This window comes from Prionailurus viverrinus, chromosome D4 (genome assembly GCF_022837055.1).
Source record: "Prionailurus viverrinus isolate Anna chromosome D4, UM_Priviv_1.0, whole genome shotgun sequence".
NCBI classification, from domain to species: Eukaryota; Metazoa; Chordata; class Mammalia; order Carnivora; family Felidae; genus Prionailurus; species Prionailurus viverrinus.
In genome coordinates, this window is record NC_062573.1 from 35354309 (window position 1) to 35931024 (window position 576716).

Sequence of the window (576716 nt, forward strand, 5' to 3'; positions counted from 1 at the left end):
AGTGCTAAAAAGTTGCTAAGAGAGCCCTTAGATGTTCTTATCATACACACAAAGTAATTACGTGACATGAGAAGCATGTTAGCTAATATTACAGTAGTAATCATTCTGCAATACATATGTATCAAATGAACACAGACATCTTAAACTTACACTATATTTCAATTATATATCAACATTAAAAAAAAAGAATAAATCTTGAACAAGAAAAATACATATAGCATGCCCTCTGTGATATGCCCTTGAGTTTCAAAAGATGCAATAATTTTATCTCCTTCTAGAATCCCATTTAGCCAACAGAGTAGTAAATACAACTTTTAAGTAACTAATTGAAGTGTGGGCAGTATATCAAAATGCATACAGGGATCTTGGACCTCACTGTTAGTTTGCACATTACTTGTACGTGATTTGGGCACAAACTAGATGATGTCACTGCTGTTACCTTTGTAACTATCTTCAGTGGACTTAAAGTTGATCATCAAAGTACCAGTAAATTTCCCTTTATACTCCAAATAGCTAATGCTGAAGAATGGAAACAAGAATTTTTCTCCTCTTGCAGAGACAGCCTAATGTGATAATTTTCCCAGTGTCTTTATTAATGCAGCAAAGATAATTATGGATTTAGTTAGTGGGTGGTCACTGCTGTGAAATGAACAAGTCACAGGAGCTGAATAAAGCAAGCCAGTTTAGAAATCTTTACCATACAAGGTATACTTTACCCATATTTAAAATTAACTTAAAATAGATTGTGTGCCCTTTTGCTATGGTATCTGTGCTTAGACAGTACAGCCTATTCAAATCTCTGAATTCTGCAATTTACCAGGCAGCCTAGGAAGAAAGGAAAACTAGGTTTGGAAATATTTTCTAGTTAGGTTATATTTGAAAATCATGTGCCTTATGCAAGTTTAGGAAAATCTCATCTAGCTTGAATGTTGTGGGAAATATTTGGTTTATCTGGAAAATAGCATGCACTAGTTAACTAAATTATAAAAAAATCTTTAAAAATAACTGCAGAAGATCTTACTAAAATATAATAGTTACCAGTTTTTGAAATGCATCTTCATATTATATGCATAGCTCTGTATGTTGACTTTCTTCAGGAGCATCATTCACACTATTGAGTCTCATTGTAAAGAAAGCTTCAGACAATTTAATAGGCAAGAGTGAATAAGCAACGACTTTATGTTACTCCCTAGAGAATGCCTAACGTACCTTAAATTGCCTATCATTGTTTGCTTTTTCCATGACTTTTCTTTTGAAAGTGAAGAAATTTATTTACAGTAAAAATATTTTATAATCCATCAAATTTCATATAATATCTCTGTATTTCTTTATTCTCTATTATAGAAAAACTTATAACATGTTCATAGCTTTGCATAATTTCTTTGATCAAAATGTTTTTTCCATTAATATGTACTGGTCAATTTTATTTAAATGTTAGATCTGGAGTTAATCCTAAATATTATTTTCTAAACAACGGCAATTTTTAGAAGGGGGCTAGAAATCAGGCAATATGTCACCTGAGTGTTAGGTGAATATACTTTCCATGAAGCTTAACTACTTTATGCTACTGCCTTAAATTATACAGAAATAGTAACTACTAAGAATATTTTAGGCATGAAATAAACAGCATTTTATAAAAATAAAGTATGAAGACATACAACTGGACAGACAGGCATCTTGTTGGTTCCACTTTTATGCAAATCTTGAAATCCTAATCATAGTAATACTAAGAAAATTTGATACAAATTCTTTTGGAGAACACCACTAGTATCCTATAATAAGATAGTATTTAGTAGATAAATTCCTAGAAACGTACAATACGTCAACACTGAATCGGGAAAAACAGAAATCTGAACAGACTAATTACTAGCAAAGAAATTGAACTGATAATCAGAAAACTACCAAAAGCAAAGTCCAGGACAAGCTAGATTCACAGATGAATTCTATCAAACATTTAAAAAACAGTTAATATTTATTCTCTGCAAACTATTCCAAAAGATACATGAGGAAATTAAGGTTCCAAATATGTTCTGTGAGGTCAGCCTTACCTTGGTAGCAAAACCCCCACAAAGACACCACAGAAAAGGCCAATACATTGATGAACATAGATGCAAAAATCCTCAACAAAATATTAGCAAACCACATTCAACAATACATTAAAAGGATCACTCACTATGATCAAGTGGGATTTATTTTGGGGAAGCGAGGATGGTTTAACATTCACAAATCCGTAAATGTGACACAGCACATTAACACAACAAAGAATAAAAAATACAGTTTAAAGGGACACCTGGGTGGCTCAGTTAAGCTTCAGAACTCATGAGCCCCACGTCAGGCTCTGTGCTGACAGTTCAGAGTCTGGAACCTGCTTTGGATTCTGTGTCTCCCTCTCTCTCTGCCCCTCCCCTGCTTTCTCTCTGTCTCTCTCTCTCTCTCTCTCTCTCTCTCTCAAAAATAACACTTGGCTCAAGATGTTAATTTTTAGGGTAGCTCAAGAAGTTAAGCATCCAACTCTTGATTTTAGCTCAGGTCATGATCTCATTGTTTGTGAGACAGAGCCCCCCTGTCAGACTCCCTGCTTGAGATTCTCTTTCTTTCCATTTGCCCCTCCCTCGCTGTCTCAAAAAAAAAAAAAAAAAGAAAAAAACGTTAGTTTTTAAAAATACAAACCTTTGTACTTTTTTTTTTTTTACTGGCAAGTATTTCTAAGGAGTTGAAAACTATCATTTTCAGCCCTCTGTGATATATTTACATGAGAAAAATGTGTAGAAAAGAGATAAAATTGATACTGGGACTTAAAAAATAAATACTTTTTTTTAAACTTTTTTTTAATGTTTATTTTTGGGAGAGAAAGAGCATGAGCAGGGGAGGGCCAGAAAGAGGCAGGGAAGACACAGAATCTGAAGCAGGCTCCAGGCTCTGAACTGTCAGCACAGAGCCCGACACAGGGCTCGAATTCACAAACTGTGAGATCATGATCTGAGCAAGTCAGACGCTTAACTGACTGCGCCACCCAGGGCCCCACAAAGAAATACTTTGTAAATAATTTTAATAAAAATATTCTTGGGGTGCCTGGGTGGCGCAGTTGGTTAAGCGTCCGACTTCAGCCAGGTCACGATCTCGTGGTCCGTGAGTTCAAGCCCCGCGTCAGGCTCTGGGCTGATGGCTCAGAGCCTGGAGCCTGTTTCTGATTCTGTGTCTCCCTCTCTCTCTGCCCCTCCCCCGTTCATGCTCTGTCTCTCTCTGCCCCAAAAACAAATAAACGTTGAAAAAAAATTAAAAAAAAATATTCTTTATCCATCTAGGGACAGGTTAAGGGACAAATTTAAAACAAAAGCAAACAAAAAACTAATCTAAATATAAATGGAGTAACAAAAATAGATTAGGCATTGATGACTTTGAATGTATTATTTTTATCTTATAAGACCAGGAATGGACATACAGCAAAAATATATCTCAGATGTGTGTGTGAGTTGTTTTTATTTCTGATTTTTTTGTACAAGTGCTATGGGGAAAAAAAACCATAAAAACTGAAGTTCTAGTATTACACAGACTACAAATTACTTTCATTATTGACTCTGATACTATTAATGTTTTTATATGAAAGTTCATTTGCTTATAAAAAGCTTGGACTTTAATATTTTTATCCTAAAATTCTGACTCACAAAGAAACTAAAAGGGAAAACATAAGGAAAGAAACATCACTATTTAAATGATATGCAAATTGTCAATATAAAAATATAAAAGGACTAATTAAAAATTAGTTTAATGAGTAAAATAGTGAACTAAGTTTTCTGAAAAAATGTAATGTACAAACTTTAAAAATTATATTCACCACAGCTCCAAAATCCAAATGTTAACTAGGCATAAGTATCTATGAATGTATTGAAACTACATAAAGAAAATTATAAAATTACTAAAAAAAAATAAAACAAATTAAGTTTTTTAAATGTTACTGTGAGCAAATGTTGCTAGTCCATTCCATTTCAATGATAGCTGAGAATAGGAAAAAAGTAACTGATACTGATAAAACCAGGAAGGAGTTGCTTCTGATGGTTTGGGGGAGTGTCTTCAAATTCATTGGAATTAAACTAGAGGAATATTATTGGGTATGTTCTATGTTTTGATTGAGATGCTGGTTGCAGGGGTTAAATTGTCAGAACACATCAAGCTGTACACTAAAGAGTATTTTATCATATATAAATTATTTCTCAAAAAAAATATAGTAAGAAAAAAATTCACCAAAGATATAATTCATATAAACATTTGCAAAAGATGAGCACTATCTGCTTGGTGTATCAAATGAAGGGGAGCAGTGGAAGCCATGTGTCCCAGTAAGGGAAAATATTTTATCACTGATACTATTTAGCATGATTATTGTATGGTAATTTTAAAAAGACAAACTGAGTACAAATTAATTCTATTGTTATATGTATGTAATGCATCTACTCATTTCCTGTACCTAGGTTAAAACATAATGCAGATTGGAGTTTGCCAACTTCATTATGCATAAGGCCCAAGGTTGAGTGAAGTGATTGCAAAACTTTTTAGAAAAAATTAGCGAGCTTGAAGAAATGCTATGTAAGAAAAACAGAAAAATAACATTAAGAGAAAGAGCAGAAGCCTAATCAGTAAGTCACAAAGTACAAAAATCAGGGGTGCCTGGGTGGCTCAGACAGTTATGCATCCAACTCTTGGTTTCAGCTCCAATCATGATCTCTTGGTTCTTGAGTTTGAGCCCTGCATCCAACTCTGTGCTGCCAGTACAGAGCCTGCTTGGGATTCTTTCTTCCTCTGTCTCTGTTCCTCCCCTGCTCCCACACTTGCTCATTCTCTCCCTCCCTCTCTCAAAATAATAAACTTATTTAAAAAGTACAAATATCAGAAGAGAATTAAAAAAATAAAACCAGGGGCGCCTGGGTGGCTCAGTCGGTTGAGCAGCCGACTTTGGCTCGGGTCATGATCTCGCGGTCCGTGAGTTCGAGCCCCGCGTCAGGCTCTGTGCTGACAGCTCAGAGCCTGGAGCCTGTTTCAGATTCTGTGTCTCCCTCTCTCTGACCCTCCCCCGTTCATGCTCTGTCTCTCTCTGTCTCAAAAATAAATAAATGTTAAAAAATTAAAAAAAAATAAAACCTAATAGATTCTATAAAATGCAACTGATGTTTACAGGGAAGGTGCATGAACTTCTGTTGCTGGAGTGGCAGAAGCACTGTGAATCTAAAGAAGTAATTAAATCAAGAAAATAGAAATGCTTGGGACACCAGCTACCATAAATACCATGTTTACTCCAGGAAGATGCAATTACCAAATATTTCTACAGCTTCCTTCCTCACAACCTATTTTAAAGCCAACAGAGTTGGGGGAAATTTCTCCTCCCTATCAAAAACATATCAACATTAATTATGGCTCTCAATAGTGGTCTTAAATTCTGGCTGCTTTAAATAAAAATGCAATTGTAACTTATTAAAGTACAGACCTAACCAGATACTTAGCTTTCTGGAATTCTTTTTCTCGTGTGAACTTAATAAGCCCTTTCCATCTGTTGTTTTGTGACTGTATTCTCCTTTCTTGCAACTTGAAAGGACCTGAGACAAATCTAATCGCTAGATTTCAGATGGTAGGAATTGATAGTAGTAGTGAAACAGAGCATGAGAAAGTTCAGGAATATCCTTTCCTTCCGTCGCAGGCTAATATTCACTTCCGTACATCTGAGAAAATACAGACCAGTCCAGAGAACTTTTCTACAAACTTCTTCTCTTTGGGGAACCCTCTTTTCCTGGCATTTACCTTTCCCACTTTTGTATTTTTAACCATAACATAAGTTGTTGGCTGAGATGGGATCTTTTTTAGTGCTCTTTTGCTTATCCTTAACTCAAGCTTTGCACCCAACGAAAAGGAAATCATAAAATAACGTGGAAAACAGAGATAGGGAAATGGAGGCTAACCACCCAGATTCACTGTTCCTCCAAGAGAATAAAGTAATTGAGTTTTCAAAAGGGGAAATGAAAGGTCCTAGGAATTCTGCACCTTAAAGTCTCTTGCTATCCTTTTTCTAAGAACAGCAGAATACATATGAGGTTCTAGAACTGGAAAAAAATATAAGGACTTACTCCAAATGTTTGTGTGTCTTTAATTTTCCTAAATACAAAAATTTACAGAAGAGTTCCGTCACCTGATTCTAAACATCTCATTTGCTCCTCTTGTTAAAGACTAATTATTAATATTCTGTTAGTTTCCTGCAGCTATTGTAACAAATTATCACAAACATACATTTATTCTCCCATGTTTTTGAAGGCCAGAAGTCTAATATCAGTTTCCCTGGGCCAAAATCATGAAGTTGGCCAAGCCATACTCCCTGTGAAGGCTCTAGGGAAGAATCTGTCCTTTGCTGCTTCTATCATTCCTTAGCTGGTGGCCTTGTAACTACACTCTCAGCTTCCATGGTCACATTGACTTCTCTTGTCTGTGTCAAATCTCCTGCCTCCCTCTTATGAAGACATTTGTGATTGCATTTAGGGTCTACTTGAATAAACCAAGATAATCTCCCCATCTCAAGATCCACAACTTAATCCCATATTTTACTTATATGGTAATATTCACATATGGTATTCACTTATATGGTAATATTCTGAGGATTAGGGCATGAGCTTATTTTGGGGGAGAGCATTATTTAGCCTATTCACAACCATGTTTTGGAAAGTTAACAGTGATTTAAAAAATAGTAGCGAGGAGTTGCGGCAAGATGGCGGCTTAGGAGGACGCTGGGCTCACCGCACGTCCTGCTGATCACTTAGATTCCATCTACACCTGCCTAAATAACCCAGAAAACCGCCAGAGGATTAGCAGAACGGAGTCGCCGGAGCCAAACGCAGACGAGAGGCCCACGGAAGAGGGTAGGAAGGGCGGCGAGGCGGTGCGCACTCCATGGACTGGCGGGAGGGAGCCGGGGCGGAGGGGCGGCTCGCCGGCCAAGCAGAGCCCCCGAGTCTGGCTTGCAAAAGCGGAGGGGCCTGACGGACTGTGTTCCCACAACAAGCGCGACTTAACGTCTGGGAGGTCATAAGTTAACAGCTCTGCTCGGAAAGCGGGAAGGCTGGAGGACAAAGGGAGGGAGAGCTGCGGAGCCCCCTGACGACAGAGCTCAGTTTGGTGGGGAACAAAGGCGCTCACCAGCACCATCTCCCCCGCCCATCCCCCAGCCGAAATCCCAAAGGGAACCGGTTCCTGCCAGGGAACTTGCTCGCTCCGCGCAAACACCCAACTCTGCGCTTCTGTGGAGCCAAACCTCCGGCAGCGGATCTGACTCCCTCCCGCTGCCACAGGGCCCCTCCTGAAGTGGATCACCTAAGGAGAAGCGATCTAAGCCTGCCCCTCCTGCCCCCGAGCACCTTGCCTACCCACCCCAGCTAATACACCAGATCCCCAGCATCACAAGCCTGGCAGGGTGCAAGTAGCCCAGACGAGCCACACCACCCCACAGTGAATCCCACCCCTAGGAGAGGGGAAGAGAAGGCACACACCAGTCTGACTGTGTGGCCACCCCAGCGGTGGGCTAGGGGCAGACATCAGGTCCGATTGCGGCCCCGCTCACCAACTCCAGTTATACACCACAGCACAGGGGAAGTGCCCTGCAGGTCCTCACCACGCCAGGGACTATCCAAAATGACCAAGCGGAAGAACTCCCCTCAGAAGAATCTCCAGGAAATAACAACAGCTAATGAGCTGATCAAAAAGGACTTAAATAACATAACAGAAAGTGAATTTAGAATAATAGTCATAAAATTAATTGCTGGGCTTGAAAACAGTATCCAGGACAGCAGAGAATCTCTTGCTACAGAGATCAAGGGACTAAGGAACAGTCACGAGGAGCTGAAAAACGCTTTAAACGAAATGCATAACAAAATGGAAACCACCACAGCTCGGCTTGAAGAGGCAGAGGAGAGAATAGGTGAACTAGAAGATAAAGTTATGGAAAAAGAGGAAGCTGAGAAAAAGAGATAAAAAAATCCAGGAGTATGAGGGGAAAATTAGAGAATTAAGTGATACACTAAAAAGAAATAATATACGCATAATTGGTATCCCAGAGGAGGAAGAGAGAGGGAAAGGGGCTGAAGGGGTACTTGAAGAAATAATAGCTGAGAACTTCCCTGAACTGGGGAAGGAAAAAGGCATTGAAATCCAAGAGGCACAGAGAACTCCCTTCAGACGTAACTTGAATCGATCTTCTGCATGACATATCATAGTGAAACTGGCAAAATACAAGGAAAAAGAGAAAATTCTGAAAGCAGCAAGGGGTAAACGTGCCCTCACATATAAAGGGAGACCTATAAGACTCGTGACTGATCTCTCTTTTGAAACTTGGCAGGCCAGAAAGAATTGGCACGAGATTTTCAGGGTGCTAGACAGAAAAAATATGCAGCCAAGAATCCTCTATCCAGCAAGTCTGTCATTTAGAATAGAAGGAGAGATAAAGGTCTTCCCAAACAAACAAAAACTGAAGGAATTTGTCACCACTAAACCAGCCCTACAAGAGATCCTAAGGGGGACCCTGTGAGACAAAGTCCCAGAGACATCACTACAAGCATAAAACATACAGACATCACAATGAGTCTAAACCCATATCTTTCTATAATAACACTGAATGTAAATGGATTAAATGCGCCAACCAAAAGACATAGGGTATCAGAATGGATAAAAAAACAAGACCCATCTATTTGCTGTCTACAAGAGACTCATTTTAGACCTGAGGATACCTTTCGATTGAGAGTGAGGGGATGGAGAACTATTTATCATGCGACTGGAAGCCAAAAGAAAGCTGGAGTAGCCATACTTATATCAGACAAACTAGACTTTAAATTAAAGGCTGTAACAAGAGATGAAGAAGGACATTATATAATAGTTACAGGGTCTATCCATCAGGAAGAGCTAACAATTACAAATGTCTATGCACCGAATACCGGAGCCCCCAAATATATAAAACAATTACTCCTAAACATAAGCAACCTTATTGAGAAGAATGTGGTAATTGCAGGGGACTTTAATACACCACTTACAGAAATGGATAGATCATCTAGACACACGGTCAATAAAGAAACAAGGGCCCTGAATGAGACATTGGATCAGATGGACTTGACAGATATATTTAGAACTCTGCATCCCAAAGCAACAGAATATACTTTCTTCTCGAGTGCACATGGAACATTCTCCAAGATAGATCATATACTGGGTCACAAAACAGCCCTTCCTAAGTTTACAAGAATTGAAATTATACCATGCTTACTTTCAGACCACAATGCTACGAAGCTTGAAATCAACCACAGAAAAAAGTCTGGAAAACCTCCAAAAGCATGGAGGTTAAAGAACACCCTACTAACGAATGAGTGGGTCAACCAGGCAATTAGAGAAGAAATTAAATAATATATGGAAACAAACAAAAATGAAAATACAACAATCCAAACGCTTTGGGACGCAGCAAAGGCAGTCCTGAGAGGAAAATACATTGCAATCCAGGCCTATCTCAAGAAAGAAGAAAAATCCCAAATACAAAATCTCACAGCACACCTAAAGGAACTAGAAGCAGAACAGCAAAGGCAGCCTAAACCCAGCAGAAGAAGAGAAATAATAAAGATCAGAGCAGAAATAAACAATATAGAAACTAAAAAAACTGTAGAGCAGATCAACGAAACCAAGAGTTGGTTTTTTGAAAAAATAAACAAAATTGACAAACCTCTAGCCAGGCTTCTCAAAAAGAAAAGGGAGATGACCCAAACAGATAAAATCATGAATGAAAATGGAATGATTACAACCAATCCCTCAGAGATACAAACAATTATCAGGGAATACTATGAAAAATTATATGCCAACAAATTGGACAACCTGGAAGAAATGGACAAATTCCTGAACACCCACACTCTTCCAAAACTCAATCAGGAGGAAATAGAAAGCTCGAACAGACCCATAACCAGCGAAGAAATGGAATCGGTTATCAAAAATCTCCCAACAAATAAGAGTCCAGGACCAGATGGCTTCCCAGGGGAGTTCTACCAGACGTTTCAAGCAGAGATAATACCTATCCTTCTCAAGCTATTCCAAGAAATAGAAAGGGAAGGAAAACTTCCAGACTCATTCTATGAAGCCAGTATGACTTTGATTCCTAAACCAGACAGAGACCCAGTAAAAAAAGAGAACTACAGGCCAATATCCCTGATGAATATGGATGCAAAACTTCTCAATAAGGTACTAGCAAATCGAATTCAACGGCATATAAAAAGAATTATTCACCATGATCAAGTGGGATTCATTCCTGGGATGCAGGGCTGGTTCAACATTCGCAAATCAATCAACGTGATACATCACATTAACAAAAAAAAAGAGAAGAACCATATGATCCTGTCAATCGATGCAGAAAAGGCCTTCGACAAAATCCAGCACCCTTTCTTAATAAAAACCCTTGAGAAAGTCGGGATAGAAGGAACATACTTAAAGATCATAAAAGCCATTTATGAAAAGCCCACAGCTAACATCATCCTCAACGGGGAAAAACTGAGAGCTTTTTCCCTGAGATCAGGAACACGACAAGGATGCCCACTCTCACCGCTGCTGTTTAACATAGTGCTGGAAGTTCTAGCATCAGCAATCAGACAACAAAAGGAAATCAAAGGCATCCAAATTGGCAAAGATGAAGTCAAGCTTTCGCTTTTTGCAGATGACATGATATTATACATGGAAAATCCGATAGACTCCACCAAAAGTCTGCTAGAACTGATACAGGAATTCAGCAAAGTTGCAGGATACAAAATCAATGTACAGAAATCAGTTGCATTCTTATACACTAACAATGAAGCAACAGAAAGACAAATAAAGAAACTGATCCCATTCATAATTGCACCAAGAAGCATAAAATACCTAGGAATAAATCTAACCAAAGATGTAAAGGATCTGTATGCTGAAAACTATAGAAAGCTTCTGAAGGAAATTGAAGAAGATTTAAAGAAATGGAAAGACATTCCCTGCTCATGGATTGGAAAAATAAATATTGTCAAAATGCCAATACTACCCAAAGCTATCTACACATTCAATGCAATCCCAATCAAAATTGCACCAGCATTCTTCTCGAAACTAGAACAAGCAATCCTAAAATTCATATGGAACCACAAAAGGCCCCGAATAGCCAAAGGAATTTTGAAGAAGACCAAAGCAGGAGGCATCACAATCCCAGACTTTAGCCTCTACTACAAAGCTGTCATCATCAAGACAGCATGGTATTGGCACCAAAACAGACACATAGACCAATGGAATAGAATAGAAACCCCAGAACTAGACCCACAAACGTATGGCCAACTCATCTTTGACAAAGCAGGAAAGAACATCCAATGGAAAAAAGACAGCCTCTTTAACAAATGGTGCTGGGAGAACTGGACAGCAACATGCAGAAGGTTGAAACTAGACCACTTTCTCACACCATTCACAAAAATAAACTCAAAATGGATAAAGGACCTAAATGTGAGACAGAAAACCATCAAAACCTTAGAGGAGAAAGCAGGAAAAGACCTCTCTGACCTCAGCCGTAGCAATCTCTTACTCGACACATCCCCAAAGGCAAGGGAATTAAAAGCAAAAGTGAATTACTGGGACCTTATGAAGATAAAAAGCTTCTGCACAGCCAAGGAAACAACCAACAAAACTAAAAGGCAACCAACGGAATGGGAAAAGATATTCGCAAATGACATATCGGACAAAGGGCTAGTATCCAAAATCTATAAAGAGCTCACCAAACTCCACACCCGAAAAACAAATAACCCAGTGAAGAAATGGGCAGAAAACATGAATAGACACTTCTCTAAAGAAGACATCCGGATGGCCAACAGGCACATGAAAAGATGTTCAGCGTCGCTCCTTATCAGGGAAATACCAATCAAAACCACACTCAGGTATCACCTCACGCCAGTCAGAGTGGCCAAAATGAACAAATCAGGAGACTATAGATGCTGGAGAGGATGTGGAGAAACGGGAACCCTCTTGCACTGTTGGTGGGAATGCAAATTGGTGCAGCCGCTCTGGAAAGCAGTGTGGAGGTTCCTCAGAAAATTAAAAATAGACCTACCCTATGACCCAGCAATAGCACTGCTAGGAATTTATCCAAGGGATACAGGAGCACTGATGCATAGGGCCACTTGTACCCCAATGTTCATAGCAGCACTCTCAACAATAGCCAAATTATGGAAAGAGCCTAAATGTCCATCCACTGATGAATGGATCAAGAAATTGTGGTTTATATACACAATGGAATATTACGTGGCAATGAGAAAAAATGAAATATGGCCTTTTGTAGCAACGTGGATGGAACTGGAGAGTGTGATGCTAAGTGAAATAAGCCATACAGAGAAGGACAGATACCATATGGTTTCACTCTTATGTGGATCCTGAGAAACTGAACAGGAACCCATGGGTGAGGGGAAGGAAAAAAAAAAGAGGTTAGAATGGGAGAGAGCCAAAGCATAAGAGACTGTTAAAAACTGAGAACAAACTGAGGGTTGATGGGGGGTGGGAGGGAGGGGAGGGTGGGTGATGGGTATTGAGGAGGGCACCTTTTGGGATGAGCACTGGGTGTTGTATGGAAACCAATTTGTCAATAAATTTCATAAAAAAAAAATAAAATAAAATAAAAAAAAATAAAAAATAAAAAATAGTAGCAATAAAGACATATTTAAGTACAATGAATAATATTTTAGACAACAAGATATTATTGACTCAAAACAGTATGTCTTGTTTATACTTTAATGAATTATTATAAGGGATAAAAGTGGTTAATAGCTTCCCTTCTTTTGTTTAATAATAAATGCAGGATTTTTGGTTAATTAAGACCATCACATATATCATCTTAAATCTAAAAATAAGCCTCATTAATTTCAAATTTAGAATTAGAAGTAATTAGGAAAAATGTGTTAAATATAATCTTGTTTTAATGATGCTACCAATTTATAAATAAAATCCATCAATTCAGTCATTAGCTAAAGATATAGCAACACATTTCTTAAAGATAATAATGTAAAAAATAGTGTGGATTAGCCTGAGAAGATAATGAAACTTTAAATCTGAATTGGAACATCATAACTAAATTGGCATTAGGCTGAATCCATTTGAAAAAGGTTTTTAAGAGTTAGTAGGCTATATTTTATACCTGAGAAATATTTTGTTCCTATTTCTTAATCTTAGATCTCTATAAAGTAAAATAGTCAGAAATGTTAGAGTTTTAGAACATAATGTGGGCTTTCATAAAGAAACTTTGGAGAGTTTTAAGATACATTTTATAGGCTTATGCCACTCATCATGTTCCATTTCTAGAGAGTACTAAGGGAAGATAATAGATAAGGGGTTACAGCCTGCCTATGTAATCACCATATTTTATAGATAAATGCTAAAGGAAATGCTGCTACAAGTTAGCTAATTTGGATAGTTATTATTTAAAACTAAAAACTCAATTTGTTAATAATTTTTATTTCTTTATCATATATTGGTAATTGGATAAAATTCATAAGCTTAGATTTTTATGAGGGTGAGACCGAGAACTAGCTTTCTTTTTTTGTTTTTTTTTTTTTTTGTTTTTTTTTTTTTTGAGAGAGACAGGGACAGCACAAGTGGTGCAGAGGCAGAGAGGGAGACAGAGAATCCCAAGCAGGCTCTGCACTGACAGTGGGGCTCAAACCCTCCAAACTGGAAATCATGACCTCAGCCAAAACCAAAAGTCAGATGCTTAACCAACCTAGCCATCCATGTGTCCCACCAGAACTAGCCTTTTTTTTTTAACCCTTAAAAACCATATATCTCACAAGCAGTTTTATTTTAAAATTAGGTATAAAGATTGTATCTAGTAGCAGCTTTTCACTGTTAAAGAGTACATGTAATGGCAATTAGGTTTTAAATATATGTTAAAATTTTTCAAGGATAAAAACATGACAATTAACTGTGTTACCAAAAGTTAGAGCATAGTTAATAAATATGTGTTCATAATATCAGTGTTTGTTATCCCATTTATTTTAAAGACATAAGATGAACAGCTTCTACATCCAAATGCTAGACATTTTATCAATTTTTTTATTAAACAAATATTTATTGATTGTTGGTGGGGATACAAAGCTATGCATGACCACCTTCCTTCCAAAAGTTTACAGAATACAAAGCAGGTAAAAGCAAAGCATAGATAAGTACCTACAATACAAAGTATTTGTGATGATTTAGAGGACAGACAATTCTGTAAGAGAATAAGGCAGGAATTTTATTGGTCAGGGAAGAGCAAAGGTTTATAGAATTGTTCACTAAATCTCCTTAGTAATTACATTAAGTGGTTATGGGAACTCTTCTGTGTAGCTCCCTACTTTCTAGTATTCTGTTCCACAAATTCCAGTCACCTTAGTCACTCTCTGTCTTTTCACTTTGGGGAGACCACCATGGGTGCTTGATTTGCTCTTCCCTTAACCAAGCTGAAGGGTGGGTGATCTTAGGCCTCACTACAGATGTAACCCATAGTTATTTACCAGATAAAATGGAGGGGGGTGGAATTAATGAAGCTCATTTCTTTGGCTAGTGAGATTCCAGCTAGAGGATTTCCAGCTTCTATTATCTGCCTGGGATAGAGTATGAGACAAAAGAGATGAATTAAAGAAGAAATTGATATTACAAAAGAACGAAAGAAAAAACCAATGTTAAAAAAACTGCAGCACGTATAAAGAATAAGAGTAGAGCATGGTAACAGGGGTTAGAGATGAAAGTTATAATGATGTGAAAAGAGGTAAAGGGCACAGACTGTAATATTAGAGTAGTTAAGAAAAACCTACCTGAGAAAGTGAAAATTGGGAACAGCTTGAAGAGACGGCACCAAGCACATATCTGGGGAAAAGCAGCTGCAGGCACAAGATTGGAGCAACGTCAGTAGGGCCAGCATGGGCCTGGAATGCTAGAGGGGCATCAAGAGTTAGGGAAACAAGGTGCAAAGTAGAAGAAGAAGAAATCTACAGCTGGTGACGGAAGGCTTTGTAGTTCCTTGTAGACTATGGAAAGATTCTGGCTTTACTGTTAATGAAATGGAGAGCCATTTAATGTGGTGTTTTGGTCAGATTTGAGTGACATATGCTAAGTTAGGTTTTAAAATATTCATTCTGGCTGCTTCATGTATGACAATAAAGTTCAAGATAAATAGGGGACCAAGGTTAAAAACAAGGAGCCAGCTAGGAGGCTATTGCAGATGTTTAGAAGAAAGACGATGGTAGGTCCAAACTGCTGGTAGGAGTATAGGTAGTGAAAAGATGATGAATCTATTTTAAAAGCAAGGTAACCATAACTTACTAAAGGAGTGGATGAGGAGTATGAGAGGAAGAGAATAATTAAGAATGACTTCAAGTACTATAACCTGACAACTAAAAGAAAAGGATTATCTTTAACTGAGGTGGAGAAGGTTGTGGATGGATCATATCAGGGTTGGGAGGGAAAAGGAAGTAAGAGCTCAGATTACGATACGTTGAGTGACCATTAGAATTTCAAGTGGGTGTTTACTATATGACAATCCATACTACTGATTATTGAATCAAGTATTTAACCATTACATGATGCTTATGTTTAGGGACCAGAACATATTTGTATTTCATTTTCCATGGTACCTAGCACAGAGTAAAATATATTAGCATATCCAATGCTTCTCTTCCTAATTATTCAATGTATTTCTAGAGTATTCTAGCAAGTAACTATGTAGTTTTAAACAAGTTACAATCATTTCTAAGTGCCTGTAAGATGCAATATTAAAAATAATATAAACACAACGGCCTTAAAGCATAAAATACACAAGAAAATATATAGCAGGAGGTTTCTATGACTGAACATACTCTACTTGGCTGTGTAAGCTTTTTTTTACTGAGTCAGGACAAATCTATATAACTGCACTGAAACACACATCTTCTGTAGGTTTCTGTTTTGTAAAGTACCTTGTCCATCCTTTGTTGTTTTAAATATGACTCTGTAACCATGCCATATAAGTTTTTCTCCTGAAATACACAGGAATCTACAGAAAATAGATCACTGAAGCACATTCATGTGAAGGCTAAGGAAGTAGATAAAGCATAATTCTATTTACATTGCCTTAGCACTTTTGCTTTTGTTTCTCTTCATGGCTCATGGTAGAGACATTCCAATCATGAATGGTAGAGGAGTATCCATACCATTTATGAGTAATAAATAAGGATTATAGTGTGGGGTATATATTAACATTTTAAAATATAAATCCTTAAATGTATATCAATATACTCTCTTTTTTGATAAAGTATGTTTTAAGTTTATTTATTTTGAGAGTGAGACAGGGAGAGAGAGAGAGAGATGACAATAGGGGAGGGGCAGAGACAGAGGAGGGGAGAAGATCCAAAGTGGATCCTGTGCTGACAGCAGAGAGCTCAAAGCAAAGCTTGAATTCACTGTGAGATCATGACCTGAGCCAAAGTTAGACACTTAAATGACTAAGCCACCCAGGCACACCCAAATCCTCCCTTTTCTTACTAGCATTTTTGTCTCACTAACATAGAAATTCCTTCACAATATGTAATACTATTCCAGTTACATTATCTCCTGGACATTTTATTTATTTTTTATTATTTTCTCAATGTTTATTTATTTTGAGAGAGAGACAGACAGACTTAGAAAGGGAAGATACAGAGAGAGAGAGAGACAGAGAAAGAGAGAGAATCCCAATAAGGCTGCATGCTTAGCATGGAGTCCAACATGGGGCTCAATCTCCTAACTATGAGATCATGATCTGAGCCTAAATCAAGAGTCAGATGCTTAACCAACTGAATCACCCAAATGTCCATGTCTCTTGGCCATTTTAAATGTCCTGAGCCAAAATAACAACTCCTTCTTCTAAAATCCACTTAATCCATTCAATATTAAAAATATTATTTTGTCATAATCAGTAATAAAACCATAATTTTCCTTAATAATGTAGATTTTTAAATCAAATCAACTACTTACCATGTTGCCTTATCAGGTAATTGCCTGTTTTTGTAGGCAGATTACATATATCAAAGTGACTATCAGAGGCATTTGGAAGATGTGTGTTGGAATAAAGGACCCTAGGCTCACCTTATCCCATGAACACAAGTAGATAACTATCAAATCATCCTAAATACCCTCAGAAATTGAGCTGAACACTGGCAGAAACTCCACAACTAAAGGTAGAGAAAAGGCCATAGTAAAGAAGAGATAAAGTGTAGACATGTGATTAGGAAGAGAAACAGATCATGGCTGCTGTTGTGGGGAGGGAGCTGCTGTTGTAGAAAAGACTAGTGTACAAGGAAGCCCACGAGGGGATGATGAAGCCCATAGCAATTGGCTTGGAAAGGTATAGCAGCAAAATTTCCTGCAACCTGGGCTTAACCTGGAGTTCTAAATGTCAGTGGGCTTGACTCAGATCGAGCCCAGAGGGCACTGGGGCTGCTCTTGGAGAGAAGGCAGAGCAAAGGGCCTGTGAATATACGGACTGGAAACAGTGATCTAAACAGCACATGGGGTACACAGTGGGGAGGATATTTGCTCATCTCTGAGCATGTCCCAGAGGCAGCATTCACAGAGAGAACCTGAATCAAGCATCTGACTCTTGATTTAGGCTCAGGTCATGGTTATGAGATTGTTCCCTCTGGGAACAAAGAAACTAATAGGCACCATTTTCTTCCTGCCCTTTAGCATAAGCACAAAACCACCTGCCAGAACCAGCACAGCCTCTACACTTACTATCTAACTGGCTTATACCAAGCCCTGCATCTCCAAAGCTCCAGTGGATCTGCCTTTTCCATTCACCCTTGCCCCAGCACCATGGACCCCCTCCCTCAGAGACCAGCACAAACTCCTGCCCACACCCCGTCTCCTGACCAAGGAGTTCCACATGGCCTCAGTTCTTGTCACAGAGGCTACAGGTCTTATTTCACAAGCAGACTAAGGAATACCTAGTTTAAAAAACACCACATTCAAGCCAGGGACCAAACGCTGCCCAGAACAGGCAAAGAGAACCTCTGCTGACAACTGGCCTCAAGGATAAAGTGGTCAACCCAACAGCAGAGCACACGCAGCACACACTGGAGATACTCCCTGAAGTTCCAGGATCTAGGGAACAAGCGATACTACACAGCAGGGCATTACAGGGCCTCTTCTTCATAAGACACTTACCGCAAAAGAGAAGACATAGCTGACTTTCCTAACACAGAGAAATAGGCACAGAGATAGACAAAATAAGAAGACAAATTTATCCCAAATGAAAGGACAGGACAAAGCCACAGACAGAGATCTAAGTGAAATAGATATAAGTTACATGCCTGATGGAGTATTTAAAGCAATGATCATTAGGATACTTCACTGGACTTGAGTAAAGAATGGAAGACATCAGTGAGACTCAACACAGAGATACTAAGGAACCAATCAGAGATGAAGAGTACAACAAACAAGATTATACACAGGTTTGAATAATAGGCTGGAAGAAGCAGAGAAATGAATCAGTGACCTAGAAGACAGCATAATGGAAAGTAATCACGATGAACCAAAGAGAAACAAGAATTATGGAAAACAACAATAGACTTATGTACTCAGTAACTCCATCAAACATAATAACATTTGAATTATAGGAGTCCAAGAAGAAGATAAAAGGCAACAGATAATTTATTTGAAGAGGTAATAGCTGAAAATCTCCCTAATCTGGGGAAGGAAACATTTATGCAGGTCCAGGAGGCACAGGCCCCCAACAAAATCAACAAAAGCAGATCCACACCAAGACATATTGTAATTAAAATGGAAAAAATATAGTGATAAAGGAAACATTTTAAAAGCAGCAAGACAAAAGGAAACATTTACATACAAGTGAAAGGTCACATGGATATCGGGATTTTTCAGTAGAAACTTTCCAACCCAGAAGGGAGTGGCATGATATATTCAAAGTGCTGAATGGGAAAAATATGCAGCCAAGAATACTTTATCCAGTAAGGCTATCATTCAGAATAGAAGGAAAGATAAAGAATTTCCCAGAGGAATAAAACTAAGGGAGTTCATGACCACTAAACTAGCCCTGGCAATAAATATTAAAGGGATTCCTTGAGCAGAAGGGAGAGACCAAAAGTGACAGTATGAAAACAGGAAATACAAAAGCAATAAAAATGAATACTTTTGAAAAGTGTAAGTTGAGAAACACACAAAATACAAGTTGGAAAAAGTGACAGTATATACCTAAAATCTGTGGAGAAGAGGAGAAAAGAATGGGTCCAAACTTAAATGACTATCAATTTAATATAGACTGCTATATACATCAGAGGTTATACACAAACCTCATGGTAACCACAAATCAAAATACCAGTAATAAATGTACAAAGAATAAAGAGAAAGGAATCCAAATATATCACTAAGGAAAACCAGCAGATCATGAAAGAGAAAAAGACAAGAAAGGATCAGAGAGAATCTTCAGAACCTCAAAACAGCAAATAATAAAATAAATAAAATATAAAATAAAATAAAATAATAAAATAAAAATAAATATATATCTATCAATGATTACTTTGAATGTAATGAACTAAACAGCCCAATCAAAAGACAAAGGGTGACATAATGGATTAAAAAAACAAGGCCCATCTTTATGCTGCCTAGAAGAGTTTATTTAGGACCTAAAGACACCTGCAGATTGAAAATGAGGAGACAGAAAAACATTTATCATGCAAATGGAATTCAAAAGAAAGAGTAGCAATACTTATATTGAACAAAATAGAATTTAAACAAATACTGTAACAAGAGACAAAGAAGGACACTATATAGTAAAAAACGGGACAATCCAACTAGAAGAGATGACAATTGTAAATAGTTATGCACACAACATGGTAGTATCCAAATACATAGAACTGTTAATAGCAAACCTAAAGTAACTAATTAAGAGTAATACAATAATAGCAGGGACTTTAACACCCAACTTATGTCAACGGACAGATCAGCTAAAGAGAAAGTCAACAAGAAAGCAACAGCTTTGAATTACACACTGGACCAGATGGATTTAATGATATATTCAGAAAATTCCATACTAAAAAAGCAGAATACACAGTTTTGAAGTGCACAGCGAACTTTCTCCAGAAAAGATCATACATTAGGCCACAAAACGGGCCTCAACAAATTCAAGATCGAAATCTTACTGTGCACCTTTTCTGACCACAGTGCTGTGAAATAGCAGTCAAACACACACACACACACACACACACACACACACACACACAAATCTGGAAAGACCACAAATTCATGGAGGTTAAGTTACAAGCTACTAAAACAATAGCGGGTCAAACAGGAAAGAGAAGAAGAAATTGAAAAATTCATGAAAACAAATGGACACAATGGTTCAAAACCTTGGGATGCAGCAAAAGCAGTTCTAAGAGGGATGTTTATAACAATAGAGGCTTACCTCAAGAAGCAAGAAAAAATCTCAAACAACCTAACTTTACACCTAAAGGAGCTAGAAAAAGGACAACAAAACCCAAAAGAGGCAGAATCAAGGAAATAATCAAGATCAGAGCAGAAATAAATGATATAGAAACAAAAAAAAAAATCACAATCACAATTGTGACCTGATTCTTCTAGGTCAATGAAGCCTAGAACAGTTCAATAAAACCAGCAGATGGTTCTTTGAAAAAAAAAATCAGTAAAATTGATAAACCTTTACCTAGAGTTATCAAGAAAAAAAGACAAAGGACTAAAGTAAAATTATAAATGAGAGAGAACAAATAACAACCAACACCACAGAAATACAATTATAAGAGAATATTATGAAATCGATATGCAAATGAGTTGCACAATCTAGAAGACATGGATAAGTTCCCACAAACATATAAACTACAAAAATTGAAACAGGAAGAAATATAAAATATGAAGATACAGATAGCCAACAAAGAAATTTACTCAGTAATCAACAATTCCCAACAAATAGGGGCTCCTGGCTGCCTCAGTCAGTGGAGCATGTGACTCTTGATCTCAGGGTTGTGAGTTTGGGCTCCATGTTGAGGCCCAAATAAATAAATTAAAAACATACATACATACATACATATTAAAAAAAAAAACAAAAAACTTCTCAACAAACCAGAAGTCCAGGACCAGATGGCTTTACATGTGAATTATACCAAACATTTAAAGAAGAGTTAATACATTTTCTACTCAAACTGTTCTAAGAGTTAGAAGAGGAAGGGAAATTTCCAAATTCAATCTATGAGGCCAACATTACCTTGTTACCAAAACCAGATAAAGACACCACAAAAAAAGATAACTACAGGCCAATATCTCTGATGAACAGAGATGCAAAAATCCTCAACAAAATTCAAGCAAACCAAATCCAACAATACATTTAAAAAAATTATTCACCACTATCAAGTGGGATTTATTCCTTGATTTCAAGGATGGTTCAATATTTGCAAATCAATCAACGGATACATCACATCAAAAAGAGAATAGATACAAGCCATATGATCATTTCAATAGAGGCAGAAAAAGTGTTTGACAAAGTACAATATGCATGCATGATAAAAACCATTAACAAAGTTAGTTTAGAGGGAACATACCTCAACACAATAAAGGCCATCTATGAAAAACCCACAGATAACATCATCCTTAATGAGAAAAAACTGACTGCTTTTCCTATAAGGTCAGGAAAAAGACAAGGATATCCACTTGTATTCAACCCAGTTGAAGTCCTAGTCACAACAATAAGACAACACAAAGAAATAAAAGACATCCAGAGCTATAAGGAACAAGTAAAATTTTCACTATTTGCAGATGGCATGATACTAAATACAGAAAATCCGAAAGACTCCACCAAAAAAACCCACCAGAATTGATTAATGGATTCAGTAAAGTCAGGATACAAAATCAATATACAGAAATCTGTTGCATTTTTATACACCAATAATGAAGCAGCAGAAAGAGAAGTTAAGAAAATTCCACTCACAATTTAAGGAACAAAACAGATAAATATATGAGAAGGCGAGAAAGAGAGACAGAGAGGGGGAAACAAATGATAAGGGACTCTTAACAATAGAGAACAAACTAAGGGCAGTGGCAAGAGGTGGGTGAGGGATAGGCTTATTGGGTGAAGTGTATTAAGGAGGGCACTTGTTATGATGAGCACTGAGTGTTATATTTAAGTGATGAATCACTAAATTCTACTCTTGAAAAAAAATAAAAAATTACATCATTTTCAAATTACAAAGAAACACCAAGGAAGTTCATTGAGAGTCCAAAACAGACTTGTTGTCTTTCACTTTTGCCCTGAATGTTTAATCCAGGTTTCTGTACAAAACAGACCTATATGGATATCTTGTTCTTTATAAACCAAAGATAAACCTTCTAATTTGCCATCAGTAGGACATAGCATTGGAGGCTCAATTCTCCATTTAGATAGGAAAATCACTTGTATGTCCAATCATTTTCCCTATGAATACATGTTCAAGGTGGCTGGATAAAATAAATTAGCTATGGAGTGAAATTTGTCTTGGTTTACAACTAATCAGCTCATACATAAAATATCTACCTTTGGTCCTGGTTCATATGTACCATATTTTAACTGAACTCAGTTAAAGAAAATAAAAGTTAATGAGGAATTAATTTCAAAGCTATGAATTATATTGCATAATTGTTCATAAATTAAAAATTACCAAAGAGCATCTAAAATCCCACTTAGAATTGCACCAAAAATAATAAGACACTTAAGAACAGACTTAACGAAATAGGTCAACATACTCTGAAAACTGCAAAACACTGATGAAAGTAAATGAAAATGACACAAAGAAATGTAAAGACATTCTATGCTCATGGATTTGAAGAATAAATATCATTAAAATGCCTATACTACACAAAGAAATCCACACATTCAGTGCAGTTCCTATCATAATAGCAACAGCAGTTTTCACAGAACTAGAACAAGCAATCCTAAAATTTATATGGAACCACAAAGGATCCTGACTAGTCAAAACAATCTAGAAAAAGAAAGAAAGCTGGAGACATAACATTTCCAGACTTCAAGTTATATTACAAAGCTGTAGAAATCATGGTACTGGCACAAAAATAGAAACATAGATCAATAGACCAGAATAGAAAACTCAGAAATAAACCCACGATTATATGGTCAGTTAATCTTCAACAAGGCAAAAAATAATATCCCTATGGAAAAAGACAGTATCTTCAACAAATGGTATTGGGAAAACTAGACATATCTATAAAGAAGTGAACCTGGACCACTTTCTTTCAGCATACAGAAAAATAAATTGAAAATGTATTAAAGAGCTAAATGTGAGATCTGAAACCATATAAATCCTAGAAAGAGGACAGACAGTAGCTTTTCTAACATCAAACTTACAACTTTTTTTCTGGATAGGCCCTCTCAGGCAAGAGAAACAAAGGCAAAAATAAACTATTGGGATCACATCAAAATAAAAAGCTTCTGCACAGAAAAGGAAACAGTCAACAAAACTAAAGACAACCTACAGAATGGGAGGAGATATGTGCAAATGGCATATTTGATAAAGGGTTATTATTCAAAATATATAAAGAACTTATTAAACTCAACACCTAAATAATCCAAATTATAAAAGGGGCAGAAGACACGAACAGATATTTCTCCAGAGAAGATATACAGATGGCGAACAGACACATGAAAAGCTTTTCTTCATCACTTACCATCAGGGAAATGCACATCGAAACAAGGAGGTATTATCTCATACTTGTCAGAATGGCTAAAATCAGTAACTCATGAAATAACAGGTTTTGGTGACGATGTGGAGAAAAAGGAACACTCATGTATTGTTGGTGGCAATGCAAACTGTCTCAGCCACTCTGGAAAACAGTAAGGACTTTCCTCAAAAAGTTAAAAATAGAACTATCTTATGATCCAGCAGTTGCACTACTGGGTATTTACCCAAAGAATAAAAAAAAAAAAAAAAAAAATAATTCAAAGGGATACATGCACTCTTATGTTTATAGCAGGATTATTTGCAATAGCCAAGAAATAGGAACAGCCCAGGTGTCCATCAATTAATGAATGGATAAAGATGACTGATATAGATAGATACATGCATATATATATACTACACTTGATCCTAGCCAAAAGGCCAAGAAGTAATGTTTTATATATACATATATCATGGAATATTATTCGGCCTTAGAAAAAAAGAGTGAAATCTTGCCATTTGCAACAGCATGGGTGGAATTAGAGCTTGTAATGCCAAGTGAAATAAGTCAGTCAGAAAAAGACAAATACCATGTGATTCCACTGATATGTGGACATTAAAAAACAAATAAGCAAAAGGAAAAAGAGAGACAAACCAAGGAATAGACTCTTAACTCTAGAGAACGAACTGATGGTTACCAGAGAGGAGGTAGGTAGGGGGATGGGTGAAATAGGTACACTTGTTGGGGTGAGCACAGTTCGTTGTATGGAAGTGTTGAATCACTATATCACACAACTGAAACTAATATTACACTGCATGTTAACTAACTGGAACTTGAATAAAAAACTTTTTTTTAAGTGCCTATTAGAGGGGCCCCTGGGTGGCTCAGTTCGTTAAGCATCTGACTCTTGATTTCAGCTCAGGTCATAATCTCAGGTTTGTGAGTTCGAGCCTGGCATGGGGCTCTGCACTAAGTGTGGGGTCTGCTTGGTTCTCTCTCTCTCTCTCTCTCTCTCTCTGCCCCTCCCCGACTTGTGCATTCTCTGTCTCTCAAAATAACTGAATAAACATTTTTTTTAATTGAGTACTGACTTACATGGTTAAGCCCATCTATTTAATAGCTCCATTCTATACGTCTTACATCACAGGAACCAAATCGAGTAGCATCCTCTATGGTTGTACATTAAGATAAGTCCTATAAATGCCTGTTTGCTATTAAAGGAGACATAAATTTGAGTTATTTACTCCAAATTAGAATGACAGTTTGCCTAACTTACGGGATCACTTTAAATATAAAATATTGAGAAGAGAGTATTTTGAGGGGAAAATTGGACAATATCAAAAAAAGAATTTTCCTACGTTGCAGTGGTTTATCAAAAAAGTGTAAAAAATCCATTTGTAATGATTAAAAAGTTATGCTCTTGAATTTCAAAGTAAATGAAAAGAAAAGCTTGGCAAAAAGTCTAAAGTGACACCTTGGCAAGAAAGATGTACAGATATTAAATAAGTGTATGAAAAGTTGCACGAAATCATAAGTCATTTAAGAGTTGCAAATTAAAACAAGTTACCAATACACATCTTTTAGAGTGGCTAAAAGTCTAACTACTGACAACACCAAATTTAGGCCACATGTTGAGCAAGAGTAACGCTCATTCATATTGATGGGAATACAAAATGGTATAGCCACTTCAGAAGGCACCGTGGAAGGAGTGCTTGGGTGACTCAGGTAAACATCTGACTCTTGATTTTTGGCTCAGATCATGACCTCATGGTGGAGAGCTGGAGCCCCACATTGGGCTCTGCACTGAGTGGGGAGCCTGCTTAAGATTCTCTCCCTCACTATCCCTAAGCCCTTCCCCAGCTTGTATTTTTTCTCTTTCTCTCTCTCAATAAATAAAAAATTCAAATCATTAAAAAAAAAAAAAACGATGATGACACCATGGAAGTTTCTTACAAATTTGAACATAGTATTACAACTCAATCCAGTAGTCAGGCTCCTTGGCATTGTCCAAATTAGTTGAAAATTGTGTCCCCTTGAAATCTTGAACATGGGTATCTGTGGGAAGTTTTACTCATAATTTCAAAAACCTGGGAGCAACCAAGATGTCCTTCAATAAGTTAATGAATCAACACACTGGCACATCCAAACAATGTAATAATATTCAGCAATAAAAAAAATGAGCTATCAAGCCACAAAAGATATAGAGAAAACTTAATGATAAATGAAAGAAGCAAGCCTGAAAAGGCTACATACCACATGATTTCAACTATATAACATTTGGAAAATGTAAACTTATAGAGATAGTTAAAAGACCAGCAGTTTACAGAGGTTGGAACACTGGGGAATTTTAGGGTGGTAAAACCATTCTATATGATAATGTAATTGTGGATACATGATATTAAACATTTGTCAAATCCACAGAAATGTAAAATGCTAAGAATAAGCCCTAATAGAAACTGTGGACTTTAGTTAATAATTACATATTAATATTGGCCCATCAATTTTAACAAATGTACCAAGCCAATGGAATATGTCAATAATGAGGAGGCACCTGGTAGACAGGAAATGGGGTGGGCTGAAGGTCAGGGAATATTTCTCTGTACCTTATGCCCAGCTGCAGTATAAACATAATACTGCTCTAAGACATAAAGTCTTTAAAAGCACAACCATCTTTTTCTGAGAAAAAAGTCTATTTTTGTATATAAAATCTATAAGAAATGTCATCATTTTCTCTCGGCTTTAGGCTTTTGGGTACTTTTAGTATGTATTTATACTTAGTTTATTTTCTAATGTTTTTTGCTATGTTAATTTTATAATTAAAAATTAAAGAATGAGGAAATTACATATAGCTAAAATAACTTCAACTGCCTTCATGCCTATCTATACAGCAAATACTCTAAAACAAAAGAGAATTCTTTGCTTTTTCCTAAAAAAAAACCCATCATTTCTGTTTCACAGTAATTTGTCAGTCACTGAGGCAATCTGAGAAATATAAACATTATAGTTAGAGCTTACAAAAACAAGTTCACAGTCTGCATATTGAATAAGATCTATAAACTCACTTTAACACACTCTCATAGAATACTCTTGAAGGCACGGGTGAAATGCTGGGAAGAACTAGTGTAATAGAGTTTTTTCATTCCAGAGTGATGAAAAATATTCTAGATGCAGGACCTACAAGGCCACTTTGTACTAGTAGGTATTCTACGGGGATTATGAGAAATTTAATGTGATTATTTGTCAAATATCAGAAACACTTTTTTTTTTTTTAACGCAGATTCGTGGGCACCATCCAAGAAAAAATCAATCAAATATTTGTAGATAGGTCTTGGGAATTTTCATTCCAATTTGCTGGAGTTCATTTAGTACACAAGTATCATGGAACCAAAGTTTTAAGCAAAGAGCATTGTAATCCTGTCCATATATATACTAAAGTAGTTAAGTAAGGAGATCATTGGAATGAGATAGTTCTAATGCTTTCTTAGCCCTTTAAGCAAAGTGACACCTACCAGAATCAAAGCATTCAAATCTAAGAAGAACTTAAAAACAAGCAATCACAGTCAACTAGGCTTTCTCAAATAAGGCAACTGCTTAAGCTATAGCCAAGCAAATGATTTTCTTTCTTTGCTTCCACATATTCTCTAAAAAAAAAAACCCTCTCCCACTGCTTCTGTTGGTGGAGTGCACCAAAGAAACTCTTGAAAATTTTAACATATGCCTCAATTTATCTTTTAAGTGTGTGTGTGTGTGGGGGGGGGGGGGAGTGAGAGAGAGAGAGAGAGACAGACAGACAGACAGACAGACAGAAAGGGAAAGATTGGTGGTGAGAAGCCCAGGTGAGTGTTTTTTTTTCCAAAAATTTCAGGTAAGCATTATTGAGAACCTATATTGGATTAGGAGGGCACAATGCTTACATTAAGGGCAGGAAAAAAGTGAGTTAAGAAGGAAGGAAGGAAGAGAACAAAACGTTGAGGAAGAAGAAAAAGAGAAAATCAGATGGAAAGAAGTAGAGTAAATGGATTAAAAGCAACATGATAGGAAAATAGGATTAAAATGTAATCATACAAAGAAATAGTGTTTCCTGTCAACGTAAGACCTCAGATTTTGGCACTTGAGTATCAAAGCATTGTTTATATATCCAGGCCAATTAAAATCTGGGCAAATGGTAGATGCTTCCTATCTTAAATCTATCTCTATCCCCTGCTCTCTCTCCAAAAGCACACCAACTCCTGTCTTTGCCACCTTGGAGCAGGTGCTAATCGCTGACTCAAAAAATCCTTCCCTTCTTCTCTCTTATCTCCTTCCCCACTATCCACACACACAATGTTGTTCCATCCAAACAGGAAGAAGAAAGGGAGGTGTGGAAGCCATGGAGTCACTGTGGAGGTAGAAGAAAGCCTTTAGTAAATCAGCAGATTCAGGCAGGGAGATGGAGAAATACTGTGAATAAAATGTATATCACCAGATAAAGTTTAGTACTGCATGTATAATCAACATGAAAATATTCTCAGCCTTTAAGTACCCTCTGAAGTGCTTTGAAAAGCTTGGACAAACTTGTGTTTTATGCAAATAAAAGCTGTCTATTTAAAATGTATCATCATCTTAATTTTCACAAATAGTAAAGCAAAAGTCAGACTGAAGAAAGCACATTGTCTCTGGGGGAAAAGAGGGAGGAATATTAATAACATCTTCCTAGCTTAATTATTTGAGGTACAAATGACTTTATAGAGTCCTTGATATTCTGTGGTTTTGAAAAAGGGGTGGCCACAAGTGTAACGCATATAAAAGTAAAAGTCAATTTGAAGGAGTGAATAGCTTGCTTATTTCTCTAAAGAGAATTCAGCTGCATTTGTTTAGTAAGTAAACATGGATACCTTTTTGCAAGTAACTGCTTCTTTCTAAATTTATAAAGTCTCCCAAGGGCCTTTAAGTGAGGACACAGAAATCCCTTTTAAAAGTCTCTTTAAAAAGTTTAAGAGGAGTATTTGACAAAATATATAGCAAACGTACATATATATCTAGTACTAAATATGCTAAAAGCAATAGATTTATGTAAAAAACTGTATAGTTTCTCATAAGCTTAATGAATTTAATTCACAAAGTCATGCATACATGTATTTGTTCATCCATGTAACTATTCAGCCATCTACTCAACATTTATTAAATGCCTATTATTTACAGATTCTACAGAAACGTATATAGATTACAGAGACCAAAAATCATTAGATTATTCCAGCAGATACAGCACCTTCTAGAAATGCACTATTTTCCTCAATAAGAGATATATATTTTATCAGCAAAGTGTATAGCAAATTCATCCACTTCTTTTGATTTCTACTACCACTACACCAGACTGAAGTGCAAACAGCTGTCTCTCATAATAGCCTGATTTTTCTTTCTATTAATCTTTTTCAGACTTCTCCCTCCATGCCCATCCAGCCACTATATTCTTAAACCAATTCAATGAAAGCAGCAAAGAGTAGTAAACATACAATTTAATTCTAGTCATGTCACTCCTCCACATATAACCATTCATTGCTTTCCTACTGTACATTTTTTTTGCACTTGCAAAACCCATAACACAGTCTTCTAGAGTTAAACCCTCATGACTGAGACCTTATAAACTTTATAAAGGTAGCAACTTTTGATTGTTTTCACATAAGCAGAACAAAGTATTATCTTAAATTTTGGATACTTAGTCCTTAGGTTTTGATTGAATAAATGGAATATGTAAGACCAATATCATTATCTTCAATTTAAGATGCTAAACACATACGCCAACAGAAAGTTACTGGTAGAGTAAGGATGGACAACCCAGGACTTACAGTGTGGTATTTAAAAGGATGGTATGAGGGGCGCCTGGGTGGCGCAGTCGGTTAAGCATCCGACTTCAGCCAGGTCACGATCTCGCGGTCCGTGAGTTCGAGCCCCGCCTGAGGCTCTGGGCTGATGGCTCAGAGCCTGGAGCCTGCTTCCGATTCTGTGTCTCCCTCTCTCTCTGCCCCTCCCCCGTTCATGCTCTGTCTCTCTCTGTCCCAAAAATAAATACGAAAGTTGAAGAAAAAAAAAAATAAAAGGATGGTATGAGAAAGAAAGGGAGACCTAAAGGGTACAATGAAATGGTGGCACCATTTGTAGGAGTTGTGGAAGACTAGGAGAAAAAAGTGGGTGGAAACAAAATTAAAAGCTCAGTTTTATGTATTTGTAACATATTTAAGTGAAGCTGTCAAGTAGGTCCTTGAATTTACACACACACACACACACACACACACACACAAACACACACACACACACTTTTCTGTCATCAAAGTACAGGAGGGAGCTTACCTTAGAAAACAACATAGTAAAAAGGAAATGGACTTCAACTCCAAATGAAATAACCACACCATCACAACATGTAGAGGGGCAGAGAGAAATGAAGGGTTATAGTGAAGATTAAGCACAACTGTCCAGAGAAATAAGAGGAAAGCTTAGCAGAATGAAGTGATAGGAGGAACACTTAGAAACATAAACAATTATGTCTGAAGTTGATGAATGTCATTCAAGTAAAACAGAAATGTCTCTTGTGGATTTGAGAGAATGAAGCTATCAATGGTTTTGACATGAACAGCTTTATCAGATTAAGGGAGGAAGTGAAGGGGAGGTTTTGTTAATGTCTTTGCTTAGGTGAAAGATATTACAGTTTGTTATTTGGAATGATGTGAGCAACGAGGGAAGACTTGATGCCAGGGAACTGAAGTAATCAAAGAATGAAGCCTTTAGGTTATGAAGATCAGATGTCAGTGATTGGCTAGAATATACCAGATGCTCAAGAAATGGTAGCTATTAATCTTTTATCAGAAAGAGTAAATATTGTAGTAAGTTCTAATGCGTGTTTGTCATGTAATAAAACAATGCTTTTTTATGTTTTTGCTTACCTAAGTCTTAATATAATAAATATGACTATTTGATTCTCACATCACACCAAATGAAAAATACATTTTAGCCATAAAATAGCAGTTCACTGACACTCTCCAATCCCCTCTAGCCCATATCTGCCCTGCTACATGTTTCTTCTAAATTCTTCTACGAATCACCAAGGAATGCTTCATGAGAGGCCAAGGATTGACCAACTGTCTTGGACACTGGATGGTGTCTGTTTTCCTCTCTGCTCCTTCAGAGATGCCTCTATCGTCACAATATCCAAAAGGGGGAGCTGTGTGACCAGAGTTGCTACGTACCAAGAGCATTCCTCATACCTCATAGCAGTGATCAAGAGTGTCAATCTCTGCTTGCAGTGCCTAACTCTGAAGACAACGAGACATCACAGCTGGTAAGTTTGCCATTGCTAGTTACCACTGTAATTGCTGCATCTATCATTGCTAATCCTGACGCCATATTTGCCAATGCCTTTTCCAATAACCTCAGTAATATTCTCAATGCACCTTGCTCTCACTTTCCCAAGAGTACTGTAGAGTAACATTCACTTAGCTTTTATGTGTTCTTTCATTATCACCTTCTCCATCTAGTAATCAATTGAGATTTTTTTTTTTATGAAATTTATTGACAAATTGGTTTCCATACAACACCCAGTGCTCATCCCAAAAGGTGCCCTCCTCAATACCCATCACCCACCCTCCCCTCCCTCCCACCCCCCATCAACCCTCAGTTTGTTCTCAGTTTTTAACAGTCTCTTATGCTTTGGCTCTCTCCCATTCTAACCTCTTTTTTTTTTCCTTCCCCTCACCCATGGGTTCCTGTTCAGTTTCTCAGGATCCACATAAGAGTGAAACCATATGGTATCTGTCTTTCTCTGTATGGCTTATTTCACTTAGCATCACACTCTCCAGTTCCATCCACGTTGCTACAAAAGGCCATATTTCATTTTTTCTCATTGCCACGTAATATTCCATTGTGTATATAAACCACAATTTCTTGATCCATTCATCAGTGGATGGACATTTAGGCTCTTTCCATAATTTGGCTATTGTTGAGAGTGCTGCTATGAACATTGGGGTACAAGTGGCCCTATGCATCAGTGCTCCTGTATCCCTTGGATAAATTCCTAGCAGTGCTATTGCTGGGTCATAGGGTAGGTCTATTTTTAATTTTCTGAGGAACCTCCACACTGCTTTCCAGAGCGGCTGCACCAATTTGCATTCCCACCAACAGTGCAAGAGGGTTCCCGTTTCTCCACATCCTCTCCAGCATCTATAGTCTCCTGATTTGTTCATTTTGGCCACTCTGACTGGCGTGAGGTGATACCTGAGTGTGGTTTTGATTGGTATTTCCCTGATAAGGAGCGACGCTGAACATCTTTTCATGTGCCTGTTGGCCATCCGGATGTCTTCTTTAGAGAAGTGTCTATTCATGTTTTCTGCCCATTTCTTCACTGGGTTATTTGTTTTTCGGGTGTGGAGTTTGGTGAGCTCTTTATAGATTTTGGATACTAGCCCTTTGTCCGATATGTCATTTGCGAATATCTTTTCCCATTCCGTTGGTTGCCTTTTAGTTTTGTTGGTTGTTTCCTTGGCTGTGCAGAAGCTTTTTATTTTCATAAGGTCCCAGTAATTCACTTTTGCTTTTAATTCCCTTGCCTTTGGGGATGTGTCGAGTAAGAGATTGCTACGGCTGAGGTCAGAGAGGTCTTTTCCTGCTTTCTCCTCTAAGGTTTTGATGGTTTCCTGTCTCACATTTAGGTCCTTTATCCATTTTGAGTTTATTTTTGTGAATGGTGTGAGAAAGTGGTCTAGTTTCAACCTTCTGCATGTTGCTGTCCAGTTCTCCCAGCACCATTTGTTAAAGAGGCTGTCTTTTTTCCATTGGATGTTCTTTCCTGCTTTGTCAAAGATGAGTTGGCCATACGTTTGTGGGTCTAGTTCTGGGGTTTCTATTCTATTCCATTGGTCTATGTGTCTGTTTTGGTGCCACAATTGAGATTTCATTGAGGCTGGAGATATGGATGATGTGCCATTCTCACAACTACTGCTCTTTCCAAAGGCTCACTTTGCTTTGCTTAATTTTACTTATTCCTTCTTTATCAGTGGGGGGCTCAGAGAAAGGGGTGGTAGGTGTCGGTGGTAGTAGAGATTCTCAGCTTGTGATATAAATGAGTTTGCTTCCAGACTAAACCATTCATACCAGGATTCTTCTAGCATGGCCACAAAATAGGTTCCTGATATCATTTTGTAAAACCATTTGGTGACAACACTAGACTTCTTGTTTTTTTTTATATGTTCTGTATTATACCTGCTAGAAAAATGCAAGTGAATCATTAATATGTAATTTAGGGGGAAGAGGAAGGAATGAGAGTTGCTGTCTTTGTATAAAGAATCAGTAAATTAATTCATAAAAGTTACTTAGAGTCTAAATCTACTTCTAAAATAACCCATTGAATCCTCATAAGCTTTCCTCAAACCTGAGGTCATAAAAACAATTTAACAGTCAAATATATTTTGGTTCACATTTCCTAATTTACTAAATTTTTAAGTGTTTTCTTTTTTTAGTACTTTTTTGAAGTCATGCCAGAGTGTTAGCACAGGTTTAGTAATCATAATAATCAAGTGCTTATTTCCCAAAGATACTGTTTTGAATGTCAATTGGCAAAGATCCCACACGATGGTAATGATAATGGACCCACACCTGGTTCATATTAGAAACTTAATTTTTTAAGAATTGGCATATGAATGAATGACAATCACATTTTCATGGAATACTACAAAACGTATTATCATATATTAGCTGATTTGGTTCATAAAACAGAATGTAAGAAGAGTGAGAATTACCAATTTCACTTCAATGATGAGGCCTAGATTAAGAAATTTGCCCAATGAAGCAACAGCCAATGAAATCATTGACAGTAAGGACTTCTGGCCCAGCCTCTTTGCTTTTTCTCTAATTCTTTTCTAAACTTGTTTCTCTTTATTATTTAAATACATGTTTTAAGGTAACTTGGTAGAAGTTTACCACTGGGCATTGGTGATCCTCCTCTGTCAATTCTGGCTTAAAGATCTCCTTTGATTACCCAGACTCTTCTCAAAGTGTGTTTCCCCTTCAGAAACTAGTTACATAAAGTGAATCTGAGTTTCTTTACCTACAGGTTTTATTTGAGTGTTTTGATTGACAAGTATCAACTGTGCTACCTTGACGAGTACCACTCTTAACAATTCTTCAACTGTGGTTTAACGTCAATAGGTTGTTTTAATAGGTGAATTTTTATTTATTAAAAAACCCAAAGGAATAGCTTAATGCATGTGAGGATATTAGGAAAAGGTAGATAAATCTGCTTTTTCCTCCACAGAAATAAGTGGCTCTGTGGTACAATGGATAGCACACTGACCCTCTATTTTTTCATCCACAGAAAATCAAAGATCCCTAACTCGTATAATATATTTGGCAAATATGACATTGACAGATATACTTTTATTTACTTATTATTTTTAAATGTTTTATTTATTTTTGAGAGAGAGAGCAAGAGCAGGGAAGGGGCAGACAGAGGGGATGAGAAAGGGAGACAGAGGGGGAAAAAGAGGGAGACAGAGGGGGAAAAAGAGGGAGACAGAGGATCTGAAGTGGGCTCTGGGCTGACAGCAGTGAGCCTGATGCGGGGCTCGAACTCACCAACTGTGAAATCATGACCTGAGCCTAAATCAAGGATCAGCCACCCAAATGACTGAGCCAACCAGGCATCCCAAGAGATATACTTTTTAAAATCTTCACCTACATCACATGAAGAAACATGGTGGGTTTCTTAAAACACAAGTCACCAAAAGTGAAAATTTATTTGCTGCTTCAAGACAAAGTCTAGATATTCCAAAAATTCAAGGAATATGCTATCCTTACTATTTATATTGTATTCTAAGAAATACCAGTAGTTATCACAAGGATTCTTGTTCAAATGCAGACTTTCAAGTCTCCCAATGAAAAGTCTTTAATTAGAATTTGTGTTTTCACAAGATTCTCCATGTAGTTTCTATGCACACTAACAATGTGAGAAATAATGATCTAGACTCAGAGAAACCTCAGAAATCCTCAGCAGGCAATCCATTCTTTTCAATACAGGGTTCTAAAATCAAGTATCCAGTAAATTAATCAATGTCTTTATTCTTTCAATAAATATATGTTTATTTGTGTTACAATAAAAAACACTCATAGTAACTGCTCTTGTGGTACTTGGAAATTAATGGGATAGACAGAACTTGAAGAAAAAAATGATAACTGTTTAAAAAGAGAGAATGCAACAAGTTGTGAAAGTTATATAACTAGACTAGAGCAGTTTGTAAAATCTGATCATATATACTAGTCACCTAGAGAGCTTGTTAAAGCACAGATTTGAGGGCCTCAGCCCCATGTCCCACACCCCTAGAATTTGTGATTCAGCAGGTTTAGGTTGCTGTTCAATAATTTGCATTTATATCAAGCTTACCAGTAAGGCAGATGCTGGCAATCCAATGACCATGTTCTGTATATAAAGGTTATAGAGTGTAACAGTAGTCATGCCTAAAAAACTAAACACGGGGTTGGCCTGAAGCTAAGAAAATAACTAGTTCAATAATAAGGAAATGAATAGCAGAGAGATGTAACATGTGTGAGAACTCTGAGGTAAAAGAGGCAAGGGAAGAAAAAAAAAAAAAGAAGAAAATAAGGAAACTACTCAGAGAGGGAGAAAGTATGGTGGAAAAAGACCGATTCAAGAAAGTAAAAGAAGTTCAGTGCTCTTGGAATGTAGAGACCCTAAGAGATTTAATGAGTTGAGACAAAAACCCCAACATAAAGAGTCTTCTAGTCTATTAGATGGATTTTGGTTGTTAGCCTAAGATCTTATGTAAAACTCTAAAGTGTTCTAAGCATAAAAATTAAATAATCAAGTTAGTAGTTTTCAGATTCCTCTGATAGAAAATGCAGTGGCTAGAGCCAAATGTTCATATGAGATGATCTGTCAAGAGAATTTGTCTTCTGCGAAGAGGTAAGAGTGGCTTAAAGTGATGGTAGTAATGGAGAGAAACCACTGAAACTCAACTGGAGAGCTTTACAAAGTTTTAATTTACCCTTGTCACACACCCATCCTGGTGCAGTGGCAGTCTTAAAGACATTGGCCTGAATATCTTGTGAGGGTTCTTGGTTCTAGAGAAAGCACAGCAAACCTTCTGCCAAACCAGATTGTGTTTCTCTGTTTTGATCTGCCATGGGGGATCCCTGAAGAACTGACACAAGGGCTTACCTTTGTTGTGTCCAACTGGGAGTACTTTCAGGGTGAAGAAGCAACTTTAGGGAGGAAATTCCTTAAAACAATTGAAGCCTATGAATGAGCCTCTGCCTCCTGGGGCAAAAGGTAAACTTTGTGACAAACAATAGACTTGCTGAAAGCCTTGGAGAAAAATCTAGGGAGTAAGATATTTTGTGAATTAAGGGCTCTGAAAAACTCCTGGATATGTAAAGTCATTTGGAAAGCCAACACAAGTAAAAAGGGTAGAACACATGCTCAGACAAGACCTGAAAGATCATTAACCCTTCAATTTTGGATGAAATTTAGTTTCAGCAAAAGCAGGAAGTGAGAAGGCTGAAGCAAACTTGTAAATGACCTGGCCAAAACCTGAAAGCAATGTCTCCAGAGAGAATCAGCTGGCAAAGAAAATTCTTAGTTTTTTTTCTTGGACGTAGAAATTTGAGAAAACCCATTAGACGTATACAGAACATTCTATCTAACGACACAATACACATTCTTAAGCACACATGGAATATTTTCTAGGGCAGACAATATGTCAGCCCACAAGTCTTAACAAATTCAAAATTGAAATCATACCATCTTATGTGACCACAAAACATTACCTTCATAAATTTACAAGAGAAATCATACAATGTATGCTCTCAGACCACTACGGAATTAAATTAGAAATCAGTACAAGAAAAGTAACTGGAAAATACTAAAATGTATAAATGTCATTCATAGATAACAGGTGGGTCAAAGAAGAAATCAAGACAAATGTGAAATATTTTGAACTACGTTTAAAACACAATTTATAAAAGTTTGTGCATAGCAAAAGCAGTGCCTAGAGGTTAATTTACAGCAATGAATTCCTATATCCAAAAATAAGAAAGACTAAACAATATACATTTCTACCAGAAAAACTTACAAAAAGAAAAGGAAATTAAACTCAAAGTAAGCAGAAGAATAAAAATTAGCACAAAAAATCAAGGAAATTCAAAGCACAAGATCAATAGAGGAAAATCAGTGAAACCAAATACTGGCCAAATATGCCCAGCCAGGCTAAGTAAGAAAAAAGCTAGAGAACATGAATTACTAAAATCAGAAATGAAAGAGGGCACAGTACTATAGATGCCATTGAAATTTTAAAAATGATAAAGGAATACTATGAAACACTCTATGTCCACAAATTTGATTACCTGGATGAAATGGACCAATTCCTTAGAGACACAATTTTCAAAAATCACAGAATACACTGAACAGAATCATATCTATTAGAGAAAATGAACCAACAACTGATAGATTTCTACAACTAAGTACCAGAACCACATGAATTTAATGGCAAATTCTACCAAACATTTAAGGAAGAAATTGTACTGAATCTCTGTTATCTTTCAGAGGATGGAAACGGGGAATATTTCCTAACCAAATCTATGAAAGAAGCATTAGTCTAATACCAGGAATAAAGACATTACAAGAAAACTATAGCCCATAGATGGAAAAATCTTCAACAAAACGTTAGCAAATCAAATTCAACAATTTGTAAAATGAATTATACGCTATGATCAAGTGGGGTCTAACCCTAGTAGGCAATTCTGGGTCCAATATTTGAAAATCAGTTAAGGCAATCCGTTACATCAGTAGGCTAAAAAGGAGTAAAAAATACATGCTAATATATGTGCAAAAATCATTTGATAAAATCCATGTCCCATTCATGTTAATATTCTCAGAAATCCAGGAATAGAGGGAAACTTTGTCAATTTAGTTAAAAAAAAAAAAAAAAAAAAAAAAAAACACCTACATAAAAAGCCCTGCAGCTAACATACTTGAGAAACTCAAAGCTTTCTAACTTAGCTCAGGTAAACGATGTCCCTTCTCACTACTGCTTTTCTTTTTTTTTTTAACTAAAAAAAATATTTTAATGTTTATTTTTGAGAGAGAGAGAAAGAGAGAGAGAGCTAGCAAGCCAGCACAAGTGGGGGATGGACACAGAGAGAGAAGGAGACACAAAATCTGAAGCAGGCTCCAGGCTCTGAGCTTTCAGCACAGAGCCTGATGTGGGGCTCAAACACACAAATCATCAGAGTTGGATACTTAACAGACTGAGCCACCCAGACTCCCCTGTAGTCTTCTGATTTTTGATAAAGGTATCAAGGTTACTCAATGGAGAAAGAATATCATCTTCAACAAATAAGGCTCAAATGATATCCATATACAAAAGAATAAACTTGGACACTCATGTCACACTATTAAAACTAACTCAAAATATATAAAAGGTCTATTTATGAGTGCTAAACCTATAAAACTCTTAAAACAAATGTGGGCATTTCTCATTCTTGTATTCAGCCATGGTATACTAGATCTGACACCAAAAACATGAGCCACAAAGTAAGAAAGAGATAAACTGGACTTCATCAAAATTAAAATTTTATATGGCAACATTAAATGAGTTAAAATACTTCTCATGGGAGTGGGAGAACATATTTTCAGAACACTTATCTCATAAAAGTCTAATATCCAAAAAAATAAAGAATTCTTACAACTCAAAAAAAGAGAAAACAACCCAATTCAAAATAAGCAAAGGATCTCAACAGACACTTCTCCAAAGGTGATATACGGATAGTAATAAGCACATAAAAAGATAATCAATGTCATTAGGGAAATGCAAATAAAAACCTTATGACATAGCACTTCACAGTCACTGGGATGGCCATAATCACAAACCAAGAAATAGCACGTTTGGACAGGGTGTGGAGAAATCGGAACCTGATACTCTGCTGGTATAAATGGAAAATGGAGTGGTTGTTATTGAAAATAATTTGGTAGTTTCTCAAGGTATACATCAAAAAGAACAGAAAACAGATGTTCAAAATGTGTACACAAATGTTTACTGTAGGACTATTCACAATACGTGAAATGTGAGAACCCAAGCTATCAATAGAAAACAAACTGATAAACAGAAAACAAATGTAGTATATCCATAAAATGGATTACTCTTCTTCCATAAAAAGTAATGAAGGATACATGCTATTATATCAATGAACCCTGAAAACATAACATGAAGTAAAAGAAGCCAGGTAGATATATGGGACACCTGGGTGGCTCAATCAGTTAAGAGTCTGACTCTTGGTTTCAGCTCAGATCATATTCCCAGGTGGTTCATGACATGAAGCCCTGTGTTAGGCTCCTTGCTGACAGTGTGGAGCCTGCTTGGGATTCATTCATTCTCTCTCTCTCTCTCTCTCTCTCTCTCTCTCTCTCTCTCTCTGCCCCTCCCCTGCTCATGTTCTCTCTGTCTCAAAATTAAACAAACATTTAAAAGAAGCCAGATACAAAAGACCACATATTATATGATTCCATTTATATAAAACATCCAGAAAAGACAAATCCAAGAGGTACAGAACAGATAAGAAGTGGCCAGGGACTGAGAGGAGGGGGTATTTCATCTATTGTGTTTAATGGTACAATTTCCTGGTTGGGGTGATAAAAAAAAATTCTGAAATGAAATAGCAATAGGTGTACAACATTATAGATGTCCTTAATGCCACTGAATTGTATATTTTTAATGGTTAAAGTGGTTAATTTTATATTATGTATCTTCTACCACAATATAAGAGAAGGGACAGCGTTACTATATATTCACAAGTCAGATTTGTAGGATATAGAAAAAGACACATGAATATGATGCCCAGATTTTATCTTCAAAAACATGAATAATGGCCCAGTTAATGGGTCAAAAACATCTTTGCAGGGAAAAGGGAAAATTAGCTTGAGCTTGAAATTTTAAGGTTGAAACTTTCATGAAATCTGTAAATAGAGGTGATAAGGAATCAGTGGGACTTACAGAATGTAGCTGAAGTGGCAGTTCTAGACTACAGATAGGGTTTAGGGAATCACAAATGGTAACTGAAGACATGAAAGTACAAAATCGCCAAGAGTATGGAGTCCAAAGAACATCATTTAAATGTTAGAGGAGAATAAATGGCAGATAATTTTAGCAGATGGACTCACGGTAATAGGAAAACTTGTAGCTTAAGATCGATTTCAAGGAGGTACAGTGATTTAATGAAAGAGTAGTCAAAATATTGACAACTAATTAGGCTTCAAATATGGCCTAAGAGCAGAGTCATGCCATTTAGATTAATCATTACGGAGTCAATGTTGATCTACTTTTGAAAGAAAGCAGTGATTGGAAATCTAATTGAAATGGTTTTGAAGTATATGTGGAGTTTAGGGCAGAAATGCAGGTAGTGGTAGTATACCACTCAACTGAGAACTTTGGCTCTAAAGGCTAGTGAGATTAGAACTGTGTTTGGGGTAAATGCAGTGTTGGTGGAAGAATTTTCTTGCTTGCTGGGGGTGGGGGTTGGAACGGAGACAATTAAATACATTAAAAAAATAGTTAAGTAGCACCCTTCCATTAAGGGGAAACTGTCAGTAAGTTAATGCTTTTTAGATGCTGGGAAGTGAGGAAAGTTTGTATGAAATATAATAAAAGGGCTAAAGAACAAAATTAGATAGTATCATAAACACACTATTTCAGAGACACACAGCTATTCTTCTGGGAATACATAATGTAATATTTAATATGTATATAAAAGCTAGCATAGGTCTCATTATATGTTAGATAAGATTTCATTAATGGAAAAAAATGTAAATCTGTTAAATATACATTGTTTTTCCTTCTTAGAATGAATCACTTATATTAATAAATATATCAGCATCCACCTGCATATACTTTATAGAATTCAGGATGTTTACCAGAATTTTAATCAAATCACTTAATGCTTACAGATAGCATCCAAAACACTTCCATTGAAACCCAAAATATAGCGATGCTTAGAGAGCATATTACTGATGTATTTAATGAATGTTTTGCTTTTATGATGCTGAATGTGGAATTTTTATTCTAAACATCATCTTCTATGTATTCTAGGTATTATGAATGAGAAGGAAAAAAATAAAAGATAACAAAAAGGAAGATGTAGTGTATATATATATATATATACATATATATATGTGTGTGTGTATATATATATACACACACACACACACACATATATATAAAATTAAAAATAAAAAGGCAGTTGTACTTTAACTTGACATATAATGTGATACCACCTGTGAGAAACACAGAAGAGGATAATAAACATACATTATTTACTTCTGCAAGGGTTACATTTCCCAGTGTGATCTGACTTTTGGCTTGTCAAAATGCTTAAAGTACATTTTATAAATATTTAAACATTTGATCCACTGAATTTTAAAAAAATCTATAATAAATGTCATTTTTAGTACCGGATGAAGTTAAAGAGTAACCAGTTTTTAAACTACCAAAAATATATAGAATTAGCATGTGTGTTAAGATAAAGTATTGTGAGCAAAGAAACAAACTGTTTACTCCACAATTGTGGATGCTTCATTAGGTATTTGTACAGCGCACAGGCTGTAAAATTTAATGGCTAAGACCATAGATTTGGATTTCAGACTGAGTTTCAGACAGTCTATAAAATCATGGCTCTATATACTAAATGACTGATCCTGCGTGAATGATATATCCCATTAAATTCCTTCCTCATCTGTAAAATGGGTCAGTAACAGTGGTACCTATTTTATAATTTTACTTTATAAAAAATGAAGCAAACACATTAACTATTTTGTGTAGTATACAAATAATATTTTCAACTGTAGTTTTATTATTATTTTTATTAGGCTACTCAGCTTTTGCCAAAAATTAGGTACTTTTGATATGCCAAAGACAGTAGCATGTAAACTTGTAGAAAAAAAAATGAGAAGAAAATTAAGGTGGTTGTCTCCACAGAATAAGTCTTATAAGCAGAAAGAGAAAGTGTAAGTAGCCTACCTCAGTCTTCCAACAATATGGATGATAATTTAATTGGCTTTCTTTAGATCTCCTTACCCATTTACTTTACTTTAATACTACTTTAATACTTTAACCTAGTTATGGTATTTAATCAGATATTGAGCCTGATTGGCAACCTTGTATAAACTATGAATGTTTTAAGAAGAAAGAAATTCTTGTGTGGGATTTTAATAGAACATGCCCTTTGATAAAGTAATTGGGTGCTGATGGTCTTCCATTTTTCTCTAATAATAACTAGTTTGCTCCTCTGACCCAAAGTCAAGAAGTAGAAAATTGTTTGCAATCATAACTAAAAATCTCTGTGTGCATTTACATTTATTTTTTTGTGTATGGAAACTAATGGTCTGCTAAATTTAATATTGAAAAATAAAATTAAGAGCTAGAAGGAATCTTCAAACTACCCAAGGTTAATGTCTTTACTTAAGAGACAAAAACTACTCCCAAATACTATAAAGGAATACTTCTAGGTCACACAAGTAATAAATGGCATAAGCAAAATTAGAACTAAAATCACCTGAATTATAGAAAAAAGTTTTCATTTATGGTATTATGCCTGACTCATTTTTTTAAACGATCAATAAATATTTATTGAGAACCTACTATTGCATATATCCTACAATACCTGAAATTCCATAGCAATACTGGTACAGTACCTTTCATTTTAAAAAAATTATATTCTTATAGTGAAATATAGACTATTTACATTGAGTGGGATAAGACTAGAAATAATCACACATCAGTTTACATCAAACTTGGCCATCAAACAAGTGATAAAAAATATTTTTTTGTTTTACAACTATTTGGGTTTGAGACTGCAGCTGAAGTACAGTGTGGATACTAGATAGTTTCTTATCACTTAGGAGGTCAGGAACAAAACAAGAATGACTGCTAGCACCACTTCTTTTGAACCTAATGCTGGAAGTTCTAGCAATGTAACAAAAAAAGAAAACGAAAAGACATTTCATTTGTAATTTTCTTTACATTTATTTATTTTTGATAGAGAGAGACAGAGCACAAGTTAGGGAGAGGCAGAGAGAGGAGACACAGAATCGGAAGCAGGCTCATGTCCTGAGCCAAAGTCGGACGCTTAACCGACTGAGCCACCCAGGCATCCCAAAAGACATTTCATTTGTAAGGAAGAAATTAAAAAACCCTCTGTATTCACAATGTGATTTTGTATATAGAAAATTTTACAGAATTAACAAAGCAAACGATATTTCATAAAACAATAACAGCTTTTTAAAAATGTATGTCTAGGGACGCCTGGGTGGCTCAGTCGGTTAAGTGTCCGACTTCGGCTCAGGTCACGATCTCACTGTCCATGGGTTCGGGCCCCGCGTCGGGTTCTGTGCTGACTGCTCAGAGCCTGGAGCCTGTTTCAGATTCTCTGTCTCCCTCTCTCTCTGACCCTCCCCTGTTCATGCTCTGTCTCTGTCTCAAAAATAAATAAATGTTAAAAAAAATAAAATTAAAAAAATGTATGTCTATATGCTAGCAGTGAACAAAACACAATTAAAATTATTTTAACATTAAAAGATTAGAGTATGTAAGAATAAATTTAACATAAGAGCAATAGTTAAACATCAAAATCTACAAATCACTGCTGAGATACTATCAAATACTAAAGAGTGAAATGTACACATGATTAGAAGATGCATGTGGGGTGAGTTATCTACTCTCTATAAATTAATCTATTGATTTAATATAATCCCTATCAAAATCCCAAATTACATATTGAAAAAACAACAAGCTGAACCAAAATTCATATGAAATTTCAAAGGACCCCAAATAGCTAACACAATCTTGATAAAGAAGAATAAAGTTGGATTAATTAATTACACTACTGAGTTTCAAAACTTACTACAATGTAGTAATCAAGTGTGGTACTTGCCTAAGTATAAACATATATATCTATAGTACAGAATTGAAATACAGAATGAATGTTTAAATTTATGGTTACTTTATTCTGTCTAGGTACCAAAGCAATTCAACTGAGAAGGGCAATTCAACAAATGTTTCTCTAATTACCTATCTGTATACAAAAAGATTAATTTAGCACTTTACCTCATGCCATGCACAAAAAAATCATTAAAAATGGATTATTGTGCAGAAAAGAGTTAACATCACAGGCCTGAGACTACTATCCTTAGAAAGACATGCTTGCAAAACTGAATCAGTAATCAAAAAACCTTCAACAAACAAAAGTCCAGGACCAGATGGATTCACGGGTAAATTCTACCAAACATTTAAAGAAGAGGTAATACTAATTCTTCTCAAACTATTTCCAAAAAAATAATAAATAAGAGGAAGGAAACCTTCTAGAATCATTCTACAAGGCCAGCATTACCCTGATACCAAAACCAGACAAAGACACTATTAAAAAAAAAAAAAAACTACAGCAACTATCTCTGATAAACACAGATGCAAATATTGTCAATGAAACATTAGCAAATTGAATCCAACAACACATAGAATCATTCACCATCATCAAATGAGATTTATTCCAGGGATGCAAGGATGGTTTAATATCCATAAATCAATTAATGTGATACATCCCCCCCAAGATTAAGTGATACATCCCATAAAAACTGTACGATCATTTCAATAGATGTAGAAAACGTATTTGACAAAATTCAACATCTGTTCATGAGAGCAACTCTCAACAAAGTGGGCTTACAGGAAATATACCTCAACTTAATAAAAATCACATACAAGAAACCCACAGCTAACATCATATATGATAGTGGAAATCTGGAAGCTTTTCCCCTAAGGTCAGGAACAAGATCTTATTCAAGTGAGTACTAGAAGTCTGAGCCGCAGAAATCACACAAGAAAAAGATATATAAGTACCCTTGGAAACATGATTTTTTTCTGAGCTTCACCCAATGCATCTTTTTCCTTCACACATTTTGCTTCATGTCCTTTTACTGTGATAAATTTTAGCTGTACCTTATGCTGAGTCCTGTAAGTCTACCTAGCAAATCATCCAACTATTTTTAGTCTTAGGGAACCCCAACACGATCAAGACTGACACCAAAGACATCTGCAAGGTAAGAAGTAAAACTGTCACTATTTGCAGATGGCATGATACTATATATGGAAAACTTAAAGATTCCACAAAATAAATCTTATCAGAATAAGTGAATTTTGTAAAGTTGTAGGATAGTCAAAAGTAAACTGTTGCATTTCTATGCACTAATAACTACCAAAAATAGAAATTAAGAAAACAATCCCATTTATACCTGCACCAAAGATTGTAGAATACTTCTGAATAAACTTAACCTAGAAGGTAAGAACATATACTCTGAAAACTACAAAACATTGATGAAAGAAATTGAAAACAACACAAATAGAAAGACATAGCATGCTCATAGATTGGCAGAATTAATATTGTTAAAAGGTCTTTACTACCCAAAGCAATCTACAGATTTAGTTTAATTTCTATCAAATACTAACAGTATTTTTCACAGAACTAGAAAAAATACTAAAATTTGTATAGAACCACAAAAGACTCCAAACAACCAAAACAATCTTGAAAAGAAGAACAAAGCTGGAGGTATTACACTCCCAGATTTCAAGCTGTACTACAAACCAGTAATAGTCAAAATAGTTTGGTGCTGGGAAGAAAACATACACTTGACTCAAGGCAACAAGATAAAGAACCCAAAAATAAACCCATACAGTTAACCTACAGCAAAGGAGGCAATAATATACAATGAGCAAAAGGCTGTATCTACAATAAATAGTATTGGGAAAATTGGATAGCTATATGTAAAAGAATCAAGCTGGACTGCTTTCTTACAAACGTGTATAAAAATAAATTCAAAATGGATTGAAGACCTAAAAGTGAGGCATAAAAACATAGAACTCTTTAAAGAAAAAAATAGGCAGTGATTTTTTGGACATCAACCTTAGCAACCTATTTATGGGTATGTTTCCTCAGGCAAGAGAAACAAAAGCAAAAAATAAATTATTGGGATTACATCAAAATAAAATTTTTGCACAGTGAAGGAAACCATCAGCAAAGCAAAAAGGCAAGATAGTGAATGGAAGAAAATATTTGCAAATGATATATTCAATAAAAGGTTAGTATCCAAACTATTTAAAGAGCTTATACACCTTAATATCAATCATCATCATCATCATCATCATCATCATTAAAAAATGGGCAGAGGACCTTAATAGGCATTTTACTAAAGACATACAGATGGCTAGTGAAACATGAAAAGATGCTCAACATCACTAATCATCAGGGAAATGCAAATCAAAACCACAATGAGTTATCACCTTACACCTGTTACAATCATCATTATTTAAAAAGACAAGAAATAACAAGTGATGGTGAGGATGTGGAGAAAAATGACCCTAATGTACTATTAGTGGGAATGCACACTGGTGCAGCCACTGGAGAAAACCATATAAAGTTTCCTCAAAAAACTTAAAAAAAAAAGTAATACTGTATGATCCACTACCACTATTTACCCAAAGAAAATGAAACTAATTCAGAAAGATACAGATATCCTTATGTTTACTGCAGCATTATTATAGTATCTAAGATATGGAATGTCTCTCAATAAATGAACAAATAAAGAAGATGTGGGATATATACCAAAGAATATTACTTAGCCATAAAAAAGAATGAGATCTTGCCATCTGTGACAACATGGATGAATCTAGAGGGTATTATGCTAAACAAAATAAGTCAGTTGGAAAAAGACAAATACCATATGATTTCACTCATTTGTGAAATAAAAAAAATGAACAAAAAACAAACAGATGCATAAATATGGAGAATTATATTGTTTTTATCAGAGGGAAGTGAGGGGGAAGCAAAACGGGTTAAGGAGATTGGAAATGGAAAGAAAATAAAGAAAAAAAAGAAAAAAGAAACAGGGATACGTGCAAGATGGACCCTTAACTGGTATCTGAAAATTAATTTTAGGACTGTTCCCACCATTCTATAAATAATAAGGGTGGATTGATGTGCCTAAATGTTTTGTGCAAACAATAAGGTTTATGCTGAACCCTAGCATTCCTCCTAAGTCTGGAGTTTGGGTACATGCTATGCAAAGTATGCCTACATGACTAACCCCCCCAAAAATAAATTTTAAAAAAACATGGCCAATTAGTCTAATGAGCTTCTTTAACAGGCAACATCCTACATATGTTGTGACAATTAGATACTGGAAGACTTCAGCACTTCCTGTGAGTCCACTGTGAAAGTACTCTTGGAAACATATTTTTCTGAACTTCACCCAATTCACCTTTTTTTTTTCACATGTATTGCTTCATTTCCTTTTACTGTGATAAATTTTAGCTGCACCTTATGCTGAGTCTTTTAAGTCTACCTAGCAAATCATCCTACCTACTTTTAGTCTTAGGGAACTGCAACACAATCAAGTTTAAGAGCTGAGTCTATACACTTCACATTAAAAAACAGGAGCAAGTTTTCATGTTCCTGAGTTAGGTAAAGACTTCTATATGTGTTACCAAAATCATAAGGAATAAAAGAAAATTTGATATTTTGAAGTTCATCAAATATTTTTTTTCATTTAATGATACCATTAAGAAAGCAAATAGGTAGAGTACAGAATTCAAGAATATAGTTGCAATCATATATCTGATAGAAGACTTTCATCCATCCAATAAATGGACATTTAACCAAACAAAATATTTGAATGGCTAGTAGGTACATGTAAAGATACTCACCTTCATTACTCATTGAAAATTAAATCTGCTCTAAAATACTACCTTTTCCCCAGTAGAATAACTATAAGCCCAAAGACGGAACTAGCATTGGTGAGAATACAGAGAAACTAGAAGCCTCTAACTTTGATGTTTGGCATGTAAAATTGTGGAGATATTTTTGAAAAATTGTTTGGAAGTTTCTTAGAAACTTAAATATAAATTTACTATCTGATCAAGAATTCCATTCCTAGATATCAACCCAAAATTAATGGAAATGTATTGCCATATAGATACCTGTACATAGATGTTCATAGCAGCATTTTTTATCATAAGCAAAAGGTGGGGGAGGGAGTAGTGGCGAGAAAATCAATGTCCTTCAATTGGTGAATAGTCCAATAAAAGGTGGCATATTCATGCTATGGACTACTATTCAGCATTAAACAGGAACAAACTCATACCTGTAACCATACAGGATCTCAAAATCATGACACTATGTGAAAGAATGCAGACAGAAAAGACCACATATTGTATGATTAATGTATCTAATTAATCAAGAAAGGACAAATTTATAGACGCAGAAAATATATTAGTATGTACCAGGGGTTGACAATGGGAAGCAGTAACTGCAAGCAAGCCTTAGTTTTCTTTATTGAGGAAAAGAAATAATCTAAAATTAGGTTATAATGATGGTTGCACAACTGTAAATTTACTAAAACCTTTTGCATTATATCCTTAAAATGACTGAATTTATTGTATAGAAACTATAACTCACTACAGCTGTTAAAATTAAATCATTATTAAACCTTATTGTAGTTTTTGTAAATTTTTCTTATTGCTTGAGAAGGATGTGTATTATTCAATTGTTGATTACATGTTAATGGCATTATTCCATCATACACCACGGAAATACATCTTTTCTTTTGCTTTATAATTCTCTCAAATTTCGCATTATTTATTTTGAGGATATTGTATTGAATACACTTAAAATTCTTTAATATTTTCCTGTGAATTAAACATTTCATTTGTATTTAACCTAATAATTAGTTTGTCTTCTTTTGCTTGAAAAAAAAAAAAACATAGTTACCTCAGATGTACTTAGGATAGTACTTAACTTTTGGCATTCCAGCATCTCTATTTTTAGCAGTATTTTGAGGTTCCAAGTATGGTCTATTTTGATAAATAGTATGTCCAAGTGCATTTGAAATGAATGTGTATTCCATTTTTTGATAGAGTATTCCACAAATATCAATTAGGTAAAGTTGATTGATCTAGTACTTCAAGTTTTCTATATTTTAATGAATTTCTGTACTTAGTCTATTAATTATTGAAAAACAAATCCTGAACTCTCAGACTATAACTATTAGTTTATTTCTTCTTTGAATTCAATCAGCTTTCATTTCATCATTTTAAGTGGCATACCTACGTATGCTATCAGGCTATGCACTTACAGTGTGGAGCCTGCTTGAGATTCTCTCCCCACCCTCAAAGTCCCTCCCCAACTCATGTGCTCTCTCAGAATAAACTTAAAAAAAATAAAAAGAAGAGCTCTATGCCCCCAAATTTGCTAAGCTAGAGAAAAGGAACAATTCCTTACAAGACACAGATACCAGAATACATGCAAGAAATAAACAATTTGAATACACCTAGATCCACTGAAGGAGTACAACCAATAATTATTGCCTCTTTTGGTGTATGTAGTTTTTGTTTTGTTTATAATATATAACTTCAGCTTATTAAAGTCTGCATTCAATAAAAATTATGCCACTTCACATAGACTGTAACAACCTTAAAATACCACACTTCCGTTTCTTTCCACCTGACCTTTGTCCTCTGTTGTCAAACATTTTATGTGTTATTAATTGTACACTACATATTTTGTTGAAAAACTCAATTATCTTTTAAAAATTAACCTAAGTAGAATGCTTGCATGTTTACCAATATAATTGCCAATAACTCTTCAGTTATTTCATCTTTACAGATTGATATTTCTTCCTGGGTTCACTTTTCTTCTGCCTAAAGGATTTCCTTTAACATTTTGGCAATGTAGGTTTTCTGGCATTAAATGTTTTCAGCCTTTGGACGTCTGAAATAAATCTGAATTTTACAAAACAGTGGAAATATTTTCACTGGGTACAGAATTATCTTTTATTCAAGTACTTTAAGACATTCCTCCATTGTATTCTTGCTTGCATTGCTTCTGATAAAAAATCTGTTGTCATTTTTAAGTTTGTATCTCTAAGTGCTATCTCTGTTTCACTTTGAATTTTGAATTGTTTTTTATTGTTATGCCTTCAAGTAAACGAATCTTTTGTAATATCTAAACTATCATTAATCTCATCTAGTGTATTTTGAATTTCAGATACTGTAGTCTTTACCTCTAGAATTTCAACATCCCTCTTTAAATATTTGTAGGACTCTAGATTTTTAACATCCAAAATATAGTTATAATAACTATTCATCATCCTTCTCTCATAGTTATTATTTCTTTTTTAGTTACGGATTTGTTATCCTGAAAATTATTGGTCATGAATTCCTGCTTCTTTGTATGCCTGGTACTTTTTTTTATTAGATGCCACTTCTTGTTAATTTTACATTCTTGGGTTCTAGTTATTTTTATGTTCCTATAAATATTCTTCGGCTTCGTTCTGGAATGGAGGTAAATTACTTTGAAATGTTTGATCTTTTTGGCTTTATTTTATGGTTGGTCAGCTCTGGCCAGAATCTTGTTTAGACTAGGACTAATTATCATCCACACACAGCTGATGCAAGACCATGGGGGTATGCCACCCAATGTTTCAATAAGCAATGAGGTATTCCAGTTTGACCAATGAGCTCCAGCTGTGTACTCAGTCTTTTGTGACTTCCTAGTACTGTATTTGCCTATTCTTGTGGCTGGTTCTTCTCTAAGATGTGACTCTTCCTTCCAAAGACACATTTTGATCAGTACTCTGCCTACTACTAAAGAGAAACTCCAAGTGGATATGTGGATTTCTTGCTCTCTGTAGTTCTCTGCCCTTTGTTACTTTATATGTAATCTCTTGCTGCTGTGGTTTCTCTCGACTCCAATATCCATCTCTCCAACATATATAATCTCTTGTGTTCCACATCCCTCTGTCATGCCATGGAACCTATCAGTAGACACTAAGCTGAGAGAGCAGTATGGCTCAAATTGTTTCCCATCTCTCAAGACCATTGTCCTTCACTCTCTGATGTCCAGTGTTCTCTGAACTGTTGGTTACATATTTTATCCTTTTCATTTTCTTTTATCCCCACTTGGAAGGATAAATCAAGCCCCTCTACTTTTCTTTATGTGCCAGAAACAGAAATCAGCCATATGTCAAGCTTTTGAAGATCCTCAGTTAATAAAGTTTATTAGCCTCTACTATTCTCTTTTTGCTTCTTTCTCTGGATTCTCTTACATTACCTAAATATTTTCATGACCTGATTTTCTGTCTACTATAATCTCATTTACTCAAACTGTGATTTTTCTTTTTAGTAGTTGCTCCAATGAAATGATATGTAATAGAAACACAGTGTTTCCTGACAGATAACTTAAAATTTTGTGGTATTTACAGTAAAAACAATGTAAGAAAGAGGTGGATTTATTTTTAATATATTTTATGTAATTCACTTATATGAGATATCTTTGAAAATCAGTTAAATATCCTCTTAATCATTTTAATATACATAAAATTAAGATTTTCACATTTTTTCATTTTAAGTTGTTGAAATCATGTGTCAATTTTATGCTTACAATGTTTCTTGTTAAATGCTAAAATGTAATCGGAAATATATGGTTTATATTTCTATTTCATAAAATTTACAATTGAAAATGTAGATTAAGAACCAAGTTTTTCTACAGACAAGTAAAGATTTTCCAATAACTAAATTAAATACAGAAATAATTTCCTTTAATACTCACATCCATAGAGATAAAACTTTTTTTATCTGAAAATTTATTTTTTGTAAGTTAAATGAATTTACTAAGTCTTATGTCAACATGGTAAACATTAATTTCAAAGGAGTATTGTGTATGTGTGTATAAATGTCTTCACAGCAGAGAAGGCGATCAGCAAAACAAAAAGGCAACATACTGAATGAGAGAAAATATTTGTAAATCATAATATCTGATAAAGGGTTAGTATTCAAAATATATAAAGAACTCATACACCTTAATAACAAAACATAAACAAACCAAACAAGTGATTAAAATATGGGCAGAGGATCTTAATACGTATTTTTCCAAAAAGACATGGCCAAGAAGTACATGAAAAGATGCTCAACATTATTAATCATCAGGGAGATGCAAATCAAAACAGTGAGTTATCACCTCACAACTGTTAGAAGGGCTATGATCAAAAAAGACAAGAAACAACGAGTATTTGTGTAGATGTGGAGAAAATGGAACACACACCCACTGTTGGTAGAAATGTAAATTGGCATAGCGACTATAGAAAAAAGATGATGCTTCCTCAAAAAAAAATTAAAAATAAAATTACCATATGTCCCAGTAATTTCACTTCTGGTTATTTATCTGAGGAAAATGGAAATACTAGTTCAAAATTATATATGCACCCCCATGTTCACTGCAGCATTATTTACAATAGCCAAGATATGGAAACAACCTAAGTGTCCATTGATGGATAAGTGAATAAAGAAAATCTGGTACATATGCACAATAAGGTATTATTGACACATTAAAAAAAAAAAAAAAGAAATCTTGCCATTTGCAACAACATGGATAGACCCTGAAAGCATTGTGTTAAATTCAATAAGTCAACGACAGGGAAAGACAAAACTATGTGTGATGTCACTTATATGTGGAAACTAAAACAAACAAAAAAAAACAATAAATTATGCTCAGAGATACAGAGAATAGATTGGCGGTTGCTAGAGGTAGGAGTTGGGTGAAATGGATAAAGGGGATCTAAAGGTACAAAATTATGAAATAAATAAGCCCTTAAATGACAGCATAATGACTATAGTTAATAATACTGTATTGTATAATTGAAAGTTCCTAAGAGAGGAGATACTAAAAGATCTCATAACAAGGGAAAAAATTAACTATGCATAGTGTCAGAGGCCAGCTAGACTTATTGGGGTGATCATTTCACAATATATATAAATATTGAATCATTACTTTTTAAACCTGAAACTAATATGATGTTAGGTGTTATACCTCAATAAAAAACTATGAAACTGAATTTATCATGACCCCCAATTTTTCAGCTTTTATAGATTTCACAGTATAAGTACACATGTGTATAACAGTTTCAACTAAAATCATCTCCATGTTGATTCATGTTAGAAAAATACGTAAAATTCTAACATTCTTATTTTGAAAAATTTCAATTTCAGTATACATTTTATATCTGTCTATTTAGATAACAAATAAGTTTTCCTTTCCTTGAATTTCAAATTGAGCTCATTCATATGCAGTGTGATATCTGTGTGAAAAGAAAACACGCTGCCATTTTTTGTCTTTTATTATTAAATATTTGGCAGACACTCCTTGGTTTCAAGAAAATCTGCAAGTAGAATTAACAGTACAGTAAATCTTCTTTAAAAAATTCTTCAATGTTGAACGAGAGTCAATTGGCAAAGAATACAAGATTACTGAATTCATTGTCTTCTATTTCTTCTGCAAGTTCCATAAACTGTTAATGATTCATAGCATCTGTCATATGGGCTGAACAATTTTCACAACTGTATCCATGACAATTTTAAGATTCTGCTTCAGAAACTAAGCACAAATATTTTCAATATGCATAATGCAGTGGAACAGAGCAATAAGGAAAGCATCAGTCCCTTCTTTTACCATCCCAACAATTATTTGTATTTTTGACCTAATACAGCAGAAGCACCATCTGTCAAGATAAAACTAATTCTCTTATATCTAGCTTCAAATACTTAACAGAAGCATTAAAATCTAATTCCAACACAAATTCAATTTTTTAGGCTACACAATGACTGTAAAATTCTTTGTGAGTTGGAAGTTCTTTGGTGCATAATTTCCTCAGAAGCATTAAATACATATATACATGGCATCTATCACATCATATAGCTCATGTAAAGCTAAAGAGACTGTATATACTGTTTCAATTTTCAGTCTAGTCATCTTTAAGTCTTTTTACAATGGACTTGTGTTTTACATATATTTGGTGACAAATTTGAAGATCAAACACTTATTTGTAGGCTTTTTAATATTTCCTCAAAATTTTCTACCCAAATTTTAGTAACTTAAATAACCATTGTTTTTACGATCTAAAAATGGTTTTTTCTTATGAGAATAGCACACATTTTATACCCGACTGAAAGAGGGCTCTCATGAGAAATCAAATCTGCAGGTATTAAGACACTTTCTATTCATTCACTTTCAGGAACACCATGATCAACTAGCCAACATTTTAGTTCTGTGCAAATCAGACTATTCTGATTTCTGCTTTGGCTGCACCATCTTCTACCTATTATGGTAGCTACACTCATCTTTTCCTTGGTGGTTTAGTGCAGCCACTTGGCCCCTGCCAGCTTGCAACCCAATTATTCTCACTGTATTTAAGTTTCCAAATGGAGTGACCATGGCTCCCACTGTAAGATGTGGCCTACAGAAAAGATTTATCACAATGTTTTCCAAGGATGCTAGGGTTCAATTCTCAAATTTATTTCCCATAGTGGCAGTTAAAAGCTTGTCTTCTGGATATTCTCCTTTGTGGTTAATTTACTCTGCCATTCAATCTCTAAAGCCTATGAATTCTATTCTCAACATTAAGCCAGGGCAGATCTGATCTGTCTAATTAGCTCACTGTGGGCCACCTTTGGTCCTTGTTTCAGCCAAACAACCCAACTGTTTGAGCCCTAATTTCCCAAGATGCAACAGTAAATGCAGAATCTCTGAGGCCTCATTAATAAATTCAACATAACCCAAATATATGTTCCTTCCACCATTATCTCAAGCCATTAGTATCTATTTCCACATATGTTCCTTGAATTTCTGTCTGTATAAGTTAGAAAACTGCAGCAGTACTTTTGGACTGTAACATACCTCCTCACGGGTTACACTTTATACCTCACATTTAAGATTCTGTTATTACTTGAACTTACAGTTCTAAAAGCAAGGAAGAGTGGTATAGGTGTGAATTGAAGACAGTAAGCATTGTCTTTCATGGTAACTGTGTCTGGGGAACCATTACAGTGTTCTCAGGCAATGAAGTGAATCCCTTGAGATTGGGATACTACCACTGAGGTGGAGAAACCACTACCCTTGGGAATGTGGTCTGCTTGTATTAGGGGAAGAGAGGTCTCTTCTAATGGCAGATAAGACTCATGAGAACTTAGGGCTTCAATATCCCTAGTCTCTCCAGGATTTTCCCTCATGTTCCCATTCCAACTTACAGGGCCTCATTCTTTCCCAAAGATGCTCTCACTTTAACAGCAGACACACTATAAGGATGAAAATTTCACTTGAATTGTAATTCATCTGGTCATCCAATGAGATTCTCTATTTTATTTTTACCCCTATCAATTCTGGGTCTACAGAAAACAAGGCCATCCTTCAGGGCACACACAGAAGCTGTGTGGTCATTATGTCATTCGTGGTTTGGCAGTTTGAATCCTTGAGCTCATCTTTTTCTTGCACCACTTTGGCTGGTAATACTAGGAGCAACCAGCCAACCTCACTGTATTTGTTAGTTTTTCAAAAATGTTTCCAAGTATTACATACAGAGTAACCTAGCTCCTGGATTCTCTTAAGTGGTTAATTAGGAATATCCAAAGTAGATATGTCACATATCTCTATTGCCATATTACACTGTGGACTATCAGTTCTCTAGTCACTGCCAGAAGGACAGTCATTAACATCTTTAAATCCAGTGAAATTAGAGATCTAATTCCAGAAATCCTAGATCCAATTCAGGTAGTTCACCCTTAACACTCTGTTCCTAGTCAAGATATCTATCATTCTCTCCACCTACCTATAGAAAAAGGAGGTGGCTCATATGATTATGGAGGCTAAGAAGTCCTAAGATGTGTAGTCCAAATGAATGAGAACCAAGACAACCAGCTTTTTCTTTTAGATTTTTTTCTCCCAGTTTTTATGGTTTCAGATGTAATATTAGCATTCATATAATTTTTGTGAATAAGGTGTTTTCTCTAGATGCCCTTAAGTTCTGAAATTTGTTATGATTTTTATCTATTCCATTATAATATATCTATATATAGGGTTTTTTTAATGTAACTTCTCTCGTGTTTAGTGATCTATTGGTTGATGCTTTTCATCTATTTTGGAAATCTCTCTGCCATTATCTTCTCTCATATTTCATGTGTTCTATTTTCTCTATTCTCCTGAGAGTTGAATTATGAGTATGTGAAACTACTTTGTATTCTCCAGAAGACTGTTGATGCTTTCTTTTATAAACTAACTTTTTCTCTTTGTGCTTCAAGATGATAATTTGCTATTGACCTGTATTTAGTCTTCTACCGATCTCATCATTTTTACTACTGTGTTATTGTATCAAGCATTCTCTTTAGGGCATTTTTGTTAGTTTAAATACTTCCTGGAATGTTCTCTCTTTGCATTCACATTGCTTATGTATCCCACCAGATCCCTTAACATTTTATCAGAGGTATTTTAAGGTCTATGACTGAAAATTCCAACATCTGGAATATCTTTCTGTCTACTTCTATTGATTGTTTACTTTATCAAACATGTTTCACATTTTTTTCTTTTCCATGCTTTTTTTTATTTTGTGTCACATTTTTATGAAAGTGCAACAGGGACTGACATAGGTTAGATTTATCTCCAGAAAGGAAGACGCTCCTCTTCTTGTCACTTCCTTATTGGAAAACCTAGAATCCTTGATGGGTTTCTACTCTTTTTTTCCTACTCATCCGCTGGTTTTTTGGTACAACCTCTAGAGTTCCATGGACACTGGTGGACAAGTGTTTTAAAGGTACTACTATTTTGCTCTGTATGTAGAGATTCTCTGACTCTAGTCTACCATGTCAGTTAACAAATAGCAAATAAAAGCTTTTTGAAAAGTAGGCTGATTGTCCTTATCTTAAGCTATTGCAAACACATTACCTACTTTTCCAGTCATGGATCAAAGTACCCATGGATCCTTTCTGTTTCCATTCTCTTAAGTTTAATTCATTTATTTTACTTTTACTTCTCTATGTTCTCTATGATTAGTAGAAAATAATAACTAAGTATGTCATTGATTTGCCTTGTTTCTCTTGTTAGGACAAGAGCAACATTCTTTTACAACTTTCTATTCTGACCCAGAACATACACATTTAGTTTTTAATTTCAACTCCTGTTTTTTAATCTATTTCTAAAAAGTTCTATTTTTTAAAAAAAATCCTTATTCATGAGGTCCCAATGTTCATTTTTTCCTTTTGTTTCCCTTACCTCCAGAGACACGTCTAGTAAGAAGCTACTAGAGCCAAGGTCAAAGAGGTTGTTATGTGTTTTCTCCTATAGGATTTTGATGGTTTCCAGTCTGAAATTTAGGTATTTCATCCATTTTGAATTTATTTTTATATTTGGTATAATAAAGTGGCCCAGTTTCATTCTTCTGCATGTTTTCCCAAAACCAGTGATTGCTCAATGGATAAAGAAGATGTAGTATTCATATATGAAATAGAATATTACTTGGTGATCAAAAAGAATGAAATCTTGCCATTTGCAACAATGTGGATGGAATTTGAGTATATTATGCTAAGTGATTATGCTTTCTCAGTTAGAGAGACAAATATAAATTTCACGCATATGTGGAATTTAGGAAACAAAACAGATGAACATAGGGGAAGGGAAGGGAAGGTAAAAATAAGATAAAAACAGAGAGGGAGGCAAACCATAAGAGACACTTACAGACAGAGAACTGAGTGTTGCTGGAGGGGTGTTGGGGGGATGGATCAGCTAAATGGTTGATTGGCATTACAGATGGCACTTGTTGGGTTGGGCACTGGGTGTTATATGTAAGTGATGAATCACTAAATTCGACTCCTGAAACTATTATTACAATATATGTTAACTTGGATTTAAATAGAAAATAGACATTTAAAAAAAGCCTCTATTCATTTTTAGTCTTTTGTTGTTCATTGTGTTATTCTGTTAAATCTACCATGTTGAAATCTTCAAACGTCAAAATTGTGGCCCCTAGAGATGATTTAGCTTTGCTCTCCATTAGGGACTAGAGGGCACTATTTACCCTCTTTCAGTATTTGGCTAAATTTCAGGATTTGCAAACTTCTCGTCCTACCTTACACCTGGCACAAAGCTTAGGTTTTAAATTCTTGCTTTGACATTAGTATTTCTACCCACGACAATCCAAGTTTTCTCTTTGTTTATGCCTCACATGACCATTTTAACATGGTTATTTTGTTCTGCTTTTTCTTTGTTGTTGCTTAGAAAAGTCCCCTAACCACTTGAGCATTCATGAATTCAATTCAATAAATTTTACGACAGTTTACTCAGAAGCTTGTTTATAGCATCCTATAATCAAAGGCTGACAGTATTATTTTCACTTTTGACTTCACAGCATTTATCACTAAGTCTCACAACATAGAGAATACATTCAAAAGTGTTAAAAGAATGCAACACTTAACATAAATATTAGGTCAAGGAGCATATCAATCCAAGGGGAAACATTATGAATAACTAGATTATAACCTCTTATACATAATTATCACAAAGTAAATTAGATTTTAATAAAGCTTAATTTTTCGGCATATTTTATTGATGAGATGAGCAAGGAAGCAAAAATGAAATGCTGGACAAGTTTGTAAAAGTAGGATGGAAGTTAGTATAAAGATCATGATTGATAAATGAAGATTGCTAGATTAATTAGTGCATCACCAAACATGTTGGAGGGGTTGTCTTTCCAAGGAAATAGAGTAGCAACTTCAGCTCCTGAAAATATGTTCAAATATTGAGGCCAAAATTCCAAAGAGACAAGTGCCAAGAAGGCCAGGGCAGTATAGTATCACAGAAGACCAAGAGAATTACAGTTGCTATATTTATAGTCTTGAAATGTCACTGACACTAATTTGAGTTGTTCTTCCATTTGCAAGTTTAACCTTCCTTTTGAGTGAATTCATGGTCTTTAACAAAGTGCTTTAATGAAATAGTAATAATGGTTCCATTTTAGCTTGTTCTCCAATTATAGAAAAGCATGCAAAATTAATAGAATTTGAAAATTAATGTATGACCAAGTTCACCCCTTTTGGAAAAGCTAAATTGTAATGAATGGGAGATGTAGACTATTGATCAGCAATGGCATTCTTAAATTGTTGAACTGAGTCTTTTTTAAATTATATTCCACATGGAAAAAGATTTAGCAGTTTCAACAAAGGTCTAGCCTGTGTGTGTGTGTGTGTGTACGTATGTATGTATACATACATATGTATGTATACATATGTACACACACATTAATGTTATTAATATTAACATACATTAATATTAATGTGTGTGCAAAACCTCAAAATTGAAACGTTTTGCATTATAGGCACAAAAATAGCAAATACAATGATCCCCCTTTACAAAATTGCTCTTGTTTAGCTCTTAGAGTGAAACTAGCTTTACTTCAGGTGGCTTGAAAGCATCCTTAAACAGTTCTCAACCCCACTAATAGTATGCATCCCACATTGCCCATTAGGACTTCTCAGAGAATAATTTTGAGATGAAAATATATGGGAAAATATATGGGAAATTTATTTTTTTTTAATTTTCTTTCTTACCTGCTCCTCACTTCTGAATGCAATGGAAGTTTTAACTTTTTCCCTAATACCCATCAGACACCTGCCTTAGAGATTAGAATTTGAAAGAGTGAGGAAGCAGCTCTAGTAGATGTGAATCAACAAAAAAAGGAAGAGCTGATTTTTCATTTGGGGTTTGCAGCTCTAATATACTGGATCCCAAACTAATCGTGCAATTCAGTAGATCAATCTTAAAGCAGATATGGTAAAGAGTGTGGTCATTTATAACAGGCGATTAGCTGCCCTAGCCATTTGGATATCAGAAGCGATAGCGCTCAGTGATTGAGCTGGAAAATGGAGGTCTCATCGAAAAGAAAATCAAGCAGTTCATTAATTTATGCCCTTTTAAACCCATAAACGCTTTGTAATTCCTAGATTTTAGGGAAGTTTTAAAAGTCTGGTCTAAAATGCCACAGGCACATTAGCAGAAACATTTAAAGCTGTTAGAGGCTTCCAGCAGATTGTATTATTTATTATGTGCAGGCTCTGGAGGCTAAGAGCAGCTGAAAGGATTGCAGTGCCAACAGCTGAAAATGAAGAATCTTTAAATAAAGGGTCGGTTGCCATTTAGCCTGATGTGCAAAGAACCAAATATACAGTAGAACTCCTGTGAAAACAAAAATGAGTCCTACTATCCTTGTGTAACTCGAAGGAGAAATGTTTCTGTGTTATATAATCAAAGGGTGTTATTAAAATAGATGCTTCTTTCTCCTCATGAATGAAAGGACTATGATGAACAAATAAGGAACTAAATATGAAAGCACATTTTCAATCACAGGGCAATTGGCAAAATGTATGTTATTATCTTTATTAATATGGCACATATTAAAAAGTGCCATTCATATTTATTTTGTGCAGATGCATTCTCTAAATTCTTAACAAGTTTTGAGACCAATTTCCTTTCAAAAATGGAAAACTCCTCTTTGTCTGCATAAGCCGTCGCTTCACTGTTAGGTAGGAAGCACTAGATTGAGTTGACATTGTGGCACAAAGCGGTATCAGGAAAATTTGGTTCCCAACTTTCAATTAGCTCTTTGTCTAGACTCACATGTAAAACGTGGGAAATGTGAGGTGATAACCTGTGCTGACACCTTTTTACTAATAGAATGGCATTTGGTAAACTCCAGAGAAAAACTGAATCAAAATAATTGAAAGGTTTATTGTCCAACTCTCTTCGAAATCTCCAGAGGATAGCCCCAACAAACGTGTTGACAACTCACATTTTTCTACCTCTAACAACAACATCTAGATTTAGGAATCAAATGTAGGTGAGACCTACATGCTTGGATCCCTCACATTTCTAGATTAACACAAAGTCCATTCTAGCTCCATTATATTTAGAAATGCGTATGGTCTCAAAACTGCGTGCCCTTGCATGTGCCTTGGGGGAGGGGTATCTGGGGAGGAAAGAGTGGGCCCAATAGCTGGATAGGAAGACAGGGAAGGGGTTTGGGGTGGTTGGAAAGAGCAATCCTACTTATTCGAAAATATTTTGAGAGTGGGCCTCAGATGAATGCCATTTGGGCCTGGGAAATGTCACAGCTGCTGCTGCTGGAGGGAGCCAATGTGGCAGCTGCTTCAAACCAAGTCTGGAAGGACAACTTCCTCATTGCTAAAGCCAGTTTATGGGGGCTTCTTTGAGGGATAACTACTGTACCACTAAGTATAACATAAAGTTAAGGGTGTTCTATGACCATAAGGATCCAGGTTCCTTATAGTTATGAACTTTTAATTCCCTCTGCAGCTCTATAATGATCAGCAGGGATTTTTCATGAAGATACTAATGCTTCAGTATCACAGTTGCGCACTAGCACAGGTTTTTGGTTTTGTGATGCTTATAGTTATTTATCATTTTATTGTTTTTGGTCTTAATGTTTTATTTACTTTTGAGAGAGCATAAGCAGGGGAGAGGCAGAGAAAACAGGATGGAGGATCTGAAGCAGGCTTGCTCTGCACTGACAGCAGTGAGCCTGATGTGGGGCTTGAACTCACAAACTCCAAGATCATGACCTGACCTGAGGTTGGACCCTCAACTGACCAAACCATGCAGGCGCCCCTCATTTTTAGAATTGTTACTCTTCGTCTCATGAAATCTTCATTTTCACACATACTTTGTATTGTGTTCCTTTAAAACTATCACCAAATTGGAGTAATACTGTCTTTAGAAATAAAGAGAACTAAATCAAGAAAGACAAACTGCACTGTCTCTGAGGATTATGTTTGAATTTGAGTTACTGGGGCAAATCCCCTATTCCTGTGTGTCTCCTGCCTCAGACACCATGTGGACTTCTGTCTCAGTCATAAATTTGTTCAAGGAGTAGAAATTAATGCTTTTCATTATACTCAATAAGTACTCCATGCCAAATTGGCCAACTCTACATTCAGATTTACTCACACAACCACCTATAGGGTATTTGACCTAATTTCACTTATCTTTGTAAATCCTTAATTATTGATTTCATCTTTTAGTTTTACATCTTTAGTGTCCTGTGGTTTCTTGCAAGGATCTCTCTAGTGAGTAAAATGTTCCTTCATTCAAAGTACAGACTGAATGTCTAGGGAAACCATACCTCTGCCTCAGGGAATTGGTTTCCTGGGAAAAATTACAAAAGCTTGTCCAATTATATAAATGTATGAGCACTCCAAGAATAGGCTAAGAAGAAAATCTGGAAACTACTGCTTAACTGTCTATCAAAAGTATTGAGTTTCCTAAAGAAACACAGTCCAAATTTCTCAGATTAAGCCAGATCGGTAGAAAACCACAGGCCTAGACCGTAAAGCACCAGTCCCCGGTGGAACTGTATTTATGTAACTGAACTGTGTTATGTGAAGAAGATAAGGATAATTGTCAATAGTTGGGATGTTATTGAGGGTGTTGTTTCTTGATTAAAACGGGATCTTATTCCTGAAGTGGGAAATCTTTCTCATCTTATGAGAAATAGTCATACTCCTTAGCAATCAACCTTTAATTGTTATCATTTAAGTTAGTAAATACAAAAAAGACCATTGTATTCTCATTGTCATGGCTTCCATTGATGGCAAATTCATGGCTCAACCTTGCCAGTTATATTTGTTATTTCACAACTTGTGTCTGTGTATCAATCTCACATCTATCCATTTGTTTTCCTTTTGCATCCTCTTGCTTACCTTTTAAAAATGTTATTTTCTCAAAAATACAATAAAGGCCTTTCTGAAAGCTACAATAAAATGTTATCTTATTTTTTGAAAGCTACAATAAATGAAACAATGAGCATATCCACTTACAACCTAGTATACCTAAGTAAAATATTAAGAAAGCTACACAAAATGTTAAGATAAAGCAGAACAATGATCCATACAGGACACGGGCAAATATAGAAGAAATAAAATTTGTGTCTTGTCTTAACGATTAATTTATTTAGCACCTTATAAGTAATAACCCCTTCATCCTAATGATGACTATAATAGACATGTATCTAGGTGGGTAAGAACATATGCACATTAAAATGTGTTGCCACTTGTGATGAACACCAGGTGTTACATATAAGTGATGAAAGACTAAATTCTACACCTGAAACCAATTTTGCCATGTATGTTAACTAGAATTTATCTATCTATCTATCTATCTATCTATCTATCTATCTTTATTTTTGAGAAAGAGAGAGACAGAGCATGCGCAGGGGAGGGTCAGAGAGAGAGGGAGACACAAAATCCAAAGCAGGCTTCAGGCTCTGAGCTGTCATCACAGAGCCCGATGCAACGTGCAGCTCGAACTCACTAATTGCGGGTTCCTGACCTGAGCCGAACTCGGACGCCCAACCGACTGAGCCACCCAAGCACCCCTTAACTAACTAGAATTTAAATAAAAACTTGAAATAAAAAAATACGTTGTCAAATATCAGATCAAAGCCATAGGATCCTAAATATGCTAATATAAGTTATTCTGCAAAGGTAAAATTGACATGATGGATTTTTCAAAAGAAATGAAAAGGGAGTGTCTGATTTCCGCTTTATTTGATCAACTGTTTATCGTATTTATGGGCCATATTCAATATGCCGAGTATGTCTGAGGGCACCCTGGGACAGTGATGAACAAAATACACACAATCTGCATTCTCACAGAGTTTGACGTGTGTACACGTGCGCACACACAGATGAAATAATCACGTGAATTCATTATAATATGATAAATAGCATGGAGCAGCTTCGAAGTGTCAATTAATAGGGATAGATTCTGGGGTCACAATAATGAACAAGACAGAAAATATCCTATCCGTTTGGGACTTTCATGTTAATGAGAAATATTGAAGTTTGATGGGGAATACAAAAGTACTGTAATACAATCAAAATTAGAAGAGGGAGACTGATAGTTCAGGATGATCTATTTTAGGTATGGTAATAGAAAAGGATGTATTTTTTTACTTCTAGTTCAGAAATTTCTTGGCCTTCAAATTTCTTGGCCTTCAATTCATTGACCTTTCTTCAGCACACTGCATCATAAACGCATGAATCTTAAAGCTGAATTGCGGCGGGAGGGAAGTAAGAAATGGATTGGAATTGTTATGGTTTTTATTTTAAAATAATATTAAGTATTTCAATTATTTTTAAAATAATATAATTTTATCTTCATAAAATGGCATTTGTGGATATGTAGCTATTTATAAATGGGATAATGCTAAAAGGGATAAATTGTTACAAAACTTTGAACCTGACATATTTCTGAGAAAAACCAGCACATAGAAGGTACTCAACAAAAAATTTTGAATGAGTAAGACTAAGAAGTGACATTTCCATAGTATGACAATTTTTACCTTATTTAAAATGGACCTAGGCTATGCAGAGCTAGTTTATTAACAGTCTTTTCCTATGTCACACTGTCATCGTTGATCCAAGCATGGTCCTCTTTTAGTCACTTTTATAATTTGCCTAGCAAACTACAGTTTGCAAAATCACATGCTCCTTTTGAAATAACTCTAAGAGAGGGGAGCCTGGGTGGCTCAGTCGATTAAGTGTCTGACTTCGGCTTGGGTCATGATCGGGCAGCTTGTGAGTTAGAGCCCCGCTTTGGGATGTGTGCTGACAGCTCAGAGCCTGGAGCCTGCTTCAGGTTCTGTGTCTCCCTCTCTCTTTGCCCCTAACCCACTCACGTTCTGTTTGTGTCTCTCTCAAAAATAAACAAACATTAAAATTAAAAAAAAAACAAAATAAATAAAATAACTCTAAGAGAAACATATATTACTTCTATTAATAGATATGGTAGTAGACTTCAATGTACTAACTCGGTAAAACTGCCCAACTAGAAAATGATATATTCTGGATTGCTTCTAAAGCCTGTGTTCCTTCCACTACATTACAATAGTCCATTCCCAGGCTTCAGTGAGATCCTGGTAGGTGGCTGATGTGTGTTTAATATTGTTATCAATGAAGTTCCCATAAATGTTTAAATAGGTTGCCAGCAGAATTATGAAGCCTGACAAGAAAAATGGCAACAGGTTGAAGACAGGTAAGAGCCGGGCCTAAAGACATATAGGGGGAGAATATAAGAGATGGAAGGAGATATAAAAATTGCAGAGAGCAGGGCTGGTTCAACATGCGCAAATCAATCAATGTGATACATCACATTAATAAAAGAAAACCACCATATGATCTTGTCAATCGATGCAGAAAAAGCATTTGACAAAATTCAGCATCCTTTCTTAATAAAAACCCTTGAGAAAGTCAGGATAGAAGGAACATACTTAAACATCATGAAAGCCATCTATGAAAAGCCCACAGCTAATATCATCCTCAGTGGGGAAAAACTGAGAGCTTTCCCCCTGAGACCAGAAACATGACAGGGATGTCCACTCTCACCACTGTTGTTTAACATAGTGTTGGAAGTTCTAGCACCATCAATCAGACAACAAAAGGAAATCAAAGGCACCAAAATTGGCAAAGATGAAGTCAAGCTTTCACTTTTTGCAGATGACATGATATTATACATGGAAAATCCGACAGATTCTACCAAAAGTCTGCTAGAACTGATGCATGAATTCAGCAAAGTTGCAGGATACAAAATCTATGTACAGAAATCAGTTGCATTCCTATACACTAATAATGAAGCAACAGAAAGACAAATAAAGAAACTGATCCCATTCACAACTGCACCAAGAAGCATAATATACCTAGGAATAAACCTGACCAAAGATGTAAAAGATCTGTATGTTAAAAACTATAGAAAACATTCTGTGCTCATGGATTGGAAGAATAAATATCGTTAAAATGTCAATACTACCCAAAGCTATTTATACATTCAATGTAATCCCAATCAAAATTGCACCAGCATTCTTCTCGAAGCTAGAACAAGCAATCCTAAAATTTGAATGGAACCACAAAAGACCCCGAATAGCCAAAGTAATTTTGAAGAAGAAGACCAAAGCGGGAGGCATCACAATCCCAGACTTTAGCCTCTACTACAAAGCTATAATCATCAAGACAGCATGGTATTGGCACAAAAACAGACACATAGACCAATGGAATAGAATAGAAACCCCAGAACTAGACCCACACAAGTATGGCCAACTAATCTTTGACAAAGCAGGAAAGAACATCCAATGGAAAAAATACAGTCTCTTTAACAAATGGTGCTGGGAGAACTGGACAGTAACATGCAGAACATTGAAACTAGACCACTTTCTCACACCATTCACAAAAATAAACTCAAAATGGATAAAGGACTTGAATGTGAGACAGGAAACTGTCAAAACCCTAGAGGAGAAAGCAGGAAAAGACCTGACCTCATCCACAGCAATTTCTTACTTGACACATCCCCAAAGACAAGGGAATTAAAAGCAAAAATGAACTATTGGGACCTCATGAAGATAAAAAGCTTCTGCACTGCCAAGGAAACAATTAACAAAACTAAAAGGCAACCAATGGAATGGGAAAAGATATCTGCAAATGACATATCGGACAAAGGCTAGTATCCAAAATCTATAAAGAGCTCACCAAACCCCACACCCGAAAAACAAATAACCCAGTGAAGAAATGGGCAGAAAACATGAATAGACACTTCTCTAAAGAAGACAATCAGATGGCCAACAGGCACATGAAAAGATGCTCAACATCACTCCTTATCAGGGAGATACAAATCAAAACCACACTCAGATACCATCTCACACCAGTCAGAGTGGCTAAAATGAACAAATCAGGAGACTATAGATGCTGGAGAGGATGTGGAGAAACGGGAAAGCTATTGCGCTGTTGGTAGGAATGCAAACTGGTACAGCCACTCTGGAAAACAGTGTGGGGATTCCTCAAAAAATTAAAAATAGATCTACCCTATGACCCAGCAATAGCACTGCTAGGAATTTACCCAAGGGATACAAGAGTGCTGATGCATAGGGACACTTGTACCCCAATGTTTATAGCAGCACTCTCAACAATAGCCAAATTATGGAAAGAGCCTAAATGTCCATCAACTGACGAACGGATAAAGAAATTGTGGTTTATATACCCAATGGAATACTATGCTGCAATGACAAAGAATGAAATATGGCCTTTTGCAGCAACGTGGATGGAACTGGAGAGTGTTATACTAAGTGAAATAAGTCATACATGGAAAGACAGATAGCATATGTTTTCACCCTTATGTGGATCCTGAGAAACTGAACAGAAGACCATGGAGGAGGGGAAGAAAAAAAAAGAGGTTAGAGAGGAAGGGAGCAAAACATAAGAGACTCTTAAAAAACTAAGAACAAACTGAGGGTTGATGGGGGGTGGGAGGGAGGGGAGGGTGGGTGATGGGTATTGAGGGCACCTGTTGGGATGAGCACTGGGTGTTGTATGGAAACCAATTTGACAATAAATTTCATATTAAATAAATAAATAAATAAATAAATAAATAAATAAATAAATAAATAAATAAATAAATAAATAGAATTGCAGAGAACAGGGGCACCTGGGTGGCTCACTCGGTTAAGCCTCCGACTTCAGCTCAGATCATGATCTCACGGTTCGTGGGTTTGAGCCCTGCAGTGGGCTCTGTGCTGACAGTTCAGCGCCTGGAGCCTGCTTGAGATTCTGTGTCCATGTCTCTCTCTCTGCCCCTCCTCCACTCATGCTCTCTTTCTCTCTCTCAAAAATAAACATTAAATTTTTTTTTAAATTGGAGAGAATAAGTAAGTGGGAGACAGCAAGGTAATGGGAGTGGAGTTCTCCTCAGAAACAGCACTTGAAAGTCCAGAGCAGGCAGCTCTCCATCCCAGTAAGCAGATGTGGTCTGCTGGAGGAAGTCAGTATTTAGTTAAGGTGAAGAGGTGGGAAGCAGAAGACAGCAAATGAGGAGCATGCATAAACAACGTTAACATCTGCAGATTTTCTTTATGATTTGTGGTTGTGGCAAACATCTACATGGCTCAGAAATTCCAAAGCACTTTAAAACAAATATGGCTTTAAGTGAATGCTACCAAGCTAAATGGTTTCTATGCAAAATGAAGTGAAATCTTGAAATAAAGGAAAAAGATCTAAGGATAAAGTGTATTTAAATAACCTTGGACCCCCGAACATAAATATCCAGTAGAGGAGCATGAGAATGGAAACAGAACTGTTCCTTAGATGAATTAAAATTATAGTTGATTAGATGCCTCATGGAAGTAGGTTTCAAATGAATCCCAAACTTCTTTCCTTACTATCCATACTGATTCATTTTCATGGAAATGTTTCCTGAGTAGGAATGGTTAGATTTGTCATTTTTCCTCTACTCCGACTTTATTCTTTCCTAAACCTTTTTAAAGGTACATAAGTACCCAAGCCAGAGGAAATACTTTTCTTCTTTTCCAATCTGTTTTTCTTCTTTGCATGTAGTATCTTCAGGGAGAAAAAGAATAGAAAATTTTCATTCATTGGACACTCTCTAGGTATCAAGTGCTGTAGACATCTCATTCACCTGTTAAACTATTCAAAACCTAGTTTTCTCTACTGTAAAATGTAGAAAATAAACTGTATTTAATTCATATTATTGTGATGATCATATGAGATAATGGTATAAAGTGAATAAATCAATATCTGGTCTTTGTCTATGTCTTAACCTATATGAACTTTTAATGAAAGGTCATTTACATTATACATTGTAGCACAGATCCTAGAAAATGGTTTCTCAGGTTCAAATCCTTGCCCTGTTAATTACTACTGGGTGATCTTGAGCACATCACTAAGTGTCTATAACTCAGTTCTCTCATCTCTAAGACTGAAATAAATGTAAAGTTGACTCATAAAACTGTTGAGTCTATAAAATGAATTATTATACATAAAGCACTTAAAGCAATGTTTGGTACAAATTAACTGCCAAACATGTGTCAACTCTTATTAGCCTACTGTGAAAGAAGTAATGGTGATTGATTGTAGACATAAGCCATGATTCTTAATTTTGTTTTGTTGCAGAATGCCCTCTCCTACCTTCATGAATTTTTGGAACCCTTCCCCAGGAAAAAAAAAATGATAGGAATTATATTTATAACTGCATTCACACAAAATTTTTCATGTAATTTAAATATCTGTAAACTTTTGACACCCATCTGTGGATTGCAGATTATGAAGCCCAAGTTTAGAATAAAAAGTAAAGGTATGTGTTTTCCTTATACTATATAAAATATTGTGGCAAATATTTTACTTCCTTATTAAGACATTTATTTGGAGGCATAAATAAATATAAATGGAGAGGTTTGTAGTTGATACCATTTTTAAAAAATCTCAAAAGTTCTCAGTTGCTCTATTTCTAGAACCTAGTTTTACTGAGGAAAAGAACAGCATGGCTCAGCATGACAGAAATATTACATGAACTCTATTCTTCAAAACATCCAACACCTGCCAAAGTAAGCAACATGGATTTTGGTATTTTGCCAGCATTAAATTATTTGTAATGGGGTACAAATTCCTGTAAGAGTCTCCCAGTATTTAGGTGGTGGAATTTTTACATGGATATTATATTTAAGAAAAATCCTTCATCTCCTTTCCCAGAGAAATAAGAACTATAGTTTATATGATTAAACAGTGTTAATTTTGAGAGACAGAGATGGAGTGCAAGCAGAGGAGGGGCAGTGAGAGAGGGAGACACAGAATCTGAAGCAGGCTCCAGGTTCTGAGCTGTCAGCAGAGAGTCTGACTCGGGGCTGGAACTCACAAACAATGAGATCATAACCTGATCTGAAGTCCGATGCTTAACTGAGCAACCCAGGTGCCCCAAGAATTAAATTTATTTTTAATATTGTTATGATTAAATGAACAAGTAATAGCCACTTATTCCATTATTTAAAATCTGAAGATACTAAATTTGGTTATAGTTCAAAACATATATTATAATACACACCATGAATTGAACTGTGCTTTTAAAAACAGTGTAAGTTCTGGAGAAGACAGTGAAATTTTCAGTTAGTTTTTTTTTTTTTAATGTATGTTTATTTTTGAGGGAGAGAAAGAGTGAGAGAAAGAGAGAAAGAGAGAGAGAGAGAAAGAGAGAGAGAGAGAAAGAGAAAGAGAGAGAGGCAGAGAGAGAGAATATCCCAAGCTATCAATGCAGAGCCCAGCATGGTTCTCAAACTCACAAACCCTGAGATCAAGACCTGAGCCCAAGTCAACAGATACTCAACTGACTGAGGGGCACCATCCAGGCACCCCCCAATTAGTTTTTAGTGTTTACATTCCCTTATATTGCTTACACATTAAAAAGAAACTCTAATTTTCCTTTGGTAAGAGAAAAACTTCATAGCACCTGAGAGCAAGAATGATCTGTCAAATCAAGGTGCATCGTGACCATGGATCACTTCACATCTCTGGCACACTAGCAGTGAATTCAGTTTTCTAATTAAAATCAAATTGTTGCAGCAGTTGAAATGGTTCATAGACGCATGAAGCAGGTGATAGTTGTTGTTTCCTGTGACTCATCTATCATTTCTGTTTTCCTTATCCTCCATGTGGAGGACCTTCTGTATGAGAGATAAAATTCAGTCCCCCACTCAAAATATCACTGCTCCTGGTCATGCGTTGACCAAGTATGCACTGTGTCCCAAAATAATCCCCTAATTGGTAAAATGCTCATTTTTCTTCAATACTCAGTTCAACTAATTCACATTAAATTACTAACAAATAATAGCATATTATCGCTCTCACTAGCTTACTAAAATGTAAATCATGTCTTTATATAATAATGTATAGTATGTAATACTGAACTGCCTTCTGGGTTCTTGTTGTAAATGAGTTACCATACTTACAACACTTATAACAATGTCTGATATACAGGATAAACTCAACAGGTGCTGGCTATTATTATCATTGTATATAGTAAATTTTTGCAGAAGATGATAATGGAGGTCATAGTTTAAAAGCTCACTCCAGTTAGAATGTAATTTAAGTTACATTTCAAACTGATGAATGCTCTCACTGTGCCGTTTATTGATCTTTATTATATTCATACATATCTCCTTAGATATATATGGCCATGAGAGACGAAATAGAGTCAAGTGCTAATAGTCTAACATATACTCTCTTTATGTAAGAAATATTTAAGAGAAAAAAATTTGATTGAAAAAGGAATTGACATGTTAACAATTGGGGCTATCTGAAAATAAAATGTGCCACTTGTGATGCAATAGGATCTTTGTAAAGATAGAGAAGCAGAACCTAGAAAACAGATAATCAATGATATTTTATGAATAACAAAAAAACATTAGATGACTTCTAGAGTACTCCTCAGCTTTTCCTCTAGGTTTCAAAGAAGTATTTATATCCAACACACATCATCAATCAAATCAATACATACTTGTTGAGGGGCTTCTGTGTGCCAGGTTCACTGAACAAGGCAATGGAGGTGAAATGATGAACCAAATGGATTGGTTCTCTGCCTCTGCTTCATGTTGCATTGTGTTATCAATACATAAGTAAATGTCTATGTGGTTATAAATTTATTAAATTATTACAAGACTATTATAACACACTACACCAGCTTTTGAGGACATTCCAGAAAGGGCAGTCTATACAGTGTAAAGCATTAGCCTTTTGAAGATAAAGAAATATGGAATTTCAGACAGTCTTTAGACACTGGAAAATGCTCAGGCAAAGCTCTGTAATAAAAAGAAACCATAGGTTTACTAAGAACGGCGGGTAGGGCACTGTCTCCTAAACCTGGAACTACAAAGGTTGAGGAAATTTATCTGATGAGACAGGCAGTATGATTGGATTATAGAGAACTATAAGCCACATTACCAATTTACCAGAGAGATTCAAGATTTTCTGATTGGAGAGTGCACCTTACCTTCAGAATAGGTCTCTTGGCTAATAAAATATTAAAATATACTATCCTGCCAACTTAGAAACACAGAAACCTGAAAGAGTAGCATCACAAATTAGGAAACAACAAAACATTTAAAGAGGGTAAAGAAGACGGTAAAGTCAAGGAGAAAAGATGCACTATTTTGACAGAAGAAATAGTACAAAGATAAAAACGGTGATGGAGATGCCTCATGTAAGTCTCTAATTTTTCTGACCCATCAATAAAAGGCCATTCCTACTCTCCATAGCATCGCTATATTCATATTCTCTCTTTCTCCCTCCCTTTCATTCTCTCTCTTATACACAGGCAAGCACAAAAGCTTTTGATAAACTTATACCAAAGAACTAAAGTCTTAACAAAATCTTAAGATGATTTCTTGCACAATGACTGTGAAGCAAACTCTAACAGGGTAACAATGAAACAGATTGACACCAGATGCTGTACATAACTAAATTCTGCAAACTGTGATGATGAAACATGACATTTTCATGTCAGAAATGAGTTGGAGATTCATGCCACATTTCTTTAAGTTTCTTTCTTTAGTTTGAGAGAGAGAGAGACAGACAGACAGACACACACACACACACACACACACACACACACACACACACAGAAAGAGAGATTGAGAGAGAGAGAACAAGTGGGGGAGGGGTAGTGAGAGAGGAAGATAGAGAATCCCAAGCAGGCTCCATACCCTCAGAACAGAGCCCAATGTGGGGCTCAGTCTCACAAATCATGAGTTCATGACCTGAGCCAAAATCAAAAGTTGGACACTTAGAGGACTGAGCCACCCACGTCCTGCTGGAGATATGAGTCACATTTTAAGAAGTGTCCTTTTTCTTTTGTCTCTTTTTCAAAGCTTGTTCTATTTGTCCTCAATTATAAGCAGATGGAAAATGTTACCAGGCTTCCAAATAATGGCTTTTGGTTTCTATCTATTGGCTTTTGGTTTCTGTGTCAACACTGCTCAATAGATTTGAAATAAAAATAATTATAATTTCACAGATTTTGCAATACTAGTAACTTTTTAATCCAATCTTTCAAAGGACATTTAAAATATTAATTAAGCTTCAAGTCACCCAGTATTTGTACTCTACACATTTCACAGATGGTTAAGCTGTATCATTGAGATGTTAAGTGAATTTCAAAAGTAGTATGTAATTGGAAAAGTTGAATATAAAAATCCTGATGTGTGTTTGCTCTAACCACCAGACATCTCATACTCTGAAAAATGGCATACAAGCCAAAATGAATTTGCTTTTCTTCCATTTATTTATAGAATAACTTAAGAGCTTTATCATGTTATGCCTGGAAGAGAACTTGCGGAGTAAGTTTAATATCACATCTACTGACCATAAAGTACATGCAGTAAAACAACTACTTTACAAATATTGAAATAGTATCTGCTCAGTTTGTGAAATAGATGATGGGGATTAAAGAGAACACTCATCATGATGAGCACGGAGTAATGTACAGAATTGTTAGATAACTGTATTGTATACTGGAAACTCCCATAACATATGCTATATGCATATGTATATACATATGTTATATATCTGTTAAATATACTAGAAATAAAATTTAAAAGAAGCAAAAAAAAAGAGGGAGAATTTTAAAAATACATCATTGACAACTAAAAATATTATGGAAAAATGGCAATATTTTGTCTACCTTTTTGATAGGAGGAAGACAATTATGTTGGCTTCCCATGGCACTTTCCAAATTGGCATAATGCAGTACAGCATCTGGTTTGTTGAAAACTGGCCAAAGGTAAGAAGAGAAATTTCTCAGAATTCTATACTTTGCAAAAGCCTAATGTGCTCTATATATGTAATATATTATTTCTATTAAAAATGCTGTTATCTTTGAAATCTGAAAACAGAGTATTACTGGAACCTGATTCAGTCAAAAGTTGTTTACAAAAAAGTGTTAAATATTCTAACAGAAAATGGGTAAATGATATAATGGACAAATCACCTAAGAAAGATACAAATAGCCAATAAGAATGTAAAAAAAAGATAATTAAAATAGTGAGATTCACTTCATTTATTAAGTTAATGAAATAGACGCATATGTAACATTATATATTATATATATATATTGTTTTATGTAAAACACATTTTATTGATAATATATATACTCTTGGTGGAACTATGAATTGGTACCTTAACTCTTGAGAGAAATTTTCAGGATACTTTGAAAAATTAGAAATATGCCCAATTTTTGAGCTAGCATTTCTAGGTCTAGAAATATATTCCAATAATATGGGCTTATATAAAGAAAAATATGAAAAAAATATTTATTGCACCTTTGTTGCCACAATACAACTAGAAATCTAATTAAATATCCAATAATTTATTTAGAACTGATGGTATTTCCACACATCTCTCTTTTATAAAAACATGTAAAATGATGTTATGGAAGACTATTTAATGATACAGTAAAAAGCTCACAACAGATGATTTGAAAAAGTCTATTATAAAATAATATTTACTACATGCTTAAAAAGAAAGGAAAATGTGTACACATTAATGTTAATAGCAGTTATCCTTGTGTGAGAACTAATCATTTTTGTTTGTTTGTTTGTTTGTTTGTTTGTTTGAAGTAGGCTTTACACCCAGTTATTGCCTAACATGGGGATTGAACAACCTTGAGATCAAGAGTTAGATGCTTAACCTACTTTGCCACCCGGGGGGTTCCTTCACAATGCTCTTATGTTACTTTTTAAAAGTTTTTAATAATCCATGTTTATTTTTTTCTTTTACATTGTTTTCAGAATTGAAGTACATTCTCAAGAAACCCTTAGTTTTATTCTTTCTTCCTACATTTTTTCAACTTCTTTTGAAATCTTATCAAATCATAGAAAATTGCAATAAATGTACAGGGAGGTCCACTGAATCATTCTCACAGGCTCTCCCAATGTTAACATGGTTCAGAATTATAGTACAATATCACACCAGAAAACTGACATTAGCACAAGCCACAGAGATTTTTTAGATTGCACCAGCGATATATGCATCCTCTGTGTGTGTGGGTCTATGCAATCGGATCACATGTAGCCTTGCGTAACTAAAACCACTATCAAGATACATGACCATACTGGAGTGCCTGAATAGTGCTGGACCTTGGCTCAGATCATGATCTCATGGTTTGGGAGTTCGAGCCCCACATCAAGCTCGCTGCTCTCAGCACAAAGCCTGCTTCAGATCCTCTGTTCCCCTTTCTTTTTGCCCCTCCCCCACTCACACTCTCTCAAAACTAAACATTAAAAAAAGATACATGACAATTCTGTTCATCACAATTCTTCATGTTACCCTTTTATAGCCATACAGTCCCTGTCTCCTATCACTTGCCGGTTACTAATCACTATCCATGTCTATCTGTATGTTACTTCACAAATGTTATATAAATAAAGTCATGCATATATCAATGCTTGATTCTTTTCTATTGCTGAGTAATATTCCATGGTATGGATATACCACCATTTGTTTAGCCATTCACCACTGAAGGACACGCAAATAGGTTCCAATTTAAGACTATTACAAATAAACCGGCTTTGAACTTTTGTGTAAGTTTCTGCATGACCTTAAGTTTTCAATGCTCTGGGATAAATATCAAAGGTCAAATTGCTACATCTGATGTCAAACTTGGTCTAGTGACTATCTTATTCAACATTCCCACCAGCAAAGTATTCTTGAAAAAGAATAAAGTTGGAAGACTTAACAATATCTGATTTCACAACTTGCTATAAAGCTATAATGATCAAGACAGGTGCACCTGGGTGGCTCATTTGGTTAAGCATCTGACTCTTGATTTCAGCTCAAGTCATGATCTCATGGTTCATGAGGTCAAACCCCATGTTGGGCTCTGGGCTGACAACACGGGGAGCCTGCTTGGGATTCTCTCTCCCCCGCCACCCCCTCTCTCTCTGCCCCTTCTCCACTCATGTGCACACATGTTCTCTCTCTCTAAAAATAAACTTTAAAAAATATAGTAGTAGCACAAGGATAGATATGATTAATGAAAGAGAATTGAAAGTTCAGAAATTAACCATTACATTTTTTATCAATTGGTTTTCGACAAAGATGCCAAAACATTAAATAGGCAATGCAAAGTCCTTTCTTTAAATAGTTCTGAAACTGAATAACCAAAGAAAACACACACACACACACACACACACACACACACACACACACACTTTTCTCCTACCATATACAAAAGTTAACTCAAAATAGATCATAGACATAAATCTAAGAATTAAATCTATACAACTTTTGAACAGCAAAAAAAATTAGTGAAAATCTTTATGATCTTGAGTTGGGCAGAGTGCTTATGTAGAACTCCCGAAGCACTAGCCATTTTAAAAATACAATCTTGAACCTCCTTAGAATTACAAAGCTTTTATTTCAAAACACACAATTTAAAATATAAACACAGTCCACAGGCTGGGAAACTATATTCACAAAGAATGCATTTCTTCTATCCAAAATATTTAAAGAACACTTACTACACAATAAGATAAACAACACAAATAAGAAAATGGACAAAAAGGCTTGAGTAAACATTTCACCAAACAAGCCCTATAAATAGTTGGTAAACACAGGAAAAGGTCCTCTATATTATTTATTAGTAGGGAAATACAAATTAAACTAAAATGAGATAATACTTAATAGAACTTTATACTTTATAGAACTTTATAGAATAGAATACTTTATAATCGAAAGGCAATCAATACCAAGTACTCACAAGAACCTGAAGAAATTAGAGCCTTCATACGTTGTTGGGGGAATGTCAAATTCTATAGTTACGTTAAAGAACATTTTGCCACTTTCTTAAGACCTTAATCATAGAGCTACCACACAACCCAGCAATTCTACTCATAGGATTGTATCCAAACGAAGTGAAAGCATCTGTCTACACAAATACTTGTACGTAAATATTCTTAGGGGCATCATTCATGATGGTCTAAATCTGTTGACAAGCCAATGTCTAAAAAACCGGTGAATAAACAAAATGTGTGTAATATATAAATGGATATTCTTAAGCAATTAAAAGAATTAAGCACTGAGTCATACAATATGTATGAACCTCAAACATGCTTGATGGAAAATACTACACATATGATTCCAATTATATGAAATGAAAAGCCAAATTCTTCATATTATTTATAAAAACTAGAAACCAGTTAAAAGTTGCCTGGGGCTGGTGTAGGGTTAAGAAGTAATTATTAATGTGCTCTAAAGAGTTGTTTAGAGTGGTAGAAATATGTAAAAGCTGGATTGTGGTGATAAAAGCCCAACTTTACTGAAATTAGCATATCAGACAGTTACATTGTCTGAATTTTATAATACATCAATTACACCTCATTAAAGGTATCTCTTCATTTTAAAAAGTCTTACATACTATTTCATACCAGGAACTATTACTGAGAGGAAATTAGCACCAAAGTGATTGGACACAAATTTGGAAACAGAGGCAAGAGACGGATTGATAATGTCAAGGTAATTTTCTTTAAAAATTCTGAAAGCTATAGGAGATATGTAATAACTCAAGGGTAGTGAAGAACACAATTAGGTTTGTCTTGTAGACGGCTCCCACAGTAGTACAGGGAATAAACTAGGCTTGGTCTGTGAAACCCAGTGAGAAAATTATTGCAGAGTCAAAGTTAAAAATGATGAGACACAAGAGGAAAATATGGATAACTTCAAGACAAAGAAGCAGCAACAGTCCTTGATGAGAAATTCAATACTAAAGAATGGAGAGTAGTATCTAGGAAAATTATCATTTGCTTAGGAAAATAAATGGGTGGTCATAATATTAGGCAGCATTGAGGATAGAATTATTACTTGGACAGTGATAGTTAAAGAAAATGAAACTAAAATGCATAACCTCTAAGTGGAAAAGTTATCCAGCTTGTTGGATATATGAATGAGTCTGTTGCTCCCCACACAGTTGGGGGCAAGAGATTAAGGTGCAATCAATTTATATGTGGCAGCTAAATTACTCTAAGGAAACCCAGGAAAAAGAAATGGAATGACAAAAACTGGGGGCCAACCACAAAAGTTCTTAGCTATAAAGCTATTTGAAAAGAAATGGCCAGAGAGGAAGAAAGTCATGACTGGAAACCAACAGCCTTGAGTGCCACAGAGATTTTCAGTAATGTATTAGAGAATGATCTTCAGGATAGGTGAATGTGTAAAGTAGTCATTACTGGAGCAGTTTGTTTTCAAGTAATTTTTGAGATCTAGAAAGGTCTTTATTGCATACCTAGCATTTAGTCTGTAAAATAAAATGAAATCTGAGATCTGGAGATCTTACAGCGACCCAGAAGAATAGTTTTGAAGATACTTGGCTGAGATATCTGTCTGCTTCAAAACTTTTGCCTTACAAAATCAACTGTGTTTCCTGTTTTAAATAAAACAGCATTTATTTTTACTTAAACAAGTAATAGGAGTGTACTCTTTGGGAAAAAATTGCAGATGAAACAAAAGATTTCTTGACAGAGTCTTATTTCTCTCTCCTGGGATAAACATTATTGGAACACTATTATGTAGTTTGTAGGCTTTTAAGCATGTATGGTACGAACATATAGTTTATGTGTGTTTTTCCGTATAGAGGATATAAATTACCTATCACTCTCTACAACTGGCTTTTTAGGTCAAGAGTATGCATTAAAATTTTTCCGTGTTCAAATATTTAGAACGTCCCTATTTTTTTCACTGCTAAATACATAGAATTCAGCTAATTAGAATTCAGAATTCAGTTAATTAAGTTAATTAACACATAATTCAGTTAATTAAGTGATTAACTTAAATGTATGCATCTTTCAACTGTCTGTTAGCCTCGTATTTTTGCAATACTTGCAATTCATCTGTTTAAGAAGTAAAACATATTTGCCACTGAGAAGATCACTTTTGTAGCTTTTCTTTAGTACTGAAATGAGTTTTTCTAGATCTCATTCTGCTCCACATTGGTACTCACTCTCCAAATTTGTTATTTAAATGTCAATGCATGTGTTTCACTATTATATAATAGATATTTACATACCTATACATATATATGCACTATTATGTATTATTCTGTACCCATGTAACTATTTTACCTATTTACATGCTTGAGGTATGTATTCTCATGCAAGAGGCCCACTCAGAAACCATTTTTTAAATAACGTTTACCTATTTATTTTGAGAGAGAGAGAGAGAGAGCATGAGCAAGGGAGGGTCAGAGAGAGAGACAGAGACTGAGAATCCCAAACCAGCACTGCAGTGGAGAGCCCAATGTGGGGCTCAAACTCACTAACTGTGAAATCATGACCCGAGCTGAGGTCAGACACTTAACCAACTGAATGACTCAGGTGCTCCCAGAAACTGTTTTTTGTTATTGTTATTTTGTCTTTGGAATTTATTCACACTGATACCAGAGTTTTTTTCTTGCATTTTAACAACATTTCAGTATACAGACATGGCATAATTTTTCTATTTGTATACATCTAGATTGATGTTAATTTTTAATAAAACTGCTATTATGAATCTTCTTGTAACACTATCCTTAAGCATGTCTGGATTTTTTTAGATATTATTTTTAATTTAATATTTTATTTTTTTTAAGTTTACATCCAAATTAGTTAGCATATAGTGCAACAATGATTTCAGGAGTAGATTCCTTAGTCCCCCTTACCCATTTAGCCCATCCCCCCTCCAAAACCCCTCCTGTAATCCTCAGTTCCCATATTTATGAGTCTCTTCTGTTTTGTCTTCCTCCCTGTTTTTATAGTATTGTTTCCCTTCCCTTATTTTCACCTGTTTTGTCTCTTAAAGTCCTCATATGAGTGAAGTTATACGATTTTTCTTTCTCTGATTAATTTCACTTAGCATAATACCCTCCAGTTCCATCCACGTAGTTGCAAATGGCAAGATTTAACTCTTTTTGATTGACGAGTAATACTCCATTGTACATATATATAACATCTTCTTTATCCATTCATCTGTCGATGGACATTTGGGCTCTTTCCATACTTTGCCTATTGTTGATAGTGCTGATATTAACATTGGGGTGCATGTGTCCCTTCGAAACAGCACACTTCTATCCAGTGGATGTCTAGTAGCCCAATTGCTGGGTCCTAGGGTAGTTCTATTTTCAGTTTTTGAGAAACCTGCATACTGTTTTCCGGAGTGGCTGCACCAGCTTGCATTCCCACCAACAACGCAAAAGAGATCCTCTTTCTCCACATCCTCGCCAACATCTGTTGCCTGAGTTGTTAATGTTAGCCATTCTGACAGGTGTCAGGTGGTATCTCTTTGTGGTTTGGATTTGTATTTCCCTGATTATGAGTGATATTGAACATGTTTTCATGTGTCAGTTGGCCATCTGGATGTCTTCTTTGGAGAAGTGTCTACTCATGTGTTTTGCCCATTTCTTCACTGGATTGTTTGGGTTTTGGGTGTTGAGTTTGAGAAGGTCTTTGTAGATTTTGGATACTAACCCTTTATCTGATATGTCATTTGCAACTATCTTCTACCATTCTGTCGGTTGCCTGTTAGTTTTTCTGATTGTTTCCTTCGCTGTGCAGAAGCCTTTTATTTTGATGAGGTCCCAATAGTTCATTTTTGCTTTTGTTTCCCTTGCCTCCATAGATGTGTTGAGTAAGAAGTTGCTGCGGCCAAGATCAAAGAGGTTTTTGCCTGCTTTGTCCTCAAAGATTTTGGTGGCTTCCTGTCTTATATTGGGGTCTTTCGTCCATTTTGAGTTTATTTTTGCGTATGGTGTAAGAAACTGGTCCAGGCTCATTTTTCTGCGTTTCACTGTCCAATTTTCCCAGCACCACTTGCTTAAGAGACTGTCTTTATTCCATTGGATATTCTTTCCTGCTTTGTAAAAGATTACTTGGCCATACGTTTGTGGGGCCATTTCTGGGTTCTCTATTCTGTTCCATTGATCTGAGTGTCTGTTCTTGTGCCAGTACCATACTGTCTTGATGATTACAGCTTTGTAGTATAGCTTGAAGTCTGGGATTGCCATGCCTCCTGCTTTGGTTTTCGTTTTCAAGATCGCTTTAGCTATTTGGGGTCTTTTCTGATTCCATGCAAATTTTAGGATTATTTATTCTAGCTCTGTGAAGAATGCTGGTGTTATTTTGATAGGGATTGCATTGAATATGTAGATTGCTTTGGGTAGTATCAGCATTTTAACAGTATTTGTTCTTCCTATCCAGGAGCATGGAATCTTTTCCATTTTTTTGTGTCTTCTTCAATTTCTTTCATAAGCTTTGTATAGTTTTCACTGTATAGATTTGTCACCTGTTTGGTTAGATTTATTCCTAGGTATTTCATGTGTTTTTTGTGCAACTGTAACAGTTGCACAAAATGGGATCGATTCCTTGATTTCTCTTTCTGTCGCTTCATTGTTGGTGTATAGGAATGCAACCGATTTCTGTGTGTTGATTTTATATCCTGCAACTTTGAATTCAAAGCATGTCTGATTTTTATAGGAGTATAAAAATGCAACTATGGAGTCAAAGAGTGCGTCATTTAGCATTTGCTATGTAACAAGCCATAAGAATTAGGTTGTGTTTTTATTGTTCAGTTTTAAGAATTCATTGATATTTTAAATATGCCTTATATTTGTTACATGTTTTAAAAATGTTTTCTTCCATTTGAGGGCTTACCTGTTTATTTTTTTACCAGTACTTTTTGCAGAGCAGAGATTCTTAATATTAATAAAATCCCACCTATCATTTTTTTATGGATCGTGCTTTTGATGTATCTAAAGAGTTACTGGGGTGCGTGGGTTGCTCACTGGGTTAAGCATCTGACTTCAGCTCAGGTCATGATCTTACAGCTCGTGAGTTCGAGCCCCACGTCGGGCTCTGTGCTGACAGCTCAGAGCCTGGAGCCTGCTTCAGATTCTGTGTCCCCCTCTCTCTCTGCCCCTCCCCTGCTCACATTCTGTCTCTCTCTCTCTCTCTCTCAAAAATAAACCACTTACAAAAATTAAAAAAAAGTTATTACTAAACCCAAGATCATGGAGGTTCTGTCCTATTCCATCTTCTAAAAGTTTAATTGTTTGACAGTTTGCACTCGGGTCAATGATCTGTTTAATTTTTTTGAAAGTTGTAAATTCTGTGTCTCAACTTACTTATACGCATGTGGACGTCCAAGTCAGCACCACTTCCTGGAAAACTATCATTTTCTCCATTGAATTCTCTTTGCTCCTTTGTCAAAAATCAGTTGACTGGGGGGTATCTCGGTGGCTCAGTCAGTTAAATGTCTGACTTGATTTCAGCTCAGCTCCCCAATTTTGTTTTCCTTCATCATTGTGTTAGCAATTGTATCTCTTCGGTCTATATCAAATTTGGGATTAGTTTTTTGACATCCACAAAAATTCTGAATCAGACTGCACTGACTCTACAGATCGAGTTGAGAAGAATTGGCATCTTAATAATATTGAATCTTCCTATCCATGCACATGGAATATTCCCCCAGTTTATTTAGATCATTTGTTCCCCCTCCTCACAGTTTTATAGTATTCCTCATGTAGAATACTATGTGCATTTTGTTAGTTTTATACTGACGTACTTCTTTTTCCTATCTTGGGTGATTATGTAAACAGTGTTGTGTTTTTAGTTCAAAATTTCAATAGTAACTAACAAACATCATATATACCTCCATTGGCCATTCTTGTGTTATTACATTAACTGGGATTTCCAATATGTTGTTGAGAAGAGATATCTTTGCCTTGTTTCTAGTCTTTTTTTTTTTTTTTTTTTTTTTTTTTTTTAAATTTTTTTTTTTTCAACGTTTATTTATTTTTGGGACAGAGAGAGACAGAGCATGAACGGGGGAGGGGCAGAGAGAGAGGGAGTCACAGAATCGGAAACAGGCTCCAGGCTCTGAGCCATCAGCCCAGAGCCCGACGCGGGGCTCGAACTCACGGACCGCGAGATCGTGACCTGGCTGAAGTCGGACGCTTAACCGACTGCGCCACCCAGGCGCCCCGCCTTGTTTCTAGTCTTAAGAGGAAACCATTTAGTTTCTTGCCGTTAAGTATGATTTATGTAGGTGTTTCAGAGTTATGTTTTACCAACTTGAGAAAGTTTTCCTCTATTCTTAGTTTTATAGGGGTTTTTAATATGAATTGGTGTTAAATATTGGTGTTAAATTCTGTCAAATGTTTTTATGAATCCATTGATATTATTTGCCTTTTCCAGTCTATTGATGTCATGGATTACATCAATTGATTTTTGAGCACTGAACCAGCCTTTGTGTTGTTATATCAATGTTTTCTATACATTGTGAGATTTAATATTTTGTTGAGTATTTTTCCATCTATTTTGTAGTTCCCTTACAATGTCTTTGTCTGGTTGTGGTATCAGCAGAATGCTGGCTCATAGAATGAATGAGAAAGTAATCTTTCCACTTCTATTTTCTGGAAAAGATAATAGAGAATTGGTATATCATCCTTAAATGATTGGTAGAATTCATCCATGAAACCATCTTGGTCTGGTGTTTTCTGCTTGGGCAGGTGATTAATTATTGATTAAATTCCTGAAATAGATATAGGCCAATTTGTGGTTTCTCCATGTGTGAGATTTGTGCAGATTGTGATTTTCAAAGAATTGGGCTATTTCACCAAGTTTATCAAATTTATGGGCTAAAAATTTTAATAATATTCATTTATTATTGTTGAATGTTCATAGAACCAGTAGTAATGGGCCCTCTCTCATTACTGATTTTAGCAATTTATTTCTTCTTTTTTTAAAAAAAAATTAATGTTTATTTATTTAGAGAGAGAGAAAGAGAGCACAAGCTGGGTAGGGAGACACAGAGTCCAAAGCAGGCTCCAGGCTCTGGGCTGTCTGAAAGAGCCCCTTGTAGGACTCAAACTCATGAACCATGAGACCATGACCTGAGCCGAAGTTGGACGCTTAACGAACTGAGCCACCCAGGTGCCCCTATTTCTTTTTTTCTTGATTTTTTTAATGCACTCTATTTCACATTGTGCATTTACTTCTAATTGTTATTTATCTCCATCTGTGGATTTTCAATATAGAATATCAATTCTAAACACATTGGTATTTTTACGTGTAACATTAACTGAGTCTTGCTTTATTTTTTCACTTTTTAAGTTGTGAGGTAAAACACTAGGATATTGGAAACTAGGATTTCCAATATGTTGTTGAGAAGAGGTATCATTGCCTCATTTCTAGTCTTAAGAGGAAATCATTTATTTTCTTGCTTATTAAGTATGATTTATGTAGGTGTTTCAGAGCTATGGTTTACCAAGTTGAGAAAATTTTCCTCTTAGTTTTATAGGGGTTTTTAATATGAATTTGCAGAAAAATTTACAAAATATATGTGTGGAACTAAATTGTCTAAGCATGGACAAGATTATGTCACAAAATTGATTTATAATAATCAATAATTTTCTTATCTACTTGAAGGAATTTGGTGTTATTTCAAGTTTGGGTTATTGGAAGTAATGCGGTTCTAAGCATCTCATGCATGTCTCTTCATGCACATGTAAATATATTTGTTTTTTGTACACATGGGAGTCAGATTTTTATAGATTGTGTATAGTGTAAGCAGGAATTAAATTTCTTTTTTTTAAATTTTTTTGATGTTTATTTTTGAGAGAGAGAGTGCGAGTATGATTGGGGGAGGAGCAGAGAGAGAGGGAGACACAGAATCCTCAACAGGCTCCAGGCTCTGAGCTGTCAGCACAGAGCATGCAGTGGGGCTCAAACTCACAAACCGTGAGATCATGACCTGAGCTGAAGTTGGACACTTAACCGACTGTGCTACCCAGGCACCCCTCAAATTTCTGATATTAATATATGGATATCCAAAACCCTAGTATCCAATTGAAAATACTGTTCGATTTTTTGAAGTGTCACCTTAGTCATAAATCAAGTGGCTGTATATACATGACACATTTTCTGGATAGTGTGTTTTTTCTTTGTTCACTTTGTCTATCATTTCTCCATTACCATACTTTCTTAGGTATTATTGTATCTCAAAATACACAATGCTGTTTGATATTATAAATCTGTCCCTCTTGTTCATTTTTAATTATGTCTTGGATATTCTTGCCTCTCCAGATTTCCATGTAAAGCGCAAGATTAGCATTTTGAATTCCACCAAAAACAAAACTGTATTTTTATTTAAGTTGTTTCAAATCTCTGTCAATCTGAGGTAAACTGACCTCATCACAATATCACATCTTCTAATCCATGAACGTGGTTTATCCTTTCATTTTATTGAAGTCATCTTTAACTTACCACAATGGTGTTTTATATAGCACATTATCTTTTAGGCTTATTCCTGTTCTTTAAACACTTTTTGAGGCTATTTTAGATTGTATTTTTTTAAAAAGAGGTTGTAACTCTTTGTTGCTAGCATATAAAAATACAGGCAATTTGTCTATTCTTTCCAATGTTTAATTTATTGGTACTTTTCATAATATTCACTTAAATAATTTTTAGTGACACCAGGTCATACAGTGATAGCATGTTTCAATTTTCTTGTTAAAAATTTGTACAGAGATATCAATTTTGTTAGTCTTTTCAAAGAATAACTTCTACCTTGGTAATTTTCTTTATCATGTATTTTCTCTATTTTAAGAACTTTTACACTTAGGTCTTTAGGATTACATTTCTTCTACTTTTTTTTTTGAGTCTCATTTGTTGCATTTTTAAAATAACTTTTTGAGCTAAATGTCAATAATCATAATTTTCAGGACACTCTTTACTTAAATATATATGAATCTCTTCCTCCAAACACAAATTTAGCTTTTTTCCGCAAGCTTTGGTATGTGCCATTTTAGTTTTAAATTCAGCTCAAAAATATTTTTTTTAATTTTACAATATGATCTCTTATTGACCTATGAGTTATTTAAAATTATCCTTTCTAACTTTTAAACACATAGAGATTTTCTACTTACCTTTTTAAAATTTAGTTTCCTGCTCTATTGTACTGGGGTGAAAGAACATATTAATATCATTCTATCCTCTGAAACTTCTGCACATTTAATTTATATCCCAGCATATGGTTCACTTTTGAAAATATTCCAGGTGCACTTGAAAATGTGAAAATGCATCCATAGAATTAGGTGCAGTGTTCTCTATCTGTCAAGAAGCTTGATTTAAATAATCATCATGTTTCTTGTTTAAAACATTTTACGGAGAAGCATAAAACCAAACAAACAGAATACTGTGATTCTCAAGTTATATTTAACTTCTAGCTATCCCTTCTTCCTAGAATGCCTTCTTTTACATACATTTACCTAAAAGTTCCTAGTCTTTTCAAGCCTAGCTTATATGCTATCTCCTCTAGGAGGTTTTCATGCTTCCCTAACTGGAAGGACTCTTCATTTTCCAAAATCTGTAGGGCTTAATTCTTAGCTCCATCTAATATTGCAGACATTTATGTATATATTTTCTTCACATGTTAGATTATAGCTTCCTGAAAGTCTGGAGGGGGAGGAATTCATGTTTAATTCCCAGAAATCTTTGCCTTGACTTCTTGCCTCAAAAAGCTTTTTATGGTAGAGTCAAGGGATAAAATTACAAAGACTCAATGTCTAAAATGAAGATCAATAATTCTACTTAAAAGTTTTAGTCAATTTTTATAGTCTAATCTTCCTTTGTACTTCTTATCTTGAATAATTATTATCTTTCTCATTTAGAAACTAGACTTATTTTTTGAATTTCTCTCTTGCCTTAATAAAATATAGTTGTGTAACTCAAACCCTGAAGCTACTGGATTCTTTCAAAACCAATGTGTTTTAGTTGAATGACAAAGAATTGCCAGCAAAAATGAACTAGAGAATATTGAAAAGGTCACACAGCTTTAGCACATAAACATGTATATAAGCTCTCAATGCTCCAATATTTTATTAGTGACTTTAAAGACTTAATGAGAAAAGAAAATGAATACAGATGAATGTATTACCGTGAAGAAGTTTGGGAGTGCAGTGGAGACCAACAGAGCAGAGGAATCAAACCTGGTAACACATAATTACAGGAGTTCACACCTGAGTTTTTGATCCAGGAAATATTTTAAATTGAAAGCCTCACTATCTACAATTAGATAAAGCCTATTGCTGAAAAATAGGATACATTAGTGAAAATGCTAACATTAAAATCTGCCCTTTTCAAACTTTTTGAATCATTGGGGAATATTAAATGAAAATTGTTCTGCATACAAGTAAAATGCACATCAGCTCAATAATTCATTTCATAATTAACTTAATGAAGTAGTTAGGAATATTGAAGTCCTTATTTGATTCCATTATTCTTTTCATCTCCTAAAATTTGAATAGGTATAGTGAAATTTTGAATTCCATCCAACTTTTTGGCTAGAAGTAGTGTTTAGAATCCCAATTATGCCATGGAGCTTTTATAGTACCTCACACTGAATATTCTGTCATTAATTCTGTGGTATAAAAGTACAACCTTATGTGCTTTTTATCTATGAAAAGTGTACAAGAGCAGACAAAGCTTTAGCCAACCCATACTTAACTTCATCTCACCAAGGTTCAACTCTATTGGAGTTCAACAAAGGAAAACTTTCGTCAAGATTATGATGTTAAAATTTCAGGGTCCCAAGTCTGATAATCCAAATGAGAAAATCTGCAAAGTGAAGTTGATCAGACAAAACACTAACAATGAGAAATGAATACTTTAAGGAACAATAGCAACATATGTGGACAGACTACAACGCTGGGAAACACTGGACTAATGCATACAAATAGCACTCCTGCTCCAAAAAAAGACTTGAATTCACCAGTAGAGAAAAAGAAAACATCACATAATTTAATCAACTGCAACAATTGTTGAAAAGAGTAAAAATAAAGCTCTTTCTGTGTGTATAACCATGTGTATAAAATCACACTCTAAGATGTGCAAATTAAAATTGACTTGTTTTCCTCCCCAAGTTATAGTTTTTATTTCATGTTCACAAAGTATGTATTAAGAACTGAAGATACTATGTGTACTGAGCAGTGGTGAATAAAATGTTTCATTTATTTATTCAACCGGAAAATGCTAAGATTTGTTTAGCACTTACTATGGATCTGACACTACCTTTGTTTCTGTAGCTAGATACAAAGACGCTCAAAGTAAAACTTGTCTTCCTGTAACACAAAAGACATATTTTAATTGAAAGCACTAACAATCTACTACATATACATTCTGTAGTTTTAAACATAAAACAAATGGTCCCAAATTTACATGCTTGTCTATTTTTTTTTTTTTTTTTTGCTCAAAATGCACATTGGAGTGTTTTGCATTAAGAATAGAATCTACGAAAAGAAATACTAAAATAATCATTATACTTTCTTTCAAAATATTTGCTTCCCAACTATTATTAAAATGCTCCTATCAGTGTCTCCGTAAACAACAGCACAGAAATTTATTTTATAATCAAGGGCTACAAAAACTTTTTTTTTTTAAATCTAAGAGGACACGGAGCTCAGAGACTTCACCATCAAAATTACTATTATGCTGGACTTTTCTCCTTATCAGTCTTTTTTTCCTCTGTATTAGTGATTTTCAACTTCTCTTCTTTGAATCTGTTAAAATTCACCTCAATTATGTTGTGGCACAAACCAGGCAGTTATTTAGAAAATAAGAAAATCATGAAATACTATGGAAGTACTATAATGGAGGTGTGAGGGGGGTCCTGTGAGAGCCTAGTGGAAATAGTCATGCCCTTTTCCCTCCCAGAAAAGAAGTTTCTGGGAATGCTATAATGTAGTTAGGTAAGTGGGTAATTGGACAAAAGCTTTGAGAAGGGTAGAAATGGCAAAGGTTCACAGAATGAATGTTATGAATGCTAAGCAAATTATATAAAAGCAATGGTCTGCCTTCTGATAAGAGGTGAAAAGTGACTTAGTAACAATTATTGCATATGAGAGGACATTTCAAATGGAACACATGACATGTGTACAACACATTCACTCTGTAATTTCAGGCCTAGATCCAAAATAATATGATTATGAAAAATAACAAATATGCCTGATTGTACTTTAATAAACTGAGATTATATTTAATTTATAAAAATATTTATGCTATTTTAATATTGTTAGTTATAATGAAGTTTTAACAATTTATTATTTCGCCACATGCAAAGAGATTGTTCAACTATATGTGAGTCCTAGATTATGCCACTATGGAAATCCTATTTATCTAAGGCAACCAAAGTTTGTGGTAGTTATTAGCTAATTAAGACCTGCAACGACACAAGAAGGTACAGTTGACTTTACTAACCAACAATTGCAATTGAATGTTTAAATGATTGGTGAATGATTTCTGTCTTGAATCAAAACCCAGCCCAATTCTGTTTGTTACAAATTTGAAATGGGTATAGTATTTGTTATCTTTCTTTCCATATATGAATTTGTAATACATAAAAATTAATGTGAGTAAAGGCTCTATTCAAAATGCATATAATCAGAAAACTCAAACCACTTAAAATATTGGCATATATGGTAGATCTAGTGGTTGATCCAGAACAAATGTTAAGGCAATTTACTAAAGATAATTTCTTGGAAAGTTTCTACCCTAATCTGAAGAAAGACATGTATTGACTGACATCTAAAGTGATCACCCATGTTCACATCAATAAATTCGATCCCAAAGATCCTTCTGAATCATTACAGCAGTCTAGAATTATTTTAAGATGCTGTGGTGTAGAATAAATATGAACCTTTAATTTCGTGTTTAAGTAGATATTCCACAACTGGCTATATACCTGGGATAACTGTCTATGCCGATAAATCTTACTTTCCTATTTATGAAACTAGATTAACTTATTAGAGAAAATTAAAGTAAAATATTTGGCACAGAACATTTTATTATTTTTACTTTTATTTAATATTGTACTGTATTTTATGCTAATTGTAATGGGTAAGCCAAATAGAGCAAAAACCTATTCAAAAAATATGCTAAAATATGTCCAGATAAAATTCAAAACATATTGCCTAATAAACAGTAGCTAATAGAACAAATAACCCCCCAAATCTAAAGACTTAATTAAATAGTTTATTTCTTGCTCAGATAAATTCTGTGTGTTCATGATCAGCAAATAATTTTCTTCTGAGGAAATACACATGTATCCAGCATCCCTACATCTTAAGGCTTTTCTATTCGTTACGATTGCAGGAATGAAAAAAGAGCAAGAAGACCAAACACAGAATGCCTGGGATCAGACCACTTCAGTTCACCTTCCAGAGTAGAACGAAGTTATGTGACCTTACCTAGCTGCAAGGAAGTCTGAAAAACTGGGAAATTTAATTTAGCCCAGGAAGAAGTAGAAAATAATTTAGGGAAAATCTAGCACCTTCTGCTAAATTATTAAATACCTAACAAATATATTTTAGGAATTTGATAACAATGGAGATGTCAAGACAGATAAAATTGTTCTATGCTAAAGTTGGTTGGAAGAGAATAACAGACAAACAATTCTCAAGCAATGGTATAAGTAGCCACTTGTGTGTTAAATTTTGTCATATAACAGAGGAAATAATCACTACATCAAAGTAGTCATTGTTTCACTACGAATAAGACAATCCTTATAACTGATCTTTAAAGTTAAAAAAGCAAGAGATTTAAAAACAGACAAAAATAAGGAAAAGTATAGAATATTTCCAGAAAACATGAGGTTCAAAATCATTAGCTACTTTGGGGTACAATGTTGAATATAAACTAACCTTCACATCTGAAAGAGATCAAGGACAAAGGATAGATCAGCAGAATCCATGCTTGCTATAATTATGTGATTGTACTTTATACTATGAATAATAGGGCTCTATTAATGAAGTTTATAACGATAGTGACATGATCAAGAATCTTAAAAAAACATTAACACTAGTCATTAGAGGAAATCGAAGGAAGGCAGACAAAGTAAGAAGTCATCCTAACTGTTCACTTGTCAAGTACTAAGGGCCTAAATGAAGTGATTGGCAGTACTAGTGAACTCAAAAGGAGGATTCAAAATATAATGAGTTCAAATCAACATATTCAGCTGATTGGTTGGAGGAAGAAATACTGGAAAAAATTTCAGCCCGAACTTTCAGTTGACCAAACTAATAAATTTATCAAAAAACCATCTTCCTTACCTAGTGTAGACAAAGGAAAGGTTACCATTAATATTTAAATATTTCCTATTTTACGTTAACTTATACTTTGATTCATTATCAAATTTATATTGATTCTTACAAACTGTTTATTAAATCTTAAATTTATAATTAGTGTATTGTTTACCTGAAAATACAAAGGCATTTTTAATAAATATTTTATTCTTTTGACATAGGTTCATTTTTAAGATAAATAAGAATTAACACTGAAATAAATGTTCCTTTTGTAGTATCAAAACATAAAGAGAAAATGTTTTAAAAAGTATTAATTTCATTGCAGGATTTTAAGTATCTACATGTTTTATATCACTAGCTCTTTCCCTACCAGCCAGCTGAATTTGCTATCTGGCCACAACATGGATATAATGTATAATTTCCTCATAATGTTTCAGTCTAATATTGCATTTTCTTTTTTTTTGAATTTATATTGTTATGCTGCCACTTAGAGTATTTCATACTCTTTCTTTTGTGGTAATAAATTAGAGGCTAAAAAATGAGTTTAAGTGCTGAGGAACCAATTTTAGATAAAAGATTATTTAAAGCAGTACATGGTTTTATGTATCTAAAATATTAATGCATGACAGCTAAAAACTGAATAAATTAGCCTAAAAGATAAAGAATATTTAAAGGTCCAAAATAGTGAGTTACACTCATCCAATACCATGTCATCTCTGAATAAAGGGGCAATACTAGGTGTCTGCTGCACTGGTTTCCAAATGGCTCCTTTTAAAATATTATTGAGAAATGCTAGCTACTTATGACTGTTTCATATTGAGAATATAGCTCAACCTATCAGAACATCTAAGGAATCATTTAGCTTTGTTTTACAACAAATTTCTGAACATAAATAGCCACACCACTTGATTAACCCAAGATACATAAAACACACTCTGGGAAACATTAACCTAACAAGGTATCAGTGCTTAATTTTTATAAGAAACTTGTTCTCATTCTTATGTCATTTCTAATCCTACTGCCTGACATTTCAGTGGGTAAAAACGTCTGCAGTGTCTGAATTCACTGAAACTCTTACTTTTTCTCTCATCTTTTCTATTATTCTCCCAACACACACTGATTTAATAGTTTACTGTTAGGCCCTCAAAAGAAAATTATCTTCATCACTTCTCTCTGCTTTAAGTTTTCTATATTTACACATTTATCTAGTCAAAAACAGGACAAAGGAGGTGGAGAAGAAAAGACTCTAAGAGGAGAAGGAAGAGGAAAGAGAGAAAGGAAGAGAAGGTGAGGAGACAGAGCAAAGTAGTAAGAGGAGGAGGAAGAGGAAAAAGAATGAGAAAGTCTTCAAAGTAACAATGGCTATCAGAAATGAAGAAAATAAATCTCTAACTCTAAGAATGTTACCTAAAGGAACAGACATAAAGTTAAGTTCTGTCAATACTAGATGTGGAAAGAGATACCAGGGTATAACAAAAACAAAGGAAGAGCTTCGCAGATTGATCGTTTTTCATGTAGTAAAGGAAGAAAGAAAACATATATATGTGTGTGTGTGTGTGTATATATATATATATATATATATATATGTGTGTGTGTGTGTGTGTATATACATATATATATATGTGTGTATACACACACACACACACACATATATATATATATACACACATATATATATACACATATATATATATATATATATATATATATATATATATTAGAAAAGTATGTAATATTATCAGAAATGCTGTTGGATTTGGCAATTTGACCCGTAGAATGTCATTAAATATCTTGGTAAGAACAGATCCAGTAACAAAATGCCATCAATTTAAATGCAGAAAAATATAAAAAGAATTATATAACATGGTAAAGCTGGATTTATTCCAGAAATACAAAGTTAGTTTTGCAGTCAAAATAAATAAATGTAATACACTACAGCAATAGATTGCAAAAGAAAAAAATACATAATTATTTTAATCGATGAAAATCAGGCATTTGAAATATTTCAGCACCTCTTTGTGACTCAAAAAAGCCAAACAAAATGCAAACAAAGTAGCAACAGAAGGGAATTTCCTCAACAGTATAAAGGGTACTTATGAAAACCCATATCTAATGTAATACTTTGTGCTGAAAAAAAATTTTTTTTTTTTTAACATTCAGAGCAAAACAAGGATGTCTGCCACTGCTGCTTCTATACAACCTTTCAGTGGACATTCTAGTTAAAAAGGTTGAAAAGAAAATTGAAAGCATCTAGATTAGTGGAGAAAATATATAAAAGAATCTTTTTTGGTAAACTATATAATCTTGCAAAGAGAAAATCCTGAGGAATGCACACACAAATACTGAAATAATAAACTACTTCAGCAAGGTTACAGAACACAAAATAAATAGACATCTTTGTATCCATACATATAAAAGGCTCTCAAAATTCCACTACAGAAAAACAAAAACAATTCAATTAGAAAATGATCAAAGAGGGACCACTGGGAAGGTAGAGTGGGAAGACCCTAAGACTGCCTAGTCCCACAGACTAGATGACACTCCCATCAGCCTAAGTTACCCAGAAAATGACTTCAAAACTGGCACAACAAACTCTACAACTCAAGGTAGAGAAGAGGTCATATAAAAGAAGGTAGGAAGGTAGACATGCAATCTGGGAGTGAAGGGGACCATGGTTTTCCAATATGGGGAGTGAGCTGGGAATTTAGACTATCAAACCAGTGAGGGTGCATGGGGAGGATGAATTCCTTGAACATTTGGCTTTGAAAGCAAGAGAAGCTGAATTTGTCAGTTCTTCAACCAGTGGGACTTAAAGCTTGGTATTTGAAAAATCAGCAGGCTGGGCTCTATGAGAGCCCAGAGGGCTTTAGGAAGCTGAGTCCCCACCCTTAAAGAGACAGCACAAAGAACAGCCAGTAGAGATACAGCTTAGAAGCAGTAATTTGAAAAATGTCTAGGGCATATAGGATGGAGAGTTATTTACTCATCTCAGAGGTAGCCTTGGAGAGGCAGGGATAAGAGAGTCCCCTCCAGGAACAGAAGAGCTACAGGCACAATTTTCCTCCCAACCCATCAACATAAACACACAATCATCTGTGGGAACTCATTCCATTGCCACACTCACTACCTAACTGGCTGACACCAAGCCCCGCACCCTTTGCTCTTCACTGGATCCACCCTCCCAAGTCAGGTTTGCCTCAGTTCTGGGGCTGCAGGTCCCATCACCTAGAAGACCAGTCCAAACCCCTACCAAGACTTCATCTCTTGACCAGGGGCCTCAGTTCTGGTAGTGATGGCAACAGGCCTCATTCTGTAAGCCTACCAGTGTGTACCTTGTTAAGATGCACCCTACCTGGTCAAGGATCAAACACTGTCTACAACATATAAAGAAAGCCTCTGCAGATGATTGTAATGAAGGAGGAAATGGCCAGAACACAATAGCAGGGCATATACAACACATGTATGAGACATTTCCTGAGGCACCAATTACTAGGAAATGGGGGACATTGCATTGTAGGGCAGTATAGGACCTCTTCATAAAGCCATTACCTTCAAGAGCAGGAGACATAGTTAACTTTCCTAATATACAGAAGCAGATACAGAGAGGTAGACAAAATGGGAAGACAGAGGAATAAGTCCCATATGAAAGAACAAGACACAATCACTTCAAGAGACCTAAGTACAACAGATATAAATGATACGCCTTGTAGAGAATTGAAAGTAATGATCATAAAAACACTCACTGGACTTAAGAATGGAGGGACATCAGTGAGAACCTTAACAAAGAGATTAAAAAAAAACAGAGATGAAGAACACAAATAAAATTAAAAATAGACTTGATGAAGTAAATGGAAGACTAGAGGAAGCAGAGGAATGAATTAATGACCTGAAAGACAGAGTAATGGAAAGTAATCAAGCTGAACAAGTGATAGACTTAGGGAACTCAGTGATTCCATCAAAAGTAACAACATTTGCATTATAGGTATCCAAGAAGATAAACACAAGGGGGCAGAAAATGTATTTGAAGATATAATAGCTGAAAGTTTCCCTAATCTGGGAATTTTTACCCAGAAATATCTATTTATCCACATGCAGGAGGTACAGAAATCTCCCAAAAAAATCAACCCAAGGAGGTCCAGACGAAGACACATAGTAATGAAAATGTCACAAGTAGTGATAAAGAAACAAATTATAAAATCAGCAAAAGTAAAGAAGACAGTTACATACAAGGGAAACCCATAAGCTTCTCAGCTGCTTTTTTAGCAGAAATTTTGCAGGCCAGAAACAGGGGCATAATATACACCAAGTGCTGAAAGGAAAAATCTGCAGCTGAGAATACTCTGTTAACAAGCAAGGCTACCATTCAGAATAGAAATAGAGACAGAATTTCTCAGGCAAATAAAAACTAAAGGAATTAATGACCACTAAACCAGCCCTCCAAGAAATAAAAATGGACTCTGAGTGGTAAAGAAATATTGAAGAGGACTCTTTGAGTGGAAAGAAAAAATCCTAAGTGAGAATACTAAAAGTAGGAAACACAAAAGCAATAAAAATAAATGTATATGTAAAAACCAGTCAAGAGATTCACAAAATAAAAGGCTGCAAAATATGGCAACACATACCTAAAATGTTTGGGGGGGGGGAAGGAGTAAAGAATAGGTGTAAACTTAAGTGACCATCAACTTCATATGGACTGCTATGTGCACAAGATGTTATATACAACCCTACTTGTAATTGCAAATCAAATCAGTAATAGATATGTAAAGAATAAGCAAAAGGAACTCAAGTATATCACTAAAGAAAACCAAGAAAGAAATCAAGAAATGATCAGAGAAAAACCATAAAAAGAACCACAAAACAAGTAACAAAATGGCAGTAAATACATATACATCAATAATCACTTTGAATGTAAATCAACTAAATAATCTAATAAAAAACATAAGGTGACAGAGTGCTTAACAAAAGGCCCACTGATATGCTCCCTACAAGAGATTCATTTCACACCTAAAGACTTCTATAGTGTGGGGAGCCTAGGTGGCACAGTCGGTTAGGCGTCCGACTTCAGCCAGGTCACGATCTCGCGGTCCGTGTGTTCGAGCCCCGCGTCGGGCTCTGGGCTGATGGCTCAGAGCCTGGAGCCTGTTTCCGATTCTGTGTCTCCCTCTCTCTCTGCCCCTCCCCGTTCATGCTCTGTCTCTCTCTGTCCCAAAAATAAATAAACGTTGAAAAAAAAAATTAAAAAAAAAAAAAGACTTCTATAGTGAAGTGATGGAGAAATACTTATCATGCAAATATGATGGTGAAAAGAAAGCCAGGGTAACCATACTTTTACTGGACAAAACAGACTTTAAAACAAAGACCGAACAAGAGACGAAGAAGATCACTATATGATAATAAAGGGTAAAATCCGACAACAAGATATAACAATTGTAAAAATTTATGCACCCAATATGGGAGTACCCCAAACCATAAAACAGTTAATAATAAACATAAAGCAACTAATTGATAGTAATACAATAATAAGAGGGGACTTTAACACTCCACTTACATCAATGGGCAAATCGTGCAAAGAGAAAATCAACTAAGAAACAGTGGTATGAAGGACAAACTGGACAAGATAGATTTAACAGATATATCCAGAACATACCATCCTAAAACACCAGAATACAATTATTTTTAAGTGCATGTAGACATTCTCCAGAGTAAATTACACATCAGGCCTCAAAGCAAGTCTCAACAAATTCAAAAAGATAAATGTCCTACCATGTATCTTTTCTAATCACAACACTATGAAACTAGAAATTAACCACAAGAAAATATCTAGAAAGAGCACAAATACATGGAGACTAAATAACATGCTACTAAACAATGAGTAGGTCAAGCAAGTAATCAAGAAGAAATAAAAAAATTACATGGAAACCAATGAAAATAAAAACACAATGGTCCAAAATCTTTGGGATGCAGCAAGCACAGTTCTGAGAGGGAGGTTTTCCCTCAGTACAGATCTACATCAAGAAGCAAGAAAAACCTCCAACAACCTAATCTTACACCTAAAGGAGCTATAAAAAGAAAAGGGACACGTGGCTGGCTCAGTCAGTTAAGCACCCAACTTTTGATTTTGGCTCTGGTCATGATCCCAGGGTGGTGGGATCAAACTGCACATCAGGTTACACGCTGAGCATGGAGTCTGCTTAAAATCCTCTCTTCTTCCCTATGCTCCTCTCCCTCGCTCTCTCTCTCTCTCTAAAAAGAAAATAGTAAAAAAGAACAAAACGAACCTATAACCAGAAGAAGGAAGGAAATAATAAAGATTAGAGAAGAAATGATATAGTAACAACAACAAAATAGAACAGTTTGATGAAACCAAGAGCTAGTTCTTTGAAAAGATTAACAAAATCGAGAAATCTCTAGCCAGACTCATCAAGAGAGGGAGAGGGAGACAGAGACAGAGAGAGAGAGAGAGAGAGAGAACTCCAAGTCACAAATGAAAGAGGAGAAATAACACCACAGAAATACAAAGCATTGTAAGAGAATATTATGATAAATTATATGCCATTTGATGATCTGGTAGAAATGGCTACATTCCTAGAACGTATAAACTACCAAAACTGAAGCAGAAAGAAATAGAAAAATTTCAACAGGCCAATTAACAGCAATGAACTTGAACCAGTAATCAAAACACAACAAACTTAAGTCCAGAACCATACAGATTCACAGGTTAATTCTACCAAACATTTAAAGAAGAAAAATGCCTATTCCTCTTGAAATATTCAAAAAATAGAAGAGAAAGAAAAACTTCCAAATTCATTCTATGAGACCAGTATAAAGACAACACACAAAAAAAGACACCACAAAAAAAGAGAACTACAGACCAATATCTCTGATGGACATGGATGCAAAAATCTTCAACAAAATACTAGCAAGGCAAATCAAAAAATACATTTAAAAAATCATCCATGATGATCAAGTGAGATATGCTCCTGGGATGCACGAGTGACTCATTATTTTCCAGTGTATCAATGTGACATATCACATCAATAAGAGAAAAGATAAGAACGATATGATCATTTCAATAGATGCAGAGAAAGCATTTGAAAAAAATACAACATTCATTCATGATAAACCCCCCAACAAGGTGGGCCCAACATAATAAAGGCCATGTATGAAAAATCCAGAGCAAACATCATACTCAGTACAGAAAAACTGAGGGCTTTTGCCTAAGCTCAGGAACAAAACAAAGATGTCCACTCTCACTACTTTTATTCAACATAGTTCCGAAAGTCCTAGCCACAGCAATCAGACAAGAAAAAGGAATAAAGGGCATCCAGATTAGTAAAGAAGATGGAAAACATTCACCATCTACAGATGACATGACTCTATAAAGAAAACCCAAATGACTCTACCAAAAATACTACTAGAACTGATAAATTAATCAGTAAAGTTGCAGGATACAAAATCAATGTACAGAAATATGTTGCATTCGTATACCCTAATAATGAAGTAACAGAGAAATTAAGAAAACAATCCTATTTATGATTGCACAAAAAAAACCCTATGAAAAACTTAACGAATGAAATGAAAGGCCTGTACTCTGAAAAATATAAAACTTTGATGAAAGAAACTGAATATGACACACAAAAAAATAGAAAGACATCCCATGCTCATGAATTGGTACAGCAAATATTGTTAAAATGTCTATACTATCCAAAGCAAACTACACATTTAATTCAATCTTTATCAAAATACCAACATTTTTTCACAGAACTGGAACAAACAATCCTAAAATTTGTATGGGACCACAAAAGACCCTGAATAGCCAAAACAATCTTGAAAAAGAAAAACAAATCTGGAAGTTAACAATGCCTGATTTCAGATTGTATTACACATGTGGTGATCAAAACAGTATATACTGGCACAAAAGTAGACACATAGATCACTGGAACAGAAGACCTAGAAATAAACTCCATCTATATGGTCAACTATTCTTTGACAAAGCAGGAAAGAATACCTAATGAATGAAAGACAGTCTCAACAACAAATGTTTTTGGGAACACTGGACAGTTATAAGCAAAAGAATGAAACTGGACCACTTTTTACACCATACAGAAAAATAAACTAAAAATTATTAAAGACCTAAATTTGAGATTTGAAACCATAAAGATCCTAGAAGACAGGCAGTAACTTTCCTGACATTGGCTTTAGAGACGTTTTTGTAGATATGTCTCCCAAGGCAAAGTAAACAAAAGCAAAAATAAACTATTGGGACTACATTAAAGTAAAAACCTTCTGCACAGCAAAGGAAACCATCAGGAAAACTAAAAAGCAACCTGTTGAATGGGAGACGATATTGGCAAATTACATATTTGATAAAGGGTTAGTAATCAAAATATATAAAGAACTGAGACAACTCAATACTAAAAAAACAAAAAGCTAAACTGAAAAGTGGGCAGAAGACATGAACAGTCATTTCTCCAAAAAAGATATATTGATAGTCAAGATACACATGGAAAGATTCTCAACATCACTCATCAGGGAAGTGCAAATCAAATCTACAACGAGATATGGCTCAAATAAACCACACATGCAACAAAAGTGTTGCCAAAGATGTGGAGAACAAGGAACACTTATATACTGTTGGTGGGAAGCAAACTGGTGCAACCTTTGTGAAAACCAGTATGGAGTTTTCTCAAAAAAATTAAAAATAGAGCTATTCTATGACCTGGTAACTGCACAACTGAATATTTACCCCCAAAATACAAAAACAGTAATTCAAAGGAAGACATTCACCCACATGTTTATAGCAGTATTACTGACAATAGCCAAATAATATGGAAGCAGCCCAAGTGTTTATCAATAGATGAATGGATAAAGAAGAGGTACTACACACACACACACACACACACACACACACACACACACACACACAGAGAGAGAGAGAGAGAGAGAAAGAGAGAGAAAGAGAGAGAGAGAGAGAGAGAGAGAGAGAGAGAGAGAGGGAGGGAGGGAGGGAGGGAGGGAGGGACAGGGGCAATTATTTATCAATAAAAAATAATGAAATCTTGTCATTTGCCACAACATAGATGGAGCTAGAGAATATCATGTTAAGCAAAATTAGTCAGAGAAACACAAATATCTTATATTTCACTCATGTGGAGTTTAAGAAACAAAACAAATGGAAAAAGGTAGGGGGGAGATGGAAAGATACAAAGCAGGAAACAGACACCTAACTACAGAGAATAAACTGATGGTTACCACAAGGGAGAGGTGTGGGGGATGGAGAAATACGAAGTGTGGATTAAAGAGTACACTCATGATGAGCACTGAATAATATATATAGAATTGTTGAATCACTATATTATGCACCTGAAACTCTGATACCATATGTTAATTATACTAGAATTAAAATAAAAAACTTAAAATTATGTTTTAAAGTTTTTAAAATTATTTTGAGAGACAGAGAGTGTGAGTGGGGGGGGCACCTCAGTGGGGGGGTGGCAGGTAGAGAGAGAATCTCAAGCAAGCTCTGCACTGCCAGCATGGAGCCTACCACAGGGCTCGAACTCACAAACTGAGATCATGACCTGAGCTAAAAGCAAGAGTCAGATACTTAACTGAATGAGCCCCCCCAGGTGCCTCTAATATTATTTTTTAAAAATAAAAATTATTTCAGAACCAAGAAAAAAGAAAATGGGCAAGTACATGAAAAGACAGTGCATTGAAGAGCATATATAGGTGGCAAAGAGAGCACATGACAAGATATCCTGTATCATTACCCATCAGGAAAATGTAAATCAGAACCAAACTGAGAAGCACATCAAACTTATATGAATGTTCAGAGTGAAAAAGATGGGATAAGGGATAATAGCAAGTTTTGGAGAGGATGTGGAGAAATTGGAACACTTATACACTCCTGGTGGTAGCGTAAAATGATACAGCTGCTTTCGAAAATAATGTCAGGTCCTTAAAATGTTTAACATTAAGTTGCCATACGATGCAACATTTCCACTTTTACATACATACCCCATATAAATGAAACATGTCTGTATAGTAACATGTACATAAGTGTTCATTGCAGCATTATTCATAATAGCCAAAGAGGAAAAAATTCAATTACTCATCAAATTATGAAAGGTTGAACAAAATGTACATCCATTATAGTATACCCATACAATGGAATGTTATTTGGCCAGCCACATGTAAAAAGTTAAGAAGTACTGATATATGCAACAACATGAATGAACTTTGAAATTATTACCCAGAATGGAAGAAGCCAGGCAGAACTGACTGTGTATCATATGATTCCTTTTATATGAAATATCCAGAATAGGGGAATCTATAGTGAGAAAGTAAATTTGTGTTGCCTAAGCTAGGCAACTGTGGGTTGGTGGTGTGGAAATGTAAATGCTGCCCACTATTGAATATGGGGTTACTTTCAGGGGTGATGAATATGTTTTGGAAATAGAATAGTGATAGGTGAAAAACTACAAATATAATGAAACTATTTAAGTGTTTACTGTAAATGGGTGGATTGTATGGTAGGTGAATTATATGGCAATATCAAGTTGTTAAAAAATAATAGTTCCAGTAGATTAAAACAGGCTATGAAGTATATAATAAGAGATGATATGGAGAAACCGTCTACTGAAGGCATCAAGCTCTGTCATATTTCACTGAAAATTACCTGCCCATTTTTCTTTTCTCCAAATTCTACACTTTCACACCAAGTGATAATGGCAGTGGTTATGAGTAATTTGCTAGGGCAAACAGTCCCATACCATGTTCTCCATGGATTTTTATGCTGGCTACTCTAAAATTATGCCAATTTCTAGCATAGAAGTACTTGCAAACTTTAATTTTGAAATGTCTTTAGGAATGACTCACCTTTTCCCAAGTTTAATGTATTTGGGCCCTGATAAAATTACAGACCCACAGTGCAGCTATTTTACATTTGAAAAACTCTCTAGCAGGTGTGTCTTTCTCATTTTCAATTGTCTACTTAACTGTCTGCTCAGAATGCAGTAAGTAGCACATTTAGTATACTCAGGTTGTATTTTGCTGAGTAATTTGCTTGTTTTATCTCTAGTTGAGATACTCCTAGTAAGTTATGTATTGAACAAATGTCTATGAACCAAATTATCTTTTTCAACTTATTTCCATGGTACCTTTGGGATTGTGTTCCTACAGGAAATCTTTTGTGGCTGGTACCTATCAACTTCCAGCTCACACTAAAAACAGTACTCTCTAGAATGAGGCCATGCCTATCACCCACAGTCAGGACATTTTGTTGAGGGGACTGGATTGCTGATGAATTTCTCAGAATCTTCAAAAGGAAGAAGTATTTAGCACAATGTTACAGCACACAGGATTTAACATCAGAAAGATCCGTGTTCAAATTATAGGTCCAATGAAAAATAGCCAAGGCAAATATACAGCCTGTCTATTGACAGATGAAGAGTGTGGGGTGTACACACACACACACACACACACACACACACACACGCACACACACACACACACAGGAATACTATCTAGTCATAAACAATAAGGAAATCTTCCCATCTGCAACAACATGGATGGACATTAGGGCATTATGCTAAGTCAAACAGATGAGACAGTGAAATACACTTGTGGTCTGGTCTCACTTAAAAGCAGAAACTAAAAACCAAATTCATTAAAAAAAAATTGAAAGATCAGATTTGTGGTTACCAGGGGTAGGGATGGGGTATGAGGGAATTGAATAAAGGTGATCAAAAGATAAAACTTCCAGGTATAAATAAGTACTAGGGATATAATGTATAATACGATAGTCATAGCTATCACTAATATATGTTATATTTGAAATGTGCTAAGAGAGTAAATCCTAAAAGTTCTCATTACAGGGAAAAATAATTTTTGCCAACATATAAATAAGTGAATTAATAAATATACTTTCCAGCACAAGAGCCTATGTCTTGCTCCTCATTGGAAGAGTCCAGCACATTTTGCCTTGGTAGCAGTATATACTAAATAAGAACAACAATCTGGAGTCAGCCAGACCTGGGTTCCAGTCCTAGATTTCTCACTGATGGTTTAAGTAAGATGATCACCTTGAACTTCAAACTCTTCATCTACAGTAACAGAGGTAATTATTGTCCCCCATTCATACAGTTATTGAAAAAGCTCAATGAAGTAAATTATATAAAGTTCTGAGACATATGCCTGACAAACAGCATTAAATGATCATAGCTATTTTTATTACACTTGCAGCTATAGCAAATTCAGACACAGTCTTTTGTGGACCCACATCTAGGTTTATGAAGATGGAACTACGTCTATTCCATACCTGAGAATACCGAGAATTTGGTTCAGGTAGAAGGTCATTCATCTAACTCACTCAGGAACACCATTTAATTTTTTCTAAAAAAATCAAAGGCACAAAATACACCTCTGCTTTTTGTTATTTATTTCTGATGACTAGTCTTTCTGGACCTGACCCAAATTGTTTTTAGCATGCAGATTATGTGACACACTCTTAGTATTTGAAAGTAGCATATACTCTTTACAATCTGTATCAGATACAGAAGTCTTCATTTTCCCAGAGGCCACAGCTACCATTCCACTCCTATTACAAAGGTACTTTCCACTGCTTCTCAGTGGAAAGCAGTGATGCCAAGTAATGATAGCTTTTGTATGACGGCCATTTTTTTTCCCTAGTAAATTTCTCTTCTTGCCCTCCAGATAGCACACTATCTGTTGCAATACATGTGGTTTTCATATGTTTTTTTTCCTACCCAATACTAAAAGCTTTTATATCTTTTCTATCAAATATGAGCCAGTCAGGATGCCTGACAAATGAATCCACTTCATATAGCTCCATCAACCAACTAAATATGTCAACAGAATGTATTAGATCTAACATACCATCAAAAATGTTCAATTCTTTGCCTGATCCAGCTATACTCCAGATGTTCCTAATCATCACTCCCGGGCTCAGTCCTGCCAGGCTGTGGAGTGGATGATATTTACAGCTCTCCCTCATAACAGGGAGATTATGGTAATTTTCTAATTTACAACAGCATATCATAAGTATTCAAAACATAATTTTAAACAAACAATGCCTAGGCATTTATACTCTCTTAACCAACTCCTACAGTGATCTTTCAGATGGGGCTATAGCCAGTCCTTTGGTCTGTATCACAAGTTCCTAGATTTGCTGATAGGTCCTGGTCTCAATGCCTACCCACCCCGTCTGTCCAATAATAAGGAACAAACTTGTTGTCTTTACTGTAAACCATTTGTCTGCCCTCTATCATTAGAAATATTTTCATATTTAAGATATGTTTTCGGGTAAGACTCCTATTTGTGCTTGATTGACCATGGACCTTTCTATATCATTGATACCAGTTCTCCTTTCCCTCCCCCAGAAAACATCACTATTAGTTTGATGGTAAGTGGAATACAATTCCTTTAAGTACTTAATAAATTTTATCAATTTTAGGTGCAGCCTTTGTTTGTCCTTTTATTACTTTTCTCCTTGATATGATGGAATTATTCTGAATTAATTTCTGAAAAATTAGTTCTAAAAATATTACAACCATGGGAATTATTAATATTCAGAGACGATGTTTCTTTTTCTTTGTTTTCTGAGATATTTTAAAGAGTGTTAATTCTTCATAATGTGACTATTATGTGTATTTTTTTTCCATATTGTGAAACTGCTAAGATTCTCAGCATCTTAAAAAGGCACTGCAGAGTTGCGGCAAGATGGCGGCTTAGGAGGACGCTGGGCTCACCGCACGTCCTGCTGATCACTTAGATTCCATCTACACCTGCCTAAATAACCCAGAAAACCGCCAGAGGATTAGCAGAACGGAGTCACCGGAGCCAAACGCAGACGAGAGGCCCACAGAAGAGGGTAGGAAGGGCGGCGAGGCGGTGCGCGCTCCACGGACTGGCGGGAGGGAGCTGGGGCGGAAGGGCGGCTCGCCGGCCAAGCAGAGCCCCCGAGTCGGGTTTGCAAAAGCAGAGGGGCCTGACGGACTGTGTTCCCACAACAAGCGCGGCTTAGCGTCTGGAAGGTCATAAGTTAACGGCTCTGCTCTGAAAGCGGGAAGGCTGGAGGACAAAGGGAGGGAGAGCTGCTGAGCCCCCTGACAACAGAGCTCAGTTTGGTGGGGAACAAAGGTGCTCGCCAGCGCCATCTCCCCCGCCCATCCCCCTGCCGAAATCCCAAAGGGAACTGGTTCCTGCCAGGGAACTTGCTCGCTCCGCACAAACACCCAACTCTGCGCTTCTGCGGAGCCAAACCTCCGGCAGCGGATCTGACTCCCTCCCTCTGCCACAGGGCCCCTCCTGAAGTGGATCACCTAAGGAGAAGCGATCTAAGCCTGCCCCTCCTGCCCCCGAGCACCTTGCCTACCCACCCCAGCTAATACGCCAGATCCCGAGCATCACAAGCCTGGCAGGGTGCAAGTAGCCCAGACGAGCCACACCACCCCACAGTGAATCCCGCCCCTAGGAGAGGGGAAGAGAAGGCACACACCAGTCTGACTGTGGCCCCAGCGGTGGGCTGGGGGCAGACATCAGGTCTGACTGCGGCCCCGCCCACCAACTCCAGTTATACACCACAGCACAGGGGAAGTGCCCTGCAGGTCCTCACCACGCCAGGGACTATCCAAAATGACCAAGCGGAAGAACTCCCCTCAGAAGAATCTCCAGGAAATAACAACAGCTAATGAGCTGATCAAAAAGGACTTAAATAACATAACAGAAAGTGAATTTAGAATAATAGTCATAAAATTAATTGCTGGGCTTGAAAACAGTATCCAGGACAGCAGAGAATCTCTTGCTACAGAGATCAAGGGACTAAGGAACAGTCACGAGGAGCTGAAAAACGCTTTAAACGAAATGCATAACAAAATGGAAACCACCACAGCTCGGCTTGAAGAGGCAGAGGAGAGAATAGGTGAACTAGAAGATAAAGTTATGGAAAAAGAGGAAGCTGAGAAAAAGAGAGATAAAAAAATCCAGGAGTATGAGGGGAAAATTAGAGAATTAAGTGATACACTAAAAAGAAATAATATACGCATAATTGGTATCCCAGAGGAGGAAGAGAGAGGGAAAGGTGCTGAAGGGGTACTTGAAGAAATCATAGCTGAGAACTTCCCTGAACTGGGGAAGGAAAAAGGCATTGAAATCCAAGAGGCACAGAGAACTCCCTTCAGACGTAACTTGAATCGATCTTCTGCACGACATATCATAGTGAAACTGGCAAAATACAAGGATAAAGAGAAAATTCTGAAAGCAGCAAGGGGTAAACGTGCCCTCACATATAAAGGGAGACCTATAAGACTCGTGACTGATCTCTCTTTTGAAACTTGGCAGGCCAGAAAGAATTGGCACGAGATTTTCAGGGTGCTAGACAGAAAAAATATGCAGCCAAGAATCCTTTATCCAGCAAGTCGGTCATTTAGAATAGAAGGAGAGATAAAGGTCTTCCCAAACAAACAAAAACTGAAGGAATTTGTCACCACTAAACCAGCCCTACAAGAGATCCTAAGGGGGACCCTGTGAGACAAAGTCCCAGAGACATCACTATAAGCATAAAACATACAGACATCACAATGACTCTAAACCCGTATCTTTCTATAATAACACTGAATGTAAATGGATTAAATGCGCCAACCAAAAGACATAGGGTATCAGAATGGATAAAAAAACAAGACCCATCTATTTGCTGTCTACAAGAGACTCATTTTAGACCTGAGGACACCTTGTGATTGAGGGTGAGGGGATGGAGAACTATTTATCATGCGACTGGAAGCCAAAAGAAAGCTGGAGTAGCCATACTTATATCAGACAAACTAGACTTTAAATTAAAGGCTGTAACAAGAGATGAAGAAGGACATTATATAATAGTTACAGGGTCTATCCATCAGGAAGAGCTAACAATTATAAATGTCTATGCACCGAATACCGGAGCCCCCAAATACATAAAACAATTACTCCTAAACATAAGCAACCTTATTGATAAGAATGTGGTAATTGCAGGGGACTTTAATACACCACTTACAGAAATGGATAGATCATCTAGACACACGGTCAATAAAGAAACAAGGGCCCTGAATGAGACATTGGATCAGATGGACTTGACAGATATATTTAGAACTCTGCATCCCAAAGCAACAGAATATACTTTCTTCTCAAGTGCACATGGAACATTCTCCAAGATAGATCATATACTGGGTCACAAAACAGCCCTTCCTAAGTTTACAAGAATTGAAATTATACCATGCTTACTTTCAGACCACAATGCTACGAAGCTTGAAATCAACCACAGAAAAAAGTCTGGAAAACCTCCAAAAGCATGGAGGTTAAAGAACACCCTACTAACGAATGAGTGGGTCAACCAGGCAATTAGAGAAGAAATTAAATAATATATGGAAACAAACAAAAATGAAAATACAACAATCCAAACGCTTTGGGACACAGCAAAGGCAGTCCTGAGAGGAAAATACATTGCCATCCAGGCCTATCTCAAGAAACAAGAAAAATCCCAAATACAAAATCTAACAGCACACCTAAAGGAACTAGAAGCAGAACAGCAAAGGCAGCCTAAGCCCAGCAGAAGAAGAGAAATAATAAAGATCAGGGCAGAAATAAACAATATAGAAACTAAAAAAACTGTAGAGCAGATCAACGAAACCAAGAGTTGGTTTTTTGAAAAAATAAACAAAATTGACAAACCTCTAGCCAGGCTTCTCAAAAAGAAAAGGGAGATGACCCAAATAGATAAAATCATGAATGAAAATGGAATGATTACAACCAATCCCTCAGAGATACAAACAATTATCAGGGAATACTATGAAAACTTATATGCCAACAAATTGGACAACCTGGAAGAAATGGACAAATTCCTGAACACCCACACTCTTCCAAAACTCAATCAGGAGGAAATAGAAAGCTTGAACAGACCCATAACCAGCGAAGAAATGGAATCGGTTATCAAAAATCTCCCAACAAATAAGAGTCCAGGACCAGATGGCTTCCCAGGGGAGTTCTACCAGACGTTTAAAGCAGAGATAATACCTATCCTTCTCAAGCTATTCCAAGAAATAGAAAGGGAAGGAAAACTGCCAGACTCATTCTATGAAGCCAGTATTACTTTGATTCCTAAACCAGACAGAGACCCAGTAAAAAAAGAGAACTACAGGCCAATATCCCTGATGAATATGGATGCAAAACTTCTCAATAAGGTACTAGCAAATCGAATTCAACGGCATATAAAAAGAATTATTCACCATGATCAAGTGGGATTCATTCCTGGGATGCAGGGCTGGTTCAACATTCGCAAATCAATCAACGTGATACATCACATTAACAAAAAAAAAGAGAAGAACCATATGATCCTGTCAATCGATGCAGAAAAGGCCTTCGACAAAATCCAGCACCCTTTCTTAATAAAAACCCTTGAGAAAGTCGGGATAGAAGGAACATACTTAAAGATCATAAAAGCCATTTATGAAAAGCCCACAGCTAACATCATCCTCAACGGGGAAAAACTGAGAGCTTTTTCCCTGAGATCAGGAACACGACAAGGATGCCCACTCTCACCGCTGCTGTTTAGCATAGTGCTGGAAGTTCTAGCATCAGCAATCAGACAACAAAAGGAAATCAAAGGCATCAAACTTGGCAAAGATGAAGTCAAGCTTTCACTTTTTGCAGATGACATGATATTATACATGGAAAATCCGATAGACTCCACCAAAAGTCTGCTAGAACTGATACAGGAATTCAGCAAAGTTGCAGGATACAAAATCAATGTACAGAAATCAGTTGCATTCTTATACACTAACAATGAAGCAACAGAAAGACAAATAAAGAAACTGATCCCATTCATAATTGCACCAAGAAGCATAAAATACCTAGGAATAAATCTAACCAAAGATGTAAAGGATCTGTATGCTGAAAACTATAGAAAGCTTATGAAGGAAATTGAAGAAGATTTAAAGAAATGGAAAGACATTCCCTGCTCATGGATTGGAAAAATAAATATTGTCAAAATGTCAATACTACCCAAAGCTATCTACACATTCAATGCAATCCCAATCAAAATTGCACCAGCATTCTTCTCGAAACTAGAACAAGCAATCCTAAAATTCATATGGAACCACAAAAGGCCCCGAATAGCCAAAGGAATTTTGAAGAAGAAGACCAAAGCAGGAGCCATCACAATCCCAGACTTTAGCCTCTACTACAAAGCTGTCATCATCAAGACAGCATGGTATTGGCACCAAAACAGACACATAGACCAATGGAATAGAATAGAAACCCCAGAACTAGACCCACAAACGTATGGCCAACTCATCTTTGACAAAGCAGGAAAGAACATCCAATGGAAAAAAGACAGCCTCTTTAACAAATGGTGCTGGGAGAACTGGACAGCAACATGCAGAAGGTTGAAACTAGACCACTTTCTCACACCATTCACAAAAATAAACTCAAAATGGATAAAGGACCTAAATGTGAGACAGGAAACCATCAAAACCTTAGAGGAGAAAGCAGGAAAAGACCTCTCTGACCTCAGCCGTAGCAATCTCTTACTCGACACATCCCCAAAGGCAAGGGAATTAAAAGCAAAAGTGAATTACAGGGACCTTATGAAGATAAAAAGCTTCCGCACAGCCAAGGAAACAACCAACAAAACTAAAAGGCAACCAACGGAATGGGAAAAGATATTCGCAAATGACATATCGGACAAAGGGCTAGTATCCAAAATCTATAAAGAACTCACCAAACTCCACACCCGAAAAACAAATAACCCAGTGAAGAAATGGGCAGAAAACATGAATAGACACTTCTCTAAAGAAGACATCCGGATGGCCAACAGGCACATGAAAAGATGTTCAGCATCGCTCCTTATCAGGGAAATACAAATCAAAACCACACTCAGGTATCACCTCACGCCAGTCAGAGTGGCCAAAATGAACAAATCAGGAGACTATAGATGCTGGAGAGGATATGGAGAAACGGGAACCCTCTTGCACTGTTGGTGGGAATGCAAATTGGTGCAGCCGCTCTGGAAAGCAGTGTGGAGGTTCCTCAGAAAATTAAAAATAGACCTACCCTATGACCCAGCAATAGCACTGCTAGGAATTTATCCAAGGGATACAGGAGCACTGATGCATAGGGCCACTTGTACCCCAATGTTCATAGCAGCACTCTCAACAATAGCCAAATTATGGAAAGAGCCTAAATGTCCATCCACTGATGAATGGATAAAGAAATTGTGGTTTATATACACAATGGAATATTACGTGGCAATGAGAAAAAATGAAATATGGCCTTTTGTAGCAACGTGGATGGAACTGGAGAGTGTGATGCTAAGTGAAATAAGCCATACAGAGAAAGACAGATACCATATGGTTTCACTCTTATGTGGATCCTGAGAAACTGAACAGGAACCCATGGGGGAGGGGAAGGAAAAAAAAAAAAGAGGTTAGAATGGGAGAGAGCCAAAGCATAAGAGACTTAAAAACTGAGAACAAACTGAGGGTTGATGTGGGGTGGGAGGGAGGAGAGGGTGGGTGATGGGTATTGAGGAGGGCACCTTTTGGGATGAGCACTGGGTGTTGTATGGAAACCAATTTGTCAATAAATTTCATAAAAAAAAAAAAGAAAAAAAAAAGGCACTGCAATCTGGGAACAAATAGAAGGCTTATTGCACTGCTATGTGGCTACTGGGTGCTCATTAAATATTAGTTGATGTTTGAAAAGTTAAGTGGAATGTAATTGCTTTCTGCATAAGGAGACTGCAAAGTAGAACTCTGGCCATGCTGGAAGCTGAAGGAAGTGATTTTAAAAATCAAGAATAAGGCCTCCCTTATTTTATTATTTTGGTACCTTGGATGTTATAAAATGTCATTGAGAGTAATTATGATTGTGACATACCACAATATTTTTTCTGGAAACTGGATGTTTTGACAAATATAGATCTTATTCAAAACTGAAAAGCTTTTTTTTTTTTTAAATACTCTGATGACTTTCATTTTGTATTAATTTTTTGGGATAGGAGTAAGGTTACCAATAATGATTAATCTATGTTCTATAAAATTCTATGTTAGCAAATCTGTATTTCAAGTGAATCTTGGCTCCAAAGTGACTTGCCTCTATAATAATTTATATTAGATTGGTGACTGAAATTCACTCACCATTGACCCAGTGTTCATGCCCTCATTTTTCCTTAGAAACATGGTAACTACTAGAATACACACTAATTACATACAAAGCACAATTATATCCACCTATACACTGCTGATATTTACATAACTATCAGTCTAATACAATTCTTTTAAGTACTTAACAAATTTTGTCAATTTTAGGTGCAGCCATTGTCCTTTTATTACTTTTATCTACAAGGACTACAGGAACTTTTTGACATCCTTCATTCTCAGGTTGGGATTCAGTAAGAAAGGAATGCCTGGAATGGAGTTAAAATATTATCCCTAATCTGTCTTCTCAGCAGAAGCAGTTTGAAGCTCTGAAAATGTTGTACATCTTTGTGATGAATGGGTATTTTCTCGCTGTTAGGATCCATGTTTTAGATGTGCTTCTCATATCATACTTGGTAGACGTGTTGTTCAAATCTTCTGTTTTTCCTAATTTTAGTGTAATGTTCAGAGAAAATAGTGATGTAGGTGGTACTGTGGGCATTTATTTTCCGCATTTGATCTACTATTGGTTTCTGCCCATTTCCAAGCTCTGTTGTTCAGATATCCTCTAAATTTTCTTTGTTGTTTGCAGCTGTGATGATTTCTCTTGATTTCAAATGATAACCTGTCTGATTCAGACTTTGGAACCAAGAATGCATTGTAGATAAGAGACTTGCAGTCTCTGGAAGAAATGTAAGCTTGTTCATCTGCTTTTACTGCTACATACAATGAAAATCCCGTTATCATTTAAGGATAGACAGCTGGGTGACCATGACTTTCAGTTAATAAGAGCAAATTAAATTACACTCTATGATAACCAGGATTAAAAAGCTGATTGAAATCAAGTTTGGGGGAATCTTTGCTGTTCTCATGATACATTAGAATGATGGGCAAATGTAATTCAAGAAATGCTGCATAGGGTGGCTCTAAGGGAATTAAATAATTTAAAGGAAAAAAATGACAAAACTGAATCCCTAAAATATGTCTTTACATAGTTTGAAACAAGGGATAATATATAACTTTAAAAATCTGTTATCACTAGCAGCACCAGCAATCTAGTAGATAATAATTAAGTTATTATTTTATAGGTTGCCAAACTGCAATGACAATTGAACTTACTGACTCTCCAGATCTCTTCTGTCAAAGTCAGGACATGGATTTTAAAAATGTGGGCTCTACGAAGAGAAATATAGGCACACAGGAAACTTTCAAAGTCAGGATTTCCCCAAAACCTCAGCTCTCCCTGAGTCTCCTCTGTCAGCTAAAACAGACTCTTCTTCACCTATTTGATAAGTTTGTTTGTCATTTTAATGCTTTATAGAATGCTCAAATGAGGCACTTGCTTTTCAAGATAAGGTCAATTCTCACACACTCAACTCCTTAGTAACAGAATTATAATTAGAAAAATACTCCCCCTTATACCACAGATAAATAATAAAGTAAAGCCTGGAGAGACAGGCTTTAAGAAAAACACACCTCTGAAAATCTTATCTAGATAATAAGCATAAAATGTAGAATGAAAAATAAAATTAGTAATAAAAGTGATTTTCTAAAGAAGGAAAGCATTACATCAGGTTGAATACGCTTATAGTGCATTCATACACATCCACATATTCTGGATACAACATGCCAGTTTGAGCAGATAGGGTCAGTTCTAATACTTTATTTTACTTTTTATTTTTATTTATTTTTTTTTATTTTTTTTTTTCAACGTTTATTTATTTTTGGGACAGAGAGAGAGTATGAACGGGGGAGGGGCAGAGAGAGAGGGAGACACAGAATCGGAAACAGGCTCCAGGCTCCGAGCCATCAGCCCAGAGCCTGACGCGGGGCTCGAACTCACGGACCGCGAGATCGTGACCTGGCTGAAGTCGGACGCTTAACCGACTGCGCCACCCAGGCGCCCCTTTATTTTACTTTTTAAAAATTGATTTGCTGGCGGGTCTTCTCTTTGAAGTTAAAATGTTAAAATCTCATATAAATGCTTTATTTTGAAAAATGGAAATTCAGACATGGCTATGACTAACAACAATACGACATCCAAGAATATTTTCCTTTCCACATGTCTTTAACATGCATGGACATGAGAGGAGCATTTGCATGTCTAAGAAGTGCTTCTGAGGTTGTTCGCTTTAGTGTAGTCATATTGACAAGATATACTACAGAAGAAATCATGATAAGTGTATATTAGGTGTCCACCCACCCCCAAAGTAATGTATTTTAAGTCACAGAAATAAGAACAAGGAAGGCTTAATTAACACAACAGGGTGCAGGGTAGTACAAAATTATTTGATCCATGAGAAATGATTTCTTTCTTGCATATTACTTGACTATGGGATACTCAGGAGTAAACATAGATGCATCCCATTGATGTTCTATTTCCCATTTCCCAGAATTGAATCAATTCTAAATTCTATAGCCCCTTTAACAAAGTAGAAGTTGGGTATACTTAAGGAAAACCACTACAGCATCCATATATTTGGTGTATTTTTATACCAACGGTATGTCCAACTATTTTATAAAGTTACTTATGGATTTAGATTATTGAATGCTTGCCAAAGTAAACACTATAATCTAGAGACCTAAACTGTTTCTCTATTATTTTCCAGTAAGCATGGGAATTTATGAAGACTAGGTCATCAACAGAGCCCAACATAAATCCACCTCCCCATACCTCCTGTGGAACATCCAAATTATCCATTGTTTATTAAGTTATTTAGTATATACTATTGTAGCAATCATTAGCACCTAGGCACAACATTGCATGGGTTCTCTGATACTTAGAGCAGTGGTTATTATGGTAGGAAGGACCATGTAGAAATCTTTGGTACTTCTCTTTCCTAACTCTTTCCTTGTACATCAAAAGCTAACACATGACTAGAAGATAATTTAAGAAACTAATGCCACTATCAAAGACTTACATAGGAAAGTAACTTTATCATTTCGTATTTTGCTCATTAACTTAACTGATACCCAAACATATGGTGTATAACTATTGACCTGGGGAATGTTTCCCCCCTTCCCTCCAATTTAATGGAAAACACCAGAAGCTGTCTTGTTTATTTTAGCAGGAATTACAAGATATTTACCATCTTGCTTCTAGGGTGTCAGTTCTGTACCATATTGTAGACTGCAGGGGCTTTAACTGTCTTACCATCTAGACAGCATTATGCTGGTCTTCTACATTGACGATTTAATGCTATAAGAATGCAAAATATAAATACTGTAGAGGCTTTGGTAAGACATTTGTATGATGAAAACAGAGATAAAGTCTTCAAATATCAATGAGACATTTAAATAACAAAAGAAATAATGAGAAGGATATATTATTGTCATAGAACAAAATAAGAATCCATGAATCCAAATAGATATAAATAAATGGTAGACAACAAACGCTTCTTCCTTACAGTCAATTCCTGACTAATAAATATAGAAGAAATGATAGAACTAGAAAACTACCATTTGGTGCTCATCTTATTATTAGTTGTTTCAGACAAGAATCACCATAACCTAAAATTAGTGCCCTAAAATATGAGAAAAAATATTTCTAACCTATCTCTAAAAGATACTTATTAATTGGGATGGAAAATATAGTATAAAAGTCTGGCCAACAATACTTTAATCAAGTGATCAAATTAACATCACAATTAATGGCAAAAGTTGAGGTCAAGTGCCTCCCTCCTATGATGATTTCTTCCAAAAATCCACACCTAAAATTCTAATCCCGATGAAAATCAGGTGAACATAAATTAAGGAATAGTCTAGAAAATAAATACCCGGAACTCTTCCAAAATATGTTAAAGTCATGAGAGAAACAAAGAGATTGCAGAATTTAAATTTATCGTGTGACCCTGGATTGAATTCTGAGAAAAGAAGATCTTTTTTTTTCTAAAAAAGGTAATTAAAGGGACAATTGGAGAAATTTGCACATAGTCTGTAATTTTGATATCAACACAAATTCCCTGGTTTGATAACCTTACTTTGATTATGTAAGAAAACATCATATTTCTAGGCAATATACCCTTAAGTATTCAGAGGCATCTTATCTTCAAATTTCTTTTCAACTTTTGAAGGAAAAAACTGCATGTAGATATATAAATACATATGTATACTCATGTGGTCTCATAGTTTATGTGTGTGTGTGTGTGTGTGTGTGTGTGTGTGTGTGTCTATATGGATTCAGAGAGAAAAAAAAGAGGGAGGAAGAAAAGTGTATGTGAAAAATGTAAATATTGGTGGACTTGAGTAAAAGTTTAGGTGAATTTATTGTCCTACATTGCAATCCTTTTTATAATTTTCCAATCATTTCAAAATCCAAAGGAAAAGAAAAGCCAGTTGGATTGCAATCTTGTGAAAAGCTGAAGAATCCAGTGGTTCATTCTAAAAAAATTCACTCTTAAGAGAAAAACAATTTGCTGAACATTATCACTAACAAAGAAGCACATTTGTTTCTAATTGCTTGAAATTAAGAACACCAACTGATACAACAATCTAGAGAGAATAGCTTAAGACCAGATGAGACTAGAAAGGGAAGCAATGAAGGAAAAACTACCAGTAATATGAAAACAGCAAAATACTGGTCTCATGTATATTTCCTTTTTTTTGCAGTTTAGACAGTGTCCATAAATGGCTATCAGTTATATATGCCAGTACCATCTCAAATTGTTTATTACCCTTCACATACCTCTTTGAAATCCCTTTATTCATTTGGTATTATACACCTAATTTATACCAATCATTGCATTAAGTCTTAAAATACCCATCAACAAAAGGGTCATCCTTTCCACAGTAAATATACAGTGTCATGGGGAACAATAAAAATAATTATACAAATAATTATTTAATATTTCCACCATAAATCCTATGAAGTAAATCAAAAGACAGGGCAATGATAGTTTAGCAAAGGAAACTGGTATAGTTTCAGAAGACACATGATTTTTTTTTAACAAAGTGACTTTAGTTGGAGATTTGATAAATAAAATCTAGTCTATTTATGGATACTCTTTTTAATTTAAAAAGTTATTAAACATTTATTCATTTTGATCCACCAAAAAACTGCTAGACTTGATTCATGAATTCAGCAAAGTTGCAGGATATAAAATCAATGCACAGAAATCGGTTGCATTCCTATACACCAACAATGAAGCAACAGAAAGAGAAATCAAGGAATTGATCCCATTTATAGTTGCACAAAAAAACCCATAAAATACCTAGGAAGAAATCTAACTGAGCAGGTGACATATCTATACACTGAAAACTATAGAAAGCTGGTGAAAGAAATTCAAGAAGACACAAAAATTGGAAAAAGATTCCATGCTCCTGGATAGGAAGAACAAATACTGTTAAAATGCAGATACTACCCAAAGCAATCTACATATTCAATGCAATCCCTATCAAAGTAACACCAGCATTCTTCACAGAGCTAGAATAAATAATCCTAAAATTTGTATGGAACCAGAAAAGACCCTGAATAGCCAAAGCGATCTTGAAAAAGAAAACCAAAGCAGGAGGCATCACAATCTCAGACTTCAAGCTACACTACAAAGCTGTAATCATCAAGACAGTATGGTATTGGCACAAGAACAGACACTCAGATCAATGGAACAGAATAGAGAACCCAGAATTGGACCCACAAATGTATGGCCAACTAATCTTTGACAAAGCAGGAAAGAATATCCAATGGAATAAAGACAGTCTCCTCAGCAAGTGGTGCTGGGAAAACTGGACAGCGACATGCAGAAGAATGAACTTGGACCACTTTCTTACACCATACACAAAAATAAACTCAAAATGGATGAAAGACCTCAATGTAAGACAGGAAGCCATCAAAATCCCCAAGGAGAAAGCAGGCAAAAACTTCTTTGATCTTGGCCGCAGCAACTTCTTACTCAACACGTTTCCGGAGGCAAGGGAAACAAAAGCAAAAATGAACTATCGGGACCTCATCAAAATAAAAAGCTTCTGCACAGTGAAGGAAACAATCAGCAAAACTAAAAGCAACCAGCAAAATGGGAGAAGATGTTTGCAAATGACATATCAGATAAAGGGTTAGTATCCAAAATCTACAAAGACCTTCTCAAACTCAACACCCAAAACCCCAACAATCCAGTGAAGAAATGGGCAAAACACATGAGTAGACACTTCTCCAAAGAAGACATCCAGATGGCCAACTGACATATGAAAACATGCTCAACATCACGCATCATCAGGGAAATACAAATCCAAACCACAAAGAGATACCACCTGACACCTGTCAGAATGGCTAACATTAACAACTCAGGCAACAACAGAAGTTGGCGAGGATGTGGAGAAAGAGGATCTCTTTTGCATTGTTGGTGGGAATGCAAGCTGGTGCAGCCACTCTGGAAAACAGTATGGAGGTTCCTCAAAAAACTAAAAATAGAACTACCCTATGACCCAATTGCACTACTAGGCATTTATCCACTGGATAGAAGTGTGCTGTTTCGAAGGTACACATGCACCCCCGTGTTTATAGCAGCACTACCAACAATAGCCAAAGTATGTAAAGAGCCCAAATGTCCATCAACAGATGAACGGATAAAGAAAATGTGGTATCCACATATATGTATATATATGTATATGTATGTATGTATGTGTATATATGTGCGCGCACGCACACACACACACACACACACACACACACAATGGAGTATTACTTGGCAATCAAAAAGAACAAGATCTTGCTATTTGCAACTACGTGGATGGAACTGGAGGGTATTATGCTAAGTGAAATTAATCAGAGAAAGAAAAATCCTATGACTTCACTCATATAAGGACTTTAAGAGACAAAACAGATGAACATAAGGGAAGGGAAGCAAAATAATATAAAAACAGGGAGGGGGGCAAAACAGAAGAGACTCATAAATATGGAGAACTGAGGGTTATTGGAGGAGTTGTGGGAGAGGGGTGGGATAAATGGGTAAAGGGCACTAAGGAATCTTCTCCTGAAATCACTGTTGCACTGTGTGCTGATTTGGATGTAAATTTATAAATAAATAAATAAATAAATAAATAAATAAATAAATAAATAAATAAATAAATAAATAAAACATTTATTCATTTTGAGAGACAGAGAAAGAGCACAAGTGAGGGAAGGGTAAAAAGTGAGGGAGACACAGAATCTGAAGCAGGCTCCAGGCTCTAAGCTGTCAGCACAGGGCTTGATGCCGGGCTCGAACTCAAGAACCAGGAGATATGACCTGAGCCAAAGTCAGACGTTTAACAAACTGAGCCACCCAGGTGCCCCTGGACCCTCTATTCTGATATACTATTCTATTTGATCATCTTTTCACCAATACAACACTCACTCAGTTACTGAGTTTTAAAGCAAATCTTCAAATCAAGTAATAAAGAGTCGTCAACTTTGTTCTTTCAGATGCCTTAGTGATTTTTTGATTTTACATTTCTACATAAACTTTAGAATAAGATTTTCAGTTCTTAAAACAAGCAATGTATTTTCGAATTTGGATTGGGATTGCATTTAGATTGCTTTGGGGAATGAAATTTTATAAATAATGAGTTTTCCAAAAACACAGTTGATGCATCTCTCCATTTACTTATGTATTTTTAATTCCTGTCCACAATGTTTTATTGTTTTCAGTGTAAAGCTCTTTAACATTTTGTTAAATACATCTCTCCATGATTCATGTTTTAAAACTATTATTAATAGTAGCATTTGGGAGGGGCACCTGGGTGGCCCAGTTTGTTAAGTGTCTGACTTTGACTCAAGTCATTATCTTACCACTTGTGAGTTCAAGCCCCACATCAGGCTTTGCTGACAGCTCGGAGCCTACACCCTGCTTCGGATTCTGTGTCTCCATCACTCTCTGTCCCTCCCACATTCACACTCTTTGTCTCTTGCTTTCTCTTGCTCAAAAATAAATACACATTAAAAAAAATTAAATAGTATTTTTTATTTTTACTTTCCAATGAATGGCTAGTATGTACAAATAACTAATTAGACTCCTACTTCTGCTTAAAATAGAGAATGTCAAAAACACATCAATTCTACCATAACAATGAACACATCATATAGTGTATAAAATTCTTATTTTTCAGGCCATGAAGGAGCTGAGCTTCCAAGGTAACATGAAAAACTGAAATCCAAAGAGTTCCAAACCTCTCCTATGAGAGACAAGAGTACAAATTATTTTCCTTTTTGTCAAACAGTAGAAAGAAGAGGTCATCACCATAAGAGCAAGTAAGAAGAAAACAGTTGAAACATAAATGAATTATTAAAAGGCAAAATATGTGCTACCATGACAGTTTAGAATCCCAGGGAACCTTACATGCAACATAAGTCCACATCATTCATCAAACTTTTTTCCTGAGCCTCCACTGATTACTGATATGACAGAATTCAAGACTGAAACACCTGGAAGAGAACCCCTCTGTGGTCTACACATGAAGACTTCACTACATTTAAGGTGATACTTCATCTCAACTCTACAGACCATTTAGAGTACAAGGTACAGGTTGGCTCCTGATGGAGGATGGGCACAGAAAACAGGCTGTGTCCTAGACATTTGTCAGGTACAAGGAAGAAAATGCCTATTGATGGGCATGGAACAGAAAAACACTCTGCCCCTAACCCTGTACTGACATGAAGCAGAAGTTATCTACAGCTGGAGCAAGACTAAGAAACCCACCCATCTTGGATCCTTTTAGGTTAATTCTAAAATTTCATTTATATAGATTGCTTAGAATTTCCTAATATGGAAAATCATAAGTAAATATGAAAAGAGTTTTAATTTTCTTAAGGATATTAAATTAAAATTTCAAATGAGTGCTAGCATCACTAGGCTTTAGAAAAAAAAAGAACTACTTTAAAGTATTAAGAGAAATAATATCACTATTCTAAAGTGAATACACTGTTACAGTTCAAGTTATAATACCTTTCAATTCAAATTACCATTATAGTTTATTCTGGTAGAAAAACACTTTCAAATGCAAATTAACAACCAAGAAATGGATACTTATTTTTTTTTAATTTTTTTTCAACGTTTTTATTTATTTTTGGGACAGAGAGAGACAGAGCATGAACGGGGGAGGGGCAGAGAGAGAGGGAGACACAGAATCGGAAACAGGCTCCAGGCTCGGAGCCATCAGCCCAGAGCCTGACGCGGGGGTTGAACTAACAGACCGCGAGATCGTGACCTGGCTGAAGTCCGACGCTTAACCGACTGCGCCACCCAGGCGCCCCTGGATACTTCTTTTTTATATCCTCTTCCAACGTTTGTTGCATCATTTAAAATATATGTCTAGCCCAAAGTATATTTTCAGGTTATTTGGCTAAACTAGGAAATTATCCATACAATCAGATAATCTATCTCTGTCTTTGACATTTTCAGTATTCCCCAATCTCATCTAACTTTGAAATGCTTCAAAAGCAATGGTATTATTGGGATTTATCAGTTTTCTTCAGAGACATTAAAAATATCCACACATAAATCCCATTTTTAAATATGCAATAAAAATAATTTGGTAACTCAACTTTCACTTTAAAGGTTTAAGTTTCTAATTTGGGTTACAGACACTGAGAAAAACTAGACATGCCTGCTAATTAAAAATCAAGACATCTCATTATAATATTTTTATATTATATAAAATATAGACACAAACCTTCCCAATGACAATCCATCAATTACTACAACATTCCCATTTTTTATCATTTTAGGCATTCCAGCTCTGGTTTTTATGAAAAACTCTGTATTACTAAGTCAACTGAGTTTGTAAAAGGCATTCTTCCATTAGACCTAGTTTTATCCTTAAGTGACTTCAGAAATTACTCTTTCTCATGGAGAAATGGTAACATTATAAATGGTAGCTTTTACTTAAATACTAATGAGAAAAGTATGTATTTTTGAACTTTGAAATATGTGGAAAAGAGGGAAGATGAACATTGAAATAACTTGCTATTCTGCCAAGCAGTGATATCCACTCAATATTTTGATGCATTTAATAATATTCATTCCTATCCATTCATCTATTGATGGACATTTGAATCAATTACCTATCTTAGCTATTGTAAAGAATACTGCAATCAACATTGGGGTGCATATATCTTTTCAAATTAGGTATTTTCTTCTGCTTTTGGTAAATACCCAGTAGTACAATTTAGATATATAAAGATGTGGTATATATACATAATGGAATATTACTCAACTATAAAAAATAAATGAGATATTGCCATTTGTGCCAGACAACATGGATGGATTTAAGGGTAAGTGAAGTAAGCCAGACAAAGATAACATGATTTCACTCAAATGTGAAATCTGAAAAAAACTAACAAACCAAAAAAAAAAAAAAAATGGACTCATAAATACAGAGAATAAATTCAGGAACAAAATAAAAAACAGAACCAGACTCCTAAGCACAGAAGTTGCCCTAGGGGAGGATGTTGGGAAGATGGGTTAAAGAGGTGAAGGAGTCATTGGAACTTTCCTGAAGAAATGATATCTGAGGTGAGAATTAGAGCAAGACAATTTGGCCATGCAAAGGGCCAGGGGAAGAGTGGGTTAGTCCAAAGTCATTCAGGCAGCAAAGAACTTTGCACCAGTTCAACAGAGAAATGGGGCTATGGGATTAGAGTTTAATAATCTGTGGTGGGAAGAGAGGGTACATACAGTGGGGAAAGTTAAGATGTCTAAAATCATATACCAAGAAGTTTAGATTTTATTCCAATAAAATTGGGAAGTCTCTGAATGTTTTATGCAAGGGTGTGATGGTTAATTTTATGTGTCAAGCTGACTAGGCTAAGGGATGCCCAGATAGGTAGTAAAAAATTATTTATGGGGGTATCAGCATGGGTGTTTCTGGAAGAGATTAGCCTTTGAATTGGTGAACTGAGTAAAAAAGATGGTCTTCCCCAATGTGGATGGGCATTATCTAATATACTGCAGGCCTGACTACAACCCAAAGAGGAAGTATGAATCCTCTCTCTCTCTCTCTCTCTCTCTTTCTATCTCTCTGCTTGAGCTGAGACATCTATCTTCTCTTGCCCTCAGACATCATCACTCCTGGTTTTTGGACCCTTGAACACAGAACCCAGATTTACACTATTAATCCTCCAAATACTCAAAGCACCCCAGATTATTAGGCCTTCATAATTGAGAACAAAATTGAATATTACACCAACTTTCCTGATTCTTCAACTTAAAGATGGAAGATCCTGGGATTTCTTGTCTTTCATCACTGTGTGAGCCAATTCCTAGAATAAAATTCATATACACACATACGCGCACACACACGTACACACACACATGTGTACGTGTACATGTGTGTACGTGTGTGTGTGTGTGTGTGTGTCCGTCCTGTTGGTTCTGTTTCTCTGGAGAACCCTAATACAAGGAGGCATTGCGAATTAAGGTTTCAATTTAATTGATCATTGACTTCTGTGGAAAATAGCTTTCAGGTTCATTCCCCAAATGAGCACAAGCATTATTCCATTAATTGCAATTTCTTTGGGGATGTGGTAGTCTCCCTTTATCCACAGTATTGCTTTCCATGGCTTCAGCTACCCGTGGTCAAGTATGATCCGGAAGAAGATAATCTTTCTCCTGAAAGTCAAACAGTAGCCTGATGCTATGTAACAACATCTCTATTCACCTCACTTTATCCCAATGCAGGCCATTTAATCATCTCACACCATCACAAGAAAGGTGCTTACAGTACAAGAAGATCCTTTGGGAGAGAATCTTATTCACATAACTTGAATTACAGTAAGTTGTTGCAATTGTTAGATTTCTTTATTAGTTGTTGCTAATCTCTTACTATGCCTGATTTATAAATTAAACTATCACAGGTACACATGATAAGAAAACACAGTGTATAGAGTATCCGGTACCATCTGTGGTTTCAGGCATCAACTGGGAGTCATGGAACGTATCCTCCCAAGGATAAAGGGGACTACTGTGTATCATTGTGTCTTTCACTATAAAGTAAACTCTGTTGGGCTACAACAGCCCATGACCGTAACTTTCCAGTATCAGAAACATTGCTAAAAACTTCCTACGATCCTACTCTGCTTCTGTGATACACTCTTCCTACCAGTAATGCTGCTGTGTGACAGAGAACAGTAAACTAAGCATAGATGCCTTGTCATCTTAGGAATGCCATTCTAGTTACACTTCTGTCATCCACATACTCTAGTAATATTTATTGAACAGATAACATGTGCTAGACCTTTTTGTAGGTAGGCAGTGGAGAATAAAAAGGCATGGATCCTACTCTATGAATTTTAAAGTCTGCTTAAGGAGAGAAAACATCTAAAACACCAACACACACACACACACACACACACACACACTCACTCACCAGAATCGAAAGTTTCAGAAAAAGAACAGAGTGCCATGAGACAGTAACAAGAGGAAATAAATTTCATTGGTTTTCCAGGAGAGAGGAGGAGAGTTAGAAATTGTGTCCTTGAGAAGTTATAATTTAAATTGAAAATTAAGCAGATGCAGAGGTTGAGGGAAGAGTATTCTAGTTAAAGCGAACAGTATGTAAGAGATTTTAAAGCATTTGAGGAACTCAAAGGTGGCTCATGATCTTAGTGAATAAACAATAGTGGTATAACAGGCCTTTGTGGAGGAAGGCAGAAGCCAGATAATCATCAAACTTCTAAGGCCATTTAGGAATTTGTAAATTTTTTGTTTGAAAAAAATTTAAAAAACTCCATTGGATTCCAAAGCAATGGTATTTTAACAGCAATAGGGACACTGAGGGATTTTAAGAAGGGCAATGACATTCCCCAACTTTAGCACAAGCCATCCTCACTGTAAGTTCACGAACTGCTTTTACTGATCTACTTTCCTCGAAGGCACAGGCAAATTTATTTTAAATGTGTCATCAATGTAGTGATAATTTCCAATTGACACCAAAACTAACGAATAGAGAAAAAAGATATTCCTGGGCAAAGAAGAATAAATTATCGGTACAATAATAGCAAAGGAAAGTTTATTTTTATTTCTGTGTTTTCCCTAGAATCTCTGATGGTCTCAATTTTATTACAATTAAAGACGATACAAAGTTAATACAAACAGCAACCATTTCATAAGTCTTTATTGTGTCCTCTTTTATTTGCTCTACAACCATATAAGGAATATAAAATTAGCCCAATTTTTTAAGTGAGGACACTAAGGTTTGTAAGCAGCAAAGAGCAAAGTGATGGAGCCAGGTAGCAATGGCTCCCTAATAACTTTGAAGTTCTCTGGAAAATTTATACAAATATTTTTATTTTGCTCTTTCCAATTCTGAGAGAAGTTAGAACTTCCGCCCAATTTCAATTACAAACCAAAAAGCCCTAGCCTTCCTCAAGTCTACAAGTATTCCTCTAATTTATCTTTTCTCAGAGTTTGAGGATGCTTACCTCAACATTTCTCTTACTGTTAGTGTGAGGATTCCTGGTATTAGTTTTCTCAACTATGTCAGTTTTCAGGTTCAAAGTATCATGGAACAACACCTAGGTGTTAGACTAGATAACTATTTGGAAGCCCCTGGGAATATTTCTATAAGCGCAATAGGGACAATGTCCATTGAGGATACAAGACTCACGTGTGGTCTCCTGAGTCACTAAGGCTTACTACTGTGATCAGTTACACTCACCTTCTCTCACATCTACTTCCTATACCATTCTCCCCAACAAAAGCCATGGTTTCTACCATTTCCTGTTTCACCTTGAACATGAACCTGTCCCTAAACATATTACAGAAGCACTAACTGAACCAACAAAAGATGTCACTCACAAGGACTAGTGACTTAAAAAAATATTTTTTAAACCAAAGCGTAGGTATTTCTCACTGGGACTTAGATTTGTGGAGAGGGAGAATTCTGGGTATCAACTCCAGCTCTTCTCCAACCCTGTAGCTCTCATAAAATCCCCAGTTGTTATTTACATTGCTACTTGGTATGTCTTGGAATAAAGGACAGAGTCACATTTTTCCACTCTCAATCGCTTGATTCCAAAGCCAGTCATCCACCTTAAATGCATCACCTGAGCTTTACACCTACTGTGCCTCACATAATTAAAAATGTTATATTCAGTAAATAAAGGGGCCAAATTATCTGAATGGAAAAATAGTGACATTAAAAGCAGTTCTGGAATGGGAAACATGGGGGTCTCCAACCAATTCACACAAATTTCATCACCAAGGCCATCAAAAATCTCAGACATGGTCCCAGATGCCTTTTTCACTCTGCTCTCACCTCATTAACTGGTTTTCCTAACTGAGGACTGACAAAGATGTCACATACCATGGGTTACCTTGAAAATAGTGCTTTGTAAATGAACTCCCACCCTAACATCAGTATAAACAATAAACAGGAACACATCTAAGAGGGAGGGATGGAGAGATGGCAAAACAGAATTCTCTAGAGTCATCAGGATGAATCCCCATGACTCAGAGCCCGGGTTCCTAATGTTCTGTCTTCTGCTTTGTGCCTTCAGAGAAACACTCAAGAGGGGATCTAAGCTCTGCTGCCATTATTTTGCTTTAAATTCCCATTAAGATTTTTAGCTGGCTGACAATTTCTAAATAGTCTAAATGTCTCCATAACGTCTTACTATTACTTGACTACTTAGTTTCCCAGAGGACATGCAAAAATCCCACAGGGCAAGGATTTTAATATATCATAACCCACACGAGACTTTGGACTCAGCTTTTCATAGTGGCATTCACATCTGCTTGTCAGGTAAGAATTAAATTCGTCTTAAGGAAATTCTATACACTTTTGCCAGGGCCTCTTATTTTTTCTTTTTACTAAAACATAATTAAAACAATAAAAACCCTAACTACCTTTCATGTAACACTTTCGCCTCTCTTCAGAGTACATGTAAAGTGAGGGGCTGATCTGCTTCCCTAGCCTCTTCGCATGCACAGGACTGGCCTGGAATTCCAAGTTCCCAGGTAAACTAGATACCTTCACAAGAATCAGATGTGTTACATGAGCATTCTTGTAAACTTTTCACCTTCTTCTCTTCACCCCACAACAGAAGATCCAGGAACTAGATCTAGACAATAGACCCTTCCAGATCTCCTCTGTAGCACTGGCTTTCTTCTATAGCAGGGATGGCAAACTGGGTCTATAGGCCGAATCCAGACATCACCCCGTTTTACAAATAAGGTTTGATTGTAACACTGCCATACTCCATCATGTACATACTGTCTATGGCTATCTCAATAAAAGAACAGATTTGAATAGTCATTACAATGACTATATGGTCTGTAAACCTAGAATATTTACTACCTGGCCCTTTAAAAAAAGTGTTGATAGATGAAAAAGCTCTGGAGGCTTTCTGAAGAATTTTAAATCATTTTTTCAATTTTTTTAAATGTTTATTTTTAAGAGAAAGAGACAAAGCATGAGCGGGGAAGGGAAGAGAATGTGGGGGTGGGGGCACAGAATCCAAAACAGGCTCCGGGTTCCAAGCTGTCGGCACAGAGCCTGATGCGGGGCTCGAACCCATGAACAATGAGATCATGACCTGAGCCGAAGTCAGAAGCTTAACCAACTGAGCCACTCAGGTGCCCTGAATTTTAAATCTTTTACCTCATTCCATCAACTCCCCCACAATCTGATATCCCTCAGTGCCCAAGCTAACAAAACTTTCTCTGCTCATGAGATTCCTCCAGCACTCCAGCAAATTCATGTTTTTTGACCTCTGGAATCCAACCAGTCAATGTGAACAGGGACTTTTTGTGTTCTAATAAAACAGCATTATTAAGTCTCAGATAATTACATTGATCAGTCTATGACATATTCCTCAAAGCACTTAAATCTCTGGCCTCCTCATATTCCCTAAGTTTCTGCTTAGAAATACTAGAATTTGAGGTCTTAATTCAGATTTCTCTGGCATACTTTGAATATTACGCTTTTCAAAACAGGCTTGTTGAGATACAATTCACATGCCAAAAAATTCACACATTTAAAGCTGACAATTCAATTATGTTTAACATATTCTCAGATTTGTGCAACTATCACCACAATCTAATTTTTACAACATTTTCATCATCCCCCAAAGAAATTCTGCACCCATTATCAGTTGCTCCCAAACACCTTACACCACCTGAAGCCTGGAGCAAACACTCATCTACCTTCTGCTCTATAGATCGATTTATAGGGAAGGTCCAGAAGAGACAATCTCACTATTATAGTCTTTTGTGACTAGCTTTGTTCACTTAGCGTAATATTTTCAAAGTTCAATTGTGTTGTTGCATGTACCTGTACTTCATTCCTCTTTGTCTATGTCTGAGTAATGTTACATTGTAAGGATATACTACATTTTAAAATCCATTCACCAGTTGGTGAACATTAGAGTTTTTCCCCTTATGAATAATGGGAGCTATGACCATTCACGTACAAGCTTTTATGTAGATATGTATTTTTTTTATTTCTCTTGAGTACATACCCAGGAGAATTGCTAGCTCATACAGTATACAGTATACTAACATTTATGGAAGTGCCCAACTATTTGCCAAAGTCACTGCATCCTTTTACATCCCAGTCAACAATGCAAGAAGGTCCCAATTTCTTCATAACCTCAGCAACACTTATTGTCTTTTCCATTATAATCATTTCAGTGATTGTGAAGTGACGTCTCATTGTGGCTTTGATTTGCATTTTCTTAATGACCAACAGTGTTGAGCATTTTTTTCCTGTACTTCTCTAAGAAGAAATAAAAATGGTCAACATCCATTAAATCATTTGTTCATGTTTTAGTTGGGTCGGTTCCTTTTATTATGACATTGTAAGAGTTCTTTTTTATGACTCTGAGTCCATTATAATATATATAATTTGCAAATATTTTCTCACATTCATTGAGCTATTTTTTCAACTTTCTTGATGGTATCAAGTACAAAAGTTTTAAGTTTTGATACGGTCAATTGATCTATTTCTCTCTGGTTGGTTGTGCTTTACTATCATATCTAGCTAATCACTGCCTAACCCAAGGTGGTAAAGATTCACTTCTGTTTTCTTTTAAGAGTTTAATAGTTTTAACTCTTATATTTAGGTCTTTGATCTACTTGGGAGTACTTTTTATATATGGCAGGAGTTAAAGTTCCAACTTCATTCTTTTGCATGTGGATGTTGGTGTTACTGCCATGTGTTAGCACTATTCCTTTCCAATTAATTATATTGGCATCTCTGTTCAAAGTAAGTTGAACAAACATGTAAGTTTTTTTTTTTTTCTGGATATTCAATTATATTCCATTGACTATATTCCATAGTGTGTCTGAGAGGTGAAACTTCCAACTTTGTCTGGTTGAGTGCCTCCCATATTATTTTGGCTACTGTACAAATGTTTTGCATTTTCATATGAATTCGTGGATCATCTTGTCAATTTAGGCAAAAGAACCAGCTTAGATTTGATATGTATTGTTAAACACTGTTTTACATGTTCTGTGAGAAACTTAGGATAACCTGCTAAGGTTAGAGTGGATAACAAATTGCGGTCAGCTACAGTAGGTAGAAAATACTAATTTGGGGAGGAAAGTCTAGGACGGGAAATGCCAAGACCTCTGAGCACCACAGAAAGATTATTGCTTCCCAGACTGCTAACATGATGTAACTTTGGCATCACTCCATTACTCTAGGAAAAGCTTATTTCAATCTAATCAATTTCTCACGAGGAGTTCCTCTTCTCTCTCCCTAGTATCTCTCATTGTTACTTCACCACTGATGTACAAATAACAGCATTAGCTACCATATGCATACCACTCATTGTTCAAAAGACAGTGTTTATACGACATATTTAATTCTTACAATCAACTTAACAGGTAAATATTAGTTTTATTGTACAGATCAATACCTAGAGGGCCAGTGGATAACAGCTTTGCTATCCTTTGTTTAGGAATGAAGTTTTAGAGATGAGATTTGGACTCAAACTGATAGAGCTCTTATATTTAAGCTATTAATCAGTATTTAAACTTCCCCCCATGAAGCATCCTTTTAACAAATATTTTTGCAATCAATTAATTCATCAAAATTAAGTCAAGCTTCAGCAGCAGTAATTCTTTGCACTGCCTTTCTAAGCTCTCTGAGTGACTCTGAAACAAAAATCTTAACTCCACTATTTTTATAAAGCTAAAGATCTAAAGAAGCCTGCCTATCATTTTATAAGAGCCTACCCCATAGTAAAATTATTTTATGTGTCAGATGTGCTTCCAAATAGTCCATGTAGATGAAATAGGGGATGCAATTTGATTAAACAAGTTTTTGAAAATTGTCAAAGACAGGGATTAATACATCGGGTTCGTTATACTATTTAATCTGCTTTTAAAAATCATTATGTCCGGGGCGCCTGGGTGGCGCAGTCAGTTAAGCCTCCGACTTCATCCAGGTCACGATCTCGCGGTCCGCGAGTTCGAGCCCCGCGTCAGGCTCTGGGCTGATGGCTCAGAGCCTGGAGCCTGTTTCTGATTCTGTGTCTCCCTCTCTCTCTGCCCCTCCCCCGTTCATGCTCTGTCTCTCTCTGTCCCAAAAATAAATAAATGTTGAAAAAAAAAATTAAAAAAAAAAATCATTATGTCCAGAGTAAAAGTTTGTTTTTTTTAAGCAGAAGATTTGAAAGTTTTTTCTTTAATCTCAATTGCATTTGGTGAAATAATGTCTCTTTTACAGAACTAGTAACCTTGAGGAAAAATAAGGTAAAATAAAGTACGACACAGAGTAAATATATAAATAACCAACATCAAGGGCAACTAAATTAATTATTTCAAACATTTAAATTGGTGGTCCTAGGATTCCATGTCATTTTAAAGGTTCCAGTTTTCTCTCTTCTCCCTGTCCAGGTCACGGTTGCTACTGGGCTATTTGGTCAGTACCAACTTGCTTCAGTCATGTCCTAGATCCTGAATAATTTTTCTCCTGTTCTTATGAGCTGATCAACTTATCTGATGTACTCACTTTACTGATCAGTCTTAACTTGTGCTCTGCTCTGTAGAGCAGGACACTAATGGACACCAAGTCCATTCCTGGGAGACATGGAATTTTTCTAACAGGCCTTATATAACGACTCCCCACTTTGCTGAAGCTTCCCTAGACTGCTGATCATGACATTTTCACCCAATGACCTCTATCCTTCACTTGGAGTTAGTCCTGTGCTCTCATTTGACAACTAGCTCCCCCAGATTTCCCAGGCTTCCTCTCTACTTTCTCTCATGGGTGCTTCTTGTAATAAAGACCTTTCCTTGTTTGATCACCATGGCACTTGCTTATGGGGGGACTGCTAGTAGCATGACTACATACTGGACAGATTCCCTAACTTCGAGTCACTTTTAAGTTCTTTAGACTTGTTTTAATGTCCAGTCTTATATGGCGCTTAATTTTATCTCTCTTCTCCCTCCAGACTCCTGCCAAAGAAGCTTGAAGAGTGAGGAGCTGTAGCTCTTTATTCTCAGCCTGCTTTTAGAGCCCCCTTTGGCTGCTGCTCTTTCTTTCCTTAAATAGTGACTATAAGTAGCTCAACACTCAGGTTTGTTGGAAACGTGGATTAGATACATGTGAGTTCCTTAAGGACTTCTCCAGAGACCTCTTCCTGGCTGCATGGTTTTCTAGTAAGGGATATCCGATTCCAACTTCATTTCATTCCACTCTCTGCTACATTTTCAACCCCTGATCATACAATCAATTCAGACAGCAAACAACTTTCTTGGGTGGGTACTTACAGGACAGCTCAAGCTCATCTTCTTCCAAGCACTGAGGGTGGGAGGCTGACTGCTACATGGCTCCCCAGCACCCCCCCCTTTTTTTTTTTTTTACCTTGTCCTCCCCCACCCCGCCGGTTACCTTATTGCTCTATTCAAAAAGGCATAGATTTCAGATCAGCAAATCACTTCATAGGAACACTTCCAAAAGGGAAATGAAATGCCAGTATTTATTTTCTTCTCTATCAGACTTCCTTCATCTCCACAGACTATTCTCTCAGAACCACATTTACTTAGCTAGTGGGTGGTGGACACATACTTTCTCTTCAATAGGAAAGGGTAGCACAAGCCACATCACTCATTTCTAGGTTCTTATATAGGACTTCAAAGGAGTTCTTTGATATATTTAACCTCCCTGTGGTGGTTTTGTATAAATGAAAGAGAGGAAAGGTGATGGACAGTTTGAGTAGCAGAGCTTATCTGACCATGACTAAGTCCTGGAAAGATGTCAGACCTCAATTATTTTGGGCTTTTGTTAGAAAACGGTGAGTATTTGAAACTTCTTTGTCATCAGTTTGAGGTTCTATAAATCTCCATGGAACAGTTAAGCTTCATGAAATAAGTTCTGTGACATTAATTTGCTCCCCTGCAAAGCCCGGATTCAACCCTCTTTGACACTGTATTCCCATTTTAAACTGTTAACACTTAATACTGTCTCTAGCTTTTAATTGTACCTAGATGCAGTTCACTGTTGCCCTCTTCAATTACATGTTTTCTAGATCTGCCACTCCTCTGGATTAACTCAGGAAATGGACGGAGAAAACTTAGATACTAGCCTACATACACACACTCCTTTGTTATTTTTTTTAATGAGATTTAAGTGATTACTACACTTTATCTTCTATCCATCTTGTTTCCTTCGCATTTCATTAAAATTTGACAGTGGAATGATCTCCAAATTCAGACATCTTTGCCTTATGACACCCCTACGATAGTTAAAAACATCAGTTCTAAGTCATGGTTTTTCTCTTCTGAGTTATTCTGGATGCCCCAGCTACTGATTTGTGATTTTCTTTGTGAAAAGATAGTCTGTTGAGTAATATGATTCTAAGGGTAAAGGGGACTTCCCTTCCATTTTCTTAAACATTATTTCTCAGTCATCAGCATGTCCTGAAAGATCTCATATGCTGTGTCTGGGATTTTTGCTGCAAGGGCCCAACTCTCGCATGACACATGAAGCAGTAGGCTTAACTGCACCTCTCTGCTTATCAATACCCACCTCCATGTATCCAAAGATTACTGATTTCTCCTACATTCTGTCTCTAAGACATTCCCAATATTTCTGGTCTTCTTCAAATCAGTAACTATATCCCTTTTGTAGGAGTATTTGGAAATACTAGAATTGAAGAACCTACAAATTCACTTTTACTTTGACAGACCAGGATTCCTAACCTGTATAGAAAATGGTATTACAGGAAAAATGCAAGCCTTGAAGAGGAAATGAAGACACTGCCTTTCCACTAGTGTTAAAGAGAACCATTCCTTGGCTAATGTTAACAATCCAGGCAACAACAGATGTTGGCGAGGATGCAGAGAAAGAGGATCTCTTTTGCACTGTTGGTGGAAATGCAAGCTGGTGCAGCCACTACGGAAAACAGTATGGAGGTTCCTCAAAGTTTTAAAAACAGAACTACCCTATGACCCAGGAATTGCACTACTAGGTATTTATCAAAGGGATACAGGCGTACTGTTTCAAAGGGACACTTGCACCCCAATGTTTATACCAGCACTATCAATAATAGCCAAAGTATGGAAAGAGCCCAAATGTCCATCGACGGATGAATGGATAAAGAAGATGTGGTATATATATACAATGGAGTATTACCTGGCAATCAAAAAGAAAGAAATCTTGCCATTTGCAATCACGTGGATGGAACTGGAGGGTATTATGCTAAGTGAAATTAGAGAAAGACAAAGCTCATATGACTTTACTCATATGAGGACTTGAAGAGACAAAAAAGATGAACATAAGGGAAGGGAAGCAAAAATAATATACAAACAGGGAGGGGACAAAACATAAGAGACCCTTAAATATGGAGAACAGAGGGTTCCTGGAGGGGTTGTGATAGGGAGGATGGGCTAAATGGGTAAGGGGGATTAAGGAATCTACTCCTGAAATCATTGTTGTACTACTATATGCTAACTAATTTTGTTGTAATTATAAAAAAATGAAATTTAAAAAATAATAATAAATTTAAAAAGGAGCACCATTCTTGCTACTCATCAGTCACTGTACCTCTGTCATTCTTCACATTTCATGGAATTTTCTTCTAATTGAAACTTTAAGTAAGCACTCCCACATAAGCTCAACTTAGGTATGAAGCTAATGGAGTGAAATTTCTGTAAATAGAAAGACAGCAATATTCCCAACTTAAAAAACAGATTTTACAGTCGCAGATTCAATAGTGATGCTTCTTGTTTTATGAACATTTTAAAATAGAAATATTGTCGCTTAGTCCAAAAAAATTGTCTCAATAGAAATCTTAGGGTAACTTTCAGTTACAGATTTAGTCCTCAACTGATTGTTTTCTTTCTTTCTAATTCAACCTTGACAGGTATTATTTGGAATCTTATTCATGGTAGATTCTAAAATTTCCACTGAGACACACCTACTAAAAGAAATTTCCAGCTGAGCAAATATTTTTACCACAGATCGTGTTCTTTTTACTCATTCGCTGACATGTCTTGTGAGACCCTGTAGTCTACCCCACCTCTTTGCCCCTGTGACACAGCTCACCCCAGATCTGACATATTTTTTAGGCACTTCCAGGTAAAGGACCAGGAGTCAATTTAGAGCTGTAGAATTCCTTAGTCATCAACATGTCTATTTCTCTCCCAACAGCATTATGGAGACTTCATTAAATTCTCCTTAATTTATTCACTCCTAAAGCTTATTTTTCATTATTTAAAAAATGCCAGATTGGGATGAACTAAAAACATAATATTATCTTTAAAAACAAACAAAAAAGACTTAGCAAAGGAAGAGAATGGGAAGAGAGAAAGATAAAGAGCTAAGAAAGATAAAGGACACAGAAACACTAACAGTCTTTCTGAACAGAGGACTGCGGTCCACACCAACAAATGACCACTCTCCCAGGTAATCAAAACACACCCTTCCCTTAGACGCTCCAGAGACAGTGTCTAATACATCTTCGTGCTTCTAGCCCAGGAGTCTCCCACAGGTGATGGTACCTCTGCATTTAACTTCTTCCTGTCGATCACCATGTTTCTGTGTATGCTGGATGTGAAGGGGAAGAGTATCAGCTCTATCTTCCCAGAATAAGCTATTTGCCATTTACTATGAAGAAGTTTGTCCTTCCCCACATGATTCAAATATACTGAGTATAATTTCTATTTGTTATTTGGCTCAACTTCAAACATATTATTTATTGTACTTTCTCTAACATATTCTAGGAATCATGTGTATTCAATATGGTTCGGTGCAATTTTCTTAATATTTTGTTACTGACAAGAGAACTTAATTTTCAATGGAGGGCATCTTACTCTTGGAAATAGTTTATGAGTTCCCTGTTTCAATCACTCATGAGGGACTCCTCTTTAATCTCCCCAGGGTCTCTGTTCGCTTTATGAAGGATAATGAAAAACGACTATAGCTATATCTAGTGAGCCCCTGCTGCCTGCAGCACTGTAAGCAGTTGACAAGTATCATCTCATTCATTCTGCAAAGTAACTTATGAAGAAGATAATATTCATTCTATTTTAGAGACTGCAAAACTAAGGCCCGAAGGTTAAAAAAAATGTTATAAAGCAGTAAATTTTCAGACTTTGGAATCTTTTCCCCATGCATGGTGTGTGTGTGTGTGTGTTTGCCAACAAACTTACTCCTGAGAAGTCTTTCCCTGAATTTGTCTTTCCTTTCTTCAGAAGACTTCAAAAAGTTTGGGTAACTTTAAACTTATTTCTCAATTCTCTAGTCTACTTCACATCAATTAGTCTCCTTTTGTTTATGTTAGCTAAGAAATTCTAGTGTAGTGAAATGCCTATGTATGTTATCATGTCCATATCTTCACAATTTCACTTGAAACCTTGTTCCCTAAATGAATGTCCTCATCTTCAGACCTCAAAACCACTAATAGGCATAACACACACCACCAAACAGTAATATAGACAGGAAACAGGGCCACTTGCCCAATGGGGAAACAGAGCAGGTCAGACGACAAAGAGGAGTCTTCCTTTCCAGTACAGGGAAGTCTCTGGCCACCTAGATCTCAGAAGGACTGAAATCTGGCTATTCCTCCTACCCTCTCTTTCTGTTTTCACATTTCAAACACTGAAATTTGTGGTTAAACCAACTTAGTAACAACACACACATTTTTACCATGATTATATATAGCCAGTTGGGGTTACCATATTAACTATCATTAATTGAACAAGGTGAGTCATCACAAATCTGGGAAAATAAAAAGGCAAGAGAGAGAAAGATACACAAAAGATACTGATATTGAGGGGGCGTCTAGGTGGCTCAGTCAGTTAAGTGTCCAACTTCAGCTCAGGTCATGATCTCATGGTTTGTGAGTTTGAGCCCTGCATCAAGCTCTGTCTGACAGCTCAGAACCTGGAGACTGGTTTGGATTCTGTGTCTCCCTCTCTCTCTGCTCGCACCCTATCTCTCTCTAAAAAAATAAACATTACAAAAAAGATATTGGTATTGAGAATAGCTCTTATAAAAGGAAAAAATAGCTTATTTCTTAAGTTTTATTTCTAAATATCTTATTTCTGAAACATTCCCTCTGTTCCTTGAAGCAAGAAACATGTCGGGGTGGAGGACACAGCAAAGTTGCACCAGAAATAAGCAACCTTCTAGTTACTATTAGAAAATGTATTCCTATTGACAACTCTTCTCCCCACCCCCACTAAGGTTTATACACAGCTAAGATCCTCCTATATCTTGCTACTTCTTATTAGGTATATGTTCTTTTAGAGGATGTCTATTAGGAAAGCCCATTACTCTAAGTCTGTTAATATTTTATAACACAATGGAAAATTTTACTCTCATCATTCAATATAATGTGACACTCTGGAGTGAGCTGAAAACATAGTTACACATAGGCTATCCTACCTGGTCTGCAGTGCAAAATAAACATTGCCTACCAAGTCTGGGACACACAGTTCTGGAAGGAGGCAAAACCTATTTCCTCTGTCTTGTTCAATGGATCTACCTATCTGTATGATGAGCTGTGAGTGGGTTTCCTGGTTCCTGTACTTGCAGGTGTTTGTCCTATTTCCACAATGTTTCTCAAATGCATAGGGTTCATAGATGCTGTTAATATCTGCTTAGAGAGCTTGAAGATTGAATGCTCAGAAATGTATTATTTTTCCCCAACAAAACTGGGACAAATTAATTTGGTATTTTTATCTGGAATAAAGCTTCTTAAATAAAATACCTCTTAATGTTAAAACACACTGTTCACAAAGCAGATCTTAAGACCAAAAAATGGGTCCAACAGTCCTACATAGAAAACAATGGACTTGAAGAAAACATCTCAAGGTTGCAATGGAGAGGTTACATTCTGTACATCCCAAAAAAGTTCCTGCACCTGAGTCTCTAGGAAATACCATGCTGCTGACTCTCCCAGATAGCTTCCTTCCTGTACTCTTTATCCACTGATATTTTTTATTTTTTTAATTTTGTAAAGTTTATTTTTATTTATTTTTGAGAGACAGAGACAGAGCAAGTGGGGGAGGGGCAGAGAGAGAGAGAGAAACACAGAATCTGAAACAGGCTCCAGGCTCTGAGCTGTCAGCACAGAGCCGGACGCGGGGCTCGAACCCACGAACCGTGAGATCACGACCGGAGCTGAAGTTGGATACTTAACTGACTGAGCCACCCAGGCGCCCCTCTTTCTTTCTTTTTTTTTTTTTTATTATAATGACTTTGTATGAGATTGAAAAAAACCAAAAAATTTAAAAAGAATTCTCTAGTGGCTTTGTACCCAATCTTATTTTGTATCCTGACATCCTGCCTTTTAACATGACTGATTGGATGATTTTCATATAATTAAATTATTAATACTATCAGGCTTAAGTCAGTCATCTTCCTAATTGATTTCTATTTGTCCTATCTATTCTTCGGGTCTTTCTCCCTCCGTGCCTTTATTTTTCACTGAGTTGTTAAAATTTTTTTTACTCCTTCATTGTCTTTTGAGCTGTATCTGTGAATATTTAGTGGTCACCATAGGAATCAAAATGTTCCTTCTGAACTTATGACAGTCTATTCTGAAATATACCACTTTGCATAAATAAAACCTTAAAACAATGTATTTCAATTGATCTCTGTGTTATCTTTGTGCTATTGTCATAGTCTTTACTTCTACTTATTTTATAAACTTTACAATGTATTATTTTTACTTTTGTTTTGAAGAGTTTTTTTAAAGAATTACTAAAAGGGAAAAATAATTCTTTATAATTGCACAAATTTTATAATTTCCCACTCTCTATATTCTTGCTATTAAGATTCCAGGTTCTGTTATTCTTTTGGCTTTAGCCTGAACAATTTCTTTTAGCATTTCATATGGTGTTAGTTGGCTAAATACAAATTTTCTTAGGCTTTGGTTATCTAAAGTATCTTATTTGCTTTCATTTGTGAAATATATTTTCACTGGATAAAGACTTTTTCACTAGATTTTCACTGGATAAAGTCGATTTTTTTTTCTTTTCAGCATTTTAAGATGTCCTTTTCCTGTTTCCTGCTTTACCTTGTTTCTGATCAGAACTTATAGTTCTTATTGTTATTCATCTGTGCGTCTCTTATAGTCACTGGTATTTTTGTTTGTTTGGTTTTAGTATTTTAGCTTTACTCGTGGTTTTCCACAGTTTGATTATAGTGTTTATTTAACCTGTTTGGTGTGTGCCATGTTCTTGAATCAGTGGGCTGATGATTTTCCTTGGAACTGAAGAAAATCTTTAAAAATCATGCTTTATTCTCTCTTCCGTCCCTAACTCTGTGACTCCAATTGCATATATGTTAGTCTGTTTGCAATTATCCTGCAAGCCATTCTATTGAATTTTTTTTTACATACTTTTCTCTCTGAAATTTTGATAATTTCTACTCACTGGCCTTCAAGTTCAATGATTTTTCCTTCATTAGTCTCCAAGTTGTTCTTAAACCCATCCAATGCATTTTTTGTATCAGATACTGTCTTATAGTTATAGAATCTTTACTTCATTCTATCTTACTTTTCTTTTCTCTACATGATAGTCCTAATTTTTTATTTAAATCTTATCCTATTTTTTAAAACATATTTAGAGTATGTTTTAAAAGTCCTTGTATGATTGATTACATAATATAGTCTTCTAATTATGTCTTCTCTTGATTTGGGATCATAGTTTACTATTTATTTGCACTTTTTAGAATTTTTATATGCATTGTTTAAAAAGGTAGAGCTAGAAGTATATCGTGTTATTTTGTTTATTATAGCACAAGCCATGTCCTTTGTTGGACAGGATGAGAGGCTGACCATTCAGGTTCTTCCTCATCAAATTGAGTGACATTTGAACCACTTTAATTAGGTTGAGTTCACTCATGATTAGTTCAACCCAAAACCTACTTGGCTTTTTGTTGATCTTGCCATTATTCGAACTGGGAGCAATTGAGGCTGTAATTTCATGTAATTTTAACTTGATATGCTTGGAAAACATGCTTTGATTTAACACAGACACTGCCCCAGCATTTAAGTGCCATATGAAAGTTTAAGAACAGATGATTTCCCTCCATTCTCTAACCCCTTCCCCAGCACTACTCTCTGTGCACAAGTTAGAAGTGAAGATGTCCTGAGAATTATTAGCCCTAGTGATTTACTTTTGCATACTTTTGGGAATCTTCATGGTAATATGCTCTCCATCTAATTTATAAGCCATTCAGTACCACTATATCATCATTGCCCTCTAAATTCTCTGCTTCTGTGGTGACCCATTCCCCCCATCCCCAATCCCGCTCACTTCCAGAAAAAGCAGGGCAAGTATGCTGTCCTATGAAGGGTTTTGCTTTCTCTGAAATTCAGTTCATCAAGGCTTCCTTGAGTCCCTGTTCATTATACAATTAGAAAAATGTTCATTTGTTCCAGGTTTTCTTCCCTTGTTTTTACCATGGGAATCAGAGTACTGTGAGGCCTTTAACAACATAAATGAAAGCAGAAGTTGCCTGTCCACAACCTTTGAAAATTTACTTTTAAGATTTCTCACTCTTCTTCCATATTCTTAGCTTCCTTGTCAATTTTACCACCGTTTTTTGATGCTTAAAATTACATGCCACAGAATATATAATCCCAACAAATTAATGACAGTGTTTCAAGCTCTGAATGAGCATATTCATAAATATTTTCCATTTTATTATCACTAATTTAAAACCCATTTTTTATGCTATTTCATATACTCTATCCAGTCTCAGCCATCTCTCAAATTCCCTGGGTTTCTTCAAGTTATTAAGGCCCTCACATCTTATTCACATGTACTAAGAACTTCTAAAATTTAATGAACACTCAATAAAATCTTGATTACTACTTTTTTATATTGTGTTTGGAATACAGTTTTTCAGGGAATAGCCTCCCAATCTATTGTCAGAGCACTCTGTGCACAGAACAAAGGCGTTAGCCTAAATAAGATTTTCTGACAGTGTAGAAAATCCTACTGTGTATTTGTCTGGTAAAGGTATTCATGTGGCCCCTATTCACTGAAGACAGGAGAAATCCACCCACTAAGGCCACAAGGAGTATCTTTCTAACAAGTCCACAGATACCATCTTTCTGGCCTCAATCATAACCTTGAATGCTCTTCCTGATCAAATCTTACAGGTGACATCCATGCTCAGATTCAGCATATATATGCTAACAGTGGAGTAAAAAATGTGTCTAAACTATACATTCCTGTATATTTTTTAAAAAGCAACAGTAAGAAAGAGATAGGAAAATAACAGAGCAATATAGTCTCAAGCTAAATCTTGTTGATTGTAATTTTAGGAAACTTTCACTCCCTACACGAAATGTCTCACACACTATTACAGACTTTTCCTCCTGACTTGCTTTTTTCCTGCTCTGAGCACTTCATTCAATAATACAAGAACATTCATTGAGTTATTTTATTAACAGAGAAAAAAATTTTAAATAATTTCAGCTGGGATGTTGACTATTCCTAAGTCGAAAGGTGCTTTTCACTCATTTCTCATGTCTTCTGCCATCGTTCTGTGGCAGGTCATGCATCCTATAATATTCAACACAACTGGCACATGTTGGTAGTGATGCCTCTGCTCATGCTACTCCTTTTTTTAAGTTTATTTATTTTGAGAGAGAGAGAGAGAGAGAGAGAGAGAGAGAGAGCGAGCGAGCGAGAGCGAGCGCACACACACAAGCGGGGTAGGGACAGAGAGAAAGGGGAGAGCGAGAATCCGAAGCAGGCTCCACACTGTCAGTGCAAGCCTCAATGTGGGACTCAAACTCAGCAACGGTGAGATCATGACCTGAGCAGAAACCAAGAGTCAGTCACTTAACTGACTGAGCCACTCAGGTGCCCCTCAATTCTCCATGATACCAGTAGTCCTCATTTGTCAACTGGGTTGTTAGAAACATACTTGTCAAGGTATTGTTTTGACGATACCCTGATCAGCAGCACTCCTCAAGTCTTACATACAAGGGGAACTATTATTTCATTATTATGAAGCACACAGATAAATTGAGAACAACACTTTGTACAACCTAGCTGTCTCATATTTGCCTCATTTCTATTTTAGGAACTACTTGAGTAATCCCGTATTGCACACCAAACATATAAGCAGCAAACTTGAAAGAACAGAAGATCCAGAAGAGAAAGAGAAGAAACCGTGGGAACAAAACAGCTAACTATAATGTCAGTACTAGAGATAATGAGTTTCTAATAGTGCCCCATCCATATACATGTACTCAAATATGGATTATCTAGAAATATGACTATCAGTTTCTGCCCAAATTCTCTTGACATCATCTGAGAAATTTCACAAACTAGTTCTAGACCATTAGAGTAAAAATACATTCCAAACACATAAATCACAACTTCCAAAATTTAAGTAAACAAGAAGTAATTAAGAAAGATGAAGAAACCAAGTTACAATAAGATGGAAAGACAATTTCAAAGATAATCAGTCAATATTGTTGCTGTCATTTTTAACTTTTTACAACAGTAGTTTCTGTTACCCAAGATCTTTTACTCTCGGGATACATTAGGATATTAACAAACATAAGGTTTATAAACTTGACTTGTGATTTGTCTGAGTCACCCTAGAGGCCACATGGCTTGGTACACACTTCCAGTGTTGGAGTAGGTTTTATTTGATTACTATTGACCTCTTCCTTGTTTGCCATTTTAAGATTGTTTTTAAAATATACAGCAAAGGTACCTCACAGTAATAGGAAAACTATTCCCTAACAATCCAATTTTTAAGGAGTCTTCATAATTTAACACTGGAAAGCTAACCTTATTCAAATCAAGGTGTGACAGTCAGCCTCCCCTCCAATATTTCCCTAAAGGGAACTCAATGTAGCCATGGCAGATATCTGAGGGCCAATTAAAGGCTTCAATTCCTTCAGTTAATTTCCTTGGAGAATTCCCATGGCAAGATTACAGGACTGCGACTTCAGAGTTTTGATTGTTTTGTTTTTGGTGTCAGAGGGGTAGGTCTAATCTTTAATACCTCTGATTCCATCTCTAAATAATCCTTTTTCCCAAGTATCTGTCCTTGACTCATTTAATGTTTCAAAGTTGATCTGTTTGCAGAAAAGATCATCAAATTAGTAACAATAAAGAAGAGAGTGAGAGAGAGCTAGAGACAGGCAAGCAGCCCTAGAGAGTACACAGCCCAGAATGGGAACGGCCAGTGGGCACAGGAGCAGCATACCTTTTGCTTTAGGACTCAGAACCTCACAGTGATGAGGAGCTACGTGGCTTTGTGCATAAGTGATCTCTTTCTCACCCCTTCCTGCAAGTAACCCTCAAGAAAAGAGCCTCACCTCATGTTATCCAGTGTAGCCATAGAGCTCACCCTGTGAATGTTTCCCTGTTGCACAGGCTTCAAAAATACCCACCTTCCCTTCCCTGTGTGTTGCCATAGTTTCTACATGACATACTGAATGGTGATCTATAACACATTGCATAGCTGTTTATAGGTCACATTCAACTTCAAGATTTACACTTAACTTCCAATGGGGACATTTACGCTCTTGGAAATAGTTTTGAGCTTCACCTATGGGTCACTCATGGGGTGGTCCTCTATGTTCTCCCCAGCAATTCTATTCCCTTAGTGAAGTGGCAAAAGGTATTGATATTTTTACTGAGCTCGTTTTGTGCTACAAGTTTTTCTTAATTGACATGCAATAGGTCTCCAGCATGGTATGTGGGAGCTATGATGTACTTCCTTTAATACATGTTGAAACTGAGATGCAGAAGTTAACTATTTCTCAAAAAACTCCATGTTGTTAATTTTAAGAGCTGTGATTTGTGCAACTTCAAAATCAGGGTTCTTAGGCATGACACACTACTTACTGATAGGCACAGAACAGGTTACCAATTAATGTCTGTTGCTTGAATGAATGGCTCTGTCAAACAATCAATCAAACTATGAGAGTGTCCCAGAAAGAGTGACCTTAGCAGCCTCTCCAGTCACATCAATAGCTCCACAACAAAAAAGTCTCTTAACCAGCTTAGTTGTTGGAACACTTCACAGCAGGAAGCTGTATGCAAATAGGTTTTCCCCCCTGCAAAATAGATTGCACAAAAACATTCCAACAGGGCCATTGCACACTGTTGAATATTTCTAATTTTTAAAAGCACTTACTCCATTACTAATGGCCTGTCCTCAACACTTGACACATCTTGCACCTTTTTCTCTTGCAGTCAATCCTGGAATACTTGCCACAAAGCAACACTTTCCCTACAGCAGCCTGGTTATCAAAAGCTTATTACTATATATTCTTGGCTCTTGATCTCAAACTTGTCAAGCCAGAGCCTGTGTACTGTTTACCTTACTGAACAGTACATGATAAATGCTAAAATTTGGATATATTTTATGTCAATCCAAGCCAGCTGACCTACCAGCTAAAGTAAAAAGGCTCAGTAATTTATTCTTACTAGAGCTCTACCCTGTATTATTTTCAATATTATTCTTCACTTCGGAGTCAGACCTTTCTGCCTATTCATCTTTGCTAGATTATTAGTTGCTTACTATTTACATGTGGGAAGTTCCAGTTTCTCTGCATAGTCTAGATTCCTGAGGGGCATCTCTTAGCTCCTAAACTCAATCACATTCCCTGTGTATACTGAAGGAAGAAGTTCACAGATTCCCTCTATAACCTTCCCATGTCCATTTCTTACTCATTGTGTCTACTACCTTCCAACTGGTCTCTAGAATCCTTTTCAAGCTTTCCCTGCATTACAATAGAATTTTTCATCCTTTTTACAAATGTTTATTCCACACCTACTTTTTGCAACATATCTTTGGTTGTGTGGAATGCAGTCTTGAACAAAACAGGATATCCTTACCCTAATAGAACTGATGTTCAATTAGGAGAAAGGAGTAATATTATTTTATGACTTTAAAATAATGAAGTAAAACATACATTATATTATATGCTGGTAAGTGAGAGGGGAAACTAAAGCAGAGAAGGACAAAAGGAATGTATGGATGTGGGAATAGATTGTAATTGTAAATACTATGGTTGGGAATACGAAATAGAATATGCTACATAGTCTACAATATATAATAAAGTGAGAAATGACTGTTACTGGAACAAATTTATTTATCTGATGTTTTTATCCACTGCAGTTTGAAAAATATGATATTTCAAAAAGTATTCCACTTATACTTAAAATAATGTTTCTCAACCTCTGAACTACTGACATTGGCAGGGATGGGGTTTCTTTGCATTTGTAGTATGTTCTGCAGCATCCCTGACCTCTATCCATGACATGCTAGTAGTAACACCACACACACACACACACACACACACACACTTATGACAACCAACACTGTCTCTAGATATTGCCAAATCCTACCTGGGGAGCAAGATCACCTCCCATTAACAACTACTGGGTTAAAAGCATGCGGGCCAATAGTCTCTACAACTTCTGTCATTGAGAATTCAGTAATCCTAATAAGGGGCAAGTTTTTCCCTTAAAGAAAAATGTATAAACAAGCATAATCAGTAAGCTGCATGATTTAGAATGGCTTAAACAATCATTAAGGGAAGCTACTCCCAATCAGTGCTGCTGTTTGCACATTATCCCTTTGTCACCAAGAGGATTTTACAACTTGGAAAATGCAATACTATAAGATTTGGGTTAGGTGAGGTAGGGTGGGGGTTATGCCCTTATGCTTTAAAGTACAAAAAAAGGCTAGTGTGAATGTATGCAAGTTCTAAGGGAGTATTAAAACAGTATAATGAAGGTGAAGAATCTGGTAATCGATTCCCTTTAAACAATCCATGTTGCATATCCTGCTTTTCTTCTCTGATCTATTTTCCAATTGCTGTATTTTCCTCCACAGGTATTTCTTCAGTGATTTCACAACTCTCCTCCTATCTCAGTATCATCCACACGAGCTAACCCTTGACTCAAACTAGACCATAAAAGCATTTTTATGGGTTGGATTCATTATATCCCACAGAGTTCTTGCACATGTTCCCTGGACTCTGAACCATCTTCAACTGCATGCTATCCTCAGACAGCTTCTGAATGAGAATTTCCCAAAAGTATTCCTAACTTCAGAATTCTTTTTAAAAATATTATCTCTCTAACCTGTATCAAATATTTCTCAAATCTGTCATCTTTCTCAAATTCATAAAAGTTTGCAAATTTTTTCTCCTTCCATTAGATCTTGAATTCAAATTTAGGCATCTATTTCCATTCAGCTGTCTTTAACCTTACAGAAAGATATCCTAGGAATAAACCTAACCAAACAGGTAAAAGATCTGTACACTGACACATATGAAAGAAATTGAAAAAGATATAAGGAAATGGAAAAACATTCATGCTCATGGATTGGAACGGTATTGTTAAAATGTCTATTCTACCCAAAGCAATCTACACATTCAATTCAATTCCTAACAAAACAATACCATCATTTTTCACAGAGCTAGAACAAACAATTCTAAAATTTGTATGTAATCAGAAAAGACCCCCAATAGCCAAGGTAATGTTGAAAAAGAAAATCAAAGTGAGACACATCACAATTCCAAACTTCAAGTTGCCTTACAAAGCTGTAATCATCAAGACTGTATGGTACTGGCACAAAAGCAGACACAAACATCAATGGAACAGAATGGAGAGCCCAGAAATGGACCCACGACTATATGGTCAACTCATCTTCAACAAATCAGAAAACAATATCCAATGCGAAAAAAACAGTCTCTTTAACAGTCTTTTCAACACCAAATGGTGTTGGCAAAACTGGACAGTAACACACAGAAGAATGAAACTGGGACACTTTCTCACACTATATATAAAAGTAAATTCAAAATGGATGAAAAACCTACATGTGAGACAGGAAACCATCAAAATCGTAGAGGAGAGGGGCACCTGGGTGGCTCAGTCAGTTAAGCATCCTATTTCAGCTCAGGCCATGATCTTGCATTTTGTGAGTTGAAGCCTCAGGTCAGTCTCTGTGCTGACAGCTCAGAACCTGGAGCCTGCTTCAGATTCTGTGTCTCCCTGTCTCTCTGCCCTTTCCCCACTTGCACTCTGTCTCTCTATCTCAAAAATATATAAACATTTTTTTTTAATTTAGAAATCCTAGAAAACATAAGCAGCAACCTTTTTGACCTCAGCGGTAGCAACTTCTTACTAGAGAAGTCACTGAAGGCAAGGGTAACAATAGCAAAAATGAACTATTGGGACTTCAAGATAAAAATCTTCTGCACAGCAAAAGAAACAATCGACAAAACTAAAAGACAGCCTACAGAATGGGAGAAGATATTTGCCAACGACATACTGGGTAAAGGACTATTATCCAAAATCTATAAAGAACTAACCAAACTCAACACCCAAAAAACAAATAATCCAGTTAAGAAATGGGCAGAAGATATGAACAGACACTTTTCCAAAGAAGACATCCAGATAGCTAACAGACCCATGAAACAATCCTCAACATACTTATTATCAGGGAAATACAAATAAAAACCACTACGATACCCCCTCACACCTATCAGAATGACTAAAATTAACAACTCAGGAAACAACAGATGTTGGTGAGGATCCGGAGAAAGGGGAACCTTCTTGCACTGTTGGTGGGAATGCAAACTGCTGCAACCACTCTGGAAAACAGTGTGGAGGTTCCTCAAAAATTTAATAATGGGACTACCCTCTGACCAAGTAATTGCACTACTGGGAATTTATCCAAAGGATACAAAAATACTTATTCAAAAGGGCGCATGCACCCCAAAGTTTGTAGCAGCGCTATCAACAATAGCCTAAAGTATGGAAAGAACACAAATGTCCATCAACTGGGTGGATAAAGACAATGTGGTTTTATATATATATATATATATATATATATATATATATACACACACACACATACATATGCATATATACACACATACATACGTATACTTATATATGTATACATACATATGCATATATACACACACATATACGTATACATATATGTATATATGTACATGTATGTATATATACACAGTATACACACATATACATATATAAATATATACATATACACATACATATGCACACACACACACGCACACACTCATGCATGCATGCCATCAAAAAGAATGAAATCTTGCTATTTGCAATGATGTAGATTGAACTTAAGTGTATTACGGTAAGTCAAATAAGCCAGTCAGAGAAAGATAAGTATCATATGATTTCACTCATACATGAAACTTAAGAAACAAAACATATGAACATAGGGGAAGGGAAGCAAAGATAAGATAAAGACAGTGAGGGAAACAAAACATAAAAGACTCTTTACTACAGAAAACAAACCACAGGTTGATGGAGGGGAGGTGGGTGGAGATGGACATTAAGGAGGGTACTTGTGATCAGTACTGGGTTTTATATGTAAGTGATGAATCACTAAATTTTCCTAAAATCAACACCACACTACATGTTAACAAACTTGAATTTAAATAAAATCCTGGAAGAAAACAAATACGATATCCAGCATATGGCAGGATAATAGACTGGACAAATACCCCCTAGTGCACAACTAGTACTAGTCCTGGAGAACGGACTGTAGGAAGCACCTCACCCAGAGGGGCTGAGGAACTGGCTCCAGCTCTTCCAGTCATTCTTCCACCACCTCATCAGGAGGACCCATCCTACTAGTGACCAACATTTGTGATTCCATAGTGAATTTATACTAAGGAAAAAAGAAAATAAAAATAAGGTAAGCATATTAAAACAAGAAAACAAAGTAGTTAGGGGCTGGGAAGGGAAGGAGAGGTGGAGAGGAGAGAGAAACTCTAAAAATTCTGAACCTCAAATGAAGAATGGTCAAATGAGTCACAGAGTGAACCAAAATCCTCTGTTTATAGCTCCGTGCATCCTAATCAGCGTTGCCACATAACAATAACCCACCGGGCACTGTCCAATTGTAACTTATTCTTGAAAGTCCTTGTCTTTCTGCTTGAAACAAACAGAGGAATCTATAAAAATGGGGTTTAGATCAGGTCCCTTACAGCCAATCCTCCTCTGCCAAATCTCCTAAAGCTATTCTTGTGTTACGGACTCTAAGACCCTTTTATGACATTTTCCTTTCTCCCCATAATTTTCTTCTCACTCTGTTATCTGTATCTAAACTGATAGTCTCTAATATTCTCCAAATTACTCCATTCATGTACATCAAAGATTTGATTAAGCCCATTTTACCTCCCCAGTGCCCCAAAATAAAAAAAATGTTTGTTGAATTTTTATAAAAATTTGCCTTATGCTCTAACTGCCTCAGTAGAGATCCATATTCTGAGCCATTTGTCTACTTCCATCTCTACTTCCTGACCACCTTTCCCATGCTTTAATTTCTTTTATTCTTGATCTAAGGACTATATTCCTATACATTGGAGTCTGCCCTGGGAAATGGCACAATTCTGCATTTCTGGTACTGACTTGAAGCTTCTGCCCTAGTTTCTGCTCATTTTGATGATACACCTTCTGAGCATATCCAGAAAACACAAGACAGTAACAAAACTCCTGGCCAGACAGACACAGGCCCTCTAACTACATAATCTTTTTAAACTGCGTCACCAAACACTAGAATGAAGAATTTTACATGGGTCATCACCCACTGTTTAATTCTAATTACTGTTTGATCATCAGTTAAGATAGAGAAGCTACCAGTTTCTCGCTCTCTCTCTCTCTCTCTCTCTGATGGCATCTATGCTGTCTTGATATTCTTGGCTTGTTCCATCTTTGAAGCTTAAAAAAGTTGGCTAAAAAGGCTATGGCCCTTCCTCACTTCCATTTATAATCAGTGAGCTCATTCATTGATTTAGGATTTACCGATCATGGGTTTTTCTCCCTCTAGTGTATATTATGTTTAATTTATTTCCCTCAAAGACCAATTCTAAACATTCTGGGAGGCACCACTGCCATTTCAGAAATCGTTTCAACTAAAAAACATATGTCTTTATTACATTTCAAGTGTGTTCTTTGTTTTTAAGTTCTGCATGAATACCAGATATGCTCTGTGTGGCACATGGACATCAAGACATAGATTCCCTCACCATGAGCACAATGAGTTGCTTTCCAGCGACCAGCAGTGTACAAAACTGGCTATTAATCTTGGCCATCCCTTTTAGTGAAACATTTTTATGTGACCCGTTTGTATTCCATGGAATCCTTGGTTTAGGGAATTTATTTTTTCATATGTCTTCACTTTTGTGGTCAAAGACGGTAGATATTTGTAAACATCAGAATTCTTTACCATCTGTGTCTTTCCTGTTTAATATATTCTTGCCATAGCACAAGTGGGCTAAATAACTGATGGGGCCATATGAATGGGTATCAAAGATGAGTTTTAGATAACAGATACAGAAAGGAAAAGAGGGAAGCCTGGGTACAACAGACAGGTTTCTAGTGAACAAGGTCTTAAGAAAACAGGATAATACACAATGCCATAAACAATCAAGGGATAAAACATCCCATCCTGTCATAGGGCAGAGAGATAGTTGTAGAAGTTAGTCTTACAGAAAATATCACTTTGGTTAAATCTTTAAAGTCAAAGAAAATGTTAGGTAGGTAGATGAGGAAGAAAACCATTTATAAGAAAGGAAATGTGAAATCTAAAAAGGCAAATTTGAGTAGCCACAGAAAAAACCAGTGTGTATGGCACTAGATAAATGCTTGAATATGTGGATGGAAAGGAAGCAAGAGACTAGATAAAAATTGCTGAATGAAATCAGTATGGATATAGATACGCAACAGACTATAAAAGTATTTATGTAGTAGGCTAAGTAAAATTATCACATTATTTCTGACTAAAGTGATTATAAATATATTCCTGAGCCCAGGAAGGAATAAATAATTTGTGTCATTTTTTACACTACTTTATTGAGGTATGGCTGACATACAAAAAGCTATACATATTTAATGCCTACAACTTAAGTTTGGAAATAAGTATATTCTTGAGAGACCACCACAATCTATGCCATAAACACGTTGATCATCTTCAAAAATATCCTCCTACCATTGCTATTTATTACTATTTTTTGGTGTGAGAACACTAATGTCTACTCTCTTAGCAAAGTTTTAAGTAAACCATGTTGTTAACTATAGGCACTATACTATATAGCAGATCTTTAGGACTTAGTCATCTTATATAACTGAAACATTATACCTCCTGACTAATAACTTCCCAGTCCCTCATCTCCCTGCTCCTGGCAACTACCGTTATACTCCCTGTCTCTAGGAGTTTGACTATTTTTGTTTGCTCATATAAGTGTTATCACTGGTGCAGCTACTATGGAAAACAGTACAGCAGTTCCTCAAAAAATCAAAAATAGAAACAGCGTATGAACCAGCAATTCCACTTCTGAATATAAATCCAAAGGGATGGAAATCAAGATCTTGAAGACTTATCTGCACTCCGATGTTTATTGTGGCATTGATCATAATAGCCAAGATGTGGAAAAAACCCAAGTCTCCAATGAATACAGAAATTTGGTACACATAGACAATAGAATATTATTCAGCCTTTAAAAAGAGGGAGATCCATTTGTGACAACATGGATAGACCTGGAAGACATTATGCTAAGCGAAATGAGCCAGACACAGAAGAAAAAAATTGTTGTATGGTTTTGAAACTGTAAGTATCAGAACTGAAATTTGAATGTATACCTAATTTAAAGCATGATTTATTGCTTATAACATGCTGCATCTGATTTAACTGGATATGGAGTAAAATGATTCCCATACATTTTATACATATTACTTTCAGATTTATCTTTCCTTTAGACTATTTTAATTACATGGTCTCTTTGTTACACAATTTTCAATCATTCTCTGTTATACAGAGAATAAAGTATGCCACAGAATGAATTCATAGCCTGATATCCATTATTCTTCACAATCTTTCCAAAAAGTTTCACCACTCATATTCCTATCTCATTGTTCACATGATTAAATTCCACTTTCTAGCTAACCTGCTCTAAAAATTATGCTTCAGTTCCATGACTTTTTTCTTCCATTAGTTAGAATTTTTTTACAAGTTTTTATTTAAATTCCAGTTAGTTAACACACAGTGTAACATTAGTTTAAGGTGCAGAATCTAGTGATTCATCAGGTACATACAGTACCCAGGGCCCATCACAAGTGTCCCTTTTAATACCCATCACCCATTTAGCCCATCCCTCGCACACTTTCCCTTCATCAACCCTCAGTTTGTTCTGTATAGTTAAGAATAAATATGTTTCTTGGTTTCCCTCTCTTTTTCTCCATTTTCATCTTTTTGGTTTTTAAATTCCACATGAATGAAATCATACAGTATTTGTCTTTCTGTGAATGACTTATTTCACTTCCCAGGATACTCTAACTCCATGCACATTGTTGCAAATGGTAAAATTGCATTTTTTGATGACTGAGCAATATTGCATCATGTGTATGTGTGTGTATACATTGGAATCAGTGTGAGATATGATATATGAACCCATTTTTCTTTCCACTGGGTATCAGTGTCCTCACATCAATTTCATTGTGGGTATTTAGCTCCTCTGAGTGTGATCTTCTTTTAGTGTTTTTTTTTTTTTTGAGAGAGAGAGAGAGAGAGCACATGCACATGTGCAAGAGAGAACAAGTCAAGGAGGGGCAGAGAGAGAGAGGGGACAGAGGATCCAAAGCTGACTGACAACAGAGAGACCCATGCAGTGCTAGAACTCATGAAACAAACTGCGAGATCGTGACCCCAGCTGAAGTCTGACACCTGATGGACTGAGCCAACCAGGCACCCCACTCTAAGTGGGATTTTAATGTGGAACATATTTTTCATACTTCATGGTTCTTAAATGCAAGTCTACCATTTCTTTTGGTGCTTCTGAAATAAAACAGGAATCTTCAACACTGGAGGAAAAATCCGGTTGTCCTGGACTTACTGAAAATGGCACTATTCTATTCTACTTAGGTAAGAGCTCTAATTGATATGAGTCAACTATTGTATTGTCAAAACTTTTCGTCGAGTTCAAGATGGCCATTCAAAGTAGTAGGGACATCATTATTACTAAATTCTTTGAGCACCACTACATGATAGCCATAATGGTGAGTGCTTTACTTACATTATCCCATTTAAATTTCACAGCTATCCCAGGAAATACTGGTATTACCCAGTCTTACAGAAAAAGTTACCTGCTATAAATTGAAGAATCTGAGGTTCAGAGAGATTACCCAACTTGCTCAAGTTTATAAAATTACTAAGCAGTTAGCTCTTACCAAGTGTATAATTAATTTTCTCCAAAAGTTAGGAATATAGGTTGAAATGAGAAAGCCAACCATTGACTGACTTTCAGATAACATTGTTTTCTTCTATTGTAACTTTGTTGTATTTCATCTTATAATAATTAGAGAGATACTAGGTGATTTTATATCATCCTCAAACTAGGGAACCAAAGGGAGAAATATATTCTGTTGTTGTTGTGTTATTGTTATCATTGCCTTAAACCTAGTATTTCATATACTAAAATATGCTTACCTTATCCATCATTACATATCAATTTGCGGGGGCTGGGGGGGGTAGATGTGTACAAATGGGCATTAGAAAGACAAACAGAAAAATTGTGTGTGTGGGTATCTCTGCATTTGTATGTTTTTAGGTGATTGCTATAGACTCCAAATTTTACCACTATAAAACAAAATTTTACATGAAGTTCAACATAAAAAGGACATTTTTCTTTTCCTAGGATGTTTCTACAAGTAACCAACATATTGACCATTTTTGGCAGGTTTTTTTTTTTTCCCCCTTTTAGGTGCCTCAAATGGCACAATCAATCAAATTGACTATACAACGATCCAGAATAGCCATTAAGAAACAACTCTGAGGTGAAATGCTTTGACCTTTAAAAAACTTTAAAGATTGACTTCCCTAAGGATCAATTCCTGACCCTAGACTTTACCTTTGGAAGTTGACATGGTGAGGCTCTCTATCAATGTAAAATCTCATTGAAGTCTTTCCCTTTCTTTAAGAGTTATATGCAACTCCATTTATCACTTTCTTTTGGTGGAAAAATACCTCCCTCCAAATACCCTTGAAATCTGTAAAAATTCCATGATAGCACCTTTTTCAAAATTTTGGGTAAAAAAAACCACATTTATAGATTTTTTTAACATAAAGAGTTGCAATGGCAGCTCTCCCATAGCTAATATATTTCATATATACACTTCTTATTTCAGGGAAAAAGAAATCGCTCCAATTGAAGAGTAACATTAGGCCACCAACAAATGCATAATACTTATGTGTAATTGGAGTACATTGGTTACTCAACCTTCTTGGAAGTGTAATAAGTACGTGATATGTCTGCTACATGAAGGGCAATATTCTCCATGCTATGGTTGGAGTATTAGCAGATGATTTGGGTTTGAAAGAATAGAGACTGATTCTGAATAGTCCCGGCAGAAATTTACTGAAAGGATTCTGAATAAAGAACTCAGAGGGGCGCCTGGGTGGCGCAGTCGGTTAAGCCTCCGACTTCAGCCAGGTCACATCTCGTGGTCCGTGAGTTCGAGCCCCGCGTCCGGCTCTGGGCTGATGGCTCAGAGGCTGGAGCCTGTTTCCGATTCTGTGTCTCCCTCTCTCTCTGCCCCAACCCCGTTCATGCTCTGTCTCTCTCTGTCCCAAAAATAAATAAACGTTGAAAAAAAAATTAAAAAAAAAAAAAAGAACTCAGAGAACATCTAGAAAATCAGGCTGTGTCAGGATCCAAACAGAATCTTCTGGCAAGGAGTAATCCCACTAGCTGTTACTGCCAGCACCATTAACACTTCCACCAGTCAGCTCTAACAACACAGTGGATACTACATATTCTCTATGCTCTTAATTGCACTTGTGGACCCTGCAGTCAGCTATAGCTACAGTTAAAATCACAGTCTGACCCTGTCCGTTCATTTCACCCCCTCCAAAATCAAAGTACAGAGTATATGTATTACTCATCACCATGTTTGGATCATGTACCAGCTGCTAGATGAAGAATGGAGGAAAGGAAATGCATAAGATATCCCCTTGTATCCTTTAGTGGAAGGGGCTACCAAGATTATTCAGCTTTATGAAAGCCAACATTGAGATGAGTTTGTGATGAAGACATTTTGGAAATACCAACATAGGGTATAAGGTAAAAAGGAGTGGCATAAGTCAAAAATTTTTACATGGTCCCAGACAAAGAGTTTCACTTCAGGTGGCAGGTGATAAAAGGATCTATTAAATGGCATTAGATATAAAGTTTGAAGGTGCATAATTCAAACGTTAAATGGAAAATACCAGTTTTAAATGTTTTGGGGAAAAAGAGAATACTTTCAATACGGTCTATGAGGCAAGTATAAGCCTCTTACCAAAATAGTAGGAAGACATTAGAAGGAAAAATTAGAGACTAATATCCCTTTTGAGTATAATCACAAAGAATAAAATATTAACATATTTAACCAAATAATATATTAAAAACACATTACCTCATGACCAATTGTATCTTATCTAAGGGATATAAGGTTAGTTTAACAGTTGAAAAGGCAACAAAGTAGTTCATGGCATTAGCTGAGTTAAAAAAAAATACATATTCTCCTTAAAAAATACACAAAAACCACTTGGCAAATTCAGTGTTCATTCATGTTTTTAAAGAAAATATTGGGACGCCTGGGTGGCGCAGTCGGTTAAGCCTCCGACTTCAGCCAGGTCACGATCTCGCGGTCCGTGAGTTCGAGCCCTGCGACGTGCTCTGGGCTGATGGCTCAGAGCCTGGAGCCTGTTTCCGATTCTGTGTCTGCCTCTCTCTCTGCCCCTCCCCCGTTCATGCTCTGTCTCTCTCTGTCCCAAAAATAAATAAACGTTGAAAAAAAATCATAAAAAAAGCAAAAAAAAGAAAATATTCACAGCACCCTAAAATATAAGACAACCTCCTCAATCTGTTAAGTATCGGCAACAAAACATGAAAAACTAATATATATTTAATGTTGAAACATTGAATACTTTCTCAAAGGTCAAAAACAAGTCAAGGCTACCAGTTACTTAATTCTACTTAACATTGTGCTAGAAGATAATTAAATGAAAGGCATAGAGATGAGAAAGGACAAAGTAACACTCTATTTTCAGATGACATTGTTGTATAAAAGAAAATGCTATTCAATTTATAAAAAAAAATACTAAAAATTAGGTCAACATGCAAAAAAATCAATCGTTTTTCTATATAGTAGCTGAAACTAGTAGACATGAAATAGAAGAAATATCACTTATGAAATTATCAAGTAACAAATAGCTAGGAATAAATACAAAATCTCAAAATGAGAAATTGAAAAAGACAAGAAAAAGATCAAACACGTTCATGTGTTGGAAGGTCAAATTATTAAAATATCCATTCTCCCCAAATTTAGGTATACTAAATTCAAGCTGATGTCAACTTTTATAAAGTATACAAAATCTCAAATAGCCAAAGTCATCTTGACGAATAAGAGCTAAGTTAGAAAACTTGAACCACCTGATTTCAAGACCTACTATAATCACGACAGTGTGATATTAGTCTACAAATAGATAAAACTGGCTAAAATGAACAAATCAGGAGACTATAGATGCTGGAGAGGATGTGGAGAAACGGGAACTCTCTTGCACCGATGGTGGGAATGCAAACTGGTGCAGCCACTCTGGAAAACAGTGTGGAGTTTCCTCCAAAAAATTAAAAATAGATCTACCCTATGACCCAGCAATAGCATGCTAGGAATTTACCCAAGGGATACAGGAGTGCTGATGCATAAGGGGACTTGTACCCAAATGTTTATAGCAGCACTTTCAACAATAGCCAAATTATGGAAAAAAGCCTAAATGTCCATCAACTGATGAACAGAGAAAGAAATTGTGGTTTACATACACAATGGAATACTATGTGACAATGAGAAAGAATGAAATATGGCCTTTTGTAGCAACGTGGATGGAACTGGAGAGTGTTATGCTAAGTGAAATAAGTCATACAGATAAAGACAGATACCGTATGTTTTCACTTTTATGTGGATCCTGAGAAACTTAACAGAAGACCATGGGGGAGGGGAAGGAAAAAAAAAAAAAGAGAGGGACGAAGGCAAACCATCAGAGACTCTTAAAAACTGAGAATAAACTGAGGGTTGATGGGGGGTGGGAGCAAGGGGAGGGTGGGTGATGGGCATTAAGGAGGGCACCTGTTGGGATGAGCACTGGGTATTGTATGGAAACCAATTTGACAATAAATTTCATATTAAAAAATAAATGAAATAAAAATAAAAATAAAAATAGATAAATTCAACACATGAGTGGTTGAATCACACCCACGCATGATTAACTGATTTTAAACTAATGTGGCAAGTCAATTATGTGGGTAAAGGAAACTATTTTGGCACCAAAAAAAAATAGATATTCGCGTGGGGAGGAAAAACAATATCAAACACTCACCTCATACACAAATATTAAGTTGGGGTAGATCACAGACCTAAACATTAAATCTTGACTGTAATATTTCCAGAAGAAGATATAAGGCAATATATTTACAATACTGAGGTCAAATCATCCTTAGAGAGTTAAGGATTTATTATGAGCATGAGTAAGGATTTGAAGGTATGGACTCATGGGATATATGGAAAATGATACTTATGTATCTATTACATTAAACATTGTTAAGTACCTCCCTATGTGCTATTTGTCTGGAATAAAGCAGTGAAGAATGAAGACAAAATTCCTGCTTTCATTGAATAGGAAAGAAGGGAGGAAGGGAGGAGGAAGGGGGGAAGGGGGAAGGGAGGGGGACAGGGAAGGAAAAGAGAGGAGAAAGAAATTAGGAAGAATTACAGATAAAGAGGCCTCCATTTTAATAGACTTTTTTTTTTTTTAATGTTTTGGTGATTCTCTCTAGAAACAGTACAGAAGCTGGAATGAAAAAGAAAAGACCATGATAGGAGAATGACATCACCAAAAGAGTGGTGTAGTGGACCCCAGTCTGTCTCCCCCAGAGATCAACAATTAGCTATCAACAAACAAAAAGCTCTGGGGGAGCTCTGAAGTACACAAGAAATTTCAACAAATGGAACAAAGAAATCTGAGAATAACTACATTAAAAAAAAAAAAAGACCTTAATTTTACATCATCATCCCATCCCCCAAGCCGGCATTGCACAGCGCCAAAGGAAGCTGCCCAACTCGAAAGGAGTCCCTTTGCTGGGAAAGAAAGAGCAGAGTGAGCAACCAGCTTCCCAAGCCTTCTGGGGCATCCCAAGAGTCCCACTTCAGTTTGACCTCACGCAGACTAGCAAAACAAAGACACTCTGAGATGGCCAGAAAAAAAAAAGGAAAAAAAGCGGGAGCTATCCATGGTATTCACCAAGGACCAAGTGCAATTCACAGCAATCTGCTCTGCAAACACAGCAGCTTTCACCACTGAATAAAACCAAAGGTCAGCACGCATTTCTGTGAATACTGCAGATTATTTCACCAGTTTTTACCCCACAGGTATTCACGTTCACTGATGTCACCAACTGGAGTCCTTCTAGCTCCTTCCCCACCAATGACCCGAGCCCTGGGAATGCACTTGTAGCCAGCCTAGGCCTCCCCAACTGCACAGTGCAAGATGACAGACCTGATCCCCATGGGTGACCTCCAAACTCACGTATATGCTTGAGGCTAGCCCCCCCCCCAGCTGTATACTTGTATGTCACCAGTCCAACGTCTTACACTGGCCTCCAATGGGGTGTGAACGCCTAAGAAAGACTGTGAAGCCATTAGAGAGCATGCTGACAGCCAGGGACCCCACAGCTGCTTGTGGACCCAAATCAGACCCTGTTTTCTGACACTGGCCTTCACCACTGCACACACCTGCAGCTAACCGCTCTAGCTGTGCACACACATGTTCTGCAGCTGCCAGCATGCCTGCAGTTGGCTCTGGTCCTGGTCTCCTGCCTGATTCCACCACTGTGCATGTGTCTGTAATCAGCCCCTGCCACTCCACAGACACCCATGGCTGGCTTCCACAGCTGAGTGTGTGCACACCAGTGACTCCGGCTAGCACTGTTTCCCACCTTGGTCTCTGACCACTGGGCCTGTGAGTGCTGCCAAGGAACCTAATAGCCCTGTATCCGATGTGGACACCCACAGCACTCTCCAAGGAACACGTGATGGCCAATGCTGTGAACCCTCAGCAACTTGAACCAAAGAGACCTAAGCCTTGTCCAGACCTGGTGCCACCACATGTCCATGCACTTGGCACCCTGCACCACCAGACACTATCATACAAGAAACTGATGGATCAATATCCCAGTGCAAAATAATATCCCAGTGCAAAAACTTTCAACAAAATATTAGCAAACTGAATTCAAACAAACTACATTATATTATGGATGTCTGAATGAACTATTGAACCCTTAAAATAATTATGCAACAAAGCACTAAATAAAATGTACTCCATTCATGACTCTGCAAAATATTAGATTACAATTTCACAACTTTTATTTTAAAAAATTACATTTTTACTATGATTCTCTGAGATAGCAAAGCTCCCTGAAGTTATCTTTCTTTCCCAAAGTAGCTGATTCAGTGTATAATTTTGTATTCAATGTCACCTTTGTTAAATAGGTAAAGACATTCCAGCCAGCTCTTTCATCTCTGATATTCTACACTGTATCAGTTGCCACTAAAGCAAGGTACATCTTCTTTATCATCAAATACAATTAGTCTGAGTTTATATCTATCTCTATCTTTCCATTCTTAACATAAATCTCAGCAAGTTGAATTCTATGGGATTTGAGAAGGAAGTTTATCAACTGTGCTTTAAGTCAAAGCACAATATTTAAAACTGTCATTGTTTATATAACAGCGTATTCATTGTTTATGTTATTTTTCCCTCATCAGGGCATTGCAGCGCAGAATCATGTCTGTGAATAGTGGGCAAAAAGAAATTTCTGCATTCTAAGGGCTTCCAGTTGTGGGGTGAGGCCATTTTGCTACTGGGCTTTCAGAAAAAGACTCTGGGGAGTCTGGAATGACTTAAGCAGGAGCCTACTTTATTGGAGAAGGTAGGGCTGTTTCTATCCCTATAGAGGAAAGCCAGGGGTGCTATAAAGGAATAATTAAGAAAAAGTTTTGCAACAAATATGCACCCATACATCTAAAAAGAAGGAAATACTGCCATTTGCAACTACACAGATGGAACTGGAGACCATTATGCTAAGCAAAACAAACAAGACACAGAAAGGAAATAGTGCTGATCTCATCTCTATGTGAAATCAAAACCAGTCAAACTCAGAACCAGAGTAGAATGCTGGTTGTCAGAGTTCAGGGAAGGGGGTGTGGAATGGGTGTTAATGGTCAAGGAATACTAATTTTCAGCTTTTCAAAATGAGGAAGTTCTAGCGATCTAATATACAGCATGGTGGGGACAGTTTAAAAATATCGTGTTGTGTGTCTAAAACTTGTGAAGATAGATCTTAAATTAAAACAACACACACAAAAAATGGTAACTATGTAGAGGTGATGGATATGTTAATTAGCTTGATTATGGTGATCCTTTCACAATGTATACATGTATAAGATACACATAAATCAAGTTGTACACTTTAAACACATACAATTTTTATAAGTCAGAAATATATAAACTTGAGGGCACCTGGGTGGCTTACTTGGTTAAGCGGCTGACTCTTGATCTAGGCTCAGGTCATGATCTCACTGATGAGATTGAGCCCCACATCAGGCTCTGTGCTGGCAGGGCAGAGCCTGCTTGGGATTCTCTCACCCTCTCTCTCCGCCCCTCCCCTGCTTGTGCTCCCTCTCTCTCAAAACAAATAAAACATTTTTAAAAGATAAAGAAGCATGTAAAAAATAGCCTTATTGAGATATCTGAACCACCCTATTTTTACTAGGTTGAAAATTTTTTGAATCTCTTGACTAACATAGCTCCTGATTTTGCTGAGGCATAGAGCAAGATGGACTTGGAATAAGGTGAAACATCCTACATTTCTACGGTTTGTCCCAGTTTACAAGCAGGTGACTGGGGAAGTGTCCAAGAGACTACAGGACCTTCAAAGCTCAGCTCTGGCAGAATGGAACCTCTCCGACAAGAGCTGAAGTAAATGAAGAAGGTAACATCACCAACCAACAGCTCTCATTCTTGGAAAATGCACCAAAAAAGGGGGTCCTCAGAGGCACACACTAGTGTGCCTCCATCAAAGAGGCAACATTTGGCCACCTATATACAGAGGAAGTAGGAATAATCCAAAAGGATTTAACTGTTAATGTGCAGGAGAAAGCAACATTTCTCTATCAGATACAGAGATAGCATTTTCCCCCTCCCAATTTTGGCTGTTACAACCCCAGGAAAGGTTTCTCCCACCAAGTTAGAATTAAGTCAAGCAGCTTTGGCAAGATGGGAAGAACGGAGCTTTAAATCAAAATATGATGTTGAAGTTTCACATGAACAGGACTGATAATCATTAAGAACCAAACTAATTAATTAATGGTAAATCATGGGATCAAGTGGATATATCATTCAACATCTGTTTATTCAGTGAGATATAGGAGTACAAAATAGCCTGGTTACGCATATTATTAGAAAAAGTTTATGCATCAATAAGTTAAAATTCACCACTAAATAAACTTTATTTCCTACATGCTAGCATCGTTTGAGAGACAAAGTAGTATATTCGAAAGAGTATAGGATTTGGAATTCAAATCCTAGTTCTACTACTAATTAGGTATCACTGAATAGCACACTTAATCTCCTCACATCTACTTATTCACAAGGATATAAGAAAATCTTACTTCCTTAACTCACAGGATTATTTTGGGGATTAAATTAAGATAATGAACCAAAAAAAAAAAAAAAAAAAAAAACACCAAACACCTTCTAAACTGCAATACAATTCAATACCACTAATAGTAATAGAGGAGAGATTTAGAAACTATGTAGTATGTGTCTGATTCCATGGCATAAATGTTTTCTTCATAGCTTTGATGCCTTTCACCCCTGTTTCACAACATTTGAAAAAATATCACACCTACAAAGATCTCAATATGCACTTTGGTACAAGGTATACTTAACAAAGGAGACAAAATCATGGAATGAATCTGAAAGAAAAGACAAGAGTGCATTATGGAAACCAACATCATCCTGTTTGCTGTTCATGTTTATTCATGTATTTTGTCCTTTTTTAGTCAATGTCTGATATGTTGTTTCAGCCACTATTCTACGTGTTCATATCTTAACAGAATTTAATTGTTGAAGGAAAGTAAAGTTTCCAAGTTGCAGAGAAAAAAGCAAAATACACACACATATGCAGATATCTAACATGTATGTATAACATGTACAAATATATGTATACATTATATACATGTATACATTATATACATGTGTGTGTATGTATGTAAACATGCCTGTGTTCATATTTCTCAAAGTTTTGGAAATTTTGATTTTTTTGAAGAAGAAATAAAGGAAGAGTATCAAATGACATGTGGTAAGGGTCAATCTGGCTCTTTTCAGTAACAAAGCTAAGAAAATGCTCTCTGAGGAAGGGATATGTATGCACACATTTAAATGAGGTGAAAATCCCTATGACTAACTGTTCTAAGAGCTTTCCAGTCAGAAGATTACAACAGCAAAGGAACTATGCGTGGGATTCACTGGAAGTATTTCAGGAATGGTCCGATTCAGGAAAAAAAAAAACAAAAAAACTGAGAATCTAGTAGGGGCCTCACAGGTGTGCTTGGAGGCTAACAGATTTCAAAAAGGAACTTTCATTGTTCGAAAATAACTGTGGAAGGTTGACAAAGAAACTGATTCTTATGAAATGACTTAAGCTAATATTGTGCTAGTCTTGAAAGAAAAAGTTGAGGTGTTGGCTGGAATGGTAGAAGTTGAGATGATAAGGAGTGTGTGTAGTCAGAATTCATTTTGTATGTAGATACTTCAAGACTTGTGTATGGGTGGTTAAACAGATAAATTAAGAGTAACTCTAAGATTGCTATATTTTAAGAAGATAGATAAGAAAGAATGGAGATAGGGCCATTGTATAACCTAAGATCAGAGAGTACATGTCTTTCACATACTCTGTTTGCACCTTATCCTAAATTTGTAAACTTACTTTAAGTCTTTTGGTTCTCAGTGTATTTTGTATTGATTTAACAAACCAAATATTTAAAGCATTTTAATTCGGTCTTTGAACATTTTTGTTCTCGGACAGTGAGGCAGCTTGCCTAGTAGTGTACTTGGAAGTTACCATTACCTCAAGGTAATTTTCCTTATGATAGAGGAAATGGGAAATATTGCAATAGCCAGAGGAATGTGGGGGTTTTAAAAAGGATTTTGAGAGATAATATAGAAATATTATTTATTGTCGGTAGTGACCCATTAAGGGGGGGGGGGGAGATTATGATGCAAGTTGGAGAGAAAACTTGTGCTCATACAAAACCCTGCATACTAACATTTACAGCAGCTTTATTCCTTGATAACCCCAAACTGGAAGCAACCTAAATATTTTTCAATTAGCAAAAGCTTAAACAAACCATGTTACCCTACACCTTGGAATATTACTTAGCAAAAAAGGCAACAGACACCTCCAACAACTTGTATTAAGGGAATATTGGTCACTGAAGAAAAACCAATCCTGGGTTACATACTTTATAGTTCCATTTATTTAACATTCAGGACATGACAAAACAACAGAAAGGGAAAATAGATTAGGAAAAGAGACAGCTATTTTCATAAAAGCATGAGGGATGATGGAACTGTTCTGTGCCTTCACTGTGGTTGTGGCCACAGGAGTATACTTATGTGATAAACCCGTGGAAAACTAAATACACACACATACACACACAAATGAGTGCATGTAAACCTGATGAAATTTTAATAAGATCAGTAGACTGTATCAATGTTAATTTCTTGCTTGTAATACTGGAATATAGTTATATAAGATATTAACATTGGGGGAAATTGAGTGAAGGGTAAATGGGATCTTTCTGTATTATTTCTTCCAACCTCTTGTAAATCTACACTTATTTCAAAATAATTTTAAAGAATATATACTGAAAGTCAAGAGGAAATGGAAAATGGGAATAGAATCCTATCTCTGTTTGAAAATACTGAATCAGTAAATGAAAACCTTTCCACCAAGAAAGCTCAACACCTGGATGATTTCAGAGAACTTTCCTACCTACTGAAGAAACAAAGAATACCAATTTTAAATCTTCCCCTCCAGAGAATCAAAAGGGGAAACTCTGATGACATGCATGTTATTTATTGGTGAAATACAGGGACAATTCCAACTTAATTCAAAATACCTCAAATACAAGATGAATTGGGAGAGTACCATAGAGATAGGTATGTGAAAGCAACAACAATAAAAGGGTAATGGTAGAATCTAGATTGTGGGTATACATGATTTCAATGTGCAATTCTTTTAAATTCTCTTCATGCTAACATTTTCTTAAGAAAATGTTGAAAGATGTAAGGGTAAAAATTAGAGACCATAAATACAGACAACACCTAGGAGAAATATTGCCACCAAGGGGTCTAGAGTAGGTGAGAAAGGAGAGTTTCAGAGACTGGCTTTAGAGGATAGTGCAGACAGCTTATATATGATGCTAAGTGTGAAAACAACACAATTCAAAATGTTACAAAACAATGAGAATATCATGATTATTTTACTAAGTGTAAAAAATAATTTGATAAAATTGAACAATCTTTCATGATCAAAACTCTCAGCAAACTATTTATAGAAATATAAAGGAACTATCTCAGCTACATCATTTCTAACAAATAGATCTATAGAATATTGATTGCCAACAACGTACTTAGAGATGAAATAGCGTTTTTCCTGAGGGCAAGTACAAGATAAGGATGATCCATTACATTTCTTCTATTCATCATTGTACTGGAAGACCTAGCTAGTACATTAGGGTATATATTTTTATGGTTCAGCCATTTTTAATAAAAGAAAAGAATACCTCTGTTTATTATAGATGTAATCATTTACAAAGAAATCACCTTATGCTGTGTACCTTTCAGAATTAAACAAAACCACATAATTAGTTTGCATTAAAGCAGTACAAAAATACAATTCACATTTACAACATGGTATGATCTTCTATCACTTTGCTAGATACCTAGATCAAGATATATATGATTAGTTTTGTAAGAAATTCAAACCATGTACAAGCCAGCACCAAGGAAATGCTATAAATAGTTAACAACCTTCCTCATTATTAGAAAGCTTTAAACCACCCTACTGATTCCTTCTACCTTTCATAGTAAATCAAATGGTCAAAAAGCCAATCACAAAGGCAGCTTGACATGCATGAAGCTTCACAGAAGAAGGCCAAGTTAATTCAGAGTGTAATCCCTATTTAAGCGTATTATCTAACCGCCCCAAGGATATGAGATGTGGAACTTTGACATACAGCAATTACAAAAGAGCCTCCTAAAAAGTAGACAGGTATGCTACAGCCTAGAGGTAATGTTTATCATAAATACCTGTGGACAATTTCAAGGCCTCAATGTCAATAGGAGATCCCAGCAATTGCTGATTAGCAGTTCCGATCGCAGGCAATGGAAGCAGACATCATAGAAAGACATGCTAGAAAACAAAAGAACGGTTTTATGGCATTACAGACACTTAGAGGTAGGAAAGATCCCAGAAATCAGTTTTTTTTTTTTTTTTAATTAAACACACGATATCCAAGATGGAATGTATCTTAGTTCAAGGTCAAGAAACTTAAGAGATACCAGAAACAGGAGTCAAGAATCAGGTTTGTTCACCTCCAGTTCAAAGTTCTGCCCTCAACAAGATAGTGCCAGTAACCACCATGCAGAAATCCCTATGTAGGTGCATATAATCACCTTAGGAAGAATTTGGCATCTGCCAGTGGAAGTTGTTCTGGCTTTATTCCTGAATTTTCTGTTCCATAAAATATTGAAGAGGGACCAGGTGCTACATTCACATGAAAGATTTGAGCAATACATTGCAGTAGAATCATAGCATCACAGATCATCCAACCGGAAATGCACTGAACTGGAGACCCAGTACTGTCTTTGAATGAGTAACTGGTGAAGCAGGGTCATGTGGAAGGTCAATTTTCTCTTAAATGAAGCAAACAACGTTTTGGGCTCCAGCTGAAACATGCTGGCTAGATTCACATTATATCTACCACTTCAGCTTGAAGTTAACTAGTAACCACTCAATGAATGATCGATAAATTGGCTAAAATTTATTTTTGGAATGTCCAGAATCTAAGAAACAGAACCTACTATTGCACAAAACATTTTTTTTCTATCCCCTCTTTCATTATTTTTATAGATCAGAGTGAGTGGGGAAATATCATGAATTTCATGCATCCTAGGTACTTTTGCCTTTGTAGGCTCCTTCCTCTATAAAGATATGAAAATTATGTTTTTCAAATGCATTGGCATAAAACATTATTAGTAACATATTACAGCAGTTTTTCACCCCAAAGCTTATTTTTCCTAATAAAAATTTTAAGTTGAAAACATTTTAAAGAGCCCCTGAAATTATGGCCAGACTGAGGCACCGTGTCTATTGTGCTTAACAGTTAAGTTGGCCCTCAGAAGGCTAACATCTTTCTTAAGGGCTGTGGAACTGCCTTGGATTTCACCAATCAGCAAACTCAGGATGCCAAAACTTGCTTTCATATCTTCAATTTGTCATAAGTAGGAACATAGGATTTATTTAAAAGCCATTTTTCATACATTTCATACATTTTTCATTCAGACCTTAGCCATGGCTAAAGAAAAACAGAGGGACCCTTTTGTAGATAGATGTTCCTTGGCTCAAAGTGAAACTCTTGTACATTTGCTGTTAGGGTAAGGGTTTATTGGGGCGCCTGGGTGGCTCAGTCGATTAGGTGTCCAACTTCGGCTCAGGTCATGATCTCATGGTTCGTGGGTTTGAGTTCCGCGTCGGGCTCTGTGCTGACAGCTCAGAGCCCGGAGCCTCTTCGGGTTCTGTGTCTCACTCTCTCTCTGCCCCCTCCCCTGCTCACGCTCTCTGTCTCAAAAATAAGTTAAAAAACATTAAAAATTTAAGGTTAAAGGTTTACTCCTTTTCTCAGAAAAGTCACACTTTATTTTGAGCATGAGAGAAGTGTTGAATTTGCAAAATTTAGATTTACAAATAACAAAATTCACAGTACTTTAAAATAAACTTTATGCTAATATATACTTTAAACACGATCTTTCCTTTAACAGGGTCACTACATTTTATTGCATGGTACTCTTGAAGGGAAAAAAGAAAAATGTTTTACATGTGAGGATTTAGAAAGAGTTGAACTCATTGTGCACCACGAGTCCATTCATCAAGCATGTACTTCTAACAATTCTTTTGGTCATGTCAAGATTAACTGAACCAGAAATAAGTTCTCAACAGAATAAAACAAAGGATATAAAAAAGAACGGTGGTTTGATTTCTTTGTGGTCTATCACTGCTGATGTTTGATATTAGTAATTGGGGATCCTATTATGTTCACCTATGTGGTGTTTCAGGGTTTTTAAAATTACCGCAACAATGAATCCTTACTTCTCAAACTACTGCTTACCAAAATTCATTGTGTGGGGTGCCTGAGCGGCTCAGTTGGTGAGTATCCGACTTCGGTTCAGGTCATGATCTCACTGCTCCTGAGTTCAAGCCCTACATTAGGCTCTGTGCAGGCAGCTCCGAGCTTTGAACCTGCTTTGGATTCTGTGTCTCCCTCTCTCTCTCTCTGTTCCTCCCCCATTCAATTCATTGCTTCAAGACCTCCAGATACTAACAGATATTCAGGTAGGAATATAAATATATTCGACCTGTTTTTCTTCACACAACTAAAGGGAGTATGTCAGTGAATGTCTGCTTTGTTTCTTTCTATTTTGAATTATTTTCTATAGTAAAATACTTTTCTGATAGCATTTTCCATTGTACAGGGTGGCATGGTGCTGCATAAAATAATCTCTGGAGGTATTTGGCTTCTACTCTTATGGTAGCAGCTTCAAATTTCCCCAGTTGTGTATCTCATAAAAAATTTAACTGGAATCAGGTGCAGTAATAAGTTGAACTTCTGGTTGAATGACACATAGTGATTTAATCCAGACCCAATCATGTTCAATTCATTAAAGTGAAGAATGCTTTTCAATCTTTCAGATAAAGTCCATAATATAAATCTGGAGGATATGTACTCTAAATTCAGCTGTTTCTTTGACCTTATCTTCTTTGTCTGTTTTAAGACTCCATCTGGATTGGGTCATAGGAGATAATCTCTCATTTGGGCCAGATACTAAAGGAAAATAAATCAGTAGGAAAAGGATGAAATTGAAGTAGGGGACTATGGAATACAATAAATCAAAGCAATGTATCTCATTAAAGAAACAGCGGTGAGTAGCTCAAGAATTTGAGCTTTGCTTTGTTTTCACCTCCTTAGGCCTAAATGCCTCATCTCCTTACCATGTGGCTCTTATTAGCAAGTCTTACCACTGTCTATATCCTTCCTGGATTACTTAGGGGTATTAGGAAATTTATGAACTCCGTGGTAGCTCTGCCATATTGGACAGAGTACCGTCAATGGGCACATTTCACTAGAATTCAAGGACCAGGGAAATCAATCAGAAATCAACTCCAAAGGATGGTGACTATGGAGCAAATTCAGGATATTCTCCCAGAACAAAACAAAACGAAACTAAACAATCGCTAAACTGTTTCCATCATTGTTTTGAATTAGCTACAAGTTCCCAAAACACATCTAAAACTAAGAAGATTAAGATTCTTAAAGAATTGCTACATTGTTTATAGAGGATAAAGATAACAATCATTAAAACGTTTATGATACATTACATTCTGTATACTTTACGGAAGAAAGATCAACATAATGAGTTGTATTATTTATGGCCTAGAGTGTTTATTTCATATATTTGCAAGCAAACAGATTCTAGTATGCCATGAATAATTAGTGACAATTCTCCTGGACTTCAGCTAGATTTGTTTGTTGTGAATCTTGCTCGTCTTCTTTCCTGGTGCATCAGACCATTACACCCTTCATTGGGGAGTTGAACGTCTTAGCATCTCCCTTTGTTAGGCTGGGTAATCACAGAAATATAAAGAGAAATGGGATCACATTCCTGCAATCGATTCTCATGCACAACACAGGCAATTCTTTCAACGACATAGTGGGAAAATGGCAATCCAGCTTTCAGTTAAACACTTGAGTGATGGGGAGCTCATAGTCCATCACCGGATATTTCTCATTTTCTAAGCCTTGATGTGAGACTGAAGCATGTTTCCTGTTAATTTCCTATGTTAGAACTTCAGGAGCTAGACAGAACAACCATTTAAATGCCAAAAAGCAGCTATCCATTTTCCACTCATCTGTTTTCTCTTCCAATTCTTTCAGCAATTCTAGATGGGTAGTTTCTGGTGTTGTTCACAATGTTCTCTATTATCCTCCAAACAAGCTCTCTTTAGTAACTTGGTCACAAAATATATCCCCCTGCAAGTACACAAACATTTCACAGACTCATAGTGGGCAGCTAATTCTTGCAGTGTCCAAAGAAAGAATATACATATTAGTACAGATATTTGGGGCCTAAAAACAAAGAAGTGAATTCTCATTTTTTCTGTCTTTCACATTGCACTTGGCTTTTGGAAAACTCCCTATTATCCCAAGGATGCCAGGGAATTCTTACATTTATGACAAGGTATTATGGTAAATCTCTTTGACATTCAGGGATAAGTCATGCCAAATAGTTACAGAGTAATAGTAGGGAGGTGGGGATTTCTATTCAGCCTCTGAAAGGAGAATTTAAAATGGTGTCAGCAAGTTGGTATCAATGTTCCCTTAAAGTACTACAGAAACTGGAGCCAAAATTTTAGAAGCTCTGCTTTGAGTTCCACGTCTGGGATCCTAATGTATACAGAGATTCTGAATGATCCTTTCATTGATTGCTGCTTTAAATGTTAATTTCACTGGCTCTGCCCTTCATATTTTCACCTCTTTTTGCTACTCCATGGCAAGTTATAACACTGAGCTCATTTACAATTTATTGTTAACATTGTTAAAATTTCATGCTATGACAGTCTAGTTGGTTAAGCCATCGAGCAACTATATTTGGTGGAGTTTCACATTTTCTCATCAGGTGAATTATCTCTGTGGAAATTCTTTGTGCCAAACAAAGACTCGATAACGTAATACAAAGCATGTTTATGTTGCTTTAACTAATAATATCTGTGCTGTTAAGCAATATCCAAGGACAGACTCTTGTGAGCTCTCATCTCACAGAAATAGAAAAATACTATGAAAAACCGACACAAATTAATACAAATAATTCCTAGTCCCCAAATCCAACACCCTTTACACTGCAGCTAAACTATTTCTGAACTATAAACCTGGTTATAGAAGTCCTTTGTATAAATCTCTAAAGGACAATGTTTAGAGTCCTGTCTGTGGATATTTCACCTTCAGAGATGAAAAAAAGAATAGATGACAGCCTGTACATGGAAAATTTCAGCAAAATTATTTTTACCTGGCTAAAGCCAGAATAAATGTCCAAGTCATACTGAATTTTCTTCACTTTGAACAAGTTAATTGTAGTAAGTTTTGTGCTGCACAAGAGTGTTTTCAATTTTGAAATTAATATCCACCCTAAGCAAAATTGAACAGATGAATCCCGACATCAGCAGCTATTTTCCCAAATGAATCTTCAGGGTAAAAAATCCAGTGAGAATTAAGGAACCCCAGTCTTTTCAATACAAGAGTCTCATAGAAGCCAGACCACCATCAGATCTTGCTTGTTTGAAAAGAGGCAGTAAAAACGAGGCAGCATTTCATAGACAGTTGTGTAGACCTTGCATGTTTGCAATCTTTGAAATAATTCCAATATTTAAACAGCAAAAAAATTGGGACAGGGGAAAATGTCAAAGTCCACAGGGGTATTACTAAAAGAACATTCATGATCTGTCATGTCAATCTAGCACAAAATAATTATGTCATTAAGTTTTTCTACTTTGAGTTCAGCCATGGGCCCAGGATTGGAAGACGTTGAGGAACAGGCAAATTTTACCACCAGACTCAATTGTGAGACACGCTTTAAACATCTCATGTTACATGTACTCAATTTCAACCTTTGATTCTTTTAGTTGTCTTACAAGTCACCTGCAATGAATGTCTGTGAATAATGTTTCTGTAAGAGAGGCCCATGTCCTAATTCCTAGAACCTGAAGTTAGACAACATTCCATGGCAAAAGGGATTTTGCAGGTGTGATTAAGTTAACAATCCTCAGATGATCACATTATTCTGGTCCTTATAAGTAGGAGGAAGGGAGGAGTGGTCAGTCAGTGAAATGCCTAAAAATGCCACTATCTTCGCTTTGAAAATGGAGGAATAAATTACTTGCCAAGGAATGCAGACCAGTTCTCAACGTTGGAAAAAACAAGAGGACAGATTTTCTCTTATAATTACCACAAAACCACACACATATAGCCCTGCAGATAATTGTGGGGGGTGGGTGAGGGAAAATCAGTGAAATCCATTTCAGACTTATGACTTCAATTTTAAGATGCAAATTTTATGTTATTTTAAACCAATAAGTTTACGATAATTTGTTACACTACCAACTTAAAACTTAACGTAATGTTATGACATCACTGGCAAGATAAAATACAAACTTTAAAACATAAATGTCAAGTCCTTCCAGGACCCTATCCTACCAATTTATTTATTCACACCTCCAAATACGCTCCAACACACATTTAGTGTCTAATATTAAATTACTTGTACTTCTTAGTGTCTTACATTAAACTTTATCTTGTGAATTGTATGTTCACATATGGTTATAAGAAGTAATACAGAGATTCCTTATAATCAGTTGTAACTCCTTATAACCAATTTCCTCAAAATGTAACATCTGGCAGAATTATACTATAATATCATGAACAAGATATTGACATTAAAACATTCTGAGGACAAAAACTCCCTATTGAAGGCAGTAAAGCAGAAAGATAGAACTTGGGCACTTGATGACCTTGTAATCTTCTGAACTAAACTACCCTTGATTATCACCCTACTTCTAGGCTGTTTCTGGTATGAGGTAACAGATAACCTCATTATTAAAGTCCTTCTGAATTTTGAGTTTTCTGCTGGGTGCAACCAAAACCATCCCAGCTGCTTCAAGTTATAGCATTGCTTTAACCTATCTCTCTAGTGCCACCCTGCCAATAGACACTACAAAAATAACATTTTGTAAAAAACAGTGCTGTTTAGAAATGCTTGTCAGAGATCTCAGCATCACTCACTTTTGGAAGCAACCACTCCATCCGAAGAACAAGTAAAATTCAGAACAAACTGGAAAACAAACAATTCTTCTTAAATCCATAAGAGAAGTGAGGTCACAGAACAAACCAGTGCCCCCCAAATCGGAGAGACCAACAAGTGAATACAGAGAATCGTCACTTACCAGAGCAGAAACTCACACACCAAAATTTCCGCAGAAACCGGTTTCAAGGTAGGGAAACAAGAACCGTAACTGAAAAATTGTTGGAGACTCGGTGTGGACAACCCTTTGAGTGAAAATCCAGGGGAATCACTCACAGCGGAAGGAACCCACACTTTAGTGGGTTTACCTTCTAGACTTGTATCCAGTTCTGGAAACGGACATTGGAGGGGGGAAAAAAACCACACCCTCCTGCATACTACAAGGGGAAAAGGGGGAACCATTTTGAAATACACCAGAGCATTCTGTTCTTAAAAAGGTCCCTCCCCAGGAGAAACTAACCAATCAGAGCCTAACCTGCAGGTGTCTTATCAGAGCTTAATTGGGCCTAGGGGAGGGGAAATATCCAATCTCAGCTGGTTCTAATCCCCCATGTGGGAAAAGAGAGCTACTCCACTCCAGTGCCATTTAACCTTACACATGGGGAGACTAAAGGCCTATTTACAATTTCTTTTACTCAGTATGGCACGCCCAACTATTAAGAAAAAGTTATAAGACATACTAAAAGACAAAAAATACATTTTGAAGAGACAGAGCAAATATCAGAACCAAATTCAGATATGGCAGGGATGTTAGAATTATCAAGTTGGGAATTTAAAACAACTATGAATGATATGCTAAGGGCCCTAATGGATAAAGTAGGCAGCACACCAGATTAGATGGACAATGTGAGCAGAGGGGTGGAAGTTCTAAGAAAATCCCAAAAAGAACTGCTAGAGGTCAGAAATACCGCGACAGAGATAAAGTGCTTGATTTGAGGTCATTAAATAGGGCACACCTGAAGAGACAATTGCTGAGTCTGACAATATTTCAATAGAAACCTCCGAAAGTAAAAGGCAAACAGAAAAAAGGGACTAAAAAACCAGAGTATCTAAGGACTGTGGGAGAACTACAAAAGGTGTAATGTATACATAAGGGAAATACCAGAAGAAAAAAGAGAAAAGGTAACAGAAGCAATATTTGAAACAATTAGGACGGAGAATTTTCCCCAAATTAATGTCAGATGCCAAATCACAAAACCAGAAAAACTAAGGGAACTTCAAGCAGGATAAACACCAAAAAATACATGCAGGCATATCATTTTTAAGGGACAGAAATTCAAAGATTTAAAAAAAAAATCCTGAAAGAAGGCAGAGGGGAAAAAATCATACCTATAAAAAGCAAAGATAAAACTTACATCATCTTCTCAGAAAACATGGAAGCAAGAAGAGAGTGGAGTAAAATATTTAAAGTGCTGAGAGGAAAAAAAAAATACCCACCAACCTAAATTCTGTACCCTGTGAAATGACCCCTCAAAAATGAAGAAGAAATACTTTCTCAGACAAACAAAAATTCAAGGAATTTATTACCAGTAAACCTGCCTTGCAATAAATATTAAAAGATTTGCAACTACGTGGACGGAACTGGAGGGTATTATGCCAAGTGAAATTAGTTGGTCAGAGAAAGACAAATATCATATGACTTCACTCATATGAGGACTTTAAGAGACAAAACAGATGAACATAAGGGAAGAGAAACAAAAATAATATAAAAACAGTGAGAACAAAACATAAGAGACTCTTAAATATGGAGAACAAATTGAGGGTTATAGGAGGGGTTGTGGGAGGGGGGATGGGCTAAATGGGTAAGGGGCACTAAGGAATCTACTCCTGAAATCATTGTTGTACTATATGCTAACTAATTTGGATGTAAATTTTAAAAAATTAAAAATAAAATTAAAAAAAAAAGTCCTTCAGAGATAAGGAAAATGATATAGGTCAGAAATCCAGTTCTACATAATGAAAGGAAGAGCACAGAAAAAGAATAAGTAAAGGTAAAATAAAACATTCATTTTTCTTATTCTTATTCCCTAGAATATTGCGAACTCTGGAGAAAATACTAAAAAAAAAAGAGATAAAAAGGACTATAACTGATATGCTCAGAGGACAGCAAGTCAGACAAAGACAAATACCGTATGATTTCACTCGTATGTGGAATTTAAGAAACAAAACAAATGAGCAAAGGTGAAAAACCAACAAACAAAGAAACAGACTCTTAACTATATAGAGAACTGATAGTTACCAGAGGGGAGATGGATGGGGGATAACTTAAATGAGTGTTGGAGATTAAGGAGTGCATTTATGATGAGCACAGAGTGTTTTATGGAAGCATTGAATCACTATATTGTACACCTGAAACTAATATTACACTGTAAGCTACCTAACTAGAATTTCTTTTTTTTTTTTTAATTTTTTTTTTCAACGTTTATTTATTTTTGGGACAGAGAGAGACAGAGCATGAACGGGGGAGGGGCAGAGAGAAAGGGAGACACAGAATCGGAAACAGGCTCCAGGCTCTGAGCCATCAGCCCAGAGCCCGACGCGGGGCTCGAACTCACGGACCGCGAGATCGTGACCTGGCTGAAGTCGGACGCTTAACCGACTGCGCCACCCAGGCGCCCCAAAGAATTTCAATAACTTAAAAAAAACAACTATGGTACATCTAGAAATCGAATATTATTCATCATTGAAAAAAACAAGAAACAACAAAATGCAACAACAAAAAAAGAGCTATCAAGTCATGAAAAGATACAGAGGGAACTTAAATGCATATAACCAAGTGGAAGAAAGCAATCTGAAAAGGCTGCATACTGTATGATTCCAACTATATGGTATTCCAGAAAAGTAAATCTATGAAAACAATAAAATGATCAGTCATTGCAAGAAGTTGTGGGAAGGGAGAGGTAAGTATGCATAGCATCAAGGATTTTTTTAAATGATTTTTTAATGCTTATTTATTTTTGAGAGAGACAGAGCACGAGCAGGGGAGAGGCAGAGGAAGAGGGAGACCCAGAATCTGACTCAGTCTCCAGGCTCTGAGCTGTCAGCACAGAACAAGATGCAGGGCTCAAACCCATACGCTGTGAAATCATGATCTGAGTCGAAGTCCGACGCTTTAACAACTAAGACACCCAGGCGCCCCACACCAAGGATTTTTAAGGAAGTAAAACTATACCGCATTATACTATAATGGTAACCATGTGTTATTATATATTTGTCCAAACTCATAGAATGTACAACATCAAGAGTGAAGCCTAGTGTAAATTACAGACTCTGAGTGATCTGGGTGATAATGATATTCAATGTAGGTTTATTAACTGTAACAAATGCAACACTCTTAAGGAAAGATGTTTATAATGGAAGAGGCTATGCATGTGTGGGGGCAGAGGATATAAAGGAAATCTCAATTTCTTCTCAATTTTGCTGTGAACCTAAAGTGCTCTAAAACATAGTTGATTTAAAAAAAAAATAGAAAAGAAAAGAAAAAAAACCTGCCAGAATGCTTTTCCAGAATGGCTTTATCATTTTACATTTCCACTAGCAATATATAAGTGATCTATTTTTCCACATCCTCTTCACTACTCAGTGCTGTTACTAGTTTTTAACTATTATGATAAGTACGCAGTGATATTGGGGTTTAATTTGCATTTCCTTATTGCTAAAGATGTTAAGCATCTCTTTATGGGGTTATTTGCCCTCTGTATGTCCTCTTTAGTGATGTTTCTTCATGTCTTTTGCTCATTTTATAATTATATTGTGTTTTGTTTACTCTTGAGCTTTGAAATTTCTTTACATAGTCTGTGTATTAGTCCTTTGTCTAGATATATGGTTTGCAAATACTGCCCCCCCATCTGTAGATCATTTTTTCATCTTTGCAACATATTTTTTTATTTTTGCTAAGCCAATGTTTATAATTTTGATGAAATCAAATTGATATTTTTTTTCTTTTGGATCAGCTTTTGGTGTCAAGTCTAAGAACTCTTAGATCCTGAATATCTTCTGTCTTTTACTAAGTTTTAGTTTCACATTTTATAGTTACAGCCATGAATCATTTCAATTAATTTGTGGATAAGGTAGAAGACATAGGTCAAGATTCATTTTTTTCTTGTTCTTATAGATGTCCGCCTGCTTCAGCACAATATGCTAAAAGTCTATCCTTCTCTAATGAACTGCTCTTGCACCTTTTTCAAAAATTAGTTGGGCACATTTGTGTGAGTTTATTTCTGGGTTTCGGTTCTGTGTCACCAATCTGTCAATTCTTCCAGTGAGACCACACAGTCTTGGTGGAAAAAGCTATATAAAAAGTCTTAAAATGGGTTACAAATGTATTCTTCTTTTTCAAAATACATTTATCTATTATATTTCCTTTGCCTTTTAATAAAAACTGTGAAATAATCTTGTCCATATTAACAATAAAATCTTGACAGGATTTTGATAGAAATTCTATTAAGCTTGTGTATCGGTTTGGAGACAATTGACATCTTTACTACGTTCAGCTTTCCAATACACGAACATGCTATCACTCTCCATTTATGTAGATCTTTGACTTATTTCATCAGTATTTTGTAATTTTAAGCATGCAGATTCTGTACATGTGCTATTCCATTTATACTTAAGTATTTCATTTTATTTTGAGCAATTGCACTTTTTTTTTTTCCATTTTGACATCTACCAATTGATATGCTATTGATTTCTCCACGGTGATCTTGTGTCTTGCAATCACACTCAACTTGCTTATGGTTATAGGATTTTTATAGGTCTTTCTGAGGTTTTCTATGGAGATACCCATTTTATCTACAAGTAGGTACATTTTTTTTTTTTTCTGATCAGTATACCTGTTATTGCCTTGCCTCGCCTTGTTGTACTGACAGTAACTTCCAGCGGTTGTTGGGTAGGGTGAGAGTGGACATATTTGGCCTATTCCTGATCTTAGGTGAAAAATATTCAGCCTTTTCCAATTAAGAGTCTTATTAGCAGAGCACCTGGGTGGCACAGTCAGTTAGCATCCAACTCTTAATCTAGGCTTGGGTCATGATCTCCTCGTTCCTGAATTCAAGCCCTGCGTTGTGCTAGGAGCTGATGGTGCAGAGCCTGCTTGGGATTCTGCTCTCCTCTCTGACCCTCCCCCACGTGTACTCTCTCTCTCAAAATAATTAAACTTAAAATTTTTTTTAAAGTTTTACTAGCTGTAGATTTTTGGTAGATGTGCTTTACCATGTAGATGAAGTCCCTCCTTCCATCCCATTCCTAGTTTTGATCATGAATAGGTGTATATTATCAAATATTATTTCTGAATTAGTTAATAGGATCATGTGATTTTTCTTATTTAGTCTGTTGGTTTAGTGGATTGTATTAATTGATATTTGAGTATTGAACCAGACTTGCATTTGCAGAATACATTTCATTTGAGTAAGTTCTGTGACTATTTTTATTTATTTCTGGATTAGATTTGCTAATATTTTGTTGAAGATTTTCACATAGAATTCATGGTTCACATGTCTTCTGGTACTTGGAAAACGTCCCAATTTCTTCTGGCCGCCATGGTCTCAGATGAGAAATCTGATTCAGTCAACTCAAATGTTTCCCCCGCCCCCGCCATATGTAATACATCTATTGTAGCCATTACAGAAATGAGATGGAAACCCCACCCAAAATTTAGTCTAGATTTGACGACTGATGGTGTTAAACATGCACTAAATAGGTAAAAGCTTTATTCTTCTCATAATGGTATTTCTTGGGAAGAGCATGGCAGATTCCCAAGCAAGTCCAAACATCACTTGAGGTGGCAGGAAGTGGAGATGGTTTGGATTTTATTGTAGTTTGGTGTGTCAACTTAGGTGCTGGTTCCTGCACGTAGTCCAGATCCTGGCTAGTTTCAACTTCCCACTTGCATCAACAGGGAGCATTAAGCTTTCTTACCACATGCCTCATACATGGGGCAGAAGACCAGGAGTGGTGAGGTTCAAAGCTGTCAGCAGTCAAATGTCAAAATTTGAGTTCGACTCTTTATTATGATATTGTTTCTCTCTGTTTGCCTTCGTTATTTTTTCTTTGCTTTTAGTTTTCAGATGTTTCATGGTGTTGTTTCTTCATGTAAATTTCTTTGTATTTATCCTAAGATTTACCTAGCTTCTTGAATCTGTACTTTTATATTGCTGTTTTTATCACATTTGGGAAGCCATTATTTTTTGAATACTTTTTTCAATCCTAATTTCTCTCTCCTCTCCTTCTGAGGCTCCAGGAAAATAAATGCTGGGTCTTAGATTATTGCGCCACAGGTCTCTGATGCTCTCTGTCTCTGTCTCTGTCTCTCTCTCTTCAATCTATTCTCTTTTTTGTTATTGTTCAGAATGGATAAATTCTATTAACCCATCAGTTCACTAATTCTATCCTGTAGACCATTGACTCCATTTGCCTTGTTGCCTCCAACAGGCTTGTAAGCTCAGTACCAACTCTGGGTCCTGCTGCCACCAAGGAGGAAGTGGGCAGAGGACTGACTCGCACTGCTTTGTTGCTGTAGAAGGGGAGTAGAAACTCAGCTCCTTGATGGTTTCCCACTCCCACAATCACACCATGGTTAAGGGAGAAAAGCAGATTGCCAACTAGCCTCACTTTATTGTTGGCAAGACGATATGTTCGGTGGACCCCACTCACTTAGAGATTTAGAGGAGACAGTGGGAAACAGAATCTTGACAATACTTCACACCCTAGGTTGCCTATTTCAAGCAATTTCCTTGGTCAGAAATCTCTTTCCCTTTATATTCACCTGGACAACTTTAGTTATTCCTAGCCATAAGTGTTTTGAATTTTCAAGTTGGGGGGCGCCTTGGTGGCTCAATTGGTTAAGCGTCCAACTCTTGATTTTGGCTCAGGTCATGCTCTCACAGTTTGTGGATTGAGCCCTGCACTGGGCTCTATGCTGACAGTGTGGAGCCTGCTTGGGATTCTCTCTCTTCTTCTCTCTCTGCCCCTCCCCCACCCATTCTCCCATTTTCCCCTCTCTATCTCAATTTCTTTCTCAAAATAAATGAAAAAAACATTTAAAAAATACATTGTGAATTTTCACATTGATAAAATTAACATCTTGGGAGTCTCATAGCATTGGTAACTTAAGTTGTAATTTTTTTCTCTTTATATGCTTGTTCTTCAATTGACTATACATTTCTCAAGAGTAGTTCCTCAAGCCATAGCCCATATTAAGTGCTCACTATTGAACTGAACTGAATGGTTTTCTTAGGTTGTAAACATTATGTAAAGTTTGATATTTCTTTTTAAAGCTGTAATAAAATACTCATAGGTTTATGTGAATTAGAAAAACTAAGTGGGATAAAAATAGATTAATAAAACCATTTCCCCCTAATTGGTTTACCCCTGAGTATTGTCTATTTATCACCAACTGAGAAAATTCTTGCTTCTCCCTTTCTCAGAATAGGAGGCACAAAACAACACAATTTGGGGTAGGTTTGGAAGGCTCTTTTAGAGCAGACTTGAGGGGAGAAGAGGGAAGTGACAGGAATAATAAATATTGAAAGAGGTATTTTTTTTTCTTTTGGTGGTTGGATCTAGGAATGGAAAGTTAAATACGTTTTTATTATAAATCTTTTAGAAAAATAATTTTCTCAGTTAAATTTTTTTCTTACATGATCCTTCACTCCTCTGCAACTATTTTTATTTCTAACAAAAAATAAAAAAAGTCTTATATGACTAAAAGAATTTGGTGTCAACCTATCGACAAAGTCAGATCATTACAATTCTTTTACACTGAGGAATTCATGCTGCTGCCAGTTTCTTGGATCTGTGATTCAAAGGCAGAAATATAAAACTGCTGCTGCATTTGACTGGATTACAAAATAAGCAGCACAGTTAGCCTGGGTGTCAGAGAGAAACTTTAAAGTGCTAGAGGAAAAAAGGCATTCCTTTAGGGGTTGCTCCAGGAATTTAGTCTGGGATCTGCCAAGTATCTGCAGCGGAAAGAATCTGCGCTTTGCAGTTGTCAGGGAATTATAAGGGAAAGTTTCAAATCCTGACTCCAACGCTTCCTGGTGGGAAGCAGTTCAGGATATTTAAATTCTCAGCCTCAGTGTGTTCCTCTAGGAATTAAAATAATACAGATTTATCAGGGTTATTCTGAGTTAATGTGAAAGCATGTGAGAAAGATGCTTTGTCCCGAAAGGCACATGGGAAAGTCCCAAAAGTATTAGTTAATGCGCTCTTCCCACAATACTCTCAAGGACCACATGGGAGCGCACATCGTGTTCCTCCCCAGAAAATGAAAGCAAACAGAGGGTAAGAGCAATGACAAACCTCACTCCCCTGTGTGGAAATCCCATCTCTCCAAGAAATAAACTAAATAATTTTAAAGAGAAGACTGTCAAAACCTTTAGTTTTGTGAAACATATGCTGAGATCAAAGTGAGAATACTGCACCTGTTGGGATGAGCACCGGGTGTTGTATGGAAACCAATTTGACAATAAATTTAATATTTAAAAAATGAGAATACTGCAAAGCAGAATCCCCTAACAGGGATCATCCACATACTGAGAAAATTAGCATTATGGCAAAGGGTATTTTCAATGAGGACACTGGTGCTTGGAAAATGGGGATATCCGTTTGTATGATTCCTTTACAATATCTTGTGAACTTTTGAGGGTGATAGAGGTGAAATCATAGCCAACTAGAGCAGCAACAACATAGCCAAGGGAATCCTGGGAAAGCCTGTTGTATTCTCTCTTTGCTCCTATTACAGCCATAGATGCTTCAACGTCTGTAACATCAAAATACATTTCAGATATGACTACTTGTGACTATCTGCACACCTACTACCCTATTATGAACCACCACCAACTCCTCTGACCTGAGTCACAGCCTCCTGACTGGTTTGCCTGCTCTGACCTTTGTTCCATTCTTCACAAAGCAGCAAAAGTGGTGCTTAATTTAAGTCAGCTCCCAACACCTCCTGCTCAAAATCTGAAAGCTTCATGCTACACAAAATAAAACACAAACTCCTCACCACAGCCTGTGGAGACTTAGATAAACCAGCTGCTTCCTTTTTCTCTAAGCTTATCTTTAGATCTGTCTCCCTGATGTCTAACCACGTTGTTCCTAACATCCCTCAAACATACTTCAAACACATCCCTTCAGACATTTCTCATGGCACCAGAGGCTCCTCTGTCCAGAACACCACTGTTCCAGGTCTTCTCTTCCTTACTTCATTTGTGGCTCTGGAAAGACATTGGCTTTTCAGAGAGCCCTTCCTAGCTACTTCAGTTACAATAGCTATTTTATACCACCTGTCACAGTCTATCCCACTTTGGCAGTTATAGTTTTCTTCAAAGCCTCTATAACTAATCCTATTTGTGTCATGTACTTACTACTATCTTTGTCTTTCATTTTCTACATCCTCTAGTAGATTGTATAATCTGTGAGGATAAGACTTTGCTTCTCTTATTTACTAAGTGTGCCTGGTACATGGAATGATATAGCAGTAGTGGCCACATCTCCACATCTTGATTTGATGTATCTTGTTCTTGGCTCCCCTTTCTGGAAACAACACTGTTGTTGGCTTAGCTGATGGAAAGGGCCTGGATTTAGACACACAAATCTGTGTGTTGGGGGGAGGGTGTGGGTGTGTGGGTGTGGGTATGAACTTGGGCAAATTGAACTTACTGAGCTTCATGTCTCTTACAGGTAAATTAAGGAAAATAATATTTACATCACAGAATTGTTGCAAATTGTAATTTACCCTTAAACTGCCTTGCTCATTTCTGGGCTTCTGATATGTAATCAGTAAAATTGCATCATTTCCCCATTACCTTTTACCTCTACAGTGAACTGTATCTACTCTGATCCCCTATCTGGGCTCTGCCCTTCCTGCTTCAGAATTCCTCTCACCATCTGAGGATACTTATTTCCTACTTCATGCTCATGTTACAGTTCTATGTTTTATTCTTGTTTCTCCTGGCCAGATCAATGGGTGTGTGTGTGTGTGTGTGTGTGTGTGTGTATATATATATATATACATATATATATATATACACACACACACACATATATATGTATATATATACATATACGTATATGTATATATATATATTCTTATATATATATTATATATATTATATATATTATATATATAAAGAATATATATATTCTTTTTTAATCTTTGCTCTTTTATATGAAATTGTATATCTCTATATCTGTTTAACAACATGGTAAATACAATGTCCACAAAACATGATGACTTTATTTGGTTAATTATAATATTGATGGTTTATTAATTTCTTGGTTGTTTATTCTAGTAAGTAGGTAAAAACTAAATGAAGTTCAATTTCTTAAGATCTTCAGCCTGCAGGGACATTTGTAATAAATAAACACATCTAAAAGTAAATTCCAGGAGCAAATTTAAAATTAGAGTCCAGGTAAGCTATCCTTTTAAATTTAATATGACAACCATTTTAATTTCATAAGTAGATCAAGTATACTAGATATGTTTCATACTTTGAATGTAAAAAAATGACTAGATCTGTAAAATAAATTAAAACATATTACCTTTTTTCTATTTCTGCACAGTTATTTAAAAATGTAATTTCTCCACAAATTCAGAATTTTCAAACATTCTAACATTTCAAAAGTCAAGGGAGAACTGTACAGAAATGAAGATATTACAAGTTACCACTATCAACAGAAACACCAACCTCTGTTGTGACCATTCCTTGTAGATAAGACTTCAAAAGTCAGGTCTGAAATGTATTAATGATTCTTCTGTTTGTCTTTTTTTCTGGAATGTCCTGCACTGGAGGTTAAACTCTGAAGGGAGCCTTGTATTTGGGGCGGCTAACTGGCCAATGTGTTGTGTTGATCACTGTGGGGTACTGGATTTCACAAGACACAGGACTAGAAGACACATTGCCACTTTTCTGAGTGCCTGGCCTTTAGCTACTATGGATGGGGCCTGACTTCAATATTGTTTAATCAAATTATTTGTGATTACATATGCATTATTAATATATATGGCTTAGTGATGCACATTTTTGTTTTATAGGCTTGCTTTGTTTATTTGAGGGGTATAACCCCTAGCAATTATGAAGAAATAGGTACTAAATATGCTTTTATTAGCCCTTTTCTTAAGAGCAATTATGTTGCAACCTAGTTTTCAGTATAGATGAGTATATAAAATGGTATTACAACTTGAAGTACTTAAATGATAAGTGGGTGTAGAATAATACAATAAAGAGTGGTTAGGCCATTCATTATGGTTTGGGAAAGGTTTTTGTGGAATGAATTTTAACCTGAGATCCAGAGGATAAGGATTTTTTTCAAACAGAAACAAAACTATCAGCCAGGCAATGAGATGAAAAAGGAACTGACAAAAATGAGAAACTGAAAGAAGGCCAAGGTGACCAGAACACACATGGAAGAGAGAGGAGACAGAAATGAATTTGAAAGGTGTATGGGGGCCAGACTGTGTGCAATCTAATTAAGCCATGGTAAGGAATTTGTATTTGCAACTGGGTGACACCATGCAATTGGAAAATGTTGAGGTTTCTTTGTTGTTGGTTGTTTGTTTGTTTTTAAAGGAGAATAACACGAATTCATAATCTAAAAATATGACTCTGCTATTTTTTTTTATGTTTATTTTTGAGAGAGAGAGACAGAGACAGAGTGCAAATGGCAGAGGGAAAGAAAGAGAGGGAGACACAGAATCCGAAGCAGTCTCCAGGCCCTGAGCTGTCAGCACAGAGCCTGATAATAGGGTTCAAACCCACCAACCACGAGATCATAACCTGAGCTCAAGTCAGACACTTAACCACCTGAGCCACCCAGGCACCCCTGATTGCTATTTTTAAAAAGGATTTAAATGCAGGTGAGATTGAGACATGAGACTGGTTAGGAGGAAAGTTATAAGATCTAATTTAAGTAGTTTAAATGAAAATAGTCACAGAGTAAATAGAGAAGAATAAATGAGCTTGAGATATATTTAGAAGGCAGAAACAATTGGAGCTGTAGATTGATTCACTTGGAAGATTAAGGAAGTCACTAAAATTTCCAGCTTGAGCATCTTGGTGGGTGGTTTTAACAATCACTAAAAGGAGGAAATCCCAGAAGAGGATCAGGTTTGTCAGAAGAAATCAAGAGTTCCTTTTCGAAAATATTGTTTGATATTTCTATGAAACATCCATGTGGAAATGTCAAGTAGTCCAGTCACTGTGTGAGTCTAAAGGTCAAGGGAGAACTGTACAGAAACAAAGATATTACGAGTTATTATTATCAACAGAAACTGCAATTTCTGTTGTAACCCTTCCTTACAGATAAGACTTCAAAAGTCAAATCTGAAATGCATTAATTACTCATCTGTTGATTAAGGAAAAGTCAGAATGAATTATGAGCACTCCTCCCCAAGAAAACCACAATGGACTCCCCTCTGGTATTATGTTCTCAATAAGTGTTCAAGTTACAAGTCTGGTCCTAATAATTCATTGCTTTCTGAAGGAACACTTGACTCCATGGAACAAAATAAGTAATAGCAAATCCAAAGAAATTAGAACTACTCTCGTAGACATTTCTATTTATTAGCTACATATTTAACTATTATTATCAGGTCAATATTTAACTACTGGATTTAGTCACCAGCTACCGAAGTGATAATACATATGAGCAGGAAAGACTACTCTTACTGTTAAGCTACCTTACCACATGGATGAGAATGAAACCCTGCTTCAAATGAAACAGTTATGTTGGAAAAACCTGACTGTCTAGTATCACTATTTTTTTTAATTTTTTAAAATTCTTTTTAATGTTTATTTATTTTTGACAGAGAGAGAAAGACAGAGCATGAGCAGGGGTGGGGCAGACAGAGAAGGAGACGCAGAATCTGAAGCAGGCTCCAGGCTCTGAGCTGTCAGCACAGAGCCCAACACGGGGCTCAAACCCACAGACCGTGAGATCACAACTTGAGCTTAAGTCGGACACTCAACGACTGAGCCACCCAGGCCCCCCATCTAGTATCACTATTTTGATAATTCCTACATTAGTCATCATTCTATGTCCGGCAGCCTGTATGGTATCTGACACATAGTACCACACTATTGTTGAATGAATGACTGAATGAATGAATGAAGGTACCCTAAATTCACGGGTAGTAAAACTCACAAGATCTAAAACTAGCAAGTTAAATCCAGAAACTTTGTATTGAGTACATTTGTTTCTCCAGTTTTTTCTTCTTTTTGTTCTCTCTTAATCTGAATGAAATCAACTGCTCTCAGAGTTTTGCTTGTGCTTATTATCACAAAAATGCACTCTTTCCTATGGAAATGATAGAAAAATTACTATGTGTCAAACATTGCTCTAATTACTTTACCTGTATTTACTCATACGGTATTCTACACTTCTTCAAGGTAGCCATCACGATTATCTGCATCTTGCCAAGCACAGGTCACATACATACTAAATCTGTAGAGATAGGATACCAATATCTCCTGTTTCTTTTTTTTCTGTAGGATTCTACAGGGTTTTTATTTGTAATTTTAAGTCTTATTTCTTAGGGGTCACTCCTATGTTTCCATAGCTTAATGTTCAGATTTCGGCAGAGGTTGTGCTCAAAAATCTTGAAGTTCCTCTCTCTGATGATCAATCGGCTTGGTTTGGTGAGCACATTTAAAGATCAGACAGTTCTTAAAACTTTAATGTTCGCTTCCTGCTTGACTTTGTCATGTACATAGTTTCCTAGAAAGTTAAGAGATTCATAGTTTATCTAGAGACTATTTTATCTCTCTCTTAACTTCAGAATCTCTTGATAAAACTCTAGCTGGTCCACCATTTTTACCCCAACCAGGATCACAACCTCAGGCTATCAGAAATGTTGTTTTCCAGAGCGCCTGGGTGGCTCAGTTGGTTAAATGTCTGACTTCAGCTCAGGTCATGATCTCATGGTTTGTGGGTTCATGCCCCAGGTCAGGCTCTGCCCTGACAGCTCAGAGCTGGAGCCTGCTTTGGGTTCTGTGTCTCCCTCTCTCTCTGCCCCTCCCCGTACTTGTAATCTCTCTCTCTCTCTCCCTCAAAAATAATAAACATTTTAAAAATTAAAAAAAAATATTTCCCTTCATTTGTTTCTACCATATTCACCACTTTTATCGGCAGAGTCTTGTGTTTTCACATTCTGAACAAATTGGGGCCACACTCTCTAGCACCACCACTTCAGGTTTGTGCAGCCAGCCCCAACCTGAGAAATGAACAATTCTCAGCAACTTGAGGTGGGAGTTGATAGAGAATAGAGCAACACCAGGCCAAAAGGTTAAAAAGACTCCCATTTTTCTTACCCAAAGCTGTAGCAGTTTTCAAAAATTATTCTCAATTTCTTTTCTGCCTTTGATCACTTTCCCAGAGCCCGCTTTTCCTTTTTTCAGAATTCTAATGTTACGTGTGTGTGTGTGTGTGTGTGTGTGTGTGTGCAGAGGATCACCAACTTACTCACTCTGCATAACTGGAAGTCTTTGTTCAGTATTTAAAAATGCACCTTAGGGGTTCCTGGGCGACTCCGTTGGTTAAGTGTCCGACTTCGACTCAGGTCATAATCTCATGGTCCATGGGTTCGAGCCCCGTTAATGGGCTCTGTGCTGTCATGAGAACTTGGAGCCTGGAGCCTTCTTCAGATTCTGTGTCTCCCTCTCTGCCTGCTCCTCCCTGCTAGTGCTCTGTCTCTCTCTAAAAAAATAAATAAGCATTAGAAAAAAAAAAAAACCTTTAAGATGCACCTGAAAGATCCACATACTATCTTCATATAAAGCACTCAGTGCATTTCCTCTCAAAGTGGAAGTCCTGAATTAGCATTTTTTTTTTCAAATCTCATTTCAAGGGAGTAAAAATTCTCCCAAGGGAAAAATGCTGTATGTTTTGATTAAGTTAACAAAAACCAAAACAGATTTGTCATCTTAAACCATATTTTCAGTTTCGTTTCTAGTCAGTGCTATTAAATATAGCTATTAAATTATTATCTATCCTGACAGTTTTCCATAGTTGTACAATATTATTCATTCCTCAGACAATAGGATTTGAATGGAGTAAATTTATTCTTATGAGAAAGGTCATAATTTGACAATTTTGAATTACATTCAAACATCATTAATTATAATTACACCAGTTCTGTGTTTATGACCAAGTTAAGGCTATCTAGCTATAAAAATAAAAAATCAACAGAGTATTTTTAATCAGGAGGTAAATATTTTCCTCCATAAAAAAAACAAATTATTTGAGCCCCGTGAATACCTTAAAAGTATCTAATTACATATACTTCATATGCTGATTATAAAAAATCTCTAATTATTTATTAAAGCTGATCTTTGGGTATTTAATGTGCCACACATTGTTGACCCATCATACCACTCTTTGTAGTTCAACACAAAAAGCAATTTTATTATAGACTATACATACCTAAAAAGGGATTTAGGATATTCATTGTGAATATTTACAAAATGTCTATTATAGAGATAATCACTGAACTGTCAAAACTTTATGTCAACTCTTAGCCAATTGGTGTTCAAAATTAACTATCCTAATTTGAGGCCAGGTTTAGTATACATTCTCTATTTTCCCAGGATACCCATGCCTACATTTATAATTCATTACATTCAACACGTAAGAGTACCGAACACCTAGAAAGCATTTCAATAAATGTTGAAAGAATGAATAAAACTCCATGAACTTTTCTTATTTGCCTTCAAAGTGGACTTAAAATCAGTCTGAATACTCAGTGCAGGTACTCTGTGTATCTTGGTGTTAGAGGTAAAAAATTTAATGTGTCCTTTCTACTCACCTTGTGTCCTGTTTATTCTTCTTTTCTAGTTCCTTTAGGTATAATGTTACATTGTTTAATTGAGTTTTTTCTGGTTTCTTGAGGTAGGCCTATATCACAATATATTTCCCTCTTAGGACTATTTTCATTGTATCGCAAAGATTTTGGACCATTGTGTTTTCATTTTCATCTGTTTCCTATATTTTTTTAATTTCTTCTTTGATTGCTTCATTGACCTATTGCTTGCTTAGTATCACAATGTTTAGCTTCTACACGGTTGTGTTTCTTCCAGTTTTTCCCTTGTGATTGATTTCTAGTTTCATACCCTGTAGTTAGAAAAGGCACATAGTATGATTTCAATATTCTTACATTTAGTAGGGCTTGTTTTGTGGCTTAATGTATGGTCTATTATGGAGAATGCTCCATGCATACTTGAAAAGGATGTGTATTCAGTTGTTGAGGGTGGGATGTTCTGTATGTATCTGTTATGTCCATCAGGTCTAATATGCCATATGATCCCACATAAAATGAAAACACTAATTTGAAAAGATATGTGCACCCCTATGATTATTTTTTTTTATGAGAGAGAGAGAGAGCACACGCATAAACACTTGAGTGGGGAGAGGGACAGAGGGGAGAGAATCTCAAGCAGGTTCTCAAACAGGGCTCAATCCCACATCTCTGGCATCATAATGTGAGCTGAAATCAAGAGTTAGTCACTCAACCAACTGAGCCACCCAGGTGCCCCTGCACCCCTATAATTATTGAACCATTATTTACAATAACCAAGACATGGAAGCAACCTAAATGTCCAATGGTAGATAAATGGATAAGGAAGATGTGGTGTGTACATGTGTGTGTGTGTAAAAATACGTAATGGAGGGGCACCTGGATGACTCAGTCAGTTAAGCATCTGAATTGATTTTGGCTCAGGTCATGATCTCACAGTTTGTGAGACTGAGCCCCATGTTGAGTTCCAACCTGTTTGATCCTCTATCTCTCCTTTTTCTCTCTCTGCCCCTCTCCTACTCATGCTCTCTGTCTTCCTCAAAATAAATAAATAAACTTGAAACAAAGAAAAAAATATGTATATATAATGGACTATTATGCAGTCATAAAAAGAGGTGAGATGTGCCATTTGTGACAACGTGGATGGACTTAGAGCCTAGTATGCTAAGTGAAATAAGTCAGACTGAGAAAGACAGATACCCTAAGATTTCACTTATATCTGGAGTCTTTAAAAAACAATCTGTAAATACAGAGAACAAACTGATGTCAGAAGGAAGGGGGGTGGGAAGATGAGCAAAATGGGTGAAGGGGAGTATGACATACAAGCTTCCAGTTATAGAATGAATAAGTCGTGCAAATAAAAGGCACAGCATAGGGAATATAGCCAAAGATATCATAATAGCACTGTATTGTGACACATGGTAGCTACACTTGTGGTAACCTCAGCATAACATATAGAGAAGTTGAATCACTATGTTGTACACCTGAAACTAAAGTAAATTGTGTGCCAATTATACTGAAATTAAAAAATTAAGAAATTTAATGTACCATATACACACTGTGGGCTAGGCCTTGGACTGAATGCTTTATATAAATTCTCATTAAATCTTAATAACAATCTTGTGAAACATTTATTATTACCCCTCTTATCTAGCAAAACATTAGATATTTCTTGGACACAGAGCTAATGAATACTAAAGCCAGATATTTTAATCCATATGCTAGATTCCAAAGCCTCTGAATTTTGTACAATACTTCCTCTCTGGAAAATTGAATGACAAATCACTTTAGAAAAGTCAAGCACTATATAAATATAAATTACTATTACTTGAAAAGAATCATGAATCCTACGACACCCTTGAAGATTTATCCAAAATGAGTCCACTGTATTATTTCTTCCTTTGATAATTTTCACTAATTTGACAAAGCAGTCAGACACTTGAATACAGTGTCCACATATGTTAATAAGTTGCTTCTGAAATTTGAATTGGGAAATATTGTTAGATGTATTCACAAATGCCTTAGTAGTCATACATTGTGTTGAATAAGACACTGACTTCAACTTTGACATAAACCTCCAGTGGAATACCACAAAGTTGTAGCCTTGTCCTCACCTGTCCATTATTTTTATTCCATACATTAGATGAGAACATAAAAAGGATACTTATCATGATTTCAGGAGGCAACAAAAATAGGTAGAGAGCAAATAATACATTGACAAAATCAAGATTAAATATATCAGTGAGAAACTCAAATCCCAGGCTAATGTGCAGATAAGAAAATGTACTTATACTTTTAAGCTCAAAAATAACTAACATAAGTCTATGGAATAAGAAAAAATACTTGGTATGAGTTAATGTGAAAATTATCTGTGGCTGCAAATCTCCTAATGAGCTAAGGTGTGATATGGTTGCTTACAATAGCTACCCAATATTAGAAGTTTAAATAAAGGAATAGTCTCCCTACTGTGAAACAGGCAGACCAACTTTGTGCTACACAAACCAATCTTGATTATGTACAATTTGACATTATTTAAATATATTGATAAGCCAGAACAAATTAAGAGGAAGAAGAAATAATAAATAAAGCTAGTGAGAGAACTGGAAATATCTCAAATAGAAGCTAAGTGTAGAAATTTCCATGTAGCTTAGAAAAGAGCTGAATAGAAGAAAAAGCATGCAAGTTATTTTTCAGCTATCCAAAAGATTTTTTTATGAAAGAAAGGTTAGTCTTACTCTATGTGGCTCCTAAGAGCAGAGCTAGAGCCAGAAATGGAAATATGAAAAGCAGATTTTGAATTAACATAAGAAAAATAAGAGGAGGGGTGCTGGGTAGCTCAGTCCTTTAAGCAACTGACTCCTGATCTCAGCTCAGATCTTGATCTTAGGGTTGCACTGGGTGTGAAGTCTACTAAAAAAATAAATAAATAAGAAGAATGTTAGAGCTGCCTAAGAACAGAATGTGTTGCCTTTAAAGACAAGGGCCTCTCTTGTCACTAAAGCTATTGCAGCAGAAACAATGTGTGTGGTACATTAATGCAGGTTTGAATTACCAAATAAAATTTCTTGGATTTTTAAAAATGGTAATATCAATGACTTCAATGATAATGGGTTACCCTTTATTGTATTTAGAACTGCTCTGGTTTTATGTTTTTTTGAAATTCATGTACAAGATTTCTGTAAGTATGTAATCAAAAGTATGTGAATAGCATGTTCTAGTCTCTTCCATGGAATGTAAACCCCTTCTCCTAGATCTTGCATCCAACTCTTGATATCACTCTGTAAATTTCTTTCTCTTGTGAGTCAAACTTCTTGAAAGTCATTTATTCTCAGTCTAGACATCTTCTATTTACTCCTCATTGTCCTGGATTCTGGCTTCTGTCTCCAACACTACACTGAAATTAAGCAAAGATCACCATAATTTCTATATGATTGCATTTCAGCTTTTGTGTTACAGGCTTTGGAACTACTAACTACTAGCTGTCTAAAATTTCCTATCCCCTTGAATTCTCTGAGCTAAAGATATCCCTTGCAATCCAAACTCCTGCTGGCTAAATAGATTCAGATGGTAAAGGATACTTTTTTTTAATTTTACCTATAATTATCTGACTCCTTCAATTTTTCATGGGTTAATCTACCACTCTTGGTTTCCCATTTCCCATTTTCCAGGATTTTCTCTTGCTCGACTGTTACTTTAAAAAAATCACCTATTTTCTTTTTTTTTTAATGTTTTTAAAGTTTATTTATTATTTTAGAGAGAGAGAGAAAACAGCATGAGCGGGGAGGAGCAGAGAGAGAGGGAGACACAGAATCTGAAGCAGGCTCCAGGCTCCAAGCTGATAGCACAGAGCCTGACACAGGGCTCCAATTCATTAACCACAAGATCATGACCTGAGCCAAAGTCGGACACTTAACTGACTGAGCCACCAAGGTGCCCTATTGGGTGGTTTCTAGGGAGTGGCAGCAGCATGAGCCAAGTTGCAAGTGTGGGAACCAGCACGGTATAAAGACTTCACCTATTTTCATGGTTTCAAATACCACCCATATAATAATAATTCCCAGCATTATATTCCTAGTATTGGCTCTTCCACTGAGTTTCTATCTGGTAAGTACAACTCACTGCTCACCTGACCCCTAGAAACTTCAAACTCACATATCCAAAATTGGACACATCTCTGTCTCTCCTTCAAATCTATTCTTGTGTTTTATATCTTAGTCATGGGTCTTATCATCCTCTAGTCATCTAATGCATAAAAGAAATTGTCATCACAGCCTCCTCTCTTTCCCTCACACCCAACAAATTACTGAAATGTGCTAAATTTTACCAAGTTCTACTTAATCCTCACATTAACGATTACAACCTTATTAATGTTCTGCCTATTTCTTGCTCCTCTTCTGACCTTTCCACAAATCCAGCCTCATCTTCCCCCAGTTAATCATATCATGCCACAAATTAAAACACTTAATAAGTCCTCTCTCACATAGATAACCAACAACAAGAGTAGAGCTAGCAAGGTCAAATTTCTATTTGCACCAGGTAAGAATAAAGCTAGTAAGGGCACCTGGCTGGCTCAGTCAGTTGAATATCCAACTTTTGATTTCAGCTTAGTTCACGATCCCAGGGTTGTGGGATAGAGCGTCTTACTGGACTCCATGCTGAGCATGGAGCCTGCTTAGGATTCTCTCTCTCCCTCTGCCTGTCTCCCCTACTTGTGCTCTAAAATGAAATACAACAAAATAAAATATTCGCTTAAGGAAAGAAAGAAAGAAAGAAAGAAAGAAAGAAAGAAAGAAAGAAAGAAAGAAAAAGAAAGAAAGAATAAATGCATTAAGTGCATATGGAAACTGTGTGAGGAGTGGCCACAGTGGCACAGCAAAGAATACACATCCTGAGTAGAAGCCTTCTCATCTCAGGAGATTACAGCCACGAGGAAACAAAGAACTGTTGCTGCCATAAAAGCAGTGGCATCTGACTCTAATATAAAATCTCAAACTTTAAATATTTTTTAATGTGGACCCCCCCCAAAATGTACTATCGGTAAAATTGAGGGGGGGAGGATTGACACTTCATTTGCAGAATCTTCTTCCTGCCAAATCTCCTTAACTTTGCATATAAAGTATTTTATATCCTAACATCTACCAACTTAACTCCTGTTTCCCAGTCCCAGCTCTAGCAATCACCAACTTCTTTCATTTCTTTATACCACCCATGTTGGTTCCTGTGCTTGCAACTTGGCTCATACTGCCACCACTCCCTAGAAACCATTACCAGTTTTCAACGCTTGGTTAACTCCATAAATTCTTTCAAAACAAAATTTATTTATTTTTTATATCCCCAAGAAAGTTTCCCAAAGTCCTTGAATTATAATGAATCTTCTCTGGTGCCTATGTCATACTGTTTCTATTCCTAGTACAGGACATGTAATGTCATTTTCAATGTGTGTTTACCTGAATATCTGCCTTACAAGCATGGTGATTCCCCTGAAGACAAGGGTCAGTTCTTAATCATGCTACATTCTATCACCTGAGATGATGATGATGATGATGATGATGATGATATAGTAAAGGGTAGGGGCATAACAAATACTTGTCAAATTCTTAGACTGACTCAGATCCTTTGATCTGTCCCAACTCCAACTTTTTTTCATAGTTTCTATAGAAGGAAAATTCTGGTATTTTATATTTACCTTTTCTTTGCCTTAGTAAAACTCCATTAGGATTAGAAGGTGTGTGCTGAGTTTGTTTCCAAAATTCAAGACAAATTCATTTCACTTGTCAACTCAAGCAAATAGGATTCACCATTTGGCCCCTTAATATGTCTTTTTTTCTCATCTCTTCATCTCTTCCTTCCCTATTCTTTACTTTTTGGGGTTTTTTTTTTTTTGGAATTTTTTTTTATTCCTGGCTATGTTTTTTGTTTGTTTGTTTTTCCAATTCCTCTCCTCCTTCTCTGAAGAGTTACCTGCTTCTCTATTTTCAAATGACTTTTCAAGGTTCAGTTCTTAACAGCAATTCTTTGAATCATCCCTGGATTTATCCAAAGGCAAATGTTTGTGCTGCTGTCTGTTTAGACTTCCCCAGAACTTCTGTTCTATGTGCTGGTGTAAATACCAAATTTAGCTTGTGGGATAATGGGAAGACTGAGCTAAACCCATTTAGAAATAGCATGTAGCAAGTCACCAGTCTACAGTGAATGTTAAAACTGTATTATATACTTGAACTTTCTGGTAAGAAGGAAAAACATATGGATTGTTGATTTGTGAAGCCCAATCAAGCTTTGATTGTTATTATATGTTTTTGTTGTTTTAACTTCTATGCACTTCTATGTTGAAAACTTATATGTTGAAAAGCTATTAGAATTGTCTTCTGACCTTTCCCAGCCAGGAAAGGTTGACTTTTACTATATTATTACAATTATCATTATTTGTAAAGTAGTTCAGCTGAATTCTAAGCCAATGTGTGCAATGAACATCATGTCTACTTGTCCCAATATACAGTTGAATAGGAGAGAAAGGAGATCACAATAACTTCCTTGGGATCTATTGTTTTCAAGATAAAACAGTATTTGGCATCCTTATTTAATTGCATATTAATGCTGAAAATCTGACATTAATTCATTTTACACATGAATGAAAAGGTGCTGAGAATGACTGAGTAAATCACTCAATGTTATACAAATAGTAAAGGGTCAAGTCAGGATTCTAAAAACAGTGCTACTGTTACTTGTATATTTGTATATTCAGCACCTATGAAATATACACCAGGTTGTAGAAGCAGCTGATGAAGGAGAAAAGGAAACACAAAGGAAAGAAAAGAAGAGATACATGTCCTAAAAGCAATTGACAAGACATGATGTTAAATATACCTTGAATGAATAATGCTTCTCCTCTCTCAGCATTTTCTGTAAATATGTGCTTATTGGCAAGTGGTTTAGCCAGGATTCTGGAAGAGAACTTGCTTTAGAAAAAAATAGATAATGAAGGAAACATCTTAGAAACCTGAAGAGTGGAAATAATCAATACCTGAGAAAACAAATTATATTCCATTTCCAATTGATAGAGTGCTTCTGATTGGGGCAATGTCTCTCCATTAGCAATGTCATAACTTTCTCCCTAAGTAGGAAGTGCACTGTATGCTAATTATTTGTTTACATATTGGTCTTTCACCTTTGTACTGTGAGAATATCAAGAGTAAAGATATTCTCTCAATATATATCCTCAGGGCTTAGCTAATTACTTATTACAAGGCATGAATGAATATATAAATAAAAGAAGGATGGATTTATTCAGCTAGCTTTATTATGTCTTCTGTACTTTTAGATTCACCACGAAACTCGAGAATCTTTATAATAAGAAGTCAGAATTTAGTCATTGTTCACTGAGGTAAGATAAACTTTGAACTGTAAAACAGAAGCACAAAATAGATCAGGGTCTTTCTTTTCCGTCAATATAGTTGTCTCGTTAGTAGAGCCATGTAGATGAGTAAATAAAGAACTATGAAGCACATCTAATAATAAAGTGATATTAAAGTCTGTTTTAAAGTATAAATCCCAAAATCCCACTGTCTGAATCCCACTGTTTGCATTTTAGTCATAAAAGAGGACAAACTCTTCCTGCCATTCTTAATATTTCTTGGTATTGCTGCTGATAACCCTTAATATATTCTGTATAGTTATGAGAGACCGTAAAATAAAATGTAGAATATGAAACCAAAATTAAAAGAAAATAAATGTTTTCTAAAGGACAAAACCTATGAAAATAGTGAGAGGGTCTCTGACATTGTTGAGAAGCAATGGTGTCCAACAAGTCACTGACAGGGGCATTCAGCAAGAGGATATGATAAGAAGTTGGGAGCAGGAGGTGACTTCCATGAAAGAATAACAAGAACCAAGCAATATAGATGAGACATGGAAGCAGAAAGGACCCATCGGAAAGGCACCATTGCACACAGACAGGCAATGGAAGGCAGATGACTGACATTGTTGGAGTGATGGTAAATACATGTAAATGCCTAGTTCCTTAAGAAACACAAGTGTGGGACAGACTGTCAAGGTAAAATCGAGTCCCAGACATTTAAAGAAAGAGTTAGTACCTAGGGTGCCTGGGTGGTTCAGTATGTTAAGCGTCCTACTTCACCTCTAGGCATGATATCACGGTTCGTGAGTTCAAGCCCCATGTCAGGATCTGTGCTGACAGCTCAGAGCCTGGAGCTGGCTTTGGATTCTGTGTCTCCCTCTGCCTCTGTCCCTCCCCAGTTTGTGTGCTCTCTCTCTCTCAAAAATAAAACATCCAGGTAAAATTGAGTATAGCATAGTAGGACTCAATTTCTGAAGGGGCATGCCAGACAATGACCCCAGAAGTGAGGCAGAAGGCCAATTCCAACACAGGAGGACAAGACCTGTGCTATCACACAAAAAATAATGTAAGGTTGTTAAACCACTCCCCCAACCAGACCTCCAGCCCTTGGCAGTAGAAACAGGCTTCACTCCCAGGCCTGGAATTAGAGCTGAGATTATATTTGGGGATTATGTAAACTAACTGTAAGAATTGGAAAAACACTGAGAAAGGAAATAGAGCAAACTATTTCTCTGAGGCCTTCTCCCTTACAAACAAATTCTAGAACAATCTGATCATACCTAGGCACGTATAACAGTTTGACTTCAGCTTGATGAACCACAACAACAAATTAATTCAATCAGAAATGCAGTATGACTTATTCTCTCTGAAATCATTTTGGAAATCATTTTGAACTATCAAAATACATTGTATTTTGTATTTGGAGACTGAGGATGTCACGAAGTATACTATTAAAGTCCTTTGAAATTTTAAATTATTCTTTAAAGCAGAGTATTAAAACAATATCAAAAGTCTGTTGTCTCATTTTAAAAAGTCATTTTAAAACAATTTTATCAATTTTTTTATAAAATTATATTAGATGATAGACCTCCATCTTTGTAGGGACTTGAAAATATTCATGGAATATACAGTGACTCATTTCTTGGAATAAATCTGCTCCCCAAAGGATGTGGCTCATTACTTTATAGCAATCATAGAAGGTAGGAGCTGATACAGAAGAAACTTTTACTTTGCTGATTTCACTTGCTTTTAGCAGATTACACTAGTCCAAGAAGTTTTGAAAGCAAATACTGAGCAAAAATAATATTTTTCAATCTTTCAAATGCTTATACCCAGAAGAAAACTGTTATGTGCTAGAGGTCAATATAATTTCCTGAAATGATTACTGGAATGTATTTAAGTTAACATTCATGATAAGAAACTATGCTTAAATTTCTAAATGGCATCTGTTTTAACTGCTAAAACAGAAAAAAAAAAGGTCATGGAAAAGAATATTAAGGAATAAAGCCTTTCTTCTTTATTTTTAATAAAAGTTTTCATAACTTTCTTAATATATATTTTAAAAAATAGCAGGATTTGCTTACTGTTTTACATGTGAATGAATCAAATGACTAGATCTTTTCATATGCTGAAACTTTTAAATATATTTAAAATTATCAAAGTAATATGTCCTTGTGCCTAGTGGACCAATTCAAATATATACATATTAATCATCTTTCTTCCAGCCCCTTCCATGTCTGAACTATGGAGGTAAACAGTTATAAAAACTTGGTATATATCCACGCACACATGAATCTGTGTGTTTATTTGGGATAGAGACTGGATGGGTGGGTTGGTGTTAATGCATTTGCTTGTACAAAGATTAGTTTATCTATTAATATGCACTCATTTTTTCCTACTTAATACCTCACAATATTAACAATGTATCATAGTTTTTTTCTTTCTAAACTTGTTCTTTATTTTAGAAGTACTTATTTGAAATGGTAGACAAAAACCAAAATTTATCTACTTTCCTGAAAATCTATTGAATTAGAAGAAAACATATACTAAAAAATGTAGCCCCCTCATTGCCTCCACAAGTAGTCACAAAGAAAAAATAAAACCTTCAAAAAATAATCCAGAACCAAAGCACTATCAAGATGAATAACCTTTGCTATTAGTAGTATTTTCATTAATATTGTCATTAAAATTAATTTATACAGAGTGTTTTCAATAATCTTATCCCCCATAGTTACCAGTTATACATATAATCTCATTTAATAGTCCTTATAAAAATTCTAATACTTAAGAACTATTGTAATGTCCATTTTAAGGACAGATTGGTAATTTGCCCACATGTTCCCCAAACTAGAATACAACAAAGACCCACATAAAGTGAAAAATAATGTGCCCAGTCTCCCCCAAAATCCCAGTAAGAAATGGCAAAAAGTTACATAAGAACTGTGGAAAGAGGAAGTAAAAGAGGAAAGTTCATAAGGAATCTTAATTTCTTATCTTCTTTTTATGATCTTTTTATGATCTTTTTATGATCTTCTGTATCATTCTGCTCATTTGCCAATAAAAATTATTTGTAACATTTCCACATCTTGGTGTATTTAGAAATTCTGTCACTCTAACACATTCTCTAGATTATCATATCATGACTGTACTGGACACTCCTTTTCAGCAGCCTATGAAATTCATCTGTGAAACAATAAAAGATCTTTTCATTGACCTCTACTTAGGCAGATGACCAGTAAAATTGACAGCACTGACCCACAATATGCTGAATGTGTAAGAGGTAAGTGAGCTTTCAGGTAATAGCATCTTACTTCATTAAGTTAAAAGCTATGTAAACTGATAAAATATGAATAGAATCATCCTCTGAAAATAGGCCATGCCCTCCAAATATATTGATATTGGCAGGCATATTCACATGAATTTAAGTTAAACAGAAAGAAATGACTGTCTCTTATTTCACCAATTTCCTGCTGTAACAGACTTTCTGATTACCAAGTCATCTACAGATGTGAAGGCTTCTAAAGGAATATATTTAGGGGCACCTGGATGTCTCAGTCGGTTAAGCATTAGACTCTTGATTTCAGAGCATGTCATGATCTCACGGTTCATGAGTTCCAACCCTGTTCCGGGCTCTGTGCTAACAGTGCAAATTCTCTCTCCCCCTTAAGCTCCTCCCTGGCACTCTCTCTCTATCAAATAAATAAATTTAAAAAAAGAAATATATTTAGCTGTCACAAGAGAGGCATAGTCAATATAAATGGCTTCCTATGTGGTACTGCAAAGGGCCTGATTTTACATGTCTAAAAATTAATTCAATTTCCTTAATGGAAGTAAACAAAATGAATATAAGGACACCAAAGAGAGTTACAATAGACCTAACGATCCCAGGTATTACTATCTGCCATCAACCTCTACTTATTTATTTTTTCTTGCCTGCAAAAGATGAGGAGCTCTTTTAATGGTCCCAGAGTACTTCTGGCTCTCTCACCATGTCCTGAGTTTGGAATTGGACAACATGAGTTCCACATTTTCTTCCTCGCATCACTGAGAACACTTGACCAAAACTGAACCAATTCCACAGACCTTCTAATTAATATTGTTTCAATAACACTCAAATGCTAGAAATATAGCATAAATTAGTCTATCCTCTTACACCTGCACCTCATTTCGATTCACTTCAGAGGAAATTGAGTAATTGTGATGTAAAAACATGCCAGAAGTTATCATCGCCCAAAACCAGCAATGGCAGTGTTGTGATCATTTGACCAACAAATAGTCCAATTACAGAAAACCATCCTGAGGACCTGTTTCCTAAGAAAACTTCTGCCTTTGTGGGGTTTCCAAATAAGTTGGCCCTGAGAAAGGTATTCAAGTGTAATTAGTTTATTTGGAATATAATTCCAGGAAATGTAGATAGGAGATGGGGGAAATGAGATGAAGGTGAAGATAGCCAAAGAAAAGCCAAAAACCAAAAAAAAAAAACCAAAACAACATGTGTAGAAATCAAGTTACCACTTAGGGAAACAGTAGCTTAATCCCACTGGTGTTGATTTGCTAACTGGGCCTCAAAACACACAGGGCAAGGAGAAATCAAAGAGAGAGGCAGACCACTTCAGATTAGTAGGTCGACTTTGTAATAAGCAAGGGAACTAGTACTTAAGAGACATATCTTGGGCAGCTTCAAGACAAGTAGATCTCCACACCAGATCACCAAACTCTTAAAAGTTTATATAGAGGCTTTAACTGGGCTCACTCACGTGTACTATCCAAATGATCTCAACCACACATTGTTCTCTCAAGGCCACATCCTTGAAAATGGCTCCCACTGGGGGAACGGTGAAGAGAACACACCTTCCAAGGATATGGGAGAAAGTGAGGAGTCTCCCATTGCGCAGCTTGAGTGTCAACTGTTGGTCATGTCCTCTCAATGACCTCCTCCAACAACTGGGGGATTCTGGGAACCACAATGCAGCATTCACTTCAGAGTTATCCCATCAGGAAGGAGAGAAAACTGAGATATTTATATAGCAATTGCCATTACCTGAGGACCCCAGGAAGGAGAAGAGGCATTAATCTCCTGACACTGCCGGCTGGCCAGGAGGGCTAAGAAGGGTCCAATAACCAGACAAACTCTTTTGGAAAAAAGGAAAAAAAGAAAAAGCAGGTGCTAGCAGTTGGAAATCAGGCTTCTGCGCACTGATATGGAAAGAGCATCAGTAAAATCTCCTCTAGTGTGCTATATCTTCCAGGTTATCTCCCGGCAGATGTTAACTAGGCAGTTTTTCCCTTCAGCTGCTTCAACTTATAGATTTTCCTACTCAAAGTTACATACTATAAACCCTCTAATCTTCGTCTTAAATATTAGTGTGACTTAATATCATGAGCCATAAATTCATCAGCAGCAAAATAAGCATCTTGCTTACTGACATTACATATGTTTTGTAGGAGATATGGTTTTATTTTTAATTATGCTCTTCTATGAAGTGTTTCATGTAATCTAGTATGAATTTTGATTACATTACATCTCATGAGACAGACAAAAAGAAATATATAGAGAGGGGCATATTACAATTAGAGCATTTCGTTAGCAAGTTAGATGTGAAGGAATATGAAATGCCTGAACTTCATTACCAAGAAAAAAATGAGAACATGGTACTACACATGAGTCAAGCATCGTTTTTTAATTCTGGCTCACATTTAAAACAAATTACTATGAATTAAGAAGCAATAGTTATGTTGAATCTTTCAACCACTAAAATAATTGAAAAAGCAATTAAAATCTTCTTACAATGTGCTAAAACCAGATAGTTTTATCTATGTGATCTAAGAACAAGCAGATTCAAACTTATACACAATTTTCCAGAATATTTAAGAGGAGGAAATCAGGTATCACCTCACGCCAGTCAGAGTGGCCAAAATGAACAAATCAGGAGACTATAGATGCTGGAGAGGATGTGGAGAAACAGGAACCCTCTTGCACTGTTGGTGGGAATGCAAATTGGTGCAGCCACTCTGGAAAGCAGTGTGGAGGTTCCTCAAAAAATTAAAAATAGACCTACCCTATGACCCAGCAATAGCACTGCTAGGAATTTATCCAAGGGATACAGGAGTACTGATGCATAGGGCCACTTGTACCCCAATGTTCATAGCAGCACTCTCAACAATAGCCAAATTATGGAAAGAGCCTAAATGTCCATCCACTGATGAATGGATAAAGAAATTGTGGTTTATATACACAATGGAATATTACGTGGCAATGAGAAAAAATGAAATATGGCCTTTTGTAGCAACGTGGATGGAACTGGAGAGTGTGATGCTAAGTGAAATAAGCCATACAGAGAAAGACAGATACCATATGGTTTCACTCTTATGTGGATCCTGAGAAACTTCACAGGAACCCATGGGGGAGGGGAAGGAAAAAAAAAAAAAGAGGTTAGAATGGGAGAGAGCCAAAGCATAAAAGACTGTTAAAAACTGAGAACAAACTGAGGGTTGATGGGGGGTGGGAGGGAGGAGAGGGTGGGTGATGGGTATTGAGGAGGGCACCTTTTGGGATGAGCACTGGGTGTTGTATGGAAACCAATTTGTCAATAAATTTCATAAAAAAAAAAAAGAGGAGGAAAAACACTCCAACATGTTTTATGATGCTGCTAGCCTAACCTTGTAAAAAGTGGAAGTAGATACAGAAAGAAAAGGAAAGAATAGCCCATTGTGTCTGCAAAATAGATGCAACCAAAGATGAAAACCCATCTAAACAAGATATTAGAAAACAGCAATATCATAAAATTATCCCAATGGATGTCAGATAATATTTAGCAAAAATATTGGATTTAAGCATCATTCTTAGCAAGCTAGCATGGAAGGGAATAATCTAATCTGAAAAAGGGAATTGATGTAAAACCCATAGCAGTCACCATATCTAATGTAAAAAGTTTATATCCCCTTTAAGAACAGAAGTGAGACAAAGATACTTTCACTGATACTTTTAAACATTGTGCTGAAAGTCCTAGTTAGAGAATAAAGATGAAAGACAATGAAAGGCATAAGGACTAGAAATAGAGGGGAAAAAAGTCTGTATTTGCAGAGAGAATTATTACCTACATAGAAAATTGAAAATGATATATGGTTAAGGATTAGGACTCAAAAGAAAATTCACTAAGTTTTTATTTTCAAAAAATATTTTAAATTACTTCCATTTTGATGCACCAGCAATGAATATGTAATTCATATAATTAAAATGCAAGAAGCCATCTAAAATTACAACAAAATTTTAAGTATATTTAAAGAATAAATATAACTAAAGAAATGCATAAAATTTGTGGAAAAAATAAAACTATACTGAAGACATTTTAAAAAACACTTAAATACATGGAAAATATACCATGTTCATAAAAATGTTAATATTGTTTAGATACCAACATTCTATATAATATTCAGTAAATGCAATAAAATTCTTACTGAAATGCCAGCACAGTGATGTTTGTTTTAGGCTTGTTTGTTTTTTTTTGTTTGGTTTTGTTTTAATTTTCATTTGAAAGAATAAGATCCAAGAAGAGCCTGGACATGTCAGAAGAATAAAAAATATATTAAAAAAAATCACACTTTCTGATGAGGTACAAAGCTTTATTTTAAAGCTACCATAATAATACAATGAGATATAGGAACAGTGGAGATAGATAAATAAAACAATAGAACTATGTATGGAAACTCAATACCTTAATGAAAATTAATTCCAAAATATTTTAAAAGCAAAATATAATAAGAAATAATTACAAATATGTAGGAGACAAAATTAGGAGAATGTCTGTATGACCTTTAGGTAAGAAAGGATTTTTTTCAGCTTGACTGAAGTATAATTGACAAGTAAAATTATAATATAAAGTGTATATATACACATATGTATGTGTATACACACACACACACACACACACACACACACACACATTGTGAAAGGATTCCACAACTGAATTAATAAAAACATCTATAACCTCACATATTTACTTTTTTTTGTAATGAGACTACTTAAGTTATATTTTCTTAACAAATTTCAATTATCCATTAATCACCATGTGACCCATTAACACCACAGACCTTAATCATATATAACTAAGTTTTTGCCCTTTACCAACCTCTTCCCATTTTCTCCAATCCCCAGTTTCTGGCAATCACCATTCTACTCTGTTTCTATGAGATTGACTTTGGGGGTAAGGGTGGATTCCACATGTAAATGTTACCATGCAGTATTGGTTTTTCTGCTTTCTGGCTTTTTCCCCTTAGCATAAGGCCTTCCAGGTTTATCCATGTGGGAAATGACAGGATTTTCTTCTTTTTTAAAGCTGATTAATATGCCATTGTCATATTTTCTTTATCAACTGGCCACTGATAGACACAAAGGTTGTTTTCATTCCTGGGTTATTGTGAACAATGCTACAATAAACATGGAAAACACATACATCTCTTCGAGATAATGATTATACTTTCATTAGATATATATCCAGAAGTGGCATTGTTGGATCACACAGTGGTTCTATTTTTAATTTCTTGAGGAGCCTCCATACTGTTTTTCATAATGGCTGTACCAGTTTACATTCCTTCCAACAGTATATAAGGAATTTCCTTTTTCCACATCCACTGGCATTTGTTTTCTCTTGTCTTTTTAATAATAGGCATCCTAATGCATGTGAAGGAATATCACGTTATGGTTTTGATTTGCATTTCCCTGATAATTACTAATGTTTAGCACCTTTTAATGTACGTTTTGGCCATTTATCTTCTTTGGAGAAATGTCTATGCAGGTTCTTTGGGCATTTTTCATCAGACTGTTTTGTTTGTTTGTTTGTTTGCTCTGAGTTGCAGTAGTTTCTTGTATATTTTGGATATTACCCCCTTATCGGATATGTGGTTTGCAAATATTTTCTCTCATTCCATAGGTTTCTTTTCATTTTGTTGATGGTTTCCTTTGCAGTGTAGCTCTTTTGTTTGATTTAGTCCAACTTATTGCCTTTGTTTTTGGTGTCAACTCCAAAAACTCATTGCCAAGAGCAATGTCCAGGAACTTGTGTTTTCTTCTAGGAGTTTTATAATTTCAGGTCTTACGTTCAATATAATATTGAATTCATTTGTGCATTAATTTGTTGTGGCTTAATTTTTGTGTATGTTGCTAGAGATCCAGTTTAATTCCTTTTCAGGTAGCTGTCCAATTTTCTCAACACCATTTTTGAAGAGAATATCCTTTCTCCATTGTATATTTGTGGTACCTTGTCAAAAATTAATTGACCACATATGCATGGATTTACTTTTGGGTTTGCTCTTATGTTCCACTTATCTGTGTGTCTGTTTTTATGCTAATAGTGTACTGTTTTGATTACTATATTTCTGTAACATACTTTGAAATCAGTAGCGTGATGCCTCCAACTTTGTTCCTTCTCAAGATATATTTGGCTTTTTGAGGTTTCTTGTGGCTCACAAGATAGTATATTAAGTGACTTAAAATGGGTAGTCTTAAATGTAGTTATCTCTAGCGCAGTGATATATTGAAAACAAAGATATATTTAAAGTTACCACAATAAAAAGCTTCTTGGCACTAAAATCTTAAGATTTATGGCATCATAAAAGCATAGACAGAAAGAATGTTGCTTTCCAAAGAAATGAAGTACAGCTAAGAATAGAAAGAACTTTGAGAAGTCGAACAAGCATATAGCCTAATGTCACCAAAACACTTACCTCCAATTTTCTTCAGAATTATTAGATATAGATAATACCTTATCTAATTTGATGTTCTAGAATTTTATATTTTATAGCCAGAAGGACATCTTCTAAAATTTTATTAGAGTGGTGTGCCTGGGTGGCTCAGTTGGTTGAGTGTTGGAGTTCTGGTTTTGGCTCAAGTCATGATGTCATGAACCATAAGATGGAGCCCCCTGTTGGGCTCTGTACTGGCAGCACGGAGTCTGCTTAGGATTCTCTCTTTTCCTTTCTCTCTGCCCCTCTCCTGCTCATGCACACTCATGTGTTATCTCTCTGTCTCTCTCTCAAGATAAATAAATAGATAAATATTTAACTCATATGTGGAAAGTAAGAAACAAAACATATGAACATAGGGAAAGGGAAGGAAAAATAAGATAAAAACAGAAAGGGAAGCAAACCATAAAAGATTCTTAAATAGAGAGAACAAGCTGAAGGTTGCTGCAGGGGTGTTGGGTGAGGGGATAGACTAAATGAGTGATGGGCATTGAAGAGGGCACTTGTTGGGATGAGCACCGGGTTTTGTATGTAAGTCATGAGTCACTAATATCTACTCCTGATTGTTAATTATATGATAAATATTTATTATAAAATATTTTATATTTATATAAAAATAATAAAATAAAAATTTTATTATAGAAAATTTCAAACTTACACAATAGTAAAGGAAATAGCATTTTGAATCTACATATACCTATCACCCATGTTTAACAATTATCAAAGCATGACCTGTTCTTACTTTCTCCATAATCTCACATATTCACACACCATCCAATTATTTTGAAACAAATCTCAGACAACATTGTTTCACCTGTAACAATTGTATATATATTTAAAACACAATAGCTGACTTTTTTTAATTTTTTAAAAATATATTTTTTTGAGAGAGAGAGACTGAAAGAGTGTATGAGTGGAGTAGGGGCAGAGACAGAGGAGACAGAACCCAAAGCAGGCTCTAGGCTCTGTTCTGTCAGCACAGAGCCCGATGTGGGGCTCAAAGCCAAACTATGAGATCACAACCTGAGCTAAAGTCAGATGCTTAACCAACTAAGCCACCCAGGCACCCCCACAATAGCTATCTTTTACAACATAACTAAAATATCTTCATCATCCACTCCCCTGAAATATATATATATATATATATATATATATATATATATCACCAAATAAGTAGGTGATATGAACATTTAATTGATTATCCTACAATTCTTTTTTTTTATAGTATATTTGATCAAATTGAAATCCAAACAAGAGGTATACATATTTGTTGGTTAATTTGTCTCTTAAGTCTTCTTACGATTTACAGTTATCACTCTGTTTTTTCTTCTTACACTGTATTTTGAAAGAATCGAGGTTTTCTTTTCTTTTCTTCTCTTTTCTTTCTTTCTTTTCTTTCTTTCTTTCTTTCTTTCTTTCTTTCTTTCTTTCTTTTTTGTCCCACACATTCCCCATAGTGTGGATGTGCTGTTTGCACTCCCATGGTATCATTCAACATGTTCATCTCTCTCCTTTATTTATTACAAGTTCATAGTTAGAGCTAGCATTTGCAGGACTATTTCACAGGAGGTACATTGTACTTACTTTAGGAGGTACCTAATATCACTGTTGCTTCCCCTTGGTTAGTTATCAGCATTAGATCCCTATTTTATTAGGGCTTGCAAAATGTTAACATTTTAATTAAATTATTCCTTTTTCATATATAAGATGAAATGTTTAATAAGGATATACCTCTCCTCATCTACAATTTTGTTTTTCCCTTAGGTACTGATTTTATAATAAAGGCAGAGTAAATCCTTATTTATTTTTTTAAACAAGTTTTCAAAATTAGTTAATTCTTTATATTATCCTCTAGTGGTGATAGTGGGGGGAAGATGAGTTTCACTTTTTAGTATCATAATGAATCCATGGGTTTAAACACATTTGATGTGCTTTGGTTTTATTGCTGTTATTATTTCTATAGATGCTCAAATTGTCCCATCTCTTAACAGCAGGAGAGTCTTTAAGTTGGTAGCCTGAGATTGGTTATAATGAGAGCATTTACACCACAGAAATCAGCAAATACAAATCAGGCTTTTCTTCTCAGAAACCAGCTATCAACAGTTACCACCTTACTACTGGCATCACATCCTATATTGTCTCATTTATCATTCTCAAATAGCAATAGCAATATTACTATCAAATTTTAGTTTTGGGTGAAATACATTTAATGGTTATTTATGGAGTTCTATGACCTCATGTCAACATATATATACTTTTAGTAATTTTGATGGTCATAAGAGCATTCTCTATTTAATCTGATCAGAAAATGCTAATGGACAAGGTATAACTTGAGTTCTTGTGTGTTCATGATAGTTTGTCTGTGGCCCTTATATTTGAAAATTAAATTGGCTGGATATAAAATCCTTGAGTGACATTCTATTTCTTTGGACATTTTAAATAGGACTTACTGTTTTTTGGAGTTGTAGGATCTTCACATGGTTTCTCCTGTTACTGGAGGCTGAGGGGGATACACTTTGCTGCTGACAGACATGAAATCTTGTTCCCTACTTGATTGTCTCAGACACCAACTAGTAGATGCGGAGCTTGGTTAGCTAGTTCCAGCATGATGAGGTAAAAATCTGGGTTTCAAACTTGATCTTGGCTGGTGGTAGTATGTGGGGATGGGGTCATATATTTTTCTGTGGTGTTTGGCTGGATAGAGTAGTTATTTAAAAGTTTTGGGTCTTGGTAAGCTGCCTTTTTCCTAATCTGTTTGCCAAGGACAGCAAGGGCTTGTTGGGGCTTTCTTGTATGCATCTGTTGACATTTCTAGGTTACTGGTTTCTTTAGCTCCATTTGCACACACACATACACACACACACACACACACACCAAAAAACAAAAAACAAGCAAACAAACAAACAAAAAAACAAAAACAAAAAGAAAAAAAAAAACTGAGAACCCACCACCATGTTATTGCTTGGATTCTAAGGACCCGGCCAGCCTTCCCTTTTCTATCTTCTTATGTTGTTTTTATATAATGTCCAGGCCTTTTCATTGTACTTAGCAGAAAGAACATGGAGAAATACATCTCCATCTTCCTGAAGGTTGAACCATAAAATTCATTCTAATTTAATTATTTTTCAAAGGAGTTTATAAAATGTTGCCTATGCTGGTAAAATAAAATTGTGTCATACTTTCAAAATTTTGTGTATCTTTGCTGGGTGTTTCCTTCTGGTGAAACTGTTATCCCTGTGCTGGCTTCTCTTTGCCTTCTTTATTCTTAATCTGTTCAGTATTCGGTCTTTGCTCACATGTATCGATAAAGATTATCTCTGACCTCACATTCTTCTTAGTAAATCAACTTTCAGCCCTGTCTGTTCATTTCCCTGATTTTTTTTATTTATTTAGCAATGTTTACTTAGTCCTCACTTTTTTGTAAGGTGTGTAACTTCTGTCTCATGTTATTTGCATTAGTTTTCTTTCTGCTATAACAAATTCTCACAAGCTTAATGGCTTAAAAAACATAAATTTCTTACAGTTCTGTAGGTCACTTTAAATGGTCAACAGGGAATGTTTCCTCACATTCTTCCACTTCCAGAGGCTACCCGCATCCCTTTGTTTGTGGTATACTCCTCCATCTTCAAAGCTGGCTGCATAGCATCTCCAAATTTCTCTACTTCCCTGATCTGATTCTACTTCCTCCCTCCTTCCCTTATAATGACCTTTGTGATGACATTGGATCTGCTCAAGTAATCCAGTATAACTTCCCTTTCTCAAACTCCTTAGCTTTGAGTACACCTACAAAATCTCTTTGAGCACATAAGGTAACATATTCACAAAATCCAAGGATTGGGACATGGACATCATTCAGGGGCCAATAGTCTATATCACACATCATGTAACTTCTTTATCCCTTTATTTCTGAGCTCTTATTTGACATATTTTATACTTGTATTCATTTTTATATCGTTAAGGGACTGGGAGAAGTTTGACTTATTTTCTTCTGTATAAAAATATTGGTCATTGCATAGTGTGGTCCTTTTTTTCTCTCTGATTTATACCATTGCTTTATTTTTTTATAAAGCAGAGCTGTCTGCCCTATGCATCTTGCCTGCTCTCTTCTCACCTGGATTTTGGTGTTTTCTTCATAAACACAGTTTGAAAGAGCTAGATGACTTCTGTTCTATCAACCATTATATAACTTGAGGGAATTGTGAGGAAAGAAATAGCATGAATCCGAGCTTGCAGTTTGAAAATCAGGGGTCCTGCTATCTTGCTAAATGTCCTTACCAACACTCATCACATTAGCAGTAGACACCCCATTATCATAGAGAGAGATACTCCTGGTTCCTAATTTAGTGTCCGTTTTTGGAAGCGTTATTTCCATCAAAGAACCTCAACTCCAGGTTCATTCCCCCCTTTCACACTTTTCTTCCAGCAGCCACTGTCTTTACTACTTCTTCAGGAAAGAAAGCAATAAAAGAGATCTACTCAGTTTTTCTGTCTCAGTGACAACTTGCAGGGTTTTATCGACTCTTCATTATGGCTACTATGGGAAAGGAGGAATAGGAATCAATCAGCACAGCACCTTCCTCTGTTTCCAATTTCTCTTAATTTTTGCTTTAATGCAAGAGCAACAGTTTTTATAGCTTATTACATTAGAGTATGTTCCCTACTTTGTCGCCACTCTTTTTGTTTGTTTGTTTTTGACTATCGTTGCTGTTTTTTAAGTTACTCTGACCATTTTGTTATGTTTTTCAAAAGGGAAACTCTGTGATGCTATTTCTCTTAATGTACTCCCAATTGAGAAAAAAAAAATCTCCATGACTGTTAGCTTAAATGTGAATAGAAAGACCAATTCAGGATTTGTTTACGGATGAATAAAAGTTGTGAGCTAGTGAGAAGTCAGAAACATAGACTTCAACCTCCACATAGCATTTTTCCTGTTGTTGGGAATTACAGTTTAGTTTTAATGATCTCACTAGAGCATACTGCAAATAGGGGTCAAATGATATTTTCAACAGCTTTCACAATTATAATCTGAATTACAATTTAATATAAGTCATTCCTTTTTAAAGATTTTATTTCAATTTAAGCTGGGTGGGAATGATAATTGCTATTTCTTTGGGGTAAGATGGATCTTTCATAGAATTACCAGCATTCATAATTTGAAGAGATTCTAAAGGGCATACAATCCAGTCATCTTCAGGATAATAAAAGATAGACTATTTGCCAAATAGCCATCTGAATGTGGTTTAGATACCTCACCACCTCCTGGGGCAGCCCATGCTGTTTTTTGTCTGATTTTCATGCAAGTCTTATATATCCATCTGAACTTCTGAACTGACCCAAGCTTTGTAATTCCTCCCCTAAGGACTTTATAGATTCATTTTTTAAGAGAGAGAGAGTAAAAGCAGGGGAGGGAGGCGGGGTGGGGGTGGCGGGAGGAGAGAAAGAGAATCCCAAGCAGGTTCCATGCTCAGTGCGGATTCTGACACGGGGCTCTATCCCACAACCCTGGGATCATGACCTGAGCCGAAATCAAGAGCTGGATGCTCAACTGACAAAGCCACCACAGCACCTCTAGAATTCTTCTTTACGATAATACTATTGATATTTGAGGGAAACACTCTTGTCTTCCTCAAACTGGGCATTAATTCATACCAAAAGTTTTTGAGTACCATCCTCATTCTAATGTCTCTGAATGGAACACATCCGATGGGAGTAAACTGTTAAAGTGGAGCCTGAAATACAAATACAATACTTAAACATGCCTTCACCTGAACAGAATATCACAGTCCCACTCTTGATGGAAGTGTGAGATTTGTCCTTAAGTTTCACTTAATCATTGCAGGCTCAGGATGTCTAGTGCTTTAGTGGTCATCTCATACTGTTGACTCAAATCATAGTCACTGCTTACTAAAAAACACTGCTGCTAAGAACCTTTTACCCTCTCCTCAAACTTTATGGAGTTGGCTGCACATTCCAGTTTGCTTTCTCATATTCAATACGGTTGCATTTCATTTTTAAAGATACAGTCCACTAGGAGAGATTTGGAGCCCTATGTTGTCATCCAGTGCATTTTTTATTCCCCCAAGCTTTATGTTACCCTATATGTGAAGCATCTTTAATCATATATCAGTCAAGTCCTTTACAACAGAGGAGCTATAAAGAAGGAGGAAAAAGAGAGAAACCTAGAAAGAGCAAAGGCAAGCAAGGGGAAAGGAGAAAAAAAGGAAAAGAAAGGAAAGGAAAGGAAAATAGCTAGCATGTCAAGCATAAGAGGACTATACACTTCATCCTTTTTTCTGTAACCCAAATTCATGATTTTTAGCAAATTTGGAACAGAGAAAGGTGCAACCTAATTAGAATGATTATAATCCCACCTCCTCTTATTCATTTTAGAGGAAGCTATAAAGTATAAATAAGCAAATGCATAAGTATTCTGTTGCCTCTGTATTTACTTTGCATATTTCCTCAAATTACTAAAGGTGCTTATCACACATCTTATTAATTATTCTCACATATGCATGTGCACTTGAAGGGAGAAACAATTTCTATGTAGGCTTTTTTTCTTAATCATATTAGGTTAGATCCTGGTATTATGTTTTATTAAAAATGACACTAAAGAGACAAATGGAAAGACGATAGGGGTTATCTTTACAAGTAATTAAAATACTATATAAAACTTCGCTGACCATAGGGCAAAGGTAGGCAGAAGAGACAGTGAGAAAGACTTGACTCAAATCTGAAGAAGTAGGATTGCTGACATAAGCATGGCACTTGAATGTTTTGAAATTCTTTCAGAAAAGTAATTGAAGTGAGAAGACAACTTCAAGAAACCCAAGATATTTTTTAAAGGTAAAAACTTGGAATTAGTAGATACATATATCCTGGAGAGCTAATACACGGTGTAGAGATCATTGTCAACAATATTGTGTTATAAACTTGAAAGTTGCTAAGAGACTAGATCTCATTGTTCCCACTGCAAAAAAGAAATGATAATTATGTAATATGATAGAGGTTTTAGTTAATGCTATGGTGGTAGTCATATTGCAATTTATAAATATATCACATCAACATGTTGTACACCTTAAATTTACACAATGTTGCATATCTATTATATTTCAATTTTTAAAAAAATGAAATAAAAATAGGTGAAGACAAACTAGCAGCAGCTAAGTGACCTGCTTGAAATCAGAAAATATACTAGAGAAAGTAAAGGGAAAGCAAAGGGCCTTGTGAAAGAGCTTGGATACAGAAAACTCCAAATCATGATCATGTATTCACTGCAAAGCTTCTCAGTCCATCCCACGACACATAAGCAAAGCTGGAAGGGCACATGGTAGCCACCAACTGAGTGAGAATCCAAGGAACTTTGGAAATGTCTGAAAGTGGTAAAGTTATCTGGGAGTCTGGGCTCTATGACCTTGAGAAACCAACAAAATAAAATACATTTTCAGGTCAGTGTTCGGTATTGAGGAGATACTGCTTGATGGAATGAATCCAACTTGAGGAGGTTGAATAAATAGGAGCAAAGGACAGCAAAGATTCAGATAAGGGTTACAGAGGGCTGAGGCAGGTGGGGAATTGTAGAGGAAGTTCTCAGAAAGTTGAGCCCATACTTTTTGATTTGTTGGTGAAATAAAAGAGGAGGGGACTCAAAGGTGGTGAAACTATAATAAATACCCTTGCTCATCCCTCATTCCTAAAAGTACAGTATGGTAATGTTACTTATAGGTGTATAGCAGAAAATGTTTGCAGCAGAATCTCATACAAAGTCATTATAATAAAAAAAGAAAGAAAGAAAGAAAGAAAGAAAGAAAGAAAGAAAGAAAGAAAGAAAGAGGGGCGCCTGGGTGGCTCAGTCAGTTAAGTATCCAACTTCAGCTCCGGTTGTGATCTCACGGCTTGTGGGTTTGAGCCCCATGTCAGGCTCTGTGCTGACAGCTCAGAGCCTGGAGCCTGCTTCAGATTCTGTGTCTCCCTCTCTCTCTGCCCCTCCCCTGCCTGCACTCTGTCTCCATCTCTCTCAAAATAAACATAATACAATTTTTTTTAAAAAAGAAAATAGGGAGAAACATCCCCATGTATAATGAAAGCATGCCATTAACATTTAACCACATAGTAGATAAAAATTGTAACAATGCTTCAAAATAAGCTAAAAAAATAAAAAAGAAATTTAATAGAATAAAATGATAATAAAATAAGTCAGCAAAGTAAAAGATTTAAGTGATACAAATTTAACATAATAACAAATCAGAAACAGAAAAAAACTTTTAAATATGGAATAATTGGTGAAGAATAATATTTGAAAGTATAATACTTTTAGAACCCAAAGTATACACTAAATATCCATGGGCTTATACTGACATAAATGAAAGATTTAATACATAAATGAGACCAATAAACAAATCTAAACAGGTTTTCAAAGATTTATATAGATAATCTGCTCTCACACAGGTTAAGCGTAACTCCCCACTGTTTAAGTGTGAGCTATGATAGTGATTTCCTTCCAAAGACTACAGTGAGGAAAGAGTGGAAGGGCAGGGGGAGAGTACTGAACATTACCTGAGAAAACGGGCAAACACTATCTCATCCAGGTGATCAAGGTTGACATTTACAATGATGTCAAGTTCAGTGTATATACTCTTGATTTACTGTGAAGAAGTGGCACCAAACCTTTGTAGTCTGCCCTTCCCCTAAAACTTCTAATCCTGTGTAATAAGAGGAAACATATAAGACAAACCCTAAAGGAGGTATATTCTACAAAATATCTGACCAGTATCCCTGAAAACAAAGGTCAACCCCCCCCCCCACACACACACACACAAAAGAAAAGAAAAATCAGAGAAACACGCCAATTCAGTGTAATCCCAGGAAGGGTCCTAAAACAGGAAAAGGGCATTAGAACAAAGCATGGACTTTAGTTAATAATAAAATAATGTATCAATATTGGTCTATTAACCATAACAAATGCACCATACTAAATGCAAGATACTAATTATAGGGACAACTAAGTTTGGATATATGGAAACTCTGTGTATTATCTTCTCATTTTTTTCTGCAAGCCTAAAACTGTTCTAGAATAATATGTTCATGTAAAAATATAAAAATCATTTCAGCATGAAGATTAAACCAAGCAGAACACAAGTACAAATACAATGACTAGACCATAAAGGAAATAGGAGATGTAGATATGTTAGAGCCAAAAAGCAAAGATGACAACTGACAAAAATAGCCAAACTCCAGAACAATGACAGCATCAAATGCCAGGGAGGATGTGGAACCACGAGAACTTTCACTCAATGACAGTGGGAATGCAAAATTGAAAGACAGGTTGGAGATTTCTTACAAAACTAAATCCACTCTTACCATATGATTCAGCAATAGTCCTCCCTGGTCTGTGCCCAAAGGAGTTGAAAACTTACATCCACACAAAAACCTATACATGGATGTTTACGGCAGCTTTACTCATAATTGCCAAAACGTGGGGGAACCAAGGTGTCCTTTGGTAGATGAAAATACAAATATGATGTGGTACATTCAAACAATGGACTCTTATTCAATGCCAAAAAATAAATGAGATGTCAAGGCATGAAAAGCCACGGAGAAACCATAAATGCATATGAGTAAATAAAAGAAAGTGATCAGATTATGCTACCTACAGTACGCAACCATATGGCATTCCGGACAAGGCAAAACTACAGAGATAATACAGAGATCAGTAGTTGCTGGAGGTTCAAGGGAGGGATGAACATGCAGAGCACAGAAGATTTTTAGGGCAGTAAAACTACTCTGTGTGATACTATACGGTGGATTCGAGTCATTATACATGTGTCCAAACACATGAAGTGCACAACACCAGAGTGAGCCCTACTGTAGACTTTGGGTGATTATAATGTAGGTTCGTCAGTTGTCACAAATGTACTACTCTGCTGAGAGATGGGGGTCATGGTGGAGGCTATGTATGGAGGGGGATCTCCATATCTTCCTCTCAATTTTGCTATGAATCTAAAACTGCTCTAAAAGGGGCGCCTGAGTGGCTCAGTCGGTTAAGTGTCCGACTTCGGCTCAGGTCATGATCTCGCGGTCCGTGAGTTCGAGCCCCGCGTGGGACTCTGTGCTGACCGCTCAGAGCCTGGAGCCTGTTTCAGACTCTGTGTCTCCCTCTCTCTCTGACCCTCCCCCATTCATGCTCTGTCTCTCTCTGTCTCAAAAATAAATAAATGTTAAAAAAAAATTATAAAAAAATAAAACTGCTCTAAAATATTGAAGTCTTTCAAAAAAAATAAGAAGAAATAGATCCAAAGGATATTAAACAAAGTGGTAGATATAGAAGGTAAACATAGAAGAGTGGTACTAAGTACTAGTGGGGGGGGGGAATAAACAATGGAACAAAAATAATAAATCCATAGTATTCCACGCTCCCCCAAAACACTCCTAAAAACTACATATCAAAATTTCAAATTATGTGCCTGGGGAAAATTTGTCAGAATGAGTGACCCAGAGATTTGTTCTAGTAAAATTTTTAGATGAAAAAAAGTTTGTCAGGGCATTAAAACTTTACACTTGAGAACAATGAGAGGGCAGTAACAGGGCAGTCATTGCCCTCTGCATTGTGATAGTGTCAGAGGAGGCGTGCTAGAGACTCAGGATTTTCCTCACCACACATCAGTAGACACCCTGGCCCCCAAGTCAGGAGAGGACATGTGGGAAATAGTGACGAGGCACCCCTAGAATTCCCATCAATAGAGGTGTTAGTGGAGGCCTAATGGAAGCCCAAAGTCTCCCACACTGAACAAGAAACACCCTCTTCCAGTGTATTGGAGGCCAAGTTGGAAATCCGGATTTCTATTTACCTACAGCAGTGAAAACCCATCCTTCCCCATAAGAGCAATTTCAGAGGAAGCCACCTAAAATACAAGGTTTGAAATAAGACCCAGAGTTTCCTAATATAATATGCCAAATGCTCATGCTTTGATAAAAGGTTAGTTGCCATACCAAATACTGGAAAAATCTTAAACTGAATGAAAAAGGAATCAATGGATGCCACCACCAACATGACAGAGATGTTAAAATTATCTGACAAACATTTTAAAGCAGCTAACATAAAACGCTTCAACAAGCAGTCATGGACACACTTGAAACAAATGAAAAACCAGACAGTCTCAGCAAAGAAATAAAAAAGCTTCTGGAAGGAAATACAAGGCATTAAGTAAGAATCAAAAGGAAATTGTAGGCCTTTATATACAAAGCTGGGGGAAAAAAATAAAAACAATAACACAACCCTCAATTGGTGGACTGACCTCCAGAATGCAAGAAACAAAGAACAAATCAATTAACTATAACAAAGAACAATAAAAAATACCCAATTTGAACAACAGGCAAAATAGACTGATTAACAAGAAATAACAGAGCCTCGGGCACCTGTGGGACAATAACAGAAGATTGAAAATTCATGTTATCAGAGGCTCAGAGGGAGGAGAAAGAGAATGGAGCTTAAAAAGTATTTAAAGAAACAATTGCTGAAAACTTTCCAAATTTTCAAAAAAACATACACCTACTTATTCAAAAAGTTGAATAAGCCCCAAGCACTGGGATAAAATTGTAAAGAACATGATACCCTTTCCCAGATGCACACACATGTGCACACATTCACACAAGTGAGTACGAGGTAAATTGGTAATCTGCATAATATCGGTGGATTGTGTTAGTGTGAATATCCTGGTTATTATTTATTTTAATGTTTATTTATTTATTTTTGAGGAGAGAGCATGTGCATGTCAGTGGGGGAGAGGCAGAGAGAAAGGGAGAGAGAATCCCAAGCAGGCTCCGTGCTATCAGCACAAAGCCCTTCACGGGGCTTGATCTCATGAACTGTGAGATCGTGACCTGAGCCAAAACGAAGAGTTGGACACTTATCTGACTCAGCCACCCAGGTATCCCCCTGGCTATTATAATATACTATAGTTCTATAAAATGTCATCACTGAGGGGAACTAGGAAAAGTGTATAAGATATTTCTCTGTATTATCTTTATAATTGTATGTGAGTCTACAAATATCTCAATAGATGCTTTAATTAAAAATGTTTTTTGCACTCCATTCTCAGTTTAGCTGTCCTCTCCTCTCTCATTATTTTGTAACCTAAAGAACCCATTAGGAATCTAGGAGGAGGAGTACTTAATGTTTCTTATACTCTTGAAATGACATTATGATAGAAATAGAGAGTAGGATATGTTGCCAGAAGTTAAAGAAAGGGCAGGGTAGGAGGCAGATGGCTATTGCTCTAGGAGGGCAGGGTGAGGCATTCTTGTGGCAATGGAAATTTTCTGTGTCTTGGCTCTATCAATGCCAAAACCCTGGTTGTGATATTATTCCAAAGTCCTCTAAGATGTTACGGTTGGGGGAAATTGGGTGAAAGGTACATGGGCTCACTCTGTATTATTTCTGAAAACTGCACATGAATCCACAATTATCTCAAAATTGAAAGTTGAATTAAAAATGGAATTCATCCAACTAAAATAAATGTTTAGGAATTATATAAAAGACCAGTGATGAGTACTGAATCCATGAAAGGCAGAGCAAACTTATGTGATTTCAGATTATAAATTGACACAATGTGAAAATATGAAAAACAACAGTTTGGAAGTAATAGGTAGGCAATAAGAGGGTTTTTTTAATGTTTATTTATTTTTGAGAGAGAGACAGACAGAGTGCAAGCTGGGGAGGGGCAGAGAGAGAGGGAGACACTGAATCTGAAGCAGGCTCCGGGCTCTGAGCCATCAGCACAGAGCCTGACATGGGGCTCACACTCACCAACTGCGAGCCAAAGTTGGACGCTCAACTGCCTGAGCCACCCAGGTGCCCCAATAGGAGGGGTTTTAAAAAGCTAAGACCACCATCTTTCACAGGAAAAGGGATAATTTATTAATTGTCACTGATTCAAATTAAATTATGCAGTTTAAAAGTACATCATTAGCAGATGGTAGCTATACTTGTGGTGAGCCTAGCATAACATAGAGAGTTGTCAAATCCCTATGTTGTACAGCTGACACTAATGTGACTTTGTGTGTCAGCTTTACTTCCCTGTAAAACAAAGTATGCCATTATTATCTTAACTTTTTTTTATATTTTAACATTATAGACACCTGTTAGGAAGAATATTTCTTCCAGAGAAGTTATTTGAATTTCAAAAGTTTCACTGTAGATCTTTGTTGCATTACATTTAAATGCAATTAAATATACCACTGCCTAATAACACAGTACAATGCCTAATAATGTCCCTGGACCTGTGAAGGAAAGGTCAGGAGGTAAAATGTTGCAAAGGAAGAGTTAGTATAGTCTTTGGAACCGTAGAGTTCGATTGGAATCTTTGATTTTGCATTTATTAGCCGAAAGTCCTAGATCAGGCACTGACTTTATCTGAAATTCAGATGCATTTCCTCTAAATTGGGCTAATACTGCTCATCCTATGGGACTATTTCAGGCTTGCAACACAGGGCTTCGCACGGATTCTGCTCTCTGCCTTGACCTTAACAAGTGTATTAATTTTTCAGTAACTATTAATTACTTCCTTCCCTCCCTTATTATATTTCATTACATTCAATATATTTTTTTAAGTTTACTTATTTATTTTTGAGAGAGAGAGCACGCATGCGAGTGGGGAGGGGTGGAGAGAGTGGGGCATAAAGGATCCAAAGCAGTCTCCGTGCTGACAGCAGAGAGCCTGATGTAGGGCTCAAACTTACTAACCATGAGATCAGGACCTGAGCCGAAGTCAGATGCTTAACTGAGCCACCCAGGAGCCCCTATATTCAATATATTTTGATTAAGGCCACAGGAAATTGCACAGTATATTTAGAACAACTTCTGTTTGAAGTGGCTAAGTGTTAAGGAAAAAATCCTATTCCATCACACTATCTTCTAACATCTAGAGTTCTCTCAGAGACCCCCAAGCACACAAATTTGACGGATTATAGATTGCCATATTTTCTTACTGGGAATTTTGTGAAACTGCTTGGGTTTACCAGGGATATTTTTTCCTGTTGAAAAACATATTGAAAATCCCTGAGATGAATAAACAAAATATAAATTTGGAAGCAAAAGTGTTAGTAGTGACACAATGTAACAATTTGCTTTTCACTGGTGGACATTAGGTTGTTGACAAGGATTAGCCAAACAGTTTATACATGTTTTACTTGCAGTCAGGCAGCATGTGGCTTATGATGGAAGACTGAACATCTGTCTGCCTTTCTCTACCCCCAGCTGTCCTCCCCATATGTACTCACAAAAGTAAAGAAAACTTCTAAATCAAATTAATAAAATGACAGACCATTAGGCAAAATACGGTACATTTTTTCTCATTATTCAGGGGTTAAAGAGTAAACAAATCTGTTTCCAGCACAACTGATGATACGGGCAAAACAGCAGTCATCCAGATTTCCTGACTGGCTCCACACCTTCCTGTAACTTTAGTTCACTGTTCTGCTCTGCCACAGACAGAGAGCAAATGAGTAAACTTGCTCCGCAGCCTGGGACTTGTTTTCTCAGCGGGGGACCCTCCTGAAACTACCCTCTGAGGCTATTATGCAAATCATCTGATCCAGAGAATTACTGAAGGATGAACAGGTAGTCCCAGCAATACCAAGTACGACGTAGGAACCACCTGCCTTCTTAGCGAGAGCAACCTTGATAGAGCCAGTACTTCTCTATTAACACCTAGATCTATAATCTAGCAACTGATGTGTACAACAGCTGATTAGCTGGCACCACAGGTGGCACAGGATCTACTGCTCACAATTCAGGCAGGTGTTTTCATGAGCCCATGACCCAGACTCCTGAAATCCTAAGCAGAATTTGGTTGACCCATTACTTAAGATAGGGTTTTTAAAAATCAGAGATTATTTAGACAACTTAAGCACGACCAATTACTTTGACCTAATTGCTATTTACAGGACACAACACTGGCAACTGTGATATTCTCTGCAAAGGCACATAGGATTGTAACAACATGGAGCAAAATGAAGGGCCATAAAATCATTCTCACCAACCTTCAAAATTCTTCACTCCAACCGTGTATATTTTCTGAGCATAGCGGAATTAAATGAGATATCCATAAAACCTCTTATGTAGAAAGTCACAAATATTTGAAAATTAAACAACTTTCTTTCGCATACAAAGGTCAAAGAACAAATTACAAGAAAATATATGGAATAGTTTTAAATGAATGATAACGAAAATAAAGCATGTCACAATTTATGGCATGCTGCTCAACCACTGGGGAGAGGGAAATTTATAGCATTAGATGCTTAGGTAAGATGAAAGTCTTAATATTAATTATCTACATTTCCACCTCAAGAAGATAATAAAAGAAGAGCAAAATAAACTCAAAGTAAGTATAAGGAAGGAAATAAAAAGGATAAGAAATCAAGCAACAATGAGAAAAACAGTAGAAAGTTCACAAAGGAGAAAGTGACTCTTTAAAAGAGTGAAAATTGATAAATCCACAACAAGTCTAAGGAAGATATAAAGGAGATATTGCAGATCCGGTGGAATTCAAAAAGAGTAATGAGGTAAAATTTAAATAATTTATGGCCAATGAATCTAACAAATTAGATACAATGGACAAATATCTTGGAAATCACAATTTACCAAAATGGATGCCAGGATAATTAGAAAATTTTTAAAGAAATTAAATCCATAATCAACACATTTCTCACACACAACAAATCTCAGTACAAAATTGATTCACAGAAGAAGTAATCACAACCGTACATAAATTCTTTCAGAAAATATAAAGAAGGGATCACAAAACTCATTTTATGGGGTCAACAGAGCACTGAAAACAAACCATAAAGAAAAATCACATAAAAATTTACAAGTAGATATCCCTCGGGACCATAAACAAAGATATTTTTAATAAACATTAGCAATGGAATATCATAATTTATAAATCAAGTAACATGTCATAATAAAGTTCAGCTATCTGAGCAGTAAAAGGATGATTTAACAATTGAAAATCAACCAAAGCAATCCACTCGCTTAGCATATTCAGTGAAAAAATAAAGAAGAAAAATCATATGAAAAAATTCATGACAATACCATTCACGATAGTAATTTCCATAACCAAGAATAAAAGAGAACAATACATTACAATACATTACAAGGCATCTATATAGAGCCTATGGCTAAAATCATTCACTCCTGGTGGACAGAAAAAAAAAAAAGGAGCATTTTTTCCCGAAGATTGCAAAGAAAGAAAGGATATTTTCCCTCAGCAATTCAAGTCAATGTCAGACTGGATAGAGGGCCTAGACTTTGAATAAAACAAGAAAAAAATAATATGCCTAAAGTTTGGAAGGTAAAAGTAAAACTGTCTAAACTCATAACTAACCTGTTTGTTTTTGTAGACAGATGCATAGAACCATGGAACAAAACAGAAGCCCAAGAATTGAGCCAAATATGTACAACTGAGTTTTTTACAAAGGTGCCAAGATGGAAAGGAAAATTTGTTACAAATGTTCCCGGCATTGCTAGATAAATATATGGGCAGGAATGATCCTTGACACCTACTTTTCAAAATAAAATAAATAAATAAATGTAATTCAAGCTGGAATGTGCCATTAAATGTGGAATCTAAAAGCCCCTGCAAGAGAACATGAGAGAATAGATTCACAGATTTGAAGAGGCAAAGAAGTTTTATACAGAGGGAGATCATAAAAATCACTAAAAGAAAAAAAAAAAACACAATAATTTGAACTACATTCAAATATTGAATTTCTGGGGTTCAAAAGATATAATTAAGAAAATGGCTAGGCAACCACAGAACGTGAGAGAATATTGACTTTTCATATACATGACAAAGGATTTGTGTTCAGATTATATAAAAATTTGATAAAAATAGATAATAAAAATCAACCTAATAGGAAAAAATAGGCAAAAGACTCAAACACTTTGCAAAAGACAATACACACATGTCCAATAAGCACATGAAAATGCTCAGCATTAGGCAACAGGAAAATGACAATTAATATGATAATGAGATATGAGTCTACATCCACAAAAAATGGCTTCCCTTAAAATGACTGAGAACACAAAATTCAGGGATGATATGGGGCAACTGGAACTCCCACACATTGCCAATGAGAGCATAAAACGTCCAACCACGTGCAAAAACTGAAAGTACATTAGAAAGTTAAACACAACATATGTCAGGACTGTCAGAGGAAGTTATCAAGAGAATATGACCGCCAGTTGACGTGCGTGAGCTTTTGCTGCTGGTTACCTGCTAAGAAGTCACTGTTTCCAGAAGAGCCCCTACCCTTCTTTTGTTTGTCACTTCATCCTTGTGCCCACTGCAATGTCTAGCACATGCTAGGGACATTTAAAACTGCTTTGAACTGATAAATGAATAAATGTGTCCTTCAACCTGTGGGGAAGGAAGGAAGTTACGTTCTGAGCGCCATGATACTGCCAGGTGAAACGAGTTAAAGGTCCTCGCTTAGCCACAGGCTAAAGGTATATTCATTCCTTTAATTCCTCAAACCTGTAGTGTGTAGCCATTAAATAAGCCTGAGTTTCAAAATCCTCCTTTGCCTTAGGGGAAAAACCAGAATCCCAAAAACAGTCTTACAAAGTGCAGGAACTCTAGTAGTAATAAAAAAACACCAATCTAGAAAATCCAGAGTTGAACAATGTTGCTTCTAATCCCAGCTCTTGCATGTTAAGTGATCTTGTGCAAGGCACAAAATGTGTATCTCTGTCATTCTCATTTGTAAAATGGAACCATCATTTTAGCACCTACTTCACAAGATTATTGTAAGATTAAATGTGAAGAACTTAGCCTAGTTCCCAGCACACATGAAGTTTTCCACATATATTACCTATAAATATTATTTCACCTTACCCTCTGCAGAATCTCTAGATGTTTTTTCACGTTTTCAAAAACACAATTATCACAAGCACAAAATGAACTCAATCTTTTCTCCAATCCTTTGTATACCTGGTTTAAATTATAGTTTAGGTTTTCATTACTCCCAAAATGCCCTTGGTGGCATCTACTAGAAATGCCACCTATGCCTGCTGATGTGTGGACCAAGACTGCCAGTGTCCAGTGTCTGCTTATGCCCATATTAAGGGAGCTAATGACCTTCATTTAAAGCCAAAATTTTCTTCTATCATTGTACAAAGGTCTAGAATAGTTCCCTTTCACAGAAGAAGCCAAAAGCATCAATGCTATTAATATATTACATTAGTTTTCTCCCAAGGAAAAAAACAAATATATGACACTTGATGTTCTTGTTCTCCTTTTTCATCCTTCACCTTAGAATTCAAACATAAATTCATGGTTTAGGGTCAGAGGATATTTGAGAAAGAGGTATCATTCTATGCTTATAGTTATGCCATCGGTGGGATTTCATCCACTGATCTTATTTTATTTTATTTTATTTTTATTTTATTTTTTTTATGAAATTTATTGACAAATTGGTTTCCATACAACACCCAGTGCTCATCCCAAAAGGTGCCCTCCTCAATACCCATCACCCACCCTCTCCTCCCTCCCACCCCCCATCAACCCTCAGTTTGTTCTCAGTTTTTAACAGTCTCTTATGCTTTGGCTCTCTCCCATTCTAACCTCTTTATTTTTTTCCTTCCCCTCCCCCATGGGTTCCTGTGAAGTTTCTCAGGATCCACATAAGAGTGAAACCATATGGTATCTGTCTTTCTCTGTATGGCTTATTTCACTTAGCATCACACTCTCCAGTTCCATCCACGTTGCTACAAAAGGCCATATTTCATTTTTTTTCTCATTGCCACGTAATATTCCATTGTGTATATAAACCACAATTTCTTTATCCATTCATCAGTTGATGGACATTTAGGCTCTTTCCATAATTTGGCTATTGTTGAGAGTGCTGCTATGAACATTGGGGTACAAGTGGCCCTATGCATCAGTGCTCCTGTATCCCTTGGATTCATCCACTGATCTTAAATCAAATTTATGTTTCAGTTCTTTCTTCCCTTAGGAAATGTTCCCCTATTCCCTCACCTCCCAGAGTTCTGCTCAATAACTTATGTAAGTAACTACTTTGAAGTCCTCTCAATCATCGCCAGTTCTCCAGGTATAGTAAAATGTACCAAAACTCTGGAGTAGGCTCAGATTAGTCTCAATAGTGGATCAAAACAGGATAAGTCACTGGCATGGAGTAGCTGAAGGGGGCCAGGGAGAGTTGAGAGAGGGGGAAGCCCAGAACTCACAAATGCTTATTAGAAACTTTTAAGAGTCAGATTAATACCTATAACATCAAGAGAAGTGAGAAAATAATAAGGCTCTGTTTTCCATGGAAGGCTGGTACTACATACTATTCTGTCCTGAGAGTAGACCCAAAGTTTATAACATATAAATCACCAACATTTCAGAGAAAAGAGTGGTTACACCCAAGAGGTGAGGTAGCATTGAAGTCTTGGGAAGACTATACGTTCTAAGTTACATCTTGACCCATAAATTCCCTACACCAACTGTTAACCAGACACATGTATTGACTTTAGAAAGAAAAAAAATATAAATGACCCCTAAAAACATGTCTTTGTGCCAATGACTTAGACTGTCCATCTCTATTAATTTTTCCAACTCTCTCATGAGGGTCATGTATGGATAGGCAAGCTTTCCACTGAGAAATAAAGTTTGACAAATCTTACCATACTATTTCTAAATAAAAGATCCATTCCTGGAGAAAGCAACTAAAACACAAATATAATTTTCAGAAAATTACTTTGGAGTAGATATGGATATGAATTTATTCTGTAGAGTAATATTTATCTGTTCTCATCTTTAAAATTGGTCATGATGCTACACGTCAATAGTGTAAACTATGAAACAATTAAAAGGCATTAATGTGTATTTCCTGTGATAATCCTAGGGAAATTTTTAATAATCCTGTTGAGGTTGTTTCCATACCTAGAGTTTATTTACTTGCTTTAGCCATAAATTCATATGCTGTTCTAACCTCCAACTTTACAAATTACATCATTGGATAAAAACCCCTAGAATAATGTGGCATCAATGACAGCAGCATAGTGTATAATTTTATATTTTAAAATGATCTATCAGTTAAGAGGTTCATATACAAGCAACAGAAAACCCACCCCAAAGTGGCTTTAAAAATAAAGGGCATTAATTGGCTTTAATAAGTAGAAACATAAAGAGACCGACCTTTAGACTTGATTTGATTCAGGGCAACACAATGGCAGTAAGACAGCTTTTCTCCATTCTTCTACTTTACCTTTAGCAGTGTGAACTTCATCCCCAAAACTGCCATTCCTTTCAGTGACAATTTCAAGGACTATATACACTTCTTTCTCATCAGTGGAAGGAGAGACACTCTGAAAAATTCCTGAGGAGACACAAGAAACATATTTCCCATTAGACTATAATAAACCTTTTAAACAGTCTCTTAGACCTAATTGAGTCAGGGATGACAAGTATTTTCTTGTTTTCAGATTATTGTCATACTGAAAATATTTTATAAACTATTATGGCATATTTCCATTTTAAAATATTCATGTAAGAATTTCACAGTGCCAGAAAATGATGACCTTTAAGTATGAAGAAAGTATTTTGATTATAAGGCAGAACATTTTTGCTATCACCTTCAAAATGTTGCCCATTCATTAACTTCTTGGGTTATAAAAAGCACATAGAATCCATTTCTTATCCTTCAATACATTTTTATATCTACAATGCAGTAATTGGAGATTGATGAATGTAATAATTTGTGGAGAATGTAAAGATTAAAACTTTTCAGGCAGTGCAATGATTTAACATCAACCAGGAAAAAGCTCCCTCAAAATATTGTTTTATGTAATTTTCTGCCCATTACCATAATAGCAAAGTAAAAATATTCCACCTCTGTAAAGAAAGTACAAAAAAATATTTCACTTTCACTGTTCTCTTGAAAATACCATTATTAGTGTTCCGTTAAAAAGGGGAAGCTTTTAATTTGTGGGGGTGTAGAAACCTTTATAAGCAAAAATCAACTTTATCTCAGTTTACAAGTTATTGAAGAAAGGCATTGATTCAAAATATTACAAACTATTTCATTGTTGCAGAAAAAGTAAAATTAAAGTTAAAAATATTAGCAAATTGACTTAAAATAGATCACTCATCAATTTACTTTACCCTTTTTAACAAATCCATAATTCCACATGAATAGGTTAGGAAAGGTCCTCTTCCCTCAAATTGGTCACATTAGCTTTGAGTCACCAGGCAAACCATGTAACTCTGTGAGCCTTATTGTCTTCATCTATAAAATGAGAGATTAGACTAAATGTACTCAAACATCCTTTCCCACCTACAAATTTATGTAGCTTTGTAATCGTAAGTAATCCTTTGAGGAATGAGGTTTAACCTCAAACTATCTTCTAGATATATACAGTTCCCCTTTAAGTTTCAAAGCTTTACTTTCACCATTTATAATAAATGCATTATGTTTCCCTATCACCCTAAAAAAGAAGATATGAGCTATGACTGATAACAAAGTCTCCTAACTTCTTCTTGCCTCTCAATGTTGCCAGCTCGTGGACTAGATCAGCACAGATTTCTGTCTGTTGACTCCCATTCTCTACAACCATGGAAAGGACCCTGAGTCTCAAAATGAGGATAACTGAACCTTCCCTTTCTCTTTCTCACTGTTTTGAAGACCAAAGGGAATACCATGTAACAAAGTATATACATATATTTTGTATATACATATACATATATCATGTAGAAAGTGTATATATATATACACATATATATGTACATGTATATGTATATATATAATGCAAAGAATTATTTTTATGATGAACAGTTTTTACTTTTTTCTAATGAAAACACCTGGCCATTATATAAAATATATCTTACTTTAGAGAACTTATAACTTTATGGTTCAAATCCTTCAATTAACTGACAAAGTCTCCAGTCACTTTGTTTCATTTCTAATTTACTACTTTACCATCCAATTGCATAGGGCCCAATACTCACTTTGTTTCTCTCAGAATTTAGAAGTTTGACTTTTTAACAGATGAAAATGAAAATCTATAGATCTCTCTGCTACTCTAGCAAATTTGCTATCACCATTCACTATAAAACACTGTTTCCCTAAACTGCGAAGGTGTTTTTGTTTCTGTTTTTTTGTACTGTTGTTTTTCTGAGATTCCCTAAGCTCCAGCCCTAGAGATTCTGGTTCAATATGTCTGGGGAAAGCTGTTTCTCAAAACTCCCTTAGGAAATTCTGAAATCGGTGAGTTTGGGAACTATTACTTTGCCCTCAATTTTAGTAGCTGCTTCTTATATTTTACAACAAATATAAAATTTTCCTCTGATGTTAATCACAAGTACTTACAGAACAAATTCGTAGATATCTAGAGAAAACTAGAAGTAACAATCTTTTGCAAGAAAATTTTAAAATATTATAAGAACAGCAGAGCTAAGAAAAGTCAGCTTGTACCCTTAAAAGACAATTGTTCTCTGCTGTATTTGTATTCATTCGCTGGTAAACAGAGACTGGCTTATAACTGTTGTAATTACTAAATAAAATATGGAAGATCTTTAACAGAAAGGTGGCTATGTAATTAATCAGTATTACTGAGAAAATGTTTCTAGCAGACCTAAATGAAAGGCATAAAATGAGCTGCACAATTTACTGTAGAAATTCAAAGATTTCTATGCCTATGCAGTTTACTTTAAATAGGATGGAAAAGTTAACAAAACTACTATTGTTGAAAACTAAGTTAAGTTCAAAAATGTAAGTATAAAGTAAATACAACTGTATGTTTTAGGATATTTGAAGCACAGATAGATTTTACAGTCTATTCTACCCAGAGAAATTCATTATTAAATGAGATCTAATAAAATGTTTGATACCAGGAGTGAACACTACTCCTTCCCAACTTAATACAAAACCCACATTTGGTTTATCCAACATCCTCAATGCTTGTAACCCATATTTGGTTGTTCCAGCATCCTCAATGTTTGTATCCACTGCAGAATATTTTTATGTGTTTTGGTTGTTTCCTCGGCACACACCTGTCATGAGCCCCAGGGTCGGTGTCATCATGCTGTGATAACACAGGCAGCTGTGTTATACCCCAGGAAGTCTTACATTGGTACATATAACTGTCACATAACATTCTAGGAGATACAGCTCTCGTTCTCACTGAAATATTGTACAAGATGCTATATCGACATTTATAGGTGGCTATCTCGGCAATCTATAACCCAAATTGGCCTGAATGCTTTTCCAGATATTACCACTGGAGGCCGGGGTGTGGTTAAATACATGTAGTTGAAGACTCATTTTTCTTCAGAGGAACACCGTTTCCACAATCACTCATATCTGTCAAGTCTTAATTACTTAATGTGACATGAACTTGAAAAAAGGGGTAAATGACCTTTGTCAGTATGGAGTTTCAAGCATTCTTGAAAAGCTCAAACCCCTTGTGAGACAGATGGACAATATATAAACCTTTCGTCTTGGGTGTTGTGGTGATTTTACATTTGGTTCAAGCTCTATTTCAGGAGAGGTAAGATAATAGCAGTTTCATAACGACTTCAATAATTTCATCTACCTTGCAATTTGCATTAAAACTTTTCATTTCAAAGAGATGGAATTATTTTACTTTTGCCACCATACAATAAAGAGTAGCAAATTGAGTAACATTCTAATTGAAATCCAACGTTTGTAGAAATATCCAGAAAGTACTGAACATTCTGGCTGGTTGTAGGGATCTTCCTCTAGTTCTCCTGGTATTGAATCACACTCTGAGCCATAGTTATTTCCTTTGTCTCTTCTAGATCTTTAACACCTTGACTGTAAAAAACATGTGCAATGTTTGCATCTTCAACATTTTCATATTTAAAAACCAACAACTCCTGACAACTTAATATACTATCTCTATTAGAGTTGACCTGATGGTGTCCTCAGATTATTTGAAAGGAGACATTCCTGTAATTATATCTGACAATCTCTCTGGTAACACTGACCTAAGAAATGAGAATGGGGTTTTCTCACCCTTCATGGATCTGAAGGCCAGAGGCAATGTCCAAAATGCAATGGTCCTGACACTACATTGGGTGGAAGCCAGAAGGAGGAGTCCTAAGTGCCGTGGCCATCTCTGGGATATGGGGGATTCCATAGGTGCAGCTGGGCCAGGCCCCTGAGATCTCTGCACCTGCCATACAAACTTAGGGTTGAAACCTACCCCAGGAGCCTGGGGCCATATATGTTTAGTCGCTCACTGCCCATCTTTGAACTGATAATGTGTTCGGGAGATGAGCTTATGCTGAAATCATTGACCTGAGCTGTATGCCTCGTTTTTAGACTCAGAGAAGGAGTTGTGTCCGCTAAAACATGAGTTCTTAGCAGAGAGGATCCTGAAATGAAAACCAGGTCTATTACCACAAGACGAGGGGATAGGTGGGAGGATAAAATAATTTATGTCAAAAATAAGAAACTGGTTTATGATTGAGCTTAATCATGTAGCATATAACCAGAAAATGGTTTTATTTTTCTACCACAAGGGCCTACACACACCCTGTACTGCCTAGTTTATTTACCTCTGGGGAGCATCTTGATTAGATTTCCTTCTAGTGTGTTATCATATCCTGGACACTCCAATCCAAACTTTCCATGTCCCATCTGACCCAGTGTTCTTCCCCTCTTGCTCTGCTCAGGCCTCCCTGATAATGTACAGTCTTGTCTATGGGGAAAGAGAGGCATGAATTTGATTTTATTTTTCATCAACTGACTTTTTTATATGAAATTTATTGTCAAATTTGTTTCCATACAACACCCAGTGCTCATCCCAACAGGCACCCTCCTCAATGCCCATCACCCACTTTCCCCTCCCTCCCACCCTCCCATCAACCCTTAGTTTATTCTCAGTTTTCAAGAGTCTCTTATGGTTTGCCTCCTTCCCTCTCTGTAACTTTCCCCCCCTCCTCCCCTCCACCATGGTCTTCTATTAAGTTTCTCAGGATCCACATAGGAGTGAAAACATATGGTATCTGCCTTTTTCTGTATAACTTATTTCACTTAGTATAACACTCTCCAGTTACATCCACATTGCTACAAAAGGCCATATTTTATTCTTTCTCATTGCCAAGTAGTACTCCATTGTATATATAAACCACAACTTCTTTATCCATTCATCAGTTGATAGACATTTAGGCTCTTTTCATAGTTTGGCTACTGTTGAAAGTGCTGCTATAAACATTGGGGTACAAGTGCCCCTATGCATCAGCACTCCTGTATCCCTTGGGTAAATTCCTAGCAGTGCTACTGCTGGGTCATAGGGTAAATCTATTTTTAATTTTTTTGAGGAACCTCCACACTGTTTTCCAGTGTGGGCGGAAACTGGTGCAGCCAGAGCGGCTGCACCAGTTTGCATTCCCACCAACAGTGCAAGAGGGTTCCCGTTTCTCCACATCCTCTCCAGCATCTATAGTCTCCTGATTTGTTCATTTTAGCCACTCTGACTGGCATGAGGTGATATCTGAGTGTGGTTTTGATTTGTATTTCCCTGAATTCAACTGATTTTTTTTTACTCCTTCCTCCACTGCTCTTCTGTTTCTGACTGGTCTACTGTTGAGAACATAGGAAAAAGGACTTCAAGGAAGAAGGGCAAAATGCTCTATGTATCAAGTAGGGTTTTTTTGTTTGTGTTTTTTTAATTTTTTAATTCTAGTATAATTAATATACAGTGTTACATCAATTTCAAGTGTACAATGTAGTAATTCAACAACTCTACACATTACTCAGTCCTCATTGGAATTACTGTACTCTTAATCCCCATCACCTATTTCACCACCACCCCCATTTGCCCTCTGCTAACCACCAGTTTGTTCTCCATATTTGAGAGTCTGGGGTGTTTTTGTCTCTCTATCCAAAGTAGGATCCAAAGTAGGCTCCGTGCTGACAGCAGAGAGCCTGATGCAGGGCTTGAACCCACAAACTGTGAGATCATGATCTGAGCTGAAGTTGAATTCTTAGCCAACAAAGCTATCTAGATGCCCAGAGTGAATTGCATTTAAGATTTCTGGGTCTCAGGAGCTCCTGAGTGGCTCAGTCAATTAAGCATCAGACTTCGTCTAGATCATGATCTCACGGTTTGTGCATTCAAGCCCCGTGTTTGGGGTCTGTGCTGACAACTCAGAGCCTGGAGCCTGCTTCAGATTCTGTGTCTCCCTCTCTCTCTGTCTGCCCATCCCTGACTTGTGCTCTGTCTCTGTCTCTCACAAATAAATAAACATTAAAAAAATAAAAGTAATAATTTTAAAGATTGCTGGGGCTCCAGATAATACTTAGTCCTTGCTAACTTTTCTTGCCTTATTCTGCCAAAATCAGACAATTCCAGCCAATCTTCTGCCTTCAAAATTATGCATGCAAGAGATAGCCACCAACTTCTTGGTTGGCTTAAAAACTCAAATTGCTGGGAATTAAGAACACTCTTGCATTACTCTTCAGTAGCTGCATGGTAAGGGCTAGGATTTGCTGCTCAACACGCATCCAGTCCAGAAATAGCATGCTTCCCCACTTCTTGCAGGCAGCCCACAGTTGGTGGAGTGATTCTCTTGGGTTTCCTTTACTTACTTTTAGTAGGTGGAAGAGAGAGAGAACCTCCCCCTTCCTTACCTGGAAGGAAGATAAAATCCCACAAGTTCTTACTCCTATGAGTTTCTCCTGTAGAAATTTTTCTCAGTAAATCTCCAGTCTACTCGAAATATTGTTTGGAGGTAGTGATAGTGCCTACATTGATGGTAGCAGGCTTTAGAACACAGACATTCTTGCTACACATTCTCTCAGCTGAAGTGTTTCAGGCAGGAATATGTGTTTGTTTGTTTGTTTGTTTGTTTACATATTTAGAGAGGGAAAGTAGGGGAAGGGCAGAGCAAGGGAGAGAGAGAATGTTAAGCAGCCCCTATGCTCAGCACAGAGCCTTAAGCAGGGCTCAATTGCCCAACTCTGAGATCATGACCTGATCCTAAAATCAAGAGTGGGACACTCAACTGTCTAAGCCACCCAGGTTCCCAAAGAAACAACAGGAAAGTAAATAAGAAATAAAAGCGGAATCTATTTTTTTTTTGTTCTTTCTGTTGCTCACTTACTACTACAGCAGCAAAGCCAAAAAGCTTAATATTCTTTTTTCTGCTATGCCCATTTTTCTATTGGCAGAGGAAAAAAAATGTGGACAGAGAAGAGAGAAAACTAAAAGGAATGGGGTACTAAATATATAACAACCTCTATTATCCTACCTCCTGAGATCCAAGACTCCTGGTTTATGAAAGGTTAACCACATTCTGTGATGGCACTATAGAGCACGTGTGAGTACCTTTAATCTAAAAATAGAGTTTTCTGAAGAATGTAGAGCTGCATTCTTAGCTTAATATTTAAGCCTGTGCTCGGTGAGATTCTAAAACCCTGAAAACTTTTTCATCACAGGAAACAAATCAAGAGCCTATATTTAATATCACACAAAGCAGAAATAATCCTACACACACACAAAAGAAAAGAAAGGAGAAAAAGCATTCTTACAGATGTAGTACATTAAACAGACACCCTTGGCTTTTATCTTTAATGAGAGCAATTGAACAGGTGGGAAACATGATTTAATAAGCTTTGTTTTAAATCTACATCAGAAGACACTGGAAGCAAATGTGCACTCTTATCTAATACAGCAACTAAATTTGAGCTTACCCACCCAATACTAGATGTACTGAAATTCATAGACTATATATAATTCCATTTTGATTATATGCAGAGATAAAACAAATGCAAAATTGTTTTCCATTTATACAGATAAAATAGACTTTCTCTTTAGTGGAACTCATTCCAATGTTGAATAATGTAAAAAAAAAAAGAGCAAAATATTTAAAGTACTATTTTTTCTGAATAGAGGAACTGAATGCAATTTAACAAATTATTAGTAAGAAACTGGCAATTAAGATAGAAATTTAGTCATCTGAAATTTTTTAAACCACATATGCATTTTAGATATTAGCTGCTTTTAAAAAAATAGTTTGTGTCTCCTGGGAATAGTGCATTCAAGATTTTAATATTTAATTATTTTTTAAGATTGTTGACTTATGACAAGAAAAACAATATGATTGGTGTTGATATTACAGTGTTGATGAAAATTAAAAATATAGAGATTACTGAAAAACATGCTTTGTTTTTGTGGAGAAATCCATTATTGCCCAATGCATTTGAAAAGCAAAGGAAAAAAATCAACAAAGCTTTTTATTTTTAATTAATTAAGTTTAAGTTTGAAATTACTTTACTTGCTCAGTTTGTAGAATTAAATGGCCCCAGAAATAGAAAAAAGAGTTGAATTATCTGATAATCATAAAAACAAGCTCCAAAAGGATATTGTACAGTTAATAGCCTAATCATTTTGACAAAGAACGCTCTTAATTCTTAACCACCTTTCTATAGTGATGACAACTAATAGAAAAGCAATTACAGTGTTAGAATTATTTTTACACCTGCTGAGTCTGACCCTTTATGTTTCCATAGGGAATCCAATAAGGTTTGTGATGAATTGAGGTGGGATATTACACTAACTTTCTCTGAAGCTAATTGTGTTGCCACATTTACCAGCATCTAGCACAATAATTATCTGACCAAGCATTCTTTGTTATGAGAAATATGTACAAAATGTGGGCAATCAATAATAACTAGAAAATTGAGCTGGAAAAAAGAAATCATTATACATGAGCTGGAGTTACACTCAACTGTATAATAAAGATTTATTCTACAAGAAGACTTGTGTTAGCACAAGACTCTATGCAAAATATGAAGTTGTACTGTAGTGATAATATTTTAGAACATCAGAAGAAAATGTATCCCTCTTGGTTAATGTTAAATAATAAAGCAACCCTCCACATGTAACAATATGAGCCTTGAAACACATGTGGAATCAATTTCTTTTTAACATGATGTAGTACTTTTCTTGAATAGTAACTGTTCTGAAGATGTCCTCATAGGATAGACAGTCAAAACTCAAATGATCATGTACATGGAAGAAAAAAGACTCACTTACTTGCTCTTTTTTCTGCATTTGTGGGGGATTTGAATGGGGATAGGGCTACATATCTAGGAAGCTTGAAAATTAAGAGGGGCTCTGCATAATTCAGGCCCACCCATGTTATAATAATAGATGTGAGTTTTTGTAAAAAAATTAAAAGTAGGTAGGATAAAGTGATATTTTGATAGTGTAAGAACATAAACCTTGCCAATGAATGTCATCAAACAGAATGAAAGTTTGGAGGATATTTGACCCTACGATCAAACTGTCCTTTTATCATCCTCCTCATAGAAATTCTAAACTCTACTGAGAAATATTCAAAAATAAGGAATAAAACAAAACAAACACCTAATATAACATAAACGATTGTCCGTCTCAAAAGCCTTAGAGGATAGGAGACAGATTCCAGAGCAAGATGACTAGGGCAGTCTGGGAAGAAAGAAGTGGTTGGAAAGATAGCGATTTGAAGGGTGACCCCGACAATGGTGAGAGTATATCCGTCAAGCCCACTGAGGAACAACTGGGGTGAGAAATAGCACAGATTCTCCATATTTTCTACCCAAAGGGGACTCTTCAAACTGCACAAAATAATTTGAAACTGGAATAGTGAATAGTCAATGAACACTGAATAACAAAATAGAATAATATATTTTTCTAGAATCTGTGTGTGACAGACACATTAAGAATATCACATTGAGGGGCGCCTGGGTGGCGCAGTTGGTTAAGCGTCCGACTTCAGCCAGGTCACGATCTCCCGGTCTGTGAGTTCGAGCCCGGCGTCAGGCTCTGGAGCCTGGAGCCTGCTTCCGATTCTGTGTCTCCCTCTCTCTCTGCCCCTCCCCCATTCATGCTCTCTCTCTCTCTCTGTCCCAAAAATAAATAAAAGTTGAAAAAAAAAATTAAAAAAAAAAGAATAACACATTGAAAGATTACCTATGAATGGAAATGTAATTTATTCTTTCTCTCTTTCTGTATCAACAACAAAACTCAAGGTTGTGCTTGCTGGGATTCTTAGGACCAATGTGTAGTGCCTGCTTCTGTGGGGGGCGGGGGGGGGGTGCGGAGAGAGAGAGAAGAGGGACAGGATGCCATCAACTATTGTTAGTTCATTTCACAAGAATTATGCATATAGATTCTCTTCTAAATCCACTGGCTTGAGACTTTGCACAGCCTTTATTTTCACCCCTAAAAATGTAATGGAAGTCACATCGCATATTCCTCAGGAAAGTCTCCCTCCAAGATCTGAACCAAAATTTAGTGAAGCATCCGGGGATCTAGATAGTGAATAAACCTCTCATTTTCTAGTGCAGAACATTTTCAATGATTCCATTTGGCCAGCTCCAAATGACACATCAAATTCTATACTTTTATTCTTACTTTACCTTAGAAACCATTTTTTGTCCATTACTAGTCCATCAGCTCTTTGTGAAATTGTTGGATTAATGTTCTGATTGCTTCACGTATAATTCATTGACATTTCCTAAATGGAGAAGGAAAAAAAAACTACTCAACAAAGGTTATATTGTGTGTGTGTGTGTGTGTGTGTGTGTTTTAGTAATTATAGCTTTTACATTGCAGAAGTTAACTATCATCATTCTTGAGTTACACAAAAGAAGTGTTTTTTGTTTGTTTGTTGTGGAGTCTCATTCTTTCATTAAGATTTTTAAAACTCTCAACAGTAATTCATAATGCATAATGAATCTATTTTTAGTGAGTACTGGAACAGTCTTAGAGTATAAGACACAGCCAGCTCTGTCCACTGAAGATTCAGTTACATGTGGTTCTTCAAGTACTCCAAGTACTTTGGAGTCAAGTAAACCGGAATTCAGATGAAAGCTTTACCATTAACTTAAAGTATAATGGTGTGTAAACTCGAAACCTTATTTTTTTTCAGTTCTAGAATGGGAATGCAACATCAAACTCATAAGGATGCTGTAACACTTGCAAGGTCAACCGCTCTCATTGCTCCTGACACTTAGCTCAAAACATTGTAAATAGTAAATTCTCTCTAAAAGTGTGTCTATGAAGGGAGTGAAATTTAGTGCATGAGCTTGAGAAGTTGGTGCATGATTTTGTATATCTTTTGTATTGTCAGATCTTTGAATAATTTTTCTTCATTAAAACAGTTTCATTTCCATTATGTTATAAATAATTTCCTTAGAATGTCGAATCCCACCTTGGCACTTTTTGCTAGCACTTACCACTTTTATAGATTTATTCCTTTATTGTCCTTTTTTTTGGTGGAAATTTGCGATGAAGGAAGGAGATAATTGGGTGATAATATTCTATCATGGTGAGCTAAAGGTCTCAATGTTTATTCTAATATAGGTGGTATCTGTATTTGTCTTGTTTCTTGGATTTGGGAGTATAGTTGTAATTTCAATTATTCTCATTCCTTGAAAGAGAAGGCTTTCAAGTTTGGCAAACAAAATGACAATACTTCACAGACAAGAGCCTCTGTACTAGGCTTCTAAGTTTTATGAAATTTACCCATCCTTCCAGAAATAAACTGTGTGATTGTTTTCAAAAATAGAATGCATATACAAGGGTACACTTTAGTAGTTAAATCTCTAATACATAAAATATGGATATTTGATGATTGAGTTAAATGGTGGTCATGGACATTGACAGAGGATTTACCAGGAAAAGAACAGTTCTTTAATAAGGAACCTTAACAATTTCTGCCTTTAGTACAAAAATGGTATTCTTTCAAGTTCTGGTAAGTAATAAGTGTAATGACAGTCCAATTAGTTTGAGTTTACATAAGCATATTTAACGCCTCATTGTGCTAGGCAATATGAAGAACAGAAAGAGGAAAGGAAAAATCCTTTGTGTATATGGAGTTTGCGGGCAGAGTTGGAGAGCTATATATACAAATATGTTTTTAAGAAAGAGAAATTAATAAATACTAAATAAATTTATTTCCAAATTTATTTATGTCCAAAGCCAATGTTCTCTATTTGTATGAAGTGAAGATAGGGGAAGTGAAGACAGAGGTTCATGAAAAATTTTCCAATTGCAACAGGCATAGAGATGCAAGACACAGAAGTGGGTAGAGAAATAGGTTGAATGAAGGTATCAAGGCATGAATCTGAAGAACATTATACAATGAGAGGGGCACCTGCTGACTGTTGGACAATCAGGGTTGATCTTTTGGCTGTATCTAACTTATAGCTACCTTCCCATGAAAGAGAATGTACACAATTTAGAAGACTAAATGTTACACCTTGAGTGTACATGTATGTAGCATTTGAGCACTAGGAATAATGCCCTAGTATGCCATTTTATGCTGTTAGAGCAAAAAAATGTTTTAAACTTAATTCAGAGGTAAAAAGGCTCTACAGAGAAGCTTTTAAATACTCACATCCAAGATATTTTTTTTTCTATTTCCAGAAACCAAACCAAAGTTAGGTAATATCATTTTCTTTTTCCTCTCTGACCTTCACTGTCATAGGGATCCTTCCTGTCAAGTCAATCAGTTTTGAGGTGGTCTCATTATCAGGACCTAGCTAGAGTGAGGTTGAGTTGCAGATGTTTTATTTTAGAAGGATAGAATCTATGATTCTTAGTTACATCCTTGTAATTAATTTATTCCTATCCACGATGGGGTAGAGACTACAGCCAATTACATCCAGTGTATTCAACCACCTACTGTACCAACTCAGTTTTGTGTCCAATTTTGTTTTTATTTTATTTTGCTTAATGAGGATCCTCAGAATTGAATAAATTTCATAATCCACAAAACCATGGATGAAGCATAATATCTGAAATGAAGAAATTGATAACTGATTTGGAGGGAAAGAACAGACCCCAAGAAATCAATATGGTATAGAAACCAATGTAACATGAGAGTATTAATATCTCTGGGTTGGAAATGAGAAGACTTAGCTTCTTGTCTCAGAAGTATATAATAGGTGCAGTAATTTAATTTAATGGGCACAATTTCATCTCTTTGAGCTTTGGTTGTGTTATCTATAAAAACAAAAAGGAAATCCAACTTATGATTCCCCAACAGCAGCCCTTAAGTTGGCATTCATTCATAACAACGTTTTTAAAGACAATTCATTCATTCACACATGACTGGAATGTTCAGTGAATATCTGCTACAGGTCAGAGACTACTAAGTACTAGGGATGCATGGTCTCTGCTTTCCTGCAACTGAGAACCTAGTGTTTTGGGAAGTGGGGTAGGGGTAGAAACATTAAACAAATAATCACCGAAATGCATATACCATTACATACTGTGTATAAGTACTATGAAGATAAAGTAGAAAGAGTCACAGGAGAGTACAATAATTAACTTTTCTGAAGGAGATCAGATAAAGCTTCTCTAAGAAAGTGTCATTTAAGCTGAGATATGGATAAAAAGGAGGTAAGTAATGATAATGAGAGATTAAAGGAGGAGGCTGAAAGCCTTTCAGGCAAGTGGCAAAGCATGAATAACATCCTGAAGTGGCTGGGAGCAGAGCTCAGGAAAGCAGTGGTCTCCCAATTTCATTTTGATTATGTACAACAATCAGTTAAAAAATTTGACCACACTGTTTGTTTGTTTGTTTATCTAAGAAAAGTGTACACATACTATTGTATTTATATGGTGTGTATAATACAAAAGAACAAAAATATAAATGTTTAAATATTACATGACCTGTACTGAAAGGTTTTCATTTAAAAAAACACTGCTGTGAATAGATTATGCATTTTTATTTTTGAAAATCTTGTTTTAGTACTTTGTGATACAGTGATTAAAAGTCCTTTCTCTGCGACCAGTTTATTTTGATGACTAATTTTAATAGCTATTATAGCCTTAACACATAATAGTCCACAAAGGAGCATATCTCAGTAGGAAAGTTGCATGATTAGCTAAACTCACAAAATTATGACTTTGGTTTTATAATCCATTTGCCCTGGAAGCAAAACTTTTGATTAAAGACCATCTAGAAAATGATGATTTCCTGGCTCCAGTCAGTTGTCTGGCAAACTAATCAGAGCATGTTGAATTTTTAATTTTTATAAAATAAATCTAAAATCCACAGAAATTCTGTATTTAAACATTTTAAGAGATTAGAAAACTTTGCTTCCATGGACATAAGGTGTGTACAGATGAGAACATTTATAGTATACACATACTATATTCTGTGTGCAATCACATAACTTACATTGTCTACACGATAATGATGGAAATGCTGTCTTCAAAAGAGCTCCATAACAAGCGTTTCCTTAAAAGAAAGTATTATTAGCTGTTTCACTTATTAAAACATCAAAGTTACCTCAAATAGGTTAAGCAATTTCAGTTTTAAAAAATTATTAATAGGTTTAAAATTAAAGAGAACCGTTTGACAGAAATGAGCACTTTTTTTTTTTGAAAAAGAAAACTTGGGAATCCACATTATGTACAAAAATCCTCCGAAGAATTTTGCCATGTGTTAATGAGTAAAGTTTGGACATCAAGAAGATTTTGATCATCACTGCCCATCTTATTTCCAAAGATTTAGAAACACTCGATTATATAAAGCATTGTTTTTAAAAAGCCATCTCAATAAAACTTCAGTAAAAGAGAAAACCTATTGTTTTAAATATTTATTTATTTGGACAGAAAGAGACAGCAGGGGAGGGACAGAAAGAGAGGGACAGAGGGACTCCCAAGCAGATTCCACGCTGTCAGCGCAGAGCCTGATGTGGGCTGGATCCCAGGACGGTAAGATCGTGACCTGAGCTGAAATCAAGATTTGGGCGCTTAACTGACTGAGCCAGCCAGGTGACCCAAGAGAAAACCTAGTTGTTTTTGTTTTTGTTTTTGTTTTTACATTTATTCATTTTTGAGAGGGGGGGAGAGAGAGAGAGAGAGAGAGAGAGAGAGAGAGAGAGAGCACAAGCAGGGGAGGGGCAGAGAGAGAAAGGGAGACACAGAATCCGAAGCAGGCTCCAGTCTCCGAGCTGTCAGCACAGAGCCTTACGTGAGGCTTGAACTCACAAACCGTGAGATCATGACCTGAGCTGAAGTCAGACACTTAACCTATTGAGTCACCCAGGCACCCCAACCTATTATTTTTAAAGAAAGCCTGTGTTGAATGAACTGCAGTGCTTTAAAATATTCTGGAAATTGACAGAAGAGTATAGTGAAGCCATCTAGCAGTCCAGGTTTTCAAGCACCTGCTCTTTCCCAGAGAGCTCCCCCACCCTGTGTTCGCGCACCCTCTGACCCGAGTACCAGGGCAGTAATCCCTACAGAAAATGTCATTGAAATCTACCTTAACACTTTTGTAGACGAAGGTAAATCAAATCCTAATATTTTCACCATTAACACAATGCAATATTATCTTGTGACACCCCCCCCCCCACACACACACCCAGTGTTTTCCTTTATCTGTCTTTGTAGACCAAGTAAAGGAAAGTCAGGGAAGTTGGAGGGCAAAAAGCAAGGTGAGTGAGAGATGTGGCTGGTTGAGAAGGCAGGGCAGAATGTGCCCTGGTAGGACCCATTCAAGATTATGTCAGGAGCAATAGGAGCAACAATCAACTTCTGCATTTGGTGAAATTTTTAGAGAATTAACATGTACCTACCAGATTGTCCTTTATTTTGTATTTGTAGTATTATTATTAATATTAGCATTTGGTGTTAAATTTTTTGGATCAGTTATAATGTATTTGCTTTTTAATCTTATTGTGGTAAGAACACAAAACATGAGATCTACCTCTTTTAAATGTACAATACATTATTGTTGGTGATAGGTATAAAGTTGTACAGCATATCTCTAGAATTTATTTACCTTGTTTAACTGAAACTTGGTACCCATTTCCCCCTTCCTTCAGCTCCTGGCAATCATTATTCCACTATTTGATTCTATGAATTTGACCATTTTAGACACTCCATATAAGTGAAATCATACAGTATTTGCCTTCTGTGAGAGACTTATTTCACTTAGCATAATGTCTTTAAGGTTAATCCATGTTGTTCCATATTACAGAATACTTTTGTCTTTTTAAAGGCTAAGTAGTATTCCATTGTATGTACACACCATATTTTCTTTTTTGTTTGTTTGTTTTTTAAAGTTTATATATTTATTTTGAGAGCAAAAGAGAGAGACAGAGAGACAGAGAGAGAGGGAAAGAGACAGAATCCCAAGCAGGCCCCGTACTGTCAGCACAAAGCCTGACATAGGGGCTGAACCCACCAACTGTGGGATCATGACCTGAGCCAAAGTCAAATGCTTAACTGACTGGGCTACCCAGGCACCCCAACACATTTTCTTTATTCAATCATCTCTGCTTAAAGTGATTCCATGAAAGACTGACCAGTCTTTGTTCTCTTCCACCTCAAATGTTTTTGCTGTTGTTTTAAAGTTTCAATCTTCGTAATCCAAATGTCTGAGAACCACTAGTCTACATAAAACCTATGATCCCTTTTACTCTCTAAAATTCTGGGTTTATATACTTGACGGAAAAGATTGAAGTCCATTGTGGAATAAACTATAGCATTTTTGCTATGGCTAAGAATAGGAATAAACTTTCCTTGTATAAAATGATTACTTATCATTAAAGATGCCATATAAAGCTATCTGTATGTCCCAAGGGTTTGGACAACCCACAGACTACACAGCTCTTCCTGGTCAGCTTTCTAGCAACTATTACTCTGGATATATTTTTATGTATCCTTCATCAAGTGTGCTGATAATTACTTGAAGCTTTTAGAAAAGCGTAGAGTAACAATATAAAATATTCCAAGAAATTGAAATATTTGTGTACATTTTTCATGTCTCCAAAAATTGATTATTCTAGGAGTTAGAAATCTTGGGAATTGAGTGAAAGCCAGATTTTACTTTTTGCACGTTTATTGTCAGATAGGCATGTCCTAAAAGGTAATGACTCTGAAAAGTGGAAACGTGTTTGTAGAACTCATTCTCTTGCATTATCCATGAGAATAAAACCTCAAACTTGCATAACTTGTTTTTACAGTAACTGATAGTTGTCAAATTGTCAACAAAAGCAAGAAAACCCAAAAACAAAACAAACAAAAAACCAAAATATAATGTTTGATTGGGTTTTGTTTCAACAAATCCATGAATATGATACTTCTTAGAATGAACTTAGATTTTAATATTAGCGTTAGTATTTGGTGTTAAATATTTCAGATTAGTTATAGTAGTGTAGTAACATAATAATCTCAGGTAGGAAGATTTCATTTACACATAGCTAGAATGAGGTCTCATGCAACAAAGACCTCATTATTTTTTCCAACTTATCTGTGACAGGTCCTTATCTAAATGATATCAGAGATAATTAAAAGTAAACTTCACTTGTCAAAAAAAGATATTCAGAGTATAGTGTGTCATAGGAACAAATATAGGAACCACTGTGAATTGTATTTTTTACAGGTGCTTATGTTTATCTTAAACTGCCTTTCACCAAGCTTTTGCAGTTCCCGGCAAAGGTTGTCCAGAAACTGTGCCATGACTAAAATATAAACACTCAAATTTTTAAAAGGAGCACAAATTTGTGGTACAAAGAAATCTTAAAAACAATAAATTCATGTATTATTATTAGGTACAATAATAAGATATAATAGGGCTATATCTGGACAAATAGGTAAAAACACAGAGTAAGCTGTGAGCCTTATTGATGCTTTCCATTTCAAATATCACTTTTTTAAAAAGTTACCAAAGAAAAAGTAATTTTTCCTTCTATATAATTATGGACTCAGAAGACATTGCTTTATTAGCTTGGAGTAATAAAATACTTTAAATATACTAAATAAGAATTCCTTTAAAATATCAAGCATTGTAGAAGTAGTAATGCATGTTTTATTGCTGGAGTCCATTCTTCAAAGCATACAGTTGGAAATCTCAAATTCTGTTATGAAAAAGCCCTTGAATATTCTAACTTTTTTAATGGAGAAGTCAATAGAACCAACAGTTTCTACTGGAAAATGAATAGATTTTATTCATAATTTCATTAATGCAACTGAATTTATAATTACCCAGTTCATGGGCTATACTCACTGTTATAGGTTCCATTTCCCAGGGAGATGAACTATTAGTCTACTCACTGGCAAACTCATTAGTTCCCTTTCACCTAAATTTCACTTTTAAAGTTTTTGTTTTTAATTTGAGAAAGAGAGAGAGAGCGCCCATGAGCAGGGGAGAGGGACAGAGAGAGAGAGAGAGAGAGAGAGAGAGAGAAAATCTTAAGCAGACTCCACACTCAGCACAGAACCCAATGTGGGGCTCAATCCTCTGACCCCCAGATCATGACCTGAGCCAAAATCAAGAGTTCAGTGCTCAACAGAGCCACCCGTGCACCCCTAAATTTCCCTTTTAAATTGAATATTTCAACATATTATAAACATATAGGTAAGTATGTGGTTACGGATAAGAATAACTGTGAAAAAGTATTTAATAAGCAAATCTCAAATTCTACAGCATTTGAGTCATTAGATTTTTTAAAAATTCATATCCACAGTAGCAAAGGTCACTTTTTCTGAGGTTGGGTCTGGCCCTAACGAGGTTATGGAAACTAAGGAGAGGAAGTACATTCTACTAAGGAGAATGGACATTTAAATGCTGAGTTTTTAAATGTTCTTCTATAGTCTTAATATAAAATTGGTCTTGCCCTTGGATCATTGTATTTTTCCAAAATTTTAGGTACATTCTCCATCTAGTTCCACACAATACTGAAATTGTCCTTCTGTTTGGTCATATTGATCTTTGCGTCTTCTTAGTACAGTATTTTGAAGGACAATTGAGGGACCAATGCTGCTTGAGGACCAGAAGATTGCTTAGTAGTAAATTAGGCCTTTTTCAAAGTCAACAAAATATTATCCATAAATAGGTTAAATTTCCACTCTTTTTAAAAAAAAAATTTTTGTAAGGTTTATTTGTTTTTGAGAAAGACAGAGCATGAGTTGGAGAGGGGCAGAGAGAGAAGGAGACACAGAATCTGAAGGAGGCTTCAGGCTCTGAGCTGTCAGCACAGAGCCCATTGTGGAGCCCAAACCCACAAATCATGAGGTCATGACCTGAGTCAAAGTCGGATGCTTAACCAACTGAGCCACCCAGGTGCCCCTAAATTTCCATTCTTGATGATGCAGGCATTTGAACCAGTCAACTCTGATGTTTGTAAATATAGTATATCACCAGTAATTGTAAATTAAGGTGGACACGGAGTCTGTATAATTTATAATATAATCTGGGAATTCAGTCCCCAGAGAGAAATACTTAGGGCTCTTAACACCAGATATATGATACTCCCCTGGTTCTGAGAATATAAGAGCTTCTTAACTTTTGTCCATGTTTTAAGAAATAAATGTCATTGCTCAAATTGAACTGCCTTCTCTGGATTTTCTATTCTTTTCCATTGATCTCTGTATTTATTTTTGGGCCAGTACCATCCTATTTTGATCACTACAGCTTTGTAGTATAGCTTGAAGTCTGAAATTGTGATACCTCTAGTTTTTTTCTTTTTCAAAAATGTTTTATGGCAGTATTATTTACAACAGCCATATTATGAAAGCAACCAAAGTGTCCATCAATTGATGAATGGATAAAGAAGATTTGGTATATATATACAAGAGAATTTTATTCCGCCATAAAAAAGTATGTGACCTTGCCATTTACAATAAAATAGAAGGACCTAGAGATCATAATGCTAAATGAAATAAGTCAGTCAGAGAAAGAAAAATCCCATATGATCTCATTCATATGTGGAATTTGAGAAATAAAATAGATGAGCAAAAAGAAAGAAAAAGAGAGAAAGTCAAATCAAGAAACAGATTCTTAATTATAGAGAACAAACTGATGATTACCACATGGGAGTTGGATGGGGGGATGGGTTAAATAGGTGACAGGGATTAAGGAGGGCACCTGTGATGAGCACTGGATGATATATGGAAGTGTTGAATCACTATATCATACACCTGGAGATAATATAGCAGTTTATGTTAACTAACTAAAATAAAAACAAAGGTTTAATAATTTTTTTTAAAGTAACTGTCTTCTCAAAATTGAAAACAATTTTTTGATGGTTAAACCTAGTAACTTCTTACCAACATTCCTCTTTCTTGGTCTCTCTGAAGGCTCTGGCATTATTGATCACCTCATCTTTTGGAAACTCTCTTGGCTTACAGGATGTTACCATCTTCTATTCCTTTTTCTTCTTTGAACATTCTTCCTTACTTTCCTCTATTATCACCTTATTCTCTATATATCTATTGAATTATATTTTCCCCATTTTTCTGCATTAGACCTTAGTTTCTGCTAGCCCCATACATTCTCCCTGGGTGTGTACATAAATGCTGACAACTTTAAGTTATAGGTACACACATTTTATAGAATATACTACTTGAATATATTATAGGCACTTGTAATTCAATAGAACACAGACTTGGCACATTATTCTCTTTCTCAAAAGCTCTTCTTTCTGAAAATTCTTTGAAGACATTATCAAGCATCTAGCAGGTTTTCATGATCTTTTTTTTTTCTAGTCAATACAAAAAAAAATTACATGCTGTCTGTATCTCTAATCCTCCCGGACAATCTTATTCTCTGCAACCAGGGGGATTTTTCTAAAATATAAATCTAATCTTGTCACACATCTACTTAAAATTTTCAATTGGTCATCAGAATATAAAGATTTCTGAAATCTTTAGCATGGAATTCAAGGCTTTCATGATGAAGCTCTACTTCTCTTGATCACATTCATTCACTCATTCATTCATCAGTTTGGTTGCACCTGTCAATCTATTAGGCACTAAGAATATGAGGTCAAAAACATTACACACAGTCCTTTTCCCCCTAGATCTTTTAGACTTATCCACTTCCACTGTACCCATATGGACTTTTCTACCTCTAAGAATGTCTTGATCTTTTGCGCATCAGACCTTTGCCCCTGGAATTTTCACTTACTTGATTTTCTTTGTATTCTTTGGTCATCTCACAGTGTCCCACCCATCCTTGAAGTAACTAAAATGCAACATCTTTCTTCAAGTTTTAAATAATTTCTCCTGTTGGAGACACCTCCTGTCCAATAGAATGTTCTCCAAACTGTCCATTAATTATAATTGTAATTATTTAATATTACACAGAAACTAATATATAATATTAAATTAATGTACACAACTATGTATTACAGGGACTAAAAGAAGGGCTTTGGAGTTAGTAAAATTCAGTCTCAAGAACCGATTCCATCATCTATTATCTGTGTGATTTATTCTAGGAAAATTACTTAGGCTGCCTGTGCTTCCCTTTCTTGGTATATGAAAAAGGCTTAATAGATCTAGTTATATATCTTAATCTAGATGCCTAAGTTTATGTCTCTCTCTCTAAAAACCCATTTACTGCTGTAATGTGTCTTTGATCAATGCATTTTATTTAAGGGCAGCGATTCTGATATGTAGATAATATATACACAGTTGATTCAATGCATCTTATAAAATAAATGCATACCAATATCCACATATGAATATGCCCAAGTGCCTGTGCTCAACATTGTCCACTTTTCTTGATTAAGGTGCAGACATTAATAGGAATGGTTGTGTTAAATAAACAGCAGTGTTTATAACTAAACAGAACATGTGCTTATGTGGCATTTTAAGCAATGCCTATATGACATTAGGCAAGTCATTTAGCTACTCTGAACTTCAGTGTCTGAATCTATAGAATGAGAATGTAGTAGTATAGTTCTTTTTAGTTCCATATTCTCATTCTGATACTTAATTCCCTAATCTATGGAACTCTGGTTCTAAAAGTACTGTAATAATGATACCAGAAACTCTGTGCTTCATTGATTTAAATTTTTATATGATTTACCTATTTTATTCTAACAATTTTGTGAGATGAGCAAGTTGTTACTATTATCTTTTAAGATGAGAAAACCAATGATAGCACTCAAATGATGCAGACACATTAGATAGCTAGTTAAAATTATTTCTTTTGTAGGGGTGCCTGGGTGGCTCAATTGGTTAAGCGTCCGACTTCGGCTCAGGTCATGATCTCATGGTCCGTGTGTTTGAGCCCCGCATCGGGCTCTGTGCTCACCGCTCAGAGCCTGGAGCCTGTTTCGGATTCTGTGTCTCCCTCTCTTTCTGACCCTCCCCCATTCATGCTCTGTCTCTCTCTGTCTCAAAAATAAATAAACGTTAAAAAAATTATTTGTTTTCCCTCTGTCATGCTAGCAGTTTCCAATAGGTGAACTCGGGACCCATTGGAGGTCTCAGGGATCTAAATTTTAGATTTCATAAGCCTTAGTAAAAGCAGTCTTTGCATTCATTCTTCTAGAACTTATTTTTAACACACTGGTTTATTCAATCATAAGAAAAATCTACCTATTCATCTATCTATCTACCACTGACATTTGCTTTATAATTTTATGACAAGTGACACAATGTAGTTTGAAAATGTAGAAAGAAAATCAACAGATGAAGCATCCAAGCCTTTGAGTTTCCATCTCTGTTCTTCCTCCTACTTACATAGTCTGCCTTTTATCTACATCAAATTCCCCATGTGTAGAACAGAAAATAGCAACCACTCAATGAATTCTCCATGATGATACATACATACATAACAGGAAATTAGAGCAATCCCAAAGTCCTATTTGGCCATTAATTTCAATCTTCTAACTTTTTTCCAAGACTTTTCTTAAGCAGCTTACAAGCAGTAAAGATGCTAATTTATTATGTAAATTAAGGTTCTTACCAATTCTGAAAATGCGAAACCAGACAAGGAACTACAGAGAAAAGCTGTGGCAGGAAATGGAGCAGCCTGGATTACAAACTGCAGAATGTGGCTGTGCCACCAGCACATCTAGTAGAGACATGGATGTCCTCATAAACAGGAGATTTCTGAGTTGTTGTTCCAATAGACCGTGATTTCCTTAAGTAAGAATCTTCTTTTAATTCATCTTTATGTCCACAATATTCCATTCTAGGAAACAGAATAGGTACCTAATTAATATTTTGTAAAAGTGGAAAGAATATGGGATGTGTGAACTTGGGTGAAATACTTAATTGTATCCATTGTAACATGGTACTAATAATAGTTAATTCACAGGATTATTTTAATTTTTAAATGTGCTTGGCATTTGTCTAATGCTCAGTAAATGTTAATTTCCCTTCCACTAATCTTTAATGAGTTAAAGAATAATTGCTATTTTAGTTAGGACATTTTTGAGCAAAGGCCGTAATCTATTAGTGTGCACAGAATGTACTGGAAATAGCAAAAAATGTTTGTGATTACAGTGCAAAATAATTTAAAAGGGTCATTGATGTAAAGAAATAGGCTGAGGATAAAACTACATAAATTGAGTGAGGTCATGCTGTTAAAGACTTCAAATTCCGTACTCAATAATTTCAACTTTTCCTTTTAAAAAATGGGAAAGTATTGTAGTTGGCCAGTGCCATACTTAAATTTATGATTCAGAAATAATCCACAAGCAACAGTTTAAAGTTAGACTTCAGAGGTGTCTATGCTCAAACAGGTCCAGACAAGAAATGATGAGCTTTCTTGATGGAGGCACCGGCATTGGGGATGGAGCAGAGTAGATGGAGGTAAAGCAAATTTAGGTACTATTCTGGTAGGACTTGGTAGGACTTACAGATTAGATGTAAGGAATGCAAGCGACAGATCTGAGGATGGCTCCAATATTTCCAATTTTAAAATTAGGTGAACAACTGTGGTTGATATTCTCCAAGATAGGAATAACCTCTATGACCATATAACTGGAAGAAGGGTCATTGGAAAACAGTGATAATAATTGCTGAAATACAACTGTCATTTATTAAGCACCTAAACTGTCTCATGCTTTAACTTATTTAACCTTCATACTGCTTCTTTGAGATAGATATTATATTCAACATTCAACATGAAAGAAAAATGAGGCTCACACATACCAAGTGACTTGTCCAAATTCACCAAACTGCACAAGAATTTGAGTACATGTGGGATTCTAAAGATTATGTCTGTAAACTATATGCTACTTTGTGTGTCATTAAAGATTTGGAAAACTAGTTTAAAGAGGAAAAAGCAAAGCATTTGGCATTTTTTAGCCCAGAGAAGTAAGGACTGTTGTGCCCAGAATTCATGATCCCCAAAGACCACCAGGGAGCCAAGTCCGATGCAAAAGCAAAAGAGCCTTTATTCGAGCTAGCTCGAGCTCAGTCCCCTACCTGCACCGACGCAGCGGTGAGATACCAGGGAGAGAGAGCGAGTGTCAAAAGCACAAAGGTTTTATAGGGGTCTAGGGGCAGCTGATTGGCTGGGGAAGGGGCGTGGCCTCAGCCAATTGGCTGGGGAAGGGGCGTGTTTTGATCAGGAAGCTTGAATGGGTGAGCGGGAGGTCACTCAAAGGAAGGAGGCGTGGTCTAGGTGAAGGACACAGAACAAGATGGAGCCGGCAGGCCTAGGCCCGCCCTTTCAGGACATGTTAATAGCAGGAAACCTTTTTAAAGGGAAGATGGAAAACTGCCTTTTTTTATAGAACACCAAAAAAAAAAAAAAACCCACAAACAAAACAAAACAAAACAAAAAAACAGTACTTTGTTGTTAGATTGAGCCCAAAGCAACACAGATAAGTTATTTAAAAGAATTCACTAAGTCAAAGAGATCTAAGACATTAGAATTGAAATGATAATTAAAAAGGTTGAAAATCACATCTTTGGGGAATGGTGTATACCAGTGTATGAAATGTCCTACTAGATTCACATCCTGAGAATAGTACTGTAGAAAATGTCTGAAGAAATGTTTGGCTATTTTTGTTTTGGAAATTGTTTAACATTGTATACATTTTGCTTAAAAACATGCCAGCAGTGATTGTCCTATTTGACAGGAAATAAGCAGCTCTTACACAGATTAATAAGTAAATTAAAAATTGCAGCAGCAAGGAGCACCTGGGTGGCTCAGTCGGTTAAGCGTCCAACTTCGGGTCAGGTCATGATCTCACGGTTGGTGGGTTCGAGCCCCACTTCAGGCTCTGTGCTGATAGCTCATAGCCTGGAGCCTGCTTGGGATTCTGTGTCTCCTTCTGTCTCTGCCACACCCCCACTCATGCTCTGTCTCTCTCATTCTCTCTCTCTCAAAAATAAACATTTAAAAACATAGCTACAGCAAAATAAGCCAAATAAACCAAGAGAACTTGTGACCAAGCAAGGCATAGGGAAAGAATACAAATGGCTAATACCCATATGGTAAACACCTTACTATTATTAATCAAATAAAGGAAAATTAAAAAATAATAATACAACATTATTCATGAAATTTTCAAATGTATCTGATACTATTTTCATATAGTGTAAGGGAAAATAGCTTTTGATGGGAATGTTCATTGGAAATAATAATGACAATAATAATACTAAACACTTCTAAGAGTTTCCTCTTTGGCAGATATTCTTATGATTATTTTGCCTACTTTATCTATTAAATCTTCACAGCCATCATATGGAGTATGATGATAAGGTATCCCACTGCACAGATAAGAAAACTCAGCCACAGAGAATCAGCCTGTTGTTACACAGGCAACTTGACCTCAGAATCTGCATTCTACTCTCCAAAAAGCTACATTATAACTGAAGTTAATTTAAATAATTAGTTAAATGTGCAAACCCTTTAACTCAGCAATTCAAGAATTTCTTTTAAAGAAATTATTAAGGCTTTGACAAAAATTGATGTTCAAGAGTAGACAGTATAGCATTTTATATAATAGTAAGAAATCAGAAACAATCCAGTGCCCAGCAATTGAATTGAGAATGAATAATTATAAATCAATACTGCAGATGCAGGGTATTATAATACTTAGAAGATTATTTAATTTCATGGAAGATGATTGTAATATGTTTAGTAAGCAAATTGCAGAAGAGTCTATATACTATAATTACAATCTTTAAGAACACAAACCTATATAAACACATACACACACACCCCTGAAATATTGGGATGTTTCCTCATAGAAATGTTAACATGTTTTACCCTGAATAGTTAGTGATTTTTAATTGCATGTCTGTATGTTCCAACTTTTCCATGGTATGTTAAAACAGTCTCTTTTCACAATAACAAGCTCAACACATGTGACTCTTCATGATACACGGGAACTGAACAAATCCAGCAGAAACAGGAAGGGCAAAAAAAATCCGTAACTCAATCAACAGAATCAAAATCTGCATCTTTCAACAAACATCGGAAACATATCTCAAGGACAAAGGAGACTTCCTCTAAGTTGTATTGACAGGAGTAAACAATGGAAAGGCCACTGTCTTCATTTCCCACTAATGTATCTGCTAACATTTGCTTTTAGTGGTTCTGAGAGTCTGTCTAATCCCTGTGTCCTAAATGATGGCACTTTCACAGCTTCCTGTGGTAGATAGATTATTCTAAAAACTTACAGTTTTTGTAGTCAGAGGACTCTTTCCTGAGAATCCATTCTAAAGGTTCTCTCCCTCAATTTCCTCTTGCTCAGTCTTCCTTGCCTCTTAGTAATTATTGATTGTTTCTAACTTCTGCACCCTGGCTCATCCTTCAGGTGTTTATGGCAGAAAACCTGTATTGTCAGATATTTCCTTTGTAGTATCACTCATTTGTATCCTCATCACCTTAGTGTGACTTCTCTGTATTTCCTACAATTGGAGTCAAAACCATATGGTTTTCCATCGTGCTGAAAACTCATTTGTGGTGTCAAGAATTAAAAAATATCATTTTAGAAAACATAATAGCTAGTCAGACTATGATTTACACACTCCTAACTTTTTGGCACAGAGAAAATTTATCCAAAATATGAATATAATGAGTTAGCCTTCACTTTGTATAGTAAGCAGAAATATGAGCAATTTATTTTCCGTGGATGATTAGAACGCTTTACTGTGAAGCTTATTGACCTTTTAAGCTGATGTTCTGGCAGACACTGTGACATTCTGCCCAAGCCCTTGATCCATGAGTTTTTCCCCATAGGTTGCTGTTAGGAGGAGGAGGAAGGATAATGTGCTGATGGCACCCAGGGATTGTTTTGCCTACTTTTTGCTGGACTATGTGAAATCTGTCTTATTAGGAAATACAGCACAGGCTTTGGAACCAGACAAGCCTGGTGATAAAGCCAAATCTGCCCTTCAGAAGCTGTATGATCATAGGGGTGTTGGGTAAAGTCTCAAACCTTTGTTTCTTTATTTATAAGAAAAGGATACTAATATATACCATATAGTATTTCTCTGAAGATTAAAGTAATAAAGTATTTTTTTATTCAGAAGATCTTCCATGAAAGTTTTTTGAATAAATTAAGGATGCAATTAGCTTTTGCACTTCATAGTCTTTTGAAGGGTAAAATGACAGCCCTTAAACATGGATTCAGATCTTCTTGATAAGTGTTCCAGTGATGCTCAGTTTCTTTTTCAATTTTCCATGACTTTAAATGTTCACTTCAATCCAAACGAACAGTATTTCTCAACCAGAAATTACTTCATTTGTTACTAGAATTCATCACGACAACAGCTGCCATTCAATAAATCTTACTAAGAAAATGATTTCTTATAAACAAAAATAGAAGTACCCCTGGGGACTCAGCTATCTCTCTTAATTAGTGGGCACATGTCCCTGTTTATAGACCTGCCACCTGATATTCTCCCACTGTCCTTTAACACAGATTCATCTGTTTGCTTTCTAAATGTTGTCATTAATAAGTCAAATTATACAGAAGTATCTAACTTGACAGTATTCCTTCACTTTCCCTAGACTTTCTTTTTTTAAGTTTATTTATTTTGACAGAAAGAGAAAGAGACAGCAAGAGAGAGAGCACAAGTAGAGGAGGGGCAGAGAGAGAGGAAGAGTCCCAAGTAGGCTCCACGCTGCCAATGCAGAGCCCGATTTGGCGCTCAAACTGAAGAACCATGAGATCATGACCTGAGCCAAAACCAAAAGTCAGACGCTTAATGATGGAGTCACCTGGGCGCCCCTTCCTAGACTTTCTTATTTTAGATCATTGTTGACCATTTTGTGACTTTTTATAATATTTTATTCTAGTTACATCCATGGACTTTGTGTTAGGAATACTGGGGTATTTATTCCTAAAGTTATCATATATGTTGTACACATGGATAAGTTACTTAACCTGTCTATATTTAAATTCTTTATCCATGGGGCGCCTGGGTGGCGCAGTCGGTTAAGCGTCCAACTTCAGCTAGGTCACGATCTCACGGTCCGTGAGTTCGAGCCCCGCGTCAGGCTCTGGGCTGATGGCTCGGAGCCTGGAGCCTGTTTCCGATTCTGTGTCTCCCTCTCTCTCTCTGCCCCTCCCCCATTCATGCTCTGTCTCTCTCTGTCCCCAAAATAAATAAACATTGAAAAAAAAATTTAACAAAAATAAATTCTTTATCCATAATAATAATATCTAAGTGATTATTTGAAGTATTTGTTTAGATAATGTTGAAAAAGCATTTAGTACAAACCTTGCCATATTTTAAGTACTCAATTTAACTGTTGTAATATTATTAAAATTCAATTTAAAAAATCATTTTATATATATATATATATATATATATATATATATATGTAATTTTGAGACTATGTCACTAAAAGCTCAGGAAATCCTGCCAATTGTGACAGTATCAATGGACCTGTCCATTGACAGTATCAATGGACCTTAGCAAAGACATTATGCTAAGTAAAATAAGCCAGACATAGAAGGGCATATACTATATGATTGCACTTCTTTTTGGACTCTAAAATAGTCCAACTAAAAGAAACAGTAAAATGGTGGCTCCCAAGGGCTTGGAGGAAGTGGGTAGGGGAGATAATGATCAAAGGATACATGGTTTCAGTAATCTGGAGAGCTATTATAGAGCATAGTGCCTATAGCTAATGATAAGCTATTACACACTTAAAAGTTGCTTTACTCATGGGCCTCCTTAACAAAGCCTTAGCAGTGCCGATGTAATCTGCTAACCATACCAGTGTTTTTGCCAACTCTACGACATTCTCCACCTTAGACTGTCCCTCTTTCGCTTGTCTGCAATACAGGTTCCCAGCCTGATAGCATTTCCTCTCCCACTTTCTTTCTATTTGCTCTGAGTTTCAGCTGCATAGGTTTTTTTAATGGGAAAAAAAATGAAAACCATTTTTATTCCCAGTGATCTATTCAAGATTTTCATGAATGGCAGTTGCTCCCATAAATATGAGACAATCTCGTCCCAGGTTCTCTTTTCCTTTCTTACCAGCTATTTGTCACAAATATTGACACATTCTCTTTTGTTGTGCATTTAGTTTTCTCTTCTCTCAGCAAATAATCTTGATTTTATGTAACAAAAGTGACAGTAGATAGCCAATCCAGGAAACAAAATTTTTTACCCTTGGAATCCTGGATAGGCTTGAAGAGACTGTATATATCCACTAATTAAAAATAGATATGTGTTATTTCTTGTCACATATACATCCATTCTGCTATGGGTGCTTTCCACTATCTTGTGATGATATCATTCCTCATGGAGGATCTTGCCCAGTGTCTCCTTCCTCCTCAAGCCTTCACTCTTCTCAAGTCTTCCGTCACTTACTGATTCACAGAGAGTAAGGCTATTAAATATGATACTGTAATTTAATTTGTACATATTCTGACATATGATTATATGTATTTTTCAGTGCTTTCTCTAGCCTTAGAGAAAACGTATTTTCTTTAAACTTACATCCTCCCATAAATTATCTCTCAGCCTTAGCCTGAACCAAAAAGATGATTGCAAAGAGAAATAGAGAATTAACAGGATGAAGATGAATAAGTCATCTTAAAGGATGAGCAAAAGTTAGCCAGGTTGCCTTAGTTTTAGATCCAACAAAAGCAGAGCCTGAGACTGAGGCTTATTTTCAGGTAGTTTGTTTGGGAACTGACCCTAAGCAGCACAGGTAAGGGACAGCAGGAACAAAGCAGAGAAGGTAGGAAAGCCATATGTTATAAGCATTTGTTATTGGGTTGGACACAAAGACAAGTGACTCGTGTTTGATTATGTGGAACTTTCTCAGGAACTTTTTATAATATTCTCAAAACTATCCACCCAGTGGATGAAAGAGGAAACATTTATTTTTGTCCCCTATTAATCAAGAATGGCTATTTACCCAAAATATACAAAAACACTAATTTAAAGGGATACATGCACCCCATGTTTATTGCAGCTTTATTTATGATAGCCAAGATATGGAAGCAGCCCAGGTGTCCATCAATTAATGAATGGATAAAGAACATATATTTTCATCAATTGATGAATGGATAAATGAACATAGTTAGTCATAATAAAGAATGAAATTTTGACATCTGTGATGGCATGGACGGAGCTAGAGACTATTATGCTAAGCAAAATAAGTCAGTTGGAGAAAGACAGATATCATATGTTTTCACTCATGTGGAATATGAGAAACTTAACAGAAGACCATGGGAAGGGAAGGGGAAAAAGTAGTTTCAGAGAGGGAGGCAAACCATAAAAGACTTAAATACAGAGAACACTTCAGGAGGGCACTTATTGGGATGAACACTGGGTGTTGTATGTGAACAATGAATCATGGGAATCTACTCCCAAAGCCAAGAGCACTGTATATACACTGTATGTTACCTAACTTGACAATAATTTTTTTTTAAATGAGAGGAAAAAGAGAAATAGAGAAACAAAAACACAAAGCAGCTGCTTAATCGTAGGGAACAAACTAATGGTTAGCAGAGGGGAGAAAATAGGGGCATGGGTTAAATAGGTGACAGGTATTAAGGAGGGCATTTGTCTTGATGAGCACTGGGTGTTGTACTGAATTGTTGAATCACTATAGTTTACACCTGAAACTAATATAATACTGTGTGTTGACTAAGTGGAATTAAAAAGAAAAACTTAAGAAGCCAAAAAATGATGAAAAAGGAAAAAAAAAGAAAAAAAAGAATGGTCTCATAGGCATCGATTTCTCCTGTACTAATTCATTACCATCAAGCAAATTTCCACAAGCATCTCACATGGTGACATCAGAGAAACCCATGGTAGGATATTAAAGGTACACAAACAACCCCACATTGGAGTCAAACTCCTTGAAGTCACAACACAACTGTTGGCACACAGTGTCTCAAGTCAGAAGTGGAGCCAACAGGGTTTGAAGAGACACATAAGAAATATCTAATTCACAGGTCAAGGGAAGAAAGGTAGCAGAGACATAATGAAAAACAATACAGTGCTGTGGGCCAAGATTGATAAAAACAAACAAACAAAAAAGTAATGCAGAAAGAATACTCATCTGAAACAAGGTAAGGTGAAACAAGAAACTGGAGGGGTACATGGAGTTTTTATGCCATGCTAAGAAACTAAGAAATAATTCTATAATTAATGGGAAATAAATGAAAGATTTAAAGGGATATAATCATTGCAAGTGTTTCATTCTGTAATAAAGCAGTTGGCAAGAATCAAGATAAAAAATAAAGTTTAAAAACAATAAATGGAATGACAGGAAGAAAAATATTTGAGAACTTGGGGTTTTTTGTTTCAACAAATGATATGTCAGGTCAGTGTTTTTAAACTGGGGGAACTTTTGCTTTGTGAGGGACAGTTAGCAATGACTAGACATTCTTGTTTGTCACAACTTGGAGGTTGCTGCCATCTGGATGGAAGATAAGGACGCTGATACATATTCAACACACAGAACAGCCTCCAAAATCAAAAAATTATCCAGCCCCAGTGTCAATAATACCAAGGTGGAGAAGCCTTAGTTTAGGTACTTTATTTTAGTACAGCCAAAGGATTTAAATATACATATACATACACATATACATATACATAGCTTGATGGCATTGAAGAAATAACAAAGTAATAAGGAATTATTAGAGCAAGATCCAATGGCAGAAGAAAAACCAAAGAAGGTAAGTTTTTGTTTTTCTTTTTATGATGCTGTTGAAGTAAATTTGGTGAGAACATGTATCTTAATAATACGAGTTTTTTCACCCAATGAACATGATAGATTTCTAACTTATTTATGCTTTTTGAAATCTCTGTTAAGAAATTATTTGCAGCTTTCAAGAGAGAAGGGTTTCATGTCTTTTACAAAATGTAGTCCTAAATATTTTGGGTTTTATGATGCTCTTATAAATACTTTTTTTATTTCATCTTCCAATTGTTTGTTATTCACATGTGAATAAAATTGACTTTTTGTATTGACCTTAGTAAATTCACCTATTAATTGTAGAATTAAAAACCTTATAAATTTAATTTTCTTCAGTAGATTATTTTTATAATTTTATAATTGGATAATTGAAATCACTCTGTTGCATCATAAAATTACTTATTCTGATTGTCCAGTTATTTTCAGACATTTTCAGCGGCAAAAACCTTTATTCAAATGAAATTTTAACTGGTGCCCAAACAAACATATCAGATACATCACAGTTTCTCTGGCTGAAATTGGTTTAAAGAGTTTTTGTGAGATGAGGGAAAGAATATCTTGCCCGCTGAGCCCAGCAACCACCAATGTGGATTATGTGGGAACTTTTCAGAGCCCCCAAGGGCTCCACAGAACATAGCTAGGAAAGCAATGCATTTTCTGGGGCCCTTACATATATAATAATAATTTAAACTTGAGGAAACAGTTCAAATTCATTGAATAATACATTTTTATTGAAAGACAATGTAACATAAACAGAGAAAGAGAAGCATAACTCTGCATATGGGGCTACTTTAAAAACTTGGAAAGTGGGGTAACTTTGAGTATAGGCAAGCTCAGAATGGGAATCAGAGATCCAGAGATAGTCTGTTTCTGTTATCCCTAGAAAATCCAAATGTCAAATTAAAGGCGTGGAAAAGCAAAGAAAATAAGAAGGGAATACACCACACACACACACACACACACACACACACACACACCTCTGTCCCTAGAGAGACAGAATAGTGGAAGGTTTTGAGCCCAGTGGTAAAAATTTGAATCCTTGCTCAAATTGATACTACCATCTGGCCTTGGCCAAGCTCCTTCGACTCTCTAACACTTAATTGGTTTATCTATAAAATAAGCTTTTTTGAAGTGATGGAAGTAAAGTACTTGCCACCAGCAAGAGCTTAATTATGGATTTCTTAAAAAAGAAAAGTCTTCCCCCACCCGTCCATTCAGCACCATTCTATATCAGGCCACCTCTTCCAAAAGTGTACATGTATAAACTAAATAGTAATGGTGACCTTGTGCACATTTGATTTTTAGAAATTATGGCATAATAGCAAGAGCATTCATGCCAAATAAAAAAATCAATTCCAGGTAGATTAAAAACCTAAATGTGAAAGGGAAAACCATAAAGCTCTTAGCAGATAATACTGAAGAATATATTAATATATTTGGTAGAATAGAATTTCTTAAACAAAACACAAAAAGCAGTAAGCATGAAGAAAAAGATTAATAAATTCAATGGTGTTAAAATTACGATCATAATTTCACCTTCTTCAAAAAGATGTCATTTTTAAAAAATGAAGAAGCACCATAGAATGGAAAAAGGTATTTGCAATACATATAGCTGATAAAGGAATTTTATCCAGATTATTTATGATAAGGAAGAAAACTCTAAAAAGTCAAACGACCAGAGAGAAAAACAAGTAAAAGACTTAAAAGGGCATTTCACAAAAGAGGGAACCAAATTACTAATAAGCATGTATAAAGGCACTAAACTTCAGAAGTCAAGGAAATGCTAAATAATTTCATTTTGTTTAATATTAATCTATGTTAAGGATATAGAGCTACAAGAATTCTCATACATGACTGGAGGGATTGCAATTTGGCACCTCTTTGGTAAAGTTCTTTGTTTACCTCTTTGATAAACAGTATACTATAGTCAGACATTTCACCCCTGGAACCTGAGGGAGGAGCCAAGATGGCAGAGCAGCATGGAAAGTGTCTGTTTCTTTCATCCCTGAAATGCATCTAAATCAGCCCAAAACCATTTTGCACACCTAGAAAATTTATCTGAGGACTGACACAACAATCTGCACAACTTAAGCCTCAGAACTCAGCAGGTCTGCATGGAGAGGTGTACTGGGAGAGAGAGAAGGAACTGAATAAGAAAGGGAGAAAGGAGAAAGGAGAGAGTTCAATACCATTATAACAACGGGAGCACAGAGTCAGAAACTTCATAGCTTTGAACCTGGCAGACCTCTGGTGGGAAGGGCAAATCCCCAGGTGCAGAGAGCACGGTCCTCGGGGTCCGCAGGCCACACAGGGAGAGGGGGTTCCTCTGCTGGGAGGACATTTGATAGAGGCCATGCAACCTACACACAAGCAAAGGTCCCAGTGGACCCCAGATAACAGCCACATTTGCTGGCCTTGGAACAAAGACTCTAGGGTGAGGTGAAGCCTGGCACGAGATGTGTGTTGTGATTTACCATAGTCCCTGAATCCCTGCTAACACACGATCGGACAAAATTTTTCTGGGGTGGCCTGGCTGCCTGCCTCAGTCTCCAGGCCTTTGCAGCATGAGCATTCCCAGGGGAAGACGGGTACCCAGACATTGCTCAGAAAGATAATCCCTCAGAGGATCTGAGTGGGTTCAAGTCACAGGGCCCTCAGAAGAGAGGGGTTTGGAAATAACCCTATCTGAGATAAATATTCAGGAGGGAGGTGCCATTTGGCAGGCTGACAGCTTAGTTGCTGACAGTGTAGAATTGGGGGGTTGATGGAAGCTAGAGACAAAGGAAGGGTACTGATTGTCAGTTGGCAAGAGCAGAGTTCTGAAGCTAGAGACTGGAAAGCTGGGTGATGCCATTTTCACCTCTCCCGTGCATGCACATACACATGCACTCGCCACACCGATCCATCACAGTAAGCCAAGCAGAACCAACTAGTGGCGAATGGAACCATTACACCAAGTCTCATCCAACTGCACAAACCAAGCCCTAGAGGACAACCATAAGTCTCCCACCACCCTCACATCTGATTAGTGTACAGATATAAAGTGATTCATATTTTGACTTCTAGAGTAAATTGGATGTAATTTCTGTTCACTGGTCCATCTGTCCATTTTTTATTGTCTTATTCTCGGATACAGAAAGAGAAAAAATTATTTTTATTTTTTCTGTTTTTATAAAAAAGATTTTTCTTTTAATTTTTTCTACTGTATTTTTTATTACTTTCTATAAATTTTTTGAGTCTATCTTACTTTCTTCATTTCATTTTATTCTATTTTATTATATACATTTTTTAAATTTTTAAACATTTTCTTAATTTTTTTTATCTTTTCTTTCTCTTTTTCTTTTCTTTCCCTTTGTTCTGTATTCTATCAATTTTATTTCAACAACCAGACCAAACCACACCTAGGATCTAGCTTCCTTTATCTGAATTTTTTGTGTTACTTTTAATTTTTAAAATTTTATTTTTTAGTTATTATCTTTCTTCCTCAAAAATGGTGAAATGAAGAAATTCACCCCAAAAGAAAGAACAGGAAGAAATGACACCCAGGGACTTAATCAACACAGATATAAGCAACATGTCTGAACCAGAATTTAGAATGACCATAATAAGAATACTAACTGGGGTTGAAAAAAAAAACATCGAACCCCTTTCTGTGGAGATAAAAGAGGTAAAATCTAGTCAGGACGAAATTAAAAATTCAATAACTGAGATGCAATCTAGAATGGATGCCATGGAGGCAAGGATGTATGAAGTAGAGCAGTGAATCAGCAATATAGAAGACAAAATTATGAAGAATAATGAAGCAGAAAAAAAAAGAGGGAAACTAAGGTAAAAGAGCATGATATAAGAATTAGAGGACTCAGTGGCTCATTAAAAATTTGTAGATCACAAATTGGGACACAAATCAATCATCAACAAGTACAAAAAGATCCATATCATACAGCACATATTTTCAGACCACAACACTATGAAACTCTAAATCAACCACAAGACAACATTTGGAAAGACATCAAACACTTGGAGACTAAAGAATGAATGGATTAACTAAGAAGGTAAAGAGGAAATTAAAAAGTATATGGAATCCAATGAAAATGATAACACTAAATCGCAAAACCTCTGGGATGCAGCAAAGGTGGTCATAGGAGGGAAGTATATAGCAATCCAGGCCTTCCAAAAGAATGAAAAAGTTCTCAGATACACAACCTAACCTTATACCTTAAACAGCTAGAGAAAGAACAGCAAAGAAAGCCCAAAACCAGCAGAAGAAGGGAAATAAAAGATTAGAATGGAAATCAATGCTATCGAAATAAAAGAAAGAAAAATAGTAGAACAGATCAATGAAACCAGGAGCTGGTTATTTGAAAGAATTAGCAAAATTGAAAACCCCCTTGCCAGTTTGATCAAAAAGAAAAAGGAAAGAACCCAAGTAAATAAAACCAAGAATGAAAGAGGAGAGATCACAACCAACACAGCAGAAATAAAAACAATAATAAGAGAATATCATGAGCAATTATACACCAATAAAATGAGCAATCTGGAAGAAAGGGACAAATTCCTAGAAACATATACACTACCAAAACTGAAGCAGGGAGAAATCAAAAATTTGAACAGACCCATAACAGTAAACAAATGGAATTAGTAATCAAAAGTCTTCCAAAAAACAATAGTCCAGGGCCAGATGGCTTTCCAGGGGAATTCTACCAAACATTTAAAGAAGAGTTAACACCCATTCTTTCAAAGCATTTCCAAAAAATAGAAGTGGAAGGAAAACTTCTAAACTCATTCTATAAGGCCAACATTACCTTGACTCCAAAACCAGATGAAGACCTCCCCCCACTAAAAAAGGAGAACTACAGAACAATTTCTCTGATGAACATGGATGCAAAAATTCTCAACAAGATACTAGGCAACCAGATCCAACAGTACATTAAAAGAATTATTCACCACGACCAAGAGGGATTTATACCCAGGATGCAGGGCTGGTTCAATATCTGCAAAACAATCAGTGTGATACATCACATCAATAAAAGAAGGGACAAGAACCACATAACCCACTCAATAGATGCAGACAAAACATGTGACAAAATACAGCATCTTTTCTTGAAAAAAAAAAAAAACCCTCAAGAAAGCAGGGATAGAAGGATCATACCTCAAGATCGTAAAAGCCATATATGAAAGACCCACCACTAATATCATCTTCAATGGGGAAAAACTGAGAGCTTTTCCCCCTAAGGTCAAGAACACGACAAAGATGTCCATTCTCACCACTGTTATTTAACATAGTATTGGAAGTCTTAGCCTCAGCAATCAGATAACACAAAGAAATAAAAGGCACCTATATCATTCATGAGGATTCACTCTTTCACTCTTCACAGATGAAATGATACTTTATATGGAAAACTCAAAAGATTCTACCAAAAACCTTCTAGAACTGATACATGAATTCAGCAAAGTCACAGGATATAAAATCAATGCACAGAAATCAGTTGCCTTTCTATACTCCAATAATGAAGACACATAAAGAGAAATCAAGGAATTGATCTGCTTACAATTGCACCAAAAACCATAAAATACCTAGGAATAAACCTAACCAATGAGGTGAAAAATTTATACACAGAAAACTAAAGAAAGCTTATGAAAGAAATTGAAGAAGTCACAAAAAAAGGAAAAATATCCCATGCTCCTGGATTGAAAGAACAAATATTGTTAAAATGTCTATACTACCTGAAGCAATCTACGTATTCAATGAAATCCCTGTCAGAATAACACCAGCACTCTTCACAGAGCTAGAACAAACAGTCCTAAAATTTGTATGGGCCCAGAAAAGACCCCAAATAGCCAAAGCAATCCTGAAAAAGAAAACCAAACCTGGAGGCATCACAACTCTGGGCTTCAAGTTGCATTGTAAAGCTGTAATTATCAAGACAGTATGGTACTGTCACAAAAACAGACACTCAGATCAATGGAACAGAATAGAGAACCCAGAAATGGACCCACAACTGTATGGCCAACTAATCTTTGACAATGCAGGAAAGAATATCCAATGGAATAAAATAATCTCCAGCAAACGGTGTTGGGAAAACTGGAGAGCAACATGCAGAAGAATGAACCCAGCCCACTTTCTTACACCATACAAAAATATAAATTCAAATGGATGAAAGACCTAAACGTAACACAGGACGCCTTCAAACTCCTACAGGAGAAAATAGGCAAAAACCTCTTTGATCTCAGCCTCAGCAACTTCTTACTCAACACGTCTCTAGAGGCAAGGGGAAAAAAAAGCAAAAAGTGAACTCTTGGGATCTCATCTAAATAAAAAGCTTCTGCACAGTGAATGAAACAATCAGCAAAACTAAAAGGCAACTAACAGAATGGGAGAAGATATTTACAAATGACATATCGGAAAAAGGGTTAGGATCCAAAATCTATAAAGAACTTACCAAACTCAACACACGAAAAACAAATAATCCAGTGAAGAAATGGGCAGAAGACATGAATATACACTTTTTCAAAGAAGACATCCATATGGCCAATAGACACATGAAAAGATGCTCAACATCATTCATCATCAGGGAAATGCAAATCAAAACCACATTGATATACCGCCTCATACCAGTCAGAGTGTATAAAATTAATAATTCAGGAAACAACAGATGTTGGTGAGGATGTGGAGAAAAGGAAACACTCTTGCACTGTAGGTGGGAATGCAAACTAGTACATCTTCTCTGGAAAACATTGTGGAGGTTCCTCAAAAAATTGAAAATAGAACTACCCTACGACCCAGTAGTTTCAGTACTAGATATTTATCTAAAGGATAGAGGTGCTGGTTCAAAGGGACACATGCACGCCAATGTTTATAACAGTGCTATTGATATCCAAATTATGGAAAGGGCCCAAATGTCCATCAACAGATGAATGGATAAAGAAGATGTGGTATATACATATACGATGAAGTATTACGCGGCAATCACAAATAATGAAATCTTGCCATTTGCAACAACATGGATGTTACTAGAGTATATCACGCTAAGTGAAATTAGTCAGAGAAAGACAAGTATCATATGACTTCACCCATAAGTGGAATCTAAGATACAAAACAGGTGAACATAGGGGAAGGGAAGCAAAAATCATATATAAAAACAGGGAAGGGCATGAAACATAAGAGACTCTTAAATATAGAGAACAAACTGAGGGTTGCTAGAGGGGTTGTGGTTGGGAGGATGGGCTAAATGGGCAAAGGACATGAAGGAGACATTTGTTGGGATGAGCACTGGGTATTTTACATAGGGGATGAATCACTGTATTCTACTCCTGAAATCATTATTGTACTATATGCTAACTAACTGGGATATAAATTAAAAAATAAAAGTAAATAATAAAAAAGTTTTAAACACAGAAAAAAAATAAATAAAAGAACCTGTGGAAACAAATAAACAAAAAAACAAAAACAAAAATAAAAACTTGTGCTAGGGACTATTGACAATAGCCAAATTATGGAAAGAGCCCAAATGTTCATTGACTGATGAATGGATAAAGAAGATTTGCTATATATACACAATGGAATATTACTCAGTGATCAAAAAGGATGAAATCTTGCCATTTGCAACAACATGGGTGGAACTAGAGTGTATTTAATCCTAAGTAAAATAAGTCAGAGAAATATAAATGTTCTATGATTTCACTCATATGTGGAATTTAAGAAACAAAACAGATGAAAATAGGGGAAAGAAGCAAACCATAAGAGACTTTTAAATATAGAAAACAAACTGAGGGTTCCTAAAGGGGTGTTGGGTGGAGAGATGGGCTAAATGGGTGATGGGCATTAAGGAGGGCACTTGTTGGGATTAGTACTGGATGTTATATGTAGGTGATGAATCACTAAATTGTATTCCTGAAATCATTATTACCCTATATGTTAACTAACTTGGATTTAAATTAAAAAAAAATAAATTTCACCCCTGTGTATAGTCCATAGAGATAAACATACTTACTTGCAATATACAAGAACGTGAGAGTGTGATTGTTCATAATCGCCAAATATTATAAGCCATCCAAATACCAAGAAACTTTACATTGGGAAACACACTAAGGATATATAAATGAAGCAGACCATAGGTACAGCAATATTATTGCTTTAAAAGATGTCTTTAAAAAAATTATTTAATCTTGAGAGAGTAAAACCTGGAGATGGGCAGAGAGAGGGAGAGAGAGAATCCCAAGCAGGCTATGCGCTGTCAGCATGGAGCCAGATGTGGGCTTAAACTCGAAAACCATGAAATCATGACCTGAACCCAAATTAAGAGTCCAATGCTTAACAGACTGAGCCACCCAGGCACCCCTAAAAGGCCTCGTTTTGAATAAAATAGAGCAAGTAACAAATGATTATACACACTGTGTTTACATAAATTTCTAAAAAATGAAACTATGTTTAAAAATGTGATGAAATCCAATACCCAGCCATCCCCACCAAGAGAAAGGAAACTCCTCACCTCACCATGCCTCAGCTGGAGTCAGTCTTTCCAGCTTAGGAGCTAGAGCTCCCTCTATAGAGATCCTCCTTGCTCCCATTCAGCAACACACCTGCACACACAGACACATGTGCACAGTTACACCAAGGAAACACACCCATACCACACCGCAGTGCATGTGACCCCTAACAGTGCAAGTATAGGCAAGCTCAGTTGCCCTCTGTTTTGCAGGTGTCTACTCATGTGTAAACACATGTTCATTACCAGTATTGCCCATATGCATCCTTCCCACCCACTTGCACTGGCAGAGAATTTTTCAAACTTGTTCATCATTAAAAAAAAAGTGTATACATGAGTAAAATTATAAATAGAACTCCAGGTAATCATTTAAAATGAATTAGGAGATGGGGTGCAAGGATGGCTCAGTGGGTTAATCATTGGACATCGGTTTAGGTCACAATCTCAGGGTCTGTGAGTTCGAACTGTATGTCAGGCTCTGTGCTGACAGCTCAGAGTCTGGAGCTTGCTTCAGATTCTGTGTCACTCCAAGCTCTCTGCCCCCCCCCTCACGCTCTGTCTCTCAAAAATAATAAATGTGAAAAAGAAATTTAATAATAAAATAAAATGAATTAGAAGAGGGGCGCCGAGATGGCCTAGTCAGTTGAAGGTCCAACTCTTGATTCTGGCTCAGGTCAGGATTTCATGGTTCATGAGTTCAAGTCCCAAGTTGGGCTTCTTGCTGACAGTGCAGACCTGGATTGGGATTCTCTCTCCTTCCCTCTCTCTGTGCCCCTCCTCTGTTCGTGCTCTCTCGTGCTCTCTCTCTCAAAAGAAATAAATAAACTTAAAAAAAAAATAAAATCAGTTTGCAGAGTAGCTGCCTCTGAGGAGGAGTGAAAAATCTCTGATTTGTAAGGTGTTTCACTCCCAGTCCCAAACAGAGAAATTGCAAACAGCATCACAAAGTTCACTTGGTTATCCTGGCCAAAGCTGGTTCACAGTCACTGGACAAGCAGGAAACATCTCTCTGGGGTGCAGGAGGGTGAAGGTTGACTGATAGACACAGATAAAGTTAGGACATCACCTCGTTGAGAATCCTGCATCAGCAATGGGACACATACTTACAGATCATACATGCCAAAGGCAACACACTGGAATCAGAGAACCCCTTCCTCTTGCAAAAGTCCCTCTATACGCCCCCTACTGACAACACTTAATACTGCATTGGCAGAAAAAAAAAAGTGAGTTTCAAGGTGAGAGAGGCAATCAAGTGATAACTGGCACAGAGGAGATAGCCTTCTGTGATGCCAGTAATGTTTTAATACTTCATGGCTGTGACAATCACACAGGTGTTCTCATTACAACTATTTTTAAACTGAACAAATGTTATGCATGTTTCTATATGTATATTTCACAATAAGATGTTGATTTTAAAAATCGAATAAACATAGGATTAGCATTTAGCTAACTTAAATTGTACTATATCTCCTGTTGTTAGCTAACCACAACATCTTTGCTAAGCCATCTAATTTTTCTTCATATTGAATCGTTGTCCTTAAAATGGAGATGGTAACACTTGTCCAGTTATATATATCAAGTGATTCCCATTTTCTAACAAAAGACAAAAAAAGGAAAAAATAAGGTAATATGTACAAAAGTGTTTTTGAATGACATATAAACATGTATAATTAAAAATAAGAACTTTTAATTTGTCAATAATTTTGGAAACTCTACTTTTTGAAAAGGAAAGTGTATTGCTCAGGATTCTCCAGAAAAACAGAACCCATGAAATATATACCTGAAATAAGTGATTGGCTCACATGACTATGGAGGCTGAGGATTCCAATAACCTGTCTTCTTCAAGCTGGATACCCATGAAAGCCAGCAGGGTAATTTTAGTCCAAATCTGAAAGCCTGAGAGCCGGGAAAACCAATGGTGTAATCCCAGTTTAAGGGCAGGAAAAGACCACTGTGTCACCTCAATAGCCAAGCAAACCTTTCCGCCACCTCTTTGTTCTATACATTCTCTCAACTGATTAGGTGATGCCCACTACATCGGTGAGGACCATCTACTTTAGTCTGTTCACAAAGTCAAGTGCTAATCACTTCCAGAAGTTGCATCAATACCATAGAAGACACACCTAGAAATGTTTATCCAAATATCTGAGCACCTCAGTCAAGTTGGCACATAATATAAACCATCATAAAAAGCACATATTTATTTTAAAAGTGATATTACTACCAAAAAGACCAAGAAAAATTCTATTGCTATTCTTCTGATTGAGAATCAAGAGCATATAGACAATTATTTACACAAAAAGTAAATGTTTCTTATTGTCTGAAGCATATTTTTCAAGCTGAAAATGCAGTAGAAATTATCTAGTCCATTCCTTAGTTTGTAGAAATGAAAATATCAGTGTCCAAAATATTCATGTTTTCAGTTAATGAATTCCAGAGTTAGAATTAGAAACCAGTCTCCTAACATACAATTTATGTTCATCCCAGAATATTACACTGAGGGTCTTAACAAATCCCCTAAAGTTGCAGAAAATCTATGAGTATGAAAGGAAACAGCAGCTATGGTCTACTTCCTTCTTTATTCATTTGATTTCTCCTCTTTTGAGTAGGTTTGAAGCTGAGATTTATTACCAATCAGTAGCCTCCGGTGGTGTGAGGAGAAGATGAGCCTGCCATAATGGAATAAAAAATGAAGAGTGTGATAAGATGTAATGAAGTGAAATAGAATCTCTGCTCAATGCCCAAATAAGACCATCACTGTTTGGGTCCTGTAGCCTGTTGGGCTGTGCTTAGGTGGGCACACGTGAAATCAGGACTATGCTGAGTGAACATGCTGTCATTTGAGTCTCTGGAATCACACACTTCTATGAGTTGATGTGAAGAATGAATGGCAAAGCAATGTACATGTTACTATGATGTTTAATCTTGGTGGAAATCCAGTTCAAAGAAAATCATTGAAGCAAAGTTGGGCTCTGCCTTGTAACGACTGAGATATTTAAACAATAAATTCTGAACCAATTCTACCACAGAGTTCATTAATAGGTTATAAAATACACCCACAGTTCTCATTGCAGAGGGGAGGCTGGCTATGGGGGGAACTGGGGCAGAGAAAGCGTTTCTTGCCTACAATCAGAAACCCTGAGTTTTTGTTAAGTTTTCACTTGTGTAAGAGTTGAAATAGCTCTGACATCTTCCATTACCTGTGGAATGTAAACTGCAGCCATTCTGCAGCCGGATGACAGTGATAAAGTGCAAACTAATGGTGTTCACCCTCTGCCCAGACCCTGATGTACCTGGCCTTTTCAAAACAGGGAGGCTAATGTCTAACAAGTCATGTAAAAGTCACAGTGAATGAACCCTAAAGTAAATGCAACATAACACCCCTTTGCATTTCAGTTTTCCTTGAAATATCATCACTTTCAGTTCAGAGTCAAAGCCAAAAGCCAACGATTCTGGGTGAGTTTTGAAATGTGTGTTAACTTAACCAGAAAACAATCCAGGAAAAAGAAGGTCGAATCACATGCTGTTGCTTGACAGTTTTAGCACTCACTTTTCGCTTTGGTAATCAAGGTGCTGGAATTGGATTCAAGATACTTTCCCTGAAATTAGAATTCAATCATTTTTTAGTCAAAACCTAAAACAGCAGATTTATGAAAGTATAAATTAGTTTCATCATAGAAAATACTGGAAACAGAGGCTTGCTTTTTGAATTCCTACTATTGGAATTGAATTCCTACTATTTGGAATTGTTTTTGCATATGTTATAAATATACATAACCTACTGGATATATATATATATATATATATATATATATATATATATATATATCGACGTGGCAACTGACTTCAGAAAGGTAAAAGAATTGTTCAGTCATGAATTCAGTAGGTGACAGATCATAACAAAGCCCCAGATTTGTTCACAATTTTTTTTGTTTGTTTAAATATATAACACAACTCCTGATGAAAATGAGATATTGTGTTAATCACTATATTTAGAGTCATAAGAACTGCATAGGATGTGTTTGGTTGATTAGTTTAACCTGTATGCATCCCCTTGTGTAGTAACATACTGGGCTTACATCACCCTTCTAAGACTAGATCAGGGATAGGAAGCAAGGATATCAGAGAGGAGGTATGAGAGAAGAAAAAGTGATTGAAAAAAATGGCGCACATGACCAGTGAAGTAGAAACTAAGGTGATTTGACTTCCAAGGCACACTACCATAAGAAAATAAAATTAAGAAAAAAAGATTAAGCCTTCAGAAAGAAAATAAAATGCTTCCTCAGCTCTGACCTAATCAGCCTAGGGGTTTTATAGTTGTGATTTGTGTCTCTCCACTTCCTCCTTTTAGAGATGTCTTAAATATTTAAAGGCTTGGTGCATTCTCCTTTAAGCAGAAACCTCAACAGAGAAAAGGTTATGGCTTGATCCTTCAATAATTATGAGTTACAGTTTGTGGCCCACATATTTTTCAAACTTTATTGAAATATGATTGACTCATAAAAATCACATATATTGAAGGTGTACGTGATACTTTAGTATGCATGTACATTGTGGAGTGATTACCACAATCAAGCTACATAACATATTCAACACCCCACTTCGTTACTTTGTGTGTGTGTGTGTGTGTGTGTGTGTGTGTAGCTAGAACACTTAAAATCTAAGAAGATAAGATCTAAGAAGGTCTAATAAGAAAGATAAGCCTACAGGCTTCTACTCCTCACTGCCACTGAGATTCAGCAAAAGTAAGAACAACTGAGAAGGTAATTGGTGTAATATAGATAGAGATTGTTGTCACAAGGTATACACCTGCCCTGACCAACTCATGGTCAAATTGAGATCGTATAAATTCAGAATGAAGGCTCCAATTTAATTTCAGGATGAGACTGTTTTAGAAAGCTGCCTTCGGGGCGCCTGGGTGGCGCAGTCGGTTAAGCGTCCGACTTCAGCCAGGTCACGATCTCACGGTCCGTGAGTTCGAGCCCCGTGTGGGGCTCTGGGCTGATGGCTCAGAGCCTGGAGCCTGTTTCCGATTCTGTGTCTCCCTCTCTCTCTGCCCCTCCCCTGTTCATGCTCTGTCTCTCTCTGTCCCAAAAAAATAAATAAACATTGAAAAAAAAATTTAAAAAAAAGAAAGCTGCCTTCATCTTGCTACTTCTCTAACATGAAAAATAAAGCAATATTATCTTCTCATTGGAAGTACTCTGTACAATAAATAGGTAGTCTAATATGTATAAATATACACTTTCCCCTTGGGATTCAATAAAGTAAAATAGGATGAATGTGTTTTTGTTACCTGTTGAATGACACTCTACTCTGGGTGTTAGTCATATTTTATTTAATTGTTTGGTGAGTTAAAATTACCATTTATCACCTTCTTAAAGATATATATTTTCAAAACTTTGTATTAAAAGTCAAAAAGTTAGGGGAGTCTAGGTGGCTCAGTCAGTTAAGCATCTGACTCTTGATTTCAGCTCAGGTCATGATCTCAGGGTGGTGAGATGCCCATGTCAGGCTCCTCATGGAACATGGAACCTGATTAAGATTCTCTCTCTTTCCCACTACTGATTGGGCTCTCTCTCTCTCTCTCTCTCTCTCTCTCTATATATATATATATAGTCACTAAATATCTCTAGTTTCCATAAATCGGTTCGCGTGCAAAATAAAAATACTAAGTAAGTGGGGCGCCTGGGTGGCTCAGTCGGTTGAGTGTCTGACTTTGGCTCATATCATGATCTCAGAGTTTGTGAGTTCAAGCCCCACGTCAGGCTCTGTGCTGACAGCTCAGAGCCTGAAGCCTGCTTCAGATTCTGTGTCTCCTTCTCTTTCTGTCCCTCTCCCACTTGTGCTCTGTCTCTCTCAAATAAATAAATAAACAAATGTAAAAAAAAAAATAAAACTACTAAATAAGAGTATAAATAATTAAGTGGGCCATTTAGGAGGGTGGGCCACTCCAGATCTGGATAATAAATTAATCCAGTTTAGTGATAGTCATAAATTAGCATTTCCTGGAAAGTTCCAACATCTTCATAGCATTTTTGTAATGTTTCCTAACTTTTGGTCAATGCTATTTTTCTTTAGAATTACAGATACTGCTATGGAGGAACAGCTTCAGGTTATATCATGATGCAAAGTACATATTCCAAGGTGGTTTTATTTCAGAGAGAAGTGTTTGAATTGTTCTGTTTAGTTAGCTTAGTTTAGTTGAGTTTTATTTGTTTTCAATTGAAGAGAAAGAAAATATATAGATTGCTGTTCCAAAAAAGCACAGGGAAAAAAATACAGAGAGATAGTAACAAGTGCTTGTCAATGGAGGTTTGAGGGATCCAAGTGAATCACCAGCCGCAGCCACAGCCTAGCACATTTTCTACTGCTTTGACAGGGATAGACAAAGCATTAGTGAAAAGGATCACACAGTTACACTCAGGGTTGTTGATACCTCTTCAAGAAATAAAAATAAACTTATTCTTTGTTTCCTCAGTTAATCATTTTCAGTTTGATGTATTGGCTTCCAAACACATACAGGTCCACTGAGAATCTGTTTCTACAGGTTGTTTTCTAGAGTAAAGAGGATCTTGAATCCAGCCTATCGTAGGTAGAAAATTAGGTTTTCAAAGCTCAGAACAAAACTGAATTTGACAATTACAATTGTCAAATGTTGATTTCTTACTTTGGGCTAAGTGCCTTGTATTATTTCATTTAATACCGTAAGCATATTAAAACTATTAGATTTGTACTGTTGCTATTATTTTATTGATTTTACATAAGAGGAAGCCAAGACATAGAAAATTTAGGCTACTTGCTTCGCACCAAATAGCTACTAAGTTACAGACCTAGAATATGAACCCAGGCCCAACTGATTGCTAAACTTACACCTTCCAATGTTTGCTTTCTACTACCTCTCAAGCAACAAGCATGACCATGGATTTCAGTACAAGAAAATAGTCTGGATGATATCTAACAGCTAATGAATTCATTGGAGCAGTAGTTTAGTTTTAATCTTTATTAATCAATTCTATCAAAGAAATTATAGTGATTGCTATGTGAAATTCTTAGGAAATGATGTCTATATAATTGTATTATCAAAGAAGCAAACAATTTCAAGTTAAAACTGGGTTCTGTGTATATTAGGGCAAATTTATCTGCTATAAAAAGCTTTAGGCAAAGCTAGAATCAAAGATTATCTATCTAAATTGTTAGATAAATAAATGGAATCTAACCAGTGAAAGTTAGTTACATTAATTGACATTCTGACTTTTTTCTGCTTTGGCCCTTTGGTATACCAAACTTTCTGCTTTACCCTGGATTATGACAAAGTGAACATCAGGGGGAAGAATAAAGAATATTCTGTCCCTTCAAAATCCTTTTGGCTGGACCAACCATCAGACTGACTGAGACAGATTAACAGGAGAAAATCAAATGCAATAGTATATATACAGGGAATCCACACAGACATGGAAATTTCAAAGACAGACAGCAAAATGAAGAATGAAGTAGGAGAATGAAGTAGGGGTCTGGGACATTAAAGGGAAAGATTGCAATTCACAGGAAGATGAAAAATACTAAATGTTTGATAAACAAATGTTGGCAGGGACACTCAGAAACAATGGGACAGAGGCGTGCCTGGGTGGCTCAGTCTGTTAAGCATCCGACTTCGGCTCAGGTCATGATCTTACAGTTTGTGGGTTTGAGCCCCGCATCAGGCTGTGTCCTGACAGCTCTGAGCCTGGAGCCTGCTTCGGATTCTATGTCTCCCTCTCTCTCTGCTTCTCCCCCACTCATGCTCTGTCTCTCTCTGTCTCTCAAAAATAAATAAACGTTAAGAAAGAAAGAAAGAAAGAAAGAAAGAAAGAAACAGAGAGGATTTTTATCAAACAGACCTTGCTAGGTTCCTCTCTGTCTGTCATGCCTACTATCATAATGTAGTTACCTATGGTGATAATTCTCTTCCTGGAGCAAATCTTTCATCTAAAGAGCTTTTTCTGATTCTGCTGGGTTTTGATTGCTTTTTAACTCAAAATAATCTTCATGCGAAGAGGCCCATTTTGGGCAGCCTGACCCTGTCTCCTACAAGAATATCTGTTCCTACTCTGCACTTCTTTCTTCCTCCACCCCTTAGTCTGTCTTAGAATCCCCAGAAACTACAAACAGATATTACTCCTATCTGCAAGCATCCCCATGTACACCATGAAAATTCCAGATTATCTGTTATTTTCTCACTATGTATTAACAGTAAATAGCAGGCAAAAAGTCACATAAATCTCTTTATATGTCTGATAAACTTTCACATATCATGGCAATAGTAATGCATGTCTCCACTGAAAATATTATAAATACACACTAGTGTTAGGACATGCCAATAAAGCTTCATCTAGATTTTGTAGGAGGCATAGAGCCTTAGCATAGAAAGACATGTGACTTTTGAAATTTTAAATGATATCAAGGGATCAGACATGAATAGATCATCATCCATCTGGTCTACTTGTGGCCTTCTTTTGTGTATTGTCTAAATTTATGTGCCTGGATTGTATGTTTACTTTAATTTAATAAACATATGTGAATATACCACTCAAAATGAAAGCCAGATTCTTTTTTAAAAAAAATTTTTGGGGGCGCCTGGGTGGCTCAGTCAGTTAAGCGTCCGACTTCAGCTCAGGTCATGATCTTGAGGTTTGTGAGTTCCAACCCCGCGTTGGACTCTATGCTGACAGCTCAGAGCCTGGAGGCTGCTCCCAATTCTGTGTCTCCCTCTTTCTCTCTCCCTCCCCTGTTCACGCTCTGTATCTCTAATAAATAAACATTAAAAAAATTTTTTTTAATTTTTTTGCCAATTTTATTGAGGCATGTTTCATACAAAATAAAGTGTATCCACTCTAAACATACAGTTGGATAAATTTTGACAAACACATGGTCTTGGGTAACTACCTCCACAATCTAGAAATAGAACACAGCCTCAAACCTAAATAGTTCCTCAGAGCTCCTTTGCAAGATAAAACACTTTGCTCAACCCACCCTGCGCTATGACTTATCTGCTTCTCTCACTACAGTTTAGACTCTTTTAAGAGTTTCATGTAAATGGACTCACATACTAGGTACTTTTTCCCATTTTTTTAAGTTTATTTATTTATTGTGTGTGTGTGTGTGTGAGAGAGAGAGAGAGAGACAGAGAGAGAGAGACAGAGAGAGAGAGAGAGAATACATGAGTGGAAGGACCAGAGGGGCAGAGAGAGAGAATCCCGAGCAGGTTCCACGCTGTCAGCACAGAGCCTGACACAGAGGCTTGAACTCACAAACCAGGAGCTCATGACCTGAGTTGTAATCAACAGTCAGATGCTTGGATGCTCAACTGACTGAGCCACCCAGGAGCCCCTCTAGGAACTTGTTTTAATTTATTTCCTGTACCGCAATTTTTTTCTAGATCTAATCATTCTGTTACAGGTATCAGTGATTCTAGGTTTCACACCCCTACCAGCAATATATAAGAGATATAAGGTGTGTGTCACTTCCAACACTGGGCACAAACTGTCTTAAAATTTTGCCAGTTTTGCTTTACATGGCCCTGACAATAAATGATATCAAACATCTTCTAATATATTGACTAGCTATATGTATTTGTTTCATTGTGAAATGCATTTCCATGTGCATTGCTGCATTGTTTTCTTTAAGTTGTTGTTACTACCTACTAATTTTAAAGGAGTTTGTAAGCTAATCTTGATAAAAATTTTGTTGACTGGGTCTACTACCGATAACATTTTCCCTTTTACAACACATGATTTCACATAGGAGTATTTTTTTGCTGAACCAAGAATTAAATTTTTATATTGTCAAATATTGTTAATTTCTGTGCCTAAAATATGTTCACCAATATGTTCTACTAAGATGTTCACAGCTTTGTGGTTCTTTTGTTTTTTGTTTTTTAATATATGAAATTTATTATCAAATTGGTTTCCATACAACACCCAGTGCTCGTCCCAAAAGAAGCCCTCTTCAATACCCATCACCTGCCATCCCCACCCTCCCACCCCCCATCAACCCTCAGTTTGTTCTCAGTTTTTAAGAGTCTCTTATGCTTTGGCTCTCTTCCACTCTGACTTCTTTTTTTTTTCATTCCCCTCCCCCATGGGTTTCTGTTAAGTTTCTCAGGATCCACATAAGAGTGAAAACATATGCTATCTGTCTTTCTCTGTATGACTTATTTCACTTAGCATCACACTCTCCAGTCCCATCCACGTTGCTACAAAGGGCCATATTTCGTTCTTTCTCATTGCCATGTAGTACTCCATTGTGTATATAAACCAAAACTTCTTTATCCATTTATCAGTTGATGGACATTTAGGCTCTTTCCATAATTTGGCTATTGTTGAGAGTGCTGCTATGAACATTGGGGTACAAGTGCCCCTATGCATCAGCACTCCTGTATCCCTTGGGTAACTTCCTAGCAGTGCTATTGCTGGGTAATAGGGTAGGTCTATTTTTAATTTTTTGAGGAACCTCCACACTGTTTTCCAGAGCGGCTGTACCAGTTTGCATTCCCACCAACAGTACAAGAGGGTTCCCGTTTCTCCACATCCTCTCCAGCATCTATAGTCTCCTGATTTGTTCATTTTGGCCACTCTGACTGGTGTGAGGTGATATCTGAGTGTGGTTTTGATTTGTATTTCCCTGATGAGGAGCGACGTTGAGCATCTTTTCATGTGTCTGTTGGCCATCCAGATGTCTTCTTTAGAGAAGTGTCTATTCATGTTGTCAGCCCATTTCTTCACTGGGTTAATTGTTTTTAATGTATGGAGTTTGGTAAGCTCTTTATAGATTTTTGGATACTAGCCCTTTGTCGGATATGTCATTTGCAAATCTCTTTTCCCATTCCGTTGGTTGCCTTTTAGTTTTGTTGGTTGTTTCCTTTGCTGTGTGGAAGCTTTTTATCTTCATGAGGTCCCAATAGTTCATTTTTGCTTTTAATTCCCTTGACTTTAGGGATGTGTCAAGTAAGAAATTGCTGCGGCTGAGGTCGGAGAGGCCTTTTCCTGCTTTCTCCTCTAGGGTTTTGATGGTTTCCTGTCTCACATTCAGGTCCTTTATCCATTTTGAGTTTATTTTTGTGAATGGTGTGAGAAAGTGGTCTAGTTTCAACCTTCTGCATATTGCTGTCCAGTTCTCCCAGCACCATTTGTTAAAGAGACTGTCTTTTTCCCACTGGATATTCTTTCCTGCTTTGTCAAAGATGAGTTGGCCATACTTTTGTGGGTCTAGTTCTGGGGTTTCTATTCTATTCCATTGCTCTACATGTCTGTGTTTGTGCCAATACCATGCTGTCTTGATGATTACAGCTTTGTAGTAGAGGCTAAAGTCTGGGATTGTGATGCCTCCCACTTTGGTCTTCTTCTTCAAAATTACTTTGGCTATTCAGGGCCTTTTGTGGTTCCATATGAATTTTAGGATTGCTTGTTCTAGCTTCGAGAAGAATGCTGGTGCAATTTTGATTGGGATTGCATTGAATGTGTAGATACCTTTGGGTAGTATTTTTTATTTTTTTTATTTTTTAAAGAATTTTTTTTTCCAATGTTTATTTATTTTTGGGACAGAGAGAGACAGAGCATGAACGGGGGAGGGGCAGAGAGAGAGGGAGACACAGAATCGGAAACAGGCTCCAGGCTCTGAGCCATCAGCCCAGAGCCTGACACGGGGCTCGAACTCACGGACCGCAAGATCGTGACCTGGCTGAAGTCGGACGCTTAACCGACTGCGCCACCCAGGCGCCCCCCTTTGGGTAGTATTGACATTTTGACAATATTTATTTTTCCAACCCATGAGCATGGAATGTTTTTCCATTTCTTTATATCTTCTTCAATTCCTTCATAAGCTTTCTGTAGTTTTCAGCATACAGATCTTTTACATCTTTGGTCAGGTTTATTCCTAGGTATTTTATGCTTCTTGCTGCAATTGTGAATGGGATCAGTTTCTTTATTTGTCTTTCTGTTGCTTCATTATTAGTGTATAAGAATGCAACTGATTTCTGTACATTGATTTTGTATCCTGCGACTTTGCTGAATTCATGTATCAGTTCGAGCAGACTTCTGGTGGAGTCTATTGGGTTTTCCATGTATAATATCATGTCATCTGCAAAAAGTGAAAGCTTGACTTCATCTTTGCCAATTTTGATGAGTTTGATTTCCCTTTGTTGTCTGATTGCTGATGCTAGCACTTCCAACACTATGTTAAACAACAGCGGTGAGAGTGGACATCCCTGTCGTGTTCCTGATCTCAGGGAGAAAGCTCTCATTTTTTCCCCATTGAGGATGATGTTAGCTGTGGGCTTTTCATAAATGGCTTTTAGGATTTTAAGTATGTTCCTTCTATTCCGACTTTCTCGAGGGTTTTTATTAAGAAAGGATGCTGAATTTTGTCAAATGCTTTTTCTGCATCGATTGACAGGATCATATGGTTCTTATATTTTCTTTTATTAGTGTGATATATCACATTGATTGATTTGCAAATGTTGAACCCGCCCTGCATCCCAGGAATGAATCCCACTTAATCATGGTGAATAATTCTTTTTATATGCTGTTGAATTCCATTTGCTAGTATCTTATTGAGAATTTTTGCATCCATATTCATCAGGGATATTGGCCTATAGTTCTCTTTTTTTATTGGGTCTCTGTCTGGTTTAGGAATCAAAGTAACACTGGCTTCATAGAATGAGTCTGGTAGTTTTCCTTCCCTTTCTATTTTTGGAATAGCTTGAGAAGGTTAGGTATTATCTCTGCTATAAATGTCTGGTAGAATTCCCCAGGGAAGCCATGTGGTCCTCGACTCTTATTTGTTGGGAGATTTTTGAAAACTGATTTAATTTCTTCACTGGTTATGGGTCTGTTCAAGCTTTCTATTCCCTCCTGATTGAGTTTTGGAAGTGTGTAGGTATTTAGGCATTTGTCCATTTCTTCCAGGTTGTCCAGTTTGTTGGCATATAATTTTTCATAGTATTCCCTGATAATTGCTTGTATTTCTGAGGGATTGGTTGTTGTAATTCCATTTTCATTCATGATTTTATCTATTTGGGTCATCTCCCTTTTCTTTTTGAGAAGCCTGGCTAGAGGTTTATCAATTTTGTTTATTTTTTCAAAAAACCAACTCTGGGCTTCATTGATCTGCTCTACAGTTTTTTTAGATTCTATATTGTTTATTTCTGCTCTGATATCTATTATTTCTCTTCTTCTGCTGGGTTTGGGGTGTCTTTGCTGCTCTGCTTCTATTTCCTTTAGGTGTGCTGTTAGATTTTGTATTGAGATTTTTCTTGTTTCTTGAGATAGGCCTGGATTGCAATGTATTTTCCTCTCAAGACTGCCTTCACTGCATCCCAAAGCATTTGGATTGCTGTATTTTCATTTTTGCTTGTTTCCATATATTTTTTAATTTCTATTCTAACTGCCTGGTTGACCCATTCATTCTTAAGTAGGGTGTTCTTTAACCTCATGCTTTTGGAGGTTTTACAGACTTTTTCCTGTGGTTGATTTCAAGCTTCATAGCATTGTGGTCCAAAAGTATGCATGGTATGATATCAATTCTTGTATACTTATGAAGAGCTGTTTTGTGACCCAGTATGTGATCTCTCCTCGAAAATGTTCCATGTGCACTCGAGAAGAACGTATATTCAAAATGTTCCATGTGCACTCGAGAAGAACGTATATTCTGTTGCTTTAGGATGCAGAGTTCTAAATATATCTGTCAAGTCCATCTGATCCAATGTGTCATTCAGGACCCTTGTTTCTTTATTGACAATGTGTCTAGGTGATCTATCCATTGTTGTAAGTGGGGTATTAAAGTCCCCTGCAATTACCACATTCTTGTCAATAAGGGTGCTTATGTTTGTGAGTAATTGTTTTCTAAATTTGGGGGCTTCCATATTCGGTGCATAGACATTATAATTATTAGTTCTTCTTGATGGATAGACCCTGTAATTATTATATAATGCCTTTCTTCATCTCTTGTTATAGACTTTAATTTAAAGTCTAGTTTGTCTGATATAAGTATGGTTAGTCCAGCTTTCTTTTGACTTCCAGTGGCATGATAAATAGTTCTCCATCCCCTCACTTTCAATCTGAAAGTGTCCTCAGGTCTAAAAAGAGTCTTGTAGACAGAAAATAGATGGGTCTTGCTTTTTTATCCATTCTGTTACCCTATGTCTTTTGGTTGGCACATTTAGTCCATTTACATTCAGTGTTATTATAGAAAGATATGGGTTTAGAGTCATTTGATGTCTGTAGGTTTCATGCTTGTAGCAATGTCTCTGGGACTTTGTCTCACAGGATCCCCCTTAGGATCTCTTGTAGGGCTGGTTTAGTGGTGATGAATTCCTTCAGTGTTTGTTTGGGAAGATCTTTATCTCTCCTTCTATTCTAAATGAGATTTGCTGGATAAAGGATTCTTGGCTGCATATTTTTTCTGTTCATCACATTGAAGATTTCCTGCCATTCCTTTCTGGCCTGCCAAGTTTCAGTAGAGAGATCGGTCAGGAGTCTTGTAGGTCTTCCTTTATATGTTAGAGCATGTTTATCCCTAGCTGCTTTCAGAATTTTCTCTTTATCCTTGTATTTTGCCAGTTTCACTATGATATGTTGTGCAGAAGATCAATTCAAGTTACGTCTGAAGGGAGTTCTCTGTGCCTCTTGGATTTCAGTGCCTTTTTCCTTTCCCAGATCAGGGAAGTTCTCAGCTATTATTTCTTCAAGTACACCTTCAGCACCTTTCCCTCTCTCTTCCTCTTCTGGAATACCCATATGTGTAGATTATTTCTCTTTAGTGCATCACTTAGTTCTCTGATTTTCCCCTCATGCTCCTGGATTTTTTTATCTCTCTTTTTCTCAGCTTCTTCTTTTTCCATAATTTTATCTTCTAGTTCACCTATTCTCTCCTCTGCCTCTTCAATCTGATCTGTGGTCATCTCCATTTTGTTTTGCAGCTCATTAATAGCATTTTTAGCTCCTCCTGACTGTTCGTTAGTCCTTTGATCTCTGTAGCAATAGGTTCTCTACTGTCCTTTAAACTGTTTTCAAGCCCAGCAATTAATTTTATGACTATTATTCTAAATTCACTTTCTGTTATATTGTTTAAATCATTTTTGATCAGTTCACTAGCTGTCGTTATTTCCTGGAGATTCTTTTGAGGGGAATTCTTCCGTTTTGTCATTTTGGATAGTCCCTGGAGTGGTGCGGGACTGCGGGGCACTTCCCCTGTGCTGTCTTGAATAACTTGCGTTGGTGGGCTGGGCCGCAGTCAGACCTGATGTCTGCCCCCAGCCCACCGCTGGGGCCACAGTCAGACTGGTGTGTGCCTTCTCTTCCCCTCTCCTAGGGGCAGGATTCACTGTGGAGTGGCGTGGCCCGTCTGGGCTACTTGCACACTGCCAGGCTTTTAGTGCTGGGGATCTGGTGTATTAGCTGGGGTGGATCAGCAAGGTGCACAGGGGTGGGAGGGGCAGGCTCAACTCTCTTTTCCTTTGGAGATCTGCTTTGGGAGGGGCCCTGCGGCACCAGGAGGGAGTCAGACCCGCCAGAGGGATGGATCCGCAGAAGCACAGCATTGGGTGTTTTGCGGTGCAAGCAAGCTCCCTGGCAGGAACTGGTTCCCTTTGGGATTTTGTCTGGGGGATGGGCGAGAAGGATGGCGCTGGTAGCACCTTTGTTCCCCGCCAAGCTGAGCTCTGTTGTCCAGGGCTCAACCACTTTCCCTCCCGTTGTCCTCCAGCCCTCCCGTTCTCCAAGCAGAAATGTTAGCTTATAACCTTTCAGATGTCAAGTCCCGCTTGCTGTTGGAACATACTCCGTCCGGCCCCTCCGCTTTTGCAAGCCAGACTCGGGGGTTCTGCTTTGCCGGAGGGCCGCCTCTCCGCCCCATCTACCTCCCGCCAGTCTGTGGAGCGTGCACCGCCTCTCCGCCCTTCCTACCCTCTTCCGTGGGCCTCTCATTTGCGCTTGGCTCCGGAGACTCCGTTCTGGTAGTCTTCTGGTGGTTTTCTGGGTTATTTAGGCAGGTGTAGGTGGAATCTAAGTGATCAGCAGGTCGCGCAGTGAGCCCAGCATCCTCCTACGCTGCCATCTTTGGTCGAGACCCACAGTTTTTTCTTTTTTAAATAATAAAATCTTTAATCTATCTAGTGATGATTTTATTTTTGTGGATATCCAATTTTCCAGTTTCATTTATCAAATCTTAACACCCCTCCTTAGTTTTGAGACAGGCCACCTCTGATGTACCTAAATTTCTATGAATTTATGAGTCTAGTTCTTGGTTCTCTGTTTGATTCCATTGGTTAATTTTCTATCCCTGTGCCAGTTACAGACTGTCTTAATTATTATGGCTTATAAAAAGTCTCAATAATAGATATGAATAAGCAGATAATAATTTTTTTATTTTCAAAGTGAAATATGAAGCAATGGTCAAAATGAATGAATTATAGCTAACTACAGTAATATGTGTGAACATTAACAACAGATTATTTACAGAAAAAAACCCTAAATTATTGCATGTAGCATCATATACTTCTTAATAAAGTTAAAAACAATGGAGAAATATTTCTTTATGGGTAAATATAACAATTAAAATAAATTATATAAAAAGAAAATGTGTAAGACTCTTCTTCAGTATTATATCAGAAAATCCATAACTATAATTCACCACATTAAGACATTTAAGAGAAAAACAATATGACTATTCAAATAGACACAGGGAAAGCATCTGATAAAATTCAATCTAAATTCATGATTAAAAAAAAAACTCTTATTAATTCAGAAATGGAGGAGAACACCATTGATCTGATGAAAATATTTTTGAAAGAAAAAAAAGGAAGAGATTACTAAGCCCCGTCCATCTTCTACCAGCCACTTTAGACAAAAAGGAAAAAACTTAGGCTGAAATAAAAGCAAAATTGACCAAATGGACTAAGCAATATAATGACACAGCATCCTGCATCCTGTCTGTAATTGAGCAAGGAGCTGAATTATCTCCAATGAGGAGAGTAATCTTTTCTCAGTTACTTGTAAAAAATGTTATAAGAAGCCATATATCATTTTGGAGAGTCATTTCAAGTCTTTAACTAAAGACAAGATGCTGGAGGGGTGGGGGGAAGATTTTTCATTGTACAGAGAGAAACCAAGCTTAGAGTACATCTGCAATAATGCACTATCTCTTTTCGAGAAATTCTTGATCACAGTGCTTCACAAGCATAGAGCAAAGTCTTCTATTTGAAAGTGAATAGAGACTATTATGGTTATGTGGCTGAGGTTTCTGTTGGTGTCTACAGGAGAGGGATTGTGGATCAGTCACCATAAGCATACCAACAAACTTTGAAATCAGCAGAAAGGAAATGTCAGTGGACTCATCCTATCAGATGGAGTCTTGTCCTTAACTTTCTTGTATTCCACTATGAGGTCTGAACTCTTCTGAGCAAGCCTGCTCTCTTACAAAGAAAACATGAAATGAAACTATTGCTGACCTTGAAATACTGAGTGAGGGGTCATACAAAGACATTGGGCTTTGTATGTATGACTAAGAGGCAATTTGACCTTGCAGACAGACATTGGATACCCAAGAAGACAAGCACAAGAAAGGGGGAGGAAACCAACTAGCCTTCCAACTTTCATATACCTCATTCTAAAATTTACACAGTAGACCGTTTGTCATCCATGCTATCCCACAGATTGTTTTTTGTTTATGATTTGCAAAATGTTTATGTTACTTCTATTTGAATTTTTATCTTTCTCAATATTAGAGGAGCAGAACCAGTTAACTTTTAGGGAGTTGTTTCTTTTTGGTTTGTATTTATTTATTTTTAATTAAGTTTTTATTTTAATTCTAGTTTACTTGACATAGGGAGTTCTATCAGTTTCAGGTATACAATATACTGATTCAACAATTCCATACATCACCCTGGGCTCATCATGACAAGTGCACTCCTTGGGAGGTATTTGTTTTTATTCTGAGGTGCTCACTATAAGGATGTGCAATTTTTTTATACAACTTATGTTTGGCATAGTATACAGTGACTTCATAGGGGCCAGTGTTAAATCTGCCTCCATTTCTAAACATACTGCCTAGTGGTTTGTTTGCTGACAGATGTTGTGGCTGTCATAGAAATAGATATCTCAAGAGATATTACATGCTGAATGGAGTGTATTTGTGGAATACACAATCTCAGTGTGCACACTCTTCTTGAGTACAGTTGACACACAATGCTACAGTTGTGTCAGGTATACAGCATAGTGACAACTCCAGACATTATACTACGTTCATCACAAGTGTTGCTACCATCTGTTGCCATCCAACTCTATTACAATACCATTGACTATATTCCCTATGCGGTACCTTTTTTTCAATGTGCACACTTTTGACTACAGCTACAGAAGTGTTCCTCTACAGAAAGTTGTGACCCATTTTGCTCTGGATAAGGGCAGAAAAGGTTCATATTTCATACTTTGTAAAGTTACCTGCTGTATACTTTCATTATTTTTGCTACACTTACATGCATCCAAAAATTTTAAACAACCTGAGAACAAATGTAGAAGAAAAGAGGCTATAAAATTGAATTTCCTGATATCCATTATTTCATGTATGTCAACCACCAGTAAAACTAACAAACCACGTATTTAACTTAGGGCTTTTCCTTTTTTGTGCTGTACATGCATGACTATAAAAAATAGTTAAGAGAGAAATAACTTAAGATGATGGATAGGTTTGTTTAATTTTTCATGAAATTTTCCATATCAGTTCAAGCGTAATTGTTAAGAACATGTATATTAAGATGATGTAAGTGGACTAAAAGTTTTATGACTTGACTCTAAAAAAAGAAAGGATGGCCCACCATCATCCCTTTATTCACTTTTATTTGACATCACAGCCAATATAATAAGATGAATAATTATGGGGATAAGAGAGGAGGATAAAACTGTGTTTCTTTACAAATGATGTTACTGTCACACAAAAAACTCAAAACAATCTAAAAATGATTAGAAAGCAGTAAAGTGTTGTCAAGATAACTGGATAATGGTTAGTATGTAAAAGCCAATTGCATTTCCAAACACCTTCCACAAATAAGTCGGATTGTAATTAAGGTTTCTAACAATAATGTTAAAAATATTTAATAACTTAGAGATAATTTTAGTAAAGCCAGGCAGGCCTTTTACTGTGAAAAATATACAGCTTTATTAGGAAATGTCAAAGAAGAACCTACAAAAATGGAGAGATGCAGCATATTCACAGATATAAAGACAAATTCATTTGTAGATTCAATGTAACTTCAATAATAATCTGATTTTTTTCTTCAGAGAACTTGATACACTTATTCCAACATTTAGTTTGGAAAAGTAACATGCCAAGAACAGCCTGAGCACTCATATTCTGCTAGGGAGATTTACTACTTTGTCAGGCAAAAATGATCTGGCTAATAGGGCCAGATTCTACTGTGTGTCAAGCCTGTGAGTTCATGGATGGCGAAGATAGAGGGGTCCTAGGTTGAAGAGACTGAAGCCCCGAAATACCCACCAAAAGAATTTTCAGCCCAAGGCTTTACCCTCGCCGCCCAGGAGAAGCAGCCTTCGCTAAGAGGAGTTGCTTCTTAGGTTGTAATTCACCAGCCATGGGAATTTAGTAGTGGGAAGTAGGAAAGGGACTTTCTGACACTAATTAATCTCTACCTATTTTTCTCCACTCTTTGTTTACTCCTGAAAACATCTAAACCAGCAAATGTGTCACCAGGTGAGGGAGTAGGCATTTATTGTCTCAAGACAACTAATGGCAGAAGCACCAGCAGAATTCTAAGGACCCTTTATTTTATCTTGTCCATGCTTCCTTCCCTCCTCAGGATTTGAAAGATAAATAGGTTATGGCTTATGGGCATTTAAGAGATTCCTAAAGCAAGAGGAATAATAATTCTTCATTATGTTCCTAATGGCAAATGATATAGAGTACAATACACAAAATTATGGGGACTTCTTGGAGTGGGAACAATTCCCAATAAATTGCCTGCAACCCTCCCTCCTACTTCCTCTCAATCAAGAAGGCTTATCAGAATACAAAAAAAAAAGAAGAAGAAGAAGAAGAAGAAGAAGAAGGTATTTAAGGGAGAATCTTGATTCCAGTCCATTCTTACAAAGTAACTCACAGACAAAGTCAAGTATTCTAATTATTTTTAATGTGATAGGGTCATAATATACACACAACTCAGGAGAAAAATTGATTATTTTCAATCACTTCAATTTCATCTTCATTCTGGAGCTCCCATTCTCATTTGGTAATGAAAAAGAAAACTTAAATTTCCATTTGAGATAACGTCACTTCTTCCAGTTTGAAACACCTCAATGTTTTACTTAAACAGTCCACCAACAGTAATGGGATTTCGTCTCTTTGACTCTTTTTTCTTATTGTGATATAATACAACAGAAGTATGAATATGTATGTGAGTGTGTGTATATAGATAGATATAATATACAGATATATGGATATGGGTATATTCAGATAGATTTAGCCATCGATAATAAAATTGAACCTCAATTTCACCAAACAACATATACCGCTATGTGGAAAGCACTTGCATATTTTTATGTTATGCTATAGTTAACCCCCAAACTGATTTCAAGATGCACTAGTATCTTATGACCAGCTGTTTAAAAGACAGTGATAATGAAACCCTGATATACAGCAATTTATTTTAATGTAAATTTATTCTGGATTTCTATTTCCCTTTTCTCTCATCTGTTTTTCTTTCCTGGAATAAATTCACATTCTCAAGATGTGGTAACAGCGAGACATAAGTACTAAGCCTTGTTACAGTTGTTAACAGACTACACCTGAGAAGCGAGGTATTACCCCCAAACTTAGAACTATACTTCTACCCCTCCATCCCCCAAATTTAACACCAAGGAATGGTGGAAGATCAATTCGCTAAGACACTGGGTCCAGCTACTTGGCACCCTCTCTCATTCTCTCTCCTCTAATTTCTTCCCCCAGCACGAAAAAGAGCATTCTACTTCCCATTTTTATCCAGGAGAAATTTCCCTTAAGTCTTATCTTTTATCCTATCTTGGTAGTATTTGGTCTTCCCATTGCTGAGTCAACAAGTCCTATGCTCAAAAACCAGTCATCATGGCGGATACAAAATATTAATAAGGAAAAAATCTTATAATATTTCAAAAGGTGATCCCACTACTGCGAAAATACATTTTTTTGCAATACATATAACAACTGCTTATGATATGGTCTATGCAAAAAGCTTATAATTGAAAATCACTAAAATCCAACACCTTCATTTTCTAATGAGTTAATTAGGAGCCTCAGAGGGAGTGATTTTCCCAAGCCTTCTTAATTGATTCTGTATTGTCTACCTTCCCCTCTGAGAGGTGTGTCCAGATATGTGTCTCTGGGCCAATTAGAGGCAAAACAATAAGATAGATAAAATAAAATGTAAATATGACCAGTCTTCCCACTCCATCAGCTCTCCATCCCTTCTACTTTTTCATCTCTACCAGTGACTTGTGCTCTCAACCTCTGACAACACTTCCCATCACTTTGCCTTCAAAGCATCACGCTAGGGTTAATTCAGTCTTACCATATCACTCCCACAAACCGGAATATATTTGTCAACACCCTGTATCCTAAAAATTCACATTAAATATCCAGGCCTGGCTTAAAACTGAAGGTAGTGCAAAAATATTTACTGAAGCACAGAGATTTTTGTATTCATTTTCTGGTTGTACTCACTTTTCTAACATGATACATTAGCACCACAGATTCAACATAGCCAATTCTAATAAAATAGGAAGTTTCATAATATATTTAATTACATTAATTAAATTGATACTGCCCCAATTAAAATAATATTATTCTTGAAATATGAGAAAGTTCATTTAGAAAACAAATATATCTGATTTGGAGATAATAGAAAGTACTGTGAATGCTTATAAATTATCTTTTTAATTAATAAATATCTATAAACAAGAAAGTAAGTGGATCTGATTTTACAATAATTACACTAATGAACAAAGCATCTCTACCCTCTTAGACACCCACATGTTTAGGAAATAATTGTTTTTGTGAATGGCTGTGTGTTAATGAAAGAACTAGAGAGCACATTAAATGTGGTGCCTTATAAACATACATTTTAATTTCTCCTTTTCTCACTTTGTCATGTTAATATGATAATCACCAGAAGGAGTCACATAAAAAGCTTAGTCTAATAGCCAAAGTCAAATCAGGCTAAATCAAATATACCCATAATTCCTTAAAAACCTGATTTATGCTGTCTCATATGTAAAAAAGAAGAGTTAAAAAACACTTGCCCATTGCTTTTTCACCCTTCTCTTTCCATCATTAGAAATCAGGACCAGTCACGGTGATTGCACTTGTGATTGCACTTCTGAAAGTTGCAGGGGATAAAAGCACTTGACCTACATTTTCCTTTAGGTTCTTTTTTCTGTAACCTGGAAGAAAAAAAATCAGAGTTCACAGTGAGAACAATAATCTTTCCTGCACCACCTACACCTTTATTCGCAGGGTTCTATAATCAACTGTGACAGCATTTGAAGACACTAATCAGTCAGACTCTAAGATTATTGATCTCAGAAAAAAAAAAGCGCATGAATGACTTCCTTTCCGATTCTTCATATCTGTGAGTAGCTCCAAACAGAAAACTCAGTAACATTAATGACTCAAAACCTCCTACAAATCGATGTGCTAAGTCATAATACATAATAAAAGTAAAAGGCATAATGGGATTTGTGTGATACTATTAACATTTACGTTTGCTTTTGAGAGCGGTTCTGGTTCAAGGCTTATTGTGTACAACTGCTCTTCCCTACAAAGGACTAAACAGAATGAGGACTGGAAAGGGTTTAGCTATAAACACTGCAATGCCTTCTTCTGGTTAGATTCTTCAATATGTCATATCTTGAGCCCTACAAGCACCAATCTTTAGCTCTAAAGAGACAACAGGAATTCATGTTTGATTATGTAGATGAGGATAATGTACCCAAATAAATATAAGATACAAAGAATCCAGATAAGGAGGTTTTGTTGCTTCCATATGCATGCTAAAAGCCCAGCTTAATTTCAAACATTGCATCCCCATAAGTAGCTAATAATGTGTTATTCACATGTCTCATTTATCTGTGTATCTCCAGCCCCTAATATAAGCCTGTCACACTGAAAGGACATTAAAATATGGGCTGAACTGAACAAAATAGAGATGGTTTCACATTCTATTGAACTGTGGAGAGTTAAAAATCGCAAATATTTCTGTATTACAAAATGCCACCCAATCAATGTAATTATATTTCTAAAACTCAATGTAAAAAATTCTTGACACCAGCATCCTCCCTAAGGGCAGAATGGGTTATGATTTTTGAGATACTTGTAAGTTAATATCAAACATGAAACAATAATACATAGTATCTGAGACTAAAGTCTAAAATAGAAAGAAAGGAAACCACATGGAAATTCATACAGTCTACCATTTTAAGTTAATTTATTTTTGGTTCTTTGACCTTTTCTCTGCACAGAATCTGTGTTCCATTTGGTAGGGTTGTTACCTATCTTTAAGGCAGGAACTTCATGGTGTTTTTAAAAGAAAGATTATCTGTAGGCGTTTCTACTGCTTGGCTTGCCAAGATGGTTGACCTAATAATAAAAGTCTTGTGAATTACACTCATCATGCATTCAGTCATATAATTTTCTGCATCATCAGGGAGGAAAAATAAGTGTTTTCAGAATGGCTTTTCAAAAACGTTGTTTCTTTCTACCTAGCATAGTTTTAGCCAGCACAGTTTTGAAATAAAAGGTAATAGGAAGGCTTTGGAATTTCGTTTTTTTTAAAGTTTATTTATTTATTTTGAGAGAGAGCAAGAAAGAGAGAGAGAGGGAGAGAGAGAATCCCAAGCATTGATCCAGTGCTGACAGCATGGAGCCCGACAGGAGGCTCGATCTCAGGAACCATTAGATCATGACCTGAGCCAAAATCAAGAAACAGATGCTTAACCTACTGAGCCACCCAGGCATTTCTAGAATTTCCTTTATTAAGGCCCTTTAGAGTTAAGATAGTCTCTCATCTATCTGGCTTTTTTTGAAGAAGAAAAGTGATATTTCCTTTGGAAAAACTTTTCTACCCCCATAGTAGACATGAAACTGTACCACCCGGATCCCCCTTCCACATAACATTGCTCAGGTACAGAGTACAGTGTGCAGATGGTTTCCAGGTGTCAGTTCCTTCAGGGTCTACTTTAGCTGCAGTGAGCCACTTCAGCGTGAGGGGGAGCAACTCAAACAGGCTCTACTCAATCCAAAGTTCCCTACTCAATTAGCCAAGTCTTTCCTGGGCACTTCCAATGCAATTCCTCCCTCTGTCCAACACACTTCCTTCCTCCTTCCTTTCATGGGTCTCCATCAACAATAAACTTATACCCTACTTTATCTTAGAATCTACTTCAGAGGAATCCAGACTGAGGCAATACATACTAAGACTGGTCCAAGAATGTGGGAAATTAAATAGAGTTCTGGATTACTTACTGTCCTAGTAGAGGAGGCCTCAGTTACTAGGGGTTTGGGTGGGGAGGGTGAGAACACACAAACTGTCCTTGACACAAGGTGGAAGTCCAATTGTTAAGACATGAAGTGGAATGGTATACCAATAGGAGGGGACTAATGAGTTTGAGTATTGGGTTATTATTGCTGAAGGCCACTGATGCATTACAGAAGGATAAAGAACAGCTAAAGATGAGTATCAGGCAATTGAAAAACAAATGTGAAAAACATGATTTCCTTGGTTTCATTACAAAGCTCTCATCTTCTACAGCAGAAGGACAGAGGAAGTTAAGGAGCAGGCCCATTATTTAATGGTCTGAGTGACTTAACTACAAAGAAAATTAAATGCCAGGCCAAAGCAGGTCTGTTATGACATAGTCAGGGCCTTAGCTGGGAAAATTTGAGACTGACATCTAGGTGGATGCCCCTGCATGGGATGATGGTATTTGGGTGGATACTCCTATGTATTCTGACCTTCCACCCTACTATCAAACTTCTGAGCCTAAAGAAGTGCCCTGTTTTTTATCATACACAACCCTCTATAGACATAGACACACAAAAACAGTATCTCCTGTTTCCATGGTAGAGAAAAATGCTGAGGGTTCTATCTTAAAAGCTAATAGGTCACTTTATCAGAATTTGACCTCATCTCTTGTCTTGGTCACTATGCCAATAACTGGGATTAATTTACAATGTAATTTTCCTGGGGCATTGCTAGTTCTGATATGAAGAAAGGAGATTATATCTCAAAGTAGCTGCAAGACCTAACCAGCACATAATGGCAGGAGCCAAGAGAGTAAAGACACAGCCAGATTCTGAAGGTGCTTGATAACAGTTATTAGAACACACACTTGGGTAGGAAAGAAATTGGGAGTGCACTCACAGGACAGCAGATTTAGCACTGGCAAAGAGCAGATGCTGCAACTTGCTGCTAGGATGATACTTAGAAACTTAAAAGAAGTGGTGCCTGCATTGTAGCAAGTAGAAAGGATAGAATTGCTATGGTAAATGGTGAAAGAAGGGATTAAAAGGTTTGGGGAAGTGGCTATTTGGGAATGGGTATGCAATATATGCTCTAAACATCCTCCAGATGATAACATTCCCCAGGAAAGCCCAGAGGACACACTACCCACCAAGACCATAAGGAATGGTGTGGCTTATGGCTTAAGCACCAGGGGGCAAGGGGTTGCTATTGTAATGACCTGGAAGTCGGGAGTTGCAGCCAATGGGAGCCTGATCTGTAGAAAGCTACCAACATGATGAAAAGAAAACATTCTACCTAAGAGAAAAATCGGTGTGTACCTTTCTCTTCAGAAGAAATAAGGATGGGTGACTCAGTAGCTGATGTCAGTCACCCCAATTTAAAAAAAAGTCATGATTCCTTGCCTTATTTTAGAAGACAACCAGATTTCAGATGTGGAAATCATTGACTGAAAATGTATCCAAGTTCCTAGGAAGAAGGACATCATGGCAAGTACACCAGTAATGATTTTTATGATACTTTCCAAAGTGATTTATGGCCATTTGCTCAAGTAACTGTAAAGTCTGAAAAAGAGAGATACTCAGAAATTTTGAGAAATGTTTGACACAGTGTCTGAGTTGGCATTGGTAACCAGAACCCTGTCTATCATTAGGGCTCCTATAATAAAGGTATCATATACAAACCAAACAGTAAATGAAGTCAGCCTTGTGATCCCATTGGGTCTACAGACCTACCCAGTGGCACTTCCCTGGTCACCCACCGTATGTGTATTTTGGAGTGACATGTTTGGCAGCTGGTACAAGCCCCACATTGATATTACAGAGAATGGAAGATAATCCTATAAAAGTGAAAATCTCAACAACATCTATGCAAATTTTTTAATGTTTATTTATTTTTGAGAGAGACAGAGTGGGAGTGGGAGAGAGAGGGAGACATAGAATCCGAAGCAGGCTCCAGGCTCCAAGCTTTCAGCAAAGAGCTCTACATGGGGCTTGAACCCATGACCCATGAGATCATGACCTGAGTGGAAGATAGCTGCTTAACCAACTGAGCCACCCAGGGGCCCCTCTTGCAACCTTTAAAGACCCAGTGGTCAGGTGCATGCTGGATTATCTCCTTCACAAGTAGGAGACAGATAATTGCATTTTTCATATCCTACCATCTAAAAAAATTACAGTGCATTTTTTCAGATTCTGGTAGCATTTCTCCGTATGTTTCTTCAGATTATGGTAGCAGCATGTTCCACACCTAAGCATATTCCACTAAGAATACTTCTCAGGCCCATATACTGAATAAAGTGAAAAGCTTCCTGCTTTGAAAGAATCCCAGAACAGAAAGGGCTCTGCAGCTGATCCATGTTACAGTGCAAGAAGCTCTGATACTCAAGCCACATGATTTTACAGGCCCTATGGTGTTGGAGATATCATGGTTAAAAAAGATGAAATGTACGATATGTGGCAAATCCCAGTGTAAAATTCACAATTCAGGACCCTGGGATTCTGCAACAAGGCCATGCCATTCACCAGACAAAATCATGTTTTCTGAAAAACCCCAAGGGTTCTGGAGCAAGATCATGCTAAATAAGGCAGACAATTATACACCTTAAAAAACAGCCTGTGGAATTCTTGTGGTCTAGTAGAGATGGAACACTTGGCCATGGTCATTAAGTGAGCATGGATCTGGAACTACCCATTCAGAACAGGATCTGTCAGCCAACAAATCATAAGTTTAAGTGGTCTCAGCAGCAATTTGACATAATATAGAAGAGGCACATCCCAAATTGACCATAAAATGGACCAAAGGGCACAAAAAAAGCTGCATAGACAGGAAACCCAGACTACAATGGCATCCATCACTGTTGCACTACTGCCTACCCTTAAGCTTACAACTGTGGTCATATCATGTTCCCCATATGACCTGCTGAAGGAGAAAAAAGTCCAAACTTGCATCATGAGTATGTTGGCTCAATATATGGGTCCAAGCCCAAATTAAATATTAGTTGCATTATAACCTCACTTAGGATGGCCTTGTAAGATTGCTATGAGGAAAAAGCCTTCTAATGGGCAGAGTTTGGGGCAGTACCACTGGTCATCCACTTTGTGTTGAAAATAAATGGCATGAGATTAGAATATTTAAAGACTATGGGGTAAGTAAATGGACTGGACAACTTATTAGGGTTGACAAAGGGGAAAATGCAAGGTTAGGGATAGGCAGATTTTGTGTAGAGGAATGTGATTAAACATAGGGAAATGGACATAAAGCTTGACGATCTTTATATTACATACTGATGCCACCAGAAAACATTCACCATGGAAAAACTAAATAAGCACCTGACAATGTCAATGATTTCTGTCAACAGCCACCTCAAAGTAGATATGATGGGCATTTCATGAAGTTGCCATCATGGCAGATATAGAAGGCTCCATTCAGGCTGATATAGCAAAAGGCCATGGACTGGGTGACTTACAACAGCAAAAAATTATTTCTCACTGTTCTGGAGACTGAAAGTCTGAGATCAGGGTGCCAAGATTGTCAATTGAGAGCTCTCTTCTATGTCACAGACTTCTCATTGTATTTTCACAGAGCAAGTTAATTCTCTGGAGCCTCTTTTATAAGGGCACTGATCCCATTCATGAGATCTCCACCTTCATTATCCAACCACCATTCAAAGACACCACTTCTAATGCCATAACGTTGGGTGTTATATTTTTAAATTATTAATTTTGAGGGGACACAAACATTCAAAAGGTATGCATACACCCAAAAATATAGACTTCCATTTATCAAGGCTTATCTAGCTATTGCCAGAACCTAATGGTCAGAAAACAGCTCAGTTCCCACTATGGCACTATTTTTCAAGGACACCAATTGGGCTCCTTGTACACTGGAAGGCCCAGATATTTGCTCTCAAGGAAACAGATACATATTCTGATTTTTTCTCATTTGTCCCAGAACTTAGCACAACTCTGTAAGGTCTTACAAAGTGTATTTATATTGGCATGGAATCCCACAGCATCTCATCAGACCAGGGAATCATTACAGCAAACAAGGTATGAAAGTGGGTTTGTGACCACAGGATTCACTGGATGATTCACTGGATGTATCATTTACCCCACTCCCCAGAACCTGTTGGCCTGATAGAGCATTGGAATGGCTATGAAGGTAGAGATGAAGAGCCATTATTCTTTAAGGATAAAGTATCTTCCCCCACAAGGCATTGAAAGAAAGAACTGCATATGGCATGATGTCACCAAACAGAATGAATATATAAACCCAGAAATCAAGTGATAGAAGTATCAGTGGTCTCACTTACCTTCTACTCCCAATAACTCACTGGTGGACTTTGTGCTCTCTGTAACTGTAATTCACACTATGAAGGGTTAAAAATCCCACACTACAAAGAGAGCGCACTTTCACCAGCAAATACAGCAAGAGCCCCATTGAGTATAAACTAGATGCTCTGATTCTGTCAATACATTTATTTCTATCAGAGTCTGAAAAGAAGCATACATATTGATCTCTCTGTTTCCAAAGACCACCACTTTCTCCTCAGGAAGAGAAGCTCACAGAAATCCTGGAGAAGCTGTGCTCTGGATGTATATGAAGAAGTGGAACTTAGCACCAGTGAGGAGTATGGTAGATATCGGGGACAACTACCAAAATTCCTATTCAAGGAACGGCTTGCTGTCCAGCTATAAGGAGACAGTCAATAGGCAGACACCAGCTGTCATCTCCTTCAAGGTCTGCCTCTGCTAGAGAAGACATTTGAGGTCACACCATTTTCACTAGTAGCCATCTGGTAACTAAGCTAGGTGGATATATAAAGACCTAGCAATTCTGACACACTTCTCATATTTCTCCATCAGGACTCTCCATCAAAGCCAAGGCTTTGTCAGACCTGCTTCACAATTCAACTGCTCCCTTGGTCCATTTCTTCTTTCTCTCCCTTCTTTCACAGGCAATGATAACCTAATAGATATCTAGCACCCCAAACTCTGTCTCAGCTTCTGCTTACCAAGATTCAATCTTCAAAATGCCAACCCCAATCCTCCATTTCTGGTAACTAGCATTACCATTCTTCCATTTGCTGACTCATCATTTCCCAAAATATCATCCTAAGAAATAAAATCTTATCAAGATATTAACTTTCATTCTACCATAGTAGAAATGCATGATCAAACGCTGGGTAAGACTAAGTTAAATGTTTTCTTACTGCATGACCAGACCAGACAGTTTAACCTGCAAAGGAACTTATAAAAAAAAATATATATATATATATATATATATATATATATATATATATATATTTTCCATCTTGCGAATCCCTAAGACATCAATCTCCCACCCATTGCCAATAATAAAATCTATGGAAAATAAGTAGTCATGTGGTGACCTTTTTCATATATTTTTCCAGGAGCAGAAATAAGACATCATAAGTACTGTAAATCATCAAACATAAAATTAAAAACATCATTTGTAACAAGAGTTATAAGGTTCCTTATGGCAGCTGTGATTTTTTACCCTTTGGAAACTGAACAGAGAGAATCAATGAGCATACAGAAAGTTTGAAGGATACATGAATGTTTAGTTTTTCACAATTTTTAATATCATCTGTCTTCATTAATATTATTAGATCATTTTTGAAACATGTTTGAGATATTTAATCAAATCTAATTTACTCAAGGATTTTAAAATCACATCTTAAAAAATAAAATCATGTTTGAGAATGTGCGTAACAGTAATTTTTTGGTGGAAGATTACCATTTTTCATATGCTCATTAAAAAAATGGAAATGAGATAATTTGTATGTTACTTTTTTCTCAAGTGAAATTGACCTCTCTCCTTTAGCTTTAAAAGAGTATAAGATAGAAATTTTTACTTAAAAAAATCTAGCTCTTTGTATACATTTTTCTGCCAAAATAGTCTTGGTTGACTAAATGATTAGTCTAAACCAATTACATTCCCCTTGCCACTATATATTTAGAAAAGGGCATGCAATGGGGGCATCTGGGTTGCCCAGTTGCTTAAGCGTCTTGATCTCAGGGGCCTGAGGTCAAACTCTGCATTGGGCCCTGCATTGAGCTCCACCCTGGGCATGAAGCCTACTTAAAAACAAAACAAACGAAACTAAACGATAGTACATGTAACCAAATCCAGGACAATGAGAAGTGAGAGAAGTTTTCTGTGAATCTTCTGTGAGTAGGTTCCTGCTGCTTAGAAGTCACAAGAAAGGATGAACACCTCCTTCCAATGGACACTCCCAACCCTATATACAATGCCTGGAAGTTCTAGAGTTGTCTTTCCACTAATTAGCGTGAGTATAAAGTCAAGACCTGGAGGGTAGAGCCAAGAGAAACTGAGCCACAGCCTACCTATGTCACACCTTGATTCCATCCTGCACCTAGACTTGCTTTTATGTGAGATAAAACTTATTAAGATTGTTTGCATTGCTTTAAATTACATGAAGTGTACAACATCCTTACTTATAGAAGATTTCTAATTCCTCTAGAAAAAAAAATCATAATAACCAAACGCTATTTAATTTCCCACTATGGGGATCCTGGGAAGATGGCGGCGTAGGAGGACGCTGGGCTCACCGAGAATCCTGCTGATCACTTAGATTCCACCTACACCTGCCTAAATAACCCAGAAAACCACCAGAAGACTAGCAGAACGGAGTCTCCGGAGCCAAGCGCAAACGAGAGGCCCACGGAAGAGGGTAGGAAGGGCAGAGAGGCGGTGCACACTCCACAGACTGGCGGGAGGTAGACGGGGTGGAGGGGCGGCCCTCCGGCAAAGCAGAACCCCCGAGTCTGGCTTGCAAAAGCGGAGGGGCCTGATGGAGTGTGTTCTGACAGCAAGCAGTGTTATGCCCAGAATTCGTGATCCCCAAAGACCACCAGGGAGCCGAGTCTGATGCAAAAGCAAAAGAGCCTTTATTCAAGCTAGCTCGAGCTCAATCCCCTACCCGCACCGACGCAGCGGTGAGATACCAGAGAGAGAGAGCGAGTTTCAAAAGCACAAAGGTTTTATAGGGGTCTAGGGGCAGTTGGTGAAGTAATGGCTGTGGCCTCAGCCGATTGGCTGGGGAAGGGTCGGAGTCCTGTTACACAGGTCTCTGGGCGTGTTTTGATCAGGAAGTTTGAACAGGTGAGCGGGAGGTTACTCAAGGGGAGGAGGCACGGTCTGAGGTTTCTGCGATTTTCCCGGGGAAAGGGGTCATGTCGGGGACATAGTCACTCAAGGTGGAGGACACAGAACAAGATGGCGTCGGCTGGCATAGCCTCGCCCTTTCATCCCCCCCTTGTCATGTAGCTTACAGACCCAATCATGGGACTGGCTGCATTTATGGTGACAAGGGGAACAGAGTTTGGAGGTTTACGCTAAGTTCTGGGAAGCATGCGTCCCTGGGGTGGCTCTGGGAGGTCTGATTAAGTATTGTCCCCGAGCTGGTGTCTATGATCTGCCAGGTGATGTTTTGGGGGGCGTGGGGACTCCTGGCAGCATGAGCAATGACATGCAGAGTTAACAGAATTACCAATATTAGGTGGGTCGAATGCGCTGTAGCTTGCGCTTGAGCGGGTTGTGTTGGTTCCGACTGATGGCCCATCGCGTGACGAAGTCCTTCCGGATCGAGGAGGGATCTGCTGGCCGAACATGGGTGTGATGGACCCAGGTCGCGATGCCATCTACTTTGAGAGCGGTGGGGGTTGTCAGCACCACGATGTAGGGTCCCTTCCAGCGCGGCTCGAGGGTCTCTCAGTGGTGCCTCTTGACATAGACCCAGTCTCCCGGCCTGTACTGATGAGGTGTCGGGGTCGGGCCAGCCTCGTAGATGGCACGGAGGCGCAGCCAAATGTCCTCATGCACCCTCTGGAGGCCTCTCAAGGAAAGAAAAAGTTCTTGATCTTTAAACTCAGCAATAAGTTCAGCTCGAAGGCTGGGAATAACAGGGGGTGGCCTGCCAAACATGATCTCATAGGGAGTAAAACCCAGAGTGTAAGGAGTGTTTCTAACCTGGTAAAGGGTGTACAGTAGGAGAGTCACCCAGTCCCCGCCAGTCTCCATGGTTAATTTGGTAAGGGTCTCTTTTAAGGTTCTATTCATTCTACCTGTCCTGAGCTCTGGGGCCTATAAGCACAATGTAATTTCCAGTTTGCCCCCACTGCCTTGGCTACTGCCTGTGTTACCTGCGAGATAAAAGCTGGTCCATTGTCTGATCCTACCATGGCAGGAAAACCATACCTGGGTAAAATGTCTTCTAGTAGCTTCTTAGCCACCGTCTGAGCCGTTTCATGCTTGGTTGGGTATGCCTCCACCCAGCCAGAGAAGGTGTCTGTAAATACTAAAAGATATTTATAACCATACTTTCCTGGTTTGACTTCAGTGAAGTCGACTTCCCATTGGGCTCCCGGTCTGGTGCCTCTGAGCCTGGTTCCTTTTTTATTTGATGTGGCTCTCGCGTTGGTGAGTTGGCAGGTCTTGCAGGCAGATACAACTTGCTCTATTTTGGTGTCCTGTTGGTGAATCTTGATTCTGGCATGTCGGATTAAGTCTTTTAATTTTCGGGCCCCCATGTGAGTAGACCGATGCATGTGCTCTAATATTGAGACTCCGAGCCGGTCTGGCAGCACGAGCTCCTTGTTAGGTGTATACCACCATCCCTTTATCTCCTGGGCCATTCGGAGTTTCTTGATCCGCTGTAACTCCTCCTGGGAGTATTTGGGCTGGTCTGGTAAAACTGGGTCTCCCGGGTCCAGTAGTTGTATGGTCATGGTGGGGACTGGAGTAAGGGCGACTGCCTTGGCTTCCTGGTCAGCCTTTCGATTACCTCTAGCTAGTGGGTTATCAGCTTTTTGGTGCCCTTGGCAGTGGGTAATGGCTAGCTTGGCAGGAAGCCATAAGGCCGTAAGCAGGTTAAGTATCTCCTGCTTATTTTTTATAGTCCGTCCTTCTGCCGCCAGGAATCCCCTCTCCTGATAAATTGCCCCATGAATATGAGCTGTGGCAAACGCATAACGGCTGTCTGTGTAGATGTTAAGCCGTTTTCCAGCTCCCAGCATCAGCGCCTTGGTGAGGGCTATGAGCTCTGCTCGTTGGGCTGACGTTCCGGAGGGTAGAGCCTCCACCCATACGGTGTCCGTTTCAGTGACCACCGCTGCATCCGCATACCTGTGTCCGTCTCGCACAAAGCTGCTGCCATCAGCGAACCAAGTAGCCTCAGCATCGGGGAGGGGCCGGTCGGTCAGGTCCGTCTGGAATCATGTACTTGTTCCAGGATTCCCGCACAGTCATGTAATGGAACACCTAGGTCAGGGTCGGGCAGGAGGGTTGCAGGATTGAGGGCTGCACTGGGGTGGAACCGCACTCGTGGAGGGTTGAATAGGAGGCTCTGGTAATGAGTCACACGTGTGTTGCTCATCCATCTATCAGGAGGCTGTTCCAGGACCCCTTCAATGGCGTGTGGGGTCGTGATCCAGATCTCCTGTCCTAGGGTCAGCTTGTCTGCATCCTTGACTAGGAGTGCTGTTGCCACAATAATTCTTAGGCATGGTGGCCAGCCGGCAGCCACTGGGTTTAATTTCTTAGGTAAGCCACTGGGCAGTTCCAGGGGCCTAAGGCTTGAGTTAGAACCCCTTTTGCTATTCCCTTATGTTCGTCTACAAAGAGGTGGAAGGGTTTCGTAATGTCTGGTAGGCCCAGGGCTGGGGCACTTAGGAGGGCCTTTTTTAACTGATTAAAGGCAATTTTTTTCTTTTTCAGTCCATTTAAATGTTTTCCCCTCTTTGGTAGCTTCATATAGGGGCCTGGCAATCTCAGCAAAACCTGGAACCCAGAGGCGGCAGTAGCCTGCTGATCCTAGGAATTCCCTCACTTCTCTTCGGGAGGTGGGAGTAGGGATCTTTAGGACAGTTTCTTTTCTGGCATCTGATAACCGCCGCTGTCCGCCCTCCAGGATATATCCCAGGTAACTTGCCCTCTCCCTGCATATCTGAGCCTTCTTCGCGGATGCCCGGTACCCTAAGGCCCCCAGGGTAGCCAGCAGGTCCTGGGTCCCTCGCTCACAGTCTTTGGCCATGTCGGCAGCAATCAGGATGTCATCTACGTACTGTAGAAGGGTGAGGCCAGGGTGCTCCCTTCTGTACTCACCCAGGTCCTCGTGTAGTGCCTCGTCGAAGATGGTGGGTGAATTTTTGAATCCCTGAGGTAGCCATGTCCAGGTGAGTTGCCCACTATAGCCCTCCTCCGGATCATGCCACTCGAAGGCGAACAAGGGTTGGCTCTGGGGTGCCAGCGGCAGACTGAAGAAGGCATCCTTTAAATCTAGTACAATATACCAGACCCTGGAGGGCGCCAAGGAGCTCAAGAGAGTGTACGGGTTGGGAACAGTTGGGTGTATGTCCGCGACCCTCTTATTTACTTCCCGGAGGTCTTGTACTGGTCGGTAGTCATTTGTGTGAGGCTTTTTGACTGGCAGTAGAGGGGTGTTCCAGGGAGACTGGCAAGGAACTAGTACCCCTAGGCTTCGTAGTCTCCGGATGTGTGGCTGGATCCCCTTCCGAGCCTCCTGAGACATGGGGTATTGTTTGATCCTTACCGGACTCTCTCCTGGCTTGAGCTCTACAAGGACTGGGGTCCTGTGTGCGGCTAGTCCCATTCCCCCCGTCTCTGCCCAAACCCAGGGGAATTCTTGTAGCCATCTGTCTATATTATCCTCTCTCGGGAGCGCCTCCTGGTGGAGGCAGTATTCATCCTCCAGTTTCATGGTCAGTACCTGGATGGGGTGGCCCTTGCCATTGGTAACCTGAGGCCCCCCTTGTCTGAAAGTTATCTGAGCTCCAATTTTGGTCAGTAAGTCCCATCCTAACAGCGGGTAGGGGCATTCTGGTATTACCATAAAGGAGTGGGATACCCGACCCATTCCCAAATCTACTGTTCTTCGGGTAGTCCATGAATACTGGCTCATACCAGTTGCCCCTTGTACCCAGGACTTCTTGCTGGCTAGTTTTCCTTGTGGGGTGCAGAGGACCGAATGTTGTGCTCCGGTGTCGACAAGGAAGTCAACAGGGGTCCCCTCCACTTTAAGAGTTACCCTGGGTTCGGGGAGAGGGTCCGAACCCCGACTCCCCTAATCACTTAGTTCATCTAGCTCTAGGACTTTTACTTGATCAGTCTTGCTTCCCTTCCCGCCGGCCCCTTTTGGACAATCTCGGGGCCAATGCCTTATCTCCTTGCAGTATGCGCACTGATCCTTCTGCAGCCTCTGCTTCCCCACCTTGGTGGTTCTTTTACCTTTTCTTGCGTCGTCTGCCAGCTGCCGGAGACGGCAGTCTCGTTCCTCGGGGGAGTTAGCAGTGGTAGCTAGTAGTATTCTGGCCAGGTCTCGAGTCTGCTTACTGCTGGCAGCCACCATGGTGCAAGCCTGCTTGTCCTCAGGAAGCTCCTGGTTATTATATACCTTTTCGGCTACCACCAGTAAGTCCTGCAGACTTTTTTCCCCTAGTCTATCTATTTTCTGTAATTTTCTCCTAATGTCTATGGCCGATTGGTTTACAAAGGCCATGATAACAGCTGCCTTGCTTTCCGGAGCCTCTGGATCCATGGGGGTATAGGCACGGAATGCCTCCATGATCTGTTCTAAAAAGGCAGCCAGAGATTCATCTTTTTCCTGTTGCACATTTCCTACCTTGGCCAAATTGGTTGGCTTCCTAGCAGCCATTCGGAGACCCCCCCATTAGAGTCCGGCGGTAGACCCGGAGCCTCTCCTTACCTTCTGCTGTGTTGAAATCCCACTGGGGCTGAGTTAAGGGGAAGGAGGCATCTGAGCCTAGTTGGTGGTGGGATTCCCGTCTGCGCCCGGAACTAGTTTTCGGGCCCCATTGAGGATTCTTTCTCTTTCTTCAGTTGTGAACAGGACCTGCAAAAGCTGCTGGCAATCGTCCCACGTGGGCTGATGGGTAAAAAGAACAGAGTCTAATAAATCAATAAGCCCTGCCGGTTTCTCGGAAAACTTAGGATTCTGAGCTTTCCAATTGCAGAGGTCACTAGTGGCGAAAAGCCAATAGTGATGGGGCTGATTCCCCTCCGTGTCTGGGTGTCCAGTGGCTTGCAGGGGCAGAATAGTGGAGTCGGCGGCAGAGGTGGATTGCTCCCTCTGAGCCCTTTGTCTGGTAAAGGGCGGGCTTCCCACTGGAGTGTTTCCGCCTCCAGCTCTCGGAACAGTGTCTGCCTCCCCTGGATGGGGAGGATGGTGTTCTTCCGGCATCCTAGAGGGGTTATACGGGGGAGGAAAAATTAATTCTTCTTCAGTACCCCCCTGTAAGAAAGTACCCTTTCTGGGGTGCTGAAGGCTGGATAAGACTTTTCTTCTTCTTTGTCCCCTGCAAAGCAAGAATGGGTTTTGGCTCCGGAGGGAGTGGGGCTAGGAAGGGCTTAAGCCAAGAGGGTGGTAGAGGGGTAGTCTGAGCCTGTCCCATAACGTCCGTCCAGTAAGTCCACAGAGCAAAACAGAGAAACACAAAAACAGACAAACAAAGGGCCCCTAGAAAGTCTTCCAACTCCATGGAAGCAAAACTGAAAGCTAGCTTAGACCTTTGAGGGGATTCCACGTCCCTCCAGAAGGGAGAATCGGAACGTCTTCTGAAACTCCCAGTCCGTGGTCCTCCTGTGCATCCACTTAGACCGCATCGGGCACTACCAGAATTCCAGAAATGAGCTTACACAGAAAAGGCAGAACAAACTGACAGACACTAACCGTGGCCAGTCGGACTCTCCGGGTCGGGGGTCCCTCGGGAGTCTTGGGGATCCCAGGCCGAGCCCCCAAATGTTATGCCCAGAATTCATGATCCCCAAAGACCACTAGGGAGCCAAGTCTGATGCAAAAGCAAAAGAGCCTTTATTCGAGCTAGCTCGAGCTCAATCCCCTACCTGCACCGACGCAGCGGTGAGATACCAGAGAGAGAGAGCGAGTTTCAAAAGCACAAAGGTCTGGGGCGCCTGGGTGGCGCAGTCGGTTAAGCGTCCGACTTCAGCCAGGTCATGATCTCGCGGTCCGTGAGTTCGAGCCCCGCGTCAGGCTCTGGGCTGATGGCTCAGAGCCTGGAGCCTGTTTCCGATTCTGTGTCTCCCTCTCTCTCTGCCCCTCCCCCGTTCATGCTCTGTCTCTCTCTGTCCCAAAAATAAATAAACGTTGAAAAAAAAATTAAAAAAAAAAAAAAGCACAAAGGTCTTATAGGGGTCTAGGAGCAGTTGGTGAGGTAATAGCTGTGGCCTCAGCCGATTGGCTGGGGAAGCGTCGTTGGCTGGGGAAGGGTCGGAGTCCTGTTACGCAGGTCGCTGGGCATGTTTTGATCAGGAAGTTTGAATGGGTGAGCGGGAGGTTACTCAAGGGGAGGAGGCGCGGTCTGAGGTTTCTGTGATTTTCCCGGGAAAGGGGTCATGTCAGGGACATAGTCACTCAAGGTGGAGGACACAGAACAAGATGGAGTCGGCTGGCATAGGCTCGCCCTTTCAAGCAGGACGTGACATCTGGAAGGTTATATGCTAACATTTCTGCTCCGAGAATGGGAGGGCTGGAAGACAACAGGAGGGAGAGTTGTTGAGCCCTGGACAACAGAGCTCAGCTTGGCGGGGAACAAAGGCGCTCGCCAGCGCCATCTCCCTCACCCATCCCCCAGCCAAAATCCCAAAGGGAACCGGTTCCTGCCAGGGAGCTTGCTTGCACCGCACAAACACCCAACGCTGTGCTTCTGCGGATCCATCCCTCCTGTGGGTCTGACTCCATCCTGGTGCTGCAGGGCCCCTCCCAAAGCGGATCTCCAGATCTCCGAAGGAAAAGCGAGGTGAGCCTGCCCCTCCCACCCCTGTGCACCTTGCCGATCCACCCCAGCTAATACGCCAGATCCCCAGCACCAAAAGCCTGGCAGTGTGCAAGTAGCCCAGATGGGCCACACCACCCCACAGTGAATCCCGCCCCTAGGAGAGGGGAAGAGAAGACACACACCAGTCTGACTGTGGCCCCAGCGGTGGGCTGGGGGCAGATATCAGGTCTGACTGCGGCCCCTCCCACCAACGCAAGTTATTCAAGACAGCACAGGGGAAGTGCCCCACAGTCCCGCACCACTCCAGGGACTATCCAAAATGACGAAACGGAAGAATTCCCCTCAGAAAAATGTCCAGGAAATAACAACAGCTAAAGAACTGATCAAAAATATTTTAAACAATATAACAGAAAGTGAATTTAGAATAATAGTCATAAAATGAATTGCTGGGCTTGAAAACAGTATAAAGGACAGCAGAGAACTCTTGCTACAGAGATCAAGGGACTAAGGAACAGCCAGGAGGAGCTAAAAAATGCTATCATTGAACTGCAAAATAAAATGGAGACAACTACGGCTCGGATTGAAGAGGCAGAGGAGAGAATAGGTGAACTAGAAGATAAAATTATGGAAAAAGAAGAAGCTGAGAAAAAGATAAAAAAAATTCAGGAGTATGAGAAGAAAATTAGAGAACTAAGTGATGCACTAAAGAGAAATACTCTACGCATAAGTGGTATTCCAGAGGAGAAAGAGAGAGGGAAAGGTGCTGAAGGTGTACTTGAAGAAATAATAGCTGAGATCTTCCTGGAACTGGGGAAAGAAAAAGGCATTGAAATCCAAGAGGCACAGAGAATTCCCTTCAGACCCAACTTGAATTGATCTTTTGCATGACATAGTGAAACTGGCAAAATACAGGATAAAGAGAAAATTCTGAAAGCAGCTAGAGATAAACGTGCTCTAACATATAAAGGGAGACTATAAGACTTGTGACTGATCTCTCTTCTCAAACTTGGCGGCCAGAAAGGAATGGCAGGAGATCTTCAATGTGATGAACAGAAAAAATATGCAGCCAAGAATCCTTTATCCAGCAAGTCTGTCATTTAGAATAGAAGGAGAGATAAAGGTCTTCCCAAACAAACAAAAACTGAAGGAATTTGCCACCACTAAACCAGCCCTACAAGAGATCCTAAGGGGGATCCTGTGAGACAAAGTACCTAAGACATCGGTACAAGCATGAAACCTATGGACATCACAATGACTCTAAACCCATATCTTTCTATAATAACACTGAATGTAAATGGACTAAATGCGCCAACCAAAAGACATAGGGTATCAGAATGGATAAAAAAACAAGACCCAGTTATTTTCTGTCTACAAGAGACTCATTTTAGACCTGAGGACACTTTCAGATTGAAAGTGAGGGAATGGAGAACTATTTATCATGCCACTGGAAGTTAAAAGAAAGCTGGAATAGCCATACTTACATCAGACAAACTAGACTTTAAATTAAAGGCTGTAACAAGAGATGTAGAAGGGCATTATATAATAATTACAGGATCTATCCATCAGGAAGAGCTAACAATTATAAATGTCTATGCGCCGAATACAGGAGTATTCTTCATAAGTGTACAAGAATTGAAATCATACCATGCATACTTTCAGACCACAATGCTATGAAGCTTGAAATCAACCACAGGAAAACGTCTGGAAAACCTCCAAAAGCATGGAGGTTAAAGAACACCCTACTTAAGAATGAATGGGTCAACCAGGCAATGAGAAGAAATTAAAAAAATATATGGAAACAAATGAAAATGAAAATACAACAATCCAAACGCTTTCGGATGCAGCAAAGGCAGTCCTGAGAGGAAAATACATTGCAATCCAGGCCTATCTCAAGAAACAAGAAAAATCCCCAATACAAAATCTAACAGCACACCTAAAGGAACTAGAAGCAGAACAGCAAAGACAGCCTAAATCCAGCAGAAGAAGAGAAATAAATATCAGAGCAGAAATAAACAATATAGAATCTAAAAAAACTGTAGATGAGATCAACGAAACCAAGAGTTGGTTTTTTGAAAAAATAAACAAAATTGATAAACCTCTAGCCAGGCTTCTCAAAAAGAAAAGGGAGATGACCCAAATAGATAAAATCATGAATGAAAATGGAATTACAACAACCAATCCCTCAGAAATACAAGCAATTATCAGGGAATATTATGAAAAATTATATGCCAACAAACTGCACAACCTGGAAGAAATGGACAAATTCCTAAACACCCACACTCTTCCAAAACTCAATCAGGAGGAAATAGAAAGCTTGAACAGACCCATAACCAGCGAAGAAATTAAAACAGTTATCAAAAATCTCCCAACAAATAAGAGTCCAGGACCAGATGGGTTCCCAGGGGAGTTCTAACAGACATTTAAAGCAGAGATAATACCTATCCTTCTCAAGCTATTCCAAAAAATAGAAAGGGAAGGAAAACTTACTCATTCTATGAAGCCAGTATTACTTTGATTGCTAAACCAGACAGAGACCCAGTAAAAAAAGAGAACTATAGGCCAATATCCCTGATGAATATGGATGCAAAAATTCTCAATAAGATACTAGCAAATCGAATTCAACAGCATATAAAAAGAATTATTCACCATGATCAAGTGGGATTCATTCCTGGGATGCAGGGCTGGTTCAACATTCGCAAATCAATCAATGTGATACATCTCATTAATAAAAGAAAAGATAAGAACCCTATGATCCTGTCAATCGATGCAGAAAAAGCATTTGACAAAATTCAGCACCCTTTCTTAATAAAAACCCTCGAGAAAGTCGGAATAGAAGGAACATACTTAAAGATCATCAGCTAACAACATCCTCAATGGGGAGAAACTGAGAGCTTTTTCCCTGAGATCAGGAACACGACAGGGATGTCCACTCTCACCGCTGTTGTTTAACATAGTGTTGGAAGTGCTAGCACCAGCAATCAGACAACAAAAGGAAATCAAAGGCACCAAAATTGGCAAAGATGAAGTCAAGCTTTCACTTTTTGCAGATGACATGATATTATACATGGAAAATCCAATAGACTCCACCAGAAGTCTGCTAGAACTGATACAGGAATTCAGCAAAGTTGCAGGATACAAAATCAATGTACAGAAATCAGTTGCATTCTTATACACTAATAATGAAGCAACAGAAAGACAAATAAAGAAACTGATCCCATTCACAATTGCACCAAGAAGCATAAAATACCTAGGAATAAACCTGACCAAAGATGTAAAAGATCTGTATGCTGAAACTATAGAAATCTTATGAAGGAAATTGAAGAAGATAAAAGGAAATGGAAAAACATTCCGTGCTCATGGGTTGGAAAAATAAATATTGTCAAAATGTCAATACTACCCAAAGGTATCTACACATTCAATGCAATCCCAATCAAAATTGCACCAGCATTCTTCTCGAAACTAGAACAAGCAATCCTAAAATTCATATGGAACCACAAAAAGCCCCGAATAGCCAAAGGAATTTTGAAGAAGAAAACCAAAGCAGAAGACATCACAATCCCAGACTTTAGCCTCTACTACAAAGCTGTAATCATCAAGACAGCATGGTATTGGCACAAAAACAGACACATAGACCAATGGAATAGAATAGAAACCCCAGAACTAGACCCACAAACGTATGGCCAACTCATCTTTGACAAAGCAGGAAAGAACATCCAATGGAAAAAAGACAGTCTCTTTAACAAATGGTGCTGGGAGAACTGGACAGCAACATACAGAAGATTGAAACTAGACCACTTTTTCACACCATTCACAAAAATAAACTCAAAATGGATAAAGGACCTAAATGCAGACAGGAAACCATCAAAATCCTAGAGGAGAAAGCAGGAAAAGACCTCTCTGACCTCAGCCGTAGCAATTCCTTACTTGACACATCCCCAAAGGCAACTACTGGGACTACTTTTTATGAAGATAAAAAGCTTCCACACAGCAAAGGAAACAAGCAACAAAACTATAAGGTAACCAACGGAATGGGAAAAGAGATTTGCAAATGACATATCAGACAAAGGGCTAGTATCCAAAATCTATAAAGAGCTCACCAAACTCCACACCCGAAAAACAAATAATCCAGTGAAGAAATGGGCAGAAAACATGAATAGACACTTCTCTAAAGAAGACATCCGGATGGCCAACAGGCACATGAAAAGATGCTCAACGTTGCTTCTCATCAGGGATATACAAATCAATACCACACTCAGATATCACCTCACACCAGTCAGAGCGGCCAAAATGAACAAATCAGGAGACTATAGATGCTGGAGAGGATGTGGAGAAACGGGAACCCTCCTGCACTGTTGGTGGGAATGCAAACTGGTACAGCCACTCTGGAAAACAGTGTGGAGTTTCCTCAAAAAATTAAAAATTGACCTACCCTATGACCCAGCAATAGCACTGCTAGGAATTTACCCAAGGGACACAGGAGTACTGATGCATAGGGGCACTTGCACCCCAATGTTTATAGCAGCACTCTCAACAATAGCCTAATTATGGAAAGAACCTAAATGTCCATCAACTGATGAATGGATAAAGAAATTGTGGCTTATATACACAATGGAGTACTACTTGGCAATGAGAAAGAATGAAATATGGCCCTTTGTAGCAACGTGGATGGAACTGGAGAGTGTGATGCTACGTGAAATAAGCCATACAGAGAAAGACAGATAGCATATGTTTTCACTCTTATGTGGATCCTGAGAAACTTAACAGAAACCCATGTAGGAGGGGAAGGAAAAAAAAACAAAAAGAGGTTAAAGTGGAAGAGAGCCAAAGCATAAGAGACTTCTAAAAACTGAGAACAAACTGAGGGTTGATGGGGGGTGGTAGGGAGGGAACGGTGGGTGATGGGTATTGAGGAGGGCACCTTTTGGGATGAGCACTGGGTGTTGTATGGAAACCAATTTGACAATAAACTTCATATACTGAAAAAAAATAAAAATAAAAAAAATAAAAGAAAATAATTTCCCACTATGAAAATTGATATATTCCATTATAAAGAATAGAATTATTGAATTTTGATGTAAACATATGACATAAATTACTGATTAAAAAGTACAGCTTTCATAAGAAGTAATCAAACTTAAATAAGTGACCTGTTGTTGTTCTTCCCTTACAAAAAAAACAAAAAAGTAGATAGATAGATGAACAGAACAAATTTGGGATATTTATCATTTTAAGAAGCCCTTGGTGACATCTTATTTAAAGTGTGCTATTGTCTTGCTTCATGTATGAAGCATATATTTCTTTCATATATCATAAAGGTAGGGTTGATCCAGCTTCTGAGCTAGTGTCGTGACAAATTGTGGATGATTTAAAACTAGTGATTGTTACTTGAAGATGACAGAATAGGGATTTCAAAGTGGTCAGTAGCACCACCCCTGACTTTCTAATACAATTCTGCATCCTATTTCTGAACTACAGATCTTCATTCTGATTTAAGAAAGAAAAGACAGGGGCACCTGGGTGGCTCAATCTGTTGAGCATCCAATCGGCTCAGGTCATGATCTCGCTGTCCATGAGTTCAAGCCCCATGTCGGGCTCTGTGCTGACAGCTCAGAGCCTGGAGCCTGTTTCAGATTCTGTGTCTCCCTCTCTCTCTGCCCCTCCCCCACTCATGCTCTGTATCTCTCTCTGTCAATAATAAATAAACATTTAAAAAATAAAAAAAAGAAAGAAAGAAAAGACACAATACAGAACAAAAGGGGAAAATGTTATATATAAAATTTTCTTCTCCAAATGGAAGAATGTGATTTGCCATTGCCCTAGAATACATTTAACCTAGACTATAGTGGATCTGAATAAAGAGTGTGGATGTTGAAATCTTCAATTAGTAGAAGGCTGTAGGTTCTTTGACTAGTGAAATGTCAGACTGACTGGTGAAAGTCCTCAAGAGACTGTATAGGTAGTCAGAAGTATTATACTAGAGATAGTTCAAAGTAATGTATTAATATAGAAGTAATCAAAAATTTTATAGGAGAAAATAGTCTTGGTTTATCCACTAAAAACACGGGAAATAGATTCTACTGTTATGATTTGGCAATGCTCCTTGAAGAGCAGGTGGACAGAGCAATCACTGAGTCTGACATGAATCTAAAAGCCAGCACCTTCAGTAAAAAACAAAAACAAGCAAACAAAAAACAAATAGCAAATAACAACTACTGGAACCACTTCAGCAGTCCAACAATTGAAATTAACTTTGTAAAGGAGGCAATGAGACCTTCAAAGTAGACATCTCTAAAAGCATCATTATGGCCAGAGATGCATTGTAGATAATTCTACAAATCCAGCTGATTTGTTAAGACAAGAATGTTCTTTATGAGTTTGTATGCTCCAAACATACTCTGAAGTCGGCCTCAGGCATATCTAGGATGATCAGAGCATGCTGTGTTACCATTAATAAAGAAGGCTTTGCAGTTAAATCAATAGATCCATTCCATCAGTAGTTCTTGGAAATGCTCTTGGTCTAAACCTGTGGTCTTCATTAAGTTCTTATAATTGAATACCCCCTGGAGGGATGTGTGTGTGTGTGTGTGTGTGTGTGTGTGTGTTCATGTGTAAGTAATCTTTGAATAAGTATATAGTGTGTTCAGCTAATTTCCATTGTTAGAAATAGAAGTGCTGGATCCAGTTTCATGATTTTTATATTGATTTTCTCTCTTCTCACCTTCTCCTTTGAAAATAAGCTAAGAGGGGCGCCTGGGTGGCACAGTCGGTTAAGCGTCCGACTTCAACCAGGTCACGATCTCGCGGTCCGTGAGTTCGAGCCCCGCGTCAGGCTCTGGGCCGATGGCTCAGAGCCTGGAGCCTGTTTCTGATTCTGTGTCTCCCTCTCTCTCTGCCCCTCCCCCGTTCATGCTCTGTCTCTCTCTGTCCCAAAAATAAATAAACGTTGAAAAAAAATTTAAAGAAAATAAGCTAAGAATGTTAGCCATCAGCCAACACTTATTGGCCACCTATATCAGGACTACATCATGCAAAAGTACAAGAGGGCATACTATCATATTTCTTACTCTGTGTACTCCTCCTAAAATGGGGGAGTAAACCCCCTCAACTTTGTGTCTGTTGTCCCTGGCATACAGAGGTATTTCACACATGCAGAAACTAATGAAACATTTCCTTTTCTCTGTATGCGGTATAGGTCAATTGAGAAGGACGTATGTGTTCTGTAAGGTTATTATATATATGTCCAGTCATCCAGCTACTAATAAATATCCTTATTGTTCTCCTGCATTGATGTGATCTCACATTCTCTCCTCACTCTTTATTTCTGAAGATGGTTATAGGCACACAGAACAAATAGGCTGCAGAATTTCAAAGGCATACTAGGTTGGTAAGACACAGAAATGGGTGACCTAGGTCCTGAAGGAAGGATGGGATCTTGACCGAGAATATAGGAGCAGAGGCCATTAGGTCTCCTGGAGGTGTCAGCTGATGTTGAATTGGAGAATTATGAGAAATTCGTGGAGGACCAGCTGCAGATGTCAGCAGAAATTATTAAATCTGAAGAAATATCTGGTGAAGATTTTCTTCACTGGACATTTCTGCACTCATGTGTTCCTTCATTTTTGTGAGCAACCTAATAAAAGACATATTCATATTCCAGTTTAAAAGAGTACAAGGAATAAAAATATATATTCCATTTTTCCCCAAATTAGAATTCCCTTCCTAAATTTCATATTAAATTCAGATAATTAAATCTCTATACTTGGAGATAATTAAATCAAATACTTGGAGACTGAAGAACATCCCACTAAAGAATGAATGGGCTAACCAAGAAGTTAAAGAGTAAATTAAAAGTATATGGAAGCCAATGAAAATGATAATACCACAAACCAAAACCTCTGGGACAAGCAAAGGTGGTCGTAAGAGGAAAGTATATAGCAATCCAGGCCTTCCTAAAGAAGGAAGAAAGACCTCAGATATACAACCTAACCTTACGCCTTAAGGAGCTGGAAAAGGAACAGCAAATAAAACCCAAAACCAGCAGAAGATAGGGAATAATAAAGATTAGAGCAGAAATTAATGCTATCGAAACCAAAAAAACCAGTAGAACAGATCAACGAAACCAGAAGCTGGTTCTTTGAAAAAATTAACAAAATTGATAAACCACTAGCCAGTTTGATCACAATGAAAAAGGAAAGGACCCAAATAAATAAAATCAAGAATGAAAGAGGAGAGATCACAACCAACACAGCAGAAATAAAAACAATAATAAGAGAATATTATAAGCTATTATATGCCAATAAAATGGGCAATCTGGAAAAAAGGGACGAATACCTAGAAACATATACACTACCAAAACTGAAACAGGAAGAAATATAAAATTTGAACAGACCCATAACAAGTAAGGGAATCGAATTAGTAACCAAAAATCTGCCAAAAACAAGAAGCCAGGGCCAGATTGCTTTCCAGGGGAATTCTACCAAACATTTAAGGAAGAGTTAACACCTATTCTCTAGAAGCTGTTCCGAAAAATAGAAATGGAGGGAAAACTTCCAAACTCTTTCTACGAGGCCAGCATTCCAAACCAGACAGAGGCCCCACTAAAAGGGAGAACTATAGACCAATTTCCCTGATGAACATGGATGCAAAAATCCTCAACAAGATATTAGCCAACTGGGTCCAACAATACGTTAAAAAAATTATTCACCACGACCAAGTGGGATTTATGCTTGGGATGCAGGGCTGGTTCAATATCCACAAAACAATCAATGTGATTCATCACATCAGTGAAAGAAAGGACAAGAACCATATGATCCTCAATAGATGCGGAGAAAGCATTTGACAAAATACAGCATCTTTCTTGATAAAAACCCTCAAGAAAGTAGGGTTAGAAGGATCATACCTCACGGTCATAAAAGCCATATGCAAAAGACCCAACGCTAATATCATCCTCAATAGGGAAAAATTGAGAGCTTTCCCCCTAAGGTCAGGAACAAGACAGGGGTGTCCACTCTTGCCACTGTTACTTAACATAGTATTGGAAGTCTTAGCTTCTGCAATCAGACAACACACAGAAATAAAATGCATCTAAATCAGCCAGGAGGAGGTCAAATTTTCACTTTTCACAGATGCCATGATACTCTTTATGGAAAACCAAAAGATTCCACCAAAAAACTGCTAGAACTGATTCACGATTTCAGCAAAGTTGCAGGATATAAAATCAATGCACAGAAATCGGTTGCATTCCTATACACCAACAATGAAGCAACAGAAAGAGAAATCAAGGAATCAATCCCACTTACGGTTTCACAAAAAACTATAAAATACCTAGGAATAAATCTAACCAAAGAAGTAAAAAATCTATACACTGAAAACTATACAAAGCTTATGAAAGAAATTGAAGAAGACACACAAAAAAAGGAAAAATATTCCATGCTCCTGGATAGGAAGAACAAATATTGTTAAAATGTCAATACTCCCAAAACAATCTACATATTCAATGCAATCCCTATCAAGATAATGTCAGCATTCTTCACAGAGCTAGAACAAATAATCCTAAAATTTGTATGGAACCAGAAAACACCTCGAATAGCCAAAGCAATCTTGAAAAAGAAAACCAAATCAGGAGGCATCACAATCCCAGACTTCAACCTATACTACAAATCTGTAATCATCAAAACAGTATGCTACTGGCACAAAAACAGACACTCAGATCAATGGAACAAAATAGACAACCCAAAAATGGACCCATAAACAGATGGCCAACTAATCTTTGACAAAGCAGGAAAGAATATCCAGTGGAATAAGACAGTCTCTTCAAGTGTTGCTGGGAAAACTGGACAGCGACATGCAGAAAAATGAACCTGGACTACTTTCTTACACCATACACAAAAATAAACTCAAAATGGATGAAAGCCCTCAAAGTAAGACAGGAAGCCATCAAAATCCTCGAGGAGAAAACAGGCAAAAACCTCTTTGATCTTGGCCGCAGCAACTTCTTACTCAACATGTCTCCGGAGGCAAGGGAAACAAAAGCAAAAATGAACTATTGGGACCTTATTAAAATAAAAAGCTTCTGCACAATGAAGGAGATAATCAGCAAAACTAAAAGGCAACCAACGGAATAGGAGAGGATATTCACAAACGACACATCAGACAAAGGGTTAGTACCCAAAATCTATAAAGAACTGATCAAATACAACACTCAAAAAACAAATAATCCACTGAAGAAATGGGAAAAAGACATGAATAAACATTTCTCCAAAGAAGACATCCAGACGGCCAACCAACACATGAAAAAATGTTTAACTTCACTCATAATCAGGGAAATACAAATCCTAACCACAATGAGATACCACCTCACCCCTGTCAGAATGGCTAACATTGACAACTCAGGCAAGAACAGATCTTGGTGAGGATGCAGAAAAAGAGGATCTCTTTTGCATTGTTGGTGGGAATGCAAGCTGGTACTGCCACTCTGGAAAATGGTACTAATGAAAAAATTAAAAATAGAACTACCCTATGACCCAGCAATTGCACTACTAGGTATTTATCCAAGGGATACAGGGATTCTGTTTCAAAGGGGCATATGCACCCCAATGTTTATAGCAGCACTATCAACAATAGCCACAGTATGGGAAGAGCCCAAATGTCCATTGATAGATGAATGGATAAAGACACACACAATGGAGTATTACTCAGCAATCAAAAAAAATGAAATCTTGCCATTTGCAACTACATGGATGGAACTAGAGGGTATTATGCTAAGTGAAATTAGTCAGTCAGAGAAAGACAAATATCATATGACTTCACTCACATGAGGACTTTAAGACACAGAACAAACATAGTGAAGGGAAGCAAAAATAATATAAAAACAGGGAGGAGAACAAAACATAAGAGACTCTTAAATATGGAGAACAAACAGAGGGTTAATGGAGGAGTTGTGGGAGGGGGAATGGGCTAAATGGGTAAGGGGCATTAAGGAATCTACTCTTGAAATCATTGTTGGACTATATGCTAGCTAATTTGGATGTAAATTTAAAAAATAAAGTTAAAAAAATAAACAAACATTAAGAAAATAATAAAACTTCTAGTCCTTTCATATTACAACTTTTGGTATTTTTTTATTACATGGAGAATCCAATAAATTGCTTCTTAAGAACTTGGAGATGTTATGGTCTACAATACATATTTGGTTAGAACATAAAGATATAGATTCACTTAACACACTTAAATCTGTACAACTAGACTAAAATGTCATTAAATGTATTTGCAGACAATGTAACAATCACAAGGGGATTTTACCATGCAGTGCAGGTCTGACCATCAAAGAGAGAGGCAAGAAAGATTAACAGGAAAATGATCATGCAGGTGTAAGAAAGTTTTGTCCAGGCCAATGAAAGATCTGTCAGAAGAATCTTTCATGTCATGGGAATTGCCCTAGTATCCTTCACACTGATTCAATGACTCCTCAGAGTGGATTAATATATACAAGGTGATGGAATCAGAGTGTTGCAGCTAGAGTCGTCAGTCAACTACAGTCTCCCAAATAGGAGCTCTGAAAGGTACATTTTCATGGCCACCATGCCAAGTCATGTGGACTTTGAGTATATACATGTGATGTTTGCTTTTCAATTTAAATGAATATATTGGCATTCTTAAGTTAATACAAAGGAAGAGAATGAATTAGCCATGTACTCCTCAGTAATCTGGTTTTTCTTATATGCATCAATGATAATTAATTAATTTTATATTTGTCATTTGAAATTGTTCAAATGTGTGCTTTCAAAAGATCCAGGGGCACCTGTGTGTCTCAGTCAGTTGAGTGTCCGACTGGCTCAGGTCATGATCTCACGGCTTTGAACTCGAGCCCCGCATCAGGCTCTGTGCTGACAGCTCAGAATCTGGAGCCTCTTCAGATTCTATGTCTTTCTCTCTCTTTCTCTGCCCCTCCCCTGCTTGCACTCTGTCTCTATTTGTCTCTCAAAAATAAATAAACATTAAAAAAATTTTTAAAATATAAAAGATCCATTCTACCTGAACTTTGATAAAATGTAATATCTGGGCGTGAAAAGCTAAGGAATAGATTGTAGATAATGATTTACCAGGATTACTGTTAGTACCCTGTGAGCCCTCCTAGAAGAGATGATGATGATAACCTTTTCATGGTGCATATCTTTGCTGTGATATTGACCAATTGTGAAGATTGCTTGTTTTTCTTGTTAGAATTTTTATACCCCAGACTGCCATAGAATCATTGTATCAACTTTAGAAAAAGCCAACGATATAATTGAGCCTGGCCTTCTAGTTGTAGGGGAGAGACCCAAAGAGCTTCACTTATTAAATCAGTTATACAGTGAATTGGGGGCAGAAGTGTCACTAAAACTCATAACTCCTATTTCCTGGCCTGATACCCTTTCTGGTACAGACCTTACTGTAATTCCTTTGTCATTCTAGTTAACCTTCTCAAATTTATGAGTTTTGAATACTGTTTCCTCATAATTCTTATACTTTTATTCTTCATTGATGCATTCATTTAACAAGATTCCTAATTATCAGTTATTTGTGACAGTTCTTTACTGCCACTGAAGCAGCCATAAGCCATGTGTGGTTTTTTATGCTTTCAAAATGTGACTCATTAAAATTAAGATGTATTCTAAGTGTTTAATGTTAAGAATGAAGGCTTAGCTCCCCCTAAAATGTAAAATATCTAAAAATACTATAGATTACTCAAATGATAATATTTTTTATATATTGGATTAAACAAAATGGATTCTTAAAATTATGGGGCTCCTAGGTGGCTCAGTTGGCTAAGTGTCTGACTTTGGCTCAGGTCACGATCTCACAGTCCATGGGTTTGAGCTCTGCGTCCAGCTCTGTGCTGGCATCTCAGAGCCTGGAGCCTGCTTTGGATTCTGGGTCTCCCTCTCTTTTTGTTCTTCCCCTACTCATGCTCTGTCTCTCTCTGTCTCTCAAAAATAAATAAAAGTTAAAAAAAATTTAAATTAAGTTTACCTGCTTATTTTTAATGTTTAATGTGACTACTAGAAAATTTAAAAATAAATATGTGGAGCACCTGGGTGGCTCAGTTCGTTGATATCAACTCAGATCTTGATCTCAGGGTCGTGAGTTCAGGCCCCCCATTGGGCTCTGCACTGGGCATGAGGCCCACTTAAAATAATAATAACAATTAATAATAATAATAATGATAAATATGTGCCTCACATTTTTATTGAACAGAGCTAGTATAGAATATTGCCATGGGTCATTTATTCATTGATTCAGTGAGTATGCAGTAAAGCCCCCCAAGTTGTTAAGTACTGTGCATACACAAAATGTCTGCTATTGTATAAATGTGATGTTTTGTTCTTCTCATTTTAGGTGAGATGATTTAAGATATTTTAGAATGGGAAAATTATTCTCATCATCATTAATTTTACGTAGTTTTAGATAAGGTTGGAACTCAAAGGCATGCTATCATCCCTCTTGGAGCTAAAGTTATCTGAGAAATAAGATCAGGTTTACACAATACTATTGAACTTCTTTTCTTGAGGAAAGTATGGGTCGGCCAGGTCTACAAATGCCTGACTTTTTATTTGTGGACTAAAAATAGTTTCCTTGCTTCTCTGATACCAAGTCAAGCTATGAGCGCGATTTTGGATTATCGTCTTGTTTGTGGCTGCTATGTCACTTGTTCTAGTTCTTTCCTTCCTTTTCAGTGAAGGTTTCCCTCTTCCAGAGATATCACTTTTAGGAAGAGTAAACAGGGATGAACTAAGGACAACTAAGTTGCCCAGATGGAGGAGATAATAGAAAACTGTTCTACTATATTTTTATCATCTGGATTTTTCCATAATATTTTTATGATGGCATATATGAAATCACAGTCATATAGTTATCCTTAGGAGGACATTAAACTTTTAAGAACAGTTAATAAAAAAAATGCCTGATGTAGAAATCCATAATAAACTATGAATTGTTGAAATTAAGCACCTTGCAAAGGGAAAAACGTTGAGGAAAAAAATGAAGAACATATAATGCAATTCTCTCCATAAAATTAGAGAAAAGCCTATTAGATTTTGAAACTGAATTAAAGAAATTGTCACTTCAAGAGGAAAGACCCCTATGTAGCAAGTCTTCTTACTCTTTTTGAACTTATGACATGGAGCTTATAAAAAGCTAGCAGATGACATGACAAAATACTCTATTTACTTGTTTCAAATATATATGGTGATGGAAGAAGAATCCAGAAACTTTGTGCTCCTAAATAGGATAAATCAGAAGACTAAATAAGCTGACCCCAAAAAATGAATATTAAAAAAGTGATTGAGTGCTTTACTTAGTCATATGGCTCACCTCGGTGACACTTGAAGAGACAATCTCACTTTTGAAACAACGGGTTAATTGAATTTCTCTATTATGAGCGTTTTGTAACTCAAGTAGCTCCCTGTGACAGATAAAACCAAAAGTCATAAGTCTCTTAAGATAAATTCCATGGTTATTCTGTTTATTATGTACCTTAAGGGGTTAGAAATATTTCTCTGTGATAGCTTTACATTTAAAAAAAAAAGAAGGAAATGGAAAGGTATGCTGCTAGTTTTGTGGTCATAGTAATATGAATCATACAAAGTTTTTTGATTTCCCCTTACTTCTTTGGAAAGTTATTCACGGTGCTACTTTACTTGTAGGCTAGTCTGCCTTATGCTAGAAGATTGTCCCGCAAAAGTGATAACAGACTAGTTTGTTTGTTCAATGCACATATGGTATTGAGGGCATGTTTTAAGTCTATGAAAATTAATATAGTTTCTTCTTGTCTTACCAGCACTGCTAAGAACAAAACATTGGAATGAGTCACCATGATCAGAGGTGCTGCCACCTAGTGAATGGAGTCTGAAGTGAGGAAGGTCCTATTTCTTGAACAAATGGTGATAGAAATCTGGACAATGATATGCAAAAAATAAAATAAAATAAAATAAAATAAAATAAAATCTAAGCACAGACCTTATACTCTTTCCAAAGTTAACTTAAAATGATTCATAGATCTGACTGCAAAATGCAAACTTTAAAATTCCTACAAAATAATAATGGGGAGCAGAATATACTGCCCCCAAATATGTCATTTTGACATATTGATTATTTTAAATTAAAGTTACCTGAGAAACAGCTGGTGGAAGAAGGACTTTCTGACTCCCCTCCTTTGTTCCCTTGAAAGCAGGAAATAAATGTCTGTGAAAGGTGCCCTCTGTAACAGGAGAGTAAAAGGTATTCTTATCGCTAGAGATAGGGAATTCAAGTTTGTGAAGGCTATATAAACAAACCTTGTTACTTCTTCATTAATTTGCTACCCCAAGCCCAAAGCCCTTTGTTCTTTCAATTTTTCATAAGTGTATTCTTTATTTGTCTAAGAAGTATAAAAGCTTCCTGCTTTGGTCACTTCTTTGAGCCTCATATACATATGAAATGAAATTTGTTTTTATCTTGTTAGTCTGTCTTATGTCAACTTAATAAATAGACCAGCCAAAGAACATAAAAAAGAAGAAAGGAAATGTTTTCCTTCTCTACAGTGACATAGGAGAAAATCTAGATGATTTTGGTATGTTGATGCATTTTTACATACAATACTAAAGACATGCTCCATGAGAGAAATAATTGATAAACAGGCCACCATTAAAATAAAAAAACTTCTCTGCAAAAGACAATATTGAGAGAATTTGAAGACAAGTCATAGACAGGGAGAAGATATTTGCAAAACTCGTATCTGAAGAACTGTTACCCAAAATATACAAATAAATCTTAAAACTCAACAATAAGAAAGCAAAAAATTTAATTAAAAAATAAGCCAAAGGCTGTACAGACGCCTCATCAAAGAAGATATCGACATGGCAACATGCAGAAGAGAACATGCTCCCCAAAAAATGTCACTAGGAAAATGATAGCTAAAACAATAAGATACCATTATACAGATTTTAGAATGCCCCAAATCTGGAACACTGACAACACCAAATGCTGGCGAGGATGTACAACAATACAAACTCTCATTCATTGCAGGTGGGAATATGAAATGGTAGAGCCACTTTGGAAAACAGCCTGGCAGTTGTTTTTACAAAACTGAACATACTCTTACCATACATTCCAGCAATCATGCTCTTTGGTATTTACACAAAGGAGCTGAAAGCTTATGCCCACACAAAATCTACACCAGGCAGCTTTATTCATTATTGCCAAAACTTGGAAGCAACCAAGATGTCCTTCAGTAAACAAATGGATAAATAAACTGTGGTAACTTCAGACAATGAAATATCATTTAGCACTAAAAATAAATGAGCTATCAAGACATGAAAAGAAGCTTAAACACATATTACTAAGTGAAAGAAATCAATCTGAAAAGGCTACATGCTGTGTGATTCCAACTATATGACATTCTGAGAAAGGCATAAATATGGAGACAATAAAAATAACAATTGTTGCCAGGGGTAGGGAGGAGGTGAGAGAGATGAACAGGCAGAACACAGAGAATTTTCAGGACAATTAAAATATTCTGTATGATATTATAATAATGACTGTATGTCATACATTTGTCCAATCCATAGAATGTAGGAGTGAAACATAAGGTAAAAGCTATGGACTTTAGGTGATTATGATGTATCACTGTAGATTCATCTTTGGTTAAAAAAAAATAAAGGCAGTTCTAGGGAGTGATGTTGATAATAGAGGAGATTATGCATATGTGGAGTCAGAGGGCATATGGAAAATCTTTTTACTGCCTTCCCAATTTTGTTGTAAACCTAAAACTACTCTAAAAAAATAGTTTGAAAATATAATAAAAATAAAATAACAAATATATAAAATAAGAAGGAACCATCAAAGCCCTAAAGCCCAATTTTCAAAGTTAACCCATTCTCCAACATCAAGCCCATTAAAAAAACTAATAATGAAGATACAGATCTCCCACTATTAAACTTTCCCTTCAAGTTCCAGAAAAGTCTTTTTAATTCCTGGGGGGCAGGGGGAGGTCATGTTGAGAAAAATCATAAAGAAATATCCTCTAAATTGGCATAGTTAATAAAGATGGACCTTGCTGCAAACTAATGGGGCCCTCCTTTATGAAGAAAATATAAATTCCCTTCTTTTTGCTCATTAATGGAAATTGAGCTATGCCAATTTTTTTTTGTCAGGGGAATCAAGATTTTATTATTTCTGTCATACCAAGGATTTATTTCTCCAAAGTATAGGATAGTTTCCTCCAAAGCAACTCATTTCTGAAGTGCTGGGTGTAGCTTGGCAAGGTTTTGGCTTTTGCTCAGAACATGTTGCCTCACTGCTCAAATTAAGTCACCAAGGGATGAAAGGGAGGGTTTGAAGTGGGAAGAGAAGCCCAGTTACATGCCATATCCTATCTGGCACATAAATACTGAAATTCAGTTTGGCTACTGTAGTTAATCTGACCAATACAATAATATGAACACATAGTTGGTACAATAGCTTTTATGCCCTACTCTTCCAACAATCTGAGATCTTGCCAACAAGCTAAGGGAAACTTTTGGAAAATTCACTTATCTGTAAATTGGGGCCCACCTGTAATCTTAGTACGGACATGCACTATGCTGGCATTGACATAGCTGTGGCGTGGACCCTAGTGTCAAACAGAGCTAACTGGCTTCAAGTCTCAGCAATGCCACTCTAGGATTTGCCAACTAGCCAAGTTTATGTAACTTCTAAACACTAGCTTGTTCATCTGATAATTAATCATAAGAACAGATACACAATCTAATGAGTCACTGTGAGGACAAAATCAGGTATTTGTTATTTAAGCCCCTCTATAAAAAGTAGTTATCCTGGGGCACCTGGGTGGCTTAGTCAGTTAAGCATCTGACTTTGGTTCAGGTCATGATCTCATAGTTCATGAGTCCGAGCCCCACATTGGGCTCTCTGCTGTCAGCACAGAGCTTGCTTCAGATCCTCTCACTCCACCTCTCTATGCCCCTCCTCTGCTCGTTCTCTCTCTCTCTCAAAAATAAATGTTAAAAAAGTAGTTTTTCTAAAAGGAAAAGACAGTGTCTGTTTTTTATTATTATTTATCTTGAATATAGCTGTATTCTGTATAAGAAAGATATTCAATGAACATTTGTTTCGTGTCAGCTACTCTTTAATCCATGTATCCACAAAGGCAGTCACAGTAGTCACATCATTGCTCTGACTTTGAGGAATGTATTTTTGAGGAAATAGGTAGCATGGTCTTCTTCATAGACATGAAAATATCTTAAATTAAATAATCTGGCAGCAACATAAAGCTCACTAATGACAAGTTTATATGGTTATAGTGTCAATATGAGATTGCAAGCAGAAGCATTTAATTTTTGAACTTGTCATCAAAAGAGGTGTTGATGAAAATATTGAATAGTTAGATTTTATAACAATACTTCCCTGATAGAAGACAACCCAAATAAAATGCTTATTGTCTGCCAAAATTTCAAAATAGTTTAGGTGAAAAGAGTGAATAAAATTAAATGCCCTGGGATTGCAGATGCTATTTTTCAAACTGAATGTAGGTCATATTGCCTCTGTCTGTGTTGATGCTGTGACTCTAAGGGCAACTTGGTAATCAGAGATGGAGATAGAGGAAGGTGCTTTTAACTGGTCCCAACTACCTGCCACACTTCAAAAATACAGTAAGCCTGTTCTGGAACCTACAAGTAATTCGTTCTGCTGAGTTCTCCCACACATCGTTTTGTAAAGCATTTCATGGGAAAACAAAATAAGAATTTTTTTTAATATTGCTTTTTTTTAAACTGAGAGGGCAAAAAAATAAAAATAAAAATAAATTTTTAAAAAAGAGAAAAAATTTAAAAAATAAACTGAAAGGGCATAGACAAAATTTTGATATGTTTCATATTTTTTTCTTTGTATTCTTAGAGATGAGATGGTCATACTTTTCTCTTGCCTTTTTAGGTACCAAGAACTGTGCCCCCACCAATGGAAAAAAATGTGAATTTTCTTTCCATATTCCTGATTGAAGTGCAAAGGGCTTTACTGAAGGGATTCCAAGGGATAAATCATGGTCTTAAACTTTATCTAAGGTAATCAATTTGCATGTGTTATCCTAGAAAAAAAGTGCCTGTCGATGGATATAACCATATGCCATCCATCCTTGTGGGGGCATGGGGGTGAAATGCCTAGAGTCTATCTTGGTAATATAGCAGGCTTTTATAGGTACACTTTAATTGTTTTAGCCTAGAGAAATTTCAGTGCTGCTTCATCTTGAAAGAAAAGATATAATAAAACCTTATACTTTAGAGTGCTTTCTTCTCATAATATTGGATGATATGGCACAAATATGACCTGGTTGTGCTTCACAGAGTCATTGAGCTTTAAGTATCAAATACTTTATTCCCCTATTATAGACGGTGAAAAATCATAACTGTAATAACCTCTCATAAGGGGACACAATAAGTTGATAGAGAAACTTAAAACTGAACTCAGATAAGACCAGACATTCTGACTTTTCTTCCATGTGTCAAAAAATGCCTTAATGTATATTTCAGAATTCAGCTTTAAATAATTGGTGTTATTGATTCCTTTGCTTTCTTTTGTGAATAAGAGAGAGAAGGGGGGGGGAGGACAGGGAGAGGGAAAGAGAAATAGACAAAGAGAAATCTAGTTCCATAAGAAATTAAGTACAATTATTATATACATATTTCATCATTCTACAATTGTGCAAATTCTGTTTACTTAGATTTTCAATTATGAGAACTGAGTTACCTTAGTTACAAATGCCTCTCATTCCACAAGGCTTTTGCGGGGGTGTGTGCAGGGATGGAGAAGAAATACATTCAGTTGAATATAACTTAGTTTTGTTTAACTGGTAGTTGCACCGATATCTCATAATTATTATAATAAACTTTGAAATATATGAAAATCACCTTATATAAGGGAATTTCCATTAAATGAGCTCATTTATATTACTGTACCAAACAATCACAAAATTGTGAATGTGTGGGAGAGAGAAAATAATTTTTGTAGGTTTAACACTTAAAACATCATTTATTGTATGTTACTTTGTGTGTAAATATACATATTCAATTCACACTGTTTAAGTAGGTTTGTCTTCATGAACTTGACCAAATTCTACATATGGCAGTATTTCTGATTCCTGACTTTGGAAAGGAGGTGAGTGTAAGGAAAGTAGCCCAAATCTCTATGATTTACAGTTAGTCTTGGAATCAGTTTCCAGGGAGGGACTAGGATTAGTTTCTTTAATCCAATGAGCAGCAGGTTATACATTCCTAAAGGCCTCTTGGGAAAAGAGCTGGTTCAGAGAAACTCAAAACTAAGGATTGCTAATGAATTTCTCTTAGTTTTGATGTTCTAAAAGTATTACCTTATTTGTATAATAATGTTGAAAAATAGTCCCCACGACTGAGTGGCTCAGTCGGTTAAGCGTCCGACTTCAGCTCAGGTCACGATCTCGCGGTCCGTGAGTTCGAGCCCCGCGTTGGGCTCTGAGCTGATGGCTCAGAGCCTGGAGCCTGCTTCGGATTCTGTGTCTCCCTTTCTCTCTGCCCCTCCCCCGTTCACGCTCTGTCTCTGTCTCAAAAATAAATAAAACGTTAAAAAAATGTTTAAAAAAAAGAAAAATAGTCCCCATTATATTTGATTCATTAAGACCTTGTTAAGTTATAAATGTCTATATTTTCAAATACTATTCTGAATGCAAAGTTTCTGGAGTACAACAGGTAATTATTTACTAACAGTAAATCCTTACTCCAGTTCCTTATGCACCAATTTCCTCCTTTTAGGACACTACAATGAGATCCAGATGAGACATCATGCTACCCGCAATGAGGTTTTTACTGCAGGCAAGGAACTCCAGAAATATAAATTTGGGTGCTTATAAAAGAAAGGGGCAGGGAGAGCTATCCCTTCTCCCTTATGGCATCCAATTTGAAAAGTTCAAAGACATAATAAAATACAATTACTAAATGGAGGACACTAAAACCAGTACTTTTTGATTAATTCTAGGTATAACAAAGCATTATCGATTCTTTTTTTTTATCTTCCTTCCTTCCTTCCTTCCTTCCTTCCTTCCTTCCTCCCTTCCTCTTTACCTTTTTTCCCTCCTTTCCTTCCTACCTTTTCTCATCCCTTCCTTCCTTCTTTCCTTCCTCCCTTCCTTCTTTTCTTCCTTCCTTTATTTTTCTTTCTTTCCTTCCTACTTACCTTTTTTTTCCTTCCTTCCTTCCTTCTTTCCTTCCTTCCTTCCTTCCTTCCTTCCTTCCTTCTCTCCTCCCTTCTTTTGCTTGCTCTCTCTTTCTCTCTACTTTCTCTCTACATTTCCTCTCTCTACTCTCTTTTTTATAGAAGTAAATACGTGTTTACTGCAACTTAAATATTCTCGAATGAAAATTCAGTTATGTCACTAAAGATATGGATAAGCATTCCTGAACATAAACATCATAAGTTTCAAACCAATTTGAGGTGCTATAAAGTAGTTTCAAATATAGTATACCAATTCATAGAAGATATTCATGATATTATTCATCCCTACCATTACCACAAAATATGGAATCATAGATGAGATCCCAAGTTTTATGCATTAATATTTGTGACCTGAGGAAAATTGAATGTTCCTTGTGATTTTTGATTTTGATCTGAGTTTTCCTGTCTAAACATAACTTCTCCCAAGGTTTTTATTTCATTCACCCAAAGGACCCCGCTGCTTCTCCTGTAGGAACAATTCTCTAAACCAACCAATAAACTGTTCCAATTACACTCTCAATTCCTAGGCTGTTAAAATAGAAACCAATTTATTTGGGGTGCAGCAGTCAAACAGTGCAACATAGTCACCTCCTCACTATATTTTTTCCAAAGTAGGATATTTTTAACCAACTAAACAGCATGGGACCCTGGATTCTCTGAAGCATAAAAGAGCAAATGTGAAGGCATCTGCTCCTTACCAGACACATCCAGGATTTCTGTACTTCCCAAGTCAGCAACTGTTGTCTCAGTGAAGGCACAAAAAACCTGACCCCATAACTCTTGTATAGTCTGCAACAGCTCTGTCAGCTGATATGGTGCATTACATATGTACTTTTAAATATTAGAAATTGAGAAAGTTCAGCACTTGGTCAACTCCCAGCATGATATGACTACATAGTGTAGATTAGCAATGACACTTGGGAAGTTCCTTTCCTTATTCTTTATTAGAACTGTCCTTTGTAGACTGTTTCAGTGAGGATTGGTTTGATATCAGCCATATCAAAGAAGCAGCACTAACATGAGCAATATGAGATAAGGGAGTTATTAAAAGGAATTAAATCTTACTCAACTCATGGAAGTTGCTTGCCTCTGCATATGGTGACCCACCTGAAGTGCCTATATAGGTTATGAAGAATAGCAATCAGAAAGAGAAAATGAGCATGCAGCAACACAAAGTAATAGCAAAGGGGAAGCCACAAGGACAAACTGAAACCACCTTCAATCTCAATGGCACGGGGTAACCTGTAGAAAATCTAGAAACCTCACCATGGAGCTGCACAGGTACCTGGCCCAGAGATAAAAGATGCTCGAGGAGATCCGGTGGAAGCACAGCATTACCTGAAAAGGGTGAGTCAGTAACACAGTGATAATTTGCATGAGTTGCAGAGTGTCTGGTGTCCTAAACAAACCTTCAGTATTGATGCTTCACTTCCACCTTTCACACTCATGCACATTTTCCTTTGGCCAACCCTAACCTGAGACCGTACAGAGAAAGGGACTTTAGAAAAAGTTTTGGCTTAGCCAGGCTGATACAGCACAAAACATCTGGAGTCCAACCTGGTCAAATTGACATCCATGCAAACATCTTTTGTCTATATCTAATTCCAAGTAAAGACATTAATATAAACCTTGCTTCTGCCCAACTTGACCCAACCATCCTTATACAATGAAATGTATGACTCTTCATGGTGAGAAATTAAATTCCTTATGTCATTATAACAAATTCTGGAGGTTGTTCATTTCTCTTCTAGCAAAAGCACACACACCCCTTTTCTTAGTGAAACTTCTTTCTGATCAGTGCTTAATTCCAACATAAGGGCAACTGGGAAGCTGTGAATTCAATTTACTTGAATCAAATCCATTTGCCCACAGACTCTGAATTTTGTTTTCATTTTGTTTCAAATTTTGACCCTGCAGCTACAAGAGATAAGAGGTTTGTTTTTATTTTTATTTATTTAGTTTTTTTCCTTAAGGGCAGTCATAGGAGGTTTCTGTTCCTTTCTGTGGACCTTGTTCTGGGAATTGAAAGCATTGAGTTGACCATTTTCTTTCCCCAAGTGCTCCAGCACATTTAGAAATAACTAACTAATGCCATCATTGTTCTATTCTTTACCTGTGGCAGCAAATACTTGGTTACCCAAAGACTTTCCTTTCATAGGCACTTTATTTCAGGTATCTCCAGGTTATAATTTAAGTAATTTTTTGTCGCTGCATGTCATAAATTCTCAGTGTCCCCTTTGTCAGTGGCAACAGGGTCACTGATGCCTTTAACTCTGATCAGATCAAAAATTTCCATTCCAGATAGCCCAGAATTAATTCACATAACCCACCCATAAATATTCTTTCCCCTGGAACCACTTTGCTTATCAGTTTCTGTACCAGCTAAGCTTTGATCAGGGAAGCACAATCATTAGAATGGTAAGGAATAAGCAATTTATTAGAGATTAGATTTTACAAAATTGTGGGAATTGGTGAAGTATTCTGCAGAATGCTCTTCTTTTGGTGCCTGGGTGTAGCCCTAAAACACTAAAGGCCTGCAGGGCCAATTCTCAGGAAGCATACCTAGACAGAAAGCAGGAAGGAGAGAATAAGACAAAGTAGAACCCATGAAGACAAAGTGACACCCGTGTCTATCTCTCACCAGCTCCAACTAAATAACACAGATCTGCAAAAGAAGCTGGAGATTTTTGCCACAGAACTTCATTCAAGCCTGGTGCAGGATGCAGGTAAGCTGCAGAAGGAGTCCAGGCAGGAGTTGAATTGTGCTCTCCTTCCTTTCTTCCCTTCTATTTCTATTGTTTTTCTCTAGGCCATTGCTCTCAGAGGATGACAGCATAAATAGTGAAGAGTCTAAGCTCTTAAACCACCTTACTTTCATTGAAGTTTTCTGTCCTTGTTTCAAATCCAAAATCAAATAACCTATCTGCCTTTTCTAACATTTGCTAAGAAAACAGGACCTTGCATGGTTTGGATGGTTATGATTTTGAGATTCTAGTATTTACATGCTGAAATCCCAAAGGAATATGAACTAAAGCATGCTTGTGGAGAAATGCTGCCTGTTTCTCACAATGTAAAAAATAATTTTATCTTTTTCACTATAGAGCACCGGTATGAACTTGAAAGAAAAAGGGGCTTCTGAGGCATTTAAAGAAACTAGTAAAGTTTATTTTCAAAGGATTTTAAGTAATTTGATGGTCTGTAAGGGTCCTGAAAGTAAAGTTGTTAAAACTTCTACACATAAAATTCATCACAAGGGGTCCAGAATGCCAGATTTATCATTGAATGGAATTGTAGGTGTGACATAAAATATAATAAATTGTTATGATTAAAGCCATCTTTGAAAAATCTACCTACTAAAGGGGAAATAAAGCAAGAAAGTACTTGTCAAGTTTAAATGCATAAACTTAATTAATAAATCAAACAACTAAAGTATTAACTTAGCACTGAAATTACTAATATATGGTATTGTGTGAGAATTTACAAAAGTCCTAGACATAGTTCCTGCCTTCAAGCTGGCTCCAATCCACACAGGAAGCAAGATGCTTCCAGGAAGCAACATAGCAACAAAATACACTGTAATGTGTTCCTTTCTTGAACATCCCAATTTATTTGCTAGCTGGATGATTCCCTTGTCTGTTTTGGTGCTGATGGAATTTTCACTGAAGACAAGATATCTCTTTTATTCTATGTCAGAAAAGAGTCTTAGTTTTGTTTGCTCTTTGAAATAAAGCAGTGAGGATTCAACTTTGCAAAAACAACACATACTTGAGCTTATATATATATAAAAAAAAAGATTTTCTTTTTCCTTAAAGGGATGGAAGGACTCAAGATAAAAAGAAGTGGTTTCTGTATAAATAGTTGGGCTGCACAGCCACAGATCAAGACTTGGCCTCTTAGGTCTCAGCACTAACAAAGTGACACCACTGGCCTTTCATGATTTGTGACAGTCATTGCATTTAAATTGTCTGAAACCAACACTACCCTCCGGCATCCTCCTCTTAAACATGAAAAGCCATTTATCAGCTCTGCCTGATGAGGCCTGATGATGCAAATCTTCTGCTGGCTTGTAGACCTCTTGGTGCCTGGATCTGTTCAGTGCCCCTACTCAGCCAATTTTCAGCACAGTTTAGTGTTAGCTGCACACTCTCATTCTTTGGACAGTTCAGACAATAATTTTTAGTGCACTTATGTTTACATATACCTGAGCCAAACCAATGTTGAATGCAAACTTCTAGTGCAACAGTTCATGTAAGGCCCATGAGTTTCCCACGTATTGTACAATAGAGCAGCAGTAGGAAACTGAGAAAGAAAAATGCATTGTGTTAAAATATAAGGATGGTGTCAGAGATAAGAGGCCCGAAAACTCAAATAAGTGTTAAAATGTTGTTTTTGTGTGTGCTTGGAGAATAGCAGGTAGTATCCTTCAGATTTTTACTATTTGTACGGGTTGAAGTTAATTTATATTTTATATGTTACTTCAGTGTGGTTACTTCTGTTTTAAGCAGGGAAGTGGAAAAACTCCTGATAGAATCAAAGAAATCAATTTAGCAAGTTTTTTAGATTATATACTATTTTTCCAACACTGTGATAGATTCTAAAGGGGATATAATCACAGTATACATGTAAAAATCCTCCTGGATTTTAAAAAGCCTATGAACCTGGTAGACACTCAAGGTTAATAAACATCAACGTGCAGAGTTAAAAACAATAAAGGACCAAAATACATGGTTCTGAGAAAATACATGCTTTTCTCAGAGAAGGTTTCCACTAGGACCTGGGCCTTGAACTTATACTGACCTGGAAGCTGCAAGGTCAGATCAAGGATGACAAAGGTCCACATGTTACTTCCATTTTGGAGTTGCCATGCCACAGGTATCCAGAGTGAGCTGAGCAGACAAAGAAGCAATCAAGAGAATGCCCCAGCAACAGAATGGAGCATGAGGTGGGGGCATAGGTCTCTTTCATTGCTATGGCTTTCTTTGTTCATGACAACCCCCAACTTTGGGTCTTGTGCTGGACTCATGTCCTCTTAGCACCACCGGTCTCCTCCCTTCAGACATGTGACCAGTCCCTGGAGGTTCCTCCATGAGTGTACTTCCTCAGAAGGCCTCCTCCAGATTGTGGGCAACTACTATTGTCCATTTTCAATCCCTCTTCTGTCTTCTCCTTAGAAACCCTAAATAGAGAATTCCCTGCCCCCTAGTATTCAGATGGTGCCTAATAAATATTTACTGAACAAGGTGTTTAAAGGAACGATGAGTCTATGGTATTTTTTATTTTATTTTATTTTATTTAAAAAAATTTAATGTTTATTTATTATTGAGAGAGAGAGAGAGTGGGAGCTGGGGAGGGGCAGAGAAAGAGAAGGAGACACAGAATCCAAAACAGGGGCCAGGGTCTGAACTGTCAGCACAGGAGCTCAAGCTCACAAACTTTGAGATCATGACCTGAGCTGAAGTCGGACGCCCAACCAACCGAGTCATCCAGGCACCCCTTTCTGGTATTCTAATTAAATTTTTATTCTATGTTCTTCCCTTTGGGGCCCACAGTGCTCTAGGCTTAAAAATGTCATTTTGAATTAGGGATTAGAATGCAGTTTGGAAAAGAGGACGGAGCGAAGAAGTAACTGACCTCAGAGTTAGAGTCTTTGATGCCTGGAAGACCTCCTACAACTCTGGATCTAAGATTGTGGCAAAACCTCTTCTATCCACACAAAACCCGTTTGGCAAAATATATGATTGTGCTAGATGTTGCTGAAGTCCAGTTACATGCTCTTCACCACATGGATGTGACCATCTCCAGCTCCTAAAAATGTGGGCAATCCACATTTATCCACAGTTGCATATTTCCCTTGAGAATGGTCCATGCATCTCAGCCACCTGTTAGACAAATGCTTGGGAAGCTATGCATTTCTCCCAATAGGAGGTCTGCAAGCAATACTAAGTCACAAAGAGTGCAAACATTGCCCCTATTGCCTGAAAGAGGGCCAGTCTGCAGTGCCTTTCATGCTCCATGGTTCTCTGTATGATCAGGTGGAGGCTAGACTTCAGCTGGACCAGTGATGGTCACATTTTAGTGAGTAACAGAATCCCCTGTGGGGCTTGTGAAAACACCAATTACTGGACCCCACACCCAGAGTTTCTGATTCTGTAGATCTGGGCCTGAGAATATACATTTTAGCAGGTTCTCACATAATGTCAATGTTGTCGATCTGGGGGCCACAGTTTGCAAATCGCTGAGCTGAACCTGTATCTTTATCTTCCTCCTTCCCTGGTCTTTACCTGCTTCACTAACTCTCTTCTTGTTTTCTCCTAAGAGCACTTTCTCAGTGATTCAGTAGCATAGGAATCCCTATCTCAGGCTCTACTTTTAAGGAATCTGACCAAAAAAATAATCTATGTTGTATTAGACATGTGAGACTTTAAAACAATGTCCTTTTGCATATGTATGTATGTACACATGATGAAAAGCAGGATTGGGACCTGGAAAAAAAGTGTCACCTAAATTTATTGAAGGCTACATGGGCTCTTTGTACACATGAAGTCACATTAGCAGTAATAGCCAGGTTTCTTTAGCTTAACAGTTCTTCCTGGAATTGCTTCTGTGACTCTTGCTCAGCAGGCATCAGCGCCAGTGCACTGAGGCATCTGTAGTTGCTAAAGGACATGAAGCTTAAAGAAAAGTATGGGAAAGAGAGATAGGAGTGAAAGCCTCTCTCCCATTTGTGTTAACCCTGTTAGAAGGATCACAAAGCACTGTTACAGGTGACTCCACGTTTCATAGAGCTTATTGAAACTGTTCTTGCAGAAATGAATGTCAGTCCCCTTTTCCTCAAACCCGGAGCTCAATCAATGCAAGAACGTAGAAAATCACAGTACTGTTCTCAAAATGCTTCTTGCCTCTCACAAATCAGCCTTCCTTCCTGGGTCATGCTTATTTGACTTCTCTCTTTTTAATCTCAGGTTGTGGTTTCATAGAAGTCCCTCATTGCTCATGTAAACGCATGTGGTGTGGACTTACCCTTATGATTTCTCTAAGTCTCTCTGAGATTCAGGCTGGGAACCACTGTACAAACTTGATTTGTACCAGACATGGGACTTCATAGCTTCTTTTCTGTTAAGTATTGCCTTATGCTGATTCTCCTGATTAAAATATCTATCTATCTATCTATATATATATCTATAGATATCTCTAGAGATATCTATAGATATCTCTATCTATCTATCTATATATATAGATAGATATGTAGATAGATACATAGATAAATAGAGCACCTGGGTGGCTCAGTTGTTTAAGCGTCTGACTTTGGCTCAGGTCATAATCTCACAGTTCATGAGTTCAAGCCCTGCATCAGTCTCTGTGCTAACGTCTCAGAGCCTGGAGCCCACGTCAGATTCTGTGTCTGCCTCTCTCTCTGCCCCTCCACCACTCACACTGTCTCTCTCTCAAAAATAAATAAACATTAAAAATTTTAAAAAAATATATAATAAAATAAAAAAATCTAGATATAAAGTAACAAGAGAGTAAAACTTATTATATGTATTTGTATGTATATAATTATGTGTGCATACATATATATGGATATATATATATGTATACATATGGGCATATACTCATGTGTATATGGGTATATAAGTATGTGTATAGATATATACATATATACATATATAATATAGATATAGAATTATATAGAGTTAGTGAAATGTGAATGAGTCAAACCCCACAAGGCACCTCACTATTTCTTTTTCCTTCTTATATGACTACCCAAAGCTCTGAGTCCACTCCAAGGGTTCAGTGCTAAGAAAGCAAATCTCCTACTCCTCACATGTCAAGAACTCTTAAAAATTACTGCCCTACTTTAAGGAGGGTCACAAAGCAGCAGAAATATGACCTGGGTTCATAGAGGGTATGGAGGAATTATTGAAATCTAAAAATAGAAAGGTAAATCCACACAATGTTAGTATGTTTCTGTTTCGTTGTGTGGCTGGTTTTTTAACTTCACTTTTTGCAACTTTCTATAAACTTTCTTCTGGACAAACATTTAGGAACCAGTATACCATCAGTTAATATCCCAATTAATTCACATATATTTGGTTGCAGAACTTTCAAAGCTGAAAACCATTTCCCCTGGGGGAACCATTCCACTCTAAGAAATCCACTGAAATCACTAAGATAGGCTTGCTACCAGACAAAGGAGCCTTGGGACTGATGTATTGGTACAATTCAGAACTTGATTACATATAATTTTGTTGCCATCATTTTTAAGCCTTGGCCAGGATTGGAAGACCCAGGCATTCTGTGATATTTAAAGGCTCTAATCAGGTAACAAAAGACTAACCCTCCTGAATAATCTGCTATATGAATGAGAACAATTTAACTACTTGTGACATTTAGCAAGTTTTTATGTCTTAACCACCAGCAGGAGTCTTGCCCTGTTTAAAAGTAATTTGTGATCACATCCTCCCTTTATAGAGTGAATATTCTATCCTGTAGTAGGTGACTATGCCCTCACACAGATTATAAACCTCCACAATTTAGGATCTGGAGGAGCGATGTTAGGGTGTCATGGAGTAGTTTATAAAATAAAAGTAAATATTTGATAAAATATGATACTGACAAATAAGTCTTCTTTCACATCGTCAGAAAGTTTGTGAAAACCTCTGCATCTCCCAAAAACGTGCGTGAACACAAGGGTGTGACTTTAAGTCTTCACAGTCTCAGACTCTTTCCGTATTAAGTACAAATCTAAACCATACTGCACCTGTTACCTAATGTTGTTACTTTATTTTGTCTTTCAGAGACTGTTTTGAAGGGGCCATGCTTTATTTAATTGAATTAAATTCTAAATCGAGCTTCTGTATGAACTGCTGACAGATTATGATGTGCTACCTCATAGGCTTTATCTGAGAAGAAACAGGATTAAATTATGAAAAGTATTAGGAAGTAATTTAACATGTCAAGTTAGTTCTAGTTGCTTTGGGAAATATTTTGATGTTTCAGTTTACTGGTTCAGTGAAAACATATTTAATGTTCATCATGACTGTTCATAAGCACAGTGCAGGAAAACATGAATTTTCCCTTTTACGGAACAGGATCAAGGGAAAAGATCTCTGGTCTGGGCAGGTGGTAGTGAGACATTATTATCTCATGGCATGCCATCAGTCTGGTCTGAATATCACCAAATGTGGCAAAAACTATTCCCTAAATTTGGAAACTAGCTTAATTTCGCTTAATGTCATTTTTTTTGTGTGTGTTGTTACATAAGATAACGTGCAAAGATTTTTTTATTACCTCTCTTCTTCTTTCCATTAGTAAATGGATTTAGGAAATCTCTCAAGTGCAAGAAAGGCCCTTCAACTAGTTCATTCCTCTGAGAATTTGCAAGTATAATAAGCAGGATTCTCACCACAAACTTGAGAACACAATAGCTTTTTTACATAGGAATCTGTAAAGATTAGTGAGCAATTGTTTGTATCAAAGAAAATGAGAGTCTGTTGAAGTCAAATCAGACATTGACCTGTTACTGGTTGGTCACGTTATTAGTCTTTTAATAAGCCCGACTATGGTGGTACTCTTTTACAAATTGATCTAGTTCCTATACAGGAATTTCAATAGCATCATATTGAACATGACATAATATCTATCAATACTATTCAACAATGTCTGTCTTTTAGACTCATAGTTAATAAAATGGAACATAACAAGCTTGCTCAAAGAAAGCACTTCCTTTTTTAAAATTGTCTAAAACCCTAAACTGCTATTTAGAATGTTAATTTTCAAGCCATATGTAATGCCCAAAATAACTAATTGTGAATCTGATGACTTTATAATGCAGCTCATAACTTTGTTATTTTAGGAGATATTTAAATATTTTCAAGATAACAAATGTATCATCCTTCTGAAAAGATTATAATTTTATAAATAGCGGTATATATTTTATTTAATTCTAAGGGCAACTTATGACTGATAAAAATAAATATCATTGACATGTATTATTCCCTATCATTGTACTAACTATTTCCTTGAAAATTATAGAACCAAATAGTTAAAGATGATAAATAAATCATACAATTGTTTCAAGGATTGGAGTTCTATTTCTTTTTTTTTTTTTTCTTTTTTTTTTTTTTTTAATTTTTTTTTTTTTCAAAGTTTATTTATTTTTGGGACAGAGAGAGACAGAGCATGAACGGGGGAGGGGCAGAGAGAGAGGGAGACACAGAATCGGAAACAGGCTCCAGGCTCTGAGCCATCAGCCCAGAGCCTGACGCGGGGCTCGAACTCCCGGACCGCGAGATCGTGACCTGGCTGAAGTCGGACGCTTAACCGACTGCGCCACCCAGGCGCCCCTGGAGTTCTATTTCTAAAAACAGGTAAAATGTTTTCATATATCTGCAAAATGTTTAAAAAAACATATTCAACAGTCATGTATAAAATATTGACCATGTACCAAGTACTGATATAGGTATTCATGGTCTCTACTTTCAAGGTTTCAGTTTAGTAAAAAAGAGTAAAATAGACTTAAAATGGAACAAGTTAATGAATAAAAGAGACTAATATAAAGTGACATACAGAAGATAGAACCATTACAGATTTTCTGGTAAATTTAGAGAGCACTTCACAAAGGAAAGGAATGGCATTTGCGCTTAGAGAAGCAATATGCTTTATGGTTATGGTTTTGGCCACTTAGGTTACATTTCCAGGTTTACCACTTATAAGCTATACAGTGAACCAAGTAACAATCTTTCTGTCACTCAGAAACTGAGATGACATTAATAGCACCTTTCTCGTGGGTTTTGTAGGATTAAATGCATCCAAACACATAAAATACTTAGGACTGTGGTTGACACATAGTGTCATTTGAATGCTTAACAATAATATTTGGACAATGAGGAATGTGTTTTTTTTTGTGAGATAAACATGGGAAGAATACCTCAAACAAAGTCAACAGTATCAACAAAGGTGAGGAGTTAAGTGGCTCCTTAATTCATGAAGGCTCTTTAATCCATAGAGTAGTATGAGAATTTTGTCTGATAGGTATATAGGTGTCCAGGAATCATTAAACAATTTTCTGGCATGTTAAGAAGCTTATCCTTGAGCCTTTTTGCAGCAAAAATTTGGGGGATGTTTAGATTTCAGGCAGACAGACTAATTTGGAAACTGTTGTGATAGTACAGGGGTCCGAATTAAGGGAGTAAGAAGGATGAAAAATTAAGGAAAGTAAAAGGGAGATTTTATAGGTGGAATAAATTCAAGATGATGACTCTTCAGAGTTAGGGGTAAAAAAAATGCAGGGAATATATATTTATTTCCTGCCTACATTCATTTTAAAACTATAAACAATGGGATGAAATTTTATTTATTAAAATAATTATGATAAAGGATGGAACTGTGACTTCAAAATGTTTCAAAAGAAAATATTTAAAAGATGGCATATTAGTCAGCCCAAGCTGCTATAAAAAAAATACCACAGCCAAGTGGCTTAACAACAGAAACTTATTTATTCATAGTTCTGGGGGCTGAAAATTCCAAGATCAAAGTTCTGGCCAATGTGGTTTCTGCTGAGAAGACTCCTCCTGGCTGGCAGATGGCTGGCTGCCTTCTCAATGTGTTCTCACTTGGTAGAGTGAGAGGATGCACTGGTGTCTCTTCTTCTTATAAGGACACCAGTCCTATCAGATTAGAGTTCCACTTCTATGACCTCATTTAACCTTTGTCAAATCTTCACAGGCCATTTTCCCGAGAACAGTGACACTGGAGGTTAGGGCTTCAACCTATAAATTTTGGGAAGACACCATCCAGTCCACAACAAAAGGGTTGGCTGAATTACCTTTTTAAAGTTAAAGTTTCTTTTTTAATAGTTAGTGTTTAGGAAAGGAAGAATGCATTGGATGGAAACTTCATCCTGGAATCAGATTGGAGTTTTGTAACTTAATATTTTGTTCATACAGTTCATTAATTTGCATGAGTTCCATCATGTAAGTTGAAAAATTGTACTACTTATCATATTGTACAATTGGGACATTGCAAAGAATGAAAGTTAAAATGTTTCTTTATAAATTCAAATTTTTTTAAGCTAGCCACAAAGAAAGAATTTATAAGTAAATGCTATGATTCATAAATGTAAGGCATTTTGAACTGGAAAGGACAATGGGTGTGTTAATTTAAATTAATGCTGTCTACCATTTTACAAGAGGAGAAAGGGAAGCATAGAGAGATTAGGTCACGATCTAATCACATGGTCAATGGCAGCATGAGATCCAACCCTGGAACCAGAATTCCTTGTCTCTTTGTCCTGTGCTTTGGCCAGCACACATCATGCAGCTCTAGCTAAATTATGGATATTTTGATGTGAAATTCCTATTTCCTGCTAATCAAGCATTTCAAGTACTACCTAAAATATTCATTTTAAATGCTCTTTCCATCTCATTCCATCTGTGTTTGAATGTTTTAAAAACCAAATAGAGTCATTAGAATGTTGACTTACTTATTTCTTTTAACATCATTACCAGGAGATTCTACATTTCTCTTATAATGGGAGATATTAGGCCTTCTCCACCAATAACATTGACGTTAATATGGGTCATATTTATAGGCTTGGGGAAGTAACAAAATATATGGCTTCACACCACTGTCATCTATCATGGGAATAAAATCAAGATTATGTTTTATGTAGTCCCTACAGTTGCTGACACAACCCGTTGGGAATTAGTGTTCCTCAATAAAGAATCCACTGAGGCAGTCCTCTGTCCTTTATGGTGTTCTTTCTGGAGGAATCCTGCAGCTAGAATTACATTCTACTCATTTTCCCCCTCTTTAGAGACAGAGGGAAGAGGCAAATGCATTTTGTTTTAAAGTCATAACCATTTCAACCTGGAACCATTGAATTTTTCATTTTTCCTTCCAAATATAAATGAAAATAAATAAGTGGAATTCATGCTTTAAATCAAATATTTTACAAGCCTATGGAAATGAAGGCAGAGCATAAGCACTTCTATTATGTGTATTTTCTTAATTGCTTAAACTGACCAGATATCAAAACAAATGCCAATGGTCCATCAGAAGTTTGCTGGAGCCAGTGACTCTCACTGCCTTTGGAGAAATGATTGTTTATCATCTCCTCCCACCCCTTCTCTTCCCAAGCGTGCTTTCACTGAAGTCACAGTGGCCCCTGAGATTAGCTGTAGTGGGAGTACCTAGTCCATGGACATCTGCAGTTGCTATTAATTAAGATTGTATTATTATCATCATCATCATCATCAACATCATCAACATTCTTATTACTTAATTTTGAGGAGAGCTGGTCTACCAGCACACCACTGCCCCCAATCCATAGTACCTGGCACAATGTGCACATATTCTGTCTCACCTTGACAAAGGGCTCAGAATTCCATCATGTAACACAACATGTGTGTTAAATACGTAAAAGAGAAAAGTTTCATCTGCTTATGATGCTATGATAGAAACCAGAGCTGTAGAAGCTTTGCTCTGAGACTCAGCAAACAGTACCAAGATTCTTATCTTACTGCACTGTCTATAGCCATCCATTTTATTGGAACAAGAGGATGAATGTGGAAGATAAAGACCATTTGAACTTTATTTTATTTTTATTTAAAGAAGATATTTTTAAGAAGGTTCATGAGTCCTATTTATACCTATTATATCTATATTAAGAATAATACCTAATATTTGTAGGTAGCTTTGTTCTCTACAGTAGTTAAGATAAACTTTCCTTGTTTAATACTCAGAGCAGTCTTGTGAGCCAGATATTACTGTTCCCATTTCATATATGAATATATAGAGACTCATTAAATGATATACAACATCAAATTCAGAATTTCTATTTTGATGTCCAGTGTTTTTTTCCACCACAGCACAATAATCAATTACATACGTTATGTAAATTATGTTATTCAGGGTGTACAAAAAGATTAGTCAAACTCTTACTAATTGGGTGCCTGATTCAGTCGGTTAAGTGTCCAAATCTTGATTTCGGCTTAGGTCATGATCTCACAATTGGTGAGATTGAGCCCCATGTTGGGTTCCTTGTGCTGACATCATGGACCCTTCTTGGGATTCTTTCTCTCCCTCTTTTTCTGCCCCTCCCCTATTTGTGTATGCTCTCTCTCTGAAAATAAATAAATTAAAAAAAACTCTTACTAATAACTGGCACTATCTTTCCTATTCAACAATATTCTGCAAGACTAAAACAAAATACATAAAATAAGCAGCCCTTCTCCGAGAGTCCTCATCAGAGTAAAATTTGCTCTTGCTAAAATTTCACAAAGTATTGGCATTGTCAAAGCATAACTGAAATGTGTGTGTGTGTGTGTGTGTGTAACAACTGGTGTATAGGCATTTTTTGGACATATTAGAAATAGGACTCATAGTTTCTAATTTGAAATATTTCAGATCTTTATAGTTTAATCTGTTTTGAGACAAATTTCAAAACTCAACTGACCCTCTGTGTTCTGCCATAATATGAAGGATGTATGCCTCTTATACTCCTCCTTGTAACTAACTGTTGTATGTTATTTACAGATTAACCTATGTGACTGAATGTTTGCATTTCTTGGGAATTCAGAAGAAGAAGAAGAAGAAAAAGAAAAAGAAGAAGAAGAAGAAGAAGAAAGAGAAGAGGGTGGGGAGGTAGGGGGAGGGGAAGAAGAGAAAGAAAGAAAGAAAGAAAGAAAGAAAGAAAGAAGAATCAAATAAGGTTATCAAAATTCAAGAGAAATATAAAAATTTCTGACAACAGAAACATCTGTGAATCTATAGTCTCTATAATAGAGAACAATCCTTGCCACTGTATAGTTATGCAAAACAATTTAAACCAGGTATTATGACCCCGGGAATTCTTAGATCATGAAAGAGAGTCTTTGGGAATATAAAAAACTCTGGCATTCAGAAAAGTTTTAGTACACCTGACATTTAATATATTTAGATATTAAAAATGTATAATATTGCCAATTATCTATTATGATGATTTACATCACAACTTAAGAGTAGACCATTAGTGACTTTGGAGGTCACTTGGTCTTTCCTCCAGATTTACAGTGAGAATACTGAGGCAAAGAGTGGCTGAAAGTCATAAAGTTTATTTAGTTAAGTGAGGCTCCATTCTTCCTTAATTCAGTGCTCCTTCATCATTACCAAATGCGACAAGACTGTCCTATTCATGATGTATCTGATGTAAGAAATGCAGAAAAATTGATTAGTTAGTTATCAGTTAAGTCAGATAATTTCTCTAGCCAAGAAGAGACTTCTAAAGTGAGTATAATTTTTTGGAATTATAATGAAATTTTATTTGTTTAAGTTTATTTATTTATTTTGAGAAACAGAGAGAGTTCTCTATTGTGCTCACACTAGCAAGTAGGGGAGGGTCAGAGAGAAAGGAAGAGAGAGAATCCCAAGCATGCTTGGCACCCTTAGCGCAGAGCCTAACATAGGACTTGGTCTCATGAACTGTGGGATCACAACTTGAGCCGAAATCCAGTTGGACGCTTAACCAACTGAGCCATTCAGGCGCTCCTGAACTGTAATGAAATTTGACAGACATAGGCCTGCCAATCAGAAAATCTGAATTTGGTCTTGGCCTTTCTAATTATAAGCTAGGCTCTGAAGCTGTTGAACAATACTAGCTCTGAGGATTGTGAAAATCCAATAAGAAAATGTATATTATGTTGGAAAATTGTTAAGTGCTATCTAGACAAAGGATTATTGCTGATATGATTGCTTTAAAATGTTAGATATTGGGTAAACATTAACACCTACAAAAATACTTGCTAGAAGTGGTCTCTAGAAGCTTTTCATTAGGAGTGGGAAGCCAGTACTGACTCTCCTTTTAGATCCTTAGACAAGCAATGAATTATTATTGGGAAACCAAACATCAGTCAAAATAAGCTAACAACTAGGAGACTTTTGGAACTTTTGTCTCTTGTATATAGGTATCTAAATATTACATTTATCCAAATCATGCATTTAATTACCATTTATAAAACAAATGCTGCCATACTGTTGCTGTTTCAATCAGTTTTTGAAAGAAACTGGTAAGGGAAGGTGGATAATCTAGGTCCCCAGCTTGAGCTTCCCAGGTGATTGTTCCCAGTCTATATAGAATTTGAATAACTTAAAGTGGGACATAGGACTTCTTGGTCAGAGCACACATGCAGCACTATTTCCTTTCCATTCCCATTAGATGGTGTGAGACCTGATAGGGACATATGCTTTCCATATTTCCATCTGACTGAGCTCTGACGTCACTGGTGCATGGAGCTAGAGTAGCCCAAGGAGCTAACTGTCTCCTGTCAAGTTAATTGGCAAAAGGCAAGGGGAGTCAGGTCCCAGGCCAGGCAAATACTATGTCTCCCAGTGGATGCTAATGTCATCATGTGCCCTTTGCCAATCATTCAGTATGAACGCTCCCATTCCTCTTTTGTTCATATGCTGGCTTATTTCATTGTATTCTTACCTTGAATATATATCCAGCAAAGTTCTGGTTTCTCTAGCAACTAACCTTCCAAGGAGAATGCATCCTCATTTTGTAGAGTTTGTATCCTCAAGTCTAGTAAAGAAAATATTGAAAGAAGAGACATGGTAACAGGGATTAAGAGCACAGACCTGGGAGTAAGACCCCTAATGCTTTATTACTCTGCTTTCTGGGTAGCTCAGTGGTGAGGAGGTCTCTGAGAAAAGTAGAGATTTAACCTCTTGTTGCCTTGGTTTCCTCATGTGAAAGTGTGGTTAATAATAGTTCCTACCACATTAGGTAATAATGCACACAAAGCTCTTTTTATAAAGTGAGGGACATCTAAACCAATGCTCTACAATGTCATTTTGAAACCTTTTAGATTTCATAGTGTAATACACAGTGCATTAGGCAATCTTCTAGATCAAATTGCTAATTTGTATATTGTGCAACTTATGAAATTCTGAAGACAGGGTTTGCAAAATAACTTTGTACTATGAATGGCATGCTTATTAATATTTAGGCATGTCTAGTCTTTCATCCTTACAAGGTAATGTCCTTGAAAAGCACCTCCTGTAAATATGTGCTAGGAAGGTTGGTTTCTAGACTAAAGTAATTTACACAATAATGCATCTTACTTAATATGTCTTGTGTGCTGCTTATGGAAAATCTATACAATTATTAAAGTGATGAGGGGCGCCTGGGTGGCGCAGTCGGTTAAGCGTCCGACTTCAGCCAGGTCACGATCTCGCGGTCCGTGAGTTCGAGCCCCGCGTCAGGCTCTGGGCTGATGGCTCGGAGCCTGGAGCCTGTTTCCGATTCTGTGTCTCCCTCTCTCTCTGCCCCTCCCCCGTTCATGCTCTGTCTCTCTCTGTCCCAAAAATAAATAAACGTTGAAAAAAAAAAAATTAAAAAAAAAAAAAAAATAAAGTGATGAAATGCTTTAGCCATACTGTAGTTACCTTAGCAACTTGTTGCAATGTAGGTTGTAAATAACTGCCTCTTTTAAATTCTGAAGCAATTAAAAAAATGATCATAACATATAGGCTACTTTAAAATGACTTGAAGAACCCATGTTTTGGCAGTTTAGCTTCATTATAGTAATATTAAGTTAGCTGTAACATACTGTAATTATGGTAATTTAATAGTTACCTTTTCTAAAAATAATTTTCCTAACTCAATTACTTTTTAAAAAGTAAACTCTTATGTATTCATTTGTTGAAAAATATAATACCTAGCATGCTTTGCTCTACAAAGGCACTACTCTAAGAAAAATAATAAAGTGACAACAAACTCCCTGCCCTCTTGAGTTTAGATTCCATTGGAGGAGATAGACCAAAAAATATTCCAAATACATATTAAACACAGTGATATAAAATCATAGACAGTGACCTGGGGTTTGGAAGTAGGGATGCAGGAAGGTTTACATGGAGGTTTACAAGGGGAATGATGGGAGGTTTATTTAGAGAATGCATCAGAAAGTCCCCTCTGTAGAGGTGATATCTGGGCATAGATTTGAACAAGGTGAGCAGGTCATCAGAACATGTTGGGGAAAATTACTTCAGACAGAGGAATAAGATATTACAATCTCAGGAACAAAATGAAGGCCAGGATAGCTAGAGGTTACTATAAGTTGACTAGATGTGGCATAATCTGGTGTAGTTTCCAAAATTTGTGCTAGTTGTGTGCATAAAGATGGAGTAGGATGGGAGCAGTGAAGGACAGAAAGGCAAGTGTGGAAATTTGAGACCAGTTAGGAAGAAACTGCTAGAATCTAAAGAGATATGCTGGTAATCCAGTCCAGGATCATAACAAAAGTTATAGTAATTAGCCTTTGTCAAGGTATGTTTGGGAAGAAAAATTCACAGGTCTTGAGGACTTCCTTAAATCTAGGAGCATGGGATATCTGGAGATCTCCTTTACAAATGACAGCAGGTAGTGTTTCCTGGAGCAAATATCATCAATTTGAGTGTTGACATTGACTTCAAAATCATATTACCCAATTCATCAGCATCCTACCTGCAGGTGGTTATTCAGTCTTTTTGAATACAGTTGTAAGGATATCTTTTATTCTTCTTATATTAAACCTAAAATTGACTAACTGGTTCTCCCTTGCAAAAAGGGACTGGAACAAATTTTCTACTTCTTTACAACCATCATTTCTTCTCACTGTGTTATATTTCTTGGCCAGGGTTTTTTAAAAGGTATTCTGTGAAACACTATGGTCGTATCATTTGGGAAAATGCTGCATACATAAACTTCTCCAAAAAAGTCACCAGTCACCTTAGCAAAAATTTGAGATGTTCTTCAGTAAAAAAATCTTTCTATTTTGATTAACACTGCATTCCTAAAACATATTCTACCATGGAACACTTAGATACTTTTCTTTTTAGCATGGGACTCATTCATATTTCAGAAAACTTGTGTATATGTCATATTCTTTGTAATTGACAGTATACATCTAAAAATATGGCAGATAATTTAACAAAACAATTCTGATGTGGTCTCAAGTAGCAGTTTTTTCTCCGTGGCTTTTTTTTTCTCATGTAAACCTGAATCTGTGTTCCTTTTGAAGCAACTGAAGACTATGTTAAATGTGTTGTAACCATATCACATCATCAGTCAGGATAAACACAGATGTCCCCTCTAGTGAAAAGTTGCCAAAGCATTTCTTCCCTATGTAGCTGATGTTTTTAGCATACAGGCTGGCCCTAGAATTCTCATTGGATTTCGACAGGAAAGAAGATATTACCAAATATCTCATTCTTGATTCCAGTTTTTATTGGCAATTTCTTTGTGCCATCTATCTCCTTTATAGGTTTTGTATTATCTGCATTCCTTATATATGTTGATTCCAGGAAATGAATGGAATTTGAGCCAGAGGAGGAGGAGGAGGAGGAGGAGGAGGAGGAGGATGAGGAGGAGGAGGAGGAGGAAGAAGAAGAAGAAGAAGAACAAGAAGAAGAAGGGGTAGGGGTAAGGGTAGGGGAGGGGAGGGGGAGGGGGGAGGAGGAGGAGGAGGAGGAGAAGGAGAAGGAGGAGAAGGAGAAGAAGGAGAGGAGGAAGGAGGAGGAGGAGGAAGAGGAAGAGGGGGAGGAAGGGGAGGAGAAGGGGAAAAGTTAAAGACAAATGTAAGTCAATTTACTAGAGCCCTCTGCTGATATTGATATTGGGTCATTAACAAATCAGTAACACTGAGCATGGTAACACTACCAGTTTTAAACCCAGACAAAATTTAGCCATGTGACGCCAAATGAGGTAACTGGGATTGCTTTTTTCAAAATATAATATTACCTTATTATGTTTTAACCTGATATGTCAGTCACTCTCTTATTTTAAAATGTTTACTCATTGTTAGACAGTATATATACATATTTAATGCTCTCTACACTTTTCTAAGTTTTCTTTTAAATCATTAAATAAAATCATTTTTTTCTATGATAGTGACCTCTGTTAACCAACTTGTATTTTTCAGGATTCCCCCCTGCTTCCTTTTACCAAAGCAAAACATTTGCTAATTTTCCTTTTTAATCTCTCTCAGGTCTCTATGATTTCTCAGAGTTTTCCAAGGGTAGCCCTGAAGTCACATTTACAAGTGCTTTGATAATGTAATTCTATGAACTTACAGTTTAAATCCCTTTACAACTGAAGCTGGTATTCTGCATGTTGCTATAGTAGTGGTGGAAGGAACATGCACAGCTAGGCAGAAGTGGAAAGGCAATTAGAAGTGAGTCATAATTCAATGATTGCAAGATGAGAACAAAAGATGGACACTTTAAAAGAAAGAAGAAACTGATTAATGTAACTGTTCAGATTTTCACAATGCCAATTATGAGTGAAATAGGCATATCTCATGCAAAGTCTAATAAGGTTTGAGAAAACTCTGCATACAAAATATCGTTCTGCCTTACCTGAGCTGTAAGATCACTAGCAGCACATTAAGTGTATTATTTTTAGGCCCTGCCATGTTCTTCATCTAAATGCACAATAAGCAATGAAGGAATAAGAGATTATAAAGAATGGTGTTTGAAGGGAGGTCTTCCCAGTCTGAATGGTATTAAGAACCATTAGAAGATTTACCAATTCATAAATTGCTGTATATAAATGAATGTTAGTCACCCAAATCATGACATATAAGACTCTTCTAATCATGTGTGGCTCTGACACTTCCAATTAGTATAGGTTAGTGATGTGATTGGATACAATAAAAGAGAGGTTTTGATCATGAGAAATTATCTCTATTAATGTGAATAAATTAAAAATGTCAGCACTTTATGTATTAGAATGATGAAAACAAATCTACCTATAAAATAGCAGATAAACATCCATTTGGTAGGTTGTTTAAATATTCTCCAAGCCCCTACTAAGTGCCAAGAATTTTTTTGGGAACTGGACAAACAAATGTAGTTTTATCTCTACCTTCACAGAATTCAACAAGCAATCTTGTCTAGGAATCAGACATTTAAGCAAGTGCATTGTAATAGTAAATGGCAAGAATAGCAAGAGATGCCTGGGTAAGATACAGAGGTAGTATTTGTGGAACATGATCAAGTCTATCAAGTAAGGCAGGGATATTGTAAGAAAGAATATGCTGCATTTGCATTCCTGTAGGGAAGCATACAATTTCAAACAAAATAAAGCAATAATCTCCTTTTAAATGGGTAGTATTTTAAATAGAGGAGTGATATTATGTTATTATAGTTAAAATAAAAGGAAAATGGGAAAAATTGAGTTTTTAATAAATTAGAAAGTAACCCTTAAGTTAACTGAACCACAAGTATTAAGGCCAGAAAAATTAGTGTTTGCTAATCATGAATTTTCATTTAAGAGCATGGAACCGATATTTCACATTTCTCTTTCCTACTTAATGTTTTTTTTTTCCAAAAAAGCCCATGATGTCATGGCTTCGTGGATTCAGGCCCTGTATCAGGCTCTGTGCTGGCAGCATGGGGCCTGCTTGGGATTGTCTCTCTTCCACTCTCTCTGCCCCCCCCCCCCAACCTGTGCTATCTCTGTCTCTCTCAAAAAATAAACTTTAAAAAATAAATAAATTCCTTCATGAAATTTTAAGATATTGAAAAAGAAAATTAATGTAAATCTTAATGCAGTTTGGATGAGGAACCTAGAAATTTTATAAGTTGGGATTTCTGATGATCTAGGTAAGCACGAAATCAATGGTAGATGTAAAGATGGGGAAAGAAATCTTAGGCATGGAAGAAAGTGGAGATGTAGGTAACAGGGAGGAGATTGCCCTGAAATGTACAAACATTTTTTTGAGTAGGATTTTGGCACACTTTTTCAAATTACTTTTCGAAAGACCTAAATATTTAATGGCCCAAGAAGAAATATTTTAAATAGTAGAAGATACATTTCCAAATCCCAAACTAAACCCAAAAGACTTCTTTTCTAATGTTGTGGTTAAGGAAAACAGTACAAAATCATCAATGCTGTTTGCAAATATTACTGTGTGCAGGTGCTATATTTCGGGGGTTCTAATTATCTACAATAAGCAGTAACATAAGCAATGTTCTACGATAGAAGCAATGAACATATATCCTTTCCAAAGATGTTTTATTTGGAGGAAAACTGTACAGGTTAGCCTAATAGTAGTAACATTCTTAAGCTACTGATACAATCTTAACTTTTAGCATTTATACATGTTTCCTGCTTGAGTCGGCAGCTGGCAATGATTGATTTCTATTTATCATAGCACTAATCGTCCTTTGATCATCTCTCAGGTAAATAAAACATACAATGTCACACGGTATGTTTTACATTTGCTATGTTTTTTTTAAGACTGATAAAACAGATTAGGAGGTGTCCCATTCATAGGAGGTACAATGAATTTAGTGGTTTAGTTACTTTTCAGTAAAGCATTCATAATTTTATCAAGGACATTTCAGGGTAACAAAAGATTAAACATGAAGAAGAATAAAGTCACAGGTGAAACCTACAAATGAGGAGATTTATTTTTGTGCTGACAAAACAACAATAACAAAAAGCAGATCTAAGAACACATAAAGAACTACAAATCAATAAGAAGAGTACAAACAACCCACTAAAAAAATGATCAAGGTACATAAGTAGGCATTTCACAGAAAAGGGAATACTCATGCTATGAAACACGTAGAGATGATGAGAATCATAATTGATCAAAGGAATGAATTCCATACAAAAATATCATTATATATCATTTTGATTGACAAAAATGAAACTCTGACAATGCCTCATATTGCAGATGCTGTATATTCACATGATATCTTGTATATCGCTGCTATAAATACAAATTTGTGCAAACATTTTGGAAAGGAATTCAATAAGTTCTTCTATTGTTGAACAAGCCTATCCTCTATGATTAAACAATCCACTTGTACAAGCATAGCAGCAGATATATACAAGAATATTCATAGAGAAATTATTCATGATAGCAAAAATAGAGAAATCACCTAAATGCATGGGAAAGTAGATAAATTGTAGTATATTCACATAAAACAGCAGTCAAAACAAATGAACTAGAGCCAGACTGCAATATATATACAGTATAATAATACATGAAAAATATAAGCTCCAAAAGCTTAAATACAGCATGATAATTTTTCCATAAAATTAAACAAATAGATTATCTTTAGAATAAATATGGATATAGAAAGACAAATAACAAGGAAAGTAAATGATGAACATAATATTTAAGATTATATTTGGGAAAGGTAGGAAGATAGGTTAATTATAGGATGAGATGACAAAGGGTTAGAGGTAAATTATTTCTAAGATCCAAACTTCTGTTATACATAATGGATTTATGGTTGTCTATTACATTCTTAAGGGGAAAAATTGTAATTACATTTTTAAGTACGTCTTTTTTAGAACAATGACAAGGGTATGTCATGAGCCAAGGATTAATATTAATAAAATTATATGAAACTGTGATCTTGTGTATATACAGATATATAATAATGAGAACATATGACGCTGATAAATATTCTAGACCCAGCAAATAAATTTATTTGTTAAATTTCTGCTGTTTGGCTGATTTTCCTCTTTTTGATATTCCTGAATATCAATGTTTGATATTCCTGAATATTATTGAATAATTAATTTATTATTAATTCATTTCTGGATTCATTTCTGGATAATTAATTCATTTCTGGATAATTTAGATTGTTCTGTATTTCATATATCAACCACTAACCTCTCTCTCACATGTCATACCAATTCTTGATGGAAATTATCTGAGTACTGTTAGAGAGACCGACCTGTCTTATTATTATTTTGATGGATGAAAGAAAGCGTAAACCACAATCTCTTTAGTAATAAGGTTTCCTATCATTTAAAACTTTGTGGATTATGTTGCCATTCAACAATTTGAAGTATTGTGAGAAACAACGGAAAATAAATGGTCTCTAGGATACTGTTGATCAACTTGGCCATGAAGCTAAAACAAGTATCCTCTCTATATCTATTATTTATACCACAGAAACCCACTCAGCATTCCTTTGAGGAGCTTAGGAAAAAGGAAACTAGTATCCCAGAAAAATAAATAAAAAGCATTCACTGAAATTTTACCATGTGTTCATTTTTACTTCCAAAACAATCACTGGGTCAGGCAAGTGGGTCATTGCTTTCTTGATATTTGTCAACACAGTCAGTAACTGAGTCCATCACTATGTTGCTTTATCTCCCCACTAAGAACACTTGTGAGTTGGCACTCTTTCAGAAAGACTCACATTCATCTTACTGTCAGTACACTTCTTGGAATAGAAGCTATCCTTTGTCTTCCTGATGTTTGCAAAGCTTTAGAAAACCCAGCGTCCACAGGCAGAAGGTTAAGGCACGTTATACAACATTCAATTTAATGGTGAAATTTTTCATTGATGCTTTACGCTAAGTTACTGGTTTTAGGACAAAATTTTAGCTACAATTTCTTCAGAATTATATTCCACTAAGAGACCTAATTCTGTGGACACAGGAATATGAAGAGAGAAGTCAGTTAGAATATTTTAGAAACTACAAATTTTCAAGGTGACAAAACCTCACTTTTGTACCCCTTTGTAACATTATCACCTGTTCTATGTGGCATTGCCACATGAAGATTTCATTATTTTAGACTTCAGATTATATTGTTCATATAATCATACTTTATCGATGAAAACATTTCAAAATCTATTTTTTTGCACTTACATGTATGCAAAACCAAAATACTCTAGTATATTAATATTGGGTACCAGTTAGGAAAGATAAAATTTAAGGACAAAAATGTTTATAATCTGAGACAAAAGAACACAAAAAGTAAAAAAGAAAAAAATCTGGGAAAATTTAAGAACAATAATAAGAAAATGCCTCTTCTATTATTCTGTAAAAATGAACTCAAGCAAAAAATAACCAGTGGCCCAGAATGGATCTCTAACTTGAATATTCACTCTCTTTAGCTTTCTGTAAGTGATCTCCAATTAACTAGGCATGTTGCCACATGGCTGAAAGGGAACATTTCCCTTACTCTGCCTTATTGTTTTGGTGACCGAGTGGCTAAAATCTGGGTGAAGATATGTCAGCCAAAGTATTGTGCAGGAACATCCTTGGAGTTGCCTTTTCACCTTTCTCCATCCTACTCTATTTGATGACTGGAGTTTCAGCTGACTTCTTAGATCACAAAATGACCTTAAGAATGGAAGCTAGGTATAGCAGAACAACCACCATAGGGCACACAGTGGAGACACTGCACAGACCGTGACTGCACACAGACTTCTTTCCTACAAGAGAAATAAAGTATTATATTGCTTAAGAATGATGTTATTCACAACTGAGGCTAGCCATTACTAATGCATGGCCCAATGACAATAATTTATGCGTCCCCAATATAAACAGGATAAAATAATCCCCATATTCATCCCCAAATTCAAAACTCCTTATAGTGTCGTTCACATGTAGTTGCAAAAACACTTCCAATTATATTCCTTCACTAATTGTTTTGTCCAACCTCTGTTTCACTTCCTGTGCATGAGTAACCATTGTATGGTCTCACCATATCTTGGTTCATCTAATCTTTGCTCATTTTCTCTATCTCTCCCTTCACTTTCATATTCTTAAATACCACATCCTTGAGAAACCAGTTGCAATCACTTCTCTAAAGTGATTTTATGAGAATGGGCTTATTAATAATACCCCAAGACTTTGAAAATAATGTATCCATGATTTTTGCAATATGTTGTTCTTATCACCTAATTGCAGCTACCAAGTCTTATCAATAGCCAGCTTCAAGCTGACATTTCTAATCCCACGTCTTTGATGATCTTCTCTTCTGTATTAGCTTGTTGGGGCTTCCATAACAAAATAACCACAGACTGGGTATCTTAAACTATAGAAATGCTTTTTTTTTTTCTTGTTCTTCAGGCTAAAAACCCAAGATCAAAGTTGTTTTTGTTTTTGTTGTTGTTGTTGTTGTTGTTTTTCTGAGACCTTGTTCCTTCCTTGCCTTGAAAATGGTTGCAATCTTGTGATTCCGTGCATATGAGCCCCCGATGTCTCTCTCTGTGTCATGATCTCCACTTCTTACATGGGTATCAGAGAGATTGGATCACGTTCTGCCCTACCAGCTTCATTTTAACTTAATTCCTTTTATCTTCAAATGTAGCAACATTCTGAGGTACTTGGGGATAGTTGTTGCTTAAGCTTAAGTTTATACCTTTGTCTGTAGTTACCCCAAAGGTAACAAACTCTCTCTCCTTCCTGTGTCTTTTCCTACATCCTTTCAGCCCTCAATCGATTTTTGAAAACTTTGCATAGGTTAGTGCCTCTCAGTTCATATTTGGGCTACTGCCAAAACTTGTCCTTTATGCTTCTGCTTAGGATGATATTCCTCTGTGTAGGAGCCCCTGACCTTTCCTGACCTTTTCTTTTCTTGTGTTTCCTAAAATGATTTACAGTGTCCTCCTATGTGCCCCTGTGGGACCCTTGATTTTCCTTGGAAGACTCTGAACAACTAGCAAGTCTCAGAGCCAGAAATCAAACCCAAGAGGTTTAACTGCAGACTCTGCAGATTTAACCACTACACACAAATGCATGAACCCAGAGACAAATTGTTTATAAGATGACCATTACTGTCAGGGTTAATTTCAAACTCCTTGGCCTGGTATATGTGCCCCACCGACAGCTGGTCTCTGGGCAACAACTCTGGCTCATCTCTCAACTCCCATTCCAAGCACTGCTTTATGTTTAGGATTTAGGGAAAAGACAAATTTGAATTAGGGTAGAAATAAAAGTTCTCTATCGGTTATTTCCTTTTTCTGATGTGCAATGGAGAATGCCATTTTGACATTTGATGTGGTGGCTTTATGAATCCACTGACAGACCAAGAGACAGTGTAGGAAAATAAACACTGCTTCTGTGTAAGAAATAACATGGGCAAAAGTTGTGCAAAGAGAGGACTTTATTTTCCTGACCACATTCCCTTGTCTGATTTCCTCCCTTTTCAAAAATAAAATAAAATAAATTAAAGTCACAAGGGTACCTGTTTATCTTCAGAGGATGGCAAGTGGCAAATCACTGACTGTTAGGTAGTTTCATCAGCAAAACACTCCAACTGCTTAGAGAAACATTTATTCCAAGTCTGTGTTTAGTTTCCGTTTTATTGTTGCATGTGTTTTGAATTAGAAAAGCTAGAATGGTTATTCAATTTTAAGCAAGTGACTTTGTTGCAAACAGAGCATTGTAGTTTAAAATAATGACATTAAGTTAAAGGCAATGTGACACAATGGTTGAAAGCAACAGGTCTGGGTTAAATCCTGGACCGATACTTAATGGGTGTGAGACTTTGAGGAATTGATTAGCTTAGCATTGATTATTAGGAAAACAGTAATATTGCCCAATGTATGTTTCTTTTTCTGAAAATTTAATAGGATAATGTATATTATGTAACTAGCACAGGGCATGGCACACAGAGGATATTTGGTTAATGTTATTGCCATTTGTACAGCTCTCTCTTCTGCATTTTTTTCCCCAATCAAGAGTCATGTACAATTTGTGGCCCAAGAGTCTATGATGAACAGTATATCCGAGTCCTGCTCTAACAGACCTTACAGCCTATACCGAACATTCTAGTGCAGTTTAAGGAGCTGGGCTCCAAATCAAGACAGTCAAGGTTCAAACCTTGCATGCACTACTTAATCAGCAGTGTAACCATGGCAAGGTCACTTGCCCTCTTTGTGACTGTTTTCTCATCTGTAGAATGGAGATGATAATAACTAATACTTTTGCTGTTAGTATGAAATGAAGCCATAAATTTAGTTCCTTTAGGATCGTGCCCGGTACATAAAAGATGTTCAGTAAAGTTGGATATAATTTGAATTAAGCCCACAACTTTTTGAGCAATTCATAGGACTGGACTTTTCAAATCAGACTGCTATGAATCAGAGACCATAAGCAGTATCAACCTAAACTAAATAATTTCAAGGATATGAATAAGAGGTTCACCAAGAATGGCTTGCTCTCCAGGTCTTTCCTTCCTGTAACAGTTGCTTTACTCTAGCCCAGAATAGAGAAGTAAGGTGTGCATGGCTTCTCACACTGTGGGCAGCATTTAAATTATGAAACATCTCTATTTTATATTTCAGAGTTAGATAGCCGATATGACATTCTCCAGGGAGCCATGCCTTGGTTCTCTTCATTATAGGTAATTCTTAGAGCAATCTAACTAAAGACACTTCACTGATAGACCTCTTCTTCCTAGCAAATATCATCAGTCTATTTATCCAGAGGATGTCCAATTGACAAGGACATTAGACTTGGTCATTTCCTATTGTACACTGAATGTTTGCGACTCTCCTCCAAATTCATACGTCGAATCCCTAATTTCCAAGGTAATAGTATTTGGAGATAGGGCATTCAGGAGGTGATTAGGCTTACTTAGGGGGCCTCATGATGGGATTAGTGGCTTTTATAAGAAGAGGGGACTCTTCCTCTCTCCCCATATGTGCTCATCAAGGAAATTCCATGAGAACACATAAAGAAGGAGACAGTGTAAAGGTCAGGCAGAGAGCTCTTACCAGGAAATGAATCAGTTGACACCTTGATCTTGGACTTCTCAGACTTCAAAACCATGAGAAATACATTTCTGCTGTTTAAGCCACCTAGTCTGTTACATTTTGTTATGGCAACCTATGCTAAGACACTTCTCTTCACTCTTTGCCCCAAGGTCTCTCTCTAATAAAGAGAGTGAATGAGAAAATGTACCATAGGCCAGAATCTCATCTTTTTCTCTTTCAGTAATGGAGGAGATGCATTTGTTATATTCTTATTTCCATGCAATTCCTCAAGAACACTCTTTTTTTTCTTTTGAGAGGTGAAACTTTCACATGGTTCCAGATACATACATACATACATACATGAAGTCTTTCCTCAACCCTTGACACCATTTGCCCATTTACTTCTCAACCCTAACTACTTTTACTAATTTCTGGTGTTTTCTCACTGCACCTTGCAATTTTCACCTAAAAAATATCATGAAGCCTTTTCCACATCAGTATGAAGATAACTTTCTTATTCTTTTCCACAGCAACATAGTCTCCTGTGGAATGGAGGTACTGTACCTGTACTGTAATGATACAAGGCTTAAAAAATGTTTTGTAACGTGAGTCTCTGGAAGTGATAATTACATCTCTGTAGTATGTTTCTATGCCATTCTATATCCAACATCCTCTGTGTTCCCAGACTCTTATTTTTTAATTGGAGTTGAAACGCCCAACATGAGAGCTACTCTCTTAAATTTGTAAGTGTACAATATAGTATTATTAACTATAGGCACAATATTTTGCCGATCTCTAGAATTTATTCATCTTGCATTACTGAAATTTTCTAACAGCTTTCCCTTCTTTTTTTAACATAAGGAAATCAACATGGAAATGAACAATGAAAAGTTTTCTATAACTTTAAATTCATGGTGTCCCAATCCCCTTCCCTCAAAAAACTAAACAAAACTTATATTTGGCATTCTTGTGGCAATAATTCCTAGAAGACAGTATCATATTTTAACATGAGAACTACACTGTTTCAATGTTCCACACTTAAACTGATATTGATTATATTGCATTAGTGTAAGGAATTTATTCTAAATTTGACATATTCTTATATTCCACATTAAATACATATACATATATATATATATATATATATATATATATATATATATATAGAACATGTGGTTCCTGGCTATTTGAATAGAGCAAAGTTGTTAATAGTCCAGGCTTCAGAGTCAAGCGCATATAGATTCTAATCCCACCTCGTTTGTGAAAATAGCTTTGTGATCTTGGGTAAATTTACATATGCATCAATTTCCCCACAATTTGAGAATACACAATTTAGATCAGAGGGTTATAAAGAGGATCAACTGAGAAAATGTACATCAATTACATCATATAGTAGTTACTCAGTAAATGGTAGCTTTCATTATCATCCCCAACATTATTATATGCATCTATTCTGAGATAGATTCTGTACTGGATGTTGGGGGACAGCAATGTATACAACACCATCCTTGTTCCTGGGGCTTATAGTATAGTGGGAAAGGCATGCCAGTAAGCAAAGAATAACTTTAATTTATAACAAGCAATACACCAGTAGATTAAATGCTATCTCCTGGGAAGAAAAGTGATCTGGAAATACATTTTCCCCAGCAATTATCTCGAAGAAATAAAAGGTTCAAGAAAGTCTCCACTGGAAGAGATACCATATACCAACTTCAATTTTCACTTGTCACAGAATATAGGGAAATATATAACACCGGAACAATGAAGTAGTTATTTTAATTTACTGGTGGGATTTGGAGGGCTCCTGGAGTACCTTTGAGCCTCAATAATTTTTTCTTGATAATGTAGACTCATCTGAAGTATAGGGAATGAAGTGAATCCACTAACCTTGAGATTTGATTCTTTTGTTTATTGTCAACTATTTTTCCTCATAAAAGCATAGTGTGAAAAGTGGGAGGGAAAAGTGATTCACACCCTCACATCCTGTTTTGTTTTTTTGTTTTTGTTTTTTGTATAACAATAAATGTGAGTTTGGTTTTGCAATAATCAAGTTATTGAGGAAACTGCACTTTTTGAGGAGAAGTGGATGCTTCTTGAAGAGTTCATAAATCCACAGACCTTTTTATTTCATTGAAGGTGCTTAAATATCAAGAATATCATACCTCTGACTACCACTGTTGCCTACACATCTTGTAAACCAAAAGCTCCAGGTAAGTGAAAAATACTCCTCGGACCTTCCACAACATTTTCCAAAACTATAAGACAACTTTTCAGGTACGAAATGTGTAAAAGTCCCGTTTACTTATTTTAAAGAGAGCCCCTTAGTAGCAGACAGGAGCCTGCACAAAAACAGCAACCAGGAAAGTAATTACAAGCCAGGATCTTTATGAAGAGGAGTAAACTCTGAATTCCAAATTTTCTTTCAAGTCCCTCCACTAAGTTCTGCAATTCTTGTCTAATAGCCACAGTATTTTACTATTAATCTGTAGGCTTATGTCAACAGAAATCACAAGCTAGATGGCCTTTGTCGGAAATAGTTCATTATAACTATTACTGTCACTTCACTTCATTACCAGAAACAGTCGATTAGCACTTATTAATTATGAGTGAGAATCAAAACTCCTAGGAGCATCCAACCTTGTGGCAAGCTGACAATGTACAGATTTACACCGGGTTAAAAAACACTGGGAACATCCTCCACTTTCAATTCTGCAAAAAGTCGGTGTCTGTCCGTGATACATCTTGGAATACTAAACCTAAAAAGTCGCTCTGGGCAAACTAATTCACACAGAAATTAAACGCCTCTTTATCCTTTAGTATCTCACCACCAAATTCATTATTGACTTCTTCATGCAGGCTCCCGGGTCGAGCTTCAAGCTTTTCTCTTAACTGCATCAGAAGGGAAGCCAGTGCGTGGGACCTGCGCGCTCCGATTCCCCAAGCGTGACTGTGTGAGTAGCCTTTTGCACAGACGCAAGTTAGCGAGAAGGTGTTGCCAGAGGTTCCCTGGTTCCGAGGGACAGCATCGAATGATCCATCACCCTCTCAAATGGACAGTCTCCCTTGGTCTCTGCTTCCTCCAGAGTCGGCTCAAACCGAATCCAAAGCAGGTTCTTTCCTGAAATTGGTAGCTATTGGTCCACAGACTCTGCGCGCGGCAAGGCTCACCTTCGAACGCTCTGGATGGATTTCTGAGCTGTGAGTAGCGCCGCTAGGACTCCTATCAACACAAGTTTCATCTTTTGCACCAAATCATCCACCTGTTCCACTTTTGCGCCTCGGCAACTGTACCTTCGGCTTTGGCGTTCATGCGCTGTCTTCCCGGCAAAGTCGGCTGCCTTTCAACTCGAAGCGGATTCCCAGAGCCAGGCAAGAGCTACCTGAAGGGAGACCTTGGCGGAGCCAGGCGCCCAGAGTGGGGGCAAGAGAAGCTCGCGCCATCTCCTCGCTGCGCAACTTTTTGTGTTTCCTTCCGTCAGGTCCCAAGCTGTAGAGATTCTCGAAGCTCTGGAGTGAAAAAAAACCCACAGTAGTCCTCGGCCTGGGCAGCCCTTGGGATGGCAGAGTAACGCTCTGCTGGTGTAGCGACCTCCCAGAGCACAAAGGCGAGCCACGGTTAAAAAAAAAACAAAAAAACAAAAAAAAAAACAAACCAAGAAACAAAAAAAAACCCAAAACCCGGAGGGTAAAAGTTTACTTTCGGAGAGCAATTCCAGAATCCCAGTCTGGGTAAGACAAACTCCCTCCCGCTGGGAGTCTCCTTCTCCGGGGAGGAGTGAAAGAGCCTGGGGCGGTTCTGAGAGAGGAGTGTCTCCGGCTTGGGGCTCCCCAGCTGGGTGGCACCCAGTGATCCTTCCCGGCTGTCAGAGAAGAGGCAGAAGTTGGGAAAGGAGCTAGACCGAGAGCAGGACACCTACTCTTGGTGCGAAACGTCGGAAATGGCTGCTAAAGGGGCTGAGTCTCCAGACTCCTAATCCCTCCCCTTCTCCAGCTGAGCCCTTCACCTGCTACCGTCCACTTTACAATATAAGCGTAGACAGTGCATTAGCTCGGTTCCAAAAGCTGGGCGTCACAAATCCCTGGGCAGTTCCTTTTTGAACAATCTACCTGAGTTTCAGGGGCTCCTCGGAAAATGTTACGTGATGCAGTACGCAGGAAAGGGGGCATGAGAGGGGAATGTATATTCCAGGAAAATATGCGTTGGCTCCTCTATTCGAAAGACCTCGGGGAGCCCCTCGGCTCCCTCGCAGGCTGCGGCAGCCACTTCAGTGCTCCGCGAAAGGGGCGGAGGTGGCTCTGGAGGGTGGAGACCCGGACCGGGTTAATCTTTAGTCCGGCGACCTCACGCAGGCTGCCCGGAGAGTAACTGGCTTCGAGGAAGAGAGGCTGGGAGCCGAGATACCTGGGAGGGCAGGGACCAGAGAGGCGGCCGAACGCACTTGAGGGCTGGCGGCGAGGAACTGCCTGCCAGCAGCAATCCGCTAACTAGGGAGGAGTGACTGAGTCTCCCCGTCTCCTGCATCCGGGGAGCCCCTGCCCCGCTTCGCTCCTCGCGACTTCTAGCTCGCCAGTGGCCTGGGGCCGCCGGCGCGGGACTGGGCGTGCGTGTGTTGCTGCGCGCGCGCGCGCGGGGGTGTGTGTGCGCAGCCCGCGCGCCGAGCCCGGCCGCCGGGACCCAGCCGCCTGCCGCCCGCCTGCCGCCCGCCTGCCTGGCGTCCCACCTCCTCGCTGCCGCGTCCTCGCAGGCTCCTCACCTGGCGCCCGCCGCCGGCCGCCCGCTCAGCCCCGCTCGGCTGCCGCTGCCTCCCCTCAAAGTTTCCTCAGAGCGGGCACCTTGGCGAAGGGCTGCCCAGGGAGATGGATTTCTGAAGCTGTGCCTTGGAGTGGCTCTTCTTCCAGCACCTCTCAGCTGTGCTCTACCCCCCGCCCAAATCCGGGCAGAAGGTAGAAGCTTTCCCCAAATCGGGGGAGAGGAGGGGGAGGGGTTTTCATCCAGAGAAAGGGAGGAGCGGCCACAGCTGAGGATAGGCGCTTCTCTCCTGCCTGATGCCGCGGAACTGACCGATGGGCCTGGAGGGCGAAAGAAGAAAATTAAATAGAAAAGCCAAGTTGACGGAGGAGGGGCTGGGAGGCTTCCGGACGCCGGAAAGGTTGTCCCCGTCCCCGTTTCCACGGGCGTGAAGATTTAGAGGCGCCTCCAGCGCGAGGGCTTTGAAACCGCCATCACCTCCCAATCCCTTCGGAAGGAAAAGCCGGCAGAACTGAGGCCAGGGGTGGGTGGGTGGGGGGGCAAGTAAAAGCTTGGACTTGTGTGCAACGCATCATTGGCTTTGGATTTTAAGGACGCGAACGAGAATTAACAGCGTTTCAAGGTAAGAGGCAGCACAAGCACCGCCAGGAAGAAGAATAACTTAAAATAGATGTCGGGGATGGGGTGGGGGCTTAAGCCAAGTTAGGATGATCTCTCCGGGCGTCGCCACGAGATTGCTCAAGCCGCGCGAGTGCCTTGGAGCGGACAAGTCAGGGAGTAGCCGGTGCCGCCGGTGCCCAGGTGGGAGGCAGCAACCGAAGGGAGTGTTCTGGTGTCCTGACCTTACACTTTTTGGAGCCTATTGGAAATAGGTGTGTAGCTGGGTCGACTTGTCTGGGCTGATTTACAGCGTGGATTCGTGCGTGTGTTTCCGGCGAGATTTTTTTTTTTTTTTTAACCGCCGTTAGCACCGCAGACCCATCCCCTCGTGGCCACTCAGCGCTGTGGGCACCGGCGAACGCCGCCAGGACGCGGTGGCAGGTGAGCCTGGCGCAGGTGGGCAAGTGGGGGCGGCGGCATCCGGCCGGCAGATCGCGGGGCGCGCGAAGCCCACGCCGCCGCCTGGCTGGCTTCGTGCAGCGGGCGTCGGAGCCCAGGCGCCGCGAGTCTGCTGCGGTTCCCTTCGCCTCCGCTAGAGGCTCCCAGCGGGCGCCGCGGAGCGGGTGGGTGTGGGGGCGCCGGGAGGCGGAGGGGCGAGCGCGGGGAGCGAGCGTGCCCGCGGGGTGCGGAGCGGGCGCGGCAGGGGGAGGCGAGCCCGGCTAGGGCGGGGGACGAGAGCCGGAGTCCTGGCGCGCCTCCTGGCCGAGCGCAGAGCTGCGGGGAACGCGGGTCCGAATCCGGGCTGAGCTCGGGAAAGCTGTGCCCCAGAGTCGGAGACACTTCGAGAGGGCCATCCTGGCCCGCGCCCTGAGGGCAGTCCCGGGAGGTAACGTCCCCTTTCTCCACTCCTTTCTCCCCGCGCTTCTCCGTCCCCCCTCAGCCTAACGCGCAAGGTGGGAGGGAGTGGAGGGTGCGGGTCTGTAGGGTCCATATCTAAAGGTGCCTTTCAGTCCTGTTCCGAGGAGCTCCGTAGAATGTGTATTCGAACTAGTCTCCAATTTCACCCCCCTCCCTCCCTCCCCCGAATATTTGACTGCTTTGAGGGAAGTTTTCTGCAGAGAGTGCGGGGTGGCTGGTTTGGGGCCGGGCTGCTCCAAGGAGAGCGAGGGGACCCGTTGTGCTCCCCTGAGCCGCAGTGGACTTGGGTGCGCGACTCCAGGGTTGGGGTGTGGTGAAGAAAAGAGTACCACACCCTCTTCTTTTCCTCCCCTGTCCTTCTCACCTGATGATGAGGTCTCCCCATCTCGCATTTAACTGATTTCTTTTCCCAAGGGTTTGGCTCTGAGAACGGATCAAAGCTGCTGAGAGACTTGGAGAGTGAGAGAGAGAGAGAGAGGGAGAGAGAGAGAGAGAGAGAGGGAGGGAGGGAGGGAGGGAGAGAGGGAGAGAGGAGAATGAGAGGGAAGTCATGGCCAGAACATCAGGGAAGGAAGGAGGGTGAAGTTAAGCTTGTGTATAGGGTGGGGGGTGCTGGGAAATAGCCTTGGAGTTCCAGATTATTTGATGAAGTCTGATTCAGCTCACATTTCACACTGTCTTTGACATAATCCTTGCTCAAGCTACTAACAGAAATCATTTCTGCTAGATATTGCCTTGGGCACGGTGGGCACAGAGTATGTTTGATGATTGTGTCTAGGCCAAAAAAAAAAAAAAAGCGGGTATTGTGTGTGCTTTGGCGTGATTACATCGTGTCTGTCAGGCAGCAGGAAATGTATGTGATTTTCATTGTGCTGTGTTGTGTTTGTGCATACCATATGTGGTCATTTTACATTCAGTAATGCAATTTCAGTCTTCCAAAGGTGGCTCTTCACAAACATGACTTGTGATAATAAACCTCCTGCAGAATAACACTGAAGGAAGGCAGGAAATGTGATGGGCCATGGACTGTCCTAGGAATACTGAATAAAACCTGAGATCCAGCGTTTGTGAAATATTGGGCCACATAGGGAAGGAGTGCCAAATATTTCTTTTTTCAGGGATGAAGCAGTGGGTAGCATTTTAAAAGAAGGGGATGTTCTGTAGTTACTACCATCATCATCCTGTAGCTTGCATTACTTCCAATACAGTTAGTGTGAGGCAGAAAAACATGAAGCACTTCCTGCTGAAAAACAGTAAAATGTTTTGTGAGATACTGTCTGATATTTCACCCTAAGAATTTAAATGGAATGGACTGCCTATTGGTGAGGACCATAGTGGTTTGGTTATGTGTCGGGCATCCGTTACTTTTGATCAAGGTAAATATGCGAGTTAATATTATATAATAAGTGTAATTTAGTGCAAGTGAAAACAGGCCAATTTACTGATGTGTCTCATTCCAGAATAACACATGGCATGATCTCAAGGAAGATTTATATAAAGTTTGTCGTTAAATGTATTGCATTGTATGGAGCTCTGGGTAGAAGACAAGAATAAATATCTTGTTGAAATCTCAAAAAGGATGGCTTACATTCTTAAAATAAACTGTTGTAGAAATCTTATTGTGTGACGAAAAAATAGTTACTAATCTAAATGTAGTTATCTGCATGCATAGATAGATACAAATTATTTGTTGAATTGAATTAACCAAGACAAATACACAATAAGGGCTCAGCTTTCATTGTTTAAGAGATCTCTGAAACCAGAGGAAGATCTCCTAGTGTGAGGAATCTGTGTACATGATGAATAAAAAATGTTGTGTTTCTTGACACTTAACTGAATCAAACTAGTGAGGCTGGTTTGTAACCTCAGATTCAGTTTTAGGACTCTATCTCCACAAAGAGGTTTTTCTGTCTCTAATAAATATGATTTTAAAAGAGACCAAACACTGAAATGTTCCAGGGATGCTATGGACCTGAAAACTGTTTTTGAGTCCTCTGAAACTTCATGTCAAGAATAAGAGGTGATAGGATGTTGTCACAAATTAATTGGCTTGATGCTTCAATTAAAAACTGATTATTATCTGGCTCTGGTAGTCATTATGGTTGATTTCATTTGGTCTCTAGATATTCTGTGAAAGGACTCTAGGTGGAAATGTTTTCCTGTAGTACAAGGAGAGGAGGTCACTAGATGCAAAAAAAAACAAAAAAAAAACCAAAAAAAAACAAAACAAGCTTGCCAGTTAGTGATTCTCCAATTTGGTTGCATTTTACCTATAAGGCAGGATGTGGGCTTGGGGGGGATCCGTTTTCTGAATTTACATGAATGTTTCCCTCTTTGTCATAACCCTCAACCTGTGGGGACTCCATTTATAATTTTGATGAGGAACTATTTCACCAAGCCTTTTCTTTTTATGGTTTAGGGTCTATTTCAGTGTAAAGAACTTTAAGAACTATCTAATCATAAAAGATCATATTTCCTGAAAGAAAATCAGTTGAGCTTTAAAAAGATGTTTGATGAGGAAATGAAAAGAGGATAGGAGAGACAGGTTAAATACTCTAAATGCATGTATGTCTATTATTTCTTCTCTCAGTAACGTTTTTAAAAATTTAAACTTAAATGTAATATTAATATTTTTCATTCTGCCCTTCTTCCTTCCTTCTACCCTCCCTCCCTTCTTTCTTTCATTCTTTTCTTTTTTCTTTATTTTGGTTAAATATTTTCTTCAGAAACAAATCCATGCCAAAATTATAGTTAGTTTACAATGATCAGTTCATAAATTTTTTAATGGGATGTAGTTTTAAAATATTGACTGTTCTATTTAGTTTTAAAATTTATATAGAAGAGACCTGCTAGAGTGTGGGGTTGATTCTTTAAGGAGTAGAAGTCATCAGCTGGTGGTTCTCTCTTTGTTGGTACTTCTTGTGTCTGGTTCTAGCTCCTTGTTTCTCCACAAGCCTGGATAGTAGTCCCTGGAGGTGGATGGGCTGCCTTGAAACATGGTGCATTTGTGCTTTGAGTGACTTATTTCCATGTAGCTGATACTTTCTCCATGTGCATCTGGCCAATGCAATCAAATCTGAAATGTTCACAGTAAGCAAATAGTTGAGTTATACCTGTCAATTTATACCTGGTCAGAAATTAGTAATCCATTTCAGAAAATCCTTAACTCCATCTAAGTCTTTACTAAATGTAACTCTCTTTGTGTCATTCATCAAATACCAGTTGCTAAACAGTTTTTAAATGTCCTCCAAGAGAAAATCTAGTATCCAAAAATCTCCCAAGAGAAACTAATTCAGTGCCACCAGGAGGCAGCATGAAGAAGTAGGAAAATCACCACATTTGGTTTTAGAAGGCTTGAATTCTGCTTCTCTCTTGCCACTAATGGTGTCACTTTTGAAAAGCTGCCTTATTTTTCTAAGGCTCAGTGTTGAATTCTGCAAAATGGGGAAAATTAAAAGCTACACACTTTCTTCTTGTATTTAAAACTTGACCACACCTAGCTTTAAGCTTTGAAAAGAGAAGAAAAAAAACAAAAAACAAAAACCAAAGAAAACTCCCAAACCTTTCAGGTGCCAAGTAAATATCAGACATTGTAACCCTTGATAGAAAAGTAAATTAACTCTATTTAAAGAATATCTATCAAACTTCCATAATGAAGCATGGATTTTGAAACGCCTTTGATGAGAGTTGTTGTTGTCCCCCACCCCCCCCCCAGGGGACTATTAATGAGTATCATGAAAGTAAAATTTACATTAATATGTATGTATGTGAGATGCTTTCCTCAAAGTTATTATTAATATGGCAAAAATTATGTGATGCCTACTGTGAGAGATATCTGAGCATTCGAGTTGCTTTTAAAGAGGTATGATGATAAAAGAAGAAAAGAAGAGGAAACTATTTTTGAATAAATAAGGTTTAAATGGAGCCCCCCCCCCCCCGCCTTTTTAAAGCATTCTACATTTTTCTTCTTGTGAATACTTAATGGAATGCAAGTAGCAATTTCCATTGATTTCATTATTATCAGGTTAGTTACCCATTTTGTATGAGCAGTTTAAAAATATTTTGCTTTGAAATGTTGATTCAATGGTTTAATTTGTGATGTTCGACACAAAACTAATACAGTGTCTTTGTTTTTACAATGGAATTTTCTCAGGAATGCTGATAGTCCATTTGTCTTATTGAAAACTGGTAATATTATTTATAGATTATTTTAATCAGGTGAATTAGTAAGAAAGTAAATGATAGATATTACATGACTCATTGATTTGAATAAAACTTTAAAAGCCCCATTGAAATAATTATGTGCTCTTTTGATAAAGTATGGTGCCTGCTAGAATTTGGACTAGAATAATTTTTGTTGCTTTTCTGCATGTAAACACTAGTTAATATTAGGAACAGCTTATCTGTACCAGTTGCAAGGATAAGACAGATACCATTTCTTTCCCTAGAATTTTAGTTTCATTGTTAATATAAACTACAAGTGTATTTTCTCTAATAGTATTAGTAAGACTAAATGTAAACCTAGGAACTTAGCCTAAAAAACAAATTACATTTTTTATTGCAGATGTAATAGAACATAATATCAAATTTTCTGTAGAAAAAAGAATTATTGTCTTTACAAAAATCTTTGCCCAAATCCAGTGTAACGGAAATATATGCAAAAATCTAAGATTCCCAGCACATTTCAGTTTCTAGGTATAGCACTAGAGAGCTTTTGAAATGGATTCTAAATTGGACTGCATAAGAGGATTTTGTGTCTTCATACAATCTCATTCTATTATAATGTAACTATGGTTAGCTGCAAGATATCTATCTAGTAGCCAGCATGAAGGGAAATAATTAGCATAAAAACTGTATTGCTCCTGGTGTACCAGGGGAGCCAACAACAGTGCCTTGTGATAAATGTTGATTTTGAAACGGTGGGCTTCATTTGTCAAAGAGAAAGAGTCTTTATCTTCTCAACTATTTTTTTATTGGACTTTTCTATATATTTTTCTCTCTCTCCCCTCTTTCTATCTCTCTCTGTATATATACTTTGCATACTATACTTCATATATACTATGCTCTTATATACATTGTATTATATGTATTATATAGTGTATATTACATATATTATGATATATTCATATAATATTTTACATATATTAGATAGTATACTGCATATTATAGATTATGTATTATGTATAATATGTATTAATATAGATTATTATGTATAATATGTATTATAGATACTTAAATCTCCTTTTAAAAGCAGTTAATAGTCCTTGTGTAATTATATTCTTGACTATTACCCATTGGTTAAGTATATGATTATGGCTTGCAGATGGTTTTTCTTTATGGTTTGCCATTAATTTCATTGCAGGTAATGAAAAACCCTAGCTTTGGCCTCAGTTAGTTACATTCACATCAATTAATTCTCAAATACTTACTGACATTAAAGTGATTTTATTTATGATATTCAGGATTGAATGGTGTATGTATATTATATTTTGTGCTTAAGAATCTTGTAATCTTGTTAAAGACATAAGGCAAAAAGTGAGCTGGAAGTTAACAAAGAATAGTCTGTCAACTCATTCAGAAAATTCTTAAGTATCTATTGTTCACAAGACTACAGAGAGTAATCATAACAATACAAGAGTTGTATAACCAGGCAATTCAGGATAGGGTGAGATGAGAGTGGCCTGGGGAGTTCTCATAAAGAGGGGAGGAAATTGATCTAAGGTGGAGTAGAATTTAAAAGAGCAATAAATATATAACTTCAGAAATAATTGAAACAATGCACATTTACACAATAGTGAGATAGTCTTGGTGATGAGTTAGTACAAAGATGTGAACACTGATAGATTTCCTATGTTGTTAATGGAGTGGGAGAACAGAACTCATATATATAATTGGAGATATTGTGTATCAGTTTAACCCCATTGGAATGAAATGTAAATAATTATTATTTAAATATTTGTTACATTACTAATGTTCATAATAATTGGCTTCATAGTTCCTCTTCTAGGAATGTATCTTCCAAAATGCTCTCATCAATTTACAAAGATTTATTATGTATATAAAAGAAAAACATACATACTAAGTAGCTTCATATCCTGTAGAGGAATTGTGTTAGTAGTTAGAACCTTCCTATGTCAAATCAGCTGATGAGTGGATACAAAAATAAGATATATTCATACCATGGATTAATATTTTGCAAGAAAAAGGAATGAAATACTGATGTATGCTGTAACATGAGAAAAACCTGAAAAACATCATGCTAAAAAAAGAAGCCAGACACAAAAGACCACATATTGTGTGCTTCCATTTATACAAAATGTCCAGAGAAGCGAATTTACAGAATTTGCAAGTAGATTAGTGTTTGTCAGGCCCTGGGAGTGGGGATGATAAGTTACTACAAATGGGCATGAGGAATCTTTTGTGGTGAAACAACTATTCTGTAATTGGATTGTGACTGTGGTTACACAAATCTATATATTTACTAAAAGTCATTGCATTGTTTACATAAAATGAGTACATTTTATGGTAGATAAATTATATCTCAATACAGCTGTACGAATAACCACAATTCCAAACAAAACAGTACTCCACAAAGTCTTCCCATAAAGTAAACCCCAGGTGCAGATGACCTCACTAATAAAAAGTCTGAACACTTAAGGAAGAAATAATACTAATTCTGCACAATCTCTTCCAGGATGTTGTAGAGGAGGAAACACTTTATATTTTATCCCATGAAGCTAGCATTGCCCTGATACCAATACCATGAGAAGGGAATATAAAGAAAGGAAAGTACAGACCAGTACCCTTCATGAACATGATGTCAACGGTATTAATAAAATTTTAACAAATATAAATGAACAGTATATGAAAAGGTAATACATCGTGACCAAGTTGGGTTCATCTCCCAAATGCAGTGGTAGTTAAACATTAGAAAATCAATCCATGTAGTTCAGATTAACAGAATGAGAAATAAAAAGTACATGATCATCTCAGTAGATGCAATGAAAGTATTTGAGAACATCCACCATTTATTCTTGATAAAAACTCTTAGCAAATACTCTAGGTATATAAGAGAAGTTCCTCAGCTTGATATAGAATATCTGCAATAAGCCTGTAGCTGATACGATATTTAATGGCAAAAGACCAACTGCTTTTGCTGTAATCTGAGAAGGAAGACAAGAATATCTGCTCTCATCAGTTCTACTCAATGTTATATTGGAAATTCTGTCCAATCAAGGCAAGAAAAAACTCAAAAAGGCAGAGAGATTGCCAAGGAAGAGGAAGACATGCTCAACTGCTTACTTACTGAAGAACTGAAAAACAAAAGAAAACAAAACAACAACAACAAAAACCCCAGACATCCCTTGGGAATATAGTTCAATAAACTTTGGAGTATGAATACAATGGATTGTGTTGCTGGTTTAATAAGGTAAACGGAGTGTTACAGTTCTTTAAATGTCATCAGAGAAAAATCTGCATTATATATTAGAGATTAAGAAGCACAATGTGGTTGTAGAACAATGCTTAGTCTATGGTAGGTTGATTGATATAGTCAACAGGTATTTATATCTCCTCTGTGTTAAGCACTAGGATAGGCCTTCTGTATATATTATTTGTGGGAAGGGGCAGATATAATTCTTTTGAAAGACTTACAGGCTATTGTGGGAGAGAACTATAATGAAACTGAAATAAATTGAATATGTAACGAGAAATTATGTTTTATGCAGAAAAGAAACTGAGTAGAATGGTGTGGATTTACCCATGAGGGTTAGGAGAGGGATGGGAATATTTAAGATATGTCTGGTACCTAGTGAGCACTTGGTAGAGAACCTTGTAATAAACTAATTCAAACCATTCTTCTTTCCCACCTCACTTTATTTCCTTTCATATCCAGTAACTTGCCTATCCAGTGTTTAAGAAATACAGGGCACCTGGGTGGCTCAGTCGGTTAGGCATTGGACTTCGAATCAGGTCATGATCTTGCGGTTCTTGGGTTCAAGCCCCACATCGGGCTCTGTGCTGACAGCTCAGAGCCTGGAGCCTGCTTCAGATTCTATGTGTCCCTCTCTCTCTGCCCCTCCCCTGCTCATGCTCTGTCTCGATCTCAAAAATTAAATATCAAACATTAAAAAAGAAATACATACTCGGGCGCCTGGGTGGCTCAGTCGTTTAAGTGTCCGACTTCAGCTCAGGTCATGATCTCATGGTTTGTGGGTTCGAGCCCCACGTCAGGCTTTGTGCTCACAGCTCAGAGCCTGGAGGCTGCTTTGGATTCTGTGTCTCTCTCTCTCTGCCCCTCCCCTGCTTGTGTTCTGTCTCTCTCTCTCTCTCAAAAATTAATAAACATTAAAAAAATTAAAAATAAATAAATACATACTCTACTTTCTTATCACATTAACTTCCCATGTGTTGTTACATGAATCTCTCACGTGCAATAATTTTCATACCACAGTCAGCATTCATTGAGCACCCACTATGACAAATGCATCGCCTTAAATGCTAGGGATTCACAGTTGCTTGAAGCATATCCTTGTTTTTTAGTTAACCTAATTGATGTCTTTTTCTCCATATGTAATTTTAAATCATTTTTCTTTCTTTCTGATTATAAAAGTAAAATACATCATTGGAAGATTCAGCATTACAGAAATAACATAATTTCAAAGTGAAAGAGCTACCTGGGGTCCCCTTTCACAAAGTAGGAAACTATATTGCATAAGAAATGAGAGAAGAGTGAGACTGTGTACTGTGTGGGTAACAGGCAAGAGGATTAAGTGGTCAGGGACCAGAAAAGATTTGAGAAGACAGATGGTACATGGGAATTTTAAAAATACAGTGTTAAACCTTGTGCAGTGGCACTGCTTCCTGTGATCTCCAAATCTTCAGAGTCGCGTAAGTCTTAGTAACATTAATGCAACTGGATGCCTAGTACAGACTGACAACAGAGTTCATTTTTGTGTCAGAATTGGGGCAGCGAGGCAAAAGAGCCAGCCTGTGTGGGTAAGAGGGTACTAGCAGATACACCACAGATGCCCCTCCCTTCATCTTTTCTTTGAGGGGACTTACCCATCTAATGCATTTACCTGTGTCTTGGATATATGCCTTCCAGCATACCTCCTCCAAGTAATTGTCTAACATGCCTTTAAGTAGTGGAGCCTATATGGGTTGTTTTATGATTCTGTACATGGCTTTAATTGATATTTTTTTATTGTTTGCCATAAAAACTCATTCTACATAACCAAATTAGATTGATGGCATTCCATCTTTTTTTTTTAAGTTTATTTACTTATTTTGAGAGAGAAAGACAAGAGACAGCATGAGTGGGTGAGGAGTAGAGAGAGAGAGACAGAGAGACAGAGAGGGAGAGAAAGAACTCCAAGCAGGCCCTGCCCTGTCAGTGCAGATCGCAACTCTGGGCTTGAATTCATGCACCCTGAGATCTTGACCAGAGCTGAAACCGAGGGCCAGATGCTTAACCAACTGAGCCACCCAGATGCCCTGTTGCCTGTTCTTTCCTAAAGAACTTTTTGACTAAAATTACTGGAGAGCATTCTAGAACATATTCATATGTTAATGATCTTATTTTTGTAGATGCTAAAATTAAGAGGGAAGCATTTATGGTTGGTTCAGTATTCAAGATTCTTGCAGGGTACTCTGTAAACTTTGAACAAAAATGTAGTGTATCTTTGGCAGAGAAATTATAATCAATATAAAAAAATGGATTATTTTGTCATTCATTCTTCTTGAAAATATGTATGAATGAGACTGATAAAATTAATGTGAAATATGATATGAAATGAATTGTGCATGTTATTATAGGTGCTTATGGAGCTTAGCAAAAGCTGTTGAGTAGAGGTACATTGGATGACTGTCTTGTTGGACCTGGAACTTTTATTTCTCTTTTCTGTCTACAGAGGAACCTACTGTGCATTTTATAGAGAGAGGGATGAGGGGAGCAAAGCTTAGAAAAAGAACATTCAATGATTATGTTAATGTAAAGTTCAAGGGAGGGTACACAGTTTGATTCAATAGAAATTAATGATTTAAAATTGTAGCTTTAGAATATGGATGATAATCAGAAGTTTTATCACTAGTAATGGTAGAAAAACATGGAGAAGTTTTTGCATTTGGGGGAGATAATCACTCATCTTACCATTTAGTTCTTGTGGGAGAAGAAAGAATGTAGAATCAAGTGTACTAATTGCTTTATAAGAATAAAGTGCTAATGAATTTAATTAATAATTCATACTGAGTTTTGATATGTTGGAAATAGTATTTAAAAGTAAAATAATCTAGTACTTACTGATAAAACTATTTAATTTTTAATGTATCTGCATAGTTTTGCACATTGGGAGCCCCCTACATGAAATATCCTTTTCCAGAATATCCAGGCAGGATCAATAGATCTTTTGAAAACTAGCCTATATCATATTCTCAATAAGGCATTCCAGAAGCCTCAGACAAAATGCAATCTTTCTTTTTTTTATAAGCTTCTGTTATTATATGTATTTTTAAAATTTATTATTATTATTATTATTATTATTATTAATTATTCACTGCTCTGTGTATCTTTCCAAACCATGATGGGTCCTTGATGGTAAAAATTATACCTTATTTGTCACCATTTTAAAAAATAATTTAGAATACCATCAGTTTTTATTCAATATTTTTGGAATGGATTGAAATCTGATTTTTAGAACATCCTAGACAGTTTTAAAATGTATCCCAAACTATCATAATACTATTCCCAGTTGGTAAAGGAGATAGTGTACAGTGGTTAAAAGTTTAAAGATTTGTTTTCAAATCCTGATTCTGCCATTGACACTAATTGTTGGACGTCAAGCAATCTCTTAGTCTCGTGAAGTGTTAATTTCCTAATGTGAAATAGGTGTGATAACACCTTTCTGCCGTACACATTTTATAAGGAGTTTATGGTAATAGAACAGTGAGTGAAAATAAACTTGTATACTCTGTACCTGTACAAATGACGTCATTATTGAATTAAATATATATTTAAAAGCCATTGATAAAATATCAAATGCAGTAATGTGAATCACTTTTAGAAACAAAGTGGAGGATTTATATAGAAAACCAAAACCCAAACTTGACATTGATTTCTTTCTATTGCCTTTTTGTAATATTTCATCAAATTTTCATATACCAATTGTATTTTATAGATTACGAAGCAAAGGTAACAATACAGATTGGACAAGGGTTGTTTAACACTGGTTATAGATGGATTAGTGGATAACTTTCATGCAGTCATTTACAGTTGGAATGAAGACTGTTGAATAACTCTTTTGGTGAATAATCGCTCCAGTGTTTTACCCTCTTTTGAAATTACAATTTAACGTAAAATAATCTGTATTTTATTTCTTTATTTTGAACATTTGACCTCTTCAAGCACTTGTGTCTTATTTTCTTATTTGTTACTTTCTAGATCACTGATAGAAAATTCAAAGAGCAAATAGTTACTGATTTAATAGTAGCTTGCTCTGGGAGATCCACTATTAATGTGTTCTGATAGTAATAAGGGGTTATCACTCTATGCCTAAATCTAGTTTGTTGGAAATAAATTATGGTTTTCGTCTCTGCCCAGCATTCCTATTTGGCCGATGTTACAGAGTCTAATCAGATTTTCTGCCATTCATTTTGCTGTGATGGAGCATTTTCGTAGGTATTTTTGACTTAAGTCAGATTCTTAGAGCATTTTTAGCTTTAACTTGGGTTTCATGTACCTGAGAAAAACTCCAAGGTAGATTAGCCTGATTTCTAAACTTTATTCCCATTTCTGCAATAGCTTTTTATCTTAATGCTTTTGAGATTGTCTTGGTTATATGTGATATTTTTCTCTGATTTTCTAAAGGTGTATTGATAGTTTTGTTTTTATTCGGATTCACTTTGAAGTGTCTTTTTCTTTTCTCACTCGTATTCTTGCTGACCATAGCATTCAGTGAAAATGCATTCACCTAGCACAAACTTGTTTTTTTCATAAGTGTTTTTAAGCAAATGGGTATTTATCCCCTTTGTCTCTACTGCTCTCCATTTAAAACTGCTCAGCGGGCCTAATCTTTTCATTGCTTGTGAATAAAATCTCAAATAGGGCTCATATCTTAACTTATTTACTATTAGAAAAAAAATGCTCTGTGATCAGTTCTAATCATGGGAATAGTCTCATTTCTGTTATAACCTATTCATTTAGTAAGGAAGTCTTGAACAAACAAAGAAAGAAGACAGACTATTAAATACAGAGAACAAATTAGTGGTTGCCTCTGGAGAGGTGAGTAGGGGGATGGGCAAAATAGACAAAGGGGATTAAGAGGTACAGACTTCCAGTTATAAAATACATAAGTCTCAGAGATGAAAAGTACAGCATAGGGAATATAATCAATAATCTTACAATAATATTGTATGGCAACAGTTGGTGACTACATTTATTGTGGTTAGCATTGAGTAATATGTAGAATTACCAAATCAATATGTTATACCCCTGAAATTAATATAACATTTTATGCTGATTATACTTCAATAGAAAATCAAAACATTGCACACCATTAAAAAATCATGTAGAGTGTAAATATATACAATATTTGTTTGTCAACCACACCTCAATAAAGCTGAAAAAAAAGTTGGTTATTAAAAAAAAAAAAAGAAGGAAGTCCTAAATTCATTTAGTGATAAAGTTTTCCCTACCTTAGCTGCTGCTGTTTTTCTCCTGGCCATTTGTCATGGGAAAAAGAGGAAGTTGGTCAGCCTCTCCTGTGTTTCCCCTAGCTGACTTCCATGTTTTTTGTCCTGTTCAAATAGGGTGCCTATGACCCCTTTAAAGCTGAGTTTCAGAAAAGTAGAAGAGGTAAAGGTGAGGTCTGATTTATTGGATGTGAATGTCACCTTGGAAATGTTTTTTCAGGGCTTGGTGGACTCCTTGTTTTACCTTAGGATGTCATGGTAGACATTAATGTTGCTTATCAAAAGTTTCTGTGCCTCTTGAGCACATGGTAGGGTAGAATTTATAGGCTTTCTGTGTTTAGGTGAGGCCCTCTGAGCAAGGAGTTTTGAGCAGAAGTGGCAAGTGTCACTGATAGGGTGAACTGGTGCAAGCATCTCCAGAGATCTTTTCCTTCTGACACTGCAGTCAGGAGCTTTAGAGTTGGTGGCTGTTCTATCCTCTTGAGCCACTGAAACTTTAACGAAAAGACCCAGTCTCTGCCCACTGCTGACACACAACAACCATGTTGTAGGAGCAAGAAACTAATATCTGTGGTTTTAAGCTACTAAATTACTGGGTTGTTTGTTACCACAGTGTAACATAAGCTATCAAAACAGAAAGATACATGACTTTCTCAGAGGGAGTGGGAGTATTTGTCTGTATTTTCTATGATACAAGAAATGCTTTTCCTTTCAGCTAGATGCATAATATTTCTCTCCTACTTCCTGGAAATCCAGAAATCCATCTCTTCTGTTGGGATGACTTTATCCCTGTATGCATTCTTCTTGGGTTGGATTTGAAATGTCTTCTAAACAAGTTTTTCTTCTAAGTTGCCCACCTCTGGTCTTCTGGAAACATTTACACAATCTTGTGTCTCCTGGGAAAGTGTAGCTTGACCTCTCTCTACTGTGCCAGTTCAGGAGCATAGTCTTTCATTTTTAATGCCATTTATAAGTGGCTTAGAAAATATGAGATGACACAAACTGTGCTCTAATAATCCTGTGGAACACACCCTACAACAATGGTCTTAGAACAGTATTCTAAGACAGGATTGGGCTTTATTGTTTCCCTTAGGCATTTCAAGCTTTTGAAGTGGTTTCCTTAAAGCTTCTTCAAGGTGTGAGGTGAGGAGATGGTATTTATACTATATCAACAACTCAAAAAACTTTTTTTCTGTAGTTTCCAGCCTTTTGACCAATTGAGCTTCAAGGGACATTGACCACAAAACGGGCTTTTGAGTTTCCACTGGAAGTTTTACATACATGACCTAGCACTTCCATTTAAAACGTGGGGTGGGGCGCCTGGGTGGCTCAGCCACAGTGTCTAACTCTTGATTTAAGCTCAGGTCACGATCTCATGGTTCGTGACTTCAAGTACCTTATCGTGCTCTCTGCTGTCAGTGCAGAGCCCACTTTGGATCTTCCGTCTTCCTCTTTCTCTGCCCCTCTGTGTATGCATGTGCTCCCTCTCTCTCAAAAACAAACACATATATATTTTTAAAAGTCTTATTAAAAAAAACTCATGGGGGTATTTTGGCTTTTGGGTCTTAACTGAAACCCACACAGAAAATGTGTGATTTTATATCCTGCCTAAGACTGTTGTTGTAGGGTATATTCAGAAGATGATTAGAATGTGGTGTTATTCAGTATTTTTAAACCATTCATAAATTGAATTAAAAATACATGTGCCTACAACTGCAGAGTCATGTCATCCCTGTATCACAACATTATTTATGGGAAGCTTTGACAAGTTATTATTTTGTTGTTAAAATCAATATGATGCTATGCATAAATAGTGTCCATTCACCCACTGGTCATTAAAGCGATTTGGTGTTTCTGCAGGTGTTGCTAAGTGGAATTTAGTGAGGAGACTTATGCAAAGTGTATTTATTCTTGCCATTTTAGGAGGACCTATACTGAAACTTCTGTTGTCAGTCACCACCCATTTATTCCAAAAGATTGTTCTGGCTAAAACAGTTAGTGAATCAGTCTTTCAGAGTGGTTACTTATAAGTAATATGAAACCCTTTAGGTTTGAGGAGGGAGAGACTATTGAACTGTACAAAAGCATAATGTATATTATAGATTAATAGCATTATCCAGTGCTCACTATAAAATTTTAAACTTGATGAAACCATGAAAGGAGATGATACATTTTGCTACCCTGAAGTGAAACCCTGAATGATTTACCCTGAAGTAAATCATTTTAGTTAGCAAACAAATAAACAACACTTCTAGTGTATAAGTACCATTATAACTTTATAAGTATTATTTTATCTATTATTATTATTCTCTTTATTTTCTGAATCACAGTATTTCTTGTGACAAATTTATCATCAAATTTAGATCTAAGCCAAATGGATGAAGAGACGTAGACATTTCCATACAAAACATTTTTAGACTATTGGCTCTTGGCCTTCAGGATGATCTAAATAACAGGGTTTGAATAGTAAGATTTGGAGTATATGAAGAAAGGAACATTTTCATACTCTAGTCAAGGCTGGGTTATTGTATGGCTGATAATTATGCACTTTTGAGTTTCTGTTTTCCAGAGAATGCTAGCAATTTAAACTATGCATTTCTGAGCATCAGATGTTTCTTGGCAATGTTTGTGGAGTGTAACATCTTCTGTACAGATGATTTAAAGTTAGAACTGGACACTGCCACCTCCTGGTAGCCTTATAAAATGCTGTCACTTTAGTCTGCACTGTAAGCTTTTGGGGTATCTATTTAAAAGCTTAAGTGAGGTTAAATGCACTTGGAGGCAGGGAAAAAAATGAAGAAAGAAAGGTATTTGTATTACCAATTGCAGCTGAGTATGCTTCACAGCTCCTGGTAGTGGATAAAAGAGTGAATTACCCAACCTGGGATAATAATGAGCAGGTGTGAAAAAGGTCACATTGTAATAGCCAATGACCGCATCTATGGGTCCTGAAATATTTCCTAGCACTTGTGGCATCTTCTTTCAACGTCTTCTCTGCCCCAGCTCAGAAAATCAGGCATTTGTTTTCCACCATCTAGAAAAATTTCCGCATATTAGGCATTAGACCTCAATTACCTGTCTACACTTTCATAGCCTTTGTATTGCTTTTTAATTAGTTAATTTGGGTTAATCTTTTATCTCAAATTAGACCATGGGCTTCTTTAGGGCAAAGACATTATAGATTTATTTTGCATGCTTGAGACCTGGCACACTTAAGAGTGTGTTCTATCTTTGTTTAACACCTGGGAAAGGTTTTCTATCAATATAATGGTGGCATTAAGGAGGATCTTCCATCACAACAACAGTTGTACAAAGTGCTAAGAGGAAACCAAAACTTCTTATTTGTTAATTTTAGCATCTCTTTTTACCTTTAAAAAGCCCCAAGTTGCATGTGTTAAATATAGTGTCTGAGGAAGATGATGATATTCTGAAGAATCGAATGAATACTGTGATACTGTAGACAATTCTTTACATATAAGAAATACAGCAGGAAGGAAGCTTATCAGTCAAATACGTATATTATAGGAACAAGAGAAATGCAGTGGAAAAAAAAGGTTTTTAATGAAATTAGGTAGTTAGAAACCATATGTAATTGAATGCTAGACAACATCTTCCTGGTTGGAAGGAGTTAGTCACAAGATGCATGAAAGTCTCAAGGAGCCAATATAGTTTGATAATTCAATGCTATTTGTTTGTGGGGGGAGCATTAAAGGAAAAATATATTGCACCACAATATATCTCAAAGGTGCAAAGCATCACCTGTCTTCCCCAGTCTTTCTTAACTGAATTTTCTCATCTAAACTGGAACACATAGAAATGATTTATGAGATTTTATTTTCTAAAATCTCCCAAGAATAGTGGATACCTAGTACCATGCTAGATGCAGAGAAGGGGAGTTAACTTATTACATACATTGATGGCTTAGGGCATTAGAGCTTTATCCAGGTATAAATTATTGTTGAGGTGAGGATATCTGCAGCATCAGGAGATGCTCAATTTATGTCTTTATGGCAGAGAGCTGCAAAGAAATGGATGCTCTCTTGAATATTTGCCTGTGACTGAATCTTGGTATATTTAATACCATAGAGAATATCCAGATCAAATTTAGCTACTTGGCTAGTAACCGAAGTTTAATATGAGCAATGTATTTTTTCCAGGTGAAACTTTATGAATATTTCAGTGTTGCCCTTAACAAATTTTCCTAAATAGTAACTACACAAAGATTAAAAATTGCTAGTTAATTAAATAATTTTGCTCTTATTTTTCTAGATTGTTTTGTTTTAATAGGGATACCTTTTTTGTACTTTCTTTTTAATCTTTTGAGTCATCTAAGCCTGGTATAATTGCCACAGTTATTGGGGACAGTCACCTTAATGTGGCCATAGATCTTGAGAATAAATTCACTTTTTTTTGACTAAGTCCAAATGTGAGCATTCAGTAAATAAAAGCTCTGAATAATATATTTAAAAGTTATTTATGTGCTGGAACAATTGAACATCTATAGCCCAAAAATGAGCATTTAGCTAAACTTACCACCTTATCCAAAAATTAACACAATCTGAGTAGCTGACTGAAACACAAAGCATACAACTATGCAACTTTAAAGGAAATGAGAAAATATTCATACTTAGTACTAGGCAAAGAGTTCTTAGATTTGGCACCAAAGGTACAATCCATACAAAAAGCATAATTGATACGTTGGACCTCATCAGAATTAAAATCTTTTGCTCTGCAAAAGCCCATGTGAAGGGGATGAAAAAGCAAGTTAAAGACTAGGAGAAAATTTTTACAAACCATGTATTTGGCAAAGGACTAGTATATAGAGTAAATAAAGAATTTTCAAAGCTCAACAGTAACAATGTAAATAATCCAGTTAGAAAAGGAACAAAAGGTATGAAGAGACATTTCACCAAGTATATATAGATGTATGTATAGATGATGGAAACCCACATGAAAAGGTGTTTAACATCATTAGCCGTTAGGGATATGAAAATTTAAAATTCAATGAAGTATTGGTACCATCAGACTATGTAAAATAACATTAAATACTGGCAAGAAGGCAGAGAAATTGGATCACTCATACTTTGCTGTTGGGAATATAATATAGTTTAGCCAATCTAGAAGAAAGTTTGACATTTTCTTATGAAATTAAACCTGTCTCCAATATACCACCTAGAAATTGCATTATTAGGCATTTGTCAGAGAGAAATGAAAACATATATTCACACAAAAATTAATACACGAATGATCATAGCATTTTTATCCATGATAACTGCAAACTTAAAATAATCAAATGTTCCTCACTCAATAGGTGAAAATTTAAACTGTGGTATTCATAGCATAGAATGCAATTCAGTAATATATAGGAGTGGTCTAGAGATATATGTAACAATTTCTATGAATCTTCAGGGAATTATACTGAATCAAAATTGCCAATTTCAAAAGGTTATGTATTACATGGCTCCATTTATTATAATATTTTTAAAATGACAAAATTACAGAAATGGAAAAAAATTAGTGGTTTCCAGGTTTGGGGGTAGGTTTGGAGGTGAGTGTAGTTATAAAAAGGCACCACAGCATTTTCTGTGGTATTGGAACTATTCTGAATGTGGAGTGTAGTGATAGATATGTAGAACTTACTTATGGTATAAAATTGTGTACAACTAAAAAAATACACACTCAAAAATAAGTGCAAGAAGTACTGGGGAAATTTGAATATTATCAGTGGATGGTTTCAGTGTCAATATCTTCATGATATTGTACTGTAGTTTTGCTAGGTGTTACCTTGGAGGAAATCTGAATAAAGGATGTATAGAATTGCTCAGGAGAGATTGGAAGTTTTATAGGAAGTTTTATAGGAAGACATCCTATAATCTTGTGTTGCAAAACCACTCAGGGACCTCTTGCTACCTTGTGATGAGAGCAGATTTGGTGTGGGGGAGGTAGATGTTAGGAAAATTTGACCTTCATTCCTTGTAGAGTGTAGAGACTGTAGTCTGATATCTTTCTGTAAAAAAGCCAAAGACCAAAGTCTGGATGAAGCTGTCTAAGGTAGCAGAGCAAAGAAAGAAAGCTGCATTGAAAGTAGGTTGTACTTCTTCCATTGAAGATGGGTAGGAGATCCTGGTTTTGGTGGACTGCAGAGAACATTGGATACCTAAGATGAATCAATGCCAGGGTGGGAGGACCCCAGAATAAGTCTACATGCAGTGGACCATGGCAGTGGGTGGGGTGCGGCTTCAACAGTCAGCTGTAGGGCCATGGTTTATCCCAGTGAGCATTGTAGAGAAAGGTCATCAGCAAACTTGGATTGAGTTGTGAAGGAGAGTTGACCTCAGAGTCCCACAGAAGCTCTCCTTGAAAGAAAGAGCCAACATTTGGGGGATCTGCTGTGCCATTATTGAATGTTGCAACCTTTTTCTTTTTATTCACCTGCCCATCTCTCCAACTTAGGTGAGGCCAGAGACAACCCAGTGAGTGGCAAAGGAAGAGTGGAAAATTAAGATGGGGAAAGTAGTAAAGATGTGAGCCTTCTCCCTGAACTCCCTCCTCTCTCCAACCCTATGCAGATTTCTAACACTGAAACAAGTGTGAACTAGGGGAGGAAAATCAACTTTAAACTGAATTACAAAGTGAAATTTTTCACATAAGAATTAGACTAGTTATTAATACTTCAAAGGTTCAGAAAGTTTTGGGATTGGCCTAAGATATTTCAAGGACAGGCAGTTTGAAAGCCAAATGAAGACCCAGCAAAGCTACATCCTTTATACTCCACTGAATCTAGCCCGTTAAATAAAGTGGTATAGATGCATATATATAGATACACATTTTGTTTAATATCATTGTCTTGATATTAAAGAAAGACTAGAAGTTTACATAATAAAATATTAATGATAGTTATGTCTGGGTGATGTTATTTCAGCTATTTTATATTTAATTATTTAATCTTTTGTACATTTTCTAAATCTTTTACAATAAGAACACTTTACCTTTATAGCTATAAGAATATTATTTTAAAATAATGTAGAAAGCATTTTGGACACTAATTTCAGTGGCATATAACTATGCCCCTATATCTAGCTCTTAAAGTGTTTAAATTTTTTGCTGATTGGCCAGACTTCCCATATTTGATAAATCTATATCTTGGAATAACAGCTAAGAGTAACTTTTTCATCTATAATTGAAGGTTTAGTTAGATGATTGTTAATGTTTTCTTTTCAACCCTGTAATTCTTCCATATTTTTCCAAATGAATAACTTATTCATTATCATTAGATGTGGCAGTGTTGTTCTAGGTAATGAGATTATAGCAGAGAATAAGAGTTCATTTCCTCAAGCAACTCAATACTGCAGATGAGATAATGAAGAATTATAAATCTGTGTGGTCAGGGCAATAACAGGGGCATGCACAAGGTGTTGTAAATCACAAAGGAATAGGATGTCTTCTAAGAAGGGGAGGCAGGAAGGCTTTCATAAGGAGGTGATGTTTGAGCTGAGTTTGGAAAATCAACAAGCTAGGCATAGTAGAAGTGAAGGAGGGTCACCTGGGTGGCTGAGTCTGTTGAGTGTCTATCTTTGGCTCAGGTCATGATCTCATGGTTCATGAGTTTGAGCCCCACATTGGGCTTTTTACTGTCAGCATGGAGTCCACTTGGGATCCTCTGTCCAACCCACTCTGCCCCTTCCCCGTCTCTCATAAATAAGCAAAAATTTATTAAAAAAAAAGTGAAGGAGCAGAGGATGCCAGGCTGTGGAGACAAGGGAGGAGGATCCTGAAAACTAAGAGGGTATGTTGCATTCTGGTTCACACTGAGTGTGAGTGGTCTGAGTGTGGACGATGGAGGTGGGCGGAGTTATCAGATTTGAGGTGGAGTGGTAAACAGGCAGTAGGGATATGAATCAGATTCTGAGTACCCAGAGGGCCTGGAGGAAAGACCAATTCAAAGGCAGTCAAAGCATTCCATGTGAGAGAAGATGAAGTTCTAAACAAAAGGCAGTGGTAAGGGGATAAGAGAGAGAGAGACATGTTGCTGTGTTTGGATGTGAAGAATGAGGTCAAGAAAGGAGTTACATGATTTCAATGATACACACCCACACCCCCCCCCCCCACACACACATGTAGGTGGCACAGATGAGTAGGTGGCAAAAAATGACCATCCCAAAAAATTACAAAGAGGTACACCTTCCTCTAACATGCTCCAGAAGTTGTCAGTCCTGCAGCAGGGCAGATAGTTTGGCAAGCGTAGCAGGAAGTGGATTTCAGTCCTTATTCATCCCTCTAGCCAGCATCCTATGTTATATGAACCAACTGCAGAACCAGAGGCCTATGCCCTTACTCTAGCCAAATAGGTGGAACTTCTTCAGCCCTTTCTGGGTTTATATTGAAAGAGGCCTGTGAGGTGCAGAAAATCAAAGCAGCATCAAAGCCATTTTACCTCGGCTTAGCTGAATTGAGATAGATTAACAGCATGTAGTTTCAGAGCAAAGAAGACATTTATGAGCTGTTTTAGCATGAGTAAGTTGTTCTTCCTCCCAGCAATTTCAGAAAAATGTTAATAATGTTTCACTAGAAAAATATTTTTCTCTATGTATAAAACGATCAGTTGTTTTTCTATATTATTTCTATTGTACTTTGGGACCAACATTACTTTTGCTGAAATGAATCTCCATTGTAATAATGGAGATTATTGAAAAAAGATAATGTGAAGAATACAAGTGCAGGTTTTAGATTCTCAAAATACTTTTTTCACAATGCTTCTAGGAAAATAGAAAATTTATCTTACCATCCTCAAATGTTCCTTCATATTTATTAGCAGATTGGTAGCATTTTTAGATGCTATGGAACCAACTCTAAAACCAGGTATAAATTAACTGGATGCAAATACAATAATGATGTCTACTTCAAGTCATAGTACTGAAACCTTATAGCAGCATTCATATAATAAATATATTTTTAAAATTGTTTATTTTGAGAGCGAGGGAGGACACAAGCAGGGAGGGGCAGAGAGAGAAGGAGAGAGAATCACGAGCAGGCTACATGCTGTCAGCGCAGAAACTGACGTGGGGTTCCGTCTCACAAATTGTGATATCGTGACCTGAGCCTAAATCGAGTCAGATTCTTAACCAGCTAAGGCCCCCGGGCACCCCCCATATAATAAATACATTTGAGAACCCCTGTATAAATGCTGCTAGTGCAATATATAACATGGATGCCACAGTTGGGAAGAGGTTGGAGAATGCAGGTAACTTTATCACAGATAGTATATGGGTAATTAGGTCAAGAAAATGATCAATTCCCTACCTTACAGACACCATAGAGTATTTTACATTAATGTTGCTTCTAGTTTAGTGGGAAAATTGAATTAGCTGAAAATAGTAACATAATCCTGAATTAAAGATGAACTCAGTAGTAAGAAAGCTTGGAAAAGTCTACAGAAAACAGATGTGATAGTGTTCATGTGAAAGATTGTTTACAACATAACTGTGAAATAACACTGTTTACTGCTACTGTTTAATCTTACTCATCTTTATATCCTGGAGCCTAAGCACAGTGCCTGACCCCCTAGTAAGTGCTTCAAAAGTGTTAGATAAAGTCCTCATTAGTGGAACATGCATTATAATTGTATTATCCTAGCTTACTGATTTCTGGGTCCTGCCATCCTTAAGATGGTGTTAACCACATGGAGAAATTAGGCAATGAAACATCCCCAGAATGTTTTGTGTTCTTGGCAGCTCAGGCAATTTTAAGAACCTGAATATGACCTGCCAGATGGAAAACAATGAGAGTAATAATAATAATTAGCACTGGGATCAACAAAACTAAGTTGAAAGTGAGCAGTAATGGTTATTTAAAATCAGTGTTACCATAATAAACAACCAAAACAATAACAAAACCAGTCATAATAAAAATATCTATTGGGGCGCTTGGGTGGGTCAGTCGGTTAAATCTCTAACTCTTGATTTTGTCTCAATTCATGATCTCATGGTTGTGAGATTGAGCCCTGCATCAGTCTCCATGACCATTGTGAATCCTACTTAAGATTCTCTCTCTCCCTCTCTATCTCTGTTCCTCCCCAGCTCATGCACACACATGTGCTCTCTCTCTCTCAAAACAGATAAACAAACGAAAGCACCCATATGTACATTATGGCTAAAATTGAATAAGAAACTTTGAAAAAAGATTTTAAGTTTCCTTTTTGTTAATAATCTATTTGGAAATGAAATGTATGAATAACATACATTTGAATAACCTCCTGAATAACATTGGAAATTCTTTTTTTAAATTTTTTGATGTTTATTTATTTTTGAGGAAGAGAGAGACAGAGTATGAGTGGAGAAGGGTCAGAGAGAGAGGGAGACAGAATCTGAAGCAGGCTCCAGGCTCTGAGCTGTCAGCACAGAGCCCGATGAGGGTCTTGAACTCACAAACCATTAGATCATGACCTGAACCGAAGTCAGATGCTTAACTGACTGAGCCACCCAGGTGCCCCTTTTTTTAAAAAAAATTTTTAAACTTTGGAAATTCTTACGCTACACAACATGCTTTAAAATTTTTCTCATATTTACCAGAGTCATAGTGATAATGCATTTAAATGTATCTAACATATTGAATAGAACTATATTAATATTGTATATCTTGTTTCTATTTGTCTATTGGGGGTCTTGCTTAAATCATACCAGACATTTTGATTCTTATTGATAGCAAATGTGTGTTATCTCCCTTTTTGTCACCATGGACTAATGGATTTTAATGCAGTTGGTGTTTGCAGTCTTTTAGAGTCCAATATCAGTAAATATTAGCTACCCTTTGTTCTAGACACCATATAACAACTTCTCTTTGATACTGACCTGCTTTTTACTTAGTATTTTTATCCATCCAAGACCAATAAACCTCTATGATTAGCCCTGGAAATAACTATTCCTATGCATATTTAGAAAACTACAAAATTACTAAAATTAGAGATAATACCATGTCATATAATTAGCACACATTTTTGAATAAGATGCTTATAATTTCAAAATTACTATAATTTTTCATAGTTATGAAAATATTAAGATGGAAATTTTGGACAAAGGCAAATATGATTGTTTAAAACACAGCAGATTATAGTGTCCTTGTTGCTTGCCCTACGCTGATCTCGGTTTTATTGTTGTGCTTGGATTGTAAGAAATTAGCATAAACTGCCTAGTACAATATTGCCATTTTTTGTGTTAAATTATCTAGCAGTACTTCCTACTTATTTTAATAATATGAGCTAAAAAGGTGTCATTTTCAGAAAAAACACTGGGAATAAGTAAATAATATTATGTTAAATTTCCTTACACTATTTTAAAAATGTATATATTAGCTTTATTTGAACCATAAGAATGTTTGGGGATCCATTTTATTGCCAAGCTATCAAGTAGGAATGGGTACAAACAAGTCAGTTTACTCACATTTTGTTATAATTAGCTTTCTTTGGTAATTTACAGTAATTACTAGCAATTAAAATATGTTTAATTATTATAATCATATATTTTGTACACTTTATTCTAGTTAGATTGGCCATCTGTCTGATGACTTTTTAATCTGTTGCTTGTGGTAACAGTCACTAGATTATGATTCAATACCAACTGCTCTTTAACAAAGAAAAAAGATTAAGATTCCATATTAATGCATCTTTAAATTACAAAGTTCAGGGGTGCCTGAGTGGCTCAGTTGGTTAAACGTCTGACTCTTGGTTTCAGCTCAGGTCATGATCTCACAGTTTAATGAGTTCAAGCCCCATGTCAGGCTCTGTGCTGACAGTGCAGAGCCTGCTTGGGATTCTCTCTCCCTCTCTCTCTGCCCCTCCCCAACTTGCGCTGTCTCTGCCTCTCTCAAAATAAATAAATAAAAGTAAAAAGATGTGAAGTTCACAATAAAACTAAAGTTTACAGCTCTTCTCAAAAAAACTGAAACATATATTTTCTGTTTTCAGATTACATTAGATAGAATAGTACATGTACATAGCTGATGAGATGGGATTGATTTATACATACATACTAGATTTTTGATTTCTATAGAAAATAGACATGGTGTATTTTCCAGATGGAACACCTAATATAAGATGCAAAGTTATGATTTGAACCTGTTTTTTTCTTACATTGGCTTTGGCAAATGCTAAAGAAAAGGAGCTAAGTTTCATCATGTTTTTAATTTGGAGTTTAGAGACTTCTATGAACTGGGTAAAAATTGGATTAAAATAATTAATTCCAGAGTGAATCAGCTACTGTAGAGACTTGAATCTACATAGTTCCCTTAGAGGTTAAAGCACTATAAAAATATAAGGTCCTACATTTTGATTTTCCTTATCAATAGATGTTGAGTTAAAATTGTGTTCTTATAATAATATGCAATGTGGAAAGAAGATTCTCTTCACAGGAATCTGATTTATAATTGTCTTTGCTCAGTTCTTTAGCAGAGCGAGGCATGCTTATATATTTATTTTTAACGATGTAATTAAAAATTCACTTGAACTATCTGTAATGCTCTATGCAAGCAGGTTGATTGTGAAGGAACATTTTACAGTGAGGCTTTGGTACAGCAGGAAATGTGCTGTACAGGGACACAGAAGACCTTGGTTTACGTGTCACCTGTGCTTCTTTGCTTGTTTTGTGAGTTTGTGCAAGGAACTTAACCTCATTGAAACTCCAGGGGAGGTATAATGATTTGTCTGCCTGTGATTGAAATTTGTATGTATATATAAAAACTAAAGAGTGAAAAGCCTTTAACTTAACCATTTGTAAACTACAATTTTATTATTATTGTCATACCTAATAGTATGCAAGTTTTATTGTTTTTCCTAGGGCCAAGTATATCTGTGTGCCTTATCTCATGTAATTTTCAATGCAGATATATTCAGTAGGCATTGTTAGCATCTCTTTATAATAAATGGTGGAGCCAGGATGCAAACTAAATCTTACTAAAACCCGTGCTTTTAGCTAGTATGCTTTTGCTATGATTTCACTTTTATCATATTGCTTATACTAAGGAATCCTAGAAATTAAGTGTTACCTTACTAATCATTAAATATTTTAATGTCAGTGAAGTTCTTTTCAATCATTTCATAAGTACCAATTCACCCTGCCTTTCAGGGCACCATTTGTAAAATGGGAATACTCTGCTTTACCCACTACCATTGTACAGATTAAAAGGAGAGAGATTATGTCAAAGCCCTTTGCAAAGTTTAAACTGATTTTTCTCCTAAATTTTTACGGAGATTAGCTATGTGATCTTGGCAGGTCGCCATCTCACTTCTTTAAACATTAATGTCCTCTTGCCTTTCTCATGGGGTTGTTTTGAGTATAATTGAAATAATGTGTTTAAAGTATGTAATGTACAAAAACAATACCTGGCATATAATAGGCATATGTGGTAGATTGAATGCAGAAATTGCCCCAGTTTTTCATGTTTTCAATGTGACTTTGCAGTTCTTCCCATCAAGAGATGGAATTTATTTCCCAGCCCTTGAGGCTTGTTTTGTTCCACAGAGTGCTATTCTGAGGTATGCCATTTTTCACCAAACTCTCTAACAGCCCAGCATGCTCTGTTCTTTCTCTTGAATTCCTGTTGCCACCATCAGAATCCTAGAGGGAAATGTGATACCCCATGGAATAGCGCCCAGTCATAGACCAGCCATTCCCTTGCCCATTTACCAGATGAATGAATGAGCCCAGCTGAGATCAGCTGAGCTGGGCTTAGATCAATGGGACTTCCCAGCTGTTCCTCCAGAGTCTATTTAGATTTGTTAAAATAACTGGTTGTTGTTTTAAACTATTATGTTTTGGGCTATTTGTGACATGGCAAGAACTAACTGATAACATGCCCCTCCCAAAGAAAAAGTAGGTGTTATTATTGTTATTAGAATTTCTATATATGTAATAAACTTCATGACAATTAGTATTTACATTTGGGAACATTTATTTTGGCCTGAATGTAAGGTAATTTTTTCAAGCTTATAAATCCCCCAAATAAAACAGAACAAAATAGAAGAAATAACTAAAGGAATTCATGTTATATAAAAGTATTTAAAACTTAATTGCATGTGGCTTAATGTAATGTAATGACCAAACTCCTTCCAGAGAGATATATGTATTCTCTTAGAAGAATTGTCTCATACTTTAGTCATCAACCTGAATAATGATGCTTAGAAGCAGAATCACCCTCCCCTCCACTCTCTCCCTCCTTGCCCCCAGTAGAGCATGAATTTAATGTGGTTTAAAATACATCTACTTGCAACTTCAGTAAACACATTAACCAAAACTTTTAGCTTGACCTTAAGAACATATTAAGTGAAATTCCCTAAGAGTCCATATAAAAATATTTTTTTTAATTTTCAGAACACATATTTGTGTGTTCTTTCTTTATTATGAACATTAACCAATTGCAAATGCAGTTGACTACTTTCTCTTGGTTTGAGAAAATCCTTCGGTTGATTCAACACAAAAGGGAAATGGCACATTGAACCTGCTCTGTTAAAATTTGGTGTTTAAAGTGTGTTTTTCACTGCAGAGCACGTTTAAACAAAGTTATTTACATATGCATGTATATACTTGTCCAATTACTTTCTTTATCCTTGTTATTCACGTTGTGGTGCTTTAGATAAGAGCATGTTCTTTCACTGCAATCTTCTTATTAAATTAACTTTATTTTCAAGAAGCTCTAAGGATGAAAAGCACTCCGGATGTTAAATATCATTTAAATATTATATGAAGTGCTTCTTAAGTGTTACATTTGTAGGTAGTAGAACAAAGAGAAACAGGTAGGCAATGTTGAAGGGAAGGCTGAGGGCAACCTAATGGCTCTCTTAAATTTTTGGAGGGCTACTTTATGTAAGAACACAAACAGCTATTCTCTGTTGTCATCAGGGGCATTATAAGTGCAGAACATGAGCAAATGGCCTTAAATCTCAACAGAGGAAATTTAGGGGATAGATAATTTATTCATTCAACATAAATGAAACAAATATTTACTGAGGGCCTACTGCACAAGGCCCTGTTCTAAGTGTTCAAGTTAAAGGTGAATAGACCAGACGAAAGTACCTGCAGTCATTGTACACATCCCTTCTTGCTCAGAGAATGATTTGGAAACTCAACCCCAGGCCTACTGGCTCCTGGACTTTCCACTTATTTACGGAGTTGCACAATGGAGTTGCAGGCATTATAGATTCTATGAATGATGCTGCAGAATATTTCTGAGGCTCCAGGTTGTCTGAGCCTATCGTTCCCCTGAGAGGAACCAGAGAGATGGTTAGACACTGTTCATCCTCTCTACATTGAAGAATTTGGTTCACTTTTTCATTCAATAAAAAATATTTTGGGGTGATGAAATAATTTCTTAGTTTATTCAATCAAGATTTCTTGTTTCTGGGTTGTGGCAATTCATCTCTCGATGATATTTTTCTTAGTTTGTTTCCATGAAAATAGAAAATTGATTGCCCTTGGCATCCTGGTTCCTATTTTATCATTTGCAGATTTATATTCCTATTCCATTTGTTTTCTTTCTGCTAATATGGGCATATGTCACATTCTGGGTTTATCATTTATCATTTCCTGGATACAATTAGCATTTTCTTTGGCCCATATGCAGAAAATGTTTTGCTCATGATTCCTTTTATAGACTTCTTAATTTACCTATCCTAAGTAGGGGTCAATTTTTACTACTTGAGATGTGAGTAGCTCTAGTTTTTTATCTATCTCACTGTGCTTGGAGAGTCTGCTAATTTAGGTGAGTTCTTCTTTCCCTTTTAATCCACCTCTTTGAAGGAATAATTTTAAAATATGAAATGTGTCATTTTCTTTTCTAGCAAATATGAAATGCTGTGGATTTTTCTTCTAATGGCATTTACCCATTGCCATGGTGATGGATTTGCAGACTAGATCACTTAAAAAAAGAAGAGAGGGAAGGAAATAAAGAAGGAAAGAAGGGAGGAAAGGAAAGAAGGGAGGAAGGGAGGGAGGGAAGGAGGGAGAAAGGAAGGAAGGAAAGATGAAAGGAAAGAGGGAAGGAAAGGAGGGAGAAAGGAAGGGAGGAAGCAGAAATATAGAGACGTATTTCTTTGCTTGGTTCATAGGTAGAACACTTACACCAAAGGAGATTAATCTGTTGACCCACGTTTGGTTCACATGCTGGCTTTGCCGTGCATTGAGGTCATGGGGCAACATTTCTCCCTGTTAAGAGAGCTAGAAAACTAGAGTTTATTGTCAGTCATCCTGGGGAGTGCCAATATGCAGATCTGTAGTATTTACCTTTTCTAGCCCAGCTTCTCTTTCAACTGTGAAGTTTCCTTTTCTTCTATTGGACTCTCCAGCTGACTTCTGAGCCGGTATTTGTGATTAATTTTATATGTGCCTCCTGTTTGAAATCTGCTTCTTGACCTTGACCTGCCATACTTAGGACTTGGATCCTGTGTCCTGATTCCTGCCAGATTCCTATCCATGGAGACTTTTCTTCTAATTGGCTGGTAATGCAAATCTCCAACAGAATAAGAGATGGGTTCCTGAAAATTTGTTCCCTGTGATGTTTTCTAAATAGAATTATTTAAAATACATGGGGGGGGGCACTTGCTGTTTAAAGGCCACTGGTAATAAGGTATTTTATAAAGTGATGGACCTTTTTATTTTACAAGGCAATTATAACCCATACCGCCCAAATTCACCTGTCTGTATGTGATTTGTACTAAAATTTCTCAAGCCTGGGCATATCTGGGGCCAGCTCCTCTAGTCACAAAAACTGAATCTCGCAGTTTTAGGTCATATAATTCACTGAGACCGTAGTGGCAACAGCCATACTCAGAACTACATGGAGTGTGGCATTTTAACATTTCTTTTATCTTTTTTTCAACTTGAATTTAATTAATTCAATATTTGTTACCTGTTTGTATTTCTTTTAATGTTTACGGTAATAGATACCTTAGCTTTTTGTTGTTGTTGAATCAGGAGTAAAAAGTAGGCCAGTGCTGGGGTTGTTCTGCATGGGTTATGTGACATGTCACATTGGCTAGCTATAAAGGCCCGTGGCCCTGCAGTGGAAGAAACCCAACATCTGATTCCTTTGCTCATTTCTTACTGTAACAGTTTATTTCAACTTCACCTGGCTCTTTTATTCTTCTTTCTAGGATTGTTTTGGGGTTCTCACTAAATTTGAGGTGCTTTTTCAACTCCTTTTCTGGTCCCCATATTATCATGCATCTAAGAATGTTGCAGTATCTGAGATTTATACTTTTTAAAAAAAATGTAACTATTTCCAAGCAATAAATTTAGCGAGAGAGATTGCTCGAAAAATTTTTTATTCAAAGTTAGTTACATAAAAATTTTGATCTGATGATGATACATAAGTGATGGAGTCAATTTAAGCATAATAATAGAAGATAATACTTTAATAATAAAAGCCACCTTATAATGAATGCTCACTTTGTACTGCAGAGAAATCATTACTGATTTTTACAGTAACTCTGTGAGGTCAACATTTTTGTTTCCATTTTATAGACGAAGAAGCTAGGCTTCCTGGAGGTTTTATAAATTGTTCAAGGTCACTAATTAGTACATTTGAATCCTGCCATTATAATTCCAAAACTCATCCTTTTGATTATTCCATGCTGTTACATATATCCTAATTTTCAATATATATAACAGTTACTTTGTCATTACAAATATGAAGTATTCTTTAATAGATGTTGATTGTGCTTTTATGGAAGTAAATTCTACCCAGAACCATCATGTTATGAAAGTAATACAATGAATAAGGAGCCAGTCAGTTTTACAAAATTTACTCTCTGAGAAACATTCCTATACTGTGTTGTTGTTTGTCTTTCTTTGTTTTCTTCCGTTTCTTCCCTTGCTGCTATGTTGCAACCTTGACCAATGGCTCTTCTCTCTTTGCCTATTTTCCCTTTAATTGTTAAAATGTAAAGGATAGATAGAAATTATAGAAAGACCCCAGATGTTTCCAGATACCCTCAAGGTATACCAAAGTCCTTTATACTTAGGAATGATTCCTTCATGGGAGGAAGGTATATCTGAGGGAAAGATGGTATAGAAGCTTTGCAAAAGTGTGTGAGCACATCTAAGGGAAGCAGTCTGGAGAAGCAGCAAATTTTTATCTGTGATTTTTGATGATGCTGTAAAATTGAGAAACAATACAGGAGAAACAGGGATTCATAGAGTCTTTTGCTGGTCATAGTAGTCTGGATTTTAGCAGTACTGTTTTTGAGCTTATTGTTAACTTGCTGAAACCAGGAGAATGTCTTTGAGGTATAAACTTGGAAGGATGTGCATTCTTCTAAAGCTGAAAATATGCATACCTCTCACACATAATGTGGGGAATTTTCACCTACTAAAGTCCCTGTAATTTCGTAGATGTCTTATTTACACTCTTATTCATGATCACCTAATTCTGTAGAGCTGTAGGTTCAAGTAGTATTTATTGAAAGTTTATTGGAAGTGTTTACTGAAAGGGGCAAAAACATAGGTAAAAAATGGATCAGATATTCTTATTTACTCTCCATTTTCATGTTTGTATGTGTGGAAGAGAGAGGTGAGGGTAATTTGTGTGTGTGTGTGTGTGTGTGTGTGTGTGTGTGTGTTGTGTGTGTGTTTCCTAGTGTGATACATGAAAGTTTAATTATGAGATTTTTCTCCCAATATGGTATCTTCCTGTAATTTACTGCTGCCTTCCTGCGATCTACCTACCTATTGATTCTTTTTCATTTTTTATTCATTCAAGTTCATGGAATAAATGTGTTTTTCAATAAGGCTTTTTAACTGAGTTGCTCCCTTTTAACTGTTATCTGATTGAATTTTAAGTTTTGATTTTGAAATTAAATCATTGTAGAATGTTAAAAATGAATTGAATATTATAGCAATGATAACTTGAAATGATAATGCATACTTTTGCCCAGGGTCCACTTCATTCTGTATTTTAAGATTTTATCTGTTGTAATTTATCATGGAAATATACTGCAAAAATGTGCATCCACGCATGCATATTTTTAGAGTGTATTAAGGAAGTAGTAGAGAGCACATATAAGCACTCAGAAATAAATACAATGAATAGGAACTGAGCATTTTGCATAGTCATTAGTATCCTAGAAAGGTGTCTAGGTTAATTGAGAATGTAACTATGTTTTCCTGGGAAACAAGTATACCCGGGATCTAAACAATGGTATTTGTCCAGAAGTTCAACTTGTTGGGGCGCCTGGGTGGCTCATTTGGTTCAGGGTCCAACTTCGGCCCAGGTCATGATCTCCCGGTTCCTGAGTTTGAGCCCCACATCAGGCTCTGTGCTGACAGCCTGGTGCCTGCTTCGGATTCTGGATTCTGTGTCTTCGTCTCTCTCTGCCCCTCTCCCACTCTCATTCTGTCTCTGTCTCTCAAGAATAAATAAACATATAAAAAAAAAAAGGGGTTCACCTTGTTTTGTTAAAAGGCCATGATGCAGCAAGGAGTGAAATTGGTATATAACATCACAGAAATGATGAAAGAAAGCCTTATCTTTGAAATAATTTTAGATTTAGACTGTGAAAGGAGCATTTTATCATGTCACTTTCCTTAGGAGGTAAAGACCAGCATCTTTAAGGAGATCAGCTGTTCCTAGGTGATTTGGTGCCTGCCTATGTCAACAGCCTCAACCAACTCAACCTATAGCAGTCTGAGTATAGCCACAGAAGCTTTCTGTTTGTTTCTGGAATGCCCCAGTTCTTTGTTTTTCAGGGCTTTGCTGCTTCCCTTTCCTATTCCTGGATGGCTCTACTTGTGTTTAGTTAATCCCAACAAATCCTTAAGTACTCCGCCTAGGAGATACCTCTTTGAGAATGTTTTCTCTTCACTCCCACTAGAATAGGATTTATTCTCTTATACACATTGCTTCCAGCAAGTGTCTTTTTAGCTTGTAACACATTCAAAGTTTAAAATATGTTTTATATTATCAATTGTTTGCTGTATTTCTTGCTAGAATGTAAGATACGGAGACCATTTTTGTCTTGGTTCACCAACCCTCCTCCACCCCATGCTTAGTATAATGATGGCATATAGTTAGTGCTTGCTACATACTTATTGATTGATTGATTGAATGGGTGGATAAGTATGTGAATGTATAGATAAATTCAAAGCCAGAACAATGGAAAGGGAAAGGGCATGGAATAGAAAGGGTCAGAGAAAACAAGAGAAGGAACATAATGTAAATATTAAAGGTAGGTGACATGGTGGGAGGGAATGGTGGAAGAAGTTGTTCAATACTTGGTTAACTATTTGAAAAAGGATGAGCATGGAGGTGTGGACATTGGTAAGAATGGAAGAGAGGGATAGTGTTTGCCTTTGTAATTTTAACTTTGTCAAGGTCTGTATCCTTGGCATTTGATTTTTGAGGAAAGTTTTCAACACAGTGTCACTGATAACTGTATTCATCACTTTTCTTTGTAGGGTCTTTAGGGAGTAAACTCCTCTTGTCTTCCACCTAAAAGTTCTAAAATATTAACAGTTCCTAAAACATTACATTTGTAAAGATAGCATCAGCATCATCATTAGTGGAAGAAAAAACTAAGAGATGTAAAATTAAAAACCCCGTAAGAGGGTTAAGGTTTTTAAAAAAACTTTGGATTTGGGAAAAGAAGATCTGAGTAATGCTTTCTTTTCTGGGGGCAAATCCAAGTTTTATGGGTCCTTGAAGATTATAGATTTTGGGAGGCTGTTTTAAAAGTGTTAATATAGGGGCGCCTGGGTGGCGCAGTCGGTTAAGCGTCCGACTTCAGCCAGGTCACAATCTCACAGTCCGTGAGTTCGAGCCCCGCGTCGGGCTCTGGGCTGATGGCTCAGAGCCTGGAGCCTGTTTCCGATTCTGTGTCTCCCTCTCTCTCTGCCCCTCCCCTGTTCATGCTCTGTCTCTCTCTGTCCCAAAAATAAATAAAAAACGTTGAAAAAAATTTAAAAAAAAATAAAAGTGTTAATATAAAATTAGTAGCAGGGCTTTGGGAATAGTCATTGAAAACAAGGGCCCCCGATTTTAATTAATTGCACTAAAATGTTCCCTTTGCTCAGCAGTGTTCATATGAACTGTACAATTTTAGGAAACCACATTAACCTCTTCAAAAAAAAATTAAAAAAAAAAAGAGGGTGCCTGGGTGGCTCAGTTGGTTAAGGGTCCAACTTCGGGTCAGGTCATGATCTCCTGGTTCGTGAGTTTGAGCCCCTGTGGGGCTCTGTGCTGACAGCTCAGAGCCTGGAGCCTGCTTCAGATTCTGTGTCTCCCTCTCTCTCTGCCCCTCCCCCACTTGCGCTCTGTCTTCTCTCAAAAATAAATAAACATAAAAAAAAGTTTAACTTCTTCAAACCTCCATTCTCTCTTACGTAAAAAGTGCAAGCCGTAATTTCCAGTGCAATGTTGGTGTGATTTTGTAAGCATATAGTTTATTTTATAGGAAAAACTGCTTTGCAACTGGAATTAATATAGAATTATCATTGGTACCATTATAATATTAATTAATTTACTTCATCTTTATGACCACATTTACAATATTGCTTTTTTTTAAGTGGAAGAACAAGACAAATCAGTACCTTTTTAGTGTTTCTCCCAAAAAACTAAAACTTGCTGACTGGCATTTAATGCTCTTTTTACTAACCCTCATTTATTCATGGTGATCATGATCAGTTAGCACTGACCATTTATGAGGGTGTGCTGAGTCAGGTGTGGACCTAAGCCAGCTGACTGGCTAGGGCTAAAAATACTCAACCATCTACTATGTTTCTCAGTTAAAGTTTTTTTCTAGATTCCAACTCTTACTTGTCAGTCAAATTCTAATTTTTGTCTTCAGGGAATGAAATTATTTGATAACTCCCTTTTCCTTACTGCTTCTGGTTCTTGTCATTCTATCAGAAAGAAAAAGGAAAATATTTTTTTATGATAAAAGTAAAAAGTTGTATTGGAAGTTTGTAGAAATTTCAGTTATGTTTTTATATAACATCTGTCTCTTTAACTTGATAGTTGTCTCATATTTCTGCATTTCCTAATAGCATTCCCTGGGGCTGAAATGCTTAGAAACAAATTATTATATTTTCAGTTATTTCTTGGGTGCTGGATTTTCTGCACAGAATGTAATTAGTTAAGCTCTTTCTTGTGAGTATAAATGTAAGGACAGATATACAAGATGATGCACCATTTACCTAATACACCCCTTTACCTGTTTTGAATGCTGAAGGGGAACCCAGTACTCCTAGTTCTGATCATTGCACTGTTGTGTGCGTGTGTGGGTGCATGTGTGTGTGTGTGTGTGTGTGTGTGTGTGTGTGTGTGAGAGAGAGAGAGAGAGAGAGAGAGCGAGCTGGGGAAGAGAGGCAGAATGAGAAGGGGTGGCAGAGGCATAGACGAGGCAAGGAAACACATGTCTCAGAATGTGTCTGATTATACTGCCACTTTCCCTAACTAGCTATCTTTCAGTTGTTGACAGATCACTTCCAGCCCCAATATGACATATCTGTCTCTGAGGCCCCCTGGATAGCCCTAGTAACAGTCTGAGGGGAAGCAGACAGATGATAACAGAAAACACAAGGTGATCCTCAGCAAGTTGCCTGTCTTTTGAGAGCCTTATTTTTGTCATGTGAAAAATGGGAATAATTATAATTACCCAATAGATTGTTGTGAAGATTCAGTGTGATAGTATATGTAAAATGCCTGGAAGGTTCTAAGTGCTCAGTAGTATTTGTCACTCACCAAAGGGTTTTTGATGGACATCGAGGCCTTGATGCCATGTGGGGCCCATAGGAGGTGGTGGGTGAAGATTCCCACATCAAGACTAAGGTGCTGAAGCTGCTGTTTGTTGCTTGGCACCACCCCTGTGTGAGGAAGAGGGTGGAAAAAGGCATGTAGAGCGAAGGGAAGGTGGAATGCTGTGATTGGAAGAATTTAAGGATTAAAAACACTTTTTTTAAAGATTCTTTCCTCTTTGAAAGCTTCAAATATATTTAAAAAATGATTCCCTCAGGACTCATGGTATTAAAATGTTGCTTTATAAGTACTGCTGAGAGCCCTGAGAGATGCTACTCCTTAATGTTGCATTTTAATGCAGATGTTCAATATATTCAGCAAGTAGTGTCTAATCTCCTAGAAGTAGTGGATCCACTGTTTCTTCACAGAGCAGAATCAGGACTTCTATAGAGTAATTTTCATTTCAGTAAAAGCCAATGTAAAAATAGTAATCCATTGACTTCCATAAACAATGAATACTGAGATTGGTGTTGCCATTATTTTAGTGAAAGCCTCAGAGAACTAACGGGTCTTGTTCAAGCTCACAGAGCTATAAGTGACAGAGCTGGAATTCAACCCTGGCCTGGCCTATTCCATAACTTTTAGATTTTTTAGAATGAATTTTTAAAAAGTCATCCAACAAAATTTTCTTTGGGCTTTGACCCATCTCACTGCCCCCTATGAGTGTGGGGAATTCTTCCTGTGCACATAGATAGACATCATAAGCATCTCAACCATGCCCTGATATATATTTATAACCCAGTCTCTCTAGGTCCTGACTCAGCCCTTCATGATCTTCCTTCCCATATTAGTGTTTTGACTCCATCCATTCATGGTCAGCAAATTAACTTCAATAGACTTTTACGTTCTTAATAAATAATTGATAGGTTTGGTTGACATGAAGCATGAAGGGGATTTGCCATGTAATTGCATTTAAGATTCTATATTTTCAAAAGCTTAGTTGAAAATCTTCCACTGAAACTTCTGTTAAATAATTTTCCAGAAGTCAGTCTAAACCTAGGAAGTATTATGAAATACTATTCTTGGAGTTATGTATTTTTATAATGACACAACATGAAGGTTTGGGAACAGTCAGCCTAAGTATATTTTACTGTGTTCTTCAGTTCAAGAAAATTTGATTTCACTTTTTCACAATATGGTACACATGAAGGATGCCAGCTGGTAAAACTTACTTCTTATTTATCACTCATGCCTTAGGGAGGAAAAAGGATGAGTCCCAGGGAGAAAATGAAAACACATGGTGTACAATTTTATTTGAAATGATGTGAAACTTCAAAATATAGTGTGTTATAGATCATCTTATTTAATTTCCAGTGCCTGTTCAAAACAAAAAGGAAAGTGAGTACTTTTGTACATTAATATTTTCAGTTTTTAGGCAAAGCATAATCTCATTTTACACATTTCCCTAAATTGTTCATTATTGTAGATATGTGAAATTCATGCTTAGTCTCATGTCTGACTAATGGTTTTTCATAAGCATACATGGTAAATCTTTTATATATTTGTTTTTAGTTCTGATTCCATTACATATGCGTTGAAGGAAAAAAAAAGATTTTTGAAATAATACAAAACACTATAAATAGTCTTGATCATTGTGTTAATGTGGTAAAATAGGATACAAAATTTATTCTCAATTTCTGAGATATTAATTTCCTTCTTGCCCTAGATAGATATTCTCATGAATTTTTATTTATAATTAAGTTTAATAATTGTTTCACATATACGTATAGATTCTTTCTAGCATATATGTCTGTGGTTTCCTTTGAGTTTTTAAACTAGACTTCATTTTTCTTTCATGACACTTAATATTTCTTCAAAAAGATGAAATCCAAATGGCCGTTTTAATAAGCTTAGTAGGATTAATCTCACACATGGGTTTCAAATGGAAAATATTTAAAATTGATGGGAAGAGACATGGTAAAATGCAGTTTGGAGAAATGGCTGGAATTTTTTTTTTTTTTACTTAATCGTCTTTAATTTTCTCTCTCTTACCACATCAAGAAACCATAATCTGACAGAGACCAAAACACGTGCATAGAAAGAGCTTGCTCCTGCATAGCAGTGACTTACTGTTAGGACCATAATGTAAATTGAGAAATCCTTTATCATAGCTTTTACTTTATAAAAACTCCAGTTTTTGATATGCCATGTCTATAAAATGTGTGTTGATATTTTAAAAAGTTGAAGTAAAACATACAGGGAGAGAGAAACCCTAACTTAATTACTGCTGCATTAGAGGTGATATTTTTTAATTATTGATTTCCAGAATATACAACTAAACTGAATATTAGGGGAGGAGTCAAGAGACCTTATTCCAATCTTGGCTAAGAGCTTTCCTCCCACCACACCACAGATGTTCCTATATGTTGAATGAAAATAAGATAATTGCATAATTTTTCTCAACCTTACCTCTATGCCTATAAAATAAAATGTAATGTAATAAAAATTTAAAATATAAGGATGAGGTAACATCTTCAGACCCAAAATTGTGATTTCCCTAATTCAGGTTTCAGACAGGCTTCATGTAATCACATTATACTGAAAATAATCACTAAATCAACCCAGGAACTATGAGTTTGTTTGATAGTGTGTGTTGTATGTATGCATGTATAATGGTTTGTGGAGAGTGACTACTGTTTTATTATTTTTTACATGTTTATTTATTTATTTTGAGAGGGAGAGAACATCCTTGTGTGTGAGATGGGGAGGGACTGAGAGAGGCAGAGAGAGGCAGAGAGAGAGAGAGAGAGAGAGAGAGAGAGAGAGAGAGTCCCAAGCAGGCTCCATGCTCAGCATGGAGCCAGGCTGGATCTTATGACTGTGAGATCTTGACCTGATTGGAAGTCAGGAGTTGGATGCTTAACCAACTGAGCCACCGAGGCACCCCTTAATTTACTCTTAAGTTACAGACTAAGATTATACATGTCTGCAGAAAAAGAGGGTAAAAAGTAATTGCCATATAAATTAGTCATGGATGATTCGTGCGTCCAGACCTGCTGTGTATGTGTGTGTATGTATATGTTGTCTTTTGTTGTTTTCTTGCTTTCAATGCAGATTTGTGAAGGAAGAGTTGAATTACAAGGAGTAATAGTTGGAACACACTGATATCAAGTGTATATTCTCTGTCATTAAATTTATTTAGGATCAGCCACTCTTAAGATTGTTTTTCTTCTGCAGCTTTGAGTTGAGTCATTTTGCTTCTGCTTTGATCTTACTTACATTTAATTTCTGTGATTGTTAAATATTTTATGAGTAACCAAAACATCTGTGAAATCAAAAATTATTTACTGATATATTTTTTTTCATGTTAAGTAGGTGCTTTCTTAATCCAGAGTTCTCTTTTTCATGTATTTCTCTGACTAAATAATTCTTTTTCAAAGTTTATATTAATTAAATGAGTTTTAAATGAACTATAACCAACTTTGGGTTCAGTCAGTCAAGAGCCATTTCTGTGATTAGTTAGAAATTAGTGAAACATCACTACTTGTGTAGATTTATATTAAAATAAGTGGAATGATTGAGTTTATCTGTGATTGCTAGATTACTAAAATTGGCTGTCATCCCTCATTACAGCTTTTATAATAAAATAAATAACTATATAAAATATACTGTAGTCACCATTTTATAATTGTCAAAAGCTATTGAAATTTAAATATATGATTTACTCTGAGAAAGAACTTTATATTTTAGGAGTTTAGCAGTAATCCATAGGCAGAGACTTTCTCACCTGTCATTTGGTAAAGTGTGCACCACTACATTAATTTTAAAGAAATCAATATTTTTTTCTCATTATAACCACCTTTTCTCTTTGGAGGGAAGATAAACTTACTTAAGCTTTTGTATTTCTTTGTATAAGGTATATATCAATAAACATGATAGAATTTCATCTAGCATTAAACAGAAAATTTTGAAAGTCTGAAATTTTACTTCCTCGGAGTTAAAAATTATAAACTATTCACCCTATATCTTTCTAGTACTTTTCTATCAGTTATGTAATATAGGGATATCATTTACAGAATCGAAACCCTATGCTATGGCACATATTACATTGCAACTCTGCTTTTTCTGTGTGTCAGTATATGTGGGAGACTTTCCTTGTAAGACATATTGGTCGACCTCATTTTTTTTAAAGTTCACTTATTTATTTTGAGAGAGAGAGAGAGAGCATGCAGGCAGGGGTAGGGTCAGAGAGAGAAGAGAGAGAGAATCCCAAGCAGGCTCCATGTCCAGCACAGAACCCGACGTGGGGCTCGGTCTCACAAACTGCAAGGTCATGATCTGAGCTGAAATCAAGAGTCAGATGCCTAACTGACTGAGCCACCCAGGTGTCCCAGGTCTACCTCATTATTTTTTTAATGCCTGTTTAATATCATATTAATGAACCATCATTTATTAAACCTTTCTTCTCCTTTAAATGGATATTAAAATTGTTTCCAGATTTTTGCTATTAAAATTAACAATATAATATATAATTTCATGTATAATGTAAATATATAGTTTAATATAACATGAAATATATATGATTTATTTTGAAAGTGTGAGAATATTTAGGTGTATCAGTATATTTTTAAAAGCAACTGACAGAAATCCAAATAAATAACTGACAGAAATCCAAATAAATAACTGACATGCCCAAACTAAGAAAACACTCTGTTGTCTAATATAAGAAAAGTTTTTCAGGTATATCAGTTTAAGGTATGGAAAGGTTCAAGTTCAAGGTTTTTAAATGTCTCTGACTCTCTGACTCTCCTCTGTATGAGATTTATTCTCAGTGAAGTTCTTTCCATGTGTCAGAAAAGATGACAGTTTAGGTTTATATGGTCCTTACATGTGTCAGCTTCTAGTAGAAATTCTCTCCCTGGAACCATGTGAAGATTTTCCAGTGGGACTACATACACTTCTGTTAGTTAACTAAATTTTGAAATAGTCAAAGAAGGGAGTAAGGACTCCATAGTAGTGCATGTCCAATACCATGGTTAACAATCTCCGCCATGACAGCATAGGATGGAAGAAGTTCTTCAAACAAAAAAGACAAAAATAATAGACACGGGGAGACTTAACCCTTCAGATGTGGGTAGATGTAGCCAAATTACACTTCTGAAGCAGTTTGTACTGCAGCCAGAGTATATGAAATAATTTCTCTGCATCATGCCAATCCTACATCACATTGATCATTTTAGTTTGATGCGTTTAAAAAAAGTCTCGTATTCATTTTATTTCGTGTTTCCCTATATTAGTGAGTTGTGGTTTTATTTTCATATATTTCCTAGTCATTTCCATTTATTCTATGGATGTTTTTTGTCTATTTTATATTAAGTGATTTGTCTTTCTTACATTAATTTCCCAGAAATGTTACATATTCTGAATAGTAATACTCTGTTACCTAGGTATCATAAAAGTTCTCTAGTCTGAATTACATCTTTCAGCTTTTCTGTGTCCTTCATTACACCGTATTTTTTATGGCTTCTGTTTAGTGCCTGTTCCTCGGGAAGGCTTGCCTCATTATAAGATAGTCTCAGTGTTTCTTGTACATTTTTGAATTTTTAAAAAAGTTATTTTATATCTTTATTGTTTAAAAACAAAACATATGTAAAAACATATATAACAACAAAACATATATAAAAACATAAAATATATTCTGCCAATAGATAGGGGGACAAACAACCATGCTTTGGCTGATGCTGGAGAGGAGATTAAGGCTTCCTCTAGGAAGTGTCATGGCTATTACTCCCTAACCACAGACATCAGTAAGGAAGTGCCTATGTCATCTATGTCATCTGGACCGCTTCTTTCCTTCTTTCTGCACCACCGTCCTCAGCATGTTTGCTCTTGTGTTCAGACTTATTTCACCTTAGTCACAAGATGCCCAGCGTTGTATCTTCCCTTGCTGGTGTCCAAAGCAGAAAGGAAAGAAATGCAAATGGTGGAAAGGACTTCATATATGTAGCAAAATCTTTCCCAGAAGGATTCCCAGCACACATTCCCCTATATTTCTTTGGCCAGAAATGAGTCTCAGCCTCCTTCCTAGGTCAATCCTAGACATAGGTGGATTCGATCTCTCTAATCAGTTTAAACCAATCATTATTCACCCACTAGAGCCAGGGGTATTGCCACTTGAACGAATTTGTTAGCAAGAAAAAATGTGACAGAAAGGTTGATGAATGGGCAAACAATAAAGTCTGGTACCACAAATCTATAACTACTTTAGAAATATACAAATACTTTAAATTTAGAGAGGGTTTTCATACATTAGCTTGTTCTGTTTATCTGGCGTTCATGTTAAGGACAGTTTTTTCTTTTACGTTCACAGATAAGAAAACTGAGATCCAAAAAATTACATGATGTGTCTGTAATTGCAAAACTGGTAGGAGACAGGATAGAATTTAATTCAAGTCTTTTAATTCCTAGTTTAAGACTTTATTCTTAGTTCACACTGTTTATTATTTAAACAAATATGTCTTTAAAATATTAAGAAGAATGCAGTAGTTCTAGATACGCGTCTGAAACATCATCCACAAAATTCTAATTTCCTTTAACCCTTAGTTATATTAAAATTGTCTTGGAAGGAGCTAACCACTAGAGAGTTGCCTTTTGGTAGAAGGAAATAGTCCCTGCATAGCAATATACATAAGTAATTTCTCTCACAAAGGAAACTTGCAACTATTAAATTAGGTATAAAAAACTTTTTCACAAATGTGTTCAAGGCAAGTTGAAAACATGAATTGGGTGGTTTCATGGATGATTTCCATTTTTGTGGGAATGAGTTACAAGGGAGAGATATTTTGTGCACAATATTGCACAGTTCAAAAATGTGTATGAAAGACTTTGTCGCTGTAAAGGACTCCACTGGCTTTAAGATATTGCTAGACTTTTATTTGTTTTGTTTTCTAAATAGTAGAATAAACCAGAACAGATGCTGTTTTTGTTTATAGTCTCTACCCATAATACTCCTCTATCTTTTACAGAATATCATTCAGGTTTTTTATTGTCTATTGTAGGAATTCATCCTAAAGCAATCTGACATGTCACATACAAGCTCTTAAGACTTCAGCTCTCTCTTGTTTCAAGTGATAATGAAGTACTCAGAACATTAATGTCTGAGGATCTCTTCTGCTGACAGCCAGTCTGACATCCTGGTTCAGATAAACTAAATTTAAGTGTGAAAACAGAAGTAAACATTTGCTGCATTTATGAATATTCCAAGCACCCAGGGTCTTCATGGATCCTTATTATGTTAAAGTTGTTTGTTTTTCTTTAAAATGTTCTTGTTCAGTGGACATACATGATTTGCAGGGGTGCCAATTTATAATTCCTTTGATGTTTTATGGTCTGTTCTTGGATGTCTAAAAAGTGAAGAGAAAAATCCTTTCCCATTACTTGTTTATGCGATAGAAGATAAGCGTTGTTTGCTTGCAATGCAGATTTTAGAGTCCTAGATTCCTGGATCAATCAATTGATCAGTCTGTCTATCTGTCTCTATCTATCTATCTATCTATCTATCTATCTATCTATCTATCTATCTATCTCTCTACCTATCTGTCATCTTTCTACCTTTTGGGATTTCTTTCTGGTGGCTTATATTTTTTAGTATATTATTTCTTTTATGATGAGAAAGAGAATCCAGTCATATGAGTAGGTTTACCTAGAAATTATTCGTGTGAATGGATTAAAATAAAAGTTTGACAAATTGGAGAGAGCAGCTGAAGTTATGCAAGGAGTTTACCAAACATTTTAGTTGAGCAGATTTTGGACTAGACCTTACATATTATAGTACATATTTCAAATAGTGATTAAAACATCTGCTTATGTATTAACATCTTATAAAATACCATTTATACAATAATAACATTGTATTGTATGCCTCAAGCAATACTTCAGATTTTATCTGTAAAATGATGATCTTACCAGATCAAGGTCAAAATTCAAATGTCCATGGAGAACCAGAGTATATAGGGAGCAGCAGGCGCTCTGGAGCTAGAGAGTGCATGGTCTGTCTATGGTGGTCTGTTTATTCCTTCCCTTCCCCATTTCTCCCTCCTAACCTCCCCCCTCCTCCCTCTTTCTTCCCTCCCTCTTTCCTTTTCTTTTCTCATTTCCTTCTTATCTCTTTTCTTTTTTTCTTTTCTTTCTTTTCTCTCTCTCTCTCTCTCTCTCTCTCTCTCTTTCTCTCTTCAATACATTCTGGCTCAAATAAAATTTGTTTCAGAGCTGAATTTGGCCAGTGGGACTTTAGGTTGCAACTTCTGAATTAAGAGAATAACTAAGATCACATACACTTTTAAAAAATGGATGCATTTTTTTTTCATATCAGTTAGCCATTTCTTCATTCTAAACTTTTACTTGCTTCATTTTACCCTTAAAACTTGGCAATGTATTTGACTCTACATTCTATTACTACATTTCTTAATTCTATTTGAAAGCTATTAATCCAAGAACTATTTTTTTCATAACGATATATTTTATTATGAGAAATACACTATATGTATACATATATATCTCTATATACATATGTATATATATATATATATATGTATACACTTTATATACACACACTACACACACGTACACTTATACTGAATACTAATGTTGTCACTAGTATAGAAGTTAGATAATGTGGATCATATCATCCTTTGCTTTGCCTGACCTGATTCTTAAGCTTTAAGTGTCTGTAGATCACACTCAATTAATTTTATTTTTGTAAATACTTAAAGCTAATGGGGGGAAAAAAAGAGTAGATCCATTTAACAAAGTTTTTTTGTTTTGTTTTTTTTCTTTGCAGTCCACATTATTCCTCCTATTTAGTACTGGTAGTTATGCATTTTGAATACTTAGCACTATTTAGAGAAAATCAATTACAGCTATCCTAGGCTCAGTAGACATTATACGATTCTGGTGATGTTCAAGTTTAAGATTATGCCAGGATCAAGTTATGTTTAGTATCATTCATGTCTGAGGGAAAATGATCAATTCTGGGCTATTCAGTCTACTACAGTATGTGTTCATAAACTTTTGGATCTCCCGGAAGATAATCTGCACAAGAGCAGAGACTTTGCTGTTTTTATGGTATATTTCCAGTGCTTACAATAATAATACTCAGTGATGAGTATGATTTCTCAATAAATATGTATGGTGTTTGCTCAATAAATACGTGTTTAAGTAATTATTAGATTAATTTTGGAAGAATATTTTAGGATGCCATCTACAGATATTGAGAACAAGTAGTATTTTAGGGAAACTATTGTAGGGAGATTGAAAAATACTTTCTTAATTTTGAGGTTATGGTATAAACTTTTGGTTTCTCAGTGCTGTAATGGGAATCACCAGGGAAAGTTTTGAAAGTTAAAAGAGATTTTTCATTTTTTTTTAATTTCCACGGAAAAGTTATGAAAACAAAATGGGACATTTACCTCAATGGTACTATTGAATTATAAATGTAGCCTTACCAAGGGTATGATATAGTTATCAAATTAGTAAATAAATGAGTTATTAACTGTAAGTATACTTACTCGTGTCTACAGTAATTATGAAATTATATTATTTTCATTCCTTATTTTTGCTTTGAACAGTGCTTTGAAGAGTGTGTATACACACTCTTACATATACACATACACATGCACACATGTACATGACTGAAGCAGGTTATCTGTCCTTGTTATTTGTAGAAATTCTTTTTCATAAGTGTATTGTATGCACTATGCTTAATTATTTATTCCTTATTATTACCTCAAATTGTCCACCCAACTGTACTTCATTTAAATCCTGATTATCTCGATTTTATAAATAATATATTGAAAAGTAGCATTCCTTAGCTAATTGATAACATTGTGTCATTTGAGTTTATGGAATGCCTATTTGAAAACAAACACCAGCTCATATTTATATTGTATGTCCTCATTATTTTATTTCATGGCTCCAGTGCAGAACATTTGATTGTTTATATATATCATTTATCTACTGCTGCATCAGAAACCATCCCTACTTGGTGACCTAAAAGAATAATTATTAGTGTTGCTTGTGAATCTTTAATTTGGGCACGACTTGAAGGAGTGAGTTGCCTCAGCTGGGGCAGTTTCAGGTGGTAGGTGGATGTTCACTTTCAAGATCACTTATTCACATGACTGCATTTTGGGGCGGATTGCAGCTAGAAGCTGCATTGCATCTGTAGGTCAGGGCCTTGTTTTCTTTCCACCCATTTTCTCCACTTGTTCCTCATTAGGTTGTTCATGGTAGTTAACTTCCAAAACGTCATAAGAAAATCAGTTATAAGTGCATGGTGTTTACATGCCTAAGTTTGGAAGTCCTGCAACACTTAATATGTATTTCATTGGCTAAGGCAGTCACAAGGCCTCACCCAAGTTCAAAAGGCAGGAGACATAGACACCATCACTTCTAGAACACCCCATGTTCTAGAAGAGCATATAGGACAGAAGATACTGTTATGTTCATCTTTGGAAACTAATTTACCATGTGACTATTGATTTGTTGTCATGCAAAAACCTGTTCTTTTTAGCTTTCCAAAACACTCTAAGAAATGTGATTGTTGTTGCCCTTGTCATCCTGAATCATTTTCTGTGCATTTACATGATTCTCTTCTGAATTGGAGCTTTCTTAGCTTTAGAGTTTAGCACCTCTTCCTGTATTTTGTAAGCCACACTATAAGTCTACTAGATGGATATGCGAGTGAATATTTGCTCTTTTCATGCCAAGAGTTTTTTACAGCTTTTCTGATACTTAGAAAGGACCTTTTCTAGTAAGATGGAAAATCATGAGAATAAGTCATGAGCATGTTTACTGTGTAATATTAGACACTAAGCCCCTTTTCTTACTCATTTTTTCTCTACATCCATAAGTACATGTCCATGTGGTAGAGTAAAATTATTTAATGTCAGTATCTAAATCTGATCCAGCGCCTTTCTGCTAAAGATGTTATTTTGGTATGATGAGTATTTTACTTAGTGTTAAGATAGGTTTTTAATGCTTGTGACTTCAAGATGTCTTAAAACTTTAAGGCAAAGCTGAAAAAGTGATTAATACAGTCACAAGCTCTTCTTTTTTGCACTGAGTGGGAAATAAAATCTAGATAATATATAATATTCAGTCTTCTCTCTTGTGCTTTTTTCTGTCTCCATCTCTTTTATGGAATCTATAAGATTCTTAAACTTGTCAGACTAGTGAAGCTAGACATTGCCTTTGCTACTGAAGCCAAAATACAATGAAATAATCTTTTCAGGAAAATTCTTTGGAATAGCCTGCTTGCTGCTGGTTTTCAGTAGAGTATTTTTTCCCTAATGATACTTAATAATTCTATATTTGATTCAATTTATATTGAATTTGAACATACTTTTTGTTATGTTTTTATATTAATTTTCTCCCAGTGATTGTTCATTCAAATCATGAAGAGTGTTTTGTTTAATACATGTTGTATACCAACCTGTTTTATTTCTTACACCATCCACTTTTGGAAGAATGCTACTCAGGTATTCTGTTCACTAGTGCCTTTTATTTCCATTCATTCATTAATTTATTCTTATATCTATTTATTGTGCCTTTTATGATTATTCATTCAGTAAGCATATATTGAATTATTTTCTTATGCTCGACTCAGTGTTGTATATAGTTAAATAAGATTCTCTCTCCTCTCTACAGCTAGCAATTTATTAGAGAAGGTTATCAATTTCTATTTTCAAATGTTAACTGCAGTCTATTTAAAGATTCATTTATAAGAAAGCTTCTTTGATAACTCACTTTTATAATAGTTTCATTTTTATAATAATCACAGAGTATTTCTATATGCATTTATCTATTTGTATTCCTTACATTATGTGGTCTTTTTACAGTATTTAAATCACTTCTCAATAATAATTGAATATTTCCATCCTTAGCAAATGGACTGTGATGAGTTTTGTATTATGATTCAAGACCAATTACAGGCCATAGATTCATGAAAATAAGATCATTGCAATTTTTGTTGTTATGATTTGGTGGCCTGTTGCATGAAGACCCTTTTCTTTGGGTACTCTCTGTTTCTTTGATTAGGTTCCTTCACCGTAAGGCAGTAGTTTCATTGTATTGTCCTTGGACCAACAGAATTATTGGGAAATAGGTAGGAATATGCATTCTCAGGCTCCATCTCAGACCTGCTGAATCAGGAACTCTTAAGGGGCAGCCTAGCAATCTCTCAAGCTCTCCAGATGATTCTGTTAACACGGTAAAGTTTTGACAGTAACTTTTGAAATAGAATTCTGGGGTACCTGGATGGCCCAGTTGCTTGTGTCCGACTCTTGATTTCAGGTCATGTCATGATCTCACAGTTCATGAGTTTGAGCCCTGTGTCAGGCCCTGTGCTAACAGTGCCTGCTGACAGCGTGGAGCCTGCTTGGGATTCTCTGTCACCCATCTGTGCCCCTCCCCCACTCACTCTCATCCACTCTCTCTCAAAAATAAGTGAACATTTAAAAAATAATAAAAGTTAAAAAAGAATTTAACACATCTCTGCATTACAATTTTGAGATATTCACAGCATATACAGTTAGTACAGATATAGTTGTTTTACAGTTAAAATTAATGAGTGGAGGTTAATATAAGCTCACTAAGTTATTGGTGAGTCTGTGCTATAAGCTAAAGACACAAAGCACACTTATTTGTCAAACTATCTCTGTTCCTTAGGAAAAATATCAAATATACATGTGTTTCTTACCACGCATGGGTTTGGCATTTAAAATTAAAATCTGCATGTAGTTTTGTATTCATTACTTCTGCACAAGTTAACATTCTCTCTGATTTATAATGAAATGTTTATTACTTTTGGAGTGTTGGTCTAATTTAGAGGAACTTTAGCAGGATAAGCAATTTTCTACAGTCCATTCAAAAGTAAGAAACCCCATAATACTATGAAGAAAATAGATAATAGGGAATCAGCACTTATTAATTTTAGGCAAGTTTAAATACATTATCTCAATTAATTTTCACCAGCATTCTGAAATGAGCAACTATCTCCCCTGCCCCTTTATGATCAGCAAACCAAGGGAAAAAAGAAATGTTAAATAATTTGCCACAGCAAATAAAGTGTGGAACCATTTTACTCAAACTTAAGAGTTGAGGCTTCAGAAATAACCTTTATAACCCAAATGTTTAGAAGATGTAGGTCAGTGGTTCTCAAAGTGAAGTTTCTGGACCAATGGTATCTATGTGATCTGGGAACTTGTTGGAAATTCAACAAAATTCAAAAAATTCATTTTTTATCCTACCTCAGAGCTATGAAAGTAGAAACTCGGAGGCGGGATCCAGCACTCTGTTTTAATCATCTCTTTAAATGATTCAGATATACTATAAAGTTTGAAAACCAAACATCAAGGTTTAAGACCAGGTTCAATTATTTACTTTCTTTAGAATTTTTGACAAATCCCCAAATGTTTTGAGTGAAACTCTTTATCCTCAAAAGGAGGCTAATAATTATCTTTGCATGTTAGGTGGCTGTGAAATTTCTGAGGTAACTCATGAGAAAGAAAGCAGTTTATTATTTGCAAAGTACTCTTCAGATGTTACTTGATCTTAAATTATATCAGCCTGTGAAAGGCAACTGAAAATTTCAATGTAAGTTATGCTGTCACAGGTTTCTTTGAACCACAACTGATGGGTATGTCAGCTTGTGTGTAATTCAGAGCCAAACTTGAGGGCCATAAGAAGACAGGATGAGGGTGTGTGAGAAAGGTCTGCCCAGCATATCCACTTAGGAATGTAAGCTAAGTATACATGTAGCCATGAGGGATTGCAGAGTTATTGGAAGAGGAGATTAGAAAGAGAATTTACTAAAATATACTAGTACTACCGCTTACCTTCTAGTTCTGCCTATTTCTGGTGCCTCAGTTCCCATTCCATCTTTTGTGCATGGCTGAAATAACTCCATCTTCAGTGTGTAACAGTAGTCCTGAGATTTGAGGCAGAGTGCAGGGCACTTTGTGTCACTTATGGAAGGCTTCCAAAAAAGGACGATAGTTCCCAGTGGGAACAAGTCTGATCTGAGCTCTGAGACACAACAAGTGAGGGAAGGATCAAGGGTTGGACATTAAGGCTGGGTGGGATCTGTGAAAGCTTCCTTTTCATAACCCTTAGTGAGGTTTCAGTGCAACCATTGGGCTTAAAGGAGGCAGATAATGAAATGGAAGCTCTCAGAATTCAGATGGGTAAAGATCTAGGATATTCTTTCTGTCTCTGTCTCTGTCTTTCTGTCCCTGTTCCTCCCCCCCCACCCCACATACTTGGATAACTAAAATAAAAACTGAGTGGGGAGAGATGGAGTAATGGTTTAGTAGGACCTAACAGTTTAGTATAACCCACTGACAGGTACTTCTTTTTCTCTTCTACAGTAGAGATGAGTCCCAAGAGGATGGTTCTGGGATGCTTTGGAGACAATAGACTTGAGAGAAGTTTATTTTATACCACTCAGATCCTTCCTCTAGTCTGCTAAAGAGCCAAGTAAATTCTCTCTCCTTTGCATGTTCTCATTTAGTTATTAATAGAATGCATGTCACTGATTAATAGAATGAATAAAGACTCTCCTAATTTGACAAATTTTCTTTATCAAAAAGTATCAATACAAATGAATCTAGAAAGTTGCTTCTGAGTCATATAACAAACAGAATATATAGATATACCTTAGTACTGTTTTTTCCTACACGTCCAGTGTCTTTTAGAAGATAAAATATGTTACAGAGGAGCAAGTAAGTAGTAATGATGAATGAGGAGGTCAGGATTCTCTTTTAACAACCCTTAATTTTTCATGATAGTATAAAATAAGAAAACAAAATAAAACAAAATCAAAGATTTCCCCACACCCAAAATTTGAACTTTGATTATCGTTTTAAAATTGGAATATGAGTGGAATTATTATGTTGCACAAGACAGATAATATCGCTTTCAATGCAACCAAGGCACTCGACTTTCCTTCTTGACATCAAAAGAGCAAAAGGAACATTAGTGAGTGTCAAGTTATTATTCGGTTTAAATGAGAAATTGCTTATCTACCTAGATCTTTTCATGTAAGATTGAGTTTTGTTAGTTTGACACTATTTTATATTAATCCTCCCCTAATCAATATCTTTCTGCTTCTAGGCATAGTGTCAGGGGTGGTGTGTATTTTATGTGCTACAGTGCATTTCTGTTTGCAGTTTATTCCTTGGCTCTCCAAATATTAAAACGAATTTAAAGTGGGAGTTAAAAAAATCTTATTACTCATATGTTTTCAAAATGATTCATGCTCACCTTTAGTTGTTCTTGGCATTCTCTATCAGGATTCATCGTGTCAACAAGTGAGGTTGAATAGCCAGGACAGCATTCCAGTATGTATAAAACACAGTACTTACAGAATTTTAAATATCACATCCTACTGTAACTATTTATTTATGAGTCTGTCTCTCCATCAGCATTCTCTAATTGTGAGCCTTTCTTGGAAAGGGACTGTTTCTCATTTACCTTCATGTGTGATAAATCTCATGCTTTCAATGACATTTTGTTGAGTTTTAAAACTGAGTATTTCTTTTTTTAAATGCTGATTTATTTATTTTGAGAGAGAGAGAGAGAGAGAGAGAGAGAGAGAGAGAGAGAGAGAAAGAGAGAGAGAGAATATCCCAACCAGGCTCCACACAGCGTGGAGCCTGACACGGGGTTCGATCTCATGAATTATGAGATCGTGACCTGAGCCAAAATCAGGAATTGGGTGCTTAACTGATTAGGCCACCCAGGAGCCCAAAACTGAATATTTCTTAAATGGAATACCTTTATTAAAAAATTATGTAAGTGGTGATGTTGGAGGGTATATGCAATTTAATTCTTTATCTTTGATTTTATGGAGTCTTAATAACTAAACTAGTGGATATTGCTAAATATATTACTTGTAAAACTTGTTTTTCTTCTTATTTTTTTTATTTTGTCTTTGTTCCATTCCCAAGTAAAGCATATATTGTAGGAAGCAATAATAATTTAGATATTGGGATTAATATTTAGATCTAAGGTACATTAAGTGATATGTTGGTTTCCTGAAAGAGCTTTTTCCCAGGTAATAACTTAAAATAAAAATATGGCTGAATGAGTTTCTTGTTATATTATAGTGGAAGTATCATGTGAAATTGATATTCAAAGACTTATCTAGGAAGGCTAACATTTTATGAAGTGTTCCATTAGTAATGAAATGTTATTTTCTTAAGACAAATAACTTTTTCATGTCCTTCAGTCTCAGGCGTTATCAGAAGAAATTTAATGGCATGCAAACTATGCTAGAATTTTAGTTTTATTTATTGATACTCCATCTATACGCACAAATGAGCTGTAATCATACACCAAAGTACATTTATATATGGCTTCATCTCTAGGAATAGGTAAGAAACCCAGTTTTAAATGAAAACCATTTGTTTTATCTTCTTTTCTTGCCTAAAGCCAACAATTGATTGACTGCTATAATATGAATTTAGAGGTAACTAAAATCCCAATATTGTTGAAACTACACTGCCATATAACCTGTCAGTTCTTAGTGATGCATATAAAAGCCAAGTACGTTTTCAATTGCTCAGTGTATTGTGAAAAGTCTAATGGGGCTTTTTTTTTTTTTTGCCTTTTTGCCTTTTTGCCAATTCTCCATGGGCTTTGAGTTACATCTTAAGGGCTGTGTTGTAGTTTTACAATTAACCTGTCATAGTGAAGAGTACACAGATGCTTTGTTGTAGTTCTTTTCTTTTATACCATATTCCTCCAGTATGTATTTACCACAAGCAATCTGTAGTAGCATGAGATGAGAAGAGGGCAGAGCTCTAATTTTGAGGGCATTTTTAGAATTTCCTATGTTTTTTGTAGTTATCACCTCTCCTGGAATTTATGGTAAGAAAGCCTCTAGATTCTTAAGTTTATAATCACAATTGTTTGTGCCACTGTCCTTCTGCTGTAGCTCCTCCATGAAGGAAGTTTTTGTTTTGTTATGTGTGTGTTTATTTTGACTAACGGAGATGATTTTCTGTGCTCTTAACTTCCTTGAGATGGCAGTATAAGCTATTTACTCTGGAATAAACTGCCTTCTTTTTTTTTTTTTTCTCCAAAAACAGCTACAGCTTTGTTTGGCACTAACAATACATTGCGTTATTTCAGAGTTTTAAGATTTCATAACTTCATAGAAGCTAATTGTATATTAAATGTTACTCTGGGTGTTATTCTCTTCTTCAGTAGATTCTTCAAATAAAAAAGTAATCATTTATGTATTTTTTAGAGAGTATTAATTTCCATTTTGTGATTTTTTTTCTCATTCATTTTTAGGTTACTATTAAAAAACTCCCAATATTCTATAAGACAGTAGTAAGAAATATCTAGGTCGTATATTTATTTATACTAACCTCTAATTCTTGGAGACTTGCAGAAGGGAAGAATTATAGTTGGTGAACTACAGTATTCATGATCACCAACATCAGTATTATGTAGGAGGAGTATAGTAAATTGTTTCAACTTTTTCTTTAAACATTTATTTATTTTTAAGAGACAGAGATAACACAAGCAGGGAAGGGGCAGAGAGAGAGACACACCAGGATCCCAAGCAGGTTCCAGGCTCCAAGGTGACAGCACAGAACCCGACGCGGGGCTCAAACCCAGGGACTGAGAGATCATGACCTCATCCGAAGTTGGATGCTCAACTGACTGAGCCACCCAGGTGCCCTAAGACAGTAAAACTTTTTAAAAAGTCTAGAAATGTAAAGATCTATCATCTGTGCAAGTGATGAATACAGCAACCTTTTAAAAAAATATTTTTTACTGTTAAATATTTCATGAGATTTAACATTTATAAAGGGAAACGATCTTCCTAGTACCAAGGATAAGTACATAGTAATTTATGCCACGGTTGTACGAAGACCAATGTGAGAAGCTGAAAGGGTAATATTTCTCCTTTTTTTGGGAACAGAAATTTAGCAAATTATTCATTATTTTTCCTCATGCAGAAAAAAAATAATGATAATAATAAGAGGAAACCACTGCACAAAAGGCCTTGTGATAAGTGTGTTCTGTATATTGTCTCACCTAATCCTTTCCAAAGTACATTATGCAAAGTACAAAGGACATTATTGCTGTTGCTGGGAATTAGATTTGCAGAGAATGATGTCACTGAAAAGTCAGAAATGGAACAGGGTACGTTGCCCAGCCAAGGAAACTCCAGAGTCTGAGATGTTAACTGCAGAGATAGATTTTTGTGTTAGAGGAGACAATAACTTTGACATTTCTCTCTGCCTTTCTGCCTCAGCATATCTGCTTTCTCCTCTTCTCTTTTTCCTTTACAAATAAATCTTTTCTATTGGTGGTAGGATAACTGCAATTTCCTGTTCTCATCTGAAAACTGGGAGCATATAAAGCTGTGGTACATGGATTCCACAGGACAAAATACATGTACATTTATTTTCCTTATAAAATATTTAGTAATAAAGCTGATTACATTATTCAGTATGTTGGGATATTTAATAAAGTTTTATAGGAATCCTCCATTGGCTAACATCTGAATTTATTTCATGGCAGCCTATCTTTAGTATAGAGCTTCTACCTTTATTAAAATGTTTGCATTTACAGATTCCTATTCAATATTTGGAGCCTATGTGGGAGTTTAAGGGCAGTCTTTTTTTTAATGTTTATTTATTTTTGAGAGAGACAGAGACAGAATGCGAGTGGGTTAGGGACAGAGACAGAGGGAGACGCAGAATCCGAAGCAGGCTCCAGGCTCTGAGCTGTCAGCACAGAGCCCGATTCGGGGCTTGAACTCACAAGCTGTGGGATCATGACCTGAGCTGAAGTAGGACACTTAGCCGACTGAGCCACCCAGGGACCCCTAAGGGCAGTCTTTTAAAGGTGATTTTAAGTTGTTCAAAAAATACCATTAGCCAACAAAATTTTAATTGAAGAATACTATAAAATTCATAGGATCTTTAATTTAAATCAGAGTGACTCTCTTGTTTTTCATGCATCTGCATATCCCCATTAGTGGTTGACTAGAAGTGTGTCTGTGTCCATTTCAGTAGAGAAGATATCTATCTGGGTCACATGAGAAAAGGTCAAGGATGAGGCAGATGTTCTGTACCTTGATCCCTGTGTCATTTGTTCAGTTTTATAAAGACCCAGGAATTACATGGGCATTGGTCTAGATCATATTCTATTTATAGTTGGGTTATTTCATGATCTTTTGTTCAAATTAACTTGAATATATGCAGTAAGGGCTGATTTCACTGTTACCTATATGATTTCAGGGCTTATATTATCAGTACCTTCAAGAGTGAAAAAAGTATGTTTGGTTTATAAGAAAAAACAGATTTCCTTTCATTTACTTGGTAGATTAAAAAGTGCTTTGTAGTGTTATTAAATAATGTTGTTAAGCTTAGACTTTTATTTGAAATAATATACAGACACAATAGTATCTCTTTGTTGTTTAAAAGTTCTTTTATAAGGGCATATAGTGGTAAAAATAAACACTAAAGAGCACTTTTTCATAGATATTAAATTCTATGGCAGTCTTCTTGTCTACCCAGTAGATGCTGCCAAAATTATGAGTCTTAGCAAAGAATGCAAATTGGATCATTAACATTGGGAAATAAAAATGAAGAAATTGATTGTAATGAATTATGTTAGCTTTCATGAAGGCTTGGCAAAAAAATGGATTCTGCTTACTAATATAAATGGCCTACCTAAATGAGCAAGCAACTTTCTATTCTTAGAACATATATAAAATGCATAAGGAATAAAGAATATGGAACAAGATTGAACTAAAATAAAGGAAAGGAAATATGATGGTTATATAAAATCAGCAAGGACATGTACAGGCATAGATAATCTATCTTTCTTTGTGCTTTTCTTAGTACTACAGAACCTAAGTTATTTATGTGTTTCTTAATTGTTTTTAACAGGGTATATTAATTAAGTAATTACTAGTGTCCACAAATGTTGTGTCCTTGGGATGCCTGGGTGGCTTAGTTGTTGAAGCGTCAAACTCTTGATTTCAGCTCAGTATCATGGTATCAGGAGGGGTTCTTAAGATCCAGTCCCGTGCAGGGCTCTGCGCTGACAATGTGGAATCCACTTGGGTTTCTCTTTCCCTCTCTCTCTGCCCCTCCCCTGCTCCCACTTGGTCTTGCGCTCTCTTTCTCTCTCAAAATAAGTAAATAAATATTAAAGTCTCAAAAAATTTGTCCTTTTTTGCCATGTATTTTCACATGCATTGTGCCACTTGATCTTTACAAGCGAAGTAGGTAATATTTTTAATTCCCATTTTCATATATTATTAAATAAAAATTCAGAGAGGATACTTCAAAACTATTATTTTAAGAGCTAACTCTAAGCTATTAAGAGATGCATACCTAATTTCACATGAGATTGATGAGGATATTGCTGATACTTTATCATCAGTTTTTTATCTTTCAGACTCTGTAGTCTAATTTTAAAAGGTTTTATTTATTTATTTATATTTATTTATTTGATTATTTATTTATTTTTAATGTTTATTTATTTTTGACAGAGAGAGACAGAGCATGAGCAGGGGAGGGGCAGAGAGAGAGGGAGACACAGAATCCGAAGCAGGCTCCAGGCTCTGAGCTGTCAGCACAGAGCCTGATGCAGGGCTCAAACTCAGACCGTGAGATCATGACCTGAGCCGAAGTCGTATGCTCAACCGACTGAGCCATCCAGGCGCCCCTAAAAGGTTTTGTTTTAAATTTTGAAAAAATGGAGTCTAAGCTTAATGACCTATCCCTATTGTTCCTTGACAATTGCTTTAACTTTTTTGCATTGTTATAAACCTATATATCTTACCAGGTTGTGCATTTTTTTGGACAAAGATAGAACTGTAAGGTAGACATAGTCCTTTATTACTACTTACCAACTATGACATAAAATAATACTTTATTTATTTTTATTCTATTTTATTTTCTTCTTGGTTAATCTTTTTTTAATATTAAATTTATTGTCACATCGTTTCCATACAACACCCAGTGCTCATCCCAACAGGTGCCCTCCTCAATGTCCATCACCCACTTTCCCCTCCCTCCCACCCCCCATCAACCCTCAGTTTATTCTCAGTTTTTAAGAGTCTCTTATGGTTTGGCTCTCTCCCTCTCTTTTTTCTTTCCCTTCACCTCCCCCATGGTCTTCTAAGTTTCTCAGGATCCACATAAGAGTGAAAACATGTGGTATCTTTCTCTGTATGACTTATTTCACTTAGCCTAACACTCTCCAGTTCCATCCACATTGCTACAAAAGGCCATATTTCATTCTTCCTCATTGCCAAGTAGTATTCCATTGTATATATAAACCATAACTTCTTTATCCATTCATCAGTTGATGGACATTTAGGCTCTTCATAATTTGGCTATTGTTGAAAGTGCTGCTATAAACATTGGGGTACAAGTGCCCCTATGCAGCAGCACTCCTGTATCCCTTGGGTAAATTCCTAGCAGTGCTATTGCTGGCTTGTAGGGTAGATTTATTTTAAAATTTTTGAGGAACCTCCACACTGTTTTCCAGAGCGGCTGTACCAGTTTGCATTCCCACCAACAGAACAAGAGGGTTGCCATTTCTCCACATCCTTGCCAGCATCTATAGTGTCCTGATTGGTTCATTTTAGCCACTCTGACTGGCGTGAGGTGATATCTGAGTGTGGTTTTGTTTTGTATTTCCCTGATGAGGAGCAACGTTGAGCATCTTTTCACCTGCCTGTTGGCCATCTGGATGTTTTCTTTAGAGAAGTGTCTATTCATGTCATCTGCCCATTTTTTCACTGGATTATTTGTTTTTCAGGTGTGGAGTTTGGTGAGTTCTTTATAGATTTTTGGATACTAGCCCTTTTTCTGATATGTCATTTGCAAATATCTTTTCCCATTTCATTGGTTGACTTTTAATTTTGTTGATTGTTTCCTTTGCAGTACAGAAGCTTTGTATCTTCATGAGGTCCCAATAGTTCATTTTTGCTTTTAATTCCCTTGCCTTTGGAGATGTGTCAAGTAAGAAATTGCTGTGGCTGAGGTCAGAAAGGTTTTTTCCTGCTTTATTCTTTAGAGTTTTGATGGTTTCCTGTCTCACATTCAGGTCCTTTATCCATTTTGAGTTTATTTTTGTGAGTGGTGTAAGAAAGTGGTCTAGTTTCATTCTTCTGCATGTTGCTGTCCAGTTCTCCCAGCACCATTTGTTAAAGAGACTTTTTTTTTTCCATTGGATATTCTGTCCTGCTTTGTCAAAGATTAGTTGGCCATACTTTTGTGGGTCCAATTCTGGAGTCTCTATTCTATTCCATTGGTCTGTGTGTCTGTTTTTGTGTCAATACCATGCTTTCTTGATGATTACAGCTTTGTAGTAGAGACTAAAGTCTGGGATTGTGGATGCCTCCCACTTTGGTCTTCTTCTTTAATATTACTTGGGCTATTCGGGCTCTTTTCTGGTTCCATACAAATTTCAGGGTTGCTTGTTCTAGGTTCAAGAAGAATGCTGGTGCAATTTTGATTGGGGTTGCATTGAATGTGTAGATTGCTTTGGGTACTATTGACATTTTAACAATATTTATTCTTCCAATCCATGAGCACAGAATGTTTTTCCATTTCCTTGTGTCTTTTTAAATTTCCTTCATAAGCTTTCTATAGTTTTCAGCATACAGATCTTTTACATCTTTGGTTAGGTTTATTCCTAGGTATTTTATGCTTCTTGGTGCAATTGTGAATGGGATAAGTTTCTTTATTTGTCTTTCTGTTGCTTCATTATCAGTGTATATGAATGCAACTGATTTCTGTACATTGATTTTGTATCCTGCGACTTTGCTGAATTCATGTATCAATTCTAGCAGACTTTTGGTGGAGTCTATTGGGTTTTCCATGTATAATATCATGTCATCTGCAAAAAGTGAAAGCTTGACTTCATCTTTGCCAATTTTGATGAGTTTGATTTCCCTTTGTTGTCTGATTGCTGATGCTAGCACTTCCAACAGTATGTTAAACAACAGTGGTGAGAGTGGACATCCCTGTCGTGTTCCTGATCTCAGGGAGAAAGCTCTCAGTTTTTCCCCATTGAGGATGGTATTAGCTGTGGGCTTTTCATAAATGGCTTTTAGGATGTTTAAGTATGTTCGTTCTATCCCGACTTTCTCGAGGGTTTTTATTAAGAAAGGATGTGAATTTTGTCAAATGCTTTTTCTGCATCAATTGACAGGATTGTATGGTTCTTTTCTTTTATTAATGTAATGTATCACATTGATAGATTTGTGAATAAAATAAAACTTTAAAAAGTGGGAAAAATGAATTGGTATTCCCTGGATTTCAAATTCTAAGTGATTGTATTCTGAAAGATTTTTCTGTCCCACTTCCTTGTCCCACTTGTCCCACTTCCTTGACTGACTGGACAGTCAGGAATTTGCACCTGGACTTTGACCTGATATTGATGATAGGTGTGAACTGGTTTATCCCTGACTTTTGCACAGTTCTCTAGCTGAGTATAATCTAGGTCCCTGAAAAAGGTTAATGTTCTCCAATACACATGGGGATTGAATACAAGTTCTTCCCATTAATTAAAATTTAACTAGCCACAAATCATGATTAACTAATAATATGAATAATATATGATTTAAGGTACCAACCTACTTAAAAATGAAGATTTTCAACTATCTATAAAATATTTGACTTAATTACAATTAATCAATTATATTAAAATGCAATAATATGTCTAACCTATATAAAAATTAAGATTTTAATCAAATAGTTTTATGAATTATGCATGCAAAAAGTGAATGTTTTAATTTTATAAGAATTTTTCTGGGTAAGGAGACTGATATAAGGTTGTGCTATAAGGATGATTAAATGAGCAGAGTAGCTGTTGGAAGAACACCAAGGAGAGAATGTAACTCTGAGAATCAAAAAGAAAAGTAAAGGAAAAATTATGGTAACTTCAGCCATAGTGGTCAGGGTTTCTGCAAATCTACTGCTTTTTGAACCTTGGTTACAATGGGGCCCACCCATTCTGCTCTATCACCAGAGGGCCCTGGAAGTTAAGTGGAACAAGGCTGGAAGCATTCTTAAGTACTTCACAGATTCCACCACGCCCTGGAATCCTGAGAATGGCAGCGAATGGCCTCCAAATTTTCCATTACTGGTCAGGAGAGGCAACAAGATGATAATATTTTCTTCAAAAGACAGTTGGGCATTTCTGATTGAAATTGTGTAGGTAAAAGCTGCTCACCTCGTATTTAATGCAGATTATACTGTATAGTATATTCTGCTAATTTAATCTCCTAGCATCACTTTTAGTTAGATTACTTGTCTTCTGTTCTATGTGTGCTCATCTCTACTAGAGGTCAGCCATTGAAGGGCATTGTTAAAGAGAGAAAATTGCCTATGCAAATGTGTCTGTTGGGAATTTTTGAAAGATGATGTGGGTTATGATGCTATGTCTGTTTTTACCAGAATGGGTTTGGGTAAATCTAAAATTGACCAGCTGATCTACATTGCTGTGTGTGTGTGTGTTTGTGTGTGTGTGTGTGTGTGTGTGTGTGTGTGTGTGTGTTTCTCTCTCTGTCTCTCTACCTATTTTGGCATAAGGAATTAAAAATAAAATGAGTTATTAAGCCAAAATATGGTTAGAAAGTGTAAAATAATAAAATAGACTCAATTTTTGTGTCTTTCAGTATTGTCACTCTGATATTCTTACTTACTCCTAATGTGCTTATATTGGTGAGGTGTAACTCTAATGGATTAGGAAGCTTTAGTGACACCAGTAAATCTCTGAGAATTTTATCTAGAGATATTTAGGAATTATGGACTCTTTTGGGGGACAATCAATAAAGACACTCAACTTCCAGAAATTCTTAATTTAGAAGGTGAGGTAAAAATAATTTCATAGATAAAATACTCTCCCCTATTCAGATATAATATCATAAGGCTTTACACATTTGAAAAACAACTGGCCCTACAGTTTATTTATTATTTTTTTGGCACATGAAAATATTATTTTGTTCTTCTTGTAGAGCAAAATCCCATAATGATCATTCACATTTGTGGAGAAAATTGCATTCCTTCCCCTGAACATTTCAATTGCTATAAAAAACAATAGGTTTTAACCAATGGGAATAAACCAATAGAAAGAGTGTGTAGGCAGTTAAGTTTTCCGTGATTATATATGCTTTCATGCTCTTTGTTTCATTATTTTATCTTAGTATTGAAGGGTAAATAATAATGCAAATGAAGAGGGAATGAAAATGTTTTGTGTAAAATGATTGCTAAAAACATAAAATATAGCAGAAATAATAATGTTTGGAGTTAGAGGAGGTGACACTATAAAATAGCCAGATTATAGAGGACCACCAGAATTATAGAGACCAAAAGTTTAATCCCAGCTTTGTCATTTATTAAGTCTGTAAAACTGGGAGAGTTACTTAGCCTCTCTGTGTCTTTCCTCATCTGTCTCTGTGGAAAGGTGATATTGAACATGGATAGATCTGAGAAGTTCTTTGGCAAAAGTGGATCCTTAAAACATGTTGACTACCTCCTAGGTGAAATGGCTTGTGTGCCACAGGAAGAATCAACTAAGTATATATAAAATTTTAGGGAGATGAGTATCAGTAATTAAAATCATACCAAACAGAGGTGCCTGGTTGGCTCAGTCAGTTAACTGTCCAACTTCGACTCAGGTCATGATCTCACAGTTTGTGGGTTTGAGCCCCATGTTGGGCTCTGTGCTGACAGCTCGGAGCCTGGAGCCTGTTTTAGATTCTGTGTCTCGCTCTGTCTCTCTCTCTCTCTCTCTCTCTATGCCTCTCCCCTGTTCATGCTTTGTCTCTCTCATCCTCAAAAATAAACATTAAAAAATTAAAAAAATCCTACCCAAATTTTGAATTAAAATATGTAGTTTAAAAGAAGAAATATACGGTAGAATGGATAAAGAATTTTCCACAAGACCATCATTAGCCTTGTCATTATTAGACATTGTTTTAGATCATTGTAGATGCTTTTTCTACTAATTTATAAAATAAATGCAATTCTAAAAACCATTGTTATAAAATTGGCTACTACCCAGAAATAACATCAGCTTAAAGAAGTGTATTTTTTAATATAATTGTGAAATCACTATATGGAATATTTGGAAATGCTTTTTGGAGATTGGCCAGTGAATCACTAAGGGATTATAGAGATAATTACCTTTATTAAATACCTTATTTTGTTTTCTGGAATCTGCTGTATGTTCATTTAGTTTGCAGATGGTTTTAATTTGTGGTGGTTGAAATAAGAAGAACTAAATGTTCAATTATACAAACAAGTAAGAAGCAGTATATCTGAAGGAAATTTATGGATTATCCCATAGAAATAATATGGTATGGAAGTTTTAAGATTCTAAATATAATATCAAATATATCAAAGTACTTACAGAATATCTAAGATGTGTTTATGATAATTTTGATATATTTGGAAGATAATTACTGATTTCTATCAGGCTGTGCTTTGACTATCAAAAGGCTGGATTTTTTTTTGAAAAAGAAGTAGACTTTGATTCTGTAATCTGTGAACATAAATAGGTCTGAAATTATCAAAGCTCATTGCTTTTTGTGATGCATCTTGCATGTAGATTATTCAGAAGTCTTGGTGAAAGTGAATCAAAATAAGGAATTGTATTTCAACTCTTGTTAAATTTATATCCTAATTAAGCTTAGGGATAAAGAAAAGCATAGAATATATCATTTGCTTTATTTTTAATAAGATAATAGTTTCTTTTTAAAAGAAGCTCTCTATACCATATATGCAATTTGAATTTTTTTTTAATGTTTTATTTATTTTTGAGACACAGAGAGACACAGCATGAGCAGGGAAGGGGCAGAGAGAGACGGAGACACAGAATGTGAAGCAGGCTCGAGGCTCTGAGCTGTCAGCACAGAGCCCGACGCGGGGCTCCAACTCACGAACTGTGAGATCATGACCTGAGCCGAAGTCGGACGCTTAACCGACTGAGCCACCCAGGCGCCCCAGCCATATATGCAATCTGAAGAAAGCATTTAATTTGAGAAATATAATGAAACATATACCTATATATATATATATATATATATATATATATATATATATATGATCATAAGAAGAGCAAATGTTCAGGTAAGTGTAAAAATTCTGAAAATTACTCTGATCCTTCAAAAAATATTTAAACACTGAATGTAGATAAAAATTTGAAATGACTGATATACTTTGAATAGACTTCATATTTGTAATCTTACACTCTTGAAAAGAGGATACAGTGCTTTAGAGTATTCGTGGTGTGTGTGTGTGTGTGCGCGCGCTTGTGTATTTCTCCATTTAAAAGGGTATTTGCGGGGCGCCTGGGTGGCGCAGTCGGTTAAGCGTCCGACTTCAGCCGGGTCACTATCTCGCGGTCCGGGAGTTCGAGCCCCGCGTCAGGCTCTGGGCTGATGGCTCAGAGCCTGGAGCCTGTTTCTGATTCTGTGTCTTCCTCTCTCTCTGCCCCTCCCCCATTCATGCTCTGTCTCTCTCTGTCCCAAAAATAAATAAATGTTGAAAAAAAAATTAAAAAAAAATAAAAAAATAAAAATAAAAGGGTATTTGAGGAGTGCTTTTACTTATGGGTAGTCCAAGGTTTCTGTTACCTTTGTCTTGGATTGAAATTACCTCAGTTTCACAGTTCATATAATGACTACTGCTTTACTGCTACCTTACTAAAAACAATAGAAATATATATTAATGAGATAAGAATGTTTTTACTGATTTATGAAATGATAATAAATATTTCTCCCTAACTTCTCTACTGAGTGCTTCTTTTAGAACTGTACAAATTAAAAATCTGTGTAATACCTTTTGTCTTGTAGCAAAAATACTAAATGTTCACGTTGATAATAATTCATAAGGCTATCACAGGTATTGGCTTTGGTCTAGGTTTGTATCCAAGTGATACTGTGGTGCTGCTTTTATGTTTTATTTTTTAAGATTCTACCAATCATGAGAATAAAAAATTAGTGGCCATATTTTAGAGACAGTAGTATAGTATTTTTTGGTACCAATGTATATATGTATATGTATATACACATATACATACACACACACACATATATATACAAAACATGTATATACACACACACGTATATATAAAACATATATGCACCTTTCTGCCTCTGTATGTATGTGTTTATTTATTTATATAGAAATGTTTCCATAATTTTCAGTATTTAAAATATCTTCTTCTTTATGGTTTAACACGAAGAAGATCACTATACCATATGAAATCAAAAACAAATAAAGCATAATCTCAGTGTTTATGGACATCATTGCCATGCTTTCATATGATTACTGTTACTCAAATTAACTCACCACTAATTGCACTAGGAAAAGTTTTTTGAAATGTTTATATTATTTAAATTTTGGGAGAGGAAACTAGTCACATGCCATGGAGATATATCTTTATTCAGTTACTGATGGGTTTAATGTAAAATTTAACATTTCTACTGCATAGAGACATAATTATTATCAATATAGCATTTATGAAAGTTTTGAGAAACAGACTGCGCATCAGGATAGTTTGAATTGTGTCTCATTGTCCCATATAACTTTGTTATTGATGAAAACAGTGTGTTAGAAAATGACTACCAAAGAATATTAACACAAAAATTTTTTTGCCTTTATTCAAAAAATTATAGAATTATCAAAGGTTCGTGTATCTGGTTCAAGATATTTCTTACTCAAATTTTGGTGGAAGAGAAAACAAACCATCTCTAGTAACAACAAAGAAAATTGGCCAGATGGACTTCCATCTCTACACCTGGATCACCACAGTGTGTGCCCAGAACAATAAAAATGCGTGACTGATGACATTTGCACAAAGGAAGTTATAATTACATATAGGGGATTCTTGGAGTGATTCATTTTATTCTGAGCAACAGCTGCTAGAACGTCAACTCAACATCACGTAAATTATCTAGAAATACCTTTGCGATTAAAAAAATTAAATGAGGCATTCTGACAAAGGGAAAATTTTTCGAATATCAGACATCTATTGTCTATTTTTGTCCTAAGAACACCAGAAGTAATGCATATAATGAAATATCTGTATCCAAATCATGATAATCATTGTAAAAAAAAAAGAAAAAAATAAGCAACTTGTATACATGCAGACAAAAACCAACAATCTTCAATTTAGTAGAATTTATTGATTTTTTTTGCATGCCCAATTTTTAATTTTCCCTTTTTATTAACACCTTAGTGAGGGGTAATTCCTACTAGAAACCAATCAGCCATGACATCACTTGCCATTATATGAAGGAGCAGATGAAATAAATTATCCAGTTGGCTACGCTGTTGCAGGACTTTGATGCTTCAGCTGTGACACGAGGAACAGAGCTCAGTGATGGAGCTGACCACACTCAGTGGTGTGGTGGTGGAATCAGTGAGTGGAGTGTACTGCCCCTGCTCTGATATTGTTGGTATGGTCTTTCTTTTCTGATTTTCATAGCTACCCTGGCACTGAAATTGTACTTAGCTGGTTCTCAAGCTTCCAGCTAGTTCTAGGAGCTGGATTAAATGTCTCTAATACACTTCAAAAAATCCCTTTTTAAAAATTAGCTAGGTTCCATTTCTGGTGTTTGCAGCCAATTACACTAATTGAATGCATTTTTAAACTTATTACTTAATTGACGTTAAGTTCAATTTTCCTCTGCTATTTTCATGGAATGATATATAGAACACCTGATTATCTAAAGAATCTCTAAAATAATTGAAAAACTATTTAATTTTCTGTCTATTCATTTGCATGTGTCTACCATCTTCAGACTACAATTTATTTTTTAACCTAAAGTGAAATATATCCTATTAACATATTTCTAAGCAGACACTACAGTTTTGTTAACTGTATATGCATTGATGTATGGTAGATCTCTAGAACTTTTTCATTTTGCATGACTGAAACTCCTTACCCATTGTACAACTCCCTATTCCTCCCTCTCCCTAGACCCTGGTTCTGCTTTATGCTTCTATGAGTTTGACTACTTTATACATAACTTGTATAAAGGAGAATTGTGTAGTATTTGTTCTTCAGTGGCTAGCTTATTTAACTTAGCATAGTCCTCAAAGATTTATCCATATTGTAGCATAAGACAGAATTTCCCTCTTATTTAAGGTTGAATAGTATTCCATTGTATATGTACCATATTTTCTTTACCATTCATCCATCAATGGACATTTAAGTTGTTCAACCTCTTGGCTATTGTAAACAATACTTAATGGACATGGATGTGCAGATATCTCTTTAAGATAGTTTAAATTCTATTGGAAAAGTACCCAGAAGTGGGATTTCTGTATCATATGGTAGTTCTATCTTTAATTTTTTGAGGAACTTTCATACTGTTTTCTATAGTAGCTGCACCACTTATATTTCAACGAATAGTGAACAAGAGTTCTAATATCTTCACATACCCACTAAAATTTGTTATTTTCTGTTTTTCTAAAAAAATATATTTATAATGGCCACTCTGCCAGGTTGTGGCAATATAGTATTATGGTTCTGATTGGCATTTTTCTGTATATTAGTGATGTTGAACATATTTTCTTATTTATGCTCATTTGTATGTCTTTGGATAAATGTCCATTTAAGTCCTTTTCCCATTTTAAAATCAAGTCATGTTTTCTTTTTTTATTGAGTTGTTTGAGTTCCTTATATATTTTTAATATTAAGCCCTTACCAGATATATATTTGCAAATATATTCTCTCATTTTTTAGGACATTTTTTCATTCTGTTGATTGTTTGCTTTACTACACAGAAGCATTTTAATTTAATGTAGTAGTACATGACTACTTTTTGCCTTTGTTTCCTGACTTTTGGTGTCATATCCAGGAAATCATTGCCAAGACCAATATTATAAAGCTATTCCTCTACAAATTTCTTCTAAGAGTTTTGTAGTTTCAGGATTTATGTTTAAGTCTTTATTCCATTTTGAGTTGGTTTTTGTGGATGGTGTTAGGATAAGGGTCGATGTCATTCTTCAGCATGTGCGTATCCAGTTTTTAGCATGTGTTGAAGAGACTGTCCTTTCCCCATTTTGTAGTCTTGGCCACATTGTCCAAGATCATTTCACCATATATGTGTGAGTTTATTTCTGGGCTCTCTATTCCTTTCATTCGGTCTATATGTTTGCCTTTATGCCAGTACCACACTATTTTTATTACTGTAGCTTTGAAGTCAGGAAATGTGAGGCCTCCAGCTTTTTCCTTTCTCTTCTTCCCTCTCCTCCTCCTCCTCCTCCTCTTCTTTTTCTTCTTTTTCTTCTTTTTCAAGATTGTTTCTGCTACTCAGGGACCTTTGTGGTTCCATAAGAATGTTAGGATTGTTTTTTTCTAGTTATGCATAAATTGCCATGAAGATTTCATTGAATCTATAGATCTCTTTGGGTAATGTGGACCTTTTCACACTAAGTATTTCAGTTCATGAACACGGGGTGTCTTTTCATTTATGTTTTCTTTAATTCCTTTCAGCAATATTTGATAGTTTTCAGTGTAGTCTTTTACCTCCTTACTTGTTTATTCCTAAGTATTTTATTCTTTTTACTGCTATTGTATTTTTTCTAGTTTTATTGACATACTTGACAAGTAAAAATTGTATACATTTAAGACCTACAGTGTGATGTTTTGAAACACATACACATACACTGTGAGATGATTCCCCAAATCAAGCTAATTAACATATCCATGACATCACTTAGTTACAATTCTTTTCTTTTTTGGTGTAATGGGAATACTTAAAATCAACTCTTAGAACAAATTTCAAGTAAACAATGTAATGCTTTTAATTGTACTCACAATGCTGTGTTTTAATTTTTTTTTAATGTTTATTTATTTTTGAGACAGAGAGAGACAGAGCATGAATGGGGGAGGGTCAGAGAGAGGGAGACACAGAATCCGAAACAGGCTCCAGGCTCCAGGCTCCAAGCTGTCAGCACAGAGCCCGACGCGGGGCTCAAACTCTCGGATTGCGAGATCATGACCTGAGCCGAAGTCGGCCGCCCAACTGACTGAGCCACCCAGGCACCCCCACATTGCTGTGTTTTTGATATCTAGAATGTGTTCATCCTGGATAACAACCTTTGTACACTGTGACCAACTGTCTCCCTGTTGTCCTACCCCTCAACCCCTGGCAACAGCCATTCTACTTTCTGCTTTCATGAGTTCTATTTCCTTAGATTCCACATGTAAGTGAGATCATGTACTCTTTGTCTTTCTGTGTCTGGCTTATTTTACTTCACATAATGTCTTCCAGGTTCATTGATGTTGTTACAGATGGCAGGTTTCCTTCTTTTTTAGGCTGAATGATATTTCACTTTATATATATGCCACATCCCTGTATTCATTCATCCACTGACAGACAGGTAGTTTCTATATCTTGGCTATTGTGAGGAATACTCCAGTGAACATGGGGATGAGTAAAGGTAACTGTCTGAGATTCTGATTTCTTTTGGGTAGATACCAAATAGTTCTAATTTTAATTTTGCGGGAACCTCTGTACTTTTTTCCATAATGGCTGTACCAGTTTAAATTCTTACCAACGGTGCACAAGGGTTCATTTTCCTCATATCCTCACCTACACTTGTGATCTTTTGTCTTTTTTGATTTGTCCTTTTGATAATTATTCTAACACTGTGAAGTGTTCTGTCATTTTGGTTTTGATTTACATTTCCCTGATGAGTGATGTGAACACTTTTTCTTACCCCTGTTGTATGTCTGCTTTTGGAAAATATCTATTCAGACCCTAAGCACATTTTAAAATCAGTGTTTTTTTCCTGTCTATTTTTCTGCTATTGAGTTGTTTGACTTCTTTGCATATTCCAGATATTAACTCTATTTGATATATCCAGTTTGCAGATATTTTCTCCTATTCCGTAGGTTGCCCTTTTCCCTCTGTTAATCATTTTCTTTGCTGTGCAGAAGCTTTTTAGTGTAACACAGTCTCCCCTGTCTATTTTGGCTCTTGCTGTCTGTGCTTCTGGTGACATATCAAAAAAATATTGTGCAGACCAGTGCCAACAGCTTTTTCCTTAGGATTTCTGCTATTAATTTTATTATTTTAGGTTTTACGTTTAATTGTCAGTATATAGAAACACAACCAATATTGTATGCTGATTTTGTATTGGGGTACTTTGCTGAATTCATTTATTAATTCTAACAGCCTTTTTTGTGGAATCTTTAGAGGTTTTTGTTTTGTTTTTTGTGTTTTTTTTTACATATAAGGTCATGTCATCTGTGAACAGTTACTTTTCTTTCTTCCCTTGCATTTTGGATTCTTTTCGTTTGTCTAATTGCTCTGGTTAGGACTTCTGCTACTATGTTAAATAGACATGGCGAGTGTGGGCATCTTTGCCTTATCTTTGATCTTAGAGGATAACGTTTCAGTTTTTCACTATTGACTATGATATTACCTGTGGGCTTGTCATATATAGCCTTTATTATATTGAGTGAATGTTGGAGTCCTTCTATTGCTAACTTGTTAGATAGGACCTTCTTACATTGAGATCCTTCTTTTCCTAATTTGCTGAGTATTTTTATCAGTAAGGGATGTTGAATTTTGTTGAATGCCTTCTTCTGCATCTCTTGACATGATCATGTGATTTTTATCTTTCATTCTCTTAAAGTGGTGTATCACATTAATCAATATTCCTATATTAAAATATCCTTGTATATCAGAAATAAATCTCACTTGGTCATCATTTGTGATCTTGTAATGTGTTGTTGAATTCCATTTGTCAGTGTTTTGTTGAGGACTTTTGCATTTTATTCATCAAGAATATTAGCCTATAGTTTTATTCTCTTGCCTAGGTTTGAGGTCAGAGTAAGTAGCTTTGATGTCATAAAATGAATTTGGAAGTGTTCCTTCCTCCTCAGTTTTTTTTTGAAGAGTATAAAAGGATTGGTTTTAATTCTTTAAGTGTTTGGTGTAATTCACCAGTGAAGCTATCTGCTCTTGGGCTTTGTTGGAAGGTTTTTTGATGACTGATGCAGTCTCCTTACTAGTTATAGGTCTTTTGAGATTTTCCATCTTTTCACAGTTCAGTTTTGGTAGGTTTTATGTTTCTAGAAATATATGCAAAGCTGGATCTTTCTGTTGTGACATCCTGCTGACCGGACTTCATTGATTTCTAAACGCAGCATCGTCAGGAACATAATGTCATACAGCATTGGCTGCAAACATAAAGTTATAATATTTGAAACTTGAATTAGTTATTTATCACTGTATAGCTAGTTACCCCAAGCCCAGTGGCTTAAGATGACAATGTGTGTTACCTCATAGTTCCTCTGCATCAGGACTTCTGGTCATGGCTTAGCTGGGTCCTTTAATTCCAGTTTTATCACAAAACTATAATCTGTGTGTAGACTGGGACCATAGTCATCTCAAGGCTCTTCTGGGCTAGGATCTGTTTCCAGACACCCTTATGTGGCTGTCCTTTGGATTAGTTCCTTGTGGGCTATGTCTAAGTACCTCTCTGGCTGCTGACTGGAGGCCGCTCTCAGTTCCTTAACTTGTGAGTATCTCCATATGGCAGCTCATATAAGAGCAGCTAGCTTCATTATTTTGAACAAGTGATAAATTAAGGGAATATGCAAGAAAGACAGAAATCACAATATTTAGTAACCTAATTGCAGAAGTAGCACCCTGCCATTTTTACCACATTCTCTTTGTTAGAAGTTAGTTACCAGATCAAATCCATTATTCAAGGGAAGATCATACAATGGGGTCATACAAAGGAGGTGGGGATCATGGTGACCATTTTGAAGTTGCCTACCACAGAAGTTGCCTAGTTATTTTGGATTATCTAATCAATCTTAAAGAATTATATGACACATCTGTTGTGTTGTCACAAAGTTTGTATGGAATTTGATAAATTGATTATATACCCTGAGGCCTAGACTGTCCATTTACAAAATGAAGGTAATGATTTCTACCTCATAAGGGTGTATAATATATGTGACAAAGCTTTTAGTGTGAAAAGTACTATAGAGGTGACTGATGGATATTACTAATGTGCTATATACTCACCTGGGTTTCAAGGTTGAGTAGAATATTTGAATGACTATCTCACACACAGAATTTGAGAAATAAATTATCTGTCAAATTTAGAAGAGTGAAATAAAAAATATTAACTAAAACATTTTTCTTTTTTTTAAATTTTTTTTTAATGTTTATTTATTTTTGAGACAGAGAGAGACAGAGCATGAACGGGGGAGGGTCAGAGAGAGAGGGAGACACAGAATCGGAAGCAGGCTCCAGGCTCTGAGCGGGCAGCACAGAGCCTGATACGGGGCTCGAACTCATGGAGTGTGATATCATGACCTGAACCGAAGTCAGACGCTTAACTGACTGAGCCACCCAGGTGCCCCTAAAACATTTTTCTTTTTAAAAAATTTTTTTCAACGTTTTTATTGATTTTTGGGACAGAGAGAGACAGAGCATGAATGGGGGAGGGGCAGAGAGAGAGGGAGACACAGAATCGGAAACAGGCTCCAGGCTCTGAGCCATCAGCCCAGAGCCTGACGCGGGGCTCGAACTCAGGGACCGCGAGATCGTGACCTGGCTGAAGTCGGACGCTTAACCGACTGCGCCACACAGGCACCCTAAAACATTTTTCAATGGGACAAAATATACTGTTTAGTCAGCCACTATGGGTAAACATGGAGTAAGTGTATGAACCTGTAAATAGTTCTGTTTAACTAGATAATATAGTAAGTAAGGGGCAATGATGAAAGACAAGGTCAGAAATACAGTTTGGGCCCTGAATATCTGGCCAAATGGTCTGGAATTTTTCAGTGAACATGGGGGGACTGTTGAAAATTTCTGAGAAAAGGAGGAGCTGCCTGATTTAGGCAGATTTATCATACTCATTGTGTTAATAATAAATTAAACCGATGTTTCAAGTGTTGTGAACAGCTTCCATTTTTGGAAGAGTTTTGTTTTCATGTAGTACTCTTTGAGACTGCTATAGATTAAGGCAGTGTCTGGAAAGCATTATTAAATAATCTGTAGTTAGCTTTGCTAGGCAAACTATAGAAATAGAGGTAGAGCTAGATTGAGAGAATAAAAGAGAAACCTCACCCAATGCTAAATAATATTTCCCCACCAAGCATGTATTATTTACCAGGCACTGTTTGAAGAACTTTGCATGATTACCTCATTTTATTTTCATAATAGTCCTATAAGGTCTGTATTGTTTTTATTATCTTTACCATTTTATACATCACAAATGGAGATAAGGTCAATACCTTGGGGTCTCATATCATAGAAATAATAAGTTGAGAAATCAGGATTTGAACCTGGTGATGTAACTCTGGAGCCTTACTGCTAAAAGTGCTGTCTGTAGGCCAGCAGCAAATGACCCCAGTATCACTTGGGAGATGAGTGAAAATGCAGAATGTCTGTCTTTTGCCCAGATGAGCTCAATCAAAGATCCTGTAGGTCAAAGGTTTGAGCAGCTTTTGAGCCCTTGCCCTTGACTGTTTTACTAGATTGCAGAATGAATGCAAAATAGGATCACTTGTAGCTACTTATAGTAGAGGGTAGAGCTTTCCTAGGTCTTGGTAACAAAGTTATTCCAAGAGGTGCACTACCTCTTTGGAGGCTGCAGCTGAAGATATCTAAAGCAGTAGTAGTGTGATTTTACTTAGAAGTCCACCTCATTTCTAATCTTTGATCTATTTAGATGAAGTCTCCTGTTTATGATAAGTGATGCATTATGACCCAGTCGGAAGATCACTGTGAAAGTGCTTTAACTATTAAATGTTCAGCCTACTTGCATGAAGTATGAGAATTGGAAGGATTATTAGAGCTCAGTTAGCCCTGTCCTCAAATTATCAATGAGGAAGTGGAGGCTCCAAAGGGGGAAAAGTCTAGTTAAAGTCATGGTTAAGTTGTTTTATCCTGTGAGGATATCTGAAATTATAGTTTCTCCAGTACCCATCTAAAATTTCAAGGGAAGGATGAAGTTATAAAAGAACTCCCTGAACAGGATTCATACAGTTAGAATTGAAGAAATTTTTCTACAGTGCTGATTTTCGGAGCTTGGTATGTATTTTCTTGGGATGGGAAAGAGCTGGACAACCAAAGAGAATAATGATTTTAGTGAGGTGAAATAATTGAAATTGTCAGGACAGATACTTCTATACATAAGTATATCACCTATCTATTCTTTTATTCATTTATTCACAAAAGAAACTTTTATTGAGTTCTTAAAAATGATATGTAGTATAGTACATTTGAGTTTGAGATAATTTGAGGGCAGCCAGGATGATGCAAGTGTCAACTAAGCAGTTGTATTTGTGGGTCTAAAGGTGGAAGGGAGATGTGTCATTGGAACAGAACAACACTTGAAGCCCAAGTAGTGGATGATGTTATTCATGAATGTGTGATGGTTTGTAGAGTGAGAAGGCAAGCAGTCTGTGGCCTGAGAACTGACACCTGGGAAGGGTAACATGTATGAATAAAGTGGAAAATGAGCATGCAAATAACTGAGAAGAAGAATTCAGGAAGAAGGGAGAAAAACCACGAGGGAGAAGTACTGCATGATTCAATGATAAAGAAATGATAAAGAGATCATTTAAGATGAAAGGCATAAGTAACCATGCCAAGTTCTCCTTAGAAGGCAGGTAATAAAAAGAATAAATATGAATTTAATTTTACAAAAAAATCACGGTTACCTTGTAGAGGATAATTTCTGAGCAGTGGTAAAAGTGAAAGAAATCCATGGGAGATAGAGAAATAGAGATAATATTTGTAAACTACATTTTGAAAATCAGACTTCCTAAAGGGTATTATAGAGAGGAGAGTAACTACAGTGAGACATTCCTCAAAAAAGGTTTTTAGAGAAAAGTCTGTGAGATTAAGGACATTTGAACAAGTACCATGCTGAAGGAAAAATCCCATTGAGAAATTGAAGATTCATATGATGACACAATCCAAGCCAGGCTTTCCTCATATTTAGGTTTCCATTTTGGATTAATAGTGGATTTAGGTATGTCCCTTTGAATTCGGACAAGGGATGTTTCCATGTGTAAGAGGTCATCAGTGAGTCCAGGGGAAAGAATGGCCAGGAAGTGAAAGGAATATCAAATTGTGGAAATTGGAAGAGATTTCTTTCATTAGTGAGCTGGCTGTGTCAGGTGATCCAAGAAACTTAAAAATTAGATATCTAAGCCTTAAAGAGGAAGGGAATTCTGACCCATGCTACAACGTGGATGTACCTTGAAGACATTACGCTAAGTGAAATAAGCCATTCACAAAATGACACATATCGTATGATTCCATTAATGGAGTGTCTAAAGTAGTCAAATTCATGAAATGTAGAATGGTGGCTGTCAGGGCTAGGGAGAAGGAAAGATAAGAAGATGTTTAACAGGTATGGAATTTCAGTTTTGTAAGATGGAAGGGTTTGCACAACAATCTTATATTTAACACAACTGAATTATACACTTAAAATGCTTAATCTGGTAAATTTTATGTTATTTGTATCTTAACACAATTTGAAAAAGTTAAATGTCTACATTTCTGCTTCCATTGGAAACTTTTTATTATTATTATTTTTAATATTTATTTATTTCTGAGACAGAGACAGAGTGCTAGCAGGGGAGGGGCAGAGAGAGAGACACACACAGAATCTGAAACAGGCTTCAGGATCTGAGCTGTCAGCAGAGAACCTGATGCGGGGTTCAAACCCATGAACCGCGAGATCATGACCTGAGCTGAGTTGGATGCTTACCCGACTGAGCCACCCAGGCACCCATTCCATTGGAAACTTTTTAAAAGACAGGATTGTGGGGGTTTTGGGTTTTTTGTTTTGTTTTGTTTTTTTAGTGGAAAGAAAGTTTTCCTGTCCCTATGTTGGGAAGGAGAATGAGATTTACCTTCTTATGTGTATAAAGAGACTAAATTAGTAATTGACACAACTAATATGTGAAGCCATTTGCCATACCCTCACCTTACACAGTACCAGTTGTAGAGAATTCTTGCCATAAGCAAATAATACAAGTAAATCCAATAAAATTGCATGCTTATTATATTTATCCCATCTGTGGTCAGAAAAGTTCAAATTAAAACGGTAACCAAAATTGGAATCTAGAAATGATCATGGATTGGAGGATTAGAAAGGATTAAAAAAAGAGAAAAAAAACCCTCTATCTGATAAAGTTGCTGTTAAATTCTAACATACACTGTGACTGGAAAAGTAAGTTGATGTGCTAGTTATGAATCTATATCTCTTAAAGCTTTATACCTTTGACATTGTAAGTTCAAGAATATATCTAAGATGGTGAGAATATATATATATGTATCTTATATATCTTTTATATATCTTATATATAAAAGATATCTTTTATATATCTTATATATAAAAGATATCTTTTATATATCTTATGTATCTTTTATATATATAAGATACCTTTCATATATCTTATATATATCTTATCTTTCATATATCTTATATATATTTTATCTTAGATACATACATTGTATTTTATGGGGCGCCTGGATGGCTTAGTCAGTTAAGCATCCAACTTCGGATCAGGTCATGATCTCTGAGCTTGTGGGTCCGAGCCCCGTGTCAGGCTCTGTGCTGACAGTTCAGAGCCTGGAGCCTAGTTCGGATTCTGTGTCCCTCTCTCTCTCTGCCCCTCCCCTGCTCATGCTCGCTCGCTCGCTCTCTCTCTCTCTCTCTCTCTCTCTCTCAAGAATAAATAAAACATTAAAAATATTTATATGTTATATCATATATATCTAGATATAGGTATATATTTCTGGGGTGTTTTTCAAAGTGTTATAAACAATATCTTAAAAATTGAACTTTATTAAACATACACTAATAGAATGGCTAAATCATGATAAAGTAATAGATTACCATACAAACATCAAATATAACTTTCTAAAGCTGTTTAATAGTATTAGAAATTCTTCTGACACTATATTGAATGAAAAATCTGTCTGCCTACCTGTCCATCCATCCAGCCAGCCAACTAATTTTATTAATCAATGACTTGTGTATGTAGTTCTATATATACACAAAAATGCAACTAAGGCAATACACCAAAATATCATTATGGTATTATTTCCCAAACTGAAGATATGTATATTTTCCAAATTTTAGACAATGGGAATATATTTCTCTGATAAATTGAAAAAGAAATCTTTATTTTAAAAAGTTTTAAGAAACAAGTAATTATATGTGTGAAGGAGTATTGACAGTAGCTTCAGTTAAGATTTTTCTCCAGATGTATTTGATTGTCTTCTGTCAATATACCCTTTATGGTTGCTGAGAATCTGATTTCAAATAATAATTTTAGTTGGAGCACAAAGGATTTTACATAGCTTTATTTGGTCCAAAACTGGACACATTAATGAAACAAGCAAATCATAGTCATTAGCAATTATATTTTAAATGACTGACTCAAACCATATAGAAATATACATATAGAAATACATATACATATAGAAAACTGTTAAGATTAAAGTTATTAACATTATTAACTTTAATGGCAGTGAATCTTCCTCTTCTGAATGAATGTGCCTTTAGAGAGGGAGAGAGGGAGCTCTTTTCAAATCATACTCATTTAGCAAATGGGCCATTAAGTGGACCTCATTGTATATAGTGACCAAATAAGACTGTGTGGTGTTAATAGATATGACCCTTGGGAAATTTTGTCTTTTCTTTGGGGTAAAAAAGAAAAAAAACCTACTTGTGTTGCAATGGCAGCAAGATTGACAGTGATGAATTAGAAAGTTTTTTGGAGTGTTCTTTAGCAACTAGAAGTTAATGTAGAGGTATTTCTGACAAGTGTTTCACTATTGATGCCAAGAAACAAATGTGTCAGTTACATGAGCTAGTAAAAAGGGTATTTTTTCTTTGAGATTTTGAACTTTCTAAAAATGTTGGGCTAGGAGTAAGGGACACCTACTCCAGTCCTGATCATAACACCAAATCCTAGTGTGATACTGGGCACTTAGGTTCTCTGGCCCTGAATTTAATAATTATTTCAAGGACTAAATAAAATAATAATAGTTTTCATGATGTTTTAATATATTGAGGGAAATATATATGAGCAAAGTTACTATTAATGATAATAATTAAGCTACATTATGTTTAGGAAAATGAATCTGTTGACAAGTATAGGACAAGTTAGAAAAAAATTGTAATAGCATAAGAAAAATGTAGTAGTGTGTTTGAACCTCCCCTTCTGAAGTCTTTTGTTTGTTTTGTTTTGTCTTGTTGTGTTTTGTTTTAATTCTAGCTAGTAAGTGGGAAAATGTACTTTTTGTCTACCAAAGAGTGCTTACATAGAAAAAGTGTCCAGGATTATGTCTTCATCAATAGAAGATATTTGCTGAGTACCTGTTAATATTTTGAGAAGGTTATCTGGCTGTGTCAAGATTGATAGACTGGGAATGGTGAAAAGTTGGAGGCAAGGAACCCCAGGTGGGAGGCTATTGACATAGTCTATTTGTGAAATAAAAAGGCTCTGAATGTCCCTGGATAACTTGCCAAGAGAAATTCAATCAATATATGTTTGTTGAAGTTCTGCTATGTGCAGGGCATTGGGCCAATGCTGGTTCTTACCCTTCTGGAGAAGGTCTTAAGTAGGAAAGAACAGTAAAATACTGGCTTCTCAGAAGCTTTCTTTTGGAAGAAGTACTGAGCTATAATATGCCTGCCTTCAGTTTACATGGCTGATGTGGAATCTTGGGGTCACTTATGATGGAGATAGAGAGACTGTGCCTAGGAAGAGAGGTTTGCAGGTCAGAAGTGGATGAAGGCAGCAGGCTCCAGGGGAGAATCAGCATTGTAGTTACTGAAGGAAATGAGCTTTAACAAGAGGCTGTGCTGCGCATCAGGGGAAGATTTAACTAGGGACGGAGTCAGATGGCAGGGCCATTTTGCTGTAACTGAGTTGTGGATTTCATACAAGCTGACAGGGAGGTGGGAGCTCAGGACTAAAGTTGTGGTGGAGTGAAGCCTTATGGGTCTTTTTTTCACTCCTGCCAGTGGCATCATGTCAAGGTGTTAAGGTCTTAAAGAAGACACCCACCCGAACTGACCATCATGCTTTGTCAGTGGTCTTTTTTTTTCAAGTACACTAGATAGTGAACTTCATGAGCTTTTGTTGACTCATTCTCCCTTTTTGCCTGGGTGAACCTGACGTTAGGGAATCAGATTGTCTTCTTGGACAGCTTTGATAGTGCTCTCACCACAGGGTTATTAAATGAATGCATAAATGTGCTCCAAAACACTGAGCTGTAACTGACATATGAAAGCAGAGGTTGCCCAAGGTGGCAGAGGGTGAGGTATGAATGTCTTTCATCCCACATGAGGTGGCCAGATGCAAGGAGGTGATTTTCTTGTGTGTGTGTGTGTGTGTGTGTGTGTGTGTGTGTGTGTGTTTTCTTTCAGCTGAATCAAGCATCTCTGGAATCTGGAGATGAGTGTTTAACAACCTGCATAACTTCAAACTATGTCATTCATAACTCTGTGAAAAATACAGCCAATACAATTTACTGTTTTATGTGTTGTTAATTATCTCCTCTCCCCCACAACCCCCCCTAGAAAGAGGTGTGCTGCTATGTCTTAGAAGCTCTTTCCCTACTTCGAGTGCAGATACTCTTTAATAATTGATACTTTTTCTTGATTTTTCTCTTGTTCCAAGCTAATTACAAGCTTCCTGTTTATTTACTAATAGTAGCCATATTATAAACATGATAAACTTGTACTTGCAACAGTAATGCTTTGTAAATGTTAAACTCTTTTGTAATCTTGGCATTCTACTCTTCTGTCATTTTGACTGTCTTCTTTTTCCACACAACTTCATAGCTCTTATTTTAGTCTGGTTGGGTTGCCATAACAAAATACCATAGTCTGAGTGGCTTAAATAAATTTATTGTCTCACAATTTTGGAGTCTAGAAGTCCAAGATAAAGGTTCTGGCTGATATGATTTTTAATGAAAGCTTTCCTTCTGGCTTGGAGACAGTGGTGCCCTCTCACTACATCCTCTTGTAGCTTTTTTTCAGTACCTGGGCAGGGAATAGGGGTTGGTGGGTGAGAGAGAAAGGGTGAGAGACAGAGAGAGGGGGTGGGAGTGAGAGAGAGAGGAAGGGAGAGAGAGAAAGCACATGAGAGAGAGTGAAAGGAAGAAGAAGCAAGAGAGAACACTGATGTCTCTTATAAGGATATGAATCCCATCAGAATAAGGACTCACCCTTCTGATCTCATTTAACCTTAATTGCTTCCTTACTCCAAATATAGTACATTGGGGGTTGGGGCTTTAACATATAAATTTTAGGGAGCCTTAATCCACTCCATTGTAGCTGGAAATACAAATAAGCACCTCATTTCCAGTTGTAGCCACAACCGCCACCCCCGAGATTCTTTGTCATTTTATTCCTTTCTCCAACAGATGTATACATGAGTATCTTCTATGCATTAGACTTTGGAAACATAGTTAGGGTCCCTGCCCTTAAGGAGATTTCATTCTAGTGGAGAAGACATCATTGAATGAATAACCAAGATAATGCTATGAACAAACTAGGAAAAATGATGGGGAACAAGTGAGAAACTGAGCAGTGATTTTAGGAAGGGGGTTATCTCACACTGGCAGGACGGGGAAGACCTTTCTGTGGAGCATGCATGCAACCTGAGAATTGATGGATATATAGGAACTGCCTTTGTGAAAATCCCCAAGGATTATGTATTCTAAAAAAATACATTAGCAGCTCAGTTGTTTTATAGTGTAAACATTTTCGATATATTGAAGGAAATGAAAGCAGACCAGGGTGCCTGTAGCATGTAGACCTTCAGAGTCACAAATGATGGAAAGGTGGCCATGAGTCATATCATGCATGTCTTGAAGATCATTGCAATGTATTCATGTTTTATTCTAAATCAAAGAGCAAGACAGTGGGGTGAGGAATTATATAGGCTGGTTTATGTTTTAAAAGATGGATTTTAGAAGGCAGCAGCAATAGCAGTGGGGGGTACTCATGAAGAGGCTGTTCCAGTCATCTGGGCGAGAAATGAGGGAGGCATGGATTTGAGAAGTGACAGTGCAGTAGAAGTAATGGTAAGAACTTTCAATACCCACTTTAAAATAAAATAGAAACCTCAAGTTGCCTGGTTCCACAAGAGCGTTGTTGTTTATGATTAAGTCATCAAGAACCTAGAGCCATCATACATATTAGGCGATTTAGATTTCTCCTTCATTCTGTTTGCTGGTACTTAGACTCCATTCTCTGTTCTCGTAGACATAACCCATCCTCTCTTTCCATTTTCATTTGTTTTTATTGAAAGGTAGATTCTGCTTGCTTCCTTCTTAGTTTTGACCAGTCACAAAACCCAGCACCATAGTCCGGTGGGAGTTCAGCGCGTGCCCAATTCTATGGCTGTCTTGTTTTGCTCAGGCCGGTCTTCTACTTCAAGATCAGACTAGTGCCCCACTCTGGGAACCTCCCACTTGTTTTCTGCCTCCAGTGACCAGCGTATTGAGACAGCTTGGACCATGTTGCCCCTCTCTGGGCACCCTCTGCATATAGGGCCCTTGTGCTAACTTCGGTTCTGTCCTTAACACCTGGGATTCATGCCAAGTCCTGTGTTTTCCCCTTTCTCATCTTGTTCAAGCTGCAGCGAGATGACTATGAAGCCTTGCATCAATCTTCTGAAAACATAATAGAAGATTCTTAGGATTTAGAAACACTTGTAAAAGAAGTAGCACATATGATGATACTTGTACTTAATTTAATATGGTTTTTATTATCAGTGAGTTTACAAGTATGTGTTTTTATATTTATTTATTTATTTATTTATTTATTTATTAATATGAAATTTGTTGTCAAATTGGTTTCCATACAACACCCCGTGCTCATCCCAACAGGTGCCCTCCTCAGTGCCCATCACCCACTTTCCCCTCCCTCCCAACCCCCATCAACCCTCAGTTTTTAAGAGTCTCATATGGTTTGGCTCCCTCCCTCTTGAACTTTTTTTTCCCTTCTTTTTTTATGTGTTTTTAAATAAAAAAAGATTTTATAGATTTCTTTATTGATAAAAAATTTTCATAAGTATTCTTAAAAATTTAACTTGGTATGGTATTAGTTTGCACTAATTATTTCCATGTGTCATGCACTGTCATAATACAGGATTTATTCATAGCTTGTCATGTGACCCCCTGTGGTGGGTACTGCTGTCCCTGTGTGATGATTTCTCATAAGGTTAGCTGACATTTATAGTGCCACATGGTTGGTTAGCAATTAAGCTCATGATTTAAATGAGAGTCTGATTCTTAGCTATACTGTGCCCCTGTTGCTCAATTTTATGTCCTTTATACAAACACCTGTGGAAATTAACTATTTTTTCTTCTACATCTTTTTTTTTAACACTTGCTCCTAAGTAATCCCGAGCACTGTAACTGGGATATTGATTGACTTATAGACTGGAAGAGCTTAAGGGGAAAAAAGTTTATTTCAAATAAATGCAAAATAGCTACAAAAAATAATAGTGTAATCCAATCATTTAAATAGTTTTAAAATTAAAAATTTTTAAATGTTTATTTATTTTTGAGAGAAAGAGACATACTGTGAGTGGTGGAGGGGCAGAGACAGAGACACAGAATCAGAAGCTGGATCCAAGCCCTGAGCTGTGAGCACAGAGCCTGATGCGGGGCTTGAACTCAACAAACTGGGAGAGCATGACCTGAGCTGAAGTCAGATGCTTAACTGACTGAACCACCCAGGTGCCCCTAATTTAAATAGTTTTATAATAGTCGTGTTACATTTGGTTTTTACCATTTAAATCAGAAATAATTCAAATAAATCATTAGTTTTTATTTTGTCCAAGTCTGGTGAAATTGATTTTTCTATTTCTATTTGATTAGCTGTAAATAAATGTGAATAAAAATCACCCCTGCTATCACAATTAAGGTTGAAAATCTCAAAATAGACTTTGGCACTCAATTTACAGGTTCTAAAATAAACCATATGTTCATTAGGATGTAGGCATTAAATGCCCTATAAATACTTCATTAATTTTATATTAATCTGCATTCATTTATAGTCATCCACATGTTAATTGCTTTAGTGATTTTTCTCCCCAGTAAATGTGAGTAGTTTCACAGAATGTTAAAAATGTCAATAAGTGTTATATTTATGGATTGTTCTCACTATAGCTAAGCATCATTTCACTCATAATTATCAAAACTGGTAAGGTTCAACAGTAACAACGTATTCAAATATAACATATAAATATTTGTATTAACACCTTAGCTCAAGGATTTATCTAAGTTTGTCAGGGAATTACTTATATACTGTTATTAGTCTTTAGTTATTAAGACATGATTTTAATCAGCTAATAAGGCTTTTTTGGTAAATAGAAACTGAATCTTTAAAATAATTTTATTTAAACCATGGATATTTTTGCTTCAGCAGGAACAACAATACAGCATATAGTAATTCATGCTTTCTTTTTGAAACAGAACAAAGGATGATAGAACATTATAATTATTGTATTAGGCAACATGATTAATGTTTGTTATAAATTAAAAAGAGTGAAATTTTATTGTATAAGTTTAAAGTTTGTTATTTTTTGCAAAGAACTTTTATTAATGATTTACATAATCTTAAAATCAAAATAATGTATCATAATAAGATATCAAAATATGTTTTTTTACATTCTTCAGGTATCTCTGAGTTCAGAGATATGGATATCTAAAAATCTGCTATTTAAGAACCTTGATAATGAATTTTGTAAGGATGAAAGTCATGTTTCTCTTTTCATGATCTAGGAGATTTTTTCTTGTTAAGCAAATAGGGTTAGGGTTAGAAAATGTTTTTTTTTAGAAGTTTATTAAAGCCTTAAGATAGGACACAATTTTTCTCCTATTTTGAGCTGGAATTTAAGTAGTATCCCTAAATTCTCTAATTTTGATTTTTCACTAAATCCAGCTGAGTACTCCTCAACTGGTGTCAATGTGTGGAGTATGCTTTTATCTACAGATGTTCCCATGTGTACTGTTGGATGTTCATGGAGTGCTCATCCAAGTGCATGCAACTTGCATGGCAAGAAAGTGGCGGGGAAAACATTCAATGTGAATTCTTGTGTTCCCCTAAAATGCTTCAAATTACCCATTTCTTTGATCAAACTAACAAGTTAAAAACTGTGTATCTTAGAAATGATAAATTTAGGCTACTTTGCCTTCTCTGTCAGGTGAACCTTGACTCTGTGGAATTGAATGACTTATTTGTACTTTGTAGACCCTTGTTAATCACAGTGTGGTCCACTGAGAGGAAGCATGGGCCTCAGCAGTAATATATTATAAATGCAGCTCTGAAGCCCCACCATAGATATGTAGAAATGAAAATCCAGTTTTTAACAAAATCCCAAGTTGTATGCACCTTAGAGTTTGAAATGGTCTGAGCTGAGACTTGGCCAGTAACAAAGCCTGAATTGATCAATACTCTTTCTCAGGATATGGTGCTAATAAGCATTGATTATGTATTTGTTGATTGACCACAGTCTGAACACATGTACTGTGCTAACCCTGGGCTTCTTGCTCTAGTTTAGTTGTCGTATATGGAAAAGAGAAGAATGGCAGTACTTACTGCCTTCTTTGAGTTTTCCTGTCATTGCTGTCCTATTAACACTGTTCCAGGCAGCCAAAGTCACCTTTGAAATTTTCTCCAGGTGAATAAGAAAAATGGATATTTTAAAATGATCTGAGGCTGTTTGATCTTCAGGCACACTAAATAAAAAGATTATTATCTTTTTTCCACCTGATTGCATCTTAGTAAATGCTTAGAAAAGCATATTTGATGAAATGGTGTACATTTTATTGGAATATGATAACATCCTGTACATTTCCCCTTCTGCCTTATGAGACAATGGATTCCTTTAGGAAGTGTCTCTGGTCTAATTATGTATCACAACCTAAACCTCTACTGAAGTCAGTGCATGTTTCTCTTGGTTAAAGTTTGCATAAGCAAAAACTGTGTGATTTGCATTTTATCCCCTAGAGTAAAAGAATATTGTATACTCCATTTCATTAGAGGTATTAGCTTTATGAAGTGTCCCAAAATGTATTGAACCAATCAGATTTTTTTCTTAAGCTGTTTAAATTATTGAATACAAGAATTTAGTTTCTACTGCCACGGGAATGAAATAATGTTACTGCATCCGATGAAGATTTTTCTTTTCCTTATATTTTTCATTGTTATCTAGTGTGCTGGTTTTTTACAGATGTCTTTTTAATAACCAGATTTTGAAATCTTAACTGCTCATGAAGTTCTCATAGTTTGTTGCCATCATTTACTTGGGATTTAGCAACATCAAATGAAAAGAGAGGTATAGTGTGTAATTTACTCAACGAAGAGTGGATGCAAAACAGCCTCCAAGGTATATCAGGCTTCTTCAGACACAAATACTGGCAGAAATCAAGAAACTCCTACACCTTCCGTCCATATCTGTACTGCCATACAGAGGTAGTTTTACTAACATTTGCTTTAGGGTCTTCTCCATGGAGATCTTGGGGGTCACTTTTTTCACCTTAGAGTTCTGGGATGAAATAGAGAAACTGTGGCTTGTTTTATGCAAGTCTGGGGTTCTGATTTTTAGACATAGTGGGAGAAAGGAGGAAATAGCTCATTGTAGCACATTATCTTCTTACAGGAAAGATACTACATGACTAAATATTAGTACTGCCCCCCTTGTTTTTGGATTCAAGCTTAAATATCACTTGGCTTATTTAAGGTGATAGAACAAAGTTAATATTAATAAAATACATCAGGACTGCAAGAGTCACTTAGATGCATGAGTATTCTACTAATTTAGCATCATTTATTGAGCAGTGAATTATCTGACATTGCTGCCCCACCAGAATCACCTTTACAGGCAGAAGCAATTACTCCCAGCTGCTGTAGCCTGTAGACTGCTAACAGTTCGTAGCTGAACACTTGCTGAAAACGGTCTTTGGCTGAAGGGAGGCTGTGGAGATTTCATCCTTTACCCCAGGACATCCCACTCTTAATGACTGACTAATTCTGATTTACTAAAGGTCAACCCCTTTACTGCCAAGAGGGATAACTATGTGCTGTGCACAGTCCAGAAATCTCTGAAGGAGAGGCTAACCCAGAAGTGTGCTGGGGTCAGCTTACACTGAAACTGACTGTTAACACTTAATACTTCCTTTAAACTCTTTTTTCGTGATATCATGTAGATAATTTAAAATTGACTGGGGTGAGAGTATTTATACCACAGAAATAGGCACACACTAAAAATCACAGCTTTTTTTTTTCTTTTTAAAAAAATTCTCCCTTAGAGCTATCTCCCACCAAACAATGGGACCAAATCCACATCTTTGACTAGCTTTTTTTCTGACCATGTCCTGCTTCCTTTATTCCCAGTAGATTTTTACCTGGGAGCATACCCTCAACACTCAATTACATAAGAATTACATTTTCAGACTCCTTCTAGGGAGACACACCTAAGAGAAGTTCCTACTATGTTGACATTCTAAGTATTTTACATAGATGGTGTGAAATAATTCTCATAGTACTCCTCTGAAGGAGATACTACTCTCACTTTTTAGAAGGAAAAAGCCTTATGTAGCTTGCTAAATGTCTCCAAAGCACACTTTCTTTCTAATATGTCATACTATGTCCAAAAAATGAAAAGAACATTGAAAGATCACAGTCTATTTCTGTGTCTTTTGGCATAGCTTTATTTAAAATATTCAGGAAAATTGATTACCCTGCCCATTTTAGTGGGTGGAGCTTCTTAACGATGAAAATAAATCAATTTAAGCAAAAGTGACAGCCATTTAAAGATATGCTGTGAGTGAAATATTATACTTTGTTCTGAAAAAGATGATTTGGTTTTCTACAGTACCCTAGTCCTTTGGCAAGACTACCATTGAAATTTCTGCTTCTTTCTCTTGAATATTACCATAATGTTCAAATACTGTGATTTACCCAATGGCCAAGAAGGAAAAAAGGATCATACATCTTCTGGTAAATGATTGTAGTAAAATTAGACACCACCCAAAATATTTGGTCAGCATCTGAGAGTAATCACTGGGATTTTCTGAGTCTTTAAAATTAGTAAAAAGAAATAAGGACATTCTTTGCAATTACTATTGAGGTTTAATTTTTGAAACAAAAGAGAATATCAAGGAATCAAAGATTATACATATTTTATGTCATCTTTATGGAGGAATTTATATTTAAAAATTACAAATATATGCACTGACCTACAAACCAATTGAACAACAAAAAGATTGCATAATTATAACAGTATTGATGATGAATATTAGCATTTTGTCAGTATTCACTTTTTTCCAGTCATCCCTCCTTGAATGTTTCGTAATTTCTAATAGGTTGTGAATATGCCAAAGATCATTCTATAAAAAATTTTTTATAGAAACAAAATTATAAATATGTTTTAATTTTATTTTATTTTTCATTAGGAAAGATATTGATTAAATCACTTTCTCATAATGATTGAATGACCTATTATGTCTAAAGTCCCTATTCCTAGCCAAAGTTATCCTATGATTTTTACTCAGATATTTCCAGTTTTTTCCATTACTCCCTAGTTGGCCAAAGCCCAAGTGATTAGAAAGAGGGAATTTTAGCCACAAATGAATTTAGCATATCTAGTTTCTATTTGTAGTATCCTATAACAAATGATTCATAGTTAAAACTCGGTCAAAATAGTCTTTTCATGGAATGTTTTAATCTTTGGACCTTTTTAGGTTTTATTTATGCCTATAGTTACATGGGAAAAGTTGCCATATTCTTTTTTTTTCAATTTCAAGGTGTTATTTAAATTTAGGTTAGTTAACATATATAGTAAAATTAGTTTCCACCTTACACCTGTCAGAATGGCTACAATTAACAAGACGGGAAACAACAGATGTTGGCAAGGATGTGGAGAAGGGGGATCTCTCTTACACTGTTGGTGGGAATGCAAACTGGTGCAGTCACTTTGGAAAACAGCATGGGGGTTCCTTAGAAAGTTAAAAATAGAACTACCCTATCACACAGCAATGGCACTACTAGGTACTTACACAAAGGATGCAAAAATACAGATTCGAAGGGGCACACGTATATGTATATATGTACATATATATGCAAATATGTAATTATATATATCTTGTAAGTTATGTCATATATATATACATATATATACATATATATATATATATATATATATATAAAATGGAATATTACTCCTCCATCAGAAGTGGATGCATTCTGTAAGTGAGAAACACACAAGTGATTCTAAGAAAATGAATTTATTACTTGTATTACTCGCCTTTGCATACCACGAATTTGTATTTGTCAAGTGCATATCAAAAAAACCCGATAATCTTGCAAATAATTTCAGTTGTAGATTTTAAATAATGATATTGTAATATCAAAATATTATAATAGTATGCAATTTATTAGTATTTCTGTTATTTAAAAGTGTTAATGTTAACTTTTTTATATAAAAGATTATATTTCTTTACACACATTATTCCATAAAGTCAAAGTTTTGGCTCACAGTGAGTTTGTTATCTTTATCGGTTTTTACAACTTTTATGAGAGATATCATCCTTCATTTCTAACCCCAAAATAAAATTTAGAAGTTGAGTGGTTAACTGAAGATCACACTTACTGTAATAGTCAAGATTGGTGTTTTGGTTACATTAAAAAAAAAAAAAATATATATAAAATAATACATATTTCAAAGAATATACATATTATTTGAGTGTTTTACCTGCCTCAAACAATGTAGAAAGATTGTTACAAGGAAAAATGATGTTATTTATTTTTTATTAGTGGGTTTTATTGTGTAATCTGAAAACAAAATCTGCTGAATGCACGTTAGCTGTTTTTTCTGTACTTTGCCTGTTTCTCATTTTCCTATTTCTTTATACTTGGTATTTATTAACAAATACCCTTCCAAATGGGTTATTAGTTATTAGGAGGTGGTATATTTGCAAGTTATATTTTCTCTTTTGGCAATTATTATACTTTGTCATTGGTAGTTTATCTTTGAGAGCTTTTATTGCTTGCCTTCTCTACTTAGTAGACATGAGATCTTGGACAGGTCACATACTGGGAATGTGATGATATTAGTGTTTACTTCAAAGGTTTCTGTGAATATTAAATGGGCCAATAAATAGAAAAGTCATAAAACTATTCCTGGTACAGCGTAAGTACTATTTGAGTGTGTGTTTTCTTCATCAGCTTCTAATGTTAGAACCCCTTTAATACAAGCCTTATTTACAACATGGTATTTGTCATGGAGAAAAATAGAGAAAATATTTAAGTATATTCTCATGAAGAGAATATAATTATAATATAATATAATTTTATTATATAATATTTAATTATATATTATATAAATATAATATTTAATTATAATTTCTTAGAAACTGTGAAAATGGGGTCATTAATTGGGAAAGGGGTAACATTTTGTAATATGTTTTCCCAGTTGGCACTTGGATATTTTGTGATTTCTTGTAAATTATGAATGTACCAAAAGTTTTCATAACTCTGTTCACTATATCACTGTATCATCCGAAGGTAAAATAACAGGTGGCACAGCTTTTAGAATAGATTGATTGGACTTACTGGTTTTGATGGGTTGTGGCCAGGAAACGTAAGAGGCTAGAGCCAGTAATAAGTGGCCACATGTATTCTTCAATCATTTTTCCATTCTTCACTGATTGTATGAAACAGTCGTTCTCAAGCTTCAGCATATGTTGGAATCGCCTGGAAGCCTCTTAAAATGTAGATTGCTGAGACCAAACTTTACAGCTTCTGATTCAGTAGGTCCTAGGTGGGTCTTGGCAATTTGCATGGCTAACAAGTTCACAAATGATGCTAATCCTGCTGGTACCAGGATCATGATTTGAGAACCACTAGAATAGAAGGCTCTTCGATTGTTCTAAGCAATAAGGAGAAACAATTGAGCATATTTTGTCTTAAAATTAGGGAGGCAATTAGAAAAATCCCACTTTGCAAGAAGGGATAGATTTTAATTTTGGTTTTCTATGATATTTAAGAAGATGAAATATTTAGATACGAGATTTAAAAATGTTATTATATATACACATACATATGAATCTAAAAGATCTAAAAGTGAAACATAGAAAAATAATCAATATTAAGTTATAGTATAATAATAATGTTATATATTAAGTTATAGTAAAAAAAATTGCCTTTCTTTCAAAAGATATGAAAGCATGTTTATTTAATGCATATGTATAGAAAAGTCTGATAATAATAGATAGTCCTGGAATATCAGAGTTAGGTATTAAGTTACTCCCACCCCCCAACCCATAAAACTTTGTCTTCTCCATTAATTAGACGCTTGCACAGCTAGTCTAAGTGGATTCTGCCATAGGTAGAATATTCAAGAATAAAAAGTATGCAAAAAAAAAATCTAAGCTGTGAAAAAAGTACCTCTTACACAGCCATGTGTGTTTCTCTGCAGCAGAGGAAAGCTTTCTAATACATTCTAATTTCAAAACCTTTTAATTTAGCAGAGTCTAAAATCATTTTTTTCTAAATGGATATGCTTTTTTAAATATAAATTTAGCTTCTGCCTGGGTTTTGATGGGCAGGAAGTTAGAGGCAGTGAGTGGAGAAGGGGCTTGTTGAGAGATTAGTCTTGCACTAAGAACTGAGAGAAAAGGAGATATTATAAGCATTAGCTGCCATATTTGAACAGCAACCTGTCTTTCATTGAAGGAGGAACTCAGCTCAACTTAGAGTGGGCGGGGGGGAGGATATTAAATCAAAATGTGGTGCAGTGATTGAAATCCATATTGCCGGTGACTCTGCGTGGATAAAACAAACCAGTTTATATGAGCTTAAGCACATTGTATTTTGGAAAGAAATTGTATTTAAAAATTTTGCAAACCGTGCTTTTTTTTTCCTGAAAGGATCATTCCAAAGAAAACTTCCAAATGTCTGTAAAATTCATTTAAATAGGATTCCTTAGTTATCTGTGATATTGTATAAAATAATCCATGTACAAATACTTGCTTAACATTTATGATTGATTGCTAGTAACATTTATTTCAAAACTAACTTTTAGGGGCCACTAACTGTGATCATGATCTACTGTGATAACTTCAGTCTACTATTAAAATTGTAGTCATATAGGTATCTAAGATAGCATTAGTTATTATAATGATAGTACCTGGCATTTCTAGAATTATCAAGGCATTATTTTGAACAGTTATAGTTGCCTATATATAAGGATTTCTTAGAAGGGCCAATTACATGAGAGGCTAATAACACATTAAAGTATTTCTAAAGTACCCATTTTTCTCAAACAATTTGAAATGCACATACTTTGCAGATAGAAGCACTTTAAATTTTTTTTCATGTTTATTTTAGAGAGAGACAGAGAGAGACCGAGAGATCCAGAGAGTGAACGGGGGAGGGGCAGAGAGAGAGGGAGACAAAGAATCCAAATCAGGCTCCAGGCTCTGAGCTGTCAGCACAGAGCCCAACACAGGGATGAAACCCACAAACCGTGAGATCATGACCTGAGCCAAAGTTGGACGCTCAACAGACTGAGCCACCCAGGAGCCCCCAAATATAAGCACTTTAAACCATGCCTGATTTTCCCAGTGAAAATTAATGTTTCTTCTTTTTTAAAGTCACTGCTGTATTTGTTTTCCTGTGCAGGGTGTCTAATGGTTCTGAATTCCTCTAAATTCTTCATTTCTCATTGATAGGAAGTATATTCACATCTAGAATAGGGAATGGGCTTTATTTTAGACCTATATATGAAAGAGACTGTAGTGTAGTGCTGAGAGCCTGGGGTCTATTAGCAGCTTTCTTCTAACTTCAGTAGATTATTATTATCAATGCCTTGGATGTTCAAGCTCCTTTACAAATGACCAGCTTTATTAATGCCACTCAAATGGATACATTTCTGCATTAACTCTATGTATTTCAAAGGGTAGAGAAAAGCACATTGGTTGTGAGATGATGTGTGGCTGTCCCTGTTCACTCACCGAGTTCATTGAGTTGTTTCTCACCCGTATCCACTGTTAATACTTTGTGCAGTATGCAGTTCAGGGTAATTATCCACATGTTTGTGGGCTTTCCAGTGGTCAGTATCTTTTAAACATTTCAAATACTGTAGATGCCTGGAATCTTCTATATTTAAGTGACTCCTCATATATATAATTCGTCTTCCCAAAGTTGCAAGAATCAAATGTCATTTGGTTTGGGTGAGGTTTTAAGAAACTGTCAGTGATTTTATAAATATGCATTTCATTTATATTCCAAATTGTTTTTTCTTCTCATATAAAATGGGGAGAGTTGGAATATAGAGAAAGCCTTAGGTATAACATAAAGAGTTTTTAGTATAATGGTCAGTCATTGAAACAGTCTACCTTCTGAAGAAGCAAAAACCACTGCAGGCACCTGAACAGATGAAATATATAATTGAGCTTCAGAAATTATGCATGTGGAAATAAATTGATTTAGTTAAGCACTTTATGCAATAGCTTTTTATTCACCAGACTTTAAAAAATCACTCACAAGCAACAGAAGTGGAAAAAGCTTCTTTGTAAACCCAGTCTACACTAATGGTTGATATATAAATATGTAGATTTCCATTCAATTTAATACCCAAAATGAAATTGAAATAGAAAAATGCTAAATATTTTACTAAAATGGTTCTACCTATTATGTGAATAAATTTCATCTAAGGATAGAAAAGAAGGGAGTTAGACTAAGTGCACAGTACAGCTTTGCAAATAATTAGGTTCACGGAAATGCTGTCTCATAAACAGACTTTGCAATCACATTTTGCTGATTTGCATTTATTCATGTCACCTGCTTTATTTCCTGGCTAACCCCCAAAACACAGTGTTGGTGTCCACTTCAATAAATTAACAGGAATTCAAGCATCTTCCTGCAGCCAGACTCATGTAATTAACTCTTCATTATCCATGTGTCCGTTAATTCCAGGATGATTTCCCTTTGCTTCTGCGCATATCTCTGAAAACTCCCTCCTCTTGTCAGCTGATATCTGTCTAGAGAATGCAGTCTTATTTTAATATTTGCCTAAGTACTATATAATTAGCATAGCTGCTAATCTATAATGCAATGCATTTGTGGCCAAATAGAAAGATGCTTTTAATTGGGAGCATCTTTGCTCCTTGCTGATAGTATTGAGAATTTATTGAATCTTTGTAAATTATACAGCCTTTGAAGGCAGGTTGCTATATTCTCCTTAGGCCCAGTGACTGATAGTTTCTGAAGCCCAGCTAGATTTTTTAAGCCCTCCCTGATTTATTTTAATCCCTTGGAACATACTTACTTTCATAACCAAACAAATGGAAAGTTTCTATATTCTAGTTGCCTAATCTTCCAATTACTAATTCCTTGACTCAACATTTTCTTCCAGTCTGAGAAGCATCTCTTGTTTATGTTATAGCAAGATCATCTTTGCAGGTGTGTTTTCTCCCAATTAAGCAATGAAATAACGCAGTTGATAAATGAATGGCTGGCTGCTGCGTGCCTGTTGCAGCAATGACTATTGGAATAGGAGTAAGAATTCCTCATTTAATGATGCGGAAACAGACAAACATTTAGTTTTGTGGTGCCTTCCCTGAGCCTTTATAGTTCTCAGGTGCTCTGTGTTATCCACAGACACTTCAGTGATTTTGCTTGCAGCTGCCTGTGACTGTTTTTAAGAGGATTGAATTTATCTTTTCAATCATAGAATACTCCTTCAGTATTTTTTTTTAATTTTCAGGTGGCTAGAGGAGCAGAACATAAGGAAGAGGGTGAAAAAGAGAGCTAAAGGTTATTTGAGTTATTTGAAGAGTCACAGTGGATTTAATGTAACATCAAGAGAAAACATTGCAATGATTTAGATTTATGTTGTAATGTACTACCAGGCTGGGTGCTTGGGAGTGACTGCTGGCAAATGAAGATTGCCTAAGAAACAAAATAAAGGTGCAGTCATTCTTGGATAACTGTCCTCTTCAAATTCTTAACTCAGTTGGAAAATGAACATTTTTCTAAATATGAAGTAAAATCTGTGTAGTATTTTAATACTTAAATTGTTTTTATTAAAAAAATTAAAAAGACAATTATTTGGGGCCATTAAGTGCCTTAGAAACTTTGATCACCTTTTATATTCTGTAGGAAACAGAATCTCTTTTAGAAGAGATGCATCTCAGGATAACTTATTTCAAGAGTTGAGTAAAACCCTGAAGCAAATTGCTTAATTAGGGCTTTCTTAAATTTATACAGTTCATTAGACAGAATGGGGAAATTCAAAGTGCAAAATACTATTTTTCATTTATTTACGTACTATAGAAGACATGATATATTACAAATGTGCTATTAAGTATATTACAATCTATGTGCATTTGTAAATAGGATTTGAGAGTTTCATGAATTTTAACAATAAACGTAAATTCCCTTGGTCAGAACAGTGTATAACTTTATTTCAGTGGTACTGCATGAATGCATTAAGTAATTAAGTGATAAAGATAGTACTACATATAAGAGCATTTTATATATTAAGTAATGTGTGTGGTATGGATATATTCAGGGGGTTATATTTTAAAGTATACCCATAAGAACAAAGGACTATCTGGTGTGAGGCTCCCTGGTATTTATTGGTATTCTCAGCCACTTTTCTGCCCTGAAATTTCCCTTAGCACTGTAACGTGAAATCATGGAAATGATACCAGCTTTAGAGCAGACAGACCTGAATTGTGTCTGCATCCATCGTTTAATAGCTGTGTGACCTTCATCAAATCTGTCATCAAATCACTTAATCTTTCTAAAACTCAGTTTCCTCATTTTCAGCAAAGAATTAAAGTTTCCTTGCCTAGGTATTGTGAGGATTAAAGTAAAAATGTATAAAGAATATTAGATGTCACAGGGACTCCACTATACTTAGAATTATTATAAATAATATTTTGCTTAGAATATAAGAAATATAATAAGAAATAGAAGAAATATAAGCTTTGCCTACATTCAGTCAACTAACATATTTTTCGCATGTGAGAGGTGTTTGACAATATGTTCACAGCGGAAATCAAGTGTGCAAGGAAGTTAATGAGGGCAACAACCCTCATTCTTGTTTTATAAGGTACCCTATGTTCATAAGAAATTTCACTGTGCCTTCATTGGCCTTAAGTGTTTAGGGAATACCGAAAGGAATTGTTGAGAGCAGATAATAGTGCAGTAGAAAGAAAATGAGTTGGTAACATGACTCTTAGGGATTCTGTTTCCTTATCTGAAATGGGGATAAGGAGTCCAGGCCATATATATCTCACAGGATTCAGTACTGCAAGACTCTACCCAAACGTAAGTGATAGCAAGCTTATTTTTGGGCAGTTTACTGACAGTATGAATGAAACATACTGTTCCCAATTAAGATCATCCAAATAAGAATACATTATCTAAGTACCTATCACTGTGTTTTGTATTTTGGAGAGTATATAAACTACAAAGACTTACTCTTTGCCTCTATTAGTTTTCTGTTGCTACATAAAAAATGACCCCAGTTATCTACTTACTAGAAACACACATTTAGTATCTTACATTTTCAGTGGATCTGGCATGTTTTAACTGAGTGCTCTGTTCAGGGTCTTATAAAGGCTGAAATTAAGATGTTAATTTATTTGTACCCTCATATGGTGGTTTGATTAGGGAAAGAGCCCCTTCCAGGCTCTTTTAAATTATTGGCAAAATTCATTTCCTTACAGTCATAGGACTAAGGTCTTCATTTTTGTGCTGGCTCTCTAAGGTAGGAGTGTGACAGAAGGAGTTGCTGTCAGTATTAGAGGCTGCCCTGGGGTCCCAGCCACATGGCACCCTCCATAGATATTTCACAACTTGGCTGCTGGCTTATTTCCAGGACAGTGGGAAAATTTTTCTGTTAACATTATTCCTTCTATTAGAGGATCAACTCATTAGGTAGGCCTATTTTTAAAGGGATAATTTTTCCAACTCAAAATCAGTTGATTAGTAACCTAATCACAGAAGTGATGTCCTATCCTGTTGCCTGGCCCCACACGTACCCAAAGGGAGGAGGTTAGAAAGAGCCTATACACCAGAGGACAGGAAGCTCAAGGGCCATCTTAGGCTATTCCTTATAAAATTGCCCATGGCTTCCTACTTTATTTTTTGATGACTTTTTAGACAGTATGCTGGAAGAGCAATAAGTTTTTACTGTAAATGTTGAGATTATATAGAAAAAACTCACATTTCTTTAGGTGACATAAGAATACAGAGACAACTCTAAGCAGTTCTATAGAGCCATTGAGCTTGCTCTGCTTAGTTAACTCTTGATTAGCCTAAAATGACATCACATTAATTTAAATTATGTCTCATTGATTGCTAATGTAGATAAAGATTTTTCTAACATGTTATTTGCCTTTTGTCTTATTTTGATTTTGTAATGCCAAAGCTGCTCCAGTGCCTCTTACTCCTCAAATATTTGTGGAATAAATAAAATGATTAATCAAGTTCTTGTTTAGCTTGAATTCTTTAGTTTACAAAAAAAAATACAAATTAATAGAGTGTTTGGGCATAGTATTCAAAAGATCTGATCCCTGTTCTCAGCTCTATTGCTGCTTCTGTACCTAAGGAGAATTCATAGCACTTCTTGGGGCCCCAATTTCCTATAAAATAAGTAAAATGTAAATGCAATATAAGGCATCCCCTCTGACACCAATATTTTATAAACCTTTTAGTATTACTTACATAAACTAGAAATTATCTCTTAAGGAAAATTGTTTTAATATCTTTATATAGAAATTTGACCTTCATAGATTATTAGCTTTTAAAAACAGGTCTGTAAGTAATTATGGATTTACATGGCAGAATTTTAAAAATGTAGAGTACTAATCCACAATGTTATAACAAAAAAAAAAAAGGCTGAACGAGTTTTCAAATAAAGAACATAATTGCAGAATAAAAAATTTAAAGGTATGATAAAAATGTTGATGTCACAGGGCGCCAGGGTTAAGCATCTGACTCTTGACTTCAGCTCAGTTCATGATTTCACAGTTTGTGAGTTCAAGCCCCACATCAGGCTCTGTACTGGCAGTGCAGAGCTGCTTGGGATTAACCTAAAAGAATTTTTTTTTTCTTAAATTTTTTTTTTCAACGTTTATTTATTTTTTGGGACAGAGAGAGACAGAGCATGAACGGGCGAGGGGCAGAGAGAGAGGGAGACACCGAATCGGAAACAGGCTCCAGGCTCTGAGCCATCAGTCCAGAGCCTGATGCGGGGCTCGAACTCACGGACCGCGAGATCGTGACCTGGCTGAAGTCGGACGCTTAACCGACTGCGCCACCCAGGCGCCCCTTGAATTTTTGATGTCAGGAGATTCTCACTCCTTAGTATTTCTTCTCTCCTAAAAAGAAACCATTATACACTGTGTCCATTTCAGGTCTTTGCTTTTATTCACCCAGCTGTGTTTATTTCAGATGTCATATTTTAAGTAATTCTCCTAGCTCTTCGGTTGTGTCTGTCGTTTAGTGTTATGGTTGCAAAGCAGTACTCACTCTCATTGGGTACTAACTGTTTGCAGTCATGATATTAAGCACCTTACCTGCACAAGCCAGTTAAACCTTGATAACTGGGAGAATAAATGCTCTTGTCCAGATTTAAAATTAGAGAAACAAATATCATAGAGGTTATATGACTTATTTATGAGATCCAGCTTGTAAAACTCAAAGCTGGGATCTGAATCCAATTCTTGTTTCATCATTTTCCTTCCTCTGCATCTATTATAATTTAGTTTTGATATGCATTGTCTCTATTGTGGCCATTTGGTGATTAAAAAATTGACATAATATGTGGATCTATATTCGGTATACCCTATCGCTATACTTCTGGATATTAACTAGGAAAGGCAGACTTGAAAATCTTTGAGGACAAGAACCTGTGTCTCAATTACTAACTTCCCTACTAATGATTTTAATACTAGGAAGAAAGACAATATTAATCATTTGATTTTTATTCCATATGTTAATGATGTAGTTTCATTAAAAGTGTTTTGAATATATAAAGTAAAAAAAATAAATTAAATGGACAATACATTTAAAACAGAAAGAGTATAGACCTATTATGAAATATCAAATAAAATGTATAATTATGAAAGATAAATGTGGAATGAACATCATTATTGTAGATCAGTAGCAGGTGAAATAAATTATCACTCATTAATAAGTTAAAACTATTAAAATGAAGAAATTTTGAAACTCATAATAAGTATATTTAATGTTTTTTATTTGTTTTTGAGAGAGAGCACAAGCAGGGGAGGTGTGGAGAGAGAGGGGGACAGAGGATCTGAAGTGGGATCTGTGCTGACGGTAGCAAACCCCGAGATCATGACCTGAGCCAAAGCCATGCTCAACTGACTCAGCCACCACCAGGTGCCCCCGTAATAAGTATTTAACTGTTTCTTCAAAAATGCAATCTTAATAAAATATTTCATGACTAACGTCATTGTGGAATCAAGTACATTTTTGTGTAACATTTCCCAGCTGCTATAAAGGCACTTTATAACTCTACACAAGTTCAGAAAGTGGTAAAAAGATGGTTGCAAGGTAACTCTGAATATTTTCCTCTTCTGTAATTGTTTAAAAAATAGTCCCAACACTTGTTTTTTTTTCCCAACACTTGTTTGAAGTGATACTTAGAATCATTTTAGGGGGAAGGAGGTGGGTGTTATAGGTAGAACTATAGTAGCCATTATGATAAGCTGAGGTTATAGCAATGTTGTGTTCTATTAAAAACTGCATTTCTGATCACTTTAATATTCTTGTGTTTCCTCAAGTATATTTGGAGATTCTGTTACATTTTTCTTTGGCTTATTGTCATGTTCATATTCAGCTTTTATGGCAACCTCTTTTTAAAATTTTTTTAATGTTTATTGATTTTTGAGAGACAGAACAGAGCATGAGCAGGGGAGGAATAGAGGGAGAGAGAAATGGAGACAGAATCCAGAGCAGGCTCCAGGCTCCGAGCTATCAGCAACAGAGCTCAACGTGGGGCTCAAACTCACAGACCATGAGATCATGACCTGAGCCAAAGTCGGACATTTAAGGGATTAAGCCACCCCAGGCGCCCCTATGGCGAGTTCTTAAATCAAATAAAAAGTGATTCTTAATGAAGAGGTACTGCTTTTTGAGTTGGCATTTGTTCCTCTTTGAAGATTATAGAAGTGGAGAGGATGCTTTCTAAACATCCTTTGTTAGATTCAAAATTTTAATATAGTATGTAAATGTCATTATGTGTCTGTAGATATAATGTTTCTTACTTGGTATATTTTAATATACCAAAACAATATTACAATACCAAATATTGTGCTCAAAAAGCACTATTTATTTCATTATGTAAGAATGGCACATGATACCCAAACACTAAAAAGGTAGTGGTGCAATCACTGTTCCCCCCTAGGCGCTAGCATAGTATCATGGAATTAGTGTATATTCATAGAGACATCCACATACATGTGATATACACACACACATACACACACACACACACAGTTCTTTGAGATAAAGAACTGAACTTGAGCCAGGATATGTGCTAGCTTAGGTAGACGTGAAAAGGAAGGTAACAGTTTGTACATTTGAGGAACTTAGAATTTAATGAGACTCAGAACTCATTATTCATATGAGTATGTTCTTTGTGAAGGAATAAAAGTCTTTGACAAATGAAAAAAAAATTACTCCTGTATCTCCTTTGTATGCCAGTCTCCATTTTTTCTGTTACTGGAGAGAACTAGAATGTTACAGATATTATTTCTTTTAAAGCTATAGGTGTTATTAACCAATATAAGCATAATTCACTCTGTGTGATGGATAATCTCTAAAAAATCACTTATAAAGACTATTATAAAACACTAGTGAAAGTGATTTAACAACAACAAAAAATCTTTTTAAAAGCAAAGGATCGGCCCATAATACTTGTAGGAAGCTACTGGTCTTTACATATGCCATGTTACCTCAAAGTGTACCTTTATCCCATTCTGACAAGGCAGTTCAGGCTAATTCTCCTGAAAATTTGGTTGAATAGTTCTCTGAATGTGGGAATTAAATTTGCATGTCTGTGATTCCAATTATGAGTTCCTTTTGATAAACTTATTCTGTACTGAATTTTCACTTAGGTCTCCAACTAGTCATATATTTTTGGAAATACAGGTTGTAGTTTCTTTGCTGCTTTGTTGCTGTCAGACCTACTAGTGCTTTTGATGAATTGCACAAAAGGTGATATAAAGACTCTATTACTTCTTTCCAAGTGTCAACATTCTCATCCCATAAAATGTGTGTGTTTCTTATCCCTAAGAAATTAAATGACCTTGCCAAAGTTATGACATCTTTGAACCATAAAGAGAGTATTACAAGAAAGAAATAATATGACCATCATCTAATAAGAATGGTGAAAGCTCAGGGGAAATAATCCTATTTATGAACTTGAGTCTTGTCACTTTCACTTTCCATCCCCATTGCCACGGCCTTATTACACACACCATTGTCTTCTGCCTAGACTACTACAGACTACTACTTTTTCCTGGTCTTTCACTGCTCTTGTCCCCCTATAATCTCTTCAAAACAGAGAACTCATATGTTGTTTTTAATGGACATATGATCATGGTGATGACATGATCCTGGTGAAAAATGATCAAAGGTAGGTAACAAAAAGTGTCAGCAGTTTAATGGATAAGTCCCTGTATGATGTAGTTTTGGCCAACTCACTAGCTTAGTAGTTCCTGACACTCTGTCCACAGTGACCTTTTAAATTTACTGTTGTTTTTTCTGTGTATGTGCTTCAAGAATCCCACATCCTCTTGCGTCTGCCAAGAGGTTGTCCACTCCCCAAACTCCCACAACCTCACTCAGTTTATGTATCCTCCTCTTTATTGAGAGCTCAGCTCAGGTTTCACTACTTCAGCTTTCCCAGGAGCAGATCATTACCCTGTTATATGCCTTATTAGTATCCTGTAATTCTGCTTCCTACCATTTTTCATAATTTTGTTAAATAATAGTATAAGGGAATTTTGATATCATTCTACTTGATGACAATCCAGGGACAATGGTTAATCATGATCATTGCCATACCCCCCCCCCCCACCATTGTACAGTTAGGTGCTCAATCACTGTTTTTTTGGATGAATGAATGAATGAATGTTTGAAAAATAACTCATCAGTATCCAACTGGCCTTTTGTAGTATGGGATTTCATACCCTGCATCTAAATAGATAGATAGAGCCTAGATTTTTTTCCATTCATTCATTCATTCATTCATTAAACAATGATAACTCATCTGTGATGTTCTAGCATTGCATTAGGTCTAGAATTCAAATATAAATAAAATGAATCCATGTATTTTATTCAGATAGTACTTATTCCTTCTTGGGAGTTTGGATAAGTTCACATGGACTCATCATAATCATTCTGGTACATTAATGATTATAATTCTCATGTGACAGGTGAAAGCATTGCCCTGATCTATATAGGCTGTATTCCTCCTCAGATTAGCTGTCATAGTATTCTTGTGAAAAATACAAATTTCTGAGTCCCCTCTCATTGAGTCATAATCTCCAGGGAAAGTACATGTGTTGGTGTGGTTTTTAAACATGTATTACTAGGTTATTCTTATCAGCTATTTTAATATATTTAAAAATTATTTAAAATATTTGACTTGGCATAGTATTAAAGCTTATGTTATAAAATTTATTTTAATGAAATTTTAGTTAATACTTTAGTAATACTTTGGTAAAAATGTGAATTTTTCCTACTTGCACCATTTTTTAAAATTTATTTTAAATGACTTCGATGAGAAAGGCCATGATTTGTCAAGGAAAAATTCAAACATAGCATATGGATTTAGGTTTAGGAGTAAAGATATATTAAAATATAGATAGCATTTTAGTAGATTTTATAACATCAAAAACATCAAAAGTACTTTAAATTATTTTTTCACTTTGCACTGAAATAACATACTGTTTATTTTAATGTGTCTTGGCTTACTTATGAACAATGAGATTGGGGAGATGGCTTCATAATGCTGTTTATACAATCTCTCTGAATAATAATACATGTAGAACATGTGTAGATTTTGACATGATAAGTGAAAAAAGAAACATATAATTCTTACTAAATATATATGTTTAGACATTAGTATTTGATGTGCTAGAGAAACCTTGGAATGGTGCTGTCTTAGGAATTTGTAGAATTACTATATTATATGTCTCATTAACTTATCAAAATTCTATGACAGCTTTTCTTATGTTTCCTGCCTGTAAGTAATAGTCACTTGTGGGATAAATTTTGGAAGTTAGATTTTAAAGTTTATGAAAAATATAAACAATTAAAATTAGTATAATCATCAAAACCCTCAAGGCATCTACGAATATTCAGGTGAAGGAAAAAGAAAGACACGAATATACTCATCCTGGTTTCTATGCACTTGGAATGTTATATCTATAGGGGACAATAAAATGTTACTTTTGATTAAAAATCATAATACAAATAGATTTTACTAAGTGTTTTCATGGAAAGGACTCTATGGCACAGCGTTATGATCTCCTGAAGGTTCACAAACCTCTATTTAGGAAATGGAGGTTTAAAAGAATGTAAATACTATCTAGTTCTATCTTTGGAGTATTTGTATTCAGATTCAGGGAAGAGGTTAGCCCAATGTCATTCTATGGCAGAGCAAACTCTTACCTTCTAACTCCTTCCTTTTTTTTTTTAAACATTTTCATGCTGTCTTTCTTATCTTAAAATATTCATCACACAAATAAAAATACAGCCACACCATGTTGTCAACATCATTTGACTTTTGAAGAGAGCTGTTGGCCTAGGAATTGCCATGACTGGTCAGTGACTGATGACACAGGAAACCCAGCATCATTCCATGTTGAAGGACTAATCACTGCCAGCCACTTCAAAACACCTGCTCTATATCACCACAACATGTCTCTCTTTTGCACAAATTCTCAGTGGTGTTAAAGCACTATTGAAAATTGAAAAGTGACCACTTTTCTATGGAATGGCTGAAAACTCTTTTTCTAATGAATCAATATTACTTAGAACTAGCTGGGTCTGGAAGCCACTTCTAGATGGGGAGGAGTAAATGGAATCCCTTGATTTCTATAAAGGCATTTCAGGCCCAGTGTTTATAGTATAACAAATATTATTTACCAGTCCTTAGACAGCACACAGCCCTTATAAATTTATTTATTGCAGAAGTCTCAACTGTACAGTTTTTTGGGGAATGTTTATTGCCTGCCCCTTTGAATTAGTTATTGTTTTCAAAATATTTGTTCAGTGAGGACATGTTAAATACCGTGTTATCTATCAGGTACAATAACTTTGAGTTAAGATGAATCCATTGTATTTTAGGTGTTTTTCTTTTTTCTTTCCTTTCCTTTCTTCTCTCTTCTAATATTAATGAGACCTTCAAATTAATCAGTTTTCAGCTTTCAGGCAGAATATGCTTAAACTTTGACTTACATGTAAACACGATTATTTTTTCCTTTTGACAAATGCTATTGGCTATTACTATAGTTTAATCAAAAATCTATTCTTATTGGAATTATCTTCAGTTATTCTCCTGTGACAATGAAAATTCAATACTCTCTTTTTCCTTTTAGACCCTTGCCCAGTACACATTTATCAAAGAGTAGAATGGGTTTTGGATGACTGTGGAGTTTAAGGAATCACATTTTAGAATAGTGAAATTAATGAGTAAGAAACAAAGAGAAGCACTTCTTATGAATGACAGTGTGATAATGAAGCTGTAAACATTTCTGAAATTCATTTGGCATATGTTGACTGGTCTGGTATTTAGCTTATGTAAACACTGACTCTTGAATGGCAAAAGATAATTTTTTTTAGTTGACTAATGAAAATATGAATTTTATATGATAAATTACTATATGTACTTGGAATCCAAAAAGCAGCTATCCCTAAAATAATATAAAAGGTAATGGTCTAGAACAGTGCCATCAAATAGAAATACAATGTGAAATACACATGTTATTTTAAAATGTCTAGTAGACACATCAAAAAAGGGTAAAATGAAATAGGTAAAACATTTTAATTATATATTTTATATAGTTAAAATGTTATCTTTGAACTTAGAATTACTATGAAAATTAGTGGGAGGGGCGCCTGGGTGGCTCAGTCGGTTAAGCATCCGACTTCGGCTCAGGTCATGATCTCGCGGTCTGTGGGTTCGAGCCCCACGTCGGGCTCTGTGCTGACAGCTCAGAGCCTGGAGCCTACTTCAGATTCTGTGTCTCCCTCTCTCTCTGACCCTCCCCCATTCATGCTCTGTCTCTCTCTGTCTCAAAAATAAATAAACATTAAAAAAAAATTTTTTAAAAAGAAAGAAAATTAGTGGGAGATATTTTGTTACTTTCTCATAGTAAGTTATCAGAATCTGGTATTTTTTTTTAAAAGAAAAGCTTTCATACTTTTAACACAAGATGTTTGGAGGTTTTTCCCACATCCAGCAATTCTCCATTTTTTAACAGATATCTACAGGGTGTCCTACAAATGTAACTGAATTCTAACATTATCTACCTGAAAGTAGCATCAAAACCCATAGTTTAAGGGCTCAGTCCCACAAGACTGTCCCACTTCAGATGCCAATCACAAGTGCAAATTGTCACCTGTACTTACAACTAGTCATCATGCGGAGGTTATCCTTTCCTGGGGTTCGATAATTTGCTAAAAGGCTCACAGAACTCAGGGAAACATTTACTTACGTTTACTGCTTTCTTACATAGGACACAACTCAGGGAGAGCCACCACATAAATAACTGGGGAATCTGTTTGGGACCATATATAATTATTAGCACTTTTGTACTTTTTTTTGCAGTTTTCTAAATGGAGGGTGGAAGACTGAGACCTGACTGCTTATTAGTCAAGAAAACTTTGTACCTTTTAATAATGGAAAATAGAATCCAAAACAAAAATATAATGTGCCTTTTGTTTACTTTTCTTGTGTCTGGAGGCTTGGGGACCTATGGAAATTCAGGTTAGAGCCTGAGTGGTTACTTATACCCAGAGCAGGTTAATAGGTCAGATGTGGAATTGAGAGTCCAAATTACTTAGTTGCTATAGATACCCTCATGTGATTTGGAGAAGCCAGTAGGTGCTTGGATTGTCCTGTGACCAAGGTAGATGATGTCTGTAAATTACCTGGTGATTGAGAGCACAGAAGACTATTCACTTTCTACCCTGCAGAGGAGGCTTCATTTCTCAGGTGGCCCAGATTTGTAGATCTAGATTTGCAATACCTTACACAGCTCTCTGTAGAATTTTGGTAACTGGTGCTGGCAGAGAGCTGTTTCACTCTCATATAGCCCTTAAATTTAAATAAAGTGGAATCGTTGTCTACCCTTGTGCATGTTTAGCAAAAACAGCCACTTTAAAAATAACCCTATTTGTATGGAATTCTTCCTTTTCCCACTACTTACAGTGTTTCATTTAAAAATAATGTTTCTACATCTAAAGAGTGTTTCCATAGGGGTCCATTGGCATAACTGAGAAATATAAAATAAATAAAACGAAGAACTATGTCAGCTGTCAAAAATAGAGCATTAATTTGTAGCTTGAACTTTGCCCTTGCAATAATACTTTGGTAATTTCCCAAGAGGTGTCAGATTTGGAACTGCAATCTTGAATTCTCATGAAGAATCTAAATTTTAACCAATATTGTGGCTATCAATGAAAAGGCTGGACAAATAGAAAAGCTGAAATTCTTATTATATTTTCATAAGCACCTTAAGTGGGATGGATCAAAAGAATTTGTGTTTCATGTATTTTTATCTGAGAGAAAAAAAAATATCTGTAGAAATTACTATCAGCTGATATTGTGGAAAATTATCTCAAGATCTTAATTACTGAAAAACAAGCATCAGGCAGCACATGACCCCTGGTGTGGTGTGTGTGTGTGTGTGTGTGTGAGTGTGTGTGTGTGTGTGTGTGTGTGTGTGTGTGTGTACTGTAATATTTTAATAGAAAGTGTTGGTATTGTTTTGCCTTAGTGAATTTATAATCTGATCACATCAAGTAATTATACCAGAGACAAATATCTAACAAATCTACTCAATCCTTACTTTGTATTAGATTGCATATCTGATCATTGCTCATTACTTTCTGCTCCTGGAATTTCTGTGTTGTCATTTTGGGTTGATTGAATAAATCATAATCAAATTTGGTTTCTTTCTTTATGAGCAAAATTAATAAGAAATGTGTACTATATGATACTATTTAAAGTCTTAGCTTATAAGAAAATATGTTGCTAAGTTAATTGTTGTTACTTCAGTTTGTAGCATTTTGGGACTTCATCTGTGCCTAGAAATATGTTAGTCCCTTGAGATACAAAAAACGAACAAGGGAAGTCTATTAAGAAGCAGAGAGCTGGTAGAAAACAGACATGGGCGTATATTGAGGAACATGTGACAGTTGCCCAGGGGATTTGGAAAGGAGGTTCTGTGTGGCTAGTGAAGAAGGGAGTATGAGGAAGGAATATTTCAGAGGGGAGCAGTGTTGGGTAGTACTTTGTTCCACATGGAGGTGGGCAGTGAAATAATGGATCTGAAAGACAGATGGAATTTCATGTGATGACAAGGCATACAGGATGAAAGAGCATGATGTGTATGAGGATTGACGAAGCTCATTACAATACATTGTGACGAATGGTAAACTAGAAGTATATTAGCAGGGCTGTGGGAGCAGAATCCCTCTCTGCATTAATCACAGTGTCTGACACATTAAAGGCCCTCAAATATATAGGCACCTGTAGATTCCCCTGTATTTTCACATTATTTAAATCTAAATTTGTAATTAAGTTATAACTCTATATATTCTTAGAGGATAAAAATGAACAGTGGGTTTTGTTACTTTGTTCTATTATGAGGAGAACATTAGAATTGTATATATCATTCAGTTTTTATTCAACAAATATATATTGAGTGCCTAGTATATGCCAGAAACTGATCTAGGCATGAGAATATAGCAGCCAACAAAACAGAAAATCCTGTCTTGTCATAGAGCTTAAATGTGCAATTCCATGCACTGTAAGAAGCATCAGATAGTGTTTGGCATTCATGGAACTGCATTGCATATACACACAACAGGAGACCAAGCAGATGAAAATAAAAACAACCACAACAAAAACCCCCTGTCATTCATTCACAAACTCATCAAACAAATATTTTCTCAATTCTAATTGTGTACCAGGCATTATGCCTAAGGCCTACAAAATTAGAAAAATAAATAAAGCACAGGGAAAATGAGAATATGTAGACTTTGTAGTTTATTTGGTTGAAGTAACTTTAAAAAATATCCTATAATATTAAAATTGATCTTTGTAAGCATTAGTTCCTTACTCTGGCCTTTAAGTTTTCATCATTACTTATATGCAGATCTATAAGCAGTTTGGAAGAGTGTTAAAAATACTATTACTACTTTATAGCTGTTGGAATTACTGTGAAATATTTGAAAGCCTGTGATCATTTACTTGACAAAAGAGTGTATTATTGTTCAGCCAAAACTACTGCGCTCTGTCCTCAGAGATGTATTACTATAATGAATATAAATAAAGTAGACTATAGTATAAGCATAATGAGTTTAATGCTGTTTTATGCCTATAGTCAAAATCCTACCGATTTTAATTGCTTTAAGAAAAGTTTATATTTTTAGTCTGCTCAAAAATAAAGGGGATGAAAGTTTCAAGGGCATATCAGTTCCCCTCCAATAAAGAAGATGTTGATAGCCGAAGCCATGGATCTATTTCCTTGGACTGTGATAATTAGCATACACAGAGCAGAATGCATTTTAGCAAAAATATTTGCAATCCTATCAGGAGCTCATGTTTCAGAATTTAAGTCAGCTGAGTTTAACTGAAATACATATGTTAAGAGACTTGATGGAAATATTTAGTTGGAATTTAGCTATGTGAAAAAACTTTTTCTGAATTTCATGGGTCTTTTTCTTATGTTGTCCATTGCAGGTTCTGATATAACTCTTCAAATAATCACATCTGCATCCATTTTAAGTGCAAAGACTGTGGATTTGTAGAGTAACTTAGGATTGTATTTTGATTTATGTCTAATAGTATAATGCATTTGCCAATAATCTTCATTTGTATTGTTCTTATTTTTACCTAGCTGGTAGGTTATATTTCCTACCACCTTTTTAGTTCAATTATCAAAATAGTGCCATTGAACACTTGCTGTGGTAACTAACCATTGTAAGGTGGTATCTAGAAGAGTATAAGGAAAGGCCCTTTGGTTCATGAATGTCTCCAATAGCCATGCTTTTCCAGTATACTAAGATTTGCCTCTTTAGAGTAAGTCTGTGGTCACTGTTTGCATGTTTCCTGTTAGAGGAAGTGACCATCTAGGTTTTGCCATGAGCAGAAGGCTGTGTATTGGCTTGTAGACAGAACCTTAGAGAAGTATGGGACATGGGAAGATGGACCAAGAAGTTTCTAGGTGTGGTTCATGCTTTGTGATCTTGGAAGCTGTATTGTACTTATTATGTAATTAATAAAAATAATACATTATTTGATCTTTCTATGAGATAACACTCCTCTAAGGACACATTTTCTCATTTAATTCACATAGCAACCCTTTGAGATAGGCCACTCACTGTATAAAGGAAAAAAATAAGCACAAAGAGTAAAAAATAAATGGAAATATTAATGATATATTTTGAAGGGCTTTCATTTGTTGAGTGTTTGATATGGAGAAGCACATAACTTACCTCATTTACCGATACATTTAATCTTTAGGAGGTGCGCATACTTACTGTCTCCATTTTCAAATGAGGAAATTGTTTTACTGAGAAGACAACATGCCGAAGATCCCATAAATAGAAAGTGCCAGAGCTGTAATATAAACCCAGATATTGTTGCCTTCTTTTCCTTTAGAGGAAGAAGGGCTAATTTTCCTCTTTCCTTAGCATGTTAACCTAGCCAAACCCTGTACTGGGCATTATGGAAAAATGGATTATAAGCAGAAGACACTTGAACAACTTACTGTCTGATTAGAGACAGGATCAGAATATTGAAAGGTGAAGAGAGAAGACAACTGGAAGAACAGGATCTGAGTGACGGAGCTGTATCCTGGGGAAACAATGTGGTCTAGGGAAAGTGCACACAGATTTTAAAATCTGATAGAGCTGAATTTACCTTCCAGTTTCATTGCTTCCTAATTGTGTAGTCATGGGAAAGTTATTTAGCTTCTCTGAGCATCTACTTCTCCAACTATGTATTCACGAGAAACTGTAAGTAAATTAACATCAATAGCTACCATTTATTAAGGGATTAATGTGTGCCAGACATCAATTTGAAGAACTGTGTGTAATTTTTCCCTTTGATCCTTAAAGCAACCTTTCAAGGTGAGCCTCATAACTTCTGTTTCATAGATGAGAAGCTGAGTTTTAGAGAAGTTAACTTACCCACATTACTGTGGAAGCAGTGCAGTAGGGATTCAAATCTATGTGATATGATAGAGATTTTTGCTCTTGATACTTATTAACCAACTTATTTAACCTTCTGCTCTCAGTTTTCCAGAAGAGCATCTAGTAATCATAGATGTTTTAGAAACATTCTTATAGAGAATGTTAACTTGCTTTATCCCCTCATGTTATTGAGGGGGGAGTTGAGGGCCAGAGAAATGAAAAGCCATACCATGGTCCAGCTCATAATGCCAGAACTAGGGTGGATACTCAGATTTGCAGTGCCTTTTTTTTTTTTGTCAGTACCACACGATTTGCATTAGTCAAAACTTTGAAGAAAAAAAAAAAGCTTTGGTAAAGAATAACATGTTTCTTAAAAAAATTGACTCTATTATAAAATTTAAGGCTGTAGCTCCTAGAATTTTTTAAGATCAGTAATTAAAGAAAATACATGTTTTACTCCATTAAATATTCATTCTTAGTTAACTCCTGTGTTCCTTAGAGGAGTTCCTCACAGATGTTCAATAAGATAAATATCAACAGATACATCCTCTGATTATAGAAGTTCAGAACTTGACATGCCCTAAATTGTTCTGTTTTTGACAGCTTTATTGTTTTGTTGTTCTTCTCCTGGTCTAATTGAACAGCAAGGAGGTGAGATGAAATGGGTCTAGCATTTTCTCCTACCCCTTTTTCTGTGTTACCTCTTTGTGCTCCAGAGAAACAAACCAAAAAGCACCACTATTGATTCAGGAGCATTACATGTGCTTGGCTATGGTGAGACAGAAATTGTAACCGCAGAAGTTGGAATTTTTTACAGGAATATGTAGTGCAGAGCCTAAGTGCTCAAGTCATGGACCTAGAACTGGATCCAAATCTAGGTTCAGTCATTGAACAGATGCATGGTAATTGGGCAAGTTACTTACCCTCTGCGTCTTAATTTCTTTGTTGACAAATTGAGAACAAGCTTTTACGTAACAGTACTTATACCATATTTATCTTATAAACTTAAGTAGGAGATTGTATATATAAAATACTTGGAACATAGTAACTACTAGATTAACATTAGCTCTAAATATTAGTGTCACAGTAATATTTGGCTTCACAGAGCTCTGAGAATAAAATCACATTTTCTAGCTGTTCCTTGAGGTCAAAATTGTTAGAAGTTCTGTTTCATTCACTTCATCATTCATTCCTTTATTCATTTGGACCCTCAAACTTTGTACCTCCTTGTCTTTGATTTCTTCTTTAAAAAATGTTAGAGGAGGGTGATATCCATTTTAAATGATTTTTGTGAGGAATAAATAAGCATATGTATTATCTTAGGCTCTGATACATGGGAAACAACTAGTTGATGGTAGCTACTAATATTTTTTTTATCATTAGTTCTGTGTTTCTCAAGAAAGCAACTATCTAGATATTGCCAGTGGTTTAATTTATGTCTTTCCTACCTGTCATAGGACATTTAGCTGCTTCCTGTAGAGCTATTTAATAAGATAGTGACTTTCTACAACTGAGAGACTATACGATGAGATGAATTTTTTGAAAATCAGCGAACCAAGCTGCCAAATATTAATTTTGAATCCTGCAGGTATGATAATGATAAAATAGGTTAATTTAAGAACCAGTTCTCACATTCAATTGAAATGTTATCACAGTGCACTTTGTATGAAAAAGAGTGCCTGTGACATAGGTTTAAAAATAATTTGGTGAGTGAATTGCTAATTAAACAGTAAAAAAGGGGCTCCTGGCTGGCTCAGTCAGTAGAGCATCAGACTCTTGATCTCAGGGGTCATGAGCTCAAGCCCCACATTGAGTGTAGAGATGACTTAAAAATAAAACCTTAAAAAAACAGTAAAAAAACACAAAACAAATAAAACTGTGTAGTTGAACTTTTTCTCAAGTTCTTTCTACTGAGTTACTGCTTTTAGTCATTCACTCCTTCATTCACTTAACTGCATACACTGAGTGCTTCTTATGTGGCAGTTACTCTGGAATTGATGACATTTGGTAGTTCTCAAGGAACCTATAATTTAATGAGAGAATCAGACACTAATTAAATAATCACATAAATAAATGATAAATTTAAGTTTCGGTAGGTTTACAATTGAGAGATGTGCTCTTGAAAGTGGGATTTGACTTCGTCAAGAAGGTCAGAGAAGGACGCTCTAGCAAAGCATGCTGGATATGAGATCTAAAGGAGTTTATGTGTAGCTAAGGATCACATTCTGTATCAATTCATGAAAGATGTCACAGTTCTGTATTTACTGAAATCTCATTCTCTAAAGTGATTGATTTGAACAGACAGTGAAGGGCAAGACTATCCTAATGACTTGATTGTATTCTATTCTACTTCTAACCTCCAAAATGGAAAACTGCACAGGTAGGAGGTCAGAATAGTATATAATGCAATCAACCATTAAGAAAGGTTTCCCCTTCTCTCTACTCAAAACAATCAATCAGGATAGTCACATGTCTTAATGGGAACACAGAACCAAAGTGTTCTTGTTCTCCTTTGATTAGCTGATTATCACAGCACTTCATTGCCTGATTTTTCCCCATGAAAATAAATAAGGATAGGATGCTAACCGTGTTTTGCATTTTTCTTTTAAAATTCCAATCACTGTGTAGCTGCATAATCTGGATTTTATTTTTGAACAATCCCTTTAACATGAGTTGGATCATCTAAATCTTTTCTTCAAAAATATGTTTAAAAAACAAAAGTTCATTATTAATTGTAATTAATTATGTAATTATGCAACTATGTTACAGTAGAGGATTCAAATCAAATTACTGAATGTTCTTTCCTACTTGAATTCGGCAAGAGTGTAAGGAACACGTTCCCAGAGCAAAGACTGTCCCAGAGTAAAGTTGATAAAGTTCCTAGAGATTAAAATAAAGCGCCAAGGTACCAGGTAAAACGCTTATCATAATATTTGCCCTGAGGCTTCTTACGGTGAGTTAATATAACCAAGAAATCTCCTAGAGCCAGTGTGCTGCAGGTATCTGAAGGCAGATGACTGTTTGGGATGAGAATGTCAGGATCTTGCTAATCCTCTGATTGCAGTCCAGGAAAGTGATGGAAATGATGTTCACAGGTGACTTTCAGCCAGTGTATCATTTGTACCTGGGCGTTTATGTCAAATCTGGTACAACTCCTTTCAAACTAATCTGACACAATCATTGGTTAGAATAATTTGAAGCCGTTTTTAGTTTGCAGTATAAAATTTTGAGTCCATAAAGCTGGATTTCCATGCCAGCCATGGCAGTTTAAAACAGCATGACTCGGGGCAAGCTACTTAACCTATCAGAATTTCTTAGTTATTCTTCTGTAAGTTGTGACTGTTCATACATATTTCAGAAAATTTTTGTGAGGGGAAAATGTGTAATGTTTGTGGAGGTTACTGTAATGCTTGGAACACAGAAAGAACTTAATAAACTCTGGCTTTTCTTTTTTTATATAAAATATGTAAGCATACAATGTAATTATTACTCATAGTTGAATTATTTGTTCAGCACATGCTTGTTCTTTTCTCTTTATCTTCTGTTACTTTGAATTCTCCTTTTTGTATTTACTAGGATACAGGGATCTTTGATGATAGACCCACATGATCTTATATTTTGGTAGGCATACTTTGCTTCTTTGCTAGTGTTTATATGTTCTGGACAAGACCTATATCCATTGAAGCAGTCAAGGATTTCAGTGTAACCAAATTAATGTGTGATCATTATTTTAGAAGCATTTTCCATAGGCTTCTCCTCTTCAGAATAGAACACATCATTTTTACCAACTTTAGGTAAACTAGTATAGAAAAATAATCTATCAGTGTTTCATGTTTGTAATATCTGATATGAAGGATATTTTAGATATAAATATTGTAATTTCTGCAATTTTCTGTATTTAATAGGAATCAGTAAAAAACCCAAACTATTATATAGAGAAGCCATATTTCTTTTATCAGGTATTTTCCCCTTTGATCTATGAGTTCTCATTACTTGCTTTTTGTTTATGCATATTAGGTGATTAATTCAGGAGAGAACTAAGTAAAGATCCTCCCCCCCCCCACCACTGCCCACCATTTGTCCTTGGCTTTATTTTTAATATTCCAAGAGTAGGAAGGAATGATAAAAGGCAAGAAAGAATCCCTGTGATGCTTGTCTAACACATCTATCATTGCATTTTTATGTTGTCAAAACAGATGGTCCTGTGTCTATACCGGAATTAATCAGTAAAGACAGAATAATGCAGTGGTTTAGTAGTTGGATTGTGGAGTCCACCTCTGGAATCTGGACTGAACCCTGGCTGTATAATTTTGTAAACGGAGTCATCTGTAAAATGAGGTTTAGGGTAGTGCTTCCTATTTGATAGGTGTGATATAATGATTCAATGAAATGATGACTATAAAGCATTTAGTGCAGTTTTGTAGGACTTTTAATCATAATTTAAGAAGCCCAGCCTGGAACTAGGAATTTGAAGATCTTTCTAGATACCATAGGGAATTGTGAGGTAGGTGGTCAATGGAGCATTCTTCAGGATAATGTAACAAATTGCTCTTTGTCAGTCTGGATCACAGAAGCCATATGTCTACTTTGATCTCTGTGACTCGGTAACTTTCAAAGTAGAAGACTGCTATAAATTTAACGAAAGGTTAATTGTAATTTTGACTTGACAAGCAACTTAATTGGCACATAGTGTACCTATATCCAAATGTACAGTAGTGAACCAAATTTTGAGGACTGATGCTTAGGATATTGGGGGAAAATACCATGTTCAGTGAACAGTTTTGAAGCTGACTAATAATCTGTGTCAATGACAGTTACACAGTCAAAGTTTATCCAAGTTAATGGACAGAGACATTTGTTAAGAACCTTTTCAGACTTGATTAAGAATTTCATTTTCTAATTTATAAACATGAAATATACAATTTTTATTACCGGTGTGGTTACTCATGCCACTCTAGATGGTAACCTTCATTTTCTAAACAAGTGAGAAATCAGTTCAGATTTTCATTTGGTGGCTTTAATTTCAATCCCTTCAGCCCCATCTAAATGAAAACCACTCTGCCTATGGAATACTTGCTCTGTTCTTCCTGCCTCATGGTTTTTCCCTCCATTTTCTCACTGCTAATCCTTTTCCAATCTTTATCTTTCCTTCCCTACTTTCTAAATATTGCTGAGGAGGCAGGGAATACTAAAGGATTCCTCACATGTGATCCCTCTGTTCCTTGCAAACTTAATTCTCTCCTATGAAAGAGAATTCTATCCCATAAAAAAGGATGATTGGGATTTTCAGATTCTAGATGCCTTTCCAACATGGAGTCTGCCTTAACTCTTAGTTCCCATTCTTTGAGATATGATAGTAGCCGTTTGTCTTCTGTTACGTAGTTTTCTGTCCAGGCTTCATAAGGCTAGGTTAGCACTGTTTTTTAGGAAGTAAGTATGCCATGACAGGTTGATATGTTTCCCCATACATTTTGTTTTTGATGGCATGTCAACACCTGAATTTTCCTTTCCTTTCATAAGCCTTACTCAAGAAAAACCGTGAAAACTTTTTCACAGTTTTTTTCTATTAATTTATATTCTATTTCCATTTTTATACTTCAGGTTGTGTTTTGCTAAGGTATAACTAAAAGACTAAGGTATACCTAAAATAACTAAGGTATTACTAAAATTGTAATGCCTTTCAACTTGGTTTCACAGTTAGGTTCAATTCAGAATGTCTTTATTGTTTTTAATTTAGTGCAACAAGCATTAAATATTGGTTAAATGTTTAATGAATTAGCTACAGATAATATTGCTTCCACAACTAATTTCCTTGATTTGTGATAGGATATTTTAGGTTGTACCAGATCTCATTGTTCTATGCTGTATTGAGATAATTAGCTATGTAACTACAGGGCATATTCTGATCAAGTAATACCTTGCAAGGCAGAACACACAAAACAGTTTAAGGGTATAGATTTAAAGTAGGGTATGGGGCACCTGGGTGGCTCAGTCATTTAGCATCCTACTTCAGCTCAGGTCATGATCTCACAGCTCATGAGTTCAAGCCCTGCTTTGGGCTCTGTGCTGACATCTCACAGCCTGGAGACTGGAGCCTATTTCAGATTCTGTGTCTCCTCTCCCTCTCCCCCTCCCCCACTCATGCTCTGCTCTCTCTCAACATTAAAAATGTATATATATATAAAGATAAAGTAAGGTAAATGTTCCTTCATGATGTCTATATTTTTCTTTAAGCATAGATTAATATAACCATGTAGAGTCAATTTGCTACCAGTGCAACTCTAATTTCACCTCTTTTTTTCCCATTTATCATAATTATTTAACCCAAATAGTACTAGCATATATATGTGCACATTTGATAACTACTTAAAAAAAACAATTAGGTAAAACTATTTGAAACAATTTGTTGGCCTGTTTGCAATACTTTCATATTTCAAAGTAGCACATGGCAATAAATACTTTGAATATGTGGTAACATCAGACATTGGCAGGTGGATCAACATCCAAAGTAGGGTGAGAGTGGCAGTAGTCATTAAGAACGTAAGCTACATACAGAGTCTCATATTTGCTGCCTTTCCTCTCTCTTAAAATAATAATCCAGCATTTATATTGCACTTACTAAGTGTCAAGGGTTACTCCGAACACTTATGAATGTTACCTATTATTATTCTCATTTTACTCTTAAAGAAACAGTCACAGAAAGGTTAAGAAACTTGGCCAAGGTCACAAACAAGTGGCTAAGTCAAGATTCAAACCCAATGCAGAGTACATATCCTTACCTGCTATGCTAAGTTTAGGTTGCTGGGATTAGAATCCTAATGTGGCTCCTTACATTGTGTGACCACAGGGCAAGTTTCTGAGTATTTCTGGGCCTCATTTTTATCATTTGTATAATGGGAGGCAATAATACTATGTTATTTTGTAACTAAAATGTACTTAGTGCAGTATATACCTAGCATACAGTTCTTTTGAGGAATATTGTTTCAAGTTTATGTGGCATGGAGGACAGGTACTATCACCACTGCCTGAATGAGACTTTAACAGTAGAAGCTGTCTCTTTGGCCAACACTAGGGTGCCATTTTGGCTCCGTTTCTTGCTTCTGGGCACCCTCCTCTAACTCATTGCCTTTTATGGCCTTTGTCCCTCCTGTGACTACAACTGTAGTGCTCCTTCTCCCAATTAAAACACCAGGAGTTTCAATTTACTCCTTTGCTAATTCTTAAGAGATGATGTCAATGTGGCTGATATTTAATTGCATTGGAAATAAAACAATAGAAATGAAGCTATTAATGGGATGGATCTTTTTCTGGATTTAAGCCTTTGAAGAGGAAGAATCCCAAAGAAAAATAAAATAGAATTTGAGCAGAGATTTTAAGAAATTTCTAAGTTTTGTTATTCCAGAATGTATTCTTCCTACACCAGTATATCCATAGGTATCTTAGATGTATTTTGACAAATCATACCTTTCTTCATGAAAGAATGATCAAAGAATATTTATAAAATTGAGTATTATGGCAGGTAAATCTGAGATATCCTTTATTATTCTGTCTAGGAAGACAGTTACAGTTTGGTTCATGTTTTTTCCCATTAATCACTTTTTTTTTTTTTTGATGGGGAAAAAATGTTTAATTACCTACTCAATCCATTTGGTGTATTTCAAAAGGTGCAATACTTTTCTTCATTTATCAGTAAAAGAAGTTAGAAATTAACTTCAAAAAAAATAAGCAAATGGCAAACAAATTTCCTTGAAAGTCACAGTCACATATGGAATGCATCCTAGAAAAGACGAGGGGCAAGACAGGTTCCACCCACTTTCATGATTTCATCAAGTACTGGACCTACTCAAGGGTGGAGGGAAAAGGCAGCTTTCAAAAAGGAGTATGTTATTAAATGAGGCATTTACTAACTCCTTCCTAAGAGCACCAGGTGGGGAACAAATGTTCTAAACTAGTTCTAGGAAATGGAATGTGGAATCAGTCCATCCTCCTCCCTTAAGGGCTGTCCAATGGTTACTGAATTAAAAAAAAAAAAAAAAACATGGCTAAATAAAAACAAACCCCACACACAGTTCCTCCCCCCCAAAAGAAAGATAAATAAAAACAAAACAAAACAAAACAAAAACAAAATCAAACCCTTAAGTGTCCCAGATGATTCTCCAGAGTGGATGGAGCCCTGGAAGCAGCCCCAACAACCCAAGTTAGTCTGTTACAGAGTCATCTCAAGCATGCCTTGCTTTTAGACAAAAAAACAAAATAAAACAAAAACCAAATTGTAACAACAAAACAAAAACTCATACTAATCATTTTTCTGACAATACACAATTACTGAAATTAACCAGTACTGAGAGGAGGAAGGGGACCATACCTATGGGCCTTGTCTCACACTAGTGCATGTGGCTAGGTGCAGGGCATTTGTCATTATTGCAAAAACAAATTTTAATTTTCAATCTTTAGTTTGATTTAACATTGCTTTTAGTACGATGCTGACAACAGCTGTGCGGAAAGGGCTCTGGGGATGTTCATAGCAGCACACACCTCGGGTCTTCTTCGGCACTGGAGGCTCCAGGGCAGCCAATATTGCTTCGTCAAAAACATCCATTAGGCCTTTCTGTGTGAGTGCAGAACACTCCACATACTTGACCACCTTCAGGCCACGGGGCAGCTTTTCAGTAGTTTCTGGAGTGACAGGCTTCTCTTTGTTCTTGGCAAGTTTCTCAATCGTAGAGGGGTCATCTCGGAGATCAATTCAGGTCCCAACAAGCAAGAAAGGAGTCTGTGGACAGTGGTGAGTTACCTCAGGCACCCACTTCTCCTTCACATTTCCAAATGAGAATGGAGAGACCACTGAAAAACAGACTAGAAATACATCGGTTTGTGGATAACTCAGCGGTCGTAATCTGTCATAATCCTCTTGCCCTGCAGTATCAAAAAGTTCAAGAGTATATGGCTCTCCACCAATCATAACTGTGACTGCATAGTTGCCAAAAACAATTGGTACATACTCAGATGGAAATTTATTTGTTGTGTAGGCTATCAGGAGACATGTTTCACCAACGGCACCATCGCCCACAACAACACACTTAATTGTCTCCATTGGTGAAACAGTTTTGTATCCACTTTAAATATTTCAAATTGAATGATGACCTCAGCTTCTCCCCGGGGCTCCCATTAATCACTTTAAGAGTATAGGATTTTAGAAGCCATTGATAATACTCAGAAGAATAATAATCTTTTCTAACAGGCAATTATGAATTAACTTTTTGATTAAGTGGTTCAGAATTTTTGTATGTGCCTTTGACTTTATTTTGTTTATTATTGATACTGTTAAAATTGAATGGAATGAGTGAATAGCCTGAATTCTGCAATTGCCTTTTCAGAATTAAGCCATCCTAAATTACAATTATGAATATTGTTTAAAATTGGGAATACACTTTCTGAAAATGAAGATAAAATTTCAGGTATCTTGGGCTAATTTTAAGAAACATTTCAGATTATGAATTTTTATGAGTATCACAATGTAGTTTAAAAGTAATAAAAAATCAAGAACATGTTTATATATGTTTAATGAAAAACAAATATACAAAATGATTAAATCTGATACATCTTTGCCTCATGCTTGTAAATCTATGGAAATGCCTTCTCTACTCCTCAGGCTTTTCAAGAAGTTTGCTGGAATATTGCTGATAGATGGATTGTATATTATAACAGAATGAAATTCTGATACTAAATGAATAAATTAGTTGAGAAAAAGGAGCCAGAAGGATAATTAATTATGGAAATTAATGTCACTAAGATACTTTTTATGAGTTAGTTTGAATTTGTTGTATTTTATATAAAATATAATTTTTTAATGTTTATTTATTTATTTTGAAAGAGAGAAATAGAGCTCAAGCAGGGGAGGGGCAGATAGAGAATCCCAAGCTGGCTCTGCACCATGAGCGCAGAGCCCGATGAGGGTATCAAACCCATAAACTGTGAAATCATAACCTGAGCTGAAACCAAGAGTCAAATGAACAACTGACTGAGCCACCCAGGCACCCCTAAAATATAATTTTATTAAAAGGTGCACATATTAAGTGTGACCTTCAACCTTGTATCAGTAGATGAGAATTTCAATAGATGTTTATGATAATATTTAATCTGTTGCCCCATTGTTGATTGAAAAGAACTTACATATTGATTAAAATGTATATATCTATCAAATAAGATCTTTTTTGGAACTGTCAAGTTGTTCCCCAGATTTGTGAATGCATCTTTGTTAGAATATAAGGCTACTTGCACTCTAAAATGTTCTTTATCTTTCATGGAATAGTTGCTTAATAGTAACTTGAATGGCTATCTTCTAAGTTTTTTTTTAAACAAAAAAATTAAGGATTTATTTTTAAAGGAAAATTGTGACAATCCAAAATATAAAATGTAGCCATTATAGTCTTTGGGTGTTTTCTGAATAGTTGTTTTCATAGTTACAGGCTTTTCTGGTACTGAGAATAGGCTATTCAAATTTAAAATATGGAAACCTCGAATAGTCAAAGGTGGCCAGGGCACTGTAGTGTTCAACTTGTCAAAGGGTTGTTTTTGGTGTACTAGGAGAAAACTCAGACTAATGGATTTTAGAAAGGCTGTCAATAGTAAAAATTAAGGCCAATGAGATTAGCCACAAATTATTTCTGTCTCTGTTCTCCATTTTAGAACAAGGACTGGCAGCTGTTTTCTTTTAAGGACGAGATAGTAAATATTTTAGAGTATGTTGGACATACAGTCTCTGTTGCAACTCCCGAACTGTGCCTTTATAACTTGAAGGCAGCCATAGACAATACATAAATGATGAGTGTGGTTGTGTTCCAATAAAACATTATTTATTGACACTTAAATATGAATTTCATGCAATTTGTGTATGTTACAAAATATTCTTTATTTTTTTGCCATTTAAAATTGTGAAATGATTTTTAGTTCATAAGACAAAAATGGCTGGTTGAATTTGTCCTGTGATCTTAGTTTGCCTTCTCTTGCCTTAAACAAAGAGCAATGAAAGGCGCCCTGTTATCTTTATATCCCCAAATACTTAGCACATAATAGGTACTCAACAAGTGTAAGGCAGATAACTACTCTGATGTATTTAATTTTGAATTTAATATTGATTTATTTCTAATATTGAATTTTTCTTAGCAAATAAAACTTTCCTTGTGTTTATTTCCACCATATTTATAAACATATGTGCATATATATATATGCACACATACCCTTTTCTTAATTTTATATACATACATATAATATATATATATACACACACACACACACACACATATACACATACATACATATACACATTAAAATTTTTTTAATGTTTATTTACTTTGAGAGAGAAAGAGAGACAGATTGCAAGTATGGGAGGGGCAGAGAGAGAGGGAAACACAGAATCTGAAGTAGGCTCCAGGCTCTGAGCTGTCAGCCCAAAGCCCCACTCAGGCGGGGCTCGAACCCATGACCTGAACTGCAAGATCATGACCTGAGCCAAAGTTGGACGCATAACTGACTGAGCCACCCAGGCACTCCTACACACACACATTTTAAACAGTTTCATTGGGGTATAATTTATATAACACAGAACTAACCTGTCTTAAGTATATAATCCAATGCTTTTAGTAAATTTACTGATTGTGCAGCCATAACCATAATATAGTTTGTGAACATTTCCATCATCCCCAAAAGATTCTGTATGTCCATTTGCTCTCAGTCTCTGTTTATATGTATGTAAATAATCAGTGGATTAATGTATGTTTCCATTCTGTTATGCAGATCAAGAATTCAGAAGACAAATTCATGGAGACAGGTCAAGACTTGTGCTCTTGGCACTTTACAATTATGAACTCGTGTAGTTTTCATCTAACTTAATGTGTTGTTTCTATTACAATCTTCATTTTACCCATAAGGAAACTGAACTAAGTTGCCCAAGTTTACTCAACTTACAGAGTGACATCAACTCAGCTATTGCATGGAAGTACAGAGTTTTAAGATGAAGCAGTATGGTTCCAGGGTCCATGATTTTAATCACTTTAAGAGTATAGGATTTTAGAAGCCATTGATAATACAAGAATAAAAAATAATCCTTTCTAACAGGAAATATGAATTAACTTTTGGCTTACCATTTTAGGCAAGCAATAATTTTCATCAAAATCATAACTTCAGCCCTCCTTAATCATATATAAATAAGAATCATTAGTGAGCATAAATCAACTGATATTTTGGATATATACTTGCACATAGTAAATAGAAGACAATTATTCTGCTACACAGGACATGTGCACTTACAATATTTCCAGTGTTATGATAAGTGCTATTATCCATCTCTCAAATATGTATCATTTGAAAAGAACTATTAAGTAAAACTGTAAATAGGACTAATTTTTCATAGCATGAAACTTCTACCTCAGTACTTAGCTTACATAAGTAAGCCTATTTATTTATTTATTTATTTATTTATTTATTTATGCACAAGCATGTGAGTGTGGGAGAGGCAGAGAGATGGGGAGAGAGAGAATCCCAAGGAAGCTCTGTGCTAGCAGCACAGAGCCCAACACAAGGCTCAATCTCACAAATCATGAGATCATGACTTGAGACAAAATGAAGAGTCAGACCCTTCACTGACTGAGTGACCCAGGCATCCCCAGCCTATTTATTTTTGTCAGCAACTAAAATGTTTTGTTTACAATTATTTTAAAATTTCCATTTATCCTACTTTTTTATAAATTTGTCAAAAATATTGCAAAGAACAGTTAATAATCAGCAATAATTGTATATACAACTCTCTCTAAGCATAGATATCCCGAAAAATCATTTTTGTTTTTAAGGGAAATGTTAAGTGTGACTATTGTGTTTTTGTACTATATAATTTTAAGTGTTTATATACTGTGTATATTTTCTATGTCTTTGCTCCTCTAAGTATAGATAATAAACATTTGTATAAAAAATGGTCTTATTTGATTTTGATGCAAACTGTTACAGGAATGAAAATTTAGGAAATTGCCAATTTCACATTCTTGACAAGATCCTATTCTCCTTTAAAGATTTCACATGAGTTTTCTCTAAGAACCACATTTCCTTCAAGGCTACCTGATTCCCAGTGGTTCTCTAGCACTTTCTGCTTTGTTCTTTATCTTAGGCATCAGACCTAATCACAGCCATCAGCCATCTTCCTGAGGAGTTTGACCCCACTGATTAGCTCCACGGTCCCTTTCTTTGTGAACCATTCTCATTACCACTGCCACCTGTGAGAGTGGGTGGAGGAAGAAGGGCTGAGGCTATCACATGCCTTGTCTCCAAATTGAAGTTTTTGAGGCATCATGTTTTTTTCTAAACTGGCATTTCACTTGATTCCATTGATTTTCTTCCTCAATGAGGAAACAGAGCCTCAAGATCTAGTAAGCAGTGTGCAGTGGTTAAAAATGTGTTTTCAATCCGTCCTCACTGCTTGTTGGCTATGATCTTGAGAAAGTTATCTAATTTGTTTAAGCTTCAGTTTCTTCATCTCGAATCCTATTAGGAGGCTAATAGGAGCTACTTTGAACACTAAGTGAAATAATGTCTACATAGAGAGTATGTGTAATACATAATGTATATAAATACTAAAGTACTTGGTACGGAGTGAACAATCAGTGAATGTAAACTATGACCAATTTTTGTGTTTTATGTTTCGTCTCATGTATTTAGCACTAACTATCCTGGCTATTTTAGAGTTCTCAAACTCTGATGCTCCAAATCCCATTACACAAATTTGAGTATCTTGATGCCTAATGATTTGTGGTATTGACTACCTATTAAAAATAGAATATATAGAGAACTGATAAAATTAAAACACAAAAAACTTATAAAACACACAAAAAAACCAATCCATTTAAAAAAATGGACAGAAGACATGAAAAGACATTTTCCCAAGTAGACATCCAGATGGCCAATAGACATGAAAAGATGCTCAATATCACTCATCATCAGGGAAATGAAAATCAAAGTCATGATGAGATACCACCTCACACCTGTCAGAATGGATAAGATCAGCAACACAAGAAAAAACAAGTGTTGGTGAAGATGCGGAGAAAGAGGAACCGTATTGCACTGTTGATGGGAATGCAAACTGGTGCAGCCACTCTGGAAAACAGTATGGAAGTTCCTCAAAAAGTTAAAATAGAATTACCCTATGATCCAGAAATTACACTACTAGATTTTTACCCAAAGAATAAAAAAAATACTAATTCAAAGAGATACATACACCCCATAGTTTATAGCAACATTATCTACACTAGCCAAATTATGGAAACAGCTCAACTGTCCATCAACTGATGAATGGATAAAAAAGAAGCAGTATAAATATACACAATGGCATATTAGTCATAAAAAAGAATGAAATCTTTCCATTTGCCACAACATGGATGGAGCTAGAGTATGATGCTAGGCAAAGTAAGTCAGAGAAATACCATATGATTTCACTTATATGTAAAATTTAAGAAACAAAACAAATGAGCAAAGGGAAAAAAAGAGAGAGAGGCAAACCAAGAAGCAGGCTCTTACCTATAGAGAACAAACTGAAGGTTACCAGAAGGGAGGTGGTTGCGAGATGGGTAAAGTAGGTGATGGGGATTAAGGTAGGCACTTGTGATGAGCACCAGGTGTTGTATGGAAGTATTGAATCACTATATTGTATACCTGGAACTTATATTACACTGTATATTAACTAACTGGAATTTAAATAAAAATAATGTGTATAAAATTAAAATAAAATAATATTATAAAAATAAATTATTTGACCCATGAAATAAAGAATAATAAAAAATATTACAATTGGAAATAACTTCAGAATTTATTACAATCTCCCTCTCAAAATATTTCTTCCATAAAAATCCTTGCAGTTTTTCCCAAACTATATTTACAAGTTAATAGTTCTGAGAAAGGTGCCTTGTAAAAAGAGTTTCATTCTGTGGGGAACTGCATACAATCTTCTGCTCTTGAAGGGGAGAATAGTATATTTACAATAAATATTCTGAAATTCTCTGTAATAGAATGTTTTATAAAATCAAATGGACTAGAATACTTTGTTTTCTAATCGATATCTTTTTTTTGATAAATTATGTCCTAGTGAAAGGAAATACAGTGTTAGAGAAAGTTTACTCCATCATGAGATAGTTCTTATTAGAATATTACTCTTTATTGTAAGATAAAATACACCTTATAATCTGACTGTTTGCCCATTTTTTATCTCCTGGACCAAGAGAAGAAAACCTTTATAGATAGATATGAACTATCTGCCCACTTAAACTCTTATTTCTTCACTTAATGGAACAGCTTCTTCATGTGATATGGTATATATGCCCCTTACCATTCTGGCCTTTCATTTCTAAGCGTAAGCAAATCTTTTCTATAATGTCTCCTCACCACTGAATGTAATATTCTATATATAGTGTGACAATAATCAAGAACAGCGAACAATGGCATTCTTTTTGTTCTAGAAATGTTTTATAATGGTGCTATCACTTAACAAAAAGTTGTATTATCTTGTTGGTTTACATTTAATTTATGGTGAAAAGAAAAAAAATTGATATCTTGGTTTTATATGTAAGGTATAATGTCCAGATTTTGCTCATACTATAATTGAACTTCCATTCTTGAAACCAAGTAAAGAACTTATACATCCATCTATGTACTATTAACATTGTGTTGATTTCTGCTCATTATAAGTTGCCAAGGGGCATCTGAATCCTGATTTTGAAATCCAGTAACTGAGTTATCTTTCATAAATTTCTACTGATCAGATAAGGACTATCCCTTAGGATGGAATGGAAACATTAACTAGTATAATGAGGGTTGGTTTTTTGGTTTTTTTGTTTTGTTTTGTTTTGTTTTTACATACAGTTTGCTGCAATTTGTGTACAGTTACTAAAATTTCATTAAAATGTGATAAAATTCAGTCTGCTTTCATCCTTAATGAACATAGGAAAAATATGTCAAATGCTTTGTTTTAATCAACACATACTTACATAAACATCATAAGCCTGCTCTAAAAAGCATAAAGTGATAAGGTTTGTGTTACTTTATTTTAGTGGTTCTATATTGGCTTTTAGTTTTTGTGGCTTTACCTATTGAATACATTGTTAATTATTTACTTTAAGAATCCAGTGGGCACCAATCTCAAAATTATCAGTTTATAAGTATCTTGTGTATTATTATTGGATGTTACTAAAGTAATTGGTTTATTTGTTTTTGTTTTACTTGTGAGTCTAACTAGGCTCATGGAGAGCAGAATTCATTTGCAGTGGTTAATTACTTTGTTATTATTTTTCTATCAGTTTGGTCAGGAAGAATAGAATGCATAAAAGCTTTGTTTGCTATCTTAAACTTTTTTCAGTTTTATGGAGAAATACAAAGAGCAAATAGAATGTTTTTAAATTCAAACTTTCCTTCCACCTATGTTAATATTATGCCATGTTGCCCTAAACAATATTCTTATGCTAGAAGTAGCTTTTAAAGCCCCATGTTAGCTCTCCATAGCAATTTTCAGAATGCTCACTTCATTCTGGGCTTATAAATTTCTTGGGGCTTATAAATGTCACTAAATATTTGTGTCACTCTTATTTTCCTTGATTAAGCGTCCCTTTGTTTTTCTTTGAAAATATTGCTCATTAGCCCTTACGTGTTTTCACTTCAATGCACCCTGATTTACTTTTGCATTTATACTTTCTTTCTTGAATTCCTTGATTATGGAATCACTCATATCCCCTATTCATTTTTTTAATTATATATATAAGGTTTTCTGACACATAGGTACTTAACTTTCTTTTTCGATTTCAAAAATTTTAAATTGCATGCATGTTTACTTGTTTTTAAGAGTCTCATAACATTTATGTCACAAATTGCATCTTGCATTGTGATCCAGACTGTGAGACCAGCAGTCTTCCTCATTCATTCTTTTTTAATACAAGTTAAAATTTCAATTAGGCAATTAAAAAAATTCCAGAATTTTCAGTTTAGTAGAATAGTTCTAAGAATATATCCAGTAGTTTATGTCTTCCTTGGTTTCCTTCTGGTCTATTCAGTATCAGGAATAGAACTGTTCATATTCTTCTCTTGTAGTCTATCACTACTATTTTACTTTTAGTTTTTAGTTTTTTAGCTTTATAACTTTATTGGGATATAAATGACATATAAAATTGTATAAATTTAGCTTGTACAGTGTGATGATTTGATAGATGTCTATAATGTGAAATGATTACCACAGTAAAGTTGAAACATACATTGTCTCACATAGTTACCTTTGTGCATGGGCGCGTTTGTGCGTGCGTGTGTGTAGTGAGAACTTCGAAAATCTGCTCTCTTGGTAACTTTTGAGTGTATAATACAATGTTGATAACTGTAGTCACCATGTTGTACATTAGATCTTCAAACTTATTCATATTATTACTGGCAGTTTGTACATTTTGAACACGTTTTCTCTAACCACCACCATTCTACCCTCTGTTTCTTTGAATTGAGTTTTTTCCAGATTCTATATTTAAGTCAGATCATATGATACTTGTCTTCCTCTGTCTTTTTTCACTTAGCATAATCCCCTCAAGGTCCATCCATGTTGGCACCAATGGCTGGATTTCCATCTTTATGGCTAAATAATATGAGAGACAGAGACGGAGACAGAGAGAGAAAGTGTATGTGTGTATCACATTTTCCTTACCCATTCATTCATTCATTGATGGCAACTTAGGTTGTTTTCATGCCTTGACTATTGTGAATAATGCTTCAGAGAACAGATAGCTCTTTAAGATGGTGATTTCATTTCCTTCAGATCATATGGTAGTTTTACTTTTAATGTTTTTGAGGAACCTCCATACTATTTCTCATAGTGGCTGTACCAATTTGCACTCCCACCAGTAGCGTACAAGTGTTCCCTTTTCTCCACATCCTCACTAGCACTTATTGTGTCTTTTTAATAATAGACATCCTAAGAGATTTGAGATAATATCTCATTTTGGTTTTTATTTATGTTTTCCTGATGATTAGTGATATTGAACACCTTTTCACATACATGTTGGCCATTTGTATGTGTTCTTTGAAAAAACTATCTGCTCCATTCCTCTGCCCATTTTCAACAGGATTATTTGCTTGCTATTGACATGAATGAGTTTCTTATATTCTAGATACTAACCCCTTATCAGATAGATGGTTTGCACATATTTTTCCCATTCTGTAGGTTGCATTTTCATTTTGTTGATTGTTTCTTTTGTTGTGCAGAAGCTGTTTAGTCTGATGTAGTCCCAATTGTTTATTCTTGCTTTTGTTGCCTATGCTTTGGGCATCATATTAAAAAAATCATTGCCAAGACCAATATCAAGGAGATTTCTCGTGTGTGTGTGTGTGTGTGTGTGTGTGTGTGTGTGTGTGTGTTTGTCAAAGTTTACAGTTTCAAGTCTTACATTTAAGGCTTTAATCAATTTTCAAGTTATTTTTTGTGAATTCCAGTTTCATCCTCTGCAGGTCAATATCCAGTTTTCTCATCACCATTTATTGAAGAGACTATCTTTTCTCCATTGAGTATTCTTGGCTTCCTTGTCAAATTTCAACTGATTGCTTTTAGTCTTACCCAAATACTTTATAGTGTGTTCTCACTATAGTTTACAATACTTCTTCCCTGATCCCGTCTTTCTCAGGATTTAAAATTATGTAATATGATACCTCTATGGCTAAAAAGTAATTATTCCTTTTTCATGGTATTGTCTTGACTCTTTAGAGCTTCACAAAGCTCAGTGAACCCTGTTTTAGTACACTGTTGGACAATTAAGTTGCACTTCCCAAATTGACTGGAGTTAGTTCTAATAATCGCTATGTGATTTTTTGCCATTGGTTAACTTAAGAGTGTATGAGGGATAACAGTGGGGAGGGATCTGACTAAAGAAAACCATTATACATCATTTTTTTCATTTCCAATTTCAAAGAGGCAACAATTACATATTAAGACCATAACCATGCTATATTTTATGTCTTAAGTTAGAAATAATTTGTATTAAACAGTTAAATTCAGCTTCTACATCCTTTGCTACCAAGAAATTCTGGCTTTCCTGTCTGCCCCTGTTCCCCATACCACCACCCTTGCTTCATTTCCAACTACATTCTTATAAATTCATTTTGCTTTGCTGCATACTAAGAGGTATTTTAACACTGTAATTTTTCCTCTATTCAAACACTCAATGTCTTTCTGGTTTTATGACTCAGGGATATTAACTGTTTTCTCTAGGGTGCCACTATGATCCCAGATACACTGAGTAACTTGGATGCTTGCTATGCAGAACACTTTGAGTAACCTTTATATAACCTAGTTGGCATAGCTGAGTATGCATATCTCAAATTCCCTTCTCAGTACCCAGGATTATTAAGATTTAGCTATGCCACAATAACTTCACACCAAAGCACCTGCTGTCAGCCCTTCTAAAACATGACTCAGTTCTCCTGCTGTGCATCCTGGAAGGGAAATCTCTGGTCTGAGTTACCATTATTTTAGCTTAGGTTTTCTCTACACTCAGTGCCTTTAACTCAATTAAATCTTTTTTTTCTCCTTTTCCTCAATATTTCTAACAGAAGGGACTACCACTTCAAACACAATTAATCAAGAATACACACAGCTGAGGAAAATACATACAGAAGGAAATCTTTAATATTTTGATTTTTATAGAAGAAAAATTCTAAGGATGAATGTTTTTTAATCTAGCTTTTAAGGGAATTTCATTTATATGGGAAAAACCATTTTGTTTGGAAAGGGAGTGCATTCACTTGTGCTCTTAAATTTAAGTTTTGGTAGCTGACTGAGATTGAAGATAACTTGAGAGAGGGGCTAAGAACACTGGCTTTAGAGCCAGACTGACTTCAGTTTCTTTTCTGGCACCACATTAACTAGCTGTGTGACATAGGGCAAATCTACTAACTTAAATTTTCCTTACATTTAATACAGAGGTAATCATTCCTATCGGAGCTGATTATTGATAGGGTTAAAAGATACAATGTATGCACAGTGTAGAGCAAAATGCCTGCCATGTAAGAAGTGTTCCATAAATTATAACACTTTTGTTTACAAACCTCCAATCTCTGGTGCAACCATGGGTTGGCACTTGATACATGTGAGTACCAGATGTGAGCATATTTGGGCATAGAATATCATCACATCATTTTCTCTTCTTTTTAAAGTTTATTTTGAAAGAGGGAGAGAGAGAGAGCATGAGTGACAGAGGGACAGGCAGAGGGGCAGAGAGAGAATCCCAAGCAGGCTCTGTGCTCTCAGCGTAGAGGCTGATGCACATACAGATGTCCAAACCCTGAGATCATGACCTAAGCCGAAATCAAGAGGCGGATGCTTAACTGACTGAGCAATCTGGGAGTCTCATGTAATTTTCAATGGAGAAAGAACTCTCTTAAGTTCTTTTTTATTTCTCTTCAGATTTTGTGCCACTAACCTTTAGGTTTTTAGGTTGTCAATGGTACACGTGCCTGGCTCCTAGAAATCATGAATTTAAGGTTATATGATGTCTGACATAATAATGTACCAACACACACACACACACACACACACACACACACACACACACACACAGAGTTTGGGACTTTGATAGTGTGATAGTGACCAGACATGATCTATGTTAGGAAACTTCCCATTACCCCTTCAAAAAAACCAAAGCAAAACGAAAAAGCTCATGGTGTTTTTCTGATGATTATATAGAAAGCAATCTGAAAATAGAGTTGAAATTCTAAAGTTTTCACCCTTGCTCTCCCTTTTATGAAATATATGGCCTTGGACAGAGCCCTTTCCTTTGAAGTGAAAATAATATTTATCCTCTAAAATTTGGGGAGGATTAAGTGGGATCATGTATGCAAAAGTGCCATGTAAGCTATCAATTTGTGCTTACTGTTGGACAGATTGTTAGATAGATTTCGATTTTCACTTTCATGTCTGGATTCAGGACATGATTCAGGAACTTCCAACTTAGTTCATATTTGTATTAGGCTAAATAAATAGAGGTCCCCTCCCCATTCCGACCTCCCCTTCCTTCTTTTCTCTCTCTTCAGAGAAGCCAGATAGATTAAATCATTAGATCATGTTAAGAGAGAAAATAACCTACACTCTAAGCATGTTTTATAAAACCTTTAAATATTAGCAGGCTGTTCAAAGTACTTTTATCACACTTAATGTCTTCAAAACCATGAGAAAGTTTCTGATAATTCATATGTAGATTATATGGCATAAGGTACACTTCTTTGTAAGAAACCCCTACCAGCTGGGTTTGCTTCTAAGGAAATATATAGCTTTTCAATCTAAAATGAGAATATTTTTCCTGAACTGTCTTTTACGCAGGATTTTTTTGAGATGACTCAAGATGAAAGAAATTAAAAAAAAAATACTTACAACTGGGAAGTTAATGAAAATTTATTATTTTGTTGCTACTTCCTAATGCTACAATTGCATTATCCTTTTTCTCCTTTGAATCCAAGACTTCTGAGCCTCTTATCCTAAAACTTTATTGAAGAAGACTTATTCTTCCTCCAACACTTCAAAAACATGTCTCTTGATACTTTGGTATGGAGTCTTAACTGCTTTTGTGCCTTCCTTTTTTTAATTTTTGTCTATCTAAACACATTGCCCAATGAGCAATTAAATTGACAGTTCTCCTGTTGTCATGTATTTGTTATTCAGCTGATCATTGAAATGAAAATCCATTGGTGATTAAACTAAATGTATTCACTTCTGAAAACAATGCTTTGATCAAAATTTCTTCATCCATTAAGATATATGCCTGCAAGGAGGGGAAAGCTTTCCTTAAGCATTTTAAGGTTCTTTTTAAAAATAATATTCTCCATTCTTTTAACCTATATAAAGGCAACATTTATAGCATTTCCCCCTGAAAAGTAATTTATTTCAACCACCTTTTTAATAGTAACTATCACAGAAGATTAGCTCCAACCGCGGGTCATGGCTATAATATATATCTTACAGGTATATTCTGAAATACTGTAATTAGGATAAAAATATTTTACATGGCTTCCTTTTAATATAGAACAATTCTGGGACATTTGATTTCTACAAAATGTTAATTCAAAGACATCAGAATAAAAGGAATCTAGAAGACATGATCTGCCATTTCATCTTATGTACTCTTAAAACCTAATACTTCCCAGTAATTTACCAGTAGTAAGGACCAAATTAAAAGAAATATTCTTCATGATGATGATAATGATGATGATGATGATGATGATGATGATGATGATGATGATGGCAGCTAATAGTTACTGAACTTTGTCTTATCTGACTTAATGCCCTCAGCTCTTTACATTTCAAAGAAATGAAATTCATGGGTAGAAAGATTAATTCAACTAAGGTTATGGTAGAGCTATGACTTGAACTCAGTCAATGTGACTTCAAGTCAGTGTCAGACTTCCTTTATGTAGTCTTTATATATATATGTATATATATACATATATATATTGAGAGATAGAGTGTGCAGGTGATGCACTAGCAGGGGAGGGGCAGTGAGGGGGGGGAGAGAGAGAGAGAATGAATGAATGAATGAATGAATGAATCCTAAGCAGGCTCCTCACTGTCATTGCAAAGCCCAATGCAGGGCTCAAACTCAAGAACTATGAGATCATGACCTGGGCCAAAATCAAGAATCTGATGCTTAACCGACGGATCCAATATGTTCACAGGTTGATTTTGAAAATCATAATGTAAACCAGTATGACATTTATATATACCTCTTTAAATGCCTTTTTAAAAAAATAAAATCTATAAGCTTTTATTTATTAAAACTCCTTAATCTTCCCCATTTGGTATCTCTTATGGGATATCTTAATATATATCATGCATGGACACAGATTTTAATAAAAATTAGTCCTGTAAGAAATATCCCTGTTACATATTCTTAACACCTAAAAGTACTCCATGATAGAAAATGAATACATTCACATTTATCTTATATCATACTTCCTGTTTGAGTGTATGATGTGCCTTAGTAATATTAAAAAGGATTCTGAGTTTGGTGCATTTGGAAAGTTTGGGATTCATTTCTGGATATTGCCACTACTGTTAATGGTTGCTTACCAATACCAGACTAACCTTCCTAAATTACTTGTTTTCTACTATTATTTACTATGTCTATTAAATCTAGACTCCTTTCCCCATGCAGTTTCGTGAGCTGACTGTCTAACCTCCCCACTGTAAATCCCACTGGATCTCAGCAGGAGCTGGAAACTCTAATTAGGCAGTCCCTTTGTCCCTATATTCTCCTTACCTGTAATGATCATGCCTTTCTCCCTGTTTTTATTTATGCTCCTTCCCAGGCATGTGATTATTGTTCTTTATTCCCTTCTTCAAAAACTTATTCATCCTTCAGCATCCTTACTTCCATGGAGAAGTTTGTCAGGTTAACTCAAATCACAATGATCTCTAATTTTTCTCAAATCCTAGAGTATCTTTAATGCAATTTCCAGTCCTTGATTATAGGTTATATTGTATTTACTGTGACTTTTTGATTCATAAGTCTTACTCACTTATAAATTACTAGTTATAAATTTACTTATAAATTACTAGTTATAAATTTACTAGATTAAATATGATAAATTAATCATATTCTATACAGAATCGTCTCACCTACAGACTTTAAGTTAATGCATTTTATTGACAAGTAGAAAGGTGCAGGTGAAGGAAACATATTTCATTTTTGCTGACTGCCCTCATATGGCTTTATAAGTTGTGTGAAGTCACTTAGGTCTTGTTCATCTGGATCACCAACCTGTGAACTGTTTGGAATATTGTCTTCTTTCAGGCTTACTTATGATAGAAAAAAGAAAGTTAAAATTTACTCTTATTTTTTTAAAGTTTATTTATTTATTTTGAAGGAAAGAGAGTGCAAACAGGGAAGGAGCAGAGAGAGAGGGAGACAGAGAATCCCAAGCAGGCTCCACGCTGTTAGTGCAGAAAGCCTGACACAGGGTTCAAACTTACCAACCATGAGATCATGATCTGAGCTGAGATCAAGAGTCAGACTCTTAACTGACTGAGCCACCCAGTCTTCCCCATATTGGTGCTTTTAAAGGGTTACTTTGAGCTTGTGAACACATGAGTTTAGGAACAGATTTTTAGAATTTAACCTGTTTCTAAGCACTTATCTGTATCTCACAAAGTGAGGACTCAAAAAGTAGTCAGTGCTTTCTTGCTTGTTTTCCTTCATGGATAAAGGTTCTTCAATATCTAAACTAATGTATCATTTATAAACATATATTTTCCCCATGAACTGGTTAATCTAACAAGTTCAATAGAATGCTGTGGATTCTAGATATAGGTATACACATTCACAACAGTATATATTGTACAAATATAGCTATATAACATCTACTATATTGTCTATGATTTATAGTGAGAGACATGTTGGTATCACCTCTGCCTCTCTGTCAGTTTATTCCCCCAATCATGCCAGTGCTCCTACTCAAAAGTATGTACTTACTGTAGATGCTGCCATGGGAGATATATCTGCATCAGAACATAGAACAAATTACATTTCTTTACAGAAATAGAAAATGCAATCCTTAGATTCATATGGAATCACAAAAGACCCTGAATAGCAAAAGAAATCACAAGAAAGAACAGAGCTGTAGACATCACTCTTCCTGATGTCAAAATATATTACAAAGCTTTAGTAGTCAAAACAGTATGATACTGGCATAAAAACAAGAATATGACTGGGGTTCCTGAGTGGGTCATTCGGCTGAGCATTGAACTTCAGCTCATGTCATGATCTCATGGTCTGTGGGTTTGAGCCATGCGTTGGGCTCTGTGCTGACAGAGCCTGCTTCGGATTCTGTTTCTCCTTGTATCTCTTTGCCCCTTTCTAACTCCTGCTTTGTGTGTGTGTCTCTCTATCTCAAAAATAAACATTAAAAAACAAAAACAAACAACAACAACAACAACAACAAAACACAAGCATATGACCAATGGAACAGAATAGAGAACACAGAAATAAATCCAGCATTTGTGGTCAACTGGTCTCTGACTAGGGTGCCTGGAACATACAGTGGGGAAAGGATTGTCTCCTCAATAAATAGTGTTAACAAAATTGGACACCCATAAGCAGAAGAATGAAATTGGACTTTATCTCACATCATATAAAAAACCATCAACTCAAAATGGATTGAAGACTTAAATATAAGACCTGGGACTATAAACTGCAGTAGAAAAGAACATGGGAAAAAGCTTCTTAACATTGGTCTTGGCAATGATTTTTTGGATATGACACCAAAAGCACAGGCAGAAAAGATAAAAATAGACAAGTGGGATTGCAAGCTTCTCTAAAGCAGTGGAAATAAGCAAGTGAAAAGATAGCCCATACAATGCGAGAAATTATTTGCAAACCATATATCTGATAACAGGTTGATATCTAAAATACACAAGGAACTCCTACAATTCAATACCAAAACAAAAACAAAAGACAAAAAAAAAAGAAAAGAAAAACAAAAAAAAGAAAATAAAGAAATCTCCAAAACAAATAACCCACTTAAAATATGTGTGAAGAACACAGAAAATGTGAATAGATATTTTTCCAAAGAAGACCTACAAATTGCTGACAACTACATGAAAAGATGTGCAACATCACTCATCATCAGGGAAATGCAAATCAAAACCACAATGAGATCTCAGTTCCACCTGATAGGATGTGTATTATGAAAAAGACAAGATAACAAGTATTGGCAAAGATATGAAGAAAAGGGGGGCATCTGTCTGGCTCAGTCAGTAGAATATTGACTCTTGATATCAGGGTTGTGAGTTCGAGCCTTATGTTGGATCTAGGTAGAGATTACTTAAATTTAAAAAAAAAATCTTTTAAAAAGTTAGGGAGAAAAGAGAACATTTCTACACTGTTGGTGAGAATGAAAATTAATACCACTATTATGTAAAATAGGATGCAGATTCCCCCCAAAATTAAAAGTAAAACTATCATATGATCCAACAGTTTCACTTTTGGGTATATATCCAAAGAAAGGAAACCTGGATCTCAAAGAGATATCTGTATTTCAGTATTTTTTGCAGCAGTATTCACAAGAGCCACAATATAGAAAAAAATATAAATGTCAGTGAGTGAATGTACAAAGTCACACGGAAGTCACCACACACACACACACACAGAAACACACACTGGAATATTATTCAACCATAAAAAAGAAGGAATCCTGTCATTTGAGACAAAATAGTTGAACCTGGAGGACTTTGTGCTAAATGAAATGAGCCACATACTTAAGACAAATACCACATTATCTCACTTGTATGTGGAATCTAAAATAGTCAAACACACAAGCTGAGGAGAATTGTGGTTGAAGGGGCTGGGTGGAGGGGGAAATGGGGAGATATTTATCACAAGGTACAAACTTTCAGTTATAAGATGAATGAGTTCTGGAGATCTAATGTACAGCATGGTGACTATAGTTAACAATACTGTATCTATGCTTGAAATTTGCTAAGAGAGTAGATCTTAACTCTTATCAGCACCAAAAAAAAAAAATTGGTATTTATGTGACCTGATAGATATGTTAATCAGCCTGATTGTGGTAATCATTTCACAATGTAAACATGTATCAAAACATCAAGTTATACGACTTAAGTATATACAATTCCTATTCATCAATTATACCTTGATAAGTGTAAAGAAGAAAAAAAAACAAGGACCCTGGGGAACACTGAATAGATTTCTTAAGCACCTTCTCTGGACAGCTCTTTTCTCTTTGGAGTCTGTCTCACAAATTCCAGCCACTCAGACTCCAAACTTCAGCTCAAAAGATCCCATGAACTATTTAAGGCTAGTTACCAATGTCTGAAAATTGCTATTTCATAACTGTTTAGGTTTATTAATGACTATAGGGACAATTTATTATCAGTTGTTCTTTCATCGCTGGGAACCTAAATCTGATAGCCTTCATTTGCTTTTAAATGGCATAATCAAAATCACAGATTTAAAAAAACATAATTTTAGGTTTTTTGTTCTCTGTTCTTTTTTCTTCAGTTTGCCATTTTTCAACCCACTTAGCTCTAACCCTCATTTCTCTCCAATGTCCAGAATTTCTAGCCCTGTGCTGTGCTCATAGATTACTGCTGCCAGATGAAGCATCCAAATGCAAAGCTCTAAAATGCGTTGTATCAGAGATGGCATCTGGGCATTCAGCTGGCCCATCTGGCAGAACTTTTCTTGGGACTTTTTATGTGGCAGCTCACGTGGCTATAAAGAAAGCCACTAAGCTTTTTCCAGAGTTGAGCTAGGGTCTGACCCTTCCTTTTTTTTTTTTTTTTTAATGTTTACTTATTTATGAGAGAGAGAGAGGGAGAGAAGGAGAGAGGGAGAGGGAGAGGGAGAGGGAGAGAGAGAGAGAGAGAGAGAGAGAGAGAGAGAGAGAGAATGCATTAACAAGGGAGGGGCAGAGAGAGAGAGGGAGACATTGAATCTGAAACAGCCTCCAGGCTCTGAACTGTCAGCACAGAGCCTGGGGCAGTGCTCGAACTCAGGAATAGTGAGATCATGACCTGAGCCGAAGTTGGATGCTTAACCAACGGAGGCACCTGGGTGCCCCAGGGTCTGATCCTTCCTGACTGCCTTCATTTCTTGCATGATATACTTTTGGCTGACTGCCTACTGTACTTAGAGAAATTGCTTGATATTTAAACTGATGATTGGCGTGTTTTTTAAGTTTTAACTCTGAAAGCAAGGGTTCATCTCAGTCACCTTTGGGCTGGAAGTTTAATTATTTCAAAGTTAGATGATGCATCAGCAGCTGAGAAAGGGATGGAAGGCTCAATGCATTGTAATTTTTAGTGTTAAATGTAAATAAAACTCCCCAAGGAATGCTGAGAAGAAAGAAAAAAAAAGCCTAGTAACCGATATCCCTTAAAAGTTTTAGATTCTTATGTGGTTATAGCTCCAATAATTTGGGATTATGTTTTGTATTATTAGGTATTAATTTTTGCCAAAATTCTACCTGGCTATTAATTTTGGGCCACTTGTTTGTGTTTCAGAATTATTGTTATTAAGATGAAACCGGAGAGAGGATTCTGTAGTAATAAAGCAAGCTGTCATTGGCAGACATTCTATCAGGAAACTGTTCATCTCCATGAAAATGTCAGTGTGTTGCCTTGTATACTTTTTTCAGATAGAAAGAATTTAGTTATAAATAATTCTTTTTTTAGATTTTTTAAATTTTATTTTTATTTTGAGAAAGAGATAGAGTGCTTATGCTCAAAGAGCGTATGAGAAAGGGAGGGGCAGAGAGAGAGGGAGAGAGAGAATTCCAAGCAGACTCTGCACTGTCAGTATGGATCCTGATGCAGGGCTCGAACTCACAAATGGTGAGATCATGACCTAAGCCGAAATCAAGACCCGGATGCTTAACTGACTGAGCCACCCATACACCCCATAAATAAATGTTTTCAAAGCATTTTATTAATTTTCTTTCACTAGTAACTTTCTCGAGTTTCTGACCAAAGCCAGTTGTCCTTATATACATTCCACAGTAAATAACAATTAGTCTATCCTTCAAAAACATTATGACTCTGTCTTTTTAAAAATAATTACTAAATTTCTAATAATATCAAGAGCCAAATAATTTTACTCTAACTACTTAAAAGTAGCTTCATAAAACTCTGTGTACAAACTAGGGTGGTGCTCTTATAAGGAAAGAAACAAAGTATAAACCACACACACACACACACACACACACACACACACACACACATGCATGTGTGCACATGCACGCACACACACTTTCTCTATACATATCAAATGTTCAACTTTAAATTGAAGTATACATGACAATAAATGCCATGAGTTCTTGGAACACTTCATGGATTAAATTCCTTTTTACAGAGATTGCCAAACCATACCTCAGTGGAGAACTGTTCTATGTATTTCACCTTTCATAGCTACTAGTAAAACAAAAATTAATTTAGAGTTTCAAAAATATGGGTATTATATAACAGTTTGGGGGATCAGGCAGTATTCAACTGCGTGGATCAAAAAGTTAATTCCCAGGTCTCTCAAACTTTAATCAGATTCCACAAGCTGTAAATCTCATGTTTTGTTATAACTTCATTGTATGCTACCTCTTTCTCTAAACAAACAGAAAAGATAGGTTCTTGAGGATTTCAGAAAGCCAAGGAAACGATTAAATGATGAGCTTCATTGTGATATAAGCAGTGTAATTGAAGCATAGGTGATGGACTGTTGGAGTTTAAAAGATGGGGAGAGGTTAATTCTAATGGGAAGAATAAGAGAGAGAGGGGCCAAATAGTCAAAAATAAGACATCAACTTTGAAAGCGGGATGGCTGTGCACTGCACAGTGGAGACACCAGGGCTGAGAAATCTGGGACAGACCAGTGTGACTATACACCCGAGTCCTTGAAATAGCGTAATTCACCCACTAAATGTTGATTCTGGCAAAGTTAAGATAAATTTTATGTGTTTGAGGAATGTCTGCTTACTTTCCCAACATAAAGCTCAAATTGTATAAGATTACTTTATCTCTGCTTTTCTTTTCTTTTTTAGGTATTCCCTTTTTAAAGACCTCACATCTCCAACTAAATCTTTTATTTTTTAAAATTTGTGCTAAGAATACTTACCATAAGATCTACCTTCTTAACAAAATGGCACAGTCAGTATGAAAAACAGTTCAGAGGCTTCTCAAAAAATTAAAAGTATAACTATCACATGATTCAATCCTGCTTCTGGGTATTTATCCAAAAGAATTGAAATCCTCTAAATGATAGTCCCCCCTGCCAAGTCCCACCCTTGTTCATTGAATCATTAGTCACCATAGCCAAGATATGGAAACAAGCAAAGTGTCCACTGATGGATGAGAGCATACAGAAATTTAGTTGTGTGTGTGTGTGTGTCTGTGTGTGTGTGTGTGTGCATACACACACATACATATACATATGTACATATACATATATACAATGGAATATTATTCTGTCTTTTTAAAAATTTTTAATGTTTATTTATTTTTGAGAGAGACAGAGACAGAATGCAAGTGGATTAGGGGCAGAGAGAGAGGGAGACACAGAATCCAAAGCAGGCTCCAGGCTCTGAGCTCTCAGCACAGAGCCTGACACGAGTCTCGAACTTATGAGCTGTGAGATCATGACCTGAGCCAAAGTCGGATGTTCAACCACTGAGCCACCCAGGTGCCTCAGAATATTATTCTGTCTTAAACAAAAAAGGGAAAATCCTTCCATAAGCAACAACATGGATGAACCTTGAGAACAAGCTTAGTCATTTTTCTACTTCTCTTTTACATTCTCCAGAGAGGATAAGCTATACAAAAACATTTACTTTTGTATGCCAGACTCAGCTTGATTTGTTTTTTTTTTTTATTTTTCTACATAGTTTTGAGATACCATCTCTGTACTCCATGCTTGCTTATATGTTTTCATGGATAGACACTGTGTAATTTGTCAATGCCTTCATTACATTTGGAGTATAAAGTCCTCAAGGGCAAAAATCGTTTATTCTTCTCTTTTTGACCCTGTGATGCCACATCCTGTGTTTCATAATTGTCAACACAGAAAAGGGGTTTGTGAAAAGCATGAAAAAAAAGTTGAGGCCCATTTTCTCTTGATGCTAGGGTGAACTGCTGCTTTAACTCATTTATAATTTTGCTGCAGGTACTCAATGAAAGCAGGAAAACAGTTCCTTGGAAACATGTTTTGGTGCTTTGAAATACATTTATAAAAGAACAGAGGCATCCCAAAGCATATACGAAATCCAAAGAAATGTGTAGGCAAAAAACAACATTAAAAAAACAACAACATGCCAATGCTTTGCTTCACTTAGAGGGACTCTGAAAGAGCAGTTAAATACTATAATTCAGTTCCATTTGTTTTTATACTTTTTGATAAAATACAAACACAAAAGTTGGGACCTTTTTAAAAGTAGTAATTTTTAAAATGTAGTAAAATGTTACTTAGTTTTGGGGCGCCTGGGTGGCTGAGTCGGTTAAGCTCCAGCTTCAGCTCAGGTCATGATCTCACGGTTCGTGGGTTCAAACCTCGCGTCAGGCTCTGGTATGACAGCTCAGAGCCTGGAGCCTGATTCAGATTCTGTGTCTTCCTCTCTCTCTGCCCCTCCCTGATTGGCTCCGTCTCTCTCTCAAAAATAAACAAACATTTAAAAAATTTTTTTAAGTTACTTAGTTTTGTTAAACAGTTGGAGTTGCTATTTTTTAGAAATGCACATCTGAATAACATATGTTGATAAATTTGGAGCTTATTATATTCGAACTATGTGTTTTTAGAACTGTAGTCTGTAGGTATGTCTAAATATTATTTCCAGAAATTCCATTAAATACTCTATTTAGGAAGTATAGTATGAAGATGAGTATATACTTCATTTCTAGTTAAGTTTTGTAAACTATTTTAAGATTATCAATATGAAATATCAACATGTTTCTTCTTTATCTCTTTTAATTTATTTTGGAATATAGTTTGTGTTATTCTATACTATATAGACTGCTATAAAATATATTCTACTGGCATTTATAGAATTTTTGATAGAAGGTATTTGGTACAGAATATTCATTTATTACATAGAAATTAAGTATTTTTTTCTGGAAATATGATGACATCTTTTGACAAAGAATACACAAAAAAGTTTGACTGTAACACTTTCTCATGCAATAAATTAGTGCTCCATAGTAACTGTTTCTTTGTTGATTCTGAAGTAAAGGAAAGTAATGTTATCTATTAAAATCATGCTCTGCATTTCTTTTAGAACTCAGAATATTTTCCTAAGATGAATTTATACTCTAATAATGTCATAATATCTCCAGTTATTATTTTAAAACCATTTTCATATATCTTTTTAATGACTTGTAGAAACGTTTAGTTCTTCAGTGTTCTTAGTTGCTTTTGCTGTTCACTTTTCAGCGAGATTTAAGCACAAAAACATGTCTCATAACTTTAATTTTGAATAATAACTCCAGATACAAAAGCAACAAACCACCAGAAACAACTTGTATATGCCATTAAAATATTTTTTATTTAGAAAATAACATTAAACTTTCACTACCAGGACTTGTAAGGCTGAAGGAGATTAAAACAACTATATTAAGATTATAATGAATTACTTTTGTTCACATTTAGGGATGGTATTTAAATTATCAGAAATAGCAGATCTCTTCATGATCTTTATTTTACCTCACCTCAAAGATGAATACATGATAGTGGGGAAATTACTTCCAACACCTGCAACACTCAAGATAGAAGAGGGGAAAGATATTTACAGGTAAGAAGATCCACAGAGAAATCATCACATATACACGAGAACTAAGACCTGTGTGATAATGGCATTTACTGAAGGGATGAATTGATATATCCACATTAGTATTGGTTTGAATTTCTTAGCAAGAACTTTGTCTTTCTTTTGGGAGTTTTCCTGGCAATGGGTCATCTTAATATTCATCATTCTGTGTCTGTCATTTTTCGCAATTAATAAGTTGCCAACTAATATAAATGCTGAATGGATATAGCCTCAAGATCCAGACTGGCAATACCAGTGGCCAGGTTAGAGAAGATGGTAATTCCTCACCAAGTCTTGTCTCTGTTCTAGTCATAAGGAGTTTGTTCAAAGGAGAAGTGACAATTCTTCCTTTAGTGGATGTGGCCCAGGTGAAGAGAAGTGTCAAAATAGAAATGGCATCTGTGATTTCAACAGCAATAAAAGACATAGCACATTTTGAAATTCAAAATACTGAATGATTTTTTAACATAGAGGATTCCTTCTAAGTTAGAGTTCTGAAAATAAATCTCTTGCTATGTATAGTTAAAAGTAATGAAATGTTGCCAGTAGACAGTGCACTGCTCTCCTGCCCTGGGAGATGCTTATCATAATGTGACAGGGCCTTTATTATACATGTAAAAATGACATATTACACTTTATATTTCCAGAGCAGCAATGAACTCGTTACCAGAAACTGTTTACGCTGGTGTTGAACTGTTTTAATATCATTTCCAGCTAGCATTGGTCTCGGTTGCTAGATGGGTAAATAAAAGGCAGTACTTGAGACCTTGTGAGCTCTAGTTCCTTCATCTATAGAAGGAGGTCTACTCTTCCATAGCTGGCACATTACAAGAGATTCTATGCTGATTTGTTCATGGTGATACCACAGTTTTTGTATTAGGTTGAACCATATGAAATTGCCATTTTTATGAGTCAGAGATTGCTAAACGTCAACAGCTTCATATAATTCATTGAAATACATGGCATGCTATAGAATAGTATTATCTTTAAGATTTGCCAAGTCCACAGTCACATGCATTTGCTCATTATATATCAAATGCTATGCTAAGCACCTTCCAAAAGTCATTGCATTTAATCATGACAGAAATCCAATTTGTAAGTAGTATTATTATTCCTGTTTTAGAGAGGAAGAAATTGAAACACAAAGAGGCCTGGTAATTCAAGGTCATACAATCAGCGAGGGGTGGACCCACAGTCTAAACCCAGGCTAAGGTTGATGGGGGTGGGAGGGAGGGGAGGGTGGGTGGTAGGTATTGAGGAGGGCACCTTTTGGGCTGAGCACTGGGTGTTGTATGGGAACCAATTTGACAGTACACTTCATGTATTGAAAAAAGAAATAGACCTAGGCTAAGTATGAAACCCACTTAATACTTTGTAGTAGGTATTCTATATTATAAATATGCTCAAGGTAGGAAGCTTTCTATTGGGCTTAATGTAAAAAAATTGTGGCAAAGGCTTTTTGAACTCCTATAGAAGTCTTAAAAATAAACAAAACATCTCTTAGGAATGTAATAGGTATGGACAAGGGGGAATAGGTGAGAAGTTAGGATTGTAGGTTTTGTTATTTATCCAGTGGGTGTCGTAAGAACCGGCATCATTTAATGAAAAGACATTCCGTGCCCACCATTGTCTGAGAACAAAGCAGGAGACACATTTGTTAAAAGGAGCTGTATTTTAGACAGTACAACCTAATGATAGTAATTGCCTGTAACTATGAACTTTCCTCACTGTGTATTTCTTTTGCCACCAATTCACATTATTCCTCTCTAGACAGTTCCTCTCTAAACTTTTCAGCTTAATGCTGAAAAGTATGAAATTGTTGATATGCTTTTATTATAATATAAATCCATGGTTACCCATATGTTTCTACTATTTTAAACAGTTGCAAAATAAACTTAACTGTGCTTCTTATACAGTGTTTTTTTTAGGACTTTTGAGTTTACTGAGAAATTTTTGAAATTCTAAATAATTTAAATATGCATGCTGCTAATTTTATCGAATCGTAATTAACCAGCCTAACCTATATTGATTTATATATTTTCTAAAACAAGTTTCCAAATAATTTGTATGTCAGACATTTTGGAAAATATGTGAGGCTTATTCATGTTTTGGCTTTTTTTTTTGTTTTTCAAAGAGGTATATAGAGGATTTCCCAACCATCACACTTCCAAGAGAACCTTAGTTCTGATATGCACACTGGAAGTACATAACCAGTATTGATATATGAAAAGAATATACTATTATGCTGTGAAAGGATTTTCTGAAATGTACCAAGGTTTACAGTGGGGTGGCTGTTACAAACCTATGAAATTTCTCTCAGCTGTTGGTGTTATAATACTCACATCTATAGGATAATTTCAGGTCATAATTTAATGAGTATAATAATAATTCTAAACTTATGTCTTACCTTTATGCTACAAATGCTCATGGTAATTTTATCAATTCTGAAAGTTTTTCAGCCACTACTAAAATTCAGCAATCTTTAGATATAATTGCATGATAATCTAATACCCAAGAAAATTATATAATTGCTTAGGAAGGGACCTGAAGGAAGAACATTGTATATAGTTGAAGCTGTGATCAGAATTAGGTAAACAATAATGTAATGTTTTAAATTAAATGTTTTAAATCTTTGTGAATTTCAGAAGCTTTTTCACAAAAATACAATTTCAAATTAAAACTTGAAACTGTTGACGCTTTTTGTTCTGCTGTTGAAAACAAGGGAGGAAAAAATGAAAATATGACCCAAGAAAAGCAGCCTAGATATCAGTTGGAATACTGTTATTCAGAAAGCCTAAAATAATTGCACTACACATTCCCAGCAGTGCCTGACCTCCTACTGTAACTCCATTCACCTGCTAGTCTCCATCTTGAACCAGTTGTTCACACCTTATTGGTGGACACCTTAGTAAACTACAGCCTGTATATAACTGGCCAGTTGTGCTGATATAACCAGACCTTCTCCTAGAATTAGGTTAGCCTTAGGAATGAAGCTGAAATTCCATGGAGTAGATTTTTTAAAATTCATTTTATTTTTTTTTAGAGAGAGTGTACACACACGTGTGAGCAGTGGAGGAGTAGAGGAGGACAGAGATAGAATATCCAAAGCAGGCTCTACAGCCAGTGCAGAGCTTGGCACTGGACCATCTTGATCCCAGGACCCTGAGATCATTACCTGAGCCGAATTCGAGTTTGACACTTAACTGACTGAGCCACAAAGGTACCTCCCACGGAGTAGATTTCGAATGAGAAAGGCTGAGGCAGCCATGGGCAAGGCAGAGTAATGAGAAAACAAAGGGTATGAATAATTAGAGAAAAGTACAAGGTAGAAAGACAGGGAATGATTGGGTCCAACAAGGGAAGAAGAGGCTCCACAAGAGGGAGGGAGGTTGTGCTCTCCGTGAGCACTGTCTCAGTTCCTAGTGAGCTTAGTTTTTTGCTGTTTATAGACTTATTGTACCCCCCTCTTTACATCAGTGACTCATCATAGAAGTGAATATACCCTAGTTAATACAAAGGGACAGTCCAATAGGCACCTTATTAATTTTTGGTATTTCTGCAAGGAACATTACCTCACTCTGCTGAGCAGGCTGTAAAACATACACTCAAGGACTGTATTTTTCCATTTCCTCCTATTACAGATCCAAAACAAACTGAAATCAGTTTAGATCTGTGCTGAAATTTAGGAATCTCTAGGAATTTATTTTCAGCAACCATGGAATCGAGGTGTGCAGTCCAGTTCTGGTTGGTGCTGAATTTGTGACACATGCCAAGTTTAGGATTGGGCACAATTCTGTGTGTTTCAAACTCACGGAACCTGGGTTAATGAACTGGTATGAACTTGTAACAAATTGTGCAGCTGTTGGCCTGCTTATTTAGATCAACCTGAAAAGACAGTCTATAATACAGTCAATTAGCACTAACTAATGACTCTTTAAGTAGTCACTGATGGATACCTGAGTAATGCATACTCATTTAAAGCCTAATGAGCAATGGCGGGAAGGTTCCTGAACAATTCATGAAGTTGGTAGACACCATTTATGGTCACTATTGAACATTTGGTAAATTAAAGCATCTAGCATCTTCAATTTCCCCTTGTTTCAAGATGGAAATAATTCATTTAATCTTTTTCCTGTGTGTGCTTTTAAAAATAAAAGAATTTGAAATTGTGAATGAGCACGTATATGAAAAGATATTACCTACCCTCAAGAGCAAACATAGGTTCTATTTTTTTTTTTCATGTACTTCTTCTGATTAGTGTGCTCTGTGTAATTCTCCTGAGCAGTCATTCTTATCTGGTTGCCATGGACTATTTGTAGATATGCAGCTAAATTCTGATCTGTGTATAAATTTTACTTTTTCTTTAACTCTGTATATTAGCCAAATCTTTTAGTTTTCATGTGCCAAGAAGTCCAGTGTGCTGCAGGGAAGAGATGAGGAACACAGAATGATGGCATTCAGGAACCAAAAGAAATTGAATGTATTCAGTCATGTGTGAACATTTCCTTCAGCGTAATCCAGTATTCCCCCTGGAACAAGGACAGTGGGAATTGCTGACCACAATCATAGCAATAGATGGATACACATGAACACATTAAGACTGGTGAGATATTTATGCTGTAATGGTGATCCTGTTATATAATTGCTGCACAGATTTGTCTATAGCTTTTTAGTGTCGGAGGCTTTCAGATGAATCCATCAGAAATTACAGAATTCAAAACTGTGCAGTAAACATAAACAGTTTAGGAACTCTGACTAGGATATCTCTCTTTTTTTTTTTTTAATGTTTTTTTCAACGTTTATTTATTTATTTTTGGGACAGAGAGAAACAGAGCATGAACGGGGGAGGGTCAGAGAGAGAGGGAGACACAGAATCGGAAACAGGCTCCAGGCTCTGAGCCATCAGCCCAGAGCCCGACGCGGGGCTCGAACCCACGGACTGCGAGATCGTGACCTGGCTGAAGTCGGACGCTTAACCGACTGCGCCACCCAGGCGCCCCAGGATATCTCTTTTAATAGAAGGGTGTACTACTTCATTCCCTGAGGGTAATGAGAACACACACAGACACAAGACTCCGAACACCATGTTGACTTTTTTTGTCAATTATCTCACCCCGGAAATTTATAATACTAAATTTATGGCTTATATTTCTACATATTTCTTCTAAATTCTAGACTCCTAAATGATAGCAAGGCCAGCAACTAATCACAATATTATTAATTAAAAACATTTTTTTCTGCTCAGAGTTTATAGTTTATTTCTTATTTTGTTTGTAACTTGTGTGGGAGTTAATTGGATGGGTTTTGATAGATGACAGACTTGGAGTTAAAATCAATGTCTAGTACTTTTTAACTACATGACTTCAGACATACTATTTATCTTCTCTAGGATTCAGATTTTTATCCACAAAATAGAATAGCATATTTAACTTGTCAAATTATTTTCAAGGATATATGAAAAAAATAAAATGTTTGGCATAGTGCCTTGTATATTCTATACATGAAAAGAAAGGTAGTTATTAATGTAAAGAGGAGAATTAACCAGAGAATCTTCAGAATGACTCAGGTGAGGTTTGTTTCCTTATTTGTTATAACCACCTTTGAAAAATCAACTAGGGAAAAGCAGTAGTAAGGCAAAAGGGAAAATCAGTGGAAAGATGCTTCTGAATTATAATGTTGACTGTAATGCATTTATACTACGTGCTAAATTGATACTGCATTTCTTTTCTATTTATTTCTTTTTTAAATTTATTTAAATTCAAGTTAATTAATACGCCGTGTAGTATTGGTTTCAGAATAGAACCTAGTGCTCTATCACTTACATATAACACCCAATGTTCATCCCAACAAGTGCCCTCCTTTTATTTCTTAAACAATTCTTTTGGGGCGCCTGGGCGGCTCAGTCCATTAAGCATCTGATGTCAGCTCAGGTCATTATCTCACGGTCGTGAGTTCAAGCCCCACGTCGAGCTCTGTGCTGACAGCTCAGAGCCTGGAGCCTGCTTCGGATTCAGTGTCTCCCTCTCTCTGCTCCTCCCCCGCTCATGCTCTGTCTCTCTCTCTCTCTCCTTCAAAAATAAATAAAAACATTTTAAAAAAATTAAAAAGACCAATTCTTTTAATTTTTTTAATGTTTATTTTTGAGAGAGAGTGAGGAGAGAGAGAGAGAGAGAGAGAGAGAGAGAGAGCAAGTAGGGGAGGGGGCAGAGTGCCCAACAAGTGCCCTCCTTAATACCTATCACCCATTTAGCCCATCTCTCTACCTATCTCCCCTCCAGCAACCCTCAGTTTGTTCTCTGTATTTAAGAGTCTTTTATGTTTGCCCCTGTCTCTGTTTTTATCTTATTTTTCCTTCCCTTCTCCTATGAACATCTGTTTCATTTTCTTAAATTCCACATATGAGTGAAATCATATATTTGTCCGTCTCTCGCTGACTAACTTCACTTAGCATAATACACTCTAGTTCCGTCCACGTTGTTGCAAATGGCAAGATTTCATTCTTTTTGATCACCAAGTTATATTCCATCGTATATATATATATATATACTATATCTTCTTTATCCATTTATCAGTTGATGGGCTCTTTTTTATTCAATATAAAACATAAACTAAATAGAAGAATAATAGGGAAAACTAATAAATTTCATTTAAAAGAGTTCATAAAGGGTAAGACATAGTACTAAGATTTTAGCTTTTAGTAATGCACTCTAGGTAAATTAGTCTAAGCTTTCTGATAAAACTAGAAATATTAAAAAAAGAAAAAAGAAAAGAAAGGTCTAAAAGCATTAGAGAGCTTACAATGCAGTGAAGAATTAAAGCAACAATCTGAGAGAAGTAAAAAATTCAGAGAGATGATCCAAGAATTGGGGGCCATGTTTCCCCCTAAGACATTTCCTTTCTAAGAAATCAGTACTGAGATGATTAATGATTGAGTGGAAAATTTGATAGACACAAAGTTTACAAAAGCAAAAGTTTCAGTCTTGCCTGAGAAGTTTCAAGTGCCTGTCAAAAGTGAGAGGTGTGATAAACTCCCACAGTTGGTTTGGGGTCCAGTGGGCTTGGATGCAAGAATAGACCAGAAGCTAATCAACACTCACAGGAACTGAATCCCTGCCTTGGGGCATGAGGGTGGCCCAGGAGACATATAAATTTTTGAAAGTGGATGAAGTCATTCATGGATTAATATGTTTAGAGTAACCAACAAAAATCCTGTCTGGAAAAAAAGAATATTATCCTAAGCCTGAAATTATTTTACATTTTTTCAGCTGGAGTACCTAATACACCAACAAATAACATCAGGCACTTAAGGAGACAGTATTCACCAGAAGCAGCAGAAACTAGAGACACAGAATTACTGGTGTTCCAGGTATTGGAATTGAGATATAGATGTTAAAATAACCATGCTTCCTGTGATATATAGATAAAAGGCAACTTTGCAATATTTAGTGGAATCCTGAAAGCCAGCAAAAACTTGCCCTAGATTATAGAGCTTTTTAATATCAACGAGAAAATATGTAAAGTGAACAGATTCCTATTTCTATTACCAAATTAAACCCCATTAAAAAAAAAAACAATAAATGAAGCAATTTAGTTCTTGGCTGAAGTGGGCTAAAATATTAATAAAATATTTATAGAAAAAAATTTCCCTATAGGAAAGATTCATACATTTTACGGTGCAATTAGTTAATATTTTAATGTCCATATAACCCAGAAGCATATGTAAATATTAATAAAATTGCTCTATATTTGGCAGTGAATAATTCAGTTCACTATTACACATGAAACTTTTTGATACAAAACTATTGATAGTCTCTTCAACAAATGGTGTTGGAAAAACTGGAAGCAACATGCAAAAGAATGAAACTGGACCCTTTTTTTACACCATACACAAAAATAAATTCAAAGCGGATGAAAGAGGGGCATCTGGGTAGATCAGTTTGTTAATCATCCGACTCTTCAGTTTCAGCTCAGGTCATGATCTCACCATTTTGTGAGTTTGAGCCTCTGTACGGCCTGTGCTGTCCCACTCATGCTATCTCTGTCTCTCTCAAAAATAAATAAATTGATTAAAAAAAAATCAACCAAACAAACAAAAAAAACAAAATGGATGAAAGACCTAAATGTGAAACAGGAAACCATCAAAATCCTAGAGGAGAACACAGGTAGAAACCTTTTTGACATTGGCTATAGCAACTTCTAACTAGATATGTTCTTGAGGCAAGGGAAACAAAAACAAATGTGAACTCTTGGGACTTTATCAAGATAAAAAGCTTCTACACAGCAAAGGAAACAATAAACAAAACTGAAAGGCAACCTAGAGAATGGGAGAAGATATTTGAAATGACATATCTGAAAAAGGATTAGTATCCAAACTCTATAAAGAACTATTCAAACTCAACACTCCAAAAAAAAAAAGAAAATCCAGTGAAGAAATGGGCAGAAGATGTGAATAGATATTTTTCCAAAGAAGAAATCCAGATTGCTAACAGACACATGAGAAAATGCTCAACATCACTTATCTTCAGGGAAATAAAAATGAAAACTACAATGAGATATCACCTCATGTCTGTCAGAATGGCTAAAATTAACAACACAGGAAAAAATTAACAACACAGGAAATAACAGGTGTTGGTGAGGATCTGAAGAAAGGAGAACCCTCTTACAAGGTTGGTGGCAATGCAAACTGGTACAGCCACTCTGGAAAACAGTATGGAGCTTCCTCAAAGAGTTAAAAATAGAACTGCCCTATGACCCAACAATCATACTACCAGGTATTTACCCAAAGGATACAAAAACACTGATTTGAAGGGATACATGCACCTTGATGTTTATGGCAGAATTATCAACAATAACCAAAGTATGGGAAGAGCCCAAATATCCATCAATTGATGAATGGATAAATATGTGGTGTATGTACTTATACAATGGAATATTACTCATCCATAAAAAAGAATGAAATCTTGCCATTTGCAATGATGCAGATGGAGCTAGAGTGTATTATGCTAAGTGAAATAAGTCATAGAAAGACAAATACCACATGATTTCACTCATATGTGGAATTTAAGAAACAGAAGAGAAAGGTGTGCTTGGGTGGCTCAGTAGGTTGAGTGTCTGACTCTTAATTTTGGCCCAGGTTATGATCCCAGGGTTGTAGGATTGGGCTCTGCCTTGCATGGAACCAGAATACAGATTCTTAACTATAAAGAACAAACTGAGGGTTACTTGGGGGGGGGGGCATGGTAAGGGGGATGGGTTAAATGGGTGATGGGTATTAAGGAGGGCACTTACTATGATGAGCGTTGGGTGTTATATGTAAGTGATGAATCACTAAATTGTACACCTGAAACATATTACACTGTGTGTTAACTAACTGGAATTTAAATAAAAATTTGAAAGGAAAGAAAAAACTGATACAAAGCTAAATTGATAATGTGCCTAATAATTAAGACTTGTGGTTAGTGTGTTAGGAAAATAACTATAAACGAAAACAAAAACAGAAAACAAAACTTCTATGAGAGGATCATGATCCACATATTTAAGGACAGCAACTTTAAGACTAGTGAGAACAGGACAGTTACTCATACAGGGACAAGAGAAAGCAAGAGAGTAAGCACAGAGGTTTAGAAGGAGGATCATTAGACAGTATTAAGGGAAAATTACTTGACATAAAGTAAAAAAAAGAAAAACAAAAAAACCCACAAAAAAACCCAGTCATTTGGAACCCAACATGCATCGTTACAGTAGATATACCTTAGTAATGGATTATGAATTTATGTGTTTTATTATAATAGAATTGGCAGTTTCATCCTTCTCAAATAAACCTTTATTGAATTTTAAGTTTGAAAATGAAAAAAAGCGATATCGTCTTTTTTTTCGTGACTAAATGATAGATTGGAAGGTAAATACATTCCATCAAAAGTCTCTCTCAAACTTTGTGTAGTAACAATGAACAAGATAAACTGTTTTCTTAAACAAACAAATGAACAAATTGAAAAACCAATTTTTTTGGTCAGATGCGATGAATAATCATGCTTAGCAGTGGAACCATGACAAAGTTCATTGCCTTCCTCCCTATTCTAGCAATATTTCCCTTATTGTGCTCTTCTGTGTTGATTATATATATATATATATGTATATATATATATATATATATTATAATTACATGCCCTATGTCCATGTACCTAGTATTACAATATCTCAGTTGTTCAATTTCCAGACTCTTTTTATAAAAAAATGTCATCCGTAAGTCTTCATTTTAGAGGTGAACACCTCTCTGGTAGTCCACATCCATGTTACTCTAATGTTTCATTAGTATTTCCTTTCTAGTTTCTCTGAGTCTTACGACTCAGCTAGCTTTATAAATCTAAAATATTTTAAAGCTTCCATGAAATAAATAAGTTTCAAATCTCATAGGAACCTTTGACTAAAACAAAACACAACAAAAACAAAAACAAAGACAAAAAAACCCCACAAGTCATTTAATTCTTAAAGTAACTTTTATGTACGATTTTTCAGATTTAACTCTGAGTTTAATATAAAATGCTAAGTGGGTGAATACCTTGAACCAGTTAATACCAGCTTTTCAAACTGTGTCAGTATTTCTAAATTAACACTTGTGGTTTTCATTTGGTTGCTGGATCTTTGCACTTTCACAGTCCACAGTAATTGTGTGGGGGCATATATAACAAATATTACATAGCCTTGTATAAAAAGTAAAATATTCCCCACCATTCTGTGATGCTGGGACTCTACATCTTTTTCTAATTTGGCTTACCAAACTCTCACCAAAAGTTTCCATGCTTTTTCTGCCTCATCTTCTCCATAGATTTCTTAGGCATTTCAGATTTTTGTCCATTTTTATCTATCACTGCTCCCAGGACAACTTACGTGCCTTTGTTCTCATTTTCTCAGAGGACAAATTGGAACCAAAATGCTGATGGCTATTTGATAATGGCTCTCCACAGCTTACAAGACCTTGCATATTTTTATATCCTTATCCTGCCTCATTTGTTAACCTTTCTTCTTTTCCCTTTTTCCCATCTATGCACTATCCATGATGCCTTTTGTTCTCTTCTTCCAATGTACCTTGCTTGGTTTTGACTGAAGGCTTTTGTGAATGCTTACCCCTTTACCTTGAACAATTTTCCCTTCCTTCTCTGAGCTTCTTCATCTGTATCTAGCAGCTTCAATGCTGTTGTAGCAAATCAAACATATTAAACCAAGTCTGGGTTGAAGAGATTAATCTTTCTTAATAGGAAAATATACCCTCTAGAATTTTTGAGCTAGTAATAATACTGTTAAACTACGTGAAAAGATAGTGGCATATCAAGAGCTGAGTCCCTGCACCACCACTTTCATGTTAAATAAGAGAAATGACCAGTCAGTATGACCTTCATCTCCTGGACTGCCACTTCTTCATCATAAAATCAGGGGTTTTGATTATGGGATCTCTGAAGTCCTTTCTAGTTCTAACATGGGATGATTTAGTAATTTTTAAGGTATTATATCAAAATATACCTTTTCTATATTTTTTCCTTATGTTTGATATGTGTTCTGTACAGCTTTAAAGGTTTTATTAGTTAATAATCTCAAGGGGCTTTAATGATGCAGTGAACTGACATATTCTCCACTTAAAAATGAAAATAGTAATGGTAACAGTTAACATATATTGAGGCCTGTGATTCTGAACACTTTGTATGTATTATTTCAAATTGACTTTTGTTCACCTTTTCCAAACTAGGGACAGTAAAATAATGTTCACGTTAACTTTTTTGATATTTTAGAACAAGATCAGAAGCAAGTTTGTTATATCACTGTCAGTAAGTCTATAGTGCTAAGGGCAGCAGATGTGAAGGGTGAAAAACTTAGCACAGGGTCACTATAAACCAGAGATGGGATGTTGATAGAAGGATTATGTTCCTTCTGAATTTCTTCACTTCAGTAATGCTTGATAATGTTCTATTTTAATGATTAATGATCAAATGGGTATCTTAAAGTAGCTACTGATACATGCACTTGTATTTAGAGCAAAATATCGATCAGAAAAGTGGTGAAAGGTGTAGTCGTGGGCTTTGTATTTATTTTTTTAATGGAGTAAGGAAAGTTCCTCCTTCCAAAAAAGGAACAAACTACAAAATCATGGCAGAGATTAATTTATGGTTGGTATTTTTAAGCTGTGGTTTGCAAACTCAAGTGCTTTCTTTCAGTCAGCTGGGTTACTTGTCAAGGTCACATCATAGGTTAGTGACAAAGCCTGGTGTAGCCTAGGGTATTAAAATAAGGAATTTATAAAGTTAAGTAAAATTTGATGCTACATAATATAATAAATATCATGCTATATTAAACAGTTTTGGAATAAGATAGGAATTATTTAAATCAATGAAATATATATGTTTTATATGTATATTTTTATAATATGTATGGTGATATATATTAATTTAAGGATATTTTTAAAGTCTTTAACAATTTACAGTTTACATATGCATTCACTTTCCATCCATCAATCCATTCATTTATTTAACAAATATGAAATGATTAGTATGTCTCCAATACTGTGCAAAGTGGTGAATATATGGCATATATAATGAACTCAGGAAACCAGCATATTAAAGTAATAACATTTCTATTTTCTAACAGTTCCCAATGAGCAGGGATTTATTTCTACTGGCTTTTTACCCTCCCAACCAGCCCATTAAGGGAAATAGTACAGGTAGAATTACTTTTATTTATAAATTTATTTATAAATGGGTCAGAAATCATGGAATGGACTTGGAGACTTAATCTAAGTGCAAGTTATCACCAAGACCAGAAATTAAACCCATATCTTTTGACTTATATCTTAGTGATTCTTCTGAACAGCAATATAGTGAGAATGATGCTTATAACCATTTCAAAAAAATATTCCAACCCATCCATTTGTCAAATGGCAGTCATCAAAAGTAATGGTCTTGTAGCAAAGCAGGTTTATGTAGGAGAAATCACACATCTGAAAAGCAACCAAAACCAGAAACTTTCCCCCATGTTTTTCTACTTCAAATGCACCAGGTAGAAATAACAATGAATGAAACATTCAGAGCTCCAGAGAAGCAAAGGAGTTTGTACCATGACCTCACATGACCTTTGGAAATCTATGAAAGCATTACAAAGCATTGGAGTAAGTTGTTCACCACAAGAGACTGTAATTTTAAATAAAAGCCAGAAAAGAATGCAGTGGAAGGCTAGGAAGCTGTGCCAATTTAATGGCAAGGCAAGGAAATAGCCTGAAATGGTGACTAAAATATGTGACTAAAATATTAAAGTATGAATCATGAAAGAAGAGTAGAGTTTTTCCTCATATATATGACATATTTTTAATCAAATTAGTTCTACTTGACCCAAAATGGGGTTAATTAGGCTAGGTTTAACACACACTGGTATATGCATGGATGGTTCTAAAGCAGGGTCCCCTAACAACTTTCTGAAATGATGGAAATATTCTACATATGCTTTCTCCAATACCGTAGTCACTATCCACGTGTGATTATGAAGCACTTGAAAAGTGGCTGGTGTAGCTAAAGAACTGAATATTTAATTTCACTTAATTATAATTGATTTATATTTAAATAGTCACATGTGGCTAATGGATCCTATATCAATAAGTGTAGTTCCCGACCCTTTGGCATCTGTTTCTAAACTATGTGGTTCAAATGTTCTTTTGACAAAATTTGGTTTATGCTGCAGAATTTAAGACTAGAACCATCTTTAAAGATTATCTAATCCAGTGGCTTTCAGATTTTATTGACAGTAATTCCCAGTAAGAAATTAAATAGAGACATCATGCATATAGATGTATCTCAGATGTCCTTTCAAGTGGGAGGGAATCAAACCAAGGATTATTTCAAATGGAATAGAGTATTGTTCATTCAGAGGGTGATGCGTACGTATCTTTATTGTTTATATGATGAAAAAGCATTGGACTTTTGTACAAACACAATCTTCTCCCTGTACTGCTGTTGGAGAGTCAGTGTTTTAATGTTTCCACAGTTTTGCTAATGCACAATTTCATATTTTGCCTCTATGATGAACGGTACCCTTTCTTTGTAACTTACAATTTTGTAAGTTACAAACTTTGTAACTTTGTAATTTACAAAGGATTGTTGTTGCCAGAGCTGATGTGCATAGATGGCATATAAAATATAGTATGTTAAGTCTAAAAAAAGTTTCATGAAAAACCTTTAGTATGTGAGTTGCACACTAATATTTTTTTAAATTTTTTTCCATTTTTAAAAATCATTATCAATATTTCACAAGAATTTGCAGTTTCCAGTTGTTGTATTTTATCGACGGGGGAACTAGGTTCTGGAAATATTAGATGAACCTCCAATTATATCAGAAAAATCAGGCTGAAAACCATTGTTCTGCATTTGGCAGATCACCCTAAAAGCAGACATTAGTTTTCCTTTGTCTTCAATTCAAAAGTGTGTATTAGTAGCTGTAAATGAATCCCTGAATATACCTATTGTGTTAAGCTTCTTATGCAGCATATTTATCAACCAAATGTATTTTTCTTTGGAAATATGACGGTTTGTGCACTACCCTACCCAAGTACCTCCCTTGCTGCTTGTTCAATATAAAACTAAATATGGAAATAAAACTTTACTGCTAATCTGTGTTAGAACCCTTAAGAGAGGAAACTTCCAGGAGCCAAAACTCATCACATCTTCACTCTTTGCCGAATGAGATCCTGATCTCCACCTAAAACTTGGGTCATCTTCAGTTCAATATTTTGCTACACGATTGAAACAAGACCACTGATTGAAAGATATCCCATTATTTTACATATCTTAAAGATGCTGAAGAAAGAATAAACACTACCAAACAATGGTGCAGTGGTTTATCACTTAAGAGTTCAACTTACCGGAAGAGCTACTATAGACTGATTTATGTAGTTTTTAAATATATATCTCATTTTTGTGTCAATATAAAAAAAAAAAACCTAAAGGAAATAAAATAGTTGTCCTTTCCCAAACTTCTTCAAGAAAGCCTGGGTATGACATTTTTTTTAACCACATTTTAATCTTGTTATAGATACAGACTGAAAAAAATAAGACAACACTCTGTTGCTCTCTATGTGTTCACAGTCACTCGGATGCAGCATATCATGAAAAAATCCCAGTTATCTTGTCTGCTGGATTTTCTTCACAACTACCAACGTGCATTCCGTAGTTTGGTTGTTGGCCCCCTCTTGATGTTATCGAGCAGTGTCACAAGCGGGACTCACATTTCCGCCTCAATTAATCTATAAGTGGTTATTTAAAATGCACAACGGAAGCCTTTGTCCAATCATGACACCAGGAATGAGAAGGAAGTTTGATCCTACAAGACAGTGGCAACGGTCTGACTGCTAATTGGCCGATAGCAAAACTGAGGAATCATCAGTTTTAAGATGCATCCTGATTAATGTTATGTTAAGATGTTTTTACAAATGCTCATATCAGTAGTAATTGTTGCAGATAAGGTGATGATTGATAAATTTAGTGGGCAAAAGTTTAAGGAGAAACAGGAAATGCATCCTGTCTCAATGTATCTCTATAGAAGATATTTATTAATTACAGAGGGAAAAGTCTTGACTGTGGAAATGCCACAGTTACCATCTTAACCAAGTGAACTGTGTTACTGTCACCATTTGTAAGACATAGCAACGACTTGAACCCCTTGATACGATGGACTGAGAGCATCTAATCATGGGAAAACATCAAATACAATTTGAGGAGTGTTCTACAAAATAACTGTTTGATAATCTTGAAAAGTGTCAAGATCATGAAAGACAAAGTAAGATTATCATAGGTTGGAGGAAGATAAGGTTAAAAAAAAAAGTTAAATGTAATACTGGATCCTAGATAGGATCATGGAACCAAAAGGGTGTACAAAACTATTATTTTGTAACTTTTTAATAAGTGTAACATTAGTTTAAAATTAAAAATAACAGGGGCGCCTGGGTGGCGCAGTCAGTTAAGCGTCCGACTTCAGCCAGGTCACGATCTCGCAGTCTGTGAGTTCGAGCCCCGCATCAGGCTCTGGGCTGATGGCTCAGAGCCTGGAGCCTGTTTCCGATTCTGTGTCTCCCTCTCTCTCTGCCCCTCCCCCGTTCATGCTCTGTCTTTCTCTGTCCCCAAAAAAATAAATAAACGTTGAAAAAAAAATTAAATTAAAAATAACAAAAATATGCATTATGGAATTGGTGAATTGTGTCTTTTTGGCACAATTCAATGTAGAGGCATTTTAGATCCTTCAGATATTTTCCTATTTAATAATAATAATAATAATAATAATAGTAATAATAATTTTCCTTAGAGAATGTCCAAAGTCTTTACAAACATGTCACAATTTAAAGTATATGCGACTATACTTGGGAGTCCTAAAATAGGGCTCAATTTAGTACATATGAATTTATACTAGGATTCCATAAAACACCCAGTAACCTCACTTTTTTTTCCTGACGGTTAACACATTTAAAGCCTATGCTCCTAATACCAGTCAGTACCACATTTTATCTTGCAAGTGGCTGACTACACATTGTCATAAGGATTGGTAAAAAAACATTCCTAAACCAGTCTAATGATTATAAATACAGTCCAGAAGTTCTGGGAAATATACAATATATGGAAGGTATACACATTACTTTTCAGGAAAAAAAAAATCAGAGCTTGTTTTGAGCAGGACTTCCGCATCCATTCAGATGCTGCATAATCCAACACTGTTTTATGTATTCAAAATCCCCTGGCCTTGGAGAATAACTGAGGCAGAAACTTGCTTGAGGAGAGGGGAGGATCTTGCCCCTCACCCCAGGCTACCTTCTGGTATGTGTACAAACACATTAGGTGGCTTGCAGCACCTGCTAGCTTTTTACATTTGTCCTTTAAAATGCTGCATTTTCCTGGTGTTTAATGGACTGAAGTAAATGGTCTTGGAGATGTGAAGCTGACCATCTTCATATAAAATCTGTCACTGTTTCCATCATCCTCATCCAACAAGTAGTCATTCTAAACATGACCAAACACATAGTAGTGAATTTGTTAAGGTGTATATACTGAATTCTGTGATTGTAGGGTCAGAGATGAAAAAGGCCAGAGTTCTCTGCTTGTACATTTTAAAGGTTGATTTGAGCAATGCTTTTTTGAGTATCTAATAATAATTAACATAATTATGCTTACTGTGTGTCAGCATCAGTCATTATGATGGTGCATTATTTAAATTAATTCCTATTAGGTAGGTAACAATATCACCCTAATATTAGAGGTTATGAAACTTGGACTTGTAAACATTAAGCAAATTTACCTAACATCACTCAGGCAAGTTTCTGACCTGTGAAACCTGATCTCAAAGTCCATATTCTTAACCCCTGAATCACACTGTAAACAGGAGTGGAACATTCAAAGATGGAGAAAACAATCATCCAGCTTTTGAAGAGTTCAAGGTTAAGTCCTCCTGTTTCCACAGGACAAGTGTCGAGGAAGTAATGAGGGCTGAGTGTTTTCAGTTAACCATGAAATTAGCTAAAACCTTCACTTTTTCCCCAGGTCATGCCATAACCCTCACGTCATGTGTCTAACTATTCCTGTATAGCAAACTACGCAAAATTCATCTTCAATAATGAGCATTTATTATTGCCCATGAATCTGTAGATTTGCTAGGTCACTCTTGGGTTATGAATCAGGTTTGGCTAATCTTGGCTGGCTCACCCATCCATTTAACTTCTGCTGACAGCTCTTCTGGGTGGTTTCTCTCACATGTCTGGCTATTGACCGGCTGACAGTTGGTGCAAAGGGCAAGATTGGGCCTCATATCTCTGATCATCTAGCAGTCTAGCCTGGCCTTGCTCCCATGGGGAACAGGACCCTAAGAAAGAGTGTGAAGCCTGTTGATACCTAGGTTCAGAACAGTCACAGCATCATTTCTATCACATTGTATTAGACATGGCAAGTCACAAGGCTAGCCTAGATTCAAAGGAAAATTTCCTTTGTTGATTCCATCTGTTGATGGGAGGAGTGGTGAGGTCACATTTCGAAGACTATCTGAAGAATTGGGGATACATTTGCAATCAGTAGCGTGCGCGCGCGCACACACACACACTCACGATGTTACATATCTTCTACAGAGAGAATTCTGTGACCTCATTCCCTGCAACACTTCCTTTACTGCCCACCTTCTATCTCACATTTATCTGTCCACACATACCCTAGATGTCTCTTGTTTCTCAGAATCCACTGGTACTGGTCTGCCTTCTTGACACACATGAAAAGATTTAATCTGTAGATGTCACTTTGATGTGAATAGCTAGAAGATAGGCTCTGGAAGATGGACTGGTTTCTACTATAGTCTCGAATATTCTGTGCACAAGTGTGTCAGTTTGCTGAATGTGAGAAGGCCTTTCTGGCTATCCTTTCTGGATAGCCATATGGAAGATACACTGCATTCCATGGTTAGGGCCCACAGTTTTTTAAAATCTTCTTTAGTGTAGCTTGTTTGCCTCAAGAATCAGGAAAGTTTGGTATTACCTACTTTTACAAGTTTAATCTCTCCCTGGACATGAGGGGGGAGGCTTGTTCCTGCTCTACCTACTGAGTTACTAAGTGCACTGTGTTAGTTACTCTACCCTCAGTACTTCATTCACTTCATGTATTCCTGCCAGCATCACAGAGAGTTACGTATTATTCCTACTTTATGGAAAAGGGAGGTTTGGAGCAGTTACATAAATTGCCTAGGGCACAGTTTAAGTTTTTAACCAGAGTTGGAACCCAAATCTATTTAACATAAATAGTTCATTTCCTAAAAATGAAATTGTACTCTGGAAATCTTAGAGCAATCAAAAAGTTAGAAAAATATATATCATTCTGTCTAAGAAAAGCAATGTATAAAGTCATCTCTGCCTTACAGAATCAGTGGTTATAATTTATAACTGAAAGCAGTTCTTCATTTGATGATTAAACTGTATTCTTGCAATTTTCTGAGTAAGATCTAGATCTCAGCTTTCTAAGACAACAAGTTCACTTGTTACTTCACATATCTTTTTGTCTCCTTTTATTTCTCCTGTATTGTTTAAAAACATTCTTTCTAGATTGTGTACCTTCTCCTTATTTTTTTCTTTTTAAAATTTATTTTTATTTTTTTAATTTAATTAATTAATTAAATTTTTAATTTACACCCATGATTTCAGGAGTAGCTTCCTTAATGTCCTTACCCATTTAGCCCATACCCCCTTCCCACAGCCCTTCCAGTAACCCTCTGTCTCTGTATTTAAGTCTCTTATATTTTGCACCCCCTGCCTGTTTTTATATTATTTTTGCTTCCCTTCCCTTATGTTCATCTGTTTTGTATCTTAAATTCCCCATATGAGTGAAGTCATACGATATTTGCCCTTGACTGAGTAATTTCACTTAGCATAATACCTTTTTAGTTCCATCCACACAGTTGCAAATTTCAAGATTATTTTTGGTTGTTGAGTAATACTCCATTGTATATATATACCACATCTTATTTATCCATTCATCCATTGATGGACATTTGGGCTCTTTCCATATTTTAGCTATTGTCAATAGTGCTGCTGTAAACATTGGGTGCACCTTCTCCTTATAAAACTAATCACTGATTTATAACACCGGTTGAAACAAGACATGAAATGTTCACCTTGTTGAGAAAAATCTCACTGCTTGGATATTAATATTCTTGAAATATATTATTGCTTTGTTGTTTTGTGGTTTTCTTGCTAAATGGTGGAATATATTCTAGCCATATTGTCCAGATACATGGTAATGACTTCATATATTTTGAATGAGGAATGTGTGATTTTATTTTTAAAAAAATTTTTTTAATGCTTATTTATTTTTGACAGAGAGACAGAGCATGAGTGGGGGAGGGGCAGAGAGAGAGAGAGAGAGAGAGAGAGAGAGAGAGACACACACACACACACACACACACACACAGAATCCGAAGCAGGCTCCGGGCTCCGAGCTGTCAGCCCAGAGCACGACACGGGGCTCGAACCCACAGATCGCGAGATCATGACTGGAGCCGAAGTCGGACAGTCAACCGACTGAGCCACCAGGCCCCCCAGGAATGTGTGATTTTATAGGAAACTGAGATGCCAGTCTAATCCGTGGAGGTGGTTCATGTAGGAATAGATGCCTGTCACAACTTAGATTAATCAGATCAATGAGAATTAGAAAGGGATTCTTTAAGTTTTTCTCTGCTTACAAAGTATTACATATTAATTACAAAAAATTGATTATTAACAAAAAAGTAGAGAGAATGAAAATAAATCCAACGAAGTAATTCTTAATGCTTTGAGACATTTACTTTCAGTGTTTATCCATCATTTAAAAAATTTTTAAACATTTTTTAAAATTATCATGACCTGAGCTGATGTTGGATGTTTAACTGATTGAGCCACCCAGGTGCCCCTTTATGCATCATTTTTTTCAACTGCAGAGTTGACATACATCATGTAAATGTATCTACTGTTGTGTCTACACATCAGTATTTGATAAACAGAAATAAGAACTAAAAATCAGGGAATGAAAGAAGAGGAGTCTTTGTATTCATATCATTATTAGAATGAAAATTTTCTAAATTCCATTTATTTAATCTGTTACCAAAGGATCATTTATAGAAAGCCTACTTTTTAGGTATTAGTACAAACATGAAAATGTAATCCTTATCCGTAAGAAACACAGTCTGGTAAAATTATAATATCATGGTAGAATAGCAATAATAGAACTATCTATAGTTTTCTGTGGGTAATATGGAGGAAGGAATATTGCCTAGGGAGTCAGTTATTATACAGCTGATGAGACTTAGAATTTCTTGTGACTTTATGTGTGTATTTTTTGTTTGACATTTAAACATACACATATTCTAAATATGAGTTCTCACTGTAATACATAAAAAATTGCTTAGTATTTCATTAAAGACGCAAAGATTTTAATGTTTTAGTATTTGCAAAGGGATCTATAACATACACTGACCTGCAAGGGATTCCTCTCAGTGTTTATGAGATTCACATCATTCTTCATTTTGCTTCTATTCTCAGTAATCAGGGGTTTTCAGTTCATTTCTTGTGTGTTTTTTTGTTTGTTTCTTTTTTCTCTCCTTTTTATTAAGCTGAGAGCCTGCAAATGTTTGAAAAATAGATGCAATCTGTAAAAGGAACATTTCTCATCTGTTAGTGGAGATACTATGAATGGATCATCAGGGAACTAGAGTCTTTTTTTTTTTAATAAAAGGACTCTTTTTTTCGTGGGGAACAATATGAGTCATTCATTGTGTAGCTTCAGGAAGGGAAGAGGATGTCCATTTTGCCACCAGATAGGTTTGATACAACTAAAAGCAACAGCAAAGTGCTAGAAATGAGATTTATAGTAAAGTTGAACTGAAGTCTTCCTGACGGAAACAAACATTTCATCAAAGTGTTATTTATTGTTCAGCGTACATCTCAGCAAAGTCACACAGTTGTAGTAGGAAAATGATCACAATGTGGATCTCAGGGTGTTAGGGGTGATGGCATTATGTAGGTGACACATTTTAATAACACTCTCCCTTGTCTCTCTTTCTCTGCCTCTTTGTCTCCCGTTGTCAGCAAGCACCAGACTGTTAGAGTAGATCATTTTATAAAATTGAGCTTGTATCCATGGGTAATCTGCTTAAAATGACAACCTGTTAGTATCTATTACTGAGATGAATTTAAAGGTGCATGGGGAAGGCTGTTGAACCAACCATAGTCAAATTAGCAGGAACTTGAATGGAAGTAATTGTCATTAAATCTGCATTTAGCCATGATTAACGTGCATATGTGCAGCATTTATTTTGAGAAACATTTATTTAGTACTTACTGTGTACTCAGTTCCAGAAAGGTAATGATGAATACGATTTAATCCCTTTTCTGAAACTGTTTTCCACCCAAGTTACTGTGATTATAAGTAACTGTTATACTATGTTAATAATCCTATAATAAATGTATTATAAAATTACAAGAAATCACATATGTCACTCAAAGATGCAAAGTGTTTGGCTTTCTGTAGACATTAATGTAATACCGAAAACTGATCAGACCTTTCCATTAGCCAGAAAATTTTAACAGAGACTGAAAGGCAGTTTGAAGGGTTTTACTGATGTTGACATTCAGAGATTTTTGTTCTAATTGCAATGGGGTGAGTGAGGGTTGCATTGTTAGTGGGTAGGGGGAGGGCCTACATCTGCAAAAGAAGAAAAAAGAAGGGAATGTTTGTACTTCTCTGGACACATAGAGGTATTAACATTTAGCAAAAGAAAACTTAATGCTACTTAGGAAAACATTGAACTTTGTTTATATACATTGTTACGCCAAGGTTGTAGGCAGCTCTCTTCCTAGCTTCATACCTAAAGGTCTGATACAATTTTTTAATGTATGATCTTAGATCACAAAGGTTTCAGGTAATCCAAAATTACTTGCTTTCAGATTGAGTATTTGACTGTCAGATTTTTAGCTTTATATGTGCTAGTGGAATTTAGACTAAAATCTTTAAAATATATTATAAAATTTTTCATTGGATAAAATGAATTTAGGTGTTTATTGATTTGAATTTCTAAAGGGACACTTTTAATATTGAGGTTAAAGTAAATGTGTTTAAGTATTTTATAATATTTATTATTTACTATTTATATTTATAATATAAATTTATAATATTTATTATTATTATTTATATTTATTATTTTCTAACTATTAGATCTGCATTTTAGGCACATTTAAGATTAATTTCAATAAGATTCATTAAATAAAAGAATGGCAACCAAAAGCAAATGGTTACATTCATTTATATTTATTATGTAATTTGTCAAGTAGAAAGATAATTTTTAAGTAGATGCCCTTATTGCAGTTCCTGAAAAATAAGTTTTTAATTATATTAAAGGAATATACAGTATCTTGCTGTTCTCAGATTAATAGACATTTGTATTATACTTTATCATAAATGTCTTCTCTGCCTCCATTTTCCAAAATAAATTCCACATTTATTTCCAAAATAATTACTTTGGAAAATGAACAAGAGCTGCTTTTTTGTGTATTATCTAACCGAGTTTGATATTTTCAAAGATTAGGTAACTAGATTGATTCACCAGAACCTTTTCTTTCACCTTGGCCATGTAGATGTGTCCAGGTGTATCCTCATCATGAGCCCACTCAAGCTGTTGGATACTTAATCAGTGAGCCAGTAAATATTTATTTGAATGCTATGTAGGCAGCATGGTGTTAGTTACTAGAGAAAGACAAGGCATTTGTAATAATTTGTCTATATATTTTGGCTCAAAGAGAATAGTTTGACCTTACTTGGTTCACTGATTGTTTGGGTTCACTTAATCGGAAATGTATATTGTATGCCTCACAAGCACCAGATAATATTGGAAATATAAAGACAAATAAGACTGCCTTCAGAACTCAGGGACAATGTGCAGAGAAAGTAACGAGGCCCTTTGATAAGTGCTATTATGTCACAATGAAAAGAGCACTGTTTGACCCAGAGAGAAGACAGTGATTAACTTTGCTTTGAAGAACATGTCTAATTGCCTGATTACTTTGATGTAGGAAAAAAAAAAATTCCACTACAATAGTTATAATAGGCCACTGTGTAAGCAGACAAGGAATAGTTAGGAGCATTGTTTCAGGAAATTATATATGAAAACTCAAAATCAGCATCAAAAAAAAGTGTTTTTTACAGGTTTTGAATTGTGAGACCAACTATAAAAGCCCATATAGAACGAGTTCTGTATTGATTGAACTAATTGAATTTCAGTTATGGCCTTGAAAGAAAATTGCCAGACGGAAAGAATACAATCAAAACTCAGATCCCTCAGTTGTCACAACCCAAAGAAAGACATTAATTGAGAAATCATATTGTGGACAATATTAATTCAGAGCAGGCCACTATTCTACAGGAGTGTTAAAGGAAGCCTAGCCATAATCCTGTGGTAGGCAGAGAGAAGAAACACTTTATGAGGGATTAGCTCATTTAAGTATTATTATTGACAAGACATATGACCACCTGGGGCCTCGGTTTCTCCCCTCATAAAACTGAAAATATTTTCAAGATGCTTCCATATGCAAAATTGCATTTTTGTTGTTCTACAAAGGAGAAACCCAGTAAGTTTTCAGAAACTTTGTAGTGTGAGAAAATTGTGAAAGAAAGTCAAATGTTTAATGGCAGGATTACCAGTAATTTAAGAAAGGAGGACAGTATCCCAAGATTTGAAAGAAAAATAAATATAAACATATATTCTTTTCCTTAATTCTTCCATCTTCAGTGCAAGATTAATTTAGCCCTAATATTTGTGCTATTTCATGATAGACTCTTCTGGCAAAGTTCTATATTATATTAATCTGCTGAAAACATTTATTTGAAATGTCTCAATACTGAGAGCAAAGAAATCAGGAAATCTTATGTAAAACAAAACCAAAACAAGAAAGCAAACAATATATAAATGTTCATTTTCTTTATCTGTAGTAAAATTCATACAATTACTATTTAGGGTCAATCAGACTAATATGTCCAGTAGTTATTCTCATATGTGTTCCTCCCATTTTACAGATGAGGAAATGGAGTCAGGGTGATACTCAAATAGCTGTAGTGATGGTTTCATTGCTTTATTAATTGCCTGGATTTTCATTACGGATTTCTGTAATTATGGATCTTTACATGTCAGTTTCATCAATAATGTGAGTGAATTGGATTAAATAATAGGCTCTTAGGATTATTTTTTACTGAAATTTACATAAACTACACTTGCATATATAGCTCTAATGTAATGTGGAGTTTTGAAATTTGTGAGAAGGCAAATTTGGCTACAATCATTAGAATTCTGCTCCCATTCCTGCATGTTTACCAGGCTTCCTCATCTCTTTCTTAAGTTTCAATCATGGGCCTTCTTTTCCAATCCCTTTTCGCTTTCTCTCCCTCCCTTCCTTTTGTAATTACCCATCTGGAGCTTGATGTGAATAAAGAAGAGCATTATGCTATTGTTGGATTAGAGAACTGTTCCAAATATTCTCCATTCTTATGCAGTATACATACAGACTAGTAGAGTCTGCACCGAAGCCAGTGTTGCAACAGGAGACCCTGAGATAACTTAATTGACTCTCATTTTTTTTCCCTTTAATTCACATAACTAGGCTAATCTTCCTTTTAAAAAAAGTTCCTTCCTTGCTGTCATGTCTCCGCGGTAAATCCTCATCTCCTCCTTGACTTTTTTTTAAGCTAAATTCAGTTCCTATGCTTTACCTTAATGCCTGTTGCAGTCATATTTCCCATTTTCCTCCAACACTTTGCTCATATTAGCTCAGTGTCCTCACTACTTGCTGGCTTCCTTAATTCTCATAGTAATGCTCATGCCTGTGCCATTATTCCCGTTGTCCTTCCTGAAGATGTTCCATGTCTTCTAGGTCCAGCTCTCTTCTTACCTTTTGGTAAAGGCTCCCATGACCATAGCCTCTTTGGTTTCCTGCCCCAAGTAATGGATCTAACCATTGCCTTCTAATGATGAATATTATTTCCACTTGGAGCTTGGGTTCTTGGTTTTCTCTTCTTCCCAGCTCCTTAGAGCTGACAGTTAGAAACTTGAGGGGGTGGTCACCTATTGATAGAACCACAGTCTAGAGCTATTTTTTTTTGTTTTTGTTTTAGCCAAACCTATATTCACTATAAACTAACAAAGCAGGAATCTTGCTTTTGAAGTATCCTCCTGATAACACTATTATTATTTCTCCTCATGGGTTATGAAGTAAAAGGATTGAGCTTTTCACATATGGTGTTGGTTAAAAAAAGAAGTACATATATATTTACATATATATATTTATATATATGTGTATATATATATACACATATATATAAATATATATATTACATTTATCAGTACTGTATCAGTACTTTGTGGTGTATTTGTGTCTGACTTTTGCTTTTGTAGGGGGTTCATTAGTTCCAGAACCCTGCATTCCATACTATGCAGGAAGGATATATATGTAGGAGAAGATGAATGCCTAAGTCATTTTGAGCATATGTTAGCCATTTCGGTGTTTTACTTTAAGCACTCAGGTGTAAGTGGAATTTTATATTAGACCTCCCATTAAACTGTGAATGGGAGTGCTCAGCAAAACATATGGTTGTTAAACATATGTCTTCAGCCATCCTACACTAGCTCTTCCTTAAGTTCATTCTTCCCTTTATATAGGTTGCTGAGTTTGCAACTTCTGTCTCAAGGATTTTTATCATTCCAACACATTCACTGAAAATCTGTCCCCTGGCATTTTGTTGCTTAACTCCATAGCTTCTTTGATTAAATACAATTCAACCCATTTATTAGGGATTGAGCTCTTCTGATTCTTAAGAAAAGAAATAGGGAGACACCTGATAATCCATGCTTAGAAGCATTATTGTACCCCAAAAAGGTGAGTGTGAATGTGTGTGTGTGTGTACTACTCTTTGCTTGTATTCTAGAAATAACTGTAAGTGTTTAACTTTTTATCCAACGCTACTAACATACCCTAGCCCCTGTTGTGAGTCAAGGTACTGTGCATGTCACCATGGAATGACAGGGATGACAGTGGCAGCGTCTGCTCCTCAATACGCAGAGTAAGTGGCAGGCTTGGGTTGAACTATCCAGTTTCATGAGGTAAAATACGATCAGTATCACGTAAGATTATCTGTGGGAGAGAAGACCAGAAGAAGAAGTAATTGGTTCTGCTAATGCATCCCTTCGTCACCCTTTCATCATGCCACCATACACTAACAGGGGACATAAATAACAGAAGTGTGCCATAAGGTTAACCAATAAACTCAAAACTGGAATGCCTACTCTCTCCTGAGATATATAAAACTCATGTATTTGCAGATGTAATGCATAGCACATGTGTGGCTATGTCCCCTGAAGAACTGGTATATTTCTCCTTTCACCACAAATACTGAACAAATACATAGTTTGGAGTCTAACCCTTAAGTTATTACTATATATCATTTCAGTGGTAATAAAACATATGTCTTCTGTTTTATGTTGTGTTATTTTCTTATTTAGTCTCAAGACTTTATTTACATTACTTAAATGGACCACAGGTCCAAGTTATTTTTTATTTTTTATTTTTTATTTAAAAAACATTCTGGATAGATGTGTGGAAAGATAGCATGATTGTTGAGATGTGCTAAACCTATAGAATCATCTTATGCTTAAAAAGATGAGATGTAGCAAAACCCATAGAATTATTTTATACATAAAAAGACTTCTCAGATCATTCAATATCTGACTTGCCTGAAGTACAGTTGGTTATCTGAATTAAGATTACCAGGGAAGATCACATACTTCTACCACTTAATGTAGCAACATGCAAATTACTTAACCTACCTAAGCCTTAGTCTTTTCATCTGTAACATGGAAATGACATCTATCCTCACAGTGCTCAAACTGGTTTTAAACCTGCACTAAAAACACTGGTTTTCTTAATCTAAAATGTATGGCAGTTCTGAAGTGGAAAGTCACTATGGTTTTCATATACGTATGTTAAATTTACATTATTGTGTATGTGTGTATATATCTATAGATATAGATATCTCTCTCTATATATATATCTATAGATATCTCTCTATATATGTCTCTTTCTATATATATCTATAGATATAGATATCTATATCTATATGTAGATATATATATATATATATATATATATATATATATATGTTATTAGAAGCAAAATTTGATGCTGCACATTTTCTTTATCCACCCATCTGTTGGAAATTTAGGTTGTTTCCGTATCTTGTCTGCTGTGAATACTGCTCTGATGAACACGAGGGTGGAGCATACTCTTAAAAATGGTTTCCTTTTGTTTCTGTGTAATAATTGGAGTCAGAATGATTGTTAAAACTCTGAGCAAAAGGTGTCAGAGAAACAGAAAAGCAAGAAGTTAATCAGAGAGTCATGACTTTTTCGCATGCATACTACTTGCCCCTGGTGCAGGTCCTATTTCCTGTTTCCCCTCCACCCCCCGAAAAATACAACCACAGTTCAAATCTCCACCTCACCTCCCAGCAGCCTTGCTGATGTGAGATCTTGACTATTTTGATAATTCTATTATGTTATGTCTAAGTATGCTTATGTAAATCAGACACACAGTAGCATTTTTTTTGGACAACATTTGACCAGAATTTGGGTCTAGGCCAAAATACTTACTGGGTTTTGAAGAAGTCACTTATTCTTTTTTGGTCTTGGTTTCCTTGTATAAAAAATGGCTATAATATTTATTCACTTTTCCATGAATTACTTATTTCTACTTCATAGTATTATGAACAAGAAATGAGATGATATATGTAAAAGTGATTTGGACAATATAAAGCACTATTCAAATAAGAGTTGATATTACAGTTTTGATTATTATTTTACAGTTATGACACCTAGGGCTAGAATAATCCTAAAGGTGTTAACTCAAAGTAGCCTAATGCAATGATGTCGTCTCCTCTGGCGGGACCCAAAGTTTGATATGGGGAATTTTTGAGACAAGAAATTTCATTAATTTATGTCTATTTGAGTGTGGCTTAGATGTCATATTTGAATTAATTACATGGTAGTGGCAAAGACTCATTCACATGGATTTAGCTGTACTGTATTTTTTAATGACCTTCTTTAAAGATGTGGAAGGAATAAGGTAAGTAGACCTCCATACCATATATGCTGCATCACTCATAGTGAGTAATCTATTTTATTGAGGGGATGACTGAGGGGGAAAAATGAATTTGTTCTTACAGGTAGTTAAAGAGAGAGAGGGAAATTTAGAAACACAGATGGGAAATGAAGAACCAATAAGAGAATGTCAAGTATTGGGAAGTCAAGTAAACAATAAATATAGTGACAAGGGTATAAAGAGAATAAAGGAAGATAGTGAGAGGAGTATAAAAGAGAATTATTAAGGGAATGAAGTGCCTGATAAAGGATGAATATTACTGTTGCCAGATAGGTGAGAACAATTTGGGCACTACATATAAAATTTTCCTGTTATAGTTTTTTCCTGTTAGTGAAAATATATCATGGACATCCATATAAAATACTGAAATTTCGGTTCTCTTGCTGGAAATATGATGAGATTTATATAAACACAAGGCAATGTATTTCTGCATTTCAATAAGGATATAATAAATATGTTAATTGAATCGGGGGCTGAGGCACATTTTATATTGTCAGCCACTAGAATCAAGTTAATTATGAGTTCTTTGCTTTTCCCCCACAATAAAATCAAAGTTCTCACAACATTATATTTCAAAGACATCTAGCACTCAAGTTGATATATGTTTGACAGTCTAAGGAATTGCACTATTGTTGAAAACATTTTAGGGTTCTTTACATTATTGTCTCCGGATGCTCTATGCTAATCTAGATCATTTTATAGCTGTAGCAACTACAGAGCTATAAAGTGAGCTACCAAGAGAAACTCATAATAAAATATTAAATTAGATGCTCCCCCTAAAGTATAAACTACATCTAAAAAGTGAGTTGGGTACTTTGCTAGGTACATGCATTTTCAGAGCTCACTGGGGTGCCATTTAGCACATTGGAGCTGTTCTTACAAACTTCCCAAGAGGTCTGAAAAAAAGTGAATGAGTTTCTCAAAGTGCCTGTTTTTTACTCTGGGGAACAATTGAAGTAGAAGTATCTGGCTGAATAAATGGCTTCTCCCTTGCTGTGTATTAACAGAAGGATTGCAGTCAATACAAGATTTTCCCATTTTATCAACTAGGGTGGGGAGAAGTAATCTAAAACTTGTGTCTAACGCTCCCCTTGCGAAAAGCTCTTTTAACTGTAATCATCTTGGGATGGCTGAAATTAAGAACGTTTGGGAAGTAAGATGAACTGCCCAGATGAACTGTAGAGATTTTATCCAGAATGTAATATCTTTCACTAATGGAAAAGAACCTTTCCTGATATACTAAAATTACATACGGTTTCCAGAGGGTCAAAGTGTAATGCGGAAATCAAATTAATGAAAGATAACTTCAGGTGACTAAAATTAAAGGTGGGGATTTTGCTACAGGTACTTCAAATAAAAATGTCCAGTTACTACATATGGCTAAAATTGCATTAAAAAACCCCCCAAAAAACAGAAACTTCCATGTAGTCTTTGTTAAAGACTGTATTTAGGAAAGGTCCTAATTATATCTTTGTTACTGGGAATAGTAATGATAATGCAATAAATATTTAATACTATTTACCATTTTGTTGATTACCAATGTTAGCATGAAAATATGAAAATTAACATGACAGAGAAGGCTAGAACTCAGCTAGAGAGATTAAGCTGGAGAAGGTAAGAGTGCAGATTCTGGAGCTGGTCACCTAATCGGGTTTCATTATTTACTGTCTAGGTAAACTTGAGCAATTGTTTCCGTTCTTCAGTTCTTTTTCTCTGAGTATGCTTGATTAAATAACACTTCTTACATTGTTAGTAAGTTGTAGTAAATTGTACTAAGACTTTTTGTCTTAGTAAATTGTAAATTGTAGTAAGACTAGTAAATTGTAGTAAGACTAGTAAATTGAGTGATGCAAAGTGCTTATCACAGTGTCTTTGTACATAGTTAGCACTCATAAAAGTGGGTTTATAGCATCATGATTATTATTTATTCCTGTCCCTTTTCCCCATAGCTTTTCAGTAGTTTTTACAAATTGTGCCATTGGCATTTATGTTGATTGGATTCACTGAAAAATAATTGCCTCTTTCTTAGCTAATGAATAGATACTAGCTAATGCCTTTACATGAAGAATTACCTCATGAGGTATAATGTTTCTTACTTAAAAAAAAAAAAAGTGGCAAATGAACGGTAAAGTGCTAAAAGAAGTCACCCTCATTTGTTCACAAAGCATGACGCAGAGTCTCTGCAGATGATGGATTCTAATTTAAAGGCTGGTCAGCGATCAATGACCAAGAGATCATGGCCAATTATTATTATTTTTTTTTATTTTTTGTAATGTTTATTTTTTAGAGAGAGAGAGAGCGCGCACACACTAGCAGGGTAGGGACAGGAGAGAGGTAAACACTGAATACAAAGCAGGCTCTAGGCTCTGAGCTGGCAGCACAGAGCCTGACATGGGGCTCGAACCCACAGACTGTGAGATCATGACCTGAGGAGAAGTCAGATGCTTAACCAACTGAGCCACTGAGGCGCCCTGAGATCATGGCCTATTATTAAACTCACATGTATCTTCCATGTTTTATGACATTGATAATGCTTTGGTGGTCTTTCTGATGTTTCTGGAGGCACATTTGCTATAATATGGAAGGTAGCCATTATGTCTTGAATGATTGTATTCTGTTTGCCTTTTACAATTGTGCATATCTTGGGATAGACCTACAGAAAACAAGAAGATTCCTTTCACTGAGTCAAATTAAGTGAAGCACGTCTCTTTTAGTGACTGAGAGGGAGAAAATAGAGGTGACAATGTCACAGAACCTGGATATAGTAGTAAATGAGTTTCAGTAGGTACCAGATCAAAATATGAAGACAACCCATGACTGCTGAAGAAGACATCTTCCCCCCTACAGGTGGTGCTTACATTCAGCTGATCCTGAATATAAGCTGCTTTTTGGTTTGCGTCCATTTATTGGGAAACACTTAATTTTGCTTCTAATTATTAAATTTTATATATGTATACAGTAATACGAATGTAATGTGCATGTGTGAAAAACATAATTGACTTTGTACTTCAAAGAAGCCAATGTTTTAGTTGAGTTTTGAAACTCAGATTGAGCATTGTGAGTATTGATATTGTTTCCATTTTCCAGATGACGAGATTGAGGTTTAGGTAAATTAAGTAAGTTGCCTGTTGTAACATTAAGTGGTGGAATTTGGATGCAAAATCACAGGTCCTTCTTCCTTTTCCATTACACCATTTATGCCTTGTGCACTTTCATTTGACTGTTTTTAATCATGTAGATCATGCCGTTCTTATTTTAAATAATTTAGTTTCTTCTAAAAGAATGTGTTTCTTTACTGTTTAATTATGTATTTTCCTTGTATTATCTGCATCAGATGCCATTTTTAGTACTTAGTAGCTGTGAGAACTTGTATAGTTTAATCCCTTAAAAACTCTGCTTTGTTTTTCTCATCTGTAAAATGAAAGTTCTCAGGATATTTGATTAAAAATGCAGATTCATTGTTTGACCCCTTGAACCTGAATGTGTGTGTGTGTGTATGTATATATATAGACATACATATATATATATACATATATATATACATACATATATACACACACATATATACATATATGTGTACACATGTTTGTGTATGTATCTCTCTCTCTCATCTTTTTTGATTAGGTTAACCCAGGGATTCTTATGTACTATATTTATCCTAACTTTAGCTTTATTTCCTGGTGATAATTTCCTGGTGATAATATGGCCTCTAACAATTCACAGAAAAAATTCTCCAATTTTATATTGAGCAATAATATTAAATTATATAATAAGTAAAAAACCTACTGTGAATTTTAGTAAAACATTTTGATATTATATTTTGGCTGTTTTTGGAGCACAGAATTTTACCCATTTCATTTTTTTTTTTCATAACAGGAATATATGTGCACTTTAGAACGTTTGTAATTTACAGGAAAGTAGAGAAAAAATAGACTGTTCTGTTTCGGTCCTCTCCCTGCCTTATTCCCTGCTTCTTCTCCCCAATATCCTTCTCTGCTTCATCCTCATTGTCCAGATCTGTGAAGTGTGTAGGGTCAGTCTTCTCTGTCTACATTCTCTCCAGATGATGTCATCACGTTTTCTCACTTTCCTTACCTCTGCATGCTGATAACTATTAAATGTAGATCTCTAGCCCTTAACTCTTGAGGTTCTAGATTCTTATGTCTGTCTACATACTCAAATTGTTTACTTAAGTTTAAAATACAGCTTAAGCTGAACATATTCATAATCAAATTCCTGATTTTCTGTAGTTTTCTCTTATCTCCTTCTCCCAGCTACTGAGATAACTCAAAAACAAAAATAAAACAAACAGACAAACAAACAAATCCCCAAACTTGGGATTATGCCTGAATCCTCTCTGTCTTTCCTATCTCATTTCCAACCATTAGCAAATCCTGTTGACTGCCTTCATAATGTGCCCAGAATCCTACAGGCTGTTCTCAATACTGCCAGTGTGATGGTAAAACTCAAGTCATTACTTCTCTTATCAGAACCTCCAGTGGCTTCTCATTTCATTCAGCATATAAACCAAAGTCCTTCAGCTGTCCCTACAAAATATTCCCTGACTTCCTCTCATTAACTCTCCCTGTTTACTTCATTCCAGATATGTTAGTGTCCTCACTGGTCATTTAAAGGCCAGCATATCTCTGACTTAGGACACTTGTACCACTGCTTCCTAAGCCAGAACATTTCATCTCCCACCACTCACATGAGTAGTTTCTTTACTTCCTTTGTCTCTGTTCCAGTGTGCTCTCCCTGGTTATTATAATCTCGGTCCTCATCCTTTGCATTCCCTTAACTTCCTATCCCTTTGTTCTCCCTCTATCACATGCTTGTGTGCGTGCACGCACACACACACACACACACACACACACACACACCCCTGTGTTTCCCTCCCTCTTTATTTTTTTCTTTCTATTTTTAATCCACCCGAATGGAAACTTCCATTAAAGCTGGGACTTTTTGATCATTTTGTTGACTGCTGTATTTCTAGGAACTAGAACTCAAGATGCTTAGCAAATGTTTATTTCAAGAACATGGAGACACATTGTTTAAGTTTTGGTTCTTCCAGAAGCAGAATTAAAGTGCAAGTACTTTATTTGGAAAATGCAGGGAACATTGGCAGGGAAGCAGAGAAGTGATGTAAGGGGGGGTGGTGACCTACAGCTTCCTGGTGAATGAAACTCAACTCCCCCCGGACATTGCTGCAAAGTGTATGCCTCACATCTGTCTATTCGTGGCCAGGGCAGGCTGCTTCTGAGAATACTGGTTGAAGGCTGCCCCCTGGGTGATGTTAATTGTCCTGTATTTCTGGCCCATCTATCCTCATCTACCAAGGTTCCAGCAAAACCAGACACAAAAACAACAAACAAATCAACAACAACAACGACAACAACAAAACCCAGAAAACTCAGGCAGATCTAGGCAACCTGGAAATGAGGTGAGGGGCACACACTGAAAGGTCTCATGTGGGTGTGAGCACTGCCAATATCTGCTACGTTTGTTATAACCCATCTTATATTGTAGGTTTATTTGCCATCCTGTCAGAAGGTTTAATAATCCAGGCCTGTATTTTGGGAAATAGGATATATCATGTAGTGCAAAGGCCTCCAAAATGAAAATTGCCATAGTCTAAAAGTTTACAAATGAATAAAGGACCTTATTAATGGAATTAAACAGGTACCCAAATATTTCACTGTGACTAGTAAAATTCCTCACATGTGACATGACCTGTAAAGAAGTGTTTAGTATCATATACATCATTTCACTACAACTTTGTAGATCTTTCAGAACCTTCCTGCCATTACCTTTCACAAAGTCTTTTTCAATGATAAATCAGTTGAAATAAAAAAACAGGAAAGGAAACTGAAATGAGCCAAAGACTGCTTGTTGATTAATAACCCAGGAGACATTCCTGAACCATAGACCAATTGCTATGCCAACTAAGAATTTTTATGCCTCACCTGTGAAGCATATTTGATAAGACACAGGTAGCACAAGAATTCTCAAAGTTCTTCTTTAAAGGTCAGGATGCCAGATAGGGACTTTTTGGACTAAATCAAGAGGTATATAAATTATATTCCTCTTGATTGTGTGGAAAGTCTCTCTTTAGCCTGAGAGTAAAAACGAGAATTGACATATAATAGTATTAGTTACCATAGCAATTGGAACCCTAAATTGGCATTTTTTCCCTGAAGAAAAATAATTTGGTATAAGAAACATGGCAAGGGTATTATCAAATGTTTCTCCCTGTGTTCGAATGCTAAATAATGAAGATTATGTCATTCTTATTGACATATGTGTTATAATTTCATTATGAACTAGTCAATAAATCCACTAAATATTTACCATGTATTGACTATGTGCCAGGCAGTGTATTATTCATAAAAAGGTACAAGGCTTATATTAAAGTAGTAGCCCCTTTTAAATATACTAGCAATCATCTGATTGATGGTTGGTCTAGACTGTAGCACAAAGGGATAGAGATTAGGTTAAATTCAAATCTAATATTGAGCATATTTTCTATCAATTTATATATTTTCTCTAGTTTTCCCAAAGTTTATTATGTTTTAAATATATGTATATATGTTTAAATGAGTATTCTGTAGTAACTTTTCAAAATAACCCTGATTTATTGTTAAATTGTTATAACTGAGCCATTACAATATGTCTATGCTAAAAAACTCTGTTGAGCTGGGGCACCTGGGTGGCTCAGTCGGTTAAGCTTCCGACTTTGACTCAGGTCACAATCTCATGGTTCTTGAGTTCGAGCCCCATGTCGGGCTCTATGCTGACTACTCAGAGCCTGGAGCCTGCTTTGGATTCTGTGTCTCCCTCTATCTGTTTCTGCTCCTCCCCTGCTCATGCTCGCTCTCTCTCTCTCTCTCTCTCTCTCTCTCTCTCTCTCTCTGTCAGAAATGAATAAACATTAAAACAAAATTTAATAAAAAGCTCAGTTGAGCACATTTTTTGCCATGATCACATATTGACTCATTAAATCTTCTGAAAACAAAGAATTTTATATTGACAGTAAAACTGGGCACTTTGTGTTTTATATTTTGTCATTTATATAATCACCACCATGATGATTCTATGATACAGACACATAAGTATTTGTGTTTGTATGAATAAACTAACACTTGCAGGTATATAAATAAGATAATACTAATTTTTACACTTGCTAAGTGGCAGGTTCTTTCTGAATATATATATATATATATATATTTAATGTTTACAACAGTCCTAGAAACAATGTACTAGTATTAATCCCATTTTATAGATGAAGAAAGTGAGCCACATAAAGATTAATAAACCACATGAAGATTAATTAACTTTCCCAAAGAGACATAAACAATACATGGAACTATTATTTGAATCCAAGAAAACTAACTCTTGAGTCAGTGTTGTTAATCACTGGGCTACATTTTGTATATATGGTGCATATATATGATGCATGGGTATGAATGTTTACTGTATATGTGATAGGAAGTTGGAAGAAAAAGAACATTGACTTGCTGCTGTACCGACTTGAACCAGCCTTTTCTCTTGCTAGTTCTGTAGCATTTTGTGTGTCTCAGTAGATATAAATACATCCCTCTGACAAAGTAAATCGAATTAAATAATATTGTTTGTACGGCAGAATATGCACGACATGGTGGTATGCCACAATAGCCAATAAACATGTTTCCTGTAGTTTTTGGCATTTCTCAATACACTACTTAAACATTGATTTACCAAAAACTCTCTAAAATATCTTTTACTGTTTATTAATTTTTGAGAGACAGAGAGGCAGTACAGGAGCAGGAGAGGGGCAGAGAGAGAGGGAGACACAGAATCCAAAGCAGGCTCCAGGCTCTGACCTGTCATCACAGAGCCTGACATGGGACTTGAACCCACAGACCGTGACATCATGACCTGAGCCAAAGTTGGAAGCTTAACCAACTGAGCCATCCAGGTGTCCCATACCAAAAACTTTTGATGAGGGTGTTCGTGGCCAGATTTACAAAGTTTTAAATTCTGGATTGGCACTTGAAGTGAAGTCTATCTTTAAAATATATATAAATACAATATCAGAATTTTCTTATGGAGTTTATCTTTAATTTTTCATTAGCTATTTTTATATTAAAAAGCAAAGATAAAGAATGAGAGAATGAGAAAAATCACATTAAAAGGGTAAAATGAGCATATGCTCAAATGGAAAATTTAAGTAAAAGATAATAGATCTAAGATATATGCATGGAATAATTTCTCTCTTTTGTATACCTTACTTAATTAAATCTTTGGGGAAAGCCTTTATTTTAGTTAGTACTTTAGGTGCAGTAATTCAGGTGAGCTTTCCTTAGCTTGTAAAATGAAGCATAAGAGGTTTGAGATGGAAGAGGAAGGGGAGAAGAAGTCATTTTAGATAGGTATGGAGTCAGTTTGGATTTTGTAAGTCATGAAACAGATACTTGAAGCTATCAGGAAGATTGTTCTAAGGGGAACTGTTCTAAGAAAAAGTAAAGAATAAAGCCTAGTGAGAGCAGTTTCTCCTTCTGGTGACTGGCTTTCTTTCCCATTTGCCCTGGCATTGACTTACATAATGTATAACCAAGGTTGACTTGGGGACTAGAGAAGACAAGACAAAGGTTTGGAGATTCCGTGGAGCTTCTTCTCATAACCTTTCCTGCTTGAACCTAGATCACATTTTGTTAAGACCATAAAGTGTCCCAAATATAATCAGTACACTACTAAAGCTTCTAAAGTCTCAGCAAAAGGTGAGGACTGTCACCTTCCCAGTTGTCACTTCCAGAAGGGAGGAAACCCAACTTCATTGTTCATAATTATTATGCTATTTCTTCTCCTTCTTTATCGTGTGTCTTTTTTTTTGTTGTTGTTCCCTGTTACTCTTCCTGGTTCAATCCTCTAGTGATACTTTTAGTCCATTGTCTCTTTTTTGTCCATACAACTCTAAAGGTGGTCATAATTCTCAGTTTCTGTAGAATAATGGAAGTTGCTTAATCCTACCCTTCTCACACGTGCTGGAGAATACATACCAATGAGAAGAACACATAAAATCAGTATATGCATTAAGTGGACACCTTTGTTAGATTCTTGGAGCTGCAATAAGAAAGTAGCATAAACTGGGCAGTTCAAAACAACTGAAATTTATTATCTCATGGTTATGAAGGTTAGAAGTTTAAAATCAAGGTGTCAGTAAGCCCATGCTGTCCCTGAAGGCTCTAGAGAAAGAATCTGTTCATGCCTTTCTCTTACCTTCTGGTGTTGCTGGTTGTCCTTGGTGCTCTTGGCATAAAGATGCATCGCTCCAATCTCTGCTTGCATTGTTGCATGGTGTTCTTTCTGTGTATCTATGTCTGTGTCCCTTTTCCTCTTATTATAAAGGCACCAGTCGATACTCAGTTTAGGGTTTACCCTACTCCAGTATGACCACACCTGATTACATCTACAAAGACCCTGTTTCCAAATAAGGTCATATTCATATGTACCAGTGATTTGGACTTGAACATATCCTTTTGGGGAACACAATTCAACACATAAACATTGTAACAAAGTGCTGTCCTTATGTGAACTCATATCTTCAAAACTTTGGCTGTTGTGCACATTGGTATGAATGCTCTCCTTGGTCTTCATTCATTCACGGTCTCAAAGCACCCACATTTTGTATACTAGCGATAATACAGGATGTCTGCTGACAATCACATTGTTTAGGGTAAATTCTTAATATCTGATATTTGATCAGATGTCTGTATGTGCTAGCCATATGTCCAATTAACTCTGTACCTACAGTGACACATTTGTTGTAATTATTGCCTATACAAAATATTACTGTTAATACATGTTTAAATAATCACTGTTGTCATCTCTTGGGGACTATTTTGAAAATCCGTATTTAATAATGATTTGAACTTGAAGTGAGCTACATTGCTTCGTACTTTTAGTCATTGTTTAAGTAAAGAAATTATAACCTTAAACTGTTTAAATCACTTGAAAATCAACAGGGAGCATATTATTTTCACAAACATAGCCTAGATTATTGAATACTGGTGATGATAATCAAAAATATCCATGATAAATGTGTTATTTTACTTTTTAAAATAAAATCAGTCACTGTAGTGATTTTCACACAATACATACAAACACAGTATTAAAGGCTAATATAGAACAACTTAAAAGAAGGTAAGATTTAAGGATTTAGCAGCCAATGAAGATACTAGAGGATTCTGTGAGGTAGGAATACGTCTCTTTGAGACAGAAAAAAACAATGGAGACTTTAAGGATGTTGTTACCTCATATCTCCCCAAACAATCAAAAAGGTGAAATAACGTATCAGAAAAGAGAAACAAAAGTTATGCCAAGACAAGCTTCAGAAGAAATTCCAAACCAATTCCAAGATTTAACATCTTCCTGGAAAGCCCAGAAAAGTTATAGGGCTAAATAGGAGCAAGTGAATGCTCATTCTCATAACCTATGTAAAAAGAATTAAAATTGCACTACTGTGTGGTGGGGAAATGGATTTGCTATTTGAGGTTTCCAATGAAGCCTTACTGTTTATTTACAGTTAGTTTATATGCACTTAGTGCTTGATATATATGCAATATGGTGTTTTTAGTTAAATAAACTTCTTGAAAGAAAAGTTAAGATAAAGATCTTACCATTAGGTTTAATTTATGAGTAATTGTGTGGATTGAGGTAATACATGCATGCTTTTAAATTAGTTTGAAAATTTCATTTGACACTCTTTACTCTTATTCAGCAAATAGCCTTAAGTAGAGAGGAGGTGAGCTTGCTGATCATGTGAGATGTTAAATCTTTCATTTAAGTTTATTTATTAATTTTCAGAGAGAGACAGACAGAGAGAGAGAGGAGGAGGAGGGACAGAGAGAAAATGAAAGAGAATTTCAAGCAGGCTTTGCACTGTAATCTTTACAGGCCCTACATGGGGCTCGAACTCATGAACCATGAGACCATGACCTGAGCCAAAATCAAGAGTCAGACACCTAACCAACTGAGCCACCCAGGTGCCCTGAGATGTTGAATCTTATATTGAGGTCAACTCCTACTGTAATTAAAATGATTCTCATTTTTATGATATGCTCATGAATGTAGTGAGCTGTGTGCCACACTCTTTCCTTAAACTTTAAGAGTAGCATGTTGCTAAAAATAATAACATAAAAATAGCTGAGTAAACAAATTAGCTGCATGAACTATCAGAAAATTGTATTATGGCATGCTTAGCCAAAGGAAGGAAAAGCTAGGTGTATATTGATTATATTGATTATAAAGAAGTACTACTTTAGATATGATGCTGAAGTAGACTTTACCATTGTGAAAACTGCAACTCAGTCTCCTTTCTTACATTAAAGTGGCTTTCAAGACTTTTTGACTGAGAGTAAGTAGTATATTTCAGACTACAGCCTACTGCATACGCGCGCGCGCGCGCGCACACACACACACACACACACACACACACACACACACACACACAAGCTGAATCAGAGTTTATTGAACAGTTTACCCTTTACCCTATACATGAAAAGGTCTCTGTCTTTATTTTAATTGTGTTTGCCCTGTTCAGTCCCAGTCTTTTCCATGTTTTAAGAAATTCTGTAAACATTCTTTAAATTGTTCTCATAAGCTATTAATGGTTCAAGCTACAACTTGCAGTTTGCAATATACTGCTCTACACATGCCTAAGAGACGTGGAACATGATATGTGCTCTCTTCTGTGTATTTTTAAGCCTGACACAGGCTCTCTGCACTGCAGGTACATAGGAAGACAGTCAGTGATACTTTTGAAAAGGGTGAAGGAAAATGGAAGAGCAAAAAGGAGCCGCGTGTCTGTGGAGATTAATGTTGTAAAATCGGTGGGAAATAAAACTGGTATACATATTTGAGAGAAATAAAAGCTCTCTAGATTCCTTCATATTGCTGATGAAGTAGGTCTTTCAGTACGTGGCAGCACAAAGGTATTTTCAGAATGCAGGAATGCACACTGACTTCATGACTTGAGTCCTCAGGTTCTAATCTTTTCTAATTTCTAAGTAATTTTGTTTTCCATAGGGATAAGCTGTATAAACTGAATTCCTTTGCTAAGGGTAATTGATGTGCTTACGTCTTATAAAGGTAATTCAGAAATACTTAATGTACATCGTGTGTGTGTGTGTGTGTTCTCCAGAAAATTAATTCCTGAAAGATGTTAAGTTGGAACTATAAATGTATACTTAGGTATTTTAATGCAGTGCATAAAACTTAATATTAAGCCAGTCTATTTTCAAATATTCTCACAAAATTAAGATATAAGCACAGAGATCAGTTGAAAACTAAGACCAAATTAACTCATAGCAAGAGGAGGTAGGTCGTGTCCATAGGTATGCATCCAAGAATACTTATCACAGTCCCTAAATTGGTTATTAGACATAAACACAGGTGAGTGAACAACTATTCTAAAAAAGAATGAATACTCCTTGGAAAATTACCTTATTAATTATGCTCACATGGATATTAGCAAAATCTTGTTGTTGTCTTTTAACATCAAGGGAAGTAAGCTGTACCTAAGAAAAAGGGATTTTAGGGAAGAGGTTTGAGAGAGGGGTGAGGTATCCAGTATATTGGACGCTTTGATGTCTGGATGGGAGGCAGAGACAGACATGCATCTGTTTATTTAAGAATCTATCAGAGGATTAGAGTGTATCAGAGCAGAAAGAGGAACGCTTCAAATTTGCAAACTTTGGTGTAAGTAATTTCTGTAAAGAACCTTTCTCTTTTTTTAAGTTGTTTTTTAAGTCCTTGTTTAAATTCCAGTTAATTAATCCAGTGTAATATTAGTTTCAGGTGTATAATTTAGTGATTCAGCACTTCCATACATCACCTGGTATTCATCACAACAAGTGCACTCCTTAATCCCCATCACCTATTTAATCCATCCTGCCCCCACCTCCCCTCTGGTAACCATCATTTTGTTCTCTGTAGTTAAGAGTCTGTTTCTTGATTAAAAACAGAACTACCCTCTTGGCCAGCAAGAACACTACTAGGTATTTACCCAAAGAATGCAAAAATACTAATTAAAAGGTATATATGCACCCAGATGCTTACAGTAGCCTTATCTACAACAGCCAAACAATGGAAAAGGCCCAATTTTCCATGAACTGATGAATGGATAAAGAAGAAGTGGTATATATATACAGTAGAATATTACTCAGCCATAAAAAAGAATGAAATCTTGCCATCTGTGGTGACATGGATGGAGCTAGAGTGTATTATGCTAAGCGAAGTAAGTCTGTCAGAGAATGACAGCCATATGATTTCACTCATGTGGAACTTAAGAAACAGGGGCCCCTGGGTGGCTCAGTCAGTTAAGTGTCCAACTTCGGCTCAGGTCATGATCTCACGGTTTGTAAGTTCAAGCCCTGCATCGGACTCTGTGCTGGAAGCTCAGAGCCTGGAGCCTGCTTCAGATTCTGTGTCTCCCCCTCTCTCTGCCCCTCCCCTGCTCACACTCTGTCTCTCTCTCTCTCTCTCTCTCTCTCTCTCTCAAAAATAAATAAACATTAAGAAATTTTTTTTAATTAAAAAAAAATAAAGAAACAACACATAAGCAAATGGAAATAGAGGCAAATCAAGAAACAGACGCTTGACCATTGAAGTCTTTTTTTCTTTTAAGATTGCTTGAAACAGTTTACAATGTACATTGAGTGGCATTTATCAATAAAAAATTGCCCCCAATTTTTCCCTAAGCATGCACAGTGTCTGTTCTTTGCTTATATTTGTAATTTATTGTATTGAGTATTTAGAAATTTATTTTGAAGGATTTAACACAGATTTAAGGATTTAAGGCTCATCACCAGATTGTCAATCCCCAAAATGATAAAGGTTGAAGGAATAGAGGATAAACTCTTTTCATATATTGTATAGTTATTACAAAAGTTCTTAAATAGTTTATTACTCAAGAATAATTACTGAACTCCTTCTATACCTAGACCATACACTAGATTAATAGATACACAGAGACAAATTGAGTATTAGTTCTATTATACAAAAGAATCATAACCAGATGAGAAATTTCCAAGATATACTGCTGTATTTCTCTATTGACTCTTTTGACAGTTTGCAAGCAATCACAACACCCCTGAAGTGACACTTAGAAGATTGACAGAGCTAGACAAATAGATTCAGTCATATGTTTGGCTCTAATCAGATAGTTATCAATGTGCTGACAGCAAACTCCTGACTTTGTATTTATTCCCTACATAATATGATTAAAACCTTGTGCATACTGACAACACAGTATATCATAATTAAGAATCTTGTTCAAATATATAATCCCATCTATGGTACCCTCAGGAATAAATGATCACTGAAATTTATGTAGACAATGGAAACAAAACTCTAAGAACCATGTAAGTCTATGTATATCATAAAAACTGGCTCCATGTCTGAACTTCTGGTAGGTTTGATTAGTATTTGTTTCATTTTATTTAAAATTGTTTTATAAAAAAATAAATATTTCATAAGCATCCTAAAACCATAAAAGTGAGAGAAAAATGTTACCTTCATTGAATTTAGAGCTTCTCACATATTGTCCCTAGATTTGTACTGTATAGGAATCAATGGTAACCTGAGTATCAATGCAGTGGAGCTTAAGAATTCCTATACAAAGCAAGCAAACAAACAAAAAACAAGCAAACAAAAACAGTTCATGACTTGGTGGCCTCTAGCCACACTGCAGAGTTACCTAACCTCACAGGGCAGAGCCATGTCGAATAATGTTCATACCCAATATATACTGATTCTGTTTGTGGTGAGCTAGGAAACTAACAGCTTGGACTAAATTGTAAATTGAAACACTTCTGTGGAATTTGTCTTGTAAAGGAATTGTTTCATTTCAAGAAGGACATTTTCATTCCCCCCCTTTATATTGTATGAGAAAAATAAAATAAGTTGCATTCGGATCAGACCGACAGATGAGATTTGTATTTAGTGGCAAGGCATTCTGTCTGTGATATCAGTCATTTCAATGGTTTGTTTTTAGCCCTGTGACCAGCGAGCTAATCAAGAATAAATTCCTAGTATTCACTAAGGGAGAAAATATGAATTAAAGCAAACACAGCATTTGATTCAGATCTCAACTCCACTTTCCTAATCCCACCTATTTTAAGTAAAGCACATATTCCACTTTTCTTTTTCCTCACCTTCTCATTTTGTTTGCATGGTATGGCCATGAATGGTAGCATGTTTCAAATATAATGTCAGTTATGTATGGTATTTGTGCTGTCACCCTCTGTTCCCCACCCATAACAGACATTAGTAATAAATCACAGCACTCTTCCCTGTTGAGCTGTCCAACATTCTCAAAATAATGTCTGAGGCTGCCTCTACTCACTCACCATCCCTGGCTCTTAAGCATGGACTTTGGAATTAAGAGGACTTGGTTCACGTCTCATCTCTGCTACTCACTGGCTTCATGGTCTTGGGAAAGCTACATAGCCTTTCTGACCTTTATTTTACTCACCTATAAAGTATGGTAATGACAGCAGCTTTATAAGGTTGTTGGGAAAAGCAGAATGAGCTAAGATTTGTGAAATATACAGTGTTTAATGTATGAAATGTGACAATAAATAACATTTATTATTTAGGAGACCATCTTATATATTACCAGGGCATTCAGTATATTAAACTTTGTAGTATTTAGCAAAATGTTTTTATTGTCATTGTCAATATCCCAAAAGCATTTAATATCCATGGGAGTGGAGACCAGATAATACCATCTTAGTGTTTAGCACAGTGCTGGCTAATGCTGGATACAAAGTAATGTTTGTTGAACTGTCCTGAGCGTACCACCCACTGTTCTCCTTTATGATTCTCATTTAACTCTTTGTTTCCAAATAAAATTTATCAGTCATTTCAATGCATTGGTTACAATCATAATATAAAGTACTTTCAGATGATAAATTAGGCACATTCCGGATCACAATCACCTAATCTGCAGTCCTTACCCAATTAAATGAGGGAATATGTGTCAGCAGAAGGAAGATTCTAAGAGAACACACATAAAACCACCTTAACTTTTTTTTTTTAATTTTTTTTTCAACGTTTATTTATTTTTGGGACAGAGAGAGACAGAGCATGAACGGGGGAGGGGCAGAGAGAGAGGGAGACACAGAATCAGAAACAGGCTCCAGGCTCTGAGCCATCAGCCCAGAGCCCGACGCGGGGCTCGAACTCCCGGACCGCGAGATCGTGACCTGGCTGAAGTCGGACGCTTAACCGACTGCGCCACCCAGGCGCCCCGAAACCATCTTAACTTTTGACGGCTTAATAAACTTAGATCTTAAAATTGTCCTCTATCTACTCATAAAGTTCTTCATTTGACTAATTTCCTTGTTTTATTTTACTGTAAGTTTTCTTTCATGCCTAGAACTTTACATTCTATTCTAAGATACCAGTAGGAGGTTATCATTGAATTATAGGCTATATTGAAGTAAATGGTGGTCACAATTTCTCTCCTTGATATACTTTAGAATACCTGAATCAATTTGGAATTCAGAATTAATACATTAATAGATATTGAGGCAACCAAAAGAAACTGAATACAAAAAATATTATATATAGTTTATTTAGAAAGTGTAGGTATTCCACTTTTACTGTAGCTGCCTTACTCTGACCCTGACACAGCATCAATATTCCCTAAGCTCTAGTTAGCAAAAGACAGTACAATGTCGTAGGTGGTTTATCTAGCTCGTGGTTTTTTTTCCTTATAGCAAGTTCTGTCTTACCACCCAGAAAATGCATGTTTCCTTGTCTGTAGTAGACCTCCTGTTCTTCCTCACATTTCTAAAATTCAGTTAATAGATAACACCCTTCTCTACTGTTGACATGGTGAATGACAGTCTTAACTCTCAGTTATACAGTATGCCCTAACCAAACCCTCAAAGATGATGGTAAATAGTAAGTGGGCCTTTGACCTCTTGATTAGGTCATGGGCGTGGAGCCTTTATGAATAGGATATGTGCTTTTACAACAGAGGCTCCATAGAGATCCCTAGCCCCCTTCTACCATATGAGGACACAGCAAGAAAGCCACAGCTATGAACCAGGAAGGGAGCTCTCACTAAAATACGGCCATGCTTGGGGTTTGGTCTTGGACTTCCAACCTCCAGAACTGTGAGAGATGTATTTTTGTTGTTAATGAGCTACTTAGTCTGTGATGTTTTCTTGTGGCAGCCTGAGCAGACAAAGACACTGGTTAAGATAGTGTTGTCTTTTGTGATAAAAATACTGATATTTTCAGTGAGTTGACACAATAGAAACTATTTCTTTTCAAGTCATAATCTTAGACGATGATCAGTTTGGCAAGTGAACTCTTCTCCACAGTCTTTAACGTGTAGCTTTCCAGGTGGTCAAGGTCGTCTCCACGCCAACTGGCTACGAAGTGGAGGATTGTATGGGCACACGTCATGTTCACTCATACTCTGTTGTCTAAACCTCAGTCTTGTGGTCACACATAACTGCGAGGGAAGCAGAAAGTTTAGTCTACTGCATACCTGAGGAAAAAAAAGGCAGTGTATTTTGATGAACATTTTGTAGCCTTTGCCACAATAACTATACCTTAATATAAAGGGCTAGAATCTAAACACATGATCTATGTAATAGGAGTTACATGCACATGTTAACAGTGGGTGAGCCCATAACGTGAGTTCTAAAGGTTAAAACTAAAATCATATTGGTAGTGGACAATTCTAGGAGATCAAGGCTTTAGTCACCAATCCAGCATTCTTTCTAATGTGTCATCTGGTAATAGACTTATAATTTGTCACATCAATCACTCCCAAAAGCAGTTCTGCAGTTAATGCAAATAGAGAGTACATATAGTTTTATTTAGGTATTTTCCATGTGCTATTTTCTCTTGATTCAGTGCTTATATGAACACAGCTGAAACCTATTAGTTTAATTAGAAGTCATTTAAAATCATTCATTTTATTTTTCTTTTAGATATTACTAGTAATTAAGATTGTGAACACTCTGGGCAGGAAGTGAAGCACATTTAACAGGTTTTGTAGTCTCCTTTGAAAGTACTGGTGGTAAATGAAGATAATCTAGTTATAACATCCACTGTAGTGTTCTTTAAGTGCTATGTATGTTTGCACTGCATAAATATGGCCAATGAGGTTTAAAAATTGTCTTAAGACAACCTTGTTTTAGGAAATCCTCTTTTTCATTTCTGCTTAACGGCTTTTGAAATTTTAGGCGAATTTTTTTCTATTTTAATGATTAAAAAATAGTGTCATTCCTTTCATTTTCTCCAATCCTGGAAAGCATCTAAGTGACACAGTAGTAATTTATGGCCTTTCAAGGTTCTGTGTGATTCACTTAAATTCCTGTGCCTTCTGATTCTAATAATTGTTATTTTGTATTATGATTGAAAGTTTCTCAAGTATCACAAAAGAGAGTGGTAAGAAACAAAGGTGATAGGATTAAACAGTAAAATATTTTTTAAGTGTAAAAGGAACCAGTTTTAGCATTAATCCGTTGTATAGCTTGTAGCATTTTGAGCAAAAGTTTATGCTACCATGGAAGTCTGCCCTGTTCATGTTTCTTTTTCATAGGCACTCTACACCCTTATGAAGCCTTCATAAGTCTCTAATTACTACCCAACTATCCCACATTCTTCTATGTGGCTGACCCAGAGGCTGGAGAGGGGACTTTGTGTCATGCATTAGAACATTTTAACATTGGGCAGTTTAAGGTTACTGTAGACATAAATGAGAAATTCTTTGTGTGCATAAAATTAGAAGAGATGGAAGAAGGGATAATTTGTGTGTGTGTGTGTGTGTGTGTGTGTGTGTGTTGTTCTGTTTTATTTTGCTTTTTATTTTCTTCTCAAAAGAGTTCTTACAGTTGTACAAAGACAAAAATGAGTATCTCTGTTGGAGAAAAATGGAAATCTTTGGGTGACTGACTCTATAACCCCTCCAAATACAGACAAAAAATGAGGGACTGAGGAGCAAGGTGTATTAATGTACAGGGCTGTCTTATTTATCAGCATTATTAAAGAGTTAACAGCATAATAATGGAAGGCACTCTTGGAGAATTAATTTACTTGTTAAAATAAGAGTGAAATTCCCTCATTTCATCTGTTCAGCAAATATTGTTGAACTCCATGAACCAAGTATTGGACTAGATACTATATAGATGTAATTCCTACCATCATGAAGTCTGTAATAGACTTAAACACATTCTTTAATAAGCCATACTCATAATTTGAGGTCACTTACATTTATTGTTATGAGGATGAGTTATTATAGTTTCAGGCATATACTGGTACTTTCAACTTGTTGAAAGACAGATATTTGTTCACCAAATATTATAGTTTCAGGAATATACTGGTACTTTCGACTTGTTGAAAGACAGATATTTGTTCACCAAATGGGCTTACAATTTTCCATTTTAGGCTTTTATAAAATCTTCTTACTACTATATTTTATCTTTAGTCTCATCTGCTACTCACTTTGTGTTTTATTCCATTATATCACTCTTCTAAATTCTATAATGAACTTTCTCAGCCTTGTTAATGGAAGTTAAAGCAACTTAGTCACTATAATTTTATAGGACTCATCATACAATATAACAAAAGGGTCATCAAACATTTTCTGCAAAGGACAGATAGTAGATATTTTAGGCTTTGAGAGACATGTGAGGTCTCTGTTCCATATTCTTTGTTTTTCTTTGCAACCATTTATTAAATTGTTAAAACTATTTTTTGCTTGCCAGCAATGAGAGAAAGAAAGAAAGAAAGAAAGAAAGAAAGAAAGAAAGAAAAAGAAAGAAAGAAAGAAAGAAAGAAAGAAAGAAAGAAAGAAAGAAAGAGGCAAGCCATGGTCAAAATTGTCACACAGGTGGTATTTTGTTGGCTCTTAATTATAACCTATACAATCAACAATATTTGAAGTTTAGCTGAATTTCAGAGATTTCTTCTTTGTATACTTTCAGTTATAAAATAGGAAAAGTAGGAGAGAGATAAGCTTGAAAAGGTAACCAAATGGATTTTGGTCACTTCTAGCCAAAGAAAGACATACATGAATAACCCAAATGGGGACATGTTCTAGCTGAATTACAATTTACTTTGATTTACTCAATATATTTTTCAATAGGAGTAAATGTACACATGAAATGTATGTTATTAATGGTATCCACAAATTAAAGTTTTTCACTTTAAGAATTATTTTATTCTTAGACTATTGGCTAATTCTATTGGCTGAAACAACCCCCCTTTGTGATATTTTGTCAAGTGGCAGCTGTTTGCAATCCTTTAAAATTACCCTATATTTTATTATAATGTGAGTAAGAAAATCAAAGGATATTTACTGTGAAGGCACTAAGGGATAGTAACTAAAATTTTGTTGTAGCATTACATATTATCACAGAAGTAAATGTGATGTCTCAGTTTGAAAATATAACTTCAATATTGGCTGAATCTTTCACCTTGAGAAATGGATTAAACCACTTGGGTTCTTGGCTCTTTTTCATAACCAAGACAGTTCTTCATAGCACTTAAAATATTAAATTTAACTGTCAATGTGTGGTCTAAACCTGCATTGGGAAAGTTGTCAAAGTACACATAATACAAAGGTTTTACCAGTGTCTACATTCTCCTTCTTGAGTATCTCCCTCCATTTCCTACCCTCAAAGGCATCTGTCAACTATTACTGAGAGGCTTAAAGGATAGTTTGTTGTAGGTTAATCATCACATTTTTCCTTAGCTCAGCAGTTGTTAAACTTTACAATGGATTTGAATCACTTGGAATGCTTTATTAAATGTACATTTCTAAATCTTTTCCCTATCATGTAGACACTGATTCAGTAGTTATAGTGTGGTGCTCAGGAGTTTGTACTTTGTAAAGTGTTTTTGCCATTTTTCAGGTATATAATGTGTAGTACCACATTTTAAGAAACACTGTTATAACCTATATAATGTAAGTATTTCTGATTACTGATAAAATTTAACTCTATTTTGTCTGTACTTCCACACCAACTTCTCTTTTTTGTGCTGTGATACTTATACCTGCCACTGAAGGAAACTGTAATCTTGAGGAAGAGAGAATCCCATCTGGGCTTTTAAATTGATTCCAATGTTCTTTACAGTATAGCATGCTATATTTACTAGCATGTGTCATCTTCAGACATGTGTATGCTCCTTGTGGATATGGAGGCTGCCTCATACATCTCAGTATCTATTGCTGAAGCTCTTTGCTTAGCACTTAGTAGTAACTCAGTAAGTAAGGTGAGGTTCTTGAAAGCACCATTCAGTGAAGTACTATTTAGAGGAGCATACATATGGTGGTGATGGCAAGAATCCACACCTTCTCTATATATTTGGATTCAGTGACATTTGACTTTCTGCAACCAACACCACATATCTGTCACTTCAAGAAGTTAGTACTTCTTTTGAGTGGTATCAGGAGAGTTTTGTCAAGATAAAAACAAAATGAGGCTTGCTTTGTGCTTTCATTTGAAGGTGGTATATAGGAAAATACATTGTTCCTCATAGCAGCAGAGAATTAAACAGGATGATATGGTTCTAAGTAAAAGTCAGTGAAGTCTTGTGAGTAGGTTAAAAAAGTCTGTTGTCAAGCTGATAAAAAACAAACCATAACACTACATTCTTTTGAACATGGTTTTAGACTCTTTCAAAGGATCTTAAAGAGAAGAAAAATAAACTTGATTTTGTTTCAAATGATGTAGGCATTCCTGATTGAAAGCAGAAGTCTAATCCCAGAATCTGTCATTAGATATGTGATCCTCAGTAAATTATTTAACCTAGCTGAATCCAAATTTCTCTTTTTGCCAGAGATGGTCCTGTAATGCTCTTAGAATTCTTTGAAGGATACACTTAGCAATGCATATAAAAGCACCACATATTTGTGTGTTGTTGATTGGGAAGCTAGCCAGATTATCTCAGAATAATATTCCAGTTTGATCATTCACTTGGTAAGAAGGAGTATGTTGATGATGACAATAAAAGAAGTAAGGTTTATAATGCCAGGGCCTATGTGTTTCCAGTAATTTCCATGCCAGAACCTCCTGTCTTGTCAAATTACAGATTCTCCAGATTTACCTCCCCTTTCTGAATATATGCAAATATGCAAGTACATAAACATTTATTAAGCAACTATTATGTTCCAGGATATTCCTAGGTGCTGATACAACAGTGACCAGAGGAGCAAAAATACTTGTTCTAATATATCCTATTAGGAATAGATTGTTACTGGGGTACTGATAACAAACAGATACATGAATAAAATGCATGGTATGTTGGATGGCAATAAATAAGATACCGAAAAATAAAGCAGAGAGTAAGGGTAATAAGCAGCTGGAGGTCTAGAATTTTAAGTGGGATGGGATTAGAGAAGTCCACTCAGGAGGTAACCTTTGAGAAAATAATGAAAAAAAAGAGGGGCATGACCATATGGAGATAGGGAAGAGAATTCCAGGAAAGAATAGCAAGTGTTAAGGCTTCAGGTGCATGTGTGGCTAGTGTTTTGAGAATAACAAAGTAACTGATGCCCCTGGAATGGAGTGAGCAAAGGGGACAATTATAGGAGATCAACATAATCTGCTCCTGACAGGTAAGGGAGGTGGAATTGAGGAGAGGGGTATATAGATTCTATAGGGTTTTGTAGGCTAATATAGAGACTTTGAGTTGAATGAGATGATAAGCCTTGGGAGGTTTTGAGCAAAAGACTGACATATTCTGATTTAAATTTTTAAAAAATGAGTCTAGCTACTATTGAGAACAGGTTATAGAGACACATAGGTGGATCAGGGAGATCAGTCTGAAGGTGATGATAGCTTGGACCTAGGTGGCTGTGATGGAGGTAGAGAGAAGTGTCAAGATTCTGGATATGTTTTAAAGGTTGATTCATGGAGTTTGGTAATGGCTGGAATGCAGATTATAGAAGACAACAGGTCTTTGTTTTTTGCCTAGGGACTTAGAAAAAGGAATTGCTTTTTAAATTTGGGACAACTGTTGAAAAAGCAGGTTGGACAGGGAGGGGCAGAGACCAAGAGATTTATTATGGTCCTGATTGGGTTATGATAAATACTTAATTTCCACGTGAAGGTGTCATAAAGGTGCTGATTTTAGAGTATAAAGCATTTAAAATTGAATGTGGCTGTTTGGAGCCTGGTATCATGTTGTTTGTGTTTCACTGACCTGATGTTGAGTGTCTGGCTTTACATATACCATCACATGTGACAGTCATTATCATGGAGTGATATATTATTTAAGTAAGAATGGGAATATTACATTATTTTGCTCCAACAGAGATTCATATTCACGGACAAATCTGTAATGTCACCAAAATTATTATCATTGCAAAATTATATGTGCATTGTTATAACTGGTGGATTTGCTTTGTTTTTAAATTATTTTATAGAATCATTGAATATATTTTTTTTCATATTAGTAGGACACCATCCCATTGTGTACTAGAATCAATATATTTATCAATTAGCCTATTAGATTTTAGATATAAGTCTATTGAAATATTCAAAGGCCCCATTTATATACAGATACAGATATAGAAATATAGGTAGAGAAATATAGATATAACATATGTTTACAAGTGCCTATGTATATCCCTGTATATATGTGATATATTTGGATGTGGATGTTTACTCTCAACATCTATTGAATACTTAATGTAGATCAGACATTGAGAAAATTATTCTACTTTAATCCCATTTTCTTGTCAACAGTCTCCAAGGTATTATTCCTATTTTATGAAAAGAGGAAACTGAGACTAATTGGGGATTTCTTCCACAAGGTCTCACAACTGTTGGCTGGAAATAAGATGCAGCACTCCAGTAACCACTACCATATGCCTTATATGTGCACAGAAATTTCAAGGAAATTTTGTTGCATGATTCTACTGTCAGTTGATTGTTAATACAGCCCTAAAGTACTCTTTTCAGTTATAGTAGCACCCTCTTCCACCCCACATGATGAAAATTAATATAGGCTGCCAAAATGGTTGTTTCACATTTATCTTAATAATCCATTCCAATATCTGACAGTGGGATACATGCAATATTCAATAACCTTGGGCTTCAGGGATTTTTTGATAGTATTCTTAATTTCCTAAAGAGTATCTTTTTTTCTGTGATATATAAAATGAAATAGAAAATATTTGATTACCATAGTATAAATACCACCTTTTCACATCAGTATGACATAAAAGGAAATTACACTTTCTGCCATCCCTAACTGAATGACATCAATTTCTTCATTCCTCCAGCAGTCCTGGTTTCTAGCTTGGTGATCATGAAAATGTCTCCTCCTGAATCTTTTCCAGGTCTCCAAAGATCCTGTCAGTTTTCAAATCCAGAAGGTTTCATTTCCAAGACATGCACCTCATTATACTGCTCAGCCAGAAATTCAGCTCCCAATGAACCTGATGTCAGATCAGTGTGTCACAAGCCAGTTTTTAAAACTAGAATATAAAATCCTCAGAGTGAGGGTGTAATTGTCCCAATTACATTTCGGCTGAGAATAAACTCAGTAATGTCCGTACATTGGGGAAAAAATAATGTCTTATAATGCCATTTCACATATAGATAGAGAGATACTTATATACAAGTTTATTTTAGTTGGTACTCCAGCTTAGCCATATCTTAATGTTTATAAATCATGCATCAGGGCATTACTGCAAAACTATGCCATAACACTGTGATATCCTAGAAATTCAGTAACATAAATTGGAGGGCTCCATTATTGATCAATTAAAGAAAATTAATGTTTCTCCAATCAGTCTGTGCTTTCAAAAATCATAAATTAAATATAATGTTATGCTGTCCATACATATTGGTGTAGACTACATACTAGACTGAGAAAGGCCCTGGGATCATGAAGTAACCACTCCGAAGCCCATTTCTTCCTCCTGAAAGATAAGAACTTCAGCCTGTGTTGACTGAGAAGTGGACTGATGCAGAACAGGAGCCCACATCCCCTTGCATTATAGTATAACCAAACGCCCGTTATCAGGTTGTGGGTTACATGGGCTGTGTTATTGCTGCCCACAGTCTTGCTGGGTGATTTACCCTAGGATTTTATGCATATTTGTAAATTTTTTCCCATTCATTTTATCTGAGTTTTAGGAGGACTGGTAATTTTATCTAACATTTGGATATAAATAAAAAAGACTCTTAATCAGCAAAAGAGGGCAAATTGACCTATGTCAAGTTTTCCATGTTAGCATCCTTTCTTTATATTTATACACTGAATGAAATGACACCCTTTTACTCCTAACGAAGTATGCATTTGTACTGAGCTCTAACCCACATTTTCTGATTAATTCAAACCATCTGCTGGTGAGTCCACTATACATTTTTATATTGTGGGTTAATGAGACTTGAGGGACTGTGTCATTCATTTCTTCTTCCAAACTTGAGGGTAAACACCAGCTAGAGAAAGGGCTCTTTATATTTTTAATGATGCAATCTTCCTTCAACTGCAATGTAGAAAATACCAATAATTTTATGCTTTGGCTTTTTAGAGCTCAGTGCTTTTATGACTTGCCACCGATATCTTATATAACCATTAGTGTTTTGAAATGGCTTCTCTACAGATAACATAGTGGAGAATCTCAACATGATGCTGTCTTTTTGTCACAAAATGTACTTTAAATTTCAGTCTGGTGAGAGGTGTTTAAAAACAGATGCAATTTCCATTGCTTAGTGCTTGAGAATTGGCTGTTGGGCAGTGTTGAGTGTGTTTACATTCTTATGTGGTGGGCTTAACTGCTTATCTGTATCAATTGGCATGAACTTCCCAAAGTACAGAATTTAGATCCGATTTTCTCCAGATCATGGTATGAAATTGAATGAGCTAAATCTTTATTGCCTTTGATATGGTTTGGGAATAACGTTTACATTAGGCGTGGAAAGTATAGCTGAGGTCGGCTGTCTAGGATTCTAAATTGTAACTTTATATTTAAAGAAAAAATATAGCTCACATACTTTCAGAAGCATCAAACAGGGCACTTGCTTATGGATCCCGAGAAAACAGCTTCTTGACCTTTAATAATGTCTTAGTCCTATTGTTTATCCTCTGACAAATGCATGTGGACTTGTCAGTGGGGAATCACAGCCCACAAGTAAATGATGGAAGAATATTTGCATTTATTTGCTTGTTTGACAATAATTCTAAGCACCCTGGAAGAAAAACAATTGAAAAATTAGGTTAACTCAGGCTGAGCCCAATAAAAATCCGTCCCCTCAGGTTCTCCATAAATGATGTAAGTGCTGAAGACTTAGTTTCTTAGTTTATATATGACCAGAGAAATGCTATCAGTCATCTATAATTTTCATGTCCCTGTTGCTGACAATAGATTATTAACAAATTTATGGTGAATGGCTTTGAAATTTCTGGGAAGTTTTCTAGCTTAGATTATCAATTTGTACAACTCCGTAGGACAGTGGAGTTCCTAGAGTGACAGTTTTGGCTAATCTACGACAGGGCCTAATCTTGGGGTCTTTAAATCGATGACAAAGTATTGAAGCCAATGAGTGATAGCATATTGAAGTCTGTCATAATTCTGTATAATAAAACCATAGGTTATACATGAGCCCCATTGGACTGGATGTTGAAGGTAACTTTGAACAAGAGACCTCTCTCCACTTTTGCACATAGGAGGCAGTACCATTTCATATTGGTAAGACCAGCAGCCCTTTCTTCTGAAGCTCAAAACTTTGGTTATGCCACAGCTATTCAAATTCCCTGTGACTCCTGAATTTATTTTCTCATTATCATCTGAGTCATTACCTGAGGGCAGAGGTCAACCTAAATTTAATCCTTAAAGTATAAATTAGGGTCAAATATATTAATGAAGGACATTATCTTTCTCTTAGCTTGGAGGCATAGTCATTTGGTCCCCCCCACCCCCACAACTAGTTCTCTTGAGATTTTCTTTATCTTCTTTTGCTCTAAACGACAGCAGTGGTTGAGAAGCCAGCATGTTAGGCCCATCCTTATTCAGCCTCACCTGTTTCTGTTCCACCTTGACAGGACTCTGCTTCAGTCCTCCCCCAATGGAAGAGCAGCCTTACTCTGTGCATCTCACTGCCCCCACGCCCATTCACAGTCATCCTTTAGGTTGATAGCATCCTTAATTTTACAGTTGAAGAACCTAAAGCCCAGATATTCCAAGTGACTTATTAAGGTTACCAGATCATTACAGCAAAGCAAAAAAAAAACACAAACAAAAAAACCCACAATCCTAGAAATTCTGATTCCTAATCCACTGGAAAAGAATTTTGATCATCTGTTACCTACTATGTGCGTCGTAAATGGAAATGTCATGCAGTCTCTGAGTCAGAGTTTTCTCATCTTCAAGACTTAGAAAATAATGTCTAAGAATTTTGCAGGTAAATGGCTAAATATGAGATAATACAAATGTACATAACAGTGCTCAATAAAAAATAATTATTTTTAGGGGCGCCTGGGTGGCGCAGTCGGTTAAGCGTCCGACTTCAGCCAGGTCATGATCTCGCGGTCCGTGAGTTCGAGCCCCGCATCGGGCTCTGTGCTGACAGCTCAGAGCCTGGAACCTGTTTCCGATTCTGTGCCTCCCTCTCTCTCTGCCCCTCCCCCGTTCATGCTCTGTCTCTCTCTGTCCCAAAAATAAATAAAAACGTTGAAAAAAAAAATAATAATTATTTTTGTTTTACTTCTTAGTGTTATTATGACTGTATTATATCACACCTTCTTTGTAGACTGAAAATTATATGTTCCATTCATACCCCTGACTTCCTACAAGATTTTAGTGTGTTTATTTTAATTATCTGAAAAATCCTGGGGACAAGATGCTACTGCTTTCCAGAATTGAGGTTACACATAACTTTTTTTTCCTAAAACAGCAGGTTTATAGACAGCAGGGAGGTTATATAAATATTATTACTGTTGCATTTGTACTACATTATGAGGCAACTATGTATTTATATAATGATCATGGAACCTAAGGACTTTGTTTTGGGGCGAGGGGAGAGGAAATCTACCCATTCTGCATGTCTGACTAAACTGACATGTTTTCACTTTGCCAAAGAATGTTTCATGAGGTAGATATTGCCATTAGCAAAGGTAATACCTCAGTATTCTTTGGTGAAACTCCACAGTCTACGTGGACTTGAAATGCCTGGAATATTTAAAGTTCTCAAGTGAACGTTAAGTTTCACAGTGTCCGATGAAGTGGCTTCCTTGTCTTAGAACCACTGTATTCACTTGGATCCTAGGTTTCCAGTCTCTGTAGTGACCAGTCTCATGGGCCACTTCTTTTTAGTTTCTTCCTCTTCCCTGGACTTCCTGACACTGACGTGCCCTCAGGCTTACTACTAGGACTTCTCCTTTCCTTTCTCTCCCTTTCCTTCTCTCCTCACCTACACTGATTTCCTCAGTGAGCACATCACATCTCTTTGTAAGAAATTTGCAGTACATGCTGCTGACTCATAAGTATACACTTGATTCTTAAACAACAGGGGAGGATAGGGGTTCTGACCCCCACACAGTTGAAAATCTGCATATAAATTTTAACTTCCCCCAAACTTAGCTACTAATAGTCTGTTGGTGACTGGAGTCTTACTGATAACGTAAATAGTCCATCAACATGTATTTTGTATGTTATATGTATTGTATACTGTACTCTTACAATGAAATATCCTAGAGAAAAGAGTTATTAATAAAAGCATAAGGAAGAGAAAATACATTTACAGTTCTCTACTGCATTTATCAAAAAATGTCCACATATTAGTGGACCTGTATCATTCAATCCTGTGTTATTCGAAGGCCAACTGTATATCTCTAGCTCAAAGTGCCCTTTGAACATTAGATATCTAAATTTACCCACCTACTAAAATGTCCAGCAGATGTCCCAAACTCATTGCATACAAACATGAATTTTAAGTTTCAGAAGGAGAGAGAGAGAAGGAAAACAGGAAAGGAAAGATTCCTGCTTTACATACTGTCTGCTTCATGTCATTTAATGTCAGCTCCACTGTTGATTGTTCCAGCTCCAAGTCCTCAGAATCATTCTGGAATTTTCTTTTTTCTTCATACCTACATCAAGTCATTAGCAAATCCTAGCTCTTCCTTGAAAACATATCCAAAGCCACACCATTGCCAACTTTTTCTTCTGCTGTGCTACCACCCTGGTTCTCATCTGGACTATCACAGCAGCCTCCTGACTGGTCTCTTTGCTTGAAACTTTGTCTCTTTATAGTCTTTTCTAGTCTTTTCTCATAGCAGCCAGAGTAATCTTGTAACACGTCAAGCCAGCTCAAAACCATGTAATTGTTTGCCATTTCTGTCAGGTCAGAAGCCAAAGACCTGTGCTCTTCTGTTACCTTGTAGACATTTTCTTTTACTCTGATTTCTCTTGCTGACTCTACTTCAGCCCCAGTTGCCTGCACTGAGCATACTGCCTGCTCCAGGTCTTTGCACTTGCTGTTAATTTTGCTTGGAGTGTTTTCCTCAAGTATCTCTTTTTTCCATTGAAGATTCCGCTCAAAAGTTAACTTTTCAAGGGGTGGCTAGCTAGCTCTGCTCCGTCAGTAGAGCAGACTCTTAATCCTAGGGTCATGAGTTCCACCCCCACATTGGATGTGGATCCTACTTACACAAACAAACAAACAAAAACAAAAACAAAAATGTTAACACCTCAATGAGGCATATACTGACTACTCTATATAAACTGTGACACTTCTCACAGGACTTGTAATACATTCTGATCTGTTTTATTATTTTTACCATGGTATTGGTCTTCTTCTAATGTACAAATAATTTCCTACTCTGTTATGTTTATTCTTACTTATTTATATTTCTCAACTAAAATGTGATCTCCACAAAGGCAGGTATTTTTGTCTTTGTTCACTGATGAATAAAATTTGTCTATAACTCTTTAGAGAATGAAGGACTGCATATGTTATGCATACTTGTGCTGCCACATTCTCTTGCATTTCTGACTTCTGACAAGAATCACTTGTATTCTCCTGGGAGGACATGTCTACAGGAAAATTTTACCTACAGGCATACAGCTTAATCACCCTGTGTTCTGGTTTGACAATAATAGAGAGCCAATTGTCACGTTCAGTTTTCTCTCTTTTTTTTTCCTAAGGTATCATCAACTTTACTAAAATTGTGCTATATAATTCAAAATTAATACAACTACCAAGAAACATAAAGGTAATGCATGTATTCCCTGTTTTGAAAGTGAAAGTAGTTATAGAATCATCAGGCCTTGAAGTTTAATGCCTAAAAAGGATTTCTGAGATCTAACCTGTTCCCTGAATTCATACTTGAATAAAAAGGTCTAGTTCATCCAAAAGTCATATGTTCTACATGCCCATTATATGCCATGCATAGTATTGTGGAAGTACAAAAGTGCGACATTATTTTTGTCTTCAAGAAATTTCAAGTCTTGTAGGTGAGACCGATAAGCAATCATTAATCTCACTGGTGGTGAGATTTCCACTTTAATACGAAATGCTTGAAGAAACCTTGTTTGACATCCAGCCCTGGAAGTCATTTAGACCCATGGTGCTTCTTCATCACCTAGTTCAGTGGCATAGAATGAAAGGGGATCCAGGCTTTGTAACAAAAAACAGGAGAGGCAACCTACCCATGCCAGTATTTGAAAGGGGGTATCCTCATGATGAACTTCTAGAGCAAAAATTCAGCATGTCTGTTTTCTGTAAGTCTAAAAGATTTTTGTATTCAGTTAGCCCCTTAATTGTATGTTGACAGCCACTTTGTGATATGGGGCAAATCTAATTAAATGTTGCAAATTTGTTTCTAATTTTATAATATTCTTACTGGTTTTATTGGTCCATTGTAATATTTAGATAAAATATGACTGAACATGCCATTTTGAATTGTCAAAGTAGTGCAGATTTGAGATAAATCCGGTGTTCACTTCGGTGAATGTGACTTAATTAATGCATGTACATTATTTTCATAAAGCAAAGCATTGTTTACTTAAAATAATTGTAGGTATATGATAAAACTTTCTTACTAAAACTTACTGGAAAATGATCAAGAAGTTGCTTATGTTATTTCTAATCTCTCTTTCTTCTGGCTAAAAAGGTCAAAAAGAAGAAACAAATTGTATGTCATACATCTTACATTTTGAGTGATATGGAAACACCTGTTCCCTTAACATCTATCCAAAATAAATCCTGGGCTTCCTGGGTGGCTCAGTCCATTAAGTGTCAGACTCGTGATCTCAGGGTCATGAGTTCAAGCCTCACTTTGGGCTCTGTGCTGGGCATTAAACCTACTTAAAAAAAAGAAAGGAAGGAAGGAAGGAAGAAAGAGAGAGAGAGAAAGAAAGAGAGAGAGAGAGAGAGAGAAAGAGAGAGAGAGAGAGAGAGAGAGAGAGAGAGAAAGAAGGAAAGAAAGAAAGAAAGAAAGAAAGAAAGAAACCCTAACCCTGTCCATGTTCATGGGTTATAAACTTTTTCTCTTTGGTCTCCACAGTTAACTCAGACTAATAGTCAATCTTGTTGCCAAGGAGAATAGAAAGTGATAAAGCATAACTTGATGATGTAGGCAGCAAGAAGTCAGGAATTAAATAGTAAAAACATGATCAACCCAAGCAACTAACTGGCTTCTCTCTCCGAAGGAAAGGTGACTGAAAAGTAGAGGAATGCCCCAGGTCACATTTGGTCTTATTGTTCTCACATTTCTTCCAGAAATGAAACAAGGATCTTTCTTCCTCTTCAGTTTTCTCATTTCTTTCAGTCCCCTGGGAACTGGTTTGTGGCCCTAGTGGTAGAATAATTTCTGTTCTACAACACTGAGTTTCCTTCCACTATTCCTTCAGCTAATTTCTTTGGAGTCCAATTCATGCCATTTTCCTAAGTTAGTCAAAAACTAATTATTTGGGAACCATATTAGGTATAAGAACTAGGCTAAGCTCTCAACTTGGAGTGTGAAATTAGGGCACTGAATTCTCAAAGCAGTTTCATGCAAGGCAAGTGGGAACAAGGCCTGGCTCGGGGAGTGGGGTGGGGGGTGGGGGGCTTGTGTAGTAGAAGATTTTCATTGTAAGGTGGTTGACATTAGAGACATAGTCCAGTCCCACAGAATGCAGGCTGTATGGCCGTGGGAAAAGTACTGTCTGAACCTCATTTTTCCTTTTGTAAAATGGGTAAAATCTTGAAGGATGATGCTGATAACATGCACTTGGCACATGCCTAACTTTCAATATGTCTTAGTTTCTGTATTCCTTATGGTAAAGGGAAGACTCACTTTAATGAGTCAGCAAGTGGGTATAGTCACAAGTGTGTCCCTCACTAGAGAAAGGGGAAAAAATATAGTCTATTTGTTTTTAGTTTCATATAGTCCTGCTTTTGACTCTTATTTTACAAATTCTTTTTAACATTGAAAACAGTTCACCCCAAGGATTCTTCATACCTTTATGGAATACATTAAACTCTCTCATGGGAAACAACGCACACACACACACACACATACTTTCAGGATGACCAGTAATGATACTTAGATTTTTAATCCTAACTCTGCTACATACTAAGAAATCTAAGTTTAGAGTCACTTGGCGTCTCCATGCATCACTTCATTTATAAAATTGTAGTGATATCATATACTTCACACAGTGATTGTGAGAATTAATATATAATCAGCACATGATAGCCATGCATTTAAATGCTAGTTTCGACTCCAGCCTTGAATTATCTGGAATAAAAAAAAAATCTGCTTCCTTGACAAGGTTGATATGCAGATCATATTAGATACATGAAAGCATTTGGAAAAAAGTCTTTATCTAAGGAGTAAGAAATGCCCTGCTAAATATCATGTGATCTTCTAACCTTTTGTTTTTATGTCTTTCAAAGGTAAAGAAACCCTGACTCTTCTTCTTCTTACTTATACTTACATACTTATACTTCTTCTTACTTATACTTTTTTCCTAAGCCTTGTTTCCCATGCTGTAGTCATTTTATTTGACCTCTTGATTTCACAGCATAAGGACATTCAGCAGAAACTTGAGAGGAAATAACTTTTAATCTCATAGTTTATGTCAATAAGCTGATAGGGCTTTAGCAATCAACTTCTTCCATCTGGACTTTGGAGAAGATGCTGAAAGGGAGTTTCCATCCATCCAGACATTATCTCACTTAATAGGGCTATGGGCTTGGAGCTCCTATAGACACACAAGTGGGATGAAGCTAGAGTCATTCCAATTGACTGTGGGAACTTTCAAGTTTTACTTCACACAAATATCCTCTCTAGAGAAATTCATACTTAAATTTCTGCCATGTAACTCATCTGAAGACAATTTAGACCTGATAATTACTCTGTCAAATGGATATATTTATTTATATTTATGTTTATTTATTGGATTTTTTTCTTTTACATAATCGCTTCTTATTTGATTAGGGGAAGGTGATCATTGCTTCTAGTTTGTACAGACATTTTATAAAGATGAAAGGTATTTTAGGATATTAGAAATCAAACAAGGGAACCCAAGTGATAAAACAAAATTATGTCTGGGTTGTTCTCATTAATTAATTCAATTAACTAGAGATTAAGCAGGAAAACCTATTGTTTTGATCCTCATTGAGTAAGCCTTTTATAATGTACATTCATGAGTTTCCTTAGGAAGGGTAATGTAGTAGTAATAATTAAATCATCTCATTACAAAACTTGTAATGGCACAGAATTGTGATTCAGAATATTAATACTCATTGTCCAGTAATTTAAATATGTGGGAGATTGAAATGAATGTTTCCTTGTACCTGAGTATATTTTAGAATTTGCTTTTTCTTTTTGATATTTTCTTGAAATAAAATCCTAATATTAGTTTGCTTTCTTGAAAAGGAAGAGGTCAAGAGAGATTCCTGTTTTCACTAATTGATTTGAATGTTCTGATTTGAATACTTTGGGTGGATTAAAATATTCAGGTCACATTTTTATGTAAATTATCACTTTCCACTTATCTGAAGCAAAGAAATATTGTTAACTCATTAATTTCTATATAAGATATTCATTTAATTAATAAAATCTGACATCTGCTTTCTTATTATTAGGTTGCAACTGAGGCCCTTTATACACTTTAACAATATTTGATGCACAAAATGGCAATTTAGCTCCAAAAGAGAGATGGTTTAGCTGTCTTACACTTTATTTTTAAATTTTATATTCTTGGTTCTCTTAATCTGTTTGAGCTGCTATAACAAAATGCCACAAACTGGCTGTCTTATAAACAGCAGAAATATACTTCTCATAGTTCTGGAGGCTGGGAAGTCTCATATCATGGTGCCAGCAGATTGGATGTGTGGCGTTTGGAGTCTACTTCCTCACCGATTGCCATCTTCCCGCTTCCTCACGTGGTAGAAGAAACTAGGGAACTAGGGGTCTTTTTAAAAAGGTGCTAATCCCATTCATGAAAGCTCTACTCTGATGAGTTTATCACATCCAAAAAGAGGACCTCCTGATATCAGCACCTTTTGGGGTAGGATTTTAACATATGGATTTGGGGGGGACACAAATATTCAGACCATAGCATTGATTGTTAAGTAGGAAGCTTTCAATTGAGATACCAGTGTTAGTATGAAGTCCCAAAACCACACTGGAAATGTATCCTTCTTTCCAGTTGTTTCCGGCCCCTTTCCCAGACTACTCCATGTGTGTCATTCGTAGCATCTCTATTCAGTTTGCCTCAAACTAGATTTAGCTTTTTTTCTAAACTACTGAACCTGGGGATCACCCCAAAACTGAAGCACACCTGTTTCTCCACCGTGTTTCTTCATAACCATCCTTGTTGATACTACCTTGGTTCAGGCCTCCAAAATCTGTCTTGTGGTCTGTTGCAAAATTATCCTAACTAGTTCCCCTGTCTCTACCATGATCTCTTTAAAATGAGAATCTGACCATGTCATTCATTACTTAAAACTTCTTATTCTTGTAGGATAAAGTCCAAGCTCCTTAATAGAGCGAGCATATGGGGTTCTAAATGGTCTTGCCCTGCCTATTTATCTTTCACATCTTTCTTTTCTCAAGCTAGATAGGAAAAAAATAATGCCTTAAAGTCTCCCATGTACATCATGCTTCTTGTCTCAATATTTTTGCTAAAACTTCTTCTCTGGAAAAGTCTCCCTATACCTTTTTCCTTGGTCATCTCCTACTTAGATGTTAAGGTTGAGCTTACCCAACATTGCAGGAAGCTTTCCTTGGCATATTTTCCCTGCCTTTCACAGAGGCTATGCCCATTTGTGTTCCTCTGTACTGGCCATTCAGAGACGGTATGCCCCTTTCTCTTCCCCAGTACAGGCACTGTGTACTTACATATAATTTCCGAACTGGATTTTACATCAGTAGTTTCCCTTCAGTGTGAAAGCACCTTGTAAGAATTTATTTATCTTGCCATCTCTAGCACCTGGCAGAAGAGAATCTGTGCAGAATAACTGTTGAATAAATTTGTTGACTGAATGAAGAGAAGAATGTTAATATTCCTAGGAATACTTCAAATGCATTTTGGATCCCCTTTAATCATTGGTTCCATACATATGCTCTAGAAAGGATTTCTGTGTGGATTAGGGCATTGGATCAGTGGCACCCACTTTCCTCTCCAACTTCAGATTCCCTGATATTCCCCTTACTGGAGATGTAGTTTAAACTGTAAGCAGGTTAAGGGGTGAGAATAGTGGTCTTTGCCCTTACAGGCTGAAGACTTTTAATTACCTGAAACATTGCTTAGAGATATTATAATAAATGTAAACATTTTAAATTTATGGTAAATAGGATTTGTTGTAACTTAAGTAGTGTTTGGTATAATCTTGACTCATTTTTGGAAAGATTATAATAACATCTTGTGACGGTAATAATCCATTATAGTCTCGCTGAAGTGCTGTCATCCAGGTCAAGGTCATTATCAGCTACAGGCATTTGTGAGTCATCTTTATGTGTCTAGAACAGTGTTAGGATTTCAAGTGAGTAAATTCCAGGAATAGACCTGAGCGTGGCCTGGAAAGTGGATGGTAAGTCTCTTTAAGGGAAGTAAATAGTTGTGTTTAGTAAATAGTTGTGTTCAAGTAAGATGAGATATGAAATAAATAAGGAGAATGGGCCACTTTAAGGACAGTTTAGAAAGCCTGAAAGACATCTAAGATGTTGTGATGCTGAGTGCCTGGGTGGCTCAGTTGGTTAAGCATTTGACTCTTGATCTCAGAGCTGTGAGCCCAAGCCCTGTTAGGCTCTTTGCTGGGCATGAAGCCTGCTTAAAAAAATAGATAAAGTAAATGTTGTGACACAATAGAAAAAATGTTTATAATGAGTTATAAGAAAGTTGGAGAGAGATATAGAAGCTAGATGTAATGTACTGGTAGATATGTGACAAAATATAGTGAAATGTTAATGGTGAAATCTACTTAGTAAAAATGGGTGCTTACTGTAAAAGACTTTAACTTTTCTCTATTTTTGAAACATTACAGAGCAAAATATATGAAATTTTTCATGTGAATGATATTTTCAGATCTCTGCTAAAGTACATATCAATGAAAAAATAGAAGCAAATGACCTGAATGAATATCTGTGCTGAGAAAAAAAAATTCGACGTATTTATTTTTCTTAGTTTTTATAGTTCCAGAACACTGAAAATGTAAAGGCAAATTGTTTTAACTAAGTTTGATTTGAAAATAAATAATCAGAATAAGGGAGACTAGAGACCTGGACATATACTACCTGTATGACTTTGGATAAGTGATTTAGTCTTAAATTCTCTAAACCTCCCTTTCCTTTTCAGTAACCTGTGACCAACAATACTACCAACTTTCTGAGTGTCATGAGGACTGAATGTTTTAATGCAGATAAAATGCATAGGAGAAGGCTCAGTACCTGGTAAATATTGGCTAATATTTTTAGGAAGCTGACATTTTCCAAAATAATTATTATACACATAGTTCCCCCTGTAGCCCCTAGCATTGTGTTTGGTCTGTAGGTTGTTCCCTCTTTAATACTGGCTAATCAGATGAATGTCTCTTTTCTTAAACGAACTGTATTTTTTCCTTAAAGCCTGTTAAGTATCTTGAAGAGCTTGGGAAAGAAGCTCTGAAGCATCATCAAAGATACAGTAGAGGGATAGCAGCCCTCAAGGAAGTCAGAATTAGTGTTAAGTTTTCCACAGAGCACCCTTTGATCCTGCTCATTTAGAGAACAAAATAGACTTCTGTGGCTGTTAGCCTATTAGCGCTCCCTGGGGAGGGAACTTGATCAGGAATGAGACACTGTATAGAAACACAAAGCACAGAGAACAAGGCATCTCCTGAGGTTCAGTGGCTGGTATCTCTGCTGTCATTGATTTCTTCACCTTGAACCATGGGTAGAGTCTGTGTAAATTCAACACAGAGCTCTCCATGTAGTTGTTTATAGCCCCTACTTTCAGACTTTTCATTACAGAAAGCTCATTTTCTCTTTCTGGGCTACATTTAACATTGAGATGATAAATAGCTCCACTGGGGTAGAAGGAGGTTCTAAGATTATAAATTGTGGTTTAAGTACATGACCTATCATTTCCTGAGCCCAAAGGAAAGGCTCTGGATGATTCCTTTGATTCATTTATGCCTTTTTAATAAACATGCAAAATACAATCATGAGCTATCTTTTATGGATTACTTTACAGGTATTCTCTGGCTATGGAATCCTAGACCAGATATATCCATAATAGAGAAATCACCAGACTATGCCAAGGCAAGGGTTTGCCTTGGGAGTCCTTATTTGGCTGCTGGGAACTACAAAGCTAGGGGCTATCTTCTAGGATGAGAAAATGAGAACAGGGCAGATAAACCTACATCATTGTCATGCTCAGTTCCATTCTTGTCACAGGCTGGACTCCTGCTGGGGATAGTATGGTTGTTAGGGTGTATTGCCATCTAGGGAATTATGACTACCCCAGTTATGCCAAGCTGATAGTGTGTAGTTGGGTTTATACTATTAACAACGTCAAAAGGCTTCCTAGCCAATAGATCTAAATGCACATGGTTTTTCTTCATTGTTTTCTGATTACCTGGCTTTCCTCAAAGACAGAAATGCTGCTTCCTCCATCTCTATATACCCAAAGTTAGTGATTGACATGTAGTGAATATTACATTCAATTGCGTTACATGAATGAATGAATGGGCTGTTGTGATAATTCAGACATCATTATTTTACATAAAAATGTTTTGGAATACTGAACATAGACCTTGTATTATTGTAACCTATTTATATGTTCTAAATGTAACATACACGCCCAGGAAGAAAATCATAATTTTTTTTTTAATGATAATTACACATTTTTCCTGTACTCGTAACTGACCACAGTTAACATTTGGGATACTTCTATACTTTTTTTTCTATACATCACACACACACACTCACACACTTTAGACAATATAATTTTTTTTAAGTTTTTATTTATTTTGAGAGAGAGAGAATGCAAGTGGGGAAGGGCAGAGAGAGGAAGAGAGATGATCCCAAGCAGACTCCACATTGCCAGTGTGGAGGCCAATGTGGGACTCAAACTCAGGATTTGTGAGGTCATGACCTGAGCTGAAACCAAAAGTCATACCCTTAACCAACTGAGCCACCCAGGCACCCCTAGATAATGTAAATTTTCTACGGGATCAATGTACCATGATTCATTTTAACCAATGCTCTGTTGATGTATATTTAGGTTGTTTCTAATTTTTTAATATATTTTTCAATTGAAAGTGAGTATGATTTTAGTCATATTTTTTTGCATATATCAAGGATAGATTTACTAATGTAGAATTTCTGTGTATTTTTTGGTTGTAAAAAGAGTATTTCTGTGATTTTTGAGTATGTTGAAAAATCAAATTCACTTATGCTGAATATCTTAATACCAGCATTAAAGATTTAAAATACAATTGTTGCAAACTCAAAATTTAGCATTGAAAGCATCCTAGGAGGAACATTTATTTTATTATCTTTCAGATGTACACTATGTTTACCCACATGGTTATTACCATCACGTAATTGCAGCTTTTAGGGTTTGGTACATATTAAAAGTCTGAGTTCTAATATCCAAAATGTCTCTTCTGGTTCACTACATCTACATGATATTTATACTGTCTTCTAGGCTTTGAACATTGCCATAAAGCAGTAGCTATTTGTATATAGTCATGGAACTCTGTTGCTATTCAAAATTTAACAGAAGTGGACTAGTAGACTAATTATCCATATATATGTGGGTGTTTGTGTATATGTGTATATATATGTGTGTGCACACATATACATATGTATGTACACATATATATACGTATGTACACACATATATATGTACATACACACATATATTTGTGTACATATATACATATATGTACATATATACACACATATACATATATATGTGTATGTATATACACACATATATATGTGTGTACATACGTATATATACATAGAATGGTGAGATAAATATAATAAGCTGAATCTTGGGATTAAATGCTCTGTGTGTGTGTGTGTGTGTGTGTGTGTGCATGCACGTGTGTGTATGAAAGAGACAGAAGAGAAAGGAAGGATAGAGAAATGAGAGGTTATGGTTCTACTACTCGTATATCTCTTTTTCCCTTTTATTTTGCAGACATTTCTACTCTAATTTACCTATACCTCTCTTCCCATCTACCCATAGTACTTGAGTTATCCTAGTGTTATCCTGAACTTACCTCTGATCTCTGTCTTTTTTACATCAGCCCGTTTCTTTTCCAGTTCTTTTTGTCCATATTACTGGCCTCAAATGACAGTAAAATATAGTTTTCCAGAAGGAGTTTTTCTTCTTCCTGTCTTTTGATGACAGGATTGCTTCTCTGTTTTTCTCTTTCAGTACCTTCTCTACCTTCCATTCTCATGGGTTTGTTCCTCATTTCATTTGCACTGATTCCCAAACCTATGCAACAAACCAACTCAGCAAACCTTGATGTCTTGAGACTCCACAAGGGGCTGATGAACAAGAGAATGCAAGTAGGGCAATGGCGGCTACAAAAGTAATGGGACTTAAGTGGGAAAAGCCATTAGGCTCCACCACAAGATTCTCCAAATGATTCTACTGAACCATGTCCCATGTGCCAGTCCCTTCCTTTTCCCTTTGCTTGTTGGTAGTTCTGATCTCATCCTCCCATTATTGGTTATTATGAGCCAGATCTCTGGGTTTTGACATCCTCATTGGTTGAGTTTTCCTTCACGTGGATTTAGTTGATATAGCCAACCTCTCTCCTCCAGTCTGTCCTATTACATTCCCTCCCCTCTCCCCTCCTCTCTCACCGTCTTTCATCTTTTGCTGTACATTTCCCAGCAGTTCAAACTCCTGAGGATTAATGCATAGGCAGTATAATAAGGGGATCTCATTGTACTGCTTGAGAAGGGAGAATTCCTCCAGGGCTGTATGTCTTGTCAGATCCAACCTGGTATTTTTAAAAACATTCCCTTCACGCAGGAGAAGCTGTAGGCATTCTGTAAAAACTGCCTATACTTCTGGGGTGCCTGGGTGGCTTGATCGGTTAAGTGTCTGACTTTTGGCTCAGGTCATGATCTCGCAGTTAGTGAGTTCGAGCTCTGCGTTGGGCTCTGGGCTGAGCTGGGAGCCTGGAGTCTGATTCAGATTCTGTGTCTACCTCTTTCTGCCCCTTGCCCCCCTGCTCAAATGTAAATAAACATTAAAAAAATACCTGCACCTCTGTCTTTGGTACCTCAGATCTTTCTAGGCTACCTTTGCTGCCATTTCAAACCTACTTTGCTATCACTGTATCTCCTTTACTCCCAGGGTCTGAACTCATTTCTTGTCTTCTTGCTTGGATCCTCTGGATAGACGCTTTTATTCATAATTACATCTTGGTTCTCTATTGCAGGGTCACCATTAAACACTATCTTTAGATTTTTAGCTCTGTATTTCTCAGATATTTCTCAGCTCTCTATCAACCCACTGAGGTTGATCCCATGACAATGCTTAGAAACAGCTGTGTCTCCCAAAACTCAACCCAGATTAGATACAGAGAGTTCACATAGGTTTCATGACATGGGCTTTATTGCAGTGTCTTTTTTTTTCTTTTCTTTTTTTGCTCCTGTAGTGATAGTTGCATCAAAAATAATTAGCAATGGAGGATCATCATTAAGAACTTAAAATGTGGAATCAGACAAACCTAGATTTGATTATGAGATCTGTGGTATGAGTTTGAGAAAATTTGCATAACTACTCTGAACTGTACTTTTTCCATTGATAAAATGAACATGATAACAACACCAACCTCATAGGCTTATTATGGGCATTCAGGTGCTATAAGCAATGAACTTACTACATTGCCTAGAAGATAAAAAGTGCTAGTAAATTATCATTATCATCTTCATATCTATTGAAATGGGTAAAATTGGGTTTGTAGCAGTAAGTGGAAATTCTAAGGCAAAGGAATCTATGAATGCATTTTCCTGTAAATGCTAAAATCTAGATAAATTGTATTTTCCAGATCCACCTCTTTTATGATGATTCTGGATTTCTCTCATATAAAGTGATATAAGCAATCAAAACACCCAAAACATGAAGAAATGTTTCACATCCTGAAAAAGGAAGCCGTTGCACTTGTACTTCAGATTTTATATTCTACAGATTGGGGATATTGGGAGATCTACAAGTATGGACTTTATTACCACCACCTGGAATTGTGAGCCTTACCTGTAAAAGACAGATGATAGTCAAAGAGGAATCATAAAGTTTAGGAGAAACTGGGGAATGCTGTGCTAAAAGGAGAAACATATCTATAAAATAAAGCATTAATGTTTACCTCAGGCACAGCATTTTCATTCTGGTTGTCCTCCAAGGTAAAGCTCCCTAATTCTGCCAAATTTCACTTGCATAAGTTTGCATGTTGCAATTTGGCATTTCATGGCATTGGAGTTGGGGATAGCTAATTCTTGTGATCTTCCATTACTCTCCTGATGTTGCCAATAGAAAATTTCCCCTTGTGCTCATTGACCTAAAAATGAAGTGGTGGTAACTAAATAGTACCTCTCAGGGAATTCTTCACACACACACACACACACACACACACACACACACACACACACACACACACACACTGTATTTTAATAGGATGCTTACTACATTCAGAATCTGCGTCACAGGCCACTCTCTGTGGCTCTCAACCGCCATGCTCCTGATTATGCTTATTAAAAACACCTGAGAAACAGAAACAGCTAGAGCTATTTTAAGGGACAATTCCCCACGCTGCCCCTTGGTCTTACTATCTTAAACAACTCCTCTGCTTGGAATTACAGAATCCTGGAATCATAAGGGGTTTTAGAGAGCATCAAATTCAGCATTTCCCAAACTGTGTTCTAAAGTAATGCTATTATCCCAAGAGATGGCACTGTGAAGAAAAAAAGCAGGGGGTGGGGGAGGGGGATTCTGTGATCAAACGATTTAGTTAAGCTTTTTTTTTTTTATTCTTATAGTTCGGTCCCTGTAGCCTTTAGGAACTTTGAATCTCAAAACGAAACAAAACAAAACAAAAAACAAAAAAGAAAAGAAAAAAAAGAGAAAAGAAAGGAAAAGAAAAAAATGCATGAAATGTGTAGCATTTCCCAACTTTCACTACCTGACTTGCTTTAGTATTCTCTGGTACACTATAATCTTTATGCAGAATAGTTTGGGAAATACCATCGTGATTCCACAGTGTCTTTACAGACAAAGAAACTGCTTCAGAGGGATGCCTGGATGGCTCAGTGGTTGAGCATCTTACTTCAACTCAGGTCATGATCTTAGGGTTCCTGAATTCAAGCCCCATGTTGGGCTCACTGCTGTCAGCACTGAGCCACTTAGCCACTTTGGATACCCTGTCTCCCTCTCCCTCTCCCTCCCCCACTTGCACTCTCTCTCTTTCTCAGAAATAAATAAACATGAAAGAGAGAGAGAGAGAGAGAGAGAGAGAGAGAGAGAGAGAAACTATGCCACTGTCAACACAAAAACCTCTCACTCTACTTGAACAAAAGTCAGAGTCCAGTCTGAAAGTATTCAAAACTCACCAGAATTGGCAGGAGCGCATGGACAGCCCATCTTCCCGTTTGGTGTCCTAACAGCTGGTACTGGCAGCCCTTTCCAGCTCCTGGCACATTTTCTCTCCCTCCACCCAATGTTACATGCAGCCCCATACAGCTTGTGCTGCCTCCAGAGGTACCTGATGCCAAATTCCCTTTTGTTTCATATTGGAGAAGAGCATCCCAGAACTCCCATTGTTGATCATTAACTGATTTGATACCTGATCGTATTCAACTCTCCACTTGCTCATCGCATTCCAAGTGAACAGTAGTAGTGATACACTGATAGTGATGGAGAGTCCTTTCATTTTTTTAGTGTGTTGTTTTAATTTTTACCTGCAATGATTTTTTACCTACATTGTGTCTTTTCTTATATTTCACAGTAGCCATATTAAGATTTAGAAATAAGTTTTTTATTTTGTTTTTGTTTTCATTTTTGTTTTTGTATTGTATTTCAGTGCAAAGTGGATCTTTACTGTGTGTTGAAGAATCTCAACATGCATAATGTATGGGCGAGACCAGTGACAGTTCAGATTAAGAAGAATTAATCTTTCTTTATTTCAAATACAACAAGTCATGCACTGTTATGGTTAGAGGGAAAAGTATACATTAAAGTCTCTTTCTGTTCCTCCAGGCCTTGTGGACCTGAGAGAACAAATGACCAAGTTAAAGCTTTGACACTGCACCTCAGGCATCAGGACCCTCTCCTCCAGACTGCAGATGCAGAGGTCTTTCTTCTTCCAGTGCAGGCCCCCAACTCACGAGTTCCATTAAGAGTCAGTCACGGTAGGAGCACCTGGGTGGCTCAGTTGGTTAGGTGTCCGACTCTTGGTTTCAGCTCAGGTCATGATCTTGCTCTCTCTGAGTTCAAGCCCTGCACTTGGGCTCTGTGCTGGCAGCGTGGGGCCTGCTTGGGATTCTCTGACTTCCTCTCTCTGCTCCTCCCCCATTTCACTCAAAATAAATAAATAAATAAATGTTAAGAAAAACAAGAGTCAGTCACGGCAGATTGTGGCAGAAGGGAAGGGCAAAACCCATCACAGAACACACCTAAGCACACACCCATATACATCCATATTAAACCGACCTCCCAACCCAAGAGAAAAATAAAACCTTCTCAGATAACTGTGACTATTTGAAAACTATGACAAAGCAAAGATTATTCTTTCTCCTTTTTGGCAGCCAAATGCAATATTAAATCCTCATTCTTTTGTTTGTTTGTTTGTTTGTTTGTTTGTTTGTTTTGACTCTCTCTTTCTCTTAGCGTGTCCCTCCTTCCATCCCTTCCTTTCTCTGTCATTGTGCTTCTCTCTGTCTCTCTACCTTTATGTCTCCCTACCTCCTTCCTTCCTTCAGTATATTTGACTGTCTCCTTATCTCTATTTCTGGTCATCTGTCAGTTTGTGTGTATTTTGTCTTTTTGTCATCTCTGTCTTTCCTTCTCCCTCTTTATTTTTCTCTTCTCTCAACTAACATAGACTTCTTGGGCAGCATTGATTGGGCAGAAGTCATCAGAGTCCCAGCTGTGGGTAAACAATTATGCTAACAAGCAGTCATCATCAGGATTCCACACTGAGGCAAGACCATTTCCTTTGTCCCAGATCAGTTATTTTGATCCTGTTATTTTAGTTTAAACTCATACTCAACCACAGTGATGTCACTGAGATTGGAGAGGGGTATGCCCTGCCCACCCTGGTCTAGAAGATGGCTTCTATACTTGAATTCTTAGAGGTACTCTAATTCTTCAGTTATTGTTTCTATCTCATTATTTGATAAATGGTTCTCAAAATTTTGGTACTTGGACTATGGACTCCCAAGGAACTTTTTGAGGGTCTGTTGAGTGAAAAGTATTTTAAGGGAAAACCAAGATATTACTTGCTTTTTCACTGTATCGATAATTGCACTGGTTTTGCAAAGGCAATGGTAGGTAAACTTGTTGGAATCTGAATTCAAGGTGGTAATACCAAACTGGTGTTAGTAGTCATATATATTTATATTTATTTATATTTTACCATGATGTAAAGAAAATGGTGACAGTTCACTTAACAGTGTCCTTGGTTAAGTAGTATAGATTATTAGTTTTATAACAACTTCTGAATAAATATCCTTTTAATATTCTATGTGATGGCATGTGAAGTGTGCATAAATCACTTAAGCTGCAAACTGAAGTATGTGTTGTCTCAAGCAAAAGGACTTGTGTGATGGGTTGAATTGCAAGCTGAACTAAACCACTTTTTCACTTAACATCATTTTAATGTGAACGTTTGACTTTCAGTCAAACTAGAGTTCTTGAGACTTAGGTATGTGGTATATATTTCTCAAAAATAAGCAAAGCGACCTTGTCACTTCAAGGAAAGCAATCATTTGTATTTCTCTTTGTTGCCAGTGAACAAATTAGAGCTTTCAAGTGAAAATTAAAATTTTGAAAATCATTTGTATGCCACCCACACTTGACAACTTCCCAGTACTTCAAGAATTTTCTGATGAGATTGGTAGTGATATTAACCAATGTATTTTTTTGGTATTGTGTAATCAAGCTATTAATAATTTGAAGATGTGTATCATTGTGCCATTGGCTTGGGGCTCAGCAGACTGTTCACATTATAGTTCTAGGGCTCACTAGATATCTAAAATGTGACATATAATTTACCTTCAACTTCAGTCTTCCATCCATAAAATAGATCTAATATACTCCCTTGTCAGGAAGTTTATGATTCTTAAATGGATATATATGTGAAGATGATAACACATTTAGGAAGTCAATATACGTTATCACTCTTTTTATGAATATGTATTGTGATAACCACACCTGCTTCATAGGCCTTTTTTGGATATTAAATAATACATTAAATAGAAAGTATCTCAAAGACTGTTAGATTCTTCATTTTCTTTTCTCCTCTTTCTCCACCCTCTCTATCTTCAACCTAAAAATTAAACATACATTCTACAACACAGACCACTCAGGAAAACAGAAACTATACCTGTTGTTTTTAACAAAGAAAAATGTAATCTAAAGATGGTTTACATAGATATTGGAAATTGGGAAGAGGCAAAGGGGGCGCTGATGTGGTACAGAGATGGGGTCACAGAAAGCAGCTGCACCTTTAGGGTGTGGGGAATCAAAGGAAGAATCAGGTTATCAGGAGCCTGGGAGAGAGACCAGTAGCTCTGAGGGCCACACTTGGAGGTGGTGCTTTGCAGCCAGTGTTGAAATCTGAGAAGTTCAGCAGAGAGCTGAATGCTACTCTCACTCAAGAACTCTCAGGAGTGGATGCCAGCAGCCCAGTGCTGACACTTCTGAGATGACAGAATGAGCTGGTTCTGGAAGGTCTCGAAAATCTGTAGACAGAAACTGATTTCTGCTAACACAGTGAAAGGATGATTGCTAAGACAACACTGAAAGCCAATGAACATGAAGGAATAAGTCCCTTGTCCTCTTTCTCTTCCCCCCAATCTCTCTCCAGTGCTCCCTATTGCAGAACCTAACAGGTAGCCAGCTAGCAAAAGAGAAATGTGGTGTGCAGAGAACCAGCCCCAAAATCTCATTGCAGACTAGAGAAGCTGGTTTGGGAGCTAGAAGATAACAGCTTAAAACCAGAGAGAATTCTTACCTGGACTGTAGTGAGAGGGAAATTAGAACAGCCCTCTTTGTTGAAAGTCTTTACCTGAAGTGAACCTATTAGGAGGACTTGAGATGTCAATATTATTTGGTGGACCCAGTGGACTAATTTTCATATCTAGTTTTCGGGAAGAGAGACTCAGTTATGCCATCCAGTACAATTGTAATTACTGTTTTTGCAGAAATAGAAATCCAGGAAGCCGCCAGGAGAATGAAGCAACAGAATGTGTTCTAAAGTGACTAATTTAAAATTGATCACTGTGACATGCCTCCTTAAGCTTGAGACGTTTCACACAATCAGGTTTTCAGTGTTTTCGTTAGTGTGATTTGCATAACCAAGATTTTATTTTACTTTTCTAAAGAGGATTCTATTGTAATGAAACCAACATAGCTATTAAAGGGAGAGAGTTGGGCTGATGAATAAATGCTATTTCATTGTATTCTATGTGATTGCGGTGTAATTTTTTGCAATACATTTGACTTTATGTGTGTGTGCGTGTGAGAGAGAGAGCGAGAGAGAGAGCGAGCTAAGAATAACAACCGTAGAATTGTTAAATTTTTGTAAGAGAGCATACCTGGGAAATTTATGAATGAGGTTTCAATTTCCAAAATTGTCAAGGCTAGAATATGAATATATATATATATATATATATATATATATATATATATATATAATTATGTTTTTCATAGCAATTAAAGTGATTAAGGGCAATGAATAAATATGTTTCAAAATCATATAATGGTTTTATTTTATGCATTCATCTACAGACATTCTAAGAAGAAAAAACCCCTAATATTCAAATTATTTTTCTTTCTGAGACACACTGGCTACAAATTGTTGGCTCTCAGGCTTTCTTTCTTTTACATGCCATATATTGATAGTTAGATCATTTATTTTGAAACAGATTGACTGAAAATGCTCCATTTGATGTTGAAATTGTCTTATACCCTAATTATTACTTTCTAATACCTATTTAAAAATATACATTGACTTACAAAAACAAATGTAATTAAATGCATTATCTGAAAACACAGGCAATAGTGTCATCAGGGATGGGTACCTCAGATGGGATTGTGGACCAGCAGCCTGGAAATACATATGTGATTTTTTTTTTCAAAATTAGAGCAAAAGCAGCCAGATGGAAAATAACATGAGGAATTTGAAATGAGTGTTGTTGGAAGGAGTTAAGTTTTCTTCTATGTTCCCAAGAGATTTTGTTTCATTTCATTTAGGGAATCTGTTGGAGATGGTTTCAAGATGTAGAACTCTTGTAAGTGAAGTATCCCAAATGAATTTGGAACATCCACATTGAGACTGCTTCATATTCTGGTAAGATTAAATGATTTTTAATGTGTTGACCTTTAGAGAATGCAATGCAATGGGAAATGTGTGTGTGTGTGTGTGTGTGTGTGTGTGTGTGTGTGTGTGTGTGGTGTGTAAATAAAAAAATTATGAAGGTTTATAACCCAATGCACAAGTTTGAGATTCAAAAACTATTCTTTATTTGTTTTATTTCACATCCAGTGATCATTTTCTGGCTCCTCAAGAGGAGTGGGATACAATAAGGAATTCAAATTTGTTATTATCAATCTATCACAACGTATATGTACATTATTTGCATTGGTCAGTATGCCAGCACAATGGCCCCAGGAGCAGGTAGTATTGCCCTCACAGTACAGATGTGGAAAATGGAAGTACAGGGAAAGTATAACCTTGTCTAAGATCATGTAGCTTAACTGGCACAAGAGTGACTTTTCTCTCTGCTCTACCTTTTATGCTGTCATGCTGCCCCTAGCATTTGTGCTAGGTGAGGAGCCAAAGAATTAACATTGGTTGAGGGAAAGACCCTCAAATTATAAAATGTAATTTAAAAGAGAGTCATAATTGCCTTCCCTCAGACAGAAAACCAAAGCGAAGGAATTTCCTTTATATTTTTACAACTCTTGAAATCAGAAAGATTTCTGTAAGTCATTGACAAGTTACATCGATGAGGATGTTTCAAAGAAATGGTAAGTTTTAGAAAAACTGACATAGGAAAATGTGTGCTCTAATTTTCCCATTTGCCTTTGCTGTAAAATGAAACTCTGTAGCAGGCTTCCTGTATATAAATACCCTGTCCTGGCTGATGACACAGTTTAATGGAGTGAGTACTAATTCTTTCTGTATAGCTAACTGGTATACAAGTCAAATAACTTGAGTGTCATTTCACTTTTTGTTACTTATATCATGAGGTTGTTGTAAGATTCCATTGAAATAAGAGATAATAAATGGAAAGCAACTACAGTTCTGCCTGGCACAGTGTGTGTGTGTGTGTGTGTGTGTGTGTGTGTGTGTGTGTGTGTATTCACTAATAAGAAACTTTATCAAAGACCTTATGATGTATTAGCTATTAAAATATATCATTATTTTGTTATCCATCTATCCATGAAGGTTTGTAATTAAAGAAATGTTTATGTGAAAGATTCTCTCCACTCAACATAACATAAAATTAGGCCTTAGTGTATTTTATTCACGTAGAAGACATTTGTTTGGGGCAGTTGCAGATTGCTGGTTGAAAATTTTTGAATTCTGGTGCATTCATTTGTAATGGCAGAATGCAGTCTCTTTTGTTCTAGATACTCAAAAGATCCAATGGATTAGTTGATCTAACTATCCTACCTGAACATTTTCAAACAAATTTCCTCTAGTGATGACAAACCAGATAACCACTGTGTCCCCGTGAGTGAGATTTGCTTGGGTTATTCAATAATGGCTGACACCTTGGGAGGCTGTAAAGCATTCTCTGGGTGGCCTTCTTGCTTACTGAGTCTTGCTTCTCTAGTGGTAATAATCAGCAGC

General features: G+C 36.3%; 1 pseudogene; it reads right to left on the reverse strand.

Annotated features, from left to right (window-relative positions):
* Nucleotides 1-474546: 474546 nt before the first annotated feature.
* On the reverse strand, nucleotides 474547-475197 carry LOC125149862 (cell division control protein 42 homolog; annotated as a pseudogene).
* Nucleotides 475198-576716: the final 101519 nt, after the last annotated feature.